We start from the raw sequence: 530,666 nt of genomic DNA on the forward strand, positions 1-530,666 counted from the left end.
TGGCTCTTTATTAAACTTTCTATAACTTTTTCATACAAGATTTGAAGCATTTAGCCAGATACACATCCTGACACAAACTAGCATTTTGAAATTGATATACATAAAGTGGACAACATCCCCAATTATATTTATGATATAGGGTTCTCCCAAGATAGAGCTGAAATTACCAGTTTTAATCTTTCATTCTATTAATGTAGTATATTACATTTATTGATTTGTGTGTGTTGAATCATCTTTGCATCCCAGGGATAAATCCCAATTGATCATGGCATATGTCTTTTAATGTGCTGTTGAGTTTGGTTTGCTAGTATCTTGAGAATTTTTACATCTATATTCATCAGGGATATTGGCCGGTAGTTTTCTTTTCAGTATCCTTATCTGGCTTTGGTATCAGGGTAATGCTCACCTCATAAGATGAGTTTGGGAGTGTTCCCTCTTCAATTTTTTTGGAAGAGTTTGAGAAAGATCAGCATTAATTCTTTTTCTTGGGGGGGGCATTAATTCTTTACGTGTTTGTTAGAATTCACCAGTGAAACCATTTGATCCTGGGCTTTTCTTTGTTGGGAGGTTTTGATTACTGATTCAAAATCGTTACATATTATTGACGTTCAGATTTTTTCTTCATGACTCAATCTTGGTAGGTTATATGTCTCTAGGAATGTATCCATTTCTTCTAGCTTGTCCAATTTGTTGGCAGATAATTGCTTCCATAGTCTTTGTCTTTCTGTAGTCTTCTCTTTCATTCATAACTTTATTTATTTGAGTCCTAATTTCTTTTTGTCTTGGTTAGTCCAGCTAAAGTTTTGTCAGTTTTGTTTATCTTTTCCAAACCAACTCTTAGTTTCATTATTCTCCATTTCTCTATTGCATTTATTTCTGCTCTAATTTTTATTATTTCCTGCCATCTGCTAACCTTGGGCTTAGTTTGTTCTTTTTCTAGTTACTTGAGGTGTAATGTTAGTTCCTTGAGGTTTATTTGAGGTTATTTTTTCTTGATATAGGCATTTACAGCTGTAAACGTCCCTCTTAGAACTGCTTTTGCTATATCCACAAGTTTTGGTATGTTGTGTTTCCATTTTCATTTGTTTCATTTGATTTTCCTTTTGATCTCTTTTTGTCCATTTGTTGTTCAAGAGTATGTTATTTAATTTCCATGTTTTTGTGAATTTCCAATTTTTCTCCTATTACTGGATTCTAGTTTCATGCCATTGTGCTTAGAAAAGATACTTGATATAATTTCTATCTTCTTGAATTTATTCAGACTTGTAGCCTAATACATGATCTATCTTGGAGAATGTTCCATGTGCACTTGGGAAGAATGTGTTTTCTAAAGCCAGATTTCCTAGCATGCATACAAGGCCCCTATTTTATTCCTTTTTTCAATTTCATTCCCTGTTACTCTGACACTTAACACTGTATTGAGCTATCTTGAGCTACCTTAAATTCGAATGGATGAGTTTTTTTCCCATAAACTTTCTACTTTACAACAGACTTAGATTTGCTGGAAAGTTGCAAAGATAACACTGAATTCCATATACCTCAATTTAGAAAAAATATAACACAGAATTCTATGGATGAGTTTTCATATCTTAACTGAGGTTTCCTCTTCCTGAAATTATCACCTGCCCATGCTTGATAAACTTCTATTCTTCTTCAAGATTCCGTCTTGACCTCTACTACTAGGCTGGGCTGTATTACCTCCAGAGCAGAAAAAATATCAATGTGACAGCAGTACAGAGGCATCAATATTTTAAGGCAGTTAACTTGATTTTTCCCAAAAAAGCATTGTAGAAGTTGTGAGGAAAATCAGAACTTTGTTGTTCTTCCTTAAACTTATTTTAAGTTTTAGTTAATTTTGAATTGCTTGGCTGCATTTCGTGAGTCTCCCATGCCCCTCAGTTGTCAGGAACTCTTCCATTTCCTTAAACACTGTTGTCTCCAACCAATAAGGCCTGAATTCTCCAAAAAACTCAATGTCATGAAAAACAAAAGGTAGGTGGGCCATCGTAGATTAAAAGAGACTAGAGGGACTTCCCCGGTTGTGCAGTGATTAAGACTCCGTGCTTCCACTTGCAGGGGGCGCGGGTTCCATACCTGGTAGAGGAACTAAGATCCCAGGTGCCCTTGGTGTGGCCAAAAAAATGAAATAAAATAAAATCGTGTATTACAAATTTCCCATGTACTCTTTTTTTAAAAAAAATATTTATTTATTTGGTCTGTCTTGCCCACGAGAGTTACATCATTAGGTTGGGGCCAACACCGTACAGAGAGTTTTCTAGCAATTCAATAATTTCAACTGCCCCCAAGTAAAAAATTACAATCGGAATGTTTTTCGTCCTTTGTCCCTTCTTCTCCACGCTCCTGGTTTCTTGATTCCTGCTCGAGGCAAAACCACCTGAGAGAGGCATCTGTCCCTCGGCGCTCTCCGTAGGTAACTGAGATTTCATTGGCTGGGAGCGCTGACGTCTTATCGTAGTGCGGCCGCCTTTTCCGGAGGAGCGTGGGTTCGTTTTCCGTATTTTCGGTGGTCGTCCCAATCCGGGGTAAAAGGGCAGATGGCTGAGAAACCGCTGCGCCTGTGAGTGATCCTGAGTATGAAGCGCGCGCGCACGCGTGTGTGTGTGTGAGAGAGAGTGACCCTGAGTCTGAAGCATGTGTGTGTGTGACCCTGAGCCTGAAGCGGGTTGTGTGTGTGTGTGCGCGCGCGCGCGCGCTGGAGGGGGTTTTCTAAAGACAGAAAGGCGGGGGCGGAAGCCCGGCGGCTGCTGGTGAGCTTCGATCGCGTCTTTGCCTGGCCACTGCCGGCCTCTTTCCTGGCCGTTTTCGCTTCTGAAGAGGGGCACTCTTGGCGACACTCGCTGAGAGAGGAGGAAGCTCCTAGCGTCAGGCCTTCTCCATGTTAGGCCGTCTTGGTCTCTGACATCATTTCCCCTTCGTTTCTCCTCGCAGTATATTTACTAGCCAAAAATTGTAGGCATGGGGCCCATTGATGGGCTCTGGGCAGTGGTCGACAGGAGAGAGAGACAGGGCCTTTGCCCTGGCGCGCTTTTTGAGGAGATGGTGAAGAGAGGACTTCCATTCATTCATTCATTCAACAGTATTGATTGAACAATTGCAGTGTGCCGGGCACTGTGTTAGACGTTGCACAGATGGAGTTCCTGCCCTAATGGATCTTACAGTTTAGGGAAACGTATATTAATCAAATAATCCAGATAAATGTTGAATTACGGCCCTGATAAATGTCAGGAGGAAAAGGTTCACGGTTCTGGGAGGGTGTATAGGGTATTTGGATTAATGTGAGGAATCAAGGTAGTGAGGATTGAGCCTTGATTAATAGTTTTGTCTTTATCCTAAAAAAGTTACTGGATCACTGGAATGTTTAAGAACGCCTTGGCATGATCAAATTTTCATTTTGGAAAGCGATTCTGGTTGCAACGTGAAGAAAAAATTATAGCCAAAGTAGAAAACAGCTAGGATTAGATAGCGTAAAGGCAGAGGAGAAGTGCGGGGGTTCAAGGTTTATTAAGGAGAGGACATCAACAGGGTTTGGAGGTGGTTTGGTTATGAGTGAGAAGGTGTCAGCATTGTCCTGGTCCTAGATTTCTTTCTTCAGTGGGGTAGGAAACACTGGAAGAGGGCCCAGATGAGGAGATGATGAACTTTGAGGTGTCTTATGATGTACAAACTGGACAATGGCTCTCCCCAAAACAGAGATGATTCCATGTGACAACTGCTATGAGAGAGGAAATGCAGGATCCTGTGGGAGCACCAGGATTTGGTGACTGATAGGGGCTGGAGGGCTTCCTAGAAGAGGTGGTGCTCAGAAGATAAGTGAAAGTGGTAATAATTTATTACAGAAATTGCTCTGAGGAGCTATATGGATTTCTGATGTTTTGAGAAGAGGACTTTCTGAGCGGTCAGGAAGGCTTTAGAGATGTGATAGACCTTGAAGGATGGGAAAATTTTAGACTCAAGATGGGTAGTGTGGGACTGTTAGGAGAAATAACTACCCCAAGGGAATGGCAGAGACAGAGAGTGATCAGATCGACAGTAGGGAAGGTTTCTGTTATGGAAACTTGGAGAAAGCATTGGGAAGAGAGATCAGGAACTTGTGGAAAGCTGTGGTTCCTCAGGCAGTGGAGTTGTCTTAATGTTTTTGAGGAAAGAACATTAAACTGCTGGCTTTACGTAGGGTGGACAGGAAGAAGGGAGAGTATTAGAGGAAATGTAAGTATATCCTTTGCGTTGTATCCAATACCAGATTCACCGTATTTCTCTCTGATTCTGCCTCTGCATAAACTACAGGACTCTCAGTTGCTCAACCTTGTAATTATCCTCCGTTCCTACTTCTCCACTCCAATTTGTGTTCAAGTCTTCAGAATTCTAAATTTCTCGTCTGTTTCTCTCCTCCCCATCTTCATTTGACATTGCCCTCTTTGCTGGTATTTTTGCTTATAGTCACTTGTTCCTCCAGACCATCTTTCAGTCTGTTACTAAAATGATCTTTCTAAAACAGATATGATCGTTTCACTACTCGCATTTTCACTACCTTGAAAATGTTCAGTGGTATGGACAGTAAAGAACACCAGAAAGACATACTGACAAAACAAGAACTATAATATTTCAAGATGAGTTAAAAGACATTAAGAAAATGATATGAGAAGTGGAAAAACCATGTAAATCAAAAGTATAAAAACTCAGAAATGAGATTATAGAACAAGTTACCTCAAAACTTAGGGTCAGTCTGCCTTACAAACCTCAGGTCTTGTCAGTTTCTATTTCCCTACCCCATAACACTTTACACATACCTCCTATTATTGCCCTTGTTCATATAAATTTATAACTATCAGCGTATCTCCCCTTCCCTGATTGTGTACTCTTTGAGGCTTGAACTGAGTCTCTCTCTTCTTTATACTCCTAACGTGTCCTTAGCATAGTACTTGGCATACTGCACTTAGCAAGCATGTCGTAGATGTCCTGAGTGTGTTTGTTGAATGGATGAATGAAGCCCTGTGCTAAGATAGTGGTAGTGGAAACGAAAAGGACAGGATGACTTTGAAAGATATTTGCAAAAAGGAATTGAGGAGACGATGACTGGATGGGGGATTTTTGGGTCTTGGTAACCAAGTTGGCAGTAGACTCAGCCACAAAACTTGGCAAGTGAGAATAAGCTGGTTCAATTTTGGAGGAAATGATAAGCTAAATTTTAGGTATGGTGAAGTTATTGGTGAGACCTTTAGGTGGAGCTGCCCAGTGGTCATTAATAGTTCACATGCAGTGAACCTCTCAGGTAACCTCAGAGACTGGATCACATATCTCCCTAATCCAGGAAGACTAGGGTATACCAAACCTGGCAGGCTTATTTGTGTGTCCTGCATTGCCTTAACATTTATGTCTTGTTTGCAGCTTGGCATGTGGAGATGTTGAAGGAAAGTTTGATGTTTTATTCAATAGAGTTCGAACAATTCAGAAGAAAAGTGGAAACTTTGATGTAAGATGTTTCTTTTTACTGCATTTAATTTGACTGTTGTAATCAAACATAGTAAAATAAAGTTGGGGCTCCTTTATACATTTCTCAGTCAAACACATACTCTCCTTTTTTGTTAGACTGAGTTCCTTTTTTTTTCTTATGTATACAAATTTATTTATTTATTCTTGGCTACATTGGGTCTTCCTTGCTGCACACAGGCTTCCTCTAGTTGTGGTGAGCGGGGGCTACTCTTTTCTGCGGTGCACGGGCTTCTCATTGCCGTGGCCGCTGTTGTTGCGGAGCATGGGCTCTAGGTGCGCGGGCTTCAGTAGTTGTGGCACGTGGGCTCAGTAGTTGTGGCTTGTGGGCTCTAGAGCACAGGCTCAGTAGTTGTGGTGCATGGGCTTAGTTGCTCTGCAGCATGTGGGATCTTCCGACCAGGGCTCAAACCCGTGTCCCCTGCATTGGCAGGCAGATTCTTAACCACTGCTCCACCAGGGAAGTCCGAATTCCTTTTCTGAGCATGGGAATTTAGTAGCTGAAAAGTGGTGTGGGAAGGGAGATGTGTTTACTGTAGACCCTTCTATACTTTTTTGAATTTGAATTTTGTTACTTTATTACTGTACGCAAAACTGAAAACAGACTAGCAGAACCTCCCTAAGTGATTCTGACCCTGGGTTTGGGAAGCACAGATCTATTTCATGGGTATATGGTATGAGTGAACTCATAGCATATGTGCAAATGCTTCACAGACTAAAGAGTCCTATGTAATTGTTATGTGTTGTTGCCAGCTAGACTGTAAATTTTTAGAGTACAGAAGAGTATTCTGGATATGGGGATAATTTGTTCATTGGGTTAAAGGTTGAGTAAGACAACAAGCAGGAAATGTGTCCTTTATGCCCTGTATCTCTCAGGGTATCTAATATTGTTTTGTATTTTGCAGAGAGATTTTTTAAGGTTGATGTCTCCATTTTTCCCTGACCCTCTTGTCTCTTTCCCCAGCTTGTATTTGACATCCAGGGAGCCAAAATTTAGGAATTCATAGAATCAGTAACTACTACAATTGTTGTAAAAAAATTATGTTTAGAAATTCTGTAAATTGATTAAGGAAATTCTGTAAATCGATTAAGGAAACAACTGAGATCATTAAATAGGATAATTAGCTCAATAACGTTATTATCAATTAATTATGTACTATTTGATATTATTTAAAAATCTCATATATCTGTTTAAAAAACTCATTTTAGCTGCTGTTGTGTGTAGGAAATTTCTTTGGCTCCACTCCAGATGCTGAATGGGAGGAATATAAAACTGGCATCAAGAAAGGTACAGAACTTTTTTTTTTTTTTTTTTTTTTTTTTGCGGTACGCGGGCCTCTCACTGTTGTGGCCTCTCCCGTTATGGAGCACAAGCTCCGGAGACTCAGGCTCAGTGGCCATGGCTCACAGGCCCAGCTGCTCCACAGCATGTGGGATCTTCCCAGACCGGGGCACGAACCCGTGTCCCCTGCATTGGCAGGCGGACTCTCAACCACTGCGCCACCAGGGAAGCCCCAGAACTTATTTTTAACATATGATTTCTAATAAAGTTTCAAGGCTACATGGTTCTTGCCTAGTTGTTTTTCACACATTAGTGATTGAAGAGTTTGCCTTTGATTTCTGCATTGACCTGGGAAGAATGCCTATATATCTAAATGTTCACATTTTGAATTTGGTTGGATTTAGTTCCAGAAAAAGAATTCTCTTCTCAGTAGGAAGGAATTGAATAATGCAACCATATGTGTTCTTTTTTTCCCCTAGTTTCAGTGTTTTTTATTAAGCTCTTTGGGGTCTGTGTTTTCCTAACTATACATTGACCATCCTCTCTAAGATGTTACTTCATCAGCCTAGTGATACCATTTAGTAGTCAAGCCACAAGGTTGGTTGTAGGATATCCTATGTGGTGACCGTGTTCCATGTATAGGATTGCAGACTCTTTTTGGCCATGCCATGTGGCTTGTGGGATCTTAGTTCCTGGACCAGGGATCAAACCCGTGCCAGGGAATTCCCTAGAATTGCAGACTCTTTACTTTTGCTACAAGTGTTTTTCCTATGAGGATACAGTTCTCAGGTTCCAAAGCAGATCTTCTAATAGCTGGTGTCATGTCTGTTTCTCTCACTAGCTCCTATTCAGACATACGTGCTGGGTGCCAATAACCAGGAAACAGTAAAATATTTCCAAGATGTTGATGGGTGTGAATTAGCTGAAAACATTACTTATCTGGGTAAGTTGATATCTTGTGTGTTTGTAATGAACATAATGTGTCCCAGGAATTAGCCTCCAAGGAAATTTGTGGCTGGATTCATCTGCCATTACTGCCTGAGAGAATGGGGATCAGGGTTTTTTTTCCTGAAGTCAGTGTCTATACCTTTAAGACTATGTCATTTTTCCTATGTTGTCTCCCACCTCTCCCCAATCTCCTTGTACTTTCACAACCCAATATATACTCTTTCAGCCAACTAGAGGAATAAAATATTTGACTACAGTGTTTGAAGTACGTCAGGTATAAATTGTGTTAAAAAAATTCTATGTATGTGGTCTCACCATATAACATTGCTAGATGTACACAGCTTATTTGTTAGTTGGACTCCTAATTTGCTATAGCTCTAGGTTTCACTGAGGTTTTGAAAAACTCAAGTTTTTAGTGCTGATACTTGGGTTTTTCACTGCTTTTGTCCTTTTTCTGATTCCAGGTCCACTCTTCAATTCCAGGTTAAAATTGTTCCTCCACAACCCCCTGAAACTCTTAGTGGTTCTTTCAATGTCTGGCTGTTGTAAAAAGCACTGTCAAATTTTGCTTTTCTTCTCCACTTGCTCCCCTCCCCCCACCACTACTGCTTCTTGGATCATTCAACTCACTTTTATCTAAAATGGCTCAACTGGTCTTCACATTTCCTCTCTCTTGGTCTCTCATTTCTTTAGAAAGCTTCTACATTTCCTTTGCTATAAGTGCTCTTTTTATAGTTTTTTTTATTAGTATGTGTGTTCCTTTTTTACTTTATTATTCTTTGTTAGTCAATATGTGTGTTCCTTTATTAGTTAGTATGTGTGTTCTTTTATGAGTTAGTATGTGGAAAGAACCATTTGAGAAGAAGAGACTCAGTAGATGAAAGGGAAGTGAAAATTGATGGAACCAGGGTTCTGGCGGCAGCAAGAAGGAAACGGAATCAAGGGCACAAGCTATGAATAAATTTAGATGATGGCAGAGTCTCTTAATTTTTCCCAAGTAATTGTTTTTTCCAAATGTTTTCCTTCATTTGGAAGCTTCTGCCTTCATGAAGAGTACATTTATTCTAGACTATAGCTTACTCACAGCTGCAATTATTTTTTTTTCTTCTCAGTGCCTCTCCCTGTATCCAGGTGTCTAGATTTCTTTTAGTCCCTTTGGAGTCTCTAGAAGGCAGAAAGCCTTTTTCTTAATCAGTGCTTCCTAGGTTTTTTCATTTGCAAGGCACCTGGGGCAATCAGACTGTGGGCTCCAGCAGCCTTCACATAAGGACTGCTCTTACTTACTGAACAGGAATACTGTTGTAGCCATCCAACATTGAGACCTAGGAGCTGGAAGTGGGGCATGGGGAAAGAGATTCATCACCAGAGTGACATTTCATTCAGCAGTTTGACTAAAACTTGTCCATTTTTCTTTGAACCCAGGTCGTAAAGGTGTCTTCACTGGAAGCTCGGGGCTGCAGATTGTGTACCTCAGTGGGACAGAGTCCTTAAATGAACCTGTCCCAGGTTACAGTTTTAGTCCCAAGGATGTGATTTCCCTGAGAACAACGCTGTGGTCAACATCCCAGTTTAAGGGTGTTGATATCTTGCTCACATCCCCATGGCCCAAGTATGTGGGGAACTTTGGGAATTCTTCTGTGAGTAGTATTTGTTCAGTTGGAATTTCTAAAAGCAAATTGCAGTGGCTTAATTTGAGCTTTTTTGCTCTTTATGTGACTATTTCAGCTCTTAGTTCCTTTCAGTACAAATCTTTTATGAATTTTTCAGGTTACTTAAAGCCTTATTGGCTGACCAAAGCAAAAGTTGATCTTAATGAAAGCATGATTCACTGAAGAGAGGATGCTGAAGTCTTACTTATAAATGAATTTTTAAAAAAAATTATATTCTCTGCTTCAAGTACCCTTTCTCAAGCTTCTTAAGAAGTTTTGAGGGGTCACTAATTTTCAGTGAAGAGATTTGTAGCTAGTGGCAGCTCTGTAGTTTTATTTCCCCCTTTCCATTCCAGATTATATCTTTTTGGCTATCAACATATTTTAAAAGGTGGAATCATCATGGGATTGAGGATAGTGATCTAAAAGTTGGGAAACAATATATTGAAAACTTAGTACTTTTCTAATGGGAAAGCTTTAATGTTGGAACGTATTGGAGCGTGCCATGGCGTTCGATCTAAATATTTTTGTAGGAAGAGGGTGTACACCAGGTTGGTGAGTGACAGCTATCATGGGGAGCTACCTTGGTGGAAATCAGCCTAAGGAAGACCTTGAAAGGTTGTATGTGAGCGCAGAAAGCATCAGCTGAACTTCAGTGAAGGAAAATGTAAGAATGCATTTAGGGACAAATATCAACTCCTAGATGTAGAGTTGTCAGATATGATCCAGAAAAGGGCCTTGTAGACCACTCTGCCAACTTCAACATAATGTGTCCATGACTAAAAAGGCCAACGAAATACCAGGCATTGTCAGGATTTTGAAGGGAGAAGGGACAACACTTTCTTCCCCTTCCACAAACCTATGGTTATTCTGCCACTAGTATACAAGAGGCAGTGCTGGTTGCAGCGTAGAGAAGATACAGCAGAACTAGGGAAGATCCAGAGAAAGACTACTAAAGTGGTGATGAGAGAAAGACACGTGATACTCTATAAGGAAGAATGAACAGCAGTGCTAAAAAAGTTTACAATTTTTGATTAAAGTAGATTTTGATGAAAGTTTATAAGTAATCATACAAGGTATTTATAGGGGAGAAAACAGTATATCTCACTAGTCCCTAAGGTACTGTAACTAACCTCAAGGCCAGTTCCCTGCCCTTCAGCAGACACCTGAAGGAGGCAAGCATAAGACAAAAGGAAGGTTTTGCTTTACTTAGTGGAAAATTAACTCTGGTAATTTCTTTATTTCCAGTTAATACCTTCTCTTAGAATGAAGTTCATAAATAATGTTATGGATGAGAGAGCACATAATTTATTGTTAATGGAAGCTCTGGGAACAAACCTAACTTTTGACAGACTTTGTATTACAAACTGTGACAAGGGCACGGTTGTGCCCTTCCACAAGCCACACCTTCCTTGACTGAAGCAAAATAAAGGATTGTATGCTTATGTGATGAAGTCCTTGAATGTTCTACGGCAAATATTCTATGGATCCTAGGGGCCCTGAAAGCTAGCTTTTAATTTTGATCTTCTGCAATGACTATGACTGTCTGCATTGTCAGAACTACAGGAGCACAATGAAGCAACTTATAGACGTACTACTGTCTGTGGGCTCCAGAGAGAGTGCTTACTTTCCAAAAAAAGATTGTAATAAACCTTGTTTTGGGTATTAGTATGGAGGAGTTACCTTCTCCCTTAACCTCTGGCTTCCAACAACTGTTCCTATTTCTGCATTTGTAATAGCCCAGTTCCCCTTATGTGTTGAGATTTCTCTGATGCCATAAGTATGGAATTCATGACGCGAATCCTGCTGCCCACATTGTAGCCACATAAATATTCCAAAGACGTTTCAAAGTGTCTTGTTATATCTCTGCATTTCATGATAACTCTTAGGTCTGTTATGATGACTAAGTTTCTATTTACTAGGGAGAAGTGGATACCAAAAAATGTGGCTCTGATTTGATCTCCAGTCTTGCCACAGGCTTGAAACCAAGATATCATTTTGCTGCATTGGAAAAGACTTACTATGAGAGGCTTCCATATCGGTGAGTAGCATTTCATTCTTTTTGTTTTTTTGAAGAATTTGCCTGGATTTTCTGTGTAAACTTCTCATGTTCATTTCAGCCATATAATATCTTGGTTTCTTTTAGTTACTCAGGCATGAAATGAGTGACTTTCAAATCATTCCAATTCTCTGAGTTTGGTTTCCTAATTTGAAATACAAGGGATTGGATGATACTGTATCATCCAATGTATCATTTAAAGCCCCTTAAAGGTTTGAGGGTCTGACATAACAATGCTGTTTAACTATCATAGCTTGATGTACAGTAAGTCCTGTTTTGATCAGGTTAAACGGTTACTCCTTGTATAGTCTTTTTTTTTTGCGGTACGCGGCCTGTCACTGTTGTGGCCTCTCCCATTGCGGAGCACAGGTTCCGGATGCGCAGGCTCAGCGGCCATGGCTCACGGGCCCAGCCGCTCCGCGGCATGTGGGATCTTCCCGGACCAGGGCACGAACCCGTGTCCCCTGCATCAGCAGGCGGACTCTCAACCACTGCACCACCAGGGAAGCCCCCTTGTGTAGTCTTAAACTCAGGATAATCACCTAAGAAGTATTTCAATTTAGGAATCAAGAACTTGTATCAATTTTTTCTCTCTCTCTCTTTTTTCAGTATAGCTTGGAGATGGAGTTTTTAAAGGATGTATTACAGAGAAAATAAAACCAGTGTTTTATAAGTAATAGAGCTAAGTAAAGTTAACTCTGAAACATCTTCACTTTAAAGGCATGGGTAATCCCTAAAATGATTTATAAAAACCTTTTTTTTTAATATACAAAAGCAATATATGTGTTGTTGAAAGTTCAAAAAATATAGGTGAGCAAAAAGAAGAATATAACCTGCCCTTTCCCTGTAATCCCACAGCCTAAGGTATAACCATAGGTACTACGGATTTTTCTTTTATATCTCCATATATGCATTCCAGAAAAACCTCTTGTTCTCTGAAACCATGCACTAGAAACAGAAAGGTTATAGGAATAAGCCACTCAAAACTTTTAAGGATCCAAATATACGTTTCTCTGACGAACATAAACCAGTGGCCAATAGGCACATGAAAAGATGCTCACGCATCATTAGCCATTAGGGTAATCCAAATCAAAACCAATGAGATACCACTTCTCACCCCACTAGGATGGCTATAATCAAAAAGACAAATAATAAGTGCTGATGAGGATGTGGAGCAGTTGAAGCCCTCATACGTTGCTGTGGGAATGTAAAATGGTACAGCTGCTTTGCAAAAATACTTGGCATTTGCCTACCATATGACCCAGCAATTCCACTCCTATTCCAAGTGAAATGTAAACATAGGTTCACAAAAAACTTGTACACAAATGATCATAACAGCATTATTCATAATCGCCAAAATGAGGAAATGACCTAAATATCCATCACCTGATGAATGGGTAAATAAACGGTGGTATATCCATATGATGGAATGTTATTCAGTAAGTAAAAGGAATGGAGTACTGATGAAAGCTACATGTGTGAACCTTGAAAAGATTATTCTAAATAAAAGAAGCCAAACACAAAATACCACATATTACATGATTCCATTTATCTGTAGTATCCAGAATAGGCAAATCCATAGAGATAAGAAGTAGATTAGCGGTTGCCAGGGGCTAGTTGGAGGGAAATGGGGAGTGACTGTTAATAGATACAGGGTTTCCTTTTTTAGATGATGAAAATGTTCTAAAATTAGATAGTGGTAGTGGCTTAGTATATGTCAATATGCTAAAAACTGGTGAATTATATGGTATTTGAATTAGATCTTAATAAAGCTGTTAAAAAAAAAACAGCAAAAAACCCTGTACAACTTTTTTTTTTTTACATCTTTATTGGAGTATAATTGCTTTACAATGGTGTGTTAGTTTCTGCTTTATAACAAAGTGAATCAGTTATACATATACATATGTTCCCATATCTCTTCCCTGTACAACTTTTTAACCAGGGCTGTAACAAAAACCCATAACTATCATAATAAAAATACTGGCATTTTTTTTCTAGGGAACATAGACACTCATGTATTTTTATATTTTTCCTAGGAGAATGAAATCATGCTATGTATTACCATTTGAAGCATTACCATTCCACTTAAAACTCATTTCTCTTTGTTTTTCATTATTATAGTTTTTTATTACATAAAAGAAGAGAGAATAGTGTAATGATCCCTCCTGAACCCATAACCTACTTCAGCAGTTATCAACATTTTGCCAATTTTCCGACTCTTTTAAAGCCAAATTTAGAGTTTTTTGTGCTTTTCAAATACGTGACCTCATTTTTTTCCTAACAGCAGCCCCGGGAAGTAGGGATGATTATTCTACTAGATGGACAGGTAACATCTGAGATGTTACTGGTGGTGATGTAGTGATAGACTTAGGACCTGTGCTTTTTTCATGGCCCCATGGAGTCTACATATTTCATAATTGCAGATCAAAAATAAAGTTTGTTGGTGGGAATTCCCTGGCAGTCCAGTGGTTAGGAGTCGGCGCTTTCACTGCTGGGTTCAATCCATGGTCAGGGAACTACGATCCCGCAAGCCTCGAGGTGCAGCCAGAAAAAAAAAAAAAAGGTAAAGTTTGTTGGTAACCTATTATCTTTCCAATATGTTATAGAAACCACATCATTCTGCAGGAAAATGCACAGCACGCCACCAGGTTCATAGCTCTGGCAAATGTTGGAAATCCAGAAAAGAAAAAGGTAAATTTTGAGTATTTGGTGTTTGGTTAATATTTATTGTCTGCCTGATAAATGTTCCTCTTGCCAAGTTTAGCATTCAGATCTTCTCTTCTCCCCAACTGCGATGTCCCAGTACTTCAGTGACTTTACTCTTTATAATAATATGGTAATGAAAGGTCAGGTTTCCTTGGGTCCTTTGTAGGAGATTTTAGAGAAGGGTTTGGGAAAATAGGCCCAGTGGAACAAAGGCAAAATTTCAAATGAATGATGTCTTTCTTCCCACATCCATGTGGTCGTCTCTATGGGTATTTTTCATGAGTTTGACCTCAGATGGTACTCTTGTTTTGCTTCTTTTAGCAACTTCATTTAGCAGAAATAATAAAACCTTCCCAAGGATTTACCTAAGCCCTCGTTGGCTTTGGGAATCTTAGTGATACCTTGAATCCTCCTTTATACTGGAAAACAGTGCAGGTGAATGAAAGAGGGTATACCAGAAAAGTATATTGTTCTCACTTCCCTGAGAGCACTTCTGATTCTGTAGGGCCAAAAGCAGGATATTGTGGATTGGAATAGCTAAAGATCAGAACAGTCAGTCACGTGGGAAAATATATAAATTATCTGAAGATTATCCTACTATAATATGCCGTAAACAATGTACATGCAAAAGATAAATATTTTGTTTTTTTCCATAATATCTTAAACTTTTAGGCCCAATGCATTCTTAGCAAGTTTAGATTTGTAATTTTTTTAACTTCCTTCCCTCCCTCCCTCCCTTCCTTCCTTTCTTCCTTTTTTTAAACTGCCCTTTCAAGACCGAGCATCACTCACAGTATTTTTAGTCTATTGCTTTACTTTCAGGGACATGTTAGCCTTAACCCTAAGCAATGCATACTTCACTCAAAGAATATGCACATTTTAAAATTTGGAAAGTATTAGTAAATTCATTTCAAAATTTTGTTCCAGTTTACACCCCTACCAGCAGTGTATGAGTCTGTTTTCTCAATGGGTAGTGTCAAATTTTTATTAACATTTTTTGCCATTATGATATAAGAAGGTTGTGTATCATTGTTAATTAGTTGTATTTCCCTGATCAGTAGTGAGGTTAAGCATCTATTCATATCTCACGTAGTTTTCAGTATCTGTGCCATTAGTCCATGGTTTTAGATATTTATGTGAGTATTTATTTCTTTGCTACTAGTCCCTAAGAAAATCTATCAGCATATACCAGCAGAAATTGTATAAAATCAGAGGGAAACACTAAGTTGTCCAATTCAGTTTTCATTAGAAAAAAAGAAGGGCAGTGCAGTGACTATGGACAAAGTGCACAAAGATAAAGGACCCAGAGACAGAAGCAGTTTGTCTTCAAGGGTTATGGAGCAAGTCCCTCTGGGCCTTGCAGTGATAGTTGTTTTGTGTAAGGGCTGGGCTTTGATTAGTTGCTTGTTACTTCATCAGCCCTTGGTTTGCCCCTGCAGGGATCACTGAAACGGCATTGCTGTGGATTCTCTGAACCACACATGGGCTGGTTGCTGCTCTTTAATCTTACTCAGTTTCTGAAGCTTTGTGTGAAATGTTATAATAAAATAGGTTGGTTACATTTGCACAAACAGTATTTCCCTTAATATTATGTTGTTCTTCTCCCAAAGTATCTTTATGCATTCAGTATTGTTCCTATGAAACTAATGGATGTAGCAGAACTGGTAAAACAGCCTCCAGATGTCACTGAAAACCCTTACAGAAAGTTTGTGAAGCAAGCATCCATAGGAAAGCAGATTCCTGCCCCTGAGGTATGTTCTGACTGAGAGGTGGCATTTTCTGGGCAGGATTGCCCACTACAGGTGTCCTTTTCCTGGTTATAGTTTAATTCATAAGGCAAGTTTAATCCCTCGAATCTAAATCTTTTTCTTTCCTTTGGGAAATCATGCTGGTGATTAGAAAGCCTTAGTAGATTTCCAGTAAGCTCAATGTGTTTTTTGTTTTGTTTTTGTTTGTTTTTTTAATTATATTTTGGGGTTAACAGTTTCATATTTTTAGTCTTTCATTGTCTAAACTTGGTTCATATGTTGGGGTTACACATGTAGAGTCTTTCCTTGTCTAAAGTTAATTCTCTGTTCTTAACTCTTCAGGCAAAGATCCCAACTGCTTGGTAGCAATGTAATTTGTGATTTTATAATGAGTGGTATAGGTGAATAAGATTTACTCTGAAGAAATTTCTTAATAGCAGACTTTTCTGAAATTCGTTTTCCCTTCACTAAAGCAAGGAATGTCAAGTTTCCTTACTAGTATGCATTGTCTACTTTCTCAGACTTTTTTTCTTATCTTTTTAATTAAAACTCAGAATTGTTTGATCTGTGAAATTGTAAGACTGCACCATGGCCCTACTGAGAGAGAAAGGGAAAGGAATGTGGGTGGGTTCATGCTATTCTGTTTTAGGCAAGAGTTGCTGTATAACTTGCATTTTAATTCACTTTTCCAAAGGGATAAATTTGGTGGTAGCTTGGATAAGTGTTGAGAGGTATGACTGAGAGTCCAGGCATCAGGATTGGGAAAATATTTTTCTTCTCTAGAATAGGCAGAAAGGGCAGGGAGGAAAGACATGACATGGCAGGAACATTCCCTTGTATGTGGATGGTTGGCTACTTGTCTAAAGGTTAGTTTAATAACATTTACTCTTCTACCTTTGGCTGTTCCAGGAAGATTCAGCCTGTCAGTTTTTCTTTGATTTAAATGAAAAGCAGGGAAGGAAGCGTTCATCTACAGGCAGAGATAGCAAGTCTTCTCCTCACCCAAAGCAGCCTCGCAAACTTCGTAAGTACCTTGGTTCCAGAGGTTTCTTATGTGAGCAAAAACTGTTATTTTGGGTCTTGTTTGGGAAGCAGCATTGCTAAGAGAGCCTCTTTTGGCAGAAGAAGATTGTATATTGAATCATTAGGACCAATAAGAAAAATAAAAGAATGCAAAGGTGGCCTGACTTTGAGGCTGTCTGAGGCTATTCCTGTCAGAACTATGGAAAAAGCTCCTTTCCATCATGTCTGTAAACGTAAGGTTAAGAGCCTACAAAACCAGTTTGGGTTTATAAAATAATAGAATAATCAAACTGGTAGAAAAGACTTACAGCTATTACATTGAGATCCTCTTTCTCCACCCCCTTGTTTCAAAGATGAAGAGGCTGACTTCGGGAGGGTACACGTACTCCCAGGGTCATGTGGATAGCTGGTGGCATGACTAGAACTAGAATTAGGGCTCCAGACACCCAGTTGAGTGTTCTCTCATTGCAGTTAGTTGCCAGTTACATGCTACTTTAGTCAATATATGGTTATCACATGGATCACCTACCTGTGGATTGGTTACAAATTCAGAACTTTTAATAGAGGTTTAGTTTCATTGATAATGGTAATGGGGGCAGGGGTCATAGTGGGAGCACAGCAGACACAGTCCGTTGTGGCAGTACTGTGTACATATCAGTGTTTGCAGGTTGCAAAGATCAGACAAGGCTGAATTCTATAGGGTGGTTATGTGCTGGAGTGCTTGGACCATGGTAACATTTGTCTTTCTTCCACATGAAGCTCAGCCTCCAGGACCCTGCTGGTTTTGCCTTGCCAGCCCTGAAGTGGAAAAGCATTTGGTGGTCAGCATTGGCACACATGTGAGTTACTTCCATGAACCTTTTACAGAGGAGACACCTGTTTGTTTTCTGTTAACTTTATTGAGTCATAATTTACATATCATAAAATTTACCTAGTTTAAGTGTGCAATTCAGTGATTTTTAGTTAACTCACTGATTGTACAGCCATCACATAATAGTTTTAGAACATGTTCATCACTCCAATAAGATTCCTCATGCCCATTTACAGTTAGTCTCCATACCCACCCACAGCCCCAGGCAACCACTAGTCTCTTTTTTTTTTTTTTTTTTTTTGTGGTATGCGGGCCTCTCACTGTTGTGGCCTCTCCTGTTGCGGAGCACAGGCTCCGGACGCGCAGGCTCAGTGGCCATGGCTCATGGGCCCAGCCACTCCGTGGCATGTGGGATCCTCCCGGACCGGGGCACGAACCTGTGTCCCCTGCATCGGTAGGCGGACTCTCAACCACTGCGCCACCAGGGAAGCCCAACCCCTAGTCTTTTTTGTCTTCATTCCTGTCTGGGCATTTCATATAAATGGAATCGTACAGTGTCTTTGTGTCTGGCTTCTTTTACTTAGCATAATGTTCTTGGTGCTCATTCATGTTGTAGCATGTGTCAGTTTTCTATTCCTTCTGGTCAAATAGTATTCCGTTGTATGGATAGACTACATTTTGTCTATTTATTCGTCAGTTGATGGACATTTGAGTTGTTTCCCCTTTATGGCTATTAATGAACATTTGCATACATGTCTTTGTGTGAACGTATGTTTTCATTTCTCTTGGATAGACACCTAAGGAGTGGAATTGCTTGTAATTTTATGTTTAACTTTTTTTTTGCGGTACGCGGGCCTCTCACTGTTGTGGCCCCTCCCACTGCGGAGCACAGGCTCTGGATGCGCAGGCTCAGCGGCCATGGCTCACGGGCCCAGCCGCTCTGTGGCATGTGGGATCTTCCCGGACTGGGGCACGAACCTGTATCCCCTGCATCGGCAGGCGGACTCTCAACCACTGCGCCACCAGGGAAGCCCTATGTTTAACTTTTTAAGATACTGCCAAACTATTTTTCAAAATGGCTGTACCATCTTGTTTTCCCTCCAGCAATGTATGAGGGTTTCTGTTTTTCCACATCCTTTGCCAACATTTGTTATTTTCTATCTTTTTGACTAGAGCAACTATAGCAATTCTCCTGTGGTTTAGTAGAGCCAGTTTCACAAGATTGCTCCTTCTCTCCCTCCTCTCTGACAAATAGGTATGGCTCTCCTAGGGTGATGTTTTTATGTAATTCTTGAACTTTATATGTTTTTATTTCATACTACTTGGGGGTGATGAGTTGCTTTTTTGAATTACTATTTAAAACAAGGATTTTCTTTTCTTTTTTATTTTTAATTAATTTATTTTTGGCTGTGTTGGGTCTTCGTTGCTGCACACGGGCTTTCTCTAGTTGAGGTGAGCAGGGGCTACTCTTCGTTGCGGTATGCGGGCTTCTCACTGCGGTGGCTTCTCTTGTTGCGGAGCACGGGCTCTAGGCGCGCGGGCTCAGTAGTTGTGGCTCACGGGCTCTAGAGCACAGGCTCAGTAGTTGTGGCACACGGGCTTAGTTGTTCCATGGCACGTGGGATCTTCCCGGACCAGGGCTCGAACCCGTGTCTATTGCATGGGCAGGCGGATTCTTAACCACTGTGCCACCAGGGAAGTACAAACACAAGGATTTTCTTTGTCCCAAAAAGGGAGTCTTCTGTTGCCTTTACACTCATATTTGGCTAAAAATGTTGACATTTTTTTATATCTTCAGATTTAAAAACTTGAGTTTATTAATTTTTATTTGTGATAATTATGCAATGTTGGGAACTGACTTACACTGATTATATAAAAGACTAAAGTGATAAATTCTCAGTTTTGCCTAGTAGTAGAGGATATAGCTTCCTAATGACGGGAATACCCACATCCACATTCCTGGTATGGGTATCTGGGAACCCAAGATAATAATTACAAGATTGCTTGGTAAGCACTGAATCAGACTATGAGAACTGGATGATTTTGAGAAGGATTTTATTCAGGCTGTGGAAAGTTCTGATGAACTATGTGTGTCTCACAGTAAAGTCGTCCTATTTCAGATTTCCCCAGATACTTTTCCTTGGGCAGGGCTTGATTAGGTATTAAATAATATTAGTTTTTGACCCTCATTCCTCTGGGATTCATATAGACCATTATTCTTCTTTTTCATTCATTTAGAATGAAAGAAGCTTAATTTTCAGGGTTAACATTTGCACCCTAGTCTCCCATGACTAGAATTGGCTATTTCCCAAGGCTCCTGAGGAAAATATTTACAAATCATTTCTTAGTGTGTGATGCTTCTGCGGACAGATACTTTCATCCATTTTTCACTGATTTATTCTAATTTTGTTTCCTGGGGATGACCTTTTCCTCAGCTTGTCCTGACAGTGAGGGCCCTCTTCTGTGGGCTCCTGTAGACTGACTAGAATCTGTGTCATCTTACACTGGAAGTCATATCCCTCTCCTGCCATTATTGTTTGACTGAAGAGTCCCAGTCATTTGCATTTAATTTTTATGTCTTGCATATTGGCACACTCCTGTCGGTAGGGGGAGCATGAATGGGGTCAAGGCCTGTGACACAGCTGGGCCATAGAGCCTGTGGATGAACTCTTCAGTGGGAAGAGACGCAAACTTGAAAAACTCTTCTTTTTATAGGAATACCTTTTTGGATTAACTCTCTTGGATCTTGGTTTCCTCCTTGGATTAGTGCATGCTATCCTTCTCTCCCATATGGTATGGTATGGGGGAAGGCTTCAGACTGCCTTCTGTTTCGGAAACAATAGGTTCAGAATGCCATGCAGGGCACAAGAGATTTGGAATGGGTGACTTAGCTCCGTGCTGCTCTGGGCCTCCAGGAGTGATGGCCTTTCCTTTCCATTTATTGTACCTTTCTATTGCCTAGGGTATCTGGCTTAGGGTATGAGCCTAGGGGATAATCAGGAAACCTGTTTGCTTCTCATCTTGACCTAAAGCTAGAGGGGCAAAAAGTATCTCAGATTTTGATTGTGGCCCAACCCAGCACCCCAAGTAGGAGGTCACATGATGATTTTAGCCTAGAGCCTACCTAGTAATCAAGTTTACACTTCCCTGCGCTGTCCTTTGTTGTTAGAAACCTCTTGGGAACCTCTGGTGACCTGTGGGTGTCTGGCACAGGGCTTGGAGTCCCCTCTGTAGCCACTCCTCTTGATCTCCTTTCATTACTTTTTCCCCCTGGCTTTTTCTCTGTCTTTGCCATGCCTTCCTCAAGGAATATACATAGAAGTATGCTAATGGCCCATGGCTATAAATTGGTAAAAGCAGGTATGGGCTGCTAAGAGTCCAGAATAACTATTGCAAAATCCATGCATTTGTCTATGGGAGAAATATTCATTCAGGTCCTACTTATACATTTGAGATAAAATTAGAGATAATTCAAGTATAGAACAGATTATAAGTTGAGAGTTTGAAAAGAAGGGAAGAGATCGGCCAAGTGTGAAACTATTCACAAGAACTAGAAGGTACTGCCTTGGGGGGTGCTATTTAGTCTAGACTAGAAACTTCAGTAGCTTCAGTGCACACATCACAGTATAAAAACTGCTGTTTATGGCGGTGACCCACTGACATAAAGGAAAGGCTAGAAAATTCAGGCATCTAGAGTAACCTTTTAAAACAAACACAATCAAAATGGTTATTAAAAATTTTTTTTAATGTTTTAGCACATATGAGGTTTTGATGAACTTTAGTCATCTGGGATATTAACTCTATAGATGTGTTCAGTCCTCTGTGCCAAGGAGATCGAGGATGATCACGCTTTAGTTTGTTTCTGATACTTATCCTGTCATTCTATTGGGCTTTCTCAGTGTAGATGAAAAATAAATGACTCCTTCCTTCAGCCTTAACTTTGAACCCACCACACTAAAAGTATACTTTGGATTGTTTTTCTAAAGCTCCAGTACCTTCATTTGCCTGCGTTGATATTCACTGGCCCTTTCTCTACTCACTCAGTGTCTTCCCTTCAAAGAATGTCTGAGTGGTAGAGCAGTCTTGCATGTTTAGGTTTTGACAGAAATATTTTTAGTTGCTGTTTAGCTGCCGGCAGCCATTGTTGGGAACTACAGTTTTTTTGGATGTACCTGAGTTTGAGGTTTCTTCTTCTTCCTTCCCTGTTAGGTTATGTTTGCTTTCATTTTGTAGAGGTTAGTCAGCAGCTTAAGGCTGTAGGGACACTGGATGCTAATCATGTCATCTTTGCCTTTTTCATGAGCCTAAGAGGTGTATTTAGGGGGTGAGGTTGGGTGTCACTGTAAGGAAAGTGGTTCATTTGAAGTCAGAAGTGGTATCTTTCTTTGACTGGGGGTGATAATAAACTGAAAAATTGCTTTCAAGTTCAGAGCCTGGGAGGAAAAACCAACCGTCTGTTCCAGTCTCCTTCAGCTCTGGTGTGTTTGTAGCCAAAAGCCGGTCTGCGTGCTGCTCATTGGCTCCCAGTTCATTTGATAGTTGCATAGAAATTTGTTGCATCTGGGAACTCCCTGGCGGTCCAGTGGTTAGGACTCCACACTTTCACTGGCGAGGGTGCGGGTTCAATCCCTGGTCAGGGAACTAAGATCCCACAAGCCGTGCAGCCAGAAAAAAAGAAATTTGTTGCATCTAATCTCGTTCTTCAGCAGGTGCTTGACAACATTGTTGTTATAACCTCTAAAATTAGATTTTTTTAAGAGGAGAATTTCTACTGAGAGCCTCTTGAGCACTTTTCCCACACCCTTGGGCTCACGCTCTGTAGAGGCTTTTCTCCCTGAAGAATCACACATGCAGTATTGATGTCTCACTTCTGTGTGCTTCCTCTTCAGTGCTACCTTGCCCTGGCCAAAGGAGGCTTATCTGATGACCATGTCCTCATCCTGCCCATTGGACACTACCAGTCAGTGGTGGAGCTTTCAGCAGAGGTGGTGGAAGAGGTTGAGCAGTATAAGGCAACATTGAGGCGCTTCTTTAAGAGTCAAGGCAAACGATGTATTCTATTTGAGAGAAATTATAAGAGCCATCACCTCCAGCTACAGGTAGGTGGTCTCTGCCCAAGAACTTGGAAGGGCTGTATGGGGACCTGGATATTGATAAATATTTAAATAATGTTAATTTTTTTGAAGTACAGTTGATTTACAGTATTGTGTTAGTTTCAGGCATATGGCAAAGTGATTCAGTTTTACATATATATATATATATATTTTTTAAGATTATTTTCCATTGTAGGTTACTACAAGATATTGAATATAATTCCCTGTGCTATATTAGTAAATCCTTGTTGTTTTTCTATTTTATGTATAGTAGTTTGTATCTGTTAATTTCATACTCCTAATTTATCCTTCCTCCCCTCCCTTTCCCCTTTGGTAACCATAAGTTTGTTTTCTATGTCTGTGAGTCTGTTTCTGTTTAGTATATAGAGTCATTTGTATTTTTTTTTTCAGATTCTACATATCAGTGATGTCATATAATATTTGTCTTTCTTTGTCTGACTTCACTAAGTGTGATATTCTCTAGGTTCATCTATCTGTGTTGTTGTAAATGGCAATAGTTCATTATTTTTTATAGCTGAGTAATATTCCATTGTGTGTGTGTGTGTGTGTGTGTGTGTATATATATATATATATATATATAAAAAACATATCTTCTTAAGCCAATCATCTGTTGATGGGCACTTGGGTTGTTGTGTAAATTGGTGCAGCTGCTATGGAAAACAGTATGGAGGTTCCTCAAAAAACTAAAAATAGAGCTATCTATGATCCAGCACTCCCTCTGCTGGACATATAACCAGTAAAGATGAAAACTCTAATTCGAAAAGATACATGTGTACCAGTGTTCATAGCAGCACTATTTGCAATAGCCAAGACATGGATACAACCCAAGTGCCCATCAACAAATAATGTTAATTTTAATACTTAATTTTAATTAATATTTAAGTATTTGATTCTAATATAAGGTTAGGTATTTAAATAGTTGATTTCATATTTAAAATATTTAATATGAATTTTCATATAATATTTAAATAATATTCATTTAAAAGGTTAAAGAGTTTCTAGTGATAAGTCCAGAGATTTTACAGGGATTCACAGGGTAGTGCATGGCAGTACAAGTGAATAGCACAGATAGTAAGTGCCTTGTTGAGAAAAGGAATGGGTAGTCGAGGAAGGTTCCAAGAAAGGTGTGGGCCTTGATAGAGTTTGGAAGAGAGTGGGTATTTTGTGTGAAGCTCAGCATGAGTGGCAGCTCAGAGGTAGGAAATAGTCTCAGATCCTGCCTGGGGCTAGCAGCTCAGAAATTCAGAGACTTATGGATAATTTGATTGTCGTTGTGGTGGTTTTCTTTCTGGCACATTTGTTAAGTTTTCAAATGGGCCTGACTCTGCCACATATATTATATAGGAGCTGGCAAAGGCTTAATGACAAAGAGATCTCTTTCTAGCCTTTCCCACATCAGAGATGGGCTCCCACATGTGGCAGACAAGCTCATAAGTTTAAGTCCTTACAGACAGGCTGACATAGACCTGTCTGGCCTGAGGAGAATCTCTGCTGAGGGGTGTTTCTCCACCCCTGTGATGGATTTGCTACGTCTCAGGGACTGCGGGAGGCATGAGCTCTCTGAGACCTGCATGAAGAATTTCTCCTGCTCCTCCCCCCCGCTCCAGGTCATTCCTGTGCCCCTCAGCCGCTGCGCTACTGATGACATTAAAGATGCCTTCATTACTCAGGCACAGGAGCAACAAATAGAGCTGTTGGAAATCCCAGAGCACTCAGACATCAAGCAGGTAAAACAGGAGGGGAAGGTCATATTCCAGGAGAAGTAAAGACCTGGTTTCTGACATGTTGAGCCTGAGGTACTCAAAGGTGTTTAAAAAATGTTAAATGGGCAGGTGACAATTTGGTACTAGAGCATGGGGTATTGATTAGACTAGAGATGAAGATGATATTACATCAGTGCCTTAATGCTTTCCTGGGAAGAGCAAGAAATTAGAAATTTCCTAAGGCAGGAACTTAGGAAGGTAGGTGCTACTGGGAGGATCTTTGTAATATCTGCCAGTTTGGCTTTTTAAACTCTAGTTCCACTAAGTGGCTTGGGATTTATATCTGCTCACATCCTTTTTCTTGTGCTTCTAAGCTGAATTCTTTGCCAAATTAAAGCTTTAAAGAGATGGGCTGGGATTTTTGACTTTTAAAGCACTATTGCATGTCCTCATATGACTCTGTTTACTTTAGATTGCACAGCCAGGAGCAGCATATTTTTATGTTGAACTTGACACAGGAGAGAAACTTTTCCACAGAATTAAAAAGAATTTTCCTTTGCAGTTTGGAAGGTTTGTACATTTTTCTTATTTTAAATGTATTTTCACTAGACCTACTCTGAACGAAGTAGTGGGCTGCATGGCCAGTTGAGTAAAAAGCCAAACAAGGAACAGTCCTTGCCCCAAGGAACCAATAGTCTTAGGGCAAGTCAGATGTTTACATATATGACAGTAATGCAATGCAGAGTGTGAAAAGTACCGTAACAAAGTTTTGAGGAACAGTGTACTTTAGAAATTCAGAGAAGGGAGAGCCCATTTCTACGTGGTGGAAGGCATCTTGAAAGGGCTGAAGTTGAGCCTAAGAGAGATATTTAGAGGGTAAACTTTGGCATGTGGGCATTCTAGCCCAAGGGAGGAAAATGCTATTATTAATTGAACATGTGCTTTGTGCCAGACACTGTGCCAAGAACTTTCCATGCATTGCCTCATTTAATCTTCCAAACTCTGTAAGGTAAGTACTGTCATCCCAATTTACCAGTATGAAGAATGAGGCTCTGGAGGAGTGCCAATAGAACTTTCATGATGATGGACATGTTTTATAAAAGTACACTGTCCTATACAGTAATCACCAGCCACATTACTAGTGACTACTGAGCACTTGAAATGTGTCTAATATGACTGAGGAACTCAATTTTTAATTTAATTTAATTAGGATTAAATTTAAATATGTCAGGCTAGTGGCTTCTATAGTGGACAGCATGGCTCTAGAGTGGTTAGGTAGCTTGTCCATGGTCACACAGTGACCTGGCCTGCTGGACCCCAAAGATGTGAGGTCTTAACTCACAACTCTGTAGTGTCCTAAAGGTCTGGACGAGGCTTCATTTTTGCTCCTCATATCATGGAGAACATGACTGCAGAACTATACAGGGAGTGGTATAAATTAGGTAGAGAATGAAGACAGGAATTTGCTGGCAAGAAGAGAGAGTATGGAGGGGAGTTGAAAATGTGCGGAACAGGTTATCTGATGCTGGTGTCTGTGATTTGCAGTGGTTTTTTCCCTAGTTAGAACTGAGCTTTGAGTCAATCTTGAACCCTTTTTGGAGCAATTTGGAAAGCCTCCAAGAGATTGCCACCATTGGATAAGTCCAGTAAACGTAGTTGTCTACATTTTCAAAAAGATAATAAATGAGAAGAAATGTGTTAGGAGCTTCAAACATCTGACATTATCTTTGTGTTATTGATTCAGCAACAGACACAGGTGTGGACACTGATGACACAGGCACATAAGCTCACAAAGGATAGAGTCTCTGAATGATTTTGTGCTCTTGGTAGTTGGTTGTATTTTCAACATTGAGTATTTTTCACAATAGTAACTTACAGTTACATAGCATTTTACAGTTAACGAAATACTTGAAAAGACGTATTTTTTTTCCTGCTGCACAAGAAGGGCGGTTCTGTCTTCATTTTACAGATGGCGAGGTAGACTGATGGTCTGCCCAGAGAACTAGAACTTGAGCTTAGGTCCTTTGACTTTTAGAAGACTCATGTGATTTGTTTTCAGCCTTTCTATTTACTGTAGCTTCAAAGTGGAAAATGAACCATACAAATGTACAAACAGAGTTCTTTTCTTTTTTTTTTGACAAGAAAGGATTTATTGGTGGGCACGAGTAAGGAGGGGACGGTGCCAAGGCTCTCGCAAGTGCAGGCCCACCATGTGTCCAGGGGCCACGATTAGGGATATATTTGACCCCACAGCCATCCAGGATGAACTGCTTTTCTGCCACCATGTTTTCAGATTCATTTAAACTTAGTTAAATTAAGCCCCACTTCTTGGAGACATGGATCTTCTGGCAGCCAGGGAACTTGAACTTCGCCCTGTGGAGGGCCTCAATCACATGTTTCTTGTTCTGCAGGAACAGTTGTGGATGGACATTATGACTTGGCCAATGTGGACCCTGGCCGCTGTGCCCTGGGGCTTTCCCAAGGCACCGTGCGTACCTGTCTGGAGCCTAGATCAGGGACAGCATGCCAGTCATGAATGTCCACTGGAAAGGGCTGTCTCCAGGGTCCCTTAGGGCAACCCATAGAGGCAACAGGCTGCATACACTACTAAGAAGGCTGCTGTTTGCAGTCATTGCACACTGGGGCCCCATGGGGAAAAGAGCACAGTCAGCTTAATTGGCTGCAAAGGAGTTATTTCTAATATATCAAAATAAGTAAAAGTATAAAGCGGTGGCATTTAGAAGGTAGCTTGTGTATGTGGTGGTTTTGTTGACATTGAGTCTGTGCTGTTGTGCCTACGTAGGCCTGAGTGCACTAGAAAGAGAGGCAGAAAGTCAGAGTGGGATATGATACTAGGTGCCTGACTTTTCACCTCAGCACACTAATGGCCCGAGATGACAGAACTAGAGTTTAAGGCAGGATGTAATTACAGCTAGTTTGGTGCTTTGATTATGTTGTCTCCATACATCAGAAAACTCTTATTTTGCATTTCATAGGCAAGGAAATCAAGGCACAGTGATGAAGTAATCTGTTCAAGTCACAGATAGCGAGTGGCAGAGCTAGGAATGGAATCCAGTCCCTGATATTTCTGATATCAGGGGCTGCCCTCTTTCTACTGTGCCATGTTGCTTCTCTAGGTACCAGTAATGTAGTTCCAAGTTGTTCAGAGAAGTAAATGGAATTTGAGGGGCTAGAAGAGCTAAGACCTGAGCGGGTCACTTATAACAGGCATGACTTTGATAGATAGAATGGCAGAGATGGCTCTCAGGGCAGAGAAAATGGTATGAGCTAAGTCAGAGAAATTTGCATACCTTCTTTGGGTGATGCTGAGTGGAGCTCTCTGGCTGGAGAGGAATCGAAGGAAGAGTGGGTTTTGGACTGATACTGTCCGTTTTGACTTCTTTGTGCTTTTTCTGCAGGGAGGTCCTGGCTAGTGAAGCTATCCTTAATATTCCTGACAAGTCTGACTGGAGGCAGTGTCAGATCAGCAAGGAAGAGGAGGAGACCCTGGCTCGTCACTTCCGGAAAGACTTTGAGCCCTTTGACTTCACTCTGGATGACTGAGCAAAGGGAAAAGCACTTTATGAACTTCACAGGATGTAATGGCAGCCTGTTTTTTGAGAAACAACAGTCTCCCACGGGGACTGTTTCCCTGCCTCTTTTTTATGTATTCCCATGGAACCTGCCTGCAGCAAGAGGCCTAAGATTGAATATTTTTTAGAAAAAGTCACATTCTAGGATGAAGATCTTATGTTAAAAGCATGTCTGTCATCAAACTCCAAGTACAGCTTGTTTTTATCAACATTTTCAAAAATATTTAGACTATCATATAAAATCCAAATGCTTTTTCATGGTTGGGAAGTGTCTTGTGTTCATGTTACCTATAACCATTGAAATGAAGTAGTGTGTGTGTATAGTAGGAGGGGCCAGGGCTTTAGGCCCAGGTGTTATCCCAGGATCTCACAGGTGGCTTCTCACTGAACAACCCAGGATGGAGAAGGCCTTTGCCATTTTTCTCTTATAGCAGTCATCTTACTGATATAGAAGAGCTCATTCAGTCCTTCAGCAAATACTTAACTCCTATGTGCCAGGCATTTTTCAGGCTCCAGGAGTATAGCCATGTCCCAGCATGATCCCTGTTGTCCAGAATTTATAGTCTAATTGGGAAGAGGAGGGGCAGATTTTTAAAAAGAAGACGAGTTCTCCTTTAGATACTGAGTTTTAGTTGCTGTTTGATAGTTACTAATTCATGGAGATCTGGTTTGGTGATAGGGTTTTGGGGCTCATCAGGGTATAGGCCATAGGTGAAATTATGAGGATGGATGGAAGTAGGGTGAATACAGTCCTAAGCTGAAGATGACTACCTGAGAAATGTCAATATTTAAGGAGTGCTCGGAAATAGAGTGATCCAATAAGTACATGGAGAAAGAGCAGAGAGAGAGAGAGAGAGAGAGTGATCACAGGAGAATGCCAGATCTTGGAAGCCAAAAGAAAAATAATTGCTCCTATATACTGGACATTTATGGCCCAGACACTGTTTTACTTAATCCTCACAAAATATCTATGAGGTAGGTATTATTACCTCCATTTTTTACATGAAGAAAACAAACTGGCAAACTTGAAGATTACGGAGCCTGAAGTTAACCTGCCAGGATTTTTTTTAATTCAGAAAAACCTCAAAAAGTGAACTATGGGAAACAACCCAGTTCCTGCGAAGATGGCCGCTTCAGGGTCTTCAGGTCCTCAGCATCCCTTCGCAGCTCTTCCAAGTGAGAATTATGGGATTTTGGCCCCACCTGTGGAAATCAGATACACTCCAGAGCTAGATGCTGTACACCTAGCAAGTGAGGGCTTCATACTATTAGAACAAGCTGCCACAATCATCTGTGCAGTCTGCCCAGCTCTAAGGGACATGTTTTTGGAGGTACCATTTGCCACTTCCAAGTCTGATGCTCCAGCTCCATGGCTAGCAAGCACATATGGGAAACTAGAATCTCTGATTTCACACACAGGTTACTGATGAACAACTACAACACGACTCGTTTTGTATCATACAGTGTTCAACATTCTCATTGCAATATTCAGAGATTCTGGTGACAACAGACATTGCTCTGCCAAAGCCTATTCAGTGCTTTCAAAGCAGCCAGTAGCACTGCTCTGGTGCACATGCTGTATCCACCTTGAGAAGTCTCAACATGCTACATCTGTTGTGGCACAGTCATGTGTCACAAAGTGTTAGCTGGAATTCTATGTAGCTTATAGGCCGGGCTGCGCAAATGATGGTTCAAGTGCACATAATCTCAAGTGAGGTTCAAATGACCACACTTAATACAGCTGACACATTTCTTTAGAGAATTTAATTCCATGCTGATGTTATATCTTGGAGTGATTGATGAGATCCCCAAGTTCCGTGAAGCATACAACGAACTCAAAGTGAAAACGGGGAGCTGGTTCCCCTATTCTAAGGCAATCTGCCACTCAAACACTTCTTGTTGCACCAATAGCATTCGGAAGCTTGCCCCTGCAGCCCTGCATTGCTCATGGGAAACAATCCCCACAATGAGGAACTACTGAGCTGGCAAACCCACAACTGGGGGTATGCCTGACAACAAGCTCAGTGAGGGCGCTTAGGGAAAAGCTCCCGAAGTCAGGAGGAGCATTCTTTACTCCGGAACAGCGTCACATCCTTGAGTTGTTTGGGGTTATAGGGGAGATCTTGGAACAGGTGTATAGGAAGTCAAGCAAAAGAAGAGCGGACCTGTCAATGGAAGATGATTAATCATTTAAGAGAAGAAAAAGAACTATGAAGCCTAATGCATCAGTGGGCCTGTTAGTGCAGAATTCTTTCTAGTTCTACGGATTTCGCAATATTCAAATCCTTGGTGGCCTTTGCCAGTGCCACCTCAGCGGGTGGTGAAGCTGGAGGATAGATGGCAGAGGTCTGAAGAAACGTGAAGTGTAGACAGGGGTGGAGACGACGTGACGTTTAGAAAAGACGAATACGGGAAAGACTGGTTTGGAAACTGATTTAAAGGGAATGAAGGGTTTGGAGGGATCTTATATTTTTGAAGACTGGAAAAACACATATGGGTTCTCTCAGTCACGAAAATTCCCGGGGCACTTAGAATGGATTTAAAACGCTCGCGTCCTCTCACCACCATTTCCCCGGCTGGGCTCCTGCGGGCCCCTGCGGCCCCCGGGAGAAGTTGGGGCGGGGTTTTTCTCCTGCCGCAGTTACCGGAAGTGACGCATCCTCTCGCGAGAAGAGAGACCCGCGAGCCTCGGCAGCCCGGAACCGGCCTCGGAACAGTGGCGGGACCTGAAGACTCTAGCCCTCCCGCCCCATGGAGCGGCCCCCGGGGCTGCGGCCGGGCGCGGGCGGGCCCTGGGAGATGCGGGAGCGGCTGGGCACCGGCGGCTTCGGGAATGTTTCCCTGTACCAACATCGGGTGAGGCGGGGCGCGCGAGGGAGCGGCGGTGGGTGTTCGTCAGGGCGCCTGTGGAACACAGTGACTATCAGTATGTGAGAGATTGGTGGTGAGACCTTGGGCAGTATTGTGGGCCAGTGAGCGTGTATGTGTGTGTCTGTGTGTGTGTAAGAGAGAGAGCGCACAAGTTGTGTTTGTGAACCTGGTGTGTGAGTCCGAGGTTGTACCAGAGGTCCTGGTCAGTGTGTGTGAGGTAGAGCTATTATGGGGAACTTTTGTTATGACTGTCAAAATGTGACAAAGTGTTTACTGAGCGTGACGGGTTCGTGTGTGTCCCTCTGAATGCAGGGTCAGGGTGTGTAAGGCAGACGCACATCAGAGTGTGTGTTATGAGCATAAGTGTGGGAGAAGATGGGCCTGCCTGTTGGAATGTGTGTTCATGTGTGTACTTGGAGGCCTGTGATGTCTGTAGTGCTTGGAGTAGGTAAGAACGGTGTCATGGTGTGTCCACAGTTAAGCTTTTGGACGCATTGGGTGGGCTTCGGAATTGGGGACGCGTTCTAGGTAATGAACAAATGAGGATCAGCTGGTAAAAATGATCATGGCTTCACAAGGGAAGGAGATAGATTGAGGGTGAGGTGCTCTAGCAGGTGGAAGACAGTCAACATCAGACTTGGGAGTTGTGCTTTGATTTAACTGAAAATGTTTAACCATTGTAGCAACAGCTAACAATCATGTTTGAGCCAGTCTTTTGATACACCAATAAAAGTTATGAACCCTTTCCGCAGACAAATGCACAGATGCACACCCACACAACTCTATGCATTGCCGTTTGAGAGGGTCCGTGCTCTTTTGAAGGACATTCACAGACCTGTTAGGTTTATAGACCCTGGAATAATAATCCCTGCAGTATAGCTTTTGTTTTGTCATGTATGAAATGTTTATAATAATGTATGTACATCATGGGTCTGTTTGAGAGTTAAATAAGGTAATGATGTGTCTAAAGCTAAATAGAGTACCTGGCCCATGGTAAGCCCTCAGATGTTAGCTCCTGCTGCTGCTGTGTTGTTGCTATTGTCATCATCTTCATCATCATTAATTGACATTAAAAAAGGAAATGTCAAGGTAAAAGTGGTGTTCTCAAAGATTTTTTGTAAAAGATAAATCTGTGTGGAAAAACAGATGGGACAAGATGAACAGTTAAGGTATTACTAAAATGCTTGCATGGGCCTATGAATTAAGAAGTGGGTTGAAGAGGAGAAAGCATGATTTGCTGTCCTAAGAAATATGGGTGTGAGTAGAGAGCCCACCATATAGGGTGGGAGGTAGGGTAGATGGGAATCTACCTGGGAGGAATAGGCTTGTTTGTGTGGCAGTTGCAATGACAAATGTCACTGATATAACTGAGGACATTTTGTGAAGCAGGTTTCTAGATAGAGCATAGGAGGGAATCTCGGAGACAGGGAGAAAGGAAGGTGAAGGACTAAGGCATTAAGTACTTTGACAGCCAGACAAGTAGTAAATTTAATAATTTTCACCATCAGACATAAGGCACTCAAAGAGTAAAGAGAGGGAGCCGAATACTTCCAGCAGAATATTGACTGTGGTCTTGTTATCTAAACCTGCCCCTCAGTCTGGTCATAAGAAAAAGAAGTATGCATGCTAGCATGCTTATGTGACTGCTTTGCTTGGTCCCTGGCTGGGGATGGATGAATACATCAATTTTTTAAAAAAATTGTGGTAAAGTATAATATATAACATAAAATTTACCATTTTAACCATTTTTAAGTGTACAGTTCCGTAGCATCGTACGTTTACATTGTTGTGCAACAGTCATCACCATCCATTTCCAGAACATTTTCATCTTCCCAAATTGAAACTTTGTACCCTTTAAACAATGATAACACACCCCTCTGCCCCCATTTCCTCCTCCCCCCAACCTCTGGCAACCACCATTCTACTTTCTGTCTCTATGGAATTCATCACTTTTTAAATGGAAGAGATTTGGGTTCCTCTAGAATCTTAGAAATCTCTCAGGAACTTTCCAGATGTCCACAGTGACCCTTCCCCAGAACTGGGACGTTTGACAACTGAGTCTGTAGTGAGAAGAGAAGAAATCCTCTGTCATAAGACTTGGAAACAGCATCATTACCTTTTCACTTACAGCTTTGAGTTTACAGCTTTCAAGATCCTTGTGTTTTGGTGGAAGCCACGTCTCAATATTTCACCTATGCTTCTTAAATCACAACGAGAAAGGGAAAAGGATGTGAGATGGTTTATTTAGCTAATTACTGTGCTGGGTGCTGATGGTACCAGCATCAACAAAAACAGTATTTTCTACCCTCAAGGAAATTTCAAGCCTAGTGGGAAAAGTAGACACTTTAGGTACAATTTGGTACCCTATATAATGAAGGTATTGGTAAAGTGATGTGGAAGCATGGCAAAATAACCAAAGAACTCTTCCTAGGGAATAGGGTGGCACATCTCAAAACGTGTTTGGAAAAACTAACCTTGTGAAATGCTTTGAAAAAAGGACACAGTGATCAGTACGTTGTATAAATGCTGCATATAATATTTATTCATTTGGAGAGTCATAACCCACATTAGCATATTAAAAGCTCTGTGAAGTCCTATAGTAAAGAAACTAATTTAACTTAGTATTTTCCAATTTTTTTTTTGTGGTTAAATATACATAACATTTGCCATTTTAACCATTTTTAGGTGTACAGTTCTGTGGCATTAAGTACCTTCACATTTTGTGCAGCCATCACCACCATCCATCTCCCGAATATTACCTTTTTTTTTTTTAAACACAGAACTCTTCTTTTTTTTGTTTTGCTGGACATCCATAAACTTTCCATAGAACGTTCTTTATGAAAAGGTAGAGTGAAGAAGGCCTTCACAGAGTAGGTGAAATATAAACTGAGAAGTTGAAGGATCCTATAGGGTGGGATCTTTTCGAAATAGATAGCTTCCTGCCTTATTCATATATGATCATTTAGGACTTAATGTTTTTCATGGTTAGATTGACTCCCTGGTAGTAAAAGCTTACATGGGACCTAGCAACAACTGGGTACCTACGCAAAACAAAAGGTTGGAGGGAGGGAGGATAGTGGTTAGGTTGGATTGTAGTCTGTCCTAGTTCCTTACTCTCTCTCTATACATCAGCTGTCTTATCTCTAGCTATCCCCCATTTCAGACCATCCCATACAAGCTGTCTTGCTTCCTGTTCCTGGGCTGCATTATTACTGTTGCCAGAATGTGATGAGGTCTGGCTACTTCCTGTAATGTGCATCAGGTTGGGTTTGATTTCAGTTAGAATTGGCTGAATTACTAGTCATAGAGGCAAGAGCTGTTAGGTTCATTTTATAGATATGGAAATATACAATCATTGTTAAGATTTTTTAATGTCATTTGGAATGCAAAGATTAGGAACTAATTTTGGAGTTTTTTTTTATTAGGTTTGGTCATTTTTTTAAAAATAAATTTATTTTTATCTTTGGCTGTGTTGGGTCTTTGTTGCTGTGTGCCGGCTTTCTCTAGTTGCGGCGAGCAGGGGCTCCTCTTCCTTGCGGTGCGGGGGCTTCTCATTCTCTTGTTGCAGAGCATGGGCTCTAGGCGCGCAGGCTTCAGTAGTTGTGGCACGTGGGCTTGGCAGTTGTGGCTTGCGGGCTTTAGAGTGCAGGCTTAGTAGTTGTGGAGCACGGGCTTAGTTGCTCCGTGGCATGTGGGATGTTCCTGGACCAGGGCTTGAACCCGCGTCCCCTGCATTGGCAGGCGGACTCCGATACGTGGGCCTCTCACTGTTGCAGCCTCTCCCATTGCGGAGCACAGGCTCCGGACGCGCAGGCTTAGTGGCCATGGCTCACGGGCCTAGCCGCTCCGCGGCATGTGGGATCTTCCCGGACCGGGGCACGAACCCGTGTCCCCTGCATCGGCAGGCGGACTCCCAACCACTGTGCCACCAGGGAAGCCCCAGGAGGACTCTTAACCACTGCGCCACCAGGGAAGCCCTAGGTTTGGTCATAGTAAAACTATTTCTTGCTGTTGAGCTTGGGAGCCCTGCGTTATTCTCCTCATTCTAGTTATGCTGGAGCCTGGGGCCCTTGTTAGCTGTCTTGACTAAATTCAAAAAAGAGTTTACTGGGGAGACAGGGCCTTTGTATTATTCTAGCAGTATATATGAGACAGTGTTCTGAAGAGATCTGTTATAGGATCAGCCTCAGTGACTTTTTGCTTGTGTGCTTTGGTGTGTTTGAAGGTCAGTTTTAAAGCATTAGTTTAATAGTCTCGTGGTTTACCTGGCAAAAGCATTGGCTCAAGAGAACTGTAGATAAATATGTTTAATTAGTAAAGCTAAAGAGTTTTGTTTCCCCAGGTTGGCATTTCTTTCTTAGCAAGTAAATCTGCACAAGAACCTAATTTATAATTTTCTGTTGACTTTCTATTTTGGCAGGAACTTGATCTCAAAATAGCAATTAAGTCTTGTCGCTTGGAGCTAAGCACCAAAAACAGAGAACGGTGGTGCCATGAAATCCAGATCATGAAGAAGTAAGTGTACTTGATGACTTAAGTTTCCCCAGTTTTGCAGCCCATCCAGATGTCATCATAGGGAAGGAGGCTAGGAATCCATTCTTCTTAGGATATTTTGACGAACATATTTTTCTCTTTCTCATTAAATATATGTGTTCTATTTCAAGTAATAACATCACATCATGCTTAGGTAGGTTTAGTTTAAAAAGTCAGCTATGTATTATCAGACTCAGCTTTCTGAGAGCAGAATCTGTTTCTTCTAGATCTTGGGCAGTGCTCGTCTATTACACTTTATAGTTAAATAACAATCACTACTCTCATTTCCTTACTCTCACCTACTTTGTTAAACAGTGTATCTATTGCTTTGTAAAAAATTATCTTCAAAGTTAGTGGCTGAAAACAACAGACTTGGTGTCTCACAGTTTCTGTGGTTTAGGAATTTGGGAATGACTTAGGTGGGTGGTTTTGACTCAGGATATCCCTTCTGAAACATCTCAAAATGTTGACTGGGGCTGCAGTCTTCCAGAGGCTTGAGTGGGGCTGGAGTATCCACTTCCAAGCTTATTTAGTGGCTGTTTGTTAGAGGCATCGGTTCCTCACCATATGGGCCTGTCCATAGGGAAGTTTGAATGTCTTCATGACATGTCAGCTAGCTTTCTCCGAAGTCAGTGATCTGAGAGAGAGAGCAAGTTGAAAGCTGACATATCTTTATGATCTTTCCTCAGAAGTAACACTCCATCCTTTACAAATAATTTTTTTATAAATGTATTTATTTTATTTTATTATTTATTTTTGGCCGCATTGGGTCTTTCTTGCTGCACGCGGGCTCTCTCTAGTTGTGGCGAGCAGGGGCTACCCTTGGTTGTGGTGCACAGGCTTCTCATTGAAGTGGCTTCTCTTGTTGCAGAGCACGGGCTCTAGGCACGCGGGCTTTAGTAGTTGTGGCACATGGGCTCAGCTGTTGTGGCTTGCAGGCTCTAGAGTGGAGGCTCAGTAGTTGTGGTGCACAGGCTTAGTTGCTCTACGGAATGTAGGATCTTCCCGGACCAGGGATCAAACCTGTGTTCCCTGCATTGGCAGGCGGATTCTTAACCACTGCGCCACCAGGGAAGTCCTACAAATAACTTCTATTTGTTAGAAATTAGTCACTAAATACAGCCGCTACTCAAGGGAAAGAGAATTAAGCTTTTGAAGGGAGAAGTGGACATATTTTAAAACCTCCATGGGTAGTGTGCTAATATGTACTTGCAAATAATTCTTCTAGTTGTCACAACAACCCTGAGTTTAGGCATTATCTCTATGTTATAAAGCAGGAAGTTGAAGCTTATAGAGTCATACAACTGGTAGGTAGTAAGAGTCTGGATTTGAAAAAAAAATAAATAAATAAACTGGTAATCTAGTAAAAAAAAAAAAGAGTCTGGATTTGAAATAAGTACTTTCTGACTAAAGTGTTCTTGATGCACTATAATGGTTCTCAAACTTGGCTGTGTGGCAGAATCACTAGGAAAGCTTGTTAACAATATAAATCCTCAGGCCCTACACATGGAAATTCTGTTTCTTTAGGTCCCTAGGCCCTGGGAATCTATTCCAGTTTTGAGATCCACTGCATGATGATGATGATGATGATGGGATGATATATTGCTAAAGTTAAAAAAAGATGTTAGGAAATAATATATAATGTGATTTGATATTTATTGAAAAAAATGTATTTGTGCCCAAATTAAAAACTGGGAGGAAATATGCCAAAATTTTAATAGTGATCACAGCTGGGTGACACTGTAAGTGATTATGGGAGAGGTAGTATGATATAGGCTTTGGAGCCAGACTGCCAGATTTGAATCCTTACTTGACCACTTACTCGCTGTGTGATCTTATGTTACTTAACCAATTTGTGCTTCAGTTTTCTCCTGTGTGATGAAACTCTTAAAAAATCTACCTATAGTAGGATTATTGTGATAAGTAAATGAGTTAATGTATGTAAAGTGCTTACTACTTGGCATATAAAAATGTAATAGTAGTAATTGTGATAGTATTTTAATCTAGATTTTCTTTTTAACAAGTATTAATTTTTAATTATACAAATGAGAGATTAGAATATTATAAATAATGTCAGCCATTCTTCCCCTCACTGCCCCCCAATTAACTACCATTTCAAACTCAGTTCCTTTTCATTGGAAACAAATTTTTTATTATAATGTTTTCCCCTTGTTAGGTTGAACCACGCCAATGTTGTAAAGGCCTGTGATGTTCCTGAGGAATTGAATTTTTTGATTAATGATGTGCCTCTTCTAGCAATGGAATACTGTTCTGGAGGAGATCTCCGGAAGGTAGTGTGGATGTTTTGAGATGATGAGATAGTAAATCATGAACTTTAGCAGTGTTCGAATCCCACTCAATACAGTAGAGTAAGAGTCAGAAGTGTATGGCCTGTTCTCTGCTTTTGTGGCTGCTTTCTTACTATAGCAGCAGAGTTGAGTAATTGTGACAGATTATATGGCCTGCAAAGCCTAAAGTACTTACTTTCTGGCCCTTTGCAGGGAATATTTGCTGACACCTAATTTACAACATGCATTTTTTATTATTGGTGGTGGTGTTTTCAGGATGGGACTGTATTGATGGTTTTAGTCCACAGTATCAGTGTTTAAAGTGTTTATTAATAAGTTGTTTTCTCTGTTGCAAATCTTTCTTTCTGATCTCATTTTAAACCTACCATATGGCTATCTTTACATATTTATCTGTGAGATTTTTCAACTTTTTCGATTTCAAAAACTTTCTCCCTTTATCTTTACTTGTATAAACCTTGTCATGAAATTTACATGTCCTCAGTATGGATTTGGTAATTTTCCTCCTTATATTTTCTTAATCATGACTTATTTTCTTATTTGAGTATTCTCTCAGAGTATAATGATTAATGATTAATATATCGGTATTACTGCCCAGCAATATTGGCAATATACATTTTTAGACTCTTTTTTTCTTTAGCTACTCAACAAACCAGAAAATTGCTGTGGACTTAAAGAAAGCCAGATACTTTCTTTACTGAGTGATATAGGTATGTAATCAATATGAAAATGCCATCATAATTTAATGCCCCTTTGGTCTATAAAAGATTCTATATACTACTTGGGAATTAGGAGAATTGTTGATGTACTGTACAAAGCATAGGTTTTTAACTATAAGAAACTTTATAAGAAATTTTTTATCTGTAAGAAATTATTAGAAAAATTTAACTATTACCGTTGATGCTAAGTTAAAATTAGGATATTTTGTTTTTTATTTTTTGTGTTTGGCTAGGTGTCCATTTGACTAATAGATGTTCCAATTGCCAGAAAAAAAAAAACGGTGTGAAATGACCTTATTGAGTTGTACTCCTGCTCCCTCCCTGATTAACATAGTAACTTTATTTACCAGGGGCATTGCATCTCATGGGCCCAGGTTCTTTTAGGGTGAAGTCTCTTTTTAATCATGATTACTCCTGCAAAGTTCCTAAAATAACAAGGACGTAGGCCCTTGGAGGAAGTTCAAAAGCCCAGACTATGTTTCTCTGTATATTTTGATTTTGCTTCTTTTCTTAGGTCATGGAGGCAAAAGTCTAGTTGAAGAGGGTGATCTAGGTCGGAAGGAAAGGCTCCAATGATAAATACAGGGATTTTCTCAATTGCTTGTTCCATTTCTTTTTAATATTAATTTTCATAAGTTAAATGAATACATGTTACAATTCTGCAGTATTTGTTACTGTATTTTCTGTGGAGAAAATCTGAGCTTCTATTAAATCATTAATCATGTAGTTATGGTCCATATAAATTCGAGCATCAGAGCAGATCTGTACAAAATGTGAGATGAATTTTTTTTAATTCAGTGTTGTTTATTACCTGAAAATACATTTTAAACTTTATTTAGGATCTGGGATACGATATTTGCATGAAAACAAAATTATACATCGTGATCTAAAACCTGAAAACATAGTTCTTCAGGATGTTGGTGGAAAGGTAGGTAAAACCTGAAGAAATGTTCATGCCAATCGAATAGAGTCTCCATGATGTAGTTTAGTCTTTGAGGTTTGGTGCCCTCCATAGCATTCTATACTTCATCCCAGCCCTCACTACACTGAAGTGTGGTTTTGTGTTTAGCTGTTTGTCTCCTCTGCTAATACAGTTAGCTCCATTAGAGAAGGACTACACCTGTCTTGTTCATTTCTTTTTTCCAGCACAGTATCTAGCAGAGGTAGTAGGCAGTGAGTAAGTAATTTGTTAATCCTTAACGAAGCACATCCAAAAAACACACACATCCTCGGTCTGCTTTAAGAAAAAAATATGTTTAAAGTATGTTTCTTATTTAAGAAAAACAAAACAAAACTCTTTCTCCTCCCCAAAAGTCCTAAGTTCTATATTTAATTAAAATTCAAAACCTTGAATTCTCAGATTCCTAAAAGAGTCAGCTTGAGAAGAACCAGAAATTGTGAATTGATTCCTGGAACGTATATTTTTATCAAAGTAATTTGAGCAGTTTTCTTGCTTCTGGTGCCCAAATTCCATTCCAATAAAGACGTAAAGCCAAGAATCTAAACCTTGAATTGGATTGTGTGGCCTTAGTAGTGAAGATAATGATCAGTTGGAGGTGATGAAACCTTGATGATGCATCTTCTCTTAGCAGCTCTTTGTGTATGCTTTGCACCAACTAATTGGGGTTTTTTTGTATCCCGAGACTTCAGGATATTCTTGAAGTTAGATAGGTGTTTACTCACATTGATCCACTCTAAAATGGTATGATGCTTCTTACAAGTTTGGAAGTTGCCTTTGCCTTCCAGTTTTAATGAATCAAGCTTATTCTGAATATACCAAAGTAAAAATTAATAGCCAGTCTATATTTAGTTTTTACCATATGTCAGACACTGTTAAATTATTTTCACTATTTCATTGAATCCTAATAGCAATTCTGTGAAGTAGGGATTGTTAGTAATACCATTACATAGGAAACTGAGAGAAGTTAAGTAACTTCATCAAGATCACATGGCTATTTAAGTGATGGAGCTCAGGCCTGAAACATGTTTGTGTTATTTCAGAGCCCATGCTCTTCACCACCACCCTCTCCAGAGCCTTATAAGGACATCATTGCCTTTCCTTTTCAAATTTCTCAACCATTTAATACTTAACTATTTTGCAGATTATGCATAAAATAATTGATTTAGGATATGCCAAAGATGTTGATCAAGGAAGTCTGTGTACATCTTTTGTGGGAACATTGCAATATCTGGTAAGACATGTATTGTTTCTTTGAATTTAAGTGTACAGGATTCTCATTCTTATTTCTGAAGGTCGTGAATATAATAGTTCAAAACTCATGTAGCTTTTCTCTTACAGTGTTGATGTTTAAAGCATTTTTTCTTTTTAAGGCCCCAGAGCTCTTTGAGAATAAGCCTTACACAGCCACTGTTGATTATTGGAGCTTTGGGACCATGGTGTTTGAGTGTATTGCTGGGTATAGGCCTTTTTTGCATCATCTGCAGCCATTTACCTGGTAAGAAATGGGAGAGAACTTTGGTATGATTAATGGGAATGGAAATTTTCAGTTGCCCACTTCCCCCCCAACCTTTCTTTAAATGGTATAATTGCTTTTTAACACATAATTGGATAAAATTAAAAGGCAAAAATTCTTAGTGTTTGTGAGAATCAGGTTGTCAACTGAGGTAGCTTTTGCTTTTATAGGCATGAGAAGATTAAGAAGAAGGATCCAAAGTGTATATTTGCATGCGAAGAGATGACAGGAGAAGTTCGGTTTAGTAGCCATTTACCTCAACCAAATAGCCTTTGTAGGTATGTATATTTTAGTTGAGGAAGTTTGCCTCAGTTTCTTCAGGGTTTTAAAAGAACAGTAGTAGAGTTGTTGTCTGTTTCAAACAGCATTATCCAGTGGAACTTTCTGTGATGATGGAAATGTTTTATATCTGTGCTGGCCACATGAGTATCTGAATACTTGAAAGGTGGGTGGTATGACTGAAGAACTGAATTTGAAATTTATTTAATTTTAATTAACTTAAGTGTAAATGCAAATAGCCACTTGTGACTAGTGGCCACCATATGGACAGCACAGGTCTAGTGGGAACAAGAACTGCCATTCAACTGATTGGCTTAGGTGCTAAGAACACTCTTGGGATACTGTGGTGAATGGGTTCCTTAGGGAATGGAACTGGATTCACCTGTTGGAGTTGCCGGTAACTTGCATATGTGGGTTTGGGGTTGTTTTTTTATGGAAAAAAGGCTTATCATGTGTCATTTCATGAATTATTTGAAAGTAAGATATAAAATGATGCAAATAATGACAAAGGAAATGGACAACCTGTAAAACTACCTTTTCTTTTTTTACAAAACTAAAAGAAAATTGGAACGTAATGAGTTTTATCCCATTTTTGTATGTTTTCTAGTTTAATAGTAGAACCCATGGAAAACTGGCTACAGTTGATGCTAAACTGGGATCCTCAGCAGAGAGGAGGACCTATTGATCTTACTTTGAAGCAGCCAAGATGTTTTGTATTAATGGATCACATTCTGAATTTGAAGGTTAGTTTGAATGGGGTCTACTTCATAAGACTTGCATTGAAGTTAACAAACTTATTTGGAAAATGGGCATAAATATATTTTAATAATCTTTTCCTGATGCTTATATGAAAAAGATGATGATATTCTTAGAGTGGATGCATTTTTATTTCTTTAGTAAGCGTTCTCAGTTTTACTTTGAAATGGTCTTGTTGATTATTCCTTTGTAGCATCTTTTGGGTTTTCCCCTTTTTCATATTGGTACCATTTCATTCATTTAGGTCTAATCGTACTAGATTTGGTTTGGTGAGGAAGGTTCCTACCTGGCTTTCATGCCTCTATATTTCCTTTCCATCCTACAGTCCATGCAACATGAACTGCCTGTCTCATCTTCTGAAAATGCTTTTTTATTCTCCTGTCCAGGAAACTTAACAGTTCTTTCTTGCCTACCAAGTCAAGTCTAAACTGATCTGCTTGGCTTTTGGGGGCTTTCTTAATTCAGGTCCACCCCATCCAAGTGCTTGTTTCGTTTCTCTTACCCTTTACTTCACTTAGGACCAGCTTGTCACTGCTCCTTATGCCATCAAGTCCATTATGCATTTTTGTGCTTCGACAGATGCTTCTGCCCAGACTGATACCTATCTCTGTGTATCTCCTCACCTACACTGGCATGTATTCAACTTTCCTTTTCTCTGAATGGTCTCTACTTCACAGTTTGTCATTTAATCATTTTTACTATTATATATTCTCTAATTGTTTCTCATCTTCCACTCATGCCTCTCTCTACAGATTGTCTTTTCAATGCTAGGATTGTTTTTACTACTTTTATTAACAGTTGTCTACCCTACCACCACACCGTCCCTATGCCAGCATTGTGTACAAAGCAGGGCATGCACCAGGTTCTCAGTAAATATCCAGTGATATGAATGAGAGGTTCTATTATGCTGTATACCCCAAAACAACTCTCATCTATGGTCTTTTCATATTTGTTGATTGCTTGTAGCAGGTAGCATTTCTAAAATTGAAATGAGAAAGAACTAGTCATATAACGTTTTACTCTCATGTTGATATACTTTTTTTTTTTTTTTTTTTGTGGTACGCGGGCCTCTCACTGTTGTGGCCTCTCCCGTTGCGGAGCACAGGCTCCGGACGTGCAGGCTCAACGGCCATGGCTCACAGGCCCAGCCACTCTGCGGCACGTGCGATCTCCCCGGACCAGGGCACGAACCCATGTTCCCTGCATCAGCAGGCAGACTCTCAACCACTGTGCCACCAGAGAAGCCCAATATACTTTTTTAAATAGGAACTTGAGGCCATGTTGGTGTCATTCTTGGCTAACATTGAAGAGATATCCGATATCATGATTTGGTTTTCTTCTACTGTGCCAAGGAATAAATCATCCCCCAATGTGTTAGACAAGCAGGACTTGGTGACACTCTTTAGTTCTTTGTTGCCTTCAAAAAATTTCAGTTTTTATCTCAGATTTTTTTTAGCCTTGTCATGGTAATCATAGCATCACTTTTACTTGGAAGGGGTCTGTGAGCATGTGCTTGTTGTAGAGCATGGGGAAAGAGTCCTCCTATGTGTTTTGTGGTCTATAGGCTTTAGTTCAGTTTGCAACACCACGGTTTGCATATCTGTGAATCTGAGCAAATATATATATATATATATATATATATAAAGTATATATATATATATAAAATATATATATATACACACACACATTTATAGCTCAGGTACAGTAATGTCTTCTTTAAAAGATCAATATTATTTTGAGGTTGTACAGAATAAGGTATGTGTAGGGTACTATTCATAGTAGTTCAGGGATGCTTCCTAGACGTAATAATAGGACTGAACTTTGAAGGATAAGTAAGTGTTAATCCTGGGAATGGGCAGGAGGAAAGATTTACAGGCAGGGGAATGTCATGCACACAGAAGCATGAACTGCAAAACAGGTTGGTATTATTGCAGGGCATTTTTCTGAGGTGTTTATTACATTGTTCAAGGAGGGAATGGCATATTTTTCCAACTGTTTATTATGAAAAACTTTAAGTATGTAGCAAAGTTGAAAAAAGTGTACTGAACATTCTTTGCCACTAAGAGTCTCTCCTTAGCTTTCTCTTCTTCCATATTACTTTTCTTCCTTTTCTTTGGCAGTCTCTCCAGTTGTATAACTTTAACTATAAACTGAGTATGGATAACTTCCAAATTTATCTCCTTAGTTGTGACTATACAACTCTCTGCAGAGTATTTATAACTACACTTGGTGGTCCCACTTATCCAAGACATAATTCATTAAAAACTGAGCACATTTGCTCCGTTAATTACTTCTGCAGCTTTTCCTGTGCCTCTTACTTGCACTGTCACCCTTCCAGTTACCTAGGTCGGAAACTTTGGCTATCTGACTATTCCATGTTCTTCAATTTACATATCCAATTATTTTGTGAGATGTATCTTTTGAATGTTTTAACAATTCTGAACTTGCCAGGTTCTCAATTTAGAAAGCCTTCCATAGTTCCCTTTCAAAGTCCAAACTCTTAACATTGGTATTCAGAATCTATCTTGGTCTCATTTCATCCTGCACTTCCAGGCTTAGCTCCTGTTATGCCCTAAGGGGACATCATTTTAGGTACATTTGAACTGAGTAATTTTTATTCTCTGATTATGCTCATCCCCTTCTACGTCTCTGCCTACCTTGTTGTTTTCTGCCTAGAAGAACCTTTCTTCTTTAATCTTTTCTTGTTCTAATCATTCTTCCTTTTCAAAGTTTAGCTCAAATAGTGCGTCCTTTATAAAGCATCCCTCTGCTCCCACCAAGTAATCTCCTTTGGAATTGGCACAATATTTTACATCATTACAGTACCTATTGCATTTTGCATTGTATTTTAGTTCTTTCAATGTTTCTTTAATATCTTTTATTTGACTGTTATCCTATGGAGGGCAAGGATCAGTAAGTTACTCAATTTGCATACCCATTACTAGTACAACACACTAAATAGTATGTACCATAGTAGGTACTTATCAAATATTTGAGTGAACAAACAGGTTAATTTAGGTTGTATTTCCTCACGCTTTCTTTTGTTACCTTCTAGCTCGGCTTTAGTAGTGGGATGCTATGATCACCCCACCCTAGTTTGAAATATACCCTGTATAAAAGTAAATGTCCACCTTAGGATTTTCATACTAAATTTCTGCTATTGTTCTTAGTGGTCACTGTCACAGTGTGAAATCTGCCTAGGCCAGGATGGAATGGAAGATCTCAGCTGGTATGCTTGTACTGTAATCCATGTCAACTTGGAAGATTACCTTCTCTTCCCCCCACCTTTTTTAAACTTAGAAGGTTATTGTATATTAAAAGAAAATTAGTGCTTTACTTCTGTAATAAACGTTTCTAGCAGAGATAATTTTAATCATTTGTATACACTGGTCAATATAAGGCGTTGGGGAAACATAGGTATTAACTTTGTATGGCTTATCTAAGGACAGTAGAAGGAAAAGGATTTAAAATTACGTTGTGTTCAAAAGACTGACCTCTAACTCTGTGGCTGTCCTTGGTTACCGGGGTAGAGCCCCACCTAACTCAGTCTCACACTTACTTGGCCTATATCAGGCTACTTTCATTGGGGCTTTAGGCAAGAAGTTCTCAGAGCTCTGGTTTCTGTCTTTGCCAAAATGGAGATTAGAAGATCTAATTAATAGGATGTTATGTGAAAGCACTTAACTTGTTGGCATCTATTAGGCAATTCATAAACATTTCCTTCCAGGTCAGTGATATATTTCTCAAAATAAGTGTTACCTTTTTATTTATTTATTTATTTATTGAATTTTTGAATTTTATTTTATTTATTTATTTTTTTATACAGCAGGTTCTTACTAGTTATCTATTTTATACATATTAGTGTATATATGTCAATCCCAATCTCCCAATTGATCCCACCGCCACTACCCCTCCCCGCCACTTTCCCCCTTGGTGTCCATACGTTTGTCCTCTACATCTGTGTCTCTATTTCTGCCCTGCAAACCAGTTCATCTGTACCATTTTTCTATAAGTGTTACCTTTTTAAATTGGGGGTTTTATTTCTTGATTTTGTACATCCCTAGAACTTTGAAACTTTATTCTTTGGAACTAACATCTGTTGCAGTAGAAAAGTAAACTCTATCTTCAGTTTTCAGACTGTCATTCTATAATTATAGAAGGAGATCTCACTTTGGAAAAGGAATGAACCTTGTTTAATGCAGAGATAATGCCTTTTGCTTAAATTCTCTTTAGTATCTAGCACTGAATCTTTCATGTAGCAAACGATCAATACTTATTTCTCTTTTTTCTTATTTAAACAGATAGTACACATCCTAAATATGACTTCTGCAAAGATCATTTCTTTTCTGTTACCACCTGATGAAAGTCTTCATTCACTACAGTCTCGTATTGAGCGTGAAACTGGAATAAATACTTGTTCTCAAGAGCTTCTTTCAGAGACGGGAATTTCTTTGGATCCTCGGAAACCAGCCTCTCAGTGTGTTTTGGATGGAGTTGTAAGACAATTCTAATATACCTAGAGTATAAGAAGTCACAGAGAGATTGCATGCCCTGCGTTTTTGATGTATACTTGGAATCCTTTGGGGGATGGTCCACATCTTAGAATTCTTCTTTTAGTTTTATCCTACTCATTACGCTTATTGCTTTGCAAGGTGAAAAGGTAGAAAGGAAACATTTGTTGTTTTGAACTATGCATGACTTTCTCTTTGGTGCCACTTCCCTCCTCCCTTTTTTTCCCCCCCCTTTTTTTTTTTTTTGTTTTGTTTTTTTTGCGGTACACGGGCCCCTCAGTGTTGTGGCCTCTCCCGTTGCGGAGCACAGGCTCCGGACGCGCAGGCTCAGCGGCCGTGGCTCCCGGGCCCAGCCGCTCCGCGGCATGTGGGATCTTCCCGGAGCGGGGCACGAACTCGCGTCCCCTGCATCGGCAGGCGGACTCTCAACCACTGCGCCACCAGGGAAGCCCTTTTTTCCCCTTTTTGTACTAAAGCCTAGAACCTTCAAATTAGACCAGCAGTCTCATAGGTCCTGTCAGAGGATAGATGGATGGTAAAATATGATTTTGGTCATGACTTTTTTTTTTTTTTTTTTTTGCGGTATGCGGGCCTCTCCTGTTGCGGAGCACAGGCTCCGGACGCGGAGGCTCAGCGGCCATGGCTCACGGGCCCAGCCGCTCCGCAACATGTGGGATCTTCCCGGACCGGGGCACGAACCCGTGTCCCCTGCATCGGCAGGCGGACTCCCAACCACTGCGCCACCAGGGAAGCCCTCATTGACTGTTAATATCCATTCTGTCCACCCCAGAAAAATCACTAATTTACTTTCTACCTTTATAGATTTGCCTTTTCTGAACATTCCATATAAATGGAAACATATAATCTATAATCTCTTGTGTCTGATTTCTTTCATACTGTTATATTTTTGAGATTCACTCATGTCATAGCATATATCATTACTTTATTCCTTTTGATTGCTGAATAGTGTTCCCATTCTATGGATATTGTTGTTATGACTTTTTGCTTTTGTCCTTTTGGGTTTGGTGATTGTTTTCCACTTTAGTCCATACTACAGTTATTTATTTATTTTTCCTAAACAGAAGTTTAGACCTTAAATCTGTGAGATGTATGCTAATGAAACTGACTTCACCATTGGCATTTCAAAGTAGGAAATCTGGTGCTTAGGTACTCAGAGAACCTAGGATTTTCAAGGATCTTTTTTCTTAATTGTTTGTTTCTCTTTCAGAGGGGCTGTGATAGCTATATGGTTTATTTGTTTGATAAAAGTAAGACTGTATATGAAGGACCATTTGCTTCCAGAAGTTTATCTGACTGTGTAAATTATATTGGTAAGTATAGTTCATTTACTGACTGAGCTTTAAATCTGAAATAATATAATTTTGACTCAAAATGACTAGTAGAAATGGTCCTTTGGTGTTTCTGTTCTGTGTCTCATGCTTCAGGTTTCTATATGTGGTGAAAGATGGGTTTGTATGGTTTGAAAGGTGAAGAGGTAGATTTTAAATCACCACCAGATCCCTCATTTGGGAGAAGACTTACTTTCCTGTGGATAGGGTTCTCACATATAAAAAAATGAATCTTCACTATTAATTAAGCCCACTTTTTAGTTTCTCCTTCATTATTTAAGCGTGTTCAAATACTTCATTTTATCCTATGAATACTGCTTAACATTCAAATGATTTCATTTATCCTGAGAGAATTATTTTCTTTTGAAGAAGTTAAGTGATCAATTTCTGTCTACCCAAAACTAAAAACAAGCACAAAATTATAAAATCAAGAACAAAATTGGGCATAAGGGCTGAAATTGTATAATCCTTCCTTTTCATTAGTTTTTTTTTAAAGCAGTTCTAGATTTATAGAAAAATTGAGCAGATAGTATAGAATTCTTATGTTACTCCCCTCCCCCACAGATATAGCTTCCCCTATTGTTAACAACTTAAACATTAGTATGATGCTTTTGTTACGATTAATGAACCAATATATTATTATTAACTGAAGTTCATACTTTATTCAGATTTCTTTTAGTTTTTAATCTGATGTCCCTTTTCTGTTCCAGAATCCCATCCAGGATACCACATTACATTTAGTTGTCATGTCTCCTTAGGCTCTTCTTGGTTGTGATAGTTTCTCAGATTTTCCTTGTTTTTGATGACCTTGAAAGTACTGGTCAAATATTTTGTAGGATGCCCCACTGTTGCAATTTATCTGATATTTTTTCTCATGAGTAGGAAAATGGATTTTTGAGAGAAAGATCACAGAATTCAAGTGCTGTTTTCTTCACATTATGTAAAGGGTACATACTGTCAACATGATTAATGACTGTTAGTATTGGCCTTGCTTACCTGGCTGAAGTAGTGTTTGTCAGCTTTCTCTACTGTAAAGTTTAGTCTTTCCCCCCCATTCCACACTGTACTCTGTGGAAGGAAATCACTATGCAAGAACCCACACTTAAGGAGTGGGAGTTATGCTCCCCCTCCTTTAGGGTAGAGTACATAATTTATTTGGAATTCTTTTGCACACAAGATTTATCTCTTTTTTCCCATTTATTAATTTATTCAATTATTTATTATATCAATTTGAATTCATGGATATTTACTTTATATTATGGATTATAATCCAATACTAGTTTATTTATTTTGTTGTTCAAATTGTTGGAGCTTACATTAGGAGCTCTTTCAGTTGGCTTCCTGTGCCCCTTTTACTTACTCCATCAATAAGGGTGTTTCGGTTTTTGGTTTTTTAAGCACTTCCTTACTTTCTGGCACCACAAGGTATTCCAGGACCATCTTTTAAATTTCCTGCCCTAGTCCTAGAATCGGCCATTTCTCCAAGGGGCCCTGGTTCCTTTCATTTTAATTGAGAATAGTATTAGAAACCAAAATCTGGATACTTGGCATGATACTTGGGGTATCATTTCTAGGCCTTTTCAGACTTTATTTTTGACAGTATATGATTTTTTTTCCAGGCTCTCCTCACCCAGACTCTTTTTTTAAAGGTGTGGGTTTGGTTTGATTTTGTTTGTTTGGTCTGTTATAGGAAGCCTCAGGAGTAAGTGTGGGTATATAAAAACAGAAGAAAAGTTATTTGAGGCTATTAATCATTATTAGAGGAGGCAAAGATTTTTCCAAATACACAGCTTTATTTTTTTGAAGTCTGTTTCAGATAATGTGTTTTCTCAATATGAAATCCAGTGTAGTGACCTTTCTCTGAAGATTTTCATTGGAAAAGAATGACAGAGAATATAATTGCCACCTTAAGTATGAGATGAATCTCTCTTCAATCTTGGAGAATTTTATAATGTTAAAATGGAATTTCACTGAACTTAATATATATACCTGCCATGGTCTTAGAAAGAAGCATTCCCTTTACCAAAGAAAAGACAAGAGATAATCATAAGTAGATAATTTCATAAGTCTTACATTGAGGAAGGCATTTCTTATTAAGCTGCTATTTACCCTGTAATCATATACTGTAAAAAATAAAGTTTTCCTGAAGCTGGGTTGGTAGTCCAGGAGATGAAATTTGTTATTCAGAAGCAGAAAAGACTGTGGCAAATTGTGGAGGATGTGGGACTTGATTTAGATCTTCAGAGAAATAAAGAATTTGAATTAGTGGAGAGGAAAAAAGAGTATTCCAGGTTGGAGAGAAGCAAGGAAAAAAAAGACTGGAATAATTGTAAGCTTTGCGATTATGTAGTAATTATGTCTTCTTCATTTTTATTTCCCCTTGTATCTGGAGGGTTCATGTTAGGTGTACAGGTGCTCGGTAAATGTACATTGACTGAATGAAACAGTAACAAGTGGTTCTTTCTAGCATCTGTTTCTAGTATCTATGGGAATGCTATTTGTGTGGACAGGAAATCACAAAGAATAGTAAATGAACTCTAGAATCTTAAAAAGTAACTCCCCTCTTCTTTTCCCCAACTTCTTACACATAGTACAGGACAGCAAAATACAGCTTCCAATTATACAGCTGCGTAAAGTATGGGCCGAAGCAGTGCACTATGTGTCTGGGCTAAAAGAAGACTACAGCAGGCTCTTTCAGGGACAGAGAGCAGCAATGTAAGTGGATTCTCTTGTTTATTTACACGCACAATGTCATGTGCATTAATGCTCAAGAATTAATTTTGCCAGTTTTCACTAGTCAATATCCCATGCAATACTATATACTGGGCCAATTTGAAATGTAATATTCTGATCAGACTTGTAGAATTCTTACTAATGGTCTGAAACCATCTAGTTGCAAAAGCTTGACAGTAGTTCCTGAACAGTCCTAGTATAAGAAGATTGTTTTATCAGAGTATCATGGGCAGGAAGTCTTTAGAGACCAGATTCTAGAGATCAGCTGTTTCTCATAGAAACATAGGCTTTAGGCTTATGGATTTGAGTCTTTAAACTTTTGTCTGGTGTTTCTGAAATGCTTATATCTTTTTTTTTCTTGCTCTGGTTTAGGTTAAGTCTTCTTAGATATAATGCTAACTTGACAAAAATGAAGAACACTTTAATCTCAGCATCTCAGCAACTGAAAGCTAAATTGGAGTTTTTTCACAAAAGCATTCAGCTTGACTTGGAAAGATACAGTGAGCAGATGACTTATGGGATATGTAAGTGTTGGGTAATGTATTTGAAAGAAGTGTCTAGTCTCTTAAAGCCATTTGCTATGTTGCCTTCTTCTTAGCCAGTTGTTTCACTTACATTCATACTAAAACAAGAGAGAGGACATCTCAGATCATCATAAACCCTGTTTGGTTTGAATGTTACTTGTTTTTTTTTTTTTTAACCTTTAGTTGAGCAACTTTATTTCCCCCCTGCCCTCCCTCCCCACCTCCCGTCCCCACCACCACCACCACCACCACCACAGTTGGGCTAAAATTGTTCAGCTTCAGAAAAATACAAAAATGATTTAAGAATTTGCAATTGTCAAACCTCATTTAGAAAATAGATACAAAGTCTGTATTGGGGTGACTTCATAGCCTGGGAAGTCTTAAACTACTTATCTTTCTATAAATAATAACACAAATAATTCCAGAGTTTTTGTTTCCCCCAAACAACCTGCCGTGAAGTCCCACTGTTTTTTATTGTATGCAGCCTCCAGTTTTTCAGTATTTCACTCCAAGTTTATCTCCCTTCAGATGTACTAAGGAAATGTGAAAAGCAGAGTTAAAATTCAAATAATAAACCAAAAGGGTCACCTTCAGCATTTCTATTTTCTTTCATGAAACAAATCTTTTTTTGGGAAATAAATCTGGTTTGTATATTTATCTTGAGCAAGGCATGTGTATTTCAGAATAAATGATCAGCAGTGTCTAGTTGGATAAATAAGTTTACCTACTAAAGCAGGTTCTATGATTGATGTTTTATTTCTATTTATATATTATAGGCATTCTGATGAATGGCAAAACATTATAATTCTTTTATCAAATTATCTTTGACTTGTCAGTTGTATATCTTATACTGCTGTTTAAAAAGAGTGATGTAGCCCTATGTGTGCTGATGTTAAAAGATCACTTAGGTCTTTAACGGCAGCAATGTTTTAAGTTGGGGAAAAAAGCAAAGAAGGAAAAGTATATAGAGATGGTCCCATTTGTGAGAGAAAAGGATATGTGTCTATGTTAGAAATGACTAACAAAGGGATCCCTGAGGGTGGAGGATGGATGGGAAGAGAGAGACTTTTCTTTTTATACCCCAATATAGTATTTGATTTTTTAAGAAGATCATGTTCATGTATTACTTTTAAAATGTTCTTTCTTTTTTTTTTTTAAAGAGAAAATCATCTGTGTTGGCTTCCTAGGGTTGCCATAACAAATTGCTATAAACTGCGTGGCTTAAAACAACAGAAATTTATCATTTCACAGTTTCAGAGGCTTGAAGTCCAGAATCAATGTGTTGGCAGGGCTGTGCTCTCTCTGAAACCTGTGGAGAAGAATCCTTCCTTGATTCTTCCTAGTTTCTGATGGTTTGCCAGCAATCCTTGGCATTCCTTGTCTTGCAGCTGTAGCACTTAAATCTCTGCCTCTGTTGTCAAATGGAGCTTTCCCTTCATGTGTCTGTGTCTGTGTCTCTTCTCCTCTTCTTCTAGGGACACTAGTCATACTGGATTGAGTCCATCTTAATTTAGCTAATTGCATCTGCAGTGACTCTATTTCCAAATAAGGTCAAATTCTGAGGTACTGAGTTAGGACTTCAGCTATCTTTTGGGGGGGAACAATTCAACTCATAACTCTGTTTTTGATGTTGATATGGCAAGGAGATGGGTAGGTCAGTAATTAAAGCTATGGCTGTTTCTGAGATAACCAATTAAGACTTTTTTTTTAGCCTCAGAAAAAATGTTAAAAGCATGGAAAGAAATGGAAGAAAAGGCTATCCACTATGCTGAGGTAAAATCATTGAGCTCACTTTGTGTGCTTATTAATTCCTGAGGTCTTCCTTAGAAACTGTCTTTGTAGAGTATTTTTCATGTCATTCCTGAATATCAGCTAAATATCTAGTCGATACTTTGTATATATAGAGGGAAGTACCATAGTGGATGAAAACCAAGGCTTTGGGCAAAAGAGACTAAATTGAAGTCGCACTGAGCTTCAGTTTCCATATGATATTATAGAGACTGTACCTTTTTTTAATAGGGTTATACAGATTAAATGGGAGTGAATAACAGATGGTAGTTATCACTGTTATTTTTATGACTGGTTTAGATAGGATGGCTGGACATCCTGGTTTACCTGGGACAGTTTCAGTTTATACCTGTCTTGCCATAATTATCAATAATACTCTCAAAATTATGCTAGTTTGGACAATAAATTATATGGTCACACTAGGTATAAATCATTCTCTAGGTGGCAGATTCCTTCCTTACCCAGTACATCTGTCTGTGGTCCCACTAAGTTGTTGCTCTTCTTGATGCCAGCACTTCCCTGAGGACATGGGTGGGGCAGTTGGTATCCTGGGTTGGGGAATCCCATGTCTTTATCTTTCTGCATCCTTATTCAAGGCAGTTGGGAACAAGAGGCAATGAAAATCATAGAACTGAGATGCAGTGGTTTTGATGGCCACTTTTTCTTGTTAGTGACACTTCTATCTTTTTGCTTCTCAAGAGGAAAAAGAAAATGCTAGTAGTCTACTGTTGTCAGGAGAGAAAAGAGAGAAGCCTAGGAATAAGTTGGTGCTCATGTGAAAATTACATGTCATAATCCGAAAGATAAAAAGGCTTCACCAAAATCAGTGTTTTACATTAAATCACTTAGTTCTGTTACTGCAGCAAGTCATTCTCTGAGTTCTTTGTGTTGTGTGGTGGTGAGCCTGTCATTTCTTTTGTGTTTCATCATATTTTAGGTGGGTGTCATTGGATACCTGGAGGATCAGATCATGTCCCTGCACACTGAAATCATGGAGCTACAGAAGAGCCCCTATGGACGACGTCAGGGAGACTTGATGGAATCTCTGTAAGGGTGAACTCATGTTGTTGGTGTTGGTGTCTGTAATTTTTGGTAGCAGATTATTCGTTCTTTGTATTTCTGGCAGATTAAGTCTATATGTGATTCTTTTCTACAGTTTTCCTTTCCCCAAATATATTGGCATCATATTTAAAAAGGAAGTTCTTTCTTAGTCACAGGAAATTTTGGAAATAACTCTTTGGGTTGACCTTTGCTTTTTAAATCAAAGCATCTTTTCATATGAGTGTTAAGAAATTTTCAAGTATTCTAAATTACAAACTATTTCCCTATTTACCATACTTCTGGTTCAAGGAAGATATTGTCTATTAGATTCCCTAAATAAGGTTAACCTCCTAAGTGTTTTGATTAGAAACTTGAGATTTTTTTCTCTAATCACAGGTCATAATTTTTTCCCATTTAAGTGTTTCTGGTGCAAGGATATTATATATGTGATAGTAGATCAGAGCAGATATGAAGTATTAATATATTAAACTTTGCATCTTAAGATCTTGCTTATTACCCAGTGAAATGCTCTGTAAAATATTCATTGGCAATATGTACTTGCTTTAAAATGAGATCATTACTCTATTCAAATAATGTTGTTCATTTCAAGTTGGAGATTATTAAAGTCATTAAACTATCTTCACATATAGAACCTTTTTTTTTCTTTCATAGGGAACAGCGTGCCATTGATCTATATAAGCAGTTAAAGCACAGACCTTCAGGTAAGACAATTTTTCACAGTACACAAAGGCATTTTAGGAAACCATCACTAGCAAATCTAGGAGACTGGATTTTAAATAAGCTGCAGAATAAATTCCAGTTTTGGTATTGCCATTGAGATGTTTATGGTACAACAGCTTTTAAGTTTGTGAGAATTTAAGAAATTAGGAAGGCAAAGTAAGAAAATTGAAAGAGAAAAAACTTTAAAAGGAAGTGAAAGAAACGAATGAAAGAGAAAAAAGGAACTCAAAGAAGGGAAAGAGGAAGCAAGAAAATGTGTGGAAAGACGGGAAAAAATAAGTGCTGCTTAAAATTAAAGAGATTGGAAAGAATTTGATACTGTGGGTTCAGGTGTGGAATGGGCAGAGGGATGCCCATGTGCTAGGCCAAAGCATTTACTTTGAAAATGATGCCTTCATCTGCATGTGGTCGCTGATTGCTTATTTCATTGGCAAAACAATTCTGTTGAACATCTGCTGAATACAGAGCATGTTCTGCTGGAAAGAGCACTGGATTGAGAATCGGAAGGCTTGAATTCTAGATAGGGCACTTTACTGACCAAGTGACCTCAGGCAAATAACCTTTTCTCCCTGTATCTCATTTCCCTCTTCTGCAAAATGGGGTTGAAACCTAGCTTTCCTAACTCAGTGACTGTATGTGGCAATGTATTTGAGAGGATGTTTGTGAAAGTGCTTTGAAAACTATAAAGTATTATGTATGTGCAAGATATTATCCTTCAGTTAAAAACTGATTTGTTTTGAAGGGTTATAGAAGAAATAAAAGGTGAAGTCTGTGCCCTAATTTGCTATATACTGAAATTTAAAAAAAACAAACAAAACCCATAAGTTTTACACCTTAAAATTTACAAACACATGCAAATTAATATACATCTTAAATTGTATTTAACAAATATCAAAATTTCCTCTATGTTGGTTTTTATTGTAGTGGAATTTGTTCAGTTAATTTCTACATTTATGAGGTACTATACAATAGGCATCTAACCCTGACTGGAGGTCAGGGTTGGTTAGAGGAGGTTTCCTGCAGGAGATGATATCTGAGATGAGCCTTAAAGGATAAGTAGCAGTAGCTCGGTGAAAGGAGGTAGGCTCTTGCATATATAAGTATAATGGGTAAAGACATATACATGTAACAGCATGTTTGAGGAGATGCAGCGTGACTGGATTGTAGTTTCAGAAGGAGAGATGTGGCTGGATAATAAAGGATTTGGTATGTCATAGTAACGATTTTGGATTTCATCATGTTGGCAAAGAGAAACCCTAAAAAGTTTTAAGCAGGGGAATGACATGATCAGATTAGCATTTTAGAAATACTGCTCTGGTAGCATTGTGGATAATGGATTAAAGGGAGGCTGTGCTAGAGATGCTTATTAGTTATAAGGTTGTTGAAGTAATCATGGCTCAGGATAAGGCGGGTCATTAGCTAAGGCAAAGAGCCTGAACTGTGGCAGTGGGGTGAAGAGGAGGAGGGTAAGGGCAAGAGAGAGATTTAGGAGGTAGAACTGATAGTATTGGGTGATGGATTTAATATGGGTGGTAGGAGATGGGGTAGAGAATCATGGATGCCTGCCAAGTTTCTGGCTAGAGCAGCTGGGTGCATGGTAGGACCACTCACCATAATAGGAAGTATAGGAAAATGACAGACTTAATGGGAAAAGAACATGAGTTCATTTTTGTACATGTTGATGTTAAGGTGTCAGTGAGACATTCAAATAGAGATGTCTAGTAGTATTATATATGTATGTATGTATATATGTATGTATGTATATATGCATGTATATATGAACACACATACATATACATGCATACACACACACACACACACACACACAGACGTGTACATATATATATGGATTTAGTAGAGAAGTCCAGGCTAGGTATTTAGCTATTTTGAGAGTAATCAGCCATAGGAATAAAGTGATCATCTTGAAAAAGTATGTTGAATAAGAAAACCAAGGATGGAATCATAGGGAATACCAACATTCAAGAAATGGCTAGAAGCAGAAGAGCCTACAAATATTGAGAAATGGCTCAAATATGTAGCAGGAATGATATTGGAATAGGACAGAGAGAGTTTCAAGAAGAAAGTGATCAGTAGGGTGAAATGCTACAGAGATGTGGGTAATAAAAATGATAATGAAAATATTCACTGGACTTAGTAGTTTGGATATCATTGGTGATCCTGGTAAAATAATGGCCTTTTGGGAACAGAAATCAGATTATAGTTGGCTGAGGAGGGAGCGGGACAGGAGGGAATGGAGAAGTCAGTCTAGATCAGCAATTCTCAAAGTGTGGCTCATGAACCCCTGAGGATTCCTGAAACCTTTTCAGAGGAGTCAGTGAGGTCAAAACTGTTTTCATAATACTAGGATGTTATTTGCCTTTTTTACTATATTGACATTTTCACTGATGCTGCAAAAGCATTGGTGGGTAAACAGCTTGCACCTTGCTTAGCATGAATGAAGGCATGAGCACCAAAGTATGCTAGTAGTCATTGATTTTCACTAACATGCATTCATAGTTTTAAAAAAATACCAGTTTTATTTAAGAGTGTCCTTGGTAAAGCAGTAAAATTTCTATTTAAATCTCAACCCTTGAGTATATGTCTTTTTAATATTCTGTGTGATAAAATGGGAAGTATTCATAAAGTGCTTCTGCTACATACTGAGGTATGATGGTTGTCTTAAGGAAAACCACTTCAGTGGTTGTTTACATTGCTGTTGACCAGCCTCTTCTTTAATGGAACAACATTTTTACTTGGAACAATGACTGTCAGAAAAACTACGGTTATTCAGATTTGGTTATGAGGCAGATATTTTCTAAAAATTAATGGATCATACCTATCACTTGAAGGAAAAAAGCCAACAATATTGTCAGTGATAAAATTCCATGTTTCCAGCAAAAAATTAAAATGTAGGAAAATGTCTATCCATCAGCTGAAATTTGTCAGCTTCCCAATACTTAAATGCTTTTCTGATAAGATTGGTGGTGATATTAAAAAGATTTGCAAAAATTTAAAACAATGCCAATGCTCTCACTAAATTTTGAGGGGGAAATACAGTTATTTTGAATACAAATGTATTAATAGGTGAGTTTATTGTTATTTTTAAATGAATAAATTAATATTTTTGTATTTCTCAGTTTAATTCCTGAAGAACACTTTGGAGTTGTTAAGAATTTTTGAGTGTAGGTGTCCTGAGACCAGTAAGTTTGAGAACTGGTTATCTAGGCTATTCTTTCCAGAAGCTTGGCTGTTAAGGAAAGAAGAGAGGTGAGCAGCTAGGAGGAGATGAAGAATCAAGGGAGGTCAGTTTTCAGAAGAAAGACTTGAGCTTATTTATGTGCTTGGGGCCAAAAGCCTGTGGAGAGGGAAGTCTCTGAACAAGTTTGAGAGGCTGACTCCAGAGAATAGTAGGAGGTGTTGGGCTTGTTGCCACTGATAATTGCCGGGGGGGGATGTGTGTGGATACAGACACTTATGTGGGTATAGGGGTTGGAAGGTGAGGATCTTACTGCTTTATGTCCTCCTATCCCGAAGTAAGAAGTGGGTTTATCTGTAATTGAAGAGGTGTGACGTCGTAGATTTAAGGAGTATGCTAAAGATTTTTGAAAGCTGGTGTGTGCAATGGCAGATGTTGCTGATCCAAGACATTTATTAAGAATCCAGAGCAGGGCTTCCCTGGTGGTGCAGTGGTTGAGAGTCCGCCTGCCGATGCAGGGGACACGGGTTCGTGCCCCGGTCCGGGAAGATCCCACATCCCGTGGAGCGGCTGGGCCCGTGAGCCGTGGCCACTGAGCCTGCGCGTCCGGAGCCTGTGCTCCGCAATGGGAGAGGCCACAACAGTGAGAGGCCCGCATACCGCAAAAAAAAAAAGAATCCAGAGCAGAAGTGAAACCCTGTGAATTAGTAGTTACAACAGAGAGAATGATAGTACAATTTTTTTGTTGGTAGTGGTTAGTAGCTTGGATACAGAAACTGATAGAGCAGGTGGTTAGACTGATGTAGGGTTAGGATCTTGCTGACAAGAGGACAGAAAAGTTGAAGATATTGACAAAAAAGTGATGTAAGTGATAAAGTTGTGGTTAGAGTAAAATATTGAAATTTAAGATTTCAAATAGAGCAAGGCTAATTTTTTTTTTCTTTAATCGATATTCATTACTCTCTTCTGGCCAATGAATCAGATTTTGCAGATGAAGATATATAAAATTCCATCCATTGACTCAGTGGATTAACTTTCCACAGTCATTGATAACATTTGTTTGGATTATTTTTATAAAAACTTTGCAGTAGCCATGCATATCAGCATATCACAGGGCCTAGAAATAAACTTGCTATCCAGATAGCTTCTTTGAACTGATAGTCACCTTGAGTGACAAACTAGTTGTGACAAGAAGTTTTGTCTATTGTTGGGGCTTATGTAATCACACTTGAGGTATAGTTTTTGGTGTCTTTTCCGGTTTAGAGTTGCCTTGAGACTTTTGTTCAGCTGAAAATGGTGAAAACCAACTTTCTTCATTCTTTATGTTGGAGTAGGTTAAAGTTCTAAGGTCTTTGACCATCTAAAAGAGCTAGTTATATGGGAAAGCTGTTGGGCCTAGCCCGTGGGATTTATGAAGAAGTGCTGTTTGGAGAGGAGCCTTTTTGGAGTCTCTGTATCTGGTTGTTGTTGAGGGAGAGACAAAGAAAAAGATGTGTGGGGAATCAAGTTGAGTGCTAGGTGAAGTCTTTGCAGTGCTAACAAAGGACAACTTTTTTTAAACCTCTTTCGATACTCCATTCATAGTAAAATGTGGGTAACAACAGTAGCCATCTCACAGGACTCCTGTGAGGGTTAAATGAGAAAATTTTAAGTAGAGAATAGCAAATAATAATAATAATAGTTTTGCATTTGAGACTAATTATTGTCCGGGGAAATACCAGCATGATCCATGAGCAACCTTCCAATGTTTTAAAATTTAAATAACCATTTTCTGAAATATTACAATTAATTGTAGTTGTTTGTTTGTTTTTTAAATGAGATGGCATCTATAACGGTAGAACCTACTCACTGTGACCACACAGCCATCCCATTTGAGGACATTTGTCAACTGCCAGTTTGCTTTAAGATTTCATACTACCCTCAAACTGAATTTTCAAGGTGTCTACAGGTCCTTTTATTAGTGCATCAGATTTGGCTTAAGTTGGTCAGCTTTTTTCAACGTTTTCATGGGTATAAACAGATGGCTAAACATGAAATTCCAAGCAAGCCTAGCTGGGATTCCTTCCTTTAAGTCAGTGAAAGTTTGATGAATTGTCTTACTGCTTCTAAACAAATTATGTTAATCATCCAAGAAAAAATGATCTCTTGTCCAGAAAGCTGCATATGTGTCTGGGGCTCGGGTTAGTATGGGTTAAGGTAGCCAAGATGATTCTTCTTATAACTGAAGATACAGTGATAAATCTATATATACATTATATACACACAAACACACAGACTTCATTTTTAGTTATATGATTATCTATAGATATATAATCTTAAAATCTTTTATCTTAATTTAGCTTTGAAATTAAATGGAGATGTTAATTAAAACTAGTTTCAGATTTTTAGGAATTTTTTGTTTGGAGGCTGATATGTTCACGCAGAAGAGAGGTTATACCTACTGACTGAGATCTTTTATAGATCACTCCTACAGCGACAGCACGGAGATGGTGAAAATCATTGTGCATACTGTGCAGAGTCAGGATCGGGTTCTCAAGGAGCTGTTCGGTCATTTGAGGTAGAAATATTGTTTTCCTTACTGTTGAAAAGCCAGGATACTTTTATCATGTTCCTTTCAAAGTGTAATACCCTTTTCTGGTAAATATACTAGAACCAGGAAGAGTACTGGCAGTACGTTGGGAACCCTGACCACAGCTGCATGCATTTATGTGTCCTGTTTGTGTGCATTGCTTTGCAGATCAGTCATTAAATCTATGCTGATTGTGATTCATTCCCCCAGCTGGGTTTGGGAGTATGGGGTACAGTCTTGGGGGATGTATAAATGTCTGACACAGATTTTACCTCTCCAGCAAGTTGTTGGGCTGTAAGCAGAAGATTATTGATCTACTGCCCAAGGTGGAAATGGCCCTCAGTAACATCAAAGAAGCTGACAATACTGTCATGTTTATGCAGGGAAAGAGGCAGAAAGAAATATGGCATCTCCTTAAAATTGCCTGTGTAAGTAATTTTTAATGAATTATGTAATATGACATTGATTTGCTGTTACTCCCTGCAAAAGGGATTTTTATCAGCATGATCTGTGTCCTCTTGAAGACATGTGTTTTTTTTTTTTTACATCTTTATTGGAGTATAATTGCTTTACAATGGTGTGTTAGTTTCTGCTTTATAACAAAGTGAATCAGTTATACATATACATATGTTCCCATATCTCTTCCCTCTTGCGTCTCCCTCCCTCCCCCTCCCTATCCCACCCCGCCAGGCGGTCACAGAGCACGGAGCTGATCTCCCTGTGCTATGCAGCTGCTTCCCACTAGCTATCTACCTTATGTTTGGTAGTGTATATATGTCCATGCCTCTTCCTCGCTTTGTCACAGCTTACCCTTCCCCCTCCCCATATCCTCAAGTCCATTCTCTAGTAGGTCTGTGTCTTTATTCCTGTCTTATCCCTAGGTTCTTCATGACCCTTTTTTTTTTTTTCTTAAATTCCATATATAAGGACATGTGTATTTTATGTTGGGTTGATGCTCATGTTCTTTGCTTGCTGTCTCCCTAGCAATTCTGATACAGGACTTCATGATCATCTTTCATTCTCTCTCTCCTTTCCGGTTTCCTGTTTTTATACTCCTCTCAACCCTAGACCACTGTGGTATCCCAACCCAATTTGGGGGTAGCTGTGCCTGACTAGATTAAAAAAACTAGTCCTTTGTTCAACTGGAGATTTTTTTTTCCAACTAAAGTAGAATAGAAGGATAGATACATTTAGTTTTAGTCAATGAAGAAAGGGGTCAAGGACAGGATAGTTAGTAGGGGTGTGTAAGAGTAGAGACAAATTTATACAGAAATAGTCTGGTTATGCATAAAAGTAGTGATAGAAATGTTAAGTCTTAGGAATATGAATGTGTGGAGGTGCTTGCCTATAATCTTTTTTTTTTTTTTTTTTCCTTCAGACACAGAGCTCTGCTCGGTCCCTTGTAGGATCCAGTCTAGAAGGTGTAACCCCTCAGGCATCAGCATGGCTGCCCACAACTTCAGCAGAACGTGAACATCCTCTGTCATGCGTGGTAACTCCTCAAGATGGGTGGGTTCACTTTGTTAAAATAGATAGTTGTATTTTCAAGAGCAGTGGTAGGAATGAGGCAGTAGAGTGCAGTGGTTAAGACATATTCTTCACTGCCTTATAGACCAGGATTGAATCCTGATTGTCTCTTTGTAATAACCTTATACAGTTAACTTGACTCTTTTAATGTTCACATTTCCTTACCTGTAAAATGGGAAGTGTTGTGAAAATTCAGCTAGACAGTGTATATAAAATGCTGGGGAAGTGAATCTTCAGCAAATGTTACTTCTTATTAGCTCAGTCCAGGTTCTAAGTTCTTTATCTGTTATTGGCTTATCAAATCTTTTAGCCAAACTATATTCCTCACTTAACCATTTATCTCTGAGAAATTATGCTATCTTTTTGAAGTTATTATTTTAGGGCCCTTGATCAACCCTCTAATGGAATTGAGTTTAATCTACTCATTTTATAACTTAGTATTTCTAAAATGACTTTTTTCAGTGCCTTAAATCATTTTTGCAAATAACTCGTTTGAAGTCCTATATTTTCTTTTAATTCCTACTCTTCTGCTAAAAGCTGAATGACTATCCATTTCTGTTATTTTTCTCAGCATAAGATGTGCCGTATCCAGAGCCATTGGCTCTTTGCTAGCTTGTGTATTGTCACTTTTCTCACAACTCATGGAGACCTCTACAATACCAGCATTTCCTGGAAGCTCTGCTCATAATTAGTTTTGCAGAGGTGCAGCCATGTAACATCACTGCTCAGGAGGTCATGCAGTTGCCCATTCTGTACTCTGCTTTTATGAGAGAAAAGCACATGGCAGGAAGGCAAGCTGATACCAGGTATTTTATCTTCTTAAAGAAAGCAAGCTCCAGGGTATATCTCGGGGCCATTATACATTTGGCCCGATGTAATACATCCACAGCTACAGCATAGGCTATAATTAATTATATGGACTTGAGGAAATATTCCATTAATCAGAATTGACACAAATAAAATTTAATACCTTTTTGCTTTCATTAAAGGCATGTAGGTTTATTAGGGGATGCAAATGGTTGCAAATGTTACCTCTGTACAAGTGATTTTCAATGTGAGGTTGTGGTTGTTTGCAAAAGTATATTCAACAGGAATTTTTAAATACATTTTCCAGTAGGAATACATTATAAAGGAAAACTTCAAATGTACCCGCGGTACTTAACCACCAAGGATTGGGAACTGTTGGCCTCAGTTTTTCTATCTGTTGAATAAGCTGGATGAGAATTTAGTTCTAAGCTAATAATGACTATCTTCCATGGCTTAGAACTGATTCTAGTCGGGTAGGGACTGAGGGTTAGTAAAAGGTAAGGATGGAGGCCATATGGAAGAGGGAAGTGTAGAAGGTGGAAACCAAATTCAGGATTTCCTTCAAATACAAACTTCAGGGATACTTCTTGGTTCTGGGCAGCTCCCCTGTCACAGGTTTCTTCTGCTGTCCTCAGGAATCAGCTTGCTTGTTTGCTTTCTCATTGCTGTCATCTGTATTTTCCAAACAGTTTTTTTCACCTTCCCTGATATTTGCAGAAAAGATTGTACTTTTGTATCTCCTCCCCTACATGTGTATCTCTGAAGTAAGCATGCTGATGTTTTTTACTACTTATAAGGAAAGGGAAATGTTTCAGAAACAAAGAGATCTTTCATCTAGCTGTGCCACAGGATCTCTCTTTTTTTCCCCCCAGTGAGCATTTTCAGGGGGAAAAAGTTGTATATAAGTGCCACTTATATTTCAGAGGAAAATCAGATTGCAGTTATAGTGGACTCACTATTATTAGAGCTGGGCAGAGGCAGCAGCTTGGAGTAACAGGACTCTTGCCTGTGGGTGGGAGGGATGAGGAAACTGAAGACTACAGGAATCAGCTGCATTGGGTTGCAGGGTTGCAGTGTTGTCGGAAGGGCAGAATCATCCTGACCCTGAAGACCAGAAAATAGAGGAAATTCGTATGCCTCTTTGCTTTCATTCCACAGGGAGACTTTAGCACAAATAATAGAAGAAAATTTGAACTGTCTTGGCCATTTAAGCACTATTATGCATGAAGTAAATGAGAAACAGGGCAACAGTATGATGGTAAGTTTTATATGGATACGGATGTCTGTTTTAGGTATGTTGGGTGCAAAGGATTTAACTTTCCATGCTAGATTTATCTGGCATTTGGGATGCAGATGGGGAATAGAACTCAGAGGAAAGAGCATTTGAGGAATGCTTGATCTCAACTCCCCATCTTCTCTTATTCATGGATATACTAGGATTATGTCATCAGTTATCTTCAACAATAGCATTTTTGGTCAAGTTAAATGAGTAGTGAGCTTTCTTTGCAGTGTGACCACTGAAATCGAATGGTTTGTACTTTTTGCTTCAGCAATCAATTTTCTCCAATAAGATTGGACATGATTTGTACTGTAATTCAAATATAGTAACTGCTGTATGCAAAATGAATGTTAATATGGTTATAATTTATAGAAGTGTTTATATGAAGATTTGGTTACTGTGAATTATTGATTTGTTAAAACTTGGAGAAATTACAATAAAATGTTTACTGGATTAACTTTCACTACATTTAGTCTTGATGTTAATTCTTTGTTATTTCCTCTTTAATTATTTGCTTCAAATATTTATAAAAACTCTGAAATTTTTTTTTAGTTAGCAGAAAAGGTAAACTAAACTCTTTAATTGCAACTTATTTGTACTTTTGGTTTTTCAACTTTTGATTATAAAATGTCCAAATATACAGAAAACTTGCAGAAATGAACACCCATATACCTACCACTTTTAGTCAATATCTAATTGTATCTTTTTCATGCCTGGTTTTAGAATCTTGATTGGAGTTGGTTAACAGAATGACTTGCCACTTACTGACCCAAACGTATGAAGTTGTTGCTGCAAATGTTGGAAATTTGTTTTTCTCTTATGAAACCATTCTTCAGACACCCATCAATGGAAGAAATGACTATGATCAGAAACTACACATGATTTCACAGTGCAATATTTTGACTGGGTAATTTTAACCTCTGAACAGACAGAATTTAATGACTCAGTGGACTTGTTTAAATACTACAGCTACTTAGGAGCATCGTTGGGATCCATTTGTCTTCAAACTTGATAAAACATTACTTATTTAACTTGACTATCTTTCAACATTTCACTTTTGGGCATAAGGCCAAAGTAATGTATACAGAGAAGAAAATCTCAACTAACATGTATTCTAAGTAAAAATTGTTTGCCTGTGTTTCTGTGGAAGAGACTGTTTGCAAGTAGAATTGTACTTCTTGAAGAATAAACCCTACCTCCTTGTGTTGCACTCAACAGTGCTTTTCCCGGCATCATAAGGAGTTAGTTTAATCCCATTTTCAATTTCAATCCCAAATGCACATTTGACTGTATCCCTTTCCTACAGAAGGGATTGTGCATCTGTGCCTTTAATACCAGTTGATTCTTTCAAATCTTGTTAAGTGTGCTATGTGTATATGTATTTAAGATGTACATTTAATAATATCAGAGAAAAGATGCCTGTTAATTTATAATGTATTTGAAAGCTTATCTATGTTTTCATTTGTATAAATGGGTCTTTTGTTTAAGGAATCTTTCATGTCTTGTCATATAAATTTATAAAGGTCTGTACTCCCGATCTGTAATTCCAAAATGCAAAAAGCTCTGATAACAAGGTTTTTCATAAGTTTGGTGACAGAATTCACCTGCTTGCACATCCAACGTGAACTGACATTGAATCTATCCCATTTAGTGTGAATATTCTTTTTTTTTTTTTTTTTTTTGCTGTAGAAATATTAACGTGTTTGCTTGTTTGGGGGTAGGGTGCTGCCACAGACCCTGCCTGGGGTTTATGTAGTATGGCATATGCACTGAATTACCTTTCTAAAAATCTGAAAATTTCATAATTCTGAAACACCTGGCCCCAAGGGTTTCAGATAAAGGATTGTGGGTCTATCATCTGTTAAATAATTTAGAAGGTGTTACTTGTTTAAAGAAAAATGTGAAATTCTTTTGTATTTTAGACAGTTTTTCACTTTGTGTATTAAATAATTTTTAAATTACTTTTTGAACCTCTATTCACTAAAATCAGATTATAATAATTGAATATGCTTTGGGAAAATGTGAAGATTCTGTGAAGCAGCGTTGGAGCACAGAATAACATAATGGGCTCTCAGTGTACTTTCCTTAGGAATGAAACAGGACTTATGGTAAAGACAGTATTGGGTAGCTTCTTTAATATACTCTTTTCTCCTGAGATGTCCTATCAACACTATCCATGTCTAAAAACTGTGCTCATACCTTGCCCTATAAACTGCTGTCTTAGTTACACCATCCCCATTTTTGCTAGTAGTGTCATTTTCCCAGTCATCTAAGTTTGAGACCTTGGGGTCGTCTTCTCCTAACTCTAGTCATCTGGTACTGCTGTTTCTCTGAATATGGACATTCTGACTACCAGCCGTTAAAATAGGCAGTCTCTCTCTTGCTTCTCCAGTTCTAGAAGGTTTTAATCAATAAACATTTATTGGGTACCTATTGCTTGGAAGATATTGAGCAAAATGGGAAGATCAGAAAAGTTAACACAGGCAGTACAATAAGAATGTTTATGTGGAATGAAATTATTGTTAAAGGATTTTTTAAATGACCATGTGTTTTTCTAAATATCATTGTAATAACTGATAAAAGATCTGGTAGAGGGTGGGACCATATTTATGGTTTGTGGCTGATATGATCTCAGGCTAGCCTGATCTGTGTGATACGTAAGGGCAAGTGGTGTGAGTCAGAACGGTCTTTCATAGTGCGAGCACCTCAAATTTGCTTATGATACATGAGTTGAACACTTTATTGGCTGACAACTTTTCAGAGTTAAGTGTCAGTTGTGCATTATATCCATTTCATTCCCTAATTCAAGCAATATTATGAAAAACTAAGAGAATCCATCCAGAAAACAGAGGCCGGACAAGTTATTTTTTATTCTCTTTGCTTTTTATCAGTTAAAATAGCTAAGCTCTGCAAATAACATTTATCTGGTACAGACACGGTCCCATACATTCCTAGTAGAAGTCAAATGAATGATACAGGTAAGTGCATTTATTGAAGGGAGAAGGTACAGTGGTCTGGGAGGGCTTCCTTTAAAGAAGATTTTAATTGATTCTATTTACCTCTTACCATTTCCACTGTTACTACCATGGTAACCTTGGGCCTGCAGTTTCCTAACAACTTGGCTTCCCTGTCTCCTGTCTCCACTCTAAGCCATTTTGTAGACTCACTGGCCCTAAGGTACTGCTTTCCCATACTTCCCTGCCCAAGAGGTTACAGAGCCCTCCAACCTTATTCTACCTTGTCCAGTTGTGGTCCCACTGCTAGCCTTTCAAGGCTTACACCATTACTGCCCAACCTCTTCTAACATGCTGCCCTTATTTCCTTTGTATCCATCTTTCTTACTCCCATCTACTCTTTCACTTTGTCCTTTCTGTTTCCGGTAATACATGCAGATAATGCATAATTTAAAAGAACAGAAAAATATGTAGTGAAAAGAAAGTCTGTCTCTATTCTCTAGCCATCCAGTTTTCCCTCCCTACAGAAAAAGTGCATTCGAGCCTTTCAAAATCTGGGCCTAGCCTAGCATCCCACTCCTTTCCATCACACAGGCTTCAAGGAAGCTCAAATGCTCATTGTCTTCAATCTTCCCGGAGGACCCTCCAACACACACCCACGTTTACTGCTTATTAGTTTATTCTGTTCTTATTGCTTGGATGGCTTTCATAAAGCCCTCCCTGCATCAGCATTCTGGCACGTTAATAGGTGACTGCACAAGAACACGCTGACCAGTCCCTTGTCTCAGAGGCCCTCTCCGTTCCTCTGCCTCCTTCCTTGCTCCACATTGCCGATTTCCCGTCTCTTCCGGAGCAGGAAACCAGCAGTACACAGTAGAGAGCCCACGTACCTTCGCGCGAGATAGCTCGGCGGGCGGCGGCAAGAATTTTGTCCCGTCCGCTCCCCGTCTCTAGTCGCGGGGCAAGCGCAGCGTCGGTGTGCGTGTCTGCGCAGCCGCAGTGCCCCGCGGGTGGGCGGGGCCGGCTCTTGGCCGCGGTTGGTGCGGCCCGGGTGGAGACTTCACGTGCACGCGGGGGGCGGTGCGTCACTGATCGGTGGGGCGCGGCCGAGGGGTCGGCGTCCGTCCGGGGTCTGCGGCTGGCCCCCTTCTCAGTTAATGCTTTCCCCTGGGCGGGGAGGAGCGGCTGTTGGGAGTGGGGGTGGGGGGGTGTCAAGACGCTCACCGAGCAGGGGCGACCCACGGGCCGGCTCGCGCGGAGGGGTTGGCGACGGGGAAGCGGGCTCTGCGAGGAGGGAAAGAGGCACAGGACTCCTCAGCTCGGCCTGCGGGAGGGGTCCAGGTCGCGGCAGGGCGAGGTGGAAAATGGAAGGTGGGCCTGTCACTCACGGGGCTGGGGCCCCGTTCCTTCCTCATCCAGGAGGAACTAGGATGAATATGACTCAAGCACGCGTTCTGGTGGCTGGAGTGGTGGGTCTGGTGGTTGTCCTCCTCTACGCCTCCATCCACAAGATCGAGGAAGGACACCTGGCCGTGTACTACAGGTGAGCGGCACGTGCAGTCAGCTCAGGTTCTAGAGCAGGTAGAAGGGAGGCTCCCATTAGAGTCTAGGAAGTTGTTCCCTCTGCGGTGTCAGGGAGCTCTTTCCAGTCCTAGGAAGTGACTTTCGTCGCAGCTCTAGGGAGAGTATGGAAGCTGTGGCAGGCTTTTGCAGAGCATCCTCCAGGTGTTGGACAGTTTCAGTGCTATGTACATTGTGTGCAGAGGTTAAGACTCCCTGCAGTTGTTCCTAGTAGTCAGTAAATTCAGTCATTTGCAGAAAAAAATGAAGGGTGGAAGGCAGTGGTGACTCCACCTGTGGCTGAAGAAATGGATAAATCATTGTTAAATTCCATACAGCTGTACTGGCCATTAGTTGCAGCTGTAGGTGCTATTTAGAAACTCTGGTCCTGTTTGTGGTTGTTTCTTAGATTTTTTTTTTTTTCCTTTAAAAAGTCCTGGTGTCTGGTTTGGGCTTGTAAGGCCATTAAGACCGTGACAGTTGTTAAATTCCTGGACCTTGGGAGACAAACACAGGATTGTGACAGATACATCCTCCTCCCACCTTTCCCTGTCTTTTCAAGTTGTGGAAAGCAGTGGTGTGGAATGTGTTGATCTCTAGCTGAGATGAATAGCTTTTCCTTTAACGTAGTTACCACCTGTTCTTTTGATATAGACAGAGGACAGTTTGGAGAAATTGCGATAACGATGTATTTGAAAGAGCTTCAACTTTTTGCCGGCTTTTGTCATCCCATAAAACCAATATTTCTACTTTTAGATCCATCCTGAGTCTTAGAAACAGTCTTCCCTGTGAAGCACTAATTTCAAATACAATTTTAGTGATATATCTTAGCAGGTGGGGGGTCTGGCATTTAAAAAATGGCAGATTAGTCTGTATTTCCATCTAGTTCAGCATTGTCTTCCTGACAGTAAATCCGAGAACATTTCAAGGTATGGCTCTCAAAAAATTAGGGCTGGACCGCGAACAGTTCATCTTTTATTAGCTATTTGTTATGAATTCTTTGCAAACCTATTTATATTTTCAAGATAGGAAGGTAAGTTATATTAATTGACTATTCATTATGTAAAATAGGACTTCTTTTTTATATTTGCCTCCAAATTACCTCCTTTTTATAACTTGCAAGATGTGCTTTCATGTTTCTCACATTCCGGAATTTGGTGAACAAGTCCACACTTATATCTATTTGTAGTCTTATCCCCTCACCCTTCATCTTTCCGTGCTAATTTGTTGTTGTTGTTGATTTTATAGAGGCTTTATGCCCCCAGTATTTTTTTCTTTGTTCCAAATAAGTTTCTTTTTTGATTTTAAAAAATTGTTTAAATTGTTAATTTACAATGTTGTGTTTCAAGTGTATAGCAAAGTGATTCAGTTATACATATATATATTTATTTATATATATTATTTTTCAGATATTCTATTATAGGTTATTACAAAATATTGAGTATAGTTCCCTGTGCTATACAGAAGGTCCTTGTTGTTTACCTATTTTATATATAGTAGTGTGTATGTTAATCGCCCCCAGCATTTTAATTGCTTTGTAGGTAGATTAAAAGAATCTTGAGCATCAGAAATTTTCTCCTTCCTTGAAAGTTTGTGTTATCTATTTTTTATTCAGCCTGGTGATTAAATGTATTGTGTTTTGATCTGGCTCATGCTATGTACAATTAAAGTACATCAACTGAGAGCCATTCGAATTTTTTTCACAAGTAGTTCTCAAAAGGTTAAAGACCAAAGAGAATCTTTATATCTGAGAGTGGTGCTGGAGACCCAGAGGTATGGTTGGTAGAACTTGTGAAACAAGGTGTAACATGGGCACTTTAATTTGATCTTTTCACTTTTGTAGGTGTGGCAGATATTTTAGGGACCAGCAGTTGTTCATCATTAGTAACTCATATTAGTGAGGCTTTAGTAGATCAATAGCATGAGTAAGAGTGAATATTTATTATAGCATTTTAGATTTGGAAAGAGAATTTCTCTTTTTATAATCTTGTCAAATTGAAACATCTTTTTGCAGGGGAGGAGCTTTACTAACTAGCCCCAGTGGACCAGGCTATCATATCATGTTGCCTTTCATTACTACGTTCAGATCTGTGCAGGTGAGTGATTCCTAGGGAAGCCCCCACACTGGATAGACAGGTGTGAGCGAAACAGTGACCACATTCATGGGTGGAGATAGAATTCCTCATTTCTTAAGCTAATGGTAGTATTTACTTAATTGTAGGAGTTAAAAGTTCAGAGTACAGTTGTCACAGCATAAGTTATGGTTTTGAACCACCTCACTCTCTTGAGGTATATTAGAAGTATGAGCTAGGCGGCTTGGAAGGACTCACTTCTCCCATCTATATAGTGGTATGCAGCAGGTTTTGTGTTGCTGCTGTCAAAATAAAAGCAGGACTTTGAAACACAACTAGAGATATAAACCAGTGATAACTTGGTTTAGAATGGTGTTTGGTTTCCATAGAGGCAAGCTCCTGGGCTACTGTTAACATGGAGGATCTGAATTTTTATACACAGCTTCTCTGCTTCACATTTTTGCCTGGAACATTAAGCATAATTATATGTGGAACATTAGTGAGTGTTCTATTTTGACAGCATCCCAGAATATCTTAAATAAGCGGCTGGTTCTTGAGAACAGACACTTAGTAAATATCTTTTGAGGTAACAACATGACAAAACAGGATTAGATTGTTACTGCTTTTTTTGTGTGTGTGTGTGGTACGCGGGCCTCTCACTGTTGGGGCCTCTCCCGTTGTGGAGCACAGGCTCCAGACGCGCAGGCTCAGCGGCCATAGCCCACGGGCCCAGCCGCTCCGCGGCATGTGGGATCCTCCCGGACCGGGGCACGAACCCGTGTCCCCTGCATCGGCAGGCGGACTCTCAACCACTGCGCCACCAGGGAAGCCCAGATTGTTACTACTTTTGCAGGCACTGTGTGATTATAAATCTTTGGATTCAGAAGTTTGTCTACTCTCCGCTGCTAATTTTTCAGGGCTCGGGAAAATTCAATGTATTTAATCTTGTAATTTAAAGTCTAGGCTTCCTGCTAAGTGAGATTTTCATTATGAATACTTAAATCCTCCAGATTTCCCTCCAATTCCCTTTTAGATGGCTTGGGGCAAGAATTGTGTCTGTTAAAGTGAAGTATAGTGTTCTTCCCCTAGTCAGACTGATTTCCATATTGTTTTCCCATATTTATTTTATTCACTCTTGCCTAGGCTGATGCTATTACCTCTTCTCTCACCATCTCTCTCTTTATGCCTTATTTCCTGTCTAAATCTTGCCAGCCTTTTTAAGGCTCATCACAAATCCTTCTCCTCCTCTTCCATAGCCCTTAAAGTCTGTATTGTAAATTTTGGCCCGTGATCTTATTTCCTTTAATAATGTTGTCTTGTATTGTTCTCTTAAGTTTTTGTGTGAATTTTTTTTTTCCAGAAAGTCTCCAAGCTTCTTGAAGGCAGGGGTCATAACACGTTTATATTTCTGACCTTTCTACTTGTGGTGAAAGTTGTTAAGTTGAGCTGATTTCTCTGGAAGCGGTATGGTGTAGTGAACATGGGGCCAGAAACCTGTAAACTAGGTTCTGGCTCTGGCTCTGCCACTAATTGTTTACATGACTTTGCAGAAATCACTTAACCATTCTAGACTTCAGTTACTCCTCTGTGAAACAAGGGGTTTTATTTGCATGAACCCATCAACAGCTTAAATAGTCTATATTGATGTTATCAATGGCATCATCAGACCCTTAGAGATCAGGGGCTTTTTTAGACCTTGTTCAAAGCCAGGCAGATTTGTCTCTGCCTTCTTGGAGCTTAGTATGTTGAGTCATACTGATGCAGAGATATATAAAAGAGATACAGACAATAAACAAATAGATTTTAGAGTTTAATTACATATATAACAAATACACAGTGTGTGTGTTTATATATTTATGTGTGTGTGTGTGTATTCATACATATGCACACACAAACACATAGAGTGATAAACTGTCATAAAAAATGAAAATGAGGGACTTCCCTGGTGGCGCAGTGGTTGAGAATCCGCCTGCCAATGCAGGGGACACGGGTTCGAGCCCGGTCCGGGAAGATCCCACATGCCGCGGAGCAGCTAAGCCCATGCACTGCAACTACTGAGCCTGCGCTCTAGAGCCCACGAGCCACAACTACTGAGCACGCGTGCCACAACTACTGAAGCCCGCGCACCTAGAGCCCATACTCTGCAACAAGAGAAGCCACTGCAATGAGAAACCTGCGCACTGCAATGAAGAGTAGCCCCCGCTTGCCACAACTAGAGAAAAGCCCGTGCACAGCAACGAAGACCCAACCCAGCCATAAATAAATAAATAAATAAATAAATAATCTTATTAAAAAAGAAGAAATGAAAATGAAATTAGTAAAAAGATTTACTGCTGGAGTCAGTGTGACTAAATAGAAATGGTCTGTCTTTATATGTGAAACTGTAACGTTCTAGGAAAGAATTATATTAATAAAACCCTTTTAAGAAGTTGTTTTCATAAGAATGAGATAAAGAAACTTATTTTTAGGAAGTTTTGGAGCACATTAGAAGACATAGCTTATATAAACAAATGGCTTAACAGACTTGGCATTTGAAAGGAATATTTAAGAAGCATCTTGGGGAAATGTGAGATCCCATATATGATGTAAGAAAAAAAACTTTAGAAAAATATAAAAACCTTCAGCCTTTAAAATATATATTTATATAACAAAACCAAAGACTTTTAAAATAAACTTTCATACTGGGGAAATTTTTGAGGTAATATAAAAGAAGTATAAAAGTACATGAAGATAGGATGTTAAATTGAAGATTTAACATTTGAACTCTTTCCTAGTTCTACTTGGTTTGAAAATTGACTAGAGAATATCCTTTAGGTTTAAATAGGAATGTATATTTAAAGTTGATTTGGAAGTTGAATATGGTGAATGTTTTGAAGGAAATAAAATAAATTGAGCTCACCTCTATCAACTTCCCTCACTCTACCTACATCCTGTCACTAATGTTTACTATCACCCTTTTAACCCCAGACTTAACCTTCTATTCTTTTTCCTCCTGGAATTTTATATGAAACTAGTTATCAGATCCCTTCTCTATTGTATCTCCTGGGTTGAAAGCTTTAAATTTCCATGGCCTTTTCTACATTAACCTAAATAAATTACTACTTTAGCTTCCCAGCTGGTTTTCTTGCCTCCAGATATGATAGATAGTGAGAACCACAACACACATAAGCAAAGGAATGAAGGAAAAGTCCTATTTTTGAAAGGTTTGTTTGTGGCTGTGTATAAGGTGGACTAGGGAGAGCACAAGCCCCCCAGCAAACATTCAGGGCCCTCTGCCTAACATCATCATGTTCTCTTCTCAGAGTTTCACCTCTCATCTATATTGTCCCTTCTGCTCCAGGCAAGCCAACTGCTTCCTGACACCTATACACATAGTTTGTCCTCAACGTTGTGTATTTGAATAGATACGTATTGAATTTAAGATGCTTCTCTGCCTTATCTGTTCTTATTTCTCCTTCTCTAGACTGGGCTTATAAATATTTCACCTCAGAGAGCTTTTCAAATGATTATTTTACTCTATCACTTAATACCTAACAATTCAGTTTATACTCTGTTATTTGTACCTGTTATGGATTGCTTTGTAAGGATTTTATCTCCTGTGTTGGATTGTGAGCTCTTTGGAAACAAGGACCATGCTTCTTTTTTCCATTGTATTCCATAAAATCCTGTGTTGCTGTGGGCTTAATATGGTGCAGTGTGTCCAGAATACACTCATTATGTGCTCTCCTGCTGGAAGCCTTCAAGTGCAATAGGGAGTCATTCTGGATCCGAACCAAGTTGTGACAGGGGCAGAGTAATTAAGTACCAGATGGTTGGTTCACAAGGAGGAAGCAGTGCTGATGGTGGCATTTCTTTTAAAAAGGAAATTGAGAGACTGTCTGAGAAATCTCTAGGACCTGAACTAAAATATTGACTATAGCTTTAGAGGAAAAGGTTGGTGTTGAGCTCAAGGGCCCCTCTGAGTTGAAGACTGCTTGTATGCATATAATAGTTATCTTTTGCCTTCATTGTAACCATTAATATTAGCAGTGGAATCAGAGTTCAGAGTACAAATCCTAGGAGTAGTATCCTTGTGGGTAATCCATGTAGTTTGCAGTCCCAGGCCAGCTCCATGCAAATAAGGGACTGACTGAGAGATTAAACATTGAAACTTTCAGATTGAGTATTGAAGCTTTCCTGGTGCATCTTGACTCAGACATTAACTGTAAAATATTCTGTCTCTTTCATGTCTGCCAGGATACAAAAAGAGATTGCTCTGATAGCTAATTTTTGGGGACTAAAGTTGTAATGGAGCTCTCCTGTACATACCTTTCAGCAGTTCTCTAGAGATTTTACTTTGGGACCAGTGGTTCTTTGATGATATGTGTGCTGAGTATTGATGAGATATTTTTTCCTCCCTAGACAACACTGCAAACTGATGAAGTTAAAAATGTGCCTTGTGGAACAAGGTAAGCGTTCCCCTTGCTTACCAACCTCCCTTTGGTTCAGATGTATTTTCTGTTCATAAGCTGTGATCACTTAAACATCTTTCAAATAGGCATCGTAGTAACCCAGGGGGATTTCTCTTCTGAGCATTATTTGAGAAAAGCCCTGTCTCCAAATAGAACCTTTCCATCTTAGGAGCCATTTTAACTAACAGTAGATAGTTTAAAATGAAATCAGCTTACCTTGTCATCTGTAGTATTAAATGCCATCTAATTTAGAGTTTCTGATTCAGTAGGTCTGGAATGAGACCCGAGAATTTGCATTTCTAGTAGAAGTCCCAGGTGATCCTGAGCTGATCTGAGGACCTTACTTTGAAAAATCACTGCTGTATAAAGTTTTGGGGCAAGAAAGGCAAGCAAGGCCCAAATTATTTTTAGAGTATAATCAGTACATTGAATTGTATCAGAAGAAGAGTATAAAGTTCAGTGTATGTTTTAAATTCTGTATTTTAAATGACCAAAATATCACAGAAATGTTCTTAAAGAGGGAGCAAATTCTCTCTGTTTTAAGTTAACATATTTGATACAAGTTCTCCCTAGGTCCATCTGTAACTTTTTTATAGATTCTCTTTAGAGATGACTCAAAATTGGCAGCTGATGAGATGTTGGGTAAATTTTATTTTTATCTTCATGCTTTCATGTATTTGTCAGATTTTTTTCAGTGAGCAGGTATTATGCTTTTTTATCAGAAAAAAAATGTTGTTGTAAGTTGGTAGCAAGGCTTAGTTGTATAGTTTCAAAATTTCTTAACTTCATGTATCTTAAATTGAGGTTCACATGTTCCTCAGGGTCTGTGCCAGTAGGCCAGGAAGTATAGGAAGCCATTAATTAACAAGACCTATCTTTCTGGAGTGTCAGTTTTACTTCAAGGTTTGGGGGAAGATTCTTCTTTTCATATTAGAATAAATACAGATGAAAAGTAGATTAAGATAAAGAAGGGAATCAAAAGAATTTCAGCCTGTGGCTGGCCTCCATACCTCTGGGGAACCACTTTACCTGATTCTTTGATAGAGAAGTTTGAGAAGTGCACTGCCTTAGCTGTTGACTTCATTTAATAAGGGCAAAGTGCTAAGCAGCTCTAGGTTATAGGTCTAGTCTTCCTGTGAGCTGATTTTGATCACAGCAGTTACAGAGGTGAGCTTTTGGTTATGAGAGAGCCAGGTGAGTGTGTGCAAGGTCATTTGAGTAGTGATCAGTGAGGTCAGTTTAATCAATCAGTAGTATATGTCTTTAGATTTTCCTTCTAAATTTCTATCATGTGGGATTTGTTTGATGATGTAGAATTAATCTAGGAACATAATAGGTTTGTATTTGGCTCACATTTTTCCATTTCTCTGTTTTTAGTGGTGGGGTCATGATCTATATTGACCGAATAGAAGTGGTTAATATGTTGGCCCCTTGTGCAGGTATGGTACCCATCTATTCTGTTATAGTTATAATCAGAGTGTCTGTAACTGTGAGATTCTCTAAGGAATAGGAATAGATTCCCTAAGGAAAGTTTTATGACCTCATTCATTTCTGATATATATTTAAAAAAATAATCGCTGGAATATTTTCCATTCCTAGGGAATGGCGACAGAAATAGGTCAACAGAGTTGACTTTCTGCAAGTGTATGCGTTATGCTGAGCTGAGTGTATGTAAGAAAAAGACAGTCATTGATTATTTCTAGAATTTCTAGAAAGTAGCATTTTATCCAGTCAGGATGAGAAATAATATCCTTACATGTTAAAAGTCTATAACTGATCAGTTCCTTGGCTACATGGATTTGTGACCATAGAAAAATCTTTCCTAGTTGAGATTTGCTACAACTTGCAAAGCAATCTGAAAGTCCTCAGTGTGGGGAGAACACTTTCTTGGTAAAAGATGAAAACTCACAGAGATGGAGTACTGTTCAGATCAAAAACTTAATTAGGAGTTCTGAAGTAAGATCAACCATTTTAATGTTTGATTTCTTTTTGTAATTTTTTTTACTGTGATAAAATACATGTAACATAAAATTTACCTTCTTAACCACTTTTAAATATTCAGTGGACATTACATACATTCACATTGTTATGCCACCATCACCAGCATCCATCTCCATAACTCTTTTCATCTTGCAAAACTGAAGCTCCCTACCCATTAAACAAGAACTCCTCATGCACCCGCTCTCCCAGCCCTGGCAACCACCATTTCTGTCTTTCTGACATTTCTGTCTGTACTTTCTTTCTCTATGAATTTGACTACTCCAGGAACCTCATAAATGGAATCATATAGTATTTGTCTTTTTGTGACTGGCTTCTTTGACTAAGCATAATGTCCTCAGGGTTCATCCATGCTGTAGTAGCATGTGTCAGAATTTCCTTCCTTTTTAAGGCTGAATAATATTCCATTGTATGTATATACCACATTTTGTTTATCCATTCATCCATTGATGGACATTTGGATTACTTCCATGTTTTAGCTATTGTGAATAATACTACTATGAACATGGGTGTACTTGGGTTTCTTCGAGACCCTGCTTTCAATCAAAAGATCTGCCATTTTCAGAAGACCTAAATGGACATTTCTCCAAAGAAGACATACAGATGGCCAACAGGCACATGAAAAGCTGCTGAACATCACTAATTATTAGAGAAATGCAAATCAGCACTACAATGAGATATCACCTCACACCAGTCAGAATGGCCATCATTTAAAAGTCTACAAATAACAAATGCTGGAGAGAGTGTGGAGAAAAGGGAACCCTCCTACACTGTTGGTGGGAACGTAAATTGGTGCAGCCACTGTGGAAAACAGTATGGAGGTTCCTACTCCTGGGCATGTACCCAGACAAAACTATAATTTGAAAAGATACATGCACCCCATTGTTCATTGCAGCACTGTTCACAATACCCAAGAGGTGGAAACAACCTAAGTGTCCATTGACAGATGAATGGATAAAGAAGATGTGGTATATACATGCAGTGGAATACTACTCAGCCATAAAAAAAGAATGAAATAATGTCATTTTGAAGCCACATGGATGGACCTAGAGATTGTCATACTAAGTAAAGTAAGTTAGAAAGACAAATACCATATGATACCACTTATATGTGGAATCTAAAACATGACACAAATGAACTTATCTATGAAACAGAAACAGGACAGACTTATGGTTGCTGTTGGGGAGGGGTGGATTGGGAGTTTGGGATTAACAGATGCAAACTATTATAGAGAATGGATAAACAGCAAGGTCCTACTGTATAGCACAGGGAACTCCATTCAATATCCTGTGATAAACCATAATGGAAAAGAACATGAAAAAGAATGTGTACATATGTATAACTAAATCACTTTGCTATACAGTAGAAATTAACACAACATTGTAAATCAACTATAATATAATAAAGTTTTTAAAAAGATCTGCCATTTTATTTTTATCCTTACTACTAAAATTTGCATGCTTACTATGTCAGGATACTGTGTTGGCAAAAACAATTTTAAAAGGTGAAGTTAGAGCCTTTGCGTTAAGGGCTTTTTATTTTACTCGAGAAGACATGATACTCACCAAAAAAATATATATATATGTATATACACATATGTATATACATATATATATATTTATATATATGTGTATATATATACACGTACATATGTATATATATAGGAATGTAAGGTCGTGCTAAGTTTCATGTCACTGGTACAGGCACAAATAGCAAAAGAATTTCAGAAGAGAGAGCAACCTGTATTACTATCAAGTGGATTTGGATTATATTTTTCAGGAATTAAGTATTTTCCTGTCTTTTATCATCTACTTTCCCTGGTCACAAATCAGTGGAATGGACTATGATTGAAAAAATAGAAGAAGGGGAGATAGTGCTTGTTTTCTGGCCAGAGATAAAGAGGAAACTATTGTATCACCAACTCATTTGGAAATGATCAAGAGGATGAGTTAGTCAGCGAGTATTTATTGATGGCCTGTTCATCTGTTGTGATCTGGAATCCGGTTACATCTAGTATCCTCCGTGGGAAGGCGAGTAGAGCAAGTCTTGGATTTGAAGGGAGAAAGCATGTTTTAATATAGGGTACAGGTTCTGGCACGTTCTAGTATGTACCCTTAGGCACATTTCTGAAATTCTGTTTCTCAATTTCATATTATGCAAAATAAGGAGATTTTTTTTGTGAGAATTAAGTGATAATGTATATAAATTGCCTGATATAAAGTCTGGCCCAGAAATGTTAGCTTCTTTCCTTTCTAGCCAGTCATTTTTTTTTTTTAACAGCCTTTAAAAACTGCCTTTTTGAAAATGGTCTTTTGGAGCTGTCTCCTTCTTTCATTCCCACTGTTCCTCAATTAGTTCAGGCCCTCTTTACCTCTTAGCTAAACTTTTACCTTGCAGTAATTGCTTTACAGTTCCCCTGCCTCTGATTTATATGCCTCACAATTCATTTGCATTCTGCTGCCAAAGTACAGATCTGATTGTGTCATGCCCTTGCTCAATTTTTGACGGTTCCTTATTACCTCCAAGATAATATATACTCTCCTTAGTATGGAATATGAAGTTTGCCCATTAGAATTGCAAATGCAGTAATATCTGGAGAATAAGGCACAAGGAACACATCAAGGCTTGGAGTTGTGTTTCATGTTTTCACTATTTCATTGGCACCTTTCCTCATGTATATTTTATCACTGTAACTTTTACCTTGGCTGAATTAGAGGATACATGGGTGAACATGGATAGTACCTCTCTTTCAGTGTTTGATATAGTGAGGAACTACACTGCAGATTATGACAAGACCTTAATCTTCAATAAAATCCACCATGAACTGAACCAGTTTTGCAGTGCCCACACGCTTCAAGAAGTTTACATTGAATTGTTTGGTAAGTGTCTCATTTGTTTTAAATATATAAATAACCAATTAGAAATCTTGTTCAACTTGTCTGTGAATGCTATAATAGTATTAGTAAGCATTATGCTATTTGAGCATTTCTTCTGAATTTATAATAGAGCAATTGTCTTTAAAATATTCTTTATCTTAAGTTTAAAATTGCTTAAATTTGCTTAAAATTGCTTAAATTAAGCAAATAGTTACGCAAACAAGATATTTTAAGAATGATAACCATTTTCTGAAATACAAAGTATGTAACTTGGTAGAGATTGGAAAAAGATCATTTGTTACAAACTAAGTTCTTTTTTTTAAATTAATTAATTAATTTTAGTTTTGGTTGCGCTGGGTCTTCGTTGCTGCACATGGACTTTCTCTAGTTGCAGTGAGCAGGGGCTACTCTTCATTGCGGTGCGCGGACTTCTCATTGCGGTGGCTTCTCTTGTTATGGAGCACAGGCTCTAGGCATGCGGGCTTCAGTAGTTGCAGCACCCAGGTTCAGTAGTTGTGGCCCGTGGGCCCTGGAGCACGTGGGCTTCGGTAGTTGTGGCATGTGAGCTAAGTAGTTGTGGCACACAGACTTAGTTGCTCCGCGGCATGTGGGATCTTCCCGGACCAGGGCTCGAATCCATGTCCCCTGCATTAGCAGGTGGATTCTTAACCACTGTGCCACCAGGGAAGTCCCAGACTATATTCTGTTTTTACTATGATAATTTACTGAAAATTAGCTTTGTTGCTAGTTTAATAGATAATTTGGAGAAATTAAGAACCTGTGTCTTGGAGTTTCCCAAGACCCACTCCCACGTTTGATGATTTGCTAGGAAGACTGACAGGACTCAGTATAATCATACAGCTAAGATGTACTACAGCAAAAGGGTACAAAGCGGAAGGAAAAGGCACTTGGGTGAAGTCTGAAGGAAATCAGGCACAAGCTTTCAAGAGTCTTCTCCCAGTGGAGTCATGCAGGATACACTTAAATTACTCCAGCATTGAATTGTAACAATACACGTGAGATGTTGCCTGCTGGAGAAGCTCATTAGAGACTCTACGCAGGATTTTTACTGTGGGCTGGTCATGTAGGTACCTTCTGCCTAGCATATACCAATATTCCAGATTCCCAGAAGGAAAGTAGATGTTCAGCATAAAACACATTGTTTGAATAAACAATTTAGGCACAGTGAGTCATTGTTATCAGTTCTGGGGATAGAGGGAATGCTCTCCAAATCCATGACCCCAGGTGACAGCCAGAGGCCAAATTGCAAACAGGCCTTTCTAAGGATAGTAGTTTCAGGCTTGCTATGTTGACTGTCTTCTGTACAAGTTGCTTTTCATTTGTGGTAGGGAAAGCTCTGACCAGGGATTGGGGTGCTGCTATTGGCTGCTCACTTCTCCCTCCTGGAATTACTGAATTTCTTAGAGGCAGGCATAGGGATGGTTAATCAATTTAGAAATCTATCAATTGATTCCTCATTGATGATTGAGAACTATTGACGTGGTGCTTGAGAAAACTGGTCTGTCCTTAATTGTCACATCACTGGTTATTTAATAATGCGGAAGGTACTGTTGAGGTGGATAGAAAATTCATGAGTTACAAAGCCAAGTGAAGTGACATCTTTATTGTCCATTCTTGTGTGCTTCAAGGACCTTCCTATGAGCCTTTCCCCCACCCTCTCTGTTTTTAAATCCAAAATAATTGGCAGAGGTCCCTGGAAATGAAATTTAGTTATTTGGGAATTTGGATAAAGATTGACTGAAGATGAAAATTTGTTTTTTTAGAGAATCAGGACACATATTAAGTAACGACAATGAATTAAGATATTAGAAACCTAGATTCTCCATTTATTTGATAAACTTCAAGTAGCTGGTTGTCATCTTTCCTTAATTTCTTTGTTCGGTAATTCCTCACAATTTTTCCTCACACAAAAGGAAAACTCTCTGTCTCTCTCTGTCTCTCTCTCTGTCTCTCTGTCTCTGTCTCTGTCTCTGTCTCTCTCTCTCTCTCTCTCTCTCTCTCTCTCTCTCTATATATATATATATATATATACATATTTGTTTTCATATGTGTGTGAAATGGTTTAAGCTCTATAAAAGAATAGTACCATGGAAACTTTAGGTCTAATTATGATTGTTTTTTTTAAATGTTAATACAATGTAAGGAAATTTTTTTGAGTGTAATGAGAGCTGTTGTTCTTGGCTTCAAAAACAGATCAAATAGACGAAAACCTCAAGCAAGCTCTGCAGAAAGATTTAAATGTCATGGCCCCAGGCCTCACCATACAGGTAAGCCCTTCTCCTAGGGAAATTCTTTGCGAATTTTGAGAGCTTTGTATTTAATTGTCCTTTCATCAGACTGTTTATTCAGCAGTTATTTAATTGTAGTGCTAGGGTGATTTACAGAATATCTTTCTCAGTTATGGGTGGCATTTTTTTCTGAACTCTTAGAGGGAACAGATAAGCTGAGGCTCTTGCAAGGAAATAAAATCCGTATACAGCTATGTATGCGTGTGACATTATTAAGATACAGTAATGGTTTGGCTTCCCTGGTGGTGCAGTGGTTGAGAGTACGCCTGCCGATGCAGGGGACGCGGGTCCGTTCCTCGGTCCGGGAGGATCCCACATGCTGCGGAGTGGCTGGGCCCGTGAGTCATGGCTGCTGGGAGAGGCCACAACAGTGAGAGGCCCACGTACCACAAAAAAAAAAAAAAAAGATACAGTAATGGTTATAAATCAGTTTAAGACTAATCCTTGCCCTCAGTAAGATTATGAAAAAGAATTTCACGTATAAAATTTGGGTAATAATTCTAGACAAAGTATTAATTGACAGATGAATTGATGGGATGATTACTGCTCTCAGAGTTTAACGAACATTTCAAGAGAATCTGCCTGGAAATGACTGATTGAGTTGAGATTTTATTGATAGGTAGGTCTGGAAGAATTAATACGATTTATAAGGTGGAAAAGAGTAAGGAAGATATTTCAGGTGGGTGGAAAGACCTGAGTAAAAGCAAGGTAGCAGAAGAATTTAGTGGTGGTGTGGTGGTGGCAGTGGCATTGGGAAATAGAATGGTGAGAATAACTGCTTTTTTTGGGTATTTTTTCAGATTGGGTTGAAATCCACTAGTAGGTTCTAAAATCAATTTTAGTGGGTCATGACCAGCATTTTAAATAAGATGGAATTGAATAGGAAAAGAAACCCGAGCACGTGGCATGTAGTAAGTTAAAGTATCAGTCTGTGAGGCTTTTGTTTGTTTTACATAAGTGTGTGGGGTAGGTGTTGATATTGGGTGTGACTGTAAGATGCCTTTTCTACTCTAGTCATGGTCAGTAACATTAGAACGCAGTGGCTTTGGATCTGGATTACCTGAGAAGTGGTAATGTGGCTTCTCTAATGTCCTTTCTTAGTTTCTAGATTGCACTGCTTCTGAGAAGTGTGCATTCACTGTGGGTGATCGTATGCGATCTCATAAAGGAGTCTGGAAAACTTCTGAAGGTTTTCCCCTGTCCTCCATCTTGCTATTATCTCTGCCAGGTGCCTGAGGGGGAACTGCCAAAGTTAAGGGTTCTTTTGAAATGTCCCAGAGCTAACTTTGTAAAACTCTCTTGGTTGCCTGGAGCAGCTTTTCAATTTTGAAGATAATGTGAATGCCACAGATTCCTAGATTCTGCTCAGGTCGTTACTTGGAGATCTAGCTCATTCTTCTAAACAGCCCCCTAGAGTTCCTTGCCTTATATTACATAACCATTTCCCTACTGTTTCCAATTTTTTGCTATTAATAAACAATAGTGTAGTGAATATGCCTGACACATCTCCTTGTATGTACACTTTATCTTTCAAAGTGGCTGTATAAATCTACATTCTTTTTTTTAATATTTATTTATTTATTTGGTTGCACCAGTTCTTAGTTGCAGCACGTGGGCTCCTTAGTTGCGGCATGCGAACTCTTGGCTGCCGCATGCATGTGGGATCTAGTTCCCTGACCAGGTACAAACCCAGGCCCCCTGCATTGGGAGCGTGGAGTCTTATCCACTGCGCCACCAGGGAAGTCCCTAAATCTACATTCTTACCAGCAGTATATGTGAATACTTGTTTCTCCATGACCTCATCAGCATGTGAAGCAATCAGACATGCTGATTTTTGCTGTATGGATAGATGTGAAGTTATCTGTCTCCTTGATTTGCATTTCCTTAGTTGTTAATGAGGTTGAGCATCTTTTTGTTTATTTTTTGGTCCATTGGTACTCATCTGTCAATTGCCTATTCATATTCTTTGCCCATTTTTCTATTGAAATGTTTTTCTTTTTCTTACTGATTTGTAGTAGTACCTTGTATATTATCGATATTTTTATACACACGCATGTTATATGTGTTGTAAAAATAATCAGATATTAGGAAAAAGATGAATAACAAAGTGAAATTCAACAGTAATCTTACTGTGCAGAGATAACATAGTTCGTTGTATCTTTCCAGACTCTTCTTAATACAGAGGAACATATGTTTATAGTTATAAATAATGTTGAACTAAAATGGAATCATACCATAGCTTTTTTCACCAGCAATATATGTAAGCAGCTTTTCAAGTTAAAAGTAAGATTTGCTGCATCATCACTTTTAATGTTTTTATTTAATCCCTGTTGGCTTCCAGTTTTTACTGTTATGTGCATGTTATGACCAAGCTTATACATACATCTTTTAAAATTCTTCCCTTAAGATAAGTTCTTAAACGTAGGATTGATGCCTTGTTTGGGAGCTTTTTTATATATATTGCCAAATTGCCTTTCAGAAAAATTTTAGTAGCTTATACTCTCATCAGCAGTGTTGATGAGCTGTTGTTTTCTATACATTTGATTGTGTGATTGTACTCAAATAATTAACAGATGCATACCTGCTCTCTAAATCCTTTTGGAAAAAATGAATCTGCCATTGTGTATTAATTATTGAGGTTGAATGCCCTAGGATGTTTATTGGCCCTCTGTATTTGATTTGTGAATTGTGTTTGCTCATTTTTTGGTTGTTTTTATGTGTTTTTCTCATTAACTTAAATAAACTGTTTTTGATATGTTAATTATTGCAACTCTTCTTTAAATGCATAGTAAACATTTTCTCCTAGTTTTTTTCTTTGTCATTTAACATTTCTTTTCCCCTTGACAATTCTGAAGTTTAATTTTAGTATTTTTAGCAGTAATTTTAGTATTTTTTTCTTTATGGGATTTTGCTGTGCTACTATGCTTTTAAGAGCCTTTCACCAACTTTAAAATATAGAAATTTAAATAAAATCAGAAATTACAACATTTTCTTTACTTTTACAGTTTTATTTTTAGATTTAAAATTTTAATTCATCTGGAATCCATTTCGATTTCATTTGTGAGGTTGGGCTCCAACCTGCCCCTCCCCCAATTTATTAGCAACAGCAATTACTGAATAATTTATGCCCCTTTCTCCTCTTTGTTTGAAATGCCATCATATTATTTGCTAAATTCCGTTATATAGTAAAGTCCTTTCTGAACTTTGTTGTGTTCCATTGATTTTTCTATTTCCTATTCTTTCATTAGTTATTGAGCCCTTGGTCTTTTCCTATCAAATCTACTTCTCTCCTGTTTTTTCCCTCTTGTTAGTAAATGTCTCCTTCTTACCCTCAGGCCAGTCTAGAGGTATGGGAGGCGTCTTTGAGAACCCTCTAGCCCTTAACATCTAATCAGTCCCGCGTATCCTGCTGATTCTACCAAATCCATCTAAAACATCTTCACTGCCACCTCCTTAGACCAAGTACTATTTCTTGCCTGGACTTCTGCAGTAGTCTTCTATCCTGTTTTCTCACTTTCACTTGTCCACATCATTTTCTGCATGGCAGAAAGAAGGATCTTTTAAACTTACCTATATTTATTTGTTGGTTTTTTTTTGTTTTGTTTTGTTTTGTTTTGCGGTACGTGGGCCTCTCACTGTTGTGGCCTCTCCCGTTGCGGAGCACAGGCTCCGGACGTGCAGGCTCAGCGGCCATGGCTCACGGGCCCAGCCGCTCCGCCGCCTGTGGGATCTTCCCGGACCAGGGCACGAACCCGTGTCCCCTGCATCGGCAGGTGGACTCTCAACCACTGTGCCACCAGGGAAGCCCTGTAGTTTTTATAAACGTTATTGAATGAAAAAATGTCACTTTCTTGTTTTTAAACTGATAGATCAAGATCTCCATTTTTTTTGGTTGATTTATTCTTCTTATAAAATAGTTTCTTATGATAGTTGGAATGCATTTTTAGAACTTAAAGGCTATTTTTCACCATTCCTATTTTTAACATATTACCGTATGGTCATGGTAATTCAACTTTTCATTCACTTTTAAAATTTGATAAGATATATTAGCTTTTTAAAAAATAATGGCCTTTGGCAGTACAGTGGTTAAGACTCCGTGCTTCCACTGCACGGGGCACAGGTTTGATCCCTGGTTGGGGAATTATTGGTAAGATACTACATGCTGCATGGTGCGGCCAAAAATAATAATAATAATGGCCTTTGATATTTCTGCCAGTTTATTCTACAAGATGAGCTTTCATTATTAGTATTTTCAAGTCATATCAGGTACCTAAATTGGCTTATACATTTAAAAATTAGGAACATAGTCTATGACTTTACTTATAATTGTATTATCATTTTAGTTTCTTTTAGAATTTTTTTTTTTTTTTTTACTATTTTTTAAATTTTTTAATTTATTTTTTGGCTGTGTTGGGTCTTCGTTGCTGCGCGCGGGCTTTCTCTAGTTGTAGCAAGTGCGGGGCTACTCTTCATCATGGTGCGTGGGCTTCTCATTGCGGTGGCTTCTCTTGTTGCAGTAGTTGTGGCGTGTGGGCTCTAGGGCACGCAGGCTTCAGTAGTTGTGGTGCCCAGGCTCAGTAGTTGTGGCTTGCAGGCTCTAGAGCTCAGGCTCAGTAGTTGTGGCACACGGGCTTAGTTGCTCCACGGCATGTGGGATCTTCCTGGACCAGGGCTTGAACCCGTGTCCCCTGCACTGGCAGGTGGATTTTCAGTCACCGTGCCATCAGGGAAGCCCCTCCTTTAGAATTTCTGACCTAGGTGAGAAACCCATATCCCAAGTTAAATTAATATCTATGAATTTAATGAGCTTTAATTCTATTAAATATGTAGCACTTTTTTTTAAGCATTGAGGAATGCAAATGATTCTTGGTGACTTTATTGTATGTCTGCAAGTTTGCTGAATTAACTGTCTCTAGTAATTCTTTTGGTTAATTTCCTTAGATTTGTGAGTGTGTGTGGTAAAAAATACTTAACATGAGATTTACCCTTTTAAAATTTCAAGTGTACAATACATTTTTATTGACTATAGGTACAGTGTTGTATAGCAGATCTCTAGAGCTATTTATCTTGCTTGACTAAAACTTTATGAATTTCCCTAGATTTTTTTTAGTTATATAATTATGCCAAAATAAAAATCTTGATTTCCCCCCCAACCTCGTATTTTAATTCTTCACATAACACTAATAACTATCTGAAATTCTCTTGTTCATTTATTTGCTTTTTGTTGTTCTTTATTGCCTTTAAAATTTTATAGTCCATGAGAGCAGTCTTGCCTTATTCATTGCTCTGTCCACAGTGGTTGGAATAAACAGTACTTGGTACAGACTAGGCACCCAATTAATATTTGTTGTTGAGTGAACCTTCTCTGTAACAATCAGTATTTTCATTTTTCCCTTCTCTGTATTTGTACCCCATTTTTCCTTCTTGAACAACTATGGCAAATTAAAGTGGTGAAAATAAGCATTCTTGATATTTTTTCCTATGTTATTTAAGGCAGTGACTATATATATTAAATGCTGGCTTTTAGTTTAAAATATATGCTTATAATCCACGAGTCAGTTTAACAGACATATTCATTTCATCAGCTTTTTTTTTCCCTTTCTTTACTCACTGTGTGTGTGTCTGTGTGTGTGTGTATTTTGACCATTGTTTTTGAATATGTTACTATTTTATTTAAATCTCTTATGAAGCAAATTACTCATGGTATCTGTTACAGTAGGTGCTTATATTTCACATATTTGAAAATTATGAGATTTCCCAAGATTGGCAAGCGTGTAGTGTGTTCTTCAGACTCACACAGCAAGACAGAAGTCTTCAGAAGAAGTCCTATTTCATGCTCTTTTTATAAGACTATAAAGATACATGGCCAGTCTCATAATTAAATGCAATATGACAGTGCTTCCCCCTGAATCATATTGGAAGTCATCTGTATTTCTGGTAGTCACTTGGGAAATCTGGCATCTCTTATAAATTCTGGTTCTGAATTTTTCTTTGTCTTATGGGTATGTCCATGAGTTGTTCTTTATGGCCTCACATGCCTTACCATTAGCATGAAATGACTTTTTTCATTATGGTCCCCAGCTTCTTATTCCATTTCACTCTAATTCTTGTATGTAGTTATTATAATCCTCAAAATTATGTACACATCTGACTTGTCTCTTTTATGTAGGGGAGGCTATGTTGCTTAAAAGTTTTAAAAGCCTTCTTTCATAAGCCCTAAAAAAAGGCTATGTGCTTAAAGGCCTTGTTGCTTAAAAGTTCAGCCAGTTTTCAGAGGGAAAGTAAACGTTTCTACAGATCAGCAAAGTGCTTTGTGTGTGTGTGTAGCAGGGTGGAGGGGTGGTGTAGGATGTTTAACTAGTAAAATCAAACACTTCTGAGAGATCAGGTCCTTGATACGGAAAAGTCAGCCTTCGGAATCTGTACTTCCCAAGCAGATGTAACCCTGTAAGGGCTTATGTGCCCACAGCACAGAAAGCCAAACTCTGATAGTGGGTGTTTGCAGCAAAGTAAGGGTTTTTTTGCAGGGTCCCACAAGGAGAATGGGCAGCTCATGCTCAAAGGGCTCAAACTCCCCAGTGGCTTTCAGGGAAGAGTTTTTAAAGACAGCATTTGGGGTGAGGTTTGCAGGGGGCATGACTTTCTTCATGGTGATGTTCCAGAAATCTTAATCATCAGTCTTCTGGTTCCAGCCAGTTTGGGGTCTCTGTGCTTGTGCTCAGGTAGTCAGCATCCTCCACCTGGGTGAGGGCCTTGGTTACTTCAGAACAAGTCACAGATATGCATTAGGTTGTTACGTATATCCCTTGAGGAGGAACCAGGACTCTGTTTTATAAATGACTGTTTCTTGACTGCTTTTCCTTTGTTTCTGCATTTCCTCACTCCTGAATTAGTAACTGCTTGAGTTTGTTCTTTGGAACTCAGGGAAGGCCTAGGAGACTAAAGCCTTTTTCCAGGGAAGGCCTAGGAGACTAAAGCCTTTTTCTACAAACAAGAAACCGGGAACACAGAGGGGCTTTTGTACGTGGCTCTTGCACCCCAAAATTATCCTGTTTCATAGATAATTATGCCAAAGTACACTATGGTTAGAGAAACAGGGTCTAGTAAACAATGTTTACAGAGATAAGTAGACTTTGTTCTAAGTGAGGTTCTAGGAAGAAAGAATACAAGCTGCTAATTGTTATTTGTTAATTGGTGTTTGTTTTCCCTCAGTGTTGAGCTGTTTATTTGTAGCCAGTACTGAGTGATTGCAGGTTTAGGAAGTGGTAAATTCATTTACTTGTCCACTGTATTAAGTTGCATATACTGACCTGGGTTTTTGCTTGTTTTTGTTTTTGACTGTTTCCTACTTTATAATTTAAATCTTGAAATTTTGCCTTCCTTCTGTTTCTTTGGTTTGCAGGTTTGGAAAGGAAACACAAGTATCCAACTTAAGAGCTTTGTGAAAGGTCTTTTAAGAGAGAACCTTTTCCCTAAAAATTTATTTCCTCAACAGGTAGAGTGGTTTATCCTATAGCCAGGCATTTTTTAAAGGAAACAAGAAGCAGCTTATTTTGATTTTTTGGGTTGATGGCAGGAACAGTAGATTTTCTAATGGGATCCCTATGTGTGTCAGTAGGCAGCTATGTCAGAGCTGTTTTATTAGTGTCATTTGAGGAGCTGTTTTGTAGAAGATTTAGTTTGACGATTTATTTTTCAAATACACTTTGGCTTTTTTACTTTTATTTTTTAGGCTGTGCGTGTTACAAAACCCAAAATCCCAGAAGCCATAAGAAGAAATTTTGAGTTAATGTGAGTAATATGCATGGGATCCCAATATTTTTATTTAGGGCTGTCTACGTTAATTTACCACTCTAGAGGAAAATTATGTTTCAGATATTACACTGGGGAGGGCTATATGTCTATCTTCCATTCTTTAATTCTAGTAATATTACCTAGTCTGGTGTCTTAATTCCCACTAGACTCTTATTAGTTTTCTCTTTATATATGGACATTTCAGGAGCAGCTTCAGTGGCTAAGGATGCAGTTTGCTGTAGAACTGTTGTTGGAAGCCTAAGCAGCTATAATTTGGATGTGAATAATACCTTGAATTAAATATTAATAGAGGAGAGAAAGAGTCCTAGCTGTTAAGGTTAAAGAGAGTGTCTATATTTTGTTACTATGTTACAAATGGTAAGAATAAACACATTGGTATCAAGTTTGCTTTTCCATTGTATGTGATTATGTATCTAAAATTAGACCTGATCTTTATAATTTGCCTTTGGGGAAACTTTGCCTGGGTTGACTCCTGGTAGTCTTCTCTTCTGTGTGTCCAGGGCTGACTGGGAATGAGAAGTTACTTGCTTGACATGAAATTAGTTTCAAAGTGTTTTAGAAGATTCCTTTCGGGGACTACCTATTGCAGTTGAAATGTCAGTATTCTCATATGACAGGTACTGAAAAGAAGAAACAGAAGTCTTTAGGAAACTTGACAGATATGTTAAGAGGCAAAATATGAAATACTAGAAAACTAACTTTGCAAAAGTCAAGAATACAAAAGACGTATAAATACAGGGGGTCCAAAAAGTACTAATACTACTTCTTTGTAGAGTGTTATACTTCTGAGTTATTATTGTTCCCAAGTCTATATCTTTTATTATGCAAAGTTTTATCTTCCCTTTTTCATTGTAGAAAAGGATTTCTTCTTTTAAAACTGTAAAGCACAGAGTGCTAGGCTGAGTAGATCATGGGTCTGATCCATTTATAGAAGAAAAATAAATTTCGTGAAGGCTCAGCATGTCTTAGGCATTAAATATAATAGCTTCTGGTGATGGAAAGATGAATACTATGTGTTATCTGCCTTCAAATAACTCACAGTATCCAGAATGTCATTTTATGTCTTTTATCAATGTTGGCAGGAGGAAAGGAGAGAGGTGGGGGCGGGTGATGTTTGGGGAAACTATTGGAGTTACTTTACAGGTAATTCTGGATCTTTCCTAATTTTAAACACTTTTGGAATTCTAGAATTAAAAGCTACCTTGGGATAATCCAGTCTAACTTCCCACCTAATAGTGATCTTTTTTTATACCCTTTCTTCCATGTGGTCACCCAGTTGCCACTTGTACGTGCTTAGTGATTGGCCACCTATTTCCATTGTTAGAAAGCTCAGATTCTTAGAAAGTTCTTCTTTGCATTGAGCCCCAGTTCACCACATAATTAGTAACTGCCACCTAGTTATATCTTCTGTATAACAAATCGGGCTGCTACACAGCGGTGTCTGCCTGAAGAGGGGCTGAAATCCAGCCCCCTTCTGCTTGCCAAACCATGCATCCGAGGGGTTGGCTACATCTGCCCAGAAGTTAGTGCCTTTTGCTAATTGGTGCAGATTAGCTGGAGGCCTAACAGCAGAGGAAGCATTCATATACTCCAGACACTTCCAGATCACAGGCCTTTCCATGATAACGATTAGAGGAAAGGGTCTGACTAAAATTCAAATATACTAAATTTGCTTCCTATTTCTGGGTGACTTTGGGCAAATCATTTAACCTTTCAACCTCAAATTCATTATTAGTAAAATAGGATAACATCTCTCTTGCCTACCTTACTGAGTCAGAAAGTTCTTGTTGAAAATGGTTCTCTGACCCGCTGTAGAGTCAGAATTACTACCTGTGACTGTACACCATTTCTAATTTTTTGTAATATTTTACTCCACAGGGAAGCTGAGAAGACAAAACTTCTCATAGCTGCACAAAAACAAAAGGTTGTGGAGAAAGAAGCTGAGACAGAGAGGAAAAAGGCTGTTATAGGTACTTGGATTTCTTTCTGAAATGGATGCCTCTAAGTACATGTGTTATGAGTTTGTCCTGTTCTTTGTCCATCTCATGTTGGATATTGATGGGACTCAAATAAGACTGCATCATACGTAGTGGAGAATTCTGGAAATTCCTTTGTGTATTCAGATGTCCTAAAACCTTTAAAAGTAGATGAGGCCAGTAGTTGATGAAGTGCTTTGGCTCTTCACCATGGTGTTGGCCCCCACTGTTGTCTTTTGAGGACAGGAAATGTGGATAGGGCTTGGGGGCAGCTCTAGCCTCTGGCGGACTAGGGGTTTTGTTTATACAGATTCAGAACAAGGAGGTTTTTTGGCCAAAGCTCAGGATTATAGTATGCATCCTTGCTGTTGACATGCACCTCGTTTTATCTGCATAGATAGATGTTACCGCCTTTAGAAGTACAGCAGCATTGCTCACGGCTCATTTTGAGTCCCAGTGACTTCCCTAACACTCCAGCATATTGTGTATTCAACTGCCGTCTTAGGTTCTCAATTGTTTGTTCCTTGGTTTGCTGAAAGTTTGAGTTTTATATTAAATATTTCAAATATTCAGGAACATACAGAGAACTATATATGAAGGCTTAACATTTTGCCATATTCCTTCAGATCATATTTTCTTTTAGGAAAAAGTTTATATATCTATTTGAAGCCTCCTTTGTACCCATCCCTGGTCTTATTTCTTGACCTGTCTTCTCAGAGTACATTCTATTCTGAAGTTGATGTATATTTTCTGTCCATATTTTTATACTTTTACTCTAAATATGTAACAAGAAACAATTCATAGAATTGTTTTACTACAAAAGTGGTATCAAACTCCACCTTTTATTTCACAACTTCATTTTTTTACTAACATTGTTTGAGTTTTATTCATATTGATACATGTAGATCTAGTTTATTTTTAACTGCTCTGTATGTATCTCATTCTATGAGTGAGCCTCATTTGATTCTGATGGATTACTAATGAGTTAGTTTCTGGTTTTTCCTTATTACAGACAGTTCTGCAGTAATACCCTTATCCATGTCTCTCTGCACACATGCAAGAGTTTTCCTAGAGAAGTGCTACTCCACATGTGATGTGGGTCGGTGCCCTGTCACCGGCTTTTTGTTTTGGATCCACAATGAGATGAGTATGGAAATTGAGAATGAGTGTTAGAAGTTCTTAAAGCATTTTAACACAGTAATTTTATTGTCTGTTGAATCTAATAAAAAACTGGAACTTATGTTTTTCTTTTTTAATATTTTTCTAGTAACTCATTATAATTTATAAAATATTGAAATACAAAAAAAAATGCTTTCCCACAGGTAGTTTGAGAAGCACTGCTCTAGAATGCATATCTTGAAGTAGAATTGCTGGGTCATAGGATACACACATCTTCAAATTACAACACGCTGCCAAATTGCTCTCCAAAGTGCTTTCTCCATTTTACCCTCTCCTCAGCAGTGTTTGAGTTTCAATTTCTGTGCTGCCGTATTCACTTCCCATTTCCACACATCGTCCTCTACCCTTGGAGTTATCAGATTTTTTAAAATGTATACCAGTTTGATGATGGGCATGGTATCACATAATTTTGATACGAGTTTTCCCAGTTACTAGTAAACTTGAGTATTGTTTATGGGTCATTCGGGTTTCCCTTTTTTTAGTATGTGAATTGCCTGTTAATATCTTTAGCCCATTATTTGATTACTTTTTTAAACTGATTTGTAGAAGTTCTTTGTATCTTCTGGATATTAATCCCTTCCCAGGTTTATGCATTGCAAATATCATCTCTCAATTTGTGGCTTGTCTTTGAACTTTATGATGTCTTTGACATACATATATATTTCATTTTCATGTAATCAAATTTATCAGTCTTTTCCTTTCCAGTTTGTGCTTTTCCTATCTTGTTTTAAGAATTCTTCCCCAACCCCAAAGTAATAATTTTATTCTGAAAGTTTTAAAGTTTTTCTTCTCATATGTAGGTCTTGAGTCCGTCTGGAATTTATTTTAATGTTTAGTGTGACATAGAAATTCAGTTTAATTTTTTCCAAATGGCAAGCCAATTGTCTTAGACTATTTATTGAGTAGTTTCTTATTTCCTGTACTTATTTCTAATGCCACATCTGTCATATAATAAGATCCTACATATAATTTGTTCTGTTGTTAGGGTTTCCATTTTCTTTCAATTTCTTGGTCTATCCTTTTACAGTAATACCTTGCTTTAATTACTGTAGCTTTCATTTTAAGTCTTGCTATCTGGGAGAGCAAGTTCCTTCTTAACTATTCCTCGAAACTGTTCCTATTTCTAAAGTTGTATTGGACTATTCCAGGCCCTTTATTCCTCCAAATAAATTTTAGAACCAGCTCCTCAAGTTCCATAAAATACTGTTAGGGTTTTGATTGTAATCACATTACTTGTATATAGTACATCAGTTTGGAGAGAATTACAATATTTATGATATTGAGTTTTATAAATCTGTTATATTTCTCCATTTATGAGAATGAAAAATGAAAGAATGGTCTTTCAAAAAAGTATCATAATTTTCTTCTCAAAGTTCTTACACACTCTTTGTTAGAAATTTATTCCTATATATTCCTCAAATTTTTTGCTATTATAAATAGGCTCTTTTTTCAAGGCACATTTTCAAACTGGTTTTTACTTTTGTATAGGTATGCTGTTAATTTTTTCATTTATCAATCTTGCCGAAAATGCTGTTGTTTCTAATAGTCTCTTGGATTTCCCAAGTAATCATATTGTCTTCAGATCAGGACAGTTCTGGTTTTTTCTTTGTACTCCCACACCTTTTAGTTCTTACCTTACTGCTTTAGGCTATGACTTCCAGGGAAGTGTTGAAAAGAAAGATGGTGACAGGCATTCTTGTCTTGTTCCTAACTTTAAATACACAGTCCCAGTGATGTTTGCTATACTTAACTTTTATCGGGTTAATGACATTTCCTTCTGTTTCTTGCTTGCCAAGGGTTTTTATCATGAATGACTACTAAAACTTTTAGAGTTTTTTTCTAAATCTGTCGAAATGACCATATAATTTTTCTTTTTAAAGCAATTAATATGGTGAATTATATTAATAGATTTTCTCTTACTGAATTATTTTGTCTTCCTGGGGTAAATTCACTTGACCATGAAGTAGGAGTTTTACCCTAATAATTTCTTTTAATTTTTCACTTTTATTTTCATAAATGGTCAGCTTTTTTTTTCCTTACATTCTTACTCTCAAGTTTTTGAGGGTTTTTTTGTTTGTTTTTTGTATCATGGTTATACTAGCCTCAAAATGAGTTGGAGAGCATTTCTTCTTTTTCTGTGTTCTGGAGCATTTTGTATAAAATATGTTTTACTTCCTCTTTGTAGGTATGTGGAACTCAATTATAAAAACCATCTTGGTCTAGTGGGGTTTGTGCTTTTTTGTATGCTTGTTTGATTTTTATGGCAACACTTAACCTACTGATTTAATTTCTGTAGTGTGTAAGGTATTTGTTTCTTTTTTAAGTCAGTTTTGGTAGTTATACTTTCTAGAAAATTCTCCATTTTATCTGTTACTTCAAATTTGGGGGCATAAATTTGTAAAGTTCTCTTATGATTTTTAAACCCTCTACCAAATCTCTATGCCCCTTTTCATTCCTGATATTGTTTATTTGTGCCTTCTGTTTTGCTGGATCAGAGGTCTGTTTTATGCATCTTTTCAGAGAACTAAATTTTGATTTCGTTGATTCTTTAGTCACTTTCTTTTCAATTATTATTTACAGTTATTTTTTATTATTTATTTATTTTACTCACTGGTTCTTTTCTAACTTTTTGAGTTACTAAATTCTTTAGTAAAAACTAAAAGACTAAAAAAGTCTTTTCTAATGGAAACATGTAAGATTATACATTTTCTTCTAAGTTCTACTTTTAGGTATATCCACAAGTTTTGAATGTAGTTTATTTATTGGTGTTTGGTTTTCATTTTAAAAAAAAAAAGTCCATTATTTCTTCTTTGACTCATGAATTATTAAAAGTATATTTTTCAGTTTCTAATTGGTTCTCAGGGGGCTACCTTTTTATTGTTGATTTCCAATGTTATTGCACTGTAGTCAGAAAATATCTGTTATATGGATTCTTAAGTATTTGTTGAAGTTTGTTTTGTGGATTATCAGTACGTGGTCCTTTTTTGGTAAATGTTCTATGTGTGCTTGAAAAGATTGAATGTATATTCTCTATTTGTTGGATGCAGGTTTCTCTGCATATTCGTTATGTCAGGATTATGAATTGTATTGTTCACATCTTCTGTATTCTTCTAATTTTTGCCTTCTTGAGCTATCAATTACTGAGAGAGGTGTGTTAAAATCTCGCACTATGACCATGAATTTTTTGACTTAAAACTTTTTTTCTTTATGTATTCTGGGGCTATATCATTAAGAATGTTTAGTTTCAGAACTGGATTGTTACATCTCTGTGGAGAATTGGTCCAGTTATGTAATAACCCTCTTTTATAGCCAGACATGCTTGTTGGCTTAAGGTCTATTTTGTCTGATGATAATATAGCTATGACAGATTTCTCTTGGTTAGTTATTTTCTTGATGTGTCTTTTCACATCCTTTTACTTTCAACTTTTCTATGTCATTATGTTTTAGGTGTGTCTCTTGTAAACAGCATATAGCTGGATTTTGTTATCTTATCCAATGTGAGAATCTGTCTTTTAACTGGTGAGTTTAGTCTTTTTATATTTATTGTGGTTACTGCTATATTTGGACTTGTTTGTATCATTTAATTTTGTGCCATTTACCATGCTTCTTTTTCCCTTCTTTTCTGATTGGTATTGAATTGATTGTATTTTCTTTATTATTTTCTTCCTTTTACTTGACTGGAAGTTTTACATTCTATTTCTAGAATTTGTAACTAGTTGTTTCCTGTAAAATGTTAACAAGCATACCTGACTTGACAGAGTCTAATCATTCTTTCCATCCTCTTCTTGAACAGTATCTTAGGATGCTTCAACTCTATCACTGTCCTCCAGTTTTACATATTATTGTTGCCTAGTATTTTAGTTTCATGTTGTTTTTATTCCCCCATTGATTATTATCATCATTGATTCCTACAGTAAATATTTTATTTTGATTTAAATATGTTGTGTAATTTTTTCCTCTCCATTGCTTCTGACAATTCATTCTTTTTTTCTGCTAGCTTTTTTTCAGTAAAGGCTAGGGACTGGAAAATTTATTCAGTCTTCCTTAGTCTGAAATACTTTTATTTCATTCTTGAATGGTAATTTAGCCTACAGTTCTAAGCCCAACTAAAGTTACTTTTCTTTGTCACTTTGGCAGTAGCATTTTGTTTTTGTTTGGCTTCTCCTCCTCTTTTTACTTTTAAGAATTTTCTCTGTTAAAAAAAAAAAAGAATTTTCTCTATCTTTGCATATTCTCTAGTTTCACTATAATATGCCACTGGGCTGGTGGGTAGAGTTGCAGCCCTTTAGCAGGTCCTCGGGTTTTATAGGGGAATTTCAGTTTTAACATCTCAAGGCCTCATCTCCTGGCCCTGCTGGGCAATAGCCCAAGGCCCTTTCTCTTACTAGTCTAATAACCACTCCCAGGGCTGCCACCATACAAGCTCTCAGCTCTCTCTTCACTTGTCTCTCTTGAGGATCTCTCATTCTTTCTTATGATCTCAATTATACATTAGAAAACAATTTTGTTATATTTTATCTAGCATTTTAAGGTGTTGGAAGGGTTTCTCATTAGCCTACTCCACCATTTTTCTAGAACTAGAGGTTTGGTCATGCTCTTTATTGCTTTATGCCCACACATCAGAGAACATTGTGAAATGGGATTACTGCATCAGTTCCCCATGTTGATACACCATTCTCTGGGTTCTAGCTGCAGGCTCCAGATTCCTGACTTTCTATTCAAATTTTATCTTGAGTTTCTGCTTATAGCTAAATTTTTAGTTCAGCTGAACACAGCCTACTTTTAGGATGGTATGGTGATAGATTGATTTTATGCTGACGGGGAGATAGGGAAGTATGCCCTGGAGGAGCTGGTAAAGGATCCTGCCTTATGGAAAGAAGAAACCACCTGGAAATGTTCTTTCCATTATACACTTCCTCCAGAGGCCAAGGAGAAGATATGTTAAAATTCAACTTCTTTGGCTGAAAAGGAGAATTGAGAATGTTCTTCAAGAATTGCAGTGATTGTATTGAAAATATAATTAGAGTCTTTCTTCCCTGGTCCTGAATCCTTTGGTTAAGCCAGAGATTTCCTAAGGATGTTTTGTTTTCCCTGCCTGTAATTGCCTGCTGCAGCTACCTTGTTCACTCCCAACACTTGTTTTCACATTCTCAGGTGAATTACCCTGCTTTCTCTTCTATCTTCTACAGTAGTCAGAATACTCCTCCTCCCCTTCATCACATCATTTCCCTGATGGTTACATAACAGTTGATCCTGAGTATATATTAAAGTTAAATTCCTTAGCCTGTCACTCAAAACAGGGGTCTTCCAGCCCTCTCTGTAATTTTTTTGTTGTCTTCTTTTATCAGCTGGCTCTTTATCACCTCTTCAACTGCGACTTGCTATGCTAATTCGTATATCTTGTTTTTGTTTACACTTTCTGCCAGGTCCTTATAGGTCATGTCTATTATTTTCTTTAAGATTTCTTCCAGAAGGTCTTCCTTGTTTTATCTTCCATATTCTTTCTTTCTCCTGCCACCTTATATAATTGTCCTATGTTGCCATACATTTGTGTTGCTCTGTTTTTGTTCTGAGAACGTTCATGAAGTATCTTTTTTTTCCCCATTAGCTTGTGGACCATTGCCATTTAATCCCATGAAGGACTGGAACTGTCACCTTTTGTACTCTTCCTTCCTACAAAACAAGCACTGTCAAAATAGAACAGTGAAGTAGGAAATAAATTCCCTTTTTTCTGTTGTTTATAGTCTGAATAGATAAAACAATGAAACAATGAGCCCATAAAACCTTATATAATTGTTAGACTATGTGCTCATGTTTCTAAGTACCTCTGGAACTAGAGAAGTGTTTTTGAAGATCTTGTTTTGTGTATAATTATAGAAGCAGAGAAGATTGCACAAGTGGCAAAAATTCGGTTTCAGCAGAAGGTGATGGAGAAAGAAACTGAAAAGCGCATTTCTGAAATTGAAGGTACCTCAGGGAGAAAAGAGGCTCTGACCATCCTGAACTGCTTCTCTGTCTCAGGGACTGGGTCTGGGTTATGGTGGGTGGTCTGGAGGAAGTAGCTGGCCTGATATTCTAGACAAATTTTTTTTTTAATTGCCATTGTGTATCTAGCTCTTTTGTTTGGTTTGTGACTATGGGAAACCCAGCCTTTCATTTTCCATCCTTAAGTTGGGGTTTATTTGTTCTCAGGCAAAGTAATCAGTTTTAAAGAATATACAAGATAAGAAACCCCACCACCACCAGTTTCTTTTCTACCCGTCAACTAAAAAACCAACCAAACAATTAGCTGGGGAAAAAAGAAGCCCTGATTGTCGTAGAGGCTCCCAAACTATTGATTACACATAGCAGGATGTCAATGTTCTTAGCTCACTGTCTTGAAGACCAAATATTCAACCTCTTTTGCTTATATGATGATGCTACCTATCATTCTACATTAACTGATTCTGAATCAGATTTGAAGGGGATGGAGACAGTGCAAATAAATAGAGCAGAGCTCTCATGTCTGGACTTAATTATTAATACTTAAAGCCTAGAGCCTGGGTGGGGTGTGAGGCTTTAGGTGATGAGGGGTGGAGGAAAGAAGGAGCAACTTAAGGTGGAAAATGAAGTGGGTTCAGACGGGCTGAGAGTTAAACTTGCTATTGACAAGAGTATTCCCCTTTGAGAAGGAGTTGTCTGGGGACTGGGATTTGAAAACTGCAAATGTTGTTTTACGCCTTTAAAGTAAAGTGAATGATTGGAATATCAAGCAGTGGATAAAGGGGCTTCTACGTAAGGTAGAGTCTGAACTCTTACCCAGCTGAGGAAATGGATTGCAACTTTGCTCTGTTTTAAACACCGACTGTTTTGCTTACTAGATGCTGCGTTCCTGGCCCGAGAGAAGGCGAAAGCAGATGCTGAGTATTATGCCGCACACAAATATGCCACTTCAAACAAGGTGACTGGCTCTCTGTGTCACTCTCCTAGTAATATAGGTTAAGTTTTTGCTTTCGCCTGTGGGGGTTCTAACACGATGGAGGCGATTTTATCCAGTGTCAAGGAAGGGTAGTTACCATCACACCCTCTAGAATTGGCCAGTCACTTGGAAAAGACATATGTTGCACATTCTATGGGTAGAGAACTTTGTATAGTTCTTCATAAAAGTGGGGAGCTAGGACAAAGGCAAGCAGATATATAAACCCAGGTCAAATGCCATAAATTCATCCATTTGTCCTGCTGTATAAGGGCTCAATAATCAGGAAAGTTAAAGGTCTTCTGAAATGACAGGAGTGACAGGAGAGGAGTAAAGTTCATTTAAAATTGCTTCCCAGATCAGGTAGACCTTTGGGGTAGATGCTAAGCTTGTTTAGAGCAGAGTTTCTCATCAGACATTCTTAGCATCTTGGGGTGAGATACTTTTTCATTATTGAAGCCTATCTCATGCATTCTGGCCCTTGGCTGCTAAACTGTCAGTAGTGCTCACCAATTATTTTAACAATCCACACCCCCCACCACACACACACGTTTCCGAATGCCCCCAGTTGAGTACTGCTTGTTGTTGGATTTAAAAAATACTCTAGTCATGAGGAATTTCATATGTGGTAATTTGAGAAAGGAAGTTGGGTGATGTGTGGGTGAACAATTTTTGTATAGGGACTGGGGTAAGTTTAGGTCTAGAGAGTACAGACCTAGTTAGTAGGAATTATTTAATTAAAAGTCAGCTAGAACCCCTTGTAGTCTGAGAAGGGAAGGATATAGGGAAGGATATGACCAAGGTTTATAAGGTTATTAATTATACAGTAGAGTGGAACAGAGGAAAAGTTGAGAAGGAGGTTGCTAAGGTATATGATGCAGTCTGAAAGGTTTGAGTCAAGATTTAAGGTATAGACAGGGCTTAAACTTTTTCCATTTAGGAAGGAACAACATAATCTATATTCAGAAGTCTGAAGATACGGTAGCTTGTCAGAACGAGAGTTGTCAGTGCTTTGAAATCCAGTGTAAATTTAGAAATAAACTTAACATACTGGAGGACACAACTCTATAGAAACAGAACGGAATTTGGTCAAGATGAAGGCAAGATGAGAAATTTCAGTTTCCAAACCAGGGATCCAAATCTGTCATGGGAAAAGCTGGCGAGGCACAAGTGTCAAGACTTTGTCATTGTTGTGAGCCTTATGCTGAAAGGGGCAGTAGTTTCATGCCACTCTGAAAAATGCTGTCAATGTGATAGCCACACTTCAAAGTGAGAGAGGGTCATTGGTAGCAATTCACAATTGAGGAATGATATTCAGGAGAACAATAGGGAAAATCTGTGTAAGGAAAGAGAGCAGTGACTATTGCACCAAAGTGTTCTGATGCCTTTGCTCTTGTTTGCCTCTCACAGCACAAATTGACCCCGGAATATCTGGAGCTCAAAAGGTACCAGGCCATTGCTTCTAACAGTAAGATCTACTTTGGCAGCAACATCCCTAGCATGTTCGTGGACTCCTCTTGTGCTTTGAAATATTCAGAGGTTAGGACTGGAAGAAAAAGCTCTCTCCCCTCTAAGGAGGCTCTTGAGCCCTCCGGAGAGAGCCCCATCCAAAACAAGGAGAGCACAGGTTGATGCAACAGGTGGAAATGTTCTCCCATATCAAGATATGGCCCGAGGGGTTAAGTGGGAACGATGGTTATACGACTTCAGATTTACAGAGAACTCATGCTCCGTCTGTTCTGCCTTTCCTGTGGTAGTCCTGGTTTATCAGCTGATTGCAGGATAGAGCCAGCTGTCTGGCACCCAGATGGTCTTTTCAGGTGCAGTTTTATCAAATATCCTGTGTATGTTCGTTTCTAAACTGGTACTCATGAATGAGGGAAAATCTGATGCTAACATACTGCCTGCACTGGAATGTTAAACACTAAATATTTAACAAGCTGTGTTTTTCTAAGCTGAGATCTATTGGATAATGTTTACATTGGTCCCCGGGGAAATGTGTGCTCAGTCATTCAAGAGATAGGAGGTCAGAGAAAAGGCGGCCAGGATGTGGTAAGTGTAAAGAAGACTGATTATGCCAGGACCCAGGCTTTCTCTTTTGGGTCTAGTCCCAGCATTCATCCATGTGAGTAGCATCTAGTCCGCTGAAGTTCCCCAGGAAATGATCTTCCACTTGAGCAACTATTTACTTGATACGATTTGCACCTTTTTGTTTTCCTAGAGTCAAGATGGTGGCCTGCTGGGACATGCACCTTGCCACCCAATCAGAGATTCTTCATAGAGATTCCTAATCATTAGTTTATTGCATTAGTAGGCTCAGAGATAGAGCTTAGTTTGAAGTTTTGGGTGAGATGAAACCTTTGCTTTGAACCAAAGCTCTGGGGGCCATACATACCCCTCCATTGGGTGATGACTATCTCTGTCACTGCCCAGGCCATGTGTGACTAAGGTGCCTGGTTTTTAGGCTCAGACAACTCCTTCTATGTCACCTCTCAGCTCTGGCCAAGAGTGGAACAGGACTTTAACCAGAAATAGAAGCAGCATCCAGTTCCTAGCTGTTCACTGCACAGTGTTGTATCATAACTGCAGGAAGTTTTTATTTTTAAAACTGGATTTGGGGTACATTCATTTGCCCCGGTACCTCTGCCTAAAGGTCAGATCCTGGGGCTGCCATGGTTACTGGCCCACGGGTTCTCCTTCTCAACACTCATCAGGAGCCCACCGGGTGGATCAAGGAGTAACCTAGAAAGCACCCTTGGTCATCTTTGCCTCCTTCCCTCCTGGCCCTGAGATGCTGAAATCTAAGTTGTTCCGCAGCTTTCACCTCAACTAGGAGATCAGGATTATTCCACTGACTTCCTAGGCAGCCAGTGGATTTAAACTTACATGAGAGGATGACAGAGTTAGCCTGTGGCTATGGGAGATGTTTCATCTGGATGTTTTTTTAATCTTAAGATTAACTTTCTTGAATCAGTGTGCCCTGTAGTTAGGCCTGAGTTTACGCAGTTTAAGACACCATTTGTGTACACTGTGTTCAAGCCAGACAGAATAGTCATGGGACCACTTCCAGAAACCTTTAAGCTAACTGTCAGTCTCATGACAGCTTCTGGGTTGTGCCAGACACTTAATACGGGAAAGGAGTCCCAGATTTGAGGTCTTTTCCCAGGGCCTTATCCTATAAAGGCATTTGTAATATGGAAAGAATAATTTTTTTGTTTTTGCTCATTTAATTATATACATTCTCTTTATGAATGAATTTTGTGTTCTCTAGCCCTTTTTAAAAGATTTTTGGAACAATATAATAAACTCTTTACCTGTCATATATTGTTGCTGCATATAAATAATGATTGTTGTGGGAAATCTGGATCATTGACCTTTTTTTTTTCTTTTTTTTTTTTTTTCTTTTTTTTTGTGGTACGCGGGCCTCTCACTGCTGTGGCCTCTCCCGTTGCGGAGCACAAGCTCCGAATGCGCAGGCTCAGCGGCCATGGCTCACGGGCCCAGCCGCTCCGCGGCATGTGGGATCTTCCCGGACCGGGGCACGAACCCGTGTCCCCTGCATCGGCAGGCGGACTCTCAACCACTGCGCCACCAGGGAAGCCCTGGATCATTGACCTTTGTGCTTTCATTCCTAGAGATGTTTCCTATTCCCATGAGCTAAAAATTGTTGCCCCAAAGTGATGAATATGGGTTTTCTTACAAACCACAGTCTCTGGTGGCAGAGTTGAGGAACAGGGAAGTAGCACTGTGAAGTTCTCAAGAAAGGACTTCTGCTTAAACTCTCCGTGGAATGTGCTTCCCTGTGCTCACTGGGGCTCAAAGTCTGCCCCCGCCCCGCCCCACCTTCAGGGATGTTCCTTTTGGTAATCTTGAAGTCTAAATTTATATGTGAAATGCTACCTTTTTTAAAAAAGAAACTAAATAAAATTATTTTACTATCAGTGATTTGTGTTTTTCCCATATGTCTCCTTTCTCTGTTGCTTAACCTGCTCCTCAGGCTGTCCTGCCCATTTCAGCTCGGAGCCAGTTTATTTACTACTTTAACTTAACTATAGACGCTCTCCTTACACTTTTCCCAGAAGCCTCGTGTAAGAATTTTGAAAGCAGGATTTCCATTCTTTCCTGACTCACGGAATTTAACAGGGGGTGTTTTGATTCCTTGTGGGATGCAGCCAGCAGCAGAGGAGGGAAGAGGGAGGATGGAGCATCGTGCCCCTCGGAGACTGCCTGAGAGCTGAAATACTTACACTGAGGAGGGGAGGGGACATTATCCTGAGGTGGAGAAAAGACAAACTGTATAAATTATAACTGGCAATGGTATGATATAATTAACCTCACTAATTCAGATGTTAACCCAGGAACCAGGGTTGGACCTGCTCTGCTCAAGCTCTCAACATTCCCTCCTGGGGACAATTTCACAGTGCTGTTGGGGCATCAGGGCTTGATAATTGGGAGTGCTGGGGAAAGCAGCCCTTTTACTCGGGTTCCTATGGGATCCAACCCCATAGTATCCTACATCTGTGGCTACAAACCAAGGAAATTTAATTCAAACTAATTATCCTGTAGGCTTTTGGTACGTCTTAAAATGAAGTGATTTAGGATTAAGTGATTTCTGCCTCTTGCTGTGGGGAAGGAATTCTGTGAATTAGACGTTGTGGCTTCTGATTGCTTTAGGATTAAGTCCCAAGTGTATACACACCTCTCCAGCCCAAGTCCTTGAATGTACCTTCTCTCTGTCCCTTTGCATGTATTATTCCATCCACCTGGCCTGCTTTTTCTCCCTTATAGCTCCAACTTTGCTAACTCCTAAAGAGTCTTCACTTCTTCAGAGAGGTCTTCCGGAACTGCTTGCTCAGGTCAGCACCCCACGTTTCCCTGTTTGTAACACTCCACACGCCTCACATTACCTGCTTAATGTCTGTTCTCACAAATGTTTAGCTCCCTGGGGGGCAGGGACTGTGACCATGCTCTTCCCTGGGATGGTATCTGTTGCTCATGCCTTGCACAGTGCCTGGCCCATATGAGTTGGTCAGTTACGTTGTGTGAAAGAACAAAAGGATGAATGTGAAAGGCAGGTAAGTGAGTAGTGGGGAAAAAAGGACATAGAAGTTAGGCTAGAGTGTCCACGTCAGGGCTTAGTGTGTAACCATGGGAAATTACCTAATATCTCTGAACTTGTTTACATATTCTTACAGAGCTCTTCAGTGGGTTCAGCAAGATCTGTTTATGCACCTGGAATAGTGATTTGCACGTGGTGTTTGTTGGGGTGCATTAGTTCACCCAGCCTATTGGAGTCGATATATGTTTGTCTCTGAGTAGCCTGTAAATTCCTGTGATGGACAGAGAGCACAGTGCCTGATACATACAAGTGCATCAGAAAACATACATTGAATTATGTCTTCAGCAGCAGTGACCTAAGCTAGCTGGATTTTAAATCTCAACCGCAGCCCTCCAGGAACATCTCAACAAGCTGGGCCAGCTTCTCGGCTATCCTCTGGTCTCTTGTCTTTGTGTAAGCATTTTAAACTAATTTACTGTTAATTCACTGCTCACTCCCCCAAGTGTCCATTATTATATAACTCGGAATGACATTTTACTTGTTTTCCTTACCACGTTTCTTTGGAATTAGTGCCTTTCATGTTTTTCTCCTATTACCTCTTTCTATCCATTTTTCTACCTTCCGTCTGCTACAGGCTGAATGTGTTCCCCTAAAAGTCATGTTGAAGCCCTAATGCTCCATGTGGTGGTATTTGGAGGTGGGGCCTTTGACAGATACTGGGTTAGCCAAAAGGTTCGTTTGCTTTTTTCCATAAGATGGCTCTAGTAGCGCTCAGTTGTCTTTTTTTTTTTTTTTTTTTGCAACACGCGGGCCTCTCACTGTTGTGGCCTCTCCCGCTGCAGAGCACAGGCTCTGGACGCGCAGGTTCAGCGGCCATGGCTCACAGGCCCAGCTGCTTCGCGGCATGTGGGATCCTCCTGGACCGGGGCACAAACCCATGTCCCCTGCTTCGGCAGGCGGACTCTCAACCACTGCGCCACCAGGGAAACCCCTGCTTAGTTGTCTTTAAATTCTTTCAAAACAATTTTGTTAGTTTGTATTGTGACAGCTGTCATATCAGTGTGCGTTGAAGAAAAGCTTATGAAAATTGGTGAATTTTTGTGTAGCCATTTTAATATTGAAGATGGAAGAAAAACAACATTTTTGGAATATTATGCTTTATTATTTCAAGAAAGGTAAAAACGCAACTGAAACTCAAAAGAAGATTTGTGCAGTGTATGGAGAAGGTGCTGTGACTGATTGAACGTGTCAAAAGTGGTTTGCAAAGTTTTGTGTTGGAGATATCTTGCTGGACGATGCTCCACGGTCAGGCAGACCAGTTGAAGTTGATAGCGATCAAATCCAGACACTAATTGAGAACAAACAACATTATACCACGTGTTGAAAATCATTTGCACCAGCTTGGTTATGTTAATCGCTTTGATGTTTGGGTTCCACATAGGTTAGGCGAAAAAAGCCTTCTTGACCGTATTTCCACATGCCATGCTCTACTGAAACATAATGAAAACGCTCCGTTTTTTTTTTGTTTGTTTTTTTGACTGCGTTGGGTCTTCGTTGCTGTGTGCGGGCTTTTTCTCTAGTTGTGGTGAGCGGGGGCTACTCTTCATTGCAGTGGCTTCTCTTGTGGAGCACGGGCTCTAAGTTCAGGGCTTCAGTAGTTGTGGCTCGCGGGCTCTAGAGCACAGGCTCAGTAGTTGTGGTGCACCGAAAACGTTCCATTTTTAAAACAAATTATGATGGGTGATGAAAAGTGGATACTGTACAATAATGTGGAAAGGAAGAAATCGTGGGGCAAACGAAATGAACCACCACCAAGCACCCCAAAGGCTGGTCTTCATCCAAAGAAGGTGATGTTGTGTATATGGTGGGGTTGGAAGGGAGTCCTCTACTATGAGCTCCTTCTGGAAAATCAAACAATTAATTCCAACAAGTACTGCTCCCAATTAGACCAACTGAAAGCAGCACTCCATGAAAAGCGTCTGGAGTTAGTCAACAGAAAACACATAATCTTCCATAAGGATAACACAAAACCGCATGTTTCTTTGATGACCAGGCAAAAACTGTTTCAGCTTGGCTGGGAAGTTCTGATTCATCCGCTGTGTTCACTAGACATTGCACCTTCAGAATGCCATTTATTTCGGTCTTTACAAAATTCTCTTAATGGAAAAAATTTCAATTCCCTGGAAGAATGTAAAAGGCATCTGGAATAGTTCTTTGCTCAAAAAGATAAAAAATTTTGGGAAGATGGAATTGTGAAGTTGCCTGAAAAATGGCAGAAGGTAGTGGAACAAAATGGTGAATACGTTGTTCAATAAAGTTCTTGGTGAAAATGAAAAATGTGTCTTTTATTTTTACTTTAAAACAGAAGGAACTTTTTGGCCAACCCAATAATTAGGTTGTTAAGGTGGAGCCTTCATAAATAGAAGTAGATGAGATGTCTACTTATAAGAAGAGATGTCTTATAAGAAGAGATGTCTCGCTGGGCCACATGAGGACACAACAAGAAGAAGGCCATCTGCAAACCAGGAGGAGAGCTCTCACCAGACACCAAATCTACTACCACTTTGGTCTTGGACTTCCCAGTATCCAAAACTGAGAAATGAATGTTTAAGCCACCCAGTTTATGGTATTTTGTTATAGCGGCCTGAGCAGACTAAGACGCCAGCTATTTCAATTTTTTATCTTGAAGTATTTTTAAATCTTTCCTTTTCTTTCTGTAAATATTTACTGGATATCTAGTATGTGCTAGTTGCTGAGGCAACAAAAAAGACTTTTAGCCTTGTGGTGGAGGGGGGTGCGGTTTGGATGGTACAGCAAATAAATAGGCAAGTATGATAGTGTGGTAAGTACCACAGCAGGCAGAACACTGGAGGCAAGGAGTACAGGTGGGGGTCAACACAGCCTGGTGGTTTCTAGGAGGCAGTGTCAGATCTGAGCTACATTTTTAAGGATATACAGGAGGCAGCCAGGCAACTGAAGAGAATGATGGTAATGGTGGAATGTGTTCCAGGCAATGGGAACACCAGATGCTATTGTATTTTAAAATGCAATTCACTGGGTCCCCATGCCTCAACAGTGCCATGCAGGCAATTAACATGTTGTTTTTCACTGCAGGGTTCCTCCCATACTATGGAAGCTGCAGTCATTCTGCAGATGTATTCAACTCAGATATGCACAAGAATTAATATCCCGAGGGACAACCCTCAACCAATGGAAGAGAGGAGCACAAATGGTCAGAGAGGAGGTGACCCCTAAAACCTCAGTGGAGACAGCAGCCCTCCTGACACAACAGGAGAAACAATGTGAGCATCAAACTGAATACAATTCAAGTGTTCAAGTGCCTGGTATGTGCCAGGAAACCTAAAATGTGTTAAGTGTTGGACCAACAATGAACAAAACAATAGTGAATAAGACATAGTCTTTGTTCTCTTAGAATCAACAGTCTCATGGGAAGGTAGACCTTAATCAAAGAATTCCAACTATGATGAGGCTATACAAATGGGAAGAATGTACTACTGGTAGTGTAAAAAAAGAGAAGGGGGAGATAAAGAACGAGAAGGTATGCTAGCCAGTTAAAGATCAGGGAATAACAAAAATTCTACAAAATTTTTTTTTAATGAGCAAAGGATCTCAATAGACATTTCTTCAGAGAAGATATATAAATGGCCAATAAGAACATGAAAGATGTTTAACATCATTAGTCATTAGGGAAATGCCAATCAAAACCACGATGAGATAGGACTTTATACCCACTGGAATGGCAGTAACAAAAAAGACAGACAATAACAATTGTTTGCAAGGATGGGGAGAAATGGGAATCCTCATACACTGCTAGTAGGAATGTAAAATGGTACAGCTACTTTGGAATATGTTTTGACAGTTCCTCAAAATGTTAAGCAAAGAGTTACCGTAAGACCCAGCAATTCTGCTTCTAGGTATCTACCCAGAAGAATTAAAACATGTCCACACAAAGTGAACTGTATACTTTAAAAGGGTGAATTGTATGTGAATTATATCTCAATAAAGCTGTTACTTTAAAAAATGAAAGCTCACATGTGAAGCCTTATAACGTGAAGACCTCAGTTCAAGAACCTTCCAGGAATGGACCAAAGTTTAGTACAGGTATAACATTATCAGTGAGAATAGGAGCACCAAAAAATGAGACTGGTGAGGTAGGTGTCAAGAGGGGAGAGGATCATGGTGGGCCTTCTGAGTCTTGTTACATACCAGGGATTTTTCCAAAGGTTAGAAATCTTTCAAGCAAAACATTTCAGAATTAAAAATTTAAAGCACAATACCATTTATATTAGCACCCCAAACTATGAAATAGGTATAAATCTAACAAAATATGGATCTACAGGATATATATGAGGAAAACTATAAAACTTTGATGAAAGAGATCAATGAAGAACTAAATAGATGGAGAGATAGTCCACGTTCATGTATAGGAACACTCAGTATTGTCGGTGTTACTTCTTCCTAACTTGATCTATAGATTCAATGCAATCCCAAATCAAATCCCAACAAGTTATTTTATGAATACTGACATACTGATTCTAAAGTATATATGGAGAGGTAAAACACTCAGAATAGCTAGTGTAATAGTGAAGAATGAAGTTGAGGCCATGACCTAACTTCAAGACTTACTATAAAACTACAGTGATCAAGACAGTGTGGTATTGGCAAAAGAAGAGACAAGTAGATCAGTGGGACAGAAAAGAGTCTAGAAATAGACCCACATAAATATAGTCAACCGATCTTTGACAAAGGAACAAAGGCAGTATGGAGAAAAGATAGTCTTTTCAACAAATGGTGCTGGAACAACTGGACGTACACATGCAAATATACCACTCTGGTTCAGGACTTTCATGGTGAGAGGCAGGGAGTATATGGGAGCCCTGTATCTTCTGCTCAATTTTGCTGTGAACCGGAAACTGCTCTAGAAATATAAAGCCTTAGTAATAAAAGGAAAAGTCCATTAAAAAACAAAAATTAAAAAAAAAACAAACGCTTTCAAGATTTTTAAGCAGGGAAATTGATTAGGTAATTTTAAAACTTCCCTTTTCCAACATGTTTACCAGTCCACTCTGTTTATTCACTTGCTTTCAATGTCCAGAACATTAAAGTTCTAACTTTTCAAACATTTCAAAGTCAATAATTTACCTCATTGTGGAATGTCTGCAAACAAATGCTTGCAAACAACTGAGCGTAAGCATCAGTGGACACTGGTTTCACAGAAAGTGCCGGAAGGAATACAGCAATGTATTAATATATGAAGTCCCTAAGCTACCTATGCCTGGGTTCTTCATGCACAAACCCATCATCGGCTATGGCTGCATCCCAGCCTAGTGGCCCCACAGCTAAAGGATATATGAATGCAGGCCAGTAAGGTTGGTTAATGGAAGCAAATAGTCTGCTGTGGGAAAATACAGAGAAATAGATGGCTCTGAAATTAGTGAAAAATAGTAAAGTTGAAACAAGAATTTTAGTGCTAAATAGATTTTTTAAATGTTTTCTGTAATTAGTAGGAAACAACAGTAGACTTTTTTAGATTTTGAAAAATATTTATTTTAACAAATTCCCCATAAGATAATGTCTAGATTCTGAGACATTACTATTAATAGTAAGATTTATCTCAAAGAATAAATAAAAGCATTAATTACCTTAAATGCAAACACAAGTTAGATAACGTTTTCAAATACCAACTAAGTAATCGGGTTTTTTTCTTTATTGTGATAAAATATACATAAAATTAACCATTTTAGCCATTTTTAAATGTACAGGTCAGTAATATTAAGTACGATCACAATTTTGTGCAATCATCACCATTATCTATTTCTAGAACTCTTTTTTTAATTAGATAAATTAATAACAAATTTTCGTACAAGGAAGGCATCAGATTGTTTCACTGTGGCATTTTATCAAACTTTTCAGGAAAAATAATACTAATCTTTTAATTAAAAATTTTAAAACTTTTATTAAAAAGAAAAAAAATGGAGCACTTGCCTACTTATTTTATCTGGCTCTCATAAACCTGATATTAAAACCAAACACATTACAGAGAACAAAATTGCAAACCAATATTCCTCATGTACATAGGTACAAAAATCCCTAACAAAGTAATGGCAAATCAAATCCAGCAAAATAGAAAAGTTTTATTACATCATGAGAAAGAAGAGGTGTTCATCCTAGGAATATAAGGTTAGTTTAACACTTAAAAATCAATCATTGTAGATTGCAATTAAAAAAGTTTTTGGTTAGCTTTTTAATTTATTGTTTTGCTGCATTGGTTCTTCATTGCTACACATGGGCTTTCTCTAGCTGTGGTGGGGAGGTGGGGGGCTACTTTTCGTTGCGGTGCGCCGGCTTCTCATTGCGGTGGCTTCTCTTGTTGCGGAGCACAGGCTCTAGGCGCGTGGGCTTCAGTAGTTGTGGCTCACAGGCTCAGTTGCTCCACAGCATGTGGGATCTTCCCAGACCAGAGATTGAACCCGTGCCCACTGCATTGGCAGGCGGATTCTTAATCGCTGAGCCACTAGGGAAGCCCTTTTTGTTAGCTTTAAAAAATTTATTTATTGGGCTTCCCTGGTGGCGCAGTGGTTGAGAGTCCGCCTGCCGATGCAGGCGACACGGGTTCGTGCCCCGGTCCGGGAAGATCCCACGTGCCGTGGAGCGGCTGGGCCCGTGAGCCATGGCCGCTGAGCCTGCGCATCCGGAGCCTGTGCTCCGCAACGGGAGAGGCCACAGCAGTGAGAGGCCCGCGTACCACAAAAAAATATATATATATATTTATTGAAGTATAGTTGCTGTACAATATTATTTAAGTTACAGGTGTACAATATAGTGATTCACAAATTTTAAAGGTTAGGGACTTCCCTGGTGGTCCAGTGGTTAAGACTTTGCCTTCCACTGCAGGGGGTGTGGGTTTGATCCCTGGTCAGGGAGCTAAGATCCCACATGCCTTGTGGCCAAAAAACCAAAACATAAAACAGAAGCAATACTGTAACAAATTCAATAAAGACTTTAGAACTGGTCCACATCCCAAAAAAAAAATCTTTAGAAAAATTTTTTAAAAGTTATACTCTTTATAGTTATTGTAAAATATTGGCTATATTCCCCATGTTATACAATATATCCTTGTCGTGTATTTTATACCTAATAGTTTGTACCTTTTAATCCCCCAGCTTTATAGTTAATGAATCATTAGTGCTAAAAGGAAATAGTACATGTAATGGAGAGGCTTAAAAAATCAAAAGTTGCAGATTTTGTGAACAAGAGGTAGGAAAGATATGAATCCTCCCTAATCTCAAGCTTCAGGAAGGTAAATACGGCCAAAACCAATTCCAGGTTGTTTTTTTCCAAGTCCAAGAACTCAGACCAGCCTTTGGCTGGCAGGTCATACCCCGGGTGTGTGCAAGACTTTGCTAACAAGCAATCCAGACAGTTACCAACATCGAGTAGCTGAGATGGCACTGCTGGAAATCACTACTCTTGCTCTTGTGATTTGTGTCACTTGCCTGGTTTTGCTTTTTGTGTGGAAGAAAAGTCACAAAGGGGGAAGGCTTCCCCCTGGCCCAACTCCCCTTCCCATCATTGGGAATCTGATGCAACTAAACCTCAAGGATGTCCCTGCATCTCTCTCCAAGGTAAGGGTTTCATTAGAGGCTGGTCATCTCCAGGTAAGGGGGGGGGGGTCATCTTCAGGTTATCTTCATGTCTTCTTCAAGCGTTCTTAGTTTTACTCACCACTAAGACACCTGGGGTGTCTGTTTCTGTATTAGAAGACAGATATCTTTTTTTTTTTTTTCTGGATTGGATCACTTTAGAGCAGGTAGTGAGGTGTGTTAACCTGACCTGAGATATAGATTGAATTCTAGTGAATGGGAAAATTCTGAAGTCAGAACATACTTTGACTGAAAGGCTTCCAGTCCCCTCTGCGTGTAACACTTACCAAAAGGCAAGCCAAGCAAATGTAATAACTGTCCTTTTATATTACTATTACTATTTTATACTAATCTGTGGGATACTTTATGATCCTCCTTCTAAAGAGTGATCCCCACATCTTGCTCTGACACAGCCCAGCTCTGCTACGCTGACTGACGACATTCACTCCTTTGGAAATATTCTTTGGGAAAAAGTATTATCTCAATGAGTTCATTGTGCAAGCATATATTCTCCAGAACAACCCTAATTACTGTCCTCTGATGGATGAATAAAGAAAATATGATGCGCACACACAGAGTATTATTATTTATCCTTAAAAAAGAAGGACATCCTGCCATTTACAACAACATGGTTGAACCTTGAGGATATTATCCTAAGTTATATAAGCCAGACACAGAAGGACAAATACTATATGCACTCATAATGTGGACTCGAAAAGAGTCAAACTTGTAGGGAGCAGAATGGTGGTTGCCAGGGGCGGGGGAAGGGGGAAAATAGGGTGATGTTGCTCAGTTTTGCTGTAAAGAGGAAAGTCATGTTGCCATAGCTGGAAAGGACTAGAATCCAGTGCACAAGTTGGAGAATTGGGCCTTTTTTAGGAGCATGGAGAGTCATTTATATTAACAGAAAACTATGTACATGGGCACAGATTCAGGTAAACAAGTGGATGCTATGGTAGACGCATATGGACATTCTCTTCTGGTTATTTCTATTATCTCTGTGAAATAGAGAGCAAAGTCATCAGCTGAGGGTGAGGTTGGGAGAGGAGGACCTGGCATTGTGTGCCCCAAAATATAGAGACACAGTCATTCAAAGAGAACAAAGGAAGTAAGTTTCATTTTCCTGGGACAGAGAAAAGAGGTACAAAATGGCAAAATTCTCTACCATTTAAGTTAAAAAAAAAAAGGCAGAAAGAAAAAAATGGTGTCAAGTTTTGCTTCTTAGAAATAATTATCATAAATAAAAAATGGAGGATTATAATATACAAATGGATTTTTTAACAAATGGATTTTTTTTTAAATTTTTGGCTGCTCCACGCAGTTTGCAGGAGGATCTTAGTTCCTCAACCAGCACTCGAACCCGCGTCCTTGACAGTGAAAGCACGTAGTCCTAACCACTGGGCCGCCAGGGAATTCCCTAATGGATTTTTAAACATAATTTTATTTTTCAACAATTTAATTTAGAACTTGAACATGTTTCTGCACCATTGTACATCCTCATATAAGTAATTTCAAATGGCTGCTTTGAATTTAACTGCATGGTTGTAAAATACATTTGAAAACACCCCTAGCTGTCAGATGTTGTAGCACTCTATTTTTCCCCTTGGCACAATGCTATCATAAATATATAGATTTCATCCTTTTTAATACCTGTTTAGTGAGCTCTCCTTCTGGCCCTTATCCTGGCTGCTTCCTTCTCATCTTTAGTTTTACCTTAAGTGTTACCTCCTCATAGATTCCTCATCTATTTTATTGTTTTCCCATTATCATCCAACATAGTACATTCTTTATCGCTTTCATAGAATTATGCTCAGTTTCTATTGCAAATGTAGTTTGTTCGGCTATTTACTGCCTGTTACTTCCACTAGACTCTAAGTTCCATGAGGGTTCCTGGCACAGTGTCTGACACAGTATAGGTGCTTAGTAAATATTTGCTCAATTGTTGCATGTATAGATGAAGGAAAGAATGAATCCATGACTGTACCCCAGGTTAAATTCCTGAAAGGAAATTAATGGAGCAAAGTCTAAGCTACTTGTGAATCATTACTTAATTTCCACTGAAGCCTCCAATGGAGAGATTTCACAATAGCCCTTACAACCATTTGCATCTCTTTCCAGCTGGCCAAAGAGTATGGCCCCGTTTACACTCTGTACCTTGGATCCCAGATCACTGTGGTCTTACATGGATATGAGGCGGTGAAGGAAGCTCTAATTGATCAAGGTGATGAATTCCTTTACAGAGGACATATTCCAATTATTGACGATACCCAGAAAGGATATGGTATGTTTCAAAATAAAAGTTAATTCTCTTTAGCAAAAAAGTTTGATTAACCTAATGAGTGTCTGTTCTGCAACAAGCTACAAACTAGATGCTGCAACACTGCACTGCAATTTTGATACTAACTACCCAGAGTTAGTGCAGACTCCATAGGTTAAGGGCGTCATTCCCAAGAAGACTGCCCTCACTTCTGATGTCAGCCACAAGTTCAGGAGTCTCCAGGTTACCCACACTTCTGACCAACTGGCTAAAAATTCAGGGTTTCCGTGACCACCTCAGGTTCAGTAATTTGCTGGAATGACTCACAGAACTCATAAAGGTGCCATACTTACAATTACAGTTTTATTTATATGAAAGATACAAATGGAGAGACACATAGGGCAAGGTTTGTGAGGGCCCAAATGCAGAGCTGTATTCTCTTCCAAGGAAGCAGAATGCATTACCCATTTGATGCATTGATGTGTTCACCAACCAGAAATCTCACCAGAGCTTGGTGTCCAGATTTTTTAATTGGAACTTCATTACTTGGGCACGATTGATTGACTCATTGGCCACGTGATAGAACTCAGTCTCTAGCTCCTTCTATTCCTTGAAAGTCAGGAGGTCAGGCTGATATCACTTGGCTGAAAGCTCCAATTCTCTAAATACAGAGTTGGTCTTTCTGGCATGGAGCCCCACCTTGAAACTGTCTAGGGATCCACCATGAGTCACCTCATTATCATAAACTCAAGTGTGATCCCAGGGACTCAGCATGAATAACAAAGACACTTCTGAGTTAGAAGTGGGCATATCCAAGCGTTTAGAAGCTCTCTCCCAGGAACCAGGGACAAAGACCAGACAAATTCTTTTATTATTCAACAGATGCTCTGATAACTCTATTGAGATAAACATCAAAAACAGACTCCAAGTTCCTTTTAAGGTAAATCTGCAAATATGATTGTGATAAAAATCAATCTGGGAACATTTTGAAAAAAACAGTTGTTACCTAGAGGTCTTAGGGTTTAGGGAGCTGGAGAAGCCACGCTTGGGGTTGCATTTCACAGGATACAAAGGCTGCAGTGGCATAGTGGCAGCAACAATAAACAGATGACTAGGTATAGAAATTACTGTGTTTTCAATGTCAGCCTGGTTTGGGGATGGGGGGGTTGGGGGGCGGTGGTGAGGGAGCTGGGGGGTGGTGGTGAGGGAGCTGGGAGAGGGTGGTAGGATCAGAGCGGTGACACAGGGAGCTACAATGGTCTTAGTCAAGCTCAACTTCTTCAGTGGGACAATAGGATCACAGATAGTTATTTTATTATTATGTTTCAAAACTTAGATATATGTTACATATATTCCTTCATATGTATGAAGTATTACACACACAGAAGCCTAGGACAACCCGAAAGTCTCCTCCAATCCACTTCAAATTGTAAAATTGCAAGCCCCAAAGAAATAGAAACCTAATTCTTTTCAAAGCATATTTATGAATAATTAATTAAATATTATGCAGGGTACTAAGTGATAAAAGAGAAGCAATTTTTGATCTCTCTTACATAAGATCAGGATGCATTTGCCCACCTAAGAAGCAACAAACCTTCCCTCTACTTCCTCCCTTTTTTCTAAACACGTTGATTACATTGTCTGTGTGTGAGCTTTAAAATCAACCTTTTTTTTTTTCTTTTGGCTGCGTTGGGTCTTTGTTGTTGCACATGGGCTTTCTCTAGTTGTGTTGAGCGGAGGCTACTTTTCGTTGCGGTGTGCGGAGGCTACTCTTCGTTGCACTGCGCGGGCTTCTCATTGTGGTGGCTTCTCTTGTTGGGGAACACGGGCTCTAGACGCGTGGGCTTCAGTAGTTGTGGCACACGGGCTCAGTAGTTGTGGCTCACGGGCTCTAGAGCGCAGCCTCAGTAGTTGTGGCACATGGGCTTAGTTGCTCCGTGGCATGTGGGATCTTCCCGGACCAGGGCTCGAACACGTGTCCCCTGTGTTGGCAGGCGGATTCTTAACCATTGCACCACCAGGGAAGCCCCTAAAATTAACTTTTAATTGGAGCGGGAAGCTTCTGGGTTGGATTGGGCTCAAGAGGGAAAAAAATATTGCTCAAAAAATTGCTGCTTTCACAACTCTGAGAAAATTGGTTTTCAAACTTCCTATAAAATCCTTGTTACTGCTCCTTACTTGCCTGTAATGGGAACTCAGCTCTTCCTTTCCTAAAACTATCCTGGAAAATAACAAAGAACCATTCATTGATATTTTAGTTTTCCTTCTGCATTAGTTTCCTGGGGCTGTCATAATAAAGTACCAAAAACTGTGTACAAACCTTAGGGCAACAGAACTTTATTGTCTCACAGTTTTGGAGTCCAGAAGTCTTAGATCAAGATGTCAGTGAGGTTGGTTCCTTCTGAGAGCTGTGAGGGAGAATCTGTTTCATGTTTCTCTCCTAGCTTCCGGTGCTTTGCTGGCAGTCTTTGTTGTTCCTTGGCTTGTAGATGTATGACCCCAATCTCTGATTCATGTTCACATGGCATTCTCTGTGTATATGTTTCTGTGTCCAAATTTCCCCTTTTTAGAAGCATACAGTCATATTGGATTGGGCCCACCCTAATGATCTCATTTTAACTTGATTACCTCTGCAAAGACCCCATTTCCAAATAAGGTCATATTCACAGATACTGGGGGCCAGCGCATCAACATATTTTGAGGGGAAACAAACCCATAACACCTTCGAAAATGAAATGTCTGCTAAAATACTAGATAGCTTTCTTATCTAGTGATCTTTGAACACTATAATACAGTGCTGAGGATTTGTGTCTAATCAAGTTGTTGAAACATTTTCTGTTAACTGTCAACTCAATATTTTGTCTAGTGTCTTAATCTTTAAACATTTATCTCATTGACAGATTGCAACAGCTCAAGGCCTTACTTTATCTTTTTCTTTTTTTCTGAAAAAGTTTTATTGTGCACAGAGGGTAAGGGCTCAGTCCTTCTTGGCTGCCGCCTTCCTCATGGCGGCCAGGGCATTGCTCAGCTCTTCTCTCTTCCTCTTGGTATGGATGTGTGTCCCCACCCTTTTCTTGACGAACTTGAGGGCCCGCTTGGCCTTGGAGACCTTGAGCAGCTCCATGGCCCGCCGCTCATAAGGGATGAAGCAGCACACGTCCCGGATCACGTCCTACACGAACTTGGTGTGCTTGGTGAGGCGCCAGCGGCGGCGTCTGTGCCTCGGCTTCCTCACGTCCTTGGTCACCTTGTGGCCCTCGTTGAGGCCCAAGGCCATGGGTAGCGCAGAGCCATGGCTGCTGCTCTGCAACGGCAGCCGCGGCGGAAGGGCCTCTGACGCGCGGAACTCTGGGATTTCTACCAACACGGGGTGGCAAGTGCCAGAGAGGCCCCCTTACTTTAACGTATTCATTCAATCCACACACCAGTTTTAGATGCCATTGTTCAGTCGCTAGAATGCAAAAAATTAAAATAACTTAGTGCTCTTAAAGGCATGGATAAACAGCCATTCATTCTTTACCTGGAGGAGTGCAATGCTGTAACATTTTTGGAAAGTACTATATCTATGGACATATAAACTGTAGAGACCTACTGAGGAATCTAGTTTACATAAATAGAAACAACCAACTATGTAATTATTCACCCATGCACATACTTGCCCCAGTGCAATGGGAGTGGAGAGGGCATTGCTTCCTTGGAACAGTCCACACCTGCAGGGATGCAGGTGTGGTAAAGAGAAAGAAGTATATTTTTTAAAAAGATATTTACATAATGGGTATAGATTCTGAACAAAGTGAGAAAAATAGGAGAGTATCATCGCTATCTCTTGTGTAACAAACCACCCCAGACTCAGGGATGTAAAACAACAACCCCCCAGCCCCCACTTTTTTTTAATGCTCATGGATTCTGTGATCAGGAATTTGAACACGGCATAGTGGAAGGGGTTTTCTCTGATCCACAAGGCCTGGGACCTTAGCAGACATCCAATTTTTTTTTTTTTTTCCAAATAAAGCAGTTAAGGGTGATTCAAATAGCTGAGGGCTGAAATCATCTGGAGGCTTCTTCATTTACAAGTCTGGCTTCTGGGCAAGGATGACCCAAAGGCTGAGCTCAGCTGGGCCTGTCAACAGAGCATCTCCAAGTGGCCCGCCCATGTGGCTTGGGCTTCTCGCTGGTGCCTGGAGTCCAGGAGGGGGCATCCTGAGGGGGAGCATCTGGAGAGTGAGCATTCCAAGCTGCAAAGCTTCTTCAGACCAAATCTTAGAACATAGAACCATTCTATTCATTGCAAGTAATTCCCAAAAGCCAACCCAAATCCAAATGGACAGGAATTAAGCTTCCATTCTTGATGGGGAAGTGGTGGTGGTCACACTACGGAAGAGAATGAGGGATGGGAGATGTTGTGGTTCACTCTGGAAAACAACAACAAGCAGGTAGAAGAGGAAAGTGTCACCTCTGCACTGATAAGGGAAAACTTGAAGAACAGAAGTTTAAGTGGGAGCCAAGTGGTTCTGCAGTGGAAGATAGGATTACAGAGCCTTCTGCATTGAGTCACAGGCAGCCCTGGACCAACGCTGAACTCCCCGTGTAGAAAAGAAGAGACTGACTACTGTATGTGAGATTCATGTGCGTATATGTGTACATTCCCAGATTTGGACTCCCAAAAGCATTTCAATTTTGGAATAGGGCAATAGAAAATGTCAGATTTTCCTCTGAAATAGATATTGTCAAGAGCCTTGACCTTAAACTTTTAACTGACAGCATCAGTGAATCAAAGCAGCCTTCACAAAGCTCATTTATTGTAATCAGAACCTAGAAAATATATCGGCACTCTCTCCTGCCATCACATTTTCCTGGCATATACTCCAACACTGGAAGAATTCAACCATCTTCTCTGTGCGTGTGTCCAGAAGGTAAACACTGCTAGAGAAATTCTCTTAGTAATTACACTGGCTTCCCTTTAAATTAATACTTTAAACCTCAATTAGACTCTTAATACAACACGTTCCTCTGATTGGCTCCCTTTTCCACTCTCAGAGACTCCTCATTCCTCCTATTAACACCCCCATTATACATTTCCTCTCTCAGAAGCACTGTATCATAACTCATTGTAACAACAGAAGTATCAGAAATGAACTCTCCAATTTCTTAACATTTTATCTATGGGTCTATCTGCCCCTGCACCCACATTCTCCTTTTTTTTTTTCTCCTGTTACAATTGAAAAAGTGTCCCTTTCTTGACAGGGGAAATTTTCACATGTGCCCTAGATCCTATTGCATCTCACCTTCCCAAGGATTTTACTTCTTTGGTGATGCCTTCTCCATCCCTGATTACCCATCTCTCTCCGCTTGTCTTGAAAGCCACTCGTCTCTCTTCCCTACTGGCCCTGGTTCCCAGTGCTACAGTTACTGCAAGCTGAAATTCCCACACTCTTTCAACAGCTGGCTCTGACTGGGATCAACCAAAGAGAGGCACTGGCAAGAGATTGGGGAGTGGAAGGAGAGCCAGAGGGCCCCCCTCTCTCTGTGCCTCAGATAGCATCTCTTCCAAGAGCTGCATGTCCCCCCATAACTCCAGGGCCACTTTGGTTCCTGGCCAGGTAACCCCAGCCACTGAGCTCCTTTGTCCCTTCCATGGGGAGATGGTAGCAGTTTTCTGCTGTTGATAATTACCAGTTGTCTCGCTGTCCCTGGTTTGGCCTCTCAGTGTTTCCATCACCTTAAAACCAATTCCCTGGATTAATTTTCCTCTGTTTTAAATATTAAGGGAGGCTTCTCTTTTGCTGGTTGGACTGTGACTGATAAACTCACTCTCCAGTGAATCATTCCCAGGAGCATGTGAATATTCCACAGCACTCTCCTCACAACTCCCTTCGGTTACTGTTCCTGGTTTCTTGCCCCTTAACAACCAAACTTCTCTAAAGAGACATCCATAATGATGGAGTAATTCCCCTCTAGAAACCTATCTTGAGAGATAATACAAGATGTGGGAAAAATTATAAGCAAGAATGTTCACGGTAGTAATATTTTTAGAGTCTGGCATACAGCCGGTGTCAACCAAACAAAAAATGCAGTGTGAGAGCTGTGAGTTCACTTTCATTTGGGGACTTACTGAGGACTATAGCCCAGGAGACAGCGTCTCAGATAGCTCTGAGAAACTGCTCCGAAGAGATGGGGGGGAGGTCCGTATATGTATGATTTGGTGAAGGGGGTATGTGCAATCAAGCCCCCATCTCGGTAGAAGGCTGCTGCTAGTCACGAGGAACAGATGTCTCCCTAAATGATTTTATTGCTTTTCTAAGTATGAGGAAATGCAAGAAATAGAGCTCCTAAAGTTTTCTCCTGAAAATATCTAACTATCTGAAGGCCTGTTCTGTCAGTTTCCCCAGAGCACAAAGTGCCTCATTCCTGATCTCCCCGCTGAATTCTTTCAGGGTCTGTTGAAGGTCAGTGACTGCAGTGGCCATTGACCTAATCCTTGTAGAGCTGGACGGCAAGTGACATGCTTTAGTTGGCACAGGATAGCAATGAAAATTTATTGGATAAATGGAAGAATAAATGAAGAGCAAAAAAAGGCAACATTTAAAAGTCTGATTAAGGATTAAATAAAAATTTTACCAAACTTGTCATTGCTTTTTGATTTAAAGGTGATACAAAAACAGTTAAAAATTTAAAGAGATTAAAATATTCCTAAAATCCAATAATAATAATAATGTTATTATTATGTTATAATAATAATTGGAGTATTATTGAATTATTATTATAATAGCTATAATTATATAATATTAGCTAATATTTATTAAATACTTCTTATGTGCCAGATGCTGTGCTGGGGGTTTCTCATGTATTACCATATTCAGTTAACACAGTGGCCCCATGCGGAAAATATTTTTTATTTCCATTCAACAGATGAAAAGCTGAGGCAACAGAAGTTAAATAACTCACCCAAATTAGAAAGTTTTGGAGTAGAGATTTGAGTTCAATTTGCCTAACTCTAGAACCCAGAACCACTAACCATAGTCTCAATACACTAACCTATTCTTAAATTTTTTTGTTTTTTAATTTTTTAATTGAAGTATAGTTGATGTAACATATTTATTTTTATGTACCATCTCCCAGATGTTGTTCATATGCACACATATTTTACATAGTTGTAATTATAGTATAGACATATTTGTATACTGATTTTTTCTTTTAAATATTAACATTTCTGCTATTTTTACGTAGTTTTCATAATCATCATTTTAACAATTGCTTACTTTTCCTAATATTGATTTACTATCATTGTATAATTATGCAAAAAATTACCCTATCATTAGCATTTAGATTGTTTACAAATTTCTTAAATCAGTATAGATGACATTGCAGTGTACACCTTTTTAACTTCTGCTGAATTATTTCTTTGTGTAAATTCTTAGGAAAGCAATTAATGGATCAAAGACAATTTTAATAGTTTTTGCTATAAATATTGCTTTAATTTCCATAACAGGTCGTGATATGCAAAGAGGCTAAACAATGCACCAAATTTGCCACAAGCTTGATTGCTTTAGGTACAAAATTTCTTTTTAATGCTTGCTAATTTGGTAGATGTGAAATGAATATTTAAATTATTGTGTATTGAACATCTTCTGTGTGCAAGGTAAGAGATCATCGTGTGTCACAGAAAATATTTGGAGAGATGCGCCAGTCACTTAACTAAGTAAAATCTAGTATAGGAAGTAACACAAGTAAACAAATTGCTGTAATACAAGGTAGAAAAGATAAATTGTATTAAAGCATCACGCAAGCCAATTCAGTTAAAGGAAGGCAAGATTATCTCCAGTAGAGGATAGGGAAGACTTCAAAGAGAAGGTTTTCAAGATGGCTCTTAAAGGAAAGCTAGAAACTCAACAAAGCACATAGGGCGGGAGCAGACTTGTCAGCAAAAGGGAGAGAATGAACAAAATAAGGGTGCAAAACAATGTAGTTGCATTTAGTGAACAGCTGTGATTGGTCTATAAGCTCAGAGTTAGAGCCAAGGGAGAGAATGATGGAAATGTTTGAGGTTTTAAAGGTGTCAGAATGAGACTGAGGTGGGGAGGTGGGGGTGGGGTAGAGGGACCCATTGAATGATTTTTAGCACCAGCCTCATTGTCCCTGTATTTGATCTTGAGTAACCTGGAAACTGTAGATTTAGAGGAGTGAAAAGGGAAACTGGTTTGAAGATGATTAGAACTTTTAAAATCTGTAAAAGTATTAGAACCTGAAGTGTGGTAGCGTAGTATGAATTGACAAGAAGGGACAGATGAGAAAGACATTTTGGAGGTGGAATCGACAGGACTTACCAAGTGCAGATGTATAGGGTGAAGGGCAAGAGGGATGTGAAGATGCCCTGAGGTTTGGATTTGGGGCACTAGGAAACTGGTGGTGCATTAAGGAAATTCAGGACACGTAACTGGTTTTGTACAGAGGAAGGAATGAAAAAAACACTGGTGTGAACATACTGAGTTCCTTTGCTCCTGAGTTTCTCCTTGTTCAGATTAGCTAACATTAGCTGTAGTAATTTCAGAGGCAAATGGAAACATATATTCCCTATTGCTCTGCTTTCCAGTTGCTTATCCTCTAATAGAGAAAATCACAGGTAGAATTAAACCACAAGTTAGAGGGATATTAAGTGTAAAACAGACACTCAGGAAAGAAGTTTGTGAGAACACATGCCAGTCTTTACTACTTTTAACAAAACCAGACAGAGGGCCCTTCCCACACTTGGGAATGTTCTCTACCTGCCAATGATCCGCCTCCTGACTCCATCACCCCTGCCCTCTGTTGACCAGAGCTTGGGTTTTATTTTCTTTGTGACAAATATTTCACCCAAACCAAAGAATATGTTGTGCTCTTCAAAGGCCAGTTGCTAAATCCCTGAAAAGGGGCACTGGCAACAGTGCAGGGTGGACACAGGGGATAAGCTTCAGGGAAAGTCGGACTCCATGATGCAAAATTCTTTCCTGCTCTTTGCTTCTTTTCCTAGGAATCTTTTTCAGTAATGGAAACAGGTGGAAACAAATGCGACGCTTCTCCCTCATGACCCTGAGGAACTTTGGGATGGGGAAGAGGGGCCTCGAGGAGAGGGTCCAGGAGGAGGCCCAGTTTCTGGTGGAGGAGCTCAGGAAAACAGAGGGTGCGTTCCATTGACCATCCTTTGGGGCAAGGGGCTTCTACACACAGAGCTTCCCACCAAAGCTCCTCCTTTGGGAGGCACGCAATAGTCCACAATCTGCTCTATGAGTCAGGGCGTTGACTAGGAAAAAGGCAGCAGGAAGAAAATGACCCAAAACTGTTACTTAGGACTCACGAATCCTTTTGTTTGGATTCATCTCCCAACTTCGGCACTTACTGGATGTGTAAATTTGGACAAGTTACTTAACTTTTCTAAAACGCAGTTTCCTCATGTGAAAAATGGGGCTAAAAATCAAACCTCAGAATGAGGGTTAAATAATAAAGTTTGCAAAACATTTACACAGTATCCAGCATGTATAATACTCCATATTACTTGTTGCTCTTATGGCTATTACAGTATTGCAAAACGTTACAGTTTGCAAAACATTTACACAGTATCCAGCATGTATAATACTCCATAATATTACCTGTTGCTCTTATGACTATTACAGTATTCATTGAGTAACATAATAATTAGTAGTAGTAGCGTAGTATAATACTATAGAGCATGTACTACTAGTAGAAGATCCCTACATCCTAATTTGAAGAAGTTTAGAGAAAATAAAATATAGGTATCAATCTGAGCAAGAGGGAGGCCCTGTTCTTGAAGCCCTAATGCAAGCTGATGAAAATTCTAAATGTTAGAATTTTTTTTTTCTCACATCAGCTCAGCCCTTGGACCCTGTCTTCATCCTCTCCTGTGCTTCCTGCAACGTGATCTGCTCCGTCCTCTTCAATGAGCGTTTCCACTACAACAATAAGACGTTACTCTCCCTGTTGAGTGTGTTAAATAAAAATTTTAATCGAATAAGCTCTCCCTGGAACCAGGTAAAGCCAAGTCTGCATCTGCCCTTGCAGTTGATCTCATGGGGGCACTGGGAGCCCATAGGCAGGGTAAAGGGCTGTGAGCTCCCCACCCTGCCCCATGAGCACGTGCCAACACAAGCACTGTCACCTTCCCACAACGTGTGTCTTGTCGAGTGGATGAGTGCAGTGTCGCTTACCCCAGCACCTATAGAAGGCTGCCCTCTGCTTGCTTCTGTGAGTTGACTCCCACAAAAGAAGACATCACGTTCCCCGTTGCCTATGTTTCTTTTAAGGCCCCTACGCACATTCTCCCCTTCTCGACTCTGAGGTTGGCCAAGGGTGATTGAGCAAGGAGATGGGAAGGGGCTGCTCTCTCATGTACGTGATGGTCACCTTCCCTTCTTTTCTGCTCAGAAGCTTGAGGAAGGGATTCTCCCTAGCCAGACCCCACAGAGGGTTAGGTGCTCCACTTAGAAACACTGGTCTCTCTTCACAAACTGAATTGCTGATGTATTTTTTTTCTCATTTTAGATTTACAATCTATGGCCAAAACTCATAAAGCATCTCCCTGGAGAGCACAAAGCATTCTCAAAAAGGCTTAATGATGTTAAATATTTTATTCTGGAAAAAGTGAAGGAGCATCAGAAGTCCCTGGATCATAATAACCCTCGAGACTACATTGACTGTTTCCTCAGCAAGATGGAGCAGGTACTGTATGTGACATCTTTCCCTGGTATTATATTTTATCAGTCCATGGAAATGCAGGAAAGCATAATCACACCATGTAGGTAATTCTTTTTTTTTTTTTTAATTTGGTTGTGCTGGGTCTCAGTGGCGGCAGGCAGGCTCCTTAGTTGTGGCATGTGAACTCTTAGTTGCATCATGCATGTGGGATCTAGTTCCCTGATGAGGGATCTAACCCAGGCCCCCTGCATTGGAAGTGTGGAGTCTTAACCACTGCGCCACCAGGGAAGTCCCCATTTTGGTAATTCTTAATATTTTGATATCTTATGGCAATGGGGTACACTATTAACAATAACAGAAATTTAAAAATAGTCCAAAGCCCTCTTTTTCCTTTGTATTTTTATTTACTTCCTACACTTGGATACTAGCATTTAATGAAGTGTTCTCGATACATACTTACAATGAGCTACATATATATATATATATATATATATATATATATATATATATATATATATATATATAAACATGCATATATATATGCATGTTTCTGAGCATATATTTATCTTGGGGTGGCTAAACACACATGCATCTTCTCTACACATTATTTACACATACATAGTCAGCCATTTTTGCCACAGTGCTTCCCAGGTAGCATGTCATAGACCAATACATTATAAAAACTGGATTGTGTTTTCCCATAGAACAATCTTGTTATTTGAAACTGGTGATGGATAAAGGGTTCTAAGACAAATACATTATACGTTAACCATGGATGGTATTAAACATATTGAATAGCAAGTATCACACAGCCACCAACCCTTAGAACATCACTGACATAAAATACCAGCATGAGTGTCCAAGAGAACATCAGTAGAAAAACAGTCAAGACTGTGACAAACAATAGATTGTAAAAAAAGATATTTAAATGTATATACACATATAACAGCTTAAAACCTGAAAATAATTCTTTCAACCCTATAAAATTAACCTCATTTATGCCAAATTTCCCCAGATATATATAAACAAAAGAAAAACCACTCAAGTATATCATAAATGTGCAAGTTATAGCAAACAATTAATAATAACTTGTTTAGTCTTCTTAATCTCTAGGAGGGCTGATTTGGAAAGCTTGATTTCCTTAGAAAACATGTTGAAGGAAGGCATGTTGATGCCCTGTTTTCTTCTTAGAAATTTCCCTGGGGTCAGTAGAGTCATTCAAGCTCATTCCACTTATCAACAGTGTACATCGAAATAGCCTCTTCATTCTGATGGAAAAGTTTGTTGTTGGCTCTCAGAGGACTAGATGTTTGTCTGGAAAAGAGAGAAAAAAATAGCCAGGTTTTTAATTCAATCATTTAAAGATTTTATTTAGCACCAACTCTGTATCAGTCATGGTGCTTGGTAAATGGAATAAAATGATGAATCAGATACTACCCTGTAATTTTCTTTCATAGCACTTATCATAGTTTAACAAAATATTTATTTAATTTACCTCTATATTCTCCACTACACTGTATACTCCAAAGGGCTGGAGTATTGTCGATTTTTCACGCTTTGTATCATCAGCAACTAGCATAATGCCTAAAATATTGTAGATGCACATAAATATTTATTGAAATAATTATTGAATTAATTAATTAACAAAGATACAGTCCTTGACTTAATGGAGCTTACAGTCTAGTGCAAAGATCATCAAAACAAACAGTAACAATGAAGTGCTAATAGGGGAAGTACAAGATTGTTATGGGAGAATGTGGCAGGAACGCTAATGCTAGTCTAATTCGAGTCAGGAAGGGACTTCTAAACCAAGGCCCAGTGGATACATCCCTGCTCACATAGGTGAACAATTGAGCTGAGAGCTGAAAGGTGAGTAGGGATTATCTACATAAAAGTAGCAAAGAAAAATATACCAAGCAGAGGAACAAGATGTGCAAAGGCCCTGAGGCAGAGGGAAGCTTGGGGATATGAGGGGGTAGAGAGAAAGTCAGTGTGGCTGGAAGGGAGGGAGCAGGGGAGAGTGGTAGGAGAGAAGCTGAAACAGCAAGAGGTCAGCAGGCAGACCATTCATGCAGGGCCTGGCAGGACACATTAATTAGTTTAGCTTTTATCCTAATATCAGTGAAAATCATTTGCAGGGTCTAAGCACTGTGTAAAGGATGACCATATTTGTGATGTGGAGAACAGATTGTAGGGGTCAACAGTGGATGCAAGGAGAACAGCTAGGAGTTGTTTCAGGGTAAATTTTCTGGTGGCAGAGCCTAAAATAGGGATTTGTGTGGAAGTGATTTATTAAGGGAGTGCTATCAGGAGAAACTTCTATGTATGTGAATGAGAGAAACAGGATAAGGAAGGGGAAAAATTAAAAATAGATGTGGTTTCAGGTGAAGCCTAGTCTCTACCTGATCCTACAGGGGGCTCTAGAGTATAAATTGCACTGCAGAGTTTGTCCTTCCCTGGGGCAACGGAGCTGGGCTTTTGTACTCTTGCACCTATCAGTCATTGGTCACAGGCAGCCCCATGAGGGTGGTCTGGGAGACTGATTCCCTCCCAGGCTTCTCTTGTCATTGTGGCTCCAGTGTCCAAGGGACTCCAGAGAAAGTTGCAGGTGTGAGCCAAAGCAGCTGTGAGGTAGGTTATCAGAACCAGTAAAAGGGATCTGAGCAGGGCACCAATAGCATTTTCTGTACGAGATGATTGCACTGGCCCAAGGCAAAGAAGATGGCCAAGGGTACTGGTGGTGGAAATGAAGAGACGTGGATAGATTTGAGATACTTTTAGGAGGTAAAATTAACAGTCTTGGTGGTGAGTTGGGAAATGCAAGAGATGAGGAGCTGTGTTCCTGGCTTGCCTAACTGGATGGAAGCTGGGGCCATTCACCAATACAGGAAACACTGGAAAGGGACCACGGACAGTTGTTAACATACATACCAAAGCCTTGAGATCCTCTGAAAGAGTAGAGGAAGGAACAAAAGAAAGTTGATACGCCAACGTCTGGATTTCAACCATTCCTTCCTCTCCTGCCCTCCACATCTATTTTTCCTTTAAGATAACTATCAATAGAAAATGGGTAGAAACTTCTGAAGCATTTCTGCTTTCCTGTAAGTTTTGTTGCATTATGTTTTAATCTCTAAACCTTACTACATAACAGATTTGGGTGTGTTAAGAATTAAACAAAATGGTGGAGTTCATTCTACTTAGCTAAATTACAGAGTTAGAACATAAATAGAAGATATATTGATATTTCCATTTTCTCCCTCACTCTCTTCCCAAGCAAAGATTTTTAAAAACCTACTGGAACTTTCTGTTGTGAGGGAGTTATTTAAAATGCTCAGTACTCCAGATCAAGGCAGTAAGAACTATAGGTAGGAAGTGGCAACGTGCCTAAAAACTTGGACATCCATATGCAGAAATCATCCCATTTTGAAATGAACAGGAGAGACATGGTATAAAGAAACTGAGTTAAGAAAAATTTGATTCAGAGCTTTAAAAGTAAAGCTAATAGTTAAAAGGAGTGCTCTAATACTTTTCTTAAATTTAAAAACAGTGGTTTAAAAGCCCACCAAAAGTTAATCAGCAATGAAAATAATCTAATTATAGTGAAAAATAGAGATTTTATTAGCTTAACTAGTTTATATATATTAAACAATAATTTATTCAACAAATTCTTAGTCTGGCTATTATGCCAAGGGTTGGGGATACATCAACGAAGAAGATTTAATCCTATTATTTTTAGTATAGTAATTGTAAAATAGAAAGCTCAGAGATTGGTTCAAGATGGCAGAGTGGAAGGACATGCACTCACTCCCTCTTGCGAGAGCACTGGAATCACAACTAACTGCTAACAGTCATCGACAGGAAGACACTGGAACTCACCAAAAAAGATACCCCACATCCAAAGACAAAGGAGAATTCACAATGAGACAGTAGGAGGGGCTCAAGCACAATAAAATCAAATCCCATAACCACTGGGTGGGAGACTCACAAACTGGAGAACAATTATACCACAGAAGTCCACCCACTGGGACTTCCCTGGTGGCACAGTGGTTAAGAATCTGCCAGCCAATGCAGGGATTACGGGTTCGATCCCTGGTCCGGGAAGATTGCACATGCTGCAGAGCAACTAAGCCCATGCACCACAACTGCTGAGCCCATGTGCTGCAACTACTGAAACCCATGTGTCTAGAGCCCATGCTCTGCAACAAGAGAAGCCACCGCAATGAGAAGCCCACACACCACAACGAAGAGTAGTCCCCACTCACTGCAACTAGAGAAAGCCCGTGCAACAACGAAGACCCAACACAGCCAAAACTAAATAAATTAAAAAACAAAAAACAAATTCTTTAAAAAAAATTGAAAAAAAAAGAAGTCCACCCACTGGAGTGAAGGTTCTGAGCCCCAAGTCAGGCTTCCCAACCTGGGGGTCCGGCGACAGGAGGAGGAATTCCCAGAGAATCAGACTTTGAAGGCTAGCAGGACTTGACTGAAGGACTTCAACAGGACTGGGGGAAACAGAGACTCCACTCTTGGAGGGCACACACAAAGTAGTGTGCACATCGGGACGCAGGGGGAAAGAGCAGTGACCCATAGAAGACTGAACCAGACCTACCTGCTAGTGTTGGAGGGTCTCCTGCAGAGGTCGGGGTGTGTGTGGCTGCGTCTCACAGTGAGGGCAAGGACACTGGCAGCAGAAGTTCTGGGGAGTACTCCTTGTCATGAGCCATCCAGGAGTCCACCAACAGCCCCACCAAAGAGCTTGTAGCCTCCAGTGCTGGGTCACCTCAGGCCAAACAACCAACAGGGAGGTTGATCAGCAGATAGCGGATTAAAGTTTTACTGAGCTTCTTCCCACCAGAGCAACACCCAGTTCTACTCACCACCAGTCCCTCCCATTAGGTAGTTTGCACAAGCCTCTTAGATAGGCTTATCCACCAGAGGGTAGACAGCAGAAGCAAGAAGAGCTACAATCCTGCAGCCTGTGGAATGAAAACCACATTCACAGAAAGACAGACAAAATGAAAAGGCAGAGGACCATGTACCAGATGCAGGAGTAAGATAAAGCCCCAGAAAAACAACTAAGTGAAGTGGAGATAGGCAACCTTCCAGAAAAAGAATTCAGAATAATGATGGTGAAGATGATCCAGGACCTCGGAAAAAGAATGGAGGCAAAGACTGAGAAGATGCAAGAAATGTTTAACAAAGACCTAGAAGAATTAAAGAACACACACGTAGAAGAATTAAAGAACAAACAAACAGAGATGAACAATACAATAACTGAAATGAAAAATACACTAGAAGGAATCAATAGCAGAATAACTGAGGCAGAAGAACGGATAAGTGACCTGGAAGACAGAATGGTGGAATTCACTGCTGTGGAACAAAATAAAGAAAAAAGAATGAAAATAAATGAAGACAGCCTAAGACCTCTGGGACAACATTAAATGCAACAACATTCGCATTATAGGGGTCCCAGAAGGAGAAGAGAGAGGGAAAGGACCTGAGAAAATATTTGAAGAGATTATAGTTGAAAACTTCGCTAATGTAGGAAAGGAAATAGCCTCCCAAGTTCAGGAAGCACAGAGAGTCCCAGGCAGGATAAACCCAAGGAGAAACACGCTGAGACACATAGTAATCAAACTGACAAAAATTAAAGACAAAGAAAAATTATTAAAAGCAACAAGGGTAAAACGACAAATAACATACAAGGGAACTCCCATAAGGTTAACAGTTGATTTCTCAGCAGAAACTCTACAAGCCAGAAGGGAGTGGCATGGTATATTTCAAGTGGTGAAAGGGAAGAACCTACAACCAAGATTACTCTACCCACAAGAATCTCATTCAGATTCGATGAAGAAATCAAAAGCTTTACAGACAAGCAAAAGCTAAGAGAATTCAGCACCACCAAACCAGCTCTACAACAAATGCTAAAGGAACTTCTCTAAGTGGGAAACACAAGAGAAGAAAAGAACCTACAAAAAAAACCCCAAAACAATTAAGAAAACGGTAATAGGAACATACATATCGATAATTACCTTAATGAATGGATTAAATGCTGAATTAAATGTGAATGGATTAAATGCTCCAACCAAATGACACAGGCTCACTGAATGGATGCACAAACAAAACCCATATACATGCTGTCTACAAGAGACCCACTTCAGACTTAGGGACACATGCAGACGGAAAGTGAGGGGATGGAAAAAGATATTCCATACAAATGGAAACCAAAAGAAAGCTAGAGTAACAATACTCATATCAGATAAAATAGGCTTTAAAATAAAGAATGTTACAAGAGACAAGGAAGGACACTACATAATGATCAAGGGATCAACCCAGGAAGAAAATATAACAATTATAAATATATATGCACCCAACATAGGAGCACCTCATTACATAAGGCAAATGCTAACAACTATAAAAGAGGAAATCGACAGTAACATCATAATAGTGGGGAACTTTAACACCTCACTTACACCAATGGACAAATCATCCAGACAGAAAATTAATAAGGAAACACAGGCTTTAAATGACACATTAGACCAGATAGATTTAACTGATATTTATAGAACTTTCCACCCAAAAGTGGCAGAATACACCTACTTCTCAAGTGTACATGGAACATTCTCCAGGATAGATCATATCTTGGGTCACAAATCAAGCCTTGGAAAATTTGAGAAAATTGAAATCGGATCAAGCGTCTTTTCTGACAACAATGCTATGAGATTGGAAATCAATTACAGGAAAAAAAAACTGGAAAAAACACACATACATGGAGGCTAAACAGTGTGCTACTAAATAACCAAGAGATCACTAAAGAAATCAAAGAGGAAATCAAAACATACCTAGAGACAAATGACAACAAACCATGACAATCCAAAACCTATGGGATGCAGCAAAAGCAGTTCTAGAGCAATACAATCCTACCTCAAGAAGCAAGAAAAATCTCAAATAAACAATCTAACCTTACACCTAAAGGAACTACAGAGACAAGAACAAACAAAACCCAAAGTTAGTAGAAGGAAAGACATCATAACAATCAGAGCAGAAATAAATGAAATAGAAACAAAGAAAACAATAGCAAAGATCAATAAAACTAAAAGCTGGTTGTCTGAAAAGATAAACAAAATTGATAACCCTTTAGCCAGACTCATCAAGAAAAAGAGGGAGAGGACTCAAATCAATAACATTAGAAATGAAAAAGAAGTGACAATGGACACCACAGAAATACAAAGCATCATAAGAGACTACTACAAGCAACTCTATGCCAATAAAATGAGCAACCTGGAAGAAAAGAACGAGTTCTTAGAAAGGTATAACCTTCCAAGACTGAACCAGGAAGAAATAGAAAATATGAACAGACAAATCACAAGTAATGAAATTGAAACTGTGATTAAAAATCTTCCAACAAACAAAAGTGCAGGACCAGATGGCTTCACAGGTGAATTCTATCAAACATTTAGGGAAGAGCTAACACCCATCCTTCTCAAACTCTTCCAAAAAATTGCAGAGGAAGGAACACTCCCAAACTCATTCTATGAGATCCACATCACCCTGATACCAAACAAGACAAAGATACTCCAAAAAAAGAAAATTACAGGGCTTCCCTGGTGGCACAGTGGTTGAGAGTCCGCCTGCCGATGCAGGGGACACGGGTTCGTGCCCTGGTCCAGGAAGATCCCACATGCCGCGGAGTGGCTGGGCCCGTGAGCCATGGCCGCTGAGCCTGCGCATCCGGAGCCTGTGCTCTGCAGCGGGAGAGGCCGCAGCATTGAGAGGCCTGCGTGCCGCAAAAAAAAGAAAAAAGAAAAAAGAAAATTACAGACCAATATCGCTGATGAATATAGATGCAAAAATCCTCAACAAAATACTAGCAAACAGAATCCGGCAACACATTAAAAGGATCATACACCATGATCAAGTGGGATTCATCCCAGTGATGCAAGGATTCTTCAACGTACGCATATGAATCAATGTGATACACCATATTAACAAACTGAAGAATGAAAACCATATGATATCTCAATAGATGCAGAAAAGGCTTTTGACAAAATTCAACACCAATTTATGATAAAAACTCTCCAGAAAGTGGGCCTGGAGGGAACCTACCTCGACATAATAAAGGCCTCATACGACAAACCCACAGCAAACATCATTCTCAATGGTGAAAAACTGAAAGCATTTCCTCTAAGATCAGGAACGAGACAAGGATGTCCATTCCTGCCACTGTTATTCAACATAGTTTTGGAAGTCCTAGCCATGGCAATCAGAGAAGAAAAAGAAATAAAAGGAATCCAAATAGGAAAAGAAGAAGTAAAACTGTCACTCTTTGCAGATGACATGACACTATACATAGAGAATCCTGAAGATGCCAGCAGAAAACTACTAGAGCTAATCAGTGAATCTGGTAAAGTTGCAGGATACAAAATTAATGCACAGAAATCTCTTGCATTCCTATACACTAACAACAAAAGATCAGAAAGAGAAATTAAGGAAACACCTCCATTCATCACTGCAACAAAAAGAATACAATATCTAGGAACAAACCTACTAAGGAGGTAAAAGACCTGTACTCAGAAAACTATAAGACACTAATGAAAGAAATCAAAGATGACACAAACAGATGGAGAGATATACCGTGTTCTTGGATTGGAAGAATCAGTACTGTGAAAATGACTATACTACCCAAAGCAATCTAAAGATTCAATGCAATCCCTATCAAATTACCAATGGCACTTTTTACAGAACTAGAATTAAAAAGTCTTAAAATTTGTATGGAGACACAAAAACCCCGAATAGCCAAAGCAATCTCGAGGGGAAAAAAATGGAGCTGGAGGAATCAGACTCCCTGACTTCAGACTATACTACAAAGCTATAGTAATCAAGACAATATGGTACTGGCACAAAAACTGAAATATAGATCAATGCAACAGGATAGAAAGCCCAGAGATAAATCCCCACACCTATGGTCAACTGATCTATGACAAAGTAGGCAAGGATATACAATGGAGAAAAGACAGTCTCTTCAATAAGTGGTGCTGGGAAAACTGGACAGCTACATGTAAAAGAATGAAATTCAAAAAAAATAATAAAGAATGAAATTCAAACACTCCCTAACACCATACCCAAAAATAAACTGAAAATGGATTAAAGATCTAAATGTAAGACCGGACACTATAAAACTCTTAGAGGAAAACATAGGAAGAACACTCTTTGACAAAAATCACAGCAAGATCTTTTTTGACCCACCTTCTAGAGTAATGGAAAGGAAAACAAAAATAAACAAATGGGACCTAATGAAACTTAAAAGCTTTTGCACAGCAAAGGAAACTATAAACAAGATGAAAAGCCAGCCCTCAGAATGGGAGAAGATATTTGCAAATGAATCAACAGACAAAGGATTAATCTCCAAAATATATAAGCAGCTCATGCAGCTCAATATTAGAAAAACAAACAACCCAATCAAAAAATGGGCAGAAGACCTAAATAGACATTTCTCCAAAGAAGACATACAGATGGCCAAGAAGCACATGAAAACCTGTTCAGCATCACTAATTATTAGAGAAATGCAAATCAAAACTACAATAAGGTATCTCTCCTCACACCAGTTAGAATGGGCATCATGAGAAAATCTACAAACAACGAACGCTGGAGAGGGTGTGGAGAAAAGGGAACCCTCTTGCACTGTTGGTGGGAATATAAATTGATAGAGCCACTGTGGAGAACAGTATGGAGGTTCCTTAAAAAACTGAAAGTAAAATTACCATATGACCCAGCAATCCCATTCCTGGCCATATACCCAGAGGAAACCATAACTCAAAAAGACACATGCACCCCAATGTTCATTGTAGCAATATTTACAATAGCCAATCATGGACGCAACCTAAATCCCCATCGACTGACGAATGGATAAAGAAGATGTGGTACATATATACAATGGAATATTACTCAGCCATAAAAAGGAATGAAATTGGGTCATTTGTAGAGACGTGAATTGATCTAGAGACTGTCATACAGAGTGAAGTAAGTCAGAAAGGGAAAAACAAATATCGTATATTAATGTGTATATGTGGAATCTAGAAGAATGGTACAGATGAGCTGGTTTGCAAGGCAGAATTAGAGACACAGAAGTAGAGAACAAATGTATGGACACCAAGGGAGGAAAGTCGGGGGAGTGGGAGTGGGGTGTGATGAATTGGGAGATGGGGATTGACATATATACACTAATATGTATAAAATGGATGACTAATAAGAACCTGCTGTATAAAAAAATAAATAAAATTCTAAAATTCAACAAAAAAGAAAAAAATTGGAGAATATATGCCAAAATATTGTCAATGTTTATTACTTAAATGATAGGATTAATTTTCTTCTAGTTCCCCTGTAATTTCTAATTTTTTGACAATGTTCATGTATTTGTACACATATAATGCATTCCTGTATGTAACACTACAATGTATTTGTATTTCTATGATGTATATGTATTACTTTTGCAAAGTTAATGTAGATATATGAAAAAAATAAGAATAAAAATATATTCTTGATTTAAACATTAGAAGGGTGCAAAAAAAAAAAAAAAAGAAAGCTCACTCACTGTTTTTAAGCCCTAGATCAGTTTATTTTCTAAAGACTTTGTAGATCCCATGCAAAAAATTATAAGTTAAAATGTCCTATATGTACAAGTACAATCTTCATATTAGAAATGCCAATAATGGGGGTGGGTGGAAGGGAGGCTTAAGAGGGAGGGGATTTATGTATACATATAGCTGATTTACTTTGTTGTACAGCAGAAACTAACACAACATTGTAAAGCAATTATACTCCAATAAAAAAAAATGAAATGCCATTCATAATGATGTGTCATATGTGAGAGTGTGGGGCTGTGAATACCTAAGTCTTTGTAAGTGAAGGAAACAGACCAGTCCCAAACCAGTGATTTCTCTACATTGTGCTCACACAGAGCTTATCATCTAGTCTTTTTCATTAAATATAATAAAATAAGATACCATTTACTGAGTATTTGTATATATGAAGAATTTTTCCAAGATCTTCCACCCATTAATTCTTTTAATTTTTATAATAACCCTATGGGATATGTTCTACTTTTTACCCCAATTTCACAGATGATGAAATTGAGTAAAAAGGTAAAGTAACTTGCCAAGGGCACACATCTGTTCATTGACCAACCCGGGATTTGAACCAGAAGTTTCGATTCCATGACGGATTTCTTTATCTACCACCCTACCGTGCACAAAATGAAGCCTATTGCTAGTGATGGGGTGTGATCATAGAGCTCTGATAAGCCACTGCCTTCTTTTTAACTCATGTGGCCATTAACTCTACCATCTACAGGAGAAACAGAACCCAGAGTCTGAATTTCACTTGGAGAACTTGACAACCTGTGGATCAAATCTGTTTTCAGCGGGAACAGAGACAACCAGTCTCACTCTGAGCTATGGGTTCCTGCTCCTAATGAAATACCCTGAGGTTCAAGGTACAGCAAATATCCTAAGTATTTATGTAGGATAAAATATGAACTCCTGGCACTGGTGAGGGTGGGAAGATACCACTGGCAGTGACAACTTCTCTTTCTTTGGACTGCCTTGTAGAACGTCATGCAAAGGGTCATCCATGGTTTGATCAGAATTATATCAAACGATGCTGATAAGAAAGAGAGACCTTTATGAACCCAAAGGCTTTCATTTAAGTTTAAACACAGAGGAGCTTCTGAATCCCAACTCTTCCATATGTGATGCAATGCTGAAGAGTGAGCCCTATTTAGATGAGGGATGCATGGATTCCCACGATGGCTTCTCATTCTCGGCCTGCCCATACCTGGCTGTGTGACCTCAAACAAGTTATTTCACCTCACAGGCCTGTGTTTTTCCGTCTTGAGAATGGATCAGACTCCCCAAAGGGAATTTTTAGCTCCAATGTAATTTAAAATTAAAAAATGAAATTGTAGTAGCGTGATTTTCTCAAGCACGTTCTCAGAGCACAGGTCTTAGAAAGCCAGTGTTTATACTGCTTAACAAAATGGTGTTTGTCATTCCCACAAAATGTGTAGGACACTGGATGAGGCTGACAAAGGAGATGCTCCCACTAGAGTGAGGATTAAACATTTCCTCTCCACAGCTGCTTTGCCAGGAATCTGGGGTAAACCTTAATCCCTGCCACAGAGGTCATCTCCTCACCCATACAGGAGGACAAACCAATTCAGGCAGGAGGCCAAGGACATAGCTGATGCAGCTTTTATGTTTCCTGCAGCAAAATCTCTGGTCTTTTAGATCAGAAAATAGAAAATAGAAATTCCGTTGAGGAGCAGACCCGTGGGCTGTTTAGCAACATGTCTTTGACCTTGGGAGCCTTTTCTAGGCCACTGTCTATTATACATCGTAAGCATTTCCAGGTATCCAGGGGACACATCTCTTGAGTAGCATTCATGATTCATGTCTTTGCAGCCAAAGTTCATGAAGAAATTGACCGTGTAATTGGATGCAACCAAAGCCCCTGCATGAAGGACAAGATAAAGCTGCCCTATACAGAGGCCGTGCTTCATGAGATACAAAGATACATCACCCTCCTTCCTTCTAACATGCCCCGTACTGTGGCCCGGGACACGAAATTCAGACAGTACTTCATCCCTAAGGTTAGAGGTGTCTGGGAAACCTGGGTGGGATAGAAGGGGCAGCATGATACCTCAGTGGGGCCTGTTAGAGGCATCTGAGTTCTGTTTCAGGAAGAGAGGCAATTGAGAGACATAGAAAGAACACAAGGTCAGAGTCACATGACCTGGGTTTGAAATCTGTCATTGCCATGCAGTGCACCCTCAGGCCATTATGTCACCTCTGTGGTCCTGTCTCTGCCTTCCTGGAATGGGGAAGCTGACCTGGGGCTCCCAAGGCCCCTCACACTCTCACGTAGAATGTATTGAGGGAGAAGTGATTTGCATTAATGCGAATGTTGTGGGAACAGAAACCTGATTTTCCATGATGGATTTTAAATAGGGGGAAGAGATGGAAAATGTATCTGCAGCTCTAAAGTAATCAAGTCAAATGTCAGCTTTCTTTAACCCGAATTCTTTCCTCTGAAGACCTCATATACCAGGACATTTGGGATATTGCTGCCCATGACAGTTAATAATTATCAAAAGAGTAGTCAGTCTTCTGTAGTCAGTCTTCTGTAGTGATTAAGGGGTTGGGTTTTACATTTAATCCATTCAAGAGTATAGAAGAGGAAGAAAAGGTGACAGAATACTGCAAAACTGAAACAGCTCCCAACCTTACTGCCAAACGTCAATGCAAAAGTCTATTAACACATAAGTCTAGCATCACATTAAAAATACTACATCACCAGCAAGTGAAGGTAATCAGGAACACAGGAATGGTCTAACACCAGAAAATCTGGCTTATTATCACCATATAAGTAGAACTTAGAGAAAAATCACATGATAATCACATTTGTACAGAAAATGCTTTTGATAATATTAAAGAGTTTAACCCTTAAAAAAATAGGAATAGATAAATACCTCATTAGCCATGGAAAACATATTTCCCAAATCATGCTTTTTGACTAAAAGCATTCCTATTAATATCAGGAATAAGACAAGGCTATCCACCATTACCAGTATTTAACTAGAATTAGAAAAATGTAATGAGGTAAAACATTTAAGAGGCGGGGTCGATTTGTAGGTGACATAATTGTACCTGGAAAACTCAAGAAAATTAACTTAAGTACCACAGCAAAAATAGAATTTTCCAGTGGTTGGGTACAAATTTATTATTAAAAAAATCTATTTCTACCCTATATAAAATAAAAGCTATGTTTTAAAAACATAATGAATAAAAGCTTTTTATTGATAAAAACGAGGATAAAATACTTAGGAATATACTTGATAAGAAATTTGCAAGATTTATACCAAAAAAAAAAACCCCTTAAAATGTTAATGAAAGATACACAAGTTTTGAATAAATGAGATTTATTCTGTGTTCAGGTAGGAAGATAGCAGTTACCCTGAAATTAATCTATGCATTTATGAGATCTCAATGAAAATATAAACTAGATACTTTTTTGGAACTAAACTAACAGATCTCAAATTTGATGTGGGAAATTAAAAAATAAAGAATAGTCAGGGACAGGTCCTACCAAATATTAAAATATAAGGTCACAGTTATTAAAGCACTATAATACAGCTTCTTGAGTAGACAGATCAATCAAATAAAGTCTAGAAATAAATGTAATTATACATGGAAACTTAGTATATGATAAAGTGGCTTTTTCCTTGTAACCTAGAGGAAAAATATTGATTATTCAGTTGTAGAACTCCCAGGGGAGTTGGAAAAAAAAGAATAATAAATCCCTACCTCAAACTTTCATATAAAATAAATTTTATATGAAAATTTATTCTTGGTGGCTCAAATATATACACATAGGATATTAAACTATAAAAGTGCTAAGGATAAAAGCAATAATTTTTTTTGAGAATTTCAGAGTGAAGAAAGACTTTCTAACATTGACCAAAGAAAAGAGGAATAAGAGGGCTATACATTTAAAAATGGATAAATTTGGTTACATGCAAGTAAGAAAAATCTACCTAAGAAAAAGAAACAAAGTCAAAAGACAAATGACAAACTGAGACAAAATGTTTCATAGTTCATAAGAACAAAGAACTAATTACTGAAAAATAAAATGAACTCCTACAGTCAGCATGAAAAAACCCCAGAACCAACAGATAGAATGCATGGGAGACAAAATTTAAATTTGAGTGAAAGTAATTACAAATGGTTTTTAAATATGTGAAGATATACTTACACAATAAAATATATTGAAAATAAAAATGATAAAGAAACATGTTTTCACTTGTCACAATATGTTGGCAAGATATAAAAAAACATATGTTTTTGCTAGTAGTATAAATTGGTGTAACTTCCATGGAAGGCATCATTGCAATTTCTGTGAAAATTCAAAACGTGCATAGCAATTTGAAAAGCAGTTCCACTACTAGGAATTTATCCTTTGTGTATATTTCCCCCCAAATAATATTCATTGCAGCAGTATTGGTGCCGAATATTCATTTAAAAAGGACTTAAAATTATTATTATTATTATTTTTGGCCACGCTGCATGGCTTACAGGATCTTAGATCCCCGACCAGGGATCGAAAGTGGCCCCCGGCAGTGAAAGCACCAAGTCCTAACCACTGGACCGCCAGGGAATTCCCTAAAAATTATTTATGTAAAGTAGAATACTAAGCAAGCGACAGAACTCTACAGGATGCTACTATTTGTGGAAAAAGTAGGAAATAGGTGTGTACCTTTTTTTTTTAATCCATAAGATATAAAGGATATATCGTACACTGGTAACAGTGATTACATTAAGAAGGAAACCAGGGGACTTGAGTCTAGGAAAGAGACTTATTTTCACTTTGTACCCTTTTGTACTTTTTTTTTTTTTTGTATTTTATACCATGTGCATGTATTACCTACTCCAAAACTTGTGAAATAACGTTTCAGGAAATACGAAATGAGGTAAAAATGGGAAGAGGAGGCTTTCACTTAAACAGGGGTGCTTTATGACCCATAGATAGATGGGTCAAATTCTAACCATGCCACTTGCTAAAAGTATAACCTCAAGTAAGTTATTTCTTCTCTCTGAATCTCAATTTCTGCATTTATACAATGTGAAACAAACAAACAAACAAAAAGAGCCTACTGAATATGGTTGAAGTGAGAATTAAATTTATAAACTACTAAACACAGTGTCAGGTAAATGTGAAGCGTTCCGTATCAATGGTCATTATTATTGTGTCATTTAAATCTCACAAAATCTAATGGGGCAAAGAGGAAAGCCTATTGTTGTTACCCCACCCCGTTTTACAAGTGAGGGAAGTGGGGTTTGATCCAATAGATTTTATAGATTACAAGTTTCCATCTCTCATTTTCTTCCATTCACACTTGAATTCAGAAAGAAAAAAATTATGAAATGTGAGCTCTTTCAATTTGAGGCAACAATTCCAGTAAAGCGCATGTCTAGACAATATGGGTTGCAAACCTTAGCTTTTTAACAATTGATTATTGCACATTGACCATAACAGTGCTCTTCCCACAGAGAACCATCTTATTACTTGATAAAAGATCTTGTATGGTGATGTGTGTAAAAGAGCCATCACATGAGACAGTTTTCTCCAGGCAAACTTAAGAGTGCTCGATCCTATTTAATCCACTGTGATTAAAAGTACTAGACTTTTTAGGGACCAAAGGTAAGCATGATAACGTGCCACTCCACTCTCCATTTCTTGGTTCCAGGGCGCTACTGTATTGCCGTTACTGTCTTCGGTCCTGTACGATTGCAAGGAATTTCCCAACCCAGAGAAGTTTGACCCAGGTCACTTTTTGGATAAAAATGGCAGCGTCAGGAAAACAGAATACTTCGTGCCTTTTTCCATGGGTAAATACAAATACACCCCATCCAAACCATACACATGAACCTTTTGGATAACTTTTAGCTTTACTGAATATGGCATAACTAAGTAATCCACTGATGATAGCAAAGTCAATCAAATCAATCTGTTATAAACCCCCAAATCGGGATGGATCCATTTAAGTCTGTATACCAGTAGAATCAGGTAAGTCTTCCAGAGACTCTTTTGTTGTTTGGTGATTGAGTACAATGCTAGTTTTTAAAGAAACCAAGGCAAATCAATTTAATTCAGATGTCACACATTATCAGATAACAAAGGGACTCCTTTTACAAACTCTTGCCTGTTGATCTCCCTTTCATAATATGACTTTTTCAAAACAAAATGTTCAAGTTTCTCTCTTCTTAAACAATTATTAACCATTATTAATTTTCTGATTCTTAGAGAGGCCATCAGAGACACCTTGGCCACTTCATCCTCTTTCTTCCCCTCTGAAATCCGGAGCCCCACATACGCTTGCCTCTTTGCAAGCGCTGGTTGGCTCCCAGTTGCTAGTTCTCATAAAGTCATAAAGACAACTTAGGATTGCTCAGCACCCATTCTTTTTCTTTGTTACCCTAGTCAATCATTTGATTAGTATTTTCAAAAATAACAGTATGTTTTATTTCTAATCACAGTGATAGTAAGTGTTCAATATAAAAGATGGAAAATGCAGAAGAGCAAAAAAAAAAAAAGAGAAAAGAGGGACTTCCCTGGTGGTGCAGTGGTTGGGAGTCCACCTGCCAATGCGGGAGACGCGGGTTTCGGCCCTGGCCCGGGGGCTCCTGCATACCAAGGAGCGAAGGCTGCTGGACCCGCGCGCTGGAGCCCTTGGGCTGTGGCTGCTGAGCCCGCGTGCCTGGGGCCAGAGCTCCGTGACGGGAGGAGCCGCTGCGGTGCCCCGGGCACCGCGGCGAGGAGTGGCCCCTGCTCTCCGCAGCCTGGGGGGGGGGGGGGGGGGGGGCGGGGCGCGAGCAGCCGCGAGGACCCAGCGCAGCCATAAATAGATGGATGAGTGGATGGGTGGATTTGTAAAAAGGAAAAAAAGAAAAAGGAAAACCATTTGCAATTTCAGACTATAGCCTGAATTTCAGATTCAGGCTATAATCGCTGTTAATATTTTGCTATATATACTTCACACAGTTGTCTAGATATACATAATAAACGTATATTTTATTTTAAAAAATCAGGCTCATTCTGTACAATCTATTTGATAACCTGCTTTTGCTTAGTGTGTTGTGATATAAGACAGTATTAAATAATCTTCTGTACAAACATGTTTAGGTTGTGTTGCATGATAGATGTACAAGGATTTATTTAATTAATCCAGTATAGGTGGATGTCTAGTTTTCAACTAACTCATCAGTGTCATAAATAACAATGCAAGTGACACCCGCATAGGTGAATCTCTAATTCCTACAGATAAATCCCCAGAAGGAGAATTACTGAATTAAGAGTGAAAATTTCAAAAAAAAAAGAGTGAAAATTTCTTCAGAGAGTTTTGATATGTATTGACAAATATCCGTCTAGAAGAACTGTACCAGTTCATTGTCCTCCAGCAGTTTCTTAGCCATCCCTTTTCTGATCAGTGTTTTCATTGGCTGTTAGGAGTGTATAGTATTTGAATACGAGCTATTGTATTTGAATTTGGAGTAAGCTAATGGAACTGTCTCCTCCTTCCAGGGAAACGGGCATGTGTTGGAGAGGGCCTGGCCCGCGTGGAGTTGTTCCTGTTTCTCACCACCATTCTGCAAAACTTTGTCCTGAAGCCCCTGGGGGAGCCAAAGGACATAGAGACCAAACCCATTGTTACCGGGTTTATCAACATCCCACAACCCTATAAGCTGTGCTTTATCCCTAGACAAAAGAACGTTTCTCTTTTAACAATTTAAATCAAAGTAATTGCTTTTTCCTCTCATTCCTTCTCCCACCCCATAGTCTCTTTTCATTTTAAATACTGCTAGGACAGAAACACTACTCGCTAAAAGCTTGATGGACATTTGTTTAAACCTACAAATCCCTTGCCAAAAAGGATCTGGGTCCTGAAAACGCCAAGGGTAAAACAATATACTTATATCCTATAGAGTACTTTATAAACCATGATCCAGCCAAACCAGGCCCAGGCCCACGGAAGGCCTTTACTGAGACAATTGGCAAATAGTGGAGCCTTCACTCTCTCTGTGGCTTTGGAGATATGCTGATTTTCTATAGCTTTTCAAAATAGAGAAATTAATATAATGGCCTGTGTGTATTTTTTCCTATTTCCAATGGAAAGCACTTACATGATTTCTGCCACATTCACAAAATAAATCCTTTTTTTCCACAGTAGATTTTCTTTGAATGTTTGACTTTATATCAAGTCTCAGAAATCCCTTTCCTTGAGCTATGGGCACTCTATAATTAGAATATCATAAACAGATGAAATGATAATCCCCACCACAAATCTCTCCCTGCCCCACCCCATCTATTTGCAGCCATTGATTTACATGGGGGCCCAAGGAGCCCCCTTGGATAAGAATTCAAACCATGTTCATAGGTAGGATTCAGACATGCATAGTTACATCTTCTTCAGAAAGTGATGAGGGGCAGGGCTGGGGGTTGGAGAGCAAGTGGGCAGATTGCAAGGAAAGACTGAGTATTGCTAAGAGAACAGTGACCCAGAAGAGAATGGCTAGAACAGCTGCCCAGTGGTGGCCCAGTGGAGTGCTATGAGGAGTAGCTGCCACAAAAGGATGGCTCAAATGCCAGCAGGCAGCCCAGGCTCCAGGACATTGGGAGGGAAAGAAGCTTTGAAAGCAGAGCTTGGGACTTCCCAGGCGGTACAGTGGTTAAGACTCTGTGCTCCCTATGTAGGGGGCACAGGGTTTGATCCCTGGTCAGGGAACTAAGATCCTATATGCCACACGGCATGCCCCCCCCCAAAAAAAAATAAAAGAAAATAATAATAAAAAAATAAAAGCAGAGCTGAGTTTCTGGGTGTATACTCAAAAGAACTGATTTTTTTAAAGTTCTCTCCAACAGATATTTGTACACCCATGTTCCTAGCAGCATTATTCACAATAGCCAAAAATGTGGAAACAACCCAAACATCCATTAGTGGATGAATGGATAAACAAAGAGTGATTATATACATACAACGGAATATTATTCAGCCTTCAAAAAGAAGGATTTATAGTCTAACGCATGTTACAAATGGATGAACCTTGAAGACATTATGCCAAGTGAAATAAGCCAGTCACAAAAGGACAAATATTGTATGATTCCATTTATATGAGGTACCTGGAGTAGTCAAACTCATAGAGACGAAGTAGAATGGTGCTTGCAGGGGGAGGGGGGAGAATGGGGAGTTATTGTTTAATGGGTATGGAGTTTCAATTTGGGAAGATAAAGTTCTGGAGATAGACGACGGTGATGATTGCATAGCAATGTGCATGTACTTAATGCCACTAAACTGTACACTTAAAAATGGGTAAAATGGTAAGTTTTACATTGTGTATACTTTATCACACAAAAAAAGTAGAGCTGACGTCCTTGAGGTGGGGATTTTGAAGCTGTAAATTTTGGATCTAAATGTTAATGTGATTTGCTAACATGTGAGCATCTCTGTTTTTTTCCCACCCTCACACTCCTTTCTAGCTAACAAGAGTTTTGTCTTTTGTCACTCAGAGTCTCCTCCTTCCATGAATTCTGAGAAGTTTTGAATTTGCCAGCTAGGTTCCCTAACTTGGGATGCAGAACTAGTAGAATGAAGAGAGAACAGACAGAAGAGGAAACTAGTTTGGGAGGTGAGGTTAAATTCCATAATAAGATAACATAATGATGGGACTTACCTGGTGGTCCAGTGGTTAAGAATCTGCCTGCCTATAGGACATTCCATCCAAAAACAGCAGATTACACTTTCTTCTCAAGTGCACATGGAGCATTCTCCAGGATAGAGCACATCTTGGGTCACAAATCAAGCCTCAGTAAATTTAAGAAAATTGAAATCATATCAAGCATCTTTTCTGACCACAACGCTATGAGATTAGATATCAATTAGAAGGAAAAAAACATAAAAAACACAAACACATGGAGGCTAAGCAATACGTTACTAATAACCAAGAGGTCACTGAAGAAATCAAAGAGGAAATCAAAAAATACCTAGAGGCAAATGACAATGAAAACATGAAGATCCAAAACCTATGGGATGCAACAAAAGCAGTTCTAAGAGGGAAGTTTAGAGCAATACAATCCTACCTCAGGAAACAAGAAAAATCTCAAATAAACAATCTAACCTTACACTTAAAGGAACTACAGAAACAAGAACAAACAAAACCCAAAGTTAGTAGAAGGAAAGAAATCATAACGATCAGAGCAGAAATAAATGAAATAGAAACAAAGAAAACAATAGCAAAGATCAATAAAACTAAAAGCTGGTTGTCTGAGAAGATAAACAAAATTGATAAGCCCTTAGCTAGACTCATCAAGAAAAAGAGGGAGAGGACTCAAATCAATAAAATTAGAAATGAAAAAGAAGTGACAATGGACACCACAGAAATACAAAGCATCATAAGAGACTACTACAAGCAACTCTATGCCAATAAAATGAGCAACCTGGAAGAAAGGGACAAGTTCTTAGAAAGGTATAACCTTCCAAGACTGAACCAGGAAGAAATAGAAAATATGAACAGACCAATCACAAGTAATGAAATTGAAACTGTGATTAAAAATCTTCCAACAAAAAAAAAAAAAAAATCTTCCAACAAACAAAAGTGCAGGACCAGATGGCTTCACAGGTGAATTCTATCAAACATTTAGGGAAGAGCTAACACCCATCCTTCTCAAACTCTTCCAAAAAATTGCAGAGGAAGGAACACTCCCAAACTCATTCTATGAGACCCCCATCACCCTGATACCAAAACAAGACAAAGATACTCCAAAAAAAGAATATTACAGACCAATATCACTGATGAGTATAGATGCAAAAATCCTCAACAAAATACTAGCAAACAGAATCCAACAACACATTAAAAGGATCATACACCACGATCAAGTGGGATTTATCCCAGGGATGCAAGGATTCTTCAATATATGCAAATCAATCAATGTGATACACCATATTAACAAATTGAAGAATAAAAACCATATGATCATCTCAATAGTTGCAGAAAGGCTTTTGACAAAATTCAACACCTATTTATGATAAAAACTCTCCAGAAAGTAGGCATAGAGGGAACCTACCTCAGCATAATAAAGGCCTCATATGACAAACCCACAGCAAACATCATTCTCAATGGTGAAAAACTGAAAGCATCCGGAACAAGACAAGGATGTCCACTCTCACCAGTATTATTCAACATAGTTTTGGAAGTCCTAGCCACGGCAATCAGAGAAGAAAAAGGAATCCAAATAGGAAAAGAAGAAGTAAAACTGTCACTGTTTGCAGATGACATGATACTATACAAAGAGAATCCTAAAGATGCCACCAGAAAACCACTAGAGCTAATCAGTGAATCTGGTAAAGTTGCAGGATACAAAATTAATGCACAGAAATCTCTTGCATTCCTATACACTAATGGTGAAAAATCTGAAAGAGAAATTAAGGAAACACTCCCATTTACCACTGCAACAAAAAGAATAAAATACCTAGGAATACCTAGGGAGGTAAAAGACGTGTACTCAGAAAACTATAAGACACTGATGAAAGAAATCAGAGATGATACCAACAGATGGAGAGATATACCATGTTCTTGGATTGGAAGATCAATATTGTGAAAATGACTATACTACCCAAAGCAATCTACAGAATCAATGCAATCCCTATCAAATTACCAATGGCGTTTTTTACAGAACTAGAACAAAAAATCCTAAAATTTGTATGGAGACACAAAAGACCCCGAATAGCCAAAGCAGTCTCAAGGGGATAGAAAGGAGCTGGAGGAATCAGACTCCCTGAGTCTGACTGTATTACAAAGCTACAGTAATCAAGACAATATGGTACTGGCACAAAAACTGAAATATAGATCAATGCAACAGGATAGAAAGCCCAGAGATAAATCCCCACACCTATGGTCAACTAATCTATGACAAAGGAAGCAAGGATATACAATGGAGAAAAGACAGTCTCTTCAATAAGTGGTGCTGGGAAAACTGGACAGCTACATGTAAAAGAATGAAATTAGAACACTCCCTAACACCGTACACAAAAATAAACTCAAAATGGATTAGAGACCTAAATATAAGACCGGACACTATAAAACTCTTAGAGGAAAACATAGGAAGAACACTCTTTCACATAAATCACAGCAAGATCTTTTTTGATCCACCTCCTAGAGTAATGGAAATAAAAACAAAAATAAACAAATGGGACCTAATGAAACTTCAAAGCTTTTGCAAAGCAAAGGAAACTACAAACAAGACAAAACAACAACCCTGAGTGGGAGAAAATATTTGCAAACAAATCAACGGACAAAGGATTAATCTCCAAAATATATAAACAGCTCATGCAGCTCAATATTAAAAAAACAAACAACCGAATCAAAAACTGGGCAGAAGACCTAAATAGACATTTCCCCAAAGAGGACATACAGATGGCCAAGAAGCACATGAAAAGCTGCTCAACATCACTAATTATTAGAGAAATGAAATCAAAACTACAAGGAGGGGCTTCCCTGGTGGCTCAGTGGTTATGAATCTGCCTGCCAATGCAGGGGACACAGGTTCGAGCCCTGATCCAGGAAGATCCCACATGCCGTGGAGCAACTAAGCCCGTGAGCCACAACTACTGAGCCTACATGCCACAAGTACTGAAGCCCGCTCGCCTAGGACCTGTGCTCTGCAAGAAGAGAAGCCACTGTAATGAGAGGCCTGTGCACCACAAAGAAGAGTAGCCCCTGCTCACCACAACTAGAGAAAGCCCATGTGCAGCACCAAAGACCCAATGCAGCCAAAAAATAAATTAAAAAATTTTTTTTAATTTTTAAATTAAATGGCCTATACTCTCAGAATTCCTAAGGTCGAGGGGTGTGTGGGCGTTTCCCACAGATGAGATATTAGCCTGGGAGAGAGAGATCTTAAAGGGTTTCCACCCAAGAGAATAGCAGCTAGCTTTGTATTGTGGGCATGGTTGGCACCTCCTATATTAACAAAGTTAGGTCAGAAAGAGTCTCATATAACTCAGCAATAAAAAGACTACCCAATTTAAAAATGGGCAAAGGATTTGTATAAACATTTCTCCAAAGAAGATATGCAAATGGCCAATAAACACATGAGAAGGTTCTCAATATCATTAGTCACCAGAGGAATGCAAATCAAAACCACAATGACATACCACTTCACACCTACTAGTAAGATAAAATTAAAAAGATAATAACAAGTGTTTTCAAGAACGTGGAGAAGGTAGAATCCTCATATATTTCTGGTGTGAATGTAAAATGGTGCCGCCACATTGGAAAACAGTTTGGCATTTCCTCAAAATGTTAAGCATAGTGTTACCATATTACCCAGCACTTTCACCTAGGTGTCTACCCAAGAGAAATGAAAATATATGTAAACACAAAATCTTGTACAAGAATGTTCATAGGATGATTCATAATAATTAAGAAGTGGAAACAAGCCAAATGTCCATCGACTAATGAATGGATAAACAAAAGGTGTTATATCCATACAATGGAATATTTTATGGCTATAAAAAGGGAATGAAGTACTGATACTTGCTACAACATGGATGAATCTTGAAAGCAGCCAGACACAAAAGACCACGTATTATATGATTCCATTTACATGAAATGTCCAGAATAAGCAAATCCATAGAGACAGAAAATAGATTAGTGATGGTGTAGGTCTGGAAAGTGAGTGCAAATGGCTAGGGAGTTTTCTTGAAGGGTGATGAAAACATTCCGAAATTAGATTGCAGTGATGATTGCACAATTCTGTATTTTCTAAAAACCACTGAACTGTACCCTTAAATGGGTGAACTTTATAGTATGTGAATTATATCTCAATAAAGCTGGTTTTTTTTGTTTTTTTTGGCTGTGCCGTGCAGCTTCTGGGGTCTTAGATCCCCTACCAGGGATCAAACCCGGGCCCTGGCAGTGAAAGTGTCGAGTCCTAACCACTGGACCACCAGGGAATTCCCATAAAGCTGTCTTTTTTGAAAAAAAGAATATATACACAAGCACAAAAGCATCAATAATTAGCATACATTTTCCTGATAAAATAGAAGCATGATGACTAGTAAGTACTTTCTGGCTCATAGGTGTCTTGTAAACACTGCCTCAGGTCATGCAACAGTCAAAACTCAGTTTCAAGGCAATGTCCCAGGTCAAAGCAAGCTAGGACATCAGAAGTCTAGAATTGGAACAGGCTAGTAAGGGGAAGGGAACATCCTAGTTTCAGGCACAGTCAGAACTGGAGGCAATTGGGCCACTTACAGAATCAACAATTCAATCTAGAGTTTTCAAGAAATCTTGGTAAATTGAGGCTAGGTTGAAGCTGATGCTGTTATAGGAGGAGGAGGTGGGAGAGATGGATTCAAGTGCATGCATAGATCCTGTCTTATTGGTATTTCTACAGATTTAAAATCACAGCCAGAAATGTTTAGGACAAAATGCCTTTAGGCTTAGAGATATCAACTTTTAAGTCTCAAAGGCCTTTACATAATCGGTACAAAAATTATATTGGGTGGTCAGTTCTAGCTCTGAATTTTCAGTGAAGCTGGACTTAACTTCATAGTTATGGTCATTTAGGATGAAATAACCCTCATGAATTTCCATTCTCAGGGCCATTATAAACAAACCCCAAGAAGCTTGCTCAGGACTCTCTTTCCTATTTATCTTCTCCATTAATTTCAAACACAGAAGGAATATGTTTCTTCAATGATGACCTAGTTGCTCAAACTGAAAAAAAATTATTTTGTTCTAAGGTAACAATTATTTTTATCTTTAGGGTCAGTGCTTTCTTCAGGAGGGAGCATAGAATAAAATAAAGGTAATAGGTTTTATTTATTTATTTCTTAAATTAATTTTTATTGGAGTATAGTTGCTTCACAATGTTGTGTTAGTTTTTACTGTACAGCAAAGTGAATCAGCTATACATATACATATATCTTCTCTTTTTTGGCTTTCCTTCCCATTTAGGTCACCACAGAGCATTGTGTAGAGTTCCCTGAGCTATACAGTAGGTTCTCATTAGTTATCTATTTTATACATAGTATCAATAGTGTATATAGGTCAATCCCAATCTCCCAATTCATCCCACCCCCCTTTCCCCCCTTGGTATCCATACGTTTGTTCTCTATGTCTGTGTCCCTATTTCTGCTTTGCAAATAAGATCATTTATACAATTTTTTGGTAATAGGTTTTAAAATCTGATCATATCTGACGTATTCTAGCTGTGTGACATTGGGCAGGTCCAGACTTTCTCAGATCTTCATCTAAAAAATGGAATTAACACCACCTACCTTCCAGGTTAGGAGGGTGAGGATTAATGATAATGTATGTATTTTCCCTGGCAATTAGGAGGGGCTCATAAATGATGATTTTTATTATCAAGTCACTGAAAATTCTCCCACAGTCAATGCAAATTCAAGCTTTTAGCCATTCATTACTTTTTTTCTACTCTGTTTCCTGTTTTAATGTGTGATATTCCATGCTCAGTTACAATTAAATCAATTAATATTGGTTATTATATTTCTCTGGTATAATAGTGATGTTGGATTTCTCTTATACTTCTTATTATAATGTTGTATTTCTCTGAATCTAAGATGCCATCTGTTTTAAGATACATTTCTGTTTCAGAAACATTAAAATGTGAAATCAAGAGCACCTTAGAATCAATGAAATATAGTTGCCCCCTGCTACATTTGGACCCATAGACTGTTACTGGTCCAGTTAACAGGTTGCTCAAAGTCTGATGTATGTTGGTCCCTTCATCACAGATGACCAGATCACTTGGATTCAGGCTCCTCTTTTCCAGTTAACCTAATACCTTGATACCCTCATACCTCACATGATGTCGTATCAGTAAACACACATTACATTAATTTTTTCAAACTCAGAAAGAACCTCTTTACTCCCAGTAAGGATTACACAGGTACAGGCTATTGACAAATTAGGCAACACTGGTACACAGAACGGATTCAGAGTCCATGCCATGCACGTTTTCCATCAGCTAGAGGGCAATCTGAATCAACGTGTCACTAAACCAACAATTGCCCTGTTGGAAGCAGGGTTAGTGGGAGCATGTGGAAGAGCCTGGATTTCTGGAATTCCAGTGAGTCATTTCCTGCCCTGTTATAAGGTCAACAAAATGTGAATAGAGAGGAGATAGTTCATTTTTTGTTATTACTCTTCAGAATTTGTTTAATCCCTGTTATATACCAAGTATAGGTTAAGGACTGGGAATCCAGAAAGAAGATATTGTCCCTGGTCTTAAGGGCCTTATGCTTTAATCATGGAAGACAAACAAATAGACCAAAAGTGATAGCATAATGCTATGTTTGTAGAGAAGTACGCACAGAGTTTTCTAAGGAAACACAAGAAAGGTACCACAGAAGTCAGACCAGAGGTAAATGATAGAAAAGTTTTATAGAAAATGATGCCTGCACTTGGTTTTGAAACACAAATAGGAGTCAGCTAGCTTCCAAATGGAGGGAGAGGAGTTGTTTAAACACTCTTTTATGCTGGTGTATTTTACCATAATTTTTTAAAATTGGAGGGGAAAAAATGCAGTCTTTTGAAAGACTGCTCGTTGTTTGGTAAAACCAGCAGGAAGCAAGGGTGTTAGGGAAGAGAGGTGAGAAAGTCAGTGATCGCCAGGTGCTGGAGGGCTTTGTTTCCGGGACAGATGTTTGGAATTAACCGAGAAGAATGGAAAACCAATAAAGGGTCTGAAGGGTAGAAGGGAGGGGCGAGCGGGAGGCGCGACGTGGTTGCGTTGAAGGAAGAGCACGAGGTGTGCAGCTGGCGTGGGTGAGTTCCAGGCAGCAGGGCCGATCCAGGCAGGGGTGAAGGAGCGCAGAACCAAGCAGTGGCTGTGCAGGGGAGAAGCAGGAAGCGTGGTGAGGATGGCAGCAAAGAGCGTGAGTAAACGCGGGAGGTGAATGAGAAGGGAGAATTTCGACCAGCTCCCATGTTTTCAACTTGGGCAACAGGTGGCGCCATATCCCAAGAAGAGCTGCTCTGGGGGCAAACAGGCGGCATTTAGATTTAACGGGTTACGCCTGAGGGCCCTGAGGAAGGGGCAAAGGGGGAAGGCATCCTAGTCAAGGCAATATGGGACATAAATACAACTGACATGTGCACAGCACACTACAGATTATACAAAACTGTTCTTGTTTTTTTTTGCGGTACGCGGGCCTCTCACTGCTGTGGCCTCTCCCGTTGCGGAGCACAGGCTCCGGACGCGCAGGCTCAGCGGCCATGGCTCACGGGCCCAGCCGCTCCGCTGCATGTGGGATCCTCCCGGACCGGGGCACGAACCCGCGTCCCCTGCATCGGCAGGCGGACTCTCAACCACTGCGCCACGAAGGAAGCCCCAGATTATACAAAACTGTTATTGACAAGTGAGACGTGACTGGAGCAGATAATGTGTGTTGGGGGGCGAAGTTCTGAGGGAAGTTTATCTGGTCGGGAGGAGCAGCTGTTTATAGAGAGCCGTGAACATCCAATCCTGGAGGTCCCGCTAGATCCAAAAATAGAAGAAATCCCGGAAGGGTTGCATTTAGGGGCAAGCATATTCAAGAATATTTCTTCTGACAAATTCCAGTTAAAGATAGCAGGGAAGGGGCATTTTGAATTAACTTCCAAGTCCTGAAACCAACTGAAAGCAAAATAAAAGAGCAAAAAGTAAAAAAGAAACTTCCACCTTCTATTAACAAGGCAAAAGTTATAAAACAAAACTATGAAGAATGGCTGCCAAATGAAGAGAATTTTGACCTAAAATATATGAGAACACAGAGCCAACACATCCCTGCACAGATTCTGGGAAAGAGATCAGTTTACCTAAAATTAAGTGTCATGTTCCTGAGAAGTACATGCAGTGATCCTCTGCGGGTAGATGGACAAGGTACAAGGTCTGACAAAGGATGGGTCAGAGATGGTCAGTGTTCTGTAATATCTGTCCTCTCTTTTTACTGTAAGAGAACCTCTGATTTTTAAAAATCGAAGTAGAGTTAATTTACAATGTTGTGTTAGTTTCTGGTGTTCAGCAAAGTGCTTCAGTTTTATATATATATATATATATATATATATATATATATATATATATATATATAATATATTCTTTTTAAGATTGTTTTCCATTATAGGTTATTACAACATGTTCAATATAGTTCCCTGTGCTATATATACCAGGACCTCTGGTTTTTTAGCCGAGCACATGGCTGGCTGGCTGGGATGAAGACTGCATCTGTTGGCTTCCCTGCATGTGGGCATGACCATGTGACTGCTTTCTAGCCTATGAGATGTAAGTGGGAGTCATGTGTAAAACTGTGGAAAGTTTGCTTTTGTTTTTATTTTTTTAAGCAACTTTATTGAGATATAATGCACACACCCTCTGTAAATGGAATCATACAATATGTGGGTTTTTTGTGACTGGTTTCTCTCATTTAGCATAATGTTTTCAAAGTTCATGTCTCAGCATGGATCAGTACTTCATTTCCTTTTATTGCTGAATATGTATCTAGCACATTTCATTTATCCATTCTTACCAGCAGGGTATGAGGGTGGGAAGTTTGCTTTTGAAGGAAGAAGGTGTGCTCCTTCCTGGTGGCTGGATTGTGAATGTGACAATGGGGCTGGAACATCTGTCTGGACAATAAGTTAAGTGTGTGTTGAGTTACGTGTTGTGAGGAGCCTGGGACATTTGATGAGCACAACACTGGTCTTGAACCTATTGCTTCCAAGCTCCATTTATGTAAGAAAGAGGTCAAGCTCCAATCATTTGGCATTTTCTGTCTAGTCCTGAAGCATATAGGGTGTTGCAGGCAGGGAACACTGATGAAAATCAGAGAATATAGAGAGCCATTCAGAAAGGCAGAATAGCAGGGAGGTGGCAAAAGGAAGAGTTCAGGAAGAAAAATAAAAGAAAAAAAGAAGAGCATTACAAAGAGCTCAGCACAGCCTTGGAGCATCAGGAGCACATGGCTTTTTATAAGAGACACTGACAGCTTTGATTTTGTGGCAGGTTTTGATGAGTAAATGAAACTTACTGCAAAGGGCAGATAAATGCACTTTGAAAAGGTATCAACCCAATAATCTTGAAAATATAAATTTCATTTAAGTTTAAATTGTTTCTGTTACACTCTTTTTCCTTCTCTACAAATGTTGTTGAAAAAACATAGCAACATAATCACCATCCCTTAATGATTTCTGTTTTTTTTTTCTTTAGAGCCATTAGTTGACAACTAGTATTTCATCTTGTGAAGAAACATTTTTCCAAAGGTAAGTGATTCCTTCAGCTTTATATCAACTTCTTTTTCTTCTGTTAAATATATGTTCAATGTCATAATTTTTATTTTTAAAAGCGTAAAGACTATGATCCTTTTTTGTAAAATTATCTATCCCTCTATCTGCAAATTCATTCTTTTACAAATATTTAGTGAGCACCTAGTATGTGTTAAACATTATGTTAAGTGTTGAGGACAAAGTAGTGAGAAGAAAAAGACCAAAAAAAAAAAAAAAAAAGCAAGACAGTAATCCTTGCCTTCATACAACTTACATTTTAGTGGTAAATACAACCCCCCAAAAAATGAACAAATAATTATATAGTTTGCCTTTAGATAATGATAAGTATTATGAAGAATAATAAAGTAAAGAAATAGAGAATGGTAAGGTGTGGCAGCCAGGGACTAATTTAGGTGGGAAGGTCAGGGTGGTGGTATTTGAGTGTGGACTTAAGTGATGTAAAGGGAAGACATTTAAGATAAGAGCATGCAAACATTTAAGGTAAGAGCGTTCCAGGCCGAAAAAATAGTAAGTATGAAGGCCCTGGGGTAGATAAAAGCTTGGTATGTTTAAGAAATTAAAAGGATTTTGTGACCGTTGCTTACTGGCCCTTTTTGCTATTGTAAGAATTTTTTATTTTAAGTATGGGAAATCACTGAAATGTTTTGAGTCAGAAAGTAATTTAGTTTATGTTTTTAAAACACTCTGGCTACTGTGTAGGGAATAAAACTAGTAGGGAAAAAAAAAAAAAAATGGAAATGGAGAATATTTGAGGAGGCTTTTGTCATTGTCCAAACAAGAAATCTATGATGGGGCTATTGTCACCATCCAAGCAAGTAAGATATGGTCACCTGGACTAAGATGACAGTGGTCAAGGTGAGAGAAATAGTCAGTTTCCAGACATACATTCAAAGCAGTCTGTATAACTTGATGATATGGGGAGTGAGATAAAGAGAGGGATTGTGGATGAGTCCTAGGTTTTGGTCTAAGAAATTGGATCAATCATGGTAATATTTGCCAATTTGGGGAAACTGAAAAGGGAAAGAACAGATTTTAAGAGTCATCACAATAAGATTGATTGTCACCAGTTGATTGTCACCAGTTGATTACAGTGTCCTAGCTGATGGGGTATGGGGGGTAGTATCTTATTTTTATCCTCATACTTTTCTATGTTTTCATAACAAACATACTCATTTTTACACAAGCATATAAAGTTATTTTTTAAAAGAAGGATTTTTCAGTTACTCTTAAGAACTGAAAGCCAGATTAGAGGCAGTTTTTGTGATGTAACCAGGCCCACGTGGTGGAGGCATTCGGTGTTATGGAAAGCACCAAGCTTTGGAGTCAGAAAGCTAATTTAATCTCCAGATTTTCTAACTATATGTTATATGAGCTGGGAAAATCATTTAAATTTTAGGGATCTTCATATATGTAAGTGGAATATAATGGTCTCAAGAAAGATTGAGGTGAAGTTCAAATGGGATTATGTGGGTAAAAGCATTTAATCATTCAATCATTCACTGATCCACAAGTATTTAGTGGAACTTACTACATGCCAGGCCCCAGTCTAATTGCTAGAGACACATCAGAAAATAAAAGAGATCAATTCTCTGCCCACGAGGTGCTTATATCCTTATAGGGGGAGAAGACAATAAACAGACAATCAAATATACAATATGTCAGATGGTAAAAAGTACTTTGAGGAAATATTAAATAGGGGAAGGTAAAAAGGGAGTGCTGGGGACACGGTTGGTTTCTCCTCATCCAATTGACGCATCACCGATTGGTGTCACTTGTGGACACAGTTTGTATCTGTAAGGCTCTGTCTGGCTCCAGGGACTGGAGGGGGGATTAGTGGCCTTAGGAATGGGTACCTATTAGAAGTCCTCATGGAGGTATGAGGTACGTAGCTGGAAGTCCAGTTTTGGAGTTCAGAGAAGTAGAAGCAAGAAATATAAATTTGAGGGTCATCAGCTTATAGTGGGATTTGTCGATGAGACCATCTGGAGTTAAGTGCTGATAAAGAGAAGAAATTCAAGAACAGACCCCAGCAGACTCCTACAGGGTCAGCGTTATAAGGAGGGATCAATAAGCTTCACCCCTCTTAAAACTCTCACCAAACACACACTCCTCTCCCGTTTTTAACCTGGTTAACATCTATTCATTCAGATCTCAGATCTCAGTTCATACATTACTTCCTTCATTTTAAAATGTATCCAGCACAGGGCTTCCCTGATGGTGCAGTGGTTGAGAGTCTGCCTGCCGATGCAGGGGACACGGGTTTGTGCCCCGGTCTGGGAAGATCCCACATGCCGCGGAGCAGCTGGGCCCGTGAGCCATGGCCGCTGAGCCTGCGTGTCCGGAGCCTGTGCTCTGCAATGGAAGAGGCCACGACAGTGAGAGGCCCGCGTACCGCAAAAAAAAAAAAAAAAAAAAAAAAAAATGTATCCAGCACATTGTACTGGGATTTAATGGTGAACAGTAAGTAAGATAAGTTAGTCTTGGCCTTCACTGAGTTTATCTTCTGCTGGAAGAGAAAGCTAGTAGACAATAAAGAAGTAAGTAAATAAATAAGGGCAAACTAAGTCAAATATTCTGATTGAAATAAACAAGAGATAAGACTGAGCATAGGAGGAGATGTGGGGATATATGTATATGTATAGCTGATTCACTTTGTTATAAAGCAGAAACTAACACACCATTGTAAAGCAATTATACTCCAATAAAGATGTTAAAAATTAAAAAAATTAAAAAAAAAAAGACTGAGCGTAACCAGGGGAGGCCTCTTTAGATGAGATATCCAGGGAAGGCCTCCATGTGTAGTTCACCATTGTGCTAATATCAGAAGTATAAGATGAGCTGAGAGAAGAACATTCCAGGCAAAGAATTGGAGGATCTGTCCCGAGGACTGACTTGCCTTATTCTCCACGCTCAGCCAGGTTCCTTTTGCCCTACACTCTCCTAACCCTTAAAACCCAAGTAGCTCTCAGAGTTCTTCCTGACTTGAATTGAGCTGGACTCTTGATTCATTTATAGGTCCAGTCAACTAATAATTTATTAAGCAGGCTTAAATTACATTGAGACTGTACTGCAGAATCTCAGAGTTACTGCTGGAGGATAGAAAGAAATTTTAAAACTAAGATTACTGAACGTGTGGGTTGGGACGTTTGATTCATTTGCCTAAACAAGGCTCTGCAGGGCTGGCTTCCCAAGATTTGAGTCAAGACCCTTGGAGGATGTCAGACAAGTGAGCTTTCTGCTCCAGCTTTCCCTGACTTCCAAGAGCCCCAGCTCTGTCCAAAACTTAAGGTATTAGGGGGTGTATTCATTTCCTATTGTAGGTAAAAAATTACCACAAATGTAGTGGCTTAAAACAACCCCAATTTGTTATCTTACAGTTCTGGAGATTAGAAGTCTGAAATGGGTCTCACTGGACTAAAAGCAAGGGTTGACAGGGCTGCATTCTTTTCTGAAGGCTCCCGGGGAGAATGTGTTTCCTAGGCTTTTGTAGTTTTTAGAGGCTGCTTGCATTCCTTGGCTCATGGCCTCTTCCTCCATCTTCAAAGCCAGCAACGGCCCACTGAGCCTTTCTCACGTCTCATCACTCTGACTCTGACCCTCCTGCCTTCCTCTTTCTCTTATAAGGACACTTGTGATTACACTGGGCCCACCTGGATAATCCCTCCATCTCAAGATTAGCTCATTAGCAACCTTAATTCCATCCGCAAACTTCATTCTCTCTTGCCACGTAACATAACATATTCATGGGTTTCAGGGATTAGGATGTGGACACCTTTGGGGGCCATTATTATACTTACCAGGAGGATACAGGACTCTCTGATCTGATTCAACTCCCACATATCCTCCAGCAAGCCCTCCCTGACCCCCCAAAGCTAGGTTAGGTGACCCTGCTCAATGGCCCATGTGGTTACATCCATCACTCTTCCCCTAGTGCTGTGCTTGTTCGCTAGTCTGTATCTTTAGGATGGTAGCTGCTTTTCTCACTCTTGGTTATCTGTCTCTTCACCGCAATGTAAGCACCACATGGTCAAAGATCTTTGTTGGTTTTATTCTATATCAAAAATAAGGATACAAGTAAAGCCTTTAGATACATTCAATATATATATTGAATGAATGAATTGTATCTCCATCACCTAGCCGGGTCTCTAGCACAGAGTAGATAGATGCTTAATGCTGCTGCTACTATTAATACTGCTAATAATATTTATTAAGCCCTTACTATGTGCCAGGCACCGTGCAAAAGGCCTTATGTATATTATCTTGTTTGAGTCACACAACTCATGAGGAAGGAGCTGTTTTTTCTCCATCCTATACAGAGGGAAACTGAGGTTATAGAAGTTAATTATTTGGCCCAAGATCAAACGGCCTAAGAGGGAGTTGAACTTGTATATCTGTGCATATGCTAAGTGGAATAAGCCAGATAGAAAAAGACAAATACTGTATGATCTCCCTTATATGTGGAATCTAAAACAGCCATACTCGTAGAAACAGAGTAGAATGGTAGTTGTCTGGGGCTGGGGAGTAGAGGAAATGAGATGTTGGGCAAAGGGTCCAAACTTCAAGCTGTACAATGAATAAGTTCTGGGAATCTAATGTACAGCATGGTGACTATAGTTTACAGGACTTTATTATATACTTGAAAGTTGCTAAGAGAGTAGATTGTAAATGTTCTCATCTCACACACACACACACACACACACACACACACACAAGTACATGAGGTGATGGAAGTGTTAATTAACCCTAACGTGGTAATCATTTTGCAATGCATACATGTATTAAGTCATCACATTGTATACCTTAAATGTACCAGTGTTATATGTAAATTACATCTCAATGAAGCTATAAAAAATTTTTTTAAATAATATATCCCCCTGACACTCAAGTTCCTTCTACTTCTGGTTGCTTTGAGAGACATTGTATGCCCTCTGGCTTCAGGGCATATGCTCTGGTACTCTATGTGAAATTCCAGGGAAGGAGTGTCAATCTCAGCTCTGATGTACAGAGGGCATTCCCTGTTTACAACAACCCGAAGTTCATACAAGCAGGGAGGGTACATTCCCCTCCTAGAGAATGGGTGTCATCTGTTTAGCATGAGTGAGGTCACCATAAGAACTAAAGACACATTTACCAGAGAAATGGGAATTCTTCTGCAGAGGAACAGTTTGGGACTATCTAGGGACTACTAAGCCAAGCCTTCAATAGTGACAATAGATGTTGTCCTGTTGACAAAAATTCAATTAATTATCAAGTTATGAGGGGAAAAAGGGGGAATCTTATTCAAGCCAAACTGAAGATTGTAACCCAGGAAGCATATTCTGGTTTTTGGGTTTTTTTTGGAATTTTTGAATTTTATTTTATTTATTTATTTTTTATACAGCAGGTTCTTATTAGTTATCTATTTTATACATATTAGTGTATATATGTCAATTCCAATCTCCCAGTTCATCCCACCACCCACCCCTTACCCCCTTGGTGTGCGTACGTTTGTTTCCTACATCTGTGTCTCTATTTCTGCCTTACAAACTGGTTCATCTGTACCATTTTTCTATATTCCACATGTATGCGTTAATATACAATATTTGTTTTTCTCTTTCTGACTTACTTCACTCTGTATGACAATCTCTAGGTCCATCCACGTCTCTACAAATGACCCAATTTTGTTCCTTTTTATGGCTGAGCAATATTCCATTGTATATATGTACCACATCTTCTTTATTCATTCGTCTGTCAATGGACATTTAGGTTGCTTCCATGACCTGGCTGTTGTAAATAGTGCTGCAATGACAATTGGGGTGCATGTGTCTTTTTTTTTTTGAAGACTCTCTCTTGGTTCTTTCCAACAAGATGGGCAATGATTTATTTGAGATCACCAAAAATAACATCTTACAGAAAGGGAACTATAACATTATACAACCAAGTGTAGCTATAAAATCTCAAACATTCAGGCAATGCTTTATTTAGATCACCAAAAATAAGGTTTTATAGAAAAGGAACTGTAACAAGCAAATGTATAGCTGCAAATTTTCTTTTGCCATCAATATCAACTCCCTCTAAAATACTCTGGGACTACTCTTCAGTTTCCAAGCAAAACTAATGTTTTGTTGCTCAGCCTAATCACAAGAATGAAAACGGCTTGCAAAACGATTTTGTTTAATGCTAACAAATAACTAAAAAAATGTGGTTCTTAGTAACAAGTAACTCCTGTCTACTGAAACAGCCCAACCTACACACACTTTCATGACCATTTCACTGTGAACACAGCTGCTCGTTTCCCGCCGTCACAGGTGACATGTACCATGGCAAGGGTCACATGTTGGAGGCCGTTCAGGCACCTAGGAAGTAATCCATAACAGAAATAACTACGGGAGGTAAGCAGCTCAAACAAATGGGCCCGCCACAGCCCCCCAAGGCGGGTATCGCATTCGCTCTGCCTGTATGGAAGGCCCACCAACTCCCTAGTTCTTTACTGGGGACCGAGAGCACAAAGCTAGATAGAGAAGCTGTTCTTCCAGAACCATCAAAACCTTAATAATCACCCTGGGGTTCTTCGTGCTGTAGTGCACCTCACAGGCAGCAACATAGGCAGACTGCGAAAAAGTCATCATGGTATTCTGCTAAAAACCTCAGAAAGATATCAAAGTGCTTCAGTAAAGCCTTCAGATTCTTCTCAGAAAAGGACATCTTTCCAATGATTTCTGGAAGTTTCACGAACAATTGCAGCAAGTGTTGCGCCCCATAAATTTAAGAGGGTGGAGGTGGTCACCTGGGGGGTAACTGGTCAGGTACAAGTTTCCAGGAGAGGACCTCATTTATTTCATTAGTTCTTCTGCCTTCAAAGCCAGCAAACACCACACTCCCTTCCTTGCTAGGGGTCAGAGGAACAGGTGAGGATGATCGGCTATGAACAGGCGTCTTCTTTTCCAGGTGCAGAAACAGCTTGGGCGTGCTGGCAGACGTGTCCTGCTGCCGGCACTTGGGCTGAGGCGAGCCGCTGCTCTCAGACAGCCTGTCGCAATTGGCAGAGTGGCGTGTGGACCTCCTCAGAGACTGCAAGGCTTCCGGCTCGGCTTTGCACCTTTTGAGGGCGGCTGGCTCGCCTGTGGTTGGCTGACTCTTTGTGGGCTGTGGTGTGGATGGATTCAACAAAGGTGGGCTTGGAGAGAGATCCTCCGGGTTCCGATTAGCGTTTGTGGTACTTCCCTTAATTGGAAGAAAACATTTGGACGAAGTCACCTTTTTATACTGAACTTGTTCATATGGATAGAGCCAAACCAATGGGAGAGTGTAATCAAAGGTTATTCTTAATCCATCCACCATCTCCTTACAAAGGTCAACGTTCTTTTCTGCTGGGATATAATGCACACTCATGTTGGCGTGTGGCATAGCCTGATGGGGATGAGGCCTCTCCTTGGCTGAAAAGGCTGTATTGATAGCAAAATGCTTCACGTACGATTCCAAATTATGATGTTGGTCTGGCATGAAAGTTTCACCCGTTTCCTCCTGTTGATACAGTAACAGTCGTCCTCAGGCTTCTTCTTCAGAACTTCAGGGATTTCTACAGCTATTGTTCTTTCTTCCATTTCCTTTTTTGTGTGCAGCTCTGGTTCTTCCTTCACGTCAGTCTTTTCTTCAATGTCACTTTCTTCACTTATTTCTTCATCCTTTTCTTCACTACTGTCATCAGAGGAACTACTTATTAAGTTTTCAACATTTTCATCTTTTTCTTCAGCAGGGAGGCTTTTTAAGACAGAGTCCACACCTGGCAACCTGCAGCGCTTCCTCTCTCTTCCTGTGCTTCTCAGACGAGCTACCGCTTTTCTTGCCAATTTACACTGTAATCTCCAATTTTCATCGGTGTCACGAAGGACATGATCTTCAGCTGCCCATCTATCCCAGCTTCTGTTCCAACTATTCAAATGGATCAGATATTCTGGGATCTTTCTGCCTTTTTCGTCTTTACCAACAATAACATCGACAATCTTGGCATCATCCAGCACTCGTGCCTTGGTGGGGTCAGGCTCGAAGCACAACACTTTCTCCTCTGAGTGGAATTTAAATTTCACGCCCTCTCTGGCCCTCATTTGCTCATCGTGGTGGAGGGCGAGGCTCTGGGGTGGGCGGAGCATGCGCCACATGTGTCTTTTTGAATTATGGTTTTCTCAGGGTATAGCCCAGGAGTGGAATTGCTGGGTCGTATGGTAGTTCTATTTTTAGTTTTTTAAGGAACCTCCATACTGTTCTCCATAGTGGCTGTATATTGATACATATAATATATATTATATATTATATATTATATATATATATATAACAGTGCAGGAGGGTTCTCTTTTCTCCACACCCTCTCCAGCATTTGTTGTTTGTAGATTTTCTGATGATGCCCATTCCGGGAAGCATATCCTTAGAAAGCTCTGAGAACCGTTCCACCTGTTAGGAGTCTAAGGCACAGTCACATACGTTTTCGAGACAAAGGATTTTACGTCAAAATGACATATTGATATTTTACATAAAGTTCACCAAGGATACATGGTCCACGTAAGCACGTACAAAGCGAGCAAGTCGCCACGACCCCCTACAGAGCTGGGAAAGAACACTATTCTTTTAAGAAGTTACATTGCTAGGAAAGAAATTGATCTTTACTGTAGAGCAGGCCCATCTTTGAGGAGCTCTGGTTAATGTGTAACGCGGATGCACACTGCACGTGAGGGAGGGAGGGAGGAGGTCCAAACAAACACACAGAGAGAATTTTATGTTTAGTTTTTCCTTGTCCTGCCTTAAAATATAAATTTTATTTCATCAGTCCTAGATCAAGGGCTTAATGTGTGACAGCATTAGTGATGTCCTTTCAGCTTTTTCTCTTGATGCCTGCCCTCACCACCTGGGGTGTCAGGATCTCATCAGAAAATTATGGGATTTTAGCAGTGGGTGCAAAATCCTGTGGTTTTTACTCTGTGGTACTGCTGATTTGGTACTGATCTTGGGCCAACTCTCTAGACCATCTGTGGGCCAGACTGGCCTGGCTATAGTTTGTTCACCCAGTATAACCAAGAGTTGATAGCTGTCTTTACTGACAGGTGAGAAAAGCATAGGATTTCCTTGGAAAAGTTTGCTGAAGTGCAGGAGGATGCAAGAGGAAAGGTCAATAATGGGTCTATTCATTCATTCAACAAATGTGCCCCCATGCCAGGCTGTGTGCTAGAGGCTGACGATCATCCTGGGGGGGCAGGAACAATGCATCAGCAGGGCTGCCCTCTATCCTAACACCTAACACCTAGCACAGTGGATAAGTGCATAACAGGCAAAGTCATAAGATTGGAGATACAAAGACTGATGGTAACAGCAATTGCAAGGGGACATGAGGAAAACCCAGGGTTTGGAGCTGAGTTAAGCTACCTGGGGAAAGAACATAAGCAAAAGCAGGAAAGCAGGTGATGAGGGCATGCTCGGAAGACAGTAGGCACTGCAGAGGGGCTGCACTGGAGTGAGGTCACAATTGGACCTGGTAGGAGTGACTTGAAAACCAGGCAGAAGCATTTGGATTTTACACTCTAGTGCATGAAATTCCACTGAAACTTTGTTTAAAAAAAAAAACTTTATTGGAGTATAATTTACATACCATAAAATTCATCCATTTTAAGTGTGCAATTCAGTGATTTCTAGTAAATTTACCAAGTTATGCAACCATCACCATCACCCAGTTTTAGAACATTCTCATCACTCCAGCAAGATCCCTCATGCCCATTTACAGTGAATCTCCTTTTCCACTCCCAGCCCTAGTAAGTCACTATTTTACTTTGTCTCTGTAAGTTTACTTTTGCAGGACATTTCATATAAATGGAATCATACAGTAAGAGGGTTTTCTGTGTTGGCTCCTTTCAGTTAGCATGGTGTTTTTGAAGTCCATCCATGTTGTAGCATGTATTAGTATTTTATTCCTTTTTATTGCTGAATAATGTTCAATTGTATGGATATACCACATTTTATTTATCCATCAGTTGGTGGACACTTGCGTAGTTTCCACTTTTTGGCTACTACAAATAATGCTGCTATGAATATTCTTGTGTACAAGTCTTTGTTCTCTTGGGTAGGTACCCAGGAGTGGAATTGCTGTGTTGTATGGTAAATTCATAGTTAACTTTTGGGTGGCTGTACTTAATTATTTTTATTTATTTTTTAAAAGCACCTCTATTGACATATAATTTGTATACCATAAAATTCATCTGCTTCCTGTTTACAATTCAGTGAATTTTAGTGTATTTACAGAGTTGTACAGTCACCACAATCTAACTTTAGAACACGTCTATCACCCTAAGGAGACATCTTGTGCCCATTTGTAGTCACTCCGCATTTTCACTCCTAGCCCTAGCCAACCTCTAGTTTACTTTCTGTCTCTATATGTTTGTGTTTTCTAAACATCTCCTATGAATTGGATCATATAATATGTGATCTTTTGTGTCTCCTTTCACTGATCATAATATGTTTAAGGTTCATCCATCTTGTACAGTGTATCAGTACTTCACTCCTTTTCATTGTCAAATGATATTCCATTGCATGGATATGCAATATTTTGTTTATCCATTCATTAGTTAATGGATATTTAGATTGCTTCTACTTTTCTATTGTGGATAATACTGCTATGAACACTTACATACTAGTTTTTGTGTGGATATATGTTTTCATTTCTCTTGGGTAGATACCTAGGAAATTGCTGGATTGTATAGTAAGTATATATTTAAACTTCTAAGAAACTGCAAAACTGTTTTCCAAAGTGGCTGCACTATTTATATTCCCATTGGCAATATATGAGGTTTCTAGTTTCTCCCTATTCTTGACAACACTTGTTATTGTGTCTCTTTGATTACAGCCATTCTAGTGGGTGTGATGTGATATCTCATTGTGTTGTTTTTATGGTTTTTTTTTGTTTTTGTGGTACGCGGGCCTCTCACCGTTGTGGCCTCTCCCGTCGTGGAGCACAGGCTCCAGACGCGCAGGCCCAGTGGCCATGGCTCACGGGCCCAGCTGCTCCGCGGCATGTGAGATCTTCCCGGACCGGGGCACAAACCCGTGTCCCCTGCATCGGCAGGCGGACTGTCAACCACTGCGCCACCAGGGAAGCCCTCATTGTGGTTTTAAGTTGCATTTCCTTAATGACCAATAGTGTTGAACATCTTTAATGTGCTCATTAGTCATTCATATATCTACTTTAGTTGAATAAAATGTCTATTCAAATCTTTTCCCCACTTTTATGTTTTGTTTTGTTTTGTTTTTTTGTGGTACATGGGCCTCTCACTGCTGTGACCTCTCCTGTTCCAGAGCCCAGGCTCCGGACGCGCAGGCTCAGCGACCACGGCGCATCGGCAGGCGGACTCCCAACCACTGCGCCACCAGGTAAGCCCCCTTCCCCACTTTTAAATTGGGTTGTTTGTTTTATTACTGGGTTGTAAGAGTTCTTGATTTATTCTGGATATATTGTCAGATACATGATTGGCAACTGTTTTCTCCCAACCTGGGGCTCACCTCATTTTCTCGATGGTATCTGTTGAAGGTTTTTTGTTTTTTTTTGTTTTTTTTTGTTTTTTTTTGTGGTACGCGGGCCTCTCACTGTTGTGGCCTCTCCAGTTATGGAGCACAGGCTCTGGACGTGCAGGCCCAGCGGCCATGGCTCACGGGCCCAGCCGCTCCGCAGCATGTGGGATCTTCCTGGACCGGGGCACGAACCCATGTCCCCTGCATCAGCAGACGGACTCTCAACGACTGCGCCACCAGGGAAGCCCTGTTGAAGGTTTTTGAGGAGAAAAAGGACAAGACAGAGCTGTGCTTCAGAAAGATAGGATGTAGAAAGGATCAAAAGGACAGAGTGTTCTATTTTAATACTCTTTCCTATATTGTAATATAGGGAACAAGGACAGGCCAAGCTTCTCAAAATTCTCCGGGAATCAAAGGGTTATAAGCAGCTATTTATTGAAGCCTGTTTACAGTCCAGTTAATCAGTAAACCAGAATCAGTGAAACTACCCAATCTGAAGAAGTGCAAAAACCTTTCAAAAGGTTTTCATGGATTAGGAGAGGCAGAGAAATGGGGGAGGGGAGATGAGTGCCTATTCCAGAGCTACATAAATAACTTCTGGCTTTGGAGGGACAGTTCTGAACTTTCTTCCCAGGCACTGTCACACTGGTGTTTACTGGCGGGAAACTAGGAAAAGCTGGTTCTTGGCCCTTGGATTTTGACTGGTTACTGGGAGAAGCGGGGCCCATTTTAGTGGGTCTCTGAAAAAGCCCAGCAAGATGTCAGACCTGGTCTCAATTTTCCTCCAGCTCCTTCTCTTCAAGTTGGTTGCCCCGGTGACCTTTCGCCACCACCGCTATGATGACCTCGTGCGGACGCTGTACAAGGTGCACAATGAATGTCCCCATGTCACGCGGGTTTACAGCATTGGGCGCAGTGTGAAGGGAAGACACCTCTACGTGCTGGAATTCAGTGACTACCCTGGAATCCACGAGCCCTGTAAGCCCTGAGCATGTGTCTTAAAGTGTGTGTGGGCAGGACCCTTCCCTTACAAATGCAGTAATTGGGGTGGTTTCTGGGGAGGTCCCTGGACCCCTCAACCCATAAAGTATCACCACTTCCTCAGCCTGGACTAAGTATTTCCTTGCTTAGCCTACAAACTGGCCCTGCCTCTGGGGAGCTGCAACCCCAGTTCAGGCTCCAGTCTGCTCCTCCTTTTTGGGTTCTGTTTGCTCAAGACCTTAATGGTAAAAGGTGAATCTTTTTCCCTGCTCCCTCCCCATCCCCCCCCCCCCCCTCCGCCTTCCCTCCCATTACCCTTCTTTCTTCCTTGCTGTTACTATTCTGCCCTTCCCTATCCAATGCCTCTGGAGAAACAATTAGCCCTTCTAGTTCTGCCAGAGCTTAGGGATAGCTCTTTGGGGAATGACGGTGTACTCAGAGTATGGGATCCTGGAGAGAGTTTGAGGTTTGTGGTATTCATTTTATTCATTGCATTATTTGTTGTTAGTTTGTTTCTATTATAAAAGCCATCCATGTTTGGATTAAAGTAGAAATTAGATAAGGTAAAAACCTCACCCGTCATCCCACCACTCACGGATGACCATCGTTAACATATTGATGTATCTCCTTCTAAACTTTCTTCTATGCGTGTTTAAGCCACCTCCCCTTACCTACACGTCATTTTTTTTTTTATAAATTTATTTATTTATTTTTGGCTGTGTTGGGTCTTCGTTTCTGTGCGAGGGCTTTCTCTAGTTGTGGTGAGCGGGGGCCACTCTTCATAGCGGTGCGCGGGCCTCTCACTGTCGCGGCCTCTCTTGTTGCGGAGCACAGGCTCCAGACGCGCAGGCTCAGTAGTTGTGGCTCATGGGCCTAGTTGCTCTGCGGCACGTGGGATCTTCCCAGACCAGGGCTCGAACCCGTGTCCCCTGCATTGACAGGCAGAGTCTCAACCACTGCGCCACCAGGGAAGCCCGTCATTTTTTTTAATAAAAATGGAATCATACTATATCTGCTTTTCTCATTTCATAGTCTTTGATGAATAGCATGTCTGTAAATATAGATCTACATTATCATTTTTGGCTGCATAATATTCCATGGTTGCAAGGTTGTATTGAGCAGTTCATTTATTGATGGGCATTTAAGTTGTTTCTACTTTACTGCTTTACTTAACAGCAATTGTGACATTCAAGTACGTCAGTTCCTCCTTCAAACTGTCGACCTCAAGTCTCTTTTCCTCCCCACTTCCTCACCCTTCCCCCAGCCCAGATTCCATCACAGCCTGCCTAAATGATTGCACCAGGCTCCTGACGTTCTCCTAACGCCTAACAGCCACCACTCTCTAAACCTTCCATTTAAGACACAGACGCTAGATGCCCAAATACTGATATAATCCCCTCCCTCCCTTGCTTAAAAACCTTCAGTGGCAACCTCACACCCAGTGGATTCTGTCCATGACAGCTTCAAACTCTTAAGTGGCCAGTTTGGGGGGAAGGGAGAGAGGGGGGTGGGAGGCTGGCTCAAGGAAGGCTACGTGATTAGGCGACCATAAGGGCCTTGCTTTGAAAATGCACTTGCAGAGCAAACACCCTGCTTTTACTCAGGTCGTGTGTTCATTTGTGGAAGCTTGTGGGTGCTAATGGACATTGTAGGCTTAGCCCCTCACTCTACGCCCCTTTCTTGGTGCTCTGTCTACTTTCTAGCATTCAGTGCCTTTCTTGAAGCTTTTCATACTATTATACCTCACCGATCCCTCTTTTCTCTGATGCCCTATCAAAGGTGCATCCATTCATTCCTTAATTATTCCACAAGTATTACTGATGACCTACTCAATGTAAGCACTTTGGTAGACTCTGAATATAGCACAGAGTATAAAACAAAGACTCTGCCCTCAGGGCCTTAATTCTAGCGAGGTAAGACTGGCAATAAATAGGTAACTAAATAAATATATATTATACCAGATGAAAATAAGTGCTATTGAGAAAAAGAAACCAGGAAGGAGAGATAGGGAGTTGTGGACAATTGTGGGTTGAGTGGGGGAGGGGTGTTGCTTTTTAGGAAAGCTTCTCCTTCGAGGTGATTTTTGAGTGCGTGATTGAGGTGCCACACTGGCTCTGGGGAGGAAAACACCGCACAGAGGCAAGAGCCAGAGCACGCTTGGCATGTGTGAGGAGCAGCGAGGAGGCCCCTGTGGCTCTGGGACAGTGAACCACAGGAAGGCAAGGTCAGAGCAGAGCTGTCGGGGATACTGGGCAGGAGGAGATCACGTGGGGCCTTGCAGGCCTCTGCAAAAATGTTGGCTTTTGCTCTGAGTGAAGCGAGAAGCCGTTGGAGGGTTTTAAGCAGAGGAGTGACATGATCTGACTAAAAATTTTAAAAGATCACTCAGAACAAGAGTCAGCAAACTAGAGCCTTGAGGGCCAGCTACCTGTTTTGGTAAATAAAGTTTCACTGAAATACAGTCACACCCATTTGTTTTTGTGTCATCTATGTCTGCGTTCACTGGAAGCGTTGAGTAGCTGCAGTGAAGACAATATAGCCCAGGAAGCCCAGAGGATTTACTATCTGGTCCTTTACAGGAAACATTTGCCAAACACTGACTCAGGAGAATAGACTTGTATGGTTGAGCAGATGCAAGGAGTTCAGGTAGGAGATTTATTGTAGTAATGCAGGCTTGCGATTGTGGGAGCTTGAACCAAAATGATGACAATGGTTGTTAGGAGAAGTGGTTGTATTGTATTCTGGATATACGGAAAGTAGAGACAAAAGAATTTTATATTGAATACCTCCTAAGAGCAAGGGACTATGGTAGGTTCTACAGGGCAGTGGTCCCCAAACTTATGGATTTCACACGCACACACAAATATATATATATATGGGAGATCAGAGGGGACTAAAATAGATTTTCCAAATTTTATTTTACTGAACAAGGATGTTGAAGAATACTACCTGCCATCTACTATCACCGTCCTTTCGTAAAATAAAGTATAACTTAACACCAAGAAAAGTAAGAAAGACGTGATAAGATTAAAGAAATATACTAAGATCAAAGAATGTACATTATTGAAAATCCACCACACAGTCCTTATGGGTTATAGACATTCCTTTGGGAAAGACTGCTGTAGCAGATAAATAACAATGGATTGTATCCTAAAGAAAGTTAAAAATGGCATACATTGCAAAGGCCAGGTCCAGTAAGGAAAATAGGACATGTGCAAAATTAGCCAAAACTCAGAGTAGAAAGTGGTATCATAAAAGGGAAGTTTAATAGCGAGTTCACTCCCAGCAAGGAGATTCCAAGATGACTTCACAGAGTAAGGAGCATTTGAGCCTAGATGGATGGTGAGGAGGGCATGGAAATATGAAGATGAAGAGACACAATCAGAAAAGGCATGAAGGCAAGAGAGTGCTGGATGGGGGCTTCCCTGGTGGTGCAGTGGTTAAGAATCTGCCTGCCAATGCAGGGGACAGGGGTTCGAGCCCTGGTCCAGGAAGATTCCACATGCTGCGGAGCAACCAAGCCCGTGTGCCACAACTACTGAGCCTGTGCTCTAGAGCCCATGAGCCACAACTACTGAGCCCGCGTGCCACAGCTACTGAAGTCTGCGCGCCTAGAGCCTGTGCTCCGCAACAAGAGAAGCCACCGCAATGAGAAGACCGCTCACTGCAAAGAAGAGTAGCCCCTGCTCGCCACAACTAGAGAAAGCCCGCGCACAGCAATGAAGACCCAACACAGCCAAAAATAAATAAATAAAATTAATTAATTAAAAAAAAAAGAGTGCTGGGTGGAAGGGAAATCACTTGGCAAGGGCTTTTCTCCTTCCTTTTAAAACAGGGCAAGAATGATTTTTTTAAGTGGTTCTAGAGGCTCCTCTTTATGACCTCAGTTCTAACTTCAATTGAACAGTTAACATAGCCAAAGAAAAGACTAAGGAATGAGACATACATAGACTCCTTCCTACTCTGTGCCTCAAGACACAGCATTCTCAGATATGAAAGGGAGATTTTAACCTGAGTACCAAGAAAATTAAATTTTCAACTGGTGCAATTAGGAACTGTTATGCTGTAACCTGGAGGACTTTAGACCAGCAAATCTTGGAAAAGCACTATCCTTATCCTGAAAAGATTTGTCTCTGAGAAGCATTAAGCTACCTCAGTGCCACCTGGGCTTTGACCTCCATTATTAATCTGCCAGGTGACCTCAGACAAGTTACTTAACCTCTTCCATACCCAGTACCCTCATCCTGAGGCTAATAATGCCTACTTTACAGGTTTTCTGTGAAGATTAGCAATGACATAAATGCCTAGTACACAGTAGGGTTTTAATCAGTAGTAGACATTATTATCCGTGGCATGAATTTTTGTAGCATTTGTAGTTGCAGTTTGTTCAAAGGGGGCACAGGGATTATTGGAAAAGACCTAACAGAAGCATGAGGTTTTCTTTTATTCATTACTGAAAAAGAGGGGAAACGTCCCTTTGCATGGTTAGGAATTAACTGCACTCGTAAGCTTTCCCCCATCTTCTTTATGTGTGTTTCTCTCACTTGCAGTGGAACCGGAAGTCAAGTATGTGGGGAACATGCACGGCAACGAGGTGCTGGGCCGCGAGCTGCTGCTGCAGCTGTCGGAGTTTCTGTGCGAGGAGTTCCGCAACAGGAACCAGCGCATCGTCCAGCTGGTGGAGGGCACGCGCATTCACATCCTGCCGTCCATGAACCCCGACGGCTACGAGGTGGCCGCCGCCGCCCAGGTACCGAGCCCCAGGGGGAGGCCCTGCAGAGAGCAGAGCCGTCTTAGGGAGTAAGGAAAAGCCGGGAGACCAGGTGTCCTCTCTGTCCCACTGTAAATGCCACGATGTGATAGAGGAAAAGCTGGAGAAATAGAATGAAGTGTGAAGACGGGTTCAGCACTGTAGCACCCTAGGCAATGAATGGGGGTTCTCTCTGAGTCTCAGTTCCCTCCCGTCCCCGCCTTTCCAGCTGAGTTCTCCATTTCATTGTGAGGATCAGTGAAGCAGTATCAGTGACAACATTTCATCAACTGGAAGGTACTGAACAGGTGTGAAGGGATATTGCAAGACGCCCCTCCTTCCCTGAACTTTTAGCTGCCAACCTTAAATCCTCTTCTTCCTCCCATACTACACTTACATTTGCATTTGGAGGGAAAAGAGAAAGAATGAGCTTTTCTCAGAATTGTGGGGTGGCAGGTTAGTCCTGTTACAGATTCTTCATACTTTATTCCATCTCTGTACGCCTTTTTTCCTCTGCTAGTATAGTACTCAGCCTTTGAATTCTTTATTTTAGAGTTACATTGTTCAGGGGACAAATTTAAAAAAGTATCTATGGGCTTTATTTCCTAACATAAATTCAGAATATTAGTGTGCCTAACTTTAAGTCAGTGATTCTTTCATGGCTGTGCATCAGAATTGTAGGTGAAGATTTTTGAGATACAGGTTCTCAGGTCCTCTCCCCACCCCAAATCTACTGAATTAGAATTTTCAGTGGGTGAGGGTAGGCATCTGCCTTACACAATGGATATGTTTCTTTAAAAGCTCTATTTAAACCTGGTTTGTTTGGGTTTGTTTTTTTTTTTTTTGGAGGGGGGTGTAAATGAAAGATTTTTTTCCATTTAAAAATATGTTTATTGGGGGTAGTCTTAAAATGTTGTTTATGTTTAAGACTAGACTTCACTACTTTACTTTTTTTTAAATTTTGGTTTTATTGTGGTAAGAGCACCTAAGATGAGATCTACCCTCTTAACAAAATTTTAAGTGTACAATACACTATTGTTGATGATAGGCAAAAGGTTGTACAGCTGATCTCCAGAACTTATCTATCCTGTTCAACCAAAACTTTATACCCCTTCATTAGTAACTTCCCATTTCCCCCTCCTCCCAGCCCCTGGCAACGACCTTCCATGCTCCGATTCCATGAATCTGACCACTCTGTCCCATACAAGTGGAACCACTCAGCATCTCTCCTTGAATGGCCCATCCTGGTTTAAGCCTACTAGAGGACAGGGCTGAGGGGTGAGGAGAAGCAGGGAGGGTAATGGAGCCAAGATGTCGAGCCAAACACAAATTCGACCCTTGCCATCTTACAACCTCCTGCTGACATGACTCAACAGATGAAAAAAAAAAAAAAAACTTTGTTCCCCCCCCACCCCCACTGGAAATCAGAGAGATGGACATGAATATGCCTTGAGACTTGAGTTTCCAAAAGAACAGGACAATTTGAGAGTGTTGTAGGGGTGAACCCAGCGTGGCCGCTTTCCTTCTAGTGGCCCTTCCCTGTATTGCAGTGGGGAGACTGGAGAAGCCCCTCAGACCTGCCCATATCTTTTGTGCAGTGAAGTGGGGGTGGGAGGAGGTGGAGAAAACTCCTGCCAAATCCTAGAGCTGTGTCTCTGGGGAGCCAGTCACCTCTGCTCACCTGCTATGTACTTGTTCAAAGGGAGCAGATCTTTTTTTTTTTTTTTTTTGCGTTTTTTTTTTTTGCGGTACGCGGGCCTCTCACTGTTGTGGCCACTCCCAGTGCGGAGCACAGGCTCCGGACGTGCAGGCTCAGTGGCCATGGCTCACGGGCCCAGCTGCTCCGCGGCATGTGGGATCTTCCCGGACCGGGGCACGAACCCGTGTCCCCTGCATCGGCAGGCGGACTCTCAACCACTGCGCCACCAGGGAAGCCCAAAGGGAGCAGATCTTGAACCTTCGGGCTCTCCCCTCTCAGTCCGCAGGGCTCCAGTAGACACTATTCTGCCTCTCCAATGCCAAACAAAACACCAAACAGAATTTCAGTTTTGCAAGAGCCTGTGAACTTATCTCTATTCTCCTGCTTTATATATTTTAATTATTTATGTAAATATCTATCTCCCCATATATACCATGAATTCCTGGAAAGCTAGCATAATGTCTCATGATCTCTTTCCCTAGTGTCTTTCAGGGGACTTTGAATGGAGATAGACCTAAATAGATGTGGATTGATTAAATGGATGGATGAATGAATGAATACATGACCAAATAAAGGATGAAATGTGAAGTGTGAGCAGAGAGGTTAAGGGATCCACAAAGTTGATATCGCTCAGAAAAAAGATAATCAAGGATCCTAAGTAAAATAAATAAATAAATAAATGGGGGGATGGTTTCCACTTCGGAAAACAGTTTAGCAGTTTCTGAAAAAGTTAAATATGGACTTACTTTATGATCCAGCAGTTCTACTACTAGATATTAGAAATGAAAACATGTGTCCACACACAGACTTATACACAAATGTTTGCAGCAGCATTATCCACAATAGCCAAAAAGTGGAAGCAAACCAAATGTCCATGTACTAGGTTTAATAGTATCCTCTCTGCCCCCTCCAATTCATGTCTACCTGGAACCTATGAATATGACCTTGTTTGGAAATAGGATCTTTGCATATGTAATCAAGTTAAAGTGAAGTCATACTGGATTAGGGGACCTAAGTCAAATATAACTGGTGTCCTTATAAGAAGAGAGCAATCTGTACTCAGAGACACAGACATACAGGGGAGAAGACTATGTGAAGATAGAAGTAGAAATTGGAGGGAGGCATCTACAAGCTAAGGGACGCCAAGGACTGTCAGCAACCACCAGAAGCTAGAAGGGTCAAAGAAGGATCCTCCTCTAAAGCCTTTAGAGAGCATGACCCTGCTTGATTTCAGACTTCTAGCCTCCAGAACTGTGAGAGAATACATTTCTGATGTTATAAGCCACCGAGTTTGTGGTAACTTGTTACAGCAATCCCAGGAAACCATACAGTCTATTAACTGGTGAATGGATAAACACAATGTGATAAATCCATATAATGGAATTATTCAGAAATAAAAGGGAATGAAGTCCTGAAGGAACCTCATGGTTCCTCATGGAGGAACCTCAAAAACATTTTGCCCAGTGAAAAAAGCCAAACATATAATATATGATCCCACTTACTGAAATGTCTAGAAAAGGCAAATCCATAGAGACAGAAAGTGATTACCTAGGGGTGGAGTAAAAATGAGGAGTGACTGTACATGGGCATGAGGTTTCTTTTCAGGGGAATATAAGTATTCTTAGATTGTGGTAAAAGTTGCACAATTCTGTAAGCACACTAAAATTCTTTAAATTGTATGATTAAAATGGATGAATGTTGTGGTATGTAAGCTATATATATCAATAAAACCGTTTTTAAAAAATAGGGGTTCCCACCCTCCTACACTGTTGGTGGGAATGTAAACTGGTGCAGCCACTATGGAAAACAGTATGGAGGTTCCTTAAAAAACTAAAAATAGAGCCACCATATGATCCAGTGATCCCAATCCTGGGCATATATCTGGAAAAGATGAAAACTCTAATTTGAAAAGATACATGCACCCAAGTGTTCATAGCAGCACTATTTACAATAGCCAAGACATGGAAACAACCAAAGTGCCCATCAACAGACAATTGGTTTAAGAAGATGTGGTATAAATATCCAATGGAATATTACTCAGCCATAGAAAAGAATGAAATATTGCCATTTGCAGGAACATGGAGGGACCTAGAGATTGTCATACTAAGTGAAGTAAGTCAGACAGAGAAAGACAAATATTGTAAGTGATATCACTTATATGTGGAATCTAAAATAATATACAAATGAATCTTTATATAAAACAGAAACAGACTCAGACATAGAAGACAAACTTATAGTTACCAAAGGAGAAAGGGATGGGGGAGGGATAAATTAGGATTATGGGATTAACAGATACAAACTACTATACATAAAATAGATAAGCAACAGGATTTACTGTATAGCACGGGGAACTGTAGTCAATATCTTGTAATAACCTATAATGGAAAATAATCTGAAAAAAATACATATATAACTGAAAAAATTATACTTTCTCGCTGCACATACCTCTGTCATTCTGATTAAATAGACATAAACAATTTTTTCAAAATAGGGGTTCCCATTATCCTGAAACACCCTCCTTTTGTTAGAGCTTCTCCTGGGATCTCTACCTCCAGCATGTGGTTTATAGAGAAACTTGAACCACGCCACTGGGACTTTGGATGAGTTAAAGGAGAAAATGCTACATCGTTTGATAGATCGAGCTAATGTGTAAAAAAAAAAACTATACAGTGTTCTTCAAATAGAGCATTCAGTCTGAAACCTTCATCTTTTATTTCTTCCTTTTCCCACTAGGACAGGGACATTTCTGGGTATCTGGTTGGCAGGAACAATGCAAACGGAGTGGACCTGAACCGCAACTTCCCTGATCTCAATACCTACATCTACTACAATGAGAAGAACGGAGGCCCCAACCACCACTTACCCCTTCCAGACAACTGGAAAAATCAGGTATAAGACAAAATTTGCAAGCAGAAGCAGGTAAATCAGCATCTGGAATTTCTTCCCTGAATCTTCACATCAACTAAATATGCAATAATAAAGCATCAACCCAATTCTGTGCTAGTCTGTCCAGAGCAATGCTAACTGTAACGTATGCCTCTTTGTATTTTTTCCCTCCCTGAGCATAGAGCCCTTCACTGAGCACATGATATTTGATGTTAGTGGTGAGAGTGGCAAAAGAGGTGAAAGTGGTATCATACCGCTGCACAGCACTTCAGAATTTTATAGAATTCTTTCTCAGCTAGCGTTTCAGTTGATCACTGTAACACTCTGGTAAATGCATCAAGCAGTGTTATCCACCCCCATTTTACAGATAACACTTATAGAAAAAATAATTTAAACTCACACAGCTAGTAATTGGTGGACTCAAGATTAAAACCCAGGTCTTCTGACTCCTCATCCAACATTCTTTCTACTGCACTATACTGTTGACAGAGAACTGTAGCATTCTAAAGAGAAATCTCTCTTGCATGTGATGAGCTGTACGCTTATCAACAATTAGCTAGAGAAAGAGGTTCAGGGAGTCTCACCCTTAGAAGAGAAGTTTTTCTTCTTCTCTTTCTGTATGACCCGTGACCACCTTACCATATTCTCATTTCCCTTGCTTTCTCAATCAAAGGGTCCCATCTGATGCTCCCAGACCTCTTGCCGCTTGGTAATGCGAATGGTTTCAGCCTGACGGTCTTCCTGTTCCTGGGAATGACTCTTGTCATCCTTGGAGCATCACCACCACCCTGTTCCTTACACTGTATGGGCTAGTTCTAAACATTCTGTGTGAGTATCTAAACTTAGAGACTGGGGAGAGAAAATGAAAGCAGGTGCAAGGCTTTATATTGGGAGTTTCTAGATGGAATCTTATCAGTTTTTTTCCCCTTGGAATTGAAGCAAAAGTCATGCCGACATGTTTAGATTTTGGAGAGCAGCTATGCTCTTGGCTCAAGGAAATAATACATCAAAAATAACTTTGCACTCGTTGACATATCCAGCCAGAAGGATGTTCTGATTTATTAAACTTGTCTACATAAAATAAGGTAATTGAGCCAGTAACAATTAAACTCCCACTGGCCCTCTGTTTGCATCTTAGAAGGAAAAAAGACAATGAGAAGTTCTTCTTGCTCTTGAGGGGCCAGGAACAGTGAGAGGCTGGCCTCCTTCTGATGGATGGAGGGTTAGGACATGGAGAAAGGACTGCTTTAAAGAATCTGAGTCCTGGTCACAGAGCTGGACCGGTGCCTTTGGGATTATATCCATTCTGATTGGATGAGACTCAACATTATTCATTCAGTCTCCCTTGGAATAGAAAAGATGGAGGCCTTCACAGCTGACCCTTGGTCCAGGACGAGCCGTTAACACATTAACACCACATAACCTCTAAGCACATCCATCTTGAGGGGAGGAAAAACAGTGAAGACTGTAAATTATTTACTTACAAGGCCAGTAGATTCAAGGCTTTCTTTAGAATACTGTCACTTGCTAGCAATATAATCTGCAATAGAAATCTGCAGTAGAATGGGTGGAATCTCACTACTTAGCCAAGACTGGCCCATATTACAGTATGTCTAACTCATGAAATTTGGGTATGACCACAGGAGAACATTCTACATGTCAACAACACAGCAGATGTGTTGGGGGAAGGAGGAGGTTGAAAACCATTGCTGTAAACCAACAATTTTCAGATATATTTACTAGAACCCTAAATTTCTGCAGAGGAGCTCCAGAAGCTACTGGAATAGTGGGTAAATTGGAGGACCCTTTTTTGTTGCCAGAGAGAGGCCAAACTGGGACTCTGCGCTCTCCAATTTATGTTACCCCTCTTCAAACTGCTCTTTTTCTCCCCCCCTCTCTCTCTCTCTCTCTCTTTTTTTTTTTTTTTGATAGACTTCATTTTTGAGCAATTTTAGGTTCACAGCAAAATTGAGTGGAAAGTACAGAATATTACCATATATTCCCTGCTTCCCATTATCAACATCTCCCACCAGAGGGGTACATTTATTACAAGGATAAACCTACATCGACTTGTCATCATCACCCAAAAGTCCATAGTTTACATTAGGGTTCACTCTTCATGTTGTATATTCTGTGGGTTTTCACAAATGTATCATGTATCTACCATTTTGCATCATGCACAATAGTTTCACTGCCCTAGATGACCTCTTTTTAGCTATTGAATACTTGGCTTCCATATGAGATTTCATTTTAAACAAGTGTTCCATTCACTTAATTTGTTAAACTATCACACAAAAGATCAAAATTTCCGCATCTGCACTTCTCATATCTGGTAGGATTCTCTTTGCTTTATTCAGACATGCCATCCTCTCAGGCCACAACCCGACAAACTCATGTAAACAGCCATCTGGCTTCAGTTGCAGCTTCACCGCCAAGCTCTCATCTCTCCTCAGGTGGAACCCGAGACCCAGGCAGTGATCCAGTGGATCCGCTCCTTCAACTTTGTCCTTTCAGCCAATCTCCATGGAGGGGCAGTGGTGGCCAATTACCCATATGACAAGTCCCTTGAGCACCGGGTCCGAGGTTTCCGCCGCACTGCCAATACCCCCACGCCTGATGACACACTTTTTCAGAAGGTATGCAGAATGGCTGCCTGTCCAGCCAGAGGAACTTGGGGCTTAGGAGTGTGACTGAGGTCAAATCAGTAACACAGGACCCTGTTAGGAATGAACAAACAGAAAATGATTGAAAACACCTCCTGCTCGTTAAGAGCTTACAATCTAGTATATTACATTTTGTTTTGAGTGATAAGCCATAAATTCATGAAAAAGTAAATAAATAGGAAAGCTTTTTACAGTACAGTTACCAAAATTTTAAAAAATACTTAAGCTAATGACAAGCAAGAAATATGCCAAAAGCCTAATAGTGCTGGTGGTAAGCTAGAGCATTAAATGTGAATTTGGGGGCTCTAATTTACAGTTTTATGGTAATATGGCTATATTAATGAAAAATAGACCATGCACATGAAAAAGGTTTACATAATAGTTCAAAACAGCAATAGAATAAAATTAACAGATGAGTTATTTTATAGTTAATATTATTAATAATATATAATTAATATAACAATAACATTACTTAGTATCTCAATTTTTTTCTTTTTTTGGGCTGTACCTCGTGGCTTGCAGGATCTTAGTTCCCCGACCAGGGACCGAACCTGGGCCCCAGCCTTGAAAGTGTGGAGTCCTAACCACTGGACTGCCAGGGAATTCCCCTATAATGATAACATTATTAATTCAACAGTTAATGAATTACACAGAGAATAACACCAGTTGTTGCTTTGCAAAGCAAGTATACTATTATATTTTCTTCTCTAGTAATCTCATTTTGTCCACTATTATAAAATAGTAATGAAAGAGAATTATAGAGATTTTGAATATATTCCTCTCTTTCCAACACACATCTCTCACCCCCAATACATAATTCTTTTTGTCACAAAGCCCTATCTTTCTTGCTTCTTGATTTCTCTTATAAAACTCGGCTGGAAAATGAGGTACACCTCACTGAGGTACACCTAGAGGGGAGCTTATACATTATCGAGTGCTACCCCTCACTTTGCACTTGAAGAAATTTAGGCCCAAGATAGTGGGAAAATCAGAAGATAGGTCTCCTAACTCTAGTCTACTCCATGCACACACACCCCATCTCTCTATTCCTTCTGGTATTTTCTTTCGCTAAAGCAAATAATCAGTTGTTATACCTAGTGGGGTTCTTGGCCTCACCCTGCTTCTGAGTATGAGCATTGCCACATGAGTTGGGGATACTCAAGGTCGTTTTCCACCTGCTTTACCTGTAGCTGGCCAAGGTCTACTCCTATGCACATGGATGGATGCACCAAGGTTGGAACTGTGGGGATTACTTCTCAGATGGCATCACCAATGGGGCTTCCTGGTATTCTCTCAGCAAGGGTAAGAAGAGTGCTAAGCACAAGAGTGCTGTAAGCTGAAGTAGAATGGGGTTCGTTTCTCCATTTAAATTATCATTCTTTTTCACAGAGAAATGACAGGAATGCTATTTTGCATCCAAGTAGAGATCTGAAAAATGGGAAGTCTTAAGTTAGCATTTAACATCATCTTGTGATTCTTTAAAATGGAGGTCTGGACACCTTGTGGTCCGTTAAAACTGGTGGTTTACATAGTGGATTAGGGCATAGGAAGGGAATAATGCAGTCAAGTGGTTAAGAGCATGGGTTCTAAGGGTACACTGGGCTGAAACCAGGCTTGCCCATTCACCAGTTATGTGGCTTCAGGCTAATTACTTAACTTCTCTGTGCTTCAGTTTCCTCATCTATACTTTAAGAATAACACTACTTGCATTGTAATTCTGATGTAAGTATTAAATAAAGCACATAGAGGATTTGGAAATGCCTGGTTTATAGATGTTAAGGTTTTTCCGTAGTAACATGAGGTATGCCTCATGTACCAAAGAAGGAGAGATGCTGGCCTGGACACAAACAGTTCCTCTGATATGTGCTCTCTGTACCCTGCCTACCCATCTCCCATCAGAAGGGGTTTGCTGTGGACAGTGGCCATTGATAACATAGCAGAAACCTCCAGCAAGAGGCTTCTCTCTCTATTCCCTGGGCTTTTCCCATCACTGAGGGTCAAGATAGAACCTCTGTTCACAGACCTTCAGTAGATAGGGACCCTAAGGTTAGGGAGGAGGCTGAAGCAGGAAGCTAGGTTCTCTTAGGAATCATGTTGCAGCAGCTGTCTTTCCCCATCTTCTCACATCTGACCTGTCAGAGCCCAGGTAGTAGAAAACTCACTGGAGAGGGCTGAGCTGATGGCTGGTCCTATGGGGAGTGGGCAGGAGGAAGGTGAGGGAGTCATCATGTACTGGGAAGGCGGTAGACTTATCATGGCTGAAAACTCACTTGAACCCAAGGCAAGAAGATTTCTTTTTTTCAAAGACAGATATACATTTATTACCTTTTGTTATGGAAAGTTTAAAAATCACTAAACAAATACGATAATTTTTTTGAAACACCTTACCTTTAATATTCATGTGGAACATCAAGTAGGATTATGTATTACTGGAAGTTTATAAGACTAGGTAACAGATTTAAGAATCATCTTCCTTGTCACTTTACTACATCTGCCAATATCTAGCAATAGTTTACTGTTAATTTAAGCCAAGGCAAGAAGATTGAACTTTACTTTCTTTAGTTTGCATTAGGAAAGCAATAAGTACCCCCTCCCAAATTTAAAATATAAAATATACTTTTTTGAATTATACTTGTTCCTCCCTTTCCCTTCCCATCCTCTGGGAAAGCATGACCCACTGCCTCCACTGAGAATCATTACCCTAAATTAAAGGGGTGCAATTCCAAGATCATGAAGTTTGTATCAAAATGATAGTATGGTCTCTAGACCAGCATCATCAGCGTTACCTGGAAACTTGTTAGAAATGTAAATGTTCACTGAATACATACTGAATCAGAGCCCTGGGGTTAAGCCCCAGCAATCTGTATTTGGCATGGGGTGTTGGGTGGGAACCTGGTTGTACAAATCTGCCACCGCCCTCTTTCCCTTAGGAATGCAAGACTTTAATTACCTCCATACCAACTGTTTTGAGATCACGCTGGAACTGAGTTGTGACAAGTTTCCGCGGCAAGAGGAATTACAGCGCGAGTGGCTGAGTAATCGGGAAGCCCTAATTCAATTCTTGGAACAGGTAAATCCCATTCCTTAACTTTCCTGGTTACAGAAAGGGAAGTGTTTTCTGATGGTAGGCAAGGTATTTTGTGTGACTCAGGTCTGACTTTTGCTCTGACTCATTACAATAGATCTCAGCTTCTCTACCAGTGAAATTAATTCATTCAACATTGTTGAGCACAACTATCTGTCAGAGACTGTACTATATGCTCGGGATTAAGAGTAAACAAACAGGGCTTCCCTGGTGGTGCAGTGGTTAAGAATCCGCCTACCAATGCAGGCGACATGGGTTCGAGCCCTGTCCTGGGAAGATCCCACATGCTGCGGAACAACTAAGCCCGTGCGCCACAACTACTGAGCCTGCGCTCCAGAGCCCATGAACCACAACTACTGAGCCCCAGTGCTACAACTACGGAAGCCCGTGCGCCTAGAGCCCGTGCTGTGCAACAAGAGAAGCCACCGCAATGAGAAGCCCACGAAGAGTAGCCCCCACTCACCGCAACTAGAGAGAGACCGCGCGCAGCAAGGAAGACCCAGCACAGCCAAAAATAAAAACAAATAAATTAATTAATTTTAAAAAGAAGAGTAAACAAACAACAAATATCTCTGTATATATGCAGCTTATATTCTAGTGAGGAGAGACAGACAATAAAGAAAAAATAAAATAAATTTTATGACATGTTAAATGGAAAATGCTATGAAGAAGGCCTTACAGAGAAAGTGACATTTAAACAGATTTAAAGGAGGTAAGGGGGGCTTTCCTGGTGGCGCAGTGGTTGAGAGTCCGCCTGCCGATGCAGGGGACGCGGGTTCGTGCCCTGGTCCGGGAAGATCCCACATGCCGCGGAGCGGCTGGGCCCGTGAGCCATGGCCACTGAGCCTGTGCGTCCAGAGCCTGTGCTCCGCAACGGGAGAGGCCACAACAGTGAGAGGCCGGCGTACTGCAAAAAAAAAAGGAGGTAAGGGAGTAAACCACAAAAATATCTCGGGGAAAAGGGGCTCCCTGATGAAGTCACAATTGCAAATGCAAGGCCAACAACAAGTAGATGAAAAGATGCTCAAAATCCTGAGGGAAATGTAAATCAAAGCCACAGTGAAATACCACCTCACACTCATTAGGATGGCTGCTATAAGAAAAACAAACTTACAAACAATGACAGAAAATAGCAAGTGTTGGCAAGGATGTGGAGAAATTGGAACCCTGGTGCAGTGTTGGTGGGAATGTAAAATGGTGTAGCCACTATGAAAAACAGTGTGGTGGTTCCTGAAAAAATTAAAAATAGAGCTGCCATATGATCCTGCAAAACCACTTCTGGGTATATATTCAGAAGAACTGAAAGCATAATCTCAGAGAGATATTTGTATATGCATGTTCATAGCAGCATTGTTCACAGTAGCCAAAAGGTGACAGCAAGCCAAGTGTCCATTGATGGATGAAGGGATAAACAAAATGTGGTATAGATACGCAATGGGCATACAGCCTTAAAAAAGAAGGAAATTCTGTCATATGTTACAACATGGATGAACCTTGAGGACATTATGCTAGGTGAAATAAGCCAGTCCCCCAAAAAACAAATACGGTATAATTTTACTTATATGAGATATCAAGAGTAGTCAAATTCATAGAGATAGAAAGTAGATTAGTGACATGATTTGACTTAGATTTTAACAGGATCACTCTGACTGCTCTACTGAGATTATTGGGGATCGGGATGAGACCAGAGAGACCAGTCAAGGGTCTATCACCATAATCTTTGTGAAGATCAAGTGCAGAAACACATGGGAAAGGGCTTTGTGGACTCTCAAACACAGCACAAAGGTTTTATGAGCATAACTATACACTATAAACTTTCCCACAGGTACACCAAGGCATCAAGGGAATGGTGCGCGATGAGAATTATAATAATCTTGCGGACGCTGTCATTTCTGTCAGTGGGATTAACCATGATGTCACTTCAGGTAGGTGGCCACTGCTTAGTGGGGTGAGAAGGAAGCTTTCACTCCCTCACCGTCTTCAGCCTAATCAGGAGGCCAATTTGTAAGCCAGTGAGACCAGCAGGGACATCAAGGACACGGAGTGGGGGGTGGTGGATTGGAGGAAGGAAGGATAACAGGATTGAGGACAGGAATTAAGAGGCAAGGGCCAGGAAGATGTAAATGTAACATCTCTCTCAGCATTCAGGAGTCACTGCCTCATACAGCTTTGTTAGGGGTGTTTCCTGGGTTTGAGGTTATTAATAGCTCACATACTGGTATAGAATGGGCTAGAAAAAAAAAGACTGTAAAACTGATGTTTAGTCTTGTCCCTGAGCCAGGCATTTCTCTACACCTCCGTTCAGGGAAGAGTTAGTAAAAGGCATTCCATAGGCTCGCTGCAGGGCAAGATTGATGGTGAGGGCAGATCTTGGAGCCAACTTGGAACCTTCTAGAATGGTACAGAATATCTCACGGCACAATGGTGTTGCCAACTGCCCCAGCCCAATTTGATCAGGTTTGGGGTTGTTTGTTTGGTTTTTAATGTAGAGCAGTAGCTCCCAGTGGTTAGGAGCAGGTGAGATTTGCCTCCCTCCCCCAGCCTTGATACCAGCATGCTCAGCCACATTTCACTGTGCAGGCTTTACCAAGCAGGCATCTTACAGCTCAGACAGTCTGTTTAAACTAGATGAATCTCAGCTTTAAGATGATAACTTATATTCTTTAAGGTGATCCCAACACGTCTTACATGAACAGTTCATTCAAGGCAAAGGCAACAACATTCTAAAGGCAGAATTCTGTAGCCCCACAGTCAAGCATCAGACACCAGAATCCTCCAGCCCAGTGACTGGAGCCAGGACTGTATAGGGAACCAACCTTTGGAATCTGTAAGAGCTTCAGGGCCTGCTAGATTCTTTATTTTAAATTAATTAATTAATTTATTATTATTATTTTTTGGCTGCTTAGGGTCTTCCTTGCTGTGCGCGGGCTTTCTCTAGTTGCGGCAAGCAGTGGCTACTCTTCGTTGTGGTGCGTGAGCTTCTCACTGTGCTGGCTTCTCTTCGTTGCAGAGCACGGGCTCCACGCGGGCTGCAGTAGTTCTGGCATGCGGGCTCAGTAGTTGTGGCTCGCGAGGTTAGTTGCTCCGTGGCATGTGGGATCTTCCTGGACTAGGGCTCAAACCCATGTCCCCTGCATTGGCAGGCAGATTCTTAACCACTGCGCCACCAGGGAAGTCCTATAGATTCTTTTTTTTTTTTGAATTTTATATTATTTATTTTTTTATACGGCAGGTTCTTATTAGTCATCCATTTTATACACATCAGTGTATACATGTCAATCCCAATCACCCAATTTAACCCACCCCCACCCCTGCTTTCCCCCTTGTGTCCATACATTTGTTCTCTACATCTGTGTCTCAATTTCTGCCCTGTAAACTGGTTCATCTGTACCATTTTTCTAGGTTCCACATATATGCGTTAATATATGATATTTGTTTTTCTCTTTCTGACTTACTTCACTCTGTGTGACAGTCTCTAGATCCATCCATGTCTCAACAAATGACCCATTTTCGTTCCTTTTTATGGCTGAGTAATATTCTATTGTATATATGTACCACATCTTCTTTATCCATTCATCTGTCGATGGGCATTTAGGTTGCTTCCATGACCTGGCTATTGTAAATGGTGCTGCAATGAACATTGGGGTCCATGTATCTTTTTGAATTATGGTTTTCTCTGGGTATATGCCCAGGAGTGGGATTGCTGGATCATATGGTAATTCTATTTTAACTTTTTTAAGGAACGTCCATACTGTTCTCCATAGTGGCTGTATCAATTTACATTCCCACCAACAGTGCAAGAGGGTTCCCTTTTCTCCACACCCTCTCCAGCATTTGTTGTTTGTAGATATTCTGATGATGCCCATTCTAACTGGTGTGAGGTGATATCTCATTGTAGTGCTGATTTGCATTTCTCTAATAATTAGTGATGTTGAGCAGCTTTTCATGTGCTTCTTGGCCATCTGTATGTCTTCTTTGGAGAAATGTCTATTTAGGTCTTCTGCCCATTTTTGGATTGGGCTGTTTGTTTTTTACTATTGAGCTGCATGAGCTGTTTATATATTTTGGAGATTAATCCTTTGTCTGACGATTCATTTGCAAATATTTTCTCCCATTCTGAGGGCTGTCTTTTCATCTTGTTTATGGTTTCCTTTGCTGTGCAAAAGCTTTGAAGTTTCATTAGCTCCCCTTTGTTTATTTTTGTTTTTATTTCCATTACTCTAGGAGGTGGATCAAAAAAAGATCTTGCTGTGATTTATGTCAAAGAGTGTTCTTCCTATGTTTTCCTCTAAGAGTTTTATAGTGTCCGATCTTACATTTAGGTCTCTAATCCATTTTGAGTTTATTTTTGTGTATGGCATTAGGGAGTGTTCTAATTTCATTCTTTTACATGTAGCTGTCCAGTTTTCCCAGCACCACTTATTGAAGAGACTGTCTTTTCTCCATTGTATATCCTTGCTTCCTTTGTCATAGATTAGTTGACCATAGGTGTGGGGATTTATCTCTGGGCTTTCTATCTTGTTCCATTGATCTGTATTTCTGTTTTTGTGCCAGTACTATATTGTCTTGATTACTGTAGCTTTATAGTATAGTCTGAAGTCAGGGAGTCTGATTCCTGCAGCTCCGCTTTTTTCCCTCAAGACTGCTTTGGCTATTTGGGGTCTTTTGTGTCTCCATACAAATTTTAGGATTTTTTGTTCTAGTTCTGTAAAAAATGCCATTGGTAATTTAATAGGGATTGCATTGAATCTGTAGATTGGTTTGGGTAGTATAGTCATTTTCACAATATTGATTCTTCCCATCCAAGAACATGGTATATCTCTCCATGTGTTGGTATCATCTTTGATTTCTTTCATCAGTGTCTTATAGTTTTCTGAGTACAGGTCTTTTACCTCCTTAGGTAGATTTATTCCTAGGTATTGTATTCTTTGTGTTACAATGGTAAATGGGAGTGTTTCCTTAATTTCTCTTTCTGATCTTTTGTTGTTAGTGTATAGGAATGCAAGAGATTTCTGTGCATTAATTTTGTATCCTGCAACTTTACCAAATTCATTGATAAGCTCTAGTAGTTTTCTGGTGTCATCTTTAGGATTCTCTTTTTTTTTTTTTTCATCTGCAGTGACAGTTTTACTTCTTCTTTTCCAATTTTTTTTCCTTTAATTTCTTTTTCTTCTCTGATTGCCGTGACTAGGACTTCCAAAACTATGTTGAAAAATAGTGGTGAGAGTGGACATCCTTGTCTTGTTCCTGATCTTAGAGGAAATGCTTTCAGTTTTTCACCATTGAGAATGATGTTTGCTGTGGGTTTGTCATATATGGCCTTTATTATGTTGAGGTAGGTTCCCTCTATCCCCACTTTCTGGAGACTTTTTATCATAAATGGGTGTTGAATTTTCTCAAAAGCTTTTTCTGCATCTATTGAGATGATCATAGGTTTTTTATTCTTCAGTTTGTTAATATGGTGTATCACATTGATTGATTTGCATATATTGAAGAATCCTTGCATCCCTGGGATAAATCCCACTTGCTCACAGTGTATGATCCTTTTAATGTGTTGTTGGATTCTGTTTGCTAGTATTTTGTTGAGGATTTTTGCATCTATATTCATCAGTGACATTGGTCTGTAATTTTCTTTTTTTGGAGTATCTTTGTCTGGTTTTGGTATCAGGGTGATGGGGGTCTCATAGAATGAGTTTGGGAGTGTTCCTTCCTCTGCAATTTTTTGGAAGAGTTTGAGAAGGATGGGTGTTAGCTCTTCTCTAAATGTTTGATAGAATTCACCTGTGAAGCCATCTGGTCCTGGACTTTTGTTTGTTGGAAGATTTTTAATCACAGTTTCAATCTCATTACTTGTGATTGGTCTGTTCATATTTTCTATTTCTCCCTGGTTCAGTCTTGGAAGGTTATACCTTTCTAAGAATTTGTCCATTTCTTCCAGGTTGTCCAATTTATTGGCATAGAGTTGCTTGTAGTAGTCTCTTAGGATGCTTTGTGTTTCTGTGGTGTCTGTTGTAACTTCCTTTCATTTCTAATTTTATTGATTTGAGTCCTCTCCCTCTTTTTCTTGATGAGTCTGGCTAATGGTTTATCAATTTTGTTTATCTTCTCAAAGAAGCAGCTTTTAGTTTTATTGATCTATGCTATTGTTTTCTTAGTTTCTATTTCATTTATTTCTGCTCTGATCTTTATGATTTCTTTCCTTCTGCTAACTTTGGGTTTTGTTTGTTCTTCTTTCTCTAGTTCCTTTAGGTGTAAGGTTAGATTGTTTAGTTGAGATTTTTCTTGTTTTTGAGGTAGGCTTCTATAGCTATAAACTTCCCTCTTAGAACTGCTTTTGCTGCATCCCATAGGTTTTGGATCATTGTGTTTTCATTGTCATTTGTCTCTAGGTATTTTTTGATTTCCTCTTTGATTTCTTTAATGATCTCTTGGTTATTTAGTAACGTATTATTTAGCCTCCATGTGTTTGTGTGTTTTATGATTTTTCCCTGTAATTCATTTCTAATCTCATAGTGTTGTGCTCAGAAAAGATGCTTGGTATGATTTCAATTTTCTTAAATTTACTGAGGCTTGATTTGTGACCCAAGATGTGATCTATCCTGGAGAATATTCCGTGCGCACTTGAAAGAAAGTGTAATCTGCTGTTTTTGGTTGGAATGTCCTATGAATATCAATTAAATGTATCTGACCTATTGTGTCATTTAAAGCTTCTGTTTCCTTATTAATTTTCTGTTTGGATGATCTGTCCATTGGTGTAAGTGAGGTGTTAAAGTCTCCCACTATAATTGTGTTGCTGTCGATTTCCTCTTTTAGAGTGTTAGCATTTGCCTTGTGTATTGAGGTGCTCCTATGTTGGGTGCATATATATTTATAATTGTTATATCTTCTTCTTGGATTGATCCCTTGATCATTATGTAGTGTCCTTCCTTGTCTCTTGTAACATTCTTTATTTTAAAGTCTATTTTATCTGATATGAGTATTGCTACTCCAGCTTTCTTTTGATTTCCATTTGCATGGAATATCTTTTTCCATCCCCTCACTTTCAGTCTGTATGTGTCCCTAGGTCTGAAGTGGGTCTCTTGTAGACAGAATATATATGGGTCTTGTTTTTGTATCCATTCAGCAAGCCTGTGTCTTTTGGTTGGAGCATTTAATCCATTCATGTTTAGGGTAATTATCGATATATATGTTCCTATTACCATTTTCTTAATTGTTTTGAGTTTTTTTTTTTTTTGTAGGTCCTTTTCTTCTCTTGTGTTTCCCACTTAGAGAAGTTCTTTTAGCATTTGTTGTAGAGCTGGTTTGGAGGTGCTGAATTCTCTTAGCTTTTGCTTGTCTGTAAAGCTTTTGATTTCTCCATCAAATCTGAATGAGTTCCTTGCCGGGTAGAGTAATCTTGGTGTAGGTTCTTCCCTTTCATCACTTTAAGTATCTCATGCCACTCCCTTCTGGCTTGTAGATTTTCTGTGAGAAATCAGCTGTTAACCTTATGGGAATTCCCTTGTATGTTATTTGTCATTTTTCCCTTGTTGCTTTCAGTAATTTTTCTTTGTCTTTACTTTTTGCCAGTTTGATTACTATGTGTCTCGGCGTGTTTCTCCTTGGGTTTATCCTGTATGGGACTCTCTGCACTTCCTGGATTTGGGTGGCTATTTCCTTTCCCATGTTAGCGAAGTTTTCGACCATAATCTCTTCAAACATTTTCTCAGGTCCTTTCTCTCTCTCTTCTCCTTCTGGGACCCCTATAATGTGAATGTTGTTGCGTTTAATGTTGTCCCAGAGGTCTCTTAGGGTGTCTTCATTTCTTTTCATTCTTTTTTCTTTATTCTGTTCCACAGCAGTGAATTCCACCATTCTGTCTTCCAGGTCACTTATCCATTCTTCTGCCTCAGTTATTCTGCTATTGATTCCTTCTAGTGTAGTTTTCATTTCAGTTATTGTATTGTTCATCTCTGTTTGTTTGTTCTTTAATTCTTCTAGGTCTTTGTTAAACATTTCTTGCATCTTCTCGACCTTTGCCTCCATTCTTTTTCCGAGGTCCTGGATCATCTTCACTATCGTTATTCTGAATTCTTTTTCTGGAAGGTTACCTATCTCCACTTCATTTAGTTGTTTTTCTGGGGTTTAACCTTGTTCCTTCCTCTGGTACATAGCCCTCTGCCTTTTCATCTTGTCTGTCTTTCTGTGAATGTGGTCTTTGTTCCACAGGCTGCAGGGTTGTAGTTCTTCTTGCTTCTGCTGTCTGCCCTCTGACCGCCCGTAGATTCTTATACCCTATTCATGCAAGGGTGGGGAATGTCTCATTCTAGCCAATCAACATACATTGAATATCACCAATTTCTCCAATAAGAGTCCATTTCCAACACCCATTATGCGAAATTGACAAATTACTCATTTCAGTAACAGAAAAACTTATTTCTGACATTCATTATGCTACTTAGCAAAGCATCCAGTGTTGCTAAGAGATAAAGATAGCTGAAGCCCTTATAACAGCTGCATCTGGAATTGGGCCTTTCCGGTACAATGCTAGCTAACCACTCCTGGGTGTGAGCCCCTAATTGAAGAAAATGACAGCCCCCAGGGTATAACAAAGTATCCAACATATGCATTAAAACACACTGCTTTTGCTAAAGAATTTTAAAGTAAATTACATTTAATAGGGGGCAGAGAAGAGACTTCCTCATTATTTATTATCTGTCTCATTCTTGATTGCATTTATTTCAATTAGTCCTTGCTGTACAATTAAAAGAAATTTTAAAGGCACAGTCATAATTTATTCTAAAGAGATATAAAGTCATTAGCTAAAATGCTACATCCCTGCCATGAGAAACAGGCTTTCTTTTCAATTTTATTTTCCCCTTTTGATGGTGGTGGAAGAAATATTAGAAATAGGGTTCTCAAACTCAGATCTTTAGTGGAGCACCCCCGCTCAATACAAGGTTACACACATACAACACCGCTGACAGCTGGCTGTCCAGACCATGTCCATTGGTGCGGGTTGTGCACTGCACGACATAAAGCAATCCATTTCTTTTCTGGTAGCTCATATTTTGTCAAAAAAGTTTTTGCCTCCGTCCTCATTATTTCTTTAAGTAGATGTCATTTCTTCACAATGACTTTTCAAACACTGAAACAGAGATTTCATGTTAGTCTCTTTACCAGGCAAAACATTCATAAATCTTTTGGCCTTTCTCCTAGTAACCCTTTACTGGACATGAGTTTGTGTTAAAATACAGGGTCTAAAATTACACACAGTACTCTCAGTGCAGAGCACAGTGAAACTTCTGCTTCCCAGGAGCTGAGGCCCATGCTCTTACAACGTCATGACAACCTATGATTGTTTTAGATCTTTGCCAGTTTCATCATGCTATTAAGAAAAATCAAGCTTGTGGTCAGCTAAAACCCTCAGATCATTTTTTCATATCAAGGCCTCACCTGGGGCAGATTTCTCATCAGCAGGCTGAGTTATATCCTTGTGACTTTTAGGTGACCATGGAGATTACTTCCGGCTGCTGCTTCCAGGTACCTACACTGTCACTGCCACAGCACCCAGGTTTGACCCAGAGACAGTGAGTGTGACCGTGGGTCCTGGGGAACCCAAACTGGTGAGTTAGGCTGACCTTTACAGAGCACTGTAAAGATCACTTATACAGAGTTACAAATAATCGATTGTATAGTTCTAATCTTTGCCAAGCTTCCCTCTTTCACTGTTTAAAAAAATATTCGTTGCTCTCATATGCTAATTTTTCTTCTGTCATTCTCCTATTACATCCTTACCCACTTCCTTTTGGTTTTTCCTTTTCCTTCTGTTTAACATAGCATAATGATTAAAACACTACCTGATTCTAAATCCAGCTCATTTGTCCACAGATCTTGGACAAGCTACCTGATCGCTCTCATTCTCAGTTTCTTCCTCTGTAAATTGGTAATAATAGTGCCTCCTTCACAAGAGGTTGAAATGAGAAAGTGCATGTAAAGCCTTTAGTACAGTGACTTACACGTAGAAAGTGCTCAACAAATGTTAGTTCGTGAATCCCAGAGACCTTGCCCAGATACACAGGCTTACGTTCTTCTGAGCCATCAGCAAGGACTGCCACCAGATGGCACTCTGCCCCCTGCTGATGCCCATGTGCCCAGGCAGCCTTGCTTTCCACTCACCTCAGCAAAGAGCCAGCTGCACTCCAATATTCAGCTCTCCAAAAGGCTTTCTTTTATAGATAGGATGAGAAGCAAAGAACTGTTTTGATCTACAGCCTGGACCTTTTTAGCTTTGGTCGTATTAGTTCGTGATCTCAGAGGCAAAGAGGCTCAAAGATCATGGACACTAATCCTCTGGTTTCTCAAACGAGGAAAAGGTAATGATGCCATCCTGGTTAATGAGCATCTATGGACCTTTTTCTCATGTCAGGTCTTCCCTCCTCAGTCTGTCCTGTTCCTTCTCTATACATCCCAAGAGCTTAGCAGACCCTCCCTCTCCTTTCCCTGTTAACTCAGTGCAGTCAAGTTTCTTGCCTTTTCAAATAGTTATAGGTACTATTCATTGAACAGCCACTATGTGTCAGACATTATCTGAGAGCTTTCCAGAATTATCTCATTTAACCTTCATAACAATCCTGTAAGGTAGATCTACATATCCCCATTTGTGGCTGAGGAAAGTGAAGCTTAGAGAACATGAGTAACTTGTCCAATACCACACAGTGAGTAAGTGGGAGCCGTGATTCCAGCCTCTGTGGGGCTTTCAGGACTGCCTTCTTAGCCAGCCTGTTACAGGGCCTCGAGCTAAGCTCACAACCTCTGTTCATAATCCCTTATTTTAACACAAGGATGAAGGTCAAGAGCTCCTTAAATCCTTTGAAAATTCCTCTGAAATTTCTAGACAGTTCCCCCTTGCCCCTCCACTCCCATCTCCTGCAGGATATAAACGACTTCTACTTGCAGATGCAGGGAACAGAGTAACTCTTCCCTGGCAGCCTGTTACCTGGTCCCAATTTCCCTACCAGTGCATCCTCTTTCCCTTTTTTCTTGTTATCCCCCTGCTCCTCATCTACCCTAAAATCAAACGACTGTTATGCAGCTGCTTACAGAAGTCTTGCACTACATGCAAGTCTATTCAATTGCAAATTCAAACAAGGACAAATCCTCTTAAGTAACAAATTCTGCTTCAAAAGATCTCATCTCCTTTGTCATATAACCTTTAAATTAATTAACATAACACATCATTGTATCAAATATAACTCAGAGGGGGGAAAATCTGTCTTTTGGATACAATTCTCAGATACAGTCACAACTAAGAATACATTTATTGATCCCAGCTGAGTCTTTTCCCATTCTAAAGCAGAGATCCATTTGGTTGAGGGAAAAGAAAAAAGATCATTTACTAGAGGGTTTTCATGCTGCAATTAAAACTCTTTAAAGTATCTCCAAGAGTCCAGTGTTTTCCCCTTGGCTTTCCCCACTGCCTTCCAGATGTCCCACTCCTTTAATTTCCTCTGTCCTCCCCTCATTTTGTTGTCGCTCTCTCTCTCTCTCTCTCTCTCTCTCTTTCTCTCTTTCGTTTCCTCGATCCTTATATTACTATATAGGAAATAGCACTAATACAGTGTAATTGGCTCTGATTTCTCCCGCTTTGGGAGAGCTAGCAGAAAAGCTGGCTGTGGTTTGTTGTGAAAGGGGCAAGAAATAACCCCGTGAAGAGGTCTGTCTGTCACATGTTTTCCAACTCCCCTCTGGCTTCAGCAGCTCACACTGTTCCCAGGGCCTGAAAGCCAAGGATGCCTCTGGGGAGTGTGGTTAGAACACTGTGCCACACCCTCACCTTTTCCTTCCTGGGACAGCTCTATGGCTTCTGCACAACCAGCACATCCCACACTTGTCAGTCAGAAGCATCTTTACCTCTGTGTGTATGGCCAGAAGGGAAGTTTCAATGTACTGCTGGAAACAGTACATTAATGCACATGGACACTGGGAACTTAAGAGTCCATACTAACAATCTGTATCATCTCTACTGTCTCTGTTTCCAAACAATCATGACAGAAAGTTTAGCTCTGAAGGTCTGAGGCACTCTGGCGTTCCTGAGCACAGCGCCTATGATTCACAGAGTCAGCGTAAAGGGGATTATTGTGGCACCATCAATCTTAGTTCTTGTGCTGAACAACAGTATTGGTAAAATCACGGTTTGAGGTGTAGATGTAATTTTTTCTATTACAAATAAATAAATGTACATTAAGTTCATGTCGAGATACCCTATGTATCACCAGTGATTATGTGCCACTTTGAGGGGAATGTTAGCCAAGCCTGTATGACACCACCAATGCTGCTCTGGGTGGTTGCTGTGATATTCTCCTTGGTCCCTTGTCCTCAGAACCCGGAACCATGGTAAAACAAGGTCCAAACTGGTCTTCCGACAATTTCAATCCTAGGAAATGGAAAACTGATTCCTGTGCTCTCCTAGCTTCTTTTTCTTTTTTCCAGGTTAATTTCCAACTCAAGAGAAGCACCCCTCCAGCAGCCCCTAAGAGGAGAGGCCCCAACTCAGGGCATAGAGGCAGAGTCTTACCAAAGAAAGTACAGCCCCGGGCAGCTAGGAAAAAAGAGATGATGGTGAAACAGTCCCAGAGAGTCCCTGCCTGAAATCCACAGTCCCCGGGGCAACACTTTAGAAAGGCTTTGTTCCCACTCTCACACCAGATGAAGCATTCTTTCTATTTTATTATCTGAGACATATTTAAATATAAACATATTCAGAACAACTCAGAATGGTCTCCATCTGTTCCAGGGGTAAACCCTCTGATGCAGCAGTACATGCATGCAGTGGTGTTCAGTAAGATTTTCTGATTCTGAGGGTATGGTTTAGGTCCAGCAGGCTCTATGCCAGTCTACGCTGTGTCCAGAGACTGGTTCTGGCTGGTTAGTCACTATCTCTAGAGTCTAGCAGAGAGCCTGCAACACAGTAAGTACCCAGTGAAGGTTTCTGGATGAATGGCTGAAAGGCTGAAATGATCCATCATTACATAGCAAGACCAGGTGACCAATTCTTCTGAAATCCCAGAGGACTCTTTCAACAAGAGCCAATAGTTTCTTATTAAGAAAAGGATTTCACACACAAACACCTAGTCCCACTGCTTCATACATGGGCATTTTAAATAATATGCATCTTTCAAACATTTTCTGGGCGTATAAGTGTAATGCAGATGCCCCTGTGGAATGACTGTGTCCTGACCCTGTGCCAGGGTCAGGACAGCACTCTCCACCCCACTGAGTTCTCCAGAACGAACCCATTTGTACTAAAAGTGTTATTAAGCAAAGTAGACGTCACTGAAGATTTTGAAGGCATGTGTAGTCTTTCATCACACATCAGTCAAGTTCATAAACCTCCACTGGGCATGCTGGGGTTCCCAAGTACCCTGTCCCCAGGGCTTGCTGGGGGTTCTTTACCCATCATCACCCATTTCAGGGAGCCTCAGTGAGACAGGGCAGAGGCTCCATTTCCCCTGACTTGCTCTACCTTCCCCCACCTTGTCAGCCTCCCCCACTGGCGCCCCAGCCTCTAACTCACCCAGACCTTTCTTAACATTGAGCAAAGTAGCTGCTCTCAGCAAGTATTCCCACACCCACCAGGAAACAAGAGGTGCTCTAGCTGTGACAGTCCACCCTCTGTAGGAGGCCATTCAAGATCAGGAGTAACACATGATTTACTTCTGTCACTTGAGCAATCTCTCAATCTGCGGTTAAAAGGGAAACAGAAGAAAAATATGCCTTTTCCCATTTAAAAAGGAAATCCTCTCCTCAGGTGATGTTTCCTTTCTTCCCAATTTTAATCCCGTATCCCTTGGTTCCCTTCTTATTGTTAGAAAGAAGGAGCTACTTGGGGGGGCTCTTTTCAATTCAGTGAGACTTTGTGCCTGAGGTTGCCATATGCAGTCGATTTTTCCAGATTGTCTGAATATCACTTACTTTGATTTCACCTTCCCTCGTACATAGCCATTTAGCAGAGCTGATGTTTGCAAAGTATGGTCACAGTGCTTTCTCTGGCCCAACCGTATGCTTTTATTTATTCATTTACTCATTCATTCATGCAGGGGACATTCATTGAGTCCTTGCTCTCAATAAATGCAGAGAATACAGAGAGAAATAAGATACAGCTCATTATCTCAGGGCTGCCATGACCTAGTTGGGAAGACAAATAGGTCATTACATTGCCTTGTGATAATTGCTGTGAGGCAGTGAACTCTGGGGCAGGGGGATGGGGAGACTGTGCGAAGGGCCCTACCATAGTCTTGGCAAGATCAGGAAAGGCATATCAGAGTTCGTGAAGTCTACGGTGACATGTAATAAGGTCGGATAAATAGGCATTGGCCAGGGGGAGAGAAATGGGGTGCAAGAGTTAGGTTGAGGGGACTGCAAGTACCGAGGGCTGGAGGCTCTGGAGAGGGCGGCCTTTAGGGAGCTGCAAGAAATTCAGCACAGGGGGAGTGAGTGAGGTGCCCAGAGAGGCCAGTGGGGTGGGGAGGGGCGAGACCGTGCAGGACCTTTGAACCATATTACAGAGCTTGGACTTTATCCTGAGAAGAACAAGGAGCCGTTGGAGGGTTCCACTGAGGGGAGCAACAGAATCAGATTTAGAGCCATCACCCTGGCTGCGGCCTCAAGAGCTGGCTGGAGCAGCGGCAAGGCTGACTCAGTGAGAAGGCTACTGAGAGCCGGGTGAGAAGGTGGCCCAAACTGGGGCTGGGCAACAGGGGTGGGGACCACCGGGCAACTCATGAGTTACCCAGAGGGCTTCCTGTCAGCCTCCAATGGCTTCACTGCCCTCTTCAAGATTTGCAGCCATCTCATTCAGACCCTCCCAGCCTGCCATCCTGAGGATTTTAAGCACTAAAGGAGATGCAGGTTTTCAACCAAACCTTAAAGGCTATCCTGAGTAAAATTCACCCAAGCAGGAGGTGATAATACGGACAGAATATTATATGGAAAATACAGGGTCTGGCCGTGACTGTACAAAAATTTCTCAATATGGAGGAAGGATGTGAAATCAGAGCTGATGGCGGAGAGAGAGGGCAGGATTCAGCGAACAAGAAGGAACGTCCTCCAACTTTGAGTCCAGCATTCTCCTGGCCAGGAGCCTTTCTATTTTATGTCTAGGATTTTATTTTAAAGAGGAAGTCTTCCATACAAAATGCCAGCCTAGATAGATAATGTTTCCCAAAGGGGTAGAATACTGTAGTTAAGGGCATGGATTTTGGACTCTGACAGACCTGAGTTTTAATCCTAGCTCTGCTCCTTATTTGCTGCATGACCTTGAACAAGTAACTTACCTTCTCTGAATCATGGTTACTCATATGGAAAAAAGAAATGGAAATAATATCTACCTTCACTTGGAATTAAAGGTGAGACTCTCATAAATCAGTAGGGAGGGGAAGGCAGCTCCTGCCCTGGACCCTCCTCAGAGGATTATCACTCATCAAACTAGTCGATTGTAAACCAGTGAGGCTGACAGGGACATCATGGACTTAGGGGTGCAAAGGGGAGTTTGGAAGTGAGGCAGATCCCGAGGAGCTGAACCCAGCCTATTCTGTCTCTCTCTCTCTTTTTTTTTTTTAAATCTCATGTGCTGGAAGGTCTTGTTTGTTCCATATTCTTCCTAGCACTTTTCCTTCCAGATTGAAGATTTTTTTGACACAGTGATTTTCCTCATGTGACTAGATAGGAGAATTTCCAATTTTCAGACAGGATGATACCTAATGACTGTTGGACCTGGTACTGGTGCCTGAAGAAGTTTCTGCTCTGGTAAGCTGTGACTACCTTACCTTTTCATTTTACTCTACCCAGCACTCAGAACAGTGCCTGGTATATATAAACACAGCAAACATATTTGTTGAGTGAATAATTCCAGGATTATTTTCATATTTTTTCCTCATCCTCTCCTCTTTTACTATTTTTCTTCTTTTAACTAGTATAGTTTTGAGCATGCTTTTTTTTTTTTTTTTTACGGTACACGGGCCTCTCACTGTTGTGGCCTCTCCCATTGCGGAGCACAGGCTCCAGACGCGCAGGCTCAGCGGCCATGGCTCACGGGCCCAGCCGCTTTGCGGCATGTGGGATCTTCCCGGACCGGGACACGAACCCGTGTCCCTTGCATCGGCAGGCGGACCACTGCGCCACCAGGGAAGCCCCTGAGAATGCATTTTTAAAATTATTATTATAAACCATGGTAGGCCGAATTCTAAAATGAGTCCCCATGACCCCTGCCCTTGTATAATCCCTCCCCTTATGTTCCACTATATGGCAAGAGGATTTTGCAGATGTGATCAAGGTTCCAAGCCAGCTGGTTCTGAGTTAATCAAACCGGAGATTATCTTGGGTGGACCTAACCTAAACTGACCAGCCTTTTATAAGCAGAGAGTTTCTCTCCCAGGCCTGGGAGGAAGAAAGCAGACAGATAGGTTGTGAACTGCCTGTGAAGAGAAGCAGCCCCTAGGAGATGTGAGTGGTGCCAGGCAACAGCTGGCAAGAAAATGGTGACACAGTTATAGACCCACAAGGAGATGGATTGTGTCAACAGCTCGAAGCAGCGTGAGCCCACACTTGGGTGCAGCCTTGTGAGATGGCAGCAGGGGAGCCAGCTAAACCATGTCCAGACCCCTGACCAGTAGAAACCAGGGGATAATACACTCATGCCATTTGAAGCCTCGACATTTATGCTAAGCTGTTGCACAATAATAGAAAACTAATATACAAACTATCTCAAATTGTTTTGTAAATTAGGATATAAACCAATAAACCACAAATAACCAATTGTGATCACCCTACGGAGTGGTATGGCTGCCATGCTTCTACCTCATATAGAATGTATGTGAAACAAAGAACAGGGAAAAACAGAACCATACAACTCTTTTTAAATAAGATGGCTGGTATAGTCAAGAGTTCAAGAGTACATGTCTCTGACAGCAGGGACTTCAGCCTTTGGATAACTGTAGTTTCTTGCTTACAGTAGTTCCCATTATTTGCACCAAATTGTTTGGTACTGGATTGTGGAGATGTACCACTGGCACAAATACTAAAGCAAGAGAAAATTTAAAGCCTGTCCAGAGACGCTGTAGACAGAACTCTTCTTTAAATGGAGGCTCTTCTGCCCTTCCCAAAGAGCGAAAATCAATAAACAGTGTGTAACATCCTGAACTTTTCTACCCACCTTCAGGACACTTTGAAGGAAAAGCAGGAACAGGAGCCCTCTTAAGTAGCCAAACGTAATTTCTCCCAGTTGGAAATTTTATTCTAAAACAAAAAGATCCCAGTACAGTGGTGTCAAGTTTTTATCTGCGAAAGACCCAAGATATGGATTCAGAGCAGTTCATTCACCTGACAGATAGTTGAGTCCTTTTATGAATCAGACCCTGTGTTATCTGTGTTAAGAGTCAGGGAGATGGTGGTAAACCAGAGAGACATGGTTCCTACCTATTTGGATTCTGAGGGTTTGAGGGAGAGACAAAGAATAAAACAAGTTCGTTAAACAAATACATAAAAAGAATTACTAGCTGAGAAGTGGTACTGAGAGAGGAAATGCCAGGGGATCTATTGGAAATAGGATGGTTAAGGAAGACTTCTCTGAAGAGGTGATATTTGGGCTGAGATACAAAGGATAAGAAAAATAAAGACTTACAAAGAATAGGAATGAAAAGTACAGGCAGAAGGAGTAGCAAGGCCAAGGACCCTGCAGCAGGAAAGAGCCTGGCTGCTTCGAGCAGCTGCATCTCCTGGGTCTAAGGATGTGTGTGTGTGTATGTGTGTGTGTGTGTGTGTGTGTGTGTGTGTGTGTGTGTGTGTGTGTGTGTGTGTTTGTGTTTGTGTGTTTAGCTTCCCAATCCATGATCTAACATCCTAGAAGCCTAACCCAGCATAGGTCCAAGACACAGCATAGCATCCAGACCACATTTAGTGTAGTCATAAGTGAGCCAATAAGATTCACTTTTTCCATGGCCACAGAAAACGCCCCTAACAAGACCAGCCATCTCAAAAACAAGGATTGAAAAAGTGGAACACACTGGTTTGGGACAAATCTGCCATCAGAATGGGAGAAGTCAAAGTTGATGTGTCTGGAGCATCATCTTCACATATGTGGTACGATGATTTGTCTAATACAGACTCCCAACACATACCCTGTACCAACACTGTCATGCCCACCGTCTGCCTAGCATATTACTTCACTTCAACTTTAACACTAACTTCATTCTGGCTATTAAGCCTGAGTAAACATTCCTCCTGGGCAAATGCCTAAGCAAACATCACTTCTCTCCCTCCTCCCAAAAGTTAAATTCCACTATGTATAAAGGCTTTTTCCCCTCTCACTTTCTCTTATTTCTCCCCTCTGCACTTACTGTTCCTGCCCACGCCCCTTCCCCTCATGGGTCTTTCCCTCTCCTACCTTCATTCTCTTCACTTCCCACACATTCCCTGCACCTTTGCCCTCACTCCATCAAGGGCCCTGCTGCATGTGGGATGTGGCTTCACCTAGAAGCAAGAGACCTGGAGCCATTGCCACATGGGTGACCAGCAGCTAAGGAGAAGCCTTCAGGGGTGGTGCCTATTTCTGCTGACACATCGCTTCTCATTGCACAGCCCCAGGGAGCAGGCAGATAAAACCATCACTTGGATCCATGCCTACCCCACAGGAGGAGGGAGGAAAGGCCTCTTTGACTTCCTTTCAGATTGTCTCACATGAGGCCTTTGGAATAAAGAGTCCATCCTGGGCATTAGATCAAAGGAGTCGAGTGAATTTCCTTAAATCCTTTCTGGACTCAGTTGAAGTACAAATAAACTGAGAAATAAAAGGATCACAACTCTATTATTTTTTGTATATCCAAATATAGTATTTTACATACACTGTAGTTTATAGCAGACTTATTTCACAGACAGTTTAAAAAGAAATTTCTTTAATGGAAGGTGCTATGGACCGAATGTTTGTGTCCCCCCCAAATTCATACATTGAAGCCCTAATGTGATGGTATTTGGAGATGGAAACTTTGGAAAGTCAGTAGGTCACAAGGGGGAAGCCCCCATGGTGGCGCTGGTGTCCTTATAAGAAGAGGAAGAGAGCTAGCTCTTTCACTCTCTCTGCCACGTGAGGCTACAAGAAGGCATCTCCAAGCCAGGAAGCAGGTCTTCACCAGAACCTGGCCATGCTTGGCATCCTGATCTCAGTCTTCCCAGCCTCCAGAACTGTGAGAAATAAGTGTTTGTTGTTTGAGCTACCCAGTCTTGGTAATTTGTTATAGCAGCTGGAGCAGACTAAGACAGAGGTATAGATAAAGGGTCTGCTAACTTTCTATTTTAGACTAACTTTCTATTAAGGACTATTAGAAAAATATAATTGCAATCTACCATCACCATGAATTCATAAACTCTCTAATGCCAAAAATTAGAAAGATATAATCTCAGAATTAAAAACTGTTATCGGGCTTCCCTGGTGGCTCAGTGGTTGAGAGTCTGCCTGCCGATGCAGGGGACACGGGTTCGTGCCCCGGTCTGGGAAGATCCCACATGCCGCGGAGCGGCTGGGCCTGTGGGCCATGGCCGCTGAGCCTGCGCGTCCGGAGCCTGTGCTCCGCAACGGGAGAGGCCACAACAGTGAGAGGCCCGCATACCACAAAAAAAAAAAAAAAAAAAAAAAAAAAAAAAAAAAAACAACTGTTATCAATGAAATTATTTTTCTCATTTTGCTAGGGAACAGTAAACATTTCATCTCAGACTAGCACTTCTGAACCAGTAGTTTAAAGATGGGACCGTTAGTGGTTCAAATAACTAAAAATTTGTAAGAAGGGTTTTCGGACACGGCTGGATCCAGGTGCCCCAGTTATGTGGGCTGGAATCTTTCTCCACTTCTTGATTTCATTGTCTTCAGTGGCGACTGCCTTCTCACACAGGTGCTCCCTTGCAGGACTAGATGACTCATAGAAGCTTCAAGCTTGTATTCTACCAGCCTAGCAACAAACTATTGATTCTTGGGCCTGACTCTCAAGAGCACAAATTGGGTGACATGTCTGTCCCAAAAACCATCATGGTGACTCTGATTGGTGAATCTGGGGTTGTATGCCCACTCCCAGAAGGCAGAGGGTGGGTATGGGAAACCAGTGTAGGAGAGTTGGTTCCCGTCTTTTAAAAAAAACAAAACACTGTTACCAAATAAAGAAGAATGGATGATTATGGACAATAACAACAAAAGAACATTACAATTTTATTAAAATCAAGCACTGTTATAATTTTACTATGACTCTTAACTCAAGTGAACTCAGTCATTCAACAAACATTTATCAGACACACCTATGTGCCAGGCACTTTGCTAGGCAATAGGACACAAAGATAAATCCACTAGTCTCTGCCTTTGATGAACTCAGCTAATGTGAGGAGAGGGAGAGGTGGACAATGTTTACAACAGTGTGTGAAGTGGCTGAGATCAGCCCTGTCAGAGGACTGAATCATAGTCCTCGTTAGTTCCTTACTTTGCTTGACTAATATAGACCTGACTTAGTACAGCTTCAAGTTGGATGACGCCTTTATGTGAAACACTTTACACTAATTTCAAACAGATATATATCATGTAGGAGGTGGGGGTAGGACGGACATGAACTTGACCACAGTTCATTAAGAGACAGCTATGTGGTCCAGCTCCTTAAGCAGGTAATACATTCCCAGACTGTGTTAAAGAAGCACAGTGTCATATCAAAAGAGCACAGTTCCACCAGGCCGCACAAGAGTCAGCCTTCCTCTGGAGTGTGATTTATAGCTCCCAGAACATCTTCAGGAAGGACATTGAAGGTCATGATGTCACTAAGTCTCATGGATGCACCAGGATAAAACATTGCCAAGAGAAGAAAAACACGGCCGCTTCAGAGAAAAGTTCTGAAACTGAGTGGGGAGCCCACATTGCACAGTGGAAAGAAAGACTTTGGCAGATGGTGGTTTGAATCCTAGCTTTGTCATTTACAAGCTCTGTTATCTTGGGCAAATCAGGTATTTCCCAAAATATGGGTAAAGTATCACAAGTAGTACTTAAATATTCTTTAGGACAACTCAAGTGGTGCATGAGCCAATTTTGCTTGATGTTCTGATCAAGCAATAAATTACCTAGAAAGTTATTCTTTTAACAATTTCTTTCCATCTTTCTGAATGTATCAAGGAGAAAGTTTCTCTTTGGTTCTAACTTTCTAACACTGACTAGTTTCGGTTTTTTTTAACAAATGGAGAGTAGCCCTCAAGCTCAGAATTAGAATTTAATCACCATTTGGGGGCTTCCCTGGTGGCGCACTGGTTAAGAATCCGCCTGCCAATGCAGGGGACATGGGTTCGAGCCCTGGTCCACGAAGATCCCACATGCCGCGGAGTAGCTAAGCCTGTGCGCCACAACTACTGAGTCTGTGCTCTAGAGCCTGCGAGCCACAACTACTGAGCCCGTGTGCCACAACTACTGAAGCCTGCGCACCTAAAGTCCGTGCTCTGCCACAAGAGAAGCCACCGCAGTGAGAAGCCCATGCACTGCAACAAAGAGTAGCCCCCACTAGCCGCAACTAGAGAAAGCCCGCGTGCAGCAATGAAGACCCAATGCAGCCAAAAATAAATAAATTAATTAAAAATAAATAAATAAAAGAACTAAAAACATTTTAAAAAGTAACCATTTTGTTTTCATTGTATTTGTTTTAAAGATTACCTCCTATTAATTACAATCTATATACTGGTTTTGCGTTTATGGGAGTGGTACAAAATTTCCCTTAAAAAGCGAAATGAATAAATTTAAATTAAAATATTTTAAAAGTTATAAAGGTGGTGTGCCATTTAGTCAAGAACTATTGTGATGGTTTTCTGAGAGTGCAAGATTATGGCAAAAAGTGGTATAGGAATGACTAAAGTATGGGAAGTGTGGAAAGCACTAGGCCAGCTGTTTAACCCCAGGGAGGCTCAGTTCCTCATTTTTAAGCTAAAGATAACAATTACTTGCTGGGTTGTTGTCATGATACATGCTAAGAAAAAACAACCAATATTATTTGGAGAAGGAAATGATGACCTTGATTATCTTTCTTCATTATTGTAGACAACCTGGGAAAGAAAATAAAGATGGTTTATAAATTACTTTTCAAGAATTATTGATTCTATTCAAATGGGGGAACCCAGGTTCTGTTTCTTGGGGTAATAACTTTTTTTCTGATTAATAAAAGAAAAAAAATAGGGACTTCCCTGGTGGTCCAGTGGTTAAGACTTCGCCTTCCAATGCAGGGGGTGTGGGTTTGATCCCTGGTCGGGGAGCTAAGATCACACATGCCTCGAGACCAAAAAACCAAAACATAAAACAGAAGCAATATTGTAAAAAATTCAATAAACACTTTAAAAAATGGTCCACATCAAAAAAGAATCTTAAAAAAAAGAAAAAAGATAATATATGGTAAGTTCTTAACATAAGGCTAGCTCTCAGTAAACATTTACTATAAACTTGTCTTCAGTATTTCAGCTTCCCTTTTCTTTCCTTCCCCTATCTCCTTCTAGATTCCCAAATATCTTCTGTCTTTCTTGTCTCCTCATGGAAATAGGAAGAGATCTGGTAGTGTCACTTAAATATGTTTTGATGGATACACAAGAGAATGAGTTTTTTCCAAAATATTACCTCAACTAGGCATTAGCATTTTAAGGTAGATTTGTTTGTTTGCCAGTTTGATTTTTACTTCCAATTATGAAAGAATTTCCTGTTCCTCATTAAACCAATTTCAAGCTTCTGCAAGCAGATGGGAAGAGAAGAAGCCCCTAGGAAACACTATATTAATATATAAGAACAACCCTTAAGATAAACATGATACAGTCCTTTTTTTGAATTCAGAACTTCCTTACAAAACGGGAATTGGCTTTACTTTTGCCAGCTAGGGTCTATTCCTAAATGGAACCAAATGGCTTCCATTGTCTTCTTCTAGGACCTGGCCTTGCCTCCGCCCAAGTCCACTAGACAGATACCCTCTCTCAAAAATCACCCTGGACTCCTCCCTTCCCCAAGGGAGAACCAGACTTCCCCCAGCCTGCCTTCCTCCACTCAACTAGAGTCCCCTCCTTTCTGTCCCGCTGCATTCTGGCACCAGTTTAATGAATAGTTATTAGTGTTTCCAAGTGCTCTCTTCTTTCTCTGACATAGAAGACTAAACCTATGCCTTCTATATTCTACCACTAAGTTGCTCCAGAGGGAAACCTTGGGGAGTTGCCTTTGATTTGCAGCAAAACCATGGACACTGTTAGTGACGCAGTCCATCATAACAGCGATGGATACTTGAGTGTGTACTAACACGCTGGATTTAGGTTCAGACGTGAGATCAGAGGATGACATGCCTAAATAAGTTTGATCAATGAGATTAATCAAAATGCACAGGAATTGATTTGGGTTTATTGAGGATCATCCAGGGAAAAAAACAAACTTCTTAATATCGCACACGCAGATACTATTATTATTGCTAACAAAGAAGTTCCACATACATTTACCTCTTTTGATCCTTTTCATTTCAGTCCCTTCAACTGAGGATATTTTACAATGTATCAATACATTGACTTAAAATGAAATTCAAACTCCTTATCATGGCCCATCAGGCCCAGGATTATCTTCACCCTTGTTTGTTTTATAATTTCATCCCACAGTACTTTCTTTCTTTCTCACACAGCCTTCTCTTCTGTTCTGAAACTGAGGAAGTTGTTTTCCACTTCAGGGCTTTGCACCTTCAGTTTCTCCCGCTAGAAAGGTACTTCCTCAGCTCTTTACACGGCTGATTCCTTCTCATCATTTTGGTCGCAAGTAAACGTTATATCCCCAGAGACTTCCCTGACCACCAACCACTATATCCAAAGGTTTCCACTTCTTACTTTGGCCCTTATCAGACCAGATCCTCATCTAAACCACAGAACACAGTGATTCTGTACTCACTTCTCTCAAGGACTGTGTATAACTTGTACCATTCCCCTTGCGTGGGAGAGACGTTAATTCGTTACATACAATGGATGCCTAGGGCATTAGGGTTTAATTCTCTATGATCTAATTTATCATATCATCTAGGTTATTTCCTTCACAGCATTCACCATACCCTGTAATTATTTGGCTTACCATTTGTTTATCTATTGTCTGTTACCGCACTCTAGAATGTGAGCTCCATGAGAGCAGGGTGCTTATCGGTTGTCCTTGTCAGGCTGAATCCCAAACATCCAGCATGATGCTTGCTTGTCGCATTGCAAATGTTGCATTGTAAATCTTTGTTGATGAGTGAAAGAATATTATTTTGATGATTCAGAATCTTCACGTTGCCCTAGGGCAGTGGTTCTTAAACTTTAGTGTACCCACCAAAGAACCCACTTCCAAAGATTTAGATTCAGTAATCAGATCATTCTGAAACTGACTCTTTTAGGTAAAAGAAACAGGTCCCAGTCGGGCTGGGTGTACGTTAAGACATCCAAAGTTGTTTTCTTTCTTTTTTTGTGGCCATGCTGCACGGCTTGCAGGATCTTAGTTCCCTGACCAGGGATCGAACCCGGACTCCTGGCAGTGGAAGTGTGGAGTCCTAACCATTGGACCATCAGGGAATTCCCAGTTGTTTTCTTTTTTAAATGAAATGCTTGATTTTAATTTCATTTTGCTTTCATGTGGCATACTTTTTAAAAAAATTTTTATTGGAGTATAGTTGATTTACAATGTTGTGTTAGTTTCAGGTGTACAGCAAAGTGAATCAGTTATACATATACATTTATCCACTCTTTTTTAGATTCTTTTCCCATATAGGCCATTACAGAGTACTGAGTAGATTTCCCTGTGCTATACAGTAGGTCCTTATTACTTATCTATTTTATATATAGTAGTGTGTATATGTCAATCCCAATCACCCAATTTACCCCTCTTCCCTCATGTGGCATACTTGACTCTGTCCAAAAACCATTGAAAAATATATCCCCAGAACACAAACAAAATTGTGGTTAACTAAATAGTAACAGTATCTTCAAAAATAAAGGCAATGGATTTGTAACGTTAATTACTTACTACTGAGAGAAGAAAAGTCACTATCTTACAGGCAAATGAAGCATTTGCTGACAGTTTTGTCGAAATCCAGAATATTGATATTTTACCAGAAAGTTTTCTGCCCACAATGTGCACATGCATCAAAAAGCAAAGGAGGAAAACAGTATGGCAGTTCCTCAAAAAATGAAGCATAGAATTATCATGTGACCCAGCCATTCCATTTCTGGGTATATACACAAAAGAACTGAATGCAGGGATTCAGACAGATATTTGTACACCCATGTTCACAGAAGCATTATTCATGATGGCCAGAAGGTAGAAGCAAACGTTGGATGGAAAACATCCATTGACAGATGAATGTATAAACAAAATGTGGTATGTGCATACAAGGTAATATCATTCTACCTTAAAAAGGAAGGAAATTCTGACACATGCTATAACATGGATGAAACTTGTGAACCTATGCAAAGTGAAATAAGCCAATCACAGAAGACAAACACTGCGAATTCCCTGGCAGTCCAGTGGTTAGGACTCCAGGCTTTCACTGCCAAGGGCCGGGGGTTCGATCCCTGGTCAGGGAACTAAGATCCCCCAAGCCGTGCTGTGCGGCAAAAACTAACAAACAAACAAACAGAAAAGACAAACACTGTATGATTCCACTTACAAGAGGTACCTGGAGTAGTCAAATTAATAGAGACAGAAAGCAGAATGGTGGTTGTCAGGGACTGGCAGGAGAGAGGAATGAGGAGTTAACGTTTAATGATTACAGTTTCAGTTTGGGAAGATGAAAAAGTTCTGGAGATGGATGGTGGTGATGTAATGTGAATGTACTTAATGCCATAGAACCATACACTTAAAAACGTTAAAAATGATAAACTTTATGTTACATGTATTTTAACACACACACACGCACCACTAGAAAGGAGAAATAGCTGATGAAAAATTTGAAATACCTCCACTTACAGTGGGGTTATGTCCAGTGGGGTTAAGCCCATGGTAATTTGAAAATATCCTAAGTCGAAAAACCATTTAATACACCTAACCTACCCAACATCATAGCCTAGCCTACCTTAAACGTGCTCGGAACACTCACATTAACCTACAGTTGGGCAAAATCATCTAACACAAAGCCTATTCTACAATAATGCATTGGTTATCTCATGTAATTTGTTGAGTACTGTACTGAAAGTGAAACCCAGAATGGTTGCATGAGTACAGAACGGCTGTAAGTGTATCGGTGGTTTCCCTCCTGATCCTGTGGCTGACCGGGAGCTGCGTCACTGTCGCTGCCCAGCATCAGGAGAGAGTATCCTAGAGCATATCGCCAGCCCGGAAAAAGATTGAAATTCAAAATTCTACTGTGGTTCCTCCTGAATGCCTACGATTTTCTCAGCATTGTAAAGTGGAAAAATCTTAAGTCCAACAGTTTTAGGTGGGGACCATCTGTAGAGGTTTATCTGTTATACGTTCACAGTGACAGACTTGTTCCATCTTCTTCAGCATCCCCCAGGTAGATCCCAGAAACTAGGCACAGAAATTCAAGCAACAAACCAAGCAGTGTGACTTTGAGGCCATTAATACACAAAAGGAATCCCGCGAGGATTCACGAACGAGTTAAAAGCGTGCTCTCAGCCCTGCCTAGTTCTTGCATTCTGCTGTTCGTTGCTCTTAAATTCTCAAAGGTGTCCTGAGAGACTTTCCTCAGAAAAAAATGAACAGACCGAAGTGAACGCCGAGTATTTGTGAGGTGATAAAGGAAACTGCCTCCGGGCAGCACAGAGGACCGCACCACAGGCAAGAACTGCATGCGGCTTCTCTAAATGGGATTTAACCCTTTTCTAGGTTGGAGCGGGAGTGTGGCGGTTGAGGGATCGGCAAGGAAGGAAAGGAGGTTTCGATCAGCGGGAGCTGCACGTAGAACTGAACGCTCCACGAGCAGCCAACGCTCGAGCTGCCCTAGCAGGGTCGGCGCCGCACCGCCAGGTGCCTCAGTTTCCCAGAATGGAGGTCCTGGGGCACCACCCCCTCTGACGTAAAGGGGCGGGCGCATCCAAGGCGGGCCGTCAAGGAGTGCGAGAGCTGGGCGGGCGTCTGAGGGGGTGGGCGCGCGGGTAAGGAGCGTCGCGCCCCCGGGCCGCGCGGGCCGCGCGAGGCGGAAGCTTGGGCGGGAGTCCGGAGGCGGGGCCGCCACGCTGAGTCACGCAGGATTGACCCGCCCGCCGCTTCCAGGGGCGGAGGTGACAGCGGGCCTGGGAGAGGCGGTCGTAGCTGCCCGCTGCGCCAAGGGACCGCCAGGCGGCGGAGAGCTGGTCAGGGGCCGGGCGAGGCCGGGCGGGGAGCCCGGGTCGCTGTCCGGGGACGGCGGGCGGAAGGGACCCGCGCCCCGAGGAACGCGCCGGGCGGCCAGGCCTGCGCCGCCCCTGCCCCGCCACGGCCGCTGCCCCGGCCGGGAGCCCCCGAGGGGCAGCAGGGCGCCGGGCCCTCGTCGGAGTTCTCCGGTCCAGGTCAGTCGGGCCCAGGGAGGTACCGGGGAGTTGGAGGCCGGGGGGCCGGCAGTCAGAGGGATGCAGACGTGGGCTTTTTAAATGGTGTCAGGCAAGCCCAGGGCTCTTTTCACTGCACCACCCTGCCACTCCGGCAATGAGGCGGAATTTGAAAGCTGGAAAAGAATCCAGCATTAGTCCAGCCCCCTTATTTAACAGATGAAGAGATTCTTCTGGCTTGCACAGAGTCACATTCAGTCGGAATAGGAGTCCGTGATTCTGTGTCAGGGAGACAAGGGGGGAATGGCTTACCGAAGCAAGAGTAAGACCTGTTTGGCTAGAGATGCAAGTTTGGTTATGGTGGAGTTTTGTACACCTGCATTCCTGCCGCAGGTACTAATGTCCACCAGGCATCAATTTCTCAGAGTATTTAACCTTGAAAAGGATGTCAGTGCTGTCAGTTGAATAAAGGAATATTGGGGTTACAAACAGGCCAGGTCTGCTGCAAATTAGGTGCTGTGGGGAATGCATGGTGTATAGAGTTAAATTTTAAATGAAAAAAAAAACCCACTTTAAATGGAATCTCATTATCCTTTATTGTCTATGTCATTTATATTGATATAATAATGAAGGGCACTCACAACATTATTCTGTAATTGATAACTTGCCTTTAGGTCTATTTTTACAGTAATTCTTTTATAGTCATATGAGCGTCTTGTGTTTAAGCACTTTCATAATCACCGATGCTGTGGTATGTGGCAAGCCAGTGGTAGCACTAATATTTAGCGTTTGAGCATAGTTTAGCTTCACGTGTTTGTATAGCTGAAGTTACAGAACTGATTAATCTGTAGTTGTATACTGAAAAGTGAAGTACCTGCCAGCATACAGGTGTGGTTTCTTAGAGTTGGTGCTGCGTTTATTACTTTCGTAGCATAGAATAGATTCCAGGTGATGAGCAAGTTAGTTTATCCCCAGCACCTGTTTTTCTCTACATTATTGAATCAAAGGATCTCTAAGACTACCTTCCATCTCCAAAGTTCCCTGATTTTTACGTGTTAATTTGAAACATATGTCACCCATTGTGTCAACGACACAAAGTTTTGAGAAAACATGTTTTTAAAAAATTCTGCGTGATGCATAGTGAATCTTCAAATTCACTGTTGTTCTCAACACTCCCAGTCACTTTATCATTATTGAGCTAACATAAGTGAAAAGAGATTTTTCAAATTACCTCAGTGTTAAATTCATTAAAGTCAGAGACTGGAATAGAGTGCTTTGTGTATGGTGGAGAATAGCTAAAATTTGGCCTGGGGATGGCGTCTGTGCAGCACACAGATAACTTTTGCAATAAGCCGAGAACATTCTGCCTCAGAAAATGTGATAAGATGTTTTTTATACAGTGTTCATATTGTGTGAATTTTCAACTGAGATACAATAATCTTCATAGACAATCTGTCCAAATATGTTCAAGTTATTTTGTCTTGCAGCCCCAAAGCAGAGCCTTTCCCATCTCTTGTTTCTTCTTTTCTGGGTCCTTTCTTCTTAGGGTCCCTCTTACTTCGAGAGACCCTTTCACATTCCTTTTTCATCCACATGAAAGAGGTAATTCAGAGCTTCTCTCAAGCACTGATTGAACTTACACTACTTTTTCTCCTCTTAAAGCACATGATAAATCATAATTCTTGAATTGTCATTTAGATCTCCTAAAAACTAAGAGTGGGTGTTCATTTTTAGAACATAGTGCAAGACTCCATGAGGCTCTCGTTCTGAAAAAGGGTTAAATGGAATGTGTTTAGATTTTTATTTTCCCTAAACTTGGAGACTGCAATTTAGGAAGCCTCCAGAGCCAGTAAACTCATTTCTCTCTGCCTCAGAAGGAAACCCTTTCTGCAGAATGCATAGTGAATCTTCAAATGCATTATTCTTCTCAACCCTCCCATTCACTTTATCAAGGTTGGGCTAAATAAGCAAAAAGTGATTTCTCAAATTTCAGACACTTCAGTGATTGTTCAGCTTACAGGTACTTTTTAAATTTGGGGAACTTTTTTAAATGATAAAAGCAATTAAACTACAATGCAAATGGAGGCTTGCATACCCACTGCCAGGTATAAGGCTTGAATTTTTTCTGGGTTTATTATTCTGTCGTTTCTGAAGTCGGTTAATGTATTACCTACCCCACAGCATTATTACAAGATTATCTGCTTTGAAATTCTCAATTGTTCTTGATCTTCAGCTAAAGCATCCTTAAAATTCATTCAGAATACTTATGAAAAGTTTTAAACATAAATTCAATTAATATTAAATAGTTTCTTATTATGCCTTGCTTAGGAAAACATCTGAATAAACTAATCTTCAAGATTGGATAACTTAGTCTCGTTTAGCCTCGTTGGCCAGGAGCTAATTATAAGATATCAGTCTCTTGCCTGGAAAGGCAGAAAGGTCTAAAGTAGCAGTCATGAAATCAGATCACAGATCAGCTCTGTGATGAAAGAGCTGTTAAACCAAGGCTCAACAAATAGTCATGGAGCACCTGTATCTGTTCTTGGTGCTGGGGATACAGCTGTGAACAAAGCAGACAAAGCCCTGCCCTCATGCAGTAGGTATTCTGGTGGTGTGGAAGCAAACAGGAAATAAATATGTGAATGGATCATGGTCACATGATTGTAAGTGCTGTGGAGAACCTGAAGGAGGCGTAAGTGAGAAAAAAAGTGGGGCGGGGGAGTACGCACAAAGTGCACAGTGGTCAGAGAAGGCCTCTACTGTAATCACTTTTGATCTAAGACTTGAGAGGAATGAGAGAGTGAGCAGGAGGCGGAGGGATGAGCAAGTTCCAAGCCCTGGTGTAGGAGCATGTTTGGCATGTGTGAGGGATGATGAGGTCACAGTGGCCAGGCGGTCCCCACGTGGGCGAGGGGAAAGTGCAGCAGATGAGAGGTGGTGGGAGTGGGGAGGGGCACAGCCGTGTAGGCCGTTTTGTAAGGATTTTGGCCTTTCCTCTGAGTGAGGGGGGAGCCAGTAGAGGGTTTTGAACAGAGAAACTTCTGATGACTTATGTTTTAACAGGATCACTCTGGCTGCTGGGCCAGAGAGACAGAAGGGGGACAAGGGCACAGTCAGTAAGAGCTTGCCTTTCATACCAGCTGTGTGAGCCTAAACCGCAGTCCTCCTCTGGCCTGTGTTTCCTCATCTGTAGAATAACCAGGTGCTCTCTAGCTCTAGAATTTTTAGATTTTAAATAGTGTGGAATCACTGTGAGGGGGCCAAAGGATTGTATATGAAGAGATTCTGAAAGTAAATAGTTTCAAAGGACATGAAAACTTGACGCCAGCAACGTGTCTTGAGCTGAATCACTCCTAATCAAGAGGTAGTGGGGTCTTTTCAGTCAGGTTGTCAGGTCATGAGAACAAAAACACTGATTCGTGACTATTTTCCACTGATCCCTTTAGTACTCTGCTGATCCCTGAATTTTTCCCTTCCTGCTTGAAAAAGGATGAAAAGCTGTTACTCATCAACAGAGCTGGCAACCAAAGTTGCTTTTGTTGTTAGGAAAGTTGGAAACTTAGGGGAAGGAAACAATTCTAATTTTATTTTTATCATAGGTCATTTGAATTCTTTTTTAACATGCAAGGAGCCTAAAAGATTTCTTTTGTTTTTAATTCCCTTCTCCTCCCATTCACCTCATGCTTCACAGGTGCTCATTTGAACACATATAACGTTTCTTTTTGTCTGTATAGGATCTTACAAAGTGGGGATATTTGTTTTATATGTATTTTAATTTGTAATGTATTTCATTTTGCTTCTTTTTTCTCTGAGTACTGTTTTTAAGATACACCTGTGTTTCTACATGTACATCTAGTTCTTTGCTTCCAAATGCTGCATTATATTCCATGCTGTGTGTGTGAACCACAGTTTTACTTATCTCCTCTCTGTGTGATAGATACTCAGGTTGTCTCTACTTCGTACCACCACAAACATTGCTGCAGTGAGCATCTTCATACCGGTCCACTTATAAAGCTGTGTAATATACTTGTGGGATATACACTTCGAAGGGAATCACTGCGTCATAGGCTTGCATGTCCTGAATTTGATCAAACTGTGCCAGATTCCTCCCCACAATGGCTGCACCACTCTCTCTCCTGCCAGAAGTGTTCGAGGTGTCCTGTATCCTCATGTCCCAGCCAGCACTCAGCTTTCTCTAGCTCTCCACCTTTTATAATCTCATAGGTGCAAAGTGATACCTTGTCATTTTTATTTGTATTTCTTTGGTTACTGATGATTGTGAGCATCTCTTATGCATATAGTTTCATCTGTAAATTACTTATTCCTGTCTTAGCCTGTTTTCTATTGGAGTTACTATCTGTGTTGCTATTGACTTGTGGAAGACAGTTTATAGATGTTCACTTATCGTAACTTTGCAGATATCTTCTCATATGTTAATTTTGTCTTTGTTGTCCTTTCATCAAGAAAAATTCTTAATTTCAATGTAATCAGGTAAATAAATTCTTTGGCTTAGAGTTTTTCAAGTTTTGTTTAAGAAGGCCCTCCCAGTCCGTAGGTCATTTCTTTAATTCATCTAGAGCCCACATTGCACGTGGTGTTAGATAGGAATCCAGCCCTATTATTCTCCATTTAATGAGCCGGTTTTTCCAATAACATATCCAAAAACCCCATGCTTTCCTCCATTACATTGTGGTACCCTCTTTCTCCTATATGGTTCCCATGGATACACCAGTCTAGCTCTAAGCCTCTATTCTGTTACATTAGTTTGTCAGTTCTTGCTCTGTTTTTTTTTGTTTTTTGCGGTACGCAGACCTCTCACTGCTGTGGCCTCTCCCGTTGCGGAGCACAGGCTCCGGATGCGCAGGCTCATCGGCCATGGCTCACGGGCCCAGCCGCTCCGTGGCATGTGGGATCTTCCCGCACCGGGGCACGAACCCGTGTCCCCTGCATCGGCAGGCGGACTCTCAACCACTGCGCCACCAGGGAAGCCCTTTGCTCTGTTTTTTATTGCTCTGATTTTATTACAGTGATTTGGTAATACATCCTCATGACTGGCACAAGTGCCCCATCTCTGTTCTTCATTTTTAAATTTTCTTAGCTACTTCTGTGCCATTATTTTTCCGTATAACATTTGGAATATGTTTATCAAGTTCCTCAAAGTTTTTGAGGAATTTTTATTGGGATTACATTGAGTTTATCAATTATTTGGGAAAGGCTTGACATCTTTTTGATATTAACTTACTTCATTCAAGAGTATGTAATGTGTTTCTTCATTTACTCAGCTTATTTTTTTCAGAATTTTTGTTTTATTTGGAAATAATTTAAAACTAACAGAAGAGTTCTAAGATTAGTACAAAGAGCTCCTGTATATCCCTTACCTAGATTCACCAGATGTTAGCATCTTGCCGTATTTGCTTCATTACTCCCTCTCTTCAGTTCTGTGCATTTTGCTGACTCATTTGAGTTATTAGTTGCAGACATCATGACCCTTTACCCCTAAATACTTCATCAGTTCATTTCTAAGTCCTTTATTAGAACTTCAAAGTTTTCTCTATAAAGGTCTAAGAGTATATTCTTGGTTGAATTAATTTCTAATACTTGATAGTTTTGTTGCTATTGTGAATCATGTCTATTTCTATTACTGTTGTTTTCTAGTTAGCTCTTGGTAGTTTAAGAGAAAAGGTATTGATTATTGTAAGCTGATCTTGTATTTCACAGCCTGGCTTCACTGTCTTATTCAAATAGTCTCCTGTTTTCTGTTGTTTCTTTTCCCCCATAGTTAATCATATCCTTTGAATATAGTGATAGTTTTGTTGTTCCTTTCTCATCCTTATACTTCTTATTTATCTTTCCTTTACAGCATTGACCAGAACTTCCAGGACAGTGTCAAAACAGTTGCTATGCTAGTGAACATCTTTGTCTTGTTCTCAGTCTTAAAGAGAATGAGTCTAAAGTTTCCCCATTTCATGTAATGTTTGTTTTAGGTTGTAGGTGTACCTTTGTCAGGTTAAGGTGTTCTCCTCTATGTATTCCTAGTTTACTGAGCATTTTCATCATAAATGGGTATTAAGCCTTGTCAAATACTCTTTCAGGATTTGTCTCCAAAGAAATAAGATGGCATCAGGAGGCTGCAACCCAAAATCCTAAGCTAAGCTTAAGCTTCAAGCATAAGAAGATTAATAAAAGTCTTCAATATTTTTGAACCCTGTGTATATAAATTTATGGTAAACATCTCACAATTCCAATATAAGCTTATTTCACCGTTAGATCAGCTTTTCCCTCCTGCTTTGAGTCAGAATTTAAAAAGCTGTTGTGAAGAATGAGAGTGCCATATTCAGCATAACTGTAGTCGTCAGCATGATTGTAAATATAAGATATGTAAAATTATAGTTTCCTTACTCTGTGGATCACTCTCTGCTCCGGGTATAAATCTCACCTAAGTATATCTCACAAACTATTGACACGGTTCAGCAGGTAGCTCTTTAGCAGCCATAACTGCTAGGGTGTTGTGCAGTAGAGTCTCAGGGCTATCTCTTTTGGTTCATGATTGGGTTTTTTTGTTTTTTTTTTTAACTATTTTCCCCGAATTATAAAAATTATACCTCTTAATTGTAGAAAATTTGCAAGTAGAAATGCAAATCTTTAATCCTACCTTTTAGCATCAACCCCTGTTAAAGTGTTTATTTCTCTCTCTCTGATCTTTTTTTGGGGGGGTGGGAATAGAGGGGCTACTTTGTGGAGGAGGAGAATGCACCTAACATTGGGCTATATAATTGTGTATCACCCCTCCTTTTTCAGCCTTAGGCCATCAACTCTTGTTTGTCTTGCTTTGATTGATCTTCCAAAAAAAAGCAATAAGAAAGATATGATTAGCTTATAGGGCTGGGGTTACAGTTTGCTGATGACTTGGACATTTCGAACAGGCTGTGTGGGAGTGCCCAGGCAGCCCGGCCTCAGAGTATGCAGAAGTCATAGGCCACATGCCAGCAGACCGAAGACTAGCTCGGAGGAGAGGAAGGGGAGAAGTCTATTTGATGTCACTTTGCTTCAGTTCAGTTAGCACCTTCCTTCTTTAGACCACATTTGCATTCATCTTTCAGAAAATAAAAAATATGAAGAAAATAGTTGTATTTATTTTCTTTTGACCCTGAAATAAACCCAATGCTGTTGTCTTGTTTCCCTAATCACCTTCTGCTAGTGTGATGACTGGTGAGGGAGTGTCGTAATAAATTGCAGGAAGTGACAGAATTTTTAAGGTAACATTCTTATCAGCTGGTAGATTCAATATCCAACTGCCCTCTCCTCCTCACTCCTCATCCCTTCACCCTGCTTTTTCATTTTGCCAAAACACCTGTCACTTCCTAAAATGCTGTTGTCTGCCTTCCCCATCCCTCATGGAGGAAGTTCTTCAAGGGCAGGAACCTTCACTGATAAATCCCAAGCACCTTTTAGCCTTGCCTGGTACATAGCATGCCCTCAACAGATGGAACCCACAAAATGAGTCAGTCTGTAAGGAGGCAGCTCTGTGATACAGAGAGGGGAACTCTTAAGGGAGGGATAAGGGAAGAAAATTCTCTTAGCCTCCTTTAAATGCATGGGTTCAATAAACTAGTAGAGTCCCCATTTCTTCCTTCACCTTGTAAGCGTAACTGTCAACCCAGCCACAGAGCTAATTTCTCTACATCTGTTTTAGCCGCTCCTGTGGGGTCTGTGGTTTCTGAAAGTGGCGTGTGAGTGTCTGTGTTGCTGACAAGCACATGGTGGGAGTAGGGCCCCAGAGAGAATAGTCACTGCTGACGTTCTAGCCGTGGGTTCTGGGCCCAGCACACACTCTGCATTGTTTTCATGAGGTGATTGATTCTCTTACGATAAATGATCTGTCCCATCAGCAGAAAAAGTTGCAGTGAATGTGCCGAGTTGTGCTGAACTCCCAGCCTCACACCCCGTGTCCTCCCGCTTTCTAGTTTATTCTTTCCTCCCATCCCCAGCCATGCAGAAACCTTTGGCATTTCTGTCTCATTTCTGGATCTGGTTCAGAATTGTCATGATGAATAGTCATGCTGCATATACCTGGTCACTTTATTGTAAAGCAAGGCTCAGTCATATGAAATAGCACTCTGTAGGGTGCTAAAGAAAAAAAAACTGGGTTGCCACAAATGCACCAAAATGCTGTCCTGGAGCCCAGTGCCATAGACCCAGTCTATCTTGTGTAGACCATTGTCTGAGTCATGGCCCTGAAATACTACTTTACTATTATTTTGCTTATATTATTCTACTGCTTGACACTTGTTACCTGGCCCTCGAATCTGATCCAGACTGTCCATATATATTCTAATTTACTTCCATGTCCCTATTTTCTACTCTAATCAGATATGTCTCTTTTTCTTTCCTACAACAATATGATAGCGTTAAGTATATTATTAATTATAATTATATGTCTTTGGTTTCACTAGCAGTCTGAATTCAAATGAAGGGAAAGGAATATAAAACAACAACAATAATATAATAACAGCAGCTAATATTTTAGCCAGTCATAGTACTAAATGCATTCCTATTTAATCTTCAGAACAATTTTATAAAGAAGGTGCTGTTGTAATCCTCATTTTGCATATGGAGAAACTAAGGTACAAACTGGTTAAGAAACTTGCCCTAAAGTTTATGTTGCTGTTAAGTGATAGAACAGGAAATCAAACTCACATCTATTTTTCTCCAAAGCCCACCCTCTTAACCAGTGTGCCATAGCAGGCCTCAGGTAAGCAGGTGACTGAAGAACAGGAGTGACTTATATGGTCACATGGTTATTGGTAGTTGTGCTTTTTTCATGTTCGCCGCACTACTCACCAGTGCTCTGTGAGATGTGAAGGGGCTGGGAGGATTTTGTCTGCAGCTGGGACTGCTCAGGGAGCTCCTCCCTGGATCCTATGTGACGTCGACTCTACAGTCAGAAATGGGTGGCACCTCAAAACAGGAAAGGCTCTGAAACTACAAATCCAGGTAGCATTCTTTGGCTTTTTGACCTTTTCCTAATAATGTATTTAAGATTTGCAAAAATGAATAAAGATCAATACAATAAATGTCCATGTATCCAACACTCAATTTAAGATGTAGAAAGCTGGGCTTCACTGATGGCGCAGTGGTTAAGAATCTGCCTGCCAGTGCAGGGGACATGGGTTCGAGCCCTGGTCCGGGAAGATCCCACATGCCGCGGAGCAACTAAGCCCGTGGGCCACAACTACTGAGCCTGCGAGCCACAACTACTGAGCTCGTATGCCACAACTACTGAAAGCCCGCGCACCGCAACAAGAGAAGCCACCGCAATGAGAAGCCCGCGCACCTCAACGGAGACCCAGTACAGCCAAAAATAAATAAAGTTAAAAAAAAAAAAAAAGATGTAGAAAGCTAAGTTGGTTCCTGCGTTCCACCTCCCTTTGCCGTTTTGTAGATCCTCTGGTTCTAGCGACTTAGAAAACAAAAAGGATTCCCTTTTATTTATATATGACAACAGTACCATTACTGTCACCTAAAAAAAAGCAGCAGTAGTTCCTTAATATAATCAAGAAACTAGTCAGTGTTCAAAATTTCTGCCATTTGTCTCAATTTCTTAAACAATTGATTTGTTTGAATCAGGATCCAAGAAACGGCACCCATTGCATTCAGCTAATATGTTTCTTAAGTAGCTTTTAATTGATAAGTTGCCTTTCCTTCCATTTCCATTTGAATTTTTAAAAATTAATTAATTTATTTTTGGCTGTGTTGGGTCTTCGTTGCTGCCCGTGGGCTTTTTCTAGTTGCGGCGAGCGGGGGCTGCTCTTCATTGCGGTGTGCAGGCTTCTCGTTGTGGTGGCTTCTCTTGTTGTGGAGCACGGGCTCTAGGCGCAAGGGCTTCAGTAGTTGTGGCTCACAGGCTCTAGAGCGCAGGCTCAGTAGTTGTGGCGCACGGGCTTAGTTGCTTCTCGGCATGTGGGATCTTCCCGGACCAGGGCTCGAACCCGTGTCCCCTGCATTGGCAGGTGGATTCTTAACCGCTTCGCCACCAGGGAAGCCCTTCATTTTAATTTTTGATTATAGTTTATTTTATTAAAGAATTTTGTCATATAGTTTCCCACATTCTGGATTTTTAAAAATGGTTTGTGATGCAACCTTATTGTCCTGTTGTGAGTTAATTTACATTTTTGTTAGTCACTCTAGGAGGTTCCAAGTTATTCAGCCTCCATAAATAGAAAGGATTCACCAGCCCACATATAGCTTGGTCTGGCCCAGAGGTCATTTCCAAGGAGTCTTCCAAAATGTTCCAGGTGACAGGGAATGACATAATCAACAGCAGACCATCTCTATTTAAAAACATTTTGCCTCAAAAGGAATTTTATATCTTCTCTTTGGCAAGGCATTTTCGTGTTCCCTAGAGTCAGAGAAGAGAATAGAGAAGCGAGTGAGTGGTCTGGTTTTCTTCTTTTAGACGTGTCTGTTGCTTTAAGGATTTCTGGGGCTCAGTGCCAGAACCTCCTTGGGATATTATCGTCTTACAGTTTAGATCTGCTTATCAGGAAACAGAACCCCTGGAGGATCAGGTAAGAGGAGAGTGAGTTTACATTAAAACCAGACCTTTGTTAGTTCCTGTTGGGGGTCCTGTATTGTATTCTTGAGCATGTAGCCAGACTGTGGAGCATAATACTAATACGTATGGTCTTCAGACCTATAGTGTACATTACCTGGTCTTTTTGCTGCCACTGTCTAGATGTTGTTCAGTAATTATAATATCTGGACCACTGTAGACATGAAGAAGTCCAGTTTTTGTTTTGTTTCTCTTGTAGTCTTGCTGCCTTGACCTGCTAGTCAACTGTGATAATTCTGCAGGGTAATCAGTCAATATTAAAGTAAAAAGAATGAAAGTTGTTGAAATGTGACGCTATATTTGGCTTTATTTAGTGACTTGACGATTGTAAGAATAAAGTATCTCAATGTCAGTATTTTCATCTAGTTTTAAAGCCGAACAGTTAACCAAGGCTAAAAATCTAACATAGAACGAGAAGGACATTTAATACATTTGTTACAGCCCTGCTTATACTTTTATTTTGAGATTAACTGGTTATCTTAAGTAAGAGGTTTGCTTTAATTAATAACAGTAAATTACTGGAAATCTTTGTGTTGAATTTTACCAGTATGTTCAAACTTTATTCTTTTTTTTTTTTAATATTTATTTGTTTGGCTGCACTGGCTCTTAGTTGGGGCACGCAGGATCTTCACTGCTGCATGCAGGATCTTTAGTTGCAACATGCGAACTCTTAGTTGTAGCATGTGGGATCTAGTTCCCTGACTAGGGATCAAACCTGGGCCCCCTGCATTGAGAGTGTGGAGCCTTAGCCACTGGACCACTGGGGAAGTCCCTCAAACTTTATTCTTATATTCCATAGGTGGGAATTAGGCTTGGTCAACATTCTCTTCTCGTTACTCCAAATACTTAAAAAGTAAAATATAATTATTATTCACAATAAAAGTGTCAGTCAGACACTGGCAAAAATATCAGTGATTTGCTAGTTATTGATTGCTCTTCCTTGCAGTGATCAGTTAACAAAAATAAGCACTTCATATTCACCCTGATCACAGGAAGCAACAGCACACACATGAGATAATATGTTTGAAAAGCAGTCTGTAGATGTATTGTGTTCTAATAATATGTGTTACAAAGCTGTACTGCCTTGCAGAGAACTGCCAGTATTTTGATGAGGCTAGAGTTTAGGGTGTATGGTGGGTGGGGAATGTCCAGAAATGAGGCCAAACTTATGCATGGGGACCAGATCATGAAGAGTTTTGTACGATCTGCATAGGAGTTTTAGATACTTCCTACCAGTGATGGATGGGAAGCTCTTGTGAACTCCAAGCAGTAAAGAATTATGAGATTTTGTATTAAAAAACAGTAATCCTAGTTGCAGTGTGGAAAATAGAACAGAGGGAGATTAAGACTGGTAGGGAACCAATTAGGAAGCTATTGCCATGGTCCCAAAGAAAAGACGGTGAGAGTCTAAAGTAGGGCAGTGGCCATCTTAAATTGTAAATGTCAAGCCAAAGAACAATTTTTCAAAGGTAGATGAGTTTGAAGGACTGAACGATAGTGTTAATGTTTTTCCTAGAAGTAGAGGGTTTTTTTAGAAGAGTAAATAAATTAATTTCATATTCCTCTTCTATCCCTGGAAGGCATTTGGCAAAGGTTTTCTTAGACCCATAGGCAAGGATCTTGTAAGTGAAACTGCTGCCGAATCCTTGTGGGAATACACAGTTCATTTAGAGCTTAGGGTAGAAGGGGATGCCAATTGCTATGTCCTTGTGACCAGTAACAACAGTCACATTACTCCCCCTTCCTCTCAAAAAGACAGTAACAGTTTTGAGCAGTTAACCCCACCCAGAAGTTGCTGCCTCATCTGTATTATTGTTACAATCAGTCTGCAGGACGATGACAGTTCTCCTTCTCCTCCCCCTTCATCATCATCATCATCATCATCATCATCATCACCACCACAATCCTCATAGGTGACATTTACAAAATACCTGAGTGCTTACTATTTACCAGGAAGTGTATTAAATGTTTTACCTATATGATCAAACTTAATCCTCATAACACACCATGAAATAAATTACTATTGTTATCTTCAGTTTACAGATGAGGAAACGAAAGTTCAGAATGGTTTAAGTGACTTACCCAAGGTCACATAGCTTGACAACCGGCAGAGCCAAGAACTGAACCTAATTCTCTCTGACTTAATTCTGAGCTCTTAACTGTTACGAATGTAGTTATTACTTAATACAATTTAGTAGCAAAAATGATTTCTCATCTTAAATTTACTCCTTTATGTAGCCATGCCCAGTGAAAGTCCACATAATCAAACACTGTATTACCTACCCTCCATTTGCAGCTAATAGCGAGGACACATTTTTAAAACATAAGTACAGGAAAATCTTGGGGATGGGGCGGGGCAGAAATAGGGAGGCTATTTAAATTTCTAGCTTTTTTCAAGGCAGGATATCCATGTATGCCTTCACTATTTTTTGCTTGAAGTACAGCAGTTTCTGAAACAAGAGAGCCACTCAGTTTTTAAAATTGAGATATAAGTCGCAAACCATGAAATTCACCCTTTTAAAGTATGCGATTGAGTGGGGTTTTTTGGGTCTGTTACAAAGGTGTGCAATCATCACCACTGTCTAGTTCCAGAACATTTTCATCACCCTGAAAAAGAACCTTGTATTCATTAGCAGTCATTCCCCACCTATGAAAAAGATTTTGAGACTATCTATCCATAATCTCCTCTTTAACGCAGATGATGATGATAACAACAGTAATAATAATAACAGCTAACTCCTGTGTAGTGCTTACTATATGTAAGGTACTATTCTAAGTGCTTTATGTATACTAACAAATATAAATTTCACTGTGATCCTGTGAGGCAGGTTCTATTACTAAACCCATTTTATAGGTGAGGAAATTAAGGCACAGAGAAGTTAAGTAACTTGCCTCAAATCACGTAATTTTTTAAAAAAAATTATTTATTCTATTTTTGGCTGTGCTGGGTCTTCATTGCTGCGTGTGGGCTTCTCATTGAGGTGGCTTCTCTTGTTGTGGAGCACGGGCTCTAGGCGCGTGGGCTCAGTGGTTGTGGCACGCGGGCTCTAGAGCGCAGGCTCAGTAGTCGTGGCACACGGGCTTAGTTGCTCCACGGCATGTGGGATCTTCCTGGACCAGGGCTCAAACCCATGTCCCCTGCGTTGGCAGGCGGATTCTTAACCACTGCGCCACCAGGGAAGCCAAATCATGTAATTTTTTAAAAATTAATTTATTTTATTCCTTTTTTTTTTTTGGCTGAATTGGGTCTTTGTTGCTGCGCGTGGGCTTTCTCTAGTTGAGGCGAGCGGGGGCTACTCTTCATTGTGGTGCACGGGCTTTTCACTGTGATGGCTTCTCTTGTTGTGGAGCACGGGCTCTAGGTATGCCGGCTTCAGTAGTTGTGGCACACGGGCTCAGTAGTTGTGGCATGTGGGCTCTAGAGCACAGGCTCAGCAGTTGTGGTGCACAGGCTTAGTTGTTCCGTGGCATGTGGGATCTTCCCAGACCAGGGCTTGAACCCATGTACGCTGCATTGGCAGGTGGATTCTTTTGTTTGTTTGTTTGTTTTGTGGCAGGTGGATTCTTGACCACGGCGCCACCAGGGAAGCCCACATAACTTTAATATGGGGTGGAGATAGGAGATAAATCCAGATAGTCTGGCTTTGTAATCTGTGCTCTTAATTATTCTTTGTGTTTTAAGCTGATTATATTTGTATTTGAAAATTATATGAAGACCTTGAAAATACCATGCTAAGTGAAAGAAGCCTGTCACAAAAGATCACATATTGTATGATTCCATTTATATGGAATAGGCAAATCTTTCTGTCTATAGAGACGGAAAGTAGATTACAGGTTGTCTAGGGATGGGATGGATGGGGAGATTTTATGGAGGGAAATGGGAAGTGACTGCTAGTGGGTATTGAGTTTATTTTTGAAATGATGAAAATGTTTTAGAATTGATAGTGGTGCAGATTGCACAACTCTGGGACTTTACTAAAACCTATTGGATTGTACACTTTGAATGGATTAATTATATAGTATGTCAATTATAACTCAGTAAACCTGTTTTTCAAAAATGATATGAAGGACTTCCCTGGTGGCACAGTGGTTAAGAATCCACCTGCCAATGCAGGGGACACGGATTCAAGCCCTTGTCCGGGAAGATCCCACTTGCCATGGAGCAACTAAGCCTGTGCGCCACAACTACTGGGCCTGCACTCTAGAGCCCGTGAGCCACAACTACTGAAGCCTGCTCGCCTAGAGCCCATGCTCTGCAACAAAAGAAGCCACCGCAATGAGAAGCCCATGTGCTGCAACGAAGAGTAGCCCCCGCTCACTGCAACTAGAGAAAGCCTGTGTGCAGCAACGAAGACCCAATGCACCCCCCTCCAAAAAAAAAATGATATGACGATAAGTGACCAGGATGATTTACCTTGGAATACCTTTTTGTCTTCATCTGGAAAAAAAATTGTGTGTATACACACACACACACACACACACACTTTTCCCCCTTGTATTTGGGGGTGCTCAGTTACTTAGAACCAGTTCTAATTCTAACAAATAAACTTGCTTATTTGAATATTTCAGGTGCTCCCAAGTACCTAAAATCAAAGCCCAACCTTCCTAATGTGGAAATGAATCCTGTGAGATCCTGTATAGCTCTGTGTGAAAGAGGAGCATGATCATTGGGAATATGAATATATATTTTGATATATAACTTAAAGTAGTTCAGTGTGTTAACTCATTAATTCTGCAACTATTTATGGAGGGCCTGCTACATACCAAGCAGTGCTCTAGGTGCTTGATATACATCGGTACATAAAATAGACGAAAAGAATCCCTGCCCTGTAGAGCGTGTAGGAGATAGGGACTAATTCTGTAGGCTTCATAGAGGAGGTATCATGAGTTGGGTCTTAGAAGATAATAGTTTACCCAGATAATAAGGGTTATGCATGTTTGATGGAAAAGTGAAGTGCTCAGCTGATCCAGTCAAAACAGCTAATATCACACTGTGTCCTTTTTTTTTTTTTGGCTGTGCAACAGATAACTTCAAAATCTCAATGGCTTATTACAACAACCATCTGCTTTCGTTTTCATAGGTTTGAGAGGGCTGAGATTTGTAGGTCAGAGTAAAGGAGGATAGACAGCAGCAAATGGATATAGGGGCAGGAATCTTCTTGGGGATTTATCTCAGGTCTTTGGCCAAGGGCTGGGCTGGGCATGCACAGGGCAAGCTTCTGTGAGGCCTGAGTCAGAGTTGCTTCTGTGGGGCCGAGAGCTGAGCAGAGATACCTGAGGGTGCACAGTGCTCAGAAATATTGGATTTATAGTCCGGCCAGAGTAGAGAGACCTTGATGAGCACTACAGGCATTCCTTTGAGACCCCAGCTAGGACAACTTTAGGAGTAAGAATAATACCTACAATAAATGCCATACCTTAAGACTCAGGACAAAACCCAACCTACATGATATAAAACCAAGCCTAATAGGATCAAGAGGATCTTCCTGTAGTTTAACTGAATGTCAAAACAAAATTCAACACACATTAAAGGAACAGTATAATCCAGACCATCTATAACATATCATACACAATGTATATCATACAATAAAAATTACTAGAATACAAAGAAGTGAAAATATGACAAGCAAAAATGTGACACATACTGTAGAGGAAAAAATATAACTCATTGTGTGATGACTGAGATAATAGATTTAGCTCATGAGGAATTTAAAACAGCTAATGTAAATATGTTCAGATATTTAAAAGAAGAGATGGCCATAATGAATGAATAGATAGGGACCATCACCAGAGAAATGGAACTATTAAAAAGAGCCAAATGGAAATTCTGGAATTGAAAAGTACAACAGCTGAAATAAAGATTAACTGGATAGACTTAAAAGAGCAGGAAGGATACTGCAGAAGAAAGGGGCCAATGAACTATAAGACAGATAAATAGAAGTTATACAAGCTGAAAAGAAGAAAGATTGGGGACGGGGAGAACAGAGCTGTAGTGACAGTGAGACAGTATCAAGTAATTTAGCATGTCTAATTGGAATCACATAAATAGAGGAGGAAAGATGAAGAAATATTTGAAGAAATAATGACCAAGATTTCCCCAAATTTAGTCAAAAACATCAACCCATAGATCCCAAACTCTTAGTGAACCTCAAATATGGTAAATATGAAGAAAACTACACCTAAACACTTTGTAGTCAGCTGCTGAAAACCAAAGGTAAAAAGAAAATTCTTAAAAGTAGCCAGAGAAAAAAGATATTACATACAACAAAGAATGACAGCTGACATCTCATTTGAAATAGGCAGAAGACAATAGGACAACATCTCTAAAGTTTGAAAGAAGAAAAATAAAACCATGAATTCAAAATACTATACTAAGCAAAAAATCCTTGCAAAATGAGAGTAAAATTAAAATATTTTCAAATTTGAGCAGATTTGTTGTCAGCAGACTTATACTGCAAGAAATGCTGAAGGAAATGATACCGGGAGGAAACTCAGATCTATAGAAAGGAATGAAGAGCACTAGAAATGGTAATTGTACAGGCAAAAGTGAAAGACTTCTTTTCTTTTCTTAATTTATTTAAAGGACAACTGATTGTTTATAACAAAAATGGCATTGTATTATGGGATTTATAGTATATTGCATTAATTATCTATTACTCTATAACAAATTTTCTCCAAAATTAATGGCTTAAAACACTAAATATTTATTATCTTACAGTTTCCGTGGGTTGGGAATTCAGGAGTGGCTTAGCTGGGTGGTTCTGGCTCAGGGTGTGTCACAAGTTGCCATCAAGATGTTGGTGGGGGCTGCATTCATCTGAAGGCTTGTCTGGGACCCTAGAATCTCCTTGCAAGATGCTTGCTCACATGCTTGTTGGCAGGAGGCCTCAGTTTTTTTACCATGTGGGCTTCTCCATAAGACTGCCTGAGTGTCCTCACAACCTAGTCTTGGAAATCACACACTGTCGCTACCACCTCATTCTGTAGGTTAGAGATGAGTCACTAGTATGGCCCACACTCAGGAGAAGAGGAGATAGGGAGTAGTATCAAAACATTTTTGCATCTATTTTAAAGCTACCACAAATATGTAGAAATAATATATATGGCAACAATAACACAACGGACAGGATGGTGTGGTAAATGGAATTATACAGTTATGTATCTCATACATTGTATGTACAATGGTATAATAGTAAATGTAAGTAGACTGTGATAAGTTAATGATGCATATTGCAATCCCTAAAACAACCACTTGAAAAATCCAGTGGTATAAATAAAAGCCACTAGAGGAACTAAAATGAAATACTAAAAAATATTTGATTAACCCAAAGAAGGCAGTAAAGAAGGAATTAAAAAATAGGACAAATAGAAACAAATGCAAGATCAGTAATTACATTAAATGGTCCAAATATTTTAATTTAAAAGTATAAATGATCCGACTTAACAACTGTCTAAAAGAGATGCACTTTAGAAATTCAGAGAAAGACAAATAACTATGTGATGTCACTTGTATGTGGAATCTAAAAAAAAGCCAAATGCATAGAAAAAGAGTAGAGTGGTAGTTTCTGGGGCTGGGGGGTGGGGGAAATGGGGAAATGTTGGTCAAAGAGAACAAATTTCCACTTATAAAATGAATAAGTTCTGGGGATCTAATATACAGCATTGTAACTATAATTAACAATACTGTATTATATACTTGAAAATTGCTAAGAGAGTAGATTTTAAATGTTCTCACCACAAGAAAAGAAATTGTAATTATTTGAGGTGCGTGATGTGTTAACTTACCTTATTGTGGTAATCATTTTACAATATATATGTGTATCAAATCATCACATTGTACATGTTAAACTTGAACAATATTATATGTCAATTATGTCTCCATAAAGCTGGGAGGAAAGAGAGATGTACCTTAAATATAAAGGCATAGGCATGTTGAAAGTAAAAAATAATAATAAAAAAATAAAAAGAAAAATGTATACCAAGTAAACAGTAAGCATGAAAAGCTGGCATGGCTATATTAATGTCAGAGAAAGTAGACTTTAAGGTAAGGAGATAAAGAGGGACATTTTGTTATGATAACAAGGTCAGTTTATCAGGATGATAGAAAAACTCAAAATGTGCATTTACCTAGTAACAGATCTTCAAAATACATGAAGCAAAACTGACAGAATTAAAGAGAAAAACAAATCCCAATAAGTTAGGGATTTAACATTCTTTTCTCAATATTAATAGAGTAAGTAGATAAAAAATCAGCAAGGGTATATATGAGATGAAATAACACCATCAATCTTCTCAACCTAACTGACGTTAATAGAACACCATTCTCAACAACTGCATTCTTTTCAAGTGCACATAGAGCGCTCACTAATATAGACCATATATGCCAGGCCATAAAGTATCTCAATAAATTTAAAATAATATAGAGCATGTTTTCTGACCACAGCAGAACTAAACTGGAAATTAATAACAGAAAGATCTCTGGGTATTTGAAATATTTGGAAAGTAAATGTCACCCTTCTAAATAACCCATAGTTAAAAGAAGAAATCAATGGGAAATTAGGAAATTTTTAGCTGAATGAAAGTGAAAGCACTGTATCAGAATCTGTGTAGCTAAAGCAGTGTTTAAAGGGAAATTCATAGCTTTTGATGCTTATATTAGAAAAGAAGAGGGGTTGAAAATCTGTTATCTAAGTTTTCACAGGAATGAGAAGAACAGAGTAAACCTAAAGTTGAAAGAGGGAAATAACAAAGATACAATAATAGAGGAAGAAATCAATGAACTAGAAAACAAACAATAGAGACATTTAGCAGAGTCAAAAGTTGGTTCTTTGAAAAGATGAACAAAATTGATACACCCCTAGCACAACTAAGAAAAAAGAGAAAACAAAATTTCCAATATCATTATAGATCATACAGATATTAAAATCTTAATATAGGAATATTTTGAACAACTTCATGCAGCAAATTTGACAGCTTGGATTAAATGGACAAATTTCTTGGAAAAATACAACTTAACAAAATCAGTACAAGAAGAAATGAAAAATTTGGGTAACCCCATATGTGATAAAGCTATTGAATTTTTAATGAAAAATCTTTCCTTGAAGTTCTCCAGGCCCAGATTATTACAGTAACAAATTCTATTAAATATTTAAGGATGAAATAATACCAATCTTACACAGACTTTTTCAGAAATTAGAGGATGAAGGAACATTTTCCAGTTCTTTATGTGGCTAGCCTAACCCTTACTGGCAGATCTGACAAGGACACTTAAAAGAATATTACAGTCTAATATCCTTTGGGAAACATAGGTGTAAAATCTCCAACAAAGTAAATTTGCACTATATAAAAAGAGTAATACATCACGAGCAAGTAGGGTTTATTCCAGAAATGGCAGGTTGACTTAGTATTTGAAAATCAATGTAATTTGCCAGATTGACAGAATAGAGGGGGAAAAATGATCATCTCAGTAGATGCAGAAAAAGCATTTAATAAAATTCAACACCTATTCATGGTTTAGAGAAAAAAAGCCAAAACAAAATAGTATGCAGAACTAGAGCAAAGTCGTGAACTATTTCCTTCATTCCTCTTGCTAGGAATCACCATGATCTGACATGCTAGCTGCCTGGATAGCCCAGCAAAGGACTCTGAAATCTCTAGGATGTAGCTAATTAATTGGATTGTGATTTGTATGTATTTGCTGTTTGTTAAGGAATTAGTATTCTAGCTCATATCAACTACCAGACACTACTTTTGGTTAGTTTCTGTATCGATTTTGTAATCTTATTATTAATATATCATCTTTGTTCTTCATCTCTCATGGCAGCCTGTAATATAAATCTCCCACCTGTTTGTTTCTCCTTTTTTCTTATCCTAGCTACAGTTCCTAATGTTTCACTCCTAGATTCACATGTTTCCATGTAGATACATTAGTTTCTTTACATATCATACCATTGCCCTTCCTTTCCTGTGAGAGATCTCTTTTAAATCAAGTGAACCTTTCCATTGTTGAATTTTAGGTTTGAACATCCTGACTTAGGACATTTAATCCCCATTGATACCATCTAAGGAATCCACCATTCACCAAGTTTGCTGTGTCTTGGCGTAACTCTCTGGTTCATCTTGGATAGAAACTACCAGAAGATCCATATATACATTTTCCTTTCAAGTATAGTGACTCTAGTTTCTATAACTAGAAGTGTTAGTTTTTACTTATTTGTATAGAGCTGCTGGTCCCTCTCTTCCACGGTCCTTGGAAGTTGGTACTGCGTAGAATGATCTAGAATCACTCACCCTGAGAATGGTCTCAATTATTTTTAACTCCAACTGCACAGTTTCTTTCCTCCCTATTTTTCTTTCTCAGAATCTTTAGTTTTCTAAATTCCTTTTCTGATTCTTTCTTACAAAATATCAAGAATATTTTATACTGTAAAAAACCTGAAGGGTAGAGAAACTCCTTGTCTTTTAAATCTTCTTTAGCCAAAAAAATAGCCTGTGCTTGAAAGAGATAAGGAAAAGAAAAAAGATGCTTACCTTGCAGATCTCTGTACTATTAATCCTCATAGCTTGGGTTAATAAATGTTCTTGGCATCTCCTGGAAACTGTCCTAAAAACTGCCTGTTATCACATGTTTGTTTTGTTCCTTGTTAACTGCAGCTTCACCCTGAAGTTTCACTTTATAGTTTCAAGTTAATCTGCACTTCTGCAGCTGCTGTCAGTTGTATTATCTGGGCATTTATTGTATACAAAACGTATCACAGCTGTTAATTTTAATAAAGCTCCTTAGCTCAGACATGTCCAATGTATTTACTTAGGAGTCAGTGATGCTTAAATTTCATAATTGAGATTCATGCAGGATTTAAGAAATGGGAACCCGAGCAAGTACTTAAGGAACTCTTAGGTTGACCCATTTGAAAAATGTTTCTTTAATGTAAATGTCCTCAAATTTGGTAGTCCTAAAATATTAGTCTTGGAACCTTCCTCCACCAGTGCAATTTGCCAAAAAAGACAAAATTGATGTAGAGATATATAAGAAATTTTTAAAATAACTGAAAAGGGAGAAAAATATCAGCTTAATGTGGGGGAGAGAGGAGGGTGGAATCCTTCAAGTTACTTGAAACAGCTATTCCATAAGAGTCAATCCTGAAACTTTCTTAATTTAAATTGTCTTTTGTAAAAAAAAAAAAAAAAAAAAATTAGTTGTTTTAGATGAGAGGTGTTCCGTTTAAATCCTGAAGAGGACTGAAGGGCCCTTCCATGATTGGCAGAAACTCTGATCTATGTCCTGTTCCATCGCTTGAGGTTGTTGCCTTCCAACTTGAGACAAGTTTGAAATAAGCAAAATATAATATAAACTGTAAGACAGTTTACAATAGCAGATTCCTTTTCTACCTCATTTCTCTGATCATCCCACCTAAGTCAGAACAGGCTTTTTATTTTTTCTTACAGTCCAACATTCCGTAACCTGTTTAGCAAAGTACATGTGAGTCAGTGCTGCTGTCATCAGGAGAGCACAGTGGGTTGGAAGAAGATACTTGTTGGAGGACAGCTAGCCCAGGCCATGCTGCTCAGCTTCATGGGGGCCACCATGATCTAGATGGGTTCTACTTTTCCTCTTCATCTGTTGCTAGTTCTCTGAGTAATCACCTGGCAGTGACTGCTGACCTTCTGTCCAAAATGAACTCTAGTGACATAAACCAGAGGAGGAAATAATGTTTTCCTAGCTTCTCTCATTTCCTTTCGGAAACAGATTTAGACTTCATTTTCTGACACCTCTTATCCTTTCACCCAGAGGAAAGAGCTCATTCTTTTTAGTCCTATATTGCCAAGAATAAGAGAACTGTGCAATTGCTTTTGAGGTTAAATATTACTTTTCATTGCTTGGACTTGAAATTTTTTAAATGGATTTCCATTCCCCAAAATGTTTTATGGAGAGTTCAGTTTCAAGGCATAAGGAAATTTCCAGATGCTCGTGAAAGCATATTCCTTTGAAGGAACCTATACTGGAGAGTCCCTACGAAGAGGACCCTCTTGCATCTCTTCTCAGGTTGACAAAGATGTACCTCCCACTTTGTAGGCTCAAACAAGAAAGGAGAAACTGTCTTTTAGTTAAGGAAACTCCTTCAGAAATTTTCTTCTGAAAGTCCAGAATTTAGACTTATACTATGAATTGGGCAATATTAGGAAGAATGTGCAAGGTATCATCAGTGCTATTTGAAAGAATATAGTAAATTTTCAAAGCTCTCACACATTGTGTCCTACTTTCCTAGTAGTAAAATAGGTCACTCAGAATTTCAAAACAATTTAGAGTCTGGGTCTGATGCACCAAATCTGTCAAAAAAGTGGAGATTTTTTTTGAAGGGTGGGTGCACAGGACCCCAGGCATCAATATTTTTCTAAACATGTTTTAAGCTTTCAAAATTTATATATCTACCTCTTATCTCTCACCTAGATTTAGAATGGTAGATTTAGGAAACTAACTTTATATAGTTTCCTATATTTTCTGTCTTTTTTTTTTTTTTTTTTTTTTGCGGTAAACGGACCTCTCACTGTTGCGGCCTCTCCCGTTGCGGAGCACAGGCTCCGGACGTGCAGGCTCAGCAGCCATGGCTCACGGGCCTAGCCGCTCTGCGGCATGTGGGATCTTTCCGGGGCATGAACCCGTGTCCCCTGCATCGGCAGGTGGACTCTCAACCACTGCGCCACCAGGGAAGCCCTGTCTCTTTTTTTATGCGTAGTTCTCATAAATTCAGAAAATCCTTTTGGGCATGTATCTGTCAAGGGCTCAGCAGAATATAGAAGGCACACTCAAATTGGATAATTTGAGGAGGTCCCACTTGGAATGGACAGGTTTAGGGAAAATAACAGAGAATTGTACTGTACCCCAGGGATAGCAGGTGAGCCACCCAGACCTCAGGGGCAAGAAACCGGGTGGTTACCTAACCCAAGAGAAAGAGCTGTTTTGAGGGGGCTTTCTGATGGTGGCTGTGGCCTTTAGTAGAACAATATAGCCAACCCACAGCCCAGCAGGGAGGGACACATGGGAATAAAATACCCAACCTCACCATCCCTCTGCCTTCAGATCTCCTGCTGGTGCCACCCATTGGCTGAACCCAGCTGGAAGCCAGAGGTAGAAGAGCGCCTTGATGCAGTTCTTGGGGGTTAGCCTTGTGGAGCACAGAGCAGAGCAGAAGGGTGGAGGACAGACCTGGAAGGGGAAATGGAAGACACCCAGCACTGGCTTATTGGTCAGTGTTCTCAGTCTATCCCAGGTCTGATATCTGTGTCTATCAGGGGAAAAGTTTAGTTTGTTATCTCAGGAGATTTTTGTAGTAAAGTCTGTCCAGACTTGCATATATGTTTCTTATCAAAAATTATTGAAGTTTACCAGGCCTTCTTTCACATTCTCTCACATTTTATGACATAGATTTTTAAAATCTTTTTTCTTTTGGTAAATATATATATATATATAACATAGAATTGACCATTTTTACGTGTACAGTTCTGTGGCATTAAGTACATTCACATTTTTGTGCAACCAATCACCACCATCCATCTTCAGAACTTTTCCATTGTCACAAACTGAAACACTGTACCCATTTTCCTCCCCATCATCCCCTGGTAACCACCTTTCTACTTTCTGTTTCTATGGGTTTTACTACTCTTGATACATCATATAAGTGAAATCACACAGTTTTTGTCTTTTTGTGACTTAGCATAATATGCTCAAGGTTCATCTATGTTGTGGAATGTGTCAGAATGCTCTTCCTTTTTAAGGCTGAATAATATTCCATTGTATGTATATGCCACATTTTGTTTACCTATTAATCTTTTGATGGACTCTTGGGTTGCATGATATACTTTTTTAAGTGTTATTTTTATTTCTGAGTATTTTTTTTAAGATGTTGGGGGTAGGAGTGTATTAATTTATTATTTATTTTTGATGTGTTGGGTCTTCGTTTCTGTGCGAGGGCTTTCTCTAGTTGTGGCAAGCAGGGGCCACTCTTCATCGCAGTGCACGGGCCTCTCACTATCACAGGCTCTCTTGTTGCGGAGCACGGGCTCCAGATGCGCAGGCTCAGCAGTTGTGGCTCACAGGCCCAGTTGCTCCGCGGCATGTGGGATCCTCCCAGACCAGGGCTCGAAGCCGTGTCCCCTGCACCAGCAGGCAGATTCTCAACCACTGCGCCACCAGGGAAGCCCAATTTCTGAGTATGTTTTCATTAATACATTCTCTCTCATGGCTGTAACTTTTACATGTCCAGTCTGATGTCTCACAAACCTACAAGGTGAATAAGAGCAAGGGAGCTGAGACATGAAAGGTGGAGGTGGGCTTGAGCAAGAGAGAAGGGCATCATCTGGAAGCAGTAGAGAGTGGGGAGAGTTTAAATGTGTGGACAGACAGTGGAACCCCCCATGGAAAAAAGAAACAGCATGTAAACAAAGAACAAGTTCTGGACAGAAAGTGCTTTATGGGAGCAGAGAGCATTTCGATTGGCTAGAACTGCACAAGGACTATTTATGAATAAGTGGGGTGAGAAACAATTTAAAAAATTTAAAGTTTGACTTGAAAAAAGTGTGCTTTGCCAGATAAATTTAGGAAAGCTGGATTAAAAAGTGATTCTTGCCTGGATTGACTCAGTATTTATTTTTTATGCCCCTCCAAGAGAGAAATATGGCTTATAGCCTTTCCCAGGTCTATAATGACCATAGAGCTCTTGTATTTGGGTGCAATATGATTAGTGTCCTCAGAACATATTTTGGGGAAGTGGTGGAGACTAAGCTAAGCTTCTTGGGGGCAGGAACTACAGCTTATATCATCTTGAGTATTCCTTGGTACATCAGGGGAGCAAAAATGGATTAAGAGGTAGCTGCCAAGGTCTTCAGTCCATAGAAAGTGTTAAAGTATCCTTGCGGCACTAAAAAAAAAAAATCACTGCAGATTTAAGAATCAGGGAACTTCCCTGGTGGTGCAGTGATTAAGAATCTGCCTGCTGAACACTCTATGACATAAATCACAGCAAGATCCTTTTTGACCCACCTCCTAGAGAAATGGAAATAAAAACAAAAATAAACAAGTGGGACCTAATGAAACTTAAAAGTTTTTGCATAGCAAAGGAAACCATAAACAAGACGAAAGACAACCCTCAGAATGGGAGAAAATACTTGCAAATGAAGCAACTGACAAAAGATTAATCTCCAAAACTTACAAGCAGCTCATGCAGCTCAATATCAAAAAAACAAACAGCCCAATCCAAAAATGGGCAAAAGACCTAAATAGACATTTCTTCAAAGAAGATATGCAGATTGCTAACAAACACATGAAAGAATGCTCAACATCATTAATCATTAGAGAAATGCAAATCAAAACTACAATGAGATATCATCTCACACCGGTCAGAATGGCCATCATCAAAAAATCTAGAAACAATAAATGCTGGAGAGGGTGTGGAGAAAAGGGAACCCTCTTGCACTGTTGGTGGGAATGTAAATTGATACAGCCACTATGGAGAACAGTATGGAGGTTCCTTTAAAAACTAAAAATAGAACTACTATACGACCCAGCAATCCCACTACTGGGCATATACCCTGAGAACACCATAATTCAAAAAGTCATGTACCACAGTGTTCACTGCAGCTCTATTTACAATAGCCAGGACATGGAAGCAACCTAACTGTCCATCAGCAGATGAATGGATAAAGAAGATGTGGCACATATATACAATGGAATATTACTCAGCCATAAAAGGAAATGAAATTGAGTTATTTGTAGTGAGGTGGTTGGACCTAGAGTCTGTCATACAGAGTGAAGTAAGTCAGAAAGAGAAAAACAAATACCGTATGCTAACACATATATGTGGAATCTAAAAAAAAAAAATGGTCATGAAGAACCTAGGGGCAGGACAGGAATAAAGACGCAGACGTAGAGAATGGACTTGAGGACACGGGGAGGGGGAAAGGAAAGCTGGGACAAAGTGAGAGAGTGGCATGGACATATATACACTACCAAATGTAAAACCTATAGCTAGTGGGAAGCAGCCGCATAGCACAGGGAGATTAGCTTGGTGCTTTGTGACCACCTAGAGGAGTGGGATAGAGAGGGTGGGAGGGAGGGAGAGGCAAGGGGGAAGAGATATGGGGATATATCTATATGTATAGCTGATTCACTTTGTTATAAAGCAGAAACTAACACACCACTGTAAAGCAGTTATACTCCAATAAAGATGTTAAAAGAAAAAAAAGAATCCGCCTGCCAATGCAGGGGACACGGATTCGATTCCTGGTCCGGGAAGACCCCACATGCTGCCGAGCAACTAAGTCCACGCGCCACAACTACTGAGCCTGCACTCTAGAGCCCGTGAGCCACAACTACTGAAGCCTGTGCGCCTAGAGCACATGCTCTGCAGCAAGAGAAGCCACCAATGAGAAGCCCACACACCGCAATGAAGAGTAGCCCCTGCTTGCTGCAACTAGAGAAAGCCCGCAAGCAGCAATAAAGACCAAACACAGCAAAAACAAACAAACAACAAACCAAACAGTTTCTGCTCTTTAGATCTCTCCCTCATTGAAAGATAAGCCTGAGTATCTCCTTCTAAGAGAGTGGTCAGGTTATCTGCAGGGTCTTATTTTGTCCTGTGTAGGGTGGATACCTTGGGATAGGAGTTGAGTTGCTTAGGACAATAGAGGAGAGTTTAAATGCTCCTGTCAGTCACCAACAGAATTAGAGAATAAATATTTAAAGAATATGGGGTTAAAGAGTCATCAAATGATTAGCAGAGCCAAATTTTTAGCCTGCGTGGGAATTTGATTGACTCTGTTTGGCTTGATTAATATTTGTTGAATATGTGAATGAATTATAGAGAGTAGGAAAACCTTGTAAATTCTTAGCAACTGTGTAATATGTAAAGATTGACAGTTTAAAAGATTAACCAGGTTCACTGACAGATGAGTGGGGAGAAAAGAATCTTTAGCCAAGAAGAGAGGAAAATGGTACTTCCCCAAAAGAAAACAGACAAACTGTAAACAAATAATAAACTCTAGTTAAGACATATGCTGAAGTACTGGGGGAAATGTCTGTGCTTTATTTTGAAATGCATCAAAAATAAAATATATTTGAAATGCATCAAAAAATAACATGGACTGATAAATGGATAAAGAGAGAGATGGTATGTGATCAAGTGGCTGCAGTAACCTCTTAATGGTAGACCCTAGGTGGTGGGTGTAAAATTCTTTCAACTTGGCTGTTTGAAGATTTTTGTAATACAATATCAGAGGACTAAGGAGAGGAAAAAGGAAATCTAGAGATTTTGGAGGAAGAACCAGTGAGATTTAAGAGAAGTAACATTTATAGTAAAAAGAACATGGGCATTGGAGTCAAACAGACCTGAACTCTGGTTCTGGTTTAGCTCTTTGCCAGAGAGCTGAGCCTGCTGTCTGTGGGCTGTAGAAGATGAAGAAGTGCAAGATTTTAATGTTTGATCTGAAAGATTTATATGACACTGTTACTGAAGCCGGAAGGTAAAACTGTGGAGAAGAGATGGTTACTTTAGTTTCAGGTAAGTGGAAGAAGAGATTTTGATATGAACAGTTCCATGTGTTTTCCTAAAGTTCAATAAATCATTTGCTCACCAAAAATTACTCATTGAGCATTACTCCAGACCAGTGAACAAAACAGACAAAAATCTCCTCCCTCATAGAGTTTTACATCCTGTAAGCGTTTGAAGAATGAAGGATCTTTACACCTCAAATGCAGTGACTCTGCAAAGGTGGAAGGGCTGGCATTCACCAGCAAGAGAAGAAGCGTTGTTTTCATAGCAAACTTTCTGATGTCCCAGACTTTATGCCATACAGGCATTTATTTCCTCTGCTTTCTCTCAAGCCCATCTGCTTTCTGATTTCCAATGTAGTTCTTTTTACTTCCATCTGAAGTTGGTGGAACAGTTCATATATAAGCTAGTTATGATTGAGTTTCAAAACATATGTTTTGGGGTGTTTTTTTGTTTTGTTTTTTCTTTCTGTTTGTTTTTTGTTTTGGCTGCACTGTGTGGCTTGCAGGATCTTAGTTCCCTGACCAGGGATTGAACCCGGGTCACGGCAGTGAAAACACTGACTCCTAACCACTGGACTGCCAGGGAATTCCCAGTCCCGGCTTCTAAAATGGCCCAGACCAAAACAATAATTGTTGCTTTTTATAGTGTATACAGGGAAGACAGATGAAACTCATGATATTCCACATAAAACAGAGGACATAAAGATCTCCTCTCTGGTCTCACCCACAAATCATGTAGTTTAGCCAGGCTCTGATTTCATCACCCTTCCAGGGTGTGTATTACTCAACGATTACACACTCCTTCCAATAGGGTGGGAGGTCAGTCAGTAAAAGTATTTATTGAGCCAGACCCTCCTCTGCTTCTGAGTCATATTCTGGTAAAGCAGGAAGGTTCTCAGGGAGAAGCTTTAACTCTTTCAAATAACAGAGGTTACTCCTCCATGTAACAGGGTAGGTCTCTAAGTTATCCTGTGGGACTTATGCTAATTCTTTACTTGATACTTTAGATAATGAGGTATATATTTAGTCTGATAGTGAGATGGAATTTGAGAAAATACAGTAGTAGAAGGAAAATAATATCTACCTGGCTCAGCCTTGAGGAATTGTTTTAATAACTTATAGATGGCTAAGGGTTTTGAAAAGTATTGTTTGTTTTAGGGAAAAACTATTTATGGCACCACCCTTATGTGGAAATTTGACATCTGGAAGACAGCCATAAAGTAAGAAAGGGGCCTCAGAGCACATAAAAAATAACTGTTGAAGGACTCTAGCACTACCACATGTACTTTACCACTGCAGAAGAGTTTGTTAGCCTCTCATTTGGCGCATGTTTACTTTTTATTTATCTGGAAACTTTAAATAATTTTGGTGGAGTGTGTGTGGTCCTCCCACCCCCTAACAGATTATAAACAACAATCTAGAAAGACGTAGAAAAGTTGACAGAGGAAATAAAGTGATAGCAAAGGGAAAGCTGACATTAAAAGAGAAAGACCTAAAAGTTACATAGTACTGGTATTTTGTATTACAGCAGAGTACAGTAAGGTATGGTCTTAATAATGAACTTACTAAGTTCATGTTCAGTGTCTTTTCTTCTACTGAAGAAGGCAAGGGTGTATATAATGTGCCTATTTTAAAACATGGTCAAAGTTAACCACGTTTTGACCTGTTGAAATGGTAAATTCTGTAGAGTTTATATACTTGAAATATCACATTCTGGCGATGCTGTATTGGTGGCACACATTTGATCTTGTAGCTGATTATGGGAATGATGTTTAGTAATAACTGCTAACATTTATTGAGCACCTAGGTGCTGGCTTAGGTCCTTCATACTATTAGCATACTGGTTAAGGCTTTGGAGACAGGCAGATCTGGGTTCCTATTCCATGTCTGACTGACTTTGTGACCTGGACAGGTTATATAAGCTCTCTGACCTCGTATCCTCACTAGCAAAATGGGAATCAATTATATACAATAAGGTTGTTGTGAGAACTCAATGAGGGAATTCATAGTACAATGCATGGCACATAGTAAGTGCTCAATAAATGTTAGGCATTAGTATAATTATTTTTATCATTATGATCATCCTCTTGATGATTATTATGAAAGTATGATTATCTCCATTTTTCTGAAAAAGGAAGCTGAAGCCCAAAGAGTTTAAGTAATATATCCAAGGTGAAAAAGCTAATAACTAGGGGAGCTGGGATTTGAACCTTGATTTCTCTGACTCAAGGAGCCTCGTACTTTGCATTCACATTATGCTGCCTCCTCAGTGTGTGATTTTAATTCTATATTTTTTTAATACTTAAAGAAAATATGTGGTGGGAGAGGATGTGGGGAATGGTACTAGCTACTTCTCTTCTCCATTGTGTACCCAAGTCATATTATAGGAAAAAAAGTTTCAGTAACTCAAAGATAAGCTCTTTTTACTCAACAGTTCAAATTAAATATGTAATATGTGTGTTGCATGTGCCATTAAAATCTTATAGGCCCTTCACATTAACGGACTGAACAGTTTCTTATGTGCCTAAGTGTTTGTCCACATCATTTGTAGACTGTAAACTTAGAGCTATAACTATCCTTTTTTGTAATTAGGCACTTAGTGCTTTTTGATGTTGTTTATTGTTATATGTGAGATGAAAGTTAGAATCCTCATCTCTGCCAACACCAAATGATACTTGAGGCAAATAAAGAAAAATAGGCTTGGGGCCTGGACACTCTGGAGATCTTCTGCCGCTCCTTGCAAAAGACCTTGGAGAAGTGTAAGGTAATCATGGCTGAAGGTAATCATGGCTGATGGCATATGCCCTCTATTTATTGCCTCCCTTTCTATTGCTTAACATGTCCTTAGGCTCCCTTGACACAAAGTAACAGACGCATTGTCTTATTACAGCACAGACACCATAAGATAGTATGCAAGTTTGGGCCGTAGGCGTCCTTGAACCGAAAACACATTCTTGATCTGGTATAGTGTACTAAAGCTTGTCTGGAGGCGCCATCTACATAGCCCTTTCTTATTCTTCTTATGGATTTGTCTTTTTCAGTGCATTTTAAATCTGGGCCACTGAGGTATGGTCCTGCTGCTGTTCTTCAGGTCAAATCGGTTTTTTTACAGGCACGGTCTCAGTAGGTAGAGGCCGGAATGCACTCAGTCTGAATCCTGGCCCTGCTGCTGTAAGCTCTGTGATCTTGAACAAATTTTCTAACTTGCTGAGCCTCAGTACCCTCATCTTTAAGATAGCTGTGGGGAGGGACTACACCAAATTAAAAAGCTCTCAGTCACTCCCCCCAGTGGTTGAGAGTCCATCTGCCAATGCAGGGGACACGGGTTCGAGCCCTGGTCCAGGAGGCTCCTACATGCCGTGGAGCAACTAAGCCTGTGCGCCACAACGACTGAGCCTGCGCTCTAGAGCCCACGAGTCACAACTACTGAGCCTGTGTGCCACAGCTACTGAAGCCCGCACGCCTAGAGCCCATGCTCTGCAACAAGAGAAGCCACCGCAATGAGAAGCCCGTGCACTGCAGCAAAGAGCAGCCTCCACTCGCCGCAACTAGAGAAAGCCCACGCACAGTAACAAGACCCATGGCAGCCAAAAATAAATAAATTTATATTAAAAAAAAGCTTTTGTACAGCAAAGGAAACTAACTATCAGCAAAACGCCACGTACTGAATGGGAGAAGATATTTGCAAATGATACATCCAACTCAACATCAAAAAAACAAGCAACCCAATTAAAAAACAGGCAGAGGATCTAGACATTTTTCCAGAGAAGGCATACAGGTGGCCAACAGGCACATGAAGGAAATGCAAAGAAAAACTACAATGAGATGTCATCTCACACCTGTCAGATTGGCTGTTAAAGATAATAAATAACAAGTGTGGGCGAGGATGTGGAGAAAAGGCAAACCTTATGCAGTGTTGGTGGGAATGTAAATGGGTACAAACACTATGGAAAACAGTATGGAGTTTCCTCAAAAAATTAAAAATAGGACTACCGTATGATCCAGCAATTCCACTCCTGGGTATTTATCTGAAGAAAGCTAATTCAGAAAGATATATGTACGCCTGTGTTCATTGCAGCATTATTTACAAAAGCTATGGAAGCAAGCTTAGTGCCCATTAACAGATGAATGGATGAAGAAGATGGAATGGAATATTCCATGACAATGGAATATTATTCATAAAAAAAGAATGGAATCTTGTCATTTTCAATAACATGGATGGACCTAGAGGGTGTTCTGCTAAATGAATAAGTCAGAGAAAGACAAATACTGTATGATTTCACTTATATGTGGAATCTAAAAAACAAATGAACAAACATAAAACAAAAAAAGTCATAGATACGAAGAACAAACAGGTGGTTGCCAGAAGGGAGGGGGGTGAGGGGAGGAAAGAAATAGGTGAGAGAGTTTAAGAAGTAACCTCCAGTTGTAAAATAAATGAGTCATGGTATAGTGTGGGGAATATAGTTAATAACTAGTATCTTTGTATGGTGACATATGACTAGACTTATCGTGGTGATCATTTTGAAATGCATAGAAATATTGAATCGCTAAGTTGTGTAACAGGAACTGACAGTGTTGTAGGTCAACTATACTTCAAAAATAAACAAACAAACTCATGGAAAAAAAGATCAGATTTGTGGGGACCAGAGGCTGGGCGGGCGGAGGGGCGGGAATTGGTCAAAGACAGTCAAAAGGTATAAACTCCCAGTTATAAGGTAAATAAGTACTAGAGATGTCATGTACAGCACGATCAATATAATTAACACAGCTATATGTTATGTATGAAAGTTGTTAAGAGAGTAAATCCTAAGAGCCATCCTCATAAGGAAAAATACATTTTTTTCTTTTTCTTTCATTTTGCATCTGTATGGGGTGATGGACATTCACTACACTTATTGTGATCATCACTTCATGTTGTATGTAAGTCAAATCATTATGCTTTGTACCTTAAACTTATGCAGAGCTGTATGCCAATTATATCGCAATAAAACTTGAAGAAAAAATAAAATAAAATACATGTGGAAATACAAAGGGAAAAAGATAAGCAAAAAAGATAGTTATGGGGAATAGATGAAATGCCATATTTAAAATCCCTACTTTTTAAATACCATATTTTAAGAGCACCCTCTTGCCTGGTACCTTAAAAATGTTAATTCCCATGTTGCCTTCTTCAAGCATATTGGAAAGTCTGCATTTCCAAGTGGCATGTTTTCTATTCCACATAGCTATAAGTCACTTTTTTTTTTCAATTCCAGAATGACTTGGAGAATTAAATGAAAACATATGAGGAAATTATTGTTTTTAAAGAAATGAGACAGTATTTTGAAAGTACAAACTTCTTATTTGCTTAGCTTTGACTTCATTATAAGTAGTCTTATATATACTTTATATCTTAGTAATAATTTATTATTAATAAGATACTTTATATCTTAATGATAATTCTCAAGATACCAATCTATATTACAGTGTCTTAAATACTTATGCTTTCCCATTTCTTTTGACCTTTCTTTCCAGGTTATGAAAGATGGAGGCTGGCTCAGTGGTTCGAGCCATCTTTGACTTCTGCCCTAGCGTATCAGAAGAACTGCCGCTCTTTGTGGGAGATGTTATTGAGGTGTTGGCAGTGGTGGATGAATTTTGGCTTCTAGGAAAGAAAGAGGATGTGACAGGTAAGAGGTTCATAATTCCTCACGTACAAAATAGACCACAGACCCTCCCTTCTTTCCATATTAAAAATAAAGGTTTGGGCTTCCCTGGTGGCGCAGTGGTTAAGAGTCCGCCTGCCGATGCAGAGGACACGGGTTCGTGCCCCGGTTCGGGAAGATCCCACATGCCACGGAGCGGCTGGGCCCGTGAGCCATGGCCCCTGAGCCTGCGCGTCTGGAGCCTGCGTGTCTGGAGCGTGTGCTCCGCAATGGGAGAGGCCACAACAGTGAGAGGCCCGTGTACCACACACAAAAAAAAATAATAAAAAAATAAAAAAATAAAAAAAATAAAGGTTTAAGGGGAAGCCCAATAAATATATTTCAGATCCTTTTGTGTTTTCTGTGTGTGTTTACTGTGGTTTCTGCCAGCAAGGAGAGAATGTCTCTTATCACTGCCTCTCTCCTTACTGGTTCCTTTAAAAGGTTGACATGGTTAGGTACCAGCTGCCCTCCTAGATTCCTGGGTGTCCTAAATTTATTAAATCTGCCCTCTACCCTAGATGCACTTAACTCCCACTTTCCATGCACCTGGTTTCCTTTTTTCTATTCTTGAAAAATGTTAGCACCAGTTTCTTTTATGAATTTGCCAAGGGAAGGCTGGAAGTTTTTCCCCCACACTATGCATCTATGTTAAATCCAATCTTTAACTTATATATATTTATGGAAGTCTGGGCTGGAGTATATCATACAGTCCTTAGAACAGACTCTTATTGTTACTTAAGCCACATTTGGGAGATGATAGATTATTTCCCAGTAGAAGTGACATCTCAGCTGAGATAAAAATGGTGAGTAGGAGTTAGCAAGGCAAAGAGGATAGGCAGAGAGAATTATTCAGAGGCCCTGGAATGAGAGAGAAAGAACATGGAAGGACTGAGAAAGTTCATTCTGGCATATGGAGTGTGAATGGTGGAGCGGGGGGAGATGGCATGGGGAGATGAGCAGAAGCTAGATCATGGAGGACAGCGCATGCCATGGAAAGGAGTTGTGGAAACAGGATACTGTAAACGTGCTTTAAGCACAATCAGATTTGTCTTTTAGAAAGCTCGATGCTGCAGATTGAAGAATGATAGGAAAGGGCAAAGCCAAAGGCAGGGAGGTGGGATGGGAAGTGGTTGCAGTAATCCAGGTGAGAGGTGCTGATGGCTTGGACCGAGGTGGTGAATCTGGAGATAAGTGGACATATGCAAGAGATAGTTAGAAGGTGGAATCAACTAAACTTTCCGATGTGTTCCAACTGACAGGCCCTGTTTGTCTATTATTACTTGTTAAAACCCTGCCAATCTTCAGATTCAACTGTAGTCTTTTTCATAAAATTTTTCATTTTCTTCCTGACCCATTTCCTACCTTCTCTGAACTTCCATAGCAATTTGTGTACCTAGGATGTGACACTGGATTTCAAACTGAATTATTGTTTATGTCTGAATTAGATTTTATGTCTGAATCAAATTTTAAGATTTTTCAGGGCCAAGACTGTCTTACTCATTTTCCCCTCTGCAGTGTGCCTTTGACAGAGTGACACCCAGTAAATGCTCATTGAATTGAATTGCCCTCTCTGTGTTCTGCATGCACCTAATTTTGTGCACTGCATGTTTTCTACACTATATTCTCCAGTGATGAGTACTCAGTGAGTTTTCAATTCAGGGTTTATAAATGGGATCACAAAAAAGGTTTTTGTCCTGGTACACAGACAGAAAAAAGGAATTTTAATATTGGAAATGTTTGCTTTTATTTTCAGGACAGTTCCCCAGCAGTTTTGTGGAAGTTGTTACCATTCCCAGTCTAAAAGAGGGCGAGAGACTGTTTGTCTGTATCTGTGAATTTACATCCCTAGAATTGAACAGCCTTTCCCTCCATCGAGGTAAGTTGATCATCCAAGAGTAGACTGTTCAAAATAAGATTGGTGGAGTCAGTCCATTTTGACAACTAGATCTTTTTTTTTGAATTTTTATGTGACTAACCTCTAGAGAGTCTTCAATAATACCAAGATAGTGCTGACAATAATAATGCCTTATATTTGAGTAGCATTTCATAATTCCCACAGCATTTTCTCTCACAAATACACTCTCATTTCATTCTCAGCACAGACCTGGCAGGTAGCAAAGTGGGTATTATTAACTGCATTTAAAAAATAATGAAAATGACTTCCTCCACTTACCGTAAAAAAAAAATGATAATAATAATGAGAATGAGATTCAAAGAATGTTACCTGCAGTTGAGAAGTTTTGGCCTCAGAATGTGAAGTTACATCACCTGATTATTTGTAAGCCCGGTATTCTCTTTCTACTGCCCCAGGTTGTAGCTACACTTCAGACTACAGTTATCTTTTTTCCCGTAAAAATTGATATGACTTTGCTAACAACATACTATTTATTAATGCATAATAGTAGAGCAGGAATTACAGTATGCAAATTAAGAGAGAGATGCAAAACAGCCCCATTGCTATTCAACTATTAGGTAATGTTATTAAAGTTCTCATCAGAACCAGTTTAAAGGGAAGTGGTTTAAAACGGATGGTCATAGCCATGTCTCAGTGATATTCCAAGTATTTCTCACTTCTTACACTCTGATAGACATATGAACGTCTAAAGAGTGACTAAACAGTTTCGGCACATGTACTTGATTAAGTCCATACATTTCTGCATAAGCACAGAAGCCAGTAGTGTTCCACAAACTGAAGCTTATGATCAGTGCAATTTTATGATGACTCACAACAGTCATCAAAATTGTATAATTTATTAGGTATGTTATTACTGTTGTTACTTACTCTTTTGAGTATGGCACTAAAGGGATAGGCTTAATTTCTTAAACTGTGTACACATATGGGAGAGAGAGTGCAGAGGTGGGGAGAGAGACCTAGCAAAGTCCCTAACCCTTAGTCAGTGAGAAGAAAGGAATATTGGGCTTTGACCTTAATCCTCAAAATCAGCTTTCAGAGTTTCTTGCCTTCACTTTACACTAAGCCTCTACCTCTGTTCTGTGTGCTTTTTTGCTAATCCACGTTGGGAAGACAGACAGAAATAGATGAAGATGTTATAGGAGGGAGCCTCATCTGTCCCTACTCACAGCTCTCCCATAGGGGGGCTGAGTCCATGTCAGACCAGTCAGAGGGTCTGGTGGAAGCCAAGGCACAGTGGCTTCCACCAGAGCTGTGCAGAGGATGTGGGTGGCCTGGCATTGTTTTTTCCTACACCTGGTTCCTGGAGCAAATACTGTGTATAACAATGTACTATGTGGGAATATACAGTATGTCTACAACATTTGAGGAATTTGAGGAAGTGGCTTCTGGAATTAGTTTTTTTGCTTCATAATATATCTTGCATAGTCAAGTCTTAGGTACTAAACAGATTTTCTGCTGAATGCCTCTCCTGGGAAGACTGGACTGATGTGTTCTGAACTCGATTTGAAGTTAAAATCCACCTCAGGAATCCCAGAGCCACCTGAGATTCTCAGGAAAACCCTGGTGTGGACCTTTCAGCCACAAGTCACCTCTACCAAGACTGACTCAAGGTCAGGCTGGGTCCTGGAGTCTGTAGATCTTATCTTGACTATCTTTTAACAAGTTAAGGCTGTGGAGCTGAAAAACATAAGCAGAGCTCAAAAGAAGAGGATGCAGGGCAGGGGGCATACATAGGAAAAGAGAGAATAGAAAGAGATGTACTAATTATTAGTGGTTTTATCTTCTGTGATATTGTGCTGCCAGTAAACACATTGACTATTCAGCTCTCTTTCCTTCTATGCTGTTCACATATTTTAGCTCTGTATGTCTTCCGATTTGAACATAATAATAGCCTTTGAGGATGGGGAAAGTAGGTGTATCTATACAATTTGTCTTTTTCTGGGAAGTTTAGCTTGAGACACAGAAATGATTTTAATTCCTCTTGTTTTCTATATATATATAACAGATATTTTACTAGTTAGAAACAAAACCACTAAAAAAAATGAAAGTATTGTTTTATACTATATATAGTTTATGACTTGAATCTAAGTCTACTGCTTGGAATGGCCCTTCTACTTCTTAGACTGAAAATGGCCCTTCTGCTTTTTCCGTTAGATCAGTGTCTCCGCTCATGAGTATATACATTCCTTTATCCCTGTCCTCTAGTACTATTAATCCAGTTCCCTGTTGTTTCTTTGCCTTTCCTTTGGTCCTTCAGTGTAGCAGTGAAGCTTCTCCTCTTCTGTGATTTAATATATGTCAGGAGGGATTTGGAAACCTTTAAGAGCATGTGGGATAATGTTTGAGATCTGTTTTGTTTTACCATGCTGCCTTTAGTTGTTATTTACTTACCTTTCAGAAATATCGAGAGTTATAAGAGAAAAAATTATATATTTTAACTGAAAAATTATATTATTAAAAATATATATGTATTTAGGGCAGGCAGTATAGTTTAGGGGATAAGAATTCTGATGGCTCTAGATTTAAATCCAACTTCACAACTCAATAACTGTGATTCTGTACTAATTACTTAAGTTCTTTTGGCCTCAGTTTCCTTGTCTACAAATAATAATACCAACATCAGGGTAGTTGTGAGGATTAAATGAGGTTATACATGTAACGCATCTGGCAGAGGGTAAGCACTCAATAAAGATTAGCTATTTTATTATTCTCAACCTAGGATTCTTGGGGTTCATGGATGTGCTTCGGGGGACCTTATTTTCTGATGATTATGTGAAGTTTTGTGTGTATGTACATTTTCCCTGGGAGATTCTATTTCGAATCCAGACCACCAGTAGTTCTTCCAGCAGGTGTCACCCTTTCTCCTTTTCCCGAAGCTTTCTATTTGTTTTGGTCTGTTCCCTGTATTTTGAGTTATATTTAAATTCAGAAACAAGTTTGTCTCTTAGATCAGTGTAGGTGCTGTCCTAGAAAATAAAGAGGGGAAAAAAGAGAGAAAAAACAAAAGACAAAAACAAAACAACAAGGAAAAGACAGAGAAAGAGGAGAGAAAAAAAATTAGTGAGAGCGATGAAATATTTAATTGCCTGACACAACACAGAATGCTTATCCCTTGCCTATAAGCTCATGCTTCTAGGCCACCTCTCAACCCCCAGAAAAGACCAATGAAAATTGATAAACTTATTTACAAATAAATAGATAAATGATAATTATCAGTTAAAGCACTTGTGTCATAAGTCTGTGGTGCCATGTGTGTGAGATATCAGGATTTAGGTTCTGATATGGCTCGTGTGGAAACCCAGGTAAAGAGTGGTAGGTCTGCATAGAGTACAGAGTCCCTGGGCAGTAGATTTCAGTGAGGGACTTTATCCTGCAGGGTCAAACTACTTATATTCAGATTCTAGGACGTTCATTCTTTCTTATCATCTTATTCTTAATGCATTTCTTGTTTGAATAAAAAAATCTAACCAGAAGAAACAAGCAGTGTGGTGGCTGGGATTAATCGTGCATAAGCAAAAGGCTCAGGCTGACCCTAAGAGTCACCCCACTTCCTATTTTTTTGTTCACTCTATTCCAGGAGTTCCTCATATTGTTGTTTTTGAAGTTTAGAAATGATCACTAAGCAGCCTCTATTCCTAAGGCATAGGAATGCAAAAAACTCAGTAACAGGGCTGTAAAATAAAACTGTTCACCAAAATTATCTCTAAAGTGCTTTTCAGGGCCTAAATTGTGACTTAAAACAAACAAACAAAACCTTTATTATATAGAAATAATCAACAGAATGACAATCTGCCAGGTAACAAAGCTTATCAAAACAGTCACCCAGGGAGTCCCCTGGTGGCCTAGTGGTTAGGATTCCAGCCTTTCATTGCCATGGATCGGGTTCGATCCCTGGTTGAGGAACTGAGATCCTGCAAGCCGCATGGCATGGCCAAAATAAAAACAAACAAAATTGTTTTCGGACTTCCCTGGCAGTCCAGTGGTTAAGACTCTGTGCTTCCAGTGCAGGGGACATGGGTTTGATTCCTGGTCAGGGAACTAAGTCGTGCCGCATGGCCAAAAGAAAAAAAAAGAAAGAAGGAAAGGGAAAAAACAGTCTGAAAAAAACAACTGAAAATAGGAAAACAAGCCCTATTATAAGGGTTTCATGAAGATTTGGTAAAACAAGAAAATATTCTAATTCTGCAGGTTTAAAAAAGCCAGTTCAGGGCTTCCCTGGTGGCGCAGTGGTTGGCAGTCCACCTGCCGATGCAGGGGACGCGGGTTCGTGCCCCGGTCCGGGAAGATCCCACATGCCACGGAGTGGCTGGGCCAATGGGCCATGGCCGCTGAGCCTGCGCATCCGGAGCCTGTGCTCCGCAACGGGAGAGGCCACAGCAGTAAGAGGCCCACGTACCGCAAAAAAAAACCAAAAACAAAACAAAACAAACAAACAAGCAAAAAGCCAGTTCAGGGACCTCCCTGGTGGCACAGTGGTTAAGACCCCGCCTGCCAATGCAGGGGACAAGGGTTCGATCTCTGGTCTGGGAAGATCCCACATGCTGTGGAGCAACTAAGCCCGTGCGCCACAACTGCTGAGCCTGCACTCTGGAGCCCGCGAGCCACAGCTACCGAGCCTGCATGCCTAGAGCCCGTGCTCCACAACGAGAGAAGCCACCGCAATGAGAAGCCCACACACCGCAATGAAGAGTAGCCCCTGCTCGCCACAACTAGAGAAAGCCCGCATGCAGCAACAAAGACCCAATACAGCCGAAAGGAAGGAAGGGAGGGAGGGAGGAGGGCAGGAAGGAAGGAAAGAAAGCCAGTTCATTTCAAAGCCAGGAGAGTGGGAGTTTTGGCACGCTTTTATTCTTTTTTTTTATTTTTTTTTTGGCTGCGTTGGGTCTTCGTTGCTGCACGCTGGCTTCCTCTAGTTTTGGCGAGTGGGGGCTACTCTTTGTTGTGGTACGCGGGCTTCTCATTGCGGTGGCTTCTCTTCTTGCAGAGCATGGGCTCTAGGCGCGTGGGCTTCAGTAGTTGGGTCACGCGGGCTCAGTAGTTGTGTCACGTGGGCTTTAGAGCGTAGGCTCAGTAGTTGTGGCACATGGACTTAGTTGCTCTGCGGCATGTGGGATCTTCCTGGACCAGGGCTCAAACCCGCGTCTCCTGCACTGGCAGGCAGATTCTTAACCACTGTGCCACCAGGGAAACCCACGCTTTTATTCTTAATCACCAAAAGACCTACTGTGTCTGAACAGTAGCCATTGTCTCCAGTGAATTCCCTCTGTGGTCCTGATGGAATGGCCTTAGAACTAGTGGGGGAAAAAGTCACTTGTAATTCTCAGGACCCCAAGCTCTGACCAATGGATATTGAATCAGGAATTAAAGGAAAATAGAAATACAGGACCAAGACCTATTTTCAGGGACATCTAAGCAAAACAGCATGAAATCAGTGAAAATGTATTGGGTGCCTACCAGTAAATGCAAAATCTTACATTAGAAGCTGTGTAGTATATAAAAATACAAGTGTCAAAATTGTTGATATAAGTGATAATTTCTTTAGTAGGCTACAGATGGCCAAGATGTGTGTAGGCTTCTAAGGTTTCTCAGGGAAGCATGCTAAGGTTTCAGATGGAGAGGAGAGGCTTCTGTAGGAGACAATGAAAAGTGCCCTTGTGTGGAATAGGGTCTCAGAGGTGAGATAATATTGGATAGCTGGGGATGGGGCAAGGGGAGGTTGTGACTGGATGTGAATACCAGTTTGCACTGAGGTGAAAACATAAGAGTAGCCTTTTGGTAGCTTAGTTAACTAAACCTCTTTGGAGAGTGTCCACAGCAAACTTATTTTTTTAAATATATTTCCCGTAGTAAGAATAGGATAATTAGAGTAGAAGCCTTAGGCGGTAGGAAGAAGCCTTCATGCCTCATGGTAAACGTTTGAGCAGGGGAGGGATATGATAAAATGGGTACATTTGTAATCTTAGTTTGGCATGAATCATTTGGTAGACTGGAAGAGACAGTGTCTGGGGCGAGGTTTAAAAGAGTGAGATATGATGGGAGTTGGATAAGGTAGCAAAGAGTAAGTGACGAATGGAATAAATATTTTGAGAGAAAAAATTAGAGGACAAAAGGAAGTTAGAAGCGTGGAGCTAGTTAAAAAAGTTAAAACTGATGATCTACAAAATGAATAGTTCATAATCAGGTAATTAAAAGTTTGCTGCAAAACAATTTGCTGCAAAACTATAGGGTAATTTTTTAACTGGGACAAATCCTTTCCTCACCTTCTTCAATAATAAGGCAGATGCTAACTGTTTAGCTTATATTTTGTGAAGATAGCCTGAAACAACAATATTGGAGCTACTGGTTATTTTCAAAAACAAACTGCTGATTACTAGAACATTCTTCTAAGATTTCATTATGATGTATTTTCAGGATAAGGATAGTTCAAGAAGGGCTCTAACCAAGTGAGAGAGTGGCATGGACATATATACACTACCAAATGTAAAACTGAGCTAGTGGGAAGCAGCCACATAGCACAGGGAGATCAGCTCGGTGCTTTGTGACCACCTAGAGGGGTGGGATAGGGAGGGTGGGAGGGAGGGAGAGGCAAGAGGGAAGAGATATGGGGATATATGTATATGTATAACTAATTCACTTTGTTATAAAGCAGAAACTAACACACCATTGTAAAGCAATTATACTCCAATAAAGGTGTTTAAAAAAAAAAAAAGAAGGGCTCTGGAGAAAATAAATGAACAGTTTGTTGTCCACACCCTACACTTCCAACCCATTCCTGAAGATTCTTTCTTTGTTCGATTTTTGATATTGAATATAATTTAGTGTGAGAAATTAGATCCATCTATTCAAAGGACTGTAGTGGCCATGACTATATTCTTCATCATTTATAAATGAATCCAGTGGTACAGACTATTGCTGGTAGTAGCATTTCTCTAACTTTTTGATCTTAGGATGCCTTTACATTCTTAGAAGTTTTTGAGACCCTAAAGAGCACTTGCTTGTGTGAGTCTATTGATATTTACCATATTAGCTGTTAAAGCTGAGAAATTTTTTAAATTATCAATTTATTTTTAAAAACTCATATTAGCATTAATAACATAAATAACAGTTTATGAAAAATAACTAGTTTCCTAAACAAAAAAAATTTAGTGAGAAGAGTAACATTGGTTTGCATTTTTTGCAGATGTCTTTAATACTTGGTTTAATAGAAGAAATCTAGATTCTTGAATCTATATTCAGTTTGCCACGTTACATTGTTTTGACTGAAGTATATGAAGTGTATGAAGAAAATATGATAGTTTTGACCTCACAGACCCTCTGAAAGGATCTTAGGGATCCACCCTAAGTGTCAAAAAGTGTTCATGCACTTAAAACTCTAGGTTTATATTCCCTTGAATTTGGTAGCTATTTAAGATGATGAGTTGCACTATTAGTTATACCAGTATCCTGCTGAGGTGATAACTGAGGTCATTATCTTTGCTTCTCTTCTCTTTCTTCAGGTGACCTAGTGGTTCTCGATGGCACTCCCACTGCCGGCTGGCTGCAGGGCCGGAGCTGCTGGGGTGCCCGGGGCTTCTTCCCATCCTCATGTGTTAGGGAGCTCTGCCTCTCCTCACAGAGTCGGCAGTGGCACTCACAGAGTGCCCTTCTCCAGATTCCCGAGTATTCGATGGGACAGGCCCGGGCACTGATGGGGCTCTCTGCGCAGCTGGATGAGGAGCTGGACTTCAGAGAAGGGGATGTGATTACCATTATTGGAGTTCCTGAACCAGGCTGGTTTGAAGGGGAGTTAGAGGGTCGAAGAGGCATTTTTCCGGAAGGTTTTGTAGAGCTTTTGGGGCCCCTGAGGACTGTGGATGAGTCAGTAAGTTCTGGAAATTGCGATGACTGCATTACTAACGGTGAAGTAGATACCAACACAGGAGAAGAGAGACAGCCAGAAGAGGAAGGCGAGCAGCCAGGCACCTACGGGATTGCCCTCTACAGATTCCAAGCCCTGGAGCCAAATGAGCTGGATTTCGAAGTAGGCGATAAAATCCGAATCCTGGGGACCCTGGAAGATGGCTGGCTAGAAGGATCACTGAAGGGCAGGACAGGCATCTTTCCTTACCGCTTTGTAAAGTTATGTCCTCAAACAGGGGTGGAGGAAACCGTGGATCTGCCACAGGAAAGCAGCCTCACCAACATCCCTGACACATCTTTGGATTGTTCAGAGGACTTCTTAGAAGTGGAAGGAAAAAGACATGAATCTCATGAGTATAAAGCAGAGAAGTCCAACTCAGTTATTTCTGAAACATCCACTTCCCCACTGGAGCATCTGACTTCTGAGTATGAAGAAGACAAAAACTCTCACTGGGACGTGGGCAGCTCAGAAGGGCCCCCAAGAAGCACAGGTTCAGGGCACGAACAGCTTCTTACCAAATACTCTTCCACAAAGGATCCTTCAGAGGTGGTAAATGGTGTTACGTCCCAAACTCCAGTACCTTTTCATCCCGAATTGCAGAAAAACCAGTATTATTCTACAGGAGGAGGAAGCAACCCCCGCCCCCACCAGTACTCTGACCCTCTTCCTCTAGAAGCAAGGACTAGAGACTACTCCAGCCTACCTCCCAGAAGAACATACTCCCAGCCGAAAACCCTTCAGAAGCCAGTGACACCTCTTCATAGCACCTTTTCCCGTTTAGCCTCCAGGGCAGTCAGACCCAGCCAGTTGAGCCCTCAGCTCCAGGGCATGGCGAGGTGTGTGAAAAAGCACCTCACACCCAAAGAAAATGCTTCCAGCTTTTGCTCTGCATCAGAGAAATCAGAGATGAAGCCTGGTCTGCAAGACGAGACACCTGCTGTGGAAGCAGTGGCACTTTCACAGGGAGACGGCAACACGGACCTGGATTCTAAGTTGACACAACAACTGATAGAGTTTGAGAAGAGCTTGTCAGGGCCCGGCACAGAACCAGATAAAATTTTGCGCCACTTTTCAATCATGGACTTTAACTCCGAAAAGGATATTTTCCGAGGTTCCTCGAAGCTGATCATCCAGCAGGAGCTGCCTGAGAGGAGAAAGGCTCTAAGGCCACCGCCACCCCGTCCCTGTACTCCAGCATCCACTCCTCCCCATTTGCCAGTGGACCAGAGCCTGAGACCGGAACCACCCTTGGCAATGCGACCTTCTCGCCCCGCTCCCCTGCCTCCCTCGGCCCAGCAAAGAACGAATGCAGTACCCCCCAAGCTCCTAACCTGTAACCGTCCTGGCTGGGAGAGCCTAGAAAAGGAGGGCCCTGAGAACATGGAGAAAACTTTGGACCAGACTTCCCAGTGTCCCTTAGTCTTGGTGAGGATTCAGGAGATGGAACAGGACTTGGATGTGTGCTGCAGGGCTCAAGAAGAGCTGAACTTACCGCTGGAGGAGAAGCAAGAGGAATCACTAAGGGCAGACACCCCTGAGAATCTTGAGTTCTACGAGAGTAACATTGAGAGTTTGGACATGGAACTCCAGCAACTTAGAGGTAAGTGATGAGGAGATAGTATATACTTGTTTCTTGACACCCACAAGTCCAAGTAACAGCCTACCCAGGCTTTTAGCAATGTGTTATCATCTATGATGGACAATTAAGGAATGGTTTGCTTTTTATTACCTAATTTCTCACTCTGTCACCACAATTAGATGGCTCTGTCTGAATGTATCCTATGACCACTATAGCCTCCTAACTCCATTTGCTGCTCAGGTAAAAAAGCTCAGACCTCAGTGACATTTATACCTCCTATACCTCTGTGACATCCATAGCAGTTGTGCAGATGGAAGTCCCCAGATATAACTTTCTTTAACCAGACTCTGCTCAGGACTGAAGACTTCCAGGCTAAGACTCATGAGAAAACAGTATGTTGTATCTTTGTGGTCCAGGGACTAAGTTTCAATAATAATAACAAACATTTATTAATGTATTAATAAGCATTTGTCACAAAGAATCTTCACAGCTACCTTGAAGGTACTGGGTTAATTCATTTGGCTACTTTATAGATGAGGAAACCAAGACTTGCAGAGATTAAGTAGCTTGCTAAGGGAACCGGGAATCGAGCCCATGTCTTTAACTACTATGGTTTACTGTTTCCCACCTTGCATATTCAAAAATTGAAATGCTGTCTCTTAACTTGGGGGTGACCAGGCTCTGGGGACTTCATTTGTATTCACCAGCCTATCAAGAGAAATAATTTATAAAGTAGGAAGAAGAAAAGAGTGAGATAATAGCAACTGGTCTACAGCCTGAGGAGAGCATGACTGCATGCCCTTTGGCATGCATGCCAGAGAGCTCTGAACCTACATGTCCTTAGGAGAGTCAATAATAAAAAGCACTCTGTGGATCTAGGAGCTGCAGGATCCTAATAAATAAAAACAAGGTAATGGTGGCCCAGAGAGACTAAATCAAGATGGCAGACCAAGTACACATACCAACTTCCCCTTGTCCTTTAGATCTCTAAAAGTGAATGAAAAAAAAAAAAATAAATTCCAAGAAGAAAGAGTATTATCAGAAGGCCAGAAGTCGAGTAACTTTCTGAAAGATGGAAAGCAGACGGATTACAGAAAGAGAGGAAACCTCTGTCTAAAATATGCTCAGGCAAGAATTGCTGTGCAAGTGGACACAGTTCTGCGGGAACTCCAAACTCAGAGGCATGGCCCGGGAGGATGTCCTGGAGCACATGCAGGGTGATGAATTAGGGACCAGCCAGATCACTGGGCCCCTGGGTCATTTGTGCTCAACAGGACAGTGGTGACATTTGCTCTCAAGGTAAAGCACGAGGGTGAGCACCTAGACATGTCCTCAAGAGAGTGTTCATTTAATATGAGTATCTGAACTCTTGGGGGATGCCAGATGCCTTGACGATTTCAGAGTGCCTGAAAAGGAATCCTGAGGGAACTTTGGCTCAGCGCTACATCCTCAAAGACATAGCAAGCCCCAGATTCTCCATCACCTTCCATACATACAAGTTTTGAGATATACTTGTAAACTGTTCTTGCATTAGACATACAGGTGACAGAACAAAACTCTCCCAAATTCCAGGTAGCAAAAATTTCTCAATAATGATACTTATTAGAATTAGTAGTGTTCCAGAGAAATATTATGTCTTCTATGCATAAAAGCAGTGTGCAGTGTTTTTAAAGGACTATATGGAGTAATGGACTGGTACTGAGGGATGAAATTGGTATTCTTTTTTATTCAATTGACCTTCTTTTTCAGGACTAATAATTCAGCTGGTGTTCTTACTATGTTTTTGGTTTTTTTTTTAAGTTCTAAAAGTTTAATGCTGTGAAAGACCTGCAGTAGGTGGGTATAGTCTTAATCAGGAAACTGTTCTTTATTTGCATTCACCAAATACAGCATTGGCTGTATTAATATTGACTTGATTGCTTTTCAATAGGTGTATTATTTGTATCAATTGCTAGTATGATGAAATTACTTACTTCTTGCAATCACTGACAGTTCCTCTTAAGGTCATCTTTTTCTGTCTTCATAAAAAGTGTATCCAGCAATACAAGAAGTCCCTTGAAAGAGGCAGAATTAATCAGTTTGAGCACCAGGCTTTACCCCTCCAATCCAGTCCCATACAATCTCTAACCTTGAAATTTAAGGCATAAGATTTAAAGAACTTTAGATACAGTATTTATCTAATCCTGATTGATATTATATTTAGTTGTTTATATGCCTCTCGATGAAAATTTTAAGCCTAATGAAAAGACAGATACTGTACATTAGTTGGTTTGTCATTTCCCACACACCTGGTATAGTGTCCAACAGGTAGTAGACTCAGTAAATACTTGGTGAATTTAGTTTAACTGAATGAAGTTGAAGTTTCTGCTCTACCTTCCAGAACTTTCAAAGATCTCCTTCCTCCATTGTTACTTTGAACTTGGACTACTGGAGAGCTAAGGACTGTCAGTGCTGAGATGCTGGTCCCCTTGTCAGACACAGTCAAATGGTAGCAAAATAGTCCAGTGCTGTGCCAGACCCAAAATTAGGTTCTTTATTGTAGCTATTGCTCCTCCTTCCTCTTCTTTTTTTTCTTCTTCTTTTTTTAAATAAGAAAATGTATGGACAAATGCCTAGCTATGCTTATCATGTGATAGGCATTTAATAGGGGTTTGAGAAATTAGAAGAAATATAATTAAGAAGCACTTCTAATTGCAAGACTTAAGTATAAGAAGAAAGGGTATGGCTTTATTTATTTGAACTGTAGTCAACTGAGGGCTCTGGTTTGTGCTTGGTGGTTTTAGAGCAGGATACACTTGACGGTTTGGTTTACATTCAGCTCCACCTTATGCATATAAGTGTGAATCTAGTTAGATCAACAGGGAATACATTGAATGGATTCAATTTAAGTATAGGATGGTATATAGATTTACATATAGCTCACACTTAAATATATATAGCCTTTATACTGTTCTTCATATTGCTCCTTAAAACTCTGGAATTATTACGTCATGAGGACTCATTTCCTAGAAGCTGTATTTTTTTTCAAATCTGATATGTTACCTTTTATAGTTTTCTGTTTCCTGTAGGTATCTTTCAGCTTGTTTTTTATTTTCTTTACCTATGGTAAGAATAGTTATTTTATAGTCTGCATATGATAATTCCAAGATATTAAGTCTTAGTGGGACTGTTTTTGGTGTCACAGGGTTCTCATTCATGTGGTCTAGACTCCTTGTGTGTCTGGTTACCTTTTACTGTGTGCTAGTCATAGTATTTAGAAAACATTAAGACCGGAGATGAAGGCACCTGACTCCAGAGAGGATTTGCACTTCTTTCTGTCAGCTGCTTCTGGTCAGCTAATGTTTCCCAATTCCTGAAGGATAGTAATCTTTGAGATTCAGGAACAAGAAACTGGAATTCCTGAAATTATAAATTATTCTGTATTTTAAAAAAAACTGTTATTTACGTGTTCTTAAGTAATAACAGTAATGTATGTAATAATCAACAGTGAGCAATTTTCCTGTGTTAGGATTATACTAAAAGTTTCAGAGATTTTATGTATATATACACATATATATGAAATAAATGCATGATTTTTTATTATTATGAACCAAAATATTATGAGATTATATATTTTAATGACATGTAAAATTATTCTCTACCTGATAATTAACTTTGAAATATTTTTTACTTTTTTAAAAAATTTTATTTATTTATTTTTGGCTGCGTTGGGTCTTCGTTGCTGCGCGAGGGCTTTCTATAGTTGCAGCGAGCGGGGGCTACTCTTCGTTGCGGTGCGCGGGCTTCTCATTGCAGTGGCTTCTCTTGTTGCAGAGCATGGGCTCTAGGCACTGCAGGCTTCAGTAGTTGTGGCTCGTGGGCTCCAGAGCGCAGGCTCAGTAGTTGTGGCGCACAGGCTTAGTTGCTCTGTGGCACGTGGGATCTTCCCTGCCCAGGGCTCGAACCCGTGTCCCCTGCATTGGCAGGCGAATTCTTAACCACTGCACCACCAGGGAAGTCCCTATTTTTTACTTTTTACTTTAAAATAATTTTGGATTTATAGAGAAGTTGCAGAAATAGTAGAGTTCCCTTAACCCTAATATCCTACATAACTCAAAAATATTTATCAAAATTAGAAAATTAACATGATACTAGACATCTGATAATATAAAACATTAAAATAAGGGAATATTAACACAAAATAAATGTTAAATAAAAATAATTTAAAAACTGTAAAATCATACCACAAATATTTAGTATTTAAAGTGATTTTTAAAACAAAATTTTAAATACACAAAGTATTAGTTGCCCTGTCTGATGGGATTGATCTTTGTTTTGTGACTAATATTCCAGACATAGAAAAAAGTTTCCTTTGATGTTGGTTGAGTGTTAAGAATGTATCCAAAAACATCTTCAGGTGGGGCCATTAGGGTACATGTTGCTTTGCATAAGCTCATAATCTTTCTTTTTTTTTTTTTACAGACAGGTTTTCTTTTTTTATTTTCTAGCAACTATTTGCATTGAATATTTCTTTTTTTAAAATTTTAATGAAGTGTAGGTGATTTACAGTGTTGTGTTAATTTCTGCCGTACAGCAAAGTGATTCAGTTATACATATGTGTGCTTATATTCTTTTTTAACAGTGAAAATATTTTGTCTACTTGCCCTGATTTTGACTTTGCCATTGGAATCAATATTGTTTTGCTAATTCAAATTTTAGACAATAAATTTATGACAACATTCACATCTTTGAAAATTTTTTTAATTGAAATAATTAACATACAATATGATGTTAATTTCAGGTAATACAACATAATGATTCAATATTTAATATTCACATCTTCTCTGCATTTCTCTTGTTAAAATACTTACAAAGAACTATAGCCTATAGCAAATACAAACACTGGAAAACACTGAGCAAACATTTTTGAGTAGTATTAAAATAATGGAACATTTGCCTCTGAGCAAGATTCAGTGCTACACAGAATCATGTGTCAGAATTGCCAATTTAAGGACTTATTTTACTTCTAAAATTTGATATTTCTTGGACCATCACTTACAAGGTTTATATAAAATATACTGTGCAAATACGCTTATTAGTATTTATTTATTTTTTATTTTTATTTATTTTTGCTGTACGCGGGCCTCTCACTGTGTGGCCTCTCCCGTTGCTCCGGACGCGCAGGCTTAGCGGCCGTAGCTCACGGGCCCCATGGCCCCTGCATCGGCAGGCGGACTCTCAACCACTGCGCCACCAGGGAAGCCCCTTATTAGTATTTATTTTATTTGCAAGAGTGACTCACTGTTAGCGCACAGGGCCATGAACACACGTGCTTTATAAACACATTCATAACATAGCAACAGTTACAAGCAATACTAACTGGTTAGGTCCTAGTCACTTTTCTCCTATGTACTTTTGTCCCGGTCAACCTTAATCTTTACTCTGTGGGTCAGTATTTTCTGCTCTTGCTTTCAACTTGACACTGGTAGATTCTTTCTACCAGTAATGAGACCAGTAATGTCTCTACATTTATTGTTAAGCTTTATTCTCACAGAGAGTTATAGTATTTTCTCCTTTTTTTCCAGATTTCTCCGCTGATTTTTTCTTACGATTCAGAAATCGTAAGATCGTAATATAAATTATATAAATATTATCGTAATATAAATTCCCTAAGCAACGCTGAGGAGGAATTCCCACGTGGAAACGATATCATTCTGAGTCCACCTCCACCTTAAACTAATTTCAAGGCTTAAAGTACCTTGGACGGTGAAGGTATTAGAGCCCGAGATGTAATTTTGTAGGAGGGCTGGTCCAGTTCTGATTCTCTCTCAGGAGTCTCTGGAATCTTAGCTTATTTATGGAAAAGGTCTCCTTTTAGACTCCTTACCTTGCCTTGGGCTTTGGGTTATCAACCTCTTCTCCTCAGAGGGCCATTGGAACAAAAGCTGAGTTTTCTGGGACTGGTAGATGCCCCAGGGCATTGTAGTTTCTGTGGTTATTTACCCCTCTGGATTCTAGTTTTCCTTTTGGTTTTGGCCTGTACTCTACCGTCTTGTCATTGATGATAGTTTTAAGATTTTTAAATAGTTCGTCTAACTTTTTAAGCTTTCTTTCTGTGAGATGGTTGGCCTAAATGTCAATTATTGGAAACAGAAAGTCCTTTATTAGTAGTTTTAGATAAGCTAGTGTTTGGCTGTGTCTGAGAATTAGGAGTTTTAAGTCTGGAATTATCATGTAGAGTCAGGGTAGAATGCTAGGAGGCATTTGTGAGTATAGTGTGTTGGGGATGATATGTCATTGTAGGCTTCAGGATGCTATCGAGTCAGTCACTCATTCATCCAGCAAATGTTGGTTAAGTTTTTACCATGTGCCAGGCACTGTGTTAAGGGCAGCGTATATAGTAATAAACATAGATGTGTTGTCTGCCTTCCAGGAGCTTCTGGTCAGATGAGTTGCTAATTAACAAGTAGAAGTCCATATCTAAAACACAGTACCTTACTAGTTTGGGAAAGAATTCTTATACCTGAGGCATTCCAAGGAGTCTTCAGAATAATAAATTGCTTAATAATTTAAGCATATAATAATAATTGAGTTCCCTGGTGGCCTAGCGGTTAGGATTCCGGGCTTTCACCGCCATGGCCTGGGTTTAATCCCTGGTCGGGGAACTGAGATCCCGCAAGCTGCGGGGCATGGACAAAACAAAAACAAAACCAAAAATGATACCTTCAAATCTGATAAATAGTTTGGCTTCTGAAGCAGTAGAAACATTCAGCGTTAGTCCACAGACTTTTCAGATTTACCAGTACAAGTTACTTTTAGAAGCCCTTATTAGAACTACATCCTGTGGCCCTGAGAGAATCTCATTTTAGCATATCATAGTCCTTTTCTACCTCGAGGAGAGGTTCACATGCCTGAATTGGACAGTCAGGGTTGTACATTCATTTCTTTACTCAGCAAACATTTCTTCAGCACATAGTATGACCCAGGCACTGGCTATACACTGATTAATAAAAAGGATATAGTCATAGTATCATTCATATTTGTGTATCTTTGAAACTCTAGTGATCATACTGATATTGACCTCTGTATTTAATCACACTGTCTCTCTGTCTTGCTGCCTTTGAATTATGGCCATAGTTAATTTCTGTGTGGGCCAAGACCCTGTTGTTCTAAATCAGTGCCGTGGTTGGTAAATTGTAGAGTCAGCCTCTTCCGCATCAGGAACCTTGCTCCTGAACGTCTCCCCTTAAGGTAATGCCAGGAAGAAGGTTGGCCAGAGACACTCGGGGTAATTTTTAATTTGAATTTTAAATGACTGTTGCACATCAAATCAGAATGTTTTTCAGGAAAGTAACATTTTCCTGAAATGTTAGTAATGAAATGAAAGTAACCAAGATATTGGGTGAGATCTAAGGTCCACTAAAGAGAGCCATTAGGTTAACCAGTTGGAGAATGACTGATATGGAATAATAACATCTTTACACTGAAGTGATACATAATATTCCAGACAGATTTTTTAAAATTGAAGGTATGGTTTTTCTACATACAGAAGCAATTTATTATTCTGAAGACTCCTTGGAATGCCTCAGGTATAAGAATTCTTTCCCAAACTAGTAAAAGGTAATAGAGTTTAAAAGGTAAAACGTTTCGTGGTCTTTTAAGATATAAAAGTTCATGTAAAAGAAATAATGATTTTTCTTTCTAGTTTGTCAGTACATAAGAAAAAACCCAATATCCTCGGCTTTTGTAACATCTAGTTCAGGGTGCTGGCTCAGTAAAAATTAGCTCAGTTACTTGTAATGGATTTTATCTTGGTATATAAATCCATAAAACAGCAACCATAGTCAGAAGCCATTCAGAGTCCATGATGATTCAGGACAGAAGCTAGTTTTCCTTTTAGCAGACAGGGTTTAATGTATGTCAAGAACCGTAGCTAGGAATGGTTAACTTGTAATTAGCCCGTGACGCACTAGTCTTTGCAGTTTGTAGTGTGGCTTTGTGAACATTTCTTCACCTCAGCTCCAGGCAGAGGGGTGGAGAAACTGGAATAGCTCCAGGGACTTCAAGTATGGGTTTCAGATTTCACCCAGGCTTTGCAGCACTTAGTGCTAGCCTCCTGCCTCAGCCACAGGCATTCCTGCTGCCACTGGCTACCTGAGCGTGTTGACTACTACTGTTCACTTTACCAGATGTAGCAAGACCCCAAAGATGAAAAACTCTGGGGCAGTCATTTATTCAATAAATACTGTTGAGCTCCTGCTGTATTCCAGGCAGCGTTCTAGAGTTATAGCCGCGATCTCTGCCCCCATGGGGAGAGACAGACAATAAGTAAAAATATGCGTATTATTAGGAGGCAAAAGAACCTATGGAATCAGGAAAGTGACTTTTGAGTGAAGATCTGAATGATTGTAGGAAGCCAGCCAAACCATTTTGGGGGTGGGGGAGATTATTTCAGGCAGCTAGAACAGCAAGTATAAGAGTGTGCCTGTTGTTTGAGGAATAGCAAGGAGGCCAGTTCAACTAGAGCAAAGGCATGGGCTTTGTAGCCCATCATTCGGAGTAAGACGAGAAGCCCCAGGAAGGTTCTGAGCAGGGGAGCAACATGATCTTAGAACTTTACAGAGTCACTCTGTCTGTGGCGTTGAGAAAATACAGAAGTGCAGAGGCAGAGAGACCAGTTAGGAGGCTACTGTAATGATCCAGGCAAGAGGTGATGGTAGCTTGCACCAGGATGGCAGAGTGGGGTTGAGGAGACGTGCTCAGTTATTTTGAGCATCATATATAAGGTATATTTGAGTTGGAGCCAGTAGGACTTGCTGGTGGATTGGATGTGAGGTGAAAGAGATGAGGATGACCCTGAGATTGAGCAACTGGAAGGACTGGAGTTGCCAGTAATTTCTCAATTAATAGTGAAGAGTGCAGGAGACGCTGGTTGGTGGGGGAGGTGGGACAAGGCAGAGGTCAACCGAACAATTTGATACACAGGTCAGAGTTCAGAGGAGTTAGGCCTGGAGACATAAATTTGGGACAAATGAATTTTGACAGCACATAGACAAATTCTTTCAGCACATAGACATTATTTAAAGTCATGACATTTAATGAGATTACTTAAAAAAACAAAAAAAGTATAGATAGAGAAAAAGAGAAGAGGCCCAGGGAGTGAGCTGTCTGGAAGATAGGAACGGAAAGAGTAGGATGATGACAGCAATTATAAATAATTGAGCGCTTATACTTTGTCAAACAATGTGCTAGGTGCTTTTATACACTTTTTCCAGTTCCCCAAATTGTCCACAGCTGACAGATGAGAAAACTGAGGTTTGCCGAAAGTCTCACAGTTGGTAAGTGGGAGAGCCAGATTCAGATTCAGGTGGGTTTCACTGTACAGCTTTATGTACATTCTCACTGTGCCACAGCGAAGTGGCAGCGTGTTTTGACGTAAGGAGGGATTGCTTGACCTCTGAGAGTGGGTGGTAGGAAGCAACAGTTGGAAAACTCAGATCTACAAGTGCTCAAGGTGGAAGGATCCCAGCTGACTCTTGCCAACTTACTTCCAAAATAATTTATGCCAACAGTAACATTTTTAGTACTCTGATTGGTTGAAAACTATTTGCTAAATTACATATATCTGTGGATTTAAGAGCATATATGTATGTATTGACATATATATTTTTAAAATATTTAATCCTTCCTCACAGATATACTTTTTTTGTGGTACGTGGGCCCCTCTCACTGTTGTGGCCTCTCCCGTTGCCGAGCACAGGCTCCGGACACGCAGGCTCAGCAGCCATGGCTCACAGGCCCAGCCGCTCCATGGCATGTGGGATCTTCCCGGACCGGGGCACGAACCCGTGTCCCCTGCATCGGCAGGTGGACTCTCAACCGCTGCGCCACCAGGGAAGCCCCAGATATACTTCTGACTGTTGGCTTATCATGAAGTTACTTAAGTTTCCAAAGTGTTTACTCATTCATACTAGTAACATCCCCAAGCTGCTCACGGTTTCCAGTTTCTCTATTTGAACCCTCACCTAACTCACCTTTAAGTGCATCATAAGGTTTAAACTCTAAAACATCTTGACTGCTTCTCACAGCCCTGTCTATTTAGAACATCCTTCAAAGTATATCAGATCCCCCCAACACCTCTTATTTTCCTGTATTGCAGTCTTTATTTTTCTTTTTACAGTGCTCTCAGACTCTTTTCTCTGTTTCTGCCTTCCCCTGTCCCAGTCAGTTGTCTTTTCATTAGTCCACAGTCGCTTCCTTTACTGGGGAACTTACTTTTTGATCTTAAGTATCTGTCTTCTCCCTCATTTCCAGACCCTCTTCCCACTTAGCTGGAGGCTGTTGCTGTATTGAGATCCCTCAAGTTACTTTAACCTTAATGATAGGGTCTTCTTTACAGCTCCTCCTAATTAACCCTTAGGCTGAGAGGCAGCTGCACTAAGAGTGGAAACCACATTCCTAGTCAAGGAATTTCTTGAATTCCTTCTGTGTGCTAGGTAACTGGGTACAAAGGAAAAGACCTGGGGCAGCCAATGTTGGGAATGTGGAAGACAAGGGAGATGAACTAGCAAAGGAAAAGGAGCAGCCAGTTAAGTGAAGGAAGAGCTTCAGGAAAGAGGAAGTGACTCTGTCCAAAAGCTACTGAGAAGCCAAGTAAGATGAAGTCTCAGAAATGACCATTGGATTGGATGACCTTGTCAAGGGCAGTTTCAGTAAAGTGATAACAAAGGGATAAAAGCCTTATTGGAATGGATTAAAGATAGAGTGAGAGGTAAGGAAATAGAGGCATTGAGTATTTGGCTTGCTCAAGTCTTTCAAAGCAGAAGTTCTTTGTAAGATGGGAAACAGGACTTCCCTGGTGGCACAGTGGTTAAGAATCCGCCTGCCAGTGCTGGGGACACGGGTTTGAGCCCTGGTCTGGGAAGATCCCACGTGCCGCGGAACAACTAAACCCGTGCGCCACAACTACTGAGCCTGTGCTCTAGAGCCCGCAAGCCACAACTACTGAGCCCGCGTGCCACAACTACTGAAGCCCGCGTTCCTAGAGCCCGTGCTCCACAGCAAGAGAAGCCACCACAATGAGAAGCCCGCGCACCGCAACAAAGAGTAGCCCCCGCTCACCGCAACTAGAGAAAGCCTGTGTGTAGCAACGAAGACCCAATGCAGCCATAAATAATAAAATTTTTAAAAAGATAGGAAACATTCATAGGCTCATGAGACTGATGGTTAGAGGGGGCACACTGAAGTGCAGGAGAGGGAGGGCCTAATTGCCGAAACAAAGTCTTTGAGGGGTCAGGAGGGAGTGGATCAGTGAACCAACAGAGAGAGAGATTGGCCTGTTATCAGAGCAGAGACAGTTCTTCCATTCTAACAAGAGGGAAAGCAGAGCAGATGGGTACAGATGCAGGTAGGATGGTAGATTTGATGGTGAAAAGATGAAGAAACAGGCTTAGAGAGCTTAAGTAACTTTCCCAAGATTATACAGCTAGTTAGTGGCAGAGTCAGGATTCAAAAAAAAAGCACAGCCTGTGCTTTTAACTTGTAAGCTCTCCTGCCCTCTGCCTCGCATCTAGCATGTGCCCAATAAATATGACCACCATCAACTCATTAAACATGGGAGTACCTCTTGTGCCCCACGTACAGAGCTGTGCTGGAGATTGGACTTGGTCCTTGCCCTCAAGCTTTCAGTGTAATAAAAGGAGGTAAACAAGTATAATAAAGTAACAGGTAAGATGAGAGGGATATTTGCATGGTGCTCTGGAAAATAGCAAGAACTATGGGAATCAGAGAGCGTCACTGGGGCAGAGTCTTAGAAAGTGAGGAGGAATTGATCATCAGGCTGGAGGAACCACGTGGGCAGTTACAGAGATACTGTGAAAAGTTTAGGTAATTACCTGTTCTTACTAGATTGATTTATTTATTTTTACTGTCTCCTCCCTTTTGTTCCTTTACCTTTCCTCTACTTTCTGCCTCTTTTCTCTCATCCTTCAAATCCTGCTGCCCCACCTTCGCTTCTAGCATTATGTTCGGAGAATTTCTATCCAGGGATGGTCATTGTAGCTGATCACCCACCCTATAGTAACCAGTAACAAACATCATGGCAGAGTACTGCTCAGGGCTTTTGAAGAGGGCCTGTGGAATGTGACTGTTGTTTCAAGTGAAAGGGAAGATAACTATCTACAAAGTTGTATTTCACCAGTAGGACTAGGACTGAGAAAAATAAGAAAGTTATTTCTCTGTTATCTCCTCATTCCCTTGGGCCACATTTCTTTGCACACAGATTTATCACATGAAAAGTGCAACCCATTCACAGCTTTTGATTAGTTCTGGGTCTCAGTAATGAGGCAAACCTGAGGCAGTTTACATTTTTATACAGACTATATCTTTAAAGTCCCACAGGCTGTAGGGCTTAGAAAAAGAGAAGAGGGGGTGAGGTGGGGAGAGGGGAGCTCCATATTATAACCAGCTCTTCACTCTCCACTCATCCAAAGATCATTTCTTTTTACCTTTGTGTAACTTTTACTACTGGATTATTTTTATAACTAGTATCCTTCTTACCTGTAATTTATCCTCTTTTTATCTGTTCTCTTGGTCGATTTACTAGGTGTGTTTCTTATCATGCTAGCTTTATCAAAGACTTTAAGTTGCCAAAGGAAACTCTGTTTTCCATAACAGTTAGGGAAAGATAAATCTTTATTTTTAACTTAGAAATAAGTAAGATCATAGAATTTTAGATTTAAAGTGGCAGAGAAACTATTAACTTCTTCATTTTACACTAAGAAAACTGACAGCCAGAGGTTAAGCATAGCTACAAACTGGTTATTAGCAGAAATTGAACTTCTAGAAGCTAGCTGTCCTAATTCCCCCTCCTATGTTGCCCTCTTTTACGCTGTTCCTCTGTATAACTCATAGTCAAAGCTGTCCTCCCAAATTATGTTGTCATCCTGTTGGTTTGTGAACCAGACCACAGTCTTTATTGGGTTTAGGCAGTAGGTTTTAGATTATTGAGCCGGCCGATACTGGACAGTCTTTCTGTAATGTGCTGGTACAAGTGCTCATCGCGGTTGGGTGGTGAGGTTCAGCACTGGGGCAGGGTGGAAGTAGGCCAGGACTGGAGACAAAGAGGGAATGGCAGTGTGGGGCGAGGTGTGTGCACACTTGCCTTGGCAGTGGTCCACCCCTGAATTAGACCATGATAGAGTGTACTTGTTTGTTTACTTGGTTTGAGGGAAATTAAGGCTTTCCTATGTTTTTGAGATACTCCTCTGAGCCTAGTGCCGTGAAGTCAGACAGATCTGGGTTCAAATTATGGCCCCTCCTTGTACTAGTTTATGTGATCTTGGACAGGTTTTTCAAAGTCTCAGAGATTCTTTATCTGTGGTAAAATAAAGATAACATAATATCCTCCTTACAGTTAGTGAAGATCAAAAAGCATTTATATCAACTTCCTAGCCCCTCATCCTGATCCTGGCACTTAATACACACTTGACAACACGGCAGCTGCCAGGGCTGTTGCTACTACTGCAACAGAACTATGGAACAAAAACCTTTGCATGAAAATCAGATTTAACAATCTAGAGGTTCATTCAGTAACTATTAGTGTAGAACCTAAAAGGTGTGTAACAGCACATTAGGTATTTGAGGAAAGGAAAAAGGAGTTGCGAGGAAAATAGAAGCATGGATTTTTAAAATTGGAGGAATCAATGATGTCATTGAGGCCAGCTGCCTCATTTTATAGATGGGTTGGTTGAGTCCCAGAGAGAATAAGTGGTTTACCCAAGAGTAAACATCTCATTATTATTATTATTATTTATTTATTTTTTTGGCTGCATTGGGTCTTCGTTGCTGTGCACGGGCTTTCTCTAGTTGCAGCGAGCAGGGGCTACTCCTCGCTGCAGCGTGCGGGCCTCTCACTATGGTGGCCTCTCCCGTTGCGGAGCACGGGCTCCAGCTGCGCGGGCTTCATTAGTTGTGGCACGCAGGCTCAGCAGTTGTGGCACACGGGCTAGTCACTCGGCGGCATGTGGAAACCTCCCGGACCAGGGCTCGAACCCGCGTCCCCTGCATTGGCAGGCAGACTCCCAACCACTGCGCCACCAGGGAAGACCAACATCTCATTATTGATAAAGCATATAACCCTGGTCTCCTTAGGGTACTTACATTGTTTCACAAATAGGGATTAGATAAAAGTTCAAGGATACTTGATAGATGACCAGATAGCTAAAAGAGTAATCTTACTAAAGACTCTCTTAGCATGTCACTCCCCTATTCAGAAACCTTCAGTGACTCTTTATTATCCATTGAATAAAATAAGTGGCATTCGAGTCCCTTGGGATCTGCTGCAACCTACCCCTCCAGCATGATCCCTGTTACTTATTCTTCAGAGTGTTCCCCATTACCTAGTTCTCCACATGTGGAAAGTCTTTGGAAACCCTGCTTATGCTTGAAGGCACAGCTCAAATGCTACCACTTCCATGAAACCTCCAGTTGTCCTACCAGGGACTTCTGCTTTGTTGCCATTGCCATTTGTGTTTGTCAAAGCACTTTTCACATGCAATCTTACTTTATAGTGTGTTGCTCCTGCATGGTAAGAGACAGAGACCAACTTCATCCTTTTCTCTTCCACAGTGCTTCACATAAAATAATCTAATGTTTGATGAATTCATAATGGTATTTTTATACCCACCTTTCTGATTTCCAACCTCATTCTCCAGTTCCTAAATATGCTATATATATTAGATAGGAAAGAGATTTAGGAGATGAATGGTTTTGATGCTTCTCTGGCATGACAAGTATCAAGGAAAGTGTGAAAGCATATATAACTGTATTCCTCTGGGAAAGAGTCTTTACACTATAAAATTCCATACACCAGATCAGAATAAAAGACGTACTTTTTCTTTCCTGAGTGGGATAAGCCAGTGTGTCTGCAGACAGGAGCTGGAACAGCTTGTGATTTGAGTATACACTAATGGGTAACCTGAATCCCATAAAAGCAAAGCTCTCAAAGGCGGAAGAGTCCTGCCGCTGACTAAAGGGAAGGGGAATCCCGAAGAGTTTCAGATGTCCAAGGAGAGTAGAAAGCCAGACTGGGAGGACAGGTAGTGGAGGTCCCGTTTGAGCTGCACATGAAAGCATTTATTCGTACCCCTGATTGATTACTAAAGGATTAAAGAGGCAGATGAGACTGTTACATGATCTTACCTCGGGCTTTTAAAGGGGGCTCTTTCTCTTTCACTCTGCGTTTTCTGCAAAAAAAAAATGCTTCTTACCTTCAGCTCATAAAGCAGCCAAGCCAGTTTGACCAGCTTGAGGGAAACACCAAATAAAGCTGCCAACTCCAATCACATGAACGCTAGTTACTAATTACCTTCTGGGCTCCCTGGGGAAAGATAGAGCAGCCCACTGATTGGATCCTGAGGTCGAAATAACCTCACATCTCCCCGTGCTCCAACTGAAGTAGGAAGAAGAACGTTTAAAGGGCTTTGGGAGACATTTTAAGACACTTTAAGAAGGACAGATTCAGGCTTAGGCCACACTGCACCTGTTCACATCTCCGTTCAACCCAGGTCCATGGAAGAGAGTGATAAAGCGTGTGTCTTTGAGCACAGTGAATATGTGTGAAACCCATGAGATGAGGAAAGAAAGAGAACTGGAGGAGAAAGGGCACTGGAGCTCCAGCTGGGAGTATGAAGATTGCAGAAGTCTACAGAAAAGGAACCTTACAGCGCTGGATGGACTTTACAGAGAAGGTGACTTGGATTCCAGATACCAGGCCACAGGGCAGAATCGACCTTACAGAAAAAGGCATTGTGGATACTGGGATTTTGAGCAGAGTGAACCAAGCTATATGGACAATGAGGAATCAAAGGAAAGTAGAAAGGACTGTATGCGCCACGGAAGTGTGACTCCAGGCTGTAATGATTATAAGAATTCAGAAAACGTAGATTATGGGAATCTGAACCCTGCGACTAAGGATGATTGGTTTGCAGGAAGCCCAGATGTAACCTGGAAAGCTGGAGGATGTGGGGAGACGAATGGCTGTGTAAATCGTAAGAATCGGAATCATAATCCTGAGGACTCTAAAGAAACTGGACAGTGGACTGGCTACAGGGGTCTGGATGATTCTGTGGAGAATTTTGGTCAACCTCAAAACCGGCATATAGACCGCAGGAATTTTAATTACAATCTTGAGGATTGTAAAGAAACTAATTTTTATTATAGAGACCTCAATGATTTATATCATGTTCCTGGGAATTATACTAATGGTCAGTCTGTGGACTTCCCAGACTTGAATGGTGTCAGTGAAGGTAATGAATTTGTCAAATACTGTGACAGGGACAGGAATGTTTATCAAAATGATAAAATCGATCTCAAAGTGAAGACTCATGCCGGGGATCAGAGTAATTCTGATATGGAGAATAGAGGCTCTGATACTCTATTTGCAAACTGTGAGTATAAATTTCAGAATTACAGAGGAACAGATTCTCTCCACCAAATGAAGACTTTGGAGTGTAATGGCATTGACAGACAAGGAATGATGGCACCTGGGAGCAGAGGGGTCATCCCGGAGGGTCTGCGGAATCAGTGGACCGGGGGCAACCAAGGAGAACATCATCGTGGCATTCCTTGGGGCAATTCATTAGAGAAGAATAGCTGGCATTTAGAGGAAGAGAGAAAATTAAATGGCCCGGAGACTTGGAAAAGGAATAGCCGCTTCCGCAGCACAGCACCCAGCACCCTGAGATGCTCAGAATTTGTGCAAAACAGGAAGAGAGCCCAAGGTATGAACTCAGCCAGCCTTCTTAGAGGATAAGACCTGGACATAGATAAAAGGGGTGATGGTTCTACCAGGCACCGGGTACATTTGTATACTTAAGGAACCTGGCCCCCAAAATTCTTATTAAGTGTATCTTGAGTGAGAACAGCCTTAGAGATTTAATTCTTCTGGGTGGGACATCACAGAGCGAGAGTGTGCATAGTACTGTAAATTTGTGACATGGCTTTGAAAATCAGACTGTTGTCATGGGAACTCTCCTTTACCTTTCTTGGTTTTTGTCAGGGTCTCTAATCCCAGGTATCTTTCCCTTTTTACTTTAATATCTTTTGTTTGTCTTATGGAGACGGCAAGTCCTTTACCAGGGCACCAAGTGAAAATTTATTTTCCTGGTGTGTTCTTTCTCTCAATCCCTGCACTTTAGACATTAGGGGGTTAGAAGACTTAACTTGTTTTATAGTTTGTTCATTCCTTGACATTCAGGAATCTTAAGTGAATGGTGAGCACTAAAACCCTTGTGGAAATGAGAAGATTATTTATATTCTTCATGGTGCTTTGTACATGTTAGGTATTCAGATGGCTTCATCTCACTGAGCTTTAACTAAGGTATCTGTAAAATGGGGATATTAAGAGTCTTTTATCATTAGAGGTTCTTTCTTTCTTGCCAGTTTGTCTTCTCTTCTCCAGGTCTCAAATGAACTATGTTTATTTTATTTTGTTGTTCCTGTTAAGTCTTGAATTTTTTTTTTTTTTTAATATGTGTTATACTCATGCCAAACAGACTTTCTGGTTTTGGCCAGTTTGGGGGGAGTCCAGCATATGATGAGAGGAGAAGGATTAGAGTCAGAAAATGTGAACAATCTGGAAAATCCATGTCACACCTTCCTCCCAAGTGAAGCTTTCTCATCCAGGTCTCCTTCAGAATAGGCCCACCGGTTAGATTTGTGGTGGGGGCCACTGAAAACATAAGTCCCTGGTGTGATCCTGGAACTGCCAGTGGTTTATCCAGTGGTCTTTCAACACAGGCTTGACTTAACTTGAATTTCCAGGGCACCATTTTGGACAAAGCAGGCTTTCTACCTGTATTTATAAAGATAAAAATGAAACCCGGCTTTAGTTGGGAGGCTGAGATATTTAGCAGCCAGGTGTTTTTTCCTAGGTGCATTTTTGCTCTGAAATGATAGGGATTGGATGACTTCTAAATTCCTTCCAGCTCAAAAAAAAATCTGATTCTGTGATTCCTTAGGTTAGTTTTTGCATCGTTCTTTTTCCCTTCCCCCACAGCCATTCCTTAGATGAACTTTGTTTCCTATCTTTAGTTCCTTATTGTATTAAGCCTCCTAATTGTGTTTATTCTGTTTGACTTAGCAGTCAAACCCTTCTCTCTGGAGTGTTGTAATATGCCCTATGAGCTCTCTGAAATCAGCTCAGTTCCACTTTATACCATTTCCATTTTTACAACTCTCTCTCTACTTGAGGACTTAACTAACTTTTGATAGTATATTCATATTGACACCCCTTTTTATACCACTAATATCCTCCTTGACTTGTAACAAAATCTTAGTCTGTCCCAGAGATCTTTTTGTTTTCTAATGTTCTTTGCTAGCTGTTTTACAGCACATGTGCCACTGCCCTTCCTGAAAGTTCCACAGTTACAACAGTTAATTACAGAAAGGAAACAAGCTTTGGAGTTGGTCTTCTGCCTTGAATGCACATCTCAGCTCCACCATTTACTAATAGTGTAACTTTAGAGGAATTACTTAGCTTCTCTGAGCTTTGGATTTCTTATTTGTAAAATGAAGATGATCATACCTGTCTCATAGTAAGATAATATAAATAAAACAGTCACATGTCTGGGACATAGTAGGTGCTCATAAGCTATGATTTCTTCATCTTTTATCTACCCACCTCTCATCCCCCTTACAAATCCTTCCGCTACCCCAATTGTCACTGCATGGTCCCCGCCCTGCTGAGATCCAGACTGACCCCCCTCCCCCAACTGGACAGACATCTGCCCTCGCACCCTGTGTTTGCAGGTGTAATTACCCAAGTGGAATGCCCGTGCCTTCCTCTCCCCCACTCTTCCCCACCCTCCACCTGCTGCATCTGAGAGACAAAGCGCTGTTCAGTGCCTGCTCCTCGACCATCTTCCAGGCTAGAAACCAAGTTGGTCTGCCAGGGTTTTTCCTTCCCCTCACCTTTCTTATCAGTTTCTCCTGTGAAGGCCTCAAGCTTAGATTTTTGTTAGGGCAGGTTTGTTACGGTTTTGCCCTTAGTCCTAGGGTATGGCTCCTGGGAGGTGGGCCTTACTCCTAAGGTGCGGCTCTGCAGAGGTTTCTAAGTGGAACACTGGACATATTTATTGAACTTCCTGATTTGAAGGGACTCAGATTTCAAACTGTCTTCCCAGCTGCAGAGAGTTCTGAATATCTGCCGGGCTCTTTAGCCTCCAGCTGTTATTGCTTTCTGCTGGGTTCCCTGGAGTCTCATCACTGCATGCACAGTTCAAGGATTTGAAGGGAATTTCTGCATAGATTTTGGGGCTGTCCTCTCTGCAGCATACTCTTTTGCAGGATTTCTCCCTTAACATCAAGCCACTTCAGAGCCCCAGAACCTTTTTGACTCTGCAGCCCAGTAAGATTACCACTTGCTGGCTCTCAGTTTTTGCTTTATTCTCCAGCATGCTGAAAGACTAGGGATTGCCTTGGGGTAGGGGGAGGAGGTATCAGGTAAATAGGGATCTTACCTAGTTTTCCAGCCATGTTTCGAGTCGTATCCCCTCCAGTGTCTGGCTGCTTTTGGTGGCTTTCTAGTGTCTTCACACAGTTATTTTTTTAAAAAAAATCTTGTCTGGGGGGCTTCCCTGGTGGCGCAGTGGTTGAGAGTCTGCCTGCCGATGCAGGGGACACAGGTTCATGCCCCGGTCCAGGAAGATCCCACATGCCGCGGAGCGGCTGGGCCTGTGAGCCATGGCCGCTGAGCCTGCGCGTCCGGAGCCTGTGCTCCGCAACGGGAGAGGCCACAACAGTGAGAGGCCCGCGTGTGGCAAAAAAAAAAAAAAAAAAAAAAAAATCTTGTCCAGAGTTGCTAATAATTTTCAGTAGGGAGGTTAGTACAATGTAGGTTACTCTACCATTACTAGACCAAAAGTCAACACTAGGATTTTACACTTGCTAATAACATAAATAGTTTTGATGGGAAGGGGACCTGGTGCTTCAAATTCCATGTTAACTAGGTTAATTTAAGTGATATTATGATATCTAAATGAAGAACTCTTACAGAGAGAAATAGAAAGCTGGAATCCAGATGTGAGTTAAGGCTAATGGTTCAAGGTTGGAAGGCTACAACACAAAATCCTCTTATATTATTACTAGAAGGAACCTGACATTTCAACAAGTCTAGTATTTTATACATGTGGGTAACCACCCGTGATTGGGTTTTGAAGTCTATTTAGTGGGTTACAACTAGCATTTTTTGAAAAATAAAATAGAAATGAATAGAAAGTTTCAAGTACATCTCATGTAGTAAAAGTAAGCATGTAATACTTCTGAGTGTGTGTATATACACATACATACATGGATTAGATAAATGTATGTATGTATCTACTGAAGCACAATGTAAAATGTGAGTCACAGTGTGAAAAAATACTTAAATCCAACTCACTCAGTTTATAAATGAAGAGACAGAGCTCAGAGAAGTTGAACCGTGTGGCCAAGGTAACTGGTCGATCCTTAGACCAGGAATAGAAACTGGGTCTCTTGATGCCCAGACCAGTGCTTTTACTACAGCACCACAGTTAAAGCCAGAAGTGCAGGTTTAGGTTCATTTCAAATAAATGAACATAGAAGAGCAGAAAAGTATTGTGTTATGGGAGCCAGAGAAGGGCTTCGAATGGAGTGGGTTCAACTGTGTTACATGCGGCAAAGCTATGAGAGGATGTGTTCTAAGTAAAGACCATTGGGACATGAGGTGAGGAATAGGAGCAACAGAGACACAAGGCATATTACAGGGAGTTTAGGAGGGAAGTGGTGATGAGGGATATATAGTCATCTCTTGGTATCTGTATCTGCGAGGGGTTGGTTCCAAGACCAACACCCTACCCCCACCTTCACAGCCTTGCAGATACCAAAATCCACAGATGCTCAAGTCCCTTCGATAAAATGGCATAGTATTTACAGGTAACCTAATGCACATCCTCCCATATACTTTAAATCATCTCAGTTACTTATAATACCTAATACTCTGTAAATGGTTGTAAATGCAGTGTAAATGCTGTTTAAACAGTTGCCAGTGTAGCAAATTCAAGTTTTGCTTTGGAACTTTCTGGATTTTAAAAATATTTTCTCTCTGCAGTTGGTTGAATTGGCAGAGGCAGAGCCTGTGGATACAGAGGGCCTACTGTAAAAGCGGTTCCTTAAAAGTTTGGACAGTAATTGCAGTGGAGCAAGAAAATCTTGTTTTGTTTTTCTCCCAAGATAAAAACCTGCGCAGATTTGAAGGCACTTTTCCCAGTGTTACACAGATAGTTCAAAGTTTTTAAGACTCTCAGAGTCAAGGTTTCTTTTCATTGCGAGTATGTGAATATATCTCTATAGCTACAGTCTGTATTCAGACTATTGGAATAAAATATCTGCCAGTCAATCCAAGACATTAACTTTTTTTTCTTTTAATATTTATTTACTATTTATTTGGTTGCATTGGGTCTTACATGTGGCACACGGGGTCTTCATTGTGGCGTGCGGGATCTTTCATTGTGGCACGCAGGCTTCTCTCTAGTTGTGGCATGTGGGCTCCAGAGCATGGGGGCTTAGTTGCCTCACAGCATGTGGGATCTTAGTTCCCTGACCAGGGATTGAACCACATCCCCTGCATTGGAAGGCAGATTCTTAACCACTGGGCCACAAGGGAAGTCCCCGAGGCATTAGCTTTGTATCCTTCTTAATTTCATAGGCTGCTTACAAGCCATGAGTATAGCAGGTGCCAAGAGGTCTCTGCCCCTCCAGAGACCAGGGGCCTGCTTCTAGGAATTAACTGGGCAGTAACAAAAGTTCAGCAGAATGAACTGTGGCATTTCATCATCAGCAGTAGTAATAGTGGTACCACTTTAATTTTACATGCTTTACAGTTTTCAGAGCCCTTTTTGCAGCTTTTATTCTAATTTGGTTCTGTTTTAACAAACATGAGCCATTCATGTATCTTTATCTAACAAATTTACTGAGTACCAAACACTGTACTATGTTCTGGTTAGACAGAAACGACCTTAAGACCCTGAGGAGGGCTAAGGCTGCTGTTGTAGTACAAGTGGACTGACGCCAGGTACCCCGTGGACCAGCTGTTCGCTTTCTCTGTATCCCTCTCTCACAGGCCATCTTTCCTCAAGATGTTTTTGCTGTTCTCTGAGCCTCTGCCTTGGTCTTCTCTAACCACAGACCAACACCTTCCACTTATATTTTCTACTCCTTCACTAGATTGCACATAACCATAGTTGTCCCAACACTCTCTGGGGCATTCTTGCAGCTTCTGCCTCTGTTCTATCTAATCTGCCTGGTAGTTCTTTTTTTTTTTTTTTTTTTTTTTTTTGCGGTACGTGGGCCTCTCACTGTTGTGGCCTCTCCCGTTGCGGAGCACAGACTCCGGACGTGCAGGCTCAGCGGCCATGGCTCACGGGCCTAGCCGCTCCGTGGTATATGGGATCTTCCCGGACTGGGGCGCGAACCCGTGTCCCCTGCATTGGCAGGCGGACTCTCAACCACTACGCCACCAGGGAAGCCCTGCCTGGTGGTTCTTAATTCAAATTCCCAGGAGAGAGTATAATTGACTCAGCTTGAGTTTTTTAGTTAGGCCTCATCATATGAATTAACCGTTCATTGATTAGGTATCCAGCCGTGGTCCAATGGCAGTAGTGAAGGCTGGGATGGGGAATCACCTAGCTTAAATCAGAGCTCTAGGGACTGTTGAGGTGTCGATTTGGTATGTAGAGGGCTCTGGAGGCGGCAGGCTTTCTGAGGCTTGGCGAGCTCAGCCCCAGCATTTGGAAATGGGTGGAGATATCTTTTGGTTGTCACAATGGCAGGGTGCAGGGGACTACTTGCACTTATGAGGCAAGGACCAGGGACACTAAATGTCTTCAGGGTGTAGGACCATCCTACACAGTGAAGAATTGTTCTGCCCCAAATGCAAGCCGTGTCCCTAATGAGACATTGGATAAGATGAATAAGACTTGTGCCTGCCTTCAGGAACTCACAGTTTTAAACAGAAAGCAGCATATAAGCAAATGATTCAAATACAATTTTATAACTGCAATAAGAAGAACTATTAGGTACCTTCCCCCACCTTGGCCCTGCTACCTGTGTAACTTTGTATAAATTATTTATTGTCTCTATGCTGCAGTTTCCTCATCAACAAAACCAGATAATGTACGTACATGATAGTATTATGAGGAATAGGTGAGTTTATAGATGTGCAAATATTCAGAATAGTGCAACAGAGCCTGGCACATAGTAAATGCTAAATAAACATGAGCTGCTATCATCATCATGAATCATACTATACCAGCACATAGATCCCATATCCCCTTTGAATGCAGTTCAACAGGTGTTTATTAACTAGTGTTTGTACTTAGCACTGTACCAAGCATTGGGGTATCCAGGGAAGGATACCTCCCCCTGACCCCTCCCCATCACGGGAGTTTATAGATCAGTTGAAGAGACAAAATGTAAAAATATGAATAATTAAATAAAGTAGAGAAGTATCTAGCATAGACAGTTAATGCTATGGACAATCAGAAGAGGAATAGCTCAGTTTTTACTTGGGTTAATGGAAAAGACTTTAGGAAGATGTTTGAATTTGAGCTAAAGCTTAAAGGAGTAGTGGGGTTGAGATAGGAAGAGAGAAGCAAGGAGAAAATTCCCAGCTGGGGAAAGCCTAAGAGCAAAGATGCAGAGTTGTGGTGACAAAGAGGAACACGGTGTGGGGAAGAACTAGCGTATTGAAATCTTACAAACCAGATGGGAGTTTGGACCAGAACCTGAGGAAGGAGTCAGAGCTGGACCTGCACGTGGTGATTCACCCTCTGAGACGTGATCACTGACACTGTGAGTGGATGACTTCTCTGAGGATGGGAATGGCTGGGGAAAGCACAAGCGTCTGAGAACTGGGCTTAGGGGACGCCCACAGCGTGGGACAGGAGGAGGAGAGATGGCAGGAACACTAGGGGAGGGCAGAAGAAAACCAGAGGACATAGAGTAGGAGAGAATGGCCAACACTTTCAGATGCTGCAGGGAAGTCAAGGATGATGCCGTGGGTTTGTTGAGGTTATCGGTTGACTAAAAAGGCAATATTATTGGAATATAGTGATGACACAATTAATTGCAAAGGATTTAGATGGGGGAGGGAGGTCATAGAGGGAGGGCATGAAGACCACTCTTTCAAGGCCTTGCATAGAAAGCATCAAAGAGGTGTGACTGTGGCTGAGGGGGGCACAGAGTTGAACAAAGTTTTCGTGTATTTACTTTTTAAAATCAGATGTCAGTGCTTGTTTGAAGATAGATGAGTAGGTAGGAAGCAAAGGAGAGGGAATGAGAAAATATGTGGAGGCAAAAGGGAATAAATGAAGGGCCCTATTTTGTCAAGAGTTGGGAGATAATCGAAGCTTTAGAGAAAGTAAGGCGGTCCTGCCTACTGGGATCATGTGTGGTAGTCTCAGTAAGCTAGACTGTCTGCTTTCTCCACAAGCTGTTACCTACATTATTTTTATGTAATGTTTCATCATCGATAAAGGAATATTGCTCTGGGAAGATCCCAGGTCTCTGTAAAAGCAAAAAGATAACCAGGAAAGGCAAGAAATTGAGGTAGGATAGGAAGAGGCAGTATTCTAGGGCATTGTCATTCCTGTGGACCTGAGGATGTTGAAGCGGGGGCAGTGGGAGGGGGGTGAATTCAAGCAGCTAACTTGCAGTGCCACGGCAGGCCCAGCCTTCAAAGGAGTGTTGGGCTGGGAGCTCAGAAACTTGACACTCCCACCCTAACACAGAGTTGTCCAATTTGATATTTCCTGAGAAACCAGAAAGTGCCCGAACTGTGTAAACATCAGGCTGTCAAGTCACAGGGGTGTGACAGTGCAATGCAAGTCATTTCTGGTGGGAAGATACACATTTGTGTACATGGCCACACAGCAGGGAGCTGGGCTAGATTCTAGATCACGGACCTCATTCCATGGTATCAAGAAACCCCTTCAAATCATAAGCTGAGAGGAGGCAAACAGATGAAATATATTGCATTTCGTTGAATCTAAAACACCATCTATTGTAAGACACTGAATAATTTATGTAGCATTAGAAAGAAAGAAGAGGAAATTCCCCAGTGGTCCAGTGGTTAGGACTCAGTGCTCTCACTGCCAAGGGCCCGGGTTCAATCCCTGGTCCGTGGTTGGGGAACTAAGATCCCACAAGCAGAGTGGCATGGCCAAAAATGAAAAAAAAAATTTTTTTTAATAAAAATAAATAAATTTTTAAAAATTTTTAAAAAGAAAGACTTCTAATTAGAAGCCTTTTTTTTTTAAACTAGTTCCTTTTAAAAATTAATTAATTAATTAATTTTTATTTTTGGCTGCCCCAGGTCTTAGTTGCAGCACGTGGGCTTCTTAGTTGTGGCACACGGGATCTTCGTTGTGGCATGCAGGATTTTTACTTGCAGCATGTGGGCCCTTAGTTGCGTCATGTGGGCTCTTAGTTGCGGCATGCGTGCAGGATCTAGTTCCCCAAACAGGGATCGAACCCTGGCCCGCTGCATTGGGAGCGTGGAGTCTTATCCACTCGACCACCAGGGAAGTCCCTAGAAGACTTTAATTAACATGCTATTGATTGGAAAAGATATTTCCATTTCTGAAATGTTAAAATATGAAAAAGTACGCATCTTAGCATCTACTGAAATATGGAGATGCTTCCACTTACCATTGACCTCACAGCAATACTTAGATAAAAATTATTGTAGAATTCCTCTAGTCCTTTCCTCAGTGATTTGGAGATATGGAATTCAGTTTCCTCTGCTCTCCACCCTCTGCCCCTCAGGGGAAGATTGAAACCTTATTTACCCCAGTGTCATAGGTATGGCAGCTAAGTACTTAAGACAAACAAAAATTAGGATATTTAATGATTTTTTAAAATCTTTGCATAGTGTTTTTCATTACAATCATGCAGAACAATGTGTAGGGCACTCTAAATAATAATAATAATTGGTGCCTTCTCTTAAGTGCTGGTTGCTGTGCTACCTGCTGTAAATTAGGTACAGATTAGGTATGCAGAAAAGTTCAGTAGACTCTAATCTCCATGATGGCAGTGAAGGTGGTGTTTCCAGACCCTTACATAGCATACAGTAGGTACTCAATGAATATTTGTTATCCAGTGAAATATTCTATTTGAGGGCACAGAACATGTACATCAAAAGATAAATAGTAAGTATTATTTTGTGTTGTTACTCAAGAAGTAAAGTTTAGAGAAAAGAGTAATCCAAGGACTAGAGAAGCCTTCATCTAACTGGGCTAAAAGGACAGTAGGTAAGCAGAAAAGCACAGAGACAAGCTGAGCTTGTTATGTTCAAGGAATAATAAGGAAACAAATACTTAAAATATGTTGTGCTATGTTCCGTAATAGCACAGACCTCGGGGAGGGGAAGCGACTAACTGCCCAGGTTAGTCACTAAGTGACACACTAAGTGACACTCCTTGTGGAGCTAGTTAGAGACTAGGGTAGTTATACCAAACCAAGAGGAGTAAGTGAAGTAACAGAGTAGGAAAGTACATAAGATTTTAGAGCCTGGAAGTAACCAAAGAGGCTCAACTGCTCTGTTATACACACCTGGGAACAACAGCCCAGAGAGGCTGTGTAACATTTCAGGTAAGGTGGGGGCAGGGCTAGACCCCAGATCTTCTGACTTGTAGTCTGAGTACCTTAATTCACTGAGCCTGCTGCCCTCTCAAGATCTAGAAGCAGCTCCACATGTGTCCCTAGAAGTGGAAGCCTGGGGAGATATAGGGGAACAGAGTGACTATTGGGATGCCGAGAGCTCATTGAAGCCTGTACAGCATGAATGACTGGGGTCCCGGGGAAAACCCAATTTATGTTCCCTCATATTGAGGTTTTGTTTTTTCCCCCAGGTTTCAGCTAGAAAATAAGATAGTACTAACTGATATCCTAGGCTTAATCAGGTTTTACCATAAAAATATTGGATCACACTTGGAAAGAATCCTTATTTTGAAAGACTGGGTTCACCCTTTTAAATTAATGTAACCAAAATACGTAATGCTTAAGTTCATTCTATTTTGTATTATTGTTTTGTTTCATGAATTTATGTCTAACACCACCTAGTTTCACGCCACTTGGTTTGCTGTTCCTGAGGACCAGACAGATGAAATGACTTGCCTGAGACGGAAGAAAGCTTTAGAGGACTTTTCAGCTTTCTGTACTTTGCCCCATCTCCTAGCAGTCTGCTTGGTAGCTCTCTATTCAATATTTTCATATATTTTTGTAATTAAAACTTTGAACGGGATTATAACTCAGATCAACTGGTTTTTGTTTTGTTTTGTACACAGTTCTAAAAGATACATAAAATGTGAGAACAAGTGGAAGGAATAAAAGTAAACTAATAGAAGCTGAAGAAAATCTGGTTTTCTAGAGTAGGATAGAAAAATAACCAGAGGGTCCTGTTAATGAGCAAAATTTGAGACATCACTGTAATGTTATTATCAAAAATGGAAATACAGTGCAGGAAACAGCCACACTCATATCAAAAAGCCATGCAACCCAGAACAGGCCTTGACATTTGATGGAAAGCACCGGCTCGAGATGCTAGTTTTGAATAGTTATTAGCTGCGTGGTCTCAGGCAAGTCATTTCATTGCTTTTTGCTCTCATTTGAAAAATGAGAGCAATAATACCTTCCTTCAAGAGACCTGGTAAATAAAACATCAGATGTGTGTCTGAAAACAAAGTTTTCATGTAAAGTTTTATTGGCTGATTGTAATCAAAATTTGCTTATTAAACAGTGATGGTTTATTTCTAATTATTATTTTACAAAAACTATCTTTGCCTTCTTGGTTATTTCACTTCTGCTGCCTAAAGATTCAACAATAATAATAACCTCATAGTTTTAAGCACCCTAACAGCACACCTTTCTAGGATTTGGTGAGTGTTCAAAAATGGTGTTTCAGAGGATCTAGTGTTAATTTCGCTATCCTGGCAGCATAAGAAGTTGCAGACTCTTGTACTCTGGGCACTTGACTCTTGTTTGCTCTTCTTTTAGAGGCCAAGGTAGGCCCTGGTAGAAGAAGGGGGAAATGGGTTTCCCGAGGTGGAAACCCTCCCAGCAGGGATTGTGCTGGATGGAGGCTACTTGCCAAAATAGGCAAGGCAGTCCCTGAGCAAAAGGCACAGGGAAAGTTTTTTCAGTTACTGTTGAGATTTAGGACCAAAATATAATAGATTCTTCCCTGAAGTCTGGTGATCCGGGAAGAGTCTGCTATGAGTCCTACAGAAAAGTCAGGGACCACAGTGCTGAAAGTTTAACATTGAGCAGGATAAACTTTCTCCAAATACAAGTAACATAGGTGCTGAAGGAAAAGAAGTGGTGGGGCTAGGTGGGCCGGCTGGAGTGATGTGGTCACATGGAAAACCAGGACTTAATGATCCCCTACTTGGCCTGGTGGGAATATGAACAAATTTACAAAGATCGCTTCCTCTCAGAGTTTTCTAGACAGATTGCTAAGCAGGTGGGGTTTTTTTTTGCTTTTCTTATTAGACTAGCAAATTGTTATTTCAAGTGTTCTATTACCCATTTTCTTCAGCAGTTTGAAGGGATTAGGTCAGGAAAGAAATCTCAGATTATAAAAAAGTGAGGAAAGAATTTGAAAGGGATTTAACAGGGTAATTGAGAGAGGACTGAGTAGTAGAGTATTCTTGTTGTATAGCAAATGTTCTTTTTTCCACCTTATTATTTGTCATGTCAATATTATGTGTTCACTAGAGGAAAATAGAAAATACAGTAAGTTGAAAAGAAAAGAAAAAAATCAGAATTTTGTCACCAAGACTTTTTCATTTTCAAATATGTGCATTGAAAATATTTTTCCCTTTTTAACAAAACTGCAGTTCTTTCACAAGCTCTTTTGTAATCTTTTTCCATTTAGCAACACACATGAGACAATGTTCTGTATTAATGAATATAAATCTGTATCTCAGTGGCTGTAGTAGCATTCTGCTATGCAGATACACAGCAATTTATTTAACAGGCCCCTTTTGGGAGAAATTTTGGTGGTTTCTAAATATTCTTTATGCGCTGATAAACATCCCTTCACTTGCACATAATTTCTGCCATAAATTGTCTGGAATACTATTGAATATTTACTGTGTATGACACTGCTAGATTTGATTCTGTCTGGGGGATTATTTATGTTATACTGAGTAGGGTTTTACAGCTATAATGATGTGAACATATGTATATGTGATTAAATACATAATTGTTCACAGTCTTAATGGTGGGTGACCTGTGGCTATACAGAGGTTAAGTGTGCTTTAAAATCACATCATTTTATCATTAGCTACCAGGTGGTCACCAAAACCCACAAGTAGATTTCCAGGTCACAGTTCCCAAGATTTGCCTGCCTGGAAAAAGCACTAGAGGCAGAGTAGCAATTGCAGGCTCTGGAGCCAGTGTGGGCTCACATCTTCCACATACTTGGCCAGTTACTGAATTTCTCTTCATTCATCAGTAGTGAGATGGGGACGATAGTAGGATTGTGATGAGGGTTAAATAAGCCAGTATTTGTAAAGTGCCTGAACAATGCTTGACACATAGAGTAAGTGCCATATAAATATGTGGTAAAATCTAAAGTTAAAAAGAGCTTCATTCGATGGTGGAGGGAAGCAACAACCCGGGAGTTAGGCACCATCCAGTAAAGCCTCAGGAGTCAATGGTGCCATCCTAGTGGCAGTGGGATGGCTCTTTACCAAAAGTTCTTTTCTCAGATTGCTTAAAATTTCACTAGTAGAGATGAATCTTGGCTAGCATGACAGTTTGTCTTAAATTACTGGCAATACATTAATAGATTCTTGTGAGATTAAAAAGTACTGATTCAGCTCAAGTCCCCATTGATCCTTCTATCCCAAATCCCAGTTCCCTCTCTGAGGCAAAACTCGCTGAGAAGTGTAGTGTATTCTCTTCCCAGACCTTTTTCTGTGAACTTACATATTATATGTGTGTATATGGAAATATGTAGAGGTTTTTGCATGTTTTCTCTCCCTTTTTTCCTCTCCCCTCCTCTTCTTCCACCTTCTTTTTTTAAACAAAAATGACATGTTGTTCGGCAACTTTCTTTTCCTCACTTTCTTTTAAAATGTAAATGTTTGTGAGCTGTGAGCATGGCTCCCAATTCCAGTGAATTACTCTGTGCTGTTCTTGCTGTCCTGGGACCAGCCTGGTAAGATCTGCATTCTGATGGCGTTACGGTAAGGTACCTAGAGTACCAAGACCCGGGGGGTGGGGGGTGGGGGTGGGGAGCGGGGAGTGAGGCCTGTGCCTGGCCAGGGAGAGGGACTGCCTGCCGAATGAGAGGTCCTAAGGGCAGAAAAGTAGACAAATGCTGCCCCCTTTACATCCTTGCCTCTTATCATAAGACTGCTTCCCTGAAAAGAGTATCCAAAAAAACACAATATGTAGCAAGGGGTAGGAAAAAGAGATAAAACTCGTGATTAAAAGCTCCTGAAGTGGGCTTCCATGGTGGCGCAGTGGTTAAGAATCCACCTGCCAATGCAGGGGACACGGGTTCGAGCCCTGGTCTGGGAAGATCCCACGTGCAGCGGAGCAACTAAGCCCGTGTGCCACAACTACTGAGCCTGCCTGCGCTCGACAGCCCATGAGCCACAAATACTGAGCCCACGTGCCACAACTACTGAAGCCCATGTGCCTAGAGCCCGTGCTCTGCAACAAGAGCAGTGGAAGTGGAAGCCCATGCACTGCAAGGAAGAGTGAGCCCCTGCTCACTGCCACTAGAGAAAGCCCGCACGCAGCAACAAAGACCCAACGCAGCCAAAAATAAATACATTAAAAAAAAAACCTAAAAAAAAAACAACTCCTGAAGTGGAATTTTGGCTGTTTTAGGACTAGGAAAGGAAAGCTAATAGGGAAAAGGCATTGAGTCTGAGCAGAGCTGGGCCCGCTCTTCTGCATCTCAGTCCAGGAATTGGAGAATTCCAGCTCCGTCCTTTAGAACAGGCCCTGTTGTGATAGCCTGGAGGACTTGGGACGATTCATATGTAAATATGGGAAAGCCTGGGGGAAATGCCTACCCTATTCAAAGGATTTTAGGGGGTTGTGGAGCATTCCAGAGCTCTGGGAAGATTCTGCTCTGGCTGCCAGCCCTTCCACCCGTGGGAACATTTGCACCAGAATTTTGGCGCTGCAGGTACGTTCCGGGGTTGCTGGAGCCTCACAAAAGCAGGTAGAACAGTTAGCCGCCTCATTCAAGTGCCGCTTGGGACCTCGCCGGGGTTCAAAGATTCTCCCCAGCAAAGACGGAGCCAGCTTTCAGAGGCAAGGGAAGAGTGAGCGGCTTTTCTCTTTAACTCTGCTTTGGAATGTGGTTGGTAGAGTTGTGGGAAGCTGCAGGTTAACTGAATCGCTTCCTAGGAACACTGAGGTATGAGCCTGGGACCATGCACTAACCTGAGGGGGTGAGGATATCTTGAGAAGGAATGGAATGGGGACTTTGCGGGGGAGGGGATGGGATGGGACAAAAGAAAAAAAACAACCCATCCCTAATTGCTTTATCACAGTAGTAAGTTTGTGCAGTCAGCCCCAGCTCCTAACGCCTCCCGGGCCGCCCTAGGAAGAAAGTGGGGCTAGTCTGCAACTTTTATTGTTAGGCTGGTACTGGACCTCAGTTTCCTCCATGTGCTTCCGCATCCCCAGATTTTATTGTTCTTATAGAAAAGTGGAACTTTATGGTATCTGAACCATTTCTCCTCGGTGCATTTTACCTTAACCTGGTACAGGTAGCATTTTCTGGCCCGTTGTGGGAGAACTAACTTGTGTTGAGTAATTACCTTGTTTAATTTGCTCAACAGTTCTGCAAAACAGGTATTATTATCCTCATTGTACGTATGAGGACGTTGAGGCCCAGAGGTGAAAATGGACTTTCTCAGGGTTCCCCCAGTTAAAGAGTGGGGGAGTGCGCGATTCAAAGGCTTTCAGGGTGAGGGGCCCCCTCTCTCACTTTGGTGTCCCAGATAGTAAAATTGTTGATCATTTTTCCCCCCTAGGGTATATTTGGAATAATGGAAAAACAATTTTACATTTGCAGCTATTTCAAGCCAGGTATTCCTAGTTTGATTTAATCCTTGAGTATTAATTCATGTGTGTGTGGAGCCTGGAGGTCACCTGCATCTTCAGAAGCACCTAGCATTTTGTTAAAACTGCAGATCCACCCAGATTTGCTGAATCAATCTCAGGGGTGGTGCCCAGGAAACACAATTTAGCAAAAACACCCCACAGGGATTTTTGATCGAGCTAAACTGTTTTCCTTTTTGTTTTTTAAAGTCTGTTCCAGAATTTATAAATCTACCTGCAGGGAAAAAATAGCATGCTGATATTTTAGAAGAATTGTTACCATTTCTTTTTCTCTTTTTAAATATAAATAAAAATCTAATTGTGTCTCTTAGGTTGTAAGTTGCTGACTTCTAATTGATGAGTGCTTGCTGGTATTTTATGCTTTCAAGTATTATAATTAATAGAACTTTGATTCCTGAGAGATAATAGTTTCCAGGGAATTTTTAAGATTTGAAGCAAATAGGCCCTGACCTTTTTTTTTTTTTCGGTACACGGGCCTCTCACTGTTGTGGCCTCTCCCGCTGTGGAGCACAGGCTCAGCGGCCATGGCTCACGGGCCCAGCCACTCCGCGGCATGTGGGATCTTCCCGGACCGGGGCACGAACCCGTGTCCCCTGCATCGGCAGGCAGACTCTCAACCACTGAGCCAGGAGGGAAGCCCCGGCCCTGACCTTTTTAAATTGAGATTCCAGGCTAGAGAGGCAGAATGGTTCAGGATTAAGTGGATTTAAATACAGGATTTGGATTTAAATATATTTAGATTCAAATTCCAGAACTGCCATTTACTCATCACATAGGCTGGGACAAGTTGGTCAGTCTTAAAAGGCTAGGTTTTCTTATCTGTTAAATGGGAATAGTAATACTACTTTAGAGTTTTGATGTGAATATTAAATGAGTTCAGGGACATAACTCGTAAAGCACCTAGCACGTGGTAGGAATTCAGTGAGTGTTCTCCCTTTCCAGAGCTTTTTAGTCCTGTGTTTAAGGTGAATTTCTCTTCTCAACTTACAGCTTCTGAAACCATATTTGGGTCTGAAATTCTGTAGCTTTGAAATCACGAAGAAAATTTAAAATAAGGCCATTGAAAATCAATTTTTTGTACACTACAATTAATTTAATCATGATTTACTTAATTTCTGATGAAATAAGAGTTATGCTTGAAATTTTGTCATTCTACCAAAAAAGAGAAATTTTCTAATTATGTCTTTTTAAGTTTTATTTTGAATAATATCAAATTTATAGAAAATTGCAGTGGTACACAGATCCTCCTTTATTCACATTTGCCAGTATTTAACATTATGCCATATTTTTGTTTTCATTTTCTCTCTCGCTCACTTTCTCCCTCTCTCTCTACACACACACACACACACACACACACACACACACACACACACTTTTTTTTCTTTACTGTTTGAGACTAGGTTGCATATATTATGCCCCTTAGTAAGTGTCAGTGTGTAATATGGATATTTTCATACATGACCACCATAGATGTGCCATGTCAGGAATTTTTTTATTAAAAAATTTTTTAATACAATTTTTAAAGGTTACTTTCTATTTACAGTAATTCGAAAATATTGGCTGTATTCTCCGTGTTGTACAGTACATCCTTGAGCCTATCCTACACCCAGCAGTTTGTGCCTCCCACTCCCGCACCCTTTTATTGCCCCTCCCCGCCCACACTGGTAACCACTAGTTTGTTCTCTATATCTGTGAGTCTGCTTCTTTTTTGTTATATTCACTAGTTTGTTGTATTGTTTAGATTCCACATATAAGGGACTTCCCTGGCAGTCCAGTGGTTAAGACTCGGAGATTCCAGTGCAGGGAGCGCAGGTTCAATCCCTTGTCAGGGAGCTGAGCTCCCATGTGCTGCATGGAGCAGCCAAAGAAAAAGATTCCACATATAAATGATATTATACAGTATTTGTCTTTGTCTGATTTATTTCACTTTGCATGATGCCCTCCAAGTCTATCAGTGTTACTGCAAGTGGCAACGGTTTGTTCTTTTTTTATGGCTGAGTAGTATTCCATTGTGTGTGTGTATATGTATACACACCACATCTTCTTTATTCATTCATCTGTTGATGGACACTTAGGTTGCTTCCATGTCTTGGCTATTGTAAATAATGCTGCTATGAGCACTGGGGTGCATATATCTTTTTGAATTAGTGTTTTTGTTTTTTTCAGATATATACCCAGGAGTGGAATTGGTGGGTCATATGGTAGTTCTGTTTTTAGTTTTTTGAGAAACCTCCATACCGTTTTATACAGTGGGTACACCAGTTTACATTCCCACCAACAGTGTAGGAGGGTTCCCTTTTCTCCACATCTTTGCCAACGTTTGTTATTTGTGTTCTTTTTGATCATAACGATTCTGACAGGTGTGAGTTAATATCTCATTGTGGTTTTGATTTGCATTTCCCTGTGATTAGTGATGTTAAGCATCTTTTCATATGCCGTCTGCATTTCCTCTTTGGAAAAATGTCTATTCAGTTCTTCTGCCCATTTTGAAATAGCGTTTTGGGTTTTTTTTAATATTTATTAATTTATTTGGTTGCACCAGTGGGCTCCTTAGCTGTGGCATGCAAACTCTTTGTTGTGGCATGCATGTGGGATCTAGTTCCCTGACCAGGGATCGAACCCGGGCCCCCTGCATTGGGAGCGCAGAGTCTTCTCCACTGCGTCACCGGGGAAGTCCTGCGTTGTTTGTTTTTTTGATGTATAGTTGTATGAATTGTTTATATATATTGGATATTAATCCCTTATCGGTCATATCATTTGCAAATATTTTCTCCTTTCAGTAGGTTGTCTTTTCATTTTATCAGTGATTTCCTTTGCTGTGAGAAAGCTTTTAAGTTTAATTAGGTCCCGTTTATTTTTGCTTTTATTTCCTTTACTTTAGGAGATGGATCCAAAATATTTTGCTGCAATTTATGTCAAAGAGTGTTCTGCCTGTGTTTTCCTCTAAGAGTTTTATAATATCTGGTCTTACATTTAGGTCTTTAATCCATTTTGAGTTATTTTTGTATATGGTGTTAGAGAATGTTCGAATTTCATTCTTCTACATGTAGCTGTCCATTTCAGGAAATTTTTAATTGGTTTAATCATACACCCAATCTATAGTCTATATTCCAGTTTCATCAGCTTGTCCTATTAATGTCCTTTGTAGCAATTTTTTCCCCAGATCAGGATTCAGTTCAGGATCACACATTGCATTTATTTGTCATCTCTTCAGTTATCTTTTCTTCCTTCTTTCTTTCTTCCTTTTTTTTTTTTTCCTGGCTGCACCATGTGCATGTGGGATCTTAGTTCCCCAACCAGGGATGGAATCCACACCCCCTGCCGTGAAAGCTTGGAGTCTTAACCACTGGACTACCAGGGAAGTCCTTCAGTTACCTTTAATTGGGAATTGCTCCTCAGGCTTCCTCTGTCTTTTATGACATGACATTTTGAAGGATGCAAACCCCTAGGTTTGTCTGATGTTTCCTCAAGATTCATTTCAGATTATGCATCTTTGACTGTCTTTCTATATAGGGATATTGTGTTATTTCTAGACCTGACATTTGGTAGCACATGATGTCTATTTGTCCCTAATTGGTCGTGTTAATTTTGATTACTAGGTTATGGTGTAACCCACTTCTCCACTCTAGAGTCACTTTTTCATTTTTGTAATAAATAATTTTTAATAACTAGTTCAAAACTATGTAGATATCCCGATCATCATCAAAACCCTACCACCAACACCAGAATCATTCACTGATGGTTTGTTCCTGAACCAAATTTTATTCCGATGATTGCAAAATACTGATTTTTCTAATTCCATTGTTCTATATTTATTAGCTGACATTCTACCATAAGAAAGAGCTTTCTCTTCTCCCCCATTTATTTATATACTTATATACTATCAATAAGAGCTCGTGGATTCTTATTTTAGTCAATGGATTACAATGCTTTGCTGTGCTTAGTTATTTTGATACTCAAATTGTACAGATTTGGCCAGTGGGAGCTACTTCAAGTTGGCTCCATGCCCCTTCCACATGAAGAATTCTGGTTCCTTTTACTGAAGAGTGGTTTTTAGAAACCAGAATCTGGGTTACACTTTTTAAACATTGGAATTCCTAAATTCTTAGAGAAGGAGCAGTGGGGAAGGTTTTTGGAGACTAAAATCTGCTGTGAAAGCCTAGTTTTCCGTAAGTAGTTTGAACACTTGTGTTTTTGCTTCTTAGATCTGGGTAAAAATATTCTTGTCATCATACTCAGACTTGCTAGTATGTTTACTTACCAAATTTGTCATTTTTTAAAGTGGATCTTAAGGAATTTGAAGTAAACAGCAGAGATTGCTTCACTGTTGAAATTTTCTCAGTTGTTTATTTTAGCATTTAACTTTCATTTTAAATGAACAAATGCCATCTCATGCATAATAGTTCTCTCCTCATATGTATCTAAGTAACAGGTATTTGTAAAAGCTAATGACAAAATACATATTTGTTTTCATTCTTAGATCATGTGGTGTGGTTTTATAGAGGTTTTTTTAATTGAAAATACTATTAAAGAACTTCCTACTTATAGGACATTTGTATCTTCCAGGACATTTGAAGTAGCAAAACTTGCTTGTGAGTCTTCATTAATGTTTTTTTGGTTGTTGTTGTTGTTGTTTTATAAATTTATTTTATTTTTTTATTTTTGGCTGCGTTGGGTATTTGTTGCAGTGCGCGGGCTTCTCATTACGGTGGCTTCTCTTGTTAGGGAGCACAGGCTCTAGGCAAGTGGGCTCAGTAGTTGTGGCTTGCGGGCTCTAGAGCGCAGGCTCAGTAGTTGTGACCCATAGGCTTAGTTGCTCCGTGGCATGTGGGATCTTCTCGGACCAGGGCTCAAACCTGTGTTCCCTGCATTGGCAGGCGGATTCTTAACCACTGAGCCACCAAGGAAGTCCCCTTCATTAATGTTTTGATAGGGAGAATCTAAACAGTTTTTACATATTTTATTACATGCTAATATTAATCCACCATCACAGTAACTGGAATAAGGTGGGCCCTACAGTCACCCAGATCTCAGACAGATAATTCCTACCTAATTTTTGTCTTTCCCTTAGTTGGCATTATTATGTTCCCCATAATATTATTTTTAATGTGCTGTATCAGTATTTGTAACTTCCAGCTTGGTATTTCTGCTGCTAAGTTCATGAAACGGGTTTTATACCTAACTAAGTGAAAGCAGTTCTTTTTATTTATTTATTTATTTATTTATGGCTGCATTGGGTCTTCGTTGCTGCACGCGGGCTTTCTCTAGTTGTGGCAAGGGGCTACTCTTCATTGCAGTGTGCGGGCTTCTCACTGTCGTGACTTCTCTTGTTGCGGTGCACAGGCTTCAGTAGTTGTGGTGCGCGGGCTCGGTAGTTGTGGCTTGCAGGCTTTAGAGCACAGGCTCAGTAGTTGTGGTGCACGGGCTTAGTTGCTCCACAGCATGTGGGATCTTCCTGGACCAGGGCTCAAACCTGTGTCCTCTGCATTGGCTGGCAGATTCTTAACCAAGCAGTTCTTTTTAAGAACAGCACCTCTTTCCACCTCTTTCCCAAGGAGGTTGTAGACGCTGATTTGTCCTCATAAAATGGGCCAGCTACTTGTTTTTAGGACAGATTCTAGAAATGGTATCGCAGATGGGAGAAGTTCTTTCTGCAGGGATGGCTTTCTAAGCTCTTCATCTTCGTGATTAGAACTGACTTGAGGATCAGATTTCCTGATGATTGACAATTGCGAGACCTTTGGTTCTCAAAGAATGTGTTCTTTTCAACTGAAACTATTGCAGAGGTCTGCTTTTACACCCAGAGCTACTGACCAGTTCTCTTTTCCTTTCTAGAAATGACACTCCTCTCCTCCCAGTCTTCAGCACTAGTGGCCCCTTCTGGGTCTGTGTCCACTGAAAGCCCAGAGCAGAGGATGCTGGAGAAGAGAGCCAAGGTGATAGAGGAACTTCTTCAGACGGAGAGAGACTACATTCGGGATCTGGAAATGTGTCTGGAGCGGATCATGGTACCCCTGCAGCAGGCACAGGTGGGAACTGTGGGAGAAAGTTAGCTTTGCCTTGAACGTGGTTCTCCAAGCCTGATGCATTAGGGTATGGAAGCTTTCACCACAAAGATTTATTGGGTTTGAAATAAAATTTATTGGGTTTGCTGCTCTTAATTCAAGGGCCCCAGTTTACATTTGTCATCAACTTAAGCGTTCACCATCCTGTCACTTATCAAGTCCAATATTAACTTATTAACTTAAGTTACTGCAATAATTCCTAGGACATTTCCTGTTTCTGTGGCTCCTGAAAACAGTTCCAGTGAGTCTGGGATTGTCACTTTACTGGGAGGTTGTGCAATAATATAATGAAGTCTGGGGATGGTGGGTTACCTGGCTGTAGCACCTGATTGTATAAGGTTTATTCCAGAAAGTCTTACTAATATGTGTATGCTAGACACTCTCTTAGATGCCGAAGACAGGGAAAAAACGTTATTGGTATCCCAGGGATTTACAATCCTATTGCTTGTTACTTGACCACTGGGCTCAGCTTGAGTGTGGACTCCTGGAGCAGTCACTCACAGAACTTCTCTAGGATGTGGACGGTGCCATCCGATTTTGGGTACTGGGTGGAATTTGTGTCCCAGTACAATTATAGAAATTGGTTCTACGGTCATTTTACTATGGTAGTGGGGGAGGGGGGAGCAGAAAGTAGTTGGATCAAGGACAGATGGTGACACTAAAGGCGATGTTAGATGTTCCCATTCTGGAAACTTCGTGAGAGTGAGTGAGGATAACCTTGAGCAGCTTTTGTATCATCCTTTGAAGAGATGTTCCTAATGTGAATGATATGCCGTTAATTTTATTTCTCTGCATCTTTGTTTTGTTTTCCTTTCTCAGATACCAAACATTGATTTTGAGGGACTTTTTGGAAATATGCAGATGGTGATTAAGGTCTCAAAGCAATTATTGGCTGATCTGGAAATCAGCGATGCCGTAGGTATGAGCCCCTGCCATTGTTTCAGAAGCAGGTTTTTTTGTTTGTTTGTTTAATTTCATAGGTAGGAGGCAGGGGAAGAAGGGCCCAGCTGGTACTGAGTAGTTTTGTTAGGAAAATTAAGTGTTAATTACTTAGTTCGAAGGTTATTTGGCCCCTGCTTCTCCCTTTATATACCTTGAGGTGATAGAGGATGCTTGCAATAGAAGAAATTTTTGTTGTCACATGATATGATGTTTTTCAGACCAACAGTTGCAGCCTGTTAGTGGGTCATGAGATCAGTTTAGAACCCAGTAACACAGTGGGTTTATCTTACAGCTAAGGAACCAATCACACTTAGATAAACCGCAGTATTATAGCAGGCTGCTGGCAGATTCGTCCAACTTTGTACAGGAAGAAGACATTGTTATTCTGGTCAGGAACAAACCTGCCGTCTGTCCAGGAAGGAGAATCTATCTCTATTTTCCAAGGCTTTGTGTTTATATTAACATCCTTGGAAATATAATCTGGGACAAGAGCTGTCCCAAGTCATGTAGAAATGCCGTGGAGAATTGATCTTCAAAAAGTTGCCTTTCAGGCTTCCCTGGTGGCGCAGTTGTTGAGAGTCCGCCTGCCGATGCAGGGGACACGGGTTCGTGCCCCAGTCCGGGAAGATCCCACATGCCGCGGAGCGGCTAGGCCCGTGAGCCATGGCCACTGAGCCTGTGCATCCGGAGCCTGTGCTCCGCAACGGGAGAGGCCACAACAGTGAGAGGCCCGCGTACTGCAAAAAAAAAAAAAAAAAAAAAAAGTTGCCTTTCTTGGGAATTCCCTAGCAGTCCAGTGGTTAGGACTCTGAGCTTCCACTTCAGGGCACCTGGGTTCGATCTCTGGTCAGGGAACTAAGAATCCCGCAAGCCATGTGGCCAAAAAAAAAAAAGGATGCCTTTCTTTATTTATAGTCTTATTAATAAAAAAAAAACTACTGAATGGTCTCTAAAAAAAATTAGCACCCAATATATATTTTTCCAATAAAATAGAAGATATCAGAATGTACTGTAAATAATAACTATAGTTTTTTGAAACTTTTTTCCAATTCTTTGTATATGTATACTGAGTCACGATTTTTTTTTTTATTAATTTACTTTATTTTTGGCTGCGTTGAGTCTTCATTGCTGCACACGGGCTTTCTCTAGTTGCTGCGAGCAGGGGCTACTCTTCGTTGCGGTGCGGAAGCTTCTCATTGCGGTGGCTTCTCTTGTGGAGCACAGGCTCTAGGCTCGTGAGCTTCAGTAGCTGTGGCATGTGGGCTCAGCAGTTGTGGCTTGTGGGCTCTAGAGTGCACGGATCTAGAGCTCAGCAGTTGTGGCGCACGGGCTTAGTTGCTCTGCGACATGTGGGATCTTCCCGGACCAGGGCTCGAACCCGTGTCCCCCGCATTGGCAGGCAGATTCTCAACCACTGTGCCACCAGGGAAGCCCTGAGTCATGATTTTAAATGTATTTATTCATGTGGGTCATTGTCAAAATGTTTGAAAAACAATTATTTCTTATAAACAAGGGAATTGTGTTAGTTATCTATTGCTGTGTAATAAATTATACTAAAATTTAGTGCCTTAAAACTAGAAACACGTTAGATCACTTTCCTGTGGTTCAGCAATCTGGGAGTGGCTTAGCTAGGTGTTTCTGGCTCAGGGTCTCTCATGAGGTTGGAGTCGAACTGTTACCTGGGCTGCTGTCATCTGGGGCTCCATCAGTGATCCAGTTCCAAAAGCTCACTCAGCTCATCAAGCCTCGGTTCCTTGTCATGTGAGCCTCTTCACCATCTTCATGACCTCAGGCTTTCCTCAAAGTGAGTGATCCAGGAGGAAGAGGAAGCTCAAGATGGGAGCCAGCGTCTTCTTTTTTTTTTTTAATTTATCTTTATTTTTGGCTGCGTTGAGTCTTCATTGCTGTGCGCGGGCTTTCTCTAGTTGTGGCGAGCGGGGGCTACTCTTCGTTGGGGTGCTTCTCATTGCAGTGTCTTCTCTTGTTGCAGAGCATGGGCTCTAGGCTTACGGGCTTCAGTAGTTGTGGCTCGCGGGCTCTAGAGCGCAGGCTCAGTAGTTGTGGTGCACAGGCTTAGTTGCTCCCCAGCATGTGGGATCTTCCTGGACCAGGGCTTGAACCCGTGTCCCCTGCATTGGCAGGAGGATTTTTAACCACTGTGCCACCAGGGAAGTCCCCCCAGTGTCTTCTATAACCTGATCTCAGATACTACATACCATCACTTCTGCCATATTCTGTTGGTCATACAGACCAGCTCTGGTGCCTTGTGGGAGGGGTCATCTTATCACTTTGCTATATTATTGGAATCATAGTGACAAGTTGCTACCACAGTTCTAGCCATTCCACTACACACATCACAACGTCTAGCAGAAGGAAAAATTGACCCTGTGTCATTTAATAGTAAGCAGCCTTTCCAGAGCCCCCTCACCAGAATCCTCTTTGTTTCTCATTGGCCAGAGCTGGGTCACATGCATATGCCTACACAGATCACTAGAGAGGGGAGTAGGCTCATGATGTTGACTTAGGCTAGGTGGTATTGACCTGACTTACCTGGGAGAGAAATGGACATAAGAACAGTCACGGCTCTGCCCTCCTGCAGGAATGGCTGTGGGATGTTAGGTGATAGTGCAACTTACATTTCTCTGGTATTTATTGTACTCCACACACCCTTTCAAGGTATGTCAAGCTTTATCACACTTGTTGCCTACAACAACCCTATGAGGTTTAGCTGCTATTAATCTTACTTTACAGACTGGAAACTGAGACTTACAGCAGGAAGTAATTTGCTCAGGGTCACATGGCTAGTACTTGATGGGACTGACATTCAGACTCAGGTCTTTTCTGTCATCTCTGCATAGGCTGTTAAATTCTGTACAGAACAGCTGCAAGAGAAACTGAAGCCTGGGGTCCTGCTCTCAGTTTAATTGGAGAGGTCAGAGGTCAGGGGGGTTGAGGAAGAAGAAGCACACATTGATTAGAGGTAGCCATGGTGACCCCATTTTTATAGAGGTCACCCTATAAAGCATAAAAGCCAATTTATAGGATTTCATAAGGCACTTGAAATAAGTATCTGTAGGTTATTAATTTGAATTATGAAAGAAATGAGAGAAACTGGTATCTGAAAGGAATTAATTATTAATCAAACATTTTTTCAATTTATTTTATTACCTGTGTATTATGACAACAATAAAAGAGGAAATGAAAACAGAATATCCATAATCTCACCCCCATACAATATCAGCTGTTTATTTTTGTTTTTCCCTTCCCCTTCTTGTCCCAAGACAACCGAGGATTTAGGTAGCCGACTGAGATGAGCTGAAGGCGTGCGGGGGATGGGGGAGGAGAGGGCCTAGGAACCGCCCGGCTCAGAGCTTTACAAGGAGGGACAGTGTGCAGTGACCGTGGTATGCAATAGGCGTATGCAATAGGCGAAGCCGAGGTTGGATGAGAGCACCAGCCTGGGAGCTCCAGTCTTGGTCCACCAGGAGGCCAAGCAGTGCATTCAGTGGAGAATTAATAAAGGACAAGGTTTTGAATGTCTGATAAGGGAAGGTTCTGAGAAGTCAGGGAAGGCAAATTAAAGCTTCGCTGAGCCACTAGCAAAGGGCAGATTGACATGAATTGCATAAGCAATGTTTTATTTTGCTTAAGTTTATTTTAATATATGATACATATTTTATATATATATATATATATATTTTTTTTTTTTTTTGCGGTACGTGGGCCTCTCACTGTTGTGACCTCTCCCGTTGCGGAGCACAGGCTCCGGATGCGCAGGCTCAGCGGCCATGGCTCACGGGCCCAGCCGCTCCGCGGCATGTGGGATCTTCCCGGACCAGGGCACGAACCCATGTCCCCTGCATCGGCAGGCGGACTCTCAACCACTGCGTCACCAGGGAAACCCTGAGTATATTTTAAATGTAACTTATTTTTAATACATTCACATGGCACAAAATTTGAAAGGTACCAAGAACTGCTTAATGAAAACTCTTCTATCTGTCCCCTGCCACCCAGCTCTTCTCAACCAGAAGCAACTAATGTTACCAGTTTTCTTACATCTCCTTCCAGAGATAGTTTATCATAACAGCAATTACATATGTATTTCTCTACCCTGGTCCCCCATCCTCACTTTAAAAATTTATATAAACAGTAGCATACTATTCAAACTGTTCTGCACTACGCCTTAACTCCCCTTTTAATAAAAGTATGCCTTCCAAGCAGTTTTTATGATCCAGGAATAAAAATGGAAAAGTATACAGTGAGGGGATAACTTGGTGAAAATCCAGGGTAAACCAGGATGCTGGAAAAAGCATCATTGAATTAACTTATAAGCCTGATTGGAGAAGGATTCTAGTTACAGCCAGAACAGGGTCCACAGGGAAGGAGAGAATGGTAGGTGTTCAGGGCTTGGATGATTTAGAAGACGAGGAGGTTGAGATGAGGAAGAAGTACCAGGAGACTCTGGATATGTAGTAATATCTAAGGAACTGGCTTTTTTATTATTTTAAACATGTCCCACAGAAAGAAATACATTTTACCTAATGACCAGGATACATGTTTGTGTGTGTGTGTCTGTGCTTATTTTTACTGTGTTCAATGTTTTCTGTTCTTTTCTATTCCATTTTATTTCCTCAAAAATGTGTTGATCATACCCATAAAGTAGATTCCATGACCCATTCATGGGTTTTGACCCAAATTTGAAAGACACTGTAAATTAAGTTGTAGCTTTGTTAGTTTGTAGTTGATGTAGAAGAGTCACCATTAGGGAGGGTAAAACCCATGAATGGAGGACGTACAGTGTAACCGGTGTGAGAGTGAAGGTTCTGGGAGTGCTGGTGGGGAATGGAGACGTAGGGGAGAAGACAGGCAAATACCGGCTGGTGAAACTGGATAAAGACGTTGATGGCTCAGGGATTCCAAAGGGGCCCTGAACGTCAAAAGGAAGCAGCCCCACTCTTAACTCCTGTGCCTGTTGAGTCACAGGATTAGACAAAGAAAGGCTGCCAGTTGGACGGCAGCACGAGTGTGGTTTGTATGGACACAGTCACGACTCTCTTTTGGAAGGAGCTATAATCAAGGAAATACATTTCATTTAAATAGAAAGTGCTCTGCACGAGAATAGGGAATTCCATAGGACACAACATGGAGGGAACAGAGGTGACCTTGTAGAGAAAGGGATGGGGTTCCCTGAGGGAAGGGGTTTATGCCCACAGCGGCTGGGAGAAATAGTTATAGGGGAAGCAGTAAGTAGGGTCATATTTTGAGGGAGGAGCTCAAGGATGAGAGGACGTTGTCTTTTGGGGAGCAGTGCAAGCTGAAGAAGGAAGGACCAGGTACACAGAGGGAAGAGGGGCAAGAGGAAGAGCAGTTTTAACAATTCAGGGAATCGGCACATTCAGGCAGCTGATCTAAATGAAATTGCTCCGGGGAAGTTTGCTTAGGAATTATTCCTATGCCCAAATGGTGTAGACCAGGGGTCCATGAGTAGATTTCAAGTACTCCACCAACTTGTATAGAAGTTTCTTTATTTATAAGAGAAATTTAGCATTGATTTAAGGTATGACTGTAGGGAACAGTGACTTTGTCACCAACTGAAGTCACCTGCTCGTATCACATTTAAGTTGTTGCATGCAGTATCTCGAAATTCCATCAATGACCAGAAACAACACGTTATACCAGTTTCTTGTGTCACTCATCATACTTTGAAATTATGGTGATTATTAGATTCATTGCTATGTTTTGCTATTCAGTGCTTTATAAAGAAGTACATATATTATTATAGATTCAGAGGGTTTATATTTATATAATATAGTATTAATATATTTATATATAATTTATATTATAAATTAATATATTTATTAATATGATAAACTTCATAGTCTTGTGTATTTACGTGCAAAGAAAAGGTTGGAAGCTGCTGCCGTAGAAGGATCTCTTCACCCCTGTGGAGATTTGGGGCTTAGAGAGCTGAGGGGTCTTTACAGGTTCTGATCACATGCCTATATGGAGAGTACTTGCAAATGCCTTACTCTGCCTGACGGAAAAGGGACTGGACTCTGTTTCAGGGACCAGCTGTGTGTGTGTGCATGCACGTGTGCATGTGTATGCGTTCTGAAAAATAAATACATGGATGAGATAGTTCTCTTAAATTTTGCTTTAAATAAGTAGAATTTTAAGCTGTTACATGGAAATATCATATTAATTTGAAGGATAGTCTTATTCTCATTTCTTGTGATAGGAGTATCTGGTATTAAAGTTTGGTTATATACCTTCCATTTAGTACGCTGAGAAGAAAGTTACTAAAAAACACTGTATGTTTGTGTATATTCCAAAGGACCGGTGTTTCTTGATCACCGAGATGAGCTTGAAGGAACATACAAGGTTTATTGCCAGAATCATGATGAGGCCATCTCATTGCTGGAAATATATGAGAAGGATGAGAAGATCCAGAAGCATCTTCAGGACTCCTTGGCAGATCTTAAGTAGGAGTTTTGAGCACTTCATTCCATCATAGCTCTTCAGTTCTGCCTTTTGGAAGTCACTCCCATGTCTATGTTATGGATCTATCATATTTTAAACATAAGTGATACATTATCGTAGGTCCTATTATGTAACTTGCCGTTTCCCATTCTATATCATGGAAATCTTAAGTAGCTTCCTGCTTGTAGTTTTATCCATTAAAATCACTTTTATCTATACACACAAAGTATTAAGTTAGCATTTTCAGGTAAGAAGCTGCCAGGAAGATAGTTTGGTCCAAATGAGAGAAAAGGTAAGAAGATAAAGTCAGTTATTCTTGACCATCAGGTGAGAGTCTCCTGTCTTAGGGAGGCAGGCTATAAGGATATAATATATGTCTAAGTAGGTCAAAGTGAAGTTAAGGGCTTATTGACTTTTTTTAATAGACTAGATATGCCACCATAGACATTCACAATTCCCCTTCTGTCCCATGTGGTTTTTGTCTGCCCAGCTAATAGGCATTAGTTGGACTAATATGTTCTGAGAGGAATGTGAAAATCAGCATCAGTATTTTCTTTAATCTGTTGTTTCTTCTTTTCATGCTCGCTGCCCTGTAGGAGCCTGTACAATGAATGGTAAGTTCTTGCCACTTGATGCAGAAGCTCATTTCATTATTTTCTTCCTTTATAGACAGAAACCTAGAAGTAGACCTGCCTTGCTGTACTTTCCTCCGTAGCACTTACCACCTAATGACACTTCATATAACGTTTGTTTGATTATTGTCTGCCTCTTTCCACTAGGGCAGGGACTTTTTTGGGTCACTACTAAATCCGCAGCACCTAGAACACTGCCTGGTGTTTATTAGGTGCCCAGTAAATGTGAATGAATTAAGTTGGGAAGTAGGGTGAAAGAACGGAGCTATATTAGGAATAACAAATACTACCTGTAGGCCCTGTGTTACTGACAGTTGACTGAACTCTCTGTTTTTCCTTTTCTTGAAGGGGATGCACAAATTATATTAACCTGGGCTCCTTCCTCATCAAACCAGTGCAGAGAGTAATGCGCTACCCACTGCTGCTGATGGAGTTGCTGAATTCCACCCCCGAGTCCCACCCAGATAAAGTGCCTTTAACCAGTGCAGTCCTTGCAGTCAAGGAAATCAACGTTAACATTAATGAATATAAACGTCGAAAGGACCTGGGTAAGAAAAGCATACTTGCTGAAAAGGAGGTATACCCTTGAGAATGTTCTTCTCAAAAGAATTAATTACTTCACCAGAGGTGGACAAGCAGATGGTAGGTCATAGGGCTGTGATGAAGAAATGGTAATAGAATTTGGGGAAAATGAGATAATGAAAGAAAAAAAACAGTGATCATAGTAAAAGCACAACCATGCATGTTGGAAATAAGGCACCTGTGATAAAGCTTATAGCAGTGAGTCTTTCCTAAGAGATATAAAGACCTATTAGAGAATGGCTGATCAGGAGAGTTCCTTCAAGCATGAGTGATGGCCTTCTCAACTCACTGAAGGCAGTCCTCTTCAGTCCATGCTTATATGTGTTTGCTCCGCACGTCTGGTTGGATATTTCAGTGTTTCCACTTAAGCTAGAACTTTTTTGTGTTCTTTCAGAAGACCCGGGTTTGCCCACCTCCCTGGTCCCATCAGTCCTGCCTCTGGTCTGTGCCCCTCCCCTCCCCCACAGAACTGTGCAGTCAGTTGCCAAACACCCTCTCTTTCTTTATAATATAGAACAAACTGAACCATTTCTTTTGTCTCATCAAATCTCTTGTTGAGGCTTTGATTTTGAACACTCAATGCGTATAGCACGGTGACCATGCTAAACTGATTTATTATTCATATCCTCAATCTATAATATAGCCTCTTTGCCTGTCTCTCCACTATTGTCCATATTTATCTAAAATCATTTTCCCCTTCTGCTTCAGCCATGACACCCGTGTTTAATGTTGACTGTGGATGTTAAAGCTCTCTGGCCATCTGGCCCTTTGTCTTGATTCATATCTCCTCATGTAATGTCATCTTCATCTCCTACAACAGTAAAGTGTGCCTTTTTGCTACCACCCAGCCTTCCCTTGCTACCCTTCTACTCTTATTTCCAGGCTTTTCTGCAGACTGTGCCTGATGCATGACACATAGATTAATCAAAAACTCCTGCACAGCATTTCAGTATGAGACGATTGTATATAAATATCTCGTTTGTATATGAGACCATTTAAGGTGGTCTTATAAGTCAGGTACTGTTACTTTCTACATCTTATTGGAAAGGAAAATGGGGCTCAGAGAAGTTAAGTGGCTTATTTAAGGCCACACCTTTTTTCTTTTTTTTTTTTGGCCGTACCCCATGGCTTGCAGGACCTTAGTTCCCTGACCAGGAATTGAACCCAGGCCCTGGCAGTGCAAGTGCAGAGTCCTAACCACTGTACCACCAGGGAATTCCCTAAGGCCACACCTTGATGAAATGACAGACCCAGGCACTGAACTCAGGTTTCCTTGACTCCAAATCTTAGGCTCTGTTCTTTACACCTCTGCGACCTTCCTTCCTCATCTCTAACCTTCTCCAGTCTGCGCACAGTCTCTGCTGTTCTCCAGGTATCCGATCTGTCCATAAATGGTGATTTGGATTAACGTTTTGTGTACTCAGTTATAAGCTCATTGAAAACAAGCACTAGCTCTAGTTTGGGTTGTTAGTCTCATTTGTAGTCTGTCCATGCTCAGAAGAGGGCTTTCTTCACTCACCAATTTGACTCACTTCCCAGTCCTCAAGTACCGAAAGGGTGATGAAGATAGCCTCATGGAGAAAATTTCTAAACTGAACATCCACTCCATCATCAAGAAATCCAACCGGGTTAGCAGTCACCTGAAGCACCTCACTGGCTTTGCCCCACAGGTGAGGTTCCTGCGCTTGAAGGTTCAGCCTGTCTTTGGCTGCTTTTCAGGGCTCCACGGGGCAGCCTGCATGGTGTGAATTGGCAAGATTCCCCTCTTAGTACCTCCCCTGGTGTTTGCTAGCTGGTGGATACAGGACCCTGCAGCTACTGTTCATTTAGATCCATCCACCCAACCCTCCATCCGAGCCTTGGTGAGCTGCTTACAGTGTGTATAAAGGCAAATCAGGAGGCCAAATCGGTCACCATGTAATAGTTATCATGGTTTTAGACACCCATAAGGAGCTTATAATCTATTTGGGGAGACAAAATTAAAATTGTAGACATGTTAAGCTAGAAGGGATTTCAGAGATCACCCTGTTCAACACCATATGTCACACATGAGGAAATGTAAAGTCTAAGGTTTGAGTGATTTGTAAAACAGTTATCAACAGAGTAGATCCAGTCTCCAGACTTCATGCACTGAACCATGTGTATGTGATACAGTCAGTGGAAAATACCAGCTAAAGAATCAGTTGCTAAGCTTTGTAGTTTGTTCTCTACACGCTGTGGTACTTAAAAAAACTGGAGCTCCGTGAGAGTGTGCTTCATGTTGGCAAGAGATTTAATCTGAGTCTTAAAGGAGAGGGGCAGGTTTGGCATAGGGAGAGAGGAGGGCAAACCAGGCAAGGCAGCAATACTGGTGAAGCAAACAGCCTGACCAGCAAAGGGTTTCCATCAGGAACAGAGGGGGTCAGTTAGAGCCAGGAGGGCCTGTGTGTACTTATGAGCTCTGTCAAATCCAATTCATATGATTTAGGGAAACATAAAAGGCTTAAAATTTAAACAAAAGATGCTTTAAGAAAGATGCTTTTGCCAATAAGATCTATTGAGGGAGAGTCCCAATTTGCTAACAGCACTTTTTTATTTTGAACAGATTAAAGATGAAGTATTTGAAGAAACAGAGAAAAACTTCCGAATGCAAGAAAGATTGATCAAATCTTTTATCCGAGACCTGTCTCTCTACCTCCAGCATATCCGGGTGAGTAAAGACATCACTCTCATTAGAATCATGTACAGTGGGGAATTCCCTGGTGGTTCAGTGGTTAGGACTCGGTGCTTTCACTGCTATGGGCCTGGGTTCAATCCCTGGTCAGGGAACTAAGATCCCAGCCAAAAAAAAAAAAAAGGAATCACATATGGTATAATTCCATCCGCTCTCCTGTTCATCCAGCATATTGCTTAATGAATGTGGAATAACCTGGACTCAAATGACCAGTATGCCATGACAGACTTTTTATTGGGATTCTTACAGATATAACTACTGAACGAATATCCTCCTGTTATTGTTTTATTTATTTATTTGGTTGCAGCAGGTCTTAGGTGCGGCAGGTGAGCAAGTTTTGGCTTGTCAGCTCCTTAGTTGCGACACGTGGGCTCCTTAGTTGTGGCTCACGAACTCTTAGTTGTGGCATGAGTGTGGGATCTAGTTCCCTGACCAGGGATCAAACCTGGGCCCCGTGCGTTGGGAGCGTGGAGTCTTAACCCCACTGTGCCACCAGGGAAGGCCCTCTTACAGGTTATTTAAAAGTTAAACAATGTCAGAAGATCAGTACTGTTGTATTCATAGTAAAGGGACCTAGCTCTTTCCTCCCTCTCTTTTGAGCTTCATCACCCTTTTTTCCCCCTGTCTCCTGTACCCAGTTATAGAAGAAGCACTTGTGACAGTTCATTTTGTCAAAATCATTTTGAAGATCAAATAGTAAGAGAATGGTTCCTGTGGGGTGTGCTTCCTAATAATAATATTTATTTACAACTGTACATAGGCCTCTAAGGTTGTTAGAGCCACGAATAGGTCTAGAGAGTTGCAAGAACTTGGGAGATCAGGCGGGCCCTGGTCTTCCTTCGCTCAGGCAGTGCTTCCTTCATGAAATCAGAACCAGGACTAGAATCCTTTCTCTTAAAACCTGTAATTTCTCTGTTGATTTAATAGAATAGTGTTTATGTAAGTATACCATGTACCCCTGTCCCTCACACAGGAAAATCTCATCCCATGAAACAAATAATTTCCTTTAAAAGAGATCCTTTGCTTTTTAAAAATCATTATTATTATTATTATTTTTTAAGTAAAATGGTACAAAATTCAAAAACTACCAAAGGGATAAGTATAAAGTAAAATAACTCCTCCCCCTCCCCTGTCTCCTAGTCATCTATAGAGGCAGACACATCTATCAGATTCTTCTGTCAGAGATATGTGTGTGAGGGAGAGAGAGAGACACACACACACGCACTGTTGAGCACCTTGGGTTTTGCATTTTGGAAATCGTTCCATATTTGCACACACAGAGCTGCCTTGTTCTTTTTTACAACTGCATAGTATTTAATTGTTATGGACATGCCATAATAAATTTAACTAGTCCCCATCGATGGATGTTTAAGTTGTTGCAAAAAGTTAGAAACATTGGCACGAGAAATATCTTTGCATGTAGATCATTTTTCTGATCTATGTGAGTATATCTGAAGGCCAGAGTACTAGATTTTCTGAGCCAAATCATAAAGCAATGCAAATTTCATAGATATCATACCCGTGAAAACTCCCCACCAGCAATGTATGAAACAGTTTCCCCATCCCTTGCTAACATACAGTGTTATCAAAATCAAAATGTCTTATCTTTGCCGGCAAGAAAGGTAAAAATTGCTGTTTTAATATAGTTTGAATTTACATTTCTTATATTATGAATGAAGTTGAGGATAGTTTTGTATGTTTAAATCATTATATTTCTTTTTCTGTGATTTGTCTGTATTTGGGGGCACTTATTTATTGATTTATTGTTCTTTTTCTTATTGACTGGTAGTACCTTTGTATATGTTGGAGAAAAGAGCCCTTCTTCTGAGATGCTGGCTTACAAATACCCCCTGCCCCAGTTTGTTGACTTTTGAATTTGCTTAAAATGTTTTCTGTGTGTAGAAGAGTTTTATTTTTGTGTAGTCTAACTAAACTTTTATGGTTTCTTAGTTCTGTGTCATACTTTAAAAGGTCTTTCCCATTCCAAGATAATTTTAAAAAGATGCCCTATGTTCCAGTACTTTTATCATTTTATTTTTTTATATTAGTCAATCTAGCTGGAATTTATATTAGTATATAGGAATCCAACTTTTTGTTTTTCATCTAGTTATCTGTCATTATCATTTATTGAGTAATACCCACTGATTTGAAGTGCTTCCGACACTTCTTTTAAATAGCAAACTCTCTCCATTCATGTTTTGAAAATGTGATAAGTAAAATTGAGGGCTTATAAGACTTCCCAGGAACACATTGGCTTAAAGCGAGAGATTTGACCAAGTATGGTTCCCTTGCCTCAGGACTTTAGCCTACAATTCCTCTAATTTTGATATCTCCCGATTGGCTATTTTCTCCCCACGTTATCTAAATGTGTAGCAAGTATACACCTGAGCACCCAACTCTTAAAAAGCCTTGTCTCCCTAGCAATGGATGACAGCCCTTGGACGGGCAGGTCGCTTTGGTTCTGACTGCTAACTGCTATCTAGGATGAATGATGGAGGCTAGAAGTTCTGTCTGGTCTTACCTGTGTTTGTAACTGGCTGCAGGAATCCGCATGTGTGAAGGTGGTGGCTGCCGTGAGCATGTGGGATGTGTGCATGGAGAAGGGACACAGAGACTTGGAACAGTTCGAGAAGGTGCATCGCTACATCAGTGACCAGCTCTTCACAAATTTTGTAAGTGACTCTTCAGCCCACTTTTTTCAGGCTGGGCCTCTTCCCAGGGTTCTCTGTAACATCCAGCTCATGGAAAAGTTAATTCCATAGAGACACGCTTCCATGGACCAGGAATCCTAGTGTTCTTTAGCTAAGTTCATATCAGAATTTTATATTCAGAACCTGACTTTCAATCAGCTGAAAGGACAGACAGGACCTGCATGTATGCAAACAGATTTTTTTTTTTTTTGCGGTACGTGGGACTTTCACTGTTGTGGCCTCTCCTGCTGCGGAGCACAGGCTCCAGATGCGCAGGCTCAGCGGCCATGGCTCACGGGCCGAGCTGCTCCACAGCATGTGGGATCTTCCCAGACCGGGGCACGAACCCATGTCCCCTGCATCGGCAGGCGGACTCTCAACCACTGCGCCACCAGGGAAGCCCTGCAAATAGATTTTTTTATAATTGTGATCAGCCCAGTTTCAGGGGATAAAGGAAAACCAGGAAATTTAATCTGGTATCACTACTGATAACTGATCGAAAGAAAACAACTGAAGAACTAATAACTTAAAACGGAATATTTTTGCATAGTTAAGAGATTAACAAATAGATTTTTGAAATGGCACAAACTATTTTGTAAAGACTACTAAATGCCAAATTGCTTGGGAAATTCTAAATATATATTCTATATATATCTCCTGAGTAGAAATGGGTGGGCTTTGATAGCTTCTTGGAGATCTCTGGATGCTTGAAGCATCTTTAGAAAACATTGGGGGAACTTGGGGGAACATACGGTTATTCTAACAGTAGCATCTTATTAAAAGTAATTTACTAAGCACCTATTTATGTTCTTTTGTGTCAATATTGTGCCCTCTATGTCTATCCCTCTAGAAAGAATTAGACAAAAACTTTTGAAAAGTGAAAACAGAGTATTACTAAGTAGTTATGAGTAGAAGAGGTATGATGGGTGTGTGAAAGTTTCTCTACCCCAGGTTATGTAACAACTAAATCTTTTTAAAATTTATTTCTTATTGATGTATAGTTAAATTGCAATGTTATGTTAATTACTTCTGTACAGCAGAGTGACTCAGTTACACATATATATGCATTCTTTTTTATATTCTTTTCCATTACGGTTTTTTTTTTTTACACCAAAGAAAAATGTATTAAAGTATAGATTACTGGTTATTTAAAAATACATGAGAAAAGACAAACATACAAAGGCATTATCATACAACTGATTTCTAAACTCAATACTTTTGAAATACAAAACAATGATCATTACCTCCAAAAGTCAGTTTGAAACAAATTGACTTTTAAGTTGGTATTATAATTCTTTTCACTCCGTTTTGCTTACAAATGTTCTAGGTTTTTCAGTTTCGTCACATATCAGAACTTTTTTTTGACATGTTTACTTCTCAAAGTAGAATATAGTTATTTCTTGCAATTAATGTCAGCAACTATAGAAAGCTTCTCTTAAGTCACAAGGATTCAATATGGTTGCTGCTTTGGAAATAGTTAACCATTCTGAGTTGTCTATACTAAGACTCGTGCATTGACAGGCAAAATATTAATGGGCAAAGTATGGAGACTGAGAGCAGGAGGACTAAGGAAATATACCTTTTACTGCAGACCTGCTAAAAAAAGACTCCATTATTCACTCTGATAGTATTGCTAGAGAAGCAGTTTCTGCCAGATCGCAGGTTGGCTATGTAGTTGTCCATTTTAAATTTCCAACGCTAAAGAATGGCAGACTTCAACAATTAGATTGCTCACCCAAATAAGCAGAACTTTAAGTTACCATATAATTTAATTACAAGAAATAAATTATTTTCTTAATTGGTTTAGCAGCCTTGTACCTGGAAAGGCAGCAAAACCCACTTTGTTCCAAAATTAGAAGGCTGACTCAGAGGCTGCTTCTAAGATGCCTAACTATCTTCTATCATCAATCAGTCATGAAGGTGGACCTTCATGAACTCAGTAACTTAATAAATGTAAAAATGAACTCATCTATCAACACAATGTTGAGCCTGCAAAACCAAAAAAGTACATTCATAAGGTAGGAATTGGTTTGTATAAAACAAGAGGGTATATATCCTCTTATATAACACAAGAGGAACATGCATGGTAATAAAAACAATCTATAATAAACTTGTAAAGAAATGATTCTGGTTTACATGTAACTCTGCTTAAACTGACCATGACTGAATGATTAAACATTTTCTTCTCCTAACATAATGCCCATTCATTATAAGCTAAGCTGGACTTAGTTTCTTATAAATCTCTTATTTCCTTGGATTTATCTACTACACCCTTACTTTATAGCCATTTAACTAAAGCCCCTCGTCAGAAGGATACCAGATTCATTAAAGAGAGGCATCTTCTCGTAAGAATCTGCGCTTCAAAACAGCATATGAAGAACCAGCAGTTGGCTCTCCAATGTAGCTACCTCTCATTTCACATTATCACAGAAACAGTGCAGTTTACTAACCACTCCTTCCTTACAGAAAACTCAGTAGCTGTAAAAAATTTTTGTTCATTTCGGAACACATTTCAATACTTATTAATTCCAAAGATCCGAACACCATGTAGCTGTGGCATTTTGGGAATTAGCACGCTCAGGAGAGAAGCAGTGTTTAAGATGAAGTGAGTTGGATCATACTTCATATAGAAACTTGCCAGAAAATATAGAATTATTGGAGAAATTGTGAAAAACTTCCTTGAAGATGTAAACTGTACTCCATAGTCCAGTTGTTCCCAATGAGTTAGGAGCCTCGCTTTACCCTGGTCAGGAGTTTCAAATGGTGTTCCTTTTACTGCATGCAGAAATACATACATGCCCAGATTATGTATAACATTTGTTAAGGTCCAAGCAACAGGAACACTGAAGAAGGGTAAAACACTGAGTAAAACGATATGAAGCAAGCCAACTCCCAAAGCATATGTCAGCCACATACCCCGGCTGTTCATTACATGGGTATTTGGATTCACCTCACTGTGGGCAGCTCCAACATTCATGTTTGCACTGCCACCCCACTCCCGGCGGCTGGCTGGCTCAGAGCAGTATCAGCTCCGCGGTGGCTGCAGGGCTAACGGCAGCATCTCCTCTATTATGGTTTATTGCAGGATATTGAATATAGTTCCCTGTGCTACACAGTGGGACCTTATTGTTTGTCCATTCTCTGTATACCAGTTTGCATCTGCTAATCCCCAATCCCAATCCAAGCCTCTCCCACCTCCTTCCCCCGTGGCAGCCACCAGTGTATTCTCTATGTCACTGATTTTGTTTCTGTTTCATAGATAGGTTCATCTGTGTCATATTTTATTTATTTATTTATTTTTGGCTGCATTGGGTCTTTGTTGCTGCACGCGTGCTTTCTGTAGTTGCAGAGAGCGGGGGCTACCCTTTGTTGCAGTTCATGGGCTTCTCATTGGGTGGCTTCTCTTGTTGTGGAGCACAGCCTCTAGGTGCATGGGCTTCAGTAGTTGTGGCACGCAGGCTTAGTAGCTCCGCGGCATGTGGGATCTTCCCGGACCAGGGCTCGAACCCGTGTCCCCTGCATTGGCAGGCAGATTGTTAACCACTACGCCACCAGGGAAGTCCTGTGTCATATTTTAGATTCCACGTGTAAGTGGTATCATGTGTTATTTGCTTTTTCTTTCTGACTTACTTCACTTAGTATGATAATCTCTGGTTGCATCCATGTTGTTGCAGATGGTATTATTTTGTTCTTTTTTATGGCTGAGTAGTATTCCATTGTATATATGTACCTCATCTTCTTTATCAATTCACCTGTCAACAGACATTTAGGTTGTTTCCATGTCTTGGCTATGGTGAATAGTGCTGCTGTGAACATAGAGGTGCATGTATCTTTGTTTGGGTATATGCCCAGGAGTGGGATTGTTGGGTCATATGGTAATTCTATTTTTAACAACTAAACATTAAGTTAAATTCAAGTTATATATAGACACGTACACGTAAGTGATACCAGACAGATGGTCACAAATGGGTTGTAATGCAAACATCATGTTCATGTATGTAGTTTAGCACTTGTTATCAACTATGCAGCTATTTTGCACACTCTTTGGCATGAGCAAATAGTTGGGTGAAGAGTTATAAGCTGAGAAGCTTTGTAGAATATGTGCGTACATCTGGTGTTGGATCTGCATGGGTTTAGCTCGTGCACTAGGAGCAAAGCAGGTGGTACAGGACATAACAAAATCCACCTGAAGATAGTTTTGAGAATAACAAATTCGGGACACTGAACACCGTGCCTTTCTCTCCCCACAGAAAGAGAGGACAGAGCGGCTGGTCATCTCTCCCCTGAATCAGTTACTGAACATGTTCACGGGGCCCCACAAGCTAGTGCAGAAACGCTTTGACAAGCTTCTGGACTTCTATAACTGTACAGAACGGGCAGAGAAGCTGAAGGACAAGAAGACCCTGGAGGAGCTGCAGTCGGCCCGGAACAACTACGAGGCCCTGAACGCCCAGCTGCTGGACGAGCTGCCCAAGTTCCATCAGTACGCGCAGGGCCTCTTCAGCAACTGTGTGCATGGCTACGCCGAGGCCCACTGTGACTTCGTGCGCCAGGCGCTGGAGCAGCTGAAGCCGTTGCTCTCGGTGAGGCCCGCCCTCCCCATGGAGAGGTAGAATCCCAAGTTCTCCTGGAGTTTTTCTGGGAATACACAGCCAGGTTGTCAGAGACATTATTAAACTAGGTAGATTAAGTATGTCACTGGGTCAGGCCTGTCAGGAATCAGAATTCTTGATCCCTTGATGGAGCCGGGGAACCTGTGGCCTTTAAATGGCTCTCTTTCCACCCTGAGAGATCCCGGAGGAGCCAGCCAGCTCGGGCTGCGGGCACTGGGCTGCGGTGTTGGTGGCTTACACTTGAGGAGTTTTAAGGAGACTGTGCCAGTCCTGGGATCGTTCACGTGTGTTCTCTTCTTTCCTCTGTCTCTGCTCTCCCTGTGCATGGACTCCAGTTACTCAAAGTCACCGGCAGGGAAGGGAACTTGATTGCCGTCTTCCATGAGGAGCACAGCAGGGTCCTGCAGCAACTCCAGGTTTTCACCTTCTTCCCAGAGTCTCTTCCTGCCACCAAGAGGTCATTTGACAGGAAAACTATGGACCGCCAGTCCACCCGAAAGCCACTCCTGGGCCTGGTGAGTGGAACTGGAGAGGCTCATATGGCCTGGTGGTTAAGGTGTGAACTCCTGAGTGAGACCGCCTGGGTTCGGATCCCAATTCTGACAATGACTCACTCTGTGTCCTTGAGCAAGTGCTTCATCGGTTTCCTCATGTCTAAAACACAGATAATAGTTATACCTACATCATAGAGTTGTTTTGAGATTCAAATGAGTTAAAATATGTAAAACACTTGGACGTTGCCTGACACCATTATTAGTTAGCATTATTCAAGTAAGCTATTATCATCATCATTATTATTATTAATATTGATGGACTCAGCTCTGTCTCTACAGATGAGCAATTTAATAGGAGTTTAAATATTTTATAATAATTGGAGAATAAAGGTTATTGAGTTCAAATCTATCATGCTCTCATTCATTCCTTCACTCACTATCACTAGGCACCACTAGTGTGCCTCCTGGTACAGACTTCAAAATGCCCTCTGAAAAGCATTCTTGGATCCTATCCTATACAATGAAAGGAGTTATAAAGGATTAATATTAGTACTTTGATCAGTGAAAGGAACTGGCTTAAGGGTATGTTAATTCTGCCAGGCTCCCTATTTTTGATCATGTATTGGAAAAGGTGGTTATCTGATACACTACCGAACAGTTAATGGCTGACCACTTTTTAACCTGGAGTTATTTTCTTTTTGAACTCGATTCTTGCATATTCTGAAAAGTACGATAAGATATACCAGATTATATGGGGTAAAAACCTAAAAGACTGCTGATTTATCTGTGCTTACAATATTTTTGCCCCATGTAATCCCATAGACATTAATTTATATGATCTAAAAGAGGGAATCAGATTTTTTTAATCACGTTTACTTTTTCTTATTTTTATGAATATTGTTTTTATAGATATGAAGTCTAGATAAGGAAAGTCTCAGTTGTTTAGATTCATACAGTAAAATAAAAGCAGCCCTACTCATGTTACTTAGATATTTTGATTCTTTAGGTGGCACTTTAATCACATATTTTTGTCACAGGATAACAGATACAAAACCAAGGGTGTGTTAAATTTTCTTACTACAAAGGCACCAAAACGTGACCCAAGAGATTACAATTTTTACCTGTAGCCACATGGACTGACTCAGGCGCAAAGGTGTCTGATGGGAGTAGGGAGCTGGCTGTCATTGCCTCCACTTCTGAGACTGACAGCATATGGGATTAAATAGAGCTGCTGGGATAACGGCCCGGAAGGGGTTTTGATGATTATATTTCTTTTTTTTTTTTTTTTTTTGCGTTATGCGGGCCTCTCACTGTTGTGGCCTCTCCCGTTGTGGAGCACAGGCTCCGGACGCGCAGGCTCAGCGGCCATGGCTAACGGGCCTAGCTGCTCCGCGGCATGTGGGATCTTCCCGGACCGGGGCACGAACCCGTGTCCCCTGCATCGGCAGGCGGACTCTCAACCACTGCGCCACCAGGGAAGCCTGATGATTGTATTTCTTATATTGCCTTTCAGCCAAGTTACATGCTTCAGTCAGAAGAACTCCGGGCCTCCCTCTTGGTAAGGTATCCCCCTGAAAAGCTCTTCCAAGCAGAACGGAACTTCAATGCTGCCCAGGACCTGGACGTCTCACTTCTGGAAGGTGACCTGGTGGGCGTGATTAAGAAAAAGGACCCCATGGGCAGCCAGAACCGCTGGCTGATTGACAATGGAGGTAAGAACAGTAGGCGACAGATTACTGTAACTCTAAATGAGGAAAGAGTGATTTGGACTGTGCCTGAATCCTGGGTAGGCCAGAGAAAAATATGAGAGTGTTCGGTTAAAGGGAAAAGCAACCTTAAAAGTTCTCTCCGTCTCTAGAGAGTGTAATGCTCAAGTCATTACTGAAACAAAACCAGTCTTTGATTTTGTTTTTGTTCTTTTAAAAATTCCAGAGGAGACTCCATTACTTACCTTGCAAGATCTTGCCTTGCTTTACCTTTACAGGCAGTGAATCCTGCCTGAAGGGTCCTTTGCCCTCTCGATCCTAACCTGAGTGAACCACAAGTTCTGTAGGTGTGTTTTGTGAGCATATGAGTTTAAAACCTTTAAGAAGGGGTTGTTTGCTTTTTGAGTTACCCCTGCTCCCAACGAACAAACAATTTTACTTCATGACTATTTAGGGAATGACTTTAAAAACAGCTTACAGCTTTTTTTTCTGTTGGGAGTGGGGGTGGGGAAGGCATACAGAATTTTTTTTTCAACGTACAAAGAATAATAAAGAATAACAATTCCAAAATCTGAAAAGCTTTGAAATATCAGAGCTTTTTTTTTCAGAACTAATTTGCCAAAACCTGCCCTGATCTGAACTCATTTGGTGACAAAACCTGAACAAATGATGTGAGGCTGTTTATGATCATTACTCTTCCCTTTTGGTGTGACTAGTCGCATACGTTTTGCTACAGAAACATGAATGGGTTTGACTATGGGGTGTTGACCCAGACCCTGCTGGGTATATCATGAAATCTATAGTATACTTGATTACCTTTCCTAAATCCCCAAATCTGAATTCCAAAACACATCTGGCCCCGAGTGTTTTAGAAAAGGATTGTGGGCCTCTATAATAAACATCTGTGTTCATACCACAAGAACTGAAAATTTTAACATTTCTCAGTTTCTTTAAAAGTGTTGTGTGGATTTTTTTCTCCTCCCCCAGCCCCCTGCTCTGCTTACCCAAAATAATAAAGATTGAAGTGGGAAAGGAAGGACGAAGGATGGGGCCCCCAGGGTGATGACAGGTGAGAGCCACTGATAGACAGATGAACTCCTAGTGAAGATCCAGGCTGTTTGAGCCCCCCCTGTCCTTGGGGTTCTTCCTTATCTACTAAATCCTGGTGAGTAAAGTGGTAGCCAGAAGCTCATAGCATCAGCTCTTAGACCCTCCACCCCTTGGCATCTGCTCAGGGGACTCCTCCCTATTGCCCAGCAGATAGAACAAGTGCAAGCCGGCCTTTTTTTTAGGTCCAGGAAACACTCTAAAGATCAAGACAGAGATGGCCCTTGCTCAAGTCGAGGTTACATACTCTGGGTCCCTGCCTTAACAGATAATTCTTTCCTAATAAATATAACAATTTTTCCTATGGATTAGGGATCTCAATCCCTAATCTATGCTTAAAAGTTTTAGCTGAGGGCCCTCTCTGTCCTCATCTTAGGCAATTTATTGATATGAACATGTGTTAGATGTGTATTCTAACTAATATAGGCAGCTAGTTCTCACAGTATTCCCACCTCATTCCTAAACCAGGAACAGAGATTCAAGTGTGTGGTTGGAGAGGGCAGGGAGGTGTATCCGAGGGGCTCTGTCATGCTGAGGATGGTTTTTAAAATCCCTTTTTACCACACTCAATGGACAATTGAACACATCCTTAGTTGTCTTCCCATTAGCCTTTGTTCCCATGGTCTGGCCCTTCTGTTTTCTTCATCTACTCATGCTCACTCAGACATGTGGTCTGTGGTTGTTTCTGTTACTGTTTCTTAATTCTCAGCAAAGCCCCTTGTCACTCACCTGTTGTGCGGTTGTAATAGGCATGAACTGGCAGGAGGCCACAGCATCTTGTCTCTACCACCCACATTATGCCCTGGGATGGTGTCTGTTCTGTTTGTCTCTAGGAATCTTATTTTGTCTCACTATTGACCTTAAACCATAGTTTCTTCTCTCCTGATTTCCTCCACCCTCCTCCTCCCACGAAAAGCTCTTCGTGTTTGTTTTTCCTGCCCGCAGTCACCAAAGGCTTTGTGTACAGCTCCTTCCTGAAGCCCTACAATGCACGCCGCAGCCACTCTGACGCCTCCGTGGGCAGCCACTCCTCCACCGAGTCGGAGCACGGCAGCTCCTCCCCCAGGTTCCCCCGGCGGCAGAACAGCGGCGGCACCTTGACCTTCAACCCCAGCAGTGTGGCCGTGTCCTTTAGCTCAGGGCCTACCCAGAAACAGCCTCCAGACACATCTTCACTGACGGAATTTGACCAAGGAACTCTCAGCGCATCTTTGAACTCAGAGAGCAGCCCTTCCAGATGCCCCTCGGACCCAGACTCCCCCTCCCAGCATGGGCCCTGGGATTCGGTAGACGCTGCCAGAGACCTTCAGCAGCCTGCTCCCACTCTGAGGAGCTCCCGAAACCCCAGGCATCCAGAAATGGCTGGTCACTCGGTGCCAGGGCGAAACGGGCAGGGTAGAGACCTCGTAAAAGGATGTGCAAGAACAGCCCTGTCTCTGGATGACAGAAACGGACAGCTGGAAAACAGCGAGGCGGAAGGCAACCAGGTGAGTGCGGGCTGGGTACTGTGGTTACTGCGCCTGAGCAGATGCAGGTGATGCCCTCCCAGGAGTGGGTGAGTCAGAGGCTTACCCAGGGCCTGGGGGTGACCTGGAGATGGGCTCGCAGACAAATGCTTAAAGCATTTGTGGAAACTCGCTGCTGTAGGAGTGGGCAGCTCCACCCCTTCTGGGCCCTTCCCTGGCTGACTTCACAGGCTGTTGTGTCTTGGGGCATTTACAGGGTTTTACCATGAAGCTTTTCCCACTCTTCCAGTGTGCTGATTTTTCCATTGTATAAAGTCTGCTGTTTAACTCGTCCACTTAGTTTTTTATTCAAATAACTATATGTTTATTTCTAGAATTCAGAAATAAAAGTCTGGCTCTGTTTCAGTTTTTCCTGTTCTTTTCATAATGGCCTGCTCTTGTCTTTGTATCTTAAACATTTTAAACCTACATATTTTAAAGCCACTTTCACATCCACAGCTGAGGAATCCCTGGCCACCTGCCTCTTGCCTTTGCTCACTTGCAGCAGTGAGTCTCTGTGTGTGTCTTACCTTCGTCTGTGAGCTCTCTGTGGTTCTGTTACAAACCACAGCCAGCTCTGGACCCACCAGCAGGCAGTTTTTCTAGACGTGATAAGAGAGGAAATGGCCCTTTCTTAGATTCTGACTTTGTGCAAGGAGCTCACTTCTAGCCTCATAAACTCCAGTTCCTGAGCAGGTCCTAAACCCCAGCCTTCGGGTGTGTATTCATCCCTGTGCCCCTGCGGGCCTCCTGACTTCTCCTTCTGATCACTGAATACCACCCTTGCTTTGCATGATAGCTTTGTTATGGGCATCTAGAGAGCATCCTTTCTTACTTTGAGGTTAGTTGTGTTTTGGGTTTTTTTTTAAGTTTTTTAAATTCAGAATTTCTGTGTTAGGGGTATGGAAGGGCATCCTTGTGTCTCATCCATCTTCCATGCTGACTGCAGCTTCTTTCACTCTTTAAGGCAACTCTGAAAGTAAAAATATGTGAATTTTGGTTTTCTTTAAATCTGACCTGTTCATTAGGGTAGCCACAAGCCATATGTAGCTATTTAAGTTAGGTAAAATTAAACAAAATTTAAAATTAAGTTCTTTCATTTCACTAGGCATATTTCAAGTGTTCAATGGCCATGTGGCTAAGGGCTGCCATATTGCATGGTGCAGATACAGATGGTCCCCATCACCACAGGAAGTTCTGTTGGGCAGCTTTGCTCTAAGCTGTTTCCCATTTCCTAACTCACTTTCTCTTCCTCACACAGGTCTATTTTGCTGTCTATACCTTCAAGGCACGGAACCCAAATGAGCTGAGTGTGTCAGCCAATCAGAGACTCAAGATCCTGGAGTTTAAAGATGTTACAGGAAATACAGAATGGTGGTTAGCCGAAGTTAATGGGAAGAAGGGCTATGTTCCATCCAATTATATCTGCAAAACTGAGTACACCTGAACCTGTTCTGCCTCCCATTCAACCTTGCTGCCTTTGCTTCCTTCTGCTGAAGGGTCCTGGTGTCCACTGAGAGGGCGCCTGCTCTTGAGACACTGGCCCTGCCTGCATGGCTTAACCATGGCACAGTGGGGCACAAGATAAGTCTTGCTCTCTTTGATTGGGTTGTCAACCTTGATGCTTGCTAGAATTTCTAGAATTTGAAATGGACCCTGGGGCTTGCAAGTGATTCAGTGACCGTGAGAAGAGAGGCCAATCCTGGGGTCAGCTTTTGGAAACGAGAAATTTCCAGTCAGAAGACCAGTATCCAATATATGCTGGAAGCTGTGCTATAGCATTAGAAGAAGTTGGCGTTGGTTGTGCCATACTGAGTTTGGGGTGGCCCCACGCGCCATGATCGACTGACCGGAAACCGACTTGGATGAAAAGAATTCTCTGGGAGCCCTTTCAGGCTGCACCTCTGCATGTGGCAAGGAGTTTGTCGACCTTGTACCAAATCTCGTGTTTTAAAACCTCAGCGTCTGGCACACATTCACACACACACCCCTTATTTCTAAAAGTCCCTAAAACGCTGCCACCTGTAATCTTTTTCTTATTTATTTCGCTGCACTTCCAGATTGCTTGGGCAAAATTCAACTACTTTCTTTCTCCTTTTAAAAAATGCTTAGGGTCTTTCTTTTCCTTGAACCTTCATCTGAAAGGTTCTCTTCCCGTTAGGTGCTATCCTCCACACCTTGCTGACAGTCATCCTACTTTGTATGGTCTGTGCGTGATAATGTCTCCTGGTCTCTATCCTGAAGCTCAATATCTGATAGACTCTCCTAGGAGAACAGGATCAGAGCTCCCGCCATTTCATTAGAGGGACTCATTCTGCGATGGGCTGAAGCCAGTCTAGCCTGCTGGGAGACTGGATGCCTCTCCTCTTCATCCAAGCACACTACTGTCCACAGATGCAGAAAACATAACGCGTGTGTCTTATTTGAATTCGGACAAGCAGTCCCAGAAGTAGCTTATCCTAGACTTGGAAATAAGCATTTCCTGTTTCATCAGCCCCCGTGCTTCAGAGACCATGGTCTAAGCCAAACAGAATCTAAAGTGCCTGATTGTGCCTCCCTCCACCTCAGGAAGATATTTACTAATCCTAACACTAAGAATCTCCCCCTGAAGTTTCTATTTGAGCAGGGCTCTGATTCTTAAGGTCTGCCCCAGACAAGAAAGCCTACCTTGGAACAGGAAACCGTGAGTTTTGTCTTTTAAGAAAGGGAATTAAGAACAGCCTTACAGCCCTTGCTCCTCCAAATGCACCTTTGCCTTAAAGTTATGATGAATTGGGAGACACCTGTGAACTCCTTGGCCCCCCTGAGTCTGCTGGTTGGTCAGAAGGAAGCAAGGCAAGAGTCTCTTGTGAATAGTGTTTGTATCTAGAGATGTTTATATTTGAGTAGTTATTTTATAAATAAAAGCATTTCTAAGGGCCATGAGTATGTTTTCTTGATTTCCCTCCATGTTTAGCCTGAACCTTCTCACGTTTCTGGGGGTAACTTCTTGACAATCCAATGATGCTCAGATCCCAAGAGATGGGAGAGACTAACTGAAGAAACTCAGGTCAAAAACTCATTTTGTCGGGACTTCCCAGGTGGCGCAGTGGTTAAGAATCCGCCTGCCAATGCAGAGAATACGGGTTCGAGCCCTGGTCCAGGAGATCCCACATGCAGCGGAACAGTTAAGCCCGTGTGCCACAACTACTGAGCCTGAACTCTAGAGCCCGCAAGCCACAACTACTGAGCACGTGTGCCACAACTACTGAAGCCTGCACGCCTAGAGCCTGTGCTCTGCAACGAGAAGCCACCACAATGAGAAGCCCGCACACCGCAACAAAGAGTAGCCCCCGCTCGCCGCAACTAGAGAGAGCCTGCGTGCAGCAATGAAGACGCAGCCAGAGATAAATAAAATAATTATTTTTAAAAAATTCATTTTGTCAAATATAATTTCAGCAGAATCACTGTATATTCAAAATATGTCTATGTTGCAGGCCTCTTCATTAAGCCATTTCCTATGATAAAATCCTAGCAAAACACAAAAGCTGGGATCTTGAAGAGGTAAGTATTTCCCAGCCATGACAGATGTGGAAACTGATGCACTAGTGATGAACTAACAAGTCCACACAGCAGTTCAAGCCAGATAGGGGGTGGGAGGGAGAGAAGTGGCAGGAGCACTAGCGGAGGTGGCACTGAGGACAGTGGGTGACGGAAGTATCACCTGATACTGTTAAGGAATAGGAAACCTAGGTGAATAGACAGACTCCGTGGGAAAGAAACAGGCCAGTGAGGCCAACTCTTTCATTTTATGAGGTAGGAAGATGGGGTCCAGTGACATTGTGACTTGCCCAAGTCTCACATCAATTTTTGATGGATCCTGAATTTAAACTTATGCCTCAGGCTGAGCCTTTCCACCTTGTTCTGGAGCCAGACTGACTTCAGACACTTAAGAGCTTTGTGACCTTGGCAACTTACCTAACCTGTGCTTCAGCTTCCTCATCTAAAGTAGAGAAAATACTACTGTCCGCCTTACAGGGTTGTGGTACGGATGGAATGAGTTAATACATGGAGAGTGCTAGAACGCTGGCACATAGTGAACAATAAACTGGAGAGCCCCGAGGTCCAAGTCAAGGAATTTAGATTTCAAGAGAAACTCCTTACCTAGGTGGATTCCTTGTTGTAGGAAAGCTAAATGATAGCAGGATGATTTGGAGGGAGGACAGATCGAAGGCCGGAAAAATCTAATTAAGAAAGAGTTAACTGATGGGGCTTAAGATTGCTTGAGAATGGAAAAAAGCAACATCCTATAAAGAATATGAAATTGAAGAAATGATGAATCCCTAACAAAGGGGAGGTCATTGGGATGGTAGCAGGTTTATGAAAAGATGAGTATTGTTATAAACACTAGATGTCTGCTAGGTCTTGCTTTTTCTTTATTTTTATTTTTAATTTATTTTTTATTGAAGCATAGTTAATTTACAGTGTTTCAGGTTATACAGAAAAGTGATTCAGTTATACATATATATTCTTTTTCAGATTCTTTTCCATTATAGGTTATTACAAGATATTGACTCTAGTTCCCTGTGCTATACAGTAGGTCCCTGTTGTTTATTTTATATATAGTGATGTGTATCTGTTAATTCCAAATTCCCAATTTATCCCTCCTCCATTGTCCCCTTTGGTAACCATAAGTTGTTTTCTATGTCTTTGAGTCTATTTCTGTTTTGTAAATAAGTTCATTTGTATCATTTTTTTAGATTCCACACATAAGTGATATCATACAATATTTGTCTTTGACTTCACTTAGTATGATAATCTCTAGTTGCATCCATGTTGCTGCAAATGGCATTATTTCATTCCTTTTATTATGGCTGAGTAGTATTCCATTGTATATATTTACCACATCTTCTTTATGCATTCATCTGTTGGTGGACACTTAAGTTGCTTCCATGTCTTGGCTATTGTAAATAGTGCAGCTGTGAACATTGGGGTGCCTGTATCTTTTCTAATTAGAGTTTTTGTCTTTTCCAGATATGTGCCCAGGAGTGGGATTGCTGGATCATATGGTAGCTTTATTTTTAGTTTTTTAAAGGAACTCTCCATACCGTTCTCCACAGTGGTTGCTAGATTTTTTTTTTTTAATATTTGTTTATTTAGGCTGCGCCAGCTCTTAGTTGCAGCACATGGGATCTTTGTTGTGACGTGTTTAGTTGTGGCATGTGGGCTCTTAGTTGTGGCATATGGACTCCTTAGTTGCGGCATGCAGACTTCCTAGTTGTGGCATGCATGTGGGATCTAGTTCCCCGATCAGGGATCAAACCCAGGCCCCCTGCATTGGGAGCATGGAGTCTTACCCACTGGACCACCAGGGAAGTCCCTAGGTGATTTTTTAAGTGTGGTCTTCAGACCAGCAGCATCACCAGCCGTGTACCCTGGGAGCTCACTGGAAATGCAGGCCCCACCCCAGGCCTACGGCATCAAGTTACCAGGTGATTTGTGTGCATGTTAAATTTGAGAAGCACCTGTGTAGGCAGTTATTTTTAGTAGAACTTTCTACTGTTGGAAAAGTAGGAATTACAAAAACCAAGGAAGGAAAGGGTGTCAGATGTTTCCTGTACAACAGAAGGAAATGTTGAAGAAAATTTCCAAATCCGGTTTGCCTGCTTACTTCCTGTCATGAATTTGCTCCCTTTCCTGCCTGGAAGTAGCTCTTCAATTATGCTTTCTCCCAAGTGTCCTCGGAGAACAGGGAGTGGTGGTGGGAGTCTATCATCATCTGAAACATGTAGATTTCTGACCTCTCTCTCAAGATTGTTGTGAGAACAAATAAGATGATTCTGCAACTTTTTGTGAACTGTGAGTTCTAGAAATACATGGTTTTAGTAAAGATTGAATTTTATGTCAGCCTTTTACTTAGTTGTGAAGCTGGAACTCTGTGCATTTTGTTTCAGGGTCAGGAGTAGTGTGCTCTGAGTTGTGTTTCATTTGCAGAACCCTAGGCCTGAGGACCGAGAAACCTTGAGCATCATATACTTAATTCTAAATCCTCTCTCTGGTCGCTACACACAACTCAGGATTTTAAACTCTCCCATCTGTTAGTACATCATATTGATGCAGTTTGTACTGTTTCACCTGGGCTGGGTGTGGCAGACATTCAGTGCCACAGAGCAGGGATGATCATCTCCAATCTCCAGTTTGCACTGCTTTGTTTCATCCAGCCCGCTGTGATTGTTAGTGAAGATCAATAGTAGTGTTTTTGTGAGTATCAATAAGGGAGTTTTCTACAACAAATTGCAGGCTTTGCAAGCTGCATAGGAATATCTATTCCTTAGTACCACTCAGAGGTGACCCTGAAGGAGCAGGTAGTGCTTTCCCAGAGGTAAGTTGTGATGTGGTGGTAGGAGCGGGCAATGTGTTCATTCGGGAAGATTTATTGGTAGCGGGCAGGTGCGTGGGACTCAGCAGCAGACCGTGGGGGTCTGCAGACTCAGCAGGACCATGTCACAAGGCACTGCCTGTGCACCACCCGCCTGGGTGTCCCCTGGGACTTCAAGAGGAGTCAAGCTCTAATCCTTCCCCGTGGCAGCCCTTCCCCAGCTCCAGGATCAGGGAAGCTGAGAGTGAAAGATTACCGATCTGTCATAGCCGCCTCCTGTCGTCAGAATCACTGTGACTAATTTGAACAAAGGACCTTCCTGCAGCCTCTCAGGTGAGATCAAAAGATTGCCTTCAAATAGGATTAAGCTGAATAAGATCTTTGCAATTTGATAGAAGGGGTGATAGCCATGAGCACTGAGACCATTTCTAGCTGGGCTTTAAAGATAACATAATCCTCTACAAATTCACACTGCAGTGGGATTCAGTGAAGATCAATGAATCGCTAAACTGACTTCAGTTGGAGAATGTTGGCAATTTTAATCAGAGCTGCTTGGGCTTATGGTATTGTATTAGCTGGCTATTGCTGCTTTAACAAATTACTGCTAATTTAGTAGCCTAAAACAACAGAAATTTATTGTCTTACGGTTCTGGAGGTCAGCAGTTTGAAATCAGTCTCACTGGGCTAAAGTCAAGGTTGGTAGGGCTGGTTATTTACAGAGACTTCAGGGGAGAATCTGTCTCCTTGCCTTTTCCAACTTCTAGAAGCTGCCTATGTCTCTTGGCTTGTGTTCCCTTCCTCCATCTTCAAAGCCAGCAGCATAGCATCTTCAGATGTCTCTGTTTCTGTCATCACATCATCTTCATTTTAACTCTGACCCTCCTGACTCTTATTAAGGATCCTTGTAATTACACTGGGCCCACTTTGCATAATCTCCCATCTCAATATCCTTAATCACATCTGCGAAGTCCCTTTTGCCATGTAAGGTAAATCCCCAGGGTTTTGAGGATTCAGACATGGACATCTTTGGGGACCATTATTCTATCTACTGCAGGTATGGAGCCACATGACATTTTTGAGGCAAATTGTCTTTCTGAGAATGGAAACATGATCCAGTCCAGACTACACTGTTGATTCTGGAGCAGGAATTGGCAAACCTTTTCCATAAAAGGCCAGATAATAAATACCTTAGGCCAGCGGTCCCCAACCTTTTTGGCACCAGGGACTGGTTTTATGGAAGACAGTTCTTCCACGGACGGGGCAGGGATAGTTCAGGCAGTAACGCGAGCAATTGAGAGCAGCAGTTGAAGCTTTGCAAGCTTGCCTGCTGCTCACCTCCTCCTGGGCGGCCTGGTTCCTAACAGGCCGAGGACTGGTATGGGTCCACGGCCTGGGGCTTAGGGACCCCTGCTTTAGGCTTTTTAGGCCATACAGTCTGTCACAACTCAACTCTGCCATTGTGACATGAAAGCAGGTATAGATAATACAGAAATAAGTGAGCATGGTTGTGTTTCAAACAAACTTTATTTATAAACAGCAGGCCATATTTTGCTCTTATGCCATAACCCTACGTCCTGCTAAAACAAAAGGGTTCTGTGCCACCATTAACATTGAAGCCACGTATGTGAAAAATTAGATGCTTTGATGAAAGAAAATGAAAAGCTAGCCAAAGTGGAATTGGTTTACAGATTTGAACTAATGTATCAGTCTAGCAGATATTTATGGAACTATGAGAGATCTTTATGATGCCAGAATGTAAACCCTGACAAACCAGATCACAGTGTTCCTGCAGACTAACAGAGGAGCCAGCAGGCAAGAATGTTAGCACCAAGTACCAGGGGAGATATCTGTGCTCAGAGGTACAACCAGAGGACAACTCAACAGGCTTTTTTAAAATTTTATCTTTGAATTTTTTTTTTTTCCTTGCGGTACACGGGCGTCTCACTGCTGTGGCCTATCCCGTTGCGGAGCACAGGCTTCGGACGCGCAGGCTTAGTGGCCATGGCTCACAGGCCCAGCCGCTCCACGGCATGTGGGATCTTCCCGGACCAGGGCACGAACCCGTGTCCCCCGCATCGGCAGGTGGACTCTCAACCACTGAGCCACCAGGGAAGCCCCTTTTATTTTTTTATACAGCAGGTTCTTATTAGTTATCTATTTTATACATATTAGATATAAAAATATATATTTTATACATATATATTAGTGTATATATGCCAATCCCAATCTCCCAGTTCATCCCACCACCACCCACCCTCTACTTCCCCCCTTGGTGTCCATATGTTTGCTCTCTACATCTGTGTCTCTGTGCCTTGCAGACCAGTTAATCTGTACCATTTTTCTAGATACCACATACATGTGTTAATATATGATATTTGTTTTTCTCTTTCTGACTTAACTTCACTATCAGTCTCTAGGTCCATCCACGTCTCTACAAATGACCCAACTTTGTTCCTTTTTATGGCCGAGGAATATTCCATTGTACATATGTACCACATCTTCTTTATCCATTCGTCTGTCGATGGGCATTTAGGTTGCTTCCATGACCTAGCTATTGTAAACAGTGCTGCAATGAACATTGGGGTGCGTGTATCTTTTTGAATTATGGTTTTCTCTGGGTGTCTGCCCAGTAGTGGGATTGCTGGGTCATATGGTATTCTATTTTTAGTTTTTTAAGGAACCTCCATACTATTCTCCATAGTGGCTCTTATCAATTTATATTCCCACCAACAGTGCAAGAGGCTTCCCTTTTCTCCACACCCTCTCCAGCCTTTGTTGTTTGTAGATTTTCTGATGATGCCCATTCTAACTGGTGTGAGGTGATACCTCATTGTAGTTTTGATTTGCATTTCTCTAATAATTAGTGATGTTGAGCAGCTTTTCATGTGCCTCTTGGCTGTCTGTATGTCTTCTTTGGAGAAATGTCTATTTAGGTCTTCTGCCCATTTTTGGATTGGGTTGTTTGTTTTATTTAATATTGAGCTGCATGAGCTGTTTATATATTTTGGAGATTAATCCTTTGTTGATTCGTTTGCAAATATTTTCTCCCATTCTGAGGGTTGGTATTTCGTGTTGTTTATAGTTTCCTTTGCTGTGCAAAAGCTTTTAAGTTTCATTAGGTCCCCTTTTTTTTTGTTTTTATTTCCATTATGCTAGGAGGTGGGTCCAAAAAGATCTTGCTGTGATTTATGTCAAAGAGTGTTCTTCCTATGTTTTCCTCTAAGAGTTTTATAGTGTCCAGTCTTAACATTTAGGTCTTTAATCCATTTTGAGTTTATTTTTGTGTATGGTGTTAGGGAGTGTTCTAATTTCATTCTTTTACATGTAGCTGTCCAGTTTTCCGAGCACCACTTATTGAAGAGGCTGTCTCTTCTCCATTGTATATTCTTGCCTCCTTTATCAGAAATACGGTGACCATATGTGCATGGGTTTATCTCTGGGCTTTCTATCCTGTTCCACTGATCTATATTTCTGTTTTTCTGCCAGTCCCATATTGTCTTGATTACTGTAGCTTTGTAGTATAGTCTGAAGTCAGAGAGTCTGATTCCTCCAGCTCCATTTTTTTCCCCTCAAGATTGCTTGGCTAGCGTAGCACACAGAGGCCAGCTCAGTGCTTTGTGACCACCTAGAGGGGTGGGATAGGGAAGGTGGGAGGGAGACGCAAGAGGGAGGGGATATGGGGATATATGTATACATATAGCTGATTCACTTTGATATACGGCAGAAACTAACACAACAATGTAAAGCAATTATACTCCAATAAAGATGTTAAAAAGAAAAAGATTGCTTTGGCTATTTGGGGTCTTCCGTGTCTCCATACAAATTTTAAGATTTTTTTGTTCTAGTTCTGTAAAAAATGCCATTGGTAATTTGATAGGGATTGCATTGAATCTGTAGATTGCTTTGGGTAGTATAGTCATTTTCACAATATTGATTTTTCCCATCCAAGAACATGGTATATCTCTCCATCTGTTTGTGTCATCTTTGATTTCTTTCATCAGTGTTTTATAGTTTTCTGAGTACAGGTCTTTTACCTCCTTAGGTAGGTTTATTCCTAGGTATTTTATTCTTTTTGTTGCAGTAGTGTATGGGATTATTTCCTTAATTTCTCTTTCTGATCTTTCATCATTAGTGTATACAAATGCAAGAGATTTCTGTGCATTAATTTTGTATCCTGCTGCTTTACCAAACTCATTGATTAGCTCTAGTAGTTTTCTGGTGGCATCTTTAGGATTCTCTATGTATAGTACCATGTCACCTGCAAACAGTGACAGTTTTACTTCTTCTTTTCCAATTTGTATTCCTTTTATTTCTTTGTCTTCTCTGATTGCTGTGGCTAGAACTTCCAAAACTATGTTGAACAATAGTGGTGAGTGTGGACATCCTTGTCTTGTTCCTGATCTTGGAGGAAATGCTTTTGATTTTTCACCATGGAGAATGATGTTTGCTGTGGTTTTGTTGTATGAGGCCTTTATTATGTTGAGATAGGTTCCCTCTATGCCCACTTTCTGGAGAGTTTTTATCATAAATGGGTGTTGAATTTTGTCAAAAGCTTTTTCTGCATCTGTTGACATGATCATATGGTTTTTCTTCTTCAATTTGTTAATATGGTTTATCACATTGATTGATTTATGTATATTGAAGAATCCTTGCATCCCTGGGATAAATCCTACTTGGTCATGGTATATGATCCTTTTAATGTGTTGTTGGATTCTGTTTGCTAGTATTTTGTTGAGGATTTTTGCATCTATATTCATCAGTGATATTGGTCTGTAATTTTCTTTTTTTAGAGTATCTTTGTCTGGTTTTGGTATCAGGGTGATAGTGGCCTCGTAGAATGAGTTTCGGAGTGTTCCTTTCTCCGCAGTATTTTGGAAGAGTTTGAGAAGTATGGGTGTTAGCTCTTCTCTAGATGTTTGATAGAATTCACCTGTGAAGCCATCTAGTCCTGGACTTTTGTTTGTTGGAAGATTTTTAATCACAGTTTCAATTTCATTACTTGTGATTGGTCTGTTCATATTTTCTGTTTCTTCCTGGTTCAGTCTTGGAAGGTTATACCTTTCTAAGAATTTGTCCCTTTCTTCCAGGTTGCTCATTTTATTGGCATAGTTGTTTGTAGTAGTCTCTTATGATGCTTTGTATTTCTGTGCTGTCATTGTAACTTCTTTTTCATTTCTAATTTTATTGATTTGAGTCCTCTCCCTCTTTTTCTTGATGAGTCTGGCTAAGGGTTTATCAATTTTCTTTACCTTCTCAGACAACCAGCTTTTAGTTTTATTGATCTTGTTATTGTTTTGTTTCTATTTATTTGTGCTCTGATCTTTTTCTTTCCTTCTACTAACTTTGGGTTTTGTTTGTTCTTGTTTCTGTAGTTCCTTTAGGTGTAAGGTTAGATTGTTTATTTGAGATTTTTCTTGTTTCTTGAGGTAGGATTGTATTGCTCTAAACTTCCCTCTTAGAACTGCTTTTGCTGCATCCCATAGGTTTTGGAGCATCATGGTTTGTTGCCATTTGTCTGTAGGGGTTTTTTTGCGGTACGCGGGCCTCTCACTGTGTGGCCTCTCCCGTTATGGAGCACAGGCTCAGCGGCCATGGCTCACGGGCCTAGCCGCTCTGCGGCATGTGGAACCTTCCCAGACCGGGGCACGAACCTGTGTCCCCTGTATCGGCAGGTGGACTCTCAACCACTGTGCCACCAGGGAAGCCCTGTCTGTAGGTATTTTTTGATTTCCTCTTACACTTCTTCAGTTATCTCTTGGTTATTTAGTAGCTCACTGTTTAGCCTCCATTTATGTGTTTTGTTTTGTTTTGTTTTACAGTTGTTTCCCTGTAATTGATTTACAATCTCATAGTGTTGTGGTCAGAAGAGATGCTTGATACGATTGCAATTTTCTTAAATTTTCTGAGGCTTGATTTGTGACCCAAGATGTGATCTATCCTGGAGAATGTTTCATGTCCACTTGAGAAGAAAGTGTATTCTGCCACTTCCGGGTGCAATGTTCTATAAATATCAATTAGATCTTTCTGGTCTAATGTGTCATTGAAAGCTTGTGTTTCCTTATTAATTTTCTGTCTGGATGACCTGTCCATTGGTGTAAGTGAGATGTTAAAGTCCCCCACTATTACTGTGTTACTCTCGATTTCCTCTTTTATAGATGTTACTACTTGCCTTATGTATTGAGCTACTCCTATGTTTGGTGCATATATATTTATAATTTTTATATCTTCTTGGATTGATCTCCTGATCATTATGTAGTGTCCTTCCTTATGTTTTGTAATATTATTTTAAACTCTGTTTTGTCTGATATGAGTATTGCTACTCCAGCTTTCTTCTGAGACTATCTTTTTCTATCCCCTCACTTTCAGTCTGTATGTGTCCCTAGGTCTGAAGTGGGTCTCTTGTAGACACAATATATATGGGTCTTGTTTTTGTATCCATTCAGCAAACCTGTGTCTTTTGGTTAGAGCATTTAATCCATTCACATTTAAGGTATTATTGATATGTATGTTCCTATTACCATTTTCTTAATTGTTATGTGTTTGTTTTTGTAGGTCCTTTTCTTCTCTTGTGTTTCCCACTTAGAGAAGTTCCTTTAGCATTTGTTGTAGAGCTGGTTTGGTGGTGCTGAATTCTCTTAGTTTTTGCTTGTCTGTAAAGCTTTTGATTTCTCTGTTGAATCTGAATGAGATCCTTGCCAGGTCTTCCCTTTCATCACTTTAAGTATATCATGCCACTCCCTTCTGGCTTGTAGAGTTTCTGCTGAGAAATCAGCTGTTAACCTTACAGGAGTTCCCTTGTATGTTGTCATTTTTCCCTTGTTGCTTTTAATAATTTTTCTTTGTCTTTAATTTTTGCAATTTGATTAGTATATGTCTCGGCCTGTTTCTCCTTGGATTTATCCTGCTGGGACTCTGTGCTTCCTGGACTTGGGTGGCTATTTCCTTTCCCCTGTTAGCAAAGTTTTCAATTATAATCTCTTCAAATATTTTCTCAGGTCCTTTCCCTCTCTCATCTCCTTCTGGGGCCCCTATAATGCGAATGATGCGAATGTTGTTGCCTTTAATGTTGTCTCAGAGGTCTCTTAGGCTGTCTTCTTTTCTTTTCATTCTTTTTTCTTTATTGTGTTCCATGGCAGTGAGTTCCACCATTCTGTCTTCCAGGTCACTTATCCGTTCTTCTGCCTCAGCTACTCTGCTATTGATTCCTTGTAGTGTATTTTTCATTTCAGTTATTGTATTGTTCATCTCTGTTTGTTCTTTAATTCTTCTAGGTGTTTTTTCTTTAATTTTTCTAGGTCTTTGTTAAAGCATTTCTTACATCTTCCCAATCTTTGCCTCCATTCTTTTTCCGTGGTCCTGGATCATCTTCACTATCATTATTCTGAATTCTTTTTCTGGAAGGTTGCCTATCTCCACTTCATTTAGTTGTTTTCCTGGGATTTTATCTTGTTCCTTCATCTGGTACATAGTCCTCTGCCTTTTCATTTTGTCTTTCTGTGAATGTGGTTTTTGTTCCACAGGCTGCAGAATTGTAGTTTGTTCTTCTGCTCTCTCCCCTCTCAACTCGACAGTCTTTACAGATGGATACCAACAGGGTTGTTTCCCAGTGAGAACAAGTGACTATGGGTTTGAGCAGCAAATAAACATTCCAAAGCCTGCTGCTCCGACAGAGCCCGTCATCCACAGGACAAGTGGATCTGAAATCAGTGACAGTGGTTATCTGAGGCAGAATAGCCAGATGGCTATCATGATGAGGACCAAGGTGACTAATCAAGAGATTACCAGTGTGTTAACCAGGGCCTTGACTTTTTTTTTTTTACATCTTTATTAGAGTATAATTGCTTTACAATGGTATGTTAGTTTCTGCTTTATAACAAAGTGAATCAGTTATACATATACATGTGTTCCCATATCTCTTCCCTCTTGCGTCTCCCTCCCTCCCACCCTCCCTATCCCACCCCTCCAGGCAGTCACAAAGCACCGAGCTGATCTCCCTGTGCTACGCAGCTGCTTCCCTCTAGCTGTCTACCTTACATTTGGTAGTGTATATATGTCCATGCCCCTCTCTCTTGCTTTGTCACAGCTTACCCTTCCCCCTCCCCATATCCTCAAGTCCATTCTCTAGTAGGTCTGTGTCTTTATTCCTGTCTTACCCCTAGGTTCTTCATGACTTTTTTTTTCTTAAATTCCATATATATATGTTAGCACACGGTATTTGTCTTTCTCTTTCTGACTTACTTCACTCTGTATGACAGACTCTAGGTCTTTCCACCTCATTACAAATAGCTCAATTTCGTTTCTTTTTATGGCTGAGTAATGTTCCATTGTATATATGTGCCACATCTTCTTTATCCATTCATCCAATGATGGACACTTAGGTTGCTTCCATCTCCTGGCTATTGTAAATAGAGCTGCAATGAACATTTTGGTACATGACTCTTTTTGAATTATGGTTTTCTCAGGGTATATGCCCAGTAGTGGGATTGCTGGGTCCTATGGTAGTTCTATTTGTAGATTTTAAAGGAACCTCCATAGTGTTCTCCATAGTGGCTGTACCAAGTCACATTCCCACCAGCAGTGCAAGAGTGTTCCCTTTTCTCCACACCCTCTCCAGCATTTATTGTTTCTAAATTTTTTGATGATGGCCATTCTGACTGGTGTGAGATGATATCTCATTGTAGTTTTGATTTGCATTTCTCTACTGATTAATGATGTTGAGCATTCTTTCATGTGTTTTTGGCAGTCTGTATATCTTCTTTGGAGAAATGTCTATTTAGGTCTTCTGCCCATTTTTGGATTGGGTTGTTTTTTTGTTACTGAGCTGCATGAGCTGCTTATAAATTTTGGAGATTAATCCTTTGTCAGTTGCTTCATTAGGAAATATTTTTTCCCATTCTGAGGGTTGTCTTTGGTCTTCTTTATGGTTTCCTTTGCTGTGAAAAAGCTTTTAAGTTTCATTAGGTCCCACTTGTTTATTTTTGTTTTTATTTCCATTTCTCTAGGAGGTGGCTCAAAAGGATCTTGCTGTGATTTATGTCTTAGAGTGTTCTGCCTATGTTTTCCTCTAAGAGTTTGGCCTTACATTTAGGTCGTAAATCCATTTTGAGTTTATTTTTGTGTATGGTGTTAGGGAGTGATCTAATCTCATACTTTTACATGTCCCGTTTTCCCAGCACCACTTATTGAAGAGGCTGTCCTTTCTCCACTGTACATTCCTGCCTCCTTTATCAAAGATAAGGTGACCATAAGTGTGTGAGTTTATCTCTGGGCTTTCTATTCTGTTCCATTGATCTATATTTCTGTTTTTGTGCTAGTACCATACTGTCTTGATTACTGTAGCTTTCTAGTATAGTCTGAAGTCAGGGAGCCTGATTCCTCCAGCTCCGTTTTTCGTTCTCAAGATTGCTTTGGCTATTCGGGGTCTTTTGTGTTTCCATACAAATTGCGAAATTTTTTGTTCTAGTTCTGTGAAAAATGGCAGTGGTAGTTTGATAGGGATTGCATTGAATCTGTAGATTGCTTTGGGTAGTAGAGTCATTTTCACAATGTTCATTCTTCCAATCCAAGAACATGGTATATCTCTCCATCTATTTGTATCATCTTTAATTTCTTTCATCAGTGTCTTATAATTTTCTGCATACAGGTCTTTTGTCTCCTTAGGTTTATTCCTAGATATTTTATTCTTTTTGTTGCAGTGGTAAATGGGAGTGTTTCCTTGATTTCACTTTCAGATTTTTCATCATTAGTGTATAGGAATGTAAGAGATTTCTGTGCATTAATTTTGTATCCTGCTACTTTACCAGATTCATTGATTAGCTCTAGTAGTTTTCTGGTAGCATCTTTAGGATTCTCTATGTATAGTATCATGTCATCTGCAAACAGTGACAGCTTTACTTCTTTTCTCATTTGGATTCCTTTTATTTCCTTTTCTTCTCTGATTGCTGTGGCTAAAACTTCCAAAACTATGTTGAGTAAGAGTGGTGAGAGTGGGCAACCTTGTCTTGTTCCTGATCTTATGGAAATGCTTTGTTTTTCACCATTGAGGACGATGTTGGCTGTGGGTTTGTCATATGTGGCCTTTATTATGTTGAGGAAAGTTCCCTCTATGCCTACTTTCTGCAGGGTTTTTATTCTAAATGCGTGTTGAATTTTGTCAAAAGCTTTCTCTGCATCTATTGAGATGATCATATGGTTTTTCTCCTTCAGTTTGTTAATATGGTGTATCACATTGATTGATTTGCATCTATTGAAGAATCCTTGCATTCCTGGAATACACCCCACTTGATTATGGTATATGATCCTTTTAATGTGCGGTTGGATTCTGTTTGCTAGTATTTTGTTGAGGATTTTTGCATCTATGTTCATCAGTGATATTGGCCTGTCGTTTTCTTTCTTTGTGACTTCCTTGTCTGGTTTTGGTATCAGGGTGATGGTGGAGGGCCTTGACTTTTAAAGTTGAACAAAGGAGCAGTATTAGTCTTTTTTTTTTTTTTCAGTGAGAACCACAGTAGTCTTTTTTTTGGCTGTGTTGGGTCTTCGTTGCTGTGCGCGGGCTTTCTCTAGTTGCGTCAAGTGAGGGCTATTCTTCATTCATTGAGGTGCACAGTCTTCCCATTGTGGCTTCTCTTGTTGCAGAGCACAGGCTCTAGGCATGTGGGCTTCAGTAGTTGTGGCACACTGGCTTAGTTGCTCTGCAGCATGTGGGATTTTCCCGGGCCAGGGATTGAACCCATGTCCCCTGCATTGGCAGGTGGATTCTTAATCACTGCACCACAGTGAATTCCCCCAAAATAGTCTTAAGAGAAATATTATATACTCTTTTTCTACTTCATTCCTAAATACTTTTTCACTGTAGCAGTTAAATTCTACAGCATAACCCATTATTTGCATACAAAGTAAAAAGGAATACTATGAAAATGGAGTGCTTCTTACAGCCAGTTCTTTCATGCATTTTTACAACTTTTGATTGATTAGTCTTCAAACAATATGAAGCCTTTCAAAAACTGGTTTTAGTGTCTAATTTATGTGGAAGACTAAATCCATGTTGATAGTTGAATATGGTTTTTGCTAACTAAATCTAAGTTGCAGCAGTTTAGGGATTTAAATGTCAGTGTTTGTACAATGTTGTATGCTAATTTTTAGGTAAAGTCATGATCAGTGTGAATTTGTGATTAAATGTATTCATTTCTGTTACCTAAAAGGAAAAATTTCTTCAGAGGGTGTTTCAACAGATACTTTCACAAAATTAGCTGGCAAGAAATTTAGGTCTGATTGATTGGTATATTCTTTCTTTGTCATCTTCAATCCTGTTGCTGTACTCTTGGCATAAGTTTTTCCACTGTATTTTGTATAAATATTTTTTGAACACTCAAAAACAAGTGAGTAGCTACTAAATTCTAGCCACTGGAGATATAAAACAGAGTAAATTATTTTCAAGAGGCTCAGAGCTTAGTGAGGGAGATACAAACAGAAAACTATCTAACAAAATAAATACAGTAAAAGCAAATTAAGTGTGCTGAGGAGCATTATTTAGTGTACACAATAATCCCCAAGTCGTAAACTTAAGCAGAAATGAAGTTTTCAGATAATAATAGGTTGCTCACCGACTCTTTGGGAGGATAAGCAAGCCAGATTTGAGTCTTTGAAGCCAGGAACGATTCTCAGTATCACACCACAACATCACTGGATCCTGCTCCTAATCACCACCCCTGCCTACCTCTGGACAATGACAGTGACTGTCACCTTTGCCAAAACACATTTCCCTCTTTCTTGTCTCCAGCAGCTGAATCAAAATCTGGCACAGGTGTGTCTGATTACTGGAAACTCATCACAGTGCTGCACCCTGGTCTCCCACAAAGAATCTTAAGTTGGAGGAGTCCATGTAGAACTGAGGTTCACGTGCAGAGCTGCCCAAAAGATTGAAAATCCACTGCAGTGCTGAAGCTAGCCTGGGGGTTGAGAGGAGAGGGAGTCAGGGAAGGCTCTTGGGAGAAGATGACTTCTTACTGAGTCTTAATGAGTGAGTTAGAGGTAGTCCTGGGATTCCAAACAGAGGGGATAGATAAGGAAAAGGCTAGAGTCAAACAGTAATTGTGGGTATGGGGAATCTAGAAGCATTTTAATGTTGCTGGAGCTTAACATGAGGTACGGGAGTTGGAATAAATGAGACTGGATTGGATGTTAGGAGCTTCGTTATACCATACTAAGGAATTTTAACTTTATTCCAGATAGCTATTGAATGAAGGGTTTAAGCAGAAGAGTAACCTGGTCAGTTTTTCATAATAGATCACTCTGGTAGCCATTGGTGGGTATATTTGAGGAAAACAACACTGGAAGCAGGGATAACTATGCCCTCAGTCCAGGATAGAAGTGAGGAGAAACTGAACTATGGCAAAAACAGTAGGGGTGCAGAAGTAAAACTGGAATGGCTTGATGGCTAATAGATCTGGAAAGAAAAGGAAAAGTTGCGAGTGATACACAGGTTTTCATTTTGTAGGACTTGTATGGACAATGATGCCACCACTTGAGTTAGAAAGTACAGGCAAAAAATCTTTTTAGAGGGGAGGAAGAAATAGACAGGTCTGGGCAGACTCTGGGAGGGCTCACGCCATGGACTACTTCCCAGAACTTCTGCTGCTAGTGTCCTTGTCCCCATGGTGAGCCACAGCCACCTCCCACCTCAGCAGGAGACCCTCCAACACTAGCAGAGAAGAAAACTTCTTCAAAGCATTGCAGCGACCAGTCGCTCCCATCAGGAAACTTACATAAGCTTCTTAGATAGCCTTATCCACCAGAGAGCAGACAGAAGAAGCAAGAATAACTACAATCCTGTAGCCTCTGGAACAAAAACCACATTCACAGATAGATAGACAAGATGAAAAGGCAGAGGGCTATCTACCAGATGAAGGAACAAGATAAAACCCCAGAAAAACAACTAAATGAAGTGGAGATAGGCAACCTTCCAGAAAAAGAATTCAGAATAATGATAGTGAAGATGATCCAGGACCTCGGAAAAAGAATGGAGGCAAAGATCGAGAAGATGCAAGAAATGTTTACAAAGGACCTAGAAGACGTAAAGAACAAACAGAGATGAACAATAACTGAAATGAAAATTACACTACAAGGAATCAATAGCAGAATAACTGAGGCAGAAGAACGGGTAAGTGACCCGGAAGACAGAATGGTGGAATTCACTGCTGCAGAACAGAATAAAGAAAAAAGAATGAAAAGAAATGAAGACAACCTAAGAGACCTCTGGGACAACATTAAACACAACAACATTCGCATTATACAGGTCCCAAAAGGAGAAAAGAGAGAGAAAGGGCTAGAGAAAATATTTGAAGAGATTATAGTCGAAAATTTCGCTAACATGGGAAAGGAAATAGCCACCCAAGTCCAGGAAGCACAGTGAGTCCCATACAGGATAAACCCAAGGAGAAACATGCTGAGACACATAGTAATCAAATTGGTAAAAATTAAAGACAAAAATTATTAAAAGCAGCTAGGGAAAAATGACAAATAACATACAAGGGAACTCCCATAAGTTTAACAGCTGATTTCTCAGCAGAAACTCTACAAGACAGAAGGGAGTGGCATGAGATACTTAAAGGGAAGAACGTACAACCGAGATTACTCTACCCAGCAAGGATCTCATTCAGATTTCATGGAGAAATCAAAAGCTTTACAGACAAGTAAAAGATAAGCGAATTCAGCACCACCAAACCAGCTCTACAACAAATGCTAAAGGAACTTCTCTAAGTGGGAAACACAAGAGAAGAAAAGGACCGACCAAAAAAACCCCCAAAACAATTAAGAAAATGGTAATAGGAACATATATATCGATAATTACCCTAAACATGAATGGATTAAATGCTCCAACCAAAAGACACAGGCTTGCTGAATGGATACAAAAACAAGACCCATATATATTCTGTCTACAAGAGACCCACTTCAGACCTAGGGACACATACAGACTGAAAATGAGGGGATGGAAATGGAAATGCAAATGGAAATCAAAAGAAAGCTGGAGTAGGAATACTCATATCAGATAAAATAGACTTTAAAATAAAGAATGTTACAAGAGACAAGGAAGGACACTACATAATGACCAGGAGATCAATCCAAGAAGATACAACCTATGTTGGAGGTGCTCCAACATAGGAGCACCTCAATACATAAGGCAACTGCTAACAGCTATCAGAGGAAATTGACAGTAACACAATAATAGTGGGGAACTTTAACACCACACTTACACCAATGGACAGATCATCAAAACTGAAAATGAGTAAGAAAACAGAAGCTTTAAATGACACAACAGACCAGATAGATTTAATTGATGTTTATAGGACATTCCATCCAAAAACAGCAGATTACACTTTCTTCTCAAGTACGCACGGAACATTCTCCAGGATAGATCACATCTTGGGTCACAAATCAAGCCTCAGTAAATTTAAGAAAATTGAAGTCATATCAGTATCTTTTCTGACCACAATGCTATGAGATTAGAAATCAATTACAGGGAAAAAAACGTAAAAAACACACACACATGGAGGCTAAACAATACATTACTAAATAACCAAGAGATCACTGAAGAAATCAAAGAGGCAATCAAAAAATACCTAGAGACAAATGACAATGAAAACATGACAATCCAAAACCTATGGAATGCAGCAAAAAAAGTCCTAGGAGGGAAGTTTATAGCTATACAAGCCTACCTCAGGAAACAAGAAAAATCTCAACTAAACAATCTAACCTTACACCTAAAGGAACTAGAGAAAGAAGAACAAACAAAACCCAAAGTTAGCAGAAGGAATCATAAAGATCAGAGCACAAATAAATGAAATAAAACTAAAAGCTGATTCTTTGAGAAGATAAACAATATTGATAAACCATTAGCCAGACTCATCAAGAAAAAGAGGGAGAGGACTCAAATCAGTAAAATTAGAAATGAAAAAGGAGAAGTTACAACAGACACCACAGAAATACAAAGCATCCTAAGAGACTACTACAAGCAACTCTGCCAATAAAATGGACAACCTGGAAGAAATGGACAAATTCTTAGAAAGGTATAACCTTTCAAGACTGAACCAGAAATAGAAAATATGAACCGACCAATCACAAGTAATGAAATTGAAACCGTGATTAAAAATCTTCCAACAAACAAAGGTCCAGGACCAGATGGCTTCACAGGTGAACTCTATCAAATATTTAGAGAAGAGCTAACACCCATCCTTCTCAAACTCTTCCACAAAATTGCAGAGGAAGGAACACTCCGAAACTCATTCTATGAGGCCACCATCACCCTGATACCAAAACCAGACAAAGATACTCTAAAAAAAGAAAATTACAGACCAATATCACTGATGAATATAGATGCAAAAATACTAGCAAACAGAATGCAACAACACATTAAAAGGATCGTACACCATGATCAAGTGGGATTTATCCCAGGGATGCAAGGATTCTTCAATATATGAAATCAATCAATGTGATACACCATATTAACAAATTGCAGAAGAAAAACCATATGATCACGTCAATAGATGCAGGAAAAGCTTTTGAGAAAATTCAACACCCATCTGTGGTAAAAACTCTCCAGAAAGTGGGCATAGAGGGAACCTACCTCAACATAATAAAGGCCATATACAACAAACCCACAGCAAACATCATTCTCAGTGGTGAAAAACTGAAATATTTCCTCCAAGATCAGGAACAAAACAAGGATGTCCACTCTCGCCACTATTATTCAACATAGTTTTGGACGACCTAGCCATGGCAATCAGAGAAGAAAAATAAAAGGAATACAGATTGGAAAAGAAGTGAAACTGTCACTGTTTGCAGATGACATGATACTGTACATAGAGAATCCTAAAGATGCCATCAGAAAACTACTAGAGCTAATGAATGAATTTGGTAAAGTTGCAGGATACAAAATTAATACACAGAAATCTCTTGCATTCCTATACAGTAATGATGAAAAATCTGAAAGGGAAATTAAGGAAACACTCCCATTTACCATTGCAACAAAAAGAATAAAATACCTAGGAATAAACCTACCTAAGGAGACAAGACCTGTATGCAGAAAACTATAAGACACTGATGAAAGAAATTAGAGATGATACCAACAGATGGAGAGATATACCATGTTCTTGGATTGGAAGAATCAATATTGTGAAGATGACTATACTATCCAAAGCAATCTACAGATTCAATGCAATCCCTATCAAATTACCAATGGCATTTTTTACAGAACTAGAGCAAAAAATCTTAAAATTTATATGGAGACACAAAAGACCTCGAATAGCCAAAACAGTTTTGAGGGAAAAAAACGGAGCTGGAGGAATCAGACTCCCTGACTTCACAGTATAGTATAAAGCTACAGTAATCAAGACAATATGGTTCCGACACAAAAACAGAAACATTGATCAATGGAACAAGATAGAAAGCCCAGAGATAAACCCACACACGTATGGTCAACTAATCTATGACAAAGGAGGCAAGGATATACAATGGAGAAAAGACGGTCTCTTCAATAAGTGGTGCTGGGAAAACTGGACAGCTATATGTAAAAGAATGAAATTAGAACACTCCCTAACACCATACACAAAAATAAAGAAAATGGATTAGAGACCTAAATGTAAGATCGGACACTATAAAACTCTTAGAGGAAAACATAGGAAGAGCACTCCTTGACATAAATCACAGCAAGATCTTTTTTGATCCACCTCCTAGAGTAATGGAAATAAAAACAAATGGGACCTAATGAAACTTAAAAGTTTTTGCACAGCAAAGGAAACCATAAACAAGAGAAAAGACAACCTTCAGAATGGGAGAAAATATTTGCAAATGAACCAACGGACAAAGGATTAATCTCCAAAATATATAAACAGCTCATGCAGCTCAATAGTAAAAAAAACAACCCAATCCATAATGGGCAGAAGACCTAAATAGACATTTCTCCAAAGAAGATATACAGATGGCCAGGAAGCACATGAAAAACTGCTCAACATCACTAATTATTAGAGGAATGCAAATCAAAACTACAATGAGGGGCTTCCCTGGTGGCGCAGTGGTTGAGAGTCCACCTGCCGATGCAGGGGACACAGGTTCGTGCCCCGGTCCGGGAAGATCCCACATGCCGCAGAGTGGCTAGGCCTGTGAGCCATGGCCGCTGAACCTGCGCATCCAGAGCCTGTGCTTCACAATGGGAGAGGCCACAACAGTGAGAGACCCATGCACCACACACACAAAAAAAAGTACAATGAGGTATCACCTCACACCAGTTAGTATGGGCATCATCAGAAAATCTACAAACAACAAATGTGGAGAAAAGGGAACTCTCTTGCACTGTTGGTGGGAATGTAAATTGATACAGCCACTATGGAGAACAGTATGGACGTTCCTTAAAAAACTAAAAATAGAATTACCATATGATCCGGCAATCCCACTACTGGGTATATACCCAAGAAAAGCATAATTCAAGAAGACACATGCACCCCAAGGTTCATTGCAACACAATTTACAATAGCCAGGTCATGGAAGCAAGCTAAATGCCCATCGACAGATGAATGGATAAAGAAAATGTGGTACATATATACAATGGAATATTACTCAGCCATAAAAAGGGACGAAATTGGGTCATTTGTTGAGACATGGTTGGATCTAGAGACTGTCATACAGAGTGAAGTAAGTCAGAAAGAGAAAAACAAATATCATATATTAACGCACTTATGTGGAACCTAGAAAAATGGTACAGATGAACTGGTTTGCAGGGCAAAACTTGAGACACAGATGTAGAGAAAGTATGGACACCAAGCGGGGAAAGCGGCGGGGTGGTAGTGGTGGTGTGATGAATTGGGCGATTGGGATTGACATCTATACAGTGATGTGTATAAAATTGATGACTAATAAGAACCTGCTCTATAAAAAAAAAAGTAGACAGGTCTGTCAAAGTAGGGTGATTTGCATGTCAGACACCTGAAGGATATCCAGGTGATACTACCAGAAGCAAGTGAATATATGAATCTCAAAACTGGAGCAGAGGAAGAGGCTAGAAATGAGAATCGTATGTGTAGAAGTTGAAACCACAAGAGTGTATGAAATCTATTACAGAGAAAATATAGAGGAACTGGGGGGTCAAGGACAAAAGCTTAGGGACATCGTAATGCTTCAAGGATAAGCAGCGAAGAGGACCTCAGAAGGAAAGTAGGCAAGAGCGATCATGTTGTAAGTGGTCCATAGTGCGGATTGCATTACCCGGGTCCTGGGCCAACAGAAGATCTGGAGGGGAGGAGTCATCATCAAAGTTTTGGATCCAGGTTGCTTCTGGTTCCCTCCACCTTCACTGGATGTCTGAGTCATCACTACTGAGAAAAAGATAACGCTTCCCCTCTCTTCATCTGCATCCACAGGAGAAGGTAGATCGAAAACCCTCTCCCATTATAGGAAAAAGAAGAAATCATTAGATCAAATCAGGAAGTTGGTTTCTGGCCCTGGCTCTGCCATAAACACTCATGTTTTGACTCCAGACATCATATAACCGTTCTCAGTCTGGTGCTTATCTGAAAAATAAGGGACTTGAACTGGATTATCTCCAAGGTTGTATCTATTCGGTTAGTCAGGAGACAAAAACCACAGGTTATTTTAACAGAACAATATAAAGAATCATTAAATGGGCATTGAAGAAAGGGCCAAAGGAAAACAAGTATCAGAGAGCTAGCAAGGGCAAAAGCAAACATCACAGGGCCACGGGAACAAAAGGGAAGAGGCTGGCGTCGCTAAAACTGAAACTGAAACCCAGACTTCCCAGAAGGGGGTGCTGCTCTGCTGGTGCTGGCAAGACCACACTGGTTTTGTGAGTATTGGAAAAACTGCCACTGCAGGGAAACCAACATTGCTAGAGTGATGCTGATGGGAATAGAGCAAATAGGAGGTAACAAGTCTCTTCCTCATCCTGCCTTGCAGCTGTGTAAGACCCTCATTTAGGAAGTTTAAGTCTCTGAGCATCTCATTCAACAAATAGATACAGTAATGAATAAATAAAAATCTTTCATAACTGTATCACTGAAATGGAGGTAAGGAATATGCTGAACCCAAAATGATGTGACACAAGAAACCCTAGAAGGAGAAGAAGGGTCAAGGCTTAGGGTGACTTCTGAAACCTGGAGACCTTGACCTTTGTGGACAACAGAGGATACTGAGGCAAGAGAGAACGCCAAGGCTTGCCAAAGATGGAGAAGCTACAGGAGACCCTCTGACGAACCCAAGCCTGAAAGGGCTGTACCGTGGTATACAAGTAAGTGAAGAATAAACGCCGCCACGCGGAAGGAGTCAAGGCCACACATCTATCTCCAACCTGCTGCTAGATCAAGGGGACGAAGCTCCCTTGAGATTCTGTAAACCACAAGCTGGCTCTCGCACAGGACTGTGGTCTGAAGTCCCACTAACTGTAAAGTTTGAAACCCCTTAGTGAAGTATTTAATTCAGATTGGTTCTGGGTAGTGCCCCCAGGTGGCAGGCAGAAGCTTTCACAATTCCTCTTAAGAGAGCTCAGATTCAACTCAGGCCTCAAAGAATGTCCACAGGCAAAATGCTAACACAATATTGCAAATCAGCTACACTTCAGTTTTTTAAAAAATGCTAAGGAGATTGAGCAACTTAAGGTAAACATTCACAAGGTATCCAAGGAAACGAAGCACTGTGAACAAGAACCAGCAGACGCCGCATACGGAAACCTCAACGGTCACCAGGGAACTATACATTTAAAAGCCTCAAGGAGACACCAGTTCATACTCATCAGATTGACAGAAATGTTTTGAATTGGCATTAACAGTTTGGCGTTACCTCCTATATGCATTTAAACATATGCACACCTCCCATTCCTTTACATTATGCCTAAAGAAACTCTTACACATGTATCTTAGGACTTATGTACCAGAATGTTCATAGCAGTACTGTTCATAACAGGGAAAAACAACAAAGCCTGGAAATAACCCCACTGCTGACAAACCTAAATTGGATAAACTGGCGTTTTCACACACTGCCGTACTACAGAGCAGTGAGAATGAACCAGCCTCACGCATCGACGTGGATGAATCTCCAATATAATATTGAACAAAAGAAAGAATACATGCAGTATGAGTCAGGCCGTTCGCATAAGCTAAAAAAATGGTACATGTTGTTTAAGGCAAGTGGTAAAACTCAAACAAAAAGCAAAGGAATAATTATCACAAAAATTAGGATGGTGGTGCTTTTTGTGGGGGGTGGGTAGCAAGGAGGTACGATCAAAGTGGATCGTCAGGGGTTTTCTGATGTAGCTGGTAATACTCATTAAAAAAAATCTTGGCTGGCAGGGACGTGGGTGTTCACTTACGATCCTTATTTAAAACATACATTTTATACACACTTTTATACGTATGATATGCTTCACAAAAAATAAGGAATGATCCTAATAGTCCTTCTCTAACCTGTAAGACTTGCTGTCAGAATGCTGTGCAGTTCGTATTTTCAATGCCAGCTTCTTGGGCCATAAAATAAAAGGGGCCAGTGTTTTTCAGCAGTTCTTCAGGGCTGCCATACTCTACAATCTTCCCGTTGTCTAGGACCATTACCCTGAAACAAAAAAGAGAGAAGTCTTAGAAAGCAGTGTCTCAAACCTTGGCATTTATAATAACCAGAACTAAGTCTCGATATTGTTACCAAGGCTGTTGCCCCAGAATCATACCCCTGCCCCTCCCTCAAATGGAAACCAAGTGCTCATATCTAAGTTTCAGGAGTAAGCTGCAAAGAGAAAAACAAGAACTGGTTAGAACAAACTAGGCCCAAGGTGGTGGAAGATTTGATTTCCAGTAGACCTTGGGCCTCGTTATGCTCATTGTAATATATCAGCATGCTAAATGACACACCTACCAGCACCATGATATGGACAATTGCCATGACAACAACCGGAAAAGCCCAGACAAGGACTGAAAAGGAGGGTTGCATCAGTTCCCGTTCAAACCACACCCCTCTTCTCAGATTAGTCATAAATATTCCTCCTACTCTTTCCAATTCCCTCCCTTTTCCCCTCAACCCTCCTATATAAATGGTGTCTCCGCCCAGATCGGGTTGAGAAAGTTGATTTGTGAACTAATTCCCACTTCTCCATTCTTTGGCCATTGAATAAAGCCTGTGCTGGAAAGTCTTAGCATTGGTTTTGTTATTGGCTGTGTGAATCTGAGCGGAAAAAGAAGCTCCCTGGCCAAGATGAGGGGTCTCTAGGCTAGGACACCAGCGCGGGTCCAGGTGACCAATACGATAACAGTATGTTTATTCATACTAGGCTACAATGCAGCGAGAATGACCAAACTGCGGCTATCTGCATCAACATGGATTCCTTGTGGAATACTGAACAAAATAGACTTATACTGATTATACTCTTACACTATTTACGTAAGTTTTTTTCCTTTTTTTAAGGATACACATTAAGGATACGTTGATTTAAAAAGGGAGCCTTCCTCTTGGTCAAAAAAGGGAGCCTATTCTCTTCAGTTTTAAGATTACTGACCCCCCCCCCCCCATTTTGAATTGTCAGATTGTCAGAGTTAGAAGGAACAGAAAGCTTGTTTACAGGCAGAGCAGCTGAGACCCAGCTTAGTTGGGAAGGTCTATGGAACAATATATATCACTCCTGGCTTGGGCCTCCTCCACCCCTCATACTCAGTTAATAGTTACAGTTTCCCATTTTACCTTCAAGACAGTTCCCTTAACCCTGTTGGCCTTCATTAGCTTGATGTATAATTTTGGGCAAATTACTTGCAATCTCTCAGCCTCCATTTTTTCATCAATAAAATGATGGTAGTTAAACCTGTAAAGAGACCTCACGGCTGAGGCTATCGCTGTTGGCTATCAAGCTCTGTCCCGCGACTCACTTGTCACTGTCCATGATGGTGTGCAGCCTGTGGGCAATGGTGATGGTCGTGCAGTGGGAGAACTCAGTTTGGATGGTTGTCTGGATGAGGCGATCTGTCTCTAGATCCACCGCAGCAGTGGCCTCGTCCATGATCAGAATCTTGGATTTCTGAAGCAGAGCCCTGGCCAGGCACAGTAGCTGCCTTTGCCCTATGCTGCAGCCAGTGGAAGAAACAAAGCATTAGCCCCTAAGGACCAAGGGATAACCTGGGTTGGCAGTTGGCGGGGCAGATTTCATGTTCCAGATCAGACTTTCAAAACCCACACTTCCAAATTCCCCTAGAATGCCTTAGCCTCTTCCACTAGCTGTTTATTGTTACCAAGGGCAATGTTTGCCAAACTTTCTCAATTAATTGGAAGACCCACCGCAGGTACTTAATTTAAAAATTCCTATTTCTGGGCCCTGCTCTCAGTCAGAATGGGGAGGAGCCTAGGAACCTGTATTTTGAATACACCCCAGGAGATTTTCATGTTTAACAAGTTTGGAAAACACTAACCCTGGAATAGTGCTTTGCGTTTAGCTGCAGTGATGTCTCAGTACCCGACTTCAGCAGTATTTGACCTGACACCATTAGTATAGGGTGAAACCGCATGAGAATGCCCCAGTGGCATTTCTTAGTGGCCTTAGCAAATTCATTTGTTATTTTAATGTGTAATTCTAGTCTCAAGGCTAATTATTTGTTCAGGGCCTTCTCCCTTGTTTAGAAACCATTGCTATCTAATGAACATGATGTCTTGGTGGGAGATGCAATGTTTGTGGAATTCGAATATGCCTGTAAAATGCAAATCACTTTAAATTGCTAAAAGCCAGTAATGAAGGCTGGACTTCTTACTTACATAAAGAACATTTGGGAAGTGATGTGGAGGAAATATTCGTGAATTTGGAATTGCTCTTTCCTGCTGTGGCCATTAGGGAACGTATTAAACAGGGGGTGGCTAAAGTTCTGTAATTCTCTGTAAGAAAATTAACGCAGGAGATGAGAAGTCACCCAAGATGAACTTCCAGTTTTTCTCTGTAACGTCAGAACAGAGACACTGAAAAACTATTTACTTAACGCTTCCCAACTCCCACCTCGTTCAGTTGGACTTCATAGTAACAGGCTGTTGCTAAGGTATCGATTTGGCTTTCAGCTGCTGACTCTCCCGAAGCTGACTGATCTCCAGTCGCTGATCAGGGAATTTTAGGTTTCAGCAGCCCACCAGGTCTGAAATCAAGGCGCTGGTAATGCCAGGTAAGTTTCTCCCAGCATTCACAGAGGATGGTGTGATTCTGTCCTTAGGCCCCTATCACATCCTGCTCACATGGCCCTGCACACCTGCAGCATTTACTGCACAGAATTTACTCACACGAGGTGTGTCTTCTCCATCACACTGTAAGTGCTAGGAGGGCATGGATGGGTCTGTGGCATTTTCCTCTGTATTTCCAGTAGGTGCTCAATATGTTGACTGAATGTTTGAATGGCCTTTTTAATAGGCCTGAAGACCTACTTCAGTCCTGCTAGTTCCTAGATCTGTCACTGAGGGAAAACAAACATGCTGGTGTTCTCTACCAAGGCTCACAAGTGTTCCCTGGGGCTACACACTGAAATCACCTGGGACCCTGATTCAACCGGTCTGGGGTACAGCCTGGGCACTGGGACTTTAAGTTTCCCGAGTGATTCTAGCGTGCAGCCTACTTAAGACTCAACCTTCTAGGCAGTGCATCTCATGCTGTAACGTGCACACAAATTATCTGGGACTCTTGCTAAAGGGCGGATTCTGAATAGTAGGGTAGAGCCTGAGATTCTGCATTTATAACAAGCTCCCAGGTGAAGCCAGAGCAGCGGGTCCATTAATTGAGCTACTGAGCCTTCCCTTCTGAGCTCCAACTGCTAATGTTGCATGCCCTGCCCACCACTCTGAAGGCACCAGCGCTGCAGCAAGGCCGGCCCCTGAGCCACCAGCTTTGACTGAGAGCTGACCATCAGTGTGTGGAGGGAGAAAAGAGGTTGTTGTAGGGAAAATGCCAGGCCAACTTGTTAACTGACAGAAAATGTGAAGTGTCAACATATGAGGAAACACTTTGAAAAGGTAACAAGAACTGTGAAGCCAAAAGAGTCTTTGTGCTGGTTTATGGTGTTCCAAGGACCCTGCGGACAGCACATCTCCATCATCCACGTGCTCCTTAGATCAGGGCTTCTCAAACTGAGGTGCCTGTAACAACCCCTGGGATCCTTTAGAACTCCCATCTCCAGCAATGCCACGTACCAATTACATCACACTCTTTGGGGCTGGACCAGGCATGGGGATTGTTTTCAGCCTGATTGCAGAGTGCAGCTGAAAACCCGCACAATGGTGGGATCAGCAAGCTCATGTTTGTAATGTCCTGTGAGGGTATGTTTACTGACAAAGGTTTTCAAGAGTTTCCAAGCACATTCACATCTATTTTAATCTTCACATCAAGTTCGTTTTACGCATTAGGAATTAGACCTGGAGAGTGAAAATTCTTTGATGCCAGGCACCACCATGCATGAGTAACAAAAGTAGTGGTCCCCTCGCTTCCTACACAGCCTGTGGGGGAAGTGGGTTATGAAACATTACCTCAGGTTGTCACCACCCTCTGTCACTTCGTAGGACAACCCAGCTTGCAGGCCGTCAACGAAAGATTTGAGGTGAGCAAGCTCCAAGGCCTTCCAAATCTCCTCATCTGAGTAGTTGTTGAAAGGGTCTAGATTCATCCTCAGGCTCCCAGAGAACAGGATGGGATCCTGCAAGTCAAGGGACAAGGGAGTTACTGGGGCTAATGTCAGAAAAGGAACAAGTAGGGACTTCCCTGGTGGTGCAGTGGTTAAGAATCTGCATGCCAATGCAGGGGACACGGGTTCGAGCCCTGGTCCGGGAAGATCCCACATGCTGCGGAGCAACTAAGCCCGTGTGCCACAACTACTGAGCCTGTGCTCTAGACCCCGTGAGCCACAACTACTGAGCCCGCGAGCCACCAACTACTGTAGCCCACGCGCCTAGAGCCCGTGCTCCGCAACAAGAGAATCCACCGCAATGAGAAGCCCACACACCGCAACGAAGAGTAGTCCTGCTCACCACAATTAGAGAAAGCCCCCGTGCAGCAATGCAGCCAAAAATAAAATTTAAAAAAATTTTTAATAAATAAACATCTGGCTTTTAATATATATACACATATATATACATATGTATACATATACACATATATATATTTAAAATTTTTTTTATAAAAGAAAAGGAACCAGTAATTCCTTGTGGCCAAGAAAGTGAGCAGGACTGGTCTGAGATGGAAAGCTGGTTAGTTAGTGGTCCAGCTTCTCCAAGATTTCCCCACTGCAGGCTTGGAGCTAAACACGGGGAGCTAAACACAGCATTAAGAGGAGTCCTTGGTTTTGTTTGGTTTTTCATTCTGAAGTTTATTTATGGATTTCCAAATTTGCCTTAGCATCCCTTAAAAAGATGAGAGGAACATCCCACATCCCCAAATGAAAACTCATGGAGGGATCAGGGGCAGGCAGGGGAAGGGGTCATATAGTTACAAGAGAAGAATTTCTTACGCTCTTGAAGAGGCTGGTGAAAGTGTAACAAAGGGAGCAAACACCAGACAAACCAAAGCCACCCCAGAGACTTGGCTGCAGCAAGCAGAGGACAGGTTCTGATGAGGACCCACATACCCCGAGAGCCTCCAGAGCAGTCCTTGTTTGGAAGGGTCTGGAGAGGAAGCTGCAGGGAAGACTTTCTTGCTGATGCGCTAACCATTCCGCTTATTGGCAAAACATTGCCACAAATTCCCTCCTCTGTCTTTTAACCATATCAAATGGGGAGTACAAAGCTTAATAGTTTCAAGCTTCAGCAGCAAAACTGCTAATGCTGATTGCAAAGGTCCTGCGAACCTTGATGGGCTATAGAAATGCTAAATAATCATCTGCTCCATTTGAGTCCTGCTGTGTTGCTGCCACCTACTGGTTAGATACTGACAGTCACACAAGCATATTACCAAAAAAATGTAAGATTTATTTTTGTAAGTTCTGGAAGCAATGTGTCTTAGGGAACTAGCTTAGGTATCCCAGGCAGACAGCAGAAATGACGCCACCAGATGAACACACATCAAGAAGAAGATGCACATGTTTCCTGTAGAACAAGCTGCATGTGACAGAGTACGTCCTACAGCTTACCTGGGGGATGATGGTCAGTTTCTCTCTGAGGTCGTGGAGCCCAATGGAAGCAATATCTACCCCATCAATGGTGATCTGGCCTCCTGCAGCCTCTAGGATTCTGAAAAGGCTGTTTGTCAGGGATGATTTCCCAGCTCCTGTCCTGCCCACCACGCCAATCTGTAAATACAGTTCCTTGGCATGTTAGTTCACCATGTAATTATTGAGGGCAACAGTTTAGCCAGGGACATTCATAATCACAGGTGGAAAAAGACAGTGACTGGCTACTTCATCTCTAAGACGTTAAACTGATTTTGGTTTTGGTGGGGAAAAATGTACTTGGATGTCAGAAAAGGATGGCTTTCCCATCCTACCTCCTAACTTGTTGCTTGCTGAGAACTACATTGACTGCTGGAAATGTACACATCTGTTGCAGTTATTCTTGGAAATTACAGATTTTTAAAAAATCCTTGTTAAAAGTGAGGAGAAGGGAAGGATTGGGTCTGCCATCAGGTCTGAGAAGCAGACCCTGACCTGGACCTGAGCATCAGTACCCAGACATATTTTTGGCCCGCCCTGCATCAGACCCCAAGTCCTCAGAGAACAAGAAAACCATACCAGGACTTTGCAGACCAGAGGGAGAACTAGGCCATTCTCTCTGCAGGGACAAACCTGCACACAGCTGTTCCCACCAGTTCCTTCCCCAGGCCGGTGCTTCCTCCTGACTTCCCCTCTACAAGCCTTGGCGCTTACAGGAAATGAGCCCAGTCAGCAGACAGGGAGTTAGGGGAGGGCTGAGCAAGAGAGCCCTTACAGGCTTAAGTCTGTTTGATCCTGTGTGGATATCCTGCCCTCTGATGGTGGCGCTGTGTCCCTACACCTCCCCAGGGCAGAGGAAGCGCCCCAACCCTCTCACTTCCACCCGATTAATGAAAGCCCAGAGTCCACTGCTCTCCACCTCTATGTTCACAAGGACTCACCCAGGCCTTTCTTTAGCTCCACCTACCTTCTCAGTGCTCTTAATGTCACAAGTGATCCCCTTCAGTACCAGATCCAGCTCAGGCCGATACCGTACTTGGTAGTTGCTAAACTGGATCTCCCCTTTGCTGGGCCAACCTTCTGGAGGCCTCTTATCAGTCACCCATGGTGCCTGGCAAGGTGACAGGAGGAAAAGTGCTTTACACAGTGACAACTCGCTCAACAGTCCCCACAGGACTCATGTCACAGAACAGGGTAGCAGTGTGCCAGCCACCCGTGAGCATCTGCATTGAATAGACTGAACTAGACTGGTACTTCCAGAAGGGTCCTACCTTATTCAATTAAAGAAACCCTATCCCACGAGGTTGTTCTGCGCATCTCCAGAATGAAGCCACCATTTAACCTGGTGCATCCCAAGACCTGACTTCTCCCAAACCATTACCTATTTTAGGTTTCAAGAAATTAGGTTCTTTCAGTTAGAGCAAGGGAAACTTCCAGAGAACCTTTATGACCCCATGTGAAATCTCTAGATAAGGTGAAGATGCATTCTCAAAGCGGTGGCTTTTTTTTTTTTTTTTTTTTGGCCTTGTCCCTGGCTTCCTCTGATTCCTCCTTACCTCATTTTCCACGTTTATGTACTCATTTATTCGCTCAACAGCCACAATGTTGGTCTCTATTTCTGACGTCATCCTCACTAGCCAGTTCAGGGTTTGTGTGATCTACAGAAAAACTGGAAGACTAAGGATCATCTCAGGCTCAGAAACCAACCCAACCAGTTAAACCACAAGGTCAATCTAGTGCCTACTCTGCACCCAGCACTATGCCGGGCTCTACAAGAGAGCAAGGAGAAGTATAAGAGACAATCCACACCTTCTTGGGGGAGGAAATAAGGCCGGTGCATTGAATGGTGGGAGGACAATTAAGTGCTCAACTGTGTGGTGCTCACAGGAAAGGCACTACTAGCTTGGAGTGGCCTAGGGCCAAAGCTGAGGCTGGAGAGGCTGGCCGTGGGTCTCCTGCCTGTAAGCCCTTAGGGGTTAGGGGTGGCATTCTACCAATGGGGAAAGCATAAGGAAAGACACAGGGTAGGAGAAGGCCTTCCAAATAGCTGCCAGCTCTACTCTCAACAACAGCTCCATTGAGAACCCAGCCCTCAAGGTGGGACATCCACATGGACCCCTGTCCTGTTACCCCAATGAACTCCAGGTGCCTTCCTGCCATTACAGAGATAACATCTAACCACTAGGAAGATGATTGTCATGATCTGGGCCAGAGTCCAGGGAATCCATGGGTTACTCAGGCAAGCTGCTCACATGCAAGCTTTTTTCAGGCAACAATGTAGTCCTGGCACATACACACAGGGAATCTTTGTAGAGCACATGGTGGTTAGAGAGAGGGAGAGCACAGGAGGCTGGGGACTACAAGTGACCACTTGGTGAAGCCTGGACCGTATGAACTGTTGATATTTGAATGTTTTTATTTTGGTTCAGTATAATAGTTCTCCAACTCTTTGCCCCATCTGTCCTAGGTTAATAAGCCTAGAAATGAGGGGATGAAAGGGCAGTGGCACAAGGAACCCTGTGATTCTGGTAAATGACAGAGTCCTTTTGGGTGTCCCGCCATGATCACCTTGGGCCTTATTAACGCCAACTGAAAATAGCACCATATAGAGCCTGCTGGTAACTGTGCAGACCCCCAGTATATTAGTTCAGAAAGAGTCCACAAAAGATGGCCAAATGACTCATTAAATGAGTATCATTCATTAAACATTTACCATAGTGCCAGTGGTAGCAAAGTGGCTGAGTGGTAGGAAATAACGTCTGATATCTATCCCTTAGTCAAACAGGGGATGCATTATATAGTTCTATTAGACTCTATATTCTTTATTAAAATTAACTCCAATTATTCTGTGATTTAACAAAATAAACATAGAAGTTATTTGTTCAGAAGAGTTTCTGGTTACTGCTGCATTATAATAGAAACTCATTTATTTTCTCTTTTGATTATAATCAAGCAAAGAGACAGGAAACTATTAGATAATCATCTGAGATTGCTTCCTTAACTACCCAGGGCAACACAATTTATGTCCAGTTACCCAGATGACACTGGTACCTACTTAGAAAGGGAAAGGAGCCTGTCCATGGGTTACACAGTTAGTAAGAGATGGAGCTAGGGTTTGAACCTCAGTCTCCCCTGGTCCCTCTGGATCTAGAAAGGAATCAAGAGCACAGACTCCACGGTATACCCGAGGCTCCATTTAAGAATAATGCATTAATTCAGCCAAACTCCCAACCTTCAGACTCACACTGAGTGCATTGGACAGCACAAAGCCCACAGTGTCCCCACTTAGGGTATCTCTATAAATAACCATCATCAAGGATGAAAAGAAGACGATCAGGTTCCCAATCAGCTCCAGACGAATTGCAAGCCACCTGGAGGGCAACAGAACCAGAGAAAGAGGTGTCACTGAGAGGTGTCCACTTCCTTACCTTACCCAGCAACCTAGGTGTTCCTAGAACATTCTCAGAGGGCTTGAGTTGGTAGGGCTGCATTCTTAGGAGGTGTCTCAATTTGACTATGCCATGTGTTCCTAAAGTCTTTTAAATTGGATTTTAGAACATAAATCGCATTTTAAAAGATACTAGAAGAGTTTGCTAAACTAAGGGAATCCTATAGTCCAATGTCTCCCAAACTTGCCAAATCTTAAGAATCATCTGGTGGCAATTGTTAAAATTACACAAATTCATGCAAAAAATTCCTGGACTCTTCCCCAGGAGATTCAGGGAATGGGTTTTAGGAATCTGCATTTTAACAAATGTTCCAAGTGAGTTCTTTTGATAGGCATGGGAAACAATGGCATAAAGAATCCAAATGTAAGGTTAGAAAGAAATCACCACAGGAAGGTTCAATGTACCCTGTCTGATTTCGTGATTTTTAAAAAGGTAGAGAAGAAGCTGGAGGTGGAGGGAAATTAGGTGTGAGCTGATGACAGGGAGGTATGTCGGGCTTTGTAGAGAACTGAATAGTGTGTAGATTGATGTAATTTATGAAAACTGACTTTCCCAGTAAAATGTATTTAACTAAATTTGAATACTTCTAGCACGTGTACAAATAAATATACATATTTTACAATGGGGGGTCCAACAGAAAATTGACTCTTATGCCTGTTTCCTTCTTGGAAAGTATCTAAGATATAAAAAATCTTTACAATCAAATTTCTGACCTCTCCATGTTCCAGATAATACTAAGCATCATTAGCCTGCCCTTCACACCACAAGACAGTGTAGAAGCCACTCAAGAGTTTCCACTTCCTGAAAAAGACCTTCCTCCTCCAAGGACACATGACTTCTTGCCAGGGTCTAATGAAACTGGAGAAATCAAGAATGCTCACCCTTTTTGGATTCATCTCACAGGATGTGAGCTTTTCATTTCTGTCATCATTGATTTTGCCTAAAATTTCCCAGCTTTCCTCCCTCCAACCTCTGCTTCTTTCACCACCCTACAAAGAGTGTCCTGCCTATGGAGAATCTCACATCCATTCTCAGGGAAGCAAACAGAGAATATCCAGTTCACCCAGCACGTGAACAGTACCTGGGTTATCAAATGCTCACAGATGTCATGTGACTCCCTCAATAAGCCTATGAGGTAGGTTGTGTTCCAGCCATCGTACAAACAAAGAAAATGAGATTTTCCTGAGAGGGGTCAAGACAATTCACCCCGCTTGGTAAGTGGCAGAGCAGACAGAGGGACCCCCAGTCTCTGACTCCAAAGCTCATGCTTTCTCCTCTCTACTCACGTGACAGGCGTGTTTGGCAAGAGTGAATTTCACAACACTGGCCATGCCTGCCCTCCCACAGCTAATGTCAAAAGTGCAGAACCCCGAAGCACATATTTGGGTGAATATCCAGGGGCAGCCTCACCTGTTGGAGGTAATCCAGGAAAAGACACATTTCTGGTTGGTGTCCGTCACCATCTCATTGTGCTTTAGAAACCGCTCCTGGTGCTCAAAAGCACGGATAACAGACAAACCTGACACAGTCTCACTAAAGTGAGAGTAGATTGGGGACCTGGTGACAGAGTCCAGTCGTCTCAGCTGGCGGGAAGTAGCCACATAAAATATCTGGACCCAAAAAAGTGAAGACTCAGTCATACAATCATATCACATACGCTGTACCTCTTCCTTCATGGCCGTGACCCAGTATTCTTTACGTTGAGGCCACAGCTCACATCTGAACAGAGAAGCGGCTCTGGTCTCATCTCTGACTAGAGGAGAAATGAGAGAGGCTCAGAGGAAGAGGATGCTGGGAAGATCTGGGGTTGGAGGGAACAGAGGAGCACGAAAGCGTGGACACCACACCTCACTCAGCCCTAGAGGTTGGAATTTTCAAACCACATAAGGAGTTTTGTCAGCCTAATCCGTATGGTCCCAAGAATCTGCACATATTGTCTAAATGACAGTTTTGTAGTGGTTAGAAAAACAATCTCTAAAAGATTTTATAAATGCTGCTGGGAACCGAGGGGTGTGGAAAGTGGAGATGGGCAGTAAATGGTCCAAGAAAGGTATGCCAAGGTTTTGATAAAAATTAAATAATCAGGTAAGTGACCAAAATTGTGCTTTGACAGTGTGTGAAGGTAAAGATCGTTTGGAGGTGTGTGGAATGCTGAGGGTCTAAGAACTGGATGTAATAGCGCAGGCTGAAGGGGGAGGTTCAGTGGGTGGGTTAGTGGTGCTACTAGATTCCAAGAGGATTTGTTGAAACTAGGGAAGAACTGGGCATTTGAGTCAGAATCAAAATGTTATACCTGGAAATTTCCTCAAAGATCCTGCTGCTTTTTCTTTTTTTTTTTTTTTTGCAGTACGCGGGCCTCTCACTGCTGTGGCCTCCCCCGCTGCGGAGCACAGGCTCCGGACGCACAGGCCCAGCGGCCACAGCTCACGGGCCCAGCCGCTCCGCGGCACGTGTAATCCTCCCGGACCGGGGCACGAACCCGTGTCCCCTGCATCAGCAGGCGGACTCTCAACCACTGCACCACCAGGGAAGCCCAGATCCCGCCTCTTATTTGTTGGTTTGTTACTGACAAAGATGACGATGTTCCTGAGGAACTCAACACAAACACCAGGTGGTGTCAACTTACCACAGGCCACAAGTCTGCCCTTGACTGAAGGGCTTCAGAATTGTTTTCTCAAGGTGATCAATTCATCCCAAAGGTAAATGGTGGAACAAGAATTCTCTCCACAGCTTCCCTCCCCTCCTCAGTTTTTATCATGGTCATGGAGCCCCTTACACTTGCTCTGGTTTTTCTGTGAGGCTTGGCTTTTAAGCTGTGTCCTCAAGAACACACTGGAATTGAGCCTAAGCCACCCACAGACACCCCAGTGAAAGGAGAACTGCCCTGAAGTGAAAAGAGACTGGGCTCCTGCTGAGGGACATCTCCAAGCAGATAATCCTAAGCCAACCAAGGAAGCAGCCTTAGCACAACTCCTCTAGAAGCAACCAATTACCTTACCATTGTGAAGGGTCTTACAGAGCTTCAAGACTTTGTCCAGAGCCAACCTCAAAGTAGTCTTGGATCCAAACATAAATATGCCCCACTTACACTTGTGGGGTGCGGGGCAGAAGTTAAGGTGAGATTGACCGTGAACTTCCACCCGCCCATCAGTGCTGACACTTCAGCTTCAGAAAGTGGCCTACGGGCTCCTTAGTATGTTATTATCTGGCTCAATGACGAAGATGCTGGAGAGGGGAGAGTGACTAGCAATAAACACAAGAGAAGAGTCTCAGGAAGGAGCTTGGGCTTTTATGAGTAGAGAAGGAAGGAAACCTAGCCATTTCCAAACCTACCTGAACAGACACATAAATGATGCCAAGAGGGATGATGACGATGATGAAGACTGGAGTGGCCAGGCAGATCATGACCAGGGTGCTGATGATGCCCAGGAAGCACAAAATCCAGCTGCGCAAAGACATGGGGAGGGTGTCATCCACCGTGGAGATATCCTAGGGACACATAAGGAGAGATGGTGTGCTAATGAATTCCTATGACATTTTACATCTCGGTTTCAGCAGCGAATCTGCTCAGTCACATCAGAATGCAAATAACTATATGTCCAGGGTTGAAAGAAAAAAAGAAATCCTCACCAGCTATTAGTTCTATGCAGATTAATTTTGACCCTTACCTGGCACAGATTCTCCATCTTTCCTTCCTCCACCCCCTCCTTTATCTCCTCTTAAGGGCTCAGTCATCAGCTCCAGAGGACCCTAGGTATAATTCTCCTTTATGGTCTGAGCCACCTCCTCCGCAAAACATACTGTATAATTAATGACAGTTTCCTTTTTCATGCAGAAGCAGTTAGCAAAATATGACTGTTGCCTAAGTAACTCACAGTAAGATCTCTGTGTTTTTTTCGGAAGATTTTATATATATATATATATATATATATATAAAACAACAGTGGAAAAGAGTGTGCAACATTTGCAAAATTCCTGTGAGAAATCTCCCCATCCAAAATTGTGTACTTTTTTAGGTTCCATTTAAGAGCAGAAAGCCCATTTAAGTTGTCTCCAGTGACATCATGCCCACCATCTTCGTTCCACAGGAAGGTGACAAGTGGGGGCCTGCCCACTTTTGAAGCAGTCACCATGTCCCCAGAACCTGCCTGTGGGCTGGGAGCTAGACTTTCTATGTCTGCTCCAAGACCAAACAAGGGCTCAGAGCTCCTCAGACATTTTTTTAAAAATGTGCACCCTCTTCTACAAACAGAAGACTGAAAATTCTGTTGGTGATAGTTGAATATTATTCAGAATTGTCTGGTTTCCTCTGTTCTTGAAATTTCCCCCTTATGTTCATTAAGAATCAACGACTTTGGTCTGGCCCATGGAAGAGAGCCATCTATATGATCTATAGCATTTACTGAGCATCCCAATGCCTAGTACAGTCCTTGGCTCATAGAAGGTACTCAATATATGTTGAATGAATGAATGCTAAGGGTCCCAGAATCTTCAGTCGATGGAGAACCCCATTAAAATTATAGGATTCCACAGTCCAGACCTTGTTTACTTATTTTTAAAGCATCAAAGATGGGAGATTCAGGGATGGAGGCGGCAACCAAGCAAAGCATTGTCCTGCTATCTCTTTTATTCACTGTCACACTAGTGATAGTGCTTTTACTTGTGTTTTTCCCTCTGCAGAACAATCCTTCACATCCTGCTTCTGCCACTCACCCATCCCCTACCCCCACCATCTCCCTGGCTAACTTCTATGAGTTAAGTCCCTCCTTTTCTGACATTTCCCACCCTCAATCACCCAGGTTGAGCTGGTATCTCTTTTCTCTGTCACTCTTTTGTACTCCAAGAATGCCACTGTACACATCGTTGTTACTGGTTTTCCTATATCCTATCATAATCCTTTATTTCCTTGGCCGTCCCCCTCACTAGATGGTGAGCTACTTAAAGGGAAAGAGTTGTTCATCCCTGTAACCCCAGGATCCTTAGGACCTCACACAAGGTGTTCAAGAAATATCTGCGTGCTGAGTGGACCAAAAAACTGGAACTGCCCAGTGTTGCCTAGGGACACATGAGAATTCTTTCCCTGTCAGAAATAAAAAGATCCTCAGCATATAAACACGTCTTACAACCCTTGAGATACTTACGCCAGCAAACCTGTTCACTATCCGGCCAGTGGGTGTTGTGTCAAAAAAACTCATGGGTACTCGAAGGATATTGTTCAGCAGCTGCTTGTGAAGAATGCTTGCTGCGTGGACGGAACCATAGACACTCCAGAGATTTGCTATGAGCACAAATATACCTGGAAATGGAACCAGTTTAGTCAGCACCGTGCACAGGGATCCCTGAAGACTTGTGCAGGACATAATAGCAAATTTGTCATGAGTCCAGGCAAAGGACATGGACCTGACAGAGCGTCTCAGAGATGGCTGCCGTAGCCGTCACACATACCTTGTGCTAATCCCAGAGCTCCATAGACACCAACTCTCAGGTCCCTCTGAGAGGCTGGATAGTTGGTGCTATTGAAGGTTTTAGAGTCACGGGTCCAAGCACTGAGCCAGAGGTTCGATCCAATAAAAGACACGGAATGGAGCACAAACCCAAAGATAATGAAGAATATCGAACACCATCCTATTGCTTGTAGGTATTTCAGGTAGATGGAGAACTTCACCTGCAAAGCCCCCACCTCAATATTAGTAGAGTTCCTAGCGGCTTTTGGTGAGGAATTACCTAGAATACCAATCATAGGGGGAGTACAGTCCTTTGGAAAGTGGAGAGCCGGTGGCAAAATTTGGTAGTCTGTGATCACATTTCTGTACTGGGCCAGCATGATAATAATCAATGCTGAAATATAATGCAGGGTAAATAACCATCAGATTATTAATGAGCTTCTAGATGCAATTAAGAGGAAAAGATATAAAAACAGAGCGGGACAGATAAGGCTATACCACAGACCTTGGAATTTGTTTTATTAATGTTTAAGTTAAGATCTTAAATTTAAGAACTTGGTTTTAAGTTTTATTAATTTGAATTGTGTGCTATGAGCTTGATATATTGGTGTTCTCTGGCTCCCAGAATTGCATCTCAAAGCATTTTTGTTTTTACCACATATCAGAATGGAATCAAACACTCATGAAGTGTAGTATGAGGATATTCACAGGGAACATGTCATTCTTCATGGAAGTACAATTTGATAAAAAGCCCAGAGCCTCTGCTAACATTTCAATGATAAATTTAAAGACTGGCAAAGCACACAAGACATATCCCTCTGTAGATATGTATTCAAGTCATCAAACTTAAAAATGTTCAAATCCCAAGCCTTATATCACCTCTAATGGTACTTTTTACTGTGGTGTTTACCTTTCCAGTTTGTATGAATTCCTTCTTAATTAGTTTTTGCCCTTTCACTGGTTCTTCCTCCTCCTTCAGGATATTCACATTCCGAGTTTTCAAGTCTTTTAAGGGCTTCAGACGCCTGCTACTGGACCTAGAACTGAGAGATTGAGAGGGGAAGCTTTCCTAAGCATGTAGATGCATCCCAAGGGTCTTCTTGCAAACAGGTGTCACAGCAGCTCTGCTCACATCAAAGTGCATTTCAGAGCAGATGGTCATGGGGGAAACACCACCCCAACCCTCCTCCACATGCACAGAAACAAAAGAAGAGCTGGGAGCGTCCATCTGGACACTCAGAAAAAGTCCACAGAGAAAAAGAGAATGATAAAATGGAACTATGGAAGTGATGGGGGATGCCAGCTGAATATATGACCAACCTGCGACTAAATGTTCGATGAAGACTGTTCTCTCTTTTCATGGACAAGGAGGCCACATCTTCAGGGATTTCCTCCACACTGGGCATCAGCCCATAGTCATCTTCTTCACTGTCCTCATTGACTAGGAGACACATCAAAGGTTAGGGAGATTGCTGCATAGAGCTGTCATAGCCCTATGAACAAGAAGAAAAGTCTTTTCTGATCTTGTTGGTCTTAATAAGAGATCCCAGATGTACACACAGGTTGGAATCTTTTACTCCAGAAATACTGTTTATTAGGACATCTCATTGAAAAATACCAGGATAAAGGAGAGGTGAGTTAATATTCCACTGGAAGAGAAACGGTCAAAAAGGAGAAGAATATTCCCAGAAGCTTGTAAGTTCCTTTGGAGCAGGAAAGAACTTTTAAGGATTACAGTAGACAAACAGAAGTGTCATAATCCCCAGAAATGTCTAAAAAGGTGAGTGTAAATTTAAAATGTTCTGCTTGAAATTCAAATAATTTGAGAAATTTTATTAATTTCAAGCGTTTTAAAAAACATATCCTGAAAATAAAAGGTAAAACAGCTTGGTCTGTGAAAATGGTAGAGTTACGACCTCCAGAAATTGGTACCTCTGTAAAAGCAGTGAGCATACTAGCCAAAAAATGTCAAAATCAAATTTTCCGTAACTTTGAAATTAACCAAAGGCTTGCCACAATCCAAGGAGTATTTATTTAAGAAAAATAGCTAAATCTCAGAAAGAAAAGTAAGTTTTGTAATAGTTTAATTTACCCTATTCCTATTCCCCTCTCCTTAGATCTGCTGTAGCCTAGAAAACCAACAGCCACACATTCATTGTAACCATGAAAATCACCAGCCTAGCAGCTGCTGGAAGGAACAGACTGGGTTCAGAACATGCTCAAAACCTTACTTCTGGAGAAGTGTCATTATTTGACCTGTCTGGCAGTTCCCTGGAAAACTCCATTCACAGGGCTTGTCTTTATAGAACCTGACTTGGAGTTGGCTCTAACAACCAGCAGTAGTTGTTTAACATCACAGCTGCCTGAGGCAGTGATAACAGTTGGAGCAAAGGAGAAACTGACCAAGAACTTAAGAGGAAAAAAAAACCTGGGGAATAAGATATCCATAGGGAGCTTTGATATCTTCAATATATTCCTGGCAATCGAGAATGTCATACACATGTGTAGGGTTGCACACATGCCAACCCAAGAAAAACTTGAGAATGTCCTATTCTCTTACCCCTGGCTTACCTTCAGACTCTGTGCAAGCAGGGGAAAAAGGCTGAGGCAGAACTATAAACTGCCTGCTGGCATGTTAAACAGACATGTCCACCCCCACCCCCCATCCCCACAGAGCCCCTCAGCAAAGGCTGAGTGACGTATCGGTTCCAGGCACTTGAGGAAATCTCTGTCCAATCGTTATCTGACCACTAAGCCAACCAAGCAGGGACTTCTATGGCCACATGAGACAAAGAAAGTAGACTTAACAGAATCAGTTCAGGAAACTAAACAGGAGGAACAACAAAAGCAAACCCTGGTTGAGGATGGAGGGGAGAGAGATCATATTTCCAGAATTGTTATGCTATTTAAAATGACCGGTTTTCAGTAATCAAGACAGTATGGTACTGGCACAAAAACAGAAATATAGATCAATGGAACAGGATAGAAAGCCCAGAGATAAACCCAGGCACATATGGTCACCTTATTTTTGATAAAGGAGGCAAGAATATACAGTGGAGAAAAGACAGCCTCTTCAATAAGTGGTGCTGGGAAAACTGGACAGCTACGTGTAAAAGAATTAGAACACTTCCAAACACCATACACAAAAATAAACTCAAAATGGATGAAAGACCTAAATGTAAGGCCAGACACTATAAAACCCTTAGAGGAAAACATAGGCAGAACACTCTATGACATAAATCACAGCAAGATCCTTTTTGACCCACCTCCTACAGAAATGGAAATAAAAACAAAAATAAACAAATGGGACCTAATGAAACTTAAAAGCTTTTGCACAGCAAAGGAGACCATAAAAAAGACGAAAAGACAACCCTCAGAATGGGAGAAAATATTTGCAAACGAAGCAACTGACAGAGGATTAATTTCCAACATTTACAAGCAGGTCATGCAGTTCAATGTCAAAAAAAAAAACCCAAACCAAAAATGGGCAGAAGACCTAGACAGACATTTCTCCAAAGAAGATATACAGACTGCCAACAAACACATGAAAGAATGCTCAACATCTCTAATCATTAGAGAAATACAAATCAAAATCACAATGAGGTGTCACCTCACACCAGTCAGAATGGCCATCATCAAAAAATCTACAAACAATAAATGCTGGAGAGGGTGTGGAGAAAAGGGAACCCCTCTTGCACTGTTGGTGGGAAGGTAAATTGATACAACCACTATGGAGAACAGTATGGAGTTTCCTTAAAAAACTAAAAATAGAACTACCATATGACACAGCAATCCCACTACTGGGCATATACCCTGAGAAAACCATAATTCAAAAAGAGACATGTACCACAGTGTTCATTGCAGCTCTATTTACAATAGTCAGGACCTGGAAGCAACCTAAGTGTCCATCGACAGATGAATGGATAAAGAAGATGTGGCACATATATACAATGGAATATTACTCAGCCATAAAAAGAAACGAAATTGAGTTATTTGTAGTGAGGTGGATGGACCTAGAGTCTGTCATACAGAGTGAAGTAAGTCAGAAAGAGAAAAATAAATACCATATGCTAACACATATATATGGAATCTAAAAGAAAAAAGAAAAAAGAAAAAAATGGCTGTGAAGAACCTAGGGGCAGGACAGGAATAAAGACACAGACGTAGAGAATGGACTTGACACAGGGAGGGGGAAGGGTAAGATGGGATGAAGTGAGAGTGGCATGGACTTATACACACTACCAAATGTGAAATAGATAGCTAGTGAGAAGCAGCCACATAGCACAGGGAGATCAGCTCCGTGCTTTGTGACCACCTAGAGGGGTGGGATAGGGAGAGTGGGAGGGAGTCATAAGAGAGAGGACATACGGGGATATATGTATATGTATAGCTGATTCACTTTGTTATAAAGCAGAAACTAACACACCATTGTAAAGCAATTATACTCCAATAAAGATGTTCAAAAGAAAAAGATGTTTTCAACAAAAAATTATGAGACATACAAGGAATCAGGAAAGTATGGGACTGTACACAGGAAAAAAGCAGTCAAAAGAAACTGTACTCAAGGAAGCACAGATGTTGGACTTACCAAAGACTTAAATCAGCTATGATAAATATATTCAAAGAACAACAGGAAACCATGTCTAAGGATCTAAAGAAAAGTTCTCACCAAATAGAGAACATCTCTATTAGGCCCATTAGCATGGGCCCCTGATCCAATATGTCTGATGTCCTTGTAAAAAGGGGAAATTTGGACACTAATGCACATAAGGTATAACACCATGTGAAGATGAAGGCAGAGATTGATATGAAGGATGCCAGTGAATGCCAGCAAACCACCAGAAGCTAGGAGAAAGACCTGGAATAGCTCCTTCCCTATTGCCTTCAGAAGGAACCAATCTTACTGACACCTTGATTTTGGACTTCTAGCCTCTAGAACTGTGAGACAATACATTTCTGTTGTTTAAGACACCCAATTTGTAGTGTTTTGTTATGGCAGCTAATTAAGAAATACACAGAGCCAATGTTGATACAGGTAACCTTTGCCCTCCTGACCTTCCCTTTATTCTACCGCCTTGTAGTCTGTACCTTGAGCCCCAGAGCCGACACGACAGCATGCCAGGCAGTGGGGCTTATACAACTTCTCAGAAATGCCCTATGTTTCCCAGAGCAAGGGTTTAATGAGCTGTTTTGCAAACTGTCTTTTGTACACAAAAGATAGGATTTTTCAAAGGGGCTGTCTACCCATGGGGGTTTATAAACAGAACTTAGAAACTCAGAAGATCAAATCAGAAAAAGTTTAGAATTAGAAGGAGAAAACTGTCCAGGTTGTGGTGATGTGGTTGACTGAGCAGTAACTCAGGGGTATCCAGCATCAGACACTACCCTTTGCTGGAGATCTTCAGTCCCCAAGCAGGTACTTTTTGTTTTCTCCAGGCCTGTCCTGGAGCACATAAAGACTGATGGAAAGCTCTGACCCCTTCCTTTCTGTTGGAATCCCTGCCCCACTTTCCTGGGCTGGGTCCCAGTCCCTATAGCCCACACCATCGTATTCTTTGTTCCCGCCTGTCCCACCAATGCTTACAGACTTCTTGGTTTAGGCTTTTCTTTCCGACTCTTGTGGTTTTAAACCATCACATGTCCTGACCTCAAGGCCTGACTGTGATCCCACTTGCAGGCTGTGTAGTTACTGCCTCTTCTGATTGACTTTCGGAATGCCCCTGTACCCTCCAGATCTTGCTTTCTCAGTCCTGACCTCCTGCTGATAATTGCTACCTGAAGCAGATACCCAGAACCATGCACAGGACTACTGCTGGCAGGTTCTTGAGAAGGACCCCAGAGACCAGGGCTAATCAGCAACCCCAGTGGTAGTGGTATTGGGTAGGGGCTATTCCTGTGGCACACTGTGAGACTATGCAACTGCCATGATTTTTTTTCTGGTTCAGAACACCCAGTGGCTTTTGGTGTATTCGTCAAATCCCTTTGTTAGGGCGTATCAACAATTCAGCAGTACATTATTAGTACCAGGTATTACAAAGCTGTCCAGGAAGTGGTTCTCATGAATTCGGGTAGATGGGGTGGAATATGTGACTTGAGTCAATAGAAGCAGGGCATTCCCTAAAAGGGGGCCCCTTGTGCCACTGGTGTCTCTTCCACAAGGGCTAATCACCCCAAATCTCCAGTCATCCTCTAAAGAGTGCCCTTTGATTGCATGTCAGAGACCAGATGAGCAGGATTATCCCCCAGTTTGGCTGAGATGTAAAGTTTCTATGTTTGTGTTTCTTTACAGAGACACAAAACACAGAAAGGACAGATATTGGATCGCTGGATAATTTATTTCCAAATTTAGTTCACTGGATACTGAACAGTTCAGGAGGTAAATAGTGGTGGTTTACTACTTCTACCCCTTCCCTACCCAAGTTCTATCCTGTTCCAATCCTCTTTACGTACCTGTGGGCTCGTCTTTAGGACCCGTCTGTTTTATGAATGTCTTCAGATTCTTAGCAAACAATCCTTTCTTGGCCAACAGAGTGCTGTAGGATCCCTTCTCCACGATGATGCCATTCCCCAAAACCACAATCTCATCCACTTGGGGAAGAAAGTGAATGTTGTGTGTCACCAAGAGTCGAGTCTGTAAAAATAACAGTAAGTTGTGCTGACTGCCCTGTGTCCACCATGTTCCTTAGCTTACTAAGGAAAAGGAAAAACAGAGTCACTGTGGGGCTTTCCTTCAAAATGTGGCCCTGACCACTTGATCTCTTACTTCCTCTTTACTTCCCAGCACCTCATCCTAAAACCTGACCCCATGTGTAAGATGAGACTCCTGTCATCATGGATATATTCACAGTTATTTTCCTGTAGTGACAATGAGGTTTGCCCCACACACGTTTTCCTCCAGCTTCCTGGTAGCCAAGAGTTGGGCTTAGGGACGTCACTTGAGATCAAGGGCTATCAGTATAATTGAGGCATGCAAAACTAACTGCCCCCCCACTAAACAGGTAACTGATCTAACAAGAACTGCCCAGATTAGTTTAGTATGTTAGAATCATTATAGGGCAAGAAATTGTGTCTTTGGCCCAGGCCCTCCCTGGCGTGGAAGACTTGGCATCCCTTGTATTCTTGTCTATTTATGGACTACATTGACTACTGAAACAGGGATTCCACTCAAAGAAAGATAAAAACTCACAGATCAGTAATGAGACTCAGATAGGGTCTAGGGGGTTGAGATGGGCCTCTAGAGAGACAGCCCAAGCCCACTGCCTCTGCTCTCTACTTCACAGCCCCACAGACACTAGGTTGCTCTTATCAGGAAGACTTGGGAGATGCTCATCCTTTGAGTCTCAGCTCAAAGCCAGCTCTTCCGGTAGCCTTTCCTGAATCCCCAGGCAAGAATTGGGTATTCCTCCAGTGTTTCCATGGTAGTTTGTATATTCTGCCATTAAAAATGATTCTTGTATTATAATATTATTGCTTGCTTTTTGGTTTGTCTACCAATTCGATTGTAAGTTACTTGAGAGCAGGGATGAGACCTTTTCATCAGTGCGCCCAGTCTTTGCAATGAACCAGGCCCAGGGTGGGTATTCAGTTCATGAATGAATGGAGCCAATTAGCCTTATGGACAGAAGTCAGGACCAGGCATAGGAGGGAGAGTGAGTTCCTGTGGACTCACTGACCCAAGAGAGAGGCAAAAGGCCTCAGTGGGACAGCAGCCCAGTCAACCCTGCCACCCTCTGACTGGCAGCATTCAAAAAACCTTGAAGGGAAAAGGCCAAACACAGATGGAGTGCTGACAGCCCTCACACTAGACTTGCTACTGGTGAGAAGCATACTCAAACCCTCAAGGGGCGCTGGGCTCTGTCAGCCCCTCTCGCATTCAGCCTACTGTGCTAACTTGCCTATGGTAAGGAAAGCCTATGACCAGCTCCAGTGACTTGCTCTGGCCACTTTATCTGTACTATCTCACAGGGGCATTGCAAGAATCAAATGAGACAATGCAATCAAAGTGCTTGGCACAGGCCTGCGACATAATGAATACCCAAAACATATAGGCTTATTTCTATATTCAGATTGAGTCATCCTTTCCAGGCATAGTGCTCCAACATCCTGCAAGAGTTCCAGGAAAGTGCCTTCTTAGAGTAGAGCTCTAATACTTGCAGGATGACCTGTGTCCCAGCAAGGTAAATTGTTGGGTCCTCTGGCATGTTTTCTGACACCAACCGATTCTGAGTGTCCAACAGTTCAATTCTGACACCAGCTACCCAGAAACCCACAGCTACCCAGAGCCCACAAGACTGCCCTGACTTCTAATGCTAGCCGAAAGTCTTGGATCCCACCCATACTTCTGACCAACTAGCTGTAAATTGAGGATTTCCATGGCCCCCTCCTCAGGTCTGATAATTTGCCAGAATGGCTCATAGACGCCAGGAAAATACTTTACTTACTGTTTACCAGTTTATTACAAAGGATACAACTCAGGAACAGTGAAATGGAAGAGATGCATAGGGTAAGGTTTCGGGGGTGGGGTGCTTGTGCAGAATTTCCATCTCTCACCAGGTGTGCCACCTTCCCAGCACCTTAATGTTCTCAGCAATCTAGAAGCTCTCTGAATCTCCTTATTCAAGAATTTTTATAACACAGTCTCAAGCCCATCCTCCTCTCCCCAGAAATTGGTATGTGGGGCTGAAAGTTCCAATCCTCCCATCACTTGGTCTTTCTGAGGAACAGCCTTGTCCAGAGGCTATCTAGGGGCCCCTCCATAAGTCACTCATTAGCATAAACTCAGGTGTGATCTAAAGGGGCTCATTGTGAATAACAAAAGACATTCTTAGTATCACTCAGGAAATTCTAAGGGTTAGGAGCTCTGTGCCAGGACCTAGTGAAAAAGACCAAATATAGTTCTTATTATACCACAGATCTCAAAGGACTTTTTATCATAATTAATCATCCTAAAAGGCTCAATGTTGGAGCCAGAGAATAAGACTCAAATTAGCCAGTTCCCACATAAGCTATGATCTCAAGATGGGAGCCCTCACCAAATCATCTCCTGGGGGACCAGTCTGACACTGTATCTCCCCAGCAGCCCAGGGGGAAGGTAAATAAGGAAATCTGCTTCAGTACCCAGCAGTCCTAGGAGATGTGTTCCCCTCCTCACGTCTTCATCACTTTAAATAATTTCTCACCTTGCCTTTCAACAGGCCATTGGGACCCAAGACCTTATTAAAAATATGTTTTCCCACATGAGCATCCACAGCAGATAGGGGGTCATCCAGAATATAGATGTCTGAATTTTGATAGGTAGCTCTGGCCAGGCTGATCCGCTGCTTCTGACCCCCACTGAGATTTATACCCTGAAGAAGAAAATAATTTCTATTAAGTACTGAAACTGAGTCCCACTAAAATTCCTCTGCATAGATTCCTCTGCTGAATCTATGATTAACATCTCTACCCAAAACTTCATGACCTTTCTTCTCCCATACCTGTTCCCCTCAAGGGAGTATAAAAGGAAAGGGGGGATTGAAACCAAGCAGGACACTGGAGGGCCCTCCTGTGTACAAAAACCCCTGTGTCCCCCCTTTCTTATTTGTAGAAAAAAACTTTAGTCTCCTAGGCCTTCCCTGAGTTCCAAGGAGCAGACTCAAGCCGTTACTAACTAGGGAAGTGAGGGAATGCAGAAACAAAGGAAAAGCAGTCAAGAAACAATAGTTCAACTATAAAACAGAGTCCTACCTCCTCTTCAACGGGTATATGTAACAATTAGATGCATATTATTGAACTATTCTACAGAAACTAAGATTCTAACCCAGGTGGAGGATGGTTACTACATGTTGACCACAAGCACTTAGCCCCAGACTGTTTGGAACCAGAAGGTTGATGATTAAGATTCCTGAAACATCACCCTGCCACTTTACCACCAACCAATCAGAAGGAAGTCTACAAGCTGCAACCCTCACCCCAAATGTTGCCTTTTAAAACCATTCCTGGGGAATTCCCTGGTGGTCCAGTGGTTAAGAATCTGTCTTGCCAACATTAAACACACCAACATTCGAATTATAGGGGTCTCAGAAGAAGAAAAAAAAGGGACCGAGAAAATATTTGAAGAGATTATACTTGAAAATTTTCCTAATATGGGAAAGGAAATAGTCAATCAAGTCCAGGAAGTGCAGAGAGTCCCATACAAGATAAATCCAAGGAGAAACATGCCAAGACACATATTAATCAAACTATCAAACTTAAATACAAAGAAAAAATATTAAAAGCAGCAAGGGAAAAGCAACAAATAACATACAAGGGAATCTCCATAAGGTTAACAGCTGATCTTTCAGCAGAAACTCTGCAAGCCAAAAGGGAGTGGCAGGACATATTTAAAGTGATGAAGGGGAAAAAACCTACAACCAAGATTACTCTACCTGGCAAGGATAACATTCAGATTCGACCGAGAAATTAAAACATTTACAGACAAGCAAAAGCTAAGAGAATTTAGCACCACCAAACCAGCTTTACAACAAATGCTAAAGGAACTTATCTACGCAGGAAACACAAGAGAAGGAAAAGACCTACAATAACAAACCCAAAACAATTAAGTAAATGGTAATAGGGACATGCATATCGATAACTACCTTAAATGTAAATGGATTAAATGCTCCAATCAAAAGTCAGAGACTGGCTGAATGGATACAAAAACAAGACCCATATATATGCTGTCTACAAGAGACCCACTTCAGACCTAGGGACACATACAGACTAAAAGTGAGGGGATGACAATGTTCATTGCAGCACTATTTACAATAACCAGGACATGGAAGCAATCTAAGTGTCCATCGACAGACGAATGGATAAAGAAGATGTGGTACATATATACAATGGAATATTACTCAGCCATAAAAAGAAACAAAATTCAGTTATTTGTATTGAGGTGGATGGACCTAGAGTCTGTCATACAGAGTGAAGTAAGTCAGAAAAAGAAAAACAAATACCATATGCTAACACATATATATGAAATCTAAAAACAATGGTTCTGAAGAACCTAGGGACAGAACACAAATAAAGATGCAGACATAGAGAATGGACTTGAGGACACGGGGAGGGGGAAGGGTAAGCTGTGACAAAGTGAGAGAGTGGCATGGACATATATACACTACCAAATGTAAAACTGATAGCTAGTGGAAAGCAGCCACATAGCACAGGGAAATCAGCTTGGTGCTTTGTGACCACCTGGAGGGGTGGGATAGGGAGGGTGGGAGGGAGGGAGATGCAAGAGAGAAGAGATATGGGAACATATGTATATCTAAAATTGATTCACTTTGTTATAAAGCAGAAACTAACACACCACTGTAAAGCAATTATACCCAAATAAAGCTGTTAAATAAACAAATAAAACAAAAATAAAAAAAGATGTGGCACACATATACAATGGAATATTACTCAGCCATAAAAAGAAACGAAATTGAGTTATTTGTAGTGAGGTGGATGGACCTAGAGTCTCTCATATAGAGTGAAGCAAGTCAGAAAGAGAAAAACAAATACCATATGCTAACACATAAATATGGAATCTAAAAAAAATGGTTTTGAAGAACCAAGGGGCAGGACACAAATAAAGATGCAGACATAGAGAATGGACTTGAGGACACAGGGAGAGAGAAGGGTAAGCTGTGACAAAGTGAGAGAGTGGCATGGACATATACACACTACCAAATGTAAAATTGATAGCTAGTGGAAAGCAGCCACATAGCACAGGGAGATCAGCTTGGTGCTTTGTGACCACCTAGAGGGGTGGGATAGGGAGGGTGGGAGGGAGACACAAGAGGGAGGAGATATGGGCATATATGTATATGTATAGCTGATTCACTTTGTTATAAAGCAGAAACTACCATACCATTGTAGAGCAACTATACTCCAATAAAGATATTCAAAAAAAAAAAAGTGAGGGGATGGAAAAAGATATTCCATGCAAATGGAAATCAAAAGAGAGCTGGAGTAGCAATTCTCATATCAGACAAATAGACTTTAAAATAAAGACTATTACAAGAGACAAAGAAGGACACTACATAATGATCACGGAATCGATCCAAGAAGAAGATATAACAATTGTAAATATTTATGTACCCAACATAGGAGGACCTCAATACATAAGGCAACTGCTAACAGCCGTAAAAGGGGAAATAGACAGTAACACATTCATAGTAGGGGACTTTAACACCCCACTTTCACCAATGGACAGATCATCCAACATGAAAAGAAATAAGGAAACACAAGCTTTAAAAGATACATTAAACAAGATGGACTTAATTGATATTTATAGGACTTTCCATCCAAAAACAACAGAATACACTTTCTTCTCAAGTGCTCATGGAACATTCTCCAGGATAGATCATATCTTGGGTCACAAATCAAGCCTTGGTAAATTTAAGAAAATTGAAATCGTATCAGGTATCTTTTCTGACCACAATGCTATGAGACTAGATATCAATTACAGGAAAAAATCTGTAGAAATACAAACACATGGAGGCTAAACAATACACTACTAAATAACCAAGAGATCACTGAAGAAATCAAAGAGGAAATCAAAAAATACCTAGAAACAAATGACAATGAAAACACGATGACTCAAAACCTATGGGATGCAGCAAGAGCAGTTCTAAGAGGGAAGTTTATAGCAATACAGCCCTACCTCAAGAAACAAGAAACATCTCAAATAAACAACCTAACCTTATACCTAAAGCAATTAGGGAAAGAAGAACAAGAAAACCCTCAAAGTTAGCAGAAGGAAAGAAATCAAAGATCAGATCAGAAATAAAAAGAAATGAAGGAAATAATAGCAAAGATCAATAGAACTAAAAGCTGGTTTTTTGAGAAGATAAACAAAATTGATAAACCATTAGCCAGACTCATCAAGAAAAAAAGGGAGAAGACTCAAATCAATAGAATCAGAAATGAAAAAGGAGAAGTAACAACTGACACTGCAGAAATACAAAGGATCATGAGAAACTGCTATAAGTAACTATATGCCAATAAAATGGGCAACCTGGAAATGGACAAATTCTTAGAAAAGCACAACTTCCTGAGACTGAACCAGGAAGAAATAGAAAATATAAACAGACTGATCACAAGCACTGAAATTGAAACTGTAATTAAAAATCTTCCAACAAACAGAAGTCCAGGACCAGATGGATTAACAGGCAAATTCTATCAAACATTTAGAAAGGAGTTAACACCTATCCTTCTCAAACTCTTCCAAAATATAGCAGAGGGAAGAATACTCCCAAACTCATTCTACGAGGCCACCATCACCCTGATACCAAAACCAGACAAAGATGTCACAAAGAAAGAAAACTACAGGCTGATGTCATTGATGAACACAGATGCGAAAATCCTCAACAAAATACTATCAAACAGAATCCAGCAGCACATTAAAAGGATCATACACCATGATCAAGTGGGGTTTATCCAAGGAATGCAAGAATACTTCAATATATGTAAATCAATCAATGTGGCAAACCATATTAACAAACTGAAGGAGAAAAACCATATGATCATCTCAATAGATGTAGAAAAAGCTTTCGACTAAATTCAACACCCATTTATGATAAAAACCCTTCAGAAAGTAGGCATAGAGGGAACTTACGTCAACATAATACAGGCCATATATAACAAACCTACAGCCAACATCATTCTCAATGGTGAAAAGCTGAAACCATTTCCTCTAAGATCAGGAACAAGACAAGGCTGTCCACTCTCACCACTAATATTCAACATAGTTTTGGAAGTTTTAGCCACAGCAATCAGAGAAGAAAAAGAAATAAAAGGAATCCAAATCAGAAAAGAAGTGAAGCTGTCACTGCTTGCAGATGACATGATACTATACATAAAGACTCCTAAAGATGATACAGAAAACTACTAGAGCTAATCAATGAATTTCATAAAGTAGCAGGATACAAAATTATTACACAGAAATATCTTGCATTCCTATACACTAATGATGAAAAATAGGAAAAAGAAATTAAGGAAACACTCCCATTTACCATTGCAACAAAAAGAATAAAATAGCTAGAAATAAACCTACTTAAGGAGACAAAAGACCTGCATGAAGAAAACTATAAGACACTGATGAAAGAAATTAAAGATGATATAAGCAGATGGAGAGATATACTGTGTTCTTGGATTGGAAGAATCAACATTGTGAAAATGACTATACTACCCCAAGCAATCTACAGATTCAATGCAATCCCTACCAAACTACCAATGGCATTTTTCACAGAATTAGAAGAAAAAATTTCACAATTTGTACAGAAACTCAAAAGACCCCAAAGAGCCAAAGCAATCTTGAGAAGGAAAAACGGAGCCGGAGAAATCAGGCTTCCTGACTTCAAACTATACTACAAATCTACAGTAATCAAGACAGTATGGTACCGACACAAAAACAGAAATATAGATCAATGGAACAGGATAGAAAGCCCAGAGATAAACCCACGCACATATGGTCATCTTATTTTTGATAAAGGAGGCAAGAATATACAATGGAGAAAAGATAGCTTCTTCAATAAGTGGTGCTGGGAAAACTGGACAGCTACATGTAAAAGAATGAAATTAGAACACCTCCTAACACCATACACAAAAATAAACTCAAAATGGATGAAAGACCTAAATGTAAGGCCAGACACTATAAAACTCTTAGAGGAAAACAGGCAGAACACTCTATGACATAAATCACAGCAAGATCCTTTTTGACCCACCTCCTAGAGAAATGGAAATAAAAACAAAAATAAACAAATGGGACCTAATGAAACTTAAAAGCTTTTGCACAACAAAGGAAACCATAAACAAGACGAAAAGACAACCCTCAGAATGGGAGAAAATATTTGCAAACGAAGCAACTGACAAAGGATTAATCTCCAATATTTACAAGCAGCTCATGCAGCTCGATATCAAAAAAACAAACAACCCAATCCAAAAATGGGCAGAAGACCTAGATAGACATTTCTCCAAAGAAGATATACAGATTGCCAACAAACACATAAAAGAATGCTCAACATCATTAATTATGAGAGAAATGCAAATCAAAACTGCAATGTGATATCACCTCACACCAGTCAGAATGGCCATCATCAAAAAATCTACAAACAGATGAAGACTTGGAGGCTGGGGGAGAGTGGCTTGCTCAGAGAGAACACAGAACTTCTGCGCCCTTTCCTCAGACCTTGCCCTGTGCATCGCTTTCATTGGGCTGTCCCTTTTTGTAACAGAAATAAGAGTGATTCCAGGGGATGCCTCTTTACAGGAGCCAAACCTTGGAATGCAACGTCAGAAAGCTATTTCCCTAAAGTCTCCGATGTCAAGGAGAGGTGGCATCCTTTAGTCCGTGAGTACTGGAATTGGAGTCAGATATCCTGAAGTCAAATCCCAGCTCACCAAGAAGAACATGCTTACTTCACAGATCTGAAGTCTTGGATGAACTCTTCTTGTTTCCATCCACCTTCCTGAACAGCAGCAATGAACCTGTGCCTCAGATACAGATGGATAAACCAAACTGATTAACATGGAACTTACAAAGCTTAGCAGGAGGTGATCCCAGGAGGCCAAAGCTGTCTTTCAAAGTCTTTGAGCTCTGAGCCGTATGGATGAAAGGCTCTTGGTGCTGCAGCCAGGAGTCAGTGCTGTGCCTCTGACGTGGGAGAGCCAACTTCAGGACACTGGTCCACAAGAGACCTCCCAGCTCCACGTAATATCAAATGGCGAAAATCTCCCAGAGATCTCCATCTCAACACCAACACCCAGCTTCACTCAACGACCAGCAAGCTACAGTGCTGGACACCCTATGCCAAACAACAAGCAAGACAGGAACACAACCCCACCCATTAGCAGAGAGGCTGCCTAAAATCATAATAAGGCCACAGACACCACAAAACACACCACCAGACGTGGACCTGCCCACCAGAAGGACAAGATCCAGCCTCATCCACCAGAACACAGGCACTAGTCCCCTCCACCAGGAAGCCTACACAGCCCACTGAACCAACTTTAGCCACTGGGGACAGACACCAAAAACAATGGGAACTATGAACCTGCAGCCTGCAAAAAGGAGATCCCAAACAGAGTAAGATAAGCAAAATGAGAAGACAGAAATACACACAGCAGATGAAGGAGCAATATAAAAACCCACCAGACCTAACAAATGAAGAGGAAATAGGCAGTCTACCTGAAAAAGAGTTCAGAATAATGAGAGTAAAGATGATCCAAGATCTTGGAAATAGAATAGAGAAAATGCAAGAAACATTTAACAAGGACCTAGAAGAACTAAAGAGGAAACAAGCAACGATGAACAACACAATAAATGAAATTAAAAATACTCTAGAAGGGGGCTTCCCTGGTGGTGCAGTGGTTGAGAGTCTGCCTGCCAATGCACGGGGCACGGGTTCGTGCCCTGGTCTGGGAGGATCCCACATGTGGCAAAGCAGCTGGGCCCGTGAGCCATGGCTGCTGAGCCTGTGCGTCTGGAGCCTGTGCTCTGCAATGGGAGAGGCCACAACAGTGAGAGGCCTGCGTACCGCAAAAAACAAAAACAAAAACAAAAAGAATACTCTAGAAGGGATCAATAGTAGAATAACTGAGGCAGAAGAACGGATAAGTGACTAGGAAGATAAAATAGTGGAAATAACTACTGCAGAGCAGAATAAAGAAAAAGAATGAAAAGAACTGAGGACAGTCTCAGAGACCTCTGGGACAACATTAAATGCACCAACATTCAAATAATAGGGGTCCCAGAAGAAGAAGAGAAAAAGAAGGGGACTGAGAAAATATTTGAAGAGATTATAGTTGAAAACTTCCCTAATATGGGAAAGGAAATAGTTAATCAAGTACAGGAAGCACAGAGAGTCCTATACAGGATAAATGCAAGCAGAAACACGCCAAGACACATATTAATCAAACTATCAAAAATTAAATACAGGGCTTCCCTGGTGGTGCAGTGGTTGAGAATCTGCCTGCCGATGCAGGAGACACGGGTTTGAGCCCTGGTCTGGGAGGATCCCACATGCTGCGGAGCAACTAGGCCCGTGAGCCACAACTACTGAGCCTGCGCGTCTGGAGCCTGTGCTCCGCAACAAGAAAGGCCAAGATAGTGAGAGGCCCGCACACTGCGATGAAGAGTGGCCCCCGCTTCCTGCAACTGGAGAAAGCCCTCGCACAGAAACGAAGACCCAACACAGCCAAAAATAAATAAATAAACAAACCAATGAACCACATTAAAAAACAAAACAAAAAACAACACAACAAAAAACCAACTCCTTGCCAGTGTAATACAACAACAAAAAAATTAAATACAAAGAAAATATATTAAAAGCAGCAAGAGAAAAACAACAAATAACACACAAGGGAATCCCGATAAGGTTAACAGCTGATCTTTCAGCAGAAACTCTGCAAGCCAGAAGGGAGTGGCAGGACATATTTAAAGTGATGAAGGAGAAAAACCTACAACCAAGATTACTCTACCCAGCAAGGATCTCATTCAGATTTGATGGAGAAATTAAAACCTTTACAGACAAGCAAAAGTGGAGAGAGTTCAGCACCACCAAAGCAGCTTTACAACAAATGCTAAAGGAACTTCTCTAGGCAGGAAACACAAGAGAAGGAAAAGACCTACAATACCAAACCCAAAATAATTAAGAAAATGGGAATAGGAATATACATATCAATAATTACCTTAAATGTAAATGGATTAAATGCTCCCACCAAAAGACACAGACTGGCTGAATGGATACAAAAACAAGACCCATATATATGCTGTCTACAAGAGACCCACTGCAGACCTAGGGACACATAAAGACTGAAAGTGAGGGGATGGAAAAAGATATTCCATGCAAATGGAAATCAAAAGAGAGCTGGAGTAGCAATTCTCATATCAGACAAATAGACTTTAAAATAAAGACTATTACAAGAGACAAAGAGGGACACTACATAATGATCAAGGGATCGATCCAAGAAGATGATATAACAATTGTAAATATTTATGCACCCAACATAGGAGCACCTCAATACATAAGGCAAATACTAACAGCCATAAAAGGGGAAATCGACAGTAACACATTCATAGTAGGAGACTTTAACACCCCACTTTCACCAATGGACAGATCATCCAAAATGAAATAAATAAGGAAACACAAGCTTTAAAAGATACATTAAACAAGATGGACTTAATTGATATTTATAGAACATTCCATCCAAAAACAAAGGAATACATATTTTTCTCAAGTGCTCATGGAACATTCTCCAGGATAGATCATATCTTGGGTCACAAATCAAGCCTTGGTAAATTTAAGAAAATTGAAATTGTACCAAGTATCCTTTCCGACCACAACGCTATGAGACTAGATATCAATTTCAGGAAAAGATCTGTAAAAAATACAAACACATGGAGACTAAACAATACACTACTTAATAACGAGTGATCACTGAAGAAATCAAAGAGGAAATCAAAAAATACCTAGAAACAAATGACAATGGAGACACAACGACCCAAAACCTATGGGATGCAGCAAAAGCAGTTCTAAGAGGGAAGTTTATACCAATACAATCCTACCTTAAGAAACAGGAAACTCTCGAGTAAACAACCTAACCTTGCACCTAAAGCAATTAGAGAAAGAACAACAAAAGAACCCCAAAGTTAGCAGAAGGAAAGAAATCATAAAGATCAGATCAGAAATAAATGAAAAAGAAATGAAGGAAACGATAGCAAAGATCAATAAAACTAAAAGCTGGTTCTTTGAGAAGATAAACAAAATTGATAAACCATTAGCCAGACTCATCAAGAAAAAAAGGGTGAAGACTCAAATCAATAGAATTAGAAATGAAAAAGGAGAAGTAACAAATGACACTGCAGAAATACAAAGGATCATGAGAAACTGCTATAAGTAACTATATGCCAATAATATGGACAAATTCTTAGAAAGGCACAACCCACCAAGACTGAATCAGGAAGAAATAGAAAATATGAACAGACTGATCACAAGCACTGAAATTGAAACTGTGATTAAAAATCTTCCAATAAACAAAAGCCCAGGACCAGATGGCTTCACAGGCGAATTCTTTCAAACCTTTAGAGAAGAGCTAACACCTATCCTTCTCAAACTCTTCCAAAATATAACAGAGGGAGGAACACTCCCAAACTCATTCTACAAGGCCACCATCACCCTGATACCAAAACCAGACAAAGATGTCACAAAGAAAGAAAACTACAGGCTGATATCACTGATGAACATAGATGCGAAAAACCTCAACAAAATACTATCAAACAGAATCCAACAGCACATTAAAAGGATCATACGCCATGATCAAGTGGGGTTTATTCCAGGAATGCAAGGATTCTTCAATATACGCAAATCAACCAACGTGATACACCATATTAACAAATTGAAGCAGAAAAACCATATGATCATCTCAATAGATGCAGAGAAAGCTTTCGACAAAATTCAACACCCATTTATGATAAAAACCCTGCAGAAAGTAGGCATAGAGGGAACTTTCCTCAACATAATAAAGGCCATATATGACAAACCCACAGCCAACATCATCCTCAATGGTGAAAAACTGAAAGCATTTCCACTAAGATCAGGAACAAGACAAGGTTGTCCACTCTCACCACTAATATTCAACATAGTTTTGGAAGTTTTAGCCACAGCAATCAGAGAAGAAAAAGAAATAAAAGGAATCCAAATCGGAAAAGAAGAAGTAAAGCTGTCACTGTTTGCAGATAACATGATACTATACATAGAGAATCCTAAAGATGCTACCAGAAAACTACTAGAGCTAATCACTGAATTTGGTAAAGTAGCAGGATACAAAATTAATGCACAGAAATCTCACGCGTTCCTATACACTAATGATGAAAAATCTGAAAGTGAAATTAAGAAAACACTCCCATTTACCATTGCAATAAAAAGAATAAAATATCTAGGAATAAACCTACCTAAGGAGACAAAAGACCTGTATGCAGAAAATTATAAGACACTGATGAAAGAAATTAAAGATGATACAAATAGATGGAGAGATATACCATGTTCTTAGATTGGAAGAATCAACATTGTGAAAATGACTCTACTACCCAAAGCAATCTACAGATTCAATGCAATCCCTATCAAACTACCACTGGCATTTTTCACAGAACTAGAACAAAAAATTTCACAATTTGTATGGAAACACAAAAGACCCCGAATAGCCAAAGCAATCTTGAGAATGAAAAATGGAGCCAGAGGAATCAGGCTCCCTGACTTCAGACTATACTACAAAGCTACAGTAATCAAGACAGTATGGTACTGGCACAAAAACAGAAATATACATCAATGGAACAGAATAGAAAGCCCAGAGATACACCCACACACATATGGTCACCTTATCTTTGATAAAGGAGGCAGGAATGTACAGTGGAGAAAGGACAGCCTCTTCAATAAGTGGTGCTGGCAAAACTGGACAGGTACATGTAAAAGTATGAGATTAGAACACTCCCTAACACCATACATAAAAATAAACTCAAAATGGATTTATGACCTAAATGTAAGGCTAGAAGCTATCAAACTCTTAGAGGAAAACATAGAACAGAACACTCTATGACATAAATCACAGCAAGAACCTTTTTGACCCACCTCCTAGAGAAATGGAAATAAAACCAAAAATAAACAAATGGGACCTAGTGAAACTTGAAAGCTTTTGCACAGCAAGGGAAACCATAAACAAGACCAAAAGACAACCCTCAGGATGCGAGAAAATATTTGCAAATGAAGCAACTGACAAAGGACTAATCTCCAAAATTTACAAGCAGCTCATGCAGCTCAATAACAAAAAAACAAACAACCCAATCCAAAAATGGGCAGAAGACCTAGATAGACATTTCTCCAAAGAAGATATACAGACTGCCAACAAACACATGAAAGAACGCTCAACATCATTAATCATTAGAGAAATGCAAATCAAAACTACAATGAGATATCATCTCACACCAGTCAGAATGGCCATCATCAAAAAATTTAGAAACAATAAATGCTGGAGAGGGTGTGGAGAAAAGGGAACACTCTTGCACTGCTGGTGGGAATGTGAATTGGTTCAGCCACTATGGAGAACAGTATGGAGGTTCCTTAAAAAACTACAAATAGAACTACCATATGACCCAGCAATCCCACTACTGGGCATATACGCTGAGAAAGCCATAATTCAAAAAGTCATGTACCAAAATGTTCATTGCAGCTCTATTTACAATAGCCTGGAGATGGAAACAACCTAAGTGCCCATCATCGGATGAATGGATAAAGAAGATGTGGCACATATATACAATGGAATATTACTCAGCCATAAAAAGAAACGAAATTGAGCTATTTGTAATGAGGTGGAAAGACCTAGAGTCTGTCATACAGAGTGAAGTAAGTCAGAAAGAGAAAGACAAATACCATATGCTAACACATATATATGGAATTTAAGAAAAAAATGTCATGAAGAACCTAGGGATAAGACAGGAATAAAGACCCAGATCTACTGGAGAACGGACTTGAGGATATGGGGAGGGAGAAGGGTGAGCTCTGACAGGGCGAGAGAGAGGCATGGACATATATACACTAACAAACGTAAGGTAGATAGCTAGTGGGAAGCAGACACATGGCACAGGGTTATCAGCTCGGTGCTTTGTGACCGCCTGGAGGGGTGGGAGGGAGGGAGACGCAAGAGGGAAGAGATATGGGAACATATGTATAACTGATTCACTGTGTTATAAAGCAAAAACTAACACAACATTGTAAAGCAATTATACCCCAATAAAGATGTTAAAAAATAAATAAATAAAAATAGAACTACCATATGACCCAGCAATCCCACTACTGGGCATATACCCTGAGAAAACCATAATTCAAAAAGAGTCATGTACCACAATATTCATTGCAGCTTTATTTACAATAGCCACGACGTGGAAGCAACCTAAGTGTCCATCGACAGATGAATGGATAAAGAAGATGTGGCACATATATACAATGGAATATTACTCAGCCATAAAATAACGAAATTGAGTTATTTGTAGTGAGGTGGATGGACCTAGAGTCTGTCATACTGAGTGAAGTAAGTCAGAAAGAGAAAAACAAATACCGTATGGTAACACATATATATGGAATCTAAAACAAGTGGTTCTGAAGAACATAGGGGCAGGATAGGAATAAAGACGCAGACATAAAGAATGAACTTGAGGACACGGGGAGGGCGAAAGTAAGCTGGGACGAAGTTAGAGAGTGGTATGGACATATATACACTACCGAATGTAAAATAGATAGCTAGTGGGAAACAGCCACATCAGCTCAGTGCTTTGTGACCACCTAGAAGGCTGGGATAGGGAGGGTGGGAGGGAGATGCATGAGGGAGGAGATATGGGGATAGATGTGTATGTATAGCTGATTCTCTTTGTTATAAAGCAGAAAGTAACACACCATTGTAAAGCAATTATACTGCAATAAAGATGTTAAAAGAAAAAAAAGCTTCTATTGCAATGCAGGGGACACCAGTTCGATCCTTGTTTGGGGAACTAAGATCCCACATGCTGCGGGAAAATTAAGCCCATGTGCCACAGCTAAAGAGCCCATGTGCCACAATTACAGAGCTCATATGCTCTGGATCCCATATGCCGCAACTAGAGAGAAGCCTGCACACGCACCACAACGAGGTGAAGAGCCCATGCGCCACAACAAAAGATCACACATGCCACAACTAACACCCAACACAGCCAATAAATACATAAATATTTAAAATATTTAAAAATAATAATTTTAAAATATTTTAAAATAATAATAAAAAAAACATTCCCTGAAAGCTATTGAGGGGTTTGGGTCTTTTGAGCATGAGCTGACGATTCTCCTTGCTGGGCCCTGCAATAAACACTGTACTTTCATTCACCACAACGCAACGTCAGTAGATTGGCTGTGCTGTGTGGTGGGCAGCCAGACCCAAGTTCAGTTCAGTAACACAAGTTCCTTTATACAAATAAATATCTTTGATTCAAATAAATAACTTTAGGCCCAATAATTAAAAGCATGGCCAACTTACCATTTTATATCATATAATTTACTTATTTTGTTGTTGTTGTTGCTTCTTCCCCATGAGAATGTAGAGCTATATCAGGGTAGATTTCCTCTGTTTGTGGATGTAACTCCAGCACTTAAAATAGTGTGTGGCACATAGTAGGTACTCAATAAAAATATGCTGAATTAATGAACAAAATCTTTCTAGAGCTATATCTTCACTAGTCTTCTAACATCTCAAGATCTTTCCCCCAAAAACTGCTATATTCATGTTTAGTAATGGGGAAAGAGTATAAAAACATCCCAAATATGTAGTAATCAGGGATTTCTAAACAAATTATACTATATTCATATAATTCAAAACAGTCATTAAAAATTAATTTTTAAGAAAGGCATTTGACAACATGAGAAAATAATATACTCTAAATTTCTATGTGTTCAAAGCAGATTATTAGAACCATACTCTGGTCCTCACTGGTATACAGAAGTAGAGTCAGGACAACTAGGCTCTGGTCTGCCTCTGGCCCTCCACCTGTGAGGTCAAATTTGGGTCAGCTGCTTCTTAGTTAACCTCTCAGGTCCTAGCCTCATCATCTCTCCTTTAGGTTACACAGTTCCTATATTTGCTTCTAGGTACAAAATTTTAAATTTCTGAGTTATTTGCACAAAATATTGTGCAAACTCATGTTTTCTGGTGTTTGTTCCAGGCTTGACCATCAAAATTGATCAACTATTTTACTGTCATGTACTTCTTCATCACCCTTACTCTTTTCCTTCATTATTTCTTCACCCTTCAAGGCCCCTTGGTGTCCCAAGTACCTTCTCTCCAATCTCAGCCAGATCTCCCCCAGGCAGCACTTCCAAGTCGGGGAAGAGGGCACAGGCCTCCAGAACTTGCTGGTATTTCTTTTCATCCAACTCTGACCCAAAAAGGATGTTGTCCTTTATGGTGCCGTTCTGGATCCAGGACTGCTGCGGGACATAGGCTACAGTGCCCTAGGATGGGAAGGGTCAGACCATATGACAGTTTTGTTCCTCTGGAAATGCAGTGTTGAAGGAGGGGGTGGCAGGAGTTGGGAGGAACAAATGGAATGTAGATTTTTTAAAAATGTCAGGCTGACTGAGCAATTGATATTTATAAAGGTGCATGTATTTATTGCACCATCCAGGGAGAAAGATTCAATATCCTATGCGTCATTTGCAGTCTCCTTTTTTGGACTATCACTCTCTAGCCATGATCCAAAAAGTGGAGGATGACTGCACGTGCTGCTTCTAGAACAGGCTTTTAGTCAGACCCCAAAGAGTTTACTAGGACCAACAGAGGGCCAACACCGATGGGGGAATGGTGTAGACAACATCTTAGGAAGCAAGAACTAAGAGATTGAAATTTGGGTACCAGACTGATGCACAAAACAGATCGTGTCAAATGAGAGATGGAGCCTGATAAACACCTGTGGGACAAACCCAGTTATGAGTTAGCAAGAAAAAGCTTCTTGAAAGGAGTTAGGAGGCAGAGTTAAATCTGTAGAGTCTGCTCTGCTATACTGCATGTTTATTTAATGCAAATTATCTCATTAGTAATCAGTAAATCAGGGAATAATGTCAGTATAATGTGGAAGAAGTGTTGGTTCTTAAAATTTTTCCAAGCATGTCAGTGTAAAGCAATTAGGGGCAAGCTTTCTTATAATTAAGAAGAAAGGCTTAGCAATATATGAAGATCTTAAGAAAAGCTAAAAATCTATAGACGTGCCTCTTTTTGGTGCGAGTAGTGGCTGGTTAAATGATTCCAAATACCTGTAATTTCCCCTAAATTTAGCTCTCTGGGGAAGCTGAGAGTACTGATGGAGATGCCATGAAAACATTTCTTCTCTATTTAAAAAAATTATAATTGACGACATCTATACTCTATGTCATGTTTTTGTACGGAAGCAAGTGCCCTCAAACACCCAGCTCTCGGGCTTCCCTGGTGGCGCAGTGGTTGAGAGTCCGCCTGCCGGTGCAGGGGACGCGGGTTCGTGCCCCGGTCCGCGAAGATCCCGCATGCCGCGGAGCGGCTGGGTCCGTGAGCCATGGCCGCTGAGCCTGCGCGTCCGGAGCCTGTGCTCCGCAACGGGAGAGGCCACGACAGTGAGAGGCCCGCGTACCGCCAAAAAAAAAAAAAAAAATCCCAGCTCTCAAAAGAAGAGGTGAGAGGCCCAGAACTAATTGTGAAGCTGGGTGTAATTGTCAGTGTAGATTTTACAGTGCTACTGTTTTTTTTTGTTTGTTTTTTGCGGTACGCGGGCCTCTCACTGTCGTGGCCTCTCCCGTTGCGGAGCACAGGCTCCGGACGCGCAGGCTCAGCGGCCATGGCTCACGGACCCAGCCGCTCCGCGGCATGCGGGATCTTCGCGGACCGGGGCACGAACCCGCGTCCCCTGCATCGGCAGGCGGACTCTCAACCACTGCGCCACCAGGGAAGCCCAGTGCTACTGTTTTAATTGTTATCGCTGTTGTTGTTTTTGTTGCTACCCTGTTTACAAAGTTACATATGTTTTTAATGATCTGTTGCAACTCTTTCCCCCAGGTCCTATTATTTTTATTGTACAGTTTCGCAGAACGTGAGGTTTTCAGAAACACAGATATAGAATTACCTATACTTTGATAGAAGACATCTCTGTTCAAGTTTTCAAACTTTAGTATGCATATGAGAATCACCTGGGGAGCTCATTAAAAATGCAGGTTTTTAGAATCTACCCCAGAGTATGATTATATATGTGGGGTGGGGCAAAGAATCTACCATTTCTCCACGACCTCACCTACAGCAACATGACAGGAGTAGTTATCAGATTCTAGTTCATTCTCCCAATGAGAAGGCAGCGCCAAGAGACCACATTTGAGTGTCAGAAGTCTTCTCCTTGGCATTCCTTCTCACCTTGACCGTGATGTGCCCGTGGACATTTTCCATTTCTCCCAGCATGGCTGACATCAAGGAGGATTTCCCAGAGCCCACAGTGCCCACCACAGCCACCAGTTGGCCTGGCATAATGTCTAGGTTCACGCTGAAAGACAGAAGTGCACTTGAAAGAGAAGGGCGTGTGGAGGGGTGTTATTCAGGAGAAGTTCAAGCCACTTCTCAGACGCTCCATAGGAAGTCTGATTATTAGGAGATTTTCCCTCAAGATTGGAAAATTTGTCTTGCATATACAATACTCCAAAGTATTTCTCTAATGATTTTTTTTCTGCTCTAAGAGTTTCGAGAGTAAGTCTTCATATATAAGTTGTTTGTGCCAAATGTGAGTTTCCACTGGAAAAATTATTTTAGAACCAACGTGGTACCACTGAACAAGACCCTATTGGTTCAAGTCCCAACTCTGCCACTGCCGAGCTGTGTGATCTTGGAGGGCCACTTCTCCTGGACTCTCGTTTCTAAACTAATGGGGTTGGACAAGATTAATGTATCCCAAAGTTGGCCATTCAATGAGAATAACCATTCAATAAAACACTTGCTGAAAGCACAGATTCCCTGCTCCCCTCCCCCGGAGATCTGGCTGAGTCTGACTGGGGAGGGGCCCACACTGGGCCAGGCTCCTGGAAACTCTCTGTTCTGGCCCTATTATTTGAGTCCCTAGAACATTAGGAACATGGGGAACTTGTTCACAGGCTTTCTGAACCTGCCCCTTGAGCTGGACTCCTTCCAGACTTATCCTACTAGCAAAGTGGGAGCTATGTCCACTCTACTCTCTGCAAAGTGAGGCTTTCAGGTTGGGAAGGTTCAGAGGTGGGGCTTCTTGCCTGACACATGCTGGGCAAGCTCCAGAGTCCATGTTAAAGGATCTAGAAATAGGAGAGAAATGTGGAAAGTTCTGGGTGTAGCAGGGAGATGATCAGGTATACTCAGTTGTGAAGAAAATATCTGGCCTGCTTGGGCTCCCGGTGTGCTCTGTGGTGCTGTGCTCAGTGGCTGAGTTGGCCGTACCAGTACATACAGTGCTTAAGGAACACATTACATGCAGCAATGTGGCAAGAAAGGGTTGGCTTAAGGCAGGGGAATGTGAGAATGGGTTATGTAGATGAAAAATTCCAGATCTGAAGTTGATTATAGAGGCAGCTCCCAACAACCACTCTGGGCAAAGAAGGCAGATTTTTCTTGATTACTATTCTTAAGTGAATAAATGAACTTAAATTGAGTTCAGGTTCTTGTGTGTATCCACTACCATACCCAGAGACCTAGGCTACCTGCCAACCCTGCACTACCTCCATCCAGTCTGGAGAATAAATGTCTTCATAGGCTCTCAGCTGGACGCGCACTGTCCCACAGTAGGAAAGCAGGGTAGCAGATGTAGTTACAGGGACAGGGGCTCAGGATCTTTGCTGTCAGTTCATCCCTCCAAGAGTTTAGCCTGCACTAGTCTCTAACTGAACACATGCACATAGCTCGTTTCCCCATGTATTATATTACATGGAATTTTTCAATAACAAGACTGGCAAGGAGAATCCTAAAAAACAGCAAGAGGAAAAGGAGGCAACTCACTCTTGGATTGTGACTTCCGAATTGTGGTCCCAGGTAAAGGATGCCTCAGAAAACTGCACAGCTTTGTCTGTTGAGAAAAAGTCCCCTCTTTAAGTCAGATGTAGGTCCCCACATGTCTGTCTGCCCTTTCTCAGTCTTCAGGTGTCCCTCACTGCTTCCTCCAGCAGAGCCCAAGATTGCCTCTGTCAGGTGCTGACTCCTGAGCTGACAAGAGGCAAATGAAAGGTCCCGGGATGATACCAAGAGTTGCCTGCATACGGTGTCCTTTTTTTACTTAGGAGTCCCAAGCCTGTTGGTAGCCCAGATTCTTGATCTACAGACAGTCTGGGTACATTCCCAGGCCCTCTGTTGCCTAGTCCCGTATAAATTCCACTTCTGAATATAAACTCAGCCATTCCCTGCCCTGGATTCCAGACCCACTGCTCCTTCTGGCTATGATGCCCCCCAGTCCTTAAACCTTTAGAACTTGTGTGTTCTTTCACTCCAGCCTGTCTTCCCAATTCCACATGCTTGGCTCCATTCTGACTTGTTTTCTAGATCCTTTGCAGGATTCCCTGCTTATCCTCAGAATAGCTGCCCCAGCTTAGCTTGGCAATCTGGCTAAGCAATCTGTTCTAAATGAAAGCATAATTTAAGTAATAATGGTATGGATACTGTGCAAATATAGGTGCAAGGTAAGTCCCCTAGCTTTCCCTTTCCATCAGTTTCTTGCTGCAAAGTACTGGTGCCAGCACTGTGAATATATATGGGATGCAACTTCCAAATTCACTTACCAAAATTGCAGTCATGTCGAATGGCAGATGTGTCCAAGTCATCCCCTCCCAAATATTTCTCTAGCCGTTCTACGGAAACACTGGCCTAGAGAAGGACATAAAGGATAAAAAAAACCTCAGTGACAAGCACAAGTAGAGGAGTTTGACTCCAGCATCAGCCTTGGATGTGGAAGCAGATAGCCAACCTGCCAAGCTTCTTGCCCATGATTTGCTATTTGCCACACCTGGAACCTCTGGCCCCCTACCCTCAGCCCCCCTCCCCAGCGTGATTCAGCCACACCTCAGCCCTGGGGGCCAGCCCACTCTGAACAGAGGGAAATTAAGATGCTCTATTTCAGCCCCTCAGAAAACTCACTGTGGTGTGGGGGGAGGTCAGTTCTACTGCTCTCTTTGGACCTAGTTCCAGAAACTGTCTTCTGCCTTCTTCTAAGACAAAACTTCTGTCTGGTTCTGGTAACTGGGCCCCTGGCATGTTCTTCTTTAACTGAGTCCATGACCCATACGGTGCCTCACTGCCCACATGCCATGGTCAGGGCCCCTTTGTCATGCAGGGAGCTGTCACCACTGCTGATCCTGCTTTTGCTCTCTATGCGATAAACTATCTGAATCTAAAAAGAGCATGTTATTTATCAGCCAAATCTATCAGCCTTCCTTAACACCCTCCAGTACCAGGAGAGGTCTTTTCCTAAACCCCAGTCATTCCTATGGCCTGAGCGGTCCGAAGCCAGCCACCTCCAGGATGAATGCAGGTCGCCACACTTTGTCATCCTGGCTGCCTCACCAGTCTGCCACCTGCCCTGTGAACGTCCTCCTGAGGTCTGGTACCTGGTCTATCTCAGTGACTGTGCTCAGTTTTCAGGATCCAAACACTCCCTATGGCCCATTTTCTGACACCTTGAGGCTCCCAGGTTGCATTTGGTTTTACCACCATGTATGTGGCTTCATCCAAAGAGAAGCCTTTTCTCTCCTTTTGTGCCATGTTTCCCATATGCTCCATAAATACCTCACAAGGAGATGGACGAGACTGGGATGATTATCCTCAGTTTACAGTCAGAAAAACTGGGGCTCAATGAGCTTGTGACTTTACTAAATCAAACTGTTGGTCTCCAGAGACCAAAAATATCTCTCTAATTGAAGGTTCACCAGCAGAAGCTAGAAATGAGGTATGACAGACCAGTCATTCTGGACTCTAAGGCTTTTAACCCGAGCTAATCAGTTAGCAGTGAGAGTTCCTACCTACCTGGAGCATGGTGGAGACTATCATGGGAAGCATGCTCATGGGAAAGCGCAGGATATTGAAGAGGGTGATGGAGGTGAAGGCCTTTTCTGCATCCAGAATATTACTGCTATCCACCAGGACGTAAACGGAAAACGTGATCACAGACACCTGGAAAAGCAAAGCCATCAGTGATTTATTCCTAAAAGGGATCAAGCAGCCTTGCTCTAAGTCTCAGGAACACAGTACTGTATCACAGTTGAAGGAGTCTTAGGGATTATCTCAACCCTCCCATGTTACAGATGAGAAACCCTGAGCCCAGAAGAGGAGGAAATATCTTGCCTGAGGTCATAAAGTCAACTAATGGCATTGCTGGGACCAGAGCTCGAGTCTCCTGGCTCCTGTTATCAGTGTTCCTTCCGCTACAGACCCACGCGGCCTCCCCAAGAAGATGAGAAGCCTTCCCACGCAGACCATGCCTGGATACCACATTCATGCTGAACCCCCTGGAAACTTGTTCTGGGCGGCAAGACCACCAAATTGTGCACAAGGGTGAAACTAGATTTGGGGACATGAGGTAGGAATAGCAGCATGAGGACTTGATGAGCCCCTGGATTTCAGGGTCAGGCCTACAGGTGCAGGCAGTCTATCTAAACAGACCTTCTTCTCCAGAAAGCTGACCCAGCCCACTGACTCCTGTCACTCACCAGCACCGGAGTTAAGTACAAGAGAAATATCATCACAGACTGCAACTGCCCAAACGTCAGCAGGTTCCTGAGCTCTTTCTTACGAAGGTCGTGGACTTGGTTTTGGAATGAAGGTTCCCAGGCAAAATATTTCAGGATCTAATAGGATAGAAAACAGCACAGCTTACACTGGTGCCCCAAAAGGACATCAGGTGCATACCATCCACCCATGTTTCAGGATATGCTCCCCAAAATTGGGGAAGTAGAAATTCAGATTATAAAGTGTGATTACAGAAAGGTAACTTGTATTTGTTGACAACTTACTAGGTATACAACGTTTTATATACATTATCTTACTTAGTCCTAAGTGTGACCAACTGTCCCACTTTGCCTGGGATTAAAGGTTGCCCAGGATATGGGGCTTTCAGTGCTAAACCCAGAAAGTTCTGGGCAAACCAGGAAGAGGTAGCCACCTACTCTAACAGAATTACTGCATCCATTTTAACAATAAGGAAACAGGTTGAGAGAGACTAAGTAACTTGCCCAAAGTCACCATCCTAGCGAGTGGTAGAGCTGAGACCCGAAACCAGGTCTATGTTTTCATTTTGCCACGTTGGCAAGAAGGCATATAGAGCTCTGTGTGGAGAATTAGCAGGATGTTCAAAGGGGCCTCTGTTTCATTTTCAAGAGGTTTACGGTAATATTAAAGTCCATGAATTCAAAAACAACGTATATATTAAAAAAGAATTTATTGGTCACCTCTGAAGGATGAAAATGCATTATTTTGAAATCTAGTAAATAGAGGAAAGAAGCCTGTATTTATCCTGCCTATCCTGTACAAACTTTATTTTAGGGTAACCAACTAGCTGATTAAAGATCATTCTTCATTACACAATTCCAGCTAAGCAATGGCAAAGGAATAATGGAATTAAAACATCACCCTTTTGCAACTACTAATGAAATAACAGAATAAGGCAATGATCATCAGTGGCTGCTAAAACCTTTATGACAGTGGGTTTCAACTTTGGCTGCATACTAGAATCACTTAGGGAGTTTTCAAAAATATATATATATATATACACACACCCCAAGAGAGTCCAAAAAAATGGTTTGAAGTAGGCCCCAAGCCTCAGTGGGTTTACAAACTTCCCAGGGGATTGAAATGTGCTGCCGGGGCCACAAATCACTACTCTGGGTGAAAGAACAGCAGGAAACACAATAAGGGATGAGTCAGGCTGACAACGCCTGGACCCCATAAACACTCATCATCGCTAAGTTAGGAAGCAAGCACTCTCTGAAAGTATCCTTGCCCCTCAACCCCACCCCAAACAAACAAACACAAGAAACAAACAAGCCAAAATATACTCAAGCCTCTAGATCTAACCACCAATTTACAAGAAACATTGGAACAAGACAACTTGTTTTCTCTAAAATGACCAAATGACTACTGTAGATCAAAAGCACCGTCAACTAAATGCCATGTGTGGACAGTTTTTGGATCCTTATTCAAACTAACCAACGGTAAAATAAAATAAAATTAAAAAGACATGTATGAGGTAATTGGGGAAATTTAATGGTATCAAAGGACTGTTTTTTTTTTTCAGGTATGCTATTGGTATTGTGGTTATGTTAAAAAATGAAGTCCTTATTTTAGAAATACATACCCAGTATTTACAAATGAAATGACAAAATATCTGAGATTTGATTTTAAATAGTCTAGCAGGGCATGAAGTGGAGAGTGGGGATATAGATGAAACAAGTTAGGTCATGCTGATAATTGCTGGAGCTAGGTGATAAATCCATGGGGCTTCATTAAACCATTCTTTTTACTTTTGTGCACATTTGACAATCTCTACAGTAAAATACAAAAACGAAACAAGCCATTTAACATAATTAAATAGAAATCATGATCAAAAGAGGTCCTGAGAGGAGTACCAGGACAAGAAACAGGAGACTTCCGGGCTAATGAATCAGAAGTCATGGGACACATCACAGGCCCAGAAGCAGAAGTCCACAACCTCTAGCAAGTTTGTTAAGCCCAAGAACCCAATGTTGCCGTCATTGTGCCCAGAGAGTCACCTACACTCAGCTTCTTACCTTGATCCCACTGAGAACCTCATTCATGATCTTTAAACGGTTGTCTTTATACTTCATATTTTTAACCTGCCAGGAAAAAGTGAAACAAACACAGAACACACTTCCATGTGAGAGGGTCCAGATTTGCTGCAGATACTAAATCTCAGTGGTGCTTGTGGCTGTCATTTGGTGAGAACTTGAGGTGCCCAGTGATGGGCTGTCTCTCCCACTCTCCTCCTTGCCTCCCCACCCCTGCCACACCCACCTTCTTTCTGAACCTGAACAGCCTTGGCCAGACTGTGCCCTCCTCCTAGGTTGTTTTTTCCATGGCTTCCTCCTTCACATTCAGGTTGGTGTTGTCCAGAGCTCAGCTCAATGTCCCCTCCTCACAGAGGTCATTCCTGATCCCATAACCTAACACTGCCACCCACCCACTCACTAGCATATCACCCTGTTGAATTCTCTGCATAGTACTTATCATAACTGACATTTTCCTTCTTTGCTTTTACTTGTTTATGGCCTGAATCTCCACCCCAAGTAGAACGTAAGTTCCACAAGAGCAAGAGCCTTGTCTAATTTGCTGCTGTGTTCCCCCCAAAATAGGATATACAAAAAATATTTTTAAAATATTTGCAACTAAATGAATGCAAAACAAATGGACTAAATGACATACGCCACTGAGTTCACCCATCCAAAATATGATTTCCGGCATAGCTAACAACTGTCCACATGGAGCCCTGCTACCTGGTGGTAGCAGGGTTGATTGCCAGGATTTAGGCCTAAAGTTTGGGTTGCTCATGTGACTGCTCTGTGTGGCTGGTTTGCATTACTATGATGGAGAAACAGGGCCAATAATCACTGTGCTAAGAACAGCCCAGTGGAGCAGGGTGTAAGAGTTACATGCAGGGTCCCTGGGCAGCTCTTCTCTTTCCAATGAGGAACATGAATCAAGACAGAGTATATAAACCCTAAGAGTGGTGAGAAGATGAAAAGGGAAGATAAAGCCAAGCTCATCTGAGACAGTGGCAAGTCTTCTACCAGCTTTGCGTTGCTCAAACTCCAATCACAAGTCAGAATAGAGGAAATAAAAGACTTTAGACTTTGAAGAACATAAACATGTCCCCAGTGACTGTTTCTTTACCTGAATAGCCCTATTCTTGGTGGCAATTACCCCATTAATTGGGATTAGGAGCACCATCACCCCAACACCTGCTAAGACTGAGGGTCCCAACTCTGCCCACAGGAAGTAGATGGACAAGGAAATCTGTAGAACATTTGACCACAGCAGGTGGATGAAGTTGGTCACGTCCATGAGCTTCTGGGCGTCCACAGACATCAGGTTCACTGTTTCTCCAATGGTGTACTGCTTCCTGGCCTGGTTGGATAGAGTCAGCGCCTAAAAACAAAGATTGGAATTGGGACACCTGGACAAGGCCAAGGATACTGGGGAGTGAGAGGGAAATTCAGGAAGGAAGTGAAAGACAGTAGAAGGATGGGCTCCATATGGACACAACTTTTCCAAAGGGCTGGGATCTTCTTGCCACTAAATCTTTTTTTTTTTTTTTTTGCGGTACGCAGGCCTCTCACTGCTGTGGCCTCTCCCGTTGTGGAGCACAGGCTCCGGACGCGCAGGCTCAGTGGCCATGGCTCACAGGCCCAGCTGCTCCACGACATGTGGGATCTTCCTGGACTGGGGCACGAACCCATGTCCCCTGCATCGGCAGGCGGACTCTCAACCACTGCGCCACCAGGGAAGTCCTTGCCACTAAATCTTACACACAGTGTTCTCTCATTCTTGGCCACTCTTTCCTGCTATTCCTACCTTCCCCAACATCTGTTCCTCCACACACTTTTTTTGCTCAGAAAAGTCCTATTTATCTCTTAGTGTCAACTTAGATGGAACTTCTTCTCAGAAGACTTCCCTGACTCCCAAGTTTAGGTGAGATATTTCTCCTGTGTATTCCCCTAACAACCCGTGCTTACCTCTGCCATGACACTCACCACACTTCACTGCGTAATTTTGTTTTTCTATTTCTCCACCAGTTGTAAACTCTGTAAGGACAAGGGCTACATCTGTCCAATTCACTACCGCTTTCACATGCACACAGTAGGGAAACCAAATAGTGAAGGATGGAAGGAACGGAGGGATGAAAGGAAGAAGCATGTATTCATTCTTGCCTTGCAGACTTTAATGTGGCAATGTTATTTGGAGCCATACTGTGAGGAGGTTGCAACCATTCCCAAGGAGGACAGAGATCTTAGAATGGTGAGGAAAGCTGCGGGGTTCACACACTGGAAGCAAAATGACTTATTGTCAGGAATTTGAGGGCAATATCTAGATGCCTGAATCTTGCAGCATGAGCCTCTTGTTCTCTTGTTAGAGAGATCAGAAGGCTGACACCCAGTCTGTCACTTACAGCAGTGCCTTGTACAAATGCTCCCAGACAAGGGGCTGGGGGGTGGGTGGTGGCTGCATGAAACCAGCTTGTACTACGCTCACCGAGCCACCCTCTGGTGTGGGCTACATCTTTCCAGAGGAATGAAAGCCTTCTTCTAATTCCCACAAGGCAGTATATGGGCTATGAGTGGCCCTAGAGATCACCTTCATCCTCCTCCTAGAAGCTCTACTGTCATCTTACTCCATCAATAAAGTCTTTAGACTATATCAGGATTCTTGGTTGTACAGTAAAAAGAAGGAAATTTCCTAAAATGTTAGGCTACCAAGGTTCTAGAGACATCATTTCACTGCTATGCCTCCCCTTTGGTATTGAAAAACAAAAACAAGTAACATCTAATTACCCTTCAAGGTAATCACTATACTTTTCTTTTTTCAATAAATCTTTGTAAAGTGGTAAAGTCATTAATTTAGTCCCAATAGCCCTTGTCTAGAGGCAGGTCCTGTCTATGTGATTCTAGGCATCGAAATGATCTAAGCCCTACTTCTCTGTAAACTAGGGGTAATGCAGTTACTAAGAATTGATAATGGATGTAAAAAATGTTTCATAACATTTCATAAATGAAGCATAATCTAAACATATAAAATTAGTCAATTTTAAATTCTATTTTAGGGACTTCCCTGGTGGTCCAGTGGTTAAGACTTCGCCTTCCAATGCCCGGGGTGCAGGTTCGATCCCTGGTCAGGGAGCTAAGATCCCACATGCCTTGGGGCCAAAAAAACAAAACATAAAACAGAAGCAATACTGTAACAAATTCAATAAAGACTTTAAAAATGGTCCACATCAAACAAAATCTTTAAAAAAAAAATTCTATTTTAGTAGCAATATTTATTTGAATGAAGGTCTCATTAAGGGCTCTATCCTTATGGATTGTAACAGTTGCAAAACTTGGAACATATCAATATTAAGAATCAAAGTAGTGGAAATGAATCATCACAATTGTAAAAGTGTACGTTCATAGAAATGTCTGAGACAGCCTGGTTAGTGACCTCATATCCTGCAAACCAGCAGAAATACAGTATCTCCAGAAGGAATAAGGGGATTAATATTTTAATTTTGGAGAATTAAATTCTCCAAATTTAATTAATTAATAATTAATTCTCCAAATTTAATTTGGAGAATTAAATTCCAGTGTGAGGGTATCTGGAAGTTCAAAGAACTTGACCAGACTTCTGATCTAAAGACATTTGGATCACCTCTCTGGGTCTCTCGACGAGTCAGCATCTACTCAGGAAAGACAAAAGACACACTGGAGTCTTAAGAGAGGAAAGCAAAGGATAAAATCAGGAACTGTAACAGAGAAATCACTATGATGGAACACTCCAGTGGTGGATGAAAAAGAGGAAGAAAAGGCAACCGACTGATGTTCTGACCTATAAAAAGTATCATCATCTCCTAATGGATGAATTTTCTCCTCAGGCTTGTAGTCACTATTTTCATTTCTTTTTATTTATTTTTTAAATTGAGATATACTTGACTCTACTTTCATTTCTTAAGGGAAAAAATGAGAATTCACCTTGGTGTCTAGGACGGAGGGAAATAAAGTTGCTCTGAGAAAGTTCAACATTAAAAGCAACGTGTCAGAGGGAAGATGGGGAAAATCATCTTAAGGAAATGGAATAGCTCCCAAGTCTGCAGAACTTGGGAAGCTATTTACAAATCCAAATATTGAAGGTATTTACAAATCCAAAAAAGGAATCAGGCAGAGGACGTGTTGGTCGTTACTCAAGACTGAGAAAAAGAAGTTGCTAGGCAAAAGTCAGTCTGAGGAGATGGAGTCCTGGTTCACAGAGCATTCTAGTCTATGGCAAAACTGTGATTTGAGATGGACACACCAGGTCTTATGAGCCAAGTTTCATGTAGTATTTGGTTTAAATGTTGGTGATTTGAAGAGTCTGCCCTTGGCCAGCTTCTTTTCTGACTTTACATTCTGTCCCAAGGTGTTGTCACCTTGTGGAGAGAGGAAGGAAGAGAGGGACGGTATGCAAGCCTTCAAAGCTGGAAGGCAGATCCCGGGCAGAGAACAGCTTGCCGGCTTTTCCCTGGAGTGCACCCCACCCCACACACACAGACGCTCTATGTCTGTATACACACTTTTCATTTTCATCTCCAAAGAAATATCTAAAGAAGGCTGTGTGTTTAGCCAAAATCCAGTGTTGAGATCAGTTATCATTTCCGTCAAATTTTCCTCTATCTGGGAGGAAATGCTCAGGTTTACAAAGGGGATTTTCTCTGGTGATGCCTGGCATATTCCACTTACCTTCTTATATACAGAAGCCATGATGGTGGTCCGTACTTTCATGCCCAGCATAAAGCACAGTTTAAAGTAATACTGAAGGCAGACAGACTGGATGAGGGCCACGGCGAAGAAGAGGATTGAGTAGAGATACCCAGTCCACAGATATATGTCATGGTCATTTGCAAAGGAGATCAGCAATCTGCCAGAGCAAAACCAAGTAAGTGGCGCCGTCAAGCCTCCGAGGGCTCTTCACCCTCCTCGTGCACAGCCAGCTACGCTATCCTACCCGGTTGGTAACAAAAGTGACCAGAATTGTTCAATGCTCTTGGAAGACTGAGCTCCACAGCCATGCCAGCACTCTTGCCTTTTTTAGAGATAGGCAGCAAGGGCTAAGGGTTGACGACCCATGACCGTGAGACGGGATAACGTGTGCTCCACAAAGCTGCCACTGCAATGCTTTCTTTGACGCTCTCTTTCCCTACCCTCTGGTAAAAGAGGATGTTATGTAGCAAGTTGATTGATTCCTGGAAAGGAATTAGGACTTGTATCCAGCGTGAGTTAGAAGGGTTTCCCCTGGAGGATAGTTCATTCCATAGATCCTGGCAGACTGAAGTCCTGTCATGATTAACCCGAACCTCCCACTGAATGCATGACTGTGGAGCAATGAGGTTACAGAGACTATGTACAAGCCTCTCCTGGGGTATGAGGCCCACGTTTTGGACATGACTCGGCTCACAGCAGTTCTGTTTAAGAAGAAAGCACCCCTAAGAAGCATCTGGCTTCCTACGAGGAGAAGGACATGGAAAAGAGGGAGGCTAAAGATCTAAATGATTTTTCAGATCATTTTAGATCTTGAAAAATGCCTTGTGCTTTTCATGAACACAAAGCTGTAAGGTTGAAGAAAATTATGAGCATTTTAAAAAATGGAAACTCAATAATAGTCTCCTGCCTGCATATACAAGGGGCAAAAAGCAGAGTGGCAGAGGAGGCCCTGCAAGGACAAGCCAGGGCCTGGGGACTCACTTCAGCAGCTGAGGATTCAGGAACATGAGGATGTCATACACCAGCTTCAGCAGGAATGATTTCAGGAGGATGACGTAGAAAGTTTTGAAGAGGGCTTTCGCCAACCAGGACCTGGGGAAGTCTTTAGTGGTCTCAGACTTCTTTTTATTCTTTTTAGTTTCTTCCTGGGTACAAAACCAGACAACATCAGTGCTTGCAGAGCTGCGTGGTGGAAGACTTTGTCTTTACTGAACAGTTCCCAAGTGTTAGCCCCTGAGCCCTGCTGCCCTCTTTGTACAGGTTTCGGTCTTCTCTCCACTGCCTGATCCCATTCACCCTTTTAGCTACTATCACTGTTCCCCCCTCTCTCCCTCCTGATACTTCGGATCTATTTTGGATTAGGAAAACAGGCAACAAACCTGGTGAGAATACCATGAAAAAGCAAAGAACAGCCTCTGACTGGGGGACTGTGGGGCATCATGGGAGGGAAGGGCATGGGCGTGATTTTATATATATATATATTTCGGATGCTTAAAAGCCTTTCCATTCTCTTCTTGTTCATGGTCATTGTGGGATGTTATGGGTCGAATAGAATCCCCCCAAAAGTTATGTTGAAGTCCTAACCCCCGGTGCCTTAGAACGTGCCCTTGTTTGGAAATAGGGCCTTTGCAGATGTAATCAAGATGAGGTCATTAGAGTGTGTCATGGAATGGGTCTTACTCCAATATGACTGGTGTCATTGTAAGAAGAGACACAGACATGGGGGAAGAGGACACATGATGACAGAGGCAGAGAGTGGAGTGAAAACATCCACAAGCCAAGGAACACCAAGGACGGCTGGTAAAACCCAGAAGGTGGGAGAGGCAAGGAAGGTTTCTTCCCTACGGGTTTTAGAGGGAGCATGGCCCAGCTGATGCTTTGATTTCAGACCTCTGGCCTCCTGAGTTGTGAGACGATACATTTCTGTTGTTTTAAGCCACGCGGTTCGTGGTGCTTTGTTTCTTCGACCCCGGGAATCTACTACATGCAATATCACCACCCACTCTCCCACCTCTTCCTTTTCCTGTCTCAGGAGTCCCCACCAGGCCCCCAACTCCAGCCTCTCAGCCTCAGTGACATCCTCTTGTAATTCCTCTCACTGAGGTCCCATCTGATTTGTCTCTTGCCTGAACACCTGCCTCAACCTGCTTCCCAGCTTCCACTTTTGCCTCCCAACCATCCGTTCTCCTGGCAGCTGCTTCAGTGGGCTTTTAACAATGTAAATCTGACTGCATTACGCCTCTGCTCAAAACTTTCCACCGGCTTTCCATCAGAGTTAAAATAAAATCCAGGCTCCTCACCATGGCCCATGAGGGTCTACACCGCTTAATCCCTGCCCCTTTCCCCGAGCTCACCTCACCCCTCACTCAGCCTCTCTCTCCATGCTCCCGCATCCTCTTTCTCTTCTTCAAACAAGCCAACCATGTTCCCCTCTCTGCTTCCCCCATCCTGCGCCCTCTGAGTGAAATACGCTTCCTTCTCATGGGCTCTTTTCATCGCTTGGATCTTTACCCAAATGTCATCTCCTCTGAGAAGCCTCTCCTGTTACTCTAAGGAAGCACTTCACTCCAGACACATTAACATGTTTTCTTAATACTCTTTCAGGCTGATCCTTATACCTGTGCCCAGAATGGTCTCTGACACACAGTGGTACTCAAATATTTTCAAGTGAATAAAAAAATAAATTAGCTGCTAATGCTAAATCCCACCAATGTGTAGATTCTAGTAATGCTAAGGTATTCTTTTATTTTTCTATTAAAAAAAAACATTTTATTGTGGAAAATTTCAAATATACCCCAAATGAGAGAGATCAGTACTACATTATACTCCCATGTAACCATCACTAAGGTACTATTAGTATTGTGAATATTACTAATAATATAAAATGCACTGTAAAGTATAAAGTGCTGTCAAAATGAAAGGACAGATTCACCAGGACATTGGTGTCCGCTTGCCAAAGACATACAGCACATTCGAACAGACACTCGTGGGAAAGTTACCAGGACAAGGACATCTTGGCTTTGACTCTGGTTCTTGTCCAAACCATGCAGCCTGGCTCCAGGGTTCCGCTGGGAGTTCTTCTGCTGCCGTTTCTGGAATGCCTGCCGGGCCTTCTGCAGCTCTCCTGCCATGTACTTTTCAAACCTGCTGACTAGTGTCTTTGTTTTAGTCTCTTCATCAATATCCCAGATATCTTCAAGCATCAGAGGTTTCTTGAAGCCTTTCAGAACGATGCTGGAACAAGAGTGACCCACAGGCTGAGGCCCTGCAGGTGGGACCAGAGTCTGTCTCCTCGCTGCCTCTGTGAAAACCATTCAGTCCCAGGATGGAGGGACAGAAGAATGGGGCTTCTCCCTTGCTCTACTATCCCAGCTCCTAGCTCTTGGAACTCGAAAGAGGAGTGGGGAGAGCAGAAAAGGGAGTGGGTGGGGGTGATGGAAGGTGGGAGAAAACAAGAGAAGGGGAAGAAGTCCTACTGAATTGAGAGCCAAAAGCGCATCACCTCCCCCGATCCTGTTCCTTCCTTCTCAAACACTGGCTGCCTCTCTGCTGCCCTGGCATCTCCCTGAGGAGCCTCCACGATGCCCTGAAGGAACTGAGCAGACCTGGGGGTGCCTCTAATACTCTCTCTCTAGATCAGGGCTCCTCAACCTGGGATTTGAGAACATGGATGGAAAATAAATTACATCTTTACTTTTATTAGCTTCTAACTGAAATTTAGCCTCTCCTTCTAATATGAATGTAGTCAACCCACCACAGTTCTAAAACAGAGTACTTGTTACCAGGTAACAAAAGTCACAGATGTTTTCATGGCTCATTTACACTCATCACTGCTTTGAAACTATTAAACCCAGCCAGCATTAGGTCTTGATATTTAATGCATTAATAAAGAAGCACATGTATTACTATATCACAAATTTGGTAACTACATTTCAATATATTTGTTTCCCTTTATAATCCCATGTCTTTTATTGTACACATTTAAAACATCATCTGAGAAGGGATTCATGGGTGTTACCAGGCTGCCAAAGGGGTCCGTGGAACTACAAAGGCCAAGGACGGCTGCTGCAGATCCTCTGGAAGCCCAGAACAGCTATTTCATCCCTTACCCGAGTCTGTGCCACACTCCTTGACCCCAAATTTCCCTTTTCCTGTCCTACTGCCTTTTTCTCCTATCCTTTTTTTTTCATGGAACTCCTCAGGCTACCAAGAGCAAACCCCCCTCCTTCCTCTCCTCAGCTTCCCCATCCGCCCAGTGAAGGGACTGCAGTAAACTGATCTGTATGTTTTAACATCCTCTGACGCTAAGTAGAGGAGAAATGGAAGCCATGGCAGGCACTTTTAAAATTAAGATTTCCATCACTTTCAGGAGAGTGAGGGGGGAGGGATATAGACAAGCCACACTCCAGGTATTTCCTACCTGTCATACCAACTAAAGGTGATGCTACTCAGAAATGAAGCTGTGGTTGAAGGATGCTGCAAGACACACAAAAAATCAGACAGTAAATCAATTAGAAACAGGAATTCTATGGAACTCTAAAATCAGAAGCAGAGTTTTCTAAATATGATGTTGTGCTAGAAACTAGACATGACACTGAAGTAGGCTGGTCAACGTGTTTGTTTGGAGACGCTAAGGTCACCAGTAGAATGATAACCAGACTTTTTGGCATAGATGTAGGAATTAACTGTCTATGCTGAAGCTTGGTGGGTCAATATAAAAGTCAGTGTTTCCGGGCTTCCCTGGTGGCGCAGTGGTTGAGAGCCCGCCTGCCGATGCAGGGGACGCGGGTTCGTGCCCCGGTCCGGGAGGATCCCACATGCCGCAGAGCAGCTGGGCCCGTGAGCCAAGGCCGCTGAGCCTGCGCGTCCGGAGCCTGTGCTCCGCAACGGGAGAGGCCACAGCAGTGAGAGGCCCGCATACCGCAAAAAAAAAAAAAAAAAAGAAGTCAGTGTTTCCAAATTCTAGTCACTTTGTTTCCTTACATCACAAAATGGACTATACTAGTATATTCTGGGCTTGTGGGACCTTCATGAGACCTAGACATCTCAAAGTTACATCTGTCAAGATACCATCCAATTAAATAATATATGAAGTGGTCATATTTAGAGTCTCACTTTTGATGAGTCATTTTTTTCTGAAAATGCTGAAAGGATCAGGACCAGGATCTGGAGTGCATAGCAGATGAGGAACACGCAGGAATAGGCCAGGTTAGGGTTGCTGCCCTATGGGAGGGGACAAAGAAAATGAGCCTTTTATCTGAATTAAGTCTAAACAGCCCCTATGTATCAATGCCTGTGATTAAAGTCTGTTATCAAATCCCCTAAATACAATCCTACCCTGCAACTCAATTTACCTTATGTCATTTACTCCAACTTAGAAGTTGCCCAGCGGTACCTCCTCATATCACCATCTCTTTCCTCCTTACCCTTAAGAGTGTCCGGATCAGAGTCTGAAACTGGAAAGTGCCACAGAGTATTGAGAGAATCCAGAACACGGACAGGAACCAAGAGTCCTTCTGTACACACCATCGCCTGCTGTGTTGGATCAGCAAAACCAGGATCTAGCGAGAAATTCACATCATGTTTTGAAAAATATTGTCACTAACACCAAGGACAAGAGGAAAGAAGGATGTCAGAGAACAGGGGAAGAAACGGGGGCTGAAGGGGGAGATTGTTGTAACTAATCTGACGCCAAATAGTACATTTCCTCCCTGATACCATCCGACTTTTTCTTTCAGGACCCCAGTGCTCTCTCTGGAACTCCCTTCCCTATCCCATCTCTATTCACCACACTTGGGCAGGGAGTCAGAGAAGAACGCAGAGGGTCACCACCTGCATCTAAATGGAATAACTTTGGGAGCCAGAAAAATCTTTCTGAGGCCCAAGAAAATAATTTCAGGCACTACAGTAATCAGGTTGGGGAGGCAGATTCTGCTGAATAGGTGCAAGGCGTCTTATCACAATATTTTCTAATAATATTAGACTAAGCAATTAGCAACAACAAAAAACTTTGCCTCGCATTATTCACTTAGTTACAATTAATTAAATGTTGTTTTCCCAGACCCAGTTTTGTGCTAGTAAACGGGCATTCTGAAAACAAAGCCATGATTTGTGGCATGTGTGAATTTCCATGGTATAAATACTCCCACCGTGGTGGATTTCAATCTCCAACATGATGTCACCAAACTCAGGATTGGGAAGAGAGGCGCAGTCAGCTCCGTGAGCTGGCTCCAGCGCACTGCTCTCTAGACTCTTCTCTGCTTTATAACAACAGTGACAAAACGAAGTCCTTACAGGGGCCAAGCAGAGCATGTTACTGAGTGAAGTGAGGGTGGAGGACAGTACTGAGCACATACCTGGTCTAATGCAACCAACTGCTACTCAGTCCTAGCTGACTGCTGCCCTGTGGGAATGTCGGCCCAAAGTTGCCAGGCATTCTGATTTTTCAAGAAAGTTTAGGAATCAAAATAATTATGTTGTATCTTCCTCTTTCAAAATGATGGTAACGGGGCTTTCCTGGTGGCGCAGCGGTTGAGAGTCCGCCTGCCGATGCAGGGGACACGGGTTCCTGCCCCGGTCCGGGAAGATCCCACATGCCGCGAAGCGGCTGAGCCCGTGAGCCATGGCCGCTGGGCCTGCGCGTCCGGAGCCTGTGCTCCACAACAGGAGAGGCCACGACAGTGAGAGGCCTGCGTACCACAAAAACAAAAACGAAAAACAAAAAAACAAAAATGATGGTAACGGGAATTCCCTGGCGGTCCAGTGGTTAGGACTTGGCACTTTCACTGCTGGGGGCCTGGGTTTGATCCCTGGTTGGGGAACTAGGATCCCACAAGCCGCTTGACGCGGCCAAAAATAAAAAATAAATAAAATGATGGTAACGAATTCAATTTTTTTTTAAACACTGTACAGCTCTCCCTCCCCCCACAAAAAACCCTGCCTGTAGGAGAGACACAAGTTTCTGTCATCAAATTTACACAAACAAGTCTAGACTCAGTGATCCATTGATTAGAGTCACCAATCAACTTAAAAATGTTTACAGCATGTAGAAAATTCTTTTACATCAAGAAACTTGGATTTCATCTGTGATCCTTAGATGGCAAGATATGAGGGCATAAGTTACATGTTAATCATTAAAGCTAGTACTTACCTTAGGAAGAAGGCATTAAAAGTAGTGTTTAAAAGCAAATGAAAAGCTAAAATTGGTTTCACCCTATTACAACCAAGCTTTGCTTCATCATAGGTCCCTTGAAAAAGGTAGATGAAATTGGACTTTATTTCATTCCATAGGAGCAAATTTCAGCTGGATGGCTATGAGTAGAGAGAAGATAAACAGGATAGAAGTGATGATGGGTCTCACCCATGTGCCCAGGTAGAGGCTTGGATTGGTATATCTAACGGCAGGGACTGTGGCTTGTCCAGTGTCTTCTGTGAGTGCAAGGGCCAGATCTATGACTGCCAGAATAAGAAGAAACCCAACAAGCACCTGAGAAGGCAAAAAAAAAAACACTGTTAGGAAGATACCATTCTTAAGAATAGAATGGTTCCCAGTAATGGATGGTAAAAATAGTAGGTAGCACAAGATATGGAAGCAACCTAAGTGTCCATCAACAGATGAATGGATAAAGATGTGATATACACACACACACACACACACACACGCACGCACAATGGAATACTACTCAGCCATAATAAAGAATGAAATTTTGCCATTTGCAGCAACATGGATAGACCTGGAGGGCATTATGCTTAGTGAAATAAGTCATAGAAGGACGTATACTGTATGATATCACTTATATGTGGAATCTAAAAAATATAACAAACTAGAGAATTTATATTATATTCTTTTTGTTATCAAAAAAGAAGCAGACTCACAGAGAACAGACTAGTTGGTTACCAGTGGGGAGAGGGAAGAGGGGAGGGGCAATATAAGGGTAGGGGATTAAGAGGAACAAACTGTTAAGTATATAATAAGCTACAAGGATATACTGTACAACATGGGGAATATAGCTAATATTTTATAATAACTATAAATGGAGTATTCACCTTTAAAATTGTGAATCACTATATGTACATCTGTAACTTATATAACATTGTACATCAACTATACTTCAATAAAAATGGTAGGCAATGATTCAGATAACACAATAATTATGGAATCAATGATATATATATTCAAGTAATGGAATAAAGTTCAAAGTATGCTAAGTGTTGTTAAGGAACGTTGATTGTCATGGTTTTAAAATACGTCCACAAATTCTCCAATACTCCTCCCTTCAATAGATAGCTTAGTTCCCCTTCCCTTGAGTATGGGCTGAGCTCTGACTCACTTGTAATAAATAGAATATGGCAGAAGTGACAGTGTGCGACTTCCAAGATTAGGTCATAGAAAACAATGTGGCTTCCTCTTTGTTCTCTCTCTCAGATCACTCACAGCAAGGTAAACTTCCAGCCTCATCGTGAGGACACTCAAGTAGCTCTATGGAGAGGTCCACTTGGTAAGGAGCTGAGACCTCCTGCCAAAAGCATGTGGGTGTGTCAATTTAGAAGCAGATCTTCTAGCCCCAGTCAAGCCTTCAGGTGACCTTAGGCAGAGCCTGCATATTAATAACAGCAACCTCATGACAGACCCTGAAGTCAGGTAAGCTGCTCCCAAATCTCTGACCCATAGAAACAGATTTAAAAAAAAAAAATGTTTATTTTTAAGCCGCTAAGTTTTGGACTAATTTGTTCCATAGCAATAGATAACTAATAAAACAGATTTAAAGGGGGAATTCCTCCAACCCAATTGGGACGGCACTATTCCCTTTCCTTGGTCATTACTCCCAGCCTTCTCGCCATGTAAACTTTGAAGTTAATGACTGCAACTCTGTGACCCTAAGATGACTCCAAGTCTGTCAAATATTTGTACTATGAGCTCATAAGACATGATACACATCTTTTTGTTCTAAAGGACTACCGCCCACCCATCAGGAGGGAGAATTATTACCTCCACTGAGGAGGTCCACCAGTACCTTATCCCTCAAGATGATGATCTTTAGTATCAGCTCCCCTACCCTCACCCCTCCCTACTCCCATCCATCTATGCCTACTCATTCCATAAGCCTCATTCATCCAGGATGGCTCAGGAAGAGATATTGGGCCCTTTATAATTAAAACCAGCAAAGAAAGAACCTTTAACTAATAGGATAAGCGCTATTATTTAGCAGAGAATTCTTAGGAATCAATCCCATTATTGCTAAAATAAAGGCTCTTTAGGATGATTAAAAGAAAAAATTAGGAAAATCTCCCAGAACAGAGGGGAAAAGAGAAAAAGAAATTCTAAAGAGTTGAGAAGGAGGGTCAATTCAGCGAGTCCAACATCTATCTAACAAGAAGTTCTAGAGATAGGGAATTTTAGAATTAGAGGAAAGGAAATGAAAAGAATAATATAAAAATTTCTCAGAGATAAGACATGAGTCTTTCGGTTAAAAGTATAGAACCCATTGAATGAAAAGAGACCCATGTAGACACTCTTATGAAATTTCAGGACATCAAGAATAAAGAGGATAAAGCTGCTAGAGAGGATAACAAGGAATGAGAAGAATTCTAACTTGGTAGCACAGGACTTGGGGGAACAACATAGCAACAACTTCAAACTTCAAAAAAATTTTTTTTGAACCTAGCATTCCACAGTCAGATCAACATTTTCAGAAAGCAAGAACCTAGAGACTTTATTTACTATTGCTCGTTCTGAAAATTTTATTGGGAGCGCTAAATCTCTTGTCTTACACAAAGGGGCACTGAGATGAGGATATAATGTACAGCAATGGTGACTATAGTTTAGAACTTTCAAATACACAATACAGTACTGTTAAGAAAGTAGGTATTGAGGGCTTCCCTGGTGGCGCAAGGTTAAGAATCCACTTGCCAATACAGGGGACACGGGTTCCAGTCCTGGTCCGCGAAGATCCCACATGCCGCGGAGCAACTAAGCCCACGAGCCACAACTACTGAAGCCCGCATGCCTAGAGCCCATGCTTTGCAACAAGAGAAGCCACCACAATGAGAAGCCCCCATACCGCAACAAAGAGCAGCACCCGCTCGCCACAACTAGAGAAAGCTCGCCTGCAGCAATGAAGACCCAAGGTAGCCAAAAATAAAAATAAATAAATTTATAAAAAAAAGAAAGTAGACATTGAAAGTTCTCATTACAAGAACAAAAATTATGTAACTATGTATGGTGATGGATGTTAACTAGACTTATTGTAGTGATCATTTCAAATTCTTATGCTGTAACAGCTGAAACTAATATAATGTTATATGTCAATTATGTCTCAGTTTTAAAAAGACTATAAACTGAAAAAAAATCTCATTTGATCTCCAGAACTTATTTATCTTCTAACTGCAAGTTTGTCATGTGCTTGTGATTATAGTCAAAATACTGTATCACATACTTCAAAGTTGCTAGGAGACTAGATCTTAAATGTTCTCACACACACACAAAGAAGATAATTATGTGACATGATAGAAGTGTTAGCTAACAGTATGGTGGTAATCATATTGCAATATATAAACGTATCTAATCAACACACCGTACACCTTCAACTTATACAATGTTATATGTGAAATAAGGAAAAAGAAAGGAAGAACTAGAGCCTAAAATTGATGGGAAAAAAAAGGAGGGGGAAGGGAGTTCTCTGACGATCCAGTGGTTAGAATTCAGGGCTTTCACTGTCGTGGCCTCAGGTACAATCCCTGGTCGGGGAACTAAGGTGCTGCGAGCTGTGTGGCGCGGCCAAATAAATACAATAAAATTGATGGCAGATTACTTTTAGGTATAAAGGTAACCTACAGAAGAACAGAACATAATCACACAAAATTAAAAGACTGAGAGAAAGAGGAAGAGAGAAAAAGGAAGCTAGGGAGCTGGGTCAATGAGCTAAATTCTTTGTCTTTCATAGAGGACAGAAATAGATATTTTTTGAAGTTGATGGATCAAGAAATACAGGTATAAACACATTATTTATAGATATGGACGTAACCATCAAAATAATTTTAAATGGCAGCCTCTGGAGAACAGGACTAGAAGGTAGAGGGTTGAGAAAGAGTCTTTTTCTTTTCATTTTGTTTTTTTGTTTGTTTGTTTAGTTTTTTAAAGAGAGTAAAAGGAAACATCGCAAAATGTTAACAGGAGTATGTCAGTGATACAATTATCAATGATTTCCTATTTCCCTAGAGCTGACAAACTTTCTACAATAATCAAATAAACTTTCTACAATAATGCATTCTTTTTATAATCAGAAACATACTATAGGCTTTTCTTAATCACAGTCTGGGAAATATTGTGGTTGTTTAATGATTACCAAGTCCGTAAAAAGTCTTTGCCCTTGATCTCTGAATCACTGGAGGAGTTTCAAGTACACGTGGAGTTTACTGAACTCAACTTCCTAAAGAGACACAATATCATTGGTATTAAAAAAGAAAGTATGGGGACTTCCCTGGTGGTGCAGTGGTTAAGAATCCACCTTCCAATGCAGGGGATGTGGGTTCGATTCCTGGTTGGGGAACTAAGATGCCAGGTACTGAGGAGCAACTAAGCCCACGTGCCACAACTACTGAGCCCATGATCCACAACTACAGAGCCTGTGTGCCTCAACTACAGAGCCCAGACACTCTGGAGCCCATGGGCCACAATGAAAAATCCTGCATGCCGGGATTCCCTGGTGGCACACTGGTTAAGAATCCACCTGCCAATGCAGAGGACACGGGTTTGAGCCCCGGTCCAGGAGGATCCCACATGCCATGGAGCAACTAAGCCCGTGTGCCACAACTACTGAGCCTGCACTCTAGATCCCGTGAGCCACAACTACTGAAGCCTGCATGCCACAACCACTGAAGCCCGCGTGCCTAGAGCCCGAGCTCCGCAACAAAAGAAGCCACTGCAATGAGAAGCCAGTGCACTGCAATGAAGAGTAGCCCCCGTTCACCGCAACTAGAGAAAGCCCGCACACAGCAAGGAAGACCCAATGCAGCCAAAAATAAATAAATATTTAAAAAGAAAAAAACAGATCCCACATGCTGCAACTAAGACCCGATGCAGCCATAAATAAATAAATAAATAAATATTAAAAAAAGCAAAAGGAATTCCCTGGCAGTCCAAGGGCCCGGTGCTTTCACTGCCGAGGGCGTGGCTTCAATCCCTGGTCCGGGAACTAAAATCCTGCAAATCATGAGGTGCAGCCAAAAAAAAAAAAGGAAAGGAAAGTGGTTTGGCCGTATTTAATATCTTTCCACCTCTGCACAGTCCTCCTTTTCCCAGTGCTTTATGAAAGCACTCTGGTTGAACTTTTGACCCATTACAGAGGGTGTCTATTTCCATCACTTCCCTGGCAGACAAACGTCTAACTTCAGTTTCACTATTTTCAGGAACTACATCCCCCAGCAGACCATTCTACTATCAGACAGTTATTACTGTAAGAAAGTTCTTCCACCTTTGTAATGGTCTTCACAACTGAACTTATTTAAAACCCTCTCAAAGAAAAGTCAACTGATAAAGCTGTCTCAAATTTAAGTGCTTAAACTTTGGTACAGCTGAAAATAATTTACTTATCTTTGATTTTCTGTCTTTTTTAAGTTTACGTAAGAGTAAGGGATAAAAAGGGTAAATCATCCACAAAAAAATAAAAAAGGAAAGAAAGAAAGTTCTTCTGTATGTTTGGCTAAAGGCAGCTCCCCTGGAACAAGCTACACTGACTTCCCTCGATTTTGCTCTCTGAAACTTTTCAGAATAAGCTAGGCAGTCTTCTATGTTAGACTTCTACAGATACTTGAAGATGATTCCCATGTCTCACTAGCTCAACAGTAAGTCCACTTTTGCTGCACATCTGACCTCAGCAGATCCACAACCTCCAGAACAATACTCCTCTTTTGTTACCCTGGGACTAAATGAGCTCCTCCATTCATTCATTTTTTAATTCAATTCATTCAATTACCTACTATGCACAGGGTGCTTCGCGTAAGGGTGTACCTTTAAACAAACTAGTAGAGTCTCTCACTAGCTTAGGCAAGCAAATTGACTTAGTCCAGATGAGGTAAACACTGCACTAATGACCAAACAGCAATGACAGTTCAAGAGAATCAGAGAGGAACAAACAGCCCAAAGGCAGGTAGAATAGGAAGTGAAGAAATGAAGTTAAGGAGTGATCCAAGAAGAAGGTTCTCATAGAAGAAGTGAATTTTTACTTTCTGAGGAATTATACTCCTGTTTCAGAGGAGAAACCAATTATTCTGAAATTTTTAAGAGGATGCTACTCTGTGCCTATCACTCTCAGGGTGGAGGACAAAAGAAAGTATAAATTATAAACGAAGCTCCTGAAACTATGAGCAAGGGTGAGTGGATTATTAGCTACAGGAAAAAAAAAAGCTAATACATTTCTTTTTATCTACAGTTTTATCTATAGAGATTTGTGTTTATAAAAGTTAAACAAAACATGATATATCCATACATTGGAATATTAGGGATGAGCCTTAAACAACATGTATGAACCTTGAAAACCTTATGCTACGTAAAAGAAGCCAATAATAAAAGATCATGTATTATATGATTCCACTCGTATGAAATGTTTAGAATAGGGAAACTATAGCGACAAAGAGTATACTAGTGGTTGCTTAGGGCTAGGGGAGATGGGGAGATAGGGGTTGATAAAGGATTTCTTTTTGAGGGAAAAAAATGTTCTAAAAGTGACTGTGGTGATGGTTACACATATCATGAAAATACTTAAAAAGAAAAGAATTATATTTAAATGGGTGAAATTGTATGCTATGTGAATTCTTTCTCAATAAAGTTGTTTATTAAAAGTTAATTAATAGCTATGATAAAAATGGGATACTGATTTACTCATTACTCAACCTTTTCTTGGAAGCTCCAGAAAATGATAGAAACCCTCTAACTTGACTAACCAAAAGCTCTCTCTCATCCCTAAGGGTACTGAAGCATGCTGTTCAATGTTCAGTCTAACACACTCTTGACTCAATCCCTATTCCTAGAGTGCATTTAATACCAACAATTGTGTACCAAGTGGTAAGCCCTGTGCTGGGCACTCAGGTCAGCGAGGGAGACAACAGCCCTGCTCCAAGCTCTCGCAGACTGTTCTTCTATCCAGAGTAGACAAAACACACCACCACCCCACCTCAGAGTGTCAATGCAAATCCAACTTCCTTTGGCCAAATTTCTTCCTTCCTTCTTTTTAGACTGCAGTAACCTGAGGTCATTGGCCTGTATGCTTATAGAACACCGAATCTAATTTGCCTCTCTAAAAGCCCTGTTTAATAATCAGGATAGAAAAAACCTAGTGAAAAGAAGCAGATGATAGATTTTAAGAGGTAGTTTTACAATCTCAGTTGAGGATCTTTCGGTTCTCACAAGACCTTCTCTGCATTAATCAGTGCAGCTGGCTGAGAGGCTCCTACCCTCATTCCTCCTGCAGCCCCTGTTCTTTCCATTATTTCCCTACTCAGGCATGTCACCGTGAGCACACACCCTTCCTCTCTCTACTTTGAGCGAGCATCCACACTCAGGGTTGACTTTGGGAAAATGGAAGCCCCATTTCAGATCCAACCCTGGGGAGAAGAGCAATGTTTGGATTGGCTGAATGGAGCAGAGGACACATTAAATAGTTCATTTTTACTTCATGATAGATGCCAACTGAATTATAGTCTCCTGATTAATTAGAACAGCTTAAAGATAGATAATCCAGTATTTGCTTCTCAAATGCTGAAAAGACCACAACTATTCAACTGACTGATTACTCATCATTGGTGTTTCCAGAGTCCAATATCCATAGGATTTATGAGTCATTATTCTTATGCAAAAATCAAAGTAACTTAACTAAGAAGTACGGCAGGGGGCCAATGAGGCATAGGACAGATGGAGACAGGGACATCCAGAGCATGGCTCTACCTGGAAAAGCTGGTTAAAGACAGGGAAGAAGACACTTGAACCACCAAGAAAATGTCTCTATTGTGTACCACAAAATTAGTTAGAAAATAGTGGGGTTCCCATACCTGCTTAGTAAGGTAGAGTTTGGTTATAGAAGATTTCTTGGTCCTGGATCTATACACATAGAGAAACTGCCAAGGGGCCAGGAGCCAAAGGAAGCCCAAGGGAATCCACACCAGAACAGTTTGCTCAAAACAAAGTGGCAGGTCCACCTCCGGGCTATCCAGGAATGAGGAATTCTGGGGGACCAAAATGGAATGATTGTTGGATACATGCATTTTAAAAAAGAGAATACCAGCCCCCAGCTCACACCCATCCCCCTACCCTTGCTTCCAAACAATTTTAACCCAGTTCTATATCCATATTTAGCCTGACCCTTTAACTAGCTGTATTTTCCTATCCAACTCCATTGATATAAATTCACCATTAAATGTCATTTAGTGACTTTTCTGACCAATCCACCCTCTAAAAACCTTTCTTTCTGTGATTCTAAGTGAATTTCTCCACCATCTATTATGATTTAATTTCACCACCACATTTGCCAAGTTGTGGGAAGAAGAAGGACCATTCCTCAACCTAAAGGGGAGAACAGTCCTGGGATATAAAAACTTCTTATTCTAGGGCTTCCCTGGTGGCGCAGTAGTTGAGAGTCCGCCTGCCGATGCAGGGGACACGGGTTCATGCCCCGGTCCAGGAAGATCCCACATGCCGCGGAGCGGCTGGTCCCGTGAGCCATGGCCGCTGAGCCTGAGCGTCCAGAACCTGTGCTCCGCAACGGGAGAGGCCACAACAGTGAGAGGCCCACGTACCACACACACACACACACAAAAAAACCTTATTCTAGTTTTTAGCATTGATTGAACTCACTGGCAGACACTCAAACCTAACCTGCAGGTAGCAGAATGCTTAGTCATACTTTGGCAATTAAACTCCTATAGCCCTAGGGGCTTAAGGCGGATCGTGAAGAGGCCTTAGGTACAGGAGCAGCAATGGCACATTGGAGGGAAGGCTTATTCCCAGCAAGTTTTCTACTGGTCTTTGCACTCTGCAATAAATAGAAGTATCTTGTGAGGTGAAGGTGGGGCGCCAGTTCTTACATCTGAATCATGTGAGGGTAGATTATTCTCTTCTTACAAATATTTTTTGCTTTGTTCAGCTGTTTGCACAGACTCTTTAAAGACTGAGGTGCCCTGACCAAGATGATCGGTCAGATGATTCTCAGAAAGAATTCTCTTGAGATGGCCTGGTGAGATCCTGGGGCATGTTAAGCCCCACCTTCCTGTGGTATACATGTCCTGGCCTCGAGGGCCTTGGGGTCCAGGTTCTTTCTAGGATGGGAAGTGCTGTCCACGTGCTCTGTTATCTCATTCCTGCTCTTCTCCTCTCCCCATAAAATTATTTAACTTTAGAATTCAGAAGAATTACCTAAGATAGTTAAACCAGTTTAACAAGCACTCGAGATGATTCTGATCCTAGGAGTCTGCACACCACACTTCCTCAAAATCCCTAAATTTCTATTCTACTAAACCATTTGGTACCGATGCTCGCTGTTTTGAATTCTCTGCTCTAATGGTTCAAAAACTGTTTCAGTGCTCAGGATGCCCAAATTTGCATCCCTAGCCTCAACTTCCAGTCACACCACTAATTGCTGGTTCCTCTAGAACATATCAGTATTATTTCAACATCAGCATTTCTCAGCAAGACTCAATCACAGGCCTTCTCTTTGTCCTCATACTCCACAAACAATTCCCCCTCCTAACACTGATGAAATTGGAAGCCTTTCCCGTATTTCTCTTTAGAGAAGGCAATTTTGCAGCTACCTGGTCCAAGAAAAAAGAGTGTGGGATACGATAAACGTATTTTAGAGCAGAAATATATTATCTCCCCCACATAGAATATCCTAGGGAGATATTATGACTTATCTTAAAAAAAAAAAGAAAAGAAACCCTGAACTTTAGACCAACTGCACATCTAACTTTTCTAGTTCTTATTAGTGGTCACTCTAGGCTAATCTACTACTTGTTCCGAGTTGAGGAGAGTCAACAGTGAGGACAAGTGTAATTTCTTACCCAAAAAGTAGAGTTGCAGAACTTCTCCAGCATGATTCCTAGATCACTTCTGGAATGAAGACTCTTGTATGACTGTGTTTCTTATTTACTCTTTTCCTCAGAGAAGGTAGAAGGCAAGTAGCAACATATATCTCCCATTCTGATGTTCTGATGTTCCAAAGGCAGGCCTTCGACCTTTCATCCCAACAATTTAATCATTAACCTTGCTGAGACACATATTTACATTACCCCACTGGATAGACATGTGACTGAAGAGCCCCAGGGACAGGTAGACACACCAGTTCCCAAAGTACCAGAAGCCTCTGTAGATGGGTTCATACTTAAAAGGAACCACTGAAAGATGTCATTACAGCTGGCTGACAAATCAGGAGTTGGGGAGCCTTTCTTTCCCCTGAGGACACATGACCTAAACAGAGAAGCATCAGTGGAGGGGCATGTATCCCTAAAACGTGCCACTGCACTTCTGTCTTGAGGCCTTAGAGTTTACAGAAATGTGAAACATCCTACTTCTCATTTTCAATTAAGAATACAGAACTTAAAACATGGTTAAAAATAGTGTAAACTTTGTTTGAAAAAGTCAGGTTATTAAGCAGCAAATCCAAATATGAACCTACACATAATTTGTGCATTTGTGTAATAAGAAAACTCAGCAGTTAGGATTGTCAGTGATTTTATTTTCCTTTTTGCTTGTCTGTATTTACTGATGTTTCCATAATTATCAGGTATTATTTATGTAATAATACTTTTAAAGCAAATTTTTGTATTGTGATTAAAAATGCATAATGTAAAATTTACCATCCTAACCATTTCTAGGTGTTTCTAAACTGAAACTCTATACCCCTTAGATAACCACTCCCCATTACCCACTTCCCCTAATAAAGCATATGTTCTTCTAAAATCAGGACACCCTAAAATAATAGCAGCCAGACATGCTTGCCAACATCTTAAAAGTGTAAACACCATCATGCGGAGGATCACGCAGAGCCATTCTGGTTGTCAACACAAAAAAACCCACTTTGCTCTGTGGGTATATACGACTACCTACAGAGATTAAGACACATATTAATCAAACTATCAAAAATTAAATACAAAGAAAAAATATTAAAAGCAGCAAGGGAAAAACAACAAATAACATACAAGGGACTCCCCACAAGGTTAACAGCTGATCTTTCAGCAGAAACTCTGCAAGCCAGAAGGGAGTGGCAGGACATATTTAAAGGGATGAAAGGGAAAAACCTACAACCAAGATTACTCTACCCAGCAAGGATTGCAATCAGATTTGACAGAGAAATTAAAACCTTTGTAGACAAGCAAAAGCTAACAGAATTCAGCACCACCAAAGCAGCTTTACAACAAATGCTAAAGGAACTTCTCTAGGCAGGAAACACAAGAGAAGGAAAAGACCTACAATAACAAACTCAAAAATAATTAAGAAAATAGTAATAGGAACATACATACCAATAACTACCTTAAATGTAAATGGATTAAATGCTCCAGCCAAAAGACATAGACTGGCTGAATGGATACAAAAACAAGACCCGTATATATGCTGTCTTCAAGAGGCCCACTTCAGACCTAGGGACACATAAAGACTGACAGTGAGGGGATGGAAAAAGATATTCCATGCAAATGGAAATCAAAAGAAAGCTAGAATAGCAATTCTCATATCAGACAAAATACACTTTAAAATAAAGACTGTTACACAAGACAAAGAAGGACACTGCATAATGACCAAGGGGTCAATCTAAGAAGAAGATATAACAATTGTAAATATTTATACACACAACATAGGAGCACCTCAATACATAAGGCAAATGCTAACAGCCATAAGAGGGGAAATTGACAGAAACACAATCATAGTAGGGGACTTTAACACCCCACTTTCACCAATGGACAGATCATCCAAAATGAAAGTAAATAAGGAAACACAAGCTTTAAATCATACATTAAAAAAGATGGACTTAATTGATATTTATAGGACTTTCCATCCAAAAACAATAGAATACACTTTCTTCTCAAGTGCTCATAGAACATTCTCCAGGATAGATCATATCTTGGGTCACAAATCAAACCTTGGTAAATTTAAGAAAAATGAAACCATATCAAGTATCTTTTCCAACCACAGTGCTATGAGACTAGATATCAATTACAGGAAAAAAATCTGTAAAAAACACAAACACATGGAGGCTAAACAATACACTACTAAACAATCAAGAGATCGCTGAAGAAATCGAAGAGGAAATAAAAAATTACCTAGAAACAAATGACAATGAAAACACAACAACCCAAAACCTATGTGATGCAGCAAAAGCATTTCTAAGAGGGAAGTTTATAGTAATACAATCCTACCTCAAGAAACACCTCAAATAAACAACCTAACCTTATACCTAGAGCAATTAGGGAAAGAAGAACAAAAAACCCCAAAGTTAGCAGAAGGAAAGAAATCATAAAGATCAGATCAGAAATAAATGAAAAAAAATGAAGGAAACGATAGCAAAGATCAATAAAACTAAAAGCTGGTTCTTTGAGAAGATAAACAAAATTAACAAACCATTAGCCAGACTCATCAAGAAAAAAAGGGAGAAGACTCAAATCAATAGAATTAGAAATGAAAAAGAACAAATGACACTGCAGAGATACAAAGGATCATGAGAGATTACTACAAGTAACAATATGCCAATAAAATGGGCAACCTGGAAGAAATGGACAAAACCTTAGAAAAGCACAACCTTCTGAGACTGAACCAGGAAGAAACAGAAAATTTAAACAGACCAATCACAAGCACTGAAATTGAAACTGTGATTAAAACTCTTCCAACAAACAGAAGCCCAGGACAGATAGTTTCACAGGTGAATTCTATCAAACATTTAGAGAAGAGCTAACACCTATCTTTCTCAAACTCTTCCAAAATATAGCAGAGGGAGGAACACTCCCGAACTCATTCTACGAGACCACCATCACCCTGATACAAAACCGAGACAAAGATGTCACAAAGAAAGAAAACTACAGGCCGATATCACTGATGAACATAGATGCAAACATCCTCAGCACAATACTAGCAAACAGAATCCAACAGCACATTAAAAGGATCATACACCATGATCAAGTGGGGTTTATTCCAGGAATGCAAGGATTCTTTAACATACGCAAATCAATCAATGTGATAAACCATATTAACAAACTGAAGGAGAAAAACCATATGATCATCTCAATAGATGCAGAGAAAGCTTTCGACAAAATTCAACACCCATTTATGATAAAAAGCCTCCAGAAACTAGGCATAAAGGGAACTTATCTCAACATAATAAAGGCCATATATGTCAAACCCAGAGGGAACATCATTCTCAATGGTGAAAAACTGAAACCATTTCCTCTAAGATCAGGAACAAGACAACGTTGTCCACTCTCACCACTATTATTCAACATAGTTTTGGAAGTTTTAGCCATATCAATCACAGAAGAAAAAGAAGTAAAAGGAATCCAAATCGGAAAAGAAGTAAAGCTCTCACCGTATGCAGATTACAAGATACTATACATAAAGAATCCTAAAGATGATACGAGAAAACTATTAGAGCTAATCAATGAATTTGGTAAAGTAGCAGGACACAAAATTAATGCACAGAAATCTCCTGCATTCCTATACACTAATGATGAAAAATCTGAAAGTGAAATCAAGGACACACTCCCATTTACCATTGCAAAAAAATAAAATAGCTAGGAATAAACCTACTTAAGGAGACAAAAGACCTGCATGAAGAAAACTATAAGACACTGATGAAAGAAATTAAAGATGATACAAACAAATGGAGAGATATACGATGTTCTTAGATTGGAAGAATCAACATTGTGAAAATGACTATACTACCCAAAGCAATCTACAGATTCAATGTAATCCCTATCAAACTACCAATGGCATTTTTCACAGAATTAGAAGAAAAAATCTCACAATTTGTATGGAAATAAAAAAGACCCAAAATGCACAAAACAATCTTGAGAAAGAAAAACGGAGCTGGAGGAAATCAGGCTCCCAGACTTCAGAATATATTACAAAGTTACAGTAATCATGACAGTATGGTACTGTCACAAAAACAGAAATACAGATCAATGGAACAGGATAGAAGGCCCAGAGATAAACACACACACATATGGTCACCCTATTTTTGATAAAGGAGGCAAGAATATACAATGGAGAAAAGACAGCTTCTTCAATAAGTGGTGCTGGGGAAACTGGACAGCTACATGTAAAAGAATGAAATTAGAACACTTCCTAATACTATACACAAAAATAAACTCAAAGTGGATTAAAGACCTAAATGTAAGGCCAGACACTGTAAAACTCTTAGAGGAAAACATAGGAAGAACACTCTATGACATAAATCACAGCAAGATCCTTTTTGACCCACCTCCTAGAAAAATGGAAAAACAAAAATAAAAAAATGGAACCTAACCAAACTTAAAAACTTTTGCCCAGCAAAGGAAACCATAAACAAGACCAAAAGACAACCCTCAGAATGCAAGAAAATATTTGCAAATGAAGGAACGGACAAAGGATTAATCTCCAAAACTTACAAGCAACTCATGCAGCTCAATATCAAAAAAACAACCCAATCCAAAAATGGGTAAAAGACCTAAATAGACATTTCTCCAAAGAAGATATACAGATTGCCAACAAACACATGAAAGAATGCTCAACATCATTAATCACTAGAGAAATGCAAATCAAAACTGCAATGAGATATCACCTCACACCAGTCAGAATGGCCATCATCAAAAAATCTACAAACAATAAATGCTGGAGAGGTTGTGGAGAAAAGGGAACCCTCTTGCACTGTTGGTGGGAATGTAAATTGATACAGCCACTACGGAGATCAGTATGGAGATTCCTTAAAAAACTAAAAATAGAACTACCATATGACCCAGCAATCCCACTGCTGGGCATGTACCCTGAGAACACTAAAGAGTCATGTACCACAATGTTCATTGCAGCTCTATTTACAATAGCCAGGACATGGAAGCAACCTAAGTATCCATCAACAGATGAATGGATAAAGAAAATGTGGCACATATATACAATGGAATATTACTCAGCCATAAAAAGAAACAAAATTGAGTTATTTGTAGTGAGGTGGATGGACCTAGAGTCTCTCATACAGAGTGAAGCAAGTCAGAAAGAGAAAAACAAATACCACATACTAACACATATTTATGGAATCTAAAAAAAAAAAGGTCATGAAGAACCTAGGGTCAGGACAGGAATAAAGACGCAGACGTAGACAATGGACTTGAGGACACAGGGAGGGGGAAGGGTAAGCTGGGACGAAGTGAGAGAGTGGCATGGACATATATACACTACCAAATGTAAAATAGATAGCTAGTGGGAAGCAGCCGCATAGCACAGGGAGATCAGCTCAGTGCTTTCTGACCACCTAGGGGGGTGGGATAGGGAGGGTGAGAGGGAGACGCAAGAGGGAGGAGATATGGGGATATATGTATAGCTGATTCACTTTGTTATAAAGCAGAAACTAACACCATTGTAAAGCAATTATACTCCAATAAAGATGTTAAAAATAAATAAAGACTCAAAAAAGAAAAAAGGATGGACTTCCATACTTCTCTGTGTTTATTACAGCAGAAAATGATTTAGGCCTTGAAATGAGATCAGATCCAGGATCAGATAAAGGCATGACATTATTATAGTGGCTTTGGAACAGACCTCTGACCGTACAAACAGAAACAAGCTGGAAAGATGGTATTATAGATTTTTAAAAATTGGGGCTCCCCTGGTGGCGCAGTGGTTGAGAGTCCGCCTGCCGATGCAGGGGACACGGGTTTGTGCCTCGGTCTGGGAAGATCCCACATGCCGCGGAGCGGCTGGGCCCGTGAGCCATGGCTGCCGAGGCTGTGCGTCTGGAGCCTGTGCTCCGCAACGGGAGAGGCCACAGCAGTGAGAGGCCCGCGTACCGCAAAAAAAAAAAAAAAAAAAAAAAAATCCACCAGTGAGGATACAAAGAAATCTAAATGAACCAAACAAGAGGTTGATTTGGCCCATGAGCCAAATTTATCTGACTCCTATTTCTGTCTGGTCTCGGAGCTAAGATTGGTTTTTACATTTTTAATTATAAAATGTGAAAAAGACTATTCAATATGAACAGCCTTTCAGTAAGAACTGCTCAATTTTGCCCCTTGGGTCACTCAGCCCCAAATATTTACTATTTGACCCTTTAAAGAAAGGTTTGCCAACTAAACTCCAGAAACGACAAGACCTTTATAAGACAGAAGAGAGCCACAGCAGCTTTCATCTCTGCCTGAAATGGAGCAGGGAGTAGTCTACCATAAAGGGGGTTCAGCAGAAATCACTATCTTCTAACAAACTTTTCCAGGCCATGTGTGGGGCTGACAGATTATACTCTAGAGGAGCCAGAGAAACAGTCAGAATGAAACAGGAGAGAAGGGTGCAGGGCACAACCCTTTAAGAATGACATAACCGTTGTGGATGTGACAATAAACTGGTTAGAACCGATTAGGTCCAAGATGGCGGAAGATTCAACTTCCAGTAGACCTTGAGCCTCGTTATATGCTCATTGTAATACAGCAGCATGCTAAATGACAGGGCCATAGGCACCATGACAGTTCCAAGGCTGACCATAAAAGGCTAAAAGTGGGCAGTGGCCCAATTCCTGGAAATCCCTGCCCCTTCCCCCAAACAGTTGGAATAATCCTCCCACCCATTAATCTGTGAAATTACCCAGTCCAGAAAAACTAACCACCCCATATTTCGGGGCCTCTCACCTTTTGAGATGGACTGCATTCTGTCTATGAAATGTGTATCTCTCTAAATAAACCCACTTCTTACCTATTACTCTGCCTCTCACTGAATTCCTCTGTGCTGAGAAACAAAGAACCTGAGCTTCATTAAGCCCTGAGACCAGGTGTGCAACCTTAATTAAAAGACAGTGGACTCAGGGACTTCCCTGGAGACACAGTGGTTAAGAATCTGCCTGCCAATGCAGGGGACAAGGGTTCGATCCCTGGTCCAGGAAAATCCCACATGCCGTGGAGCAACTAAAGCCATGAGCCACAACTACTGAGCCTGCGTGTCACGTGTCACAACTACTGAAGCCCGCCCGCCAGGAGCCCGCGCTGGGCAACAAGAGGAGCCACCGCAATGAGAAGCCCACCCGCCGCAATGAAGAGCAGCCTCCACTCTCCAGAACTACCGAAAGCCCTTGTGCAGCAACAAAGACCCAGTGCAGGGCTGCCCTGGTGGCGCAGTGGTTGAGAGTCCGCCTGCCGATGCAGGGGACACGGGTTCATGCCCCGGTCCGGGAAGATCCCACATGCCGTGGAGCGGCTAGGCCCGTGAGCCATGGCCGCTGAGCCTGCGCGTCCGGAGCCTGTGCTCCGCAACGGGAGAGGCCACAACAGTGAGAGGCCCGCGTACCGCAAAAAAAAAAAAAAAAAACAAAGACCCAGTACAGCCAAAAAAAATACAGAATTAATAAAAAGACAGTGAATTCGAGTTTCAGCCCATGGGTTCAATCCCAATCTGGGTTTCGGCTGGGTTCAAGTCCCATCTGAGTCGTGCGGTTTCAAGACTGCACTGTCCCCAATTCTTTGCCACACTTGTCTTACCAAGTGCTGAGAACAGTACAACAAAATTGGAGAAGGCAGTTAGGAGAGCTGAGAGTAAACACCGAGGCGTTCTAAGCTTTCACCGACGGAAAGTTAGGGCAGAGGCAGAAGAGCTGAGAGAAACCCCTCCAATGCAATTCCACCTTCACAGAGAGTAAGACCACCCCAATCATGCTTGGAATGGGCAAGGAGGGCAGCAGCAGCGGGGCTGAATAAGATCTCCCAAGAAAACAGAAAGCAGGAAGCAGCAATGGAGGTAATCAACCCAGAGAGGTTTACCAACTTTCCCACCTGAGTTCTATCTATCATCAGAGCCAAGAGAAGTATACAGCCTGAAGGTAAACCTCATTCCAATGTTGAACCCATAGGCCCACAGCTCACCTTTCCTGGGTCTTCTGGTGAGTGGTGTAGATAATGACTGAGCTTTTTGGCTCTCACCAGCCAAGTCGCTTTTCAGATTTGCGTTTATCAGATTATTCTTCCCCTCTGGTGTCAGTAATGTGGGATTTTGGCTGTCTGACCATTCGTCAGTGGCAATTTCTGTCAGGTGGCATTCAACAGGAACCCATTCCGTGGCAGGTAGCAGACAACAGGAAATCTTCATTTGTTAACCTTGCTTGTTTGCTTTTGTCTGTCATAATTCTGGTATTTCTGTTACCGAACCAAACTTGGGTCTACTGGCCCGCGCGCAGGAGAGCCCATCTACTGACACTGGGTTGTGGTGAAGGAAGGTGCAGCGTTTATTGCAGCGCGTCAGCAAGGAGCCCAGGAGCGCTGGTGCTCAAAACACCAGAACTCCTCGATGGGCTTCAAAAAGCATTTTTAAAGGCTAGGTGAGGGAGGGGCTTCCCAGGGTATGCAATCAGCACATGCACAATTCTCTGATTGGTTGATTGTGAGTAACAGGGCGGTGTCAGAGGGGTTAACATTATCGATCCTTAGGCACCAGTAGGTCTGCGGGCTACGTGCTCATGATCATCAAGTAGTTAATTTCTTCCATTTGGTGGTGGTTTTAGCATCTGTAAAAAAAAGCTCAGGAAATGTGCATAAAGACTATTATCTGGGTACTTCAGAGAGGAGCTAAAGCAGAGGATATGGGGGAGGGGTCTGTCCTAGGAAGGTCCCACAGGGTCCTGCTGGGTTACATTTACTGGCATTTAAAACTGTATGTTTGAGAAGTTGTTATTATCATGTGCTTCTGATCAGAGTTAGAATACACTGTGTATATTATACACCAGTGTGTGATTCTAAGGCTCAGAGCCGTCTTCCTTCCTCTGAACCATTAGCTTTTTTCACGTTTACCCATTAGTTGTCAATATCTGCAAAATGGAATTCCTTTACCAGGGATGATAAAAATATGCATAAACTTCTATAGAACTTCCGACTTTATTAAAGGACAATATCTAAGGGGCCTTAGAAAGTCTCTAGCATACAGGAGTCAGCTTTCTTTGATTAGCATACTAAAGCTTCTAAATTAACACAATTCCAATTCATGTCCCTTCAGGACTCTTTAAATAGGCTCAAGAGAGTGAGAAGAAACTATGTTATTAAAATTAAGGCAATTAAAAAATTTAAATGAGGACCCGTTATATAAATCAAGATTTATAAATTGCCAAACTCTAAGCAAGTTCTACTCTTTTAAAAAATTGATTGAAAAGCAACACCAGTATTGCAATTCTAACAAAATACCTGTTATTCTCTGACAATGATGTTAGACCTCCATTTCTCAAGCAAATGGAGGAGGATTTATTGACTGCATTTGTCTAGCAAGTAAGTTGTGAGAGCAAATTAGCTATGCTTGGTAATGTTCATGGAGATTTAAGAGAGGACCTGATGCGTGGTATTCTAAAAATAAAATGAAACCCCCATGATGTCTCTTGCAAGTAAGAGGAACCAAAGGTGACTAATAGAGATTATAACCATGTTTTAAAACAAGCAGGGGACTTCCCTGGTGGTCCAGTGGTTAAGACTCTGCACTCCCAATGCAGGGGGCCCGGGTTTGACCCCCTGGTCAGGGAACTAGATCCTGCATGCCACAACTAAAGATCCCACATGCGGCAACCAAGATCCCATGCGCCACAACTAAGACCTGGTGCAGCCAAATAAATAAATATATATTTTCAAAAAAAAAAAAAAGAAGCAGGATTTGTACTTGTTTGTGCTTAAACATTTTGTGTAGCCAAAAAAAAGAAAGTTGAGGATCTAAATTTCATTAAAAGAAATGCTTAGATTATGTAATACGTACTGACACAGGTGGAATATATATATAATATTAAATGAAAAAAGAAGTGCGTGGTTCTGGCATGAAGGGGCGTGAAAGTTACCGTTCCATTCTAACAAGTATAAAGCTAAACAAACTGAAAAGTCAAAAATTTTTCTCAGATGGATAAGAGAAGTGAGGTCACAGGGGAAATTGCTGTCCCCCAAATCAGAGAGACAGGCAAATACGGAGAATCACTATTTACCGGAACAAATATCCATGAACTAAAATTTCTGTGGAACCAGTGCCAAGGTAGGAAAAGCTGAACTATAATTGACTAATTGATAGAACCTCAGTGTCAGAGAGTCAGGGTCACTGAGAGGTTTTTGGGTTTTTTTTAAGCATGCAAAATATTTATTAAGGGCTTCGCCTACAGAGGCACGACATAAATAGAATAAATTCTCCTGAAATGTTATTAGTGTAGCCAGTTGATATCATCCAGTTGATAATTTGTGGTGGAAAATGCAAGACCTGGGACTAGGTTCCCACATCTGAACTTGGGTAAGTGAAACAGAGAAGGACCCTATGGTCCTTGTCCCCCATGTTCTCAGCCTGCCTTTTGTCTGTGAAAAAACTTTAGCCAAAAAATAAGCTTAATCAGAGAAGTGAGAAAATACAGAAACAGTCAAGGGAGACCAAATAATAATAATTTAGTCATTAAGCATAGTCAAGGACTTTTAGTCCTTCTCAAGGGCTATAGATAATAATTCTGAGCCATATCCTGTGAGCTGTCTTGTAGATACTGAAACCCCTACCAGGTGGAAGAAGTTAACTACATGATGACTAGACTGTAGCCATGACTTAAGCTGCCACAGTTCCGAGAACTGGCCTCGAAGAAATGGGAACAAACCGACCCTGGAACCAAAGACTAACTGTACTTAAAACAATCAAGATGACACTGATCAGACCACTGATGGCCAATTTCAACATGACTGTCAGAGCTGACTGTGCTGCTTCTGCATGTAGCCCCCTCCCTCTGTCTATAAAGGTTCTTGCCCACTGATTGTCAGTGGGGGGGAGTTGGCCTTTGGACAGGCGTCCACCCCCTGCCCCCCACCCCCTGCCCCGGTTGCCGGCAACCAAAATAAAGCAAACTTTCCTTTCCACCAACCTTGCCTCTTTATTGGCTTTTGAGCTGTGAGCAGCTGGACCCCACTTTCTGTTACACAAGTGCATGAGCAAAGGCTCTGCTCCAGGAGCCACTCCCTGCAACTGCTATTCTGCCATTGCCTCTGCCAAGTCTGTTAGGCAAATACAAAAGCGCAAGCAGGACTTGCTCCACAAACAACCATCCCAAGGCAGGGGGCACTTAATTCACACCTTCAAATCCTTGTGTATCTTCCACAACCACAAGTTTCTCTCATAAATCTTCAAAGGTTTCAGCTGGAGATAAGTCAAGGCGATTAAAGCATGTGTGAGCTCTGGGAAGTTTTCCAGGACTTCTCCATTGCTATATTGTAAACAGCTGGGGACCACTGGAACCAAATCCATTCCTGGGTACTCAGGATGTTTCTGTGACAAACTGCAGCAAAACTGGATATGCTTCTCAGTGTTCATCAGCAGCACAGCCTTCCAGAACCACTGAATGACAGGGTGGTCTGGGCAGTAGTCCTTCTTGTATATAAATGTTGCCTCCAGTCGTTCACGTCCACGTTGCCAAGGCTGCACATCAGCAACTCCTTTCATCTGCAAAGCTCACTTTCATCAGCGTTTTTAATCAAATCAGTAGGAGGCAGTTCTGTGAATCCCTCTAGGATGGCATTCATTTGCTTCTAGATCTTGTTCACAAATCTCCACTGGATGACTGAGTCTCAGTCAAGTCTGAAATATCAAAAAGATCCACGGGGACTCAGTTATAGGGGAGCCCCGCACACTTTTGTGAGTTTTACCTTGAGGAGCTTCTCACAGTGAATGTCAGAGAAAAATCTCCTAATGCTTCTGGTGGGGGAGGGGAAAATTAACCATTTGAAATATACCAGAGCATTCTCTTCTTCTTAAAGTCTGCCCTCAGAAGAAACTATTTAACCAGAGCTTAATCTGCTGGGTTAAGCCTAACCAACCTGGGGGGAAGAGAAATACCCAACTCCAGCCCACTCTAGCCTTCTTGTCCCACCTAAGGGAGGGAGCTGAGAAGCACTTGTGAAGTTCACAGTCCAGAGGCACAGTCTCACTAAAAAGGCTGAGATCTAATCACTGAACATAAAACATTTCCTCTCCCTCCACTCCTTACCACCACATTACTAAAGGCCTATTTTCAGCTGTTCCTTTTACCCAGAATGTCATGTCCAGCTGTCAAGAAAAAATTACAGGGCATACTAAAAGGCAAAAAACACAGTTTGAAGAGACGGAGCAAGCCTCAAATATGGCAGGGATGTTGGGATTATCAGACTAGGAATTTTAAACAGCTATGATTAATATGTTAGGGGCTCTAAGAGATGAAGTAGACAGCATGCAAGAGCAGATGGGCCATGTAAGCAAAGAGACAGAAATTCTAAGAAAGAATCAAAATGAAATGCTAGAGTCAAAAGCACTGTAATAGAAATGAGTAGAAATAAAGAATGCATGTAATAGGCTTATTAGTAGACTGGACACAGCTGAGGAAAGAATCTCTGATTCTTTGGTCCAGTGGTAAGGACTCTGCATTTGCACTGCAGAGGGGAAGGGTTTGATCCCTGGTCAGGGAACTAAGATCCCACCAGCTGCACAGCATGGCCAAAAAAAAAAAAGACAAAAAGAGTAGAAGACAAAAATAAGAACAAAGAACAAGGGCAACAAGTATAAAACAATAATAAATATGGTAGATATTAATCCAACTATATCAGTAATCACTTTAAGTATTAGTGGTCTAAATATACAAATTAAAATAGAGATTGTCAGAGTCAGTAAAAAACAAGACCCAACTATGTCTATAAGAAACACACTTTAAATATAAAGACACATATAGATTAAAAGTAAATGGATGGAAAAAGATGTGCCATGCTAACACTAATCAAAAGAAAGTGAGAACAGCTATATTAATTTCAGAACAACTTCAGAAGAAGGAAAGTTATGTGGGATAAAGAGAGACATTACATAATGATAAAGGGGTCAATTCTTCACAAAGACATAACAATCCTTAATGTCTATGCACCTAACAGAGCATCAAAATACATGAGACAGAGGCTTCCCTGGTGGCGCAGTGGTTGGGAGTCCGCCTGCCAATGCAGGGGACACGGGTTCGTGCCCCGATTCGGGAAGATCCCACATGCCACAGAGTGGCTGGGCCCGTGAACCATGGCTGCTGAGCCCGCGCGTCCGCAGCCTGTGCTCCGCAACGGGAGAGGCCACAACAGTGAGAGGCCTGCGTACCGCAAAAAAAAAAAAAAAAAAAATACATGAGACAAAAACTGATGGAACTGCAAGGAGAAACAGATGAATCTACTGTTATAGTTGTAGACTTCAACACCCCTCTATCAGAAATAGACAGATCCAGCAGGCAGAAAATCAATAAGGACATAGTTGAACTCAACAATCCCATCAATCACTACATATAATGGACATTTATAGACTACTTCATCCAACAACAGCAGGATACACATTCTTTTCAAGCTCACAGGAACATTCACCAAGATATACCACATTCTGGGCCATAAAACACACTTCAATAAATTTCAAAAAAATAGGAATCATACAATACTGCTCTCAGACCACAATGGAATTAAACTAGAAATCAATTACAGAAAGGTAGCTAGAAAATGCCAAAATATTTGTAGATTAAACAACACTATACTAAATTACACATGGGTCAAAGAAGAAATCTCAAGAGAAATTTTAAAATATTTTGAATGGAATGAAAATGAAAACACAAATTATCAAAGTTTGTAGGATGTAGCAAAAACAGTCCTTAGAGAGAAATTGATAGCATTGAATGCATGTATGAGAAAGGAAGAAACCTAAAATCAATCATCGTAAGTTTCCCCCTTAGAAAAATAGAAAAAAGAAGAACAAATTAAAGCCAAAGTAAGCAGGAGAAAAGAAATAATAAAAATTAAAGCAGAAATCAATAAAATTGAAAACAGGAAACCAAAATAGAAAATCAATGAAACCAAAAGCTAGTTCTTTGTAAAGATTTTTTAAAAATTGGTAAGTCTCTGGCCAAACTAATAAAGAAGAATGAGAGGACACAAATTACTAATATCAAAATGAATAGAGGCACTTCCCTGGTGGCCCAGTGGTTAAGACTCTGCGCTCCCAATGTGGGAGGGGCCTGGGTTCGATCCCTGGTCAGGGAACTAGATCCCACATGAAACAACTAAAAGATCCTGCATGCCGCGACTAAAAGATCCTGTGTGCTGCAACTAAGACCTGGCACAGCCAGACAGATAAATAAATATTTAACAACAACATCAACAAAATAAATAGCGAGGACATCACTACAGATCTCATGGACTTTAAAAGGATAATAAAGGAATTCTATGAACAATGCTATGCCCACCAATTTGATAACCTAGATGAAATGGACCACTCTTTGAAAGACACAGTGGGCCAAAACATGCAGGAAGGAAGAGACAATCTAAATAGGACTGTATCTATTAAAGAAATTGAACCAATAACTTGTCACCTTCCAAAACAGAAATCGCCAGGCCCAGATGGGTTCTACCAAACATTTAAAGAAGAAAATATACCAATTCTCTATAGTCTCTTTCATAACATACAAGCAGAGGGAATATTTCCTAACTCATTCTATGAAGTCAACATTTCCCAAATACCAAAACCAGACAAAGAGATTACAAGAAAACTACAGACTAATATCTCTCAGGAACATAGATACAGACATTCTCAACAAAATATTAGCAAGTCAAATCAAACAATGTATAAAAAGAATTACACACCAGAAACAAGTGGGATTTATCCCAGGTATGCAAGGCTGGTTCAACATTCAAAAATCAATTAATGTCGGGACTTCCCTGGTGGCCCAGTGGTTAAGACTCCGCGCTCGCAATGCAGGGGACCTGGGTTCGATCCCTGGTCAGGGAACTGGATCTCACATGCCACAACTAAGAGCCCACATGCTGCAACTAAAGGAGCCCACATCCTGCAACTAAAGATCTCACATGCTGTAACTAAGACCTGGCGCAGCCAAATAAATAAATATTTGAAATAGTGGTTGCAAATTGGAGGTCCGTGGGCTGAATTCAGCCTTTATAAGTGTTGTGTTTGGCCTGTACAGTTAAAAAAAGTTCTTAGAAAAGAAGCAATTAATGTCACCCATCACATCAGGCTAAAGAAGAAAAAAATCACATGATCATATCAATAGATAGATGTAGAGAAAGTATTTGAAAAAACCCAATATGCACTAATGATAAAAACTTTCAGAAACTAGGAATAGAGGGGAATTTCCTCACTTGATAAAGAATATCTACAAAAGACCTATAGTTAACATTACACTTATGGTGAGAAATTAGAAGCTTTCCCACTAAGATCAGGAACAAGGCAAGGATGTCCCTCTCACTACATCTTTTCAACACTGAAGAATTCATAGCTAAGGATAAAAACAAGAAAAGGAAAGAAAAGATACACTGATTGGGAAGGAAGTTATAAAACTGTCTTTGTTCTCAGATGACACGATTGTCTATGTAAAAAATCCAGAAGAATTGAAAAAGAGCTCCTGGAACTCATAAGTGATTATAGCAATGTAGCAGAATACAAAATTAACATACAAAAGTCAATCACTTTCTTATATACCAGCAATGTACAAGTCAATTTTGAAATTAAAAACACAATACCATTTATATTAGCACCCCAAAAAAGAAATACCTTGGAATAAATCTAACAAAATATGTACCAGGTCTATATGAGGAAAACTACAAAACCCTGATGAAAAAATTCAAAGAAGAAATATTTCATGTTCATGGTTAGGAAAACTCACTATTGTCAAGATGTCACTTCTTTGTAATTTGATTTGTAGATTTAATGTAATCCCAATCAAAATCCCAACAATTTATTTTGTGGGTATCAACAAACTGATTCTAAAGTTTATATGGAAAGGCAAAAGACACAGAATAGCCAACACAATATTGAAGGAGAAAAACCAAGTTGGAGGACTAACACTATCTGACTTCAGGAATATGATGGGAAAAAACTGACAAATAGATCAATGAAACAGAAAGCAAGCCCAGTAATAGATCCTTATAAATATAGTAAACTGATCTTTGACAAAGGAACAAAGGCAATACAATGGAGAAAATATAGTATTTTCAATAAGTGATGTTGGAACAACTGGAAATCCACATGCCAAAAAAAAAAAAATCTAGATACATACCTTACACCATTCCCAAAAATTAACTCAAAATTGATCAAAGACCTAAATGTATAAAACACAAAACCATAAAAGTCCTAGAAGACAACAGAGGAGAAAATCTAGATGACCTTGGGTTTGGCAATGACTTTTTAGATACAACACCAAAGACATGACCCAAGAAAGAAAGCAAAAATTATTAAGCTGGACTTTATTGAAGTTAAAAGTTTCTGCTCTGCAAAAGACACTGTTAGTTAGTCAGGCACCCTGACTTCATGCTATATTACAAAACTACAGTAATCAAAACAGTATGGTACTGGCACAAAAACAGAAACATAGATCAACAGAACAAGATAGCCCAGTAATACACGTATGCAACTATGGTCAATTAACCTACAACAAAGGAGGCAAGAATATACAATGGAGAAAAAACGGTCTCTTCAATATGTGCTGGGAAAACTGGACAGCTACATAAAAAGAATGAAATTAGAACATTCTCTAACACCATGCACAAAAATAAACCCCAAATGGATTAAAGACCTAAATGTAAGACCAGATACTATAAAACTCCTAGAGGAAAACATAGGCAGGACACTCTTTGACATAATTTAATTTCCTTTTTGGGCAGCAGGTGTAGCGTATCTTGAACTCAGCAAGGCACCTGACAAGATACATCATGTTTTCTATGGACTGGATGAGTGCATATTTACATGGACCTTTAATTGCTTGAACCACTGTATATTCAAATAAATTAACAGAATGATATAAATGATATAACCGGAGGAAGATCTCTACTGGCATTCCAAAAGGGTCTGCAGTGGCTTCAGCACCTTCAACATTTTTATCAATGATCTACAGGCATTAAGAGAACTCACATTTAATGGACATCTTATATGTCAACCTCACATGGGTTTCTTAAATAACAAATACATGTCTATGTTAGGCACTCTAAAATTTTTATGTAATTTAATCCTCACAATAATCCTATGAGATAGGTATTTTTACTCCAATTTTACCAATTAAGAAACTGAGGTTCAGAAAGGTTAAGAAAATTGTCCTACATTCCACAACTTACAAAGAATAATCCTCCATATTGGTACAGCAAAAACATCAACAGATGTCCTCCCACACCTTTACAAGGTAGAAAAGACTGGAGAAAATATGCTCTGGGGAGAAAGTCCAACTAGAAGATCTCTAAGATTTTACGATTTAATGTATATAAAATTTTACACAAAGACAAAAATAGTGTGATGATTCCCTTTATCCAAGGATACACCACAGGATTTCTTTAAATCACAAGCTCTCCTACTGCCCTGCAGATGTAATCTGAATATGTCAAATACATGCACATTTTCAGGAAAGCTCCTATTCTATCAGACGAGGTGTGCTGTGAATTCTCTCTTTTAAAGTGTAATAATTGATATTTAAAGACTCTACTAAGAAAGACTGCAGCATGTTAAGGAGTCAGGAAACCAGGCTGGATTCTGGCTTTAGCTCTGATGGTCTTGGGTAAAATGATTTCTCCCAGATCTCTTCTTAATGGTTTCCAAAAATCTCTGCTTAATGGCTCAATGTGTGTCTTCTGTAAATAACTGATTGCATAGAGGTAATTCAGTAGAAGGGAACATGTGATCATAGTGACTCAGGGAAAAATATGCTCTATCACTTCTACTTAGTAAGCAAATGTTGATTAACAAGTGGTTGCATTTAGGTTACTTTGAAGAATCTACAAAAGTTCAATGTTCAAGATAACCAAAGAGTTGCATACTTTTAGTTAATGATTACATATGAACTTAAGAAAGGTTTTCTTTCTTGTGCAATATCTTAAAATAGATATCCAGTGGTAACAGTAAAAATATTTTTTCCCTTTGTATTTTTTAATTGGGTCTAACATTCATCTCCTATAGCATAAACTAAAAACTATAGTATGAATTAATCAAATAATTACTTCCAAACTCTCCCAAGATGATCTGTACATTTTTGTGCGGCTAAAACAAACAAAAAAATTTAGAATAACCAGAGACCAAAAGGGATGTACAAGTAATTAATTTTTAAAATATTTTTACTTATGGTAAACATATTTTTTTAATATTAAAACCTGAAATATATTGAAATTCTTCTGGAAGAATAAACAAATTGCAAAGCATAGATTTAAATAATTAATAAACTCATTGAACTAGATTTAAAGCCTACCAGAAAAAGAGTCAACTACTAAAAGATGTAGTTTTTAAAAAGAACATGTACTTTAAAAAATAGTAAAAGTTATTGACACTACAGAATAATGTTCCTGGTAGAGTCAAAGAATAAGCTTTTAACTGTCGACAAACTAGAGAGAATTGGATGAGCAGTTTGATGTTTTTTTAGACAGAAGCATATTAGAATAAAAAAGAAGTAATTGAGAATTCTCTGGTGGTCCAGTGGTTAGGACTTGGTGCTTTCACTGCGCTGGCCTGGGTTCAATCCCTGGTTGGGGAACGAAGATCGTACAAGCTGCGTGGAGGGGCCAAAAAAAAAAAAAGTAATTAATTTAGGTCTTTACTTCACATCATCCCATTAAATAAATTAATTAATAAATTTTAAATGTCTTCAAGGAAGACATGGAATCTTTTTTTTCCATAAATTTGTTTATTTATTTGTTTGTTTTATTTTGGGCTGCGTTGGGTCTTTGTTGCTGCGCACAGGCTTTCTCTAGTTGCGGCGAGCGGGGACTACTCTTCATTGCGGTGCACGGGCTTCTCACTGTGGTGGTTTCTCTTGTTGTGGAGCACAGCTCCCAGCGCACAGGCTTCAGTAGTTGCGGCATGCAGGCTCAGTAGTTGTGGTACACGGGCTTAGGTGCTCCGTGCATGTGGGATCTTCCCGGACCAGGGCTTGAATCCGTGTCCCCTGCATTGGCACGTGGATTCTTAACCACTGTACCACCAGGGAGGCCCATAAAATATATTTTTGATAGGTCATAAAACAAGAGAATAAAATGGGCTAGCATAAAAAGATGTGCACTGGAGAGAATAATACTCTTCTGAGTCCTGGAAAAAAAAAAAAGTGATATCAGAAAACAGAAAGTGCCTACACAATTTTTTTTTTTTAATGTTCAAGAGACTTTTATAAAACAAATACAGTCAGCCAGGCCTCTGTATCCTTGGGTTCCACATTCACAGATTCAACCAATCACGGATCAAAAATATTTGAGAAAAAAAATTCCAGAAAGTTCCAAAAAGCAAAACTTGAATTTGCCATTCACTGGCAGCTATTTACATAGCATTTACATTGTATTTATAACTATTTGTATTTACATTGTATTAGGTATTATAGATAATCTAGAGATGATTTAAAGTATACAGGAGGATGTGGGTAGGTTACAGGAAAATACTACACTAGATACATGGGACTTGAGCATCTGCAGATTTTGGTATCCAGACCAGAGAGGTCTTGGAACTAATCCCCCCTAGATACTGAGGGAAACCTGTACTAATACGAAAGCAACCAAACAGGAAATATATCTGATAAAAATAACATGGAGGGGCAATATAAATAGTAATTATCACATGGAAAACCACATAGCTTTACCAGCAATTAAATACGAGTAAATTATAAAAATTTCTGGAAGGATACAAAAGAAATTGTTAATGGTGGCTGCTTTCAGAAGAACTGGAGGAATGAAGAAGATAAGCTAAAAGAAAGTATACATAAGGTGTTGAATTCTGTGGATACTGATTCCCCCAAAACAGTACCAAAACAACCTGTTAAGACAGAGCTGAGTTCATTCTTATCACGGTAAGGGATAGCACTACCTTAACATACACTGGCCTTTTTACTAGCAAGTTATTTAAATTCATAATACCAAATGCATTCTTATAATTTATGATTGGACTAGTACTATTATTATTATTATAGACAGTTTTGTGAATTAAGAACATGAAAATAGCCAAATTAGTGAAAATTTGCTGGACAATATCTTTAAGCCTAATGCCAAGACTGTAAAAAATGCATTTCTCTGTATGTTCATGTTTGTTCACACATATATGTAGAAATCTGGGGAGTGATTTTAATAGCACTTAGTTTTTTAACTTATTTTGGGGACATATATGAGAGAGATTACCAAGTGGTATTCGCAAAAGGAGTTTGAAGAGCCTCATATTTTATTTAAAGGAAAAATCTGTAATTTCAATCATATAATTTCAACTTTAAATTCTTTCACTATGGAGGTTGTAGTGAAAGTATATAGCTCATATCTGTATGTAGGCATACGGATATGAGCTATATAAATAAAATGTGCTATTCTCATAATCATTACTTTTGACCTGGGTTCCTCTTTGATCTATAAAGGGAAGGGCCATCTCTTTGGCATCTTGTGAGTGGACCCCTGTGAATGGGTTGAAAGATCTCCAAATAGGATGAATTATTTATGGTGTCCTTCCTATCTTCAAACACATAAACTGTAATTGACTTCAGAGCAATTTTGAAGTATAAAGTGTATTCTCTAAGATAGGAGTCTGAACTTCATTGAACTCTTTTTTTTTTAATATTTAATTTTATTTATTTTTGGCTGCTTTGTTGCTGCGCACGGGCTTTCTCTAGTTGTGGCAAGCGGGGGCTACTCTTCATTGTGGTGCGCAGGCTTCTCCTTGTTGTGGCTTCTCTTGTTGCAGAGCACGGGCTCTAGGCACGTGGGCTTCAGTAGTTGCAGCACGCGGGCTCAGTAGTTGTGGTATGCGGGCTTAGTTGCTCCAAGGAATGTGGGATCTTCCCGGACCAGGGATCGAACCCATGTCCCCTGCATTGGCAGGCGGATTCTTAACCATTGCGCCACCAGGGAAGTCACAAGCTCTGACTGTTTTAATTAAGCTATAAAGAGGTTTAGAGGACTTTGAGCTCAGTCAAGCCAGTGGTTACCAGTAAGATTGTTTTTCTAAAGATAGGACTTCCCTTGCAATTTTCAAACTGTATACAGATTTGGAAAGTTCTTAACCCTACGCAAGAAGGTTGCTATGAAACATTCATAGCAACTGCTGGAGGGAAACTCACTCTCCAATTTTTTTTCTTTTAACCACTTTTACCCATTTTTTCCACCTCCACCTCTAGCAACCACCAATCTGTTGTCTATGAGTTTGCTTTTTTGTTTTAGATTCCATGTGAGATCATACACTATTTGTCTTTCTCTGACTTATTTCACTTAGCATAATTCCCTCAAGGTCCATCCATCCCACCATATTGTTGCAAATGGCAGGATTTCTTTCTATTTTTTTATGACTGAATATTTCATTATGTCTATGTGTATGTATGTGTGTATGTACCTTATGATTTCTTTATTTTTTTAAATTTTTATTGGAGTATAGTTGGTTTACAATGTTGTGTTAGTTTTAGGTGTACAGCATCTTACAATTTCTTTATCCATTCATTCATTGATGGGCACTTAAGTTGTTTCCATGTATTGGCTCTTGTAAATAATACTACAATGAACATGGATATCTTTTTGATAGTGGTTTCATCTCCTTCAGATAAATACCGAGAAGTGGAATTGCTGGATCATATGGTAGTTCTATTTTAAATTTTTTGAGGCACCTCCATACTGTTTTCCATAGTGGCTGCACCAATTTACATTCCCACCAACAGTGCAAGAGGGTTTCCTTTTCTCCACATCCCCACCAACAATAATTTGCCTTTTTGGTAATAGCCATTCTAACAGGTATGAGGTGATATCTCATTGTGGTTCTGATTTGCATTTCCCTGATGATTAGTGATGTTGAGCACCTTTTCAGGTACCTATTGAACTTTGCTTTTTCTTCTTTGAAGAAATGTCTATTTGGATCGATTCTTCTGCCCATTTTAAAATCAAATTGTTTTTTCTATTGAGTTGCATGGGCTCTTTATGTATTTTGGATTTTAACCCTTTATCAGATATATGATTTGCCAATATTTTCTCCCATTCCATAGGTTGCCTTTTCATTTTGTTGATGCTTTTCTTTGCTGTATAGAGATTTTAGTTTGATGTAGTCCCACTTATTTTTGCTTTTGTTGTCTTTGCTTTTGGTCAAATCCAAAAAAACATTGCCAAAAATTCATTCTCCAATTATATTAGAACCCTTATAAAGGGTACACCCAATTTACTGTGGCTCGAATGAAAATATTTATTGGTTCACTTAACCAAAAGCCCAGAGATAATGCAGTTCTCAGGGTTGATTTATTCCAGTGGTTGTGCTCCATTTCCCTCTCATTCTTTCGGCTTTGCTCTCTTTTGGCATCAGTTTTATTCTCAAACAGGTAGTGGGACAGCTGCAAGTTTCAAGAGTCATATTCACACATAACATATAGGAAAAGAGAGAAAGTGTCATTTTTCAGCAAGTGTCCTAGAACTAGAAGCCACTAGCAACCTTCTCCTGGCATCCCAATGGCCCAAATTTCTGAATCAATTCCTGACAAGGAAAATAAGGTTATCCCTAGATTACTCAGGCCCATACCTGAAGCTGTGGGTGAGGTAAGCCTTTCCTAAATTACATGGGCTACATGCAGAGTGATTGCTACAACAAAATCAGAACTGGGAGAAGAAATGAGAGAGAAAGTTTCGGTAGGAAATCAATGATGTCCACTAGGAATAAACTCTTAGTTTTTTTTCCAATTCAGATTCAGGATAATATGGGAAACAATGTCTACTATTTAGTGTCTTATTATAAAAAGGATTTTAAGCAACTTACAAAAATACACAAAATATAACAAGATAAAATGAGTAAAGGAAAAAAAGGATAGAAAAAGATAAAACAAGGGACAAGCCCACTACACAAAATTTATTCAATATGATCCTGTTTACCTGTGGGATACAAGTTTGACTCTGAGCTTCCATCAGTCAAAAGAGGAACTCTGAATCAGTAGCTGTATCAGTCAGGCCTCTTCTGGTTGCAAGTGTCAAAGACCCAAATCAAACAAGCATAAATACAAAAAGGAAATTTATTGGCTCATTTAATAGAACACTCTGTGAATGGAACTAGCTTTAGGCACAGATGGGTCCAGAAACTCAAACAAGGTTCTCAGGACATTTACTTGTGTGTTGGTTTCATTCTCAGGTGGCCTCTTTTCACTTGCTGGCAAAGATGGCCTCAAAAGCTCTATGGTTTCACAGATCTTACAGCCAGTGATTCTAGTGAAAAGAGAACACCAGAAAAAAATCCTTGGTTGGATTCTGTTTGGCCCTCTTTGTGTTGTGTTCCCATCTCTAGACTAAACAATATGGACAAAGGAATGAGGCACTCTAACTGGTTAGCCTGGGTAAGCGTGCCCTCTCCCATGAGCAGGGAGAGCTATATGATTGACAATCCTATCAGGAAAGCATTATCTTTCAGTGGCAGCTTCAGAAAGGAAAAGATAGGCAAATAAAATGTCTTGATAACAACGTAATTCCATATACATAAGATATAAACAAACCAATTGTTCAGAAGTCCAGCTACTCCCCAGACTAACACTTAAGAAAAAATGTCCTCTAGGGCCTCAACAACACAGTTGTATTTTATACAACTGTCTTCTATTACATTTCCAATATAGACCAGTGGCATAATGCCAATGTGGTTTGATTTTCTTTTTTTTTAATTCTATGAGGGACTAGAGCAATGCAATCCAAACACAGAGCTCTTTGTGATTTTATCCAAGGATAAAATTTAGCATCTATACAGGAACAGATGGAATGAATATTCTTCAGGTGTCTTAGTCACAACTCTCAGTTGCAGGGAACAGAAATCCATTCAACCAGTGTAGCCATCTTACTGAAAGATGTAAACTAAATACAAAACGAATAAGAAATGATATTTTGCTTCTACCATTGTCTTCAACCATGCTGTATCAAAACTCCTTCTCTGCCCTTGACCACATCTCAGGTTTAAAAGGTCCAAGCTAATTTAATCTAATTTAAAACTCTCTCACATTTACTTTTAAAAAGCAGCTTTATTAACATATAAATTACATACAATTCACCCACTTAAAGTGTACAATTCAGTGGTTTTTAGCATATTCACAGAGTTGTGCAACCATCACTACAATCAATTTTAGAACATTTTTACCACCCACAAAAGAAACTCACACCCAATTTAAAGTCCTTCCCCTTTCTTGGCTCAGGGACCAGCTACTGCTGGGGAGGGAAGTGTCATTCTTTTTATCATTTTTCCTTGTTATTCAATTTCTCCCCTATAAATTCCAGGATTGGGGCAGGGAGGTGAGGACCCGGGGAAAAGAGGCAAAGGTAATTTTACTGATCTGGTAGGATGACCAAACTTGCCCAGTTTGCCTGGCACAGAGGAATTTCCTAGGATATGGGACTTTCAATGGTAAAATTGAAAGTTCCAAGAAAATTGGGATGGTTAGTCACCGTATTGAGCTGGTGCTGTTTATAGTTCACTCTTGTTTGATCAATAGCTAACCATCACACTTTGTTACAGCCACTTTCCAGGTGGTCCAACCCTTAGCTCTTCTTTGAGGCACCTGGGTGACTTCCCAATTGCAATTTCCTAACACAGGTTATACACACTGGCTGACCTCTTCCCCCCTCAAATCCTGTCTTTCAGCAGTATACTCTTCCATTGCTGGTAATGTTAAATTTGATTACTGGGTTAAGATGGTAACAACCATATAGCTCCATTATAATGTCAAGTTTCTATGTTCATGACTAGCAAATAACCCATAGGGTGATACTTTGGCACCATTTGGATATTCAGTCCCCAATCAACCTTTTACCTAATGGTTTCAGCATTAATAGTCTCTGACTGATTTATTTCATTAGGGGTTGCAAAATGGTTATTCTCTAATTCGGAAAGATGAGTAATGTTGCTGGGAATATTCATGTACAAATTTTTGCGTGGACATATTTTCAATTCTCTTGGAGATATATATATATAATATTATATTATATTATACTATATATTATATTAACCTAAGAATGGAATTGCTGGGCCATATAGCAACTCTATGTTTAGCATTTGAGAAACTCTCAGACTATTTTACAAAGCAGCTCCACCATTTTACAATCCCATCAGCAGCACACAAAAGTTCTACTTGCTACACATCCTTGCCAGCATTTGATAATGGTCAGTCTTTTGGTGGGTATAGTCATTCTAGTGGGTGGGAAGTGGCAGCTCAGTGGGATTTTCATTTGCATTTCCCTAATGACTAATGATTTTGAGCATCTTTTCATGTGCTTGTTGGCCAACTGTACACCTTCTTTGGAGAAATGTCTACACAAATCCTTATCCATTTTTAAAACTGGGTTGTCTTTTTATTGTTGAATTCTAAGTATTTTTATACATTCTGGATACAAGCCCCTAATCAGATACATGATTTGCAAATATTTTCTCCCATTCTGTAGGCTGTCTTTTCACTTTCTTGATGTTACCCTTTGAAGCATTATTTTTTCTTTCGTGACTTGTGCTTTTCTTGTCGTATCTAAGGCTTTGCCTAACCCAAGCTCACAAAGATTTATTAGTTTTCTTCTAAGAATTTTATGTTTTAGCTCTTTTACTTAGGTCTATGATGCATTTGAATTAACTTTTGTACATGATGTAAGGTCCCACTTCATTCCTTTGCAAGTGTATATCCAGTGGTCCAGCACCATTTGTTAAAAAGACTATTCTTTCCCCAGGGAATTATCTTGCCACCCTGGTCAAGAATCAATTGCCTATAGTAAAAGGGTTTATTTCTGGACTCTCAATTCTATTGCATTGAGCTATATATTCATCTTTATGCCAGTAACACATTGTCTCAATTATTGTAGCTTTGTAGTAAGTTTTGAAATCAGGAAGTGTAAGTCCTCCAACTTTGTTCCTTTTTAAGATTGTTTGGCTATTTTGGGTTCCTTGCATTTCCAGATGAATTTTAGGATCGGCTTGTTAATTTCTGCCACAAAGGCCGTTGGGATGTTAATAGGGATTGCCTTGAATCCGTAGACCAATGGGAGAATATTGCTATCTTAACAATATCAAGTCTTCCAATCTATGATCATGGGATGTCATTCCATCTATTTATTTATTGTTAGATCTTTAAAAATTTCTTTAAAAAATGCTTTGTAGGGACTTCCCTGGTGGTTCAGTGGTTAAGACTGTGCCTTCCAATGCAGGAGGTGTAGGTATGATCCCTGTTCAGGGAACTAGGATCCCACATGCCATTGGGTGCGGCCAAAAAACTTAAAAAAAAAAAAAAAAGCTTTGTAGCTTTCAATGTACGGTCTCACACTTGATTAAATTTTTTCCTAAGCATTTTGTCATTTTTGATGCTATCATAAATGGAACTATTTTCTTAATTGCATTTTAGGATTGTTAGTTGCTAGTGTAGCAATACAACTGATTTTGTGTATTGATTTTTATATCCTGCAACCTTGCTCAACTTTAAAAAATTTTTGTGTGGATTCTTTTCCACACAAAAGTATTTTCCATATATAAGATTGTGTCACCTATAAATAGAAGACATTTTACTTCTTCCTTTTTAATCTGGATGCTTTTTATTTCTTTTTCTTGCTTAATTGCCCTGGCTAGGACCTCTAGCACAATGTTAAGTAGAAGTGGTAAGGGTGGACACCCTGTCTTGTTCCTGATCTGAGGGAGAAAATATTAAGTTTGATGTTAGCTATATATTCTGTTTTCTTACAGATGATCTTTTTCAGGTTGAGGAAGTTCCTTTCTATTCCAAGTTTGCTGAGTGTTTTTATTATGAAAGGGTGTTAGATTTTGTCAAATGCTTTTTAAGTGTTGAGATGACCATGTGACTTTTGTGCTTTATTCTATCAATATGGTGCATTACATTGATTGATTTTGGATATTGAACCAGCCTTGCATTCCTGGTATAAATCCTATTTGGTCATAGAGTACACAGTAAGTCCCCTATATATAAACCTTCAAGTTGCAAACTTTCAAAGATGTGAACATGCATTCGCATGTCTAATCACGTAAATTAGTTTACCTGTCTGGTGTACATTGTCACATGCGTGCATCCTCTACAAGTGGTTGTGCTTTTGTGTACTTTACTGTACAGTACAGTTCTGTTTAGAGTATAGTAGTACAGTATCTTTATTTCAAGCCCAGGATGTCTGGAAGCAAGCATAAAAGCAGTGGTGATGTAGCTGGTACTGGTTTGATGAGAAAAAAAGAGCTACTACCCAGACATAACTGGATTGTTTTTTCAGGAGGGTAGATAAAATTGAATCCAGCAAGGAACCAGAACCTGTGCCATCAATGTCACGTGTGAGTGAATTTGCAGCTTGCCCTTTGTCTCCTATTGCTGATGATCTTTCAGCTCTTCCATCTCCCACCTCCTCTCCTTCCTCCAGTCAGTAACTCTTCTTGCCTGGTGTTCACTCGATGCCAGCCCCTGTATGCCAGCTGTTGTACTGTACAACTGTACTTTTCAAGGTACTGTACTGTAAGATTTAAAACGTTCTCTTTATTTTTTGTATTTGTTTGTTTTTTTATGTATTATTTGTATGAAAAGTGTTATAAACCTATTACAGTATAGTACTATATAGCCGATTGTGTTAGTTGGGTACCTAGGCTAACTTTGCTGGAATTATGAACAAACTGGACCTACAACTCGTATATGTAGGGGACTTACTGTAATCTTTTTTATGTTGCTGGACTCAGTTTACAGAACAAAGTGAAAAGTGGATCTCGATGGGGCAAACTGAAGATATCTAGCATAGTTCCCGAAGTCAGTAATCCTGATTCTCAATCCAGTGCTTTTTTTCCACTAGCAAAGTAAATCAACAGTATGAGTACACAATTGATGGTTGTAATGAGAAATATATAAAAATATGAAGACATGGTTCCCTAGTCTCAAAATGCTTATAATATTGATGAGAAGACATATATACATGAAATAATGAGTAAATATTTTAAAACAGGACAATGTGTAGAAAAAAAACTCAAGGTAAGGGGTTACCTTATGCTTTTATAGTCACATAGTGGAGGGCACAAACTATCGGTTTCAGTACTCAATGCCTAGCTTCCTGGGAGGACTTTTAAACTATCAAAGACTGATACTAGGAAACTAACCTAGAAGAAAAGAACTTTAATGGGTACATACTATGTACTTGGTGTTTTAATATATCCTTAAAACAGAAGCCATAGTTTAGTTATTAGTCCTGATTTAAAGATAAAGGAATTAAAGTTCAAAAAATTAAGTTAACTTAAACTGGAAGTGAGGATATGATTCCAGGTGTGTCTGATTTGCCCAGGAGTATTGCTCTCTGTACTACATCCAGATACCAGAAGCATCCTTAAGCATAAGACTTAGAGGTTAGTAGCCTAGCATTCAAGTCTTGTAAACAACATTCATTTGTTATTAAATTTTGAGCAATTCATAGCACCTCTCAGATCCCTAGCTAATCTGTCTAAATAAAATAGAGATAATAACATAGCCTGCTCTTATCTCTGGAAGATCATACAGTGAAGTCCAAGCATGGGGGAGGGTTAGGCCAAAATACTAAACATGATGTGCGTGCATGTGTACATGATACTTACATGTCTCTTTCTATATTCCAAAGCCAATATTAAAACTATTAACAGAAACCAATATTAACAGAAACCAATATTAACAGAAACCACTGAGGTTATTATTAGTTTTTAAATAGTTTGCCTCTCATTTCTCATAAATTCCTTGGCAAATATTCTATGTTGAAATCATACCTGAGAAAGTGAGGAAAGAAGTTAAGATTTAAAAGTGAGGGAAGGGGGACTTGCCTGGTGGTCCAGTGGTAAGGAATCCACCTTACAATGCAGGGGACGCAGGATCGATCCCTGGTCGGGGAACTAAGGTCACACACGCTGCAGGGCAACCAAGCCCGCGTGCCACAACTACTGAGCTCACGTACCTCAATTAGAGAGCCTGCATGCCACAAACTATGGAGCCCACACGCTCTGGAACCCGCACGCCACAACTAGAGAAGAGAAAACCTGCACGCCACAACTAGAGAGGTGCCTGTGCACCACACCGAAGAGCCTGCGCACCACACCAAAAGATCCCACATGCCTCAACAAGATCCCACGTGCCACAGCTAAGACCTGACGCAGCCAAAATAAATAAATAAATAAATAATAAATCTTTTAAAAATAAATAAATAAAAGTGAGGGAAGGGGCACATTAAAAGAAAGGGAAGACTTTTGGTATACACATTCATTGGTACCCAAGTTTGTGCATGCTATTTATAGAGGCTCCACTAACTAGCCTCATGACCAAGGGCAAGCTCTTCGTATTATGATTCAGTTACTTTCCTAATACAGAAGCATCAGTTCTATTACTAGAGCGGTGTCTGTGTAAAATGAGATAATAAATATGGAAGTGACAGAAAAAACTAGAAATGAACCTCACCATTTGGGACCTGCCCACACATACATATCTGATTCATTTGAAGCTTAGCTGCTGAATTAGAATTTATTATTAACTGGTCTAAGTTCAGCAATGCCTTAAGGTAAAGCAATAGGTAAAGCAATTTTCATCACTAGAATCCAGTCTCCATATCTGTGGCCTCAGCTGAAAGAAACAGCTATTCTGATAACCTTCCTAACCTCCTCCAGTTCTCTATAGATCTTTGTACATTGTCAGATGAACCTCATAGTTAAGCCATTTCTCTATCTGGGAGCAGAGGTAGAAGTAACCTGATGAACAACACAGATCACTTCTGCCTTTCTAAGTCTGGGAACTTTTACATCCTACTTCCCAAGTCTAGGAATTTTTATGCTATACCATTTACTCTATATCCTTAGTATCCTGCCCAGGATCCAAAAGGTACATAATAAAAAGAGAAAATAAAATTAAAAAAAAAATCCTCCCTTTAATACTTGGCTACAGATGAGTAAGAGACTCTACTACCATAATAGAATGGCAATTTTTATTTTACAAATGAAAAGGCAAAATACTGCTACTGAGTTGACCATGAAGTCACATCTGAGTTGAATGTTCATACTTTGCAGTTGAATTTTCCCAGTTCATCAGTTAATTCCACTGAAAACAGACTAAGCCTCCATTTGTGGAAGAAGCGTAGGCCAGATTTAACCATGATGATGGAGATGGTCGACAAGATTAAGCAAAGGAAATGACTGTAATCTGTTTCAAGTTCTTTTTCTTCTTGGAAACATTCTCCATGGTAATGTAAGACTTAAAACAAAGACTGTGACTGTCCTGGCCAGAGAAGGTTAAAGCTGTGTCATAGAGAACTGTAGACTATTCTTCTACCTTTGTCCAGTGATATCCATCTCTCTCAGAGAGGTCTGGCTAAACCAGAATATTCTTTGCAATAGCATTCAAAGTCCTTACTAGGGTCACATCTGTTACCTTTAGAGAATATTCTGATCTAGAAAGAGAGGCTCCCATAGCAACAGAGGAATTTCTGCAATAGAAGTAATAAAGGAACAGATAATTACATAAGTTGTTAAATGAGCCCTCCTACTGGCACTTCATTTTACAGGCAATTTCAAGGCTCAAGAACAAAGTTAGGTCAAGGACCCTGAACTACTATATTTTATAATTTTTATTAATTACTTGAAACATCTAGTATCTAAATCTATCAGATAGTATACTTGATTTTATATGTGGAGTTGTAAATTCTAAGGCTCTTGCTTCTTTTACATCTCATTTTTTCCAACTTAGAAATAATCAACAATTAACTATTAAATATAGGAGTCCTCTCAAGTATAATAAAAAGAACACATAATAGTTTAAATTCCTTAATAGTGATATAATTTCCAAATAACTGAAAATAGGGAATTCCCTGGCAGTCCAGTGGTTAGGACTCCATACTTTCACTGCCAAGGGTGCAGGTTCAATCCCTGGTTGGGGGAACTAAGACCCCACAAGCTGTGCGGCGTGGCCAAAAACAATAAAATTTAAAGAAATTGAAAAATAAAAATAAAATAACTGAAAATAGAGAGCAAAGGTGAGGAAAGACTTAAGTATTAACAGTAGGAAAGATAAAAATGACTACGGCTCTTCAATCCTTACACCATAGTTATTAACTTTGCTAAAGGAAATCACAGGTGAATGGCCACACATACATATCTGATTCATTTGAAGCTTAGCTGCTGAATTAGAATTTATTATTAACTGGTCTAAGTTCAGCAATGCCTTAAGGCTTTGAAGGTTAGCCTGTGTTCAGAAGAGCCTGCTTATTTAAGGCAGGAAAAGAACCAATCTGCAGTTAAAAAACTTCAAAAATGACTGTAATACTTACATACTAATCACAACATTCCATTCATTAATCATGCCATCAACTAAGGTTTTCCTGTTTGGGGAAGTAAAGATTAACTGCATTCATTTTTGCAGGAGTCAAAGAATATATTTTTACCGAAACTTCATTCCTGAATCTCTAGCCAACCGAGCGGAACAGTGGAATTCTGTAGCACCTGAACCCTCAAGGATCCTTTGTAGATTTCTGTCTGTTATGCCACCCCCTGTTGGAAAGAATAAGTAATATATTAAATAGAATATATTTTCATATAAGATTTAATGAATAATATGACTGCCAACTCTACCTGGAACCTCCATACTGAAATTTCTCATTGATTTGAGAATTATTCTCTCTTTACTCAGCTAGAATGAATTTAGAAAAAAAATGATGAAAAGGCAAGACGACAGACTCTGAAGAACAAAAGATAAGGTCAAAGCACCTTTATGACAGAATTTTACATGCCCACTGGTTTATATAACAATGCTATATGTTACCGATTTTAAATCTATAAAGATTACTCCAGGGCAAGGAAAATCACTGAGTGCTCTAGCCCTGCTTCCCCTCAATTAAAGCAAAATCAAATTGAAATGAAAGGTAAGATAGACTTGAGGAAGAAGTCACAAAAGCAAAGCCTCAGAAATGTATCTCAAAGAGAAAACCTCCAAGGTTCTTTCTCTGGCCCAGGATTTGATGAACACACAGATCTCACTGGCAATGGGAATAATGCAAGGTGTTATACAGCTTATTTATTATAATATCAACTTTTTGTTTCATTTTACAGAAGAATTTGATTCTACTTTATTAAAACTGCACAATCAAGTATTTTATGACTCATTTGTTTTAATGAACAATCTCTTAAATGTCTGTATATAAAGAATAATATTCTGAACTGATACCAGATTATAAATATAAAATCAGCTTATTCACCTTGATATCATTCTCTCCTACTATATAGGACATATTCAATACATATTTTTAAATGACCGTTAAAATATGTACTTTTTATCTCAAGCTATTCAAGCTACTAAAATAACTTGACTTACACACTCTTTCAGACTCATTAACTCTTTTTCTTGGTGGTACAGTAATATCACTGAGCCCTAAGAAGCAGAAAGAACAGACTGAGAAGTCAGATTTAGATTGGAATCCTGGCTTTACCACTGTGGCCCTTCACAGCTATGTGATCTTAGATAAATTACTTAAATCCACTGAGCCTCAATTTTTTCACCAAAGAGGGATAGTACTGCCTACTTCACAAACTTGTAAGGATTAAAAGACAAATACATTATTTCCTTCTAATAAATAACAAAATATCTGGCCACTGAAACACACGTTGCTCAGTTATCAGAACATAAGTAATACATTTTCCAAACATAGACTAACAGGTGGGACTTGAAAGAACAGCTAGTTCAATATCCTCTCTTTATAAAGATAAGGAAACTGGAGCCTAAATTATATTGTAAGCTTCATTATGAAAGTCCCTAGAGGGGAGCTACTATGTTCTAGTTATCTTTATATTTCCCAATAATGGACACTCATTAGGCATTCAGGTTGACTTACCCAGGAATTTTTACTTGCTGGTAATTACTTACATGAAATCGTTATAATTTGTTTATAGATCTATTTGGTGAGCTCCTCAAGTAGAAGGATTACTTCATATACATTTCTGTGTTTTTACACCTACCACAGAACCTGTCATATAATTAGCATTTTCTTGGTGAGGTTTGTTAATTAATCACAAATATTTTTGGATGTAACATCTTTTCACCTAAGACTGTAAGCCTCTTGAGGAAGTAGGTTCTTGTGTAAATCTGTATCCCAAGTAGTGCCTTGCACATAGCACATAACTTAATAATTACATATAAAGCAAAGGCAATCTTACGTTAACAACTGTCTTTAAATCTGGGTATTAGTTGTCAAGTATAAATATATTTAGTCTTAAATGGAAATGCATCAGACTCAATTAAGTTTCTTTAACATTCCCTGATTAATCTACTAAGGGTCTCAACTTAACAAATAATATATGCTTTCTTTTTGCTCATGTTTCAGGAACTTGCTACAAGTCAAAGCTTTCCTAAATTTCTGACACTGTCTGTCTGTTTGGCCTCTTTTTAAAAGTTGGCCTATATCTCACTATCACCATTTTGACCTCTGGTCAGTCTTGGCATCACTGGTATTAAGACAACCAGACATTGTATGCCTTCTGATGTGATGAAATATGAAGTATTCAGAATTATCCATGAAGTATTCCTACCAAAAATATTTAACCAGAATCTAAACAAGCAGTTTATAGGAAAATACAGAGGCTAGTCTAGGAAATACATGCTAAACAATATCAAAAGGAAACAATCTGATAAATCCAGAAACTAGGACATTTTACTGGGTAAGTAGTTCAAACTTTTTAAATGTCATTTTTTTTAAAGCAGAAGAAGAAAAGGAAAACTTCTATATTAAAAGATATTAAGAAAGATAAAAACCAAGTGCAATACTTGTTCCTTGATTGGATCCTGGTTTGAACATATCAGCTATAAAAAACATTCTGGGTACAATTAGAGAAAGGAGAGTATTGGCTGAGTATTAAATGGTATTAGGGATTTAGTGTTTATTTTGATAGATGTGATAATGATATTGCGGTTAGAGTAAAATGCCCTTATTTTTTTAGAGACATATAAAGAGAAAATGTTATAATGCCTTTAATTTAATTTTAAAATACCTCAGGATAAAAAAAAGATGAAACAAATGTGATAAAATGTTAAATATAGAAATTGAGTACATGAGTATTCATAATGCTGTTTTCTTTTTTATACGTTTGAGAAATTTAATAAGAAAAAATTAAGATTGTCTTTATATTAATCTCATTCTGGATCTAGGTCATCTTATCTAATTCTTAAAAAACTGTTGACTTCTAATGAGCCATTATGTACTTCATTGATCTTAGAGTTATCATTAGAAGTATGTGATCCAACTGTTCTGACTACAAGGAAGAATTTTGTGATCAAAGATTTTCAGAAACTGAGTATTACATTATCCAGGGGCGTTACCTATGTTTGCTTATACCTTATCAACAACTAGGACATTTGGCCCTAATGCAGTGTAGCAGCATCAAACTTGGTGTGCCTCACCAGAAATGAACATCTACATTCACAAAATTGTATACTATGGGAAAGCAAACATGGAGAAACCCCAATCCTTATTTGCTCTTCTCTGAGCGAAACCCTACTAGAGTGTTCCTCATGTAGTTTTAAATTGCAGCACAGATCCCCCAATCTTAAACATTTTAATCAAATTATATATTCTTTCTGAACACCATGTACTAATACTACCCCCCATACTGTCCTGCCTCTTTTGCTCTTCCTCACTATAGTGTTACACTAGTAAACGGATAGATAAATAAATACCTGGCATTACCACAATCCTGCCTTTTGCCTGAAAAAAGAAAAAAATAAACAATTTTAATATCCTTCTCTTACATGGGATAATAAGGCAGCAAAACAGAAACATAATTATATTAAATTTATTAAGTTACTACTAGTATCTAATTTTCAATAGATCTTTCTATTTCTTTGGGATCTTGGGTAAGTAAAATGTTCAGAGTAGTAACTCTTTCTACCCAGAAAGGTTATTTTATTTTATTGCTTTAAAGACTTGTACTGTTATAAACACAAAGAATAGGAGAATAAAATATAAATACTAAATAATCACACCATCTTAAGAAAACCCATTACTGGGGGCTTCCCTGGTGGCGCAGTGGTTAAGAATCCACCAGCCAATGCAGGGGACACGGGTTTAAGTCCTGGTCTGGGAGGATCCCACATGCCGCGGAGCAAATAAGGCCATGCACCACAACTACTGAGCCTGTGCTCTAGAGCCCACAAGCCACAAGTACCGAGCCCATGTGCCACAACTACTGAAGCCTGCACGCCTAGAGCCTGTGCTCCGCAACAAGAGAAGCCCCTGCACCGCAACGAACGCAGCTAGAGAAAGTGTGCACGCAGCAACGAAGACCCAACACAGCCAAAAATAATAAATAAAATAAAATTTTTAAAAAAGAAAAAAAGAGGGCTTCCCTGGTGGTGCAGTGGTTGAGAGTCCGCCTGCCAATGCAGGGGACACGGGTTCGTGCCCTGGTCCGGGAAGATCCCACATGCCATGAGCGGCTATGCCCATGAGCCATGGCCGTTGAGCCTGTGCGTCCGGAGCCTGTGCTCCGCAACGGGAAAGGCCACAACAGTGAGAGGTCTATGTACCCCCCCAAAAAAAAAAAAAAAAAAAAAGCCACTACTGAAAAATAACACTAATTCTGAGTTCTTGGCATGCGATGGAATGGAAGTAGTTGAATTTAAGTAAGATTTCAGCAGAAAAGAAAGAGAATAGCATAATCGTAAATTACTAGAAAAAAAATCTGTTCAAATCATGTGTCCTCAACTAAATTCCCTAGCTTATTATACTAATTAAATAAAACCATAGGTCCATTTTATTGGATATTAAGTAATAAAACTGAACTACATGAATTGATTTAATTTCTGATAATAGGTATTGAAATTTCCTTACTTTTATTCTAATTTTCATCCCATTTCCTAAATAAATTTTGGTGATATACCCAGTATCACTGAAAGTCAAAAGGAAATCACCTTTTTACAAATGCATACTCAGTAGAAACTCTAGTGGCAGTAGGTAATAATGACAGAATAAAAATAACATATAATGTTATAACAAGCTCACTAACTTGCAGAATAATACCCTGATCAAATTGCTCTATCATGAAAGTGTTTATCAAATGTCACTTTACTCACTCCTCCATCCATCCAACAAATATTTATTAAGTGCCTACCGTGTACCAGACTCTGTTGTAGGTATGAAGAACACTGTGACTGAAGGGGTCCAAAATATGTCACTGTGGCATAAAAATTATTTTGAGCTAAAGGCTGAAATTCCTTATCTGCCTAAAAGCAGAGCCTCCCAAAAGAACTGAAAAAGAACTCAACCGTCATAAATCCCCTCTCTGGAAGCAGCTCATCAGCACCACACCCAGGCAGACAATATCATAAAACTATCCTATCTCCCATCTATTCTTCTAAGGATACAATAATCTTTCCAAAAAGTCATTTGTTTTCCCATAAGGGCCCTTTCTCCTTCCACTTCTAAGTCCCTAAGTGCTCTCTTCCCCCTCCTTTACCTATTAGAAGATGGTATATAAGCCCCCAATTCTAAGCACCTCTTTGAGTCACATTTCTTTGTGAACTCCCATACATACATACACACGTGATTACAATCTTGTTTTCTTGCAAATCTATCTTTTGTCAGTTTAATTTGCAGGATCTCTAATACTGAACCTAGGAGGGTTCACTTTTCTTTTTAAAAAGAGGGTAAAGAAAAAGTTTTTCCTCTCTGACATCATGAGCAAGAGAAAGTTCCTATTCTCATGGGGCTTTCACGTTCAACGAAAACAGACAACAGATAGGTATATTTATAAAATATAAATATTTAAACATACAATGAATAAAAAAGCAAGGAAATGAAATAGAGAGTAAAAGGGAGAGGGGGCTATTTCACAAAATTTAATAATTGTTAGAGAAATAAGTGAAACAAGGCTGTTTAGTATCCTCAAACAGACTACAGCAAAATACCCACAAAACTAAATATTTACTATCTAGAACGCTGAAATGAGTTTAGGAGCAAAAAAGTCATACTTACTGTAACTGTTTCTTCCAACTGAAAGCTTTCTAAAACATGGACAAATGTTTAAAGAGATGAATTCTATCACTTTTTTTTTGGCCTTCCATAAAAGATTATTTAGAAGTATATGCTTACCTGAGGCTATCAAAGTGATTTACCAATACAGAGCAGTTACTAAGTGTCAGACCTTGTGCTGAAGTAATCCACAACTATTCTAAGAGGTAGGCACTATTATTATGCTAACTTTGTAGGTAAGGAAACTGAAGTTTAGGATGGTTAGATAAACTGCCCAAGGTCACTGTTAATAAGTGGCAAAACCAGGATTTAAACATAGACCTTTCTAATCCCAAATCCTATGCTTTAACCAGTATATTATACTACTAAGTAACTGCTTCAAAAAGTAAAGTTAGCATGATCTCACTTCTATGTGGGATCTAAAAAAGTAAAACACAGAGAAGCAGAGAATAGAATGGTGGTTACCAGGGGTAAGGAGGTGAAGGAAATGGGGAGATGTTGGTAAAAGGATACAAAGTTGCTATGTAGGATGAGTACGTCTATAGATCAAATGTATAGCATGATGACTACAGTCAATAAAACTGTACTGAATACTAAAATTTTGCTAAGAGAGTAGATTTCAGGTACTTTCACCACACACACACGCCACACAAGTTAACTATATGAACAGATGAACATGATCTTGACTGTAACCATTTCATTCTGTATATGTATATCAAAACATCAATGTTGTACACCTGTTATATATACATATAACTTTTACTTAAAAAAAGTAAAGTTAGTGTATAAGCATATTTAACCCAGCTCTTCCTGCCAACCAGTGATTAAATTACAAATCTCTCTCTCTCTCTCTCTCTCTCTCTCTCTCACACACACACACACACACAAATATTATGAAATGCAATATATGACTACAACAATTATTCTCTACTCCATACTGAGTAACCATTTTAAAATGGAAAGCTGACTCATCAATTCTTCTATTTTAAAACCCTTCAGGCTTCCCCAGTGCACCAAGGATAAAATAAAAACTCTTAAATAGTTTTCAAGGCTCTGGACAGTATTCTTCTCTTCACATTCAACATTATAGTCATTCTTCAATATCTTAATAAATGATGCTCACTTTTGTTTCTAGGCCTTTGCATATACTGTTTTGTCCACATGGAGCATCCCCCCGACTCTCCCTCTCCCTATTCCCTTTTACATTGATGGCTCCTAATCATCCTTCAAATGAGTAAGACATTGCAGTGTGGATTTCTTTTCTTCTGGGAAGCTAACTACTGTTAATCCCAATCCCTCAAATCTGGGGTTAATTCCTCTCCAATGTGCTCCCACAGCACTTTTTTTTTTTATATAGTACTCTATTAAAAGTGCCTGTTGTGCACTAGTTTGTAAGGGCAATGACTACAGACACACACACGCGTGCGTGCGCAGGCACCCCTTGGTCACCAACATAGGGCAAATGTCCTGCACCTTAATATATACTTAATAAATATTTATAAAACCAGTAAGTTCCAGTCTAGAAAAATTTATCTGATCCTCAGGTGAAATTTCTGAAAATTATTTTCATGGTTATAGAAAAGTAAACATAAGCAGATGTCTACACAAAAACACTAAATAATATTATTAATAATAGCAGTAATAATAATTATAGACACTAACATGTATTAAAATCTAATATATATCAAGCACTCTGCTAAGGCTCTTACCAAGAGCCTTTCTTATCTCTTATATTATCTCTTATCTCTACCAATCCTACTTGATCTCTACCAATCCTCAGAGCAACCCTATATAGGAGATATTAAACTTATCTCAATTTCACATGAGGAAACAGAGGCTTAAACGCTAGTAATCTACTCAACATTATACAGCAAGTGTCAAAACTGTCTCAAATCCAGAACATTCTCATCTCAAAGTCCATACTCACTCACTTAGAATGCCTCTGGATGGGTGTCAGAAAAACACAGACATACTACAATTACAAAGCCATCTTCTGGCTGTTCTACAAATGATGTGAACTCACAAGAGGACATCATATAAGAGAAAAATGTATTTCCTCCTATCTTGGTAGTTTGGGAGAAATGAGAAGGATACAGTTTTAGGTTTTTTTTGGCTGTGCCATCTGGCATGCAGGATCTTAGTTCCCCCACCAGGGATCGAACCCGTGCCCCCTGCAGTGGAAGCGTGGAGTCTTAATCACTGGACCACAAGGGAAGTCCCAGTTTTAGTTTTAGAATTCACCTCGAAATGATAATTTTCTCAAATTTTATGTGGGAACCCCTGAGTATACATAGGTTGCCAGTAAGAAGATATGGCTTAAACTATGCAACGCTGATGGCAGAAGAAAGGTAAAATTTGCTGTGGTTATCCAGATTAGATCAGTTATTTAGGCATTGTCTATAATTTGATCTTAAGAGCCTTGGCTACTAAAAATGCTCATGTGAAAGAAATAAAAATTATAAAATATGTTATTTCCTGCTTGCTATGGAGTAACCACAAAGTCAGTAATATGTAGTTTCACAACCTCGTTGAACAGCAGAATATCAGAAGTAACCACAACAGCGTCTTAGGAAGAAAGGAAGGAAATTGTGTGTACCTGATCTATGAGTCGCTTTATTAGGGGTAGTCCTTCTAGTGCTGAAATGTCGCATCCACTGGTTAATACTCTTTCAAATCCCAAAGTTAAGAGGGTCTCTAGAGCTGCCATTGGATCATGAACCATGTCAAAGGCTGAAATAAATAAAACTGACTTGAATTTTGAACAGATATCTCTAATACAGTGCTTTCCAAAATGTAGTATACACACAGTGGTATGCTGGACCTAGTTTGTCCTGGCTTGCAAGAGTCAGTTGTTAAATATTCAGGAATTTTGCAAGCATGATTGTCAATCCATTGGCAGCTGAAATTAGTCAAGGTGAAAGTACAAAACCACAGAAATCAACAAATGCTACAAATCAGGACTCTTTTTTCCTGAAAACCAGTTTACCAGCATACCACAGTCAGCATGCCACCAATGGTATGCAGGATCATTTTAGATGGTATGCATTTGAACAGATGCATTTACTTAAATGCAGATTAGAAGTGAAAAGTTTCCATTTTTCATTAGTTATAAAGTTTCTCTTTAAAATAAATTTACTTAAGATTTTAAGAAAATTATTAAATACATTTGCACAAGTAGCCCTTGGATATGGTAAAATTGTAAACGTAACAGGCAAGTGACTCAAATTTGGGAGTCTGCTCTAAGGGTTCAAACAAACTGGACAAACAGAATGAAAACATTACACTCACCAGTTCTAGAAAAAGCCTTGGTTCACATTCTCATTATTGACTAATTTTATTCTAATCCATTTATCCCATGTACTCAAGACTCATAGTATAAGGAAAGTTGTTTACAACAGACTATATGAGGTTTCAGTTCCATCCTACTTTCTAAGAGACTTCTCTCCTCCTCACTGAGGAAACTGGCAATAGGAACCCCAAAGAAAACTACTTCTGCTTTGGTTCTCAGCACTGCTACATGATACGTAAGTGCTAATCTATGGTGGATTAGGCGGTAGACCCCTTCCTTTCACCCTTTAGTGTATGTAGGCAGCTAAATGTAACACAGAGGATTTTCCTTTTTTGGTGGCAGTACCTTCTCAGTGATTATACTGTCATAATATTAAATACATGAGTGAAAAAAATGTGGAGCACAGGACAATATAACAATATAAAAACATGGAAATATTTTTGCTAAATTTATTGAAGGAAAAGACAAAAACTTTGAAATGATTTTCTTAGTTTAAGAACAGAAAAATATATTCTATATGGTGGGTTTATTTTGAATTATTTACCATATCAAATTTTAAACTATATATTTTTCAGATAAATGTTTACTAATTTAAATTACCTCATATTTTAAAACTTTTCTTTTTTCTTTTGGCTAGCTTCAAAGTTCTGACTTTTAAGCGATCTAACACCTTTTAGTTATTGCTAGTTTATGAGAAGCATTGCTAAACAGCAAGTCAAGAAAGTTTTCTGGTGTTACTCATTTCATAAAGAAACAAGGATTACAAATGCTATATACCTAATTTCTACAAATGGATGCAAATCCTAGTGTCCACTCTCATCCTAATCTTTGGATGCTTACTCAAAAAGACAAAAAATATTCAATAATTTCTCATGCATATCATCAAATAAAAAAAATTGAAGACTTCTTTCTTTTCATGTGCAATGGCAGTGCCTCTGAAGGCAAAATTCACACTTGTTCCTCCATTTTACCAATGCTAGGCAAAAATGTATGGAAATTGTAACTGCCTGATTTAGAGATAAGAAGTATTTTCATATAAAATTATCAGATACTTTTTAGAAATCATTCTGATGCAGACAAGCTATCAATAATGTACAATAATTTTGTGCACTATTGTGAACATCTGTTCATTGATTATCCAGCACCTATTTCTTCTCTCCTCTTCCTAATAGTACCCAATTCTTCATCAGATACCCTCCCCCTCTCTGCCCACGAATCTTATATTCATCTGTGAAAGCTGACCTCACTCCTAGCTCCAGAATGATCTTATCTGGCTTAAGCCAAGCAGCACATTTCCTTTCATTGGCCACAGTGATTTATCCTTTTTGAGACTGCACATGACCTGAGGCAAACTAATAAAAATGAATCTCAGAAAAAAAAAAAAAAAATGAATCTCAGGATTCTTGCTTGGAAAGCTGTGACAAGCACACGCACTTGTAGGCAATGCTTACTCTCTCGAGCCTCTATTATATGCCACCACCACCACCTTCTGCTTTTAACAACTTTTCATAACTAAGGCTTCATATTTTCTAGAAATTGTGCATCTCTAAATTTACAACTGTTAGTCCCATGACCAGTATAAAAAAACCAATTGGTAACACTGTAATGACACTATACAATTGTGTTCCAGAAAGAAGGTTGTGGCATTTGGTGAACTGAGAAAACTGACACCGTTCAACAGAACTTCTAAAATGGAAATGACTCACCTCGGTGGAAAGTGACTGGCAGAGGACGGCAAATAGCTATATAAAGAAAATCACATGACAACATGAATGAAGAGATCATCACTGATTACTATTTACAGAATTCTCCATGTTAGAATGAACTTTTTAATACTTTCTTCTCTTAAGTGAAGACACTGAACTAAAATAATAAAAAAAGGGCAACCTTCCAAATCCAAAAGTCCTATGTTTCCATTAATCTCTGATTTTCAGTTAAAAAAAAAAAAAAGTCATCCACTCCTTAGAGGCACCAAATAAAAACTATATGATTTGGCAACTATAAGGGTAGCATTACATCTATTACGACCCTTCTGAAAATGTTCAAGAAATACTCTGGTCTAGTAATATAAGTAGTTTGCTTCTGTCCTCTCTACATCTCCCCATCCTCACCAACTGTAATAGCTTTTCAACTTTTCAGTGCTGTGATTAAAGGAATCAAGGTAAATTTCCCTTAAACCCTATAGGAACAGTAGCAGAACCCAATCTATAGTAACTGAGAGAGTCAGGAGGGCTATGTCACACATAGTCTCTACCCAAAACACCTAAATAGCTAGTGTTTAAAATAGGTTAGTATAAGTGCCTGCAGGTGTGAATGAAAAGCCAGTTTTGTGATTGCGTTTTTCTATATTGGGAGTATTCAATGCAATCATCATTAGAGGCTTTTTGGTCTCAGTACAAATTCTTACCGATAAGGGACATACACAGTTCTTTGTCAATGTGTCCATCTTCAGTCAGTGCCCCAAATACCAAACCATCAGCACCATAAAGTTTGGCAAGACGAATGTCAGCCTTCATCACCTCAACTTCACGGTCTGAATATAAAAAATCACCTCCACGCGGCCGAATCATCACAAAAACTGGTATCTGGACATACTGCTTCACTACTTGAAGGACACCTATAAGAATAGAGCAGACTAATTAAAATTCAAATGTGAGCTAAAAGCTCAAGGAAGTCAATAAAATATTACTGTACTGGTCTTTTACATTTGCTCTAGTGTATCACTTCTACAAGAAATGGAAGAGTTGATGGAATAAACCAAAGAAAGATGGATCTAAAGGAAAAAGGAGACACTGAGAAGAAAAACGTACATATAGTAGAAGTTACGTAATAAGAAAATTAAGGGTAAATAAAAAAGCAATTTAGAAAATAGAAGGAAGTTACCACATTTTAAAAGCACTTGTCAGTTGACTCAACTAAATTCTTTTACTGGAATGTGACATTTGAAAGTGTAATAACTACCAGGCTCTATGTTCTGCCAGTGTATTCCCTAAGATCCGGTTTCTCCTTCATAATGATTACAGCTCTATTTAAAACCTACTATAGAGATGGTTACATAGTTCTAAAGTTTATGATTCCTTAATGGAAAAAGATATTTAGCAAAGCCTTTTTTTTTAATAAGAGATATGCAAAAGGGAGCAAAGTTGAACTTATTTGTGATTTTATGAGGAGATCTATGAATAAAAGTACCCAAATTTGACACAATTCGTGGCTAGTTCAGAAACACTCAGTGGTATAAGATCTGTGGCAAGCACCATTAGTGTTTACCCAATGTGAATTTACGTCTTTTTCCTTGCTACAAGAACCCCAATTCTGCATGGGATAGCAATGTGCCCATCACCAAGTAATGAATCATACATGACTGCTGTTGCAAAAAACAGACTGCACTCAAATAACAGGTATGTTCTAGGTATTTCACAAAGTGGCCAGGGAATGCCCTCCTTTATTTTAGAGAGAGGAGTCCAAAAGGCCATTGCATATATAAGCCTTTTATACTAAATAACGCTATCATCCATCTCAGAGTAAAATATAGGAGTCAAAGTTTCATATAGGGACTTGGGCTTTTGACCAAGACAGAGTAACAGGAACTGGATTTACCCTTCCACCCATAAAACCAAAAAACAGACAAAACATATGAAACAATGGTTTGCAACAAAGGATAATGTTGCCTGAGAGATGGGAAACAAATGAGGTGAGCTCTCTGAATGACCCAGATTACTACCTTGAGAGTTTTCCAGGCCACAGAATAGGGAGACGGAACCCAGGCAGAGGCCAGAGAATTCTCTGAGTTGAGGAGACAAAGCTGAGAGTCCAGGAAGACCAAGTGGCTAGAGTTCACAGCAGAGAATAGCAGGGAGGAGAGAAAAAGAATCCTGGAGATCTGCACAGAACCACACACCCCCTTCCCGCTAATATTCAGCTGAGTACCGATCGGCGTATGCACGCAAGGAAACTACACAAAGCCAGAGAAAGACCCACTGAAAAGAATTAGAAGAAATAGTGCCTGTCATTCACACCAGGACAGGAATAATGCCTGTTCCCACCAGCCACACACAGGAAAATTTCAAGATTCATGGGGCACTGGGTAGAGTACACAGAAGGTCTTGCCTCAGTAGTGGGGAATAACACTATTCCAGACCCACTTAACAAATTTTAAAAACCCAATCCAAAATGAACAAACTGTTTCCAATACCTAACTGCTCAAGAATATTTATAGGAATATAAAAATATCCAGTACCCAGCAAAGCAAAATTCATAATGTCTTACATACAATGAAAAATTATCAGGCAGGAAAACAAGATGCATCATTAGGCGAAAATCAATCAAACAAAACCAACCTAGAACTGATACAGATGTTAGAATTAGCAGCCAAGTCATTAAAATAGCTATTGTAACTTTATTCTACGTGTTCAAAAAAGCTAAAAAGTGACATGAGAGATATAACAACAATCTCAAATATCTAGGGATGAAAACTACAGTGTGTGAGATGAAAAATACACTAGGTGGGATTAACAGCAATTAGACATTGCAGAGAAAAGATCAGTAAACTTGAAAACAAAGGAATAGGATCTATAGAAAATGAAACAGAGAAAAAGTTTTTTTTAAGAGTAGTTCAGCAGTGAGCTGTGGAACAACTTTAAGCAGCCTTAAGTAAGTTAGTTGAAGTCTTTGAAGGAGGGAGTGGAGGACATTAAATGCTGAAAAATTTGCAAATGTGATGAAAAGTATAAATGTACATGTCCAAGAAACATGAAAAAAACTACACTCAGGTACATCATACTCAAATTGTTCAAAACCAAGAGTAAAGAACAAAATCTTAAAAATAACCAAGAGAAAGACAAATTACACAGAAAAGAACAAAGGTTTGGATGACAGATTTCCTGTCAGAAACAATACAAGCAAGAAGACAGTGGAGAAGCATCTTTAAAGTCCTGGCAGAATAAACCTGTCAACCTAGAATTCTACACCCAGCAAAAATATCTTTCAAAAATGGGGAAAGGTGTTTTCAGATACACAAAAGCTGAAAGAATTCATCACCAGCACATTGTACTACAAAAAATGTTAGAAGAATTACTTCAGGCAGAAGGAAAATGAAACCAGATGAAATATAGATCTATACAAAGGAAGAGCATCAGAAATGGTTAATTACACATGGGTAAATATGATGTCTTCTTATTATTTCAACCTCTTTAAAAGATAACTGGCTCTTTAAACAAAAATAATAACAATGCAGTGTGGGGTTTTTAACATATGTAAAAGAAAAATGTATGACAACAGCACAAAGACTAAGAGGGGTGAAATGAAGACAAAAGTCAGTATACCAAGGATGCCAGAATGGAAAGATAAAAAAAAACACAGTCCTTGACATTACTGTAGAGCATATGAACCAATATTAACAGTAACTTAATCTCAACTTTATGATATATAAGGGAAAAAAATATCTATTTGATCACATCTGTGATAGACAAGTTTATTTGCAACCATAAACGTTTCTAACTGATACAATATCTATGGCATAGTTAACATGTTAGGAACTTCAGTAAAATATCCCAATGAAACAGATTATCAATTGTCTCCAGGCTCTATGAGAAAATCTGAAAAATGGACACTTACCCATGCTGGGTGTGGTTCCTCCTTCCACTAAGCCAGAACATAATTCAATGCGATCAGCACCTGTAATAAGAAAAGCATTGCTAAGCATAATAATTTTGTTGTTGTTGTTGTTGTTTTGTGTTACGCGGGCCTCTCACTGTTGTGGCCTCTCCCATTGCGGAGCACAGGCTCCGGACGCGCAGGCTCAGCGGCCATGGCTCACGGGCCCAGCTGCTCTGCGTCATGTGGGATCTTCCCGGACTGGGGCACGAACCCGTGTCCCCTGCATCAGCAGGCGGACTCTCAACCACTGCACCACCAGGGAAGCCCATAATAATTTTTTTAATTAAAAAAATTAAGAAAAATTTTCAAAAGCATTGTTCAAAAGTTATTGTCCAAAATAAACTCTTATTAAACAGCAAACAACATTTTTTTTCTAAATATAGAACAGAGTCTTAGAAACTGAGAGAAATCAAATTATAAAACTAGAGTAAAACTCTATTTTTAAACCCAACTATATTCTGCAACCCACATTGTTACTGATAGTCAAATTTAAGAGTTAATTCAAGTTAAGCTAGGTCTCTTAAAATTTTGTATTATAGGGTTGCTTCTCCACGTACAAGGAAGTGATTTAGAATAAAGAAGTTTCTGGATTGAGCACAGTGGAACAGACTCTTCATTGATTAAAAAAATAGCAATCTAGGGGGCTTCCCTGGTGGTGCAGTGGTTGAGAGTCCGCCTGCCGATGCAGGGGACACGGGTTCGTGCCCCGGTCCGGGAAGATCCCACATGCCTCGGAGCGGCTGGGCCCGTGAGCCATGGCCGCTGAGCCTGCGCGTCCAGAGCCTGTGCTCCACAACGGGAGAGGTCACAACAGTGAGAAGCCCGCGTACCGCAAAAAAAAAAAAAAAAGCCATCTCGGGACTTCCCTTGTGGCGCAGTGGTTGGGAATCCTGCCAGTGCAGGGGAGACGGGTTTGAGCCCTGGTCCGGGAAGATCCCACATGCAACGGAGCAACTAAGCCTGTGCACCACAACTACTGAGCCTGCGCTCTAGAGCCCACGAGCCACAACTACCGAGCCCACGTGCCACAATACTGAAGCCCGCATGCCTAGAGCCCGTGCTCTGCAACAAGAGAAGCCACCGCAATGAGAAGCCTGCACACCACAACGAAGAGTAGCCCCTGCTCACTGCAACTAGGGAAAAGCCCGTGTGCAGTCATGAAGACCCAATGCAGCCAAAAATAAATAAATTAAAAAAATTAAATTAAATTAAAATAAAAGATGAAAATCACAGTTTCTTTAACAAACTATAAGGAAAGAAAAGAAAGAATTAAAGAAAGAAAAAAGGGAAACATAGACTGAAACAGACATATCAAAAAAATATGTTTATATCTTGATTCAAAGAACTGTAAAACAAAACAAAACTGTGTGAGCCAATTGGGGGAAGCTGAAAACTAACTGGGTATTTTTGATGATATTAATAAATATTATTTTTAAAAGATGTTAATGATATTTTGGTTATTATTATTATTTTTTTTTTTTTGCGGTACGCGGGCCTCTGACTGTTGTGGCCTCTCCCGTTGCAGAGCACAGGCTCTGGACGCGCAGGCTCAGCGGTCATGGCTCACGGGCCCAGCCGCTCCGCGGCATGTGGGATCTTCCCAGACCGGGGCACGAACCCATGTCCCCTGCATCGCAGGCGGACTCTCAACCACTGCGCCACCAGGGAAGCCCTATTATTATTATTTTTAAAGGTTATTATTATTTTTAAAGCCTTTTAGAGATACTGAAATATTTGTGGATGAAATGACATAATGTCTGGGATTTGCTTCAAAATAATTTGGGGATGGGAGAGGGAAGGTAGGAATATAGATCAGAGGTCAGTAAATGATGGTCTGCAGGCCAAAGGCTCACAAGCTTCTTTTTGTTATGGCATTCAAGTTTAACATGTTTTCGTGTATTTTTAAAAATTAATTAATTAAGTAATTAATTTATTTATGGTCATGTTGGGTCTTCGTTGCTGCACACGGGTTTTCTCTAGTTGTGTCGAGCGGGGGCTACACTTTATTGCAGTGCATGGGCTTCTCATTGTGGTGGCTTTTCTTTTTGTGCAGCATGGGCTCTAGGCGCGCGGGCTTCAGTAGTTGTGGCATGTGGGCTCAGTAGTAATGGCTTGTGGGCTCTAGAGCGCAGGCTCAGAAGTTGTGGCGCATGGGCTCAGTTGCTCCGCGGCACCTGGCATCTTCCCGGACCAGGGCTCGAACCCATGTCCCCTGCACTGACAGGTGGAGTCTTAACCACTGTGCCACCAGGGAAGTCCTGTTTTCGTGTATTTTTAAAAAACTTACATTTCATACAACTGACGCATATCATACAATTCACCCTTTTACAGTGTATAATTCAATAGTTTTTAGTATGCTCACAGAATTTTGCAACCATTGTCACCAATTTTAGAACGTTTTCATAACCCCAAAAAGAAACCTCACACCCTTCAGCAGTCACTTTCCCTTCTCCCCATGCTCCGCAGTCCTTGGCAACCACCAATCTACTTTGTCTATAAGAAAATTGCCTATTCTGGATATTTCATACAGTCGAATCATACAATATGTGGTATTTTTTGACTGCTTTCTTCCACTTAGAATAATATTTCAAGATTCATCTATGTTGTAGCTACATCAGTACTTCACCCTTTTTTATTGCCAAATTGAGAATGGTTTTTACATTTTCAAAGGATTTTTAAAAAAAACAAAGAATATATGACAGAGACCAAATGTGGCCAGCAAAGTCAGAAATATATTCTGTCTTGCTCTTAACAAAAACGTTTGCTCACCCCCAATATAAATGAAAGATTGGCCATGTACTGAAAATGATTAAAGCTGATGGGTACATGGTGATTCATTATACTATTCTCTCTACTTCTGTATATGTTTGAAATTTTCTATAATAAAGTTTAAAAAATTTTCTGATCCTGAGATGATGGGAATTCCTGTGCTTCCTGTTAAAGCAAGTCCAGGGTGCAAAAGAAACCATGAGGTAAAATATATGATGTTCAAAAAAAAAAAAGATTATGATAAAAGTCCTCACAATGAAAAAAGCATCAAATCTCTAAAATCAGTGGCCTGAAAAAAATTAAATCTTTGCTAAGTTCAATTTTAAAAAAGTTGGTTAGGGCTTCCCTGGTGGTGCAGTGGTTAAAGATCTGCCTGCAAATGCAGGGGACACAGGTTAGATCCCTGGTCTGGGAAGATCCCACATGCTGTGGAGCAACTAAGTCTATGCGCCACAACTACTGAAGCCCGCACACCTAGAGCTCGTGCTCCACAACAAGAGAAGCCACCGCAATGAGAAGCCCGTGGACCACAACGAAGAGTAGCCCCTGCTCGCCGCAACTAGAGAAAGCCCGCATGCAGCAACAAAGACCCAACGCAGCCAAAAATAAAAATTAAAAAAAAAAAAAGTTGGTTAGTAAGCACTATTATGGACACCTGACTCAAAATGTAACCTACTGGGGAAGTAGGACTAGACAATCAGTAGGTTTTCTAGTTGGTTGGTTGTTTCCAAAAGGATTACTGGGATCCTTAGAGATCACAAAGGTTCCTAAGGTCAGTTCACAGGATTCATTTTCAGACTTTTAAAAGGACTGCCAATTGCCATGATTTTCTAATTTCTCTTACCTCCTCTTTCTGCATTTACAGCTGACTCCACTGAATCAACACACACTTCCATAAGAAACCCATTTGCTGCTCCTAAAATATACAGAGAACAATGAAATTTCATGATGATACTATCCATCCAGACCACGCGACCACAGATATTTTACATTTTGCTGCCAAAATCCAAATGTCTAATGGACCTAGAGACTGTCAAACAGAGTGAAGTAAGTCAGAAAGAGAAAAACAAATATCATATATTAATGCATATATGTGGAACCTAGAAAAATGGTACACATGAACTGGTTTGCAAGGCAGAAATAGAGACACAGATGTAGAGAACAAACGCATGGACACCAAGGGGGGAAGCGGCGGGGGTTGGGGTGGTGGTGCGATGAATTGGGAGATTGGGGTTGACACGTATACACTAATATGTATAAAACATAACTAATAAAAACCTGCTGTATAAAAAAATAAATTAAATTAAAAAAAAAGAAATTATACTGAGAAAAATATACACTGAATGCCAAGTTAATCTTCCTAAAACACAGACCTCATCATCACATTCCAGGTCAAGATTCTTTCGATGGCTTCTCAACACCTGCAGAATATGTTTAAACTTCTTCATAAGGTATGTATATTTAAGAGCAGGGATGGATCCCAAATCCTGACCAGACAACTGATTTGCGTGATTCTAGACAAATTACTTGGCCTAAGTTTTCTATAAAACAGAGTAGGTTTTAGTACCTACCTCAGAGTAGTGAGGATAAAATGAGATAATTCATTTCAAGTGTACAGTACCCACTAAGTATACAAAAAGTACTAGTTGTCATTAATTAACTATACATTATTTCCTCTATATGCCTCAAATTCCCCCTGATCCCCATCCCTGCTCTTGGTTATGCCATCTCCTCAATCCACAGTGCTTCCAGCTCTATCTTTGAATGCTAAAATCTTCCAAGGTTCATGTCAAATCACATTTCCATGATATTTTCTCTCTCCCACAGTAGGAAATTGTATCTCCCTTTTCTGAACTCATATAACTCTTCATAAACTATATGTTCCTCTTTAAAGCACTAACTCATCTCTTTAAAACATTATTTTCTCATATTATTATTTACGTAGATAGGTGTCTGATCACTCTTACTTGACCGAAACTTCCTAAGTAAAGTCTTTATGTGAGAAATCTTTATTATTACCCACAGTAAGTACATTGTCTACCACAGTACACAATAGACACACAAAGATTTACTAAAGGCTGAATATTTATAAATTCATAAAAATTCATGTATTTACACTAAAGAGTGTGATGAAAACAGAGTTTTGAATTTTTTCTGTAAGTTAAGCACATACTGTTTTTAAAAAAATTAAAACTACTGAATGCATACTTAATAATGCCTAAAAGAATGTTCACCACATACTGATAACTGTTACTACTAGGTGGTGAGATTTAAAGTTACTTTTACTTTCTTCTTTTTACTTTTCTATATTGCTTGATTTTTCTACCTGATGTTGCTTTTATAGTTTTTTTTAAAATCAATTTTCAACTTGAAAAACAAAAGTCTATCATCCACTAACATCAAACTGTAACTGCCTCATTTATTTAGGAGAAGACTATCAGAAAGAGCTAAGTGACACTCTGTGCTCTTAACCAACAGCACTGCATTAATTCCATGGTTTTCCTGATAGCCACCCACACCAGCTGTCAGATCAATCTAACTGAACAGTGCTGCAGGGGTACCATTTGCCTCACACAAGAAAACACCTTGGTGGGAATTCCCTGGCAGTCCAGTGGTTAGGACTCAACCTTTTCACTGCCAGGGCCCGGGTTCAATACCTGGTAGGGGAACTAAGATCCCGAAATCTCGTGGCTCAACCTTGTCCAGGAGAGGGTGGGGATGCACACTTACAGAACAAACTTACAGTTACCAGGGGAGAAGGATGGGGGGGAGGGACAGACTGGAAGTTTGGGATTGACATGTACACACTGCTATATTTAAAATAGATAACCAACAGGACCTACTGTATCGCACAGGGAACTCTGCTCAATACTCTGTAATAACATAAATGGGAAAAGAATTTGAAAAGAATAGATACATGAAAATGTATAGCTGAATCACTCTGCTGTACACCTGAAACTAACACAACATTGTTAATCTACTCTACTCCAATATAAAATAAAAATTAAAAAAAAAAGAGTAAGGCAATTGTCCTAAAAAAGGAAGTTATTTGTAGGGATCAAAGAAGAGAACATTTGTTTGGAGCAGCAGTTCTCAAAGTGGGGTAGTCCAGTTAACTCTGAACTAGGGCACTCTAACACACTTTCAGAGTCCGTACAGTGAAAATTATTTTCATAGTAACACTGAGACTTTGCCTTTTTCACTCTCATTCTCTCACAAGTGGAGTGGAATTTTGGGGAGGCTACTTGACCTGTCAGATTGAATGCAGAAGCAGGTATGAGAATTCCATTTAGCCAGATGTTAAAGAGATCTGCAAAAATACAAAAACATTGGCACTATTCTCACTATTTTTTGTTTGCTCAGGAAAATGGTGATATTTTTTCATAAAAAATGTTAACATGTAATGGGTTTATGTTTTTTTCTAGTTAATAAATATTTTTTAAATTCCTGTTTGATAAAATAAATTTTAAAAATTTCCTGTTTTAATTTCTAACGTGGACAATATCGATAGATTTAACCTATACAAATAAAAGGTCTTTGAGGGTCTGAATAATTTTAAGAGGGCCGAGGGGTCTTGAGATTTAAAAGTTTGAGAACTGCTAGTTTGGAGGAACCAAGAGTTTACGGAGGACGGACCTGCCAAATTCCCTAACACCTGCCATGCCAGCGCACCCTGGCCCGTTAGGAAGAACTCCGGGCTTGGGGCAGCTAAGCTCTGCCACTTGGGAGGGGTGTGGCTTTAGGGACAATCCTCGACCCCGCCGTAGAAGCTACAGGCTATTAAGCGGTCCCCACAGGTTTGGCACTGAGCTCAGCGCTCGACACTGAACCATCACAGCGGTGCCGTGAGGGCGTACTGGTATCCTCAGTGGAGAAGGGAAAAGCGAGGCGGAGAGAAGTTACCAACTTGAATACGGTCGCACGACGAGATGTGGTGGCGCCGGGATTCGAACCTATATATCTGGCTCCAGAGCCGGGCCACTATCGCCACCAGCCCCCGGGTTTCCACACGTTTAAAGCCGGAATGACAGAATATACCAAACGGGGGCGAAGGGGGGGGTGCTGAGAGGAGAGGGGAAAGTACTTCCAGGGAAATCGCGATTAATCCACTGGCCAGAACCACCGCCGGGCCCAGCCCTCACCCGGGAGCGAAGTCGGCCGACCGCCCCCTCCCCGCCCCCTTCCGCACCCGCCTTCCCGGACGGTATCCGCGCTCGCTTCCGCCCGGACGAGGCTCCCTGCCTCTTCATGCTCCACGCGTTCCTCCCACGTGCGTCTTCGGTTTCCACTCAAGAGTCCGGGTTCCAGCGCGCGCAAGCAGACAGGCGCGTCCTCACGGCTGCGCACACCCCAGCGCGTCCCCGATTTCCACGCCCCAGCAGCCCCCGCGAAAGCCCAGGAGCTAGCGCAGGCGCAGTCACTGCTCGCCCCGGCCTTCTGAAAAGGAGGGGCTCGTTCTGCGTGACCCGGTAGTGCTTCTCCAGTCGGTGGCGGAGAAAGGAGACCAGGGAGTGCAGGAGTGTGGAGGTGGCAGTTGTGCACTGCTCATAGTATGCAGCGATTACTCTTTCCGCCCTTGAAGGCAGTGATGGGGAGCCCGTGTCTCCGGCTCTTGATTCCTGGGGCGGCGCCTAGAACACAGGTACCGCACAGCAGCGGACTGAGTCGCGGAAGCTGGCATGGGGTGAAAGGGCCAGTACAGAGAGAATAATTCTCACATGTCACGTTTCCGTAGCTCCTTGGAGTCCACGACGCATTTACTTATGTCTAGGGCCCCTGAGTTCGGATCTGGACTTACCACTTAGTAGCTGTGGGCTATTAGCCAAGTTGGGTAACCTTTCTGTGCCTCAATTTATTCATCTGCAAAATGGGGATAATAGCACCTACTTCATAAGGGTTGTTGCATTAAATAATTTAATATACATAGAGGCTTAGCACATAGTAAAAGCTCAGTGATTTTTACCCATATATTTGATTTTTGCTCAAAGCTCCCGGATAGTCAGGTTAGGGACTATAACCCCATTCTACAGAGAAAAGTAAATTGAGGCTTAACTTGTCTAAAGTTACTTAGTTAATTAGAAGCAGGATAGGGAAAACATGGGTGTTTGGACTTTTAGGGATAGAGTCAGGAGAGGGCGTTTATTTGCTGAACTAATAATTATTGCGTGATTAATATGCGTTAGGAACTGTTAAAGAAAAGATAAAATACCAAAAGTTTCCTGCCTTAGAGGAAGTCACAGTTCATTCATTTGTAACTGATTTGTCAAATCTTTATTAAGGTCTTGTTATGTAAGGGGACTGTGTTTGAAATGAAGTGTGCAAGAGGGAAAGAGCCAGACTGACTAGACATTGCTGTCCCACAGCTCATAGCTTAGTGGGAGATGGAGACAAACCTCTGTGTACTGAGTGGTACATTACAGTGTGTGATGGAGAGGTATAGTGTGCTGGGAGAGTGACCTGTTGCAGATGTGGGGGAGTCTGGGAATCCTTCCTAGAGGAGGTGACATCTAAGCTGAGATCTGCAGGAGGTATTATCAGTCAGGGGACCAGTAGTGCCCCGGTCAGAGAAAAATCATATTTAAAGACCCATAGGAGAGGGCTTCCTTGGTGGCTCCATGGTTGGGAGTCCGCCTGCCGATGCAGGAGAGACGGGTTCGTGCCCTGGTCCGGGAAGGTCCCACATGCCGTGGAGCGGCTGGGCCCATGAGCCATGGCCGCTGAGCCTGTGCGTCCGGAGCCTGTGCTCTGCAACGGGAGAGGCCACAACAGTGAGAGGCCCGTGTACAGCAAAAAAAAAAAAAAAAAAAGACCCATAGGAGAAATAAAATAATCCATATTTAGGTGTAGAGTTAAGTCTGGGGGAAATAAGCAGAGACCAGAAGGTTCTGGTGGTGTGGGGATGGATTGGAGGCAGTTGGGAGTGGATGTAGTCCAGATAAGAGATGATGATTTAGCAGGGCAGTAGCAGTGGAAATGGGGCCATTCAGGGTACTCCACACCAGACAGAGATTGAGTGTGAGTAGCAGTGGAGTGAAGCCTTTCCCTCTTTCTCCAGTTGTAATTTGTCTGTCTTGATCCTTAGTGTGGTTGCAGCTGTGGGATCAGGCGCCCCTTGAGGCCAGGGCAATACAGCACCATCTCTGAAGTAGCTTTGCAACCTGGAAGGGGTACAGTGTCCCAACCTTCAAAAGCTGCTGAGCGGGTGGTGGGCCGATGGCTCCTGGTCTGCAGTGGAACAGTGGCTGGAGCAGTTATTCTTGGTGGAGTAACTAGGTGAGTAGTTTGTTCATAGTGAGTCAGCTATTTGAGTCATCATTAAAGTGCAGGATGACGGAGGGGGAAGGGACCTTAGAAATCATTTCATCTAGCTCCCTCATTTTACGTATGCAGAAACTGAGGCCTACAGAGGGAACAGGTCTGATGGCTTGCCCAGCCCTAGAACAGTTTAGGGTTTTACTAGTAGAAGCCCTTCATAAAGACTGGTTCAGGTCTTACCTGTTAGCTGTGCATTGTTTGTGTATATTTCCCCCTACAATCAGAGTTCAAATTTGTCACAAAAATTTTTGTACAGTTTGTTTGAATTAAGTGCAGATAAGTTCCATACCTCTCAGTTGGTTCCTATGCATGCCTGTTAGGTCTCTTTAAATCTATAAAGAGATTTTATAGATTTGGATTCTACTCCCTCTATCTCTCCCACCCCCTTTGCAGTTTTTTTGTTGTAGAAGAAACCCAAGTCATTTGTCCTTTTGGATCTTCTCACAGTCTAGATTTTTCTGATTGCATACTTATGTTGTTTAACATGTTCCATTGTCCCCTGTATTTCCTGTAAACAACTTGTTGCTTGATCAGATTCAGGTTGGGGGGCAGGGGGCAAAATACATAGGTTATTAGAACATTCATAAATATCTGGTGTCTATTAGAGATGTCAACAGCCATTGATGATCATTGCCTAAATACATTATTTCACTAGAGTTGCAAAATTGTAATAGGTATTTTATTAGCTCAACTATAAAGAGAAACTTTCATCAGCAATTTGGTTATCCTAAGGTACAATGTATTAGGAAAGGCAAGATAAACACTTGATTCCTTTCCTTTTATTTACCAATTTTCAAAATAAGAAATTGGTTCCTAAGCACTCTCCAAAGGCGACCAGTAAAGTGAGTTTTTAAGTATTAGGAGCTCCTAGTTTTAAATATATTTGATATGTTTCAATCCGTTGTACTGAGATTTGCCCAAATTGTCCCATCTTTAGTCAGTGGGAACCTCTTCAGACTGGCTCCAGAGTCTTTTTGACAGGACCCTAGTAACCTTTGATTCCTTGCTTTCTGTTAAGATGTTCCAGGTTTGTCGTGTACATTTCCTGCCTCAGACCAGAAATCAGCTTTTTTACTTTTGGAATCCTGACCCCTTTTGGTGAAAATACTTTATAGTGTTAATAAAGTATGTGTTCCTCAAATTCTCTCCACATTCCCTGTGCCCTTATTTCAAAATACCTATGTGTTACATAGGCTGTTATGGGAAACTGCAACACATTTGAGTTGTATTGTCTTTAAATTCACTCAATAACCTAAACCGATTTATATCTGTAGCAGTCTTTTCTCCCTGTGTAAATGATATTGGTTGGGGCTTCCCTGGTGGTGCAGTGGTTAAGAATCTGCCTGCCAATGTGGGGGGCACAGGTTCGAGCCCTGGTCCGGGAAGATCTCACATGCCGTGGAGCAGCTAAGCCCGTGCGCCACAACTACTGAGCCTGCACTCTAGAGCCCGCAAGCCACGACTACTGAGCCCGCATGCCACAACTACTAAGCTCGCGCGCCTAGAGCCCGTGCTTCGCAACAAGAGAAGCCTCCGCAATGGAAGCCCGCGCACTGCAACCAAGAGTAGCCCACGCTCACTGCAACTAGAGAAAGCCCGCGTGCAGCAACGAAGACCCAGCGCAGCCAAAAAATTAATTAATTAATTTAAAAAATAAAATAATATTGGTTATGCATTTAGGACACATTTCTTTCGTCTAAGGGTTGGTTTTATCTGTTAAGGAATGCTAGTGAAAGAAGTAAGGAGAATTTAATGAAATAGTACAAGGAGTAAAGAAATTTGTACCTGATAGCTGCTTCTGACAAAATTCTAAGCAGTAAGAAGAGAGCAAGTTGTCAAAAGAGGAAACGATGAAACGATGTGTTTACCTTAATAGGGGTCAAGTTCAGATCCACTTGCTGCTGTAAACCATTTATGAATAATCCAGTGTGGTGCACACACATATACACACTCAAGTTTAATACACTCAGATTTCTTTCCTATCTTAAGGTTGACGGAGTCTGGCCTCTCAATGGTAGATTGGCATTTAATAAAGGGGATGAAGCCACCTACAAGCCAGGAAGAATGGGAAGCAGAATTCCAAAAATATCAGCAGTTTCCAGAATTTAAAATGTAAGTATTAGAGAAAATCGGGTAAACTTCCCAGTGGGCCCACGCAATCTTTTGCTTATTTAAACATTTCAGAATGTTTAGGTTCCACGATTTTTCGATATTTGGTTCAGTTATGTTTAGCGAGCTCCCTACGCTAAATCTCCAATTCCAAAGTGATTCTGAGGTGGCCGATGAGGAAGAGGGCAGACCAGTCAAGCTTTAAAACCGAGAATGTTCCTGCATTCTGTCAGGAAATAAAAATTAGATGAACTTTTTTCTCTTTCTTATTTTTGACGTCCCTTTTCACCCAGCTTGAATCATGATATGACGCTGGCAGAATTCAAGTTCATCTGGTACATGGAGTACTCACACCGAATGTGGGGTCGCCTTGTAGGCCTCGTATACATCCTGCCTGCTGCCTACTTTTGGAGAAAGGGCTGGCTCACGCATGGCCTGAAAGGACGTGTTCTTGCCCTCTGTGGTTTAGTTTGCTTCCAGGTGAGATTTACTCAAGTTTGGGAAACCAGAGATATTCTCAGGAGCCTCCAAGCTGGCATTGTTTTTAATGAAGTAATCTTTGAAACAGTGTAACAGAGTGGGTAAGAGCATGGATTTTAGTGTCACAGGCCTGGTTTGAAGGCCCAGCTCTGTCACTTAGTAGGGCATGTTGTCTAACCTCTGTAGGCTGTGCTTTCCTTACCTGTAAATGGGGACAATAATAGAAACTACCACTTAGGTTCTGTGAATATTAAGTGAGATCATGCATGTAAAGTGCTTAGAGTAGTGCCTGGAATCAGTAAGCACTCAGTAAATATGTTTTTATGTCACAAGAATTAGAGTTTCTTTTCCATTATGGCTTTCTTCCTGGGTTCTTGTATCCTCCCTTTTTCTAACTTGCCTGCTCTATGGGGAAGTGGGATCCCTATACTAGAATGGCTATAGAAGCAAACAGGGAAATTCCAGAAGAGAGAAACATTCTGTGGGATAAAGAATCTTAGAATACAGATGTAGCTGAGAGCTGAAAGTATAAATGGTGATTAAAATTATATAAGTTGAACTTCTCTCTTTTCTTAAGGAAAAGAGCTTTGAATGACTCCCACAGTTAAGGGGTTAGGGAAGCCTGAGAGCCAAGGAAAGGAGTGTTAGAGAAGACACATGTGAGTATTTGGGTCAAGGTATACAGGCCCTAAGGGAGAGTCTCAGAGCATCAAAGAAATACCAAAATTTGATCAGGAGGAAGCTAATTGGTTGATTTAACTCAAAGTGGTAAGAATACGAACCAATGAAAAGGAATTAAGGAGGGAGATGTAAGAGACAAAATAAAGGCGATAGAAAAAGATAATAAAGAGTTAGACATTAATAAAAATCTAATAGAAACTAGGGAGGATTGGTGAAACAAAGTGAAAGTTTGTTTCAGAATTAAAAAGAAAAATAAAACCTACTTAAGATAGACTTCCAGGGAGGCAAAAATTTGAAGATGGCAAGAGGAGGAAAGTGAGGGCTGGCAAATCACACTGTATACTCCCTCATCTTCCAGTGTCCTGTGCAGATGAAATCACAATAATTAGAACATCTAGGGTAGTCTTGAAGGGGGAAAGAAATACCCAAAAAGACTTCCTGAGAAGTATATATTTAGAAAAGGCGGGATTCTCCCATCTCTTTAACATGATTATTGGCTGGGGAGAGTCAGAGTGAAAGGGTACCTTATCTGATATGACTAGAACTGACAGTTGTTTGGTTACTTGAAAAAGTCAGTTAAAACAGGGAATCATAGAATAATAATACATACCTTAAACTTTTCAACTTAAACATGTACTTTCATTACCATTTTTTTAAAAGAGGAGTAGAAATTTAGACACTTTCAAACCAATTTGCCTGAAAAGCCTTATAGATTTTTATGACTTCCCCCCAAACCTTTAGAATTGTCTTTTTCCACCTAACATGACAGTAATTGTTTTTACGCAGTTATCTTTGTCAGGTTTCTCCAAAGCATCTAGTTTTTGTAAAATCAGCTGTCTTTTTACTTTCATATTTCACTGGTTTACATAATGTTAAATTACGCCAAGTATTTGTAAGCTTTTGGCCAAATACACTTTTGTGTACTTTTCTATATTTGGCTTCTACTTCAATAAAATGTTATTCTAAACAGTGGTGTAGTATTTTTGGTGCTGTATGTGGAAACTGGGTAGGTCTCAATTCCTGGGATACTGGGGATATGGGAGGGTATGGAAAGGAGGAGTTAGGTGGGAGTACTCACTTTCTCAGAGAGTAATGTTGAATAAACAGCTTCAACCTTGTTTTGTTTGCCTCTTCTCTTTTTGGTTGCAGGGCCTGTTGGGATGGTATATGGTGAAAAGTGGCTTAGCAGAGAAACCAGATTCCCATGACATCCCTCGGGTCAGTCAGTACCGCCTTGCCGCCCACCTGGGATCGGCCCTTGTGCTTTATTGCACCAGCTTGTGGACCTCGTTCTCGCTGCTGCTACCTCAGCACAAGGTGAAGTCAGTCTGTATTGTTTACCACATCTGTACAGATGCTGACAGGGTCAGAGAAATGGAAATTCTGGTACTAATGGGAAGTTATTTGTCAAAATGCATGCATTCCCTTAGTAACACCTATCAGTTTTACCAGAAGCTAGAGATAATCAAAGTTTAGAGAAACACTGAACTTTGGGACTCTGGATAGCTGTGGGACGGCAAAGTAAAAACTGCAATTATTCTTTTGGGCTGGAGCAGCTTATTCAAAGGAGAATTAGTATAGGTGCCAAATATTTTGTCAGCATTGCCTATCAAGAAAGATGAAAAGATGAATTTTAGAAAAAGGAAAGAGTACCAACAACAAGAGATACCCCAACCACTTTACTTCTGACTCCCAGAGGGATGATGGATGGAGAGGTGAGGAAGACCAGAACGAGAGCTATTTGTAGACCTTTAGTGGTGTGCAAGAGTGACGTTGAGTTGTTTGTTCTTTATGTGGGGACCCTACCATTCAGCAAATCTAACAAAATAGTAAACCGTAGTGATCTTGCTTAAAAGTATTTTCTCTGTATGCTGATTAAAGGAAAACACTAGGTATTTTTAAAATGAGTATTATTTTAGGTATTAAAGTCATGGTTGGCCTGGATAACCTGTTCATGGAGTGAAGTTTAGGATGATAGTAGGACTTTTAAATAGAATCATCCAGTAGGTACTTGGAGCCAGTGGTCTGGATCCCAATAAGGACAGGAGATGTTGACTTGGCAGTCATCCCACAGGGAAGCCAGGTGGGGCTGAAACATTGGTATAGTAGATAATCCACACCTGAGCAGTTCCTGTTCCTCTTACTTTCAAAGGCAGACTTCTAAAATGAATTGACTACATCCGTAGCTGTACATCCTGACAACCCATTCTTGTTTTCCAGTTCTTGTCATCTGGCTTCCCCACCCACCCCTATATATACCCAGCCACACATTCACCTCCACACTTATACACATGCCCATACTCTCCTAAATACTCTGTACTGAATGGTACTCTTAAAGGTTACCAATGACTTTTTAATTATTAATTGTTTTTCTCTTTTTGTTTATTTATATTCTGCACTAATTACAGAAAGGATTTGAGATGCTAGTCAACCACATAGAACTGTGCTGTCCAGCACAGGAGCTGCTAGCCACATGTGGCTATTTAAATTCTAATTAAAATTAAATAAAATTAACTTTATATAAACAAACTTGTTATCGACTTAAACTTTAAATAAAATTAACTTTTTAAAAAATTTTCAGTTGCTCTAGCCTCATTTTAGATCCTCATTAGCCACATATTGGACAGCACAGATAACAGAACATTTCCGTCATCACAGAAAATTCCAATGGACAGTGCTGATACACCGTCCTACAAAATCTTAGTATAAAGTTCTTACTAAATATTTGTTGATTCACTGGTTATTATCACAAGTTGGCTACAGTAAAAATAAAAACAAATTTTGGCTTTACCCAAAACACTAAGTGCAAGAATCTCTACTCTAGGCATTTTATGCAGTTTCGATTCTGATTATATTTGCTAAACATGAATTATTACACACAGCATGAAAATCCAGTTCTGTACCTTAAGTCACATCACTTTAACCATGGTGAAGTGTTTTCCCGTGAACAATGCAGATCATTCAGTTACTGAACAGATATATATTGAATACCTATATGCCAACTACTGGGCTAGGATTACTATAATAAGCAAGTCAGATGGCAGTTCCTGCCTTCACAAAACTTACAAGATAGCAGGGAAGACAAATAGTAAATGTATAAATTTAATAAAATTTAGATAGAATAAAATAGAATATCTGCTGGGAGTACTTAACCTAGTCTAGGGGTCAGAGAAGATCTGACCTCAGATTGTCTCTGGGGTTTGGCCTTGGAGATCTTTGCTGCCTTTCATAGTTCCTGCATTGTTTATCTGTGTGATTTTTTCTTATTTAGTTGCCTGAAACACGTCAACTCCTGAGGTTGAGACGATTTGCTCATGGAACTGCAGGCCTGGTGTTCCTTACGGCTCTCTCAGGTAGGACTCTTCTTATCAAAGATGGCCTAGCTTCATTCCACATTCAGGTGGGATTTCTTGCCTAAAGCTTTCCTCCTGTATCTTTATATTTCCTTTTCATACCTGCCTCTGTCATATACCACCATCTTCATCCTCTTGTTTTTTATTCCCTCCTCCCTTCCCCAAATCCTGCTTTCCAGTTGGTTGAACAAAAATATTGAGTATCTATCTGGATCCAGACTGTCTAGGTTCAAATCCTGGCTTTACCACTTGTGAACTACATGACCTTGGACAAGCTATGTAACCTCTCTGGGCTTCATGACCTCATCTATAAAATGGGGAAGATGATAATAGTTTGAGTAATATATGTGAAGTGCTTAGCACCTCACATGTAGCAAAGGCTATGTAAGTGTTAGCTGTTGTTATTATATATACATTATTGTTATTATTATTATTTTTGGCTGCGTTGGGTCTCTGTTGCTGTGCGTGGGCTTTCTCTAGTTGCAGCGGGCAGGGGCTACTCTTCATTGCAATGCACGGGCTTCTTATTGCAGTGGCTTCTCTTGTTGCAGAGCATAGGCTATCGGTATGCGGGCTTCAGTAGTTGCAGCACGTGGGCCCTAGAGTGCGTGGACTTCAGTAGCTGCGGTGCGCAGGATGTAGGGCGCGTGGGCTTCAGTAGTTGTGGCTCATGGGCTTAGTTGCTCCGCAGCATGTGGGACCTTCCTGGAGCAGGGATTGAACCCGTGTCCCCTGCATTGGCAGGCGGATTCTTAACCACTGCGCCACCAGGGAAGTCCCGACATTATTGTTATTATTACACTACACCAAGATGGGTCCGACAAAAGCCTGTCCTCAAAGATGGCCTTAGATGGGGAGTTTACTGGGGCAAAGAGACTAACACAGATCTTTATCATTCTTCAAATCACACCTCTACCTCTCTTACTCTGGAACTGCCCTATACAATTATCAGTAGCCTCATGTGACTATTTAAACTTAAGTTACTTAAAAGTAAATAAAATTTAAAGTTTAGTTTCTCATTCACATTAGCCACATTTCAAGTGCTCAGTAGCCACGTGGGTGGCTAGCAGCCACTGTACTGGATGGATGACAGATATAGAACATTTCCATCATCTTAGAAAGTTTGATTGGACAGCACAGCTCTAAATAAAACCATCAAACCAGTGATCCACCCAAACCTCCTCCCCTTTTTTTGGTGGAAGAACATGAATTTTGACTTTATAAATGCCATTTATAAAAATAAGGAATGTGACTTAACATACCTGAATCTTTGATCATAACTAATGGATCAGTTATCCATTAAATTCATGGATACATTCTTTGTGTGTTCACCCAGGATTTAGTTTATAAGATTTTTTTGAGCACTTGAGGAAGACAGATAATAAACAACAAAACATAACATGTCAGATAATGTTTGGTGCTTCGAAGAAAAATAAAGCAAGATAAGGGGATAGAGGTGGGCTGGGGGAGGGCTATCTTATGCAGTATAGGATAACTGGGGAGATCTCTTTGATAAGGTGACATTTGAGTGGAGACTTGAGGAAGTGAAGGAGTAAATTAACTAGTTCCAGAATAGATGAGTAGTTCTCAGTTGGGGAGGTAAGCAGGACATCACAATCACTAAGGGAACTTTTCTAAACTAATATGCCTCCTCTAGAGCTTCTAGTCCACCCCTCTAGGGGAGGCATCCCAGAATCTTGGGGTGGGAATAGGTAAGGATGCAGGGGTTTTTTGGTTTTTTTTAAGTTTCCATGGTGATTGTGATATATATTCCCTGTTTGAGAACCTGTGCTATTGATCTTTCTATTCTCTGACTATTCCTTTTGTCTAACTCTGGGATAATAAACATTTTCTATGTCAGAACTAGTATTTGATCTTTGATCTCTTCTTTCTTTCATTTTAATAAATACTTTTTACCTTGGAATACAGGGGCTTTTGTGGCAGGGCTGGATGCTGGGCTTGTTTACAACTCCTTCCCCAAGATGGGAGAATCTTGGATCCCAGAGGATCTCTTTACCTTCTCCCCTCTCCTGAGGAATGTTTTCGAGAATCCCACCACGGTGCAGTTTGATCACCGGATTCTGGTAAGTCTGGCTGTGGTTACAGGCTACTAAGGACAGGGAGCCTCTTACAGGCTCTGCGGTGTCTGAAGCACTGATGGCAACGCTGAGATGGTAGAGTGGGAATCAGATTTCCTTTTCTTTTTAGAAGAAATTTAGTACCAGTTTTCTGATGTGACGTTTTTGTCTTAATTACCCACACCCCTCTAGCCAAATTCTGACTTTCAGGATACTGCCACCTTCTAAAAGTTCAAATATGCCTTTTATCATCTGGCAGATGATAACTCCCCTCAATCCTGCACACGCATAGGAGAGTCATTTTAGCAAAAATGAGGCCGAGTAGAGAAGAGAGTACAAAGACAGTGGTTGCTGAACACACAGCTGTCAGGGCTGAACCAAGACCCCAGGAAGCTAAGAGCATCATAAACACTCATTTTATTTAAGCTAATATTTATTAAGGGCCTGCTATAAGATCAGCTTGGTGGCCTGGGCACGATAAACTGGAGCAGGGAAAGATCAGCAGCAAGGAGACCCGGGAGAAGCAGTAGTGCTATTGTAGTAATGCCATGAGAGTGATGGGGTTCAGGGCTTAATGGTGGGACTGGGATTGAGAAGCTTGGTGAATCTGAGAGAGGTTGTAGGGAATAGAAGACTGGCTGCAGGAATAAAGGTAAGGAAGGATCAAAGGAGATCCCAGAGTTTCTTCTGTGGCATGTTTAAAACACACCAGCAGAAATGGGACTATTGGAACGAGTGTTGAGCTAGAGACAGAGGATGTCATCAGACTGAGGTACGTTGAGTGTGAGATGATAGTAGTGCACCCAGAGAGAGGCCCAGGGGCCTCATATCCAGATGGAATGCTGGGGCTTGGGCAAGTTACCTTGTGTGGGCTCAGTCCCCACTACCACACAGCATTTTGGAATAAGTCAGGTCTGGTTGAAATTGTCATCGTGGACAGCTCTGAAAAGGAAAAGAAATGAAATTGGTATAGAAAATGATAGAAAAACATTCTGCTTGACATCATGGAAGGGGGATGGAAACCCTCCTGCCAGCTGCAGACTCTCTTTCTGAAGAGGTGGAAATGAAAAGGAGACTTCAGATCATTTTCAACCCTAGCTGGCAGCACCACCACCTCCTCTAGTCACAGCCCAGGGAAACAATAACCCTCGTGTGCTGGTGTTAGCCCTGTTTTAAAAATACAGGATTGGAGTAGAGATAAAATTAGGGATAAGGATGAAAAGAATAATTTAAAAACCGAGGGCCACACGTGGGGGACACCCACATTGGAAGGTGGATAAGATTGCTGAGTGTGTATAAAGTGGTACGTGCAGAAACTTTAGGTGGAGCCATGCCTGGCTGGCATTGAAGTGGCAAACAGAAGAGGAGCGTGGAAGAAGCTGAGGAGGAGTAATCAGGTGGTTCTCTGCCTGGGAGGGGAAAGTGCTTAGTGGTTATTCAGTGGATCTGGTGGAGTTACCTGTAAGGTGAGCAGAAACCAGGAGGGTGGGACATTTCTTCCTGGCACTTGATGAGACTCTTTCCTCCCTGCAGGGAATCACTTCAGTTGCTGCCATTACAGCACTCTACTTCCTCTCCCGGAGAATTCCCCTTCCTCGAAGGACCAAGATAGCAGCAGTGACTCTGCTAGCTTTGGCTTACACACAGGTATAAACCACTTCTTTTTGTTCTGAAGGTGTCTTCAAAACAAAATTTAGGAAGAAAGGTGACAGACTAGGAGAAAATATTTTCAATATTTATAGTAGACTAAAAGGTTAACAACCAGAAAATAAGTAAAGGATATTGATACACAATTCTCACAAGAGGAATGATGAATGGCCAATAAATACGAAAAGCTGTTTAGCCTCACCTATGATCAGAGAGGAACAAATTAAAGCAATGTGTGCCATTTTGTACCTGTCAGATTGGAAAAAAATGAAAAAAAAAGGTAAGCAGATGTTGGCATGGGTATAGGAAAATAGATACCTTTGTATATTCTTAGCGAGAGCATGAGTTGGTATAGATCTTTTTAGTTGGCGTTTGGCAATATCTTTTGAAGTGTTAAATGTTTAATCCTTTCATCAAGCATATTGACTTATTAATGCCTGCTCTGTCCAAGGAAATTCATTGTGGAATTACTGTGATAGTGAAAAATTGGAAACAGCCTAAATAAACATCTATGGTATATCCATACTGTGGAATACTGTACTGTAGTTTAAAATAATAAGATCTCAAGACATACATTAAGTGGAAAAAAGCAAGTGACAGAACAATATATTTTTTTAAAAGCACCAAGCTGTTTTTCTATAAACATGTATACAAAAGTATAGGTGTGTAGAAACTGATAACAGTGGCTAGCTTTGGGGAGGAGAACTGGGCTAGATGAAGGATAATTAAAAGGAATTTTAGCTTTATCTAATTTGTTTGAATTTCCTTTGTTTTAAGTCTACTTGTGAAATTTAACAATATATGTTTTAATGTTCTGATGGGAGAATGTGGAGGATTTGTGTATCTGGTTATCCATGCCAGTCATTTCAGCTCTGCATATGTGGTTCCTACTTGGCTTACTGCTTTCTTTCCTTTGTAACAGGTGGGCTTGGGCATTAGCACTCTGCTGATGTACGTGCCAACTCCTTTGGCTGCCACTCACCAGTCGGGCTCCCTGGCTGTTCTCAGTGCTGCCCTTTGGCTCATGAGTGAACTCCGAAGAGTCCCAAAATAATTCTCAAGGATCAGCTTCCTAGGACTGAAACTGTGCTTCTGAGAGATTATCATCAGAGAACACAAGAACTTGAACTTTTCTGAGAGGATGACCTTGGTATACCAAGTGGTTTCCAAATTGATCAAGTTATTTAAATTGTTTGCCTGTTTTTGGGACAGTCACTGAATCAAGAAAGTCATTAAGTATGATTATGCTAAAGGTTCCTTTTTAAATCCATTACTTTTTGTGTTGAAATTCGGATTTAATGTAGAGAAAGAATTGTCTGTCATTTGCTTCTTAACAGCCTCTGTCTCAGGATTCTTAAATGTTGACAAGCTGTTGGTTCTACATGCATAATCTCTGTCTCCTTGACTTCCCGAGTCCTGGATTCTGCCTATGTAGAAATTCTTTATGGTCTCAACTTCACTTCCATCACGTAAAGATTCAAAGGGATAGATTGGCATACCCTAAAGTAGCCAGATAGCCTTCAGCAAGAAATAGCTGCTGTCTTCTAGTGTTCTGATTTTCAAAACTGGGGAAAGCACTAACCTAGATCCTCCTGAGATAGGGCTGTTACATTACTAGGTGAGATGAATGGAATACAGTATAAATCAGTTCCTGAAAGGGTTTCTCAACAGCCTCATGGATAAGAAAAATATGGCCTTGATGGTATAGTACATGGACATCTATTCAGGTATTTAAACAAACTGTTGATTAATGAATGTGTGATTTTGGCCTCTATTGATATTTCACAGGGCTCTTATTCAACTTTATTTTTTAAATCAGCAGTTTGAATGAAGGCATCAGAAAGATTTGAGAGTGGAGCAACCCAACATTGCTGATGTAATAGAAGACAATTACAACTCAAAACAGTTCCAGAATGGCACCATGAAGATGAAATTAAACAGGTCATAAATGTAGCATCTTCATTTAAATTATAAATAGCTTGTATAAATTTGGGGTAGAGAAAACTGGCTTATCATTTTATATAAAAAAAACTTAGGGGAGGGACTTCAGTTGGACACAGGCTCGACATGAACCAGCCATGGGATGACACTGATAAAAATTAGTGGTGTTTCAGATTTTATCAATAGAAGTGTCACAGCCATGGTCAGAAGACCTCAATGCAAATGCTGCATTTCACTCTGGGTACCACATTTTTTAAGGAGGATATATATCCAGACAAAGGGACCAGGATGGTGAGGAGTCCAGAACATGTGTCACACAGGGAATACTTGAAGGAACTAGGGATATTCAGCTGGAGGAGAACGTTCGGAGAGAAAACAAGAATCCTGCCCTTGAGAAGTTGAAGCTCCTTCATGCAGAAGAAGGAATGAGCTTCCTTTGTGCTGCAGAGCTGGGAGCAGTGGGTGAAAGTTGCAGAAAGTTAGTTTTTAGTTTTGTAGAAGGCAAGAGTCAATTGGACCAAATCAAATGCCCACGAGGGTCAGGCTGGTGCTGAGTGGCAAACTGGAGAGCACGTACCTGAATAAGGGACTACACTGCTGCTGAGTGCTGGCCTCTTGCTGCTCTGCAGGTCCAGAGTTGTCAGATCTGATTTTTCAAAGAAACTAAACATCCAGATTTTTATGTGAATGCTGTCAAGTCTTTTAGAACATTATGCAGGCTAAACAGATCTGGGAGCCATAAATGACCTAAGATTTGCCCCTGTACAATCGCTGGACTAATGATCTCAGTTCCCTTTCAACTCCAATATTCTCTGGGTTTCAGTGTGACCAACAGTGTATCATTCTCAAATGGTTCTTAGCAAAATACAATTAGACAGTTTGATTCTTAAAAAGTCCTGCCCCCTGGAGCTGGTTCCCAACTTCTCTCATGTTAGAATCTTTCAGAATCCTATCCCCAGCCTCAGTCAAGACCAATTAAATCACAATCTCTGAAAGCAGTAATAAGCAAATTCCCCAGGTGATTCTGATGTGCAAAGTTTGTGAACCACTGCCCTAGGCCTTAATAGCCTAGTTACCTTAGAAAGTTTTGACCACTTTATTCCCATTCCCTCCAAATTTCCACCCCACCCTATCATCTCATTTAATCTGCTTTGTTGATCCCGTCAGTGTGCTAATGGGGTATCACCTCTTCTAGATAGAATTCTCTAAAGAAGGGGAGCTGCAGTCACTGGGGCAGGTTGCCATACCATCATCTCCTGATCCCCAAATTAAGGTTGTTCTTAGTTAATAACAGAGTCTGCAGAGGGCAGCCTGATCCAACTCAAAGAACCACATGCTAATGCTGCTACTGTTCCCTCCAAAAAAGGAGCACTGAATGAATTCAATAAGTTTAAGTTGCAGATGTTTTACTTCATTGTTTCTTTTATTAAAGATGAATAAGTTTGGAAAAACAGATCTGGTTGCATTGAGTTATATAACTGTATTATGCCCATCTATGAGCTCCTGGTGAATGGATATTATCGGAATTATTTTTGTTTGCATTATTCCCAGCACCAGACACATACCAAATATTGCACGAATGAATGGAAAATGATTACAAACTGATGTCCCAGACACTGCTTTCAAAATAAGTCATCATACCTAGAAGATGAAATGGATTTCCCTTAATATTTTCAAAAGTCTCTCAACAATTCTGTCAGTTGTTTTTAAAACATCAAAGGAGATTAATACACCTGGCTTTCTTAATCAACCCAGAATAGCTTTGTCTTTAACTTAGACTGACAAATGCTGTCCATTTTGGCAGGGGTAATATTAGCCACTGCCTAAAGTGATGCTGGCTGCAAAGACCAACACTGATGATCATAATAGCAGGATAGCCAGTTTATCTTCAGCAATCCTTCCAGTCCTGGCATGAATGGTGGGTTGTATACTGGCATATTTCACATATATACCCATGTGCCTGCATAAGAATGCATCCCCTCTCTAATATGCATTGCACATTTTGTTCAACACTGATTTAACAGTATTTATCAGAATTTCAAGAACTGTTCAGTTAAACTATTATTTAATGTGAAGTGTTAGAAAAACATACAAGCTTAGCAACCCCCAAAAGTGATGCCATGCAGGCAGCCTTTGGTTTTTTAAAGCAAAAAGGGAGTTTTTAGTTGTGGATCATAATAAAAAGATGTCTTTCAACACTGCAGGATCCAATGCTCGAGGCAGAAATCATGGAGGAGACAAGGCATATACTTCAGGACTGCAACTAAAGGGGAATTGTAGGATAAGAATTTCAAACACAGCATAATGACAAATTCCAGAAATCAAAGTGTTTGGGACCCTTGCTAGCAGAGAAAGATTTTTATGAAGCTAGTTAGGGCCAGAGCCTTCACCATCAGCAGTCGTTAGAGGCTAAACTCTGGCAGGTGCTCCGTAGGAGGGGCTGCTTAGGAAAGTATCAGGGCTACTTTACACTGGAGAAGTGGAGAGTGGAGAGGAGTGGTAGGCTGCCACAGGGCATATGAGTGGCTTCACTACTTAAAAAGGAGAGTCTCAGCTTGCCTGAAGTGATGCGTACGTGGCTATAATCATCCCGTGATTCTGAAATTTTTTTCCATTTTGGTCTTTATAAAAATGGCAAGCAACGATTAAATACATTTTAAAAGTAGAAAGCCCTTTAAAAGTATGGGTAATGATTCAATTTACAAATAAAACGGTATTATTGCTCAGACTTCCAGAGAAACAAAATGGTCAATGGATGTATTCCTCCTCTGTCCCTCTAATAATGGTACTGAGAAATAATGAAATATTAGGGGGAAAAGGAAACATGTAATAATATAAGAGAAGTGTATTCGGATATTAAAAAAAAAGAGTCCTCATTTTTTAACAAATATATTTTATAATACCAACAAATCCTCACAAATTTGTCAGAGCATATGGCCCTAGTGGCAGGACTTGAGATTAGCATAACCTGAGACTAGTTTGGGAGAATTTGAAACATTTGCTGCTACTTCTACCTTAATTCTTAATTCCAACTGAAGTTTCATCACATACCACAGCAAAAAGGGAAATTAGATGCTAGTTCTGAATTCGTTTGAAAAGAAGTCTAAAAACAGCAAGAAGAAACAGCACTCTGTTTCTGTAAGGGAGTCTAGGAACTGCCCAATAATTACAACCAAGTTCCTTAATGAGGTAGCTCTAATAAACATTTATATCTTAAATAATTTAGATTGTAACCATAACATGAATTGCTTGGATGCTGTGGTTAAGAAAATTGTACAAAATTAAGCAAATTGTTTAAAAAAGAGATGTCTAAAATTTTAAATTATTGAAAGATATGAAGCTAGAATGGACGTAGTGAAAACCTGATACTATTTTTAACAAAGCATTTCTTTCATATTTTATTCCTAAATGTGAGCAATCACAAATGAGTATCAGAAGCAGTTATAAAGACTGCGCATGGTTAGTTGCAGTCAGCTGTGTGAAACACACAGTCTTGCAAGAAGATTCTGTCAATGATCATTTCATTGTATTACTACTGTTCTGGGTGTCAATTTCATCATCCGTAAAATCATGGGGGTTAACCAGAAATCTCTAAAGTCTCAGCTTTAAAAATCTCATTTTCTGGAGATTGGTTCAAGATGGAGTAGAAAGACCTGCTGTCACTCCCTCTTGCAAGAGCACCAGAAACAAAACTAACTGCTGAACAAGCATCGACAGGAGGACACTGGAACTCACCAAAAAAAGATATCCCATACCCAAAAACAAAGGAGAAGCCACAATGAGACGGTAGGAGGGGCACAATCATAATAAAATCAAATTCCATAACTGCTGGATGGGTGATTCACAAACTGGAGAACACTTATACCACAAAAGTCCACCCACTGGAGTGAAGGTTCTGAGCCCCACGTCAGGCTTCCCAACCTGGGGGTCCAGCAACAGAAGGAGGAATTCCTAGAGAATCAGACTTTGAAGGCTAGTGGGATTTGATTAAAGGACCTCGACAGGACTGGGGGAAACAGAGACTCCACTCTTAGAGGCCACACACAAAGTAGTGTGTGCATCAGGACCCAGGGGAAGGAGCAGTGACCCCACAGAAGACTAAACCAGACCTACCTGCTAGTGTTGGAGAGTCTCCTGCAGAGGTGGGAGGTGGCTGTGTCTCACCGTGAGGACAAGAGCACTGGCAGCAGAAGTTCTGAGAAGTACTCCTTGGCGTGAGCCCTCCCTGAGTCCACCATTAGCCCCACCAAAGAGCCCGGGTAAGCTCCAGTGTTGGGTCACCTTAGGCCAAACAACCAACACGGAGGGAACCCAGCCCCACCCATCAGCAGACAACTGGATTAAAGTTTTACTGAGCTCTGCCCACCAGAGCAACAGCCAGTTCTACCCACCACCAGTCCCTCCCATCAGGAAACTTGTACAAGCCACTTAGATAGCCTAATCCACCAGAGGGCAGACAGCAGAAGCAAGAAGAACTACAATCCTGCAGCCTGTGGAACAAAAACCACATTCACAGAAAGAGAGACAAGATGAAAAGGCAGAGGGCTATGTACCAGATGAAGGAACAAGATAAAACCCCAGAAAAACAACTAAATGAAGTGGAGATAGGCAACCTTCCAGAAAAAGAATTCAGAATAATAATAGTGAAGATGATCCAGGACCTCAGAAAAAGAATGGAGGCAGAGATTGAGAAGATGCAAGAAATGTTTAACAAAGACCTAGAAGAATTAAAGAACAAACAAACAGAGACAAACAATACAATAACTGAAATGAAAACTACACTAGAAGGAATCAATAGCAGAATAACTGAGGCAGAAGAACGGATAAGTGACCTGGAAGACAGAATGGTGGAATTCACTGCTCCAGAACAGAATAAAGAAAAAAGAATGAAAAGAAATGAAGACAGCCTAAGAGACCTCTGGAACAACATTAAATCCAACAACATTCGCATTATAGGGGTCCAAGAAGGAGAAGAGACAGACAAAGGACCCAAGAAAATATTTGAAGAGATTATAGTCAAAAACTTCCCTAACATGGGAAAGGAAATGGCCGCCCAAGTCCAGGAAGCACAGAGTCCCATACAGGATAAACCCAAGGAGAAACATGCTGAGACACATAGTAATCAAATTGGTAAAAATTAAAAACAAAAAAAAAATTATTGAAAGCAGCAAGGAAAAATGACAAATAACATACAAGGGAACTCCCATAAGGTTAACAGCTGATTTCTCAGCAGAAACTCTACAAGCCGGAAGGGAGTGGCATGACATATTTTAAGTGATGAAAGGGAAGAACATACAACCAAGATTACTCTACCCAGCAAGGATCTCATTCAGATTCAACGGAGAAATCAAAAGCTTTACAGACAAGCAAAAGCTAAGAGAATTCAGCACCAAACCAGCTCTACAACAAATGCTAAAGGAACTTCTCTAAGTGGGAAACACAAGAGAAGAAAAGGACCTATAAAAACAAACCCAAAACAATTAAGAAAATGGTAACAGAAACATACATATTGATAATTACCTTAAACGTGAATGGATTAAATGCTCCAACCAAAAGACACAGGCTTGCTGAATGGATACAAAAACATGACCCATATATATGCTGTCTACAAGAGACCCACTTCAGACCTAGGGACACATACAGACTGAAAGTGAGGGGATGGAAAAAGATATTCCATGCAAATGGAAATCAAAAGAAAGCTGGAGTAGCAATACTCATATCAGATAAAATAGATTTTAAAATAAAGAATGTTACAAGAGACAAGGAAGGACACTACATAATGATCAAGGGATCAATCCAAGAAGAAGATATAACAATTATAGATATATATGCACCCAACATAGGAGCACCTCAATACATAAGGCAACTGCTAACAGCTGTAAAAGAGGAAATTGACAGTAACACAATAATAGTGGGGGATTTTAACACCTCACTTACAGCAATGGACAGATCATCCAGACAGAAAATTAATAAGGAAACAAAAGCTTTAAATGATACAACAGACCAGATAGATTGAATTGATATTTATAGGACATTCCATCCAAAAACAGCAGATTACACTTTCTTCTCAAGTGCACACAGAACATTCTCCAGCATTGATCACATCTTGGGTCACAAATCAAGCCTCAGTAAATTTAAGAAAATCGAAATCATATCAAGCATCTTTTGTGACCAAATGCTATGAGATTAGAAATCAATTATAGGGAAAAAAACGTAAAAAGCACAAACACATGGAGGCCAAACAATACGTTACTAAATAACAAAGAGATCACTGAAGAAATCAAAGAGAAAATCAAAAAATGCTTAGAAACAAATGACAATGAAAACACGATGATCCAAAACCTATGGGATACAGCAAAAGCAGTTCTAAGAGGGAAGTTTATAGCAATACAATGCTACCTCAAGAAACAACAAACATGTCAAATAAACAATCTAACCTTATACCTAAAAGAACTAGAGGAAGAAGAACAAAACCCCAAGTTAGTAGAAGGAAAGAAATCATAAAGATCAGAGCAGAAATAAATGAAATAGAAACTAAGAAAACAATAGCAAAGATCAATAAAACTAAAAGCTGCTTCTTTGAGAAGATAAACAAAATTGATAAACCATTAGCCACACTCATCAAGAAAAAGAGGGAGAGGACTCAAATCAATAAAATTAGAAATGAAATAGAAGTTACAACAGACACCACAGAAATACAAAGCATTCTAAGAGACTACTACAAGCAACCGTATGCCAATAAAATGGACAATCTGGAAGAAATGGACAAATTCTTAGAAAGGTATAACCTTCCAAGACTGAACCAGGAAGAAATACAAAATATGAATAGACCAATCACAGGCAATGAAATTGAAACTGTGATTAAAAATATTCCAACAAAAAAAAGTCCAGGACCAGATGGCTTCACCGGTGAATTCTATCAAACATTTAGAGAAGAGCTAACACCCATCCTTCTCAAATTCTTCCAAAAAATTTCGGAGGAAGGAACTCCCAAACTCATTCTATGAGGCCACCATCACCCCGATACCAAAATCAGGCAAAGATACTCCAAAAAAAGAAAATTACAGACCAATATCACTGATGAATATAGATGCAGAAATCCTCAACAAAATACTAGCAAATAGAATCCTACAACACATTAAAAGGATCATACACCATGACCAAGTGGGATTTACCCCAGACATGCAAGGATTCTTAAATATACACAAATTAATCTATGTGATATACCATATTAACAAATTGAAGAATGAAAACCATATGATCATCTCAATAGATGCAGAAAAAGCTTTTGAAAAAATTCAACACCCAGGGGGCTTCCCTGATGGCACAGTGGTTGAGAGTCCGCCTGCCGATGCAGGGGACATGGGTTCATGCCCTGATCCGGGAAGATCCCACATGCCACGGAGCGGCTGGGCCCGTGAGCGATGGCCGCTGAGCCTGCACGTCTGGAGCCTGTGCTCCGCAATGGGAGAGGCCACAACAGTGAGAGACCCACGTACCGCAAAAAAAAAAAAAAAAAAAAAAAATTCAACACCCATTTATGATAAAAGCTCTACAGAAAGTAGGCATACAGGGAAACTACCTCAACATAATAAAGGCCATATATGACAAACCCACAGCAAACATAATTCTCAATGGTAAAAACCTGAAAGCATTTCCTCTAAGATCAGGAAAAAGACAAGAATGTCCACTCTCACCACTAGTATTCAACATAGTTTTGGAAGTCCTAGCCGTGGCAATCAGAGAAGAAAAAGAAATAAAAGGAATCCAAATTGGAAAAGAAGAAGTAAAACTGTCACTGTTTGCAGATGACATGATACTATACATAGAGAATCCTAAAGATGCCACCAGAAAACTACTAGAGTTAATCAATGAATTTGGTAAAGTTGCAGGATACAAAATTAATGCACAGAAATCTTTTGCATTCCTATATACTAGTGATGAAAAATCTGAAAGAGAAATTAAGGAAACACTCCCATTTACCATTGCAACAAAAAGAATAAAATACCTAGGAATAAACCTACCCAGGGAGACAAAAGACCTGTATGCAGAAAACTATAAGACACTGATGAAAGAAATTAAAGATGATACAAAGAGATGGAGAGATATACCGTGTTCTTGGATTGGAAGAATCAATATTGGGAAAATGACTATACTACCCAAACCAATCTACAGATTCAATGCAATCCCTATTAAATTACCAATGGCCTTTTTTACAGAACTAGAACATAAAATCTTAAAATTTGTATGGACACACAAAAGACCCCAAATAGCCAAGGCAGTCTTGAGGGAAAAAAACGGAGCTGGAGGAATCAGGCTCCCAGACTTCGGACTATACTACAAAGCTAGAGTAATCAAGACAGTATGGTACTGGCACAAAAACAGAAATATAGATCAATGGAACAGGATAGAAAGCCCAGAGGTAAACCCACGCACCTATGGTCAACTAATCTATGACAAAGGAGGCAAGGATATACAATGGAGAAAAGACAGTCTCTTAAATAAGTGGTGCTGGGAGAACTGGACAGCTGCATGTAAAAGAATGAAATTAAACACTCCCCCAAACCATACATAAAAATAAACTCAAAATGGATTAGAGACCTAAATGTAAGACTGGAAACTATAAAACTCTTAGAGGAAAGCATAGGAAGAACACTCTTTGACATAAATCACAGCAAGATCTTTTTTGATCCACCTCCTAGAGTAATGGAAATAAAAACAAAAATAAACAAATGGGACCTAATGAAACTTAAAAGTTCTTGCACAGCAAAGGAAACTACAAACAAGAGGAAAAGAAACCCTCAGAATGGGAGTAAATATTTATTTTTGAGAAAATATTTATTTCTGAGAAAATATTTTTGCAAACGAATCAAGAGACAAAGGATTAATCTCCAAAATATATAAACAGCTCATGCAGCTCAATAGTAAAAAAAAAAAAAAAACAACCCAACCCAGAAATGGGCAGAAGACCTAAACAGACATTTCTCCAAAGAGACATACAGATGGCCAAGAAGCAAATGAAAAGCTGCTCATCATCACTAATTATTAGAGAAATGCAAATCAAAACTACAATGAGGGGCTTCCCTGGTGGCACAGTGGTTGAGAGTCTGCCTGCCGATGCAGGGGACACGGGTTCGTGCCCCAGTCTGGGAAGATCCCACATGCCGCGGAGCAGCTAGGCCCACGAGCCATGGCTGCTGAGCCTGCGCGTCCGGAGCCTGTGCTCCGCAACGGGAGAGGCCACAACAGTGAGAGGCCCGCATACTGCAAAAAAAAAAAAAGAAAAAAAAAACTACAATGAGGAATCACCTCATACCAGTTAGAATGGGCATCATTAGAAAATCTACAAACAACAAATGCTGGAAAGGTTGTGGAGAAAAGGGAACCCTCTTGCACTGTTGGTGGGAATGTAAATTGAGATAGCCACTATAGAGAACAGTATGGACGTTTCTTAAAAAACTAAAAATAGAATTACCAGATGACCCAGCAATCCCACTACCAGGCATATACCCAGAGAAATCCATAATTCAAAAAGACACATGCACCCCAATGTTCACTGCAGCACTATTTACAATAGCCAGGATATGGACGCAACCTAAATGCGCATCGACAGATGAATGGATAAAGAAGATGTGGCACATATATACAATGGAATATTACTCAGCCATAAAAAGGAACAAAACTGGGTCATTTGTAGAGACGTGGATGGATCTAGAGACTGTCATACATAGTGAAGTAAGTTAGAAAGAGAATAACAAATATGGTATATTAATGCATATATGTGGAAACTAGAAAAATGGTACAGATGAACTGGTTTGCAGGGCAGAAATTGAGACACAGATGCAGAGAACAAACGTATGGACACCAAGGGGGGAAATTTGGTGGGGGGGGATGAATTGGGAGATTGGGATTGACATGTATACACTAATATGTATAAAATGGATAACTAATAAGAACCTGCTGTGTAAAAAAATAAATAAAATAAAACTCAAAAAAAAGTAATGTCTAACCAATAGTCCTAGCACTTTCATAGAATTTTTTATCATATAAGCACATTACAAAAATCAGCAAGTAAGTCAAACAAGTAAAAGTGTAACTCTAGGAAGCTAAAGATGTTTATTTTGTAAAACTTCACCAGTTGGGATAAACTGGGACAGACCAATCTGAATTCGTTGAAAGTATGAATCATGGAATATTTTAATGTGATTTGAACTGGGATTTCAAAGTGTTCACAGGTAGAGTTTCTTAAGCACTGATTTCAATAAATAATTGTCAGTAGCATAAAAAAAAATCTCATTTTCTGAAATTGATGTATGATGATTGCTTTTGGAAAGTCCATTCCCACCAACCTTAATGTCAGGGACTATGGATAAAGTAGGAAATGACCACTGGTTCTTCTGGGCAGCCTGATCTTCTAAACCAAAGGCCACAATCCTCTTCCTGAAACTACTATATCACTTCTCTACCTTCTCTGCCTTTAGTTCCTTAGGCCAGTTTTTCTCCCTTTGGAACTGGCCTCAGATCATCTTGTCCAGCCATCTTGTTTTATAGATGAGAAATGAACCACAGAGGACAGGTGACTTGCCTGGGGTACCAGAGCTACTTAATGACAAAGCCAGGGCTAAAATCCAAATCTGCTGTTTCGAAGCCTGCTGTTCTTTGCCCTAAATCACACCAGCCACTTGTCTTTCACCCCTGACAAAAAGCAGAACACAAAACTATGAGAATAGGGGTGAGGGGGGCACCTAGATAATACCAGTGAGAAGTTATTCTATCTCAAAAATATAAATATGGAGGTGATAATCAGTGTTAATGCCTAAACTGACTAGCTTAGCAAGTGTTTGGCAGACTCAACCACATTTTAATAATCACTGCCTAAGGCCTCTGAAGTTAAAGAAAGCTCTTAGGCTGAGGAGGGCAGAGGCAGAATACTTTGGATAACATTAGAAGAATAAATACAAGGTTGGGGGAAAGTGCCTAAAATTTCCTAGACCAAGGAAAATCAATTCAAGGAGCTAAGGTACAGAGAGAAAGATGGTATAATTTGGCTTAGAATTAACTGCAACTTAAGTGAATGGAATGCCAAATAATTGGGTATTATACATATTTTTATTACGTTCTCATGATAAGAATTCAGAGAAAAGTGATGGGATGTGCCAACATAAAGAATAATAAAGCCTCACTCCTGTAAGCCACTGGCTCGACTTTGACATTTGTGACCTATCTCAGTAATTAAAGCACTGAAACAGTTCAGGTTCACTGCTGCTGTTATAAGGAAGACTGCTTGGTAAGATTCAAAGGAGCCAGTGGAATGTGAATTTTATGAAATCATAATTATTTTCACATGAGAACCGCTCAAAATGCAGAAATGCAAATAGAAGTCTTTAAAAATCTTTTAAAACTGAGGGCAAAAACAGGGTTAAAGGGAAGATAGACTGTCTGATTCTATAAGTAAGAATATTTCATTTTGAGAAAGTAATATATATAACTGGCACTCAGCAAGGGATAAATGGCTTCTGTTTCTAGCTAATGAGATTTGATTTAAAATATTTAATTGGGAGCAATGGACGAAGCTCAGGAACCAGAACCAAGAGCAAATACTTAGTTTTTCTGAGGGGTATGACAAAAATTCGTCCTTCTTATTTTTATACCATGGAACTCTAAGATGCCTTACTCACTGCAGTAGACAAGCCTAGATCCTATAATATTAAAATAATAAAAGGATATAACACTAAAAAAATTCAGGGCTTCCCTGGTGGCGCAGTGGTTGAGAGTTCGCCTGCTGACGCATACGACACAGGTTCGTGCCCCGGTCTGGGAAGATCCCACATGCCGCGGAGCCGCTGGGCCCGTGAGCCATGGCCGCTGAGCCTGCGCGTCTGGAGCCTGTGCTCCGCAAAGGGAGAGGCCACAACAGTGAGAGGCCCGCGTACCGCAAAAAAAAAAAAAAATCAAAGACTAATTAAAATAAATTAAGAAATACATTTATATGGAAAAAAATGATAAACAGGTATCCTGAGTTTCTCAACTATAAAAAGAACACAATAATCTGAAAGGTTATCATGATGAGCAAATAATATACATAAAATTCTTAAAGATGTGTCTGGTACACAATGAGTGCTTTGCAAATGGTAGCTATTATCATAGCCAGGATGAAGAATAAGTTTTGAGCTAATTAGACTGGACTAATCACCACCTCCTCCATGCTTCAGTTTCATTCTGAGCATGCAGATGTGATCACTGTTAGCCAACTAGGCAGCTTCTGAGATCTTTGACTAGATCACACAAGAAAACCAAAAATAGTATTTGGAAACCAAGGTGAGGGGAAAAGAGTTACCTGAGTAGGCAATGGCTAGCAAAACATATTATGACATTATTTATAAGCAGCATTCATAAGGCAAGGGGTCACTCACAGTACAAAGATAAGAAGTCAAAGAAAATCAAGGCAATTTAGAAATCTTAAAAATTAAAGGAAGCTGTGACATAAGCCCTAATGAAAAGTAAAAAGTACTTCCAAAGGAACCTGTAAGACTCTTTGCTGGAACCATTTTTATCTAATTTGAAAACAATTCAAGACTCATGATCTTTTCACCTACCAAACAAGCAAGAGTCAGTATACTTATTTTCAACCCAGTATAGTTCTAGGAGGATTTGGATTTATTTTTCTTGGTTTTATGAAGCACTTAATTCCTTTCTGCTCCCAGTATGGAATTTATTTTTTAAGAATTCCACTTTCTTTTCCCTTTGAAGTCAAGGACCTTTCCCCTACTCATGTAATTCTAGAACTCAAAGCTGACAAAAAAGAAAACTGTTTTAACTCTGGGAGCATATTCTTGGGCAGGACATTTAAGGCTACATAGAGGAATGGTTATTAACGTATAAAGAAGGTTCCACGGGGATGAAAAAGAAATCCTTGTGCAATTTGAAGGCTAAATGCAGAGAAAAAGCAAAGCTCCTGAAGGGTAGGAGATAAAAATGTAATTACTATGGCTTTTCCTCTCTCCCCATTAATGGAAATGCTGTTTATGACTGAGAAATCTCTTTAAAAATATTCTGAAAGTTGCCAGGTAGATTATTAACAGATTTATCTGTTTATTCCAAAGTTTGGGATTTGCTTCTTTTCAAATATTCCAAGAGTCAAACTGAGAGAACGTCTGTTTCTCAGAAAAACATTAATAAATAAGAGCTTGGATTTATGGCCTTTGTCCACTCTCCTGATACTGTTCTCTCCTTCTTTAAAAACAATCCAAATGCATCCCTACCCAAAATACATATTGATCTTAACAGTGAAATACAGGAACTCTTTTTTTTTGAATCTTCCCACATAAGGACTCATAAAAATAGGCCTAGAGGACAGTGACCTGAAACCAGAAAAATCTAGGCCTCCAATTCCCATCATAGTCTCTCCAACCCTACAAGCACACTTAAGGTTCAAAAAGAAAAATTAATGCCCAAACAGCCTGTGAGGCACATAGACATGGAAAAATTTTCTATCCTGGTCTTACCAGGCATCAGATAACACATTGTTAAAATCGTCAATGGACCATTCATTTAGAAAGGGTTCTAACCTTTTAAAATCACGAACTAACATCAGCAACAGTATGTCGGGGATCTTGGACCACACGCACAATGGCTTCTTTGTCGAGTAAGCAAAGAAGCTGTGTTATTTTGGTTGCCTGGAAATTCTTATTTGTTCCGCTGAACTGCAAAGATCTTGGATCCCTATTAAAGGCTGTGGATCTCCACATAAGTGATATCTCTGTTACAGAGAAAGAAGGGGCTGCTGCACTTGCTAGAATGTCTTCGGCTTTGAATCAGATGCTCCAAGTTTGGTTTCAACCAGACTTCCAGTGTGCCCAATGCCAAACTTCAAGCTTTAAGCAAGGGGAGAAAAGTCTAGATCCCAGGAGCACACCAAATCACTCAGATAAAGGAGTAGAAGCATGCTTCAATTGGACTAAAGTTGGTTCCCTTTGTTAGCACCAATCTCTCATTTAGTTCTTCACAGACTAAATTACAGCTTCTCTCAGAGAAGAGGACCTGGATATTGAGAATGAATTAAAGTAGGTATTAAAGTAGAAATTTCAAGGCCAAATATCCACAAAGTCAGGCAAAGCAGCATCTGAGGCCAGTACCAGAAAGTGATGGAATTCAATGGGCAGCAATTCTGAATACTTGAGTTCCCCTAGAACCTGTCCAGCCTCATGGCCCAACCTGTACCCCAATCATGGGCACCACCTCCTCGATCCACAGTAAGTCCAGTGGGGTTGAGGCTCGACTTTGTCGGTGGTGAATTCGGCGTAGCCGCAGAAGGTACAGGATGATGGCCAGTAGCACCACCAGGATACAGGCGAAGAAAAGATAGTGGTTGTACACAAAGGAGAGACGGAACCAGCTACCATGGGCTTGTCGGGCACCTTCCTGCCGTAGCTCCCTAAGGAAGAAGGTGGAAAGAAATGTTAGTTTAGGAGAGAAATATTTATGCCAATTTAAAAGGCCCAGAGGTTTTACCCATTTACTCCATCCATGTAAACATGCTATAATACCAGCTCCACAGAGCAAGCAAAGCGGAAGCATGTCCCCAGGCCCAGAGCTGGTGTGTGTGATTCCTTCTGTACCTTCCTTTCCCCGGCCTAGAGGGAGCCTCACAGGCCTACCCCCTCTAGAATCTGGAGGCAAAATTAGAAGCCAAAGAAATGAACAGTAAGACAAGACTGGTCACCTGTCAAATAAGTCTTAACAGTGACCCCATACCACCCTGGCCTACACAGTTTGTAAATATGGTGCGAATGAGTAGGGTGGCCCCTGAATCTAATCAAGAAATCAGAGTATATCTAAATCTTAAAAAAAAAAGTTGCTGTGCTTCCTGAGGATTTAGGATTTATCTAGAGAAAGCTGTCACTTAATCAATTGTATTATAAACCGAAGAAAAAATAGACATGTAAACCTAAGTGCAGTGATCTGTCTAGAACAGAAGCCCTTCTCTCATGGTCCAGATACCAGATCCATTTTCATTCTGTTTGACCTGCAGTGTTTTTTAAAAATGTGAATCTCCAAACAGAAAGACCACATATAAAATATGGGTTTCTGGCTTCTCGACAAAGGAGAGCTGGCAGATGCTGGGACAGCACTTTTGCATGACGTAATCAGCCTTTTGTTTGGGGCACATACTCTCCAGTTCCCCACTTCTCTCACCCACCTGGCTTCTATACTGAGTTTAAAGAAACAGGCACCAAAGATTAAGAGTTCATCTTAGTTTATTTAAAATAGTCCAGAGGAGAGAGCACCTAAAAATTATCCCAAATATCTTATGGTACATAAGAGCAAGACATCCCCTAAAAGCATCTCAGGTCCTTTGTTCTAATTCTGGCCCACCAAAAAGCCTTCCAAGTCAATGACATGATCTCTAGAGTGACTCTACCCATTAGGAAAGATTGCTGTATAGGAACAACATATCCCAGTCCTCTAGTCAGATAGAGATAGTTCCAGAGTAACTTTAGTTCATCAGTCAATATCTTAGAAGTTGTTAGTAAGAGCTCAATTCTAAAGATTGATTTGTTGTAGATAAACAAAACTGAATTCCTGGGAACTCCCTGGCGGTCCAGTGGTTAGGACTTGGCGGTTTCACTGTCGAGGCCGTGGGTTCAATCCCTGGTCAGGGAACTAAGATCTCACAAGCCACGTGGCACGGCCAAAAAAAACCCACTGAATTCCTGAAATTGCAAAGAAGAACATACTCCAGACCAATAATTCTCAGACTTCTTTCTGTTTCAACATGCCTGGTAAGTAATAGTAGTTTCACGTGGCAGTAATAAGGGGCGTTTGGGTGGGTTTTTTGTTTTGTTTTTTTGAGGGGGAGTTTACTTAAGAAATCTATTTTGAGGCACCAACTAACATCCTCTGAGTTCAAGATGCCAGCTTGGTCAGTCCCCTTTACCTGAGTGGTAAGAAGCGTGTTTTATATAAAATGGCTCCCAGTGTCCACTGAACCTCTCGGTCATACACCAGTTGGGCTGTCTGCAGATTTGGGTAGTCATAGGGAAAGTGGAATCCTTCATGAAGAACTTGGTACATCCAAGCTGACTTAAAACACTGATATCTGTGTGACAAAAAATAATTAATTTTTTTTAAAGAAGGAAAAGAGGGACTTCCCTGGTGGTGCAGTGGTTAAGAATTTGCCTGCCAACGCAGAGGACGTGGGTTTGAGCCCTGGTCCGGGAAGATCCCACATGCCGCGGAGCAGCTAAGCCTGTGAGCCACAACTACTGAGCCTGTGCTCTAGAGCCTGCAAGCCACAACTACTGAGCCTGTGTGCCACAACTACTGAAGCCCGCACGCCTAGAGCCCGTGCTCCACAATAAGGGACGCCACCGCAATGAGAAGCCTGCGCACCGCAACGAAGAGTAGCCCCCGCACGCCGCAACTAGAGAGAGCCCGCACGCAGCAACGAAGACCCAATGCAGCCAAAAATAAAAATAAATTTTTTTAAAAAAAAGAAGAAAAAAAAAAAAAGAATTCAAATGCTTTCTGCATATTCCCACTAGATGTCAAAAAGACCTCTCTTTCCCCGTTTCACCTTCCTCACCTCTAGGTGGAGCCAAATCTGAGCCTCCTTTATGTTAACGTTTACCACAAAAGGGAAGAACACCTCTATGCAATGTAACAACACTATTGTGAGTACGTTTTACTTTTCTTTTTCTTTCTTTTTTTTCTAACAGCTCTTATTTTCAGGGAGAATGCTGAAATATCTACAAATATGATGTTTTGGATTTGCTTCAAAATGACTGAATTGTGGGGTGGGAAAACAGATGAAACAAGAGGGCTGGAAGCTGACAGCTATTAGGAGAGAAGCTGGGTGACAGACATTCAAGAGTTCATTAAACTGTTCTATTTTTGTTTATGTTTAAATTTTTTTTAACTAAAACATTTACAAAATGGGAGAACTGATGAACCAAACTGGCAAAATATTGATATGTGTTGAAGCTGGGTGACAGTTACACGTGGGTTTCTGTTACTGTTCTTTCTACTTTTCTGCATGTTTGATATTTTAATAAAAATTTAAAAATAAAAAGACCACCACTTTTGATTTAAAACCACTTGGAGAGAACACTTTTTGGTAACCACCAGTTTCCCTTGGCTTCACTAAAATAAGCTCACTATTTTGGCCTCTACCCTTCAGAAAATCAAAATCTGAAATAACCAAATTCTCCTTCAACATAAAATCCAATCTGTACTATCACTCGTTCTCTTTCATTCATTGTTCATACACTTTTTTAAAAAATTTAATTTAATTTTATTTTTTTGGCTGTGTTGCATCTTCATTGCTGCGCACAGCCTTTCTCTAGTTGCGGCAAGCAGGGTCTACTCTTTGTCACGGTGCTTGGGCTTCTCATTGTGGTGGCTTTTCTTGTTGTGGAGCACGGGCTCTAGGCACATAGGCTTCAGTAGCTGTAGCACGGGGGCTCAATAGTTGTGACAGGCGGGTCCTAGAGTGCATGGGCTTCAGTAGTTGCAGCGTGTGGGCTCAGTAGCTGTGGCGCGCAGGCTCTAGGGTGCGTGGGCTTCAGTAGTTGTGGTGCACGGGCTCAGTAGTTGTGGCTCGTAGGCTCTAGGGCGCAGGCTCAGTAGCTGTGGTGCACAGGCTTAGTTGCTCCGTGGCATGTGGGATTTTCCGGACCAGGGCTCGAACCCACGTCCCCTGCATTGGCAGGCGGATTCTTAACCACTGCACCACCAAGGAAGTCCCGTTCATACATTTTAAGGCCACATCTAAGGGAGAAAAGGAAGTTACTTACTTGAGTCGATGCTCATCTGCATGTGATGAAAAGAGGCCATTCTTGAATCTCTGAGTGAGTACTGACCAAGCCATGCCACAGTAATCCTGGAACAACCACAGAGAAATGGTGCAACATGAAATGGGAGGCAAACTGTAAATCCGCCACAGTCATAGCTGTTCCGTTTCTAAAGTTACTTGTGGGATACTAGTTGACAAAGGAAAACAGAAATGGCATATTCATTCACCAAACACAGTGCCAGGTCCTGGGCAAGGCAAGTCCCTGAACTCAGGCCACTGAGTGACTTGAGTTACCTGGGAATAGTCCTTTTTATTCCTATTGCCTCCACATTCACTACGAAGCCTGCCTGACATGGCTCCTGAGCCTCTTAGGCTTCAGATATGGGTAAGGTTAGGACCAGGAGTAGCAACATCAAAAGCCAAACAGAGCTTCATTCTATCCTATGTAGGACTGACATGAGTAGGTCAAACAGATAGAACAGAAAATGGTCAAAGATCTATCACTGGGACTTCCCTGGTGGCACAGTGGTTAAGACTCCGCCTGCCAATGCAGGGAACACAGGTTCAAGCCTTGGTCCGGGAAGATCCCACACGCCGTGGAGCAACTAAGCCCGTGCACCACAACTACTGAGCCTGCGCTCTAGAGCCCGTGAGCCACAACTACTGAGCCCGTGTGCCACAACTACTGAAGCCTGCGTGCCTAGAGCCTGTGCTCTGCAACAAGAGAAGCCACCGCAATGAGAAGCCCGCGCACCGCAACGAAGAGTAGCCCCTGCTCGCCGCAACTAGAGAAAGCCCGCTTGCAGCAATGAAGACCCAATGCAGCCAAAAATAAAATAAATAAAATAAATTTATATTAAAAACAAAAAGATCTATCACTGGCCTGCCTCTGTGTTGTAATTCTCACCAAAGGAATCATTCCTTTTGGTTTGTTCAGTGAACTAACATTTCCTGCATGTCTACTGTATGCCAGGTGCTATTCTAGGTGCCAGGGGGGATCCAGCAGTGAATAAAACAGACAAAAATTTCGTTCCTTACGAAGCTTACTTTCTAGTGGTGGGGGACAGACAATAACCAAATATACATGCATACATACATACATATACACATACATACACAGAGTGGGTTAGATGATGTAAGTGCTCGTGGGAAAAATAAAGCAGGAAAGGGAAATAGGTAATATTGGGGAGACCTGCAATTTTGTATAGGATGGCCAAGGAAGGTGTCACTGGGACGATAACAGTTGAGTCAAAGTTAAAAAAAAAAAAGGGCGAACGAAATCATCTTTTACCTAGGAAAGAAAACATATTAAGCCACTAGCAGTTTGGGCAAGTAATAACTTGAGCCCTTTGATGTTCAAGAGAATAGGATTTGAGGAAGTTTTAAAATGAGAGAAAGATTCAGGCTATGGACGCTTAGGGGACGCTGGAAAGGAAAGGGAATATGAGGGTATTCCTAGAGGCAAGGGCAAATACAAACCAGGTTTTCCTCAATATTTCTTAGAGACTGCCTTTAGAGAACAGAATAGTACAAACACTGCAGATATTATTCCTTTTGGAAGCCTTATACCAAGCGAACCTTAGAGAATTCTAAGAAAGCAGAAGGGAAAGAATAAAAAATATAAGAGAGGACAGATCTCCCCATAAATTTTTCTGATAAAAGAAACAGATAGGGCTTCCCTGGTGGCGCAGTGGTTGAGAGTCCGCCTGCCAATGCAGGGGACACAGGTTCGTGCCCCGGTCCAGGAGGATCCCACGTGCCACGGTGCGGCTGGGCCCGTGAGCCATGGCTGCTGAGCCTGTACATCCGGAGCCCGTGCTCCGCAACGGGAGAGGCCACAGCAGAAAGAGGCCCGCGTACCGCAAAAAAAAAAAAAAAAAAAAAGAGAGACAGATATACAAAAATTAAAAAGAGATGAATCCAAATTAAAGCAGACACTGTAGAAAGCTAGCTAAACTTTTACCTGTCCAAATAACTAATGTTTTAAACCTATAAGATGCTTAAGTCCTAAATGTGCTCTAAGTGCATGTTTACTTCTTCTGCAATTTAAATGCACTATCATTGCTTTTTGCAACATCTTTTTAATATTCTAAGTGACCTTATACCATCCTTAAAACTCAAGGTAAGAAAATGAAAGTGCACTTGCCCACCTGTGTGACATCATCTCCAAAAGCACATTACACCTGGGAACAACCAGTAAGGGAAAAATACCTGGAGATGACACTTTTGGCCACAAACAGTAATTAAGAGTATTGGAAAGCTGGAGGAAAAACCATTAACCACCATGACAATATTAGACCTGGGTGATAATTTGGGTAATAGGACACCCGTGGAAACCTAAGCTTAATTAATTAGAAGGCAGTATAGCACAGCAGGTTCCTTAACTTCTCGAAGTCCACCTCCTCATCTGTAAAATGAGGGCTCACAGGGCTCCTGCCAAGAATCCAGTGAGATCATGCATGCAAAGCCCTTCACACGGCATCTGGTACAAAGTCAGGCGTACAATAAATGGCTGCTGCCAGGATGAGTCACTTTATTATTAATAATTTACCTGAGCAGCCTTGGCAAACGTTGGCCCGTGGTAGCGGCCACCGATGCGTAACACATCCTCTGTACAGTAAAAGAACTCGGAGAAACCGTAGAACTCGCTGTTGTTGAAGTCAATGGGTGACTGGTAGATGCCGTTCAGTGAGGCCTGGCTGGTGCTGGAGCGAGCCAACAGGGGGCTCAGCATGGCCCCACAAGCCACCCAGTCCCCTCTTCCTCGGACATGAAGGACCTGGCTGTTCCTTTCCACCACATCTGTGAGTCCCACAGGCAGGCAGGGATCGAGAAATGGATTGTCAGGACTCAGACCTGTCTTCTGGCCCAGCAACCTGTCACAATCACAAGAACAAACAAAACACATCACTACTGTACTCAGCCTCCTCTAAGATGCTTCCCAGATATCTTGTTATCTTTCTACATGACACCCCTAAAAACAAGGATGGAGTGTTACCACGTAGTTGTGTCACGTGAACATTTAAATTATGCAAATTCAATTTAGAAAAAGAAAGAAATATGGCAGTGATTTTGTTCAACCTTTTAGTCAACATGTGTATTTCCCAATGTATAGTGAAATTGGAGATGTGAATCTGCTGTTCTCCCTCTGGTCTTCATTCCCATTTGCCTCTTAAAAGTGAAAAGATCTCACCATTCTGAGCGCAATTCTAATGTTTAAAAAAACAACTGGGAGGAGGTGAAGTGGGAAGGGCTGAGGAGTGTCCTGAGGCAGGGACCATGGCAGTGGTGCAGTGGCGATAGGTGGCAAAAGTGACCGAGTACATGCCCAGTTCTGAGGGGGAAGGGAGGGGCAGGTTTTGATTCCCATCACGGCCATCACACAGCTCTGATTAATTAAAGTCTGTACTTGTCTAGCAACAGTATTCTCATTCCTAAAGAGATTAATATGCAGATCTGGCCAAAGATGGAAATTAAGTAGAGACCAAATAACTTGGCCAACTACAGTTAATTACTCATGAGTTCCTAAGACAAATGTTGAAGAGTGGACTTCCTGGGATGAAGATGCACCCACAAGTGTAGAGACTGAAGGAGGGAATGGGAATGTGGCAACACAACAAAATGCTTTGGAACAAGTGGAACCTACTTTAAAGATGTGACACCACCTATAAGGAAAACTCAGAAAATTATTAAAAAGAGAGAAACATTAAGTTTTAACATCCCAGGAAGCACAGGTTTCTCTATAGATTAGTAGATACACAAGATGAGTAATCAATCTTCTGAACTAGGTAACTTAGATACATGGTAAAAAAAAATACCAATGCATGAGAAGAAGATGATGCAGCCTCTTCCGAGGCAGCAAAAAACATGATACAGAGATAAAAGAGCAGCAAAACAACAAAGGAAGGAAATGGAAGAGGAAGCACAGTGGCTAAAGTTGGTGTGAAACTTTCATAGTAATTGTTCTTCAGATGCCATAGTGTCAGCAGGAGTGACCTGAACTCCATAACCCAAGCAACATTTGTATGGATTTAAGAGTACTTTCAGAATACAAACACACTGCTTGGTTTTAATGCATTCATCAATCATCCAGATAACAGGATTCTCCCAAAGCACCTTGAACTCTTAGGAGTTTAGACTCAGAAAAACAAAAAAGACTTATGAGACAATATTTTCTTTAACATGCTCCCAATATAAGGCAATTGACTACTGTAGAGAAATTATTACAAATGGGATAAACCAGTAGCTCTTCAAGCCACTGTTTCCAGCTAAACAAATGGGGGTAAATAGTTTTATGGTGGAAAAGAACTCTGCTCTCTATTATGCTTTCCTTTAATGTGCATAATGATAAAAATAATTTTAAATGCTAAAAAACCCACAACTATTTGTACATTATGGTCTAAATACTTCATCTGGTACACAATGAAGAATCAGTGGTCTGTCCAATGCTAGAGGAAAAAATGTCTATTCTGGACTTAAAGAGAATATTTTAAAGGCTAATTTTAACTACTATTTTAAAGGCTAATTTTGATTAAGATACTTTTAATCTTTTATGCACACTATGGAACCTTAAGTCCCACGTAAGATGCAACTCCACTGTAATTCAGAAAACATGTCCTGCACACTTCCACGTATTGATAGAATGAACTTCCAGTAGCTACATTGCACTGCACAACTTAAATTGGTGACTTAATTGATCTCACTCATCCTGTGATACCATGTCTGAAGATGGGCACAGCAAGAAGTCACCACAATAAGCCACTGTACATTTTTGAGTCTTAATAACAAAGATTAGAAGGCACTCTCAAGCAGATCAAGTGGGACTACTAATAGAGGGTCTCTAAAAGATGCTACCCCATTGGCAGGGGTGGTCAGAAAGGAGGAAGCAAGGACGTATCTATCTAGTAGGATGTAACCATTTTTTCCTAATATCTGCAGCCTGACAACATTCTATTTCAGAATCACAGATCCCATGTCAAACATACCTGTTTTTGTTAAGAGTTTCATTCATCACAAGGTCTTCATAGCGCTGCCGGGCAAAGTTGCCCCCGAATCCCAGAAAGGTTGTGACGTAAACCCTATACACATGTTCAGTGTGTTGCACATCACAGCCCAGGTTGAACTCGGCCAGCAAGATCTTCGCAGCTTCTTCCTGTAATACGATGTAAAGGGAACTTTACTTTTGGTTGACTTCTAGAAAGGTGTGACATTGCTAATACACTAGATTTCATCTGCTATGACTACTCTTTAAAACGTCTTGTAGCATTCTTTCATCCTCACAGCATTATTTTAAACAAAGACATAAAATGACAAGACTACACAAAAAGGAACAAATCAGAGACTAAATAACAAATTAGAGACTAAAATACTTTCTGTAGTTAGACAGAAGGTAGAATCATTACAGATGATGTCATTATCTGGCGTGTACTTTTCTGATTTTCCAATTCTCCAAAATGGGAATGTACTATTTTTATAATCAAAAAAAAAATCCGGAGACACATAGTTTTTTGAGGCAGAAGCTTGGTGTGTCCCCCTAGTTTTTTGAGGCAGAAGCCTGGTGTGTCCCCCTTTGCTATCCTTTTCTACTTCACCCAAAAAGAAAAAAAAAATCCTTTGACAAAAATAAATTTAAGGAATTTGAGAGATCATCATGAGATCTATTCTATGGCTTTTTCTAAAACTATTTAAGATGCCTTAATATTCCCTGTGACAGATTTGAGGATTAGAAAAGTTCAATTTTATTGTACCTCTGTTTTTGTTTTTTTTTTGACTTCAGGTACAGAGGTTGAATTAGTCATATTCCTCAGTTCATGGCACACTATCATGGCAAAGCCCCACTTTTATTTTATTTATTTACTTCCTTTTATCCTCATACTCACTGCCATTCTGGCTCTTGCCACAGGCAATCATTCTAATGTGCTTAATATGTAGTATTTGTTTGTATGTATTGTTGCAAAATGGGATTGTTTTGAATGTATTTATTTTAAATTTCTGAAAATGCTACTGTGCCCAGCAATTCCACTCCTAGGTATATACTCAAGAAAACTGAAAACATGTCTACACAAAAATGTGTACATGAGTGTTCATAGCAGCGCTATCCATAATAGCCAAAAACTGGAAACAACCTAAATGTCCATCAGCTGATGAATGGATAAACAAAATGTGTCATGGTCACACAATGGAATGTTATTCAGCCAAAAAGGGAATAAAGTACTGATATCTGCTACAACATGGATAAGCCTTGAAAACTTTTGCTAAATGAAAGAAGCCTGACATAAAAGGCCACATATTTTATGGTTCCATAGGCAAATCCATAGGGACAGAAAGGTTAATGGTTGTCAGGGCTGGGGAGAGGGGAATGGTGAGTAACTGCTAATGAATATGGGGCTTCTTCTTTTTTTTTTTTTTTTTTTTTTTGCGGTACGCGGGCCTCTCACTGTTGTGGCCTCTCCCGTTGCGGAGCACAGGCTCCAGACGCACAGGCTCAGCGGCCATGGCTCACGGGCCCAGCTGCTCCGCGGCATGTGGGATCTTCCCGGACCGGGGCACAAACCCGTGTCCCCTGCATCGGCAGGTGGACTCTCAACCACTGCGCCACCAGGGAAGCCCGGGGCTTCTTTTTGAGGTGATGAAATGTTCTGGAATTTGACAGTGGTGATTGCACAACTTTGTGAACGGTACAAAAAATTAGATATTTAGGATTATTTAAAATGTTTAAAGTGCTATTGTGTTATGTCTCTTTGTTTCTTTCCTTTCTTTACTAAGCACAAAGATCCATTATATTGCTATGTACACATCTAACTTGTTGTTTGCAAATATATTTTCTATACCAGTGTTGCTTTCTAAGTCTGCACACACACAAAAAGCCATTTGTTTAAGACTTTAAGGCTCAATGCCACCTGTCACTTATTCCTTAGTATCAGAACCATGCCTTCATTTTACCTGTTGAATACATACTAACAAATATAGACTAAACAGTCTCATAACCTAGTTCCCCAAATCTGCAACCCCACCACAGACAATCTCTTCTGAATGCCAAACCCACATTTTCAACATACCCAAAATTGAACTGCTTGGTGATAGGACTTCAGAGCTAGAGACCAGAAAGATACTCTCACCCAAACCATACCTGTGTGCTTAGCATCAACCCTGCCCTTTCCCCCGTGGTCTCTCTCTCTCAGTGACTAGGTTCTTCACCCTTCCAGTTACCTAAGCTGGACCCTCAGCATCTGGCCATCCCTTCCTGCCCTACCCACATCACCATGTTACACTGTTTTTTTACTCCAAAATATCCCTTGAAATCTGTCCCCTCCCTTCCATTTCCACTTACACTGTCTAGTTTAGCTCTTTAGCACTTCTCACCCAAGGTTCCCCAACCTACAGTTTTTTCTCCTGACACCAAAATTATTTTCTTAAAAAATAGATTGGGGGGCTTCCCTGGTGGCGCAGTGGTTGAGAATCTGCCTGCTAATGCAGGGGACACGGGTTCGAGCCCTGGTCTAGGAGGATCCCACATGCTGCGGAGCACCTAAGCCCATGAGCCACAACTACTGAGCCTGTGCGTCTGGAGCCCGTGCTCCGCAACAAGAGAGGCCGCGATAGTGAGAGGCCCGTGCACCGTGATAAAGAGTGGCCCCCCCGCTTGCCACAACTAGAGAAAGCCCTTGCACAGAAACAAAGACCCAACACAGCAAAAATGAATTAATTAATTAATGTCAGATGCAGGCTTGTGACATCCTCTGTCACATAGGGGAGGATGTAAGTCAGGCACCCGCAGATAAGCAAAGCTTTCACTTTAAAAAAAAAAACAGAAAAAAAAATAGATTGGAACTCAGTCACACAATTAACATATAGTCACAAAATTCAGAGCTGGGGACCTTCAGAGTTTAATTATTTCACAGATGATGAAACTTAGGCCCATATGACTGCCCTACTCAAAAACCTTTGCTGGTTCCCCACTGTCTACAGATAAAAAAGCCAAATCCCCTAGCATGGCACCCAAGACTCCTTATGATCTAACTTCATCTTATCTTCCCAGCCTTCCCTACTACCACACTTGAAAATCCCATACTGCAACAGGCTATTCATCATTACCTGGACATTCTGGGCTCTTTGCTGTTTTCTGTGCCTTTGTGCATACTGTCACCTCCATGCAGATGGCCTTCCCTCAACCTCCACTATGCAAAAGCCTGCTATCATCCAAGGCCCAGGTAAATACCTTACTTTCCACGAAGGCAGCATGGAAGGCTCCTATTCAAGCCTTTGCAAATGGGGTTGACCCTGCCAGTCCCCACATTGCTGTGGCTCTCTGTTTAGACCCAAGGTTCTCAACCAGAGGTGATTTTGCACCCCCAAGGGCATCTGGCAATGTCTGAAGACACTTTTAATTGTCAAAACTGGGAGTTTGGGGGAAGTACGGGCGTTGCTGCACCTGATAGAGGCCAGGGATGCTGCTGAACATCATGTAACACACAGAACAGCCCTCCACAACAAAGACTTATTCAGCCCCAAATGCCAATAGTGCCAATGATGAGAAACCCTGGTTTAGATCAAATTACAACACTGTCATGGTCTGCCTGTTATCACAGGCTGTCTCCACTGATAGATTATAAGCTTTTGGGGGCAGTGTAACATGTCTTATTTCTTGCACATACTAGGTGCTAAAAAATGTTTTATTTCTTTTTCCTCTGTATGATGAAACTTCTCCCTCAAAATACATTTTTACATTCTAGTCAGGTAAGGAATAACAGAAGCACAAGGATGGAATCATCAGTAAAGGAAAGGGAATAACATTTAATTAACAAGTATGTAATAAATACTGTACTCCAGGATTTATATTATCATGTTTAATCCTTAGGCAACTCTTCCAGATAAGTAGTATAGTTATAATTGCTACAATGTATTAAACGTTATTACGTGCTAGGCAGCTTGCTAAGTGCTTTATACACGTGGTATTATTTCATCCTCACAACTTTATGAAGTAGATACTATTATTATTCTCTTTTTACACACGAGGAAACTGAGGCTCAGAGAGGTAACCAACCCAAGATAACACAAGCTAGCAATGATCTGAACCAACATTTGGACCCAGGCCATTTGGTCTAAGTCCAAACATAGTGCCCTTCCTTCTCAAAGACTGGCATTCCTAGCCACTGAATTCCCCCAAAAGGTAAAATACCTGTTGTGGAGAAAGGACAGAAGTTGAGGTAGGAACTTCATAAGCAATTTGGAGAGAGGCTCCTCCCATATCCAGTATCCCTACTGTCCTTCTGCGTCCTGTTGCCAATTCCTGGGGAGCCTCGGCATCTGATTCTGAAATAAATAAGAGAACAGAAGGGGTCTAGTAATTAAAAGCCAAAATTAAGTTTAAAGGGAAAAAAAACCAGAAATCCCTTAAAAAATTGAAAGCAAACTGAGATAAATTAATCTAACTGTACCAACTATATATTATACAAAGAATTACTTTAAGTGACTTAAAACATGGTATTTTGACTATGTATCTCTTGTAGAATATATCTTAATGACAAAAGAAACAAATAAACTGCATTCCAGTAGTTTTATTGGTAATACATTATTGGTATTATTATTTTTAAACAATTAAACATATATTATGAAATAAAGTTAAATAAATGTTTATGTAAACAGCTTTAGGAACAAATATTCAGCATAAGAGAAAAAGGATTTGATTTTAATATAAAATGAAAGAAATTAAACAATAATCTTATAATCTTAAATATGAATCAGAACTATCACTATGAAATCATGATTTATTTTTCTTTTTAAAAAAATACAATTTCCTAGCTCTGTCCACTGAAAAGGCCTAGAAGAGATGAGAATCCAGGAGCAATGAGCACCGCTGTTGTCTAGACCACAATCTCTAAACATCATTTTCCACTAAAAGAAACAAGGGCTCCTTAAAAAAAAATGGCTGATGCTGGGGTCTAATAGTAGAAAAAATACAAGATGAGCATAGAATACCATCGTATGCCAATATGCCAGGGAAACAGAAAAGACTACCGGGATCATGTTAAAAGGGCACAAGAGCCAACTTAAATGTGCTCCTACCGGCCAATGATGGTAAAATTTGAGCACCAAAAAGAATAATGATGTGATGGACTGCAATGCATCAAATAAATTAAAATCCGCAAGTTCATAAGGATACTGAAAAAAAAAATTCACTGGTTACCTTCGAAAGTTGCTAGGACATCAGCTCATTATTCAAAAACTTGATAAATAAAAGCAAAGAATCAAGGGTTCATTCTGTTTTTCCCGTAGGAACTATATTTCAGGATAACCAAATGGCCAATGAAGAAAATTCCATTATATAAAAATCCTAACTGTTAAATGCAGAAAGAATGACAGAATTAGAAAAATCACCATTCTGCAACCTCTAATGAGAAAACAAATCTAAGTAATGATCACAATTGGCTGCTATAACCATTAGGTGAAAAGTGGATAGAAAATTTTTATAACAGATCAGATCAGACTGACAATACCTGAACCCTGAACACCTGTTCAGTCTTAACATGACTAAAAGTAAGACAACCAGATATTACAAAACTCCTGATGTGATACAGCAGGAAACAGCACCACCTATGATTTATTCTTGCCAAAAGAACTGAATCTAATCAAGCTTCTATACCTAACCTCCAGTTTACAGAACAAAAGCGGGGGAGGGGAGGAAAAACATGTTAAAGATCCCACAAAGATTCAGTCAACCAAAGCCAGAATGTGGCAAATTCATTCCATCAAGTGACCCCATTTTGGTTGTTTTTTGGTTGTTGGGTTTTTGTTGTTGTTGTTGTTTGTTGAATGATTTGGAAAAAAGAGTTTGGGGGGAAGGTTAACTGTTATAGATTAAAAGAGACCTATCAATCAAATGTAATTTGTGATCTATGTTCAGATTCTGATCTGAACAAGACAACTACAAATAAATATTCTTGATACAATCGGGGAACTCTCTACCTGGGTATGAGATGGTTGTTATCAATACATGATATTAGGAATTGTTAACTTTGTTAAGTTTAAAAATGGAACTGAGGGGGAATTCCCTGTCTGTCCAGTGGTTAAGACTCCACGCTTTCACTGCTGAGGGCCCAGGTTCAATGCCTGGTTGGGGAACTAAGATCCCACAAGCTGCATGGCATGGTGCAGCAAAACAATTTAAAAAAAAAAAATCAAATAAAAATGGAACTGTGGATATTTTTGTTGGTTTGTTTTGAAACTCCTTACCTATTAGAGGTATTACTGAAGTACATGAAGACAAAGTGATTATGTGTGGTGTTTGCTTTTAAAAATCCAGTAGGGTTACAGCAGAAAATAACACAACATTGTAAAGCAATTATACTCCAATAAAGATATTAAAAAAAAAATCCAGTAGGGAAAAAAACCTGTGTTGTATGGAAGGAGTGTGGGAACAAAACAATGGCAAATTGTTAATAACTGTTGAGACTAGGTAATGGGTTCATGGAGGTTCATTTTATGAATTACTCTACTTATGTGAATGCCTGAAACTTTCCATATTAAAAAGTTAAAAAGAAATAAAAGAAAGCAAATTAGGACTGGGAAATGAAGCATCTTAAGTTTTGAAAAAAAAAGAAAAAAAAGAAAGAAAACTCAAAATTAGCACTTACATGCTACTGATAGGTTATGACATAAACCTTCAGCCCTTAGAACTGTCATAAGAAGACAATACTACTCACCATCCTCATGGTCGAATCTTCCCAAAACAAAGTTGATTCCAATCCATGCATAAACCCCTAAGTAAGAAATATAAAAGCCCTTGCTTAATTCTCTACTGCTATAGCATGTATATACCTCTCCCAGGGCTGCTCTTTTCCTCCTTTTCTTGGAAAAAAAGTGATAACCGTATTTTATTCCACACTCTCAGTGTATGAATTTAAAATCTTTTATCTTGTGATGTTTTTCCCTTTTAAAATTATTTGCATTTTCTAAATTTCTTACAATGAATAGGAATTAATGTATAAAAATAAACGTTAAAAGATAAAAATCTTGGAGTTGTAGTTCTGGGCAAGCACACTCACCCTGTCTCCCCACTGACTACAAGTATAAACTCTGGATAGAATATTTGGAGCAGCTTTCTGAGAACTCTGATAGTGGGCACACTGGGACAGAGATCAGACTTTAAAGGACCACCAAAACCACAGTGAGTTTCCCATTCTTCCCCCTCAGATACTGCCTGGCCTGGACTCAAAATCAGCTTGAAATACAAAAGTACACACCAGATGTGGACAGAAAGAACTTCAAGACCTTGCTTTGTGGTCCAAGGATCAGAAAAGGGGACTCCAAAGGTTCAGAAAGAGTGGCAAGAAATTCCTTGCTTTTTTAAAAATTCTGTTCTCTCCTACCCCAGGCAATCCTGCAACAGCAGAGGTAGAGACTGGGTAGATGCCTAAACCTCTGAGAGATGTGAATCCTTCTTTCTGACCAGAGGAGCTACAGCCTCAAGAGCTGGGGCAAATCCCTATTGCTCTTTTTTTCTCCCTCTGTCCTCTACCACTTAGCCTTGGATATAGATGCAGTCATGGGAAATGCATGGCAGAGTGGGCAAATTAAATCCCTGGCTTTCTGACCTAAGGACCATGAAAGTGAACCTCAGGGAACCAGAAAGTATTGAGGAGACTGTGGAGAGTGGGGAATAAACTGGTGTAGGAACTCCTGGGCTCACATGCATGATCTGACCCTAAACAACATATCAAAGCTTTTGAGAACTGACATACTGGCTAGTCAACACATTTGTATGGGCTGTGCCCAGGTTCAGACGGGCCACTGGCTGGCACACACATGGGACAAATCCAAATAGCCGTGCCAAAGCTTTGAAAAATGAATCAGCAGAATCACAGCCCACAGAAGCCAGGTCAGAACTTAAGGCTTGAACCTAACCAGTCTGCTAAGACAAAAATTAACATTCTCTTTATGATAGAAACAAGACCCAGGGTCTAACAATGTAATATTCAAAATATCCAGGATACAATATAAAATGACTTGTCAGGGCTTCCCTGGTGGCGCAGTGGTTGAGAGTCCGCCTGCCGATGCAGGGGACACGGGTTCGTGCCCCGGTCCGGGAAGATCCCACATGCCGCAGAGCGGCTGGGCCTGTGAGCCATGGCCGCTGAGCCTGCGCGTCCGGAGCCTGTGCTCCACAACGGGAGAGGCCACAACAGTGAGAGGCCCGTGTACCAAAAAAAAAAAAAAAAAGACTTGTCATACAAAGAACTAGGAAAATCTCAACCTTTCCAATCTCAAGGGAAAAGATGCCGACCCTGAGATGACACAGGTGTTGGAATTATCAAATAAAGCAGCTATACAGCCAGGAAATAAGAGCAGTCTTCCAATGAACGGAAAGATAGAGTCTCAGCAAAGAAATGGAGTAAAACCAAACGGGAATTTTAGGACTGAAAAAGGCAATACTGAGATTGAAAAAGGTGAATCTTTTCCTTTATGTGAACTGCAACTAGAAAACAAAAGATTTTCTGTTTTTCAAGAAATTGAAACATAATTCATCATACAGGCCACATTTGGGCTACATGAGAACATGCATTCAACTCCACCCCAAAACTACAAACCCCAAGTGCAAGCTTTTACTCCTCAAGGCCCAATACCTTCCTGCTTCCCAGAGATCACTTCTGCCTGAGACTGAGAAAAGAGGAAGTCAAACTCCAGAGGTAAATCTTTCACTAGATCAGCCAAGATAGCCAACTGCTTCCTGCAAGAAAGAACAAAAAACCTGAGTTAATGGTTAAACTCTCTTCTCACAAACAACCTCAACTTGACCTTCCACTTAGCCTTGTTAGACCTCACTGTTCACCTACCCAAGACACTTGATCCCTGCTTCTGTTTGGTACCCCCTTCGAGATTTCAAAGGTTTAAAATTACTCAAAAGTATAGCCTCCTCAGGGCAGGAATAAAGACATAGACATAGCGAATGGACTTGTGGACACAGGGCGGGCAGGGTGGGGGGAAGCTGGGGCAAAGTGAGAGTAGCATCGACATATATACACTACCGAATGTAAAATAGTTAGCTAGTGGGAAGCAGCAGCATAGCACAGGGAGATCAGCTCAGTGCTTTGCGATGACCTAGAGGGGTGGGATAGGGAGGGTGGGAGGGAGATGCAAGAGGGAGGAGATATGGGGATATATGTATGCATATGGCTGATTCACTTTGTTGTATAACAGAAACTAACACAGTATTGTGAAGCAATTATACTCCAATAAAGATCTATTTAAAAAAAAAGTATAGCCTCCTTCTTAAAAGGCAATATGGTAACAGTAATACTTATCCTTTATACAATGTTACAATTCAAATAGTATTAAAAGATGAGACTATGGTTCTATGCCTCTCACAGGCTAAATATGGATAAGCTACAGGAAACTGAAACACAGTTTCATAATCTATAAAACAGATGTAATTACGTCATTCCTAACCACTATGAAAGGAGGCTGTTAATTTGAGGAACACAATCTCATCCTTAGATCTCACACAATACAGAAAATGTGTCTCACATCACCACATAAGAAGCGCTGTTTGGCCCACAAATTTTTACATGATCCTTTACATTAACAATGAACTTTTAAACCTCCTTTTCCATATTTCAAGGGTTGATTTTTTTTTTCTTTATAAAAATCTTATCATTTGGAAAACCCAGACCAGGATCAAAATCCAAAGGTCATAATTTGGGGATGACGCTTGAAGCTTAGTATCTACAGCGCTGTTTTGTCCTCTAAAGTTTTATGTTATTAGTATTATCAGATAAAAACAAGCAAAGAAACAAAGCTAGAAGTAATCATATAAATCTAGAGACAATGCTGGTTAAAAATAAGAGCAGTTATCTTGGATTTTTAAAATTACTCATTATAAAAATATTCTGCTGGCTATCCTGGTTGCCAGCATGACTTGGTGAAGAATGTTATTAGCACTTGAAAGTGAAAATTACATTTAAAGTAATAATCTTCCAATATATAACGTCATTGTTATACACAAGAAATTTTTATGATCAAAATTTCATTTGGGGAACTAGAGGTGCTATTTTGCCCTCCTTATTGGATATGGTTCTAAACTACCCAAAGAAGAGGGCTTGCTGGTTTTGATGATGACATGGAAGAATGGGTACCAACACACACTGCTGTTTGGAATATAAATTACTGGTACAACCTTTCTAAAGGGCAATCTGGGACTAGGTATCAAGGATTTTAACGTGCTTAACCTTTGACCCAGCAACTACATTTTAAGACATTTATTGCAATGAAATCATCAGATAAGAATACAGAGAGAAAAAATACTACAGCATTATTTATAACAATGAAAAACTGGAAATAACCTAAATGCACGTATATCAGTAGTGACTGGCTAAATAATTTATGGGATAGTCATGCAATGTAATAGTACACAGATGTTAAAAGAAATGAGGTCAATTTATATCTACATGTATTGACATGAAAAGATGTCCAATATATTTTGAGTTCCAACAGGTTACAAAACAGTACATATAATATGATCCCAATTTATGTTAATAAACAAAACACTATTCATGTATTACACAGGATAGGACAGAACTTTCATTTTCTAAAATTCAATATTGTTTCTTTATTAAAAAAAAACATTTTATGGCAAAACATTGACAATTGTTGAAGCTGGGTGGCAAGTAAATGCGGATTCATTACATCATTCTCTCTACTTCTATATACATTTAGAATAAAGTTTTTTTTCTTAAATTATCACTTCGTAATTCTTTAAAGGTATTTCCATCACAAACTAAAAAGGCAGTGGAACGAATTCTGTTAGTCTAGGCCTTCGGCAAAAAAAATAAAACCTAGTGCTAATAAATCCAAAATACAGTCCAGGGGATTCAAACCCATTTTGAATATTGCTCACAAATGCTAATAAATTAACAAAGCATTAATTATACAAAACAGGTTCTTGCAGTGACTGTTAAACTTACGTCAACAACTATAGCTACCTTAGAGGTAGCAATGATTTCATAAGCCCAGGGTAGATCTAGGCATTATTAAAAGAGCTGATCAAAAAACAAGTTAGGGCTTCCCTGGTGGCGCAGTGGTTGAGAGTCCGCCTGCCGATGCAGGGGACACGGGTTTGTGCCCCGGTCCGGGAAGATCCCACATGCTGCGGAGCGGCTGGGCCCGTGAGCCATGGCCGCTGAGCCTGCGCGTCCGGAGCCTGTACTCCGCAACGGGAGAGGCCACAGCAGTAAGAGGCCCGCGTACCGCAAAACAAACAAACAAAAAAAAGTTAAAGGCAAGTTCTTTAAAAATTCTTAAGATAAAATAATTACTAATATTCAGAGCTTCCACGATGACAGGGAACATCTTAGACAAATGGGGTGGAGCTACATAGTTGATTTTGTTTAAATAGAAACTTCTTTGACAAACAGAGGAAAGGCTGGGCAGTGCCAGGAGATGAGGCAATCCTCTCCTTTGCTCCAGACACACAAACTGTGGCCATTTCATCACCCTGCTGGTTGGCTCTGCCTTTTTGACCTCCGAGTCAGCTTTTTCTCTGGCCCTCCACCCTCCTTCCTTGTTTGTGAGACCTTAGTCCATTCACAGCCCTGTGATGTGGCACCACCTATGTCATCCATACTCTTCACATGGTTTCTAAAAGTTTGAGTGATTCATTACTTATGTCAAAAACAAAAATTCTAAATTTCACGTGTAGTATGATTACAATTTTGTAGAAGTTACACATAGATATACAGAGAGAAAGGAATAGGACAAAATGAGACAGTTTTGATAGGGCAGTAGAATTATAACTTCTTTGTTTTGATTTTAAGATTTCCTTTAATGATGTAAGGTTCTAGCAATAACATTTTAAACTTTAGTTTTAAAAATAAGTAAAAACAAACCAAAAAAAAAAATTTAAAGATCAAGATGTATGGGAAAACAAGGAACTAGAAGGCCTTTCAGATTGACAAATGGCTACATAAAATAATCTGCTTCTCAACAGTAAACCAGTAACTCTGTGTCTGAGCAGAAGGAAAGTAGTCAACTGGAAGAAGTGTTGACATACATGTCTGGCACAAGCAGAATGGAGCCCTACACACATGGCAGAGGTTTTCATTGCTGTTGGCCAAGTATACGAAATGAAACTTTGTGGAAAAGGGAACTGCCATTTATCAAGGAAAAACATTTAAGCTAATAAAAAATACCCGATGACTATGAGACTGTGAACATTGCAGAAGGATGGGTGCTCAAGTTAAGGGAGCTCATTCCTACCTCAAGACCATAATAAGTATGGAGGGGTCAGGGAGGTGTCAAAAGGGAGAAATCACAAACAAGGAGGGGTCTGACCTAAGCATAGCTGCTGCCCCTTCGTCTTCCTCCTCTTTCAGTGAAGGAAGAAGGATCAGGTGGCAAAAAGCCAGGCTAAACTGCCAAGGTCAAGTGGAAAAGACTTAACCAGCAGGGGTTGAAAAAGTGGTCTAAAGCAATGGAGACTAAGCTTTGCAAGCAGCACCAACTATCATCAGGGAGCCAGGCAAAGTTATAGAGAAAACCCCATTCCTACCAGAGCCCTCCTACTAGACCCCAGGTACCCAGTCCCCCAGGTGACCCTCCTACTACCCTTCTGAAATTATGCTCACCTTCTAGGTGCCTCATGATCCAAATTTATTACATCACCACTGCTCCCAACCCTCAATCAAAACTAAGAATCATTACAACCATCTCAAATAGATATTGATCCCAAAGAAGCAAACGACATGGAGGTGTGATCAACTGATTGTGAAATAACGGGGTGTAGGAGTGGCTCTGCTCTATTTTGAGCAAGAAGTCTCTTAGTGCCACCTGTCAACTCTGTGTGCTGTACCCACATCCTGCCTTCAGACCAGGGAACCACAGAGAATAATGTATGAAACTGCACTTTCAACTCTTGGGCCACCCACTCTCCTGCATCTCACCTCTCGGAGAGAAGCCTCATGCCTGCTGTGCATAGGATGTAAAGGGGGGTCTCCTTGTGCTTCCTCACAGGCACATGAGCAGCAGCAAAGCTCAGCAGAGGACGAAGGTAATCGCTGGCATGTTCTGGAGTGTCTGCCATTGCAGAGATTCCTTAAGTAAGATAAAATACTTTCTTTAAAGAGCAGATCACATAGACTCAGAAGACTGATACCCCATAAGGTTCTGTTTAAGGTCCTAAACATTTATTTCGTAAGAGTAGGGTAGCAATGAATCCCTCCCATTATCCAGAACGTCCAGAAGAAAAGGGTAGCTTTCTTTCTCCCTCTTCTCTTCTGTCCTCTCATTTCTGTAGCAGATAAGAGAGACTGACAATGAAATATATTCCATTTAGTACCTGGCTTGATTTTTTTAACCACTGGTTGGCTGTTACGGTCTCTCATCTGTTTGATGTCCAACAAGTCATGAGGATTCCCATTATGTCTTGGCCAGAAATAAACAAAAATCCGAGAGCCACTGCTGCCACAGTCCACAACAAGTCCATAATTTAGATTTGGGTCTTCAGTGTCAGTAGCTTCAAGATCTCCTACTCGAGCCAAATACCTAAGCCGGGCAAAAAGAGAAACTAGTGTTAAGCAAATAGCACCACCACTTAATTCATCTGTTCGTGAGTCTTCATTAAGTGCCTACATGTGCCAGGCACATGGGACTACACATCCTAACAAAGGAATGAAACAATATTGACCATATTTACTGATGTATATGAGGCAACAGCTGGTTTATACTGAAATTAGGTAACCAAAAGACTCCCCTAAGTTTGGGGGTAGTTCTGAAACTGGCCAGGGTAGCAAATCTTTTACTAAGCATTAAAGGGCTTCTAGGCCTCAGTAAATACTAAGCCACAAAATTTGAGGGTGGTTTGCTATGCACACTAGATAACTAAAGCAGTTCTAACAATTTCTTCTCTATTTATCTATCCTTTCTGTATATAAACATGAAGAACATGGCGGAATGATATCTGGCTGACAGCAGGAAGATGGAACAAGTAAAGATGTTACCACCAAAACCCCAAGGTTTGAGTCTCAGCTCTAGCACTTCCTATGTTTTGTGACCTTCAGGAAATTACTTCTCTCAAGCTGTTCCCTCGTCTGTGAAATGAGGGTAGTTAGGAGTCTCTACTCTCAGAGAGGCCAAAATGTATGTTGAGCAGTTAGCTCAGTGCTGTGTTTGTTACATAACTATTGGGAGAACAAATAGCAGAAGACTCTCTGGAGAAAAGGGCTGAAATATCCAGAAAGAAAAGAAGGCTAAAAGCTGGTAAAACCCTTCTTCTGAGTGATGAGGCTTTAATAAATATTAAAGTTTCCTCAGAGCATACAGGTCTGAAAAGTACAAACGTCACTGATGACTCCTCTTCAAAGCCTTCACCTGAAGAGCAGCCCGGTGAGAATGAGAATGGCTTTTAGCTTATTACTCGAAAAAGGACAGCTCTTTCTTTCTTTTTCTTTTTTTTTTTTTTTTTGCGGTACGTGGGCCTCTCACTGTTGTGGCCTCTCCTGTTGCGGAGCACAGGCTCTGGACGGGCAGGCTCAGCGGCCATGGCTCACGGGCCCAGCCGCTCCGCGGCATGTGGGATCTTCCCAGACCAGGGCACAAACCCGTGTCCCCTGCATCGGCAGGCGGACTCCCAACCACTGCGCCACCAGGGAAGCCCGGAGAGCTCTTTCTTGACGCTAATATATAATGCATGGTAGGCAGACTAAAATTTTGCCTTCTAGATTCTATTAAATTTGAATAAATATTACCATAGGTTGAGCTAATAATTGAATGAATATTCTGAAAGTAATGTTGTGAATTTTTTCAAGTAATACACCTAAACTCCCTTCTGCCCTATCATCCAACATTGTCTTTAGCGGTAATGCCCAGATCCCCAAGACCCTTACATAGAACATTAGAACTAGCTTTTGTGGAGCCTGAAACTAATATAATGGGGGAGGAAGGTTCTTTTACACAAAATATTCAACATTACAAATACAAAAGGGGCCCATGCAAGTGAGGGGCCTTGAATTGCAGGTAACATTCCCTTCACAGTAAATCCAGAAAAGTAAGCCATGTGTCATACCTCTCAGAACAATCTAGCCTGTGTTTACTGGTGATTTCACATTGCTACACAGACTACAGAGTTCCTTACTTTGGAGAGAAAAGCAAACCTGATGAAAAGAAGACCGTGTAGAAACAGCTCTGAAATCAAAAAAGTAGAGCTGAGTACCTTTCCTATTCTATAACACAAAATGCATTATTTTAAAAAGAGGAGAACATATATTTGAGCTTCAATACAATGCTGTAAATTATTGCATAGGATAGGGGTCAGGTAGAACTTTTTTCTGGATCTGATATGAGAGTGAGTTGCAGGAAGTGAAGCAGATGGTAAAAGTCTGTTACACACTAGAAAGTTTACAGTCCTAAAGATTCCATTCCACCACAGACTTTCCCATTCTAATCAAATGATTGGGCTAAAATGGGCTCACAACCCACCAGTCAACTCATAACAGCTCACTTCTATCACAGGAAAGCTGGGCAGACATCTGTGGGCCACAGATAGAGAAGAAATAGGCAAGATAATCCATCTCCAGCCCAAAGTGACTTTTCATTTCTCATCAGCAATCTTTCTACTTCACAGATCTTTATCTGCTTTCCTTCTCTGAAAACCACCCCTTCTACTTCTCTTTGACAAGATTCTGGATCCTGTCCCCTCCTGCTTAATGAATAACTTTTTCCAGTACATTGGTTCTCAAAATTTGGGGGCTCAGGACCACTTTATAGCCTTAAAAAAATTATTGGACCCCAAAGAGCTTTTGTGGTACATCTGTCTACATTTACCATGTTAGAAAATAAAACAGAACATTTAAAAATACTTATTTATTTATTTAGACACAATAGCAAACTCATTACATATTAACATATTTTATGAAAAACAACTATCTTCTAAAACAAAAAAGTTAGAAGAGTGGCATTGTTTTAGAGTTCTGCAAATCTCTTTTGTGTCTGGATTAATAGAAGATAACTAGATTCTCATATTTGCTTCTGTATTCAGTCTGTTACGATAAGTTGTTTTGATTGAAGTATATGAAGAAAATCAAGCTTCACCCAGGTACGTTGTTGGAAAAGGGAAGAGTACTTTTTAGATCATTGGTACTGCACTGAAACTCGACAAGTGGAGTTTCTTAAAGGTTGGTTGCAATGTGGAATCTAAACTCTAAGAACTTTTCATACTGTTACATTAAAATGCACTGGTCTATCTTTCACTTTAAATTGCTTTTACCCATGCGTAATGTTGTCACATCGTATACTGGAAAATACTGGTTCGCTGAGCTATGCAAATCTTCTTAATGTTGACACATTTCATTCTACCAAAAAACCACACACATTCATGAATATCACTACCAATTTTATCAAAAAAGTCTTTTAAGTATTGGGAAGCTATCAAACTCACAGTGGCAGATACAAACTTCCCAAACTTCTAATTTTCACTTAAAAGCTCAAATTTTATCACTGGCAATAAATACTGACAGTTATTTTCCTTGAAGTGACAGGTTTTTACTTCATTCATTTTCAAGAAAATGTCTATGAAATACCCACATCTGAAATCTACAGTTTTTCTGACAGTAATTCTTTCAAGTGAAAAATAGTATTCCATGACTGTGTTCAGCTCACAACTCAAACAATTGCCTAAGTGCTTTTCCTTGAGACAACCTGAGTAGGCAACAGAAGTGATTAATTCCTATTTCCCATTTTGTCACACAGAATATTAAAAAGATATTCTTAAGTGGAATTAGACTTTTCTTCCCACTGCAATTGTGTGACAGTGAAGACTGCCATAACTACTAGTATAATTTGGTGCTCTATCTTGATTTGTGCTAAGGCACCAGCAGTTTTACCCACCATCGCTTTTGCATCATCAGTGTAAATGTCAACTCAGTGAAAAAGGCAAATAGTATCACCATAGCCAAAAGGTAGAAGCAACTCGGAGGTCCATGACAGATGAATGGATAAACAAAATGTGATATATACATACAATGGAATATGCTTCAGCCTTAAAAAAAAAGAAGGAAATCCTGCCGTACGCTACAACATGGGTGAACCTTGAGGACATTATGCTAAGTGAAATAAGCCAGTCACAAAAGACAAATACTAGATAATTCCACTTATATGAAGTATGTAAAGTAAGCAAATTCATAGAAACAGAAAATGGAATAGTGGTTACCAGGGGCTGGGGACAGGGAAAAATTAAGGGTTGTTGTCTAATGGGTATAGAGTTTCAGATTTGCAAGATGAAAAAGTTCTGGAGATTGGCTTCATAGCCATGTGAATATACTTAACGGTACTGAACTATACACTTAAAAATGGTTAAGATGGGTAAATTGTGTTATGCGTTTTTAAACACAATTTTTTAAAAGGGCAAACAACATCTTAGTATTATCATCAAAATAGCTTTGGCCTCACACACTCCCTGAAAGGGTCTCAGAGACTCCCAAGCGTCAGTAAGCACTTTGAGAACCACTACTCTAACGCGACCTTTTTTCTAACATCCGTTTGCTTCTCTACCTATTCCTCCCCCTTTCCCTTCTTTGATATGGCTTCCCAGTTCTCCAGAAGCCTCCCCTCAACAAGCTGATTCTTGTAATGATCTAAAAAAGGCCTCCTCCTTCTGTTCTAGCATGTGGAGTGTCATTCTCTTTAAGCAGTTTGCTTACATTTCAGTATGAGCCCTAAGAGTTCTTTCATATGTTTGCTCCACCTCTCCATTTAGACTCTCAGCGTCTCAAGAGCAATTACCTTATCTGCATACCTCAATACAGACACAATGTTCCTCACATTTCTCTGATATGTATCAGTCAATCCTGATTGGCTTGGGCCTAGAGCTCACAATATGAAGCTGCTAGTTTGTTAATAATTCATCTATGTCTTTGTATAGCTATATTCAAAATCAGTTGGTCTCCTTAGAAAATTTCAATGGCTTTCCAAAGCATCCTGTCATCCTCTTTGGTTCCTGTCAAGATAAGCAACTTTACACCTCTCATTTGGGTACAACTCAACTTTGCTTTCTCTTCTCTTAGAAGTCGCCATGTGTGCATTGGCAGAAAAAAGTCAGCTGACACTAGAATACAAGGGAGAAAGATAGGACCAGATGACATTTATGTTACACTTCCCACTTGAATCCTTGATCAGTTGCTTCAGGCCGCAGAAAGTTCTGGAATTCTGACCTCTTATGACCTAATCAGGCTTCTTACACTTTTCAACCACCTGAAGGTCTTCCTCTGTCTAGGCTCCTAACGTGGATGGATCACTGGTCCTTTCTCGGATATTTTCATTTCTGATTTGCAGTCCCAGCCTTAGCCATCATGGTTAATTACTTGCATTTCTGGATCCTTCTGCTTTGCTGATACTGCACTGTCAACCCCTAAAGAAGACCTAAAGCCCAAGAGAAAAGTTCCAAAAGCTTTGGATCCCTCACATCCACCATCCCAGGAGAGATCTGATTCACCATCACATGCACTTACCCCCGCCTCACACACATATATCCCCTCTATTTGAGAAACATGATTTCCCTCTGGTCACTGCTGAGTCAATGAAAAGAAAGATACCCACTTATACATCACCCAAGGTAGAACTGGAAGACATTGCTTTTCATTGCCATTATCCTCAAGACATTAACAGCATTAGAGCTATAACTAACCAAACCATTACCTAGCTTACAAAATCAACACTAATTACCACTTCTAGAGTTCAAAAAGAACTCAGTAATATGCCAAAAGTCCATTAAAGTGGTCCCCCATCAGCATGGAACTACCACCTCTTTGATGAATGTCATCATATCCCAACTCTGTTCAAGGCTCAAAACCAAATATAATGACGTTATAGCCAAAGTAGCTGTGCATGACTGATGATAGCAATACATACCCAGAAAAGCATCTTGTAAGGTTACTACTTATCTCCTAACAAGATTAATCAGAGCAGTCAGGAACATTTATAATTTAAAGCTCTGCTTATAAACATTATAAACACCATTAAGGACAAGTAAACGAATAAATGCAAATAAATGCCTTCAATTTCACCAGCAAAATCTCTGAATTTTTCCACTGTACATAAGAACCCTTAGCTTCACCTGTATATCTGTTTATCATTTTTATTCTAACCATAAGTAATGGCTCTTTTTCACTTGCTTTAAACAGAATTAAAACTCCTAAGGAAGGTCAGTATTGAGCTGATTGCTGACACAGTAGCGCTCATTCAGTTATTCCCAGATGGCAAAGGAACATGAGGCACCACCTTTCAATAGCTACATTCTTCAGGACAATAAGTCAACCAGACAAATATTTCCCCACTAATAAAGACAGTAGTGGGGTTACCAAAAAGTGAACAATATTAAACATTAAAGTGAAAAAGAAATGTACTGAATATACAGAACATTTAAGTAAGAACGGTTCACTGTTTGTCTTGCACAACATGTATGAATACATGCTAAAAGCACCCCTTATACTAAGAATTATTAATAAATTTTAACAATTTACCCAGTATCCAGGACTAGCACGTTCCAGCAGAACTTTCTGATATGATGGAAATATTCCCTTTCTGCACTGTCTAATAGGATAGCTACTAGCCACATGTGGCCAGTGAACACTCGAAATGTGACTAGTACAAATAAGGAACTGAATTTTTATTTTATTTAATTTAAATTAATTTATATTTAAATAGCCTCTGTGGGTAGTGGCTACCCTATTGGATACCACAGTGTAGACAGTGTTTGTTGAGTAAGTGAATAGATGAATGAATAAATGGGTGTAAAATATGAATTAAGTATGATGAAGTTGTTGGAGCCCATCTTATATGCCACATGCTAGATAAATAGTTGATTAAAACACATCTAACAAAAATTATTCTTAAAAACAGCTTTGCTGTGTGTGTTGGTGGGGGGAAGGCAAGAGGTTTATGGGAAACCTCTCTGTCCTTCTGCTCAATTTAGCTGTGAACCTAAAACTGCTCTAAAAAATAAAGTTTGTTTTAGAAATATAAATTTAAAAAAAAATTCTGGATTCTATCCTTACTGACACCCATCAATCTGTAAATTTACCTTTTCCTAAATTCTAGTTCTGATGCAAACCTTCTGCTTTCTCCTTCCAGAAGCAATGTGGGTATATGTTTGTAAAACAACAGCTCTTCAGTTTTGAAACTACTGAGGGAAAACCCCCATGCAGGCTTCTAAAATCCTGGGCCATATCACCTCAGAAGTGATATGCTATATATATACTAATATGTATAAAATAGATAATTAATAAGAACCTGCTGTATAAAAAAATAAATAAAATAAAATTTAAAAATTAAAAAAAAGAAGTGATACGCTAGGTTCTACCAATGGCTGAAAAAATTCAAATTAAAACATTTTTTCTATATAAAATATTGATATAATTTCATCATGTGAATTAAGAACAATTTAAGTTGGAAAAAATAAGACTATATTCAATGTATGTAATATAAAAATCACAACCACAAGCACTTGTCCTAATTTTTTATAAGCTGTTGAACTTGAGTGCTAGGTGTTTTCATCAATTCCTAATTATTTGTTTAACCATTTTATCATCAGCTAGTGCTTACCAGTGCCTAAGTAGTAACAGCTGCCACAGAAAAGAAATTCTGGAAGGAAAAAAATTTAAATGGAGATAATGCTTCCCCTTATCTTCACTGCATATTTGCAGGGCACAAAACAGAATTAGAGAACAGAAAAATCAAGATTATTCCAAATAATACTAATAAGACTAATATCTGTGATGTACCAGGCAGTGCTAGGTGTTTTTCTTTTTTAATCCAAATGACAAGACAAGGCAGGCATTTTACCTCCACTTTATACTTAAAGAAATGAGATCCCAGAATAGAGCACCTGTCTGAGATAACCCAACTAGAGAATGACGGGCTGATTAGCTCTAAAATCAATCTCTTTCCCCTATACCACAATACTTCGTTCCCAGATAAATATAACTAAACTGTAGAGCAATGGTTCCCAACTTAGGCTGCATATTAGAATCACCTTGAGAAAAAGTCCAGTTATTTGCATTTTTTAAAGGTCCCCAAGTAATTCGGTTACATAAAGTTGAAAACCACTGACTTAAGGTCATCGTTAACACAAATAATTAGACTGTATAATAAAATAGTTTTAACAAAATGTGTAGAACTGTTCAGCACTATAGAAATGGTCTGTAGAAATTCTGAGTTACTGAGTCTACTTGTTTTTTTTTTTGGCTGTGTTGGGTCTTAGCTGCTGAGCACGGGCTTTTCTCTAGTTGCGGCAAGCAGGGCCTACTCTTCGTTGAGGTGCACAGGCTTCTCACTGTGGTGGCTTGTCTTGTTGCGGAGCACTGGCTCTAGATGTGCGGGCTTCAGTAGTTGTGGCACGCAGGCTCAGTAGTTGTGGCTTGCAGGCTCTAGAGCTCAGGCTCAGTAGTTGTGGTGCATGGGCTTAGTTGCTCTGCAGCATGTGGGATCTTCCCAGACCAGGGCTCGAACCCAGGTCCCCTGCATTGGCAGGCGGATTCTTAACCACTGCGCCACCAGGGAAGCCCCTGAGTCTACTTTTAATAAATTTCCCCTCTCCTGCCTCACTGTCAAGATGTCAGTACGTTATTAATTACTGTCATCAGTGTGCCCGCATCTAATGACCATCACACCCTTCCCACTACCACCATTCTAACTTGCTATTATTTGCTGTGTCCTGAGACGAGAGAGAACCAAGCTAATTACAACAGTATGCACAAGTACACAGTACTATATTTAAAATGGATAGGGACTTCCCTGGTGGCATAGTGGTTAAGAATCCGCCTGCCAATGCGGGGGACATGGGTTCGAGCCCTGGTCCGGGAGGATCCCACATGCCGCGGAGCGACTAAGCCCATGCGCCACAACTACTGAGCCTGCGCTCTAGAGCCTGTGAGCCACAACTACTAAGCCCGTGTGCCACAACTACTGAAGCCTGCGCACCCTAGAGCCCGTGCTCTACAACAAGAGAAGCCACCGCAATGAGAAGCCTGCGCACCACAACGAAGAGTAGCCCCCGCTCCCCGCAACTAGAGAAGGTCCATGTGCAGCAACGAAGACCCAACGCAGCCAAAAATAAATAAATAAAATAAATAAATAAATAAAATAAAATGGATAACCAACAAGGACCTACTATACAGCACAAGAAACTCTGCTCAATATTATGTAACAACCTAAATGGGGCAAGAATTTGAAAAAGAATAGATACATGTATATGAATAACTGAATCGCTTTGCTGTACACCTGAAACTAACACAACATTGTTAACAAACTACACTCCAATATAAAATAAAAAGCTGAAAAAAAAAACAGTATGTAAAACAAAAGTAAACAGCCTCTATGTGAGAGCCTTTCTTATCAGTATAGTACATAAGCGCTTAGTACATGAACTCAGTGATACAAAATTTGGTTACTCATGAGCCTTTTCTTATTAAGTTCTGATTCTTAACTTTATTCCTCATTCTTGACTATGTACAGTTCCTGATTCTTTATTCCTGATTCTACATAGTTATAATTAAACTATTATCTCATTAGGAAACAATTATTCCTTCACATCTGCCTCTCTAACTAGATTATTAACTGCATGAGTTCAGGGGCCACGTTTTATTCATCTTTGTACCCTAGCGCCTAGCACGGAGTCACACACACAGCAAGCTCTCAACAGATGTTTGCTTCCTAAATGACTCATGTAGGCAGCCATGAGTGAAGTTTAAGGACACATGGTAATTTGTGGCCATATGCACATAACATTTCATTAAAGAACAAGGAGCTCTAGGCTATATGGCTGCTGGCTGCTCAGCCAGAGCATTACAGGGTGTGAGGATTTTGTTACGCTCATTACACAGGCACAGTCTGTGTGTTCCTTAGCTCTGTGGCTAACTTGTTTCAATTAATTCAGCATAAGTATTTATTGAATCTGGCCACCTGAGTTTAGTGGTAGATAAGAACTATCAGATCACTCCACCTCCCACGTATCCCTCAGATGCATTTACTTCTCTTCATCATCATTGCTGCCACCCAAGTCTAGGCCACCATCATCTCTCTACTGGAGGATTCCAATTCATTCTCCACCATGCCATCAAAATGACCTTTCTGTAAAAAGCATTTCTGATCATATCACTTTTCAAAGCCTTTCAAAGTCTTCCCTCTGCTCTTAAGATAAAGTCTAAACCCCCTAAAATGGCTTAATAGGCCCAGCCTGATCTACCTCTCCAGCTATATAGATCACCACTTCCTGGACTCACTGGTCCAGGAAGACCCCACATGCCATGGAGCAACTAAGTCTGTGTGTCACAACTACTAAACCTGCACTCTGGAGCCCGCGAGCCACAACTACTGAGCCCACATGCCACAACTACTGAAGCCCACGTGCCTAGAGCCCATGCTCCACAAGAAGACAAGCCACTGCAATGAGAAGCCTGTGCACCCCAATGAAGAGTAGCCCCCGCTTGCCACAACCAGAGAAAAGCCCGTGCGCAGCAACGAAGACCCAACACAACCAAAAATAAAATAAAATAAATTTTAAAAAATAAAAATAATTTTTAAAAAAATCTTAAAAAAAAGAAAAAAGAATCATGGAGAAAACTACACCAAGGCACATCATAATCGAATTGTTTAAAACCAGTGATAAAGAGAAAACCTTAAAAGCAGCCAGAGGAAGACATATTATGTACAGAGAGAACAAAGATAAAAATGGCAGCAGACTTCTCCTAAGACAAGCCAGAAGACAGTGAAGCATCGTCTGTAAAGTAATGAAAGAAGAAAACCATCAACCTAGAGTTCCATACTCAGTGAACATTTCTTTTAAAGGGAAAACAAAATAAAGACTTTTCCAGTCACATAAAAGTTTAAAGAATTCACCAACCACAAACTCACACTACTAGAAATGTTAAAGGAAGACCTTTAGGCAAAAGGAAAATGATACCAGATGGAAATATGAAATCTACACAAAGGAATGAAGAGGCCCAGAAATGGTAAATACACAAGCCTTTTTTTATTATTTTTAAAAACCTCTTTAAAAAATAACTGAATGCTTAAAGCAAAAATAATAACACATGCTGGAGCTTATAACATATGTAGAAGTAAAAGATATGACAACAATAGCACCAAGGCCAAGGGGAAAGAGAGGAATGAAAGTACACTGTTGTTAGGTTCTTACACTGTGTGTGAAGAGGTATAATATTACTTGAAGTAATAAGTTAAAGATGTATACTCTAAACCCTAAAGCAACCACTGAAAAAATAAAAACAGAGTTATATCTAATAAGCCAAGAAAGGGGCTAAAATGGAATCATAAAAAATGTACTCAATTCAAAAGAAGGGAAAAAAAGAGGAAAGACAAACAAAGAACAGATGTGACAAGCAGAAAACAAATAGCAAGACAGATTAAAATCTAAACAATTGATAAATGTAAATAGCCTGAAGGGCCCAAATAAAAGGCAGACATTGTCAGATTGGGTAGAAAGACTCAACTAAACTCTGCCTACAAGAAGCTCACTTTAAACATAAAGACACAAATAGGCTAAAACTAAAAGAATGGAAAAACATCTATCATGCTAACACTGACACAAGAAAGCTGAAGTTGCTATTGATATATTAATACCAGACTAGTAGATTTCAGAGCAAAGAATATAATCAAAGAGAAACAGAGTCATTTAAGAATGATAAAAGGGTCAATTCATCAAGAGTACATAACAATCCTAAACATTTATGCACCCAGTAAGTCAGCCCACCAAGACAAAAGAACAGAAAGATGTCTTTCATGGTTAAAACGCAGCAACAGCATTGCTGAATCAAAACTGAACATTGCCGAAATGGGGCTTAAGAACTTCTTTATGTAATAAGTGGCATGCAGTTTTACTAATAAAAGTGCGGTATTCCCCAAAAGAGTCAAAGGTGGTAGTGTGTTAAACAGCTTATCAAAATATTTATGACTTCAACACCAAAGCCAATCGAAGCGATGTAAAGCTGACTCACCTTTCGTATTGCCTGTCTCGTGGTAATGAAGCACCCCAATGTCTAAAGTCCATGATTAACATAAGCAAAAGGAGACAGGATATGAAGAAGAGTCCTAGGAGTGCCACCCGCTGCCGGGGAAATGGGCTCACTGTGGGCACAGTGAAGTACCAGGAGGCTGGGCAGAGGTAGGAAAAACTGATCCTGAAATGAGACAAACATTAGTAAGAAAAGTCTCTACAATCCAGTGCTAAAAAACGGTTTTTAAGCTGAATTAAAGCGCTTCCTGATAAAGGCAAAAAATTTATGCCCCCAAAAGTCTAAATGTTCATTTAGTCTCGAATTTTAGAAAAGGACACATATAGTTCATGGAGCTTCTACTATATAAATAAAAAAAGGCTTCTCTGCTCTTTTTTCAGAGTGCACTTTGGGATGCAGTTCAAAGAACCAACTTCATGTTAATGAAAAGATCACCAGTCTCCCTGTGCAATCTCATAACACTGAAGAATCAGAGCACTTGTAACATTCCCATCAAGAATGCTGTCAAAAAAACTGGATAGCCAGAAAATTTATTCAACTGATTTTTAAAAATATTTTAATAGGTAACATACGCACACAATAAAAAAAAAAATCAAACAGTTTAAAGGATATATAGTGGAAAGTGAGTCTTGTGCCTTAACCCCATCATTTCCCTCTCAGAGGCAACCACTGTTACCCAGGGATATTCTTGTATACACAAGCATAAATACATACCATATAGGTAATATATCTGTGTGTGTGTCTGTGTGTGTATCTCCATTCCTTTGGTTTTACATCATACCTACTGTTCTGCATCTTTCTCCACTTACTCTATTTGACAACTGTCTCATTTGGTACCTGTTGCTCCACAGATCCACATTAATCTTTTCTGAAAGCTTCAGAGTGTTATAATGTATGGATAAGCATACTCAACTGTGAAGTTCACTTTCCATAGTAATTCAGAAGGACCTCGGTCTGTTTTCAAAGTTCATTAAAAAAATTTTTTTGTTTTGTTTTTGTTTTTGGGGTTTTTTTAACCTCCCCAAGGGGCACCTAGCCTCACTCAAGTGGAAATTTGAAAGAACATTACAATCTAGCACTTACCAGAGCTGAGCAAGCACTCACTCTATCACCCCGGGGGCTCTGGGCTGTAAGGTATTGTTGAATCTGCCTTCAAAAGAATGCAGCTTTGATCTTTGCATCCATCTGACCAGGCTGCGAAGTCCATATGCAGCCCTAGAGTAAACCTCACTCGTAACAATCTCCCAGCCACCCCCCACCGAGCTCCCAGCTGAGGATAAAGTCTGCAACCTTACCTAGCCATGGGTTCCCTTCAGTGGTCTCAAGGCCTGTCACCTCCTTTTCCTTTTGCCTTGAGAAGGTGGTCTCCTCGTCCCAGTCATCTCCGAAGTCTGCAGCCTGGAAAGAGCTGGTTGGGGTTCCGGCTCACCTCCAGCAGTACCCACGAGACTAGACCCCATACCCCACCACGAGAAGCTCATGGCGTCCACCCACTCCCCGGGCTCCCACTCCAGATCCGTATGCTCTTGTTCCTGGGGCTCAGTGGACCCTACCCAGGCTCCCTGGGTGCGGGGTATTCTAGAGGGCCAGCGACATCCTCGAGGAACCCGCGGTCCGCCCCTCCCGGCCCCGCAGCCCTCCCGAGCTCACACTCACGGGTCGAGCGGCCCGCCGGCTCCCTCAGCTCCGCTCTGCTAGGTCCGGAGGCGCTCCCCGCGGCCTCTAACCGAGCCGGAAGGAGGCCTGGGCCGCCGGCGGCGCCACGTCCCCAAGGAAACCGCAGGGAGCCAATGACTGACAGGGGACCCGCGGAGAGGGGCCCGCCTTCCGCCCAGCTGGGGCCGCGGGCGAACCAGCTCCGTCGGCCGCACGTCGGTCCGCCAGGGTGGCCAGTCCCCTAGAGCGCTAGGCCTTAATGCCCGCCCCGGGATTTCGAGCGCGTCCAATCCGGAAGGGCGTCGTGCGGGGCTCCGCCTGGAGGGGCCGGCTGTGGCTCACAGGTGAGCAGTACGGAGCGGCGCCCAGGTACCTTGCGGCTGCTACCCTCTCGGGGGCGCTAGTTCTCTGCTGGCTGTTTTCTCTGCGGCCGTTTTCAGGACGGAGCGGCTCGGGTGCGTGGGTCTCGGGGTGTTCGCGACACAAGTGCATTCCT

General features: G+C 40.4%; 10 protein-coding genes, 1 long non-coding RNA gene, 2 other non-coding genes and 4 pseudogenes across 59 annotated transcripts; 10 read left to right on the top strand and 7 right to left on the bottom strand.

Annotated features, from left to right (window-relative positions):
* The first annotated feature begins 2,462 nt into the window (after positions 1-2,462).
* CWF19L1 (CWF19 like cell cycle control factor 1) lies at positions 2,463-28,407 on the top strand. Of its 2 annotated transcripts, XM_004320956.4 has the most exons (14): positions 2,463-2,578; positions 5,407-5,491; positions 6,718-6,796; positions 7,632-7,733; positions 9,161-9,375; positions 11,310-11,428; positions 14,053-14,137; positions 15,763-15,903; positions 16,810-16,924; positions 17,683-17,762; positions 22,624-22,833; positions 24,456-24,575; positions 25,024-25,121; positions 27,971-28,407. In XM_004320956.4, the coding sequence occupies exons 1-14, from the start codon at positions 2,556-2,558 to the stop codon at positions 28,113-28,115; spliced, it is 1,617 nt and encodes a 538-aa protein (XP_004321004.1). In that variant the 5' UTR covers positions 2,463-2,555; the 3' UTR covers positions 28,116-28,407. The 2 variants fall into 2 exon arrangements, with proteins under 2 accessions (XP_004321004.1, XP_019795382.1); XM_019939823.3 differs by lacking the exons at positions 2,463-2,578; positions 5,407-5,491; positions 6,718-6,796; positions 7,632-7,733 and having other exon boundaries at positions 9,205-9,347.
* LOC117308586 (small nucleolar RNA SNORA12) lies at positions 24,118-24,265 on the top strand. Its single transcript, XR_004522682.1, has one exon. It is a non-coding gene; the product is annotated as a small nucleolar RNA SNORA12 (small nucleolar RNA).
* Positions 27,103-27,237, bottom strand: LOC117308577 (small nucleolar RNA SNORA70). Its single transcript, XR_004522673.1, has one exon. It is a non-coding gene; the product is annotated as a small nucleolar RNA SNORA70 (small nucleolar RNA).
* A 2,182-nt stretch (positions 28,408-30,589) lies between the features above and the next one.
* Positions 30,590-66,108, top strand: CHUK (component of inhibitor of nuclear factor kappa B kinase complex). 9 transcript variants are annotated; one of them, XR_002177243.3, is made up of 21 exons: positions 30,822-31,000; positions 35,436-35,530; positions 37,725-37,839; positions 38,495-38,564; positions 39,413-39,501; positions 40,676-40,765; positions 40,905-41,029; positions 41,218-41,325; positions 41,934-42,069; positions 46,384-46,578; positions 47,822-47,924; positions 50,534-50,657; positions 51,048-51,199; positions 52,911-52,972; positions 53,925-54,034; positions 54,701-54,750; positions 60,426-60,522; positions 60,815-60,962; positions 61,913-62,043; positions 62,633-62,867; positions 64,027-64,126. XR_002177243.3 is itself a non-coding variant. In XM_019939819.3 (21 exons), exons 1-20 carry the CDS (start codon positions 30,896-30,898, stop codon positions 64,093-64,095), a joined length of 2,157 nt encoding a protein of 718 aa, XP_019795378.1. In that variant the 5' UTR covers positions 30,822-30,895; the 3' UTR covers positions 64,096-64,126; positions 64,871-66,108. The 9 variants fall into 9 exon arrangements, 6 of the variants coding, with proteins under 6 accessions (XP_033697983.1, XP_033697981.1, XP_033697982.1 ...); XM_019939819.3 differs by lacking the exon at positions 62,633-62,867 and adding an exon at positions 64,871-66,108 and having other exon boundaries at positions 61,913-62,026; XM_004320955.4 differs by lacking the exon at positions 62,633-62,867 and adding an exon at positions 64,871-66,108 and having other exon boundaries at positions 30,823-31,000.
* Positions 66,109-68,321: 2,213 nt separating this feature from the next.
* On the top strand, positions 68,322-105,470 carry ERLIN1 (ER lipid raft associated 1). 4 transcript variants are annotated; one of them, XM_033842095.2, is made up of 12 exons: positions 68,331-68,644; positions 70,676-70,757; positions 75,135-75,181; positions 76,562-76,623; positions 79,897-80,061; positions 82,273-82,346; positions 90,100-90,158; positions 92,061-92,152; positions 99,215-99,304; positions 100,198-100,277; positions 101,703-101,737; positions 105,081-105,470. In XM_033842095.2, exons 1-12 carry the CDS (start codon positions 68,466-68,468, stop codon positions 105,100-105,102), a joined length of 987 nt encoding a protein of 328 aa, XP_033697986.1. In that variant the 5' UTR covers positions 68,331-68,465; the 3' UTR covers positions 105,103-105,470. The 4 variants fall into 4 exon arrangements, with proteins under 4 accessions (XP_073649802.1, XP_033697986.1, XP_019795372.1 ...); XM_019939813.3 differs by lacking the exon at positions 105,081-105,470 and having other exon boundaries at positions 68,339-68,644; positions 101,703-104,237; XM_019939815.3 differs by lacking the exon at positions 105,081-105,470 and having other exon boundaries at positions 68,343-68,644; positions 79,936-80,061; positions 101,703-104,237.
* A 59-nt stretch (positions 105,471-105,529) lies between these two features.
* LOC101317363 (cytochrome P450 2C23-like) lies at positions 105,530-146,070 on the top strand. Of its 2 annotated transcripts, XM_033842094.2 has the most exons (11): positions 105,530-105,804; positions 108,466-108,653; positions 115,134-115,296; positions 122,762-122,822; positions 124,280-124,429; positions 125,135-125,295; positions 125,806-125,982; positions 137,308-137,449; positions 138,417-138,604; positions 142,259-142,400; positions 144,094-146,070. In XM_033842094.2, exons 3-11 carry the CDS (start codon positions 115,240-115,242, stop codon positions 144,300-144,302), a joined length of 1,287 nt encoding a protein of 428 aa, XP_033697985.1. In that variant the 5' UTR covers positions 105,530-105,804; positions 108,466-108,653; positions 115,134-115,239; the 3' UTR covers positions 144,303-146,070. The 2 variants fall into 2 exon arrangements, with proteins under 2 accessions (XP_033697985.1, XP_019795377.1); XM_019939818.3 differs by lacking the exons at positions 105,530-105,804; positions 108,466-108,653; positions 122,762-122,822 and adding an exon at positions 111,947-112,997.
* Positions 118,250-118,549, bottom strand: LOC117308504 (large ribosomal subunit protein eL36 pseudogene; annotated as a pseudogene).
* Positions 146,071-162,313: 16,243 nt separating the features above from the next.
* On the bottom strand, positions 162,314-163,939 carry LOC101329623 (MSL complex subunit 3 pseudogene; annotated as a pseudogene).
* A 3,376-nt stretch (positions 163,940-167,315) lies between these two features.
* Positions 167,316-203,128, top strand: CPN1 (carboxypeptidase N subunit 1). The gene is made up of 9 exons (XM_019939810.3): positions 167,316-168,359; positions 172,913-173,112; positions 177,545-177,700; positions 180,151-180,333; positions 181,551-181,662; positions 183,291-183,430; positions 185,271-185,370; positions 192,932-193,050; positions 195,917-203,128. Exons 1-9 carry the CDS (start codon positions 168,140-168,142, stop codon positions 196,073-196,075), a joined length of 1,389 nt encoding a protein of 462 aa, XP_019795369.1. The 5' UTR covers positions 167,316-168,139; the 3' UTR covers positions 196,076-203,128.
* Positions 203,129-210,440: 7,312 nt separating this feature from the next.
* DNMBP (dynamin binding protein) lies at positions 210,441-321,282 on the top strand. Of its 10 annotated transcripts, none has more exons than XR_012326688.1 (17): positions 210,441-210,970; positions 244,624-244,778; positions 246,550-246,672; positions 254,208-256,211; positions 294,174-294,367; positions 295,223-295,322; positions 301,680-301,827; positions 302,422-302,439; positions 302,806-303,005; positions 304,579-304,709; positions 305,624-305,728; positions 308,296-308,424; positions 312,693-313,025; positions 313,391-313,570; positions 315,063-315,261; positions 316,243-316,324; positions 320,824-321,282. XR_012326688.1 is itself a non-coding variant. In XM_019939799.3 (17 exons), exons 2-17 carry the CDS (start codon positions 244,634-244,636, stop codon positions 319,312-319,314), a joined length of 4,737 nt encoding a protein of 1,578 aa, XP_019795358.2. In that variant the 5' UTR covers positions 210,449-210,970; positions 244,624-244,633; the 3' UTR covers positions 319,315-320,787. The 10 variants fall into 10 exon arrangements, 8 of the variants coding, with proteins under 8 accessions (XP_019795364.2, XP_019795365.2, XP_019795363.2 ...); XR_012326689.1 differs by lacking the exon at positions 320,824-321,282 and adding an exon at positions 317,308-317,436; XM_019939799.3 differs by lacking the exons at positions 316,243-316,324; positions 320,824-321,282 and adding exons at positions 317,308-317,849; positions 319,129-320,787 and having other exon boundaries at positions 210,449-210,970.
* Positions 309,443-311,903, bottom strand: LOC101332629 (ORM1-like protein 1 pseudogene; annotated as a pseudogene).
* Positions 321,283-344,697: 23,415 nt separating the features above from the next.
* On the bottom strand, positions 344,698-411,627 carry ABCC2 (ATP binding cassette subfamily C member 2). Its single transcript, XM_033841898.2, has 31 exons — positions 411,342-411,627; positions 403,657-403,782; positions 401,723-401,857; positions 401,412-401,519; positions 400,717-400,772; positions 399,296-399,530; positions 397,278-397,441; positions 396,276-396,453; positions 392,701-392,955; positions 391,581-391,646; positions 389,505-389,642; positions 388,822-388,968; positions 387,582-387,666; positions 386,809-386,875; positions 385,210-385,336; positions 383,115-383,291; positions 368,439-368,606; positions 365,710-365,890; positions 360,580-360,700; positions 360,170-360,302; positions 359,261-359,480; positions 358,957-359,111; positions 357,149-357,304; positions 355,226-355,425; positions 353,611-353,737; positions 351,923-352,024; positions 351,334-351,477; positions 350,349-350,507; positions 348,754-348,920; positions 346,134-346,328; positions 344,698-344,835 (listed from the first exon to the last, which is right to left on the bottom strand). The coding sequence occupies exons 1-31, from the start codon at positions 411,552-411,554 to the stop codon at positions 344,706-344,708; spliced, it is 4,635 nt and encodes a 1,544-aa protein (XP_033697789.1). The 5' UTR covers positions 411,555-411,627; the 3' UTR covers positions 344,698-344,705.
* On the top strand, positions 344,802-365,904 carry LOC141276718 (uncharacterized). Its single transcript, XR_012326691.1, has 3 exons — positions 344,802-345,654; positions 347,305-365,635; positions 365,789-365,904. It is a non-coding gene; the product is annotated as an uncharacterized lncRNA (long non-coding RNA).
* Positions 411,628-424,332: 12,705 nt separating the features above from the next.
* On the bottom strand, positions 424,333-466,499 carry CUTC (cutC copper transporter). Of its 14 annotated transcripts, none has more exons than XM_033841876.2 (11): positions 466,295-466,499; positions 462,950-463,021; positions 459,295-459,354; positions 456,089-456,298; positions 455,388-455,423; positions 452,989-453,122; positions 448,100-448,127; positions 445,745-445,801; positions 444,819-444,924; positions 436,320-436,398; positions 432,424-432,540 (listed from the first exon to the last, which is right to left on the bottom strand). In XM_033841876.2, exons 1-10 carry the CDS (start codon positions 466,353-466,355, stop codon positions 436,356-436,358), a joined length of 807 nt encoding a protein of 268 aa, XP_033697767.1. In that variant the 5' UTR covers positions 466,356-466,499; the 3' UTR covers positions 432,424-432,540; positions 436,320-436,355. The 14 variants fall into 14 exon arrangements, with proteins under 14 accessions (XP_033697768.1, XP_073650177.1, XP_073650170.1 ...); XM_033841875.2 differs by having other exon boundaries at positions 436,320-436,401; XM_033841877.2 differs by lacking the exons at positions 432,424-432,540; positions 436,320-436,398 and adding an exon at positions 424,333-425,058.
* Positions 466,500-466,613: 114 nt separating this feature from the next.
* Positions 466,614-482,162, top strand: COX15 (cytochrome c oxidase assembly homolog COX15). Of its 3 annotated transcripts, XR_002177239.3 has the most exons (10): positions 466,614-466,747; positions 468,188-468,378; positions 470,410-470,532; positions 470,823-471,009; positions 472,840-473,007; positions 474,962-475,043; positions 476,973-477,127; positions 478,655-478,768; positions 479,691-480,495; positions 480,588-482,162. XR_002177239.3 is itself a non-coding variant. In XM_004325651.4 (9 exons), the coding sequence occupies exons 1-9, from the start codon at positions 466,658-466,660 to the stop codon at positions 479,820-479,822; spliced, it is 1,242 nt and encodes a 413-aa protein (XP_004325699.2). In that variant the 5' UTR covers positions 466,614-466,657; the 3' UTR covers positions 479,823-482,162. The 3 variants fall into 3 exon arrangements, 2 of the variants coding, with proteins under 2 accessions (XP_004325699.2, XP_019795353.2); XM_004325651.4 differs by having other exon boundaries at positions 479,691-482,162; XM_019939794.3 differs by lacking the exon at positions 479,691-480,495.
* ENTPD7 (ectonucleoside triphosphate diphosphohydrolase 7) lies at positions 471,004-530,450 on the bottom strand. 10 transcript variants are annotated; one of them, XR_002177235.3, is made up of 16 exons: positions 530,171-530,444; positions 529,810-529,912; positions 528,497-528,679; positions 516,832-517,037; positions 516,437-516,587; positions 512,126-512,229; positions 510,206-510,262; positions 507,682-507,815; positions 503,489-503,655; positions 501,055-501,379; positions 498,505-498,590; positions 496,647-496,808; positions 494,278-495,143; positions 477,984-478,063; positions 472,769-472,842; positions 471,004-472,052 (listed from the first exon to the last, which is right to left on the bottom strand). XR_002177235.3 is itself a non-coding variant. In XM_019939793.3 (13 exons), the coding sequence occupies exons 2-13, from the start codon at positions 529,815-529,817 to the stop codon at positions 494,912-494,914; spliced, it is 1,815 nt and encodes a 604-aa protein (XP_019795352.1). In that variant the 5' UTR covers positions 529,818-529,912; positions 530,171-530,444; the 3' UTR covers positions 493,061-494,911. The 10 variants fall into 10 exon arrangements, 3 of the variants coding, with proteins under 3 accessions (XP_019795352.1, XP_073650167.1, XP_073650168.1); XR_002177238.3 differs by lacking the exons at positions 471,004-472,052; positions 472,769-472,842; positions 477,984-478,063 and adding exons at positions 478,690-478,800; positions 529,598-529,729 and having other exon boundaries at positions 530,171-530,445; XR_012326931.1 differs by lacking the exons at positions 471,004-472,052; positions 472,769-472,842; positions 477,984-478,063 and adding exons at positions 478,690-478,800; positions 529,598-529,729 and having other exon boundaries at positions 530,165-530,445.
* Positions 501,783-502,449, top strand: LOC109550634 (receptor-binding cancer antigen expressed on SiSo cells pseudogene; annotated as a pseudogene).
* Positions 530,451-530,666: the final 216 nt, after the last annotated feature.

The sequence above is a fragment of the Tursiops truncatus genome, chromosome 16, assembly GCF_011762595.2.
Source record: "Tursiops truncatus isolate mTurTru1 chromosome 16, mTurTru1.mat.Y, whole genome shotgun sequence".
Lineage (NCBI taxonomy): Eukaryota > Metazoa > Chordata > Mammalia > Artiodactyla > Delphinidae > Tursiops > Tursiops truncatus.

Coding starts and splice junctions, on each gene's coding strand:
- CWF19L1 (XM_004320956.4), top strand. CDS start 2,556: ATGGCTGAGAAACCGCTGCGCCT. Junction 6,797..7,631: donor TAAAACTGGCATCAAGAAAG/GTACAGAACTTT, acceptor TTCTCTCACTAG/CTCCTATTCAGACATACGTG. Junction 17,763..22,623: donor TGGTCAGCATTGGCACACAT/GTGAGTTACTTC, acceptor CTTCCTCTTCAG/TGCTACCTTGCCCTGGCCAA.
- CHUK (XM_019939822.3), top strand. CDS start 30,678: ATGGATTTAAAACGCTCGCGTCCTCTCACCACCATTTCCCCGGCTGGG. Junction 40,766..40,904: donor TGGGAACATTGCAATATCTG/GTAAGACATGTA, acceptor TTTCTTTTTAAG/GCCCCAGAGCTCTTTGAGAA. Junction 64,127..64,870: donor AACAGGGCAACAGTATGATG/GTAAGTTTTATA, acceptor GCCTGGTTTTAG/AATCTTGATTGGAGTTGGTT.
- ERLIN1 (XM_019939813.3), top strand. CDS start 68,466: ATGGAAGGTGGGCCTGTCACTCACGGGGCTGGGGCCCCGTTCCTTCCT. Junction 80,062..82,272: donor AGTTTACATTGAATTGTTTG/GTAAGTGTCTCA, acceptor CTTCAAAAACAG/ATCAAATAGACGAAAACCTC. Junction 92,153..99,214: donor GAGGAAAAAGGCTGTTATAG/GTACTTGGATTT, acceptor GTATAATTATAG/AAGCAGAGAAGATTGCACAA.
- LOC101317363 (XM_019939818.3), top strand. CDS start 112,818: ATGGCACTGCTGGAAATCACTACTCTTGCTCTTGTGATTTGTGTCACT. Junction 115,297..124,279: donor CGATACCCAGAAAGGATATG/GTATGTTTCAAA, acceptor TTCTTTTCCTAG/GAATCTTTTTCAGTAATGGA. Junction 142,401..144,093: donor CTTCGTGCCTTTTTCCATGG/GTAAATACAAAT, acceptor TCCTCCTTCCAG/GGAAACGGGCATGTGTTGGA.
- CPN1 (XM_019939810.3), top strand. CDS start 168,140: ATGTCAGACCTGGTCTCAATTTTCCTCCAGCTCCTTCTCTTCAAGTTG. Junction 181,663..183,290: donor CTGGTATTCTCTCAGCAAGG/GTAAGAAGAGTG, acceptor TCTTTCCCTTAG/GAATGCAAGACTTTAATTAC. Junction 183,431..185,270: donor TAATTCAATTCTTGGAACAG/GTAAATCCCATT, acceptor ACTTTCCCACAG/GTACACCAAGGCATCAAGGG.
- DNMBP (XM_019939799.3), top strand. CDS start 244,634: ATGGAGGCTGGCTCAGTGGTTCGAGCCATCTTTGACTTCTGCCCTAGC. Junction 294,368..295,222: donor TACCCCTGCAGCAGGCACAG/GTGGGAACTGTG, acceptor TTCCTTTCTCAG/ATACCAAACATTGATTTTGA. Junction 305,729..308,295: donor TCTACCTCCAGCATATCCGG/GTGAGTAAAGAC, acceptor AACTGGCTGCAG/GAATCCGCATGTGTGAAGGT.
- ABCC2 (XM_033841898.2), bottom strand. CDS start 411,554: ATGCATGTATCCAACAATCATTCCATTTTGGTCCCCCAGAATTCCTCA. Junction 392,956..396,275: donor TGGCTTCTGTATATAAGAAG/GTAAGTGGAATA, acceptor CTTTGTTTTTAG/GCGCTGACTCTATCCAACCA. Junction 383,292..385,209: donor ACGGGCACATCACGGTCAAG/GTGAGAAGGAAT, acceptor TTCCCATCCTAG/GGCACTGTAGCCTATGTCCC.
- CUTC (XM_073794069.1), bottom strand. CDS start 466,355: ATGAAGAGGCAGGGAGCCTCGTCCGGGCGGAAGCGAGCGCGGATACCG. Junction 445,802..448,099: donor CAGGATTGTGGTAATGCCAG/GTATTTATTTAT, acceptor TCTGCTTCTTAG/GGCTCAGTGATATTACTGTA. Junction 444,925..445,744: donor TAATGAGTCTGAAAGAGTGT/GTAAGTCAAGTT, acceptor TCTTTCCAACAG/GGGGTGGCATAACAGACAGA.
- COX15 (XM_004325651.4), top strand. CDS start 466,658: ATGCAGCGATTACTCTTTCCGCCCTTGAAGGCAGTGATGGGGAGCCCG. Junction 471,010..472,839: donor GTGGTTTAGTTTGCTTCCAG/GTGAGATTTACT, acceptor TTTTGGTTGCAG/GGCCTGTTGGGATGGTATAT. Junction 475,044..476,972: donor GTTCCTTACGGCTCTCTCAG/GTAGGACTCTTC, acceptor CTTGGAATACAG/GGGCTTTTGTGGCAGGGCTG.
- ENTPD7 (XM_019939793.3), bottom strand. Junction 512,230..516,436: donor ATGAGGCTTCTCTCCGAGAG/GTGAGATGCAGG, acceptor TCTTTCTTGCAG/GAAGCAGTTGGCTATCTTGG. Junction 496,809..498,504: donor GCAGATGAGCATCGACTCAA/GTAAGTAACTTC, acceptor TTTGTCACACAG/ATATCAGTGTTTTAAGTCAG.